The following is a 448,224-nucleotide window of genomic DNA, read 5'->3' on the forward strand; positions in this document are numbered from 1 at the left end:
TACAGTGTGTGCATGTTGTGTACTGTTAATCCAGTGTATTGCAATGACGTGGAAAGCACCGGTTTCCTCCAAAATGCAACCAAAAATCAACATCAATTTTTTTTAAATATTATTTTATTTTAGTTTTTTCAAGATATCTAGACAACTACTGAGTGGATTGCCACATGAAATTTGCTCTGGCCCCCAGTGTATGATAGTTAATGAATCTGATGACCGTTTGACCTTCCCTGTAGCATCACTTTGACTTTGTATGGTTTGATTTTTATCAGATTTGCTGTGGATATTCATGGTCCATGAACCATAATGCATTTGAAACCTCCTGGTCTCTCCCCAAGTGACACAATCAGGCCAAAAAACATAAAGACAAATCCGAATCTAATATGACAATTGCCATAAAATTTACTGATAACATCCATGCTCTCCCAAAGCTAAACCCTTTGCAGTTTTGACCATCTATGAACGTTCCTCTTGAGCCACCCTCAGGCCAAAATCAAGTCAATTTAGCACACAAGACACCATAATCTAATTGACAGATTGCATATTGTGTGTGTTAAATGGATTTTAGATGCATTATGGAAGCATACTGTAATATGTGTAATTAAAGAGATCCTGAAAAGCACAACGAATTTCTTTTTAAATTAATATATATGCTGAGATCAGGACCCAGATATCCACTTTGCACAAACTATGTCTGAATCCTCTTTTACTGCTTCCACTCACATTTGAATTCTGCCAATCATGAAGGATTCCTGTTGTTCACACTGCGGTGCTTGTCGTGTCTCAGAGTGAATCATGACCCCAGGAAGCTTCATTTCTTTCATGCATATTCATGCTCTCACCATCACCCGTCAGGGCAGAGATTCTCCCTGCATTATTCTGCAGGCTGCATGTGCGCTGCCAACTGCCACGAGACCTGCGTGTGCCACCCACCAACATCTGTCATCTTTCATGCTTCAATTCTTCTAGATTACAGGACAAATCCTCCACCTTGTTGTATTATATCACCAGTCTGTGATGTTCTGCTCCCACTAGTAAGGAGGAATGATCCTTTTTTCATATACCATAACTGCAAAGGTAAAACTTGGATTTGAACAAAAATGAAAAATGAACACAAATAACAGTGTATATATATGTGAAATACAACAAGGGAGCTCATGCTTTTAGACCTGCACCTCTTTTATCTTCCCTTTGACAACATTTGAAGAGAAAAAAAATAGCATTGGTCATAAGTGAGATTTTTTTCATTGAATTACTTGTGGTCTTTTTTTGCATCTTCTGTCTCCTCTAGAAAGCCCAAAACCAACTTATAATACATATCAAATTAAGTGTTTTGTCAATAATAATAATCTTGCAACATGAACTCTAATCCATGGCTGTCAATCTGATGAAACTGGGCATATTAAACTGAATTTGGCTGTAGGACACAGTGATACAAAGGATGTAAAAATTTAAAAAAGAAAAATAGGGAGAGTATTTATATAATAATATACAGTGAGTATACTGTAAAGCCTCAAAAAATACATGCACTAATGCAAGGTTTCAGTCAGAAAAATTGAAGTGTTGAGGGTGAGAACTGTAGAAATACCAATACAGTTGTGCAACAGTTGTGCTCCTTTCTCAAAATGTTTCTTGTTGCGGCAAAATTGTGTTATGGTCCACGGAGGTGGAAGGAAAAAAAAGAAATACCAGCCTCGTGGATGAAAGCTGTATATATAGCTGTATATTTACCAGTAAAATATGAGATGTGTCTCTATCTTTTCTTCTAACACAAGAGAGGTGAATGTAGTGAGGTGTATCTCCCAAGATGTCTAACTATTCCATTAAGCATTGTAGTTGTACGCTGGAAAAGATGTAATGATACCAACAGGATCCCAGAACTTCAATCTTCTAATGTCTTTTTCTTTAATATATATATATATATATATATATATATATATACATATATACATATATATAAGTTTTTATTTGTCTTTTAATCCCTTTAACCCCTTCTGATTCTTTAGCGAGGGGAAAGACCAACCTCAGGCGTCATCTTGAGGGTCAGCGTTGGTAAAATTTAGATAGACATGCAGAAACACAACATAATAATTAACTAGAACCCACAACTATTGTTTTTTTCTTGCCTGTAAACAGCACAACTCCCTTTTGGGTTGTGGGAGACAACTGTGTCGTCCGCATGTCATTGCCAACTTGTAAATTGCATAGACCCCTGGGATGCTGCTCAAGCCCTTCTCATAATCAGTGTCATTACTTTCAATTATCTACTAATGAGTTTCGGTAACAAGTGGGGAAACAAGAGGTGCAGCTGTGGCGGAAGAATTACTGCTAGCGGCTCGGCAGAGATGATTCATGTCCACCACGACTCCCTGATAGCAGATAGGCAAGCCGCCATCTCCGGCTGGACATGGGAGATGATTTCCTGCATTGTCTTAACTTGATGATGTAAATGGTTTCATATTTGGCTGAGACAAGCAGAGATTTATCATTCCCCCTGATTCCAAACAGACCTGAGCGAGATTTACTCTCTTTAAGGAAGTCAATACTTAAGCTGCCCACCTCAATAGCTGTGACATTTAAAGACAAACTATTAGAAACACTTTCCATACGCTCTCATTCGCTTCACTGTGCAGAGTCTGACACTAGAAAGCTGTTTTCACTTTCATCTGTTGTAAAGGGGAAAGTTTCTCTGTGCTCATCTTAAATCTGAGCCTACAAGCACGATTTGTGACATCACAACTACTTAGGAGCCAATCATGGTCCAATATACCAATGTTCATAGATTCTGGATTTTTCAATGAAGCCAATTTAAGGATTTTAGCAAAGTAATTTAACCTTTTTTGTGGAAAAAACATAAATACATTCAAAGCAGAGTATTTTTATAGGTCTGATATGTCTATATATGACATACTGAGTTGGCAATCACCTGCTGTATATCTCTCCTGTTCACTTTCAAATATCAATCTGCTGCCTTTTTTTGGACACTATGTAGCAAATCTGAACTGATAACACTACCATATAATATTAGGTTGAGAGTTATAAGTCCCCTCATCACCAAAAAAGAATGGATAGTCAAACTGCCACCATGTAATGCTAATGTGTAAAACAAAATAATACCATAGAACAAAAACTACATTCAATCCAGAACTCTGCACAGCTACCATCAGGCCTTCACACTACTGGGATAGCCTCTACCGGTGTCTTTTTTCGTTTTATTAAAAATGTATGCTAGTTGTAAATGTACAGGGTGTGTTATACTCAACTCACTCTGCAACAGCCTCAGTTTGAAAGTATCCGTGCGCTCCTGTTTAACATGTAGACTATTCTCTAGAGCCAGTTAGGTCAGGGTCAATTCACAAAGCGGGACAAAATGACACGCTTTGTATCACCAGATGAAACTACTGAGTGGTCAAAATCTACAGGGGACTGGCGGTCGACATAGAGAGTTAAGTATGGGAGCAGACATAATTATATCACCATTAAAACACTTTGATACTGTGTCCAATCAACTGCTTATCTCCATTTGAAAATGTTCTCCCAATATGATCACCACACAGCATGACTTCCCCATGAGTGCTCACAATTACTCATGTACCCAAGGACTCATGTAATCAATAGTGTATGACCTTGAGGACATGCTAAATGTGTCATTTTACATACAAAAAAATGACTTGTCCAGTCAGCATTTCTGTGTTTGTGTTTGTGAAGGAATTTTCATAAATGTGTCGTATATGGAAACGTTCCTTTTTGTCATATATGTGTCATATATGAGATGCTCCTTAGACAAGCAGACAGTGAGGGACAGACAGCTGTCTTCTTCCCGGCAACAATCATGAACCAACCTGGCTTCATGATTGTTGCCGTAGAGACAGCGCAAGTAAACAATCTTATAGTGATGTTGTGACTAGTGACAAGCTCGTCTGGGCACTGCCTGAATTACTGAGTGGTTCAGCTTTTTTCCTTCTGATTTGCTGTGGCATTTCACTGGGTCTACACCGGCACTTTGAATTGTAACTGCTTTCTCCTTGGTTGATCAATTTGTGCTTGTCAATAAATCTTGCATAACACATCCATATCTCCTGGAGTTTCTGAATTGACAAGCTCAAGATTTCTATAACGGTGTTTGTGTTGCCTGAAGCTACAGTAATGAAGCTGCAGTGATATGGATGGAAAAAGTCAGGTAGTCAGCGCACTCAATTTTTCTGTCTGGCCTCTTTTTCTTGCCCTGCATCAAATAACTGACCACTACAGTATTTCTTGTCCCTGCAGTTTTTGAACATTAGTGGCTGGTTGATGAAGCTTGGTGCCCTACTGCACTGACAGCTGATGAAGAAGCTTTGATGTCACACACTAGACTTACTCACCTCAGCACCCCATGGCACCGCCATCAGCCATAGACGAGTATGCACCGGAGACACACTGGAAATATACACCGTCACTGTCTGAAACAGATAATTCAACCAACGGTGGCCCAGCGCAGCAAGCGGCCCCTGCAAGCGAAAGAATCAACTATTTCGGTTACTGTGTGACATACTTATGGAAAGGGATGAGTGCCAGGAGAGATGGCAATGGAATTTCATAAATTTGTCACACTCATATTGAGTGAATTTTTTAAAGAAAATGGAATAGTTGAGATGAATTTAAAAACTCACTTTATGAGGAATAGCTTGAAATGAGAATGCAAAGGCATCAACTCAACTTTTAGCTGCAATTTCAAACTCACATTTCTTTGAGTTTCTTCAAGTTCTTGCTCTTTCTGTATGTGCAATCAGTAGTGGAAAGCACATTATTCAAGTTGTGTACAACTGTGAGGAACTTGGCAAGTTTACTGGAGAGAAATATGGTGTTAAATATAGAGAAAATATAGACAGTGTCAGCCTCCGATTAATTAATTCCAACTGATTGCTAGAGGCTCTTAGTCAGTGGCACAGCGGGTGATCTGAACATGCTAAAATGTGAAACTTTTCTACAAGCAAGCTTTCAATTAAACATGTATGAAGAACATTTATCCTCTTGTATTATCATTATAAGCAAATAATTACAAAAAACTTTACTTTGGGTGAAATTGAGCAGTTATTTTAGGGAAATTCCTCTGGAAACTTCTTTTAAAATATGGTGTATTGTTATAGATGTAACTATCCAATGGTTTAATAAAAAGTAGATAAAATTAGCTCCACTGGCCGAGCTGCTTACGCATTAAGGCATCAGTAATGACATCATACATACAGTATTAATAAAACAACAAATTATCACCTCTTCCATCATTATATAATGCTGTGGAAGTGATGCAGACAGAGAGAGAAGATACAGGTAGATTCAGACGCTCATGTGGCTGAAAATAGAAAAGAACAGAAAAAGTTAGACATATGTTTATGTGCTGCGGGTCGAGACCCGAGTGAGTCATACTGTACACCCCTGTGAATGAACCGAGGAAGTGAATCACACTGGTTGATTTCACTAGCGACAGCCTCACGCTGCTCTGCATTTCTTGTCACAACCTGTGAGCTCGGCGTCATTTTCTGTGAAGTGGAGACAAAGTTTGATTGGGGTGACAACACACACTGCTGGCTTCCAAGAAGTGATTAAAACATGTCCCATGCAGTCTGAAGTGCTTGCTTTGCATCTGGTGTAAACACACCCACCTATGTTGCCAAGGTAATCTCAAATTCATCGCCATGGTTGGTAACAGGATATGACTGGATGCTTGTTTGTCATTAAAACAGCTGAGGAGAAAAACGGCTTGCATGAGGCAAACAGGAATCCTACTGAGAGAGCCATCCACGCCCTGTAAAAAATAATACATCATGAAAAAAGATGAGATGCTTTGGAGAACCAGCAGCCCGGAGGATTGCTTATGAGTATTTTCTGTTAATAGAAGAGGGGAAAAAAAAGACTTGGCAAGTGACTCTTCTCACAGCAACGGAGGAAAGAAACAACAGCTCTATCTCATTAACTGCATTAACACTAAAAATACAAGGCAGCATAGAAAACCTCATTAATTAGCCCATTGTATATAAAGGCATTTCTGCTCACTCTTCAGTTTTAATACATAATTAAAGCGAGGCGAGGGTCTGCTGGAGAACTGCAGGATAGTGCTTAGCTGATGAGGTCACCGAACAATTGAAGGTCAAGATGACAAGAAACTAGATTTCAGAGCAGAAACTTCATCCGAAACAACATCATTTGTTTTGGGGCAACAAGAGAAACTCACTGCTGTCCAGCAAGAGACAGATTGATTATGTGAGCTAGAAAAATGTTCCTTTCCCCTTGTCATATCTGTGATGTTCAGACCAAAACAGAAAACTATTTCTCTTCCGTATGTTTGTCATCACATCTGCACTCAATCTTTGCATTGAGTGCCGGTTGATTCAGAAAGATATAAATAATTTCAGTAGGGGTGAAATGAGGTCTTTGTTCAAAAGAACCTGTGTTTCTAATCAAAGGGAACATGGGGTTCAGAGACATGTGGTTAAATCTATATTCAAATAAGTGTAATTTTTTTGAGGCCTGATGCTGAATTGATATTTATGGTACAACTTTACAATAAGAAGTCATTTTAAAGGGTTTGTCATTTGTTTATGTAAAGTTAATGAATAATATATCAATGCTTCACAGATTGGTAGTGAGGTCTTTGAATTACAATGCAGGTTGTAAACCACTTTCAAGTGAAGAGCCCTGTTGGCTGCAGAGCATCAGTGCCAGAAAAAACACACATTAATGATTTACTATCAGTTATAACTGCAGGCTTATCGTCTTGTTGTCAGGTAAGACAAAAGAGAAATAATTGATAAAGGATTTTTGACTCACACATTGACTCTAGTACACACAGTACATGTGTTTCAACTAAAAATGTAACCTGTCTGATCATGTGCTCATGTGGCCCTGCTTATAGGGGGAAAACACAGAAGTTGTCGGTGTGATGATGACCAGTTTAGTGTCATACTCCTCCTTGAGATACACTGGCATCGAGCACATTAGAAGCCCAAGAAGAAGAGAGGAGGAGATATTAACAGTCCACCTCTTTGAGGAAGTGGACAAAGTTATGAACCAGAATTATGAAATAACCATTTTCTTGTTCAACTTACTTTTTTCTACATAGCTGTGGCATTTTGTTGCATGTTCACTTTTCTATGTTCTTTTTCTTTGTGGTCTATAGATAAATAATTAATTAATTGGTTTATTTTTTACCACCCAGGCGCAGCTTTGATGCTTTTGAAACTGCATGTCACCACCTGTTATAGACTTATTGGTATATAATTGGATAACCATTTTGACCTGATTAAGGGTTTAGCTAGCATCACATTATCCTTTTATATGTATTTTTTAGAAATGAGAATTTCAATCAGTGTGAAGATGTTTCTTCAGAAGACTATAGAAGTGGATTTATTTTAGTTGACTCTATTTATCTACCATATGCATTTGAAGGTTTATTTATCTGCTGTAAAACATTCTGTAACAGTTCTGCAAAAGTTCTGCAAAAGTTATTAACCCTTAAAAATGTGGTATTGTGCTCAAATTGTGCATATTATGTAATAAACTCTCTTTCCTTCTGTGTTGAAGAATAATGGAAACTATAGCCTTCACCTATTGATTACGTAAGTTTCACTCGGCTGAATTCACATGAGAATCTCTCTGTCTAAACTCCTGACAGTTACATCAGAAACAAGTCTGGAAAAAGATACAGCTCCACCTACAGCAATCAGACCTGAGCTGTAGGCTTATCAGAGCTCACGAAGAGCCAACTGAACCTGAGAATAAGCTCAGTCAATACAATAAAAATAAAAGCATTAACAGCACCTGATTAAGTGTCAAATGACCCATTATGTCCTCTGTAGATGTATCAGGTCGCCCAGATATAATTACAGTATGTTCTGAGGTTCTGGTGTAAGCTTATTACGCAACACACTCAGTGGTTGATTAAATTTTGTCACATTACGTAAGCATTTCTTGAAAGCTGGGTTGCTAGGAGTTCTACAATGGTGGGCAACAGGAAAAGAGTTTAAAATTTAATCGTTCTTAAAGTACTTTGGCTTGTCTGACTGAAATTCTCCCAAATTGAAGCAGATGGAGCAATGCTGGAGAGCAATTTGGAAGTTAAAAGCAAGCTTGACTGTAAACATTTGTGGCATTCCTCATTTGAAAACCGTTTGGACTGACAGTGCATTTCAGGCAACCATCAAGCGAGTGTTTGCCGTTATGAAACTCTAAGACAGGAATAGTAGCTTTGGAGTAAAAGGGATAAACACGCAGGCGACCACCATGCACCAATCAACAGCCTGAAAGTTGAGGTTGCCTAGCAGCAAATAAAAGGTAGCCTACAAGCTTCATCTCTGTTCTCGACAGCAAACCTTCTGTGCTGCTGCTGTGGGCATCACTGTTTTGGATAAATGGGTGATGTGATGAATGGAATCAGAAGTATTGTCTGCAGTGAGCATTTTCCTTTTCTTGTCCTGCACAAAATCTATTCATTTCATTGTGGTGATAATAATCCGTAGAGCAATTTCTACTGTGATCAGAGGGCTTTAGTGATACTGACAATGCAAGGCGCATGGCTCCGATCATAATCACATAAATACATCTAGGTATTACAGTTTTTCTATAATAGTTTGCTTCATTTAAGTTTACTTTTCTAGTGTGTACTAGTGTGTACTTACTATGGGGTTACCAGAAGAGTCTGCAAAAAAACTAATTTTTAGGCCTTTTGAATAATCTTTCTAATCTGATCCCTGTTTTCTGAGATACATTTGTGTTTAATTTTGGTATTTCTCAGACTCAGGCAATAAAATCATGCCCATGATTACAAATCAGCTCTGTTCTTACCAAGAGACTCCAATTTGCATTTTGCATTAGTCATTGTAATGAACTACATTGTTCACGCATTAATTCACCATACAGTACTTGCACCTGTGCCTTTAAATGAATAAATGCTGGTATTTTCTCTTTCACCTCGAGTAGTTGAGATGCAGTTCCTTGCGTATTTTAATTTTGTTCTGTTTTTTGCCAGACAAGTCAGGCAGTGAATACAGGCTCTTGAGGACTTAGTAGGAAGTATGCCAAAGCAGCAAGATCACAGTAGCATCCTCTGTGTCCCCTACTTCATAAATTTTTCCTCATCTTCTTCCTCTGCATGTATGAAGGTTTCTACCCCCAGCGGTCACTCTAAAATGCCATAACATAGTGATGTGAATAATGTGCGGCATGTAACGTGCTTATTCAAGCCCTTTGTCATTTCATACTTGACTGATTAGCTCAGGACAGTTGGAACACTTCAGAAATATGGTAATTGTGTTTTTATGCCACCCTAGTGAGAGTCTGCCACACTCGTGTTGAGGAGGGAGTGAAGCGCTGCCAAGCTTTGTACTGTGTTGCAATCATCTTCCTCCTCATCAGCTAAATCTTCACTCAGCGTTCCCATCACCAAGGGGGAAACAACAGCTCTACACACACAATGGGTGTGTTCACGCACAAGTATTCCAGACAATAGCTCATATCCGAGTTCGGGTTAATTTCTGGAATGCTAAAGCTTTATACCCTGGTGAAGTTATAGTTATAAAATGATGTGATATTAAAATTGACAAATAGAGATCTGAGATGTTAATTCATCCAAGTGTGAGGTAAATTTGGGAGTGCTTGGATTGCAAGCAGCAAGGTCACCTAAGGTAGGTAGGTGAGGAGATGTATGTGGGTTAACTACAAGGGATTCAACTTTTGCTACCCTAATCATAAATATTCATGTGCAGTATACATTAACTATATATATCACTGTGCAAAAGGAAAGAATATTTTGAATATCATCACAAAAATCAGAACTTCAAAAGACAAAAAGCAATGTATTAATAGCTATTTCTGTATTCTTCAGCTATTATCGCACCATAACTAGGCTATTTTGATCTTATGATATGATGATATTATACATGAGGAAAATAGTGTATAAATGTACCTCTTAATATCCAATTTAGCGTTTCTACAAAATTCAAAAAAGGTTATAAAAGGTAATATACTCTACACTGTCTGACAGTATGAGTATTATATATTCTCTATGAGTTTGTTCCAGGTCTTCATTGAGGCTATATGATGTTTACACCGAGTAAAATATTCAAATCCAAGAACCAGTGTTTATAATGGCTGCATTGTTCCATTGAATGTAAATATTCCAGATGTGTTGTGCATCATTTTATACACACTCAGACCAAAATTCAACTCACATATTTTGTATCTTTGGGAACTTTGGAATCTCCACCAGAATTTAAGATAAAGTTAAGAGAACTGAGCAAGCTAGTTTGGACAACCCTTGATTAGTGAGGTGAAATCCTTATTTTCTGTTGAGCTGTGTTAGATATTTTGTACAAACCTAAATTAAGAACATATTGTCTGACGAAAAAGAACTACAGTGTGGAGCCTTATGTGAAGCAGAATTTATCCAAAAGTCAAAGATCTCTGCAGTTTCGTTCAGGTACATTACCTTTAGCCATAGAAACAGACAGGTTTACTGCTCTCCCTGAAAGGAAAAGACTTTGTTTGCTCTGTGATTTAGGTGAGACTGAAGACAAAGTCCATTTTACATTTTATTGCTCATTACATGATGATTTAAGGTCTACACTAATCAGTAAAATTAATCAATTTCTGGTGTGTTTTTCTGGATGAATGATTATAAGAAACTTGAGCTCAAGAAGGGAACCTTTCATGTGGCTAATTTTATTTGTAGAGCATGGTACAGAAGAAAAAGTTTTGTTTGCAATATAAGAAATTCTGTTCTTGTCTATGTTTGACAAATGTTTCACTACTGCAACTGTATTTTAGTGTCTTGTAAGTCTTGTGCATTAACCAACCAACCAACCAACCAACCAGTCAACCAACCAACCAACACTGAAAAATTCTACAACTTGCTGTTGCATCCTGAATCAACATGCCTATCACTTCAAATTTAACTGAAATGTATTTATCATGAAAACAAGCTGTGCCTCCAGGATTTACAATAAATCTATCTCGTAAATTACTTATATTTCACATTCTACAAATATGACAAAAAACATTTATAATGGTAAAATCTCTACGTGTGTGGATCTCTATCTAATCACATGTTGTTTAGATCAAAGTCAGTCTGTTTACCAGGTTTTATGGAAATCCATTTATATCCTTGGATATCCTGCTGACTGGCTAACAGGGCAGATTAGAAACTGTCCCTAGTTGAGGTAAAAATGAGGGCACAAACACAGTATAACACGTGCTTAAACACAAACAGCACACAGGGACACTGCATGATTACCACCAGTCCTGGAATATATATCCTATTATGTGCACAGCCATTGTGCTCTCTCAAACAAGGTCAGCAGGAGGTGTTTTGAGACCTCTTAGTGCTGTAAATTCAACATATATGGCATTTTTAAATAAGGGAATAATGCACATCTGTAATACAATGTAGTGCATATGTCTTCCTAAATTTCTTCAAAGGGTTTGTGAGGTGAATCATCTGCACAGACCTCAAAAGCTTCTGTGGTCGAGTTGTAGTCAAGTGTAACTCTGCTGATACATGAACATGTACTTGTTATTTTGAAACAGTGCAATGCACAGCGCTTTGTCAAAGTGCAAATAATCACTCTGGGGTAATGGTTAAATAATTTGAGTTTTGAGTTTATTTTGGTGTTTCTAAATCTCCACTCAGGAGGGATTTGAAGATTAAAACAAGGGGCAGCTTTGAATGCTAGTGGATGCCCCTCTAGCTTCTTTCTCAACATCACTTCAATTTGAAACACTTGCTTGGTGTATTAAATTGGCATTTGCCTCGCCATGGCATGCACAAACATTCATTCATCAATCTGTCCCCTTTCACATTCCCCCTCTTCATCTGTCTCCCTCAGTCACCTCCCCTCCATTCCTATTTCCTTGTCTGCTTTCATTACTCGCTCTTCTCCCTGCCTTTCTTGCTCAGTCCCCTAGTTCTCTTTGCCACTTCCCCCCTCTTGTCTGTTTCTCTCCTGAGGACTACACCACCTACTCTCATGCATATATCTGCGTCATTCTTCCCATGCAACTACGTCAGACCTACTTAAGGATCCTGGGGGGGAAGAATAGTTTTTGTACTGCACCCCCTCCATAAAGACAAGTATGTGAAGTATAGAGGGTAGAAATGGGGATGGATGAGACTAAAGTGATAAGGGAAGTAGAGAAAGAGGAGGTTATCAAAGGGAGGGATGGGCGACAGTGAGAAAGAGGGCAGGAAGGAAATGTAAAAGTAAAAATGGGTTGTAAAGATGAGTGTTAAGGGGAGGGCTCCGCTGCTTGAACATGTCGCACTCTGGAGATGTGATTCACAGCATGATACAGTATATGATATGCTTGCATCTGTTTCCTAACTGTGACACCTGCTCATCTCGGCAATAGTACTAAAAAGCACTAAAGTTATCCTGATCTCAGTTTGAGTTCTGAGTATTGCAAATACTGATCCAATATTTTTCGTTACAATGCTGACAAGCACCAATTTTTTACAGAGCATTCTGGGGAGTTTTTGATAGCTGCAAACAAAGAAAGGATCAGAAATGAATTTTAGATTTCAGGATTCAAAATTCCTTTACTGTTACATCCCATTATTCAAGTATAAGAGAGTAAAATTCTAGGGTTTCGGCTCCTTGACATTGCAGCTACAATAGCAATAAAATAGAAATAGAAATAGCAACAAAAATAGTAATAAAAAAATACAATACAACAAAAATATAAATAGTATAAATAATCTATAGGGTACATAAAATGCGTACTAAAAATAGTACTAGAAAAGTAGTACTAAAAAAATACAATACAATAAAAATATAAATCATATAAATAATGCATAGTGTGTGTAAAATGCTGTATGTGTAGGTCCTGCCTCAATAAATGTGCATATGTGTATGTAGTTGTTTGCATGTTTGTGTGTGTTTGTGTATGCATAGCTACGTCTGTGTGTGTGTGTGTGTCACAGACAGATAGGCAACAGGCCATCAGTGTCCATTATTCATAAGCCTGGTTGCTTGTTGGAAAAAACTGTCCCAGAGCCTGCTGGTCCGGGCCTTGAGGCTGCAGTACTGCTTGCCAGACGGCAGCAGTTGAAACAGTCCATGGTTGGGGTGGCTGGGGTCTTTGATAATCCTGCGGGCTTTACTGACACATCGTCCGTTGTCAATGTCCTGGATGGAGGGAAGCTCACATCAACTGATGCTTTGGGCTGTCCGCACAATCCTCTGCAGTGCTTTGCAATTGAGGACAGTGCAGTTCCCATACCAGGCAATGATACATCCAGTCAGGATGCTCTTGGTTGTGCCTCTGTAGAAGGCTTGTAGGATCTTGGGCCCCATGCCAAACTTTTTCAACTGCCTGAGGGGAAAGAGGTGTTGCTGTACTTTTTTCACCACATGGCCGGTGTGTTTGTCCTAGGTGATGTCCTTGGTGATGTGAGTGCCAAGGAGCTTGAAGTTGCTGACTCTCTCTACAGGAGACCCATTGACGGTGATGGGGTCCAGCCTCTCTCCTTTCCTCCTGTAGTCCACGATCAGCTCCTCGGTCTTATCGATGTTGAGCAAGAGGTTGTTCTCCTGACACCACTGTGTCAGGCTGTTGATCTTTCTCCTGTCTGCTGTGTCGTTGTTGTAGGTAATCAGGTCTATCACTGACGTGTCATTAGCGAACTTGATTACCAAGTTGGAGCTGTGCATGGCCACGCAGTTGTGGGTGTACAGGGAGTAGAGGAGGGGGCTCAAGACACAGCCTTTGGGGGTTCCTGTGTTGAGGGGCAGAGGTGCTGGAGCCCATCCTCACCACTTGGCATTGACCCAACAGGAAGTCAAGGATCCAGCTGCACAGGCTGGGGTTGAGTCCTAAATCCCTGAGCTTGGTGTCAAGTCTGGAGGGGACTATGGTGTTGAACGCTGAACTATAATCTACAAACAGCATCCTCACATAAGAATTCCTCTTCTCCAGGTGGGTGAGGGCGGTGTGGAGTTTTGTGGTCATGGTGTCATCTGTTTTGTCAGTAAGCAAATTGGTGAGGATCCAGGTGGGTGGTAACATGCTACAGACTAGGTATTTAACATGTTACTGGATCAGGCTTTATATGTACTGTACAATAAATATACCATAAAAAAATCCATATAAAATTCCTGGATTGGGAGCATAATGGTGGCCTATTGCTCCTTCCCTAGTTTATTTCCAGCCAGGGACCTTTTTCTCATGTTATACTCCTCTCTCTCCTCAATGTTTCCTGTGTGCCTCTATACTCTCGATTCTGAAACTTTATAACATATTTACGGTAGAAAATTCAGATCAGCTTATCAGATGATGTGAGAGTCTGAATCCCGTGTTTGTGTAATAGCATTTTATTAAAGTAAATGGAAAGACAATAAATGGGTGAATAAAGGTAGTACATAGCATTTGAGGATTTTCAGTATTTTAAATCTGGCATTGTTTACATTCATGTTTACAAGCTTGAAGTCTTCTTCTTTGCCTTTGTTGGTGCATTGTTGTGTTTCCCGATGCATTACTGCGACCTGTAGATCAGTGGAATAGTATGAAACGATTGGTGGGACTATCGCGTGACCTGCGTGTGCATATATGTTCTGTTGTTTAGTTAATTCATGGACTAAGTGTGTTATGTGTATGTGGTATACAGTATGAAAGAATCAAATCAAATCAGGTTTTCAAATCTCAAGCAAAGGCAAAAGATGCTCTTTGACACTACATTTTTGTCATGACAGCCTGTATGCAGAATTCCTTTTTCCAAAATTTAATTCTTATTGCTTTCTCTACAACTTTATTATCCCATCCAAATCCTCTTCATGGGTCTATATTGTGATTTGATTCAGTAGGATGCCAAACATTACAAAAGTCTGGATGTTGATGACAACAGAAGGACATCAAATAAGCAGCATTTTAGGGAACCGAAGACTAGGGCAGATGGGAAGCTCTTCCCTGACACTGGAGGCTGGTCCGCTATTATTGCTCTGGGACTTATTGCTCATTAATCGCCTTTCTTTCTTATCTTCAAAGGACCACGAGCTTTCAGAAATAGATGTAGTGAAGAAAGCAGGGAAGCTGTAGGCACGAAATGGTGAGATATTTTAATGTGATGCACAGACCTAATGGAAGAGATACAATTTATTTCTTTTTTAAATTAAAAAGCTAATAACAAAATATTTTTAATCAATCTCTTATTAAAGTGAATCATAGACATTTTATATAAACTTAAAGTTATACTATGCAGGATTTTCCTAAAAAACAATGTATAGATTCATAAAAAAATAATCCCTCTCAATCACCACTTATGACCCACTACAAGTGTGTGGCAGTATATTTATCTGCAGAGACCCTGCACTCTGTTTGTATTTTCTTATTATTTTGCTGTGTTCGGGACGTTTGTGGGCGTCAACCTGTGGTCACTGGGTGTGTAGCCCCCAGCCAATAACAGTGTGCAGAGAATGAAGTCGGGACTCATAATATAGGTTACACTGCTGTCTCCGTCTCTCTTCTCTGCTCCGCTCTGCTCTCTGTCTCTGTGTCATGGATGTAAAAAGATATAAAAAGAGCTGCAGGTCTATGTGTTTGCTTGACCGAGGGCAGGGCTGAGCTATACACACACAGAGCAGAGAGGCCAAAGCGGGCAGGATGAAGCTCTGCATTCACACAAAATCCGGCAATGTGGCACTTTCCCACAGGGTTGTGTGGAGGTGTGGGCATGTTTATTTGTGCTTTAGAACATAACCACTGTGAAACAATCAGAAAATAATGTCTTATTTATCTGATTCACAGCTTTGTTCTCACCAGCGCTGCTCGCTCTCTTTATTCACTCTCTAGCTCGCTCAACCACAGCTGCTCTCTCTCTCTGAGCTGGGGAGGAGGGGCCAACTTTTAATGCTGTGTGTTTACAAACACCAACTGACAAATCCTGCATAGTGTACCTTTAAATGAAGTGTTGTACTTGCATCCCTGTCTCCACGGAAATGCCTAAATGATTGGTCCTTGACAGTCATAGCTCACTGAAGCTCTTACATCATCATCAGCGTCAGAGATGCCCCAATCTGGGAAACTAAAGATGGATCACATCTAAACTGGCAGTTATTAAAAGATGACCAAAAATATTCTATCCTGCACACTTGCCAGGAAATCTAAATAGAGGATCAGAAATTCATTTAACGGTGGTTAAAAATGACTCAGTGAGGTGAGTTTGTCAGTAAATATGACCTTCAGAGCTTCAGATGACTCAAACCTCTACGGAAACATTTTTTCCTCTTCTGCTTTACAGTTTTCTGAATACATTCTCTTTATCTTGCTCTTTTTTTTCTCAGCCTTGTTCCTTTCTCTCAGTCTTTATGCCATGCTCTTTATTGAAAAGCTGTGGCTTACAGGGGAAGTGCCATCTGTCCTTGGCAGACTCCATCCTGGCGACAATTCTGACGAGCTACTATAAATATAATCAGGACATATGTGATGGAAACACATACGTCTGTGGAGATTAAATAGGCTGACATTATTGTGATATGTATCATTAATGTGGTAATGTCAATAGCCTATTGATTGCACATTTGAGGGTCCATGTACAGATGCAGCTTGTGTGCATTTTGAAAAACTGAATGAATGAATTGAATTGATTTTGTCAGCTTACATGACAAAAGAGGTTGATGATTAAGAGATAATCCTGAAGGTGAGCAAGCAATAACAAACACTGCTCCTTGGCAAGATAGAACCGTGTACCTATTAAATACTAAGCCTCCCTCCCAACACACACAGTCCCCGACACAGCACTCCTCCCTCAGGATCATCAGATCTTCATCTGCAGCTCAGTGTTATTCTTCTGGACGATTGATTTCCCTGATGCACTGAGCTGCCTCCTCCCTCAGCACAGGAGTGTGTTTGTGTGTGTGTGTGTGTGTGTGTGTGTGTGAGTGTGTGTGTGTGTGTGTGTGTGTGTGTGTGTGTGTGTGTGTGTGTGTGTGTGTGTGTGTGTGTGTGTGTCTGTATCTGCGTGTTGGAGCAGCAAGCTGAGGCCAGCTGTGTGTTTCTGGGTCTCTGTCCCTCTTCCCTATCCCTGCCCCATTTTCCTCAGCTCAGTGAGGCTGTTGGAACAACAGACAGACCACATGTGAGGAGGTGGGAAATTATGAGGATGTTAATGGTTCAAAGGGAACAGTTGACTACAAATGAACCTTACACATTAATAATAATAATAGTGGATTACATTTATATAGCACTTTATGTTGATACCTAGAACATTTCACAGTGAGGAAGGGAAACTCACCTCAATCACCACCAATGTGTAGCTCCCACCTGGGTGATGCTTGGCAGCCATTTTACACCAGAACGCTCACCACACATGAGCTTGAGCTGGAGAGGGAGGGAATCATTGAGCCTGGGGGATGATTAGGTGGCCAGATGGAGAGAACCAGGTTGGGAATTTTGCCGGGACAACAGGGAACCCCCTACTCTTTGAAATAAGTGCCACGGGATCTTTAATGACCACAGTGAGTCAGGCCCTTGGTTAAACGTCTCATCCAAAGGACGGCATCTCCTACAGCACAGTGTCCCCATCACTGCACTGGGGCATTGGGATTTATTAGGGATGAGACGGAAGACTGCCCCCTACCGGCCCACCAAAAAACCACTTGCAGCAGAAACTTAGTTTTTCCTAGGAGGTTTTCCATCCAAGTACTAACCAAGCTCACACCTGCTTAGCTTCAGTCATTCAGCAGAAACAGGGTACATGTTGGTATGGCTGCTCAGTTACATCAGCAAATGTTTCCCCAACACTCTGCAGTAGTTAGTAGTCATGTTGTAGCTAGACAGATATACAGTAGAGTTTTAATATAGCACTAGCCAGGTTTTGGGAACGTCTCCCACAGAATGCTTCCCTTTGAAAACTATTCGGGAAGCAGCTTTGTGCTGCTCTTTATTGGAGATGGGAAACATTTGCCAATTTTAGTCCTCATCCTTGAAGCCTTTGCTCTCTGTAAACCAAAACATGCTGTTAACACTTCAGATAAAGCATAAACCACTTTGTCTCACTTGTCCAAGTTTGTTTTCAAGTGTAGAATGGGCTCAAAGTTGCCCCTTGTGGCTGTTGGGGAAAAAACAGCCAGTAAGACTGCAGTTCTCACCAGCCGACATTACAGTGTTTTGTTTTGTTTTTTTGGCCTCAGGGGGCAGGAATGAGCCAATTATGGCTTGATGCACCAAATCACCCCACCCTCAAATACTTGAGGTTTGATGCTACTTCATCAGAATTGCTAGCTCCCACACCTTTCCGTTTCTTTTCAATTAGAAACCTATGTCCTGACCGGAGTTAGTTAGTTCGCACAATGCTTTGTTAAGATCTGCAACCTACAGTTGTCCATAACATCCTTCTCTGCGTACACCCACAGAGACATTTACATGCATCTTTGGAGAACCATAATTCCAGCCTAGGGAATTATGTCAAGGCTGTTTTAAGAAAGATCCCAGCTACACCAGAAACTGGCAGAGCAGAATTTCCTTACAAGGTTTCATAATTAGTAATGCAGCACAAGTACCTGACTACCAAGCTGCAGTGGACCAGTTAGCTTTTCTATCTTCTTTACTCTTTACAGCACTAGACTCTGACATGTGGCTTGTCATTCTACTATTCATGGTGAGCAGGAAGGATATCAAAGTGGAGCCTAGATCTTGAGTGTGTTGCTTGACATTGGGGTAGTATATCATTTGGTTGCCAAAGATACTTTCTTTCTATGGGACCGTGAAGGTGAAGCGAAAACTGAACCACAAAATTTTTTTTATTAATTTTCCAGTTGGTGTTCTTTTCAAACTTCACCTATCAGCTCGAGCTGGACAGTGGGCCTAATAAAGATGAAGGCTGTCTTCTTTGAAAGTACTGGTACAGACAGTTGGGAGGACACCTCAGACGTGGTGGAAGGCATCATTTGGGTTCTCCCAGGAGGAGCTGAGCACTGTTTCTGGAGAAAATGACGTCTGATCACCCGGTTGCCAGAGAAGTGGTGAGGGAATGGATGGATGTGTAAATGGATGGATCAGTGTAAGTGGAAAATTTTAGTGTCTAAAACTTTTCCACCCTAACAAACATAACATTTAAGCTTGAAACTAACTCAATGCATGAAAAGAAGAAGATAATGCCACAAAATATTGACTTTTGGTGAATGCAGTGCAAAAATATCCATATCAGTGTTGGCATTGGTATTTGAAAATGCATATTTGTCAAAGCACATTACCCCTTATAGGACACCAGCACTTACTCACATAAGCACTTATGCAAACAAGCAGACATGCATAGCAAGAAGCCTGTGTTCACTGAGGAACTTTGCCTTTTTAGCAAGCCCTTAAATAAATAAACAGCACCACCATGCAACAAGACATGTTGGAATAGACTCTGAGATGACAGGCTAGCTTAACAAAATATGAACAGCATGAAAGCAATTCAGCCAACTAATGTACACCACTTTGCTGAATGTATTTTAAGACATATATATTAAAAAAAAAACAAATTATGCAGAAACAACTTTTTCTGCAGGCAAAGATATAAACTCATTCAGCCATGATGTTAGTTCCTTTCTGCAGTATGTCTTGAAAAAAACAGCTGCATAGAAAAAACAAAAAAAAAATGATCGTCACAGTCACTAAAAGGGTACACAGAATAAAGTGAACAACAAATATGGTTAAAGGATCACTGTGACTAACGATTCCTCAAACACGATTATCCAAAGCTTTTGTGTACGCAAGTGATTAACAACAACACACACACCAATGAAACCATGGAGAATACAAATGATAACCAATTTTTGAAGTTGGGTTATGTAGTTTTGTTTCATGTGTCTTCACTGAGAGTCGTCCAGTTGACAGCAGAGAAATGAGCTCCGGTCCTTCTTGCACTCTAATGAGGACCTGGTGGCAAACTAAACAACCTTCTACATGATTAAATTTGTACAACTCATTAGGCAGCAGTGATTGAATGTGCAGATGTTTAAATGGTGAAGCTTACGAGCCTGTGACCTTGCAGAGTGTGAACACACCCCGGCTCCGTGCACGGAAAAGCACCCTTTAACATTCTTAAATCTGCTGTGATCATTTTCAGCACAGCCAGCGGCAGCCAATCCCAGCTGCAGTAGCGAGAAATATTCCCAGGGTGGTGACCAATCAGGACTCCTGTCATCAGAGCAGCAGTTAGACTTAACAATCGATTCATTTCTGCTGACAGCTTGAGGCCTGGGGCAAGAGTCTCGTTAGAGGAACAGCGGTGTATGTAACCTTCAGGTTTCATGTATTAAAGATACTTTGTAGTCATGAGTGATTGAAAATACAAAAATAGAAGTATACCTTTGCAGTTTATACAGTATTTGTTATGAGACATATGTGAAATGCAACTTGTCAGAGAATATTAAGACACTGTTGTACTCTCTCCAACAGTAAATCAATTAATAATTACTTGATAACACTTAGTATTCTCCTCAGCACTGAACTCTTGGAGGTAGTAAGAGATTCATGCTGGCAATAATATACAAAGGAAAGGACATGTATTATATGAATGCCATAAGAATTTCATGTCTTTACAAATGTTTTAAAAGGCAGGAGTGTGCAGGACTGTATGTGTTGTTGGTAAGAGGTTTGAACACAGTGCTGTGAAACAGAAGCTTCCTCTTCATGTTCATGAAGTAATTATGGCAGGAGGCAAGAAGAGTCCAACAGGATTATTCCATAACAAATGATGACGCACATAAAAGCTGGAATAAAAAAAAAGAAGTACCATATATTCTCTCTTTGGGAGCCTATGTGCAAAGGCTTGAGTATTTATGTTTCTGTGCATGATAGTTGTGTTTGCACCAAAACAAAAACCTCTATTGAGGGATGCAGAAACACATTCCATGTCAATGATATCTATTGATCACATTGTACTTTCAAGTGAAATGACTGCTCGACTGTCAAAATGTCTCTGGCTGAAAACTATGACAATTGTGGGAAAAATAATGTGACTAGGCTTGAAGGAAAAGCTACTAAATGAAAGAAGGCACTCTGTTGTGATTAATCCGGTTGCCGAGTCAACAAGCTCACCCTCAGCTCAAAGTAAAAACACAAAAGATTCAGAACAAAGAAGGTTGCTTCATTTTTTTTTTCCCCAGGTATTCATCACTAGTGAAGGAGTCAAAAATAGCTTGCTCATGTTGCAAATGGAGAGATGAAAGAGTGAAAAAAAGCACTTCTGGGAGAGAGAAGGCTTTCCAGGCTAATTGTGGTAGCTTCTCATACATAGTGAATAAGCATGCACAGTGTTGTGTCTGTAGACTTCATGCCAGTAGAAACAGTCTCTTGTGGGCAGCTGTGAGGACATGAACTATGTCTAAAGTGAAAACATCTTCCCGCACAAAACCCTTAACAAACTCATATGGAGATGGCCTGCTGGCAAAACATCCAACCAAACTGATCAGGTGATCATCAATGGCAAATGGTGAAGATCCCTTCAAGACACACAGGTCTGTCACAGTGTTGACATCCTCAGTGATCACCACCTAGTACGAGCAATCGTCAAGCTGAAGCTGTGCAAGTTCTCCAAGACCAGCCAAAAACAAACACATGGATTTCAAAATTAAAGTCCCCTCCTACCAGGAATGAGTTTGCCCTGAAATTAAGAGGCCGTTATTCAACACTGGCTGACTCACTAGAAAATGAGACTCATGACATAAACACCCAGTGGGACTCACTTTAAACAGCTTATGATGAGTCAGCGACCAAAGTCTTGGGCTTTAAGCAGAGGAACCAGAAAGATTGGATAACACCTCAGACATGGCAAAAAATCTCTGAGCAAAAACACCTAAAAGCCAAGATGTTGAGTACAAAATCACCAAGACTCCATAGCCAGATCCAAAAAGCCTACAGTGACAAAAACAAGGAGATACAAACTCTCATGGATGGACTAGTGAAAGAGGCAGAAAATGCCTCAACAAGGGGAAATCTGCCTGATGAACCAGCCAACTCCTCCCCCTGCAGCTGATATCCTAAACATCAATGTTGGTGCCCCAACTGCAGGAAGAGATAACAGGAAGTCCATCAAAGCCATGAACACTGGCAAAGCTGCAGGTATTAACTCCATCAATGCTGAGATGCTAAAGGCTGACCTCTTAACATCTACAAGGGCCCTGACTATCCTACTCAGGAGCATCTGGAATGGAGAAAATATTGGACCAAGGGCCTAATTGTCAAGATCCCCAAGAAAGGAAACCTACAGAAATGTGACACCTGGTGTGGGATAATGCTTCTTTCTCATCCCCAACAAAGTCTTCTGTAACGTTATCCTGGACAGAATTAACAGCGCTGTTGATAACAACCTCTGTGAAGAACAGGCTGGATTCCAGAAAGGCAGCGGTTGCATAGATTGAATGTGGAATGTTCATGTTTGTCAATATCATCGACTTCAGAAAGGCATTTGGCAGCATCCACCACAAAACACTGTGGAAGATTCTGCAGTCTTATGGAATCCCTCACGAGACAGTCTCACAAATGTTTTATGACCACTTTGAACGCATTGACATACTCGGTAATACCTTCTCCAAGTGGTTCCCTGTACAATCTGGAGTACGCCAAGGCTGCATTCTCTCCCCCATTCTCTTATTGACTGCCATCAGTTGGATTATGCAAAAAACAGCAACTGACAAACATCGAGACATCCAGTGGACCCTCTCTAGCCAGCTTGAAGATCTTGACTTTGCTGATGATCTTGATGTCCTTTCCACAAATGTAAAACATTTGCAAGAAAAAACTGATCGATTCACCAAGTATGCTCAACAAACAGGCCACATCATCAACACCACCAAAACTCAAGTGATGTCCATTAACACCAACGCACATGTACCCATCACTATAAGTAATGAGCCACTTGAAGTCGTTGATGGCTTTGTGTACCTGGGAAGTCTGATTAACCGGGACAATAGCGCCCCTAAAGATACCCAGTGCAGACTTGGGGAAGCTCGCAGCACCTATGCAAGACTCCATAACATTTGGAATTCCAAAACCTGCAGCCTCAAAACCAAGATACACTTGTATAAAACCTTGGTCAAGCCAGTTTTACTATATGGGGCTGAATGCTGTTGAATAACCAAAAGCGACATGAACAAAGTCAGCTCATTCCACAATGATTGTCTATGAAAGATCTGCTGTATATTCTGGCCCAATAAGACATCAAAAAAAGAACTCTACATAAAGACTGGCTGCCAAAACATGATCTCAGAAATTAAAGTCTAAGATAACTTGGACACATATTATGAATGCCCCCAGAGTGGATCCCCAAAGAAGCCCTCAAATGGACACTACTAGGAAAAAGGAAATGAGGCCGACCAAAGATCACCTGGCGAAGAACGGTAGAGGCTGAGCTGCTGGAGATGGGTTTCTCATGAGGTGAGGTACAACTAGTTGCTAAAGACCATGATAGGTGGAGGAACATTATCAATGCCTTAAACCCCATAGGGGGCAAAGAGCATAGATAAGTAAGTATAGTAGGAAAATTTACCTGCAAATTTTAAGCCACTTGTGTATTTGGAACAAGATCTGAAATTGGGCTCATTGACAAAGTGACACCTAATATTGTTTGTGCTGTGTGACATCTAAAGTGTGATGTATTATCTTATATAATTTACCCCATTCCCATTCTGGAAAACCATTAAAAATTAATGAACCCTCAGAAATGGTTGCTCTCCAGACTATAAATTCCAGTTTTAATTATTATGATGCATTCAGGCAGGAAGATTCTCAGGACTGCATGCAGCTGAACTGAACAAGATATGAAACCAGCTCCTGGAAGAAGACATGGCAAAGGTGAAGATGTGCAATGATGGCCAGCGACACAGCAATACTTGTTAATTGTTGCTCAAGCTGTGAAGAAAAAATTGTGTAAAGTATAGTTTTTCAGGATTTTAGATGTCTATGTTTTGGTTTACAGCAAAAAATTCTAAAGCACAGAGATGAAAGAAATATTTGATTGGTGGTCTGAATTCAAAGGATAAATCACATACTCTCCACCCAAAAAAGTACATTATCATGCACATGCCAGACAGTTAGGCCTCTTCTCTGTAAACAAAATGTAGTTTCTGTGTAATAAAAACACAGACGCCTTTTTGACATGACTTAGATAATCGTGAGAAACCTGCTATGGAAATAGAAAGCATGTTTCACCTGTCTTGTACAGCTGGTGCTCCGTAGCGTACTCCGCTTTTACATAACTGAATCTGACAAGGCCATTTCCCTTTACTGTCCCAAAGTGCACTTTCATCTCCACTCTGACTTCGTAGCGTGATATATCACAGCAACACAGTTTGTACAGAACTAGGCAGCAGTTTTGCTCTATATGATCGTGTAACTGCTACACAAATGGTCCTGGTTTTCTCACAAATCTCTGACTAGACACAATCATTATATGGGTTTATTCTCCTGGCCTAATTCTCAGTGCAACAGCTGCTAATAGATGTTGATCTCAGTCATGTATTTTCATGTGTTTCGTCCCCAGAGACATGAACTGAGCTCGCTCTTTCACACTCTTTAATGATGAATAGAAATGAGAGGGGAAAGAGGTCTAAGAAATCTTAAGATGATTATTGTGACAGACGGATAAAGTATAGGGAACAGAGTGTTTTCAAGGAAGTGAGTCATACATTGCGTATTCTAGTCACAACGTGGCCTTTAGCCCAATAATGACCAGGCTTTCTTTTATAGCACCTGGTATTATTGAAGCCCTTCTTTATTTATAAATTATATGAATAATTTTAGTTGGCTGGAAGCAATGTAACTGTTGCATCAAGATATGAAAAACTAAGGAATATATATTATATGTAAGGAAATCAGAGATTGTGCTGCAATCTCTGTATCAAGCCAACATTCAATCAAATTATTTTCCTTACAATAATATGAAATGTAAACAGTGTAATTCTAAGCATTATTTAAGTAATAGTTTCGCATTGAGAATTTTTTACTTGCCTAGAGTTAGATGAGAAGATCAATATCACTTAAGAGTGGTATTGATCTTCTCATCTAACTTTAGGCAAGTGAATCAGCATATTTCCTTTTCCTTTAAATTGGTTTCACAGGAAAAAAGTGTTACAATAAATATTTCAAATTTACTTCATTTTCTAAAATAAGAGAAATATATTCTGATTTGTATAAATTTCCTATATGGTACTTATAGAAAAAAAAGTATTCTTTGTGAATCAGGAAGGACAGTATATAAAACATTACTGTCTTTGCTGTCAGAACATTCACTTGGTGACACTGCTCTAATTGGAATAATAGAACTGGCTTTTAGAAAACACACTTCATTTAGGTGCACCTCTATGCTACTTTTTTTGGCCCACTTTCCTCCATTTTGTGGATATATTCGTCTGGGTGAAAAGTGGGCCAGAACCTTCCCATGAGCCTCCACATGTAGACAGGAATTGGATTTATTACCCAGAATGCCCCCACAGGGGAACACTGTCCCCTGACCTGTCTAGGCAGAATCGATGAAACATGGAGAGGAGAGGAGAGGAGAGGAGTGGAAAAGAGCAGGACGAAGAGGAAAAGTAACAGCTATTTTGGATCCCAGCACACCCAGGAGAGAGAGAACATCTTGTAAAGAAAAGGAAATGCAGAGAAAAGGAGAAAGGGGGCAAACAAGAAGGCAGAACGTAAAGTACAGAGAAGATCGGCGCAAGAGGTGCCATACCAGTTGTTTTCAGCCTTTCTGACTTTTTGAACACGAAGTGACGCCCACTCATCTCAAACTCACAAGATGCACATGCAGAGTGATGAACAGCTCAACCAAAGACGGACTGCTCTATTTAAAGCAGCTATGATCAATATTTTTATACTGACAATGGATCACATGACTACTTGTTTGGGTTTCTGTCCCGCAATTGTATGGTTTTGGTTCACTCTCACTGCTCTCAACATTGTTTTGGCTGTGACAGGAAGCTGTTTTCAGCTCCAAAAATCCACTGTGCACTACTTGCTCAGCACCAAACAGCATACAGACAAACTTAACACTAGCTGGTGAACACAGCAGAGCATTTAGCATCTTAGAGCGGCTATAATCAATATTTTTCACAGTAACAATGTGTCAAATGACAATGTGTAATGTCAGAGGCGTCGCTCATAGTGATGAACCAACAGAGAGTTATGACCAAAAACAGAACTCCAAATGAATGCTAATGTTTCTGTGTGTCTTTTGGAAGTTTAAATAGACAACTGTTTGCAAGAAAGTTTGCTATATCAACTTAAAAGACAAGAATATGTCAGTGTTGTGTTCACAGCTTGTTTCTGCTGCACCCAAGTGGCCAAAACTATGTTATTACACTATTGAACTATTTATAACTGTTACAAAAAAGAAGAGAAAAACTAAGCAAAGTGCTTTACCATAACCATAATAATATTGTTATTTATCTTTCCTTTTAAAGTTTGTCTTTCAATCTGTGTGTCCATCTTCTTTCAAACACCTTCAAATTCTTTATCTAATTTGTATATTACTTGGTAACACAGACAGATAACATAAAACACGTGAGGTCATTTAAGACGGCAAAGTACATCATGGAGTTTCACATCAAAATATTTCATCCACACGATGTGCTACATTTCATGATGTATGAACGGATATTAAATCATTCTCAACCTATCATGTCTGCCATATCACACAACCCCATTTGGCCATAAATCCTGACACTTAAAATTGTGCTCAGCTTCAGTTTAAAGTCCGTCCTCTCATTCATCAGTTATTGATAATCTATCAGCAGACTCCACTTTGTAATTTACTGAACTGGATTCTGTGTAAGTGATGGATGATGTCACAAAAAACTATTTAGATCCAGGCATCAACAGATGCATCTTGTGACAAAAAGCAAACACTATACATCTCTATTAATGCATCAAAATAGACTGAAAGGGTGTAGTATATGAATTTTTTATACAAGTTATTTCTGACTATACATTGAAGTTTACAAAAAATAAAAAGTTTAACCAGTAAAAAAGTTATTTACAAAAAAGGAGGATATGTAAAATGTCATATGTTTTATTTCTCAATGTGAATATGCTTCTATTAATTTAAAACAGTATAATATAGTGGTATAGTAGTACAATAGTAGTATAATGATATATATTTTGATAACAACTATTTGTGGCACTTTTAAAATTGCAAGTATTGCCATCTTGTCACAAATGATATGTCAACATATTCATAATAATACCCTCATGGGTTTACAGTGCCTATTGTAAACACAAAAGGGCCGCTTGTCTCAATGTGACTTGCAGCCTTTGTTGACACAACTCATTGACAGCTTCTAAAAAACAGTGAAAGCAGCTCCTGGCTCTTCTGTTTGCTCTAACAATCTCTGGTAGACTCATTTGACAGCCGCTCAAAGTCCCCATGAGCTGGTGTACAAAGCGACAGTAACAGATGGTTAGTGCGTGTTTGTGTACATACAGCACATATGTAGGTCAGGTACACCACAGTCGCCGGTTGCCATGGGAACTGGGTATCAAACATGACTGCAATCTCTCGGAGAAATCGACTTGTGGTCAAGCTCCTACTCTCGCACCTCTCATCCCCTCTCAGCAGTTAACCCTTTCAGATTATCCCTCAGATTATGTGGGAATATTCACTAGGAGAAAGTTAACATTGTCAAAAGAAGCTCAGAGTGAGCCTGCCAGGCTCTGCTGGTGATGAGAGAGGAGATGAAGCATCACTTTAGATCAATAATCCAACACACATCTGGTCATTCAGAGGCACATTGGTGCTACCATTAACCTAAATGTACTATAAAAAAAAAAAAAAAGAAATCTCACACTATGACCTGGAATATCATCTCCGCCTGACACTTGGTGCCTGTCTCGGATCTGATCACAAGTCTCTGTACATGACCTTGGGGATTCACAGGAAACACAAAGGGATTCTCCCTGCCTATCTCTGCCTGTCCCCCTCCATCACACACACACATTCATTAAACACACACAAACATGCACTCTGTATGGTAAGCGCACGTGACTGAATGCGGTGAGCTGGTGATGCATGTAGAATGCTGATGAGGTTCTTTGGGTGCTTTGGTAAAAAAAAAAAAGGAAAGAAAAAGGAGAAGCAGTAGAAAGCTTCCTCTGTGCCTGCAAGACAGAGAGGAAGGAAAGGAGAGAGAGAGAGAGAGAGGTGGGGGTGCGGGGGGAGAAAAAACAGACCTTCCCACATTATTCATCAATGTCAAAACCCTGCCTTCACCTCCTGGTTGGACCATACACGTGCTCCCAATCACACACACACACACACACACACACACCAGTATCGACACACATAGGTGGAAGTACTTCTGCACGTGCATGTGACTCTCGGTGATGCATTGCTGCCCTTTCTTATCACATAATTCATTGTCATTACGTCTTTGAGAAGTGTAGAGTACAAACACTCCAGTTAACATGGCCTCGCTCTCCGCTGCATTGTTCCTCGCTTTCCTTCTCTTGATATATACACAAACCTTCTTTGTGCTCGCAGCGTCCCAGTTTTTATGTCTGTCCAGGTTAATGAGGTGAAAAATTAGCTTGAGGCACACCAGGGAAGCTTTTAGGGTCAACAGCATGCAAAGCGATTTTTTGGTGTGAGATAGTTGCAGATAGGGCATTGCATCTTTATACACACGATGAAAAAAAAAAGGCCATCGATGACAGGCTGTTTGAAGATCAGTGATGGTCATGTCAGGCCAGGTTGTTGAGGTCCAGGTCATCCAAAGTGGACCAAAGACTAAAACCAATATACCATACTGCCAACATGCCATACTGTTGCACTGGGTGACATAATCCTCCATTAACACTGACACTGTAGTTTATTCTGAGTCAATCCCACATACAACATCCCGCTGCTGGAAGCACTCAATAGAGCAGCAAATGTATTAATCCGTTGCTTAAAATAGTCCCAAACAAATGCTCTATTTACTCCTGTTTGAGGCTAAAAACTGCAGTTCCCAGCTCTTACATTTTAAAGGGGTGCTCTTGTAAAAAGTTTAGGGACTTGCAAGAGTAGATAAGAGGAAATGTGGTCAAATTCAAAGCAACAGAGACCTGTAGTCCTTAGTTTTGTCTTCCCCTTTAAACTAGATACTCACTAGCTTGAGAACTGCATTTATCTTGAGAGATCTAAAAGGATTTCACAAGGAAAAGTTGTTTTTTCCTCGAAGAACCCCTAAAAGAAATGTGTTGTTCAAATGAAGTCCAAATAAAAAGTCACATGGTCTTAATATGACATCAGTGATTTGTTTTCTGTATTTGTTGTATGGATATACTGTATGAAAAAGACAAATTTCTCTGATGTCAGTCAATCTTCATCCCACAGTATGTTTCAGTGTGAGTGGAAACATTTTAATTTTGCAATATTCTCAGATTTTAGACTGTGGGTGGTCTTCAATGTGAACTCTGGAGTCAAGATGTTCTGTGGTTTTATTTGACCGCGTCTGCTCCAGTATCTGATTTGTCTAGAAGTTGGTCCCATACTCCCAGTGGGGGAATATATACCCTCTGCTGCTGCTGCTCCTGAAATCCATCCGATGATTCAGTCAGGAGATGATGCCGGCTCTCTTCTCTTCCAACAAAATGACTCAACCCTCACATCCAATCGCTGTCACACTGCGATCAAACGAGTGACATGACAACACATTCGTCTGAGATAAAAATGTGTATCCTGCTTTAATATGCTGAGTTGGATGCCTTTTTTGCACTGCTGGTGTGCAGATTTGGAGTAGCTTTGTCTTTTCCCCATATAAGGAAAATAGTAAGTCCAGGGTCTGTAGAGAAACAGCTGTAAAGTTGTCATGAACTAGGTAACCAATTACTTTGAGATAGAATACTTAAGAGGCAAAAAACCTGACAGAATTCACTTAATTTGATGAATTACACTGAAATGCCATAATAAAGCTATGTCACTGTTGATTAATAGTCTGTCAGCTGAGGTTGGGGTCAATTCTCCTTCTCCTCACTTACTTCTCGGAGTATTAAATGAAACTCCAACTCACTTACTAATGATTCTGGTGGACAGATGGGCCTACATTAAATCTTCAAGTTAATGAAGTTGACCTTACATCGAGTGTGCCCTTTTTCCATATTATCTGTGGGGTGGGGGGGAGTATATTCCACTACAGCCAGCAGGGACCAGTGATGAATCAGAAGCAACGACAGTGAAGTAGTGAGTCATCAAAACAAAACAAGCCAAATGAATTAGATGCACCTTGTCATCGACTTGTTGACTCTTGAAAAGCGAGCAGCGTTTGGACAGAAATCCAATTGAAATGATCAAATGCCTGCTCGCGCCGCAGCACTAACGTCATGAACACGCCATAAACAAAATGTGTACATCGTTAACATTTCAACTTGACCTTTTTTCTGTGTCAAAATGTATCCAGATCTGTCCAATAGCACCACACAAACACATGCATACACCACAGGATATCAGAGACAGACCTTTTCTGTACAGACTTGAATCAGAATCTCCTACAGTATAAACAGTTCCACCTCAAGGAAACTCACTTATTACATGCATTTTTGTTTATTTTCCCCAGCTGACAGTATAATTTTGTCTACAGGTTTACATCAGTTCAAACACACTCCCATGCTTATAGGGCCATCTTGTGGTGCTAAGAGGCACTAAAGGCCTTATTCACGTTTGATAAAAGGACCTCTTTGTTATATTACTAAGGCTTGAAAATGTAACTAGATTCTATCAAAAGTGGCAAAATAACAGAAATGCCTGTTTTCAAAAGATACCGGCTGCTGAAAGGTGAAGTCTCCATTTCACAAAGTATGATAAGCATTCAAAATTTGACACACTTACACCTCAGCTTCCACTGTATTCCACTTCCTTTTAGCAAGTACATAATGTAAGTTTAAATTGTGACCATAAAAACTCCTTCCTTCTCTCACTTCCTAAATAATGTGTACAATAGAGAAGCTAATCTTATGTCACGATCAAAATGAGGGCCTCAGTGTGAAATGACTAACGGAAATGTAGGTTGGTTTTGTGATGTTTGTAAGATATTACTTCCATCTACATGGTGGTATATAAAATGAGACACATTTGGAGAGTAAATACATTATATATATACATATATATGAAAGACTGCAAATATTAATCCAAATATTAATCCGTATTTTTATTTCAAGTCTAAAATCCAAATAATGAATATCTAATAAAAGCTTTAAGAATCATTGTATGGCAGGTTAACTGTAAGTGCACAGTAACAAATGACTACATGAGGAAAATCAACAGGAAGACTAAAAAGCAATAAAAAAGGTAAGTACACTACAAGGGTAATAAAGGGCACTTAATTAAAACAGGTCTATAAATATGACTTTTATGAACTACTTAATGAATGATACAGATGTAGAGACGCAAAAAATCCTCATGTAGGTTGTGATAAAATGTTGTGTAAATCAGTGCCTGTGTCTATCAAACTGCTAAAAGTGGAGTTCAGGACTGAAGTGAAAGATGAAAGTGAAGGAATCTGTCACATGTTCTCCTACTCCTGAGCTCCTGAGGTCTTCTTATAGAGGTGAATGCACCTTCTGAGACATGTTTTGGAGTGATTGTACAAATTATCATTGTTCATAATGAACATGTTAGCTGAAGCAATATGTATAATTCAGAATAGGAAAGTTTTAGCCAGTTATTTGCATTTGATTTGAACATTTGATAGGATGTTTTTGGCATTTATAGGGGTGCAAACCATAAAGCCGGTATTGATTGTGTGTTTGCAATCATGCATCTTCACTGTCTGCACTTCTCAATGTGCGACTAAAGTCTCCTTATTATATGATTTCCCTAATGTCATTTCTCCATTTCAGCCAATATCCTATTATTTCATCCTTATTTATACATAATGTAAAAGTCATAAATTTGTTAGATTCGCACAAATAAAATGACTTGTCTAAAAAATAAATAAAATGAATAAAGACATGTTTTTGCAGACAAGAGTAAAATGTAAGGATTTTTTTAAAAAAAAAGAATTAGCAACGGAGAAGATGTAGGGTGAATCCTTGTCTCTCATTGGCTACTCCTGCTCAGAGCATGTATATGATTAATCATGCGATCACTTGAGAGCTCTTAAAGATTACTCTTATGCTTTGCTGTAAGTAGGAGTAAGTTGCTTGATAAATTTGTCTTTTTCTTCACATTCAGCAAAGAACTGCTTTAGTCATGAGTTGTCTCTTTTTATGATTTCTTAATACGGGCCCGGCTTCTTATCTGGGCTCAAAAGCTCACAGAAACGTCCCGTTTTCAAACCAATCCTAGACTTTTATATGATCAGCAAAAACTATTTAAAAAATGAAGAGGCAGTCTGTATAAAGATACCATAGTGAACACATATGCAATTTATGCATATATATGTGAGGCCTATATGTACCTTAAATAACCTCTGACACTGACCGAAATACTACTTCATTCACATGAAGGTTCAAATGTAATGTTTTCAGTTCCTTTAATGCAACAAATCACATCTCTTTTTTACTGATGGTTTCTTCACAATAGAGGAACTTTGTCTATCCTACTGGTTAATCATATTTTCTATAATACTGTCTAATGTAGATATCCGAATAACCTGTAAGGTGCTAAAAATGCACTTAAATAACCATTGAAAATATTTGCCTTTACTTGATGCACTGCTACAGACTCTGAAACTTTTAACCCTGAGATCAGGCAAAGTATAATCTCCAATCTAAACCTGAGGCCACAACATATTGACAAAATCAAACAAATAAAAACAAAAATTTGCTGTTAATTTCACTCAACTAGAACAGTCAAATAATGTCAGAAAAATGTACAACACAGTCTCTGAGACCTGAAAAAGACAACAATTAAGATGTAACTTTTTACATGAACCAAAATAAGCTATGTGTAGTTTAATATTGAAATATTGATGAATTTTTCTCAGCTTGACCCATGTAATTTGCCCAAACTCAGATACTTAACTGAATGGAAGAGGTTTTTAGTTGAACAGTAGTCATTGGTCACTTAAGATATATATACTATACAGTACCGTATATATATGATCATGTCCATATATATAATGGATGATATGTGAGATCATATGATCAAACTTTACTTTTATACTAATGTTAATGGTCTATCGAGTTTAATGATGGACTGGCTCCATTCCAAAAAAAAAATGTAAATTACCAATCATTTAAAAAAATGAATGCACAAATGCATTCATCCTCTGTAAAAGTTTAAATATAGTTAAATTTAGTTCATAACTAAATGGAAAATCTGACTTTTTGTGCTTTCAACATACTTTAATTTCCCTAACTGGTTCCCCAGAGACCAGAAATGAAACTTTCTGTATAGTGACTAACCACTACTGTGCAACATGTCCTGGCTTTATTGTGGTCAATTTAGCCAGTTTGAATGTATTAAAGGATCCCACTGTGTTTCCGCTGGAGGTGTCTGTTACATGGTATTTCTCAACAAAAGAAAAAGCTTTTACTGTAACTTTGTTGGCTTGTTCAAGTGTTCAACATATTGAAACGTTTGTTACACATTCTTCTAATTCTCAAGAGAGACATAAATCAGGGCCCTCAAGATAAGAACTGTCTTACAGGAAACATGTGAGCAAATGAAAAAAAGTGAATAAACTCTAATTAGTAAATGCAGTGAGTTGATATTTACATTCAGATAACTGCAAAACCTAATCTTAACGTGCTTAATGATAATTATAATATTCAAATGCAGTCATTCTCTTGTAGGGATTCAACAGTGAGTTTATAGTGACATTATTGCACTTAAAAGATAGATTCACAATTTTTCAAGTCTGTCTTAAAACACGAAAGTACCCATATGAACACTGAGTGAAGTTTTCACACTGGCTATTAAAAGATTCCCTTCAAATGTGCTTTCAATGTGAGTAATGGAGGCCAAAATCCACAGTGTGTCCACCCAGTTATTTTATGCAAAATGAATTTAAAATGTATTCTTATCTGAAGCTTATATGAATCTTCAGCAGTCTGGGTTAGTGATATCAAGTGGATATCTGCCATATTTACAGTCTTTTTAGCATAAAATTCCCTCTTTGTGTTTTCCCGGACAGTGTTTCCCTGTTTAGCTGCAGGAAGTACAGTAACAAAAAGAGGAACTTTGGCACTAAAAAGACTGTAAAACTGAAAGATATCTACTTGATTTGAATAATTTGGACAACTGAAGCTTCATATTAGTTTCAGATAAACTTTTAAATACATTTTTTCACAGAAGGAGGCTTGTGTATTTTGGTCCCTATCACTTACATTGTAAGCACATTATGAAGGGATCTTCTAATGGCCAGTATGAACAAGAGGAAAGATTATGGCAAGAGAAAACAGTTTTGATGTTCATTTAGGCTCCTGACTGTTGTTTTAAGACAGACTTGAACATTTGTGAAGCCGTTCTTTACCCAATATTACTTTAATCTTGGTATCATTGTACTAAATAACATAAATACTAAATGCACTAAGTCCTGTGTTTCTAGGGTGAATTTCTAATCATGACCATTTTGTTCATGGTATTTTTACGTTTGGTATATTCACATGGTCATTCTTATAGTTTTGCTCTGAAAAGGGCATAAAATACAGGAGCTTGGGATAAGTTGTAGGACCTAGATATATATTTTAAGAAAGTCAGGTGAGAGGAACCCTTAAAATATATCTCAGAAAGCAAAAATAAACTGTTTGACCTGGAAGCTGCTGGAACAGAGGCTAACCTGATGTTGGACTCGGCTCTCATTGAAGTGTTTCAATTGAACCCGCTCTCCCCTATTTTACAAAGTGGGGTCAGGGGCCCCCTTCAGGTCTTCGCGAGGCTTCTTGAAATGATTTTATTTAATTAATTTTCACGACCAGATATTATAAATGAACTCATTTTGACAACAAAAATAGATTGTTTATAAAACAGTGGGAGACGTGGTGACCACAGTGTAAGTGCCTTTTTATTCCACAAGCATTACATTTGTGTTTTATCTACCGCTGCGGATGTCTGAATGGTGTACTGAGCCGTAGGAAGAAAAAAAAAGAAAAAAAAAAAGAAAAGAGCTTCCCTGGCAGGCATCATCCCCCTCAGTCAGTCTGACCGCCCACAGTCCGGGGGGAGAAAGTGCTGCTTTGTGAATGAAGGGAGCGGCGGAGGGCAGAAAACAAACTTTACCGATATTATCTCCTTTTAAAATCCAACGGAGAGCTTTCGACGGTGCAACAAGCGACACCTGGCCGACAAGGACCGAGAAAACACGGTAAGTCACGACGTCTTTGAGGACCTTGTGGGGCACTGATAGAAACTAGATTGACAGGCTTTTTCTTTTTTTTTTTTTCGACGGAAAGATGCATGCATAGCAGCACAACCGTGACTGGAATAACTGTCGAGAGATGGGAGATAATTTCAGGGCAGAACTGAACTCTATCTTTATCTTAAAATGGCATTAATTTGTCCCAACATGTTTTTCCCAGAGAGTAACTGTCGTGCAAACTAATGGAGCCTCTTTAAGAAACATTTTACAGCCAAGCTTAAAGCTGTGAGAGAATAGAATAGAATAGAATAGAATAGAATAGAATAGAATAGAATAGATGAGTGCATTCGTACCCATAGTGTACAGCCTACATTTCCATATTTAAGTTTACCGTAGTTTGTTGACCACATTCATTGTATTTGGGATAGAATGTGATTTAGGGATGAAACAGGATTAGCAAATTGCATCATATGTTTAACTTTATTCTTCGAAAAACTAAATATTTATAAAGAAGTCTAAACTATTTTAGATTATCTGCCCATTTAGTGATTTGTCCATAGCTAAAGCATCTCACCGTTTCATGCAAAGTTTCCATCTGCTTGCCAGTGTGTTTCGCAATATTACATGACTCATGCAGAAGACGTGCATTCCCAATGTCACCATGAACAAAAAATAGACTCATAGAAGACTCATTCATGATATTATGAGGTTTTGCCTCAAGGAAGTCTGGTCTGCAAGTGTAAGAATACAGTTTGATCTCAGCGCTGTGAACATACAGTAGTTTTCTGTGGTTCAGATTTTGTTTGAGATATTGTCCTTTTCAATAAAATCACAGTTTTTCTCCTCCTTGTACTTACAGTGCTCGAGTTAAGTAAGCAGTATTACTGTAGACAGTTACTAATGAGAAATGCAACTGGTGGTCTTTTTGTTGCAGAAGCTGCCCAGACATTTTGGAGAAGCTGTAAATCATGGTAGTCAGTTTGGCCTGTTTTGCATGTCTCTGTGTGGTGGCGGTGGTAGTTAGTGGTGAACCCTGCCTCATCATCAGCGAGATTAATGCCGACAACCCGAGACTGGACACCACTGAGTTTGTGGAGCTGTATCACACCAGTGGACAACGGGCGTCGTTGGACGGCTACACCCTTGTTTTCTACAATGGGAACGGGAACATAGCCTACAAGGTGCTGGACCTCAAGGGCCACAACACAGATGATAGAGGTTTCTTCCTGGTGGGCTCGGTGGACATGCTGCCCAAACCGGCCATCCCCCTGCCTCCAAATACTGTCCAGAACGGCCCAGACGCCATCGTCCTCTACCACACGTCTGCTGCCCGCTACAGCGAGAAGATGAACGTCACCACCCATGGGCTGGTGGACGCCGTCGTTTACATGACTCGCCGCAATGGGGGTGCAGAGTTCCTCGCTGAAACTCTGACACCCGGGGAGCCAGCCTTCGTCGAGGATGAAGCAGCACTTGAGGGGGATGAGTCGATTGAGAGGTGCCTGCTGTCCGAAGATCGCTGGGGCTTTCAGGTGTCCTCACCCTCACCTGGCCAACGGAACAACTGTACCCCACCTGCTGCCCAGGCGACCATCCCTGTCATTACTGAGCTGAAGCTAGGAGGAGGGCAGGTGGACGGGTTTGTGGAGCTAACTGAAGCCCCGGCTGCAGGTCCGCTTGTGCTGGTAGTGCTGGACGGGAAAACAGACAGGGTCAGTGTGAGTGCAGATGTGAAGGTGGACACCTCCAGGAACGGGTTGATCTCCGTGACAGTAGAGAAGAGCTATATGAAAGGTCAGTGTGCTGCTGCGGGTTTTCATGGTCTGACCTAGACTACAAGTTAATATGAATGAAAATCGACAGACTGAAACTGTCGATTTTCATTCAGTCATTCTCTTTTGTTTTCATCGTAAATTCTTTGTTCCTGTTGTGATTTCCTTTCAGGAGATGAGTCAGGGGCAGTTGCTGTTTACAGCGGCAGAGCTACGGACTTTCCCGTCGGCAGTCCGCTGAGCCAGATACAGCCTCTAGATGCGTTTGTGTTTGCTGGACCTGGAAACAAGCCTAGTGCCAACCTCACAGAGACTCTCATCCCAGGCAGACAGCCCTACCAACTCAGCAACAGGCAAGAAACTATCATAGTTTAGTGTTTAAAAAAAAAAAACGCACAATTTGCCTGCAGTATACACAGACAGTAGGAGAATCAAAACCAGTTCGGTAAAGCTGTGTGTCCTGTTTTTTGACGTGACTGTCAGAGGCATTAATGACGTTCAGTGGCTGTAGTTTCGAGTGTTGTGCAACATGTTCTGTTAAGTGTGTTGCACTGAGTGGGGGAGATGGTCAACTTGTGACCACTGTTCCTCTTTGCTGAAGCATTTTTTTCCTGTGTGTTTTGCATTATCTCAGTATTCACAAGTATGCTCTCACTCGCACTGACTCAAAGACACTTAAATAGATTTTTGCATAACAACACTCAAAATTGACCTGAGAGTTTAATTAACAGCTCTCTGACAAACACTGAGCATTATACAAAAACTATACAACATTTCACATTACAGCAGTCTCAAATGTAGAATGTATTTCAAGGCAATTTAACAAAATATGAATGTGTCTCTGAACATTAGCCAATTGTAATATTATAACCCATCAGAAGTGTCAATTTTTAAGGTTTATTTTCTAATTATCTCTTTATTCTGGCAGTTTGAGAGAGGGAGGCTTCTACCTCAGTCGCTGCGGTGTGGCCACCTGGACCAGAGATCCTGGTGTCTTCTGGGAGGCCCCGCAAACTCCCTGGCAGCCCAACCAGTGTCCCTGGCCGAAGATCTGCCCTCACAGCTTTGGTGAGTGTTTGTATTTACATTAGGTGTTCAGTATTAGCCTAGCTAAACCTGGCACAACCTTGCCAGCTCAAGTCAGTTCTTACTGACATGTTTGTCACCAAATTAATATTTTGTGCTTTCTCTCTGGAGTTTACAGGTAGAATGGAAGAGAATCAGTCATGCATGTGTTTGACAGGCAGTTGTAAGACGCAGATTTTACTGGAAAGCAAATACTGATAAATATATGTTCAAGCCACATTATAAAACAATGTCGATATTATAAAAACTACCTACAGTTGATTTAAGTTTGCGCCAGCTGTCCAGTTGGTGAACACTAAACATCCAAACAGTTACATTATTCTCGGCACATTTTACTTCAAAGAAGTTTTTAAAGGATGGATACAGATTTTTTTAAAGTTTATCTAATACAACACATGCTGCATGTACTTCCTGCTACTTAGAACTGTATATTTTACATTTAAAAATACAAACAAGTTTGAAACAGCATGCCTGACAAACTGATAAATGAGATGGAGACAGTACGGTGATCCTTTGATGAAACAAAAATATGAAACAAAATATATCGCCGGGCTACAACTTAATTATGTGTGAGAACAAGATCATTATATCTTAGTGTGAGAGAGAGATTATCTGTGACTGTGAGTAGTGTGGTAGTAAGATGAGTCATCTGCATGAAGAGACTGTTGTTATTTGTTGAATTCTTGGCTCATGTGTCATAAGGAGCTACTTGTATATGCTTGCAAACATGGATTAGTTGAATTACAGCTACACGCGGTTAACCATGGACTAACTGTCAGAAACGCTAAATTTGGCTTCTCAGAATGCATATGCTCAGACACACCCAACGCACTGTCCTCGGGGAAGTTATAGATTTCATCATTCACCAGCTGAGGAACTTGGGAATGAGGCTTACATCACTGGAGCATGCACTGAAGATATTAAGAAGTGAGAGCTAGAGGGTGACACTGCTTCAAGAGAAATGAAAGTTTATTGTCTGTTTGTTGGAGAAATCACTTGTGCAGTGATGCTTTCAGAATATTGAGCCTGTGGTTTACTGAGGGGGCGCATTTTTTAAAAAAAAGATGATTTTATCAGTTTGAAAAGCCTGTTGAAACATGCCATGCTGTGAAACAAACAGTTTTCTCTATAACATTGTGCTTTTTATTTATCCATCACATGTAGTAACGAATGAGAGCCACATATTATTATATTTTCCAGCAGCAAAATAAGATCCTCACTCAGATTAAGATTATTAAAATAAATAAATCCTAAGAAGATCATGCAATGTTATTGAAAGCTCCAGAATATCTACAAAATGGACTTTGTGGTGACTGATAGGACAAGGACAGTCAAGTACAGTCCCTCAATCCCAATTCAAGTCCTTTTTATTATAATACCAGCTGTCTGGTGATACCAAGTGTGATCCAATACTTTTATTAACTTAAATATTGATTGAATATGTATCTGACACATTGAAATAAAAGGTGCAGCCTACTGAATTTGCCACACATTAAGTTTCTTTAGCCAAATACTAAAGATCCTGGTTCAAAAGTATTAAGTTTTAGCTTAAATTATTGATATGATACTGATGAAATTTTTATCTGATAGAACTCTTGAAATTGACGTGATCAGCTGGATTGTTTTACTGTATCACTCTGGTGTTGTGGCAACTACAAAAACACAGTCCTGCAGTGTTACAGAGTCAAGGTTCTTCCCTGACAAATGATCTGTGTTTGAGTACAGACACCAGCTTGCATAGAGCACATAAACCTGACAACAGCTCAGATTCATTCTGTCCTGTCAAGTTATTCACGAAATTAACGTTGACTTGACCTCGCTCGCACTGCTCGCACTGCTGCACCCAAATAACCTTTCACATCCACACACTGTAATTTTCCCTCGCATATACAGAGAAATGATTGCACTGTAGGCAGTCGTAAAGGAGAGCAGTGCTGCAACACAAGCAGGTTGAGGTGGACAAAACTCAGTAAAACGCAGTAAAGAAAGGATCTGCACTTGATCAGCTTCCTTTTAGCCCATACCGATCCATTAAAATATGCCTGGATCAGCCCGATACTGATCATTAGGACCTGCTTGGAGCATCTCTAGTACAGTCTGTAAGTGTGTCGTTTGTATCTGGCTTTCTGGCTCAATTCTCATTCTTCTGATCTCTGTTTATTACAGTATTGAACATGTGATGTCAGCTTTGCCTCCACATTAAACTTGAGCTGTAGGTATTAACAGTATGAGACTTTCACTTACAGCTGTCCCGACACCGCGTCATGATCCAATATTTATTTTAATTCCATTTTTTCTCCATTATACATCTTACAATGCACTTTAGGCCTGCATTAAAAGTAATGAAGCAGTTTAAATATGTTTAACAGCTGAATAGCTCTGCATTAAGAAAAAATATTGTTGCCTATAATAAGGTGTATAATGTCCTGCAGTATTTTCTATTCATAGAGAGTAGTTGTCATTGAGGATCTGAACAATAATAAATATGCATTCTTCAACCTCAGCGTGAACAAAGTACTGAGGTTTACATCCTTTAGTTTGATTTTGAGGGTGCAGATCTTTGTTTGTCATTATTGACTTTCCTTTGTTAACCCTACTGACTACTACAAGACTTCAGTTGAGGATGCACCTGAGCCTAATATCCCTATATCCCGATTATGAGTTTTATCCATGAGTTGCATATTATGATGGTTACATGTAACATATGTAACCTTTTACCTTTTACACACCGATGTGATCAAATTAACTGCAGGGTCCCAAAATATGTGTCAAGCTCCTGATAGGGTCCCTCTACAGTCTGTCTGTAGTCTTCTCTAAGTATCAAGTGTTCAATCAGTACAGAGTGAACAGTATTTGCAGTGTCACTGGTGGCTCCCTAGGCGACTGCCAAAAGATGGCCCTGTGGTTAGAGACACTTCACCATTTATTGCATATGGTTAGTTTTGGCGGTAAAGACTCTGCGGTAAAGGATCCTCAGCAAGTCAACAACACCCAATACCAAACCTTTAATTATATAAGGAATAGGTGGAGGCGGTGGAGACGGTAGAAGCAGTGGTGGCGAGTAGTGCTGGCAAGAAGGAATCTACAGAGTAGTCATGAGAACTGACAATTTATAGGGGCTTGAGTAGAAACGTGATTGGATGTTACTGGTCATCTAGTTCTAATCTGCTTTATCTCTATTGTCTCTTCAAATCTTGTTGGAAGTAGCTATGAATTTACAGGCAAAAGATGCATTTTTAATGTAACAGTTGACTTGGACATTGTTATTCTTTGTGTTCTCAATGTGTATCATTAAATCCGTTTTTCATCTTTGTGCATAAAAGCATGTGTGTGTGTATTTGTGTGCTTGGGCATACAAATTTATATAGTGTGGCAACATCAGGAAGCAGCATGGGGACAATACAGTGAGCAGTCCATACGAGTGAGCAGGAAAATTGGTGTTTATCAAACACACTTTAAAACAAAGAACAATGATAAATCTCACCTATTCTACATCCATCCACTTGTACAGGTTCATTTACATACAGAAACACCCGCAGAATGCCACATGTGGTCAAACACATCCCCTTTAAAGTCTCACTAGTCTTAAAGGATCAGTGTGTAGGATTTAGTGGCATCTAGTGGTGAGGTTTCAGATTTCAACCAACTGAATACTCCTCCCCTTCCAAGCATGTAGGAGAACCTACGGTGGCTGCAAAACTCACAAAAATGCGAAAGGCCTTCTCTAGAGCCCGTGTTAGCTTTGTCCATTCTGGGCTACAGTAGAAACATGGCAGTACAATATGGCAGGCTCCGTGGAGGAGGACCCATTCCCTATGTAATATCAATGTCAGTTTCAAAAGAGGAAAGAAAACAAGGTGGTATCTCACTCCCTTGTATTCTTCCTCAAAAGTCTTACCACAGTGCACTGAAGTGCAGTCAACTCTTCTGTTGTTCTTTTACAGGTTTTATTGTCAGCATGTGTTACTCTGTTATGTCAACAAACAAATATCTGCAACAGGTTTATTTTTTTCTTTTTCCAGAACAAGAAAACACATTTAATTCATAAAACATTCACAAAATATTCTCACTCGACTGAAAGATGCTGTCAAACTCTGGCAAAGTAGGAAATTTGTTAGTCAGTGGACTCAATACAGAAAATTCATTGGCTTGTAAACATAAGCCACATGCTAAGATGTTCAGTAAATGCCAATTGTTCATTGATAATTACCTTTAATCATTGTCAAACAACCGTGTGCATGCATGTTATAGCTCCAGTCTTCTGTGAACCATGTTCAACATGTTGACAAGGTCACAGGAGCACACTAACAGCTTCAAATTGTTCAATGAAACATATAGAGAACCAGAGTATTATCCATATGAGATCAATTAGGCGATTCTGATTTAGATACACTCTTAGAGATTGTGGGTGTTACTGTGTATAGTTGAATATAAATTATGTCTTTAGAGATCACATGTATGGCAACATCATCATCATTTATCACCGATATGTATGTCACCATCACATTGTATGATGTTTTACCAGTAATTTCCACTGTACTGTATATAATAATTTATACATTGATATTTGGAAAACAATACTTTGTCATTTTTTATGAATTCCTCTTCAGTTGCAGTCTTGCAGAAACTTTCTCTCAATTGTATACTTTAAAAAATAATATTGACATCCCATGAAACAGACGAACAACATTGTGTGAAATGTTCTCTTATATGCAGTCAAAGGGGTTTGTTTATTACTTCCAGTACGGAGGCTGAGTGGTGAAGCTGATGATTTTCCACACAATATTTTTTTCCTCAAATGTCAACAGGGGGCCATTATAAGGCAGTAATAAATGGGATCTTGCTAAATGAATGTTTTCCTTTTTAGCAAAGAAACTATGAGTAGCAAAATTAATTGGTAAGCAGGCTTATTCGCTTTCTTGTTGAGAGTTACATGAGTTCGACACCACTCTCATTTCTTCTTGTGCTCAGTATGAAGCAGCTGACAGCAGCCAGTTATCTTAGAGTAACATGAAGACTAGAATCAGGGGGGAAGAGCTAACTAAGCTCTGTACAAAGGTAACAAAATCTGCCTATCAGCACCTGTAAAGCTCACAAATCAACATGTTATATGTCATTTGTTAAATCCATAGAAAAACTGAGGTGTAAAAATGACAAATCGAACAAATTCTTTAACAACACCTAATAAATGCCTTCCTTTATGTTTCAGTCATTCCAGGAGGTACAGATGCTCCACCACACCTCCCACCCTGGGGGAACAGCGACTTCCTGATCAATGAGCTGAACACTGATACACCTGGCGCGGCTGAGGATGGCGAGTACATTGAGCTGTGGCACCCATCAGGACGCCGTGTCTCCCTGCAGGGCATCTGGATACTGCTGTTCAGTGCACACAACAACAAACCCTACAGGGAAATCAGCCTTAGCGGACACTTCACCACTTCCAAGGGCTACTTCCTGCTGGGCAGTGACCGGTTGGTGCCAGCTCCGTCACTCCGCCTGCCTCCCAACACCATCCAGAACGGACCGGACGCTGTGGCTCTGTATCGCAGCCCTTTTGGCCCACCATCAGCTGTGCAGAGAGGGATCCCCACCAGAGGCCTGCTGGATGCAGTTGTGTACCGACAGAGAGGATCAGATAGGGAGGCACAGGAGCTGAGTAAAGCCCTGACGCCGGGACAGCTGCCCCTGCTGGAGGATCCAGAGGTTCTGCCGGGTGATGAGGCCCTCAGTCGCTGTAGAGGCCTTTACCCCTGTGACCTGTCTGCTTTTTCAGTGAGTACAAAGGGTAGGGGATTCAGAGGGCAGACTGAAATTTAACAGGAATGTATGTTTTATTAGGTCAGAGGCTGTGATTTTTTTAGAAATGACAGAAATACATCATTGTGGAAAACAAAGAGCATAAATGCTGATTGAAACTGAAATGTCTAATGAATACACACAACTTTAATCAAACATTTGGCAGTTTCGGAGTAACAGCTTAGCTAAATTCAGATGCTGATGTATTCTTGCACAAAAGATAATTAAAGCTCCTATAATCATAAACATTACACATGCATCAATTACTACAGGTGGCTCCACCCACCCCTCTGAGGGAGAACAGCTGTCCCCGCCCTCCTCCAGCGCCTGAGGGTGTGGTCATCAGTGAGGTGGCTAGTAGCCACTGGACTAATCACAGCCAGCAGAGGGCCTTCGTGGAGCTGCACGGGCCCCCCCAGACAAACCTGTATGGCCTGGTGCTGACCGTGTTTGAGCAGGAGCGCAGCGAAACCGTCATCGCCCTTCCTTTGAAAGGATCTATTGACCAGAATGGATTTTACATCATTGGAAATGTCACTGGAGCAGGTGAGGGCAGTGGGCAGTGTTGTCAAGGGATGGATTACTGTTAATAGTGAAACAAAAGATTTCCTATCTCCTCTTTTTTATTTTGTACCCACTCTCTCCATTTCTCTCTGTTCTACTTCACCTCCTCTCTCTACTGCATAGATCAGACTTTCCCCGAGGGCTCCTCAGTGCCAGTGCGAGGAGCAGTGGTCCTGTGCTATGACCTGTTCAGTGTTTGTAGAGCTGGCACTGCTCTGACCAACTCCAGTCTCAGGGACGTACTGGTGTTTAGTGAAAACCAGAAGCTGCTCTCCTCTCTGTCCACCACCAGAGGGAGACAAGTGATTCCAGCTCTCAGGTACACAACTGCATGAATCATAGAGAAACTTTTACACTAATGATAAGTCTTAAACCAAATTAAGGCTATAATCTGATTGTCGAAAATGAAAATAATCTTAACTGGGGCAAGGCCACAGACTGAGAACCTGGTAAAACAACCTTGGTTCATGCTCAGTTTTTTTATGTTTAGCATTCTTAGCTCACTTTAACATAATGTTTAGACAGAGTTAGCAGCGTGCTATGTTGTTAGGGCCTCTAACAGTATTGTAGGTAGCTGATATGACCATAGTTCTCCAGTCAGCCACTACAGTGTGGCAGTGAACCAGCATGCAGGATCCTGAAACCGAAGCAGCTAATTGGGATACAGCTGAGCTTTTCCTGCTGTGCTATTCCTTCTGTGAAAAAGGCATATTATGCTTCATACTGTAGGATTCCAGGGTTTATTTTAGGTCAGCTGCCTCCATCGACATCATAAGAAGTCAATACACTTGACTTACATAAAACCGTAAATGTTCAAGAAAAAAAATGTGCAAATTCACTCAGCATATGCCACATATTTAATGAGTCAGGATCTGTCAGACCCGATGAGTCAGGATCTGTCAGCAGATGACAGTGATTGATCAGGTTTACAGACTGCACATGTGCTTCCTGTTAATGAATGAAAGCAGCATGACTCAAAAACAGAAAACCTTTCTTGTTTTTTTACGGGTTGAAAATGTTTGAGATAAACAGTTCAATCAGTGACAATCAGCTGGGTATGTATGGAGGAACATTTAACACCTCGTCAACCAGTTTCCTTGGGGAAATCCTGTATTTCAGACGGTGATTGGTTCACAGTAGCCTTTTTACAGCAGCTCATATTCCATCACTGCAGCTCAGGACAACATGAGGAGGCTTCCTGAATATGTTTTTTTATAGAGTCAACAGGATGATGATTGCAGAAATTTAAATAAATACATATATCTGAATATATACCTGCACACTGAATTAGCGCTTTGTGAATTCTAGGTTACATACAACATTTTGGTCACATCGACCTTATCAAACATTAATCAAGCACTTATTTTCATCAAGTTAAACTATTTGTAGTTTTCCTTCCCAGCTTCAGAAAATTCAGTTTCAGACCCAACATTCATGCTGGACATGGTGCTGGTCTTCAATGAAAACTGTAAAGGATTTGGAGCCATAGGTGGAGATTTCAGTTGCACGTTGAATTCTGTTAAATCTAATCAGACTAAAAGCCATAGCTCTAAATCTTCAAAGGTCCCTCATGGGTTATGTGCAGAATATGGCCTAACTGATGTTTGTTGTGAATTAAACCAGGGTGTCAAAGATAGTACTTTTTTTTCAAATGTTCATTATTCATATTCTCAAATAGATTATTTTTTTGTCCACTCAAAATACATGCAAACAATAAAAGATTGTGGAATTAGTCCAATTATTCTTTCAGATCATGCCAGATTTAATTGAACTCTTCATTTGGGTAGGGAAAACTTTATCTCTAAGCGATGGAAATTTGATACCTTCTTACTTAAAGATAAAAAAATTAGATCAAAAATGCAAGTGTGGATAACATATTGTATAAAGGAAAACGATGATCCCCTCATAGATCCCAATATTATCTGGGAGGCCGCAAAAGCCACTTTAAGAGGATTAATTATTTCATATGTTTTGTTTAAAAAACATGAAAAACTGATGCAAAGACAAGAACTTGAGAGAGAAGTAGAAAGATGTGAATAACTTCATAAGACATCATCTAAACCTCAACATTTCAAATGAAATCATAAAAATGAACTATGTCGGACAAAAGCATTATGAATTTGGTAATAAACCAAGTAAATTACTCGCCCATTAATTAAATACGGATCAAGCAGAAAGGGTTATTAAAGCAATTTGCTTCAAAGACAATAACATAACCATCACCCAAAAGAGATTAACCAGGCTTTTTATGAATTTTATAATAAACTCTATAAAGCCCACAGTAACTATTCACAAGATAAACTGGATAACTACCTCCACAGTATCAATTTACTTAAATTATCTGAATTAGATCAACACCACCTTAATTAACCATGTACAAAAGCAGAAGTTCTGGCTACAGTTCATTTGATGCCTACAAACAAAAGCTCAGGGCCAGATGGCTTTTCAGATGAATTTTATAAAGAATTCTGGACTGATTGTCACCCTATTTTTATGTTAATGATTAATAATTTTTGTCACAGTAGAGTACTCCCTCAGTCAATGAATCATGCACATATCAGTGTGTTAACATGAAAGTGGCAAGGACCCCTTAAATTTTTCCTCTTTTAGACCTGGACCAAATACATAAACACCCACACCCTGAGAATTAACATTTTGTAAATTATAGATTACACGCAACATTGATCAAGCGTTTATTTTCGTTATACATATAACTATTTTTAGTTTTCCCTCCAGTAAGCAGCATCGGTTTAGGCTGCTGTGATGTTTTGAATTGCTTACTCAGTATATGTCAGTAATTCACTTCTTTCCCATAACCAACTGTATGCATGCTGGGGTTTTTTTCAATTCTGTTTATTTTATGTTTATTATTGAGGTTGTAGTAGGTGGTTGCGGTATACTGGAGTGTTCCTAATATTGTCCACTCCTACAGTAACTACTGTATATGAGACTGATTATCCAGGATCACCAAAAGGCAGAAGGAACAATGTATAGATTCATACAAAAATAATCCCTCTCAATCACTTATGACCCACTAGAATTGTCTTTGCAGTCCACCAAACCAATGGGTGACATCACAGTGACTACATCCATTTTTTTTTTTTTTACAGTCTATGGTTTACAAATTGCAACCAACAAATCCTTCTCATTCTGCCTTTAAGAGAGCATTACTATGATCATGAACATGTAATGTTACAATCAAAATATTGCAGTTAAGCTGTTTGGTAGATCTGTTTTTTTGTTTTTACCATATCATCATTAGTATTACTACACACCTATATCTTTCAATTGTTGCATGCATGTGCAGGTCGGTGGAAGATGGTTCTGTCTCACTAAGCCGTTGTTCATGCTGTGAAGTGAGGAGCCCCTCCTCTTGGACGAGCTCCTCCCCTACGCCCCGCCGCAACAACACCTGCCCAAGCTCCGCCTTCTCCAGTCAAATTGACCTTTGCCTTGGACCTCTGTCCAATGGCTGGCAGGAGGGGTCAGGAGGTAATTCTAAAATAAACAGAGCTAAAATGCATTTGATGTGAAACTGAATAAAATGTGGCTCTGACACTTAAAACCACTGTGTGTACGACAAGTTTCCAACTTTGCTCAAAGTTATTGTTATTTTTCTTGACTAAAGTCACTTAATTCTCAGCTCATAGCTTCTTCTCCCTTTGCTTCAGACTGCAGCGGTCTAATCCAGGGGAAGAGAGTCACTGAGGTTGCCGACTACCTGGAGCAGAAGTGTCACTGTGGCATATCTGCCTTATATCTCCAAGGTGAGACAGATTCACTCACTATGAATTGAAACGTTAACATTTGGCTGATTTTTTTTTTTTTTTTTTTTAATGTTAGAGATGACTGCTTCATACCTGAGCTTAGAAAAAAGTGTTTGTTCATTCAAAGGATTTCAGTGAAACAGATTACAGATCACTGACATCACTGGCTTTGGAGAAAATCTTGACACCTGACAATCAACACAGCAAGCACAGGTCACTGTTACAGTATCATAGAGTAGTAGTGAAGTAGGGAAAAGGAACAGTGTTTAAGTTGCTTGAACATACCATTATAGCTGAGTGCAAATGTATTGAGTGTGTAGTGGTGTAAGAGAGACTCACAGGAGATGAGCAATACTCAGGAGCTCTTGTAACCCCCAAAACCATTTCCAGCTCCGGAAGTTAATGCTCACATAAGGAAATCATTAAGAGATAGACAGACTCAGGTGTAACTACTTCATCCGACCTCTTTCATATACAGTAAATAATATTTGTCTGTTCATGTTCAAGGAGCCAACTTCTCTTGCGTGTCTGGGTGGCTGCGAGTGTGGGGGAACATCCAGGCGCTGTCGGACCATCAGAAGGCCCTCATCATCCAGACGTCCCACATGAATCCTTCACCTGCTCAGGGAGACGTCTGCTCCTCTCCCACCACCGACCGTTACACCAGCATAGGTTAGCGCAACGAAGCAAACACAAACAGTCCTTTCATGCTTAAAACGCAGCACCCGCAGTAGGTGTCACAGTATATTTATTATCACTTTAAAGGGAAAACAGATAACATTCAGTTAAATTAATGAATTAATAGTGTGTTCTGCTGGGAAAATCCACCTCGTTAAATGCTCTCAATGTGGTCTCCTGGGTCTTGAATCACACAATAAAAACCTAGCGACATCCAGTCTTGTGATGACTCTTCTCCCAGATGTGTCAAAAATTATCTCGGAGAATATACCGCAGATCTAAAATGGAATCCAGATATGTTGTCTGGATAAATAGATAAGGGATTGGATTTTGATCAGTGTGGCATATTATCATTATTGTGATCTTATCCCAAGTCAGTGAAATCTGTACAATGTGTTCTCAAAAGTTAGAAAGTATCTGCCCCAGGTAGAGACATCATCACTGTGTATCTTGAGGCTTATATAAGATGTTTCAACAAGGTAAAGCAAATTACAGGTTGTAGAATAACATCATTCCAGTTAACCCAATGTCAGATAGATAATAAAAAGACATTTTTATAGCACTTTTTACATAAGGAATGCAGCTCAAAGTGCTTCACATTACATCTGCCATGTATTCATTTGATGAAAGCATAGACATTCAAGGACACAATAAGATTGTTTATTATGTGAAAGTGTATCCAGTCACAGATCACCTTTTTTAATAGCAGTTGTAAATGAAGTCCATTCTGGTGATTGCAACTTCTCAGTATGAGAACCTTCAGAATTCATTGCAGATGTTTACCGCTTTCATCTCTACAGACAAAAGAATGAAGACATTTCTTTTTCTCCTTGTTAAAGCTTTTGAAAAGCATCGTCCTTCCCTGAACTTTGGTGGTGGTTTTAAAAATGAACCTGACATTTTTTCTGAGCTGAATGGACTCCTCTTTGAGGGACATTCTTGAAAGTTGAAAAGTTCTTGCTCATTCAGTTGCTAGATTTTTTTTAACAGAATCATGAAGCAGACAACCCTTACACCTGCCAATACTGACATCCAAAAACACAAAATATTTTTTATGTCAAAGGGAACGACCCCATCCTAATCTGACAAAACAAACACAATAGTCTCTTAAAGGAGCAAAATTCAGTTAAAAAAGCTGTTATTACATTTATGTGAATAGATGAATGAAAATCAAGATCTTGTTCTTAAAAATAAGTGATATCCACCTATTTTGTTACCTGATTATTAGATTTTAATTCATGTTTTTATAGTGTATAGTATTTTTTCATATTTACAGTATATATCTATATGTATATTTTTGCATATTTAAAATGTATGCTGGCAGATTTCATAGTATTTTTGTCAACATTGACAACAAATTTGAAAGGCAACCAAATGAGAACAAGATGAAATGTTCATAATTTAATGACCAGTGTCGTTCATTGAAATTGATTTTATTATGACTCCAGCAGTCATTCATTATATTGAAGCATTAAATAATAGTGAACCATTTGAGAGCTTGTAGCTCTTGATTTGTGAGCTGTAATTACCATAAATTGAAACCACCAAAAATTCCACCTCAACTACAAAGCAGTGGCATGAAAAATGTTTAATGGGGAGAAAACAAAATTTACAGGTCAACATTTCAAGCCTTTTTATGACTAAATCTGACCTGCTGTTATACTTGCTGTTGCAGTGTTAGTCTGCAACAGTGTAAAAAAAACTGGAAATACTTGAAGGAAATGTATTTACTCATTTATGGTCTGTTTTTTTTCAGGAATAGCTATTTATATTCTGTCATTATCTCTATATGTAGTATTTTTTATTGTTGGTGGTGGAATTCACCAATCCTGCATGGCATAGGCAGCTTTAAATAGGCACCTTTTAAATTGTGGGACCTCTAGTATTAAACGGCACTTGCTGTTACCAGGGTAACCACTGGTGTTGCCAAATCAATCAGGACTGATATCTCAAGGAGCACCCCTGTGACTTTAAATGTTAAACAAGCATAGTTTTTAATAATACATCTGGAATACTATCCTGAGATGTTAAAATATGTTTTATTAAAAAGAATTAAATTATTAACTGCTTAGCTGGGTCTCAAAAAGCTGGCATGCACACTCACATGAGATGATGGGAGAATATTATAGCAGTTTTGAGGTGAAACGTGTAACTAATGCATCAAAGTGAAAATGCAGTGTTTTTTTCATGTACATATAATTCAAGCCTTTAGATGAGAGAATCAGAATTTCTATTATACGCACTGCTGCACTGTTAGTCTGCTACATGCAGTAATAGTCTGTCTCCACTGCTGAAATTATCTGTCACAACAAGGCTATTTATGTATGATGCCTCACATGGGCTTTGAGAGAGTGAAGGACATAAAAAATGAGTTGCAGTTTCAAACTTTCATTGGGGTGTTTGGGTTGCTGTGGTGTGTTTAAACTGATTTACGTGTTCAGGAAATGTAACTGAGATTTTATTTGGCTCTGTCCTACTGTAGCGTCTACCCTGGGGTTACAGATAGGCCTTATAGTAGCAGTGTTGCTGCTGCTGGGACTCGGAGCTGCTCTGTTCACATATTTCTACAGGAGGAGGTAAGGAGTCTTGTTTTTATTATTCCCATTATCTCTTTTATGTGCTGGATGTTCACACTGATATTTTAGACTCCCTCTTCACATGACAGCAGTATTTCATTCCTGTATTCTTTGCTGGTTTGCTGAAAACCTTCACAAAGTCAGATAAATAACATTTGATTAATCTTTTGACTTGTTATGCTTGTTTCTGATTACACAGTGATTGAGTGTGAATAGATATTTAATGTCAATTACAAATGTTTGTAATTGAGAGTCGAGAATGCTCATTTAGCTCCATTGTTGTGAACCTTGCTCTGAAGGGTTGTTTCTTTGCTTTCTTATTCACAAAGGCAGTCACCTCAGTATAAGTCAGTATTTCAGTATGAAAATATAAACATATAAAATAGTTGTACAACTGTGTGTTTGAATATTACCATTTACAAATTTGCAGGTAATCAAATAACCATAAAGTAATTGTCAGACAGACAAGTAGACCCTTAAGGGTCATAAGCACTGGGTTAGTTGCCAGTTTGCCCAGTTGGTAATCCAGCCTTAGACTCATCATTTTACACAAACATTAATCAGTCATAGAGGGAGGAAGTCCATTGTGGAGACACAGATTTCTCCACCAATTGTCACATCTCACTCCTTACTCCCCTTTTTCTTAAGTCATAGCAGAGTTGAAGGAATCTCTTGTGCTCCACAAGTATGTTTTAATTGTTGTATAATCTCCTGAAAATAAGAATTGTTGTGTTTTTGTTAGCTTTGAATGGGCCCTTTATGTAGGGCGTGAGTCCTCCTCCATGGAGGCTGCCATGTTGCACTGCCATGTTTCTACAATAGCCCAGAATGGACAAACTAAACACTGGCTCTAAAGAGGACCTTTCGTGTTTGCAGCCACTGTAGTTCTCCTCCATTGAAGCCTGACTCTTAATGGAAAAGCAATCATGCAAAAAGAGGTGTTATTGAATGTTGTTCTCCTCTTTTGCACAACCCAACATCCAGTGGGCTGCCCTTCTTACATTAGGAGGTGACAGTAGATTTCCAGGGAATTACTGCTCAATTGTGTGTGCGTGTGTGTTTTGTTAATGCTGTTGTTTCTATTCTCAGGCGTCCTCTGGACTATTACACCATGGAGCTGAGTGAACACGCAGAGGGACTGTCAGATCTATAATCTAGGCTTCGAATCACTGTGTTTGCGTCTGTAAGTGCTCGTGTTCGTGGGAGGACTTCAGCAGAGAGAGCGAGAGAGAGAGACGTGGGTAATCAGAGGTTAATTTGACCTGTACGTTACTGATTGTGCGGTTGTTTTGACGTGAATGTCACCACAAGTGTCCTTCCCTGTCTTCAAAAGATCACTGATGAAAATGAGTGATAGTTGTTTTCATGCAACAAGTGACACTTTAAGACATGAAATCAGACAGTCCGTAAGAGGATGTGAAAATTTTAAAAACATCAGATAATAACATATTTTTGTAAAGGTCAGTGTGCAGCCTTTGCATGCGAACAGTGCTGGTTACTACTTTTAAAAGAAAAGGAAGATGAAAGTGAGGGTTTTTTTTAATACTTGACGTAAAAGTAAAGTCCTTAATGGTCATTTCTGTTGACTCGTCTATGTAACTGTGGGAAAAGCCTTTAAATTGAAAAAAAAAAAAGGTTTTGATTTATGCAGGAATTTCTCTCAATTTAATGACATTTGCTTCATCACGTTCTCAACTGGCACTACAGTGTTTTAACAACAGGCTTTGTAATCAAGATAATAATTGTCATCTCACGTTTATTCTTCAAAATGATCAACTTCCTGCTTTGTTTTCCTGCTACATGCTGTAATAGTCAAGTTTAGACTCTAGTCACTCAAAGGGCTTGATTGTTTGTTTTTTTTTAAATGTGAATGTCTTTAGCTAACTTGTGATGAGTTTCTGTAACCACTTTTGTATGCTTACTGTATGTAAAGCAAACTGTTTACATTTTCCTGATTTGAAATTTTAGAAAAAAGTGATGTGAGAGACTGATGTTGAAGACAAAGTAAGTTCTCGAATGAAGAATATTTGTTTTTAGAGGTGAGAGATTGCTTAATGTTGATGCTATTTTATGTTTAATTTGTGGTTCAAGCGGCTCAGAAACCTATTCTGTGCCATTACATGTGTGTTGTTTTCTTGGTCAGCTGGTTTCCTCATTTGTTAGAGGGAAAGTACAGCCATCTCTGCTGCAGCCATAAGTGTAAATACTATGAATATGATGTTGGTTTTCTCAGGGGGGGAGGCATTTATCACCAATCTGAAGTGATAACTTATTGTCGAACCACAGAAACTAGATGGGTTCAGAGCAAGTTAGTTTGTTTCTAAATTGAAGTGTAATTTCAAATAATCATAAATTTGCCAACACAAAGTGCCATGAAATAAGCATATATATGCTTGGATATGCTCCATGTTTAATAATGTTGATGTGCCACTTAGCTTGTTATGTAGCCTTACTCATCTGCTGAGGTGCACAGAATTTTCGTTTGTTTGCTTTAATCACCTTGGTAATCTTCTGTTCTAATTTTACAGTATTGGCATTTCTTAATACACCTCTGTCAAGCAAAATTTATCCTATGAAGTCATATTTATTTTTACAGCAACGTTGCTGCTTTCATAGTTCAAGTTCAACTATTGAGTGAAAATGAAGCTAGAAAATCAGACTCAATCATGTAAATTAAAGCTTTTTTTAGCTTTCAAAGTGAGCAGATATAATGTTTTCCCCCTTGAAAGTATGTTATGCAATGTTCAATGTACAGTATGTCTGGAGTTTCATTGTAAAGTTCTATATCTTTTAGGTTTTTTTTTGTTAAAATGGTACTTGTAAGTTTTAAACAAAAAGGAGAAGGCAGTTGCAATATTGACATGCAGGTGTGTTGACTCTTGAATAAAATTTGAGTTATATCTGTCCTGCAGAAGCAACACAATGCTGTTAATGTAACAGTTTAGCTTAAACATTATGATTTCTTGTTTAAAAGATATGTTCACAATTTTTCAAATCTGTCTTAAAACAAACTGCGGTCATTCTTTCTGCTAATTCTGCCTGTTAAGAGATGAAAATGTACTTGCAATGTAATTGATGGGGACAAAATCCACAGTCCTTGTTTTGTGCAAAAATGTATTTAAATGGTCTCAGCTGTCTGAGTTAGTCAAATCAAGTGGATATCTTCCAAACATAGTCTTTTAAGTATAAAATTCCCTCTTTGTGCCTCCCTGTTGAGTGTCAGTGGAAGGATCGTAACAAAAAGAGGGAATTTGCCACTAAAAAGGCTTCATATTAGCTTCAAATAAACTTTTTGCACAAAATCAGGGCATCTCTTACATTGAAAGTGTTTTATGAAGGGATCTCTTAATGGTCAGTATGAACAAAAGGAATGATTACAGGAAGAAAAACATACAACAATCATAAAAAGTGGGAAAAAAATGATATTGCTAAATTTGAGTAGTGAAGAACTTTTTCTTTTCCTCAGTTGTATACTCACAGATTTAGTAACAGCACTGTGTTCTGTAAGAGAAACCAGAAACTCACAAATCTTATTACTGGGGACTAAAAGTATGTACAAATAGTAAAATATTCATGGTCTACAGCTGAGTACTTACACATTGAACAACATGAAAACACTGGAAAGACAGTTCTCCATGTCATCTGCATTCAGGGCAGGATTTAAGAGCTTTCTTTTCATTGTTTGCCTTCCAGTTGTTTTTCCTGTTTCCATTCCAATGTCATGCTCATGTAGCAGGTTTAAAATTAAAAAAAAACTTCCACAGATGTGCAATTAAGTTTCACAGTTCTTTGTTCTGTAGTAGTCTTTGTGCTATCTACATGTTATTTTTAAGGTGTGCACTTTACAGCAGTATCACTTCCTGCCAATCTTATCTTTGCTCTTTTCAGTTTTCTCACTAGAAACACTTATTTTTTTAAATTTGTCACCTGTCTGCAGTTGTACTTACATGCATTTGCACTTTGGCAAAGCCTTAACACCCGCATATCATGTAGTATCTTTCATCTCAGCTCTCGTGTGTGGTTCAACAACCACTGGTATAGTTGGGTAGCTATCTAAAGAAGAGAATGAAGCGTGGTTAAACACTCAGGCCATGAACAAATATGCTAAGTGCAAAGCAGAAGTTTTTTTTCTCTCTCTCTCTGTCTTTTCACTGTTAAACCTACTAACCACAACACAGGAAGACAGATTATAGACAGGGGGGAAGTGCAGCATGAGACAGTATCACCAGTAGCAGTACCGACTAATGATGACTAGCTGCCGTGTAACCTTTTTGTGACTTTTATCATTTGCTCGCTACTCTTCAACTAGTTTTCAGTCCCACAGAGAGTCTTCAAATTCACATCTGCAATTGTCCCACATCTGCTTTCATGAGAATTATGGCATTATCGTATGAAACATATGTGTGGGTAGCATTTTTCATCCTTTGACACCGACCAACCAGCTTCAACGGCTTCAACAAACACATGGTGAGTTGTCTGAGTTTTTTTGTACTGTACGCCACGTTTTACGTTTGTTAACCTTGACAACTACAGAGGATTTCTGAAACTGATCCGGCCATAAATTTTAACTTTCCAACGTGGTCTTGATTCTGTACTGTATCTGCTCCATAACGATAAAAATGTAATTTAAAAAAAACTCACTTTACAATATATATATATATACATGTATTTCTCACAGATACTGGCACCTCATAGTTTACATGTTTAATTTATAACCGATCAGTCTGGCTTTTTTCCTTCCACAGTGTATGTTGGCCTAATTGCATCATGCAAATAATACCACTGCTTATTTCTGTGCTTTTGGTTGCTATGTTGATCATTACTGTGCCATTTTACAGACTCGTGTTTCTGCACTTACTGAGCGTTTGTCACGCTTAATGTGGTTGCAGCTGTCGGACACTCCCCAACATATCTGCAGTAAAATAAGTTATAAAGTGGTTTTGGTCATTTAAGACTGTAAATTTAACAGCAGAAGCTGACTGTCGTGCATCTGATGTCTGGGCTTTGAATTAACTTCCTGTGTGGGAAGTTACGTGATCAAGCAACAAACCACACAGGAAGACATTTGCCATTTCGAGTGTCTCGGTGAAATGTTCAAACATCATCTTGTATGTTTGCATGATTTTCTCTGCAGTTTTGCTGATATGCAGTTGCATGAAACCGTAATAATGAACTTTATGTATACCACATTTCATACACACGCATGCAATACAATGTGCTTTGCAAAAGATAAAAAATAAACAAGTATGTGAGGAAAGATGCAATAGATCATGGGTAAAATCAAGTAGCATGTGTTTTTTTTCTTACAAAAGTTAAAAAAAAAATAATGCATGGTGTTCCAGTGCTAATCTGAGAAAGTCAGCGGGATGATGCAGTGATCTGTAACAAACTGTTATTGAAAGTGTGAAGAGTGAGGAGATCATTAATGTAATTTTAATCAAGGCTGTGAAATAATTTAAAAACAATGAGGAGCCCCTTAAAGTCTTTTCTGTGGCTTATAGCTTATAGCCTATGAAAAGATTTTTTTGGATGTTTACGGCTGCAGTGTTTCACACAAATTCTGAATCAGGTTTTTAGGATGTAAACAGTGCATTGCAGTAAGTAAGATGAACACCTGGCAAAGGTCTTTATATGGTAGAAAGCTGCTTTAGACTTCAAATGTGTGTTTAAAGATTGAAATCATTAATGAAAATGCTCCTAGATTCTGAGCCAGAGATCTAGTTTTTGAAAATAGGCTGTAAGATTCAAAATGAGGTTTTCTCTTTTGGCCTGTTCCTCAAGTGTATTTGTTTTGTTCTAATTTAACTGTAAAACATTTTGAGCTGTTGTCAAAAGAAATGGGATCATCAATAGAAACAGAAATGTCAAACGGTGTGTCCTCTGCATAACAAGAGAAACACATTTCATGTTCACAAATTGACCCAAAGGCAGTATTCGCAGACACTTGTGAATTGTAACAGCAACATATATGTGGAGTCTTTTCTTTCCGGCATATAGACAGAAAAAAAATAGACTGAACTTTGGTTCAGGGATGGAAAATTATGAAGTCCTGGCCCCTCAACCAGTGATGAACTAGATCAGATGGCCAAACCCACATTTTTAACTTCTCAATAAGGCATCTAAGTCTATTCTGAAATGATTCCCAACTTTGAGCCTTTTTCAAAGCTATGTTCATCATATAAGTCAGATCAACATTTTCCAAAATATATGGTAACGGTTTCAGTGAAAGAAATCTTTTGAACAAATTGTTCTGTACCCTGCAATCTCATTATGAAGTATATTTGTTGCTTTTCAACAGGCGTATACAGAATCAGCAATGCGTGACTTAAAACACAATACGATAAATACTTTGGGGCACCAATTACTGTACACCAGAGGTGTCTTTGGAGGCTATTGAGGCCTCGGTTATTTTTTTTTCACCTCCATTTTTCACAGCCCTGTCACGCTCCGTATGCACTTGTTGTTGCACATTGTGTAAGTAATGCTGTTTCATATTGTGCAGACACGAACAGGAACGTCTGTGGCCAGAAAATATCAAACCTCCTCATGGAGAGGAAGACGCATTACGATTCTATCCTGGACCGTAGCAAAAGAATTACATGGCAGGACGATTGCTATGTGGATCTTCAGTCTATGCCCTGCTCCACCTCATCACAAGCAGAAACAGAGGGTAAGGGTTCTCTCCTCTGCAAAAAGATTCATCACATCTCTCGCACGCTGCTGGCGTTGGAGCGGTTAATGTCAGAAGCGTCTGTCCTCTGTTACTCCAATCTCTCCTGCCCCTTTTAGTCTTTATTTTGTTAATTTTGAGCAAGGAAAAACTATAACAACAACTATTACAAACTGAAATGGAGAGAAGATGGGAGGATGATGAGGGAAGATGCGATGGCTATAAAATCATCCTTAAAAAGAATTTACTTAAAATAAAAAAAGGCAAGAACATTTATTTACAACAGAGCACAAGAATGATCTCCAATTCAATCCAATTGTAGTGAAATTCATCCCTGATTCATTTTCAGTTATTTGGACATCATCATCAGTATTCACACTCATCTGTTCTTATCATGAATGTTAAGCCACAGATATGAGATTAGAGCCTTATCAGTAGAGCAACAGGAGCTTTGATTAATGAAATTAGGTGAGAGGACAGAGAATCCTTCACGGTTGAAGTTCATAATTAGCGGCATCCAAATGTTTTGAAAAAAACTTTTGCCATTACAGTTAAACATGGCTTTAGTAAGTTTACACACCACTGGAGAGAGAGTGGTTTCAAGATAGTGTTTGTTCTCGCCAGTGGAAGACAATGACTTTTTCTTTGTTGTCAGGAGAACTATTTTGGTGACATTGAGCCTGGTTGGGGATTTGAAGGCAGTGGGTAAAAACTGTCTGAAGCCTGTTAAGCTGAGGACTTTTGGGCAAAATAAAAATGGCCAGCTTAGTCAAAAGACAAAAACAACAAGGTTTTTTTTTCATGTTGACGTGAGAGCTTTTTTCAGAACATTAAAATTTGTGTTCATACTCATACATAAAGTTTCCTTGCGGTGGTCCGCCCCCACTGAAATAGCCTCCTCTTTCATCATTAGAAATGTATACTGTAATGAACTTCTACAGTAAAACCAGGGGCAGAGGCAGCTTTTTCAAACAACATATGACATTTAGTGAAAAAAGCTATTGACTGGACTGTCACCTAGTTACTATTAATCACAAACTATGACATACTGCTTACCGCATCTACTCTCTGGTTTGCCGGGGGAAACCCTGATGCTCTTAAGGACGCATACAGGTGAAATACTGGGAAATCACATTGATCTTTCTTAAGAAATTACAGAGGATGCAAAAAATGCATGAAAGATTATTTTAGAAACATTTACCTGAACATTTGCCGTATTGGATGCAAAGGAGTACTTTTTAATTTAATCGGAGAGGATAAGGAGCTTTGATGAATATAAGGTGATTTTAGGGACATTGATGTCACCTTAGAAAAACAAATTTTCCCAGCGGATACTCATTTCTCAGGTTTGTTTGTCTTTAAATGTTATGTATGTAAATATGTTTGGTTTAGTGGATTATACTGTTAGAAAAACAGGTATCTGTTTTCTATTCTTTCTGAATGGTGTTGAAATCCTCCTCCTCCATTTTTGAGGGATTATTGAAGAAAAAACAGCACGGTCTGAAACCGCGATGAGTAAATTTCTACTTAAGTGAACTCATTTGAAAGACTTTGCAGGGATATGAGTACTTTTTTTGGATAATGCCGTCACCATATGTTTCAAAAGCACTGATGATAATTACTGATCGTAGTAATTGCTGCAGAAAGTGTAAAGCAAGCTGGAATTTGTATGATTGAGTTCTAAATTTAGGTCTCTACTTTAGATTAAATTGGCTTTAGAAGTTTGAAAAAAAGATTGTGGGAAAATGATGACCTCTAAATTGGCTGTTGTATAGTATGTTCACTGCTTTCACCTTGAATTACTTCATAGCTTACTCCTGGGTAAAATGTGGATTAATTCAGTACAATTACAAACAACAAAAGGAATCTACTGCACAGATCATAGATTATAATAGTGTTTGTATGTATGTTTATGATTGTTTGTGAGCATATGTGTGTTTGCTGTTTTTAGTGGATTGTGAGTATGGGAAGCATCATGGATTGTTATCAATTACAAACACAACACCTCTATTCCCTGAGTTATGGGATATAGAGAAGGCATTAGGAATTGTTTTCTCCACGAGGCTCCTTACATCCTTTTTTTGTTAGAGGAATGAATGCTATTAGTACTGCGTCATGTTAAGGCTATGGCATGGTAATTGGAAATCAGTTTGAGAAGGGAATAGAATAGGATTAGGAAAATGTGTGTGTTTTGTGTGTTGTGTCAGTGATGATGAACACACACGCATGCACACAAGCAAACATGTCAGGGTTTATAGAACAAGTGAGCAAATGAAGAGGATTGATCAGACTACGTATAAAATTCACAGAAACGATTAGGGAAGGAAAAGACAAAGAACAGACTGCTATTCAAATTACCGGTGTTGTGCAACTTGATTACCTAACACAAGAAAAAAGAAAACTATATAAATCGGAAAACTGCCTTTGAATATTTATGGATTTGTGAAGCAGTGGGGAGCAGTGTGAGCCCTCATTTTATTAACAGAGCACATTTTGTTCAAAAAACGTATTGTCCCCTGGTGCAGAATGACCAGCATGTGTCCCTTAATAATTGGCCAGCAGTACAAAGTTTTCAGTGGAAAGTGTAGAAAAGTCTGAGAAAAATGACAAAAACACAAGAAATGAAAAGCTGCTTTTCTTGCGCAGCATGTTGTTACATCTTTTCCTTCATCATAAAATTTTGTTCTGTGGCGCCACAGTAGTCTACACATACCACATAACCTCAACGGCCACGGTTTGCTTCTAGCCATGTATGTTTGTTTATACTTCAAACCCTTCTCTCTACCTGTCTCCTGTCTCTCTGCACTTGCCACAGTAGAACAAAGTGTCATTGTTAATTATCACTTGATAATCTCAAGAATCATTACTTGCATTAAGAGTTTTCTCTGCACTCTGTATTGGTTCAGATCTTAGCTGGGTCCAAAAACATCAAGACCAGCTGCAACGCTTCAGTACAGCGTCCTTCCTGGAGGGGGTGTTAGCCCACCTGAGAAAGACTGATGTGCTGAGTTCAGCTGAGGAGTCCAAGATCAAAGAAGGGGGCCGGTTGCAGGACCAGATCAACATGCTCACAACTATTGTCAATGGCAAGGACACTCAAGGCTCTGATACCCTGCAGGGCTTCATAGAAAGCTCAGATTCTCAGGTGGCCCAGCTCATCATAAACCATGGTAAGGGGCTTAAAATGGGATTTGTTAAGGAAGGGTTGAGAATAAATTGGTATTATTAGTTAGATGTTTACAGTAGGTGTCCAGTAATTAGAGGAGTGGCAGTTTGATTCCTGAATCCTCCTAATAGCATGTTGAAGTGTTCATGAACAAGACATGGAGCTCCAAACTGCTCCCGATGAGTCGTTTAATGCTGTCTATAAATGTGTGTGAGTGAATGTGAGTCATTGTAAATCACTTTGCCCATTCAACTTCTTGGTTATCAATATATAAAAAACCGACAATTTTTGTATGACTGTCATTTTCCTTTTCTGCAGATTCTATGGTGAAGGAGCACAAAGAGCTGCTTTTGCGGCGATATGAGCAGCTCAGAGACAGAGATTCATGCAGCTGCCCCAAACTGAACATCTCCTCTAGGACCTTACTTCTGGTCGATGGACTTTCTGACCTCCAGCAGAAGGAGCATGACTTGATGCAGGTGGGGGTAACTCGTGGAGGGAAAAGAAATCATCTCAGACAACTGGGCCTGGCTAAACTCTTGGAGCCGCTCACCCGGGTCAGTTTGCCTCCCAGGGTCTCCCTGACAGTTGGGGTGGCCGGTATCGGCAAAACCACCTGGGTCCGACACTTCGTCAGACAGTGGAGCCAAGGGGCCATCTGTTCAGATGTGAGCTTCGTCTTGCCTTTCACCTTTTCTGAGCTAAACTCACTGGAGAAACTTTCAGCAGAAAAGCTGGTGAAGATGGCTTTTCCTCATTTAACAGACACCAATCTGGTCCTGAGCAGCTCCTGCCGGACACTGCTTATCCTTGATGGTTTGGATGAATTCCGCTGCAGTTTAAATTTCTCAGATGCGATACCCTGCAATGACCCAAAGAAAGAAGTGTCCATTGATGACTTGGTTACTAACATCATCCGAGGGAATCTTCTCCCTGACGTAGCAGTGTGGGTCACTTCCAGGCCAGGAGTGGCCTCACTCATCCCTGGAGGATTGGTTGACAGGGTGACTGAGATCCCTGGATTCAGCCCAAAAGACATCCAGATCTTCCTAAACCACCACTTCTCCGAGAGGGATTTTGCCAGTAAAATATGGGCACACCTGGAGTCCCATAAGATCTTAATGGTGATGTGCTACATTCCATGTTTTTGCTGGATTGTGGCTGATACGCTGATGTACATCATGCAGAGTGGAACACAGGAGACCCTTCCCAGGACTTGTACTGCTCTCTATGCCCACTTTTGTTCCATGAAGGCAGAAGTAGGAGAACCAAGAGGCAGGGAGCCTGTAAAAATGGAGCAGCTCCATGGGAGCAATCGTAAACTGCTGGGGAATCTTGGACGGCTGGCATTTTACGGGCTCCTCAAAAACAAGTACACCTTCAGTGAGCAGGACCTCAGGGCCTATGGGATAGACCTACTGTTAACTCAAAGCAGTCTTGGTGCTGGACTTCTTGTTCGGGAGGAGTCAGTCATATTCACAACATACCGGTTCATTCATTTGACTCTGCAGGAGTTTCTTGCGGCCACCTTCTACTATATCTCTTCCAAGAGGGCCATCTTTGACTTGTTCTCAGAGAGCAGTATGTCCTGGCCCAAGATTGGTTTCCAGAACCACTTCAAAAATGCCTTTCAGCACTCGCAACAAGCTGAAGATGGTCACCTGGATGTGTTTGTGCGCTTCCTGACAGGCCTGCTGTGCCCAATGGCACTGAAACCTCTCACTGGGCTTTTGGCCATCGGGAAAGATGATGGCAACCAGAAGGCGTGGGCAGCAGGGGTTTTACAAGGCCTCTTGGTCAGCGGGGGGTCTGTGGTGTCCCTGCGTGCAGTCAACATGGCTTATTGTTTACAGGAGCTGCAACACACAGATCTGTTGCGGAGTGTAGAGGAGGATCTACGGCTTGGTACCCTGGCAGGGAAGTTAACACGGGCTCAGTGTGTTGTCTTGGCCTATCTGCTGCATGTTTCTCCAGAGTGCAGTGAAAAGACCAACCTAACAGCCTCTCTGAACTGCACCACAGTAAAATGTTTGCTCCCACAGCTGCTGTACTGCAGCCATCTCAGGTAGAGCTCTCCCCAAAGCACTGTCTCCAAATAAAACAAAACCACATGACAAACACGGAAAAGTGAAACACATGTCTTATCTCTTCCACAGGTTAGAGAATAATCAATTCAAAGATGATGTAATGGAATTGCTGGGAAGCCTCCTGAGTGCCAAAGACTGTCATATCCAGAAAATGAGGTGAGATTAAACCTATGTTTCAACTCCTTTACTGCAAACTACTGAGGTTAAGCATCATATGAAAATCATTTTATACTCTAATAACTCTGAACCACTGTATCAAATGAACTTGCATGATTGCTCACATGAATGGTAAAACTTTTTAATTACAATTTAGTGTCAGTGTTGTTGATTACAAGGGTGTAAGAGACACTGAGTGATTATCGTGTGGTTGTATGATTGGTGCAGCGATGATGATGAATGTGATTATCATTTATATTGTGTATGATTGTAACCTTTTTTATTCACCCCCCTCAGTTTAGCAGAGAACGCCATCAGCAACAAAGGTGCCAAAGCCCTAAGTCGAGCCCTTCTGGTGAACCGGACACTAACTTCTCTCAAGTGAGATTTGTTTGTTGCCTTTTTTAATACTAAATCCATGTCAGTAACTCTCATGTAAACAGTGCTGGCAGATTATAGATGATAGATGTTTCAATTGTTGTGGTAAACTGTGTGAAACATACATTCAATGAGCATTTTGATGTTAACTTCTATCACATTAGCACTTTCTAGTCTGTGTAGTTTTATATCAAAAGATAGCAAAATTACAAGGGATGGCAAATGCTCCCAAAACTGCACTCATCTCAGAATCAAAATCGGAATCAGAAACAGATTTATTGCCAGGTGACAGATGATATAAATATATAAATAAAATAAAATTTACAATTCAATTTTCAATTATTTTGAAGAAATGTATAATTCACTCTCAGATTTTGAGTTATTACTTTGGAGTAGAGAGGTGCATAGTACATATTGGTTCCCTGGATTTCATTTTAGCATTTCTTTTAGTTTACTTTGGTTTTTAGTTTGCCTTATACACCGCAACTTTTACAAATAAAACTCTGTGTGCATGCTTATCTCTGAGCTCCTGAAGACTTGCAGTTCTTCTGGTCTTTGTCTTCATAGTTCACTGGCATGTACACTTGTTCTCAGGGTTTCAGTTATGACTGTACATCACTCTATTTGATTTAACCATCTATTTATAATTTAGCCTCCGGAACAACAACATCGGCTCAAAAGGTACCAAGTTTCTGGCAGAAGCTCTAAAAATGAACCAAGTGCTGGTATCAGTCAAGTGAGTATAATTGCTATAGATTGCCAGCGTGAATGCCAGCATAAGATTTGGAGGTGGTGTAATTGCTCAATTTCCCAAACCACTCATCAGCTTTCAGAACAATGCCATTGAGGAGGAAGGTGCTAAGGCTCTTGCAGAAGTCCTGCTATGCAACCGCAAATTGGTGTCTCTGAAGTGAGTTTTGACAGGGTTTCACTTTTGTTTGTTGCATGCATTATGGATAGCATATACAGAACGTGTGCATTCTTATGATGAGAAGTAATCAGTGCATTTTTCTTACATCCATGTAATGATACAGTATAAGGAAGAATACTGTTGGAGCGGGAGGAGCCAAACGGATTGCAGATGCACTGAAGTCAAACCGGACTCTCACAAAACTGATGTAATCCTTAATTAAGATATCATACTGAATATTTTACTGTTTAGATTGTAAAATAATGCAGACATTATCTTGTGGATAATTGATACTATGCTACAGGGTATTTTTTTCTAGGTTCTGTGAATTTTGTCTCACAGATTTATGTTAAGAGTTACAAAAGCTCACTAATAGAATCTAGGTTTCATGTTAAACTAGCACAAATAATTCCCTTGTGTTTACCAATTAGCATGTAATTGAGTCACATTAGCACTGTTCATCAAGATTAATGATTTCAATTTCTTAATGTGCGATTATTTTCATTCTTGTCTACAGTCTTTGTAGTAACCAGCTCGGGGACAAAGGAACAGTCGCTCTGGCAGAAGCTTTGACAGTCAACCACACTTTACTCTCACTTCAGTCAGTACCGTCCTCACAGGAGTACATTTTATCCTCCACATTGTGCTCTATTACACATTGGTTCACATACTGTGCAACAATTATGCAGTTTGTTGTGCTAGTTAACCTTTTCTTTTTGCAGACTTCAGAGTAACTCAATCAGCGACAAGGGGATGACAGCCTTAACCAAAGCACTTAGGCGGAACCAGGGCCTCGTTTCTTTGAAGTGAGTATTAAACCTCAACCTTTTTTTGCTCATTTGATTTCCTGCAGAGCGTCTGATAAGAAGGTTGATACTCTCACTCTCATATCTGTATGGTAAAAAGGTTACAGCCAGCAGCCAGTTAGTTTAACATAGCATAAAGTCTGCAGTGGGGGAAACAGTCAGCCTGGCTCTGTTCAGAGGTAACAAAACCCTCCAACCATCACCTGTAGAGCTCACTAATTAATACTTAAGTCTTGGTATCACCGTGAGGTTGCCAGGAAACCAGCAGAGACTCCTGTAAGTCACTGCTCCTAGCCAAGAAATAGTCTGGTTCATAACCACTTGTAAAGCTATAAGTTGTCATTTTTAAACTTTGTTTTTTTCTACAGATTAAACAAACAACATATAACATTATAAATAGTGAGTTTTAGAGGTGCTGGTAGGTGTATTTTATTACCTTTGGACAGAGCCAGGCTACCTGTTTCCAACCGTTTTCCATTCTTCATGCTAATCTAAGCTAACCAGCTGCTGGCAGGAGCTTCATATTTACTGTACAGACATAATTGGGGTATCGGTCTTCTCATTTAACTCTCAAAATATTGAACTATAACTAATTTATAGTGTATTGGGACTCAGTGCATACTACATATGAGTAAATACTAGTCAAATATGATATGGCATATAAATATGTATTATGTATATTTTATGTATATTTTATGTATTTTTCTATCTGGTCAGTTTAAGAGAGAACTCAATTGGGGTGGAGGGAGCAAAGAACATGGCCCATGCCCTCCATGAGAACAACTGTCTCCAGGACCTCGAGTGAGTCACCTCATTAATAGATGTTTATAGTGTAATAGCCCACAGTGGCATGGAAATATCCAACTGTTCAGTAAATGTCATTACCCCAGACTATGGTGTGTCACTTAAGGCTATTGTATGCAAAAAAACTGCCAGTCCCACAAGATTACAGTGGGAAGTCTGTGGCTCTTTGAAGAAATGTGGTGACATTCAGAATGTAACATTCACAGTCTTCATCGACTCTCCTTCTTATGGTAATTGCTATAATCACCTTTTCCCAATTAAATTAAGTGGAACTTTCAAACTTCAAAGCCAAGTGTTTTATCAGCTTAAAAGCAGACATGTTGCAAAAGTATCAACAGACTTTAAATGACACATTACATAGATAATGATGTCTCTTTGACACTCAACTATAACACCTAACTTGTGTTGCTGTATTTCAGGAGAATTCTGTCTATTTCTTACTCTAAGTGTTTGTGCATTTGTAATATCTATATATATGTGTGTGTGTATGTGTGTGTGTGTGTGTGTGCGCCTGTGTCTTTGTGTGCATATCTCAGTCTCACAGCCAACCTGTTGCATGATGAAGGGGTTCAAGCTATAGCAGGTGCAATCAAGGTTAATCAAGGCCTCACCTCTTTGCAGTAAGTGAGGCTTGTAATGCAAATGCAACCACACACACAGACACACACGACTCTGCAAGTAACATCAGGCATCACCAGCTTCACTTGCTTTGAAAATGTTCCTGAGGACTACAATAATAGTGCAAGAATAAGATAAAGGAGATTCTGCTTTTCAATGCAAACAGGTTTTGCAATCGTACCATATTATTACAGTAGATTTTAAACATTTGTAAGAAAACACAATGTCAGAAATATATAAACTAATGGCATTACTATTTATTATGTAGAAACAGTGAACAGGAAGTAGAATTTCCCCTTGATTAGCAAAGGATTACAGCCAGTAAATCTGGACCACACAATCCCAGAATAAGATGTTTTTATTGTGATTGTGACATAACAAAACAGTGGTGGAGGAAATATTGACATATTTTACTTAAGTAAAAGATTAAATACCTGAATGTAAAAATGCTCCATTAGTAACAAAAGAGGTAAAAGTCCCAAAATTTTACTTAAGTAGAACTACAGAAGCATTATTATAAAAACATAATTTAAGTATTATAAGTAAAAGTGGTCATTATACATTATTTTCAAAGAATAAGGGGGAGTCATGCGATGATTGTCTGCAGGTTCATCATTACAAGTGTTTAGTTTAACTGATAACAATCCAGCAGATTTTAGCTGATTATAGGTTTTGTATGTAAAAGCTTAATCTGCAAACTAGTGACTATTGTCACACAAATGTAGTACATTGAGCTCTAATATTTGTATATAGTAAATGTACTTACTTGCTGTCCACCACTGCAAAAAACTTACAACATATGTCACATTTTCCTCATAGTTGTGCCTCTCTTTCTCTTTTTTCAGTCTACAGTGGAATTTCATCAAGTCCTCTGCCACTAAAGCTCTGGCCCATGCACTCCGCTCCAATTCCACAATGCAGCTCCTGGAGTAAGGCCAATCCTTGTTTCAGTCACCTCTGCTCCCACACACACTTTCTCTGATTGATCACCCCAAAATTTCAAAGGTGTATTCTGTCAAGGAAGTCTGCGCTAACATTACACTGAGTGCAAATGACTAGTTACAGGATTTTATTGACTGATTGCGGCTTTATCAGCCCCTGAACAGTAATGTGGCATTTCAGTTACAGGGTTGTATTGTTATTTACAGTTGTCACTGTGTGTGTGTGTGTTTGTGTGTCCTTTGCTGCAGTCTGCAGGAGAATAATATTGGGAATGACGGTGTCACTTTTCTCGCTGAAGCCCTGAAAACCAACACATCTCTGCATACATTATGGTTAGTGTTACATTTGTACACAATGATTGATTATTACTTTTTTTTGTCTTTAAGGTAAACAGATAAAAACTGGAGGCAGAAATGTACCCGTGCCTACACAAAATGATGAATCAATGCTAAGAGATTATAGCAATAGCTATGCACTATAATAATAGCTAAAAGTTAGTACATTCACATAAAAGTTATCTTTCTACATGTGTGACAATTTGTTGTCGTTTTCTATTATTTTCCTATGTGTTTAGTGTTTTGTGTGCTGTCTCTTTAGTCTGCAGGGGGTCTCAGCAGGCACAAGTGGTGCAGTTGCAATGGCAGGAGCTCTAACGACCAACCAAAGCCTGCAAACATTAGAGTGAGTCCAAGCTCCTTTCTGTGTCAAACTGCTCCTTTGTTATTTGTCATTCAGCCACATATCATAAGCAAGCAATTTAAAACCAGTGGAGCTCACCCCTGCTCCTTTATAGTGTTTCCTTTTTTTACTTTCGTTGCAGCTGATTGTAGTCACTTGGGTGTAAAAATAATCACTTAGGTGTAAAACAGTCCCTCTTTTGGCTTGAATGAGACAAGCAGGAGTGTTGGATTGAAGTTGCTCTGCTCGATGCTTATTTCCTTCTATTACTCTGTATGTCTGAAAATCATTCACCCTCTCATTTGTCTGTTTTATGGGTTTGATAGCTTTTGATCTGTGTATGCTTTGGATGTGAATTTTTTTGTCTGTTTAAGCTTTACAATGCCAGCAATTTTAATGTGTCTGATTGTGGTCTGGCAAAGCTCCACAGGTGGTTTTTTTGTTTGTTTGTTTGTTTGATTGATTTTTGAGACACACATCATTTCAAGTAGCCGCTACGCTACAGTAGATGATTGGCAAGTCTTTCCTTCTCTGAGACCTGAACATGAACCTTTACAACTAGATGAATGCACCACTCACTGGGCTGTTTTGTTGTTGTTGTTGTTGTTGTTGTTGTTGTTGTTGTTGTTTCACCGATTTTCACAAAACATGTGGTTGTACAAAACCTAGCTATTCTGTGAGCACTGTCAAAATTCTTCTTTTTGAGCTACCACTGAAATTGGTTTATGAAGAAATGTGAGGCACAAAATATAATTTTATGTCAACAATGCCTATTACAAATAATTGTTCACAAGCTTCAGGATTTTCAAGAGCCAGCGACTCAAGACAGTTTCTGTTTGTGATCCGCTGATTCTTAGTGAATATTTGATTGACTGTTAATGTTTTTAAGCCTTTGCACTCTGTTCCTGTTTTTATAAATATATCACAATTATGGTTGAGCAATATAACAATATATACCATGAGATTATATACATTTCTGATTTACCCGTACCCTCTATTACCATGGTAACTATTCCTTTAACATTTCTGGGTGTTAATAGACCACATGCTAATTAAAGTTTTATATGATTTTTGAATGAGTGTGACAAAGTATGTTGACTTGTCACATATTTAATTTGCTAGATTAACTAAAACAGACATTCTTGTCTGGTTATTTTATCTAACAGTTTTTCATTTGATTTTCTAGAAAATGTACTATATCATATATCAATATGGCAATATAAAATTACATAAAAGACACTTTCATCCGATTTGCCCACCCCTAATCACAATAGAGAGGCAGCCATGAGCCCACAAGGTATTTTATCTTAGAGGGTTTTCAATTTTTCTCAAAGTTTTAAGTTAATTGAAATTGAAATTAAAACTTATCATGTACCGAAGTTAATTACACAAACTACTAAGCAACATAAATGCAATTACCTCAAACAGAATAGCACAGTGGAAAACCCAATAACACAACATAGAAGAATAAGCTGAAAGTATGGACAGAAAAGCTCTGTATCATCTCTCTGGTCTTCTGAAAGAGCAAAAAAAGAAACCCTCCATTAGAAAATATAATGAGAGCTGAAAGCTGATAGGACAGAATTGGAACTTCAGCTCTTTGTGAACCTCTCCAATTTTTCCAGGGATGCAGCATGAGCTCATTGTGAAGCTGTCAGGTTCCCAGTGCCAGTGAAGAACCAATTTTAAGATTACGCTTGTGTGTACAACACTAAAAAGAAGTGAAATAAAGTGAGAGGAAGAATCCTCTTCATTATTCAGTCTTTTTGCTCCTTATCTTTAACACCTCAGTATTTCTCCTGCTTTGCTGATGGTGCCAGTGTTACAACAGACTCCATCATATATCATCATATATGTGCAACAACTGTGGTGTTTTCCAGTCTACGTGGAAACGCTGTAGGGATGGAGGGAGCGAAGGCCCTGGCTAACGCCTTGAAAAGCAACAGAAGCCTCAAGTCCTTGAAGTAAGTTGCATCTACAGCTTATCATGATCTGTAAGAACCAAATTTTTTGTTTGTTTAAAAAGCATAAAAACTGTATTAATCTCATGCACACAATGAAAAAAGAGTATTTTCTGAAAATCAGCAACTGAATTCATTCATTGAATTTGAAATGCTTGATTTGGTTACATTTTTTCCTGTTTAAAATTAAATTCCCCCAATTAAAATGTTTTTGTCTTAATTAAGATTCAGCTTTGTGAAATACATCTCTGACAAGGGATTTAATCAATGATTATAAAGCAGCAGCCTCTTCTAAGGCTGCTTGCAATGAGGTAACATTGTGTCTCAAACAATGATCAAGCTTTATTCTTCCTGTTTGTTGACTAACGGTGACTGTTATCTTAGTTAGCTGGCCTAGTCAGCTGCAACATAGCTCCAAATGTATATGTACTGGACTTCCTGTTTGTTTCTGGAGACAAAAGATCATCCAAATCCAGCATTTTGCAGTTCAAAATAAAGCTTCATACTAATATCCCTGGACATTTGATTACAGAAATAATTGTTTGTGTCTGTGTGCATTATCAGTCTGCAGGAGAACTCTCTGGGTATGGATGGAGCCATTTTCATTGCAACAGCGCTGAAAGGAAACCACCAATTGACATACATAAAGTTAGTTTTCTTTTCTGCACTTCTCCCTGCACCGCTCAGACATACTTGACTGTGGTTTTGTGTGTGGTTGTATCACAAAGAGCAGGATTTCAGAAAAGAGTACTGTACATGCTTTAGTTGAAAAGAACTTCTGTTTGTGTTTTTATAGTTTGCAGGGAAATGGCGTCGGAGAGTCTGGAGCAAAAGTCATATCTGATGCCATAAGAACCAACGCTCCAGGCTGCGTGGTTGACATCTGACCAAGGACAGAGCAGCAGCTTCTGAGGAAGTTATACCACAGAAATAACAGTACGCTTTGTTATCAGACGTACATGTATACTATGTAATATAGTTAAACTCTAAATGTATTATGTACCTCATATCACTGTGTAACTGTTTATATACTTATACGATACAATATTATTAGAGAGATATGTGCATATTTATTTTGACAGGAAATAATTACATTTGTCTTGAAGTAGCAGTTGCCATAAGGGTAAATAAGACTATTGAAGATACTTAGAGTTGTACCATATTTTTATGTAAAATACATTCATCTTTTAAATTAGAGCTGTATCCCTCCTTATTTGTCTTAATGAAGATGTCTGAGATCTCTAATATTCTGTATATTTGCTCTATTTGCACAAATTAATCTGCGTGCATGGAAATAAAATGGACATCGCCATACGCATAGCATTTTTATTCTAGCTGTTTTTTTTACAAGGGGAAAGATCCTTCAAAGTATGAGACTAAGCACTCTGTCAGCTTACTGTGTTGACAATAAGATTCCTGAAGAAACAGTCAGTAACACATTATGTCATGAGGATCAGACTGGTTTCATAACTTTTGGGTAATTTGTATCCGCTGTTTCATTTACTGTGTCTGCCTAACCCTAGAGGTGTACCAGAAATACTGATTTTACTGACTCAAAGCACAAAGTAGAGTATAACTTCACCTGTTGCCTCCAAATATGGAACAAATCTCAGCTACACAACTGACTCATTTACTGACCCTTATTTGTGTGTGTGTGTGTGTGTGTGTGTGTGTGTGTGTGTGTGTGTTACAAAGGAAGGGGGAAGAATAGGAAGGTATATTTTGAAAGAATAAAGAAGATTAGGGTCTATCCCTGCCAAGTTGTATTCATTAACACTTTTATGGTCGATTATGTAAAAGTATTCCAGTTTACCTATTTTCCCTCTTTAATTTGCAAACCAGTGCCACGTGGCAATTGATGTGGAATCGATTATTAGGTCAGTTGGGTCCTCTTGACAAACTGCTGTGTGTACGTCACACAAGGAGATAAGAGATAAGTACACATGTATCTCCATAGCCATCTGCTCCTTTTCACCATATAGGCAACAAGTAAGGCAAGGCAAAGAAAAACAGAGTGACACACCTGCACTGAGTTGAGATGATGCAATTAAGTGAAGCAGCAGTTAAAGCTTTCACTGGTAGCCATAGCAACACGCATGATCGGGTCCCCAGTAAAGGAGATAAACAGGGATGTATAGTCCTTATGACCTATAGATACTATTATCAAACCAAACACACAGAACCATCTGAGAAGTCGTCCTTGGAAACTGTTTGGAAAAGGGCAGGCACTTTCAGAAACTACTTAGCAGGGGATTGGATGAACCATCTGTCTATCACCTTGTATCACTGTTTTACCTTGCAAGGCAGCTGGATTCACAAGATCATGAGATCACACAAGAATCCTCATAGGATGCTGATTGGTCCGAACCACCGGTGGTTAGGACACAAGCACGTCTTGTGATGTCATGATCCAGCTGCCTCATAAGGTAAAATGATTGATGCAGAGCTGCTTAAATAGAGCAAGACCCCACTTAATAGCCTTTACTGGGTAAAAATGTATTTTCTTCCACACATCATCCACTTCGCAAAAAACTGCTGGTGTTATGGAGCCCCGGGATGGAGGAGCACCTCCACTGAGATTTGACACAAGGAACAACATATACTTTACCACTTAATCACTCCACCGTACCACACATACATGCAAAAACTTTTTGGTGTCAATTCTGATTGGTGGCACAAACTGGAAAATACTGCCCAACACTCTAAAGCCTCTTATTTAACAATTGATTTCACTCCTTAATTTGTTGGTGGCAATGTGCCTCTTGGCACTGAATTTGATATTCAACCACTTCTTAATTTGGTTTGGATGATTGAACTGGAAGTGTTCACTGCTGCTGCAGATTTTCTCTGAAAATGATGACCAAACAATATAACTCATCTTCCTTAGCAACAATAACTTCTGATTTCCCCTAAATGGAGTTTCTCTTTTGGATTAATGGTCTGTTTTTTAATTTTTCCATACAAATAACTACTTAATAAGCTTATTTCCATTATTTCCATGTTGCATTTCATTCACCAATCTTCATAGCAGTAGATTGTGACTTATCATTGTAGAGTAAGCGGAGGTGTTGCTAAATAACATAAGCGATGACTCTGCTCTATTCACGTTTCTCAGTAAGCCGTGACAACGAGCTAGCATGAACAATGCCAGGACCCTGAACCTGAAATAGCTACTGTACTGAATGCAGCCATTACACATGTGCTTTTCCCACTGTGACATGTCAAAAGGGCTTTATCAAAGTCCTCATGCAGATGTGCTACATTTTAAGCTCATTGTGAATTTCAAAGGAAAAAAGAAAACTGAGCATGTAAATAGTGCTATAAATAAGAATATTTTCACACCTGGGTAGTTTTCTATTTTTCATGTAACCATGTAGTGTTGAATCTATGCATAGTTTTACATATCAGGTGTGGCAAGAGGTGGAAATAACACAACTGACACTGGCATGTAGCAAAAAAATTATCAACTAAACCTAAGCTACATAGTAAGAGTGGCTTTAGATTGATTATGAATGCTGATTGGAACATTCTCCAGATAATTGGAGCCGTGCTTTAGACCATCTGTACCTTGAAACCAGTTTAATGACAGCGACCTGATGCAGAAGGATGCAAATGACAAATTGATGAGGTGAAGAAGAGAATTTATAACTGTCTGTCTTTCCAGTGTGTTAAGACACAATTTTTAGTCAGTGCTTCATTACAGTCACAGCACACAGGAAGTGATGGATGATCATTTAAAGAGCAAAGTCTGAATTATACTAAACTGCAGAGAGCCAGTGCTCCATTCAGAGACAGTTGGTTGATATTTTTACTCTTTTGCCCCGTTTGCAATAAGAAACAAATTGGACTTTAAATTATTCTGTGTTTTACATGTAAGTTGTTAAATTTCAAATATTTACAGTACCAGTCAAAAGTTTCCCATTCACTTGAATGAGGAAGTGTGTCCAAACTTTTGACTGGTACTGTATGTCTTGTTTCCATTTGACATGAGTCAGGATGTTATTGTGTGGTTGCTTGTGTAAAACTGACAGTAAAAACTTTGATCGACCTGAATCAAGCAGCATGACATTGCAAAAAGCTTTTTGGCACTGTGTTTTGTCATATTTCCGCCTTCAACTACAGCAGTGATGCCAATAAATACACAAACTCTTTATTTTGCATTCCTGCAATGTGCAAACCCTTCATCATCAATATGTGGATATTACGTAAGCTGCCAGCTGTAAACACAAGCAGCCAGCATTCATCGCTAAGCTGTGAGTGCAATTATGAGTTATTGTGAGATGATAAAGTCTTTGTACGGAACATTTTGTGAGACTGACTATCAATTATCCTCTTCAAAAACACTTTTCCTTTGCTTTCATTAATAGTAACAACAAAGCAAAGGGAGGAGAGAAGGAGCTAGCTTCTCTGTCATTTTAAAACATCCTGGTTTTGAACTTGAAGGTTCATTCTTGACCTTAGAAAAACAGCAGTTTGACAATAAAGGCTTATCACAATGTCCACTCACTTAATTATTCCTGAGGATTTCAACTACATGTTGCGGCCCTCAACAGCAGCTGGAGTTTGTTCAGTCAGTGGTCAAGGAGATGGTTTAGTTGTTACTGCCAGTATAACACCAGTAAGGAGTTTTTAAATCACAAAGAGGTAGCACTTATCACAAACCATTTAACATCCGATCTCTGTTGATACAACAGCGTCACATGTGACAGCTGAGGGGAAACCTACATCAGTGAAACAACTGGAGGACCCTGGACAAGAGACTGAACACCAGACACAGACATCTGATGTCCATGAACAGCAGACTGAAAATCCATATTTAGTTCCCATGATGACTAAACCATCTCTGTGACAACCGAGCAAACTCCATCTCCTGATGAAGGCTACAAGATGTGGCTGAAAGCTTGACAGTGAACCTTGTGACAAGTTTTTTTTGCTAATAGTTTTGTTTATGTTGTCAGTCTACAAAGAATCTTTGAACTCTAGTTGGTGTTAGTTGGTGTATGTATCTTATCTGTTTGTGGTTGGGAGGGGTTTCCTAAGAAACAGATACGGTCTCAGATATTACTCGGCTTCCTGTTTCAAGAGAACCTAGCATTATTTTTTGCAGAAACAGAGACTCTAGCAAGCTCCCTGATCAATATTCAACAGGACAGCCAGATGCTTTTCTGTCAAATTAAATTTAAAAAATATGTTTGACTCAGCACTCTCCACTTGGCTTAGTAACTTGTCACAGTTTTGTTCCTCTGGCTGCATTGCTTGTGTACAGAACATACAGACCATGGATGGGTATGACTTTAGATGATCCATACAAATTAAGCAGCACAAACAAACACAAACACACACACAATACGTTCTCAAATGCCATTTGGAGTTTAAACTGTCTAAAGATCAGTGAAGCAGACGGAGATATTCATCTGGCAACAGGTGATTAGAGGCACGTGTACATCCATTCATGGCTGTGGAAGTGGAAATCAGGATTGCACATGTGCGCACAATTTCACGTTTGTTGAGATTTATAAACCATACTCTCTTGACGTGTGTTTATATGCAAATTTCAGCCTTTGTTCATGAGCCCCTGGAGCACCATTTTGTTCCCAGCAGTACTGAACTGGAGAATTTTTCCATTTTTGCATCATTCAAAACAAAGAACTAGTTTGTGTTTTGTTGCATGTGTTGTTTTGCATTCTCACTTTTTCTCACTGTATTTCATTTGCATATGCATCATGGAATGCTTACAATACCTTCAGATTGTATCCAAGCCTGTTGCCCTTCTCAATGAGAGTTTTTTTCTTGTCAATTCACAGCACAGAATATCCAATTTCTTTGTACTTGTACTTTGTATCTTAAAATGCACTAATGACGCACTAGAGCTGCCTGATGTCCAACCATAATCATCATGACATATTGTGTACTGAAGTAGGTATGATAATGCGTTTGTTATCCTATTCATCATATTCATTAACTACATGTTACAATATGTTACTAAAAAGCTTGATCAAGCAATATTTTTACATTCAGATCTGAAAGGTAACTGATTATTACCAGAAGTCTGTCCTTATAATAATAATTATGTTATACAAAGGAACCACTATCCAAGAAAAAGAAAAAGAAAATTAAACTCTATTAATTAAACGCTATAATCCAAACCACAGGAAGCTCACATATCTAATTTCTTTATCTCTAAAGGCAGCATCAGTCTGTGTGGAGACTGAAGACTTTTAAGTACACATGGAGCCAAAGCCAAACACAAACAAACCTGAAAGAAACTTTTGGATGATAACATGCAGAATGTGAAAGAGGAGGTAATGTAAATTTCTTTGAATTACGTCTACAGTGCCTGAACACAGCGTCAGAGAAAATTGCTTTCTACATCCATACATTATGACAAATGTTAATCTGACATGGCTTAGTGTGACAGCATCTGAGAGGGCAGGGCCCCTGTTTTATAGGGTTTGTACATTCTCTGTGGATTTCAGGTGAGCAGAGTGGTTTAAAAGGCCTGATCACAATAGGGAATAGAGTGACAGTTTAAAGTAGGTGTGATAATGGCTTTGCTATTAGAGCAAAACATCAGCAGATCATACACGAGGGCCACAACTGCAAGTACTTGAATCTAAATACAGTATATTTATCTCATTAGCCAATGTGGGCTGACCTGGGCACACTGTGAGCATGACATGAAAACAAGAGTAGGTCAAAACCTAGTATATGGCTGGACGGTGTATGAAATGCTGGTGGGCTTTGAATTTGAAACAACGGATACAGGAAGTGGCGACCAAGTCCTCAGGAAGTCCGCCAAAAACTCCAGAAACATCGGAACAAATTACGAAATAGGCATTATTTGGATAAACTGACCACATATTGGGAATCTAAATGGTTACTCTCTCACCTGAAAAAATATTAAAACTTAATAAAGTGACATAGCATAGTATAGTATAGTATAGTATATATACTTATATATAAATATATAGTATAACGGCTTTTGGCCTGGCTCCAAATCTCTGCCAGGGTTGGGATACTTGTCTGTCCCAAGCTTTGGCTGCCTTCAGCCAACCAATGGTGTAAGTTGATCACTCAGTCAGTCTGTCAGTCAGTCAGTCAGTCAGTAGTCTGACTTACAGGATGTAGACTGTGGGTATAAGCCATAGAAATAGTCGGCCAGTCATTGGCCGACTATTTCAGTCAGATTTCTCCTCCCCTTCCGATATCTGCATGTCACCATTTTCAAAATCCCTGTCGCTACATGAAACAACAACAACAACCTCCAAGCTAGCAACCTACACACTGAAAATGGCAAGTTTTGATGAAGATTTGGATCGTGAAATAAAGCAGGCCTGCTTGGTTCTTTCAGTGAATGGTTGTAAAGATATACAAAGAATTTGTTTAGAATATTTGCTGTCTAACAGAGTGTGGAGATAAGTCTGGTTAAGCAAGACTAGGGCACCAATGATCAAGTTATGTTTGTCTTTTTTATCAGTAAAAGTCGCATCACATTGTCAACATATGTCTTCTACTGTTTTAAGTTGCATTTTCTTTTGTGGGAATTCAGCCATTTCAATGCCAGGGCTTGCCTTCCCACGAGCAAATATTCCACCAAAACAAGTTCCCCCCTGACAATATTTTGCAACGGCACTATTATTGCATCCTGGGCTAAGTGATTTCCAAGACGACTGTGACTGGTTTAAAGAAATACAAACAAGCCAGAGCGTATTTTCCCAAATGGCAGAATGATAATGGTTTCAGCCAGAGCTTTCTCCAGCGCTGGCACAGCTCTGAAGTGTGGAGATAGGTCTGGCTATGCAAGACTAGTCAGTCAGGGACAGACGCATTTATAGGGCTGGCCTCGCTGTCGTGGTTCAGCTAAAAACACAACATCAATCCAGCCTGCAACAATCTGTCATCCCTCTCTCTAATTTCAACTGAGTAAAAGTATTTAAATGTTTATTTGAAGCTAATATGAGGCTTCAGCCATCCAAATTAGTCAAACCAAGTCAATATCTTTCAAAGTTACGGTCTGTTTAGTGCCAAATTCTCTCATTTTGATACGATCCACTGCAGCAGAACAGGAAAAAGACTGTAACTGTGGAAGATATCCATTTTATTTGACAGCTGAAGCTTCATATGATCATATGATTCATATGATCTTGCGACAAACTTTTAAATACATTTTTTTCTCAAAATATTTCAGAGGGGATCTTCTAATGGTCAGTATGAACAGGTAGAATGATTACAGTGAGCAAAACCTGTTTCAATCTTCATACAGGCATCTGATTGTTGCTTTAAGAAAGACTTGAAAAATGGTGAATCTACCCTTTAAGAAATCCTGCATGTTGAGAACAAACCTAAATGTTTTCACTTTTAAGTTGCAAAGGATTTCTCAAGTTTAGCAAAATGCTGCATTTATAATCAGTATTATATTTGTGTGGATTAGAGCTTGAGAGTTGATGCACAGGTATTATCCCATAGTAAAAATACATGAATGCACACTGACTTCCATCTTAGCACAGAGACTCATCAAAGCAGTATATCAATGAGAACACACATTCACTCAGGCTTTTCTATGAGATCCACCCTTATTTCAAGCTTTATTTCACAAATCTATTGCTTCGCATCTGAAAGGTAGTACTAAAAAGTACTGTACCAATGTTCAAAGGAGGTGTTTAAACAAGGGGGGCAGGGACCTCCATCTCTGACTACATATCATACATGTATCTGCTTCTTTTCCTTTCATAGCAGAATGTTTTTGTTTTGCCACTTTATGATATTCAGTTCATGTCCTTTATAGCCAATAAAATCCTCTCCATCAAGTCATGCAATACAAAATAAATGAGAAAAGCTGTCAGAACAGCCACATTTAATAGAAAAACTCTATTTAATGCAAACTAGAACTAAACAGGACACACATACATTTTTCTGAAACAATATAAAATTTAAGACCTTCAATCTGACATGTAAAACTCTGTGGTGAGAGATGTTCTACAGATAGTCCACAGCTCCTTTTCCTTTTCAACAGTTACTAGCAAATCACCACCAGTCTATATACAGCACTACCCCCTGCTGACTTGAATGATGGCTTTAAAAAATTTGAAGCTTGCATCTTCATGGGGGGCAGCTGCTTTAGTCAGCTTGATTTCACAGTGATTACAATGGATTTTAACACTGACCCAATTTGGCAAAAAAGAAAGTATCAAAACATCCATAGAAACTTCTTAGACCTTTTCTGCAGAATAATCCACTTCTTTGCTGTGCATCTATGCTCCCTACACTCTTTTTTGCTAAAATGTGGCTAATCTGTTTGGGTCTTCATGCCTTACCCTCTCAAGCTGGCACATTGGTTTGTACACATTAGAGTGTCCGCTTCCTGCTTTTCCATTGGTCAGAACAGCTATGTCCTTGCCCACTCATAAGGTCAATCTTCAGGTTAATGTTATTTATTCTGTATTCACCTTGAATCAAATTACTCAAAGAAAGTAGAGTACAAGAAAATGGTACAGATGACACGCAATTTTACATGCAGTATCTGTTATGTAAAATGTGTATTTTACCTTAAACCTTAACAAATTGGCCACTTGGGGTACAAGCTCTAAACACAATATTGACATATTATCACCTTTTAAGCTTATATGGCGAATATGTTAGCAAACAATTGCCTATTTACACATCCTGCACATACAGAGCAACATAAGCACTCATCATGAGTTGTGTTTTGGCCTCCTGGTCAATGTAAGTCCAATATTAACTCTCCTTTTAGCTCTATTTTGGTCTCCACCAACTCCTGAGGGAAATATCTGGTTGTTTACCTGCTAGTTGAACCAGGGGTCCGTTTCACAAAGCAGGTTCAACAAACTCTGAGTCTAATCCTGAACTCTGAGTTGATCTACTCTGAGATAAGAAACTCTGAGTTTCCGGTTCCAGAACAGCTGATTTGAGTCAGTTTATTCAACTCGGAGTAGTTTCACCTGGAGTTAAGCGCGTGCACCACAACTATAAAAAGCCAGCATCAATGGAGCCCCGATTCAACGAGTCACCATGGCAACGGGGAAGAGAAGGGCTGCGTTTTTCGCCCCACCAGAATTAGAAATCTTAATGCGATAATACGGCGAGTTTGAACATGTTTTCAAAAAGAAGTGCAACACCGCTGCAGCTGCAAAAGAGAGGGAGACGGCGTGGGAGAACATCGCTGCTCGGGTCAATGCCTAAGTTTAAATGTAGTCCTTTGCAATCACAATAATATTACAGAGGAAAACTGCTTGATTGGTCGCCTATTAATTTATTTTATTTAGGTCCAATCCCGCGAGGGAGAAGCGCACTTGGCAGCAGTTTAGGATAAAATATAAAAACATTGTTCAAACAGGTGAGACCTCGGCATAATCTCATGGGGGAACCTCACTTTGATCATGTTTTACATTGTAAAGTAAATATTAAGTGGCTGTTTGACTGTGCAGTTGTTTTATCCCCAACATAATGCTGGTTTCACACACATAAATGTCTTCTCATCTACATCATGTTCTGTTAAATAATTAATCCTATTTAAATTAACACAGACTTCTACTCAGCCAACAGAAAGAAGGCAGATGTCCGTAAAACGGGTGGTGGTCCAGCACCGCCACCTCTAACGGAGGCAGAGGAGCTGGCCCTAAGCCAGAATTTAGGAAGGCCAGTGGCTGGCCCCGACACTGTACAAAAAACTTCCGTTTGCAAAGAAACGCAGCGCAACACACAATATCTGCTGGGATGTGAGAGAATTGATTACGATTAGTAATGTTGCAAATGTAAGGACGGATTAGGTTTTGTATGTAGATGATGGACTGTGACGTGAAACGGTACCGCTCATAAAGATAATTGTCTGGAAATGCTAGAACATCTATGCGCGGTCTGATAACCATCTCTCAACGAATATTTAATTCTCTGCGCAGTAATGCTGCACCTTCATCCACGGGATCGTTATCAAAAGGACATGCCATGTTAGTGAAAAAGTCGCCACCTACTGTGCCTAATGGACTTCTAATATACTGACTCTGATTTTTTTTAATGATTTTTTTAAATGACAGACGGCAGAACTAGGCTACGCCAAAACTCGCCTGCTGACTGAATGAATGAGGAAATCAAATGGAGTGTGTGGCTCTGATAGAGGGCGGAGACTGAGAGAAACTCGAGGTTCATTGAGAAAAACCTGGTCCCGACCAGGTTAGGTTCATAGAGTCTGTTACTACGGTAACTGACCAAGAGCTTAAGTTACCCCTCTCTGTGAAACAGGCTAGAGTTATCCCTCTTTCTCTGGTTTGAGTTACCTCCCTTTTTGAAACGGAAAACTCAGAGTTTCCCTCATTTCAGGGTTAACAGACCCTGAGTTTTCACTAAACCTGCTTTGTGAAACGGACCCCAGGTGTTCAACTAGCAGGTGTTGTTCAACTATGTTCACCAGCTAGTTGCTAACTTTGTCTGTCTGGAAATGGACACTGGGCACATAGCAAGCAATGGGTCTTTCTAGCTTTTTTTGCTGAAAACTATGCTGATGAGAGCGGCGAGAGCGAACCAAAAAAGTAACATTGCGGACTAGAAACCAAAACTATGAACTTAAAGAAGCTGAAAACCTCAAAAAAACCATCAACTGCACAGATGGTGATAACTCTCTGTGGGTTTGTCACTACATGCAACACTTTTCATATACAAGTAATGATTTACTTGATAGCATAAAATATTGATAATAGCAGCTTTGAGCCTAAAACTTTCATAAAACAATTGGATGCAAGAATCAAATCTAAACCTTATAACCCAAATCAGAAAATTTGGTATAATCATGGATTTAGATTTCAATCATAACAGCCACCTCTCGACAATGACAAAGTCAGTTTAGTACCACCTGAAAAATACAGCAAGAGTTAGAGAACTAATGCCCAGACTACAGTATTCTACATCTTTATCTGTAGTCAACTGGAGTGCTGTAATGGGTAATAGTTTGAAAGCACTGCTACAGCTGCAGCTCATTCGGAGCACTGCTGCTTGAGTCCTAAGAAAACATAGTGCTTCAGTTCAATCTCTTTCTGTGGTTAAGGATCAAAACACAGCTCTCATCTTCTACCACATAAACCCAGTAGACTTCTGAGGTCTGCAGACATTGGTCTGCAAATTGATCCCAGAATTAAAGCAAAAATATTATGAAGCGGCACATACAGTATCTTGAGAGAACTTTATTATTTTATTTGATAGACTTTATATTTGCTTTTCTTTAATCTGACGTTCCAGTCAGTTCATGCTGCTGTTGTAGCCCTGAGTCTTATCTTAAGTCCTTTGAATCACCCTCTTTGTGAAACGCTCTATACAAATAAAGTGTATTGTCCTCAGAAATACATCAGGATTTGTAGACAAATCAGAAATCAATGCCCTGTCATTCAGTCTAAGTTTTGCTTTCAGTTAGCTGTGACATCAAGGAAATTTGAACTGAAAAGTCATACTATTTGTCACGTCTCATTGTCAATAAACGCATCCAAACTTCAGGCTCCCTTTTATTTGTGTTAGCAGGAGTCATTTGGTCATGAAATTATTTGGTGTTGATAGTTCCAGAGGAAAAGAGAAAACAGCCTTTTTTTACTATGATTTGACTTTTTTAGTATTTCTGTCACAGATTTACACATGAATTTAGAGTGGTGAAGGGGAAATGGCATTCCCACATGTTGATTCGGTTGCTGTCAAGCATCAATCCAGGCTCTAACCAGACGTGTCACTTTGCTCTCAGATCTCTTCTCATTCCCATCCCATCAGACACAGCATTAGTTTCATATCCATGGATTCCTCCACATTTTCCCACAATGAAAAACAGTTATTATTAATATGCAGAGTGGAAAGCCTGGCCTCTTTTCAGCTTTCCAATTCACAGAGACAATAAATAAAGTTCAACTGAGGTCATGCACAGAGAACAAACTCACAGAAACAGCCAGCAGAATGACAGAATCAAATCAAAACTACGGTGGAGAAATAAATACCCAAACACCCTCAGACAGGTTGTGCTCAAGCCTTCTTCAGCATCATTAATCTCCACAGGTCTGGCAAAGAAATCATCTCTCGAGGAAGACAGTAAACAAAGCTGGAAAAGAAGCGTACCTTGGTTTCATTATCACTACAAACTCTCAGTTCTGCTTGCTTTCATCCACATTTACTACACAAAATGCATCTCAAGCCTGTCAGTCTAACAGGCCCTATATATAAAGCTTATATTTAAAGTTGAATTGCAACAAGCAAAGCTATTATGAAGAGGTGGTGACTGGCATGAAAATGTTAAAATGTTTTATCTGTGCTTTCAATATGTCAGAAATATGGAAATATCAGCATCTGCCAGTGTTCAGACTTTGATGTTGCTTTACATTGACAGTCATTGAAAGAGACAACCATTAAGACTTAATACTGGTTTCTGTACAGTATGTTTGTGCTTTCTATGGAGAGCACAACCCAGAGTGAAGGAGATAGAAAGCGAAACACTATTGGACAGAAATACCCTGTGCACCTTCTGCACCATTAGGAGTCCTCTCTCAGCTGTTTATAATTTTCCATGCCACTTATTTCATTTCTTCTAAAAGTACCTATTGGTGTGTTCTGTGATGAAGGTAGACAAAGAGGCAAAGACCTTTTGTATGCTGAGCCAATTAGTTCATGACTAACATGTTGATGGAGACATTTTTGGATATGCCAGACATCAGTGAGGAAACATGCTTCTGCTCTGTAACCTGCTCCATCACTGGAATCAGTTTTAGATATTATATTTAGCTGCTGATGTTATTCAGAGAATCCGCACTGCGGAATGAGTTTTAATTCAACTCAGGCACATCAAAGTCTTCACAGTAACAACATAATACTGACAAAAACTTCAGCAGCATGAATTACCAAGAAAGTGCTGCACTGCTGCTTGATTCTATTAACTAAATATATGACAGCTGTGATGAAACATACCATATTTCCAACAACCTTCACTCAATGTACATTCATTTAATATGTACATTAATAAGCTTTTCATATGTGATAATATGAAAGCTTGTTTTACTGCTGTCCTTGATAGTAAAATGAAATCTATAGTCTAAACCAAGAGTAATTTAAAGTACACAGTTCTACTTCAGTTTGAAAGTCATTTGGTGTTTTTGGTGAGCTGAGTGACTGAGTACAGATACAATTAAGAAGGTCTTTTGTGTCCACAGCTATGAAACTTTTGAGTGATGTGATAATTGCTTGTGTTTTGAGAAATGCGATTGTATTTTTGACACAGTTTTGTTTCATATTTATTGTTGTTACCATATAAAATTGAGGGTTTCCATTATTGTTTTTTTATTTGTCCTGTTTTCAGGTGCATCACATATAGTCAGGCTTTCTATTAATTAATTAATTGTATTAAATGCATGCTATTTTAATTTAGTGGCTGGACAGAATCCTGAGCTGTTGTCTGCTTGGAATATATGCTATTTTGTTTGTCTAATCTAATCTAATCTGATCTAACCTAATGTAATCTAAATAATTCAAATAATAATCATGATATGACATGCAAAACATTTGTGTTATTGTAAGCATATATAGCAATATAAGCATATTCCAGCTTGTTTAAAGTTATTTCTCAGACAAACATTAGTTAACTCACTTACAATTTGCAAATACATTTGCAATCTGGTGTCAGAAAAACAACGCCAATGTTTCTGCATGTAAAAAATTGTGTGTAAAGTGTGAGTTACACAGAGACAATGGTTTCTGTTGAGAATGGCAGGCTACAGTTGTGATGTACCTTTATATCTGCCCAGGGCCGGCTCTAGCCATTTTGGTGCCCTATGCACGATTAGGATTTAATTTGACTAAGACCTACATTTAATTAGTAACAAGGTGCAACTATAACATTCATTAACAATAATAATAATAATTATAATAATAATAATGACAACATTGCAGTGTATTATTAATTACAGAGAGACCCCAAATAATAGGCTGAACTGACCTGCTTCAGACAGTGGTGTAGATGGGAGATCAGATGTAATTTCTCCAGCAGCTGGAGGCTTCTGCAAATATTTCCCAAGTGTATTCGGACAGTTATAGAGTAGACAGATTAGCCGATTACAAGCAAAAACATGTAGCTGCAGAGTAGGACAAACAACTGCTGCAGCCTGTTGCACCAGCTGTGTGTCAGTTCAAACTTAGTTATAATGTAAATTATTACTAAGTTTTATTTATGCATTACTAAAATAAAAGCTTGCACCACAGAGATAAGTTACAACATAACTCTAAGTAATAACTAAATATTTACACACATGTCCCTAGGTTAGGTGTCAATCATAACTGGGAGAGTTTTTTCAAATGCTTCAACAGTTGAGACTGTTCCATTTTAATCAGTACATCTGTCAACCGTAAATCCTGAAAATTACTGGAAAAGTGTGTGAAAAGTAAGATTCTTTCAGAGTGTACTGATGTCCTACTGGAGCAATAAACCCCCCTGCATGTGAGCCAAGATCAGACTTGAACAAACACTTATCTGATTGATTCCTTGGTGCTACACTGAGCTAACCCCCAGTAACTCTTTCAAAATCATTGGTGATCAATTTAACTAAATTTAACTCAAATCAAATTAAACAGCACACACCATATGTACAGTAAAGGCAATCTGACTATCCCAGCATGCATTGGGTGCCAGTCTGTCACATGCAGGGATAACACACAATCATATTCCTGCTATTCTTCATCATTTTCATCTCAGAAGGTAGCCTGTCAAACATACAGTATGTCAGACCAATTAATGACACCTTGGCTTAGCTTTGTGAATATTTGGGAGTGTTCATGCTGTTTTTATGCTTTTTAGACCGTGATTACTGGGTCTAAGCTGAAGAATATTGGGCTTTTTCTAGTAGTATTTCAAGGAGAGGCCATGGGTGAGTCATTTTGTTCCCCACCTGGAGGTCAACAGTGAGAAGCTCCTCCATTTCCTGCAGACCAGTTCAGTTGACTCATCTGTAGTCTCTAAGCCTGCACCCTGGTCTGTTCACAACCAGCCTGTCACCCAGTCATTTGGGCTTGGTTTCATGAGTCTGCAGCCCGCCTGTCCTGCACATGCGCAGAACCGCGAAGTAGCACATCGAGATAGGTAGCATAGAACAGATCAGCCTGGCCCTGGGAGGTCCTCGAAGTGTCCATTACAGTCACAGGCTTTGTGAAAAGAAACCCAGTGCCAGTTCATGCACCCGTCCCCACTTTGTTGGTGAGGTTACCGGTGGCTGTTCTGCTCCCCAGCGCCACAGAGTCTAGGAAAAAAATGTTTTTGAGGATCACAAAATACATTTTGTCTTGAGAGAAATCAATTTTCTAAACTGGAACAAATAATGTCTCTTAATTAGGTTATCAGCTAGCTTGCTGGAACTAAGCTAAGAAGAGCTAGCATAGCGTGTTTTAGCGAGCCTACTTAGAAAATATTATCACACCAACAAAAGCTCTAGCTAGCTGTTCCTAGCTATTTTACTTTTTCTCCTGACATGTATATAATTTAAATAAATATTAAATATATAAATTGTATATAAATAATAAAAGTGAATGTTTCACATATGTATCTCAGTTGTGTTGTTTTATTTCTATTATATGGTTATTTGAAGATGCTCATTAAAATGTATAAATTACTAATAGGCCTGTGCATTGTTTTCTCATTAGCATGATTTTTTTATCAAATTGTTTTGAAAGCCCTGTCTAATTTTTAAAGAGAAGCAAAAAAAATGCTTCATACTTTTCAATTGTGTTGTATTTTCATTATATAGTTATTTGAAGACATTAAAATTTTGAAATGACTAATCTTTATTTTTTCTTTTTTTATATTAAAATATGAGGTGTCCCATTGTTCCAGTACCGTCTGTAAAAGTATGTCTATTGTGTTTGAGATGGAGTCATTCTGAGTCTTAGTTTTTCTCCTGTATATTGTAGTAAGAGGTTAATGTTTATAGAATAAGTTGGGATGATTCAGTAAATTGTTCCTGAATGCAAATTTTCAGAAAGTGTCCAATTTTATCAATAGTCACTACTTATCGATAGTTTTAACGAACTATAGCAGACTATAAATCTGTAACGAGGAGTCGCTTGTTTGTTAATTTACTCAACATCAAAAAACACTGACCAGCAGTGGAGAAGTCGGTGCATTCAGTGTTGTGCGGACGAGCTGGTGGTTCAGTCTGTCAGTCACAGCAAGGCTCAGGACGCATCTACTCACCGCATCTCCTCGCTCAAGGACCACTTATCTGTAAGTAGCAGCTTTATATTCTTTATTTTCAGATGTAGCCTATACTACAACTATTTTATGCAGAAGATGTCTGAAGAATAGTTTGTCCCAAAACGCCGTATCAACATTTTGTAAGTTAAGGGGGCAAAAAAGTAATTAAGCAATGGATGCTTCCACCTTCGTGCCTGCACATAAGTATCATTTTTACTTGTGAAAGCCATTGCGACAATGTTTTTCCACCAGCGTTATCTTTTTTAAAAAAATCTATTTTCAACTGAAATTATCGTGATTGTGGGATTAAGATCGCCGAGTAAGTCTTACAATTTATCAATATGGATTAGAATATATATACAGTATATTTTAAAAGGTCAATCCAGTTTATGTTTGTGCATAAATTGAAAGGGAACTCCTTTATCAAGTGCTGAAAACTGCAAAACTGCATGCACAATTAGTTAGAAGCATCATAAGTTGTTTATGTGATTAGTTCATAATGTTGCAGCTATCAGAAAGACTTGCTGTACATGTTTTCTCGTGCTTCAGATATGGTTGCTATAGATACACAGCCAGGATGCTTGTTTTGCTCTACAGTGTTGTTTGCTTTTTTTCTCTGTGACTTCATGACTCAGTCACTGCATTATATGAACTGTATTGGACTTTCAAGTGCCACTTTGCAGTTAAAAAAATCCTGCCAGGTGTAAGGCAGGCAACCAATTTGAAGTTTGTTCCTTACAATTTCATTCAGCCCTTGTGTGGAGCCCCAATGAGCCCAAATGACCAATGTGGTCTGCATTGCACTGACTCACAACAAATTGAGAGGCAAATAGACGTATAACAGCTGTGAATCACATTACAGCTGCCATTTCAGTAAACATTGGTGGTCACACCTGAAAATCGGAGCCCCTCAGGTTTACATATAAGAACATTCACAGCTTGTTGAGGTCTGATTGGACAACAAAGATTCAATCTATTTTGCTATTAGACCAGCTCATACTAGTGATCTTAACCCTGGATTTGTAGGGATAACTCCAAGTAGATGAGAATAAACCTGATCTGAGTGGAGTTCAATAAGCCCTGAGCTAAAGAATGAGGATACTCAACACTTGAAATTTTAGGTGTGAAATGCCTGTTAGCCACAGAGCGTGGAAAACAAGGTTAGGTAAGTGCCAAGTGGTTTCATGTTAACACACTCCTGGCTTTCACTAATGACATATTGATTTTTTTGACTAGACTAAGTGATGTTTACAATTCCTGCCATCATGTCTAACACCGTGGGGGAAGATCCACATGTGGAGGGGGGGGACCTATAAGAAACCAAACCCATTGTGGTCTCATTCCTTTAGCTGCCACAGGCAATGATTGTCAAATGCCACCTACCAGGACAGAGAAATCAAATCAGTGTTTTAGCAGTCTGTTGACACAGTGGCAGGCTGCACTGAGCCTGAGGTGGGACCCCCACAGATGGCAGCAGTAACATCGGGCCCTCTGAGTCTGCTTTGCTAATAATCCAGCTCCACTATAGCTGGGCCTGGAGGATGTTACATAGCACCTCTATAGGACACACTTTCTTTGCTAAAATATTTGTCAACACAATATCACATCTTTGACAAGTGTGACAAATGTGAAAATCCCATGTGTCCAAGTCCCATGAGTCATTTGCACCGCCTTGTGGTCAAAGACTAGTTTGACTGACAGAAAATTTAAACAAAACAAGAATTATCCTTTTTAGTGAGATTATGATAATCTCCTCCAACAGTAATGAGAAATAATTATAATTCGTATGTTTTTGAGACATGTAATGTGCTTAACTCTGTTCTGTAAGTGTATTTAAATTTGAAACTTAAGTTTTACTTCAGCTGGTGTCACAGAGTTTTGCAGTGTACCGTTATCTGGCCCATACATACAGCTGCTGCAGGAAGGATTACATCACGAGGACACACCGCAGTAAAATGAAAGCCCATTGTAGAAGTGACCCTTGCTGTTACACATAGGGTTCTGTCATTTCTTCTATGGTCCAATTCAATGAGGAATATTATATTTTCTTCTGTAGATGAATACCCTCTCCTAATTATTGGCCTCAGAATCTCACATTGCTGGTAATCTAAGTGGATGTCAGGCTAAAAGGAACTGGCAAGACCCCCACCAGAACACAATCACTAATGCTTAATAGAGAGAGCCATAAAGTTGACTGACTGCATTCTGTAGGTGACAAATGTTCATCCAGGGTAGTATAATACAGTAAATTACAGTACAGTATAGTACTAGCTCATTTACTACCACGGTAGCAAACCAAAGTCCCCACAGTCAGAAATGTTCAAATCCTCTGCATAAATACTTCAAATAAAAAAAGAAATATAAGCTCATTCTCAGGTTTTTCAAGCTGTGCGCTATTAGAGGACTTCCATGAAAGCCAGTAATGTGGCCCTGGTGACTCAATTTAACAAAATGTGATACCTGAAGAAAATGCATCATTTTCTCTTGAAAAGTCTCTTCTCATGATGGATCTGCAAGAAGTAGTATTCATAATCTACAATAGTTGAAGCTTTTATTGGTCCAAGGGCTCCGTCATTTTGAAATTTTTGGAACAGCCAATACTTTTGCAGTTGCATGGACAATAAAGATCAATTGACGCATGAATATGCACTCCAAAAATGTCTTCAAACTATTAATTTGGCCTCCACTTACAGTGCTGAACTCAACACTCTTTCAGCAGTCTAAACTGTTCTTTTTCCTTCCTCCTCTCAGACTTTTCGGTGAGGAAGAACAAATCTGCAGTGATGCACAGGACACAAGACATTATGGCTTTGATCTGTCTGCTGTTTCTCGAACTGCCAATGGTTAGTTTTGGTAATTTTAATCATTTTTTGAGTAAAAGGTTTGACAGTGAATGATGACTTTTAAAGTTGACTGCAAAACTTCTTATCTTCAGATCCCACAAAACTTAAATGAATATTAGACATGAGAGTGGAGGGAAGTTTTGGATGTGGGAATGAAGATGCCGTTTCTAATGTATTTTTTGAAATATCTTTACAGTTTGAGATGGCCAGTGGGAAAGTCTTAGAAGAGACTTATCGGAAGTGGGTCCAGTATAAAGAAGACTGTATCAAAATGATTGGAAATGAGCCGCTCCCTCAAGGTATGGAGAAATTTCATGCATCTAGTACTGAGTCATCATGCAAAAGGGAATATGGCAAGAGGGGGGAAATGGGAGGATACAGAATAAGGAAAATGTCAAATTATGCCATTTAAAAATGATGATCATATATAGCTTTTATATTGAGGATATCCTTTCATTTTCTCATTGTTTGCCTTTCTAGCGAGCGTGTTCTGTAACAGATCATTTGACAGATACGCCTGCTGGCCAGATACTCCTGCCGGCTCTATGGTCAACATCTCCTGTCCTTTCTACCTACCCTGGTATTACAAAGGTAGATAATGAGTCTAACCTTTACAGAACAACACACTGAAACACAAATGTTCTTGTCAGTTTCTCCTCCTTCCATTTAAGTATGTTTTTGATGGGTGGTGGTTGGGCGGTTGTGAGGGGAGCAAGATATCTCAATGAATACTGGCACACTGGAAATTTGTTGTGAAATCAGTCCTTTGGTTTTTGTTTTTATCATGAAATTTGCTTAGTACATTCATGCTCCCAAGAGGATGTTTGCTTCTAATGACCCAACAACCTTTCTCTAGCCACACTAAAGTCAACTTTACAATTTAATCACTGGCACCAATAGTGAGAGTCAAGCATACAGTCTGTAATTTTCTTTTTATATTACAAACATTTATGAAGCCTGATCTGTATGTTCCTTTGCCTGATTATGTGTTGTTGTTGTCTCTTTTCGTACTGCAACCTGTCCAGGCTGTTTACCTGTGTTCTGCCCAAAGCATGCCGTGATTGTTTTTAACACCCCATCACGCTAATTAGGAATGAGGAGTTAATGACTAAAGGACTGAATGTTTCTCATCCAGTGTCCCACGGTGTTGTGCGTCGGCGGTGTGGCACTGATGGTTTCTGGGTGAGGGACGACAGCGGGCATGTGTGGAGGGACATGACACAGTGTGAAGAGGAAGAAGAGGTCACATCTCAGGAGGTCAGTAACCAAAATGTCTCCAGCTCGGTTGTTAATTTGTTGCAGCCAGAAGCACTCTTCATTACTCAATATTTATATTAGGTGTATTGCCTACTGATGATGATGGTTTGTTTAGTGTATCAGAAACTGTTCACTGCAGTGGTGAAACTGAGGGCTTTTTTTCTGGACACATCACTATGTAAACATCTAATGGAAAAGAACAAACTGAAGTAATTGATATGTTCTCATATTAGTTTGAATGCAAATTAGCAACATATATCAACTATAAAAGAGGGGTAAATCAACTTTTTGATATGCACATTTTTAAAGCTGCAGACAACTATAAGAGCTCTTAACAGGACAAACCTTTTATCCCCAAACCACAAGTGTAAAAAAGCAACAAATACTATTAATTGTCATTCAATCTAATGTGAGCCACCTTTGTGTGCCTTGTATGAATTTGACTGCTGGATCAGCTGTAATCTAGATAGAAATGGACTCACAAACTGTGTGTGTGGTATGTGTTTGTGTTCAGCTCAGCCTATTAATGAACACTGAACTCATCCTGAGGTCTAATCAATCAAAACAGACCTCTTTTCACAGCAGACAATTTGAATCCCATTATTTTTTTCCCAAATTCATGACCCTGGTATTCAGTATGGTAGAGTGCATGATGGTTCACCAATGTAGTTTCCTTGGACACTTTAATGGAACTGAGCCATTGTTAATGTTATTAGTTCCACCTGTGCTTTTCCTGCTATGACAAGTCAAAATGTCTGCTATGAAAATGATTTCTGAGGCAGTCTGTCAAGAGTTACAGTAATCTAGCTGGCAGCAAACAAACACATGAATGAGTGTCTACGCAACCTGACAAGAGAGAAACTATCTAAGATTTCCAGTATCTTGTGCAAAATGCAATCCTGTATATTCCATCAGTTGGCTTTATCAGCATTTAATATCAGAAAATTGTGTGTGAGTTAACAGAAGAGAGATCTGATGGGTTTATGACTTCCAGCTCTCACTGCTCTTATCTCTTTCTGTCATTACAAATTTTTCAGACAAGAATCAGATTCTCCATTCAAGCATGAAACTCAGACTTCCTAATGTTGGTATATTTTGGGGTGCATTTTACATGTAACAACACTACTTGAATTATCCAGAAAGAATGCTTTGCATATATTACATCCCTGTCGGTTTTGATGCTTCAGCTTTTGTTCTGTCTTCACCGTCAATATCTGAGGTTATATGGGATCTGACTTCTTGAAAGTGATTGGTGTGGATTAATATTATTTTTCTTTTCAGCTGTGGTTCAAACAATTGATGGTGAGCTTCAGGATGTTGTACACTGTTGGCTATTCCTTGTCCCTCTTCATGCTCATAATGGCTGTCATCATTCTTCTGAGCTTTAGGTAAGCTGTCTAACAGATGTGCAATCATTTCTGTTGTATTATTAGTGACCTGTGTGCTCAACGTACCTCATAACACTCCTCAGTAGATGATAGTAAGGACCACAAGCACAACCACCAAGAGTCTTCTTGACTTCTGCCTCTTATTTGACAAAGGCTGTAAGACACTGCAGCATTATCCTTTATACAAATCAGATACCCTGCAATTGTCAAGATCCTCTGCATTCATAACAATCAGCTACAGAAGATTGTATTACGCAAGCAAAGATGGAACAAACAGATCTTAATTTTGCTGTTGTATGGGGCAAATTTTGCTACTTTTAATACAACATATAACAGAAAAGTGAAGTGATAAACAGGGTTGTAAACAAAGACATAATTTGTTAAAAAAGAAAAAAGAAAAAGAAAGGAAAGAGAGAGAGAGAAATAAAACAACTACCACAACAAAATCAAGAACAAAGATGCTTGATAAGAATACATTTTTAAAGAAAGCCCTCAAAAGACAAATATTATATTTGTATGTCCCCTGACAGAAAACTGCATTGCACAAGGAACTACATTCACGCTAACCTCTTCCTGTCCTTCATCCTGCGAGCTGTGTCCGTCATCGTTAAAGACACCATGCTAGAACGCCACTGGGGAAAGGAAATCATGAAACAGACCGATGTGAGTGACATGCTCAGCCACCAGGTGGGTCTAAAAAATCCTGTTGTTCCTGTTGTTTATTGTAGATAAACCACTAAAAATTCTTAGTGTATATACCCTAGATGAACACATTCAGATACTTTAATGAGGCAAGTTTGAACATGTAATATGTGTGTCTTCCTGTCCATCTCTTCAGGCTGCTCTTGGCTGCAGGGTAGCACAGGTGATGATGCAGTACTGTGTTCTGGCCAATCACTACTGGTTCTTTGGAGAAGCTATTTATTTGTACTCTGTGCTTATTGCCTCAGTTTTCATCGACAACAACAAAAACTTGCCTTACATCTGTCTTGGCTGGGGTAAGTTCCATCTCTTTGTCTCCTCATTAACATACACCTAAGGATATTTTTTGGGACTTTGGGACTCTGCAGCAAAGGCAGACCAAAGAGCACTTCACCACACAACAGCTGACATATGGAAAGCAGGCTCACTGCAACGGTAGAAACTGCAATGGTTTCATGCTCCTAGCCGACTGTAAGGGACCGGGCTGGCAGACAAAGGAGACTCAGGTGATTTTAAAAAAGAGGGTTTTTATTTTACCCAAAAAATGCAAAAAAGGTACAAATAACAAAATATGTAAATAAAGTTCAGGGCCCATAAAAGAGGTCAAATAAACAGAACTCAACTAAAGTGAACTTAACCCTACTAGCAGACCTTTCAAAATGAACACATAAGGGAACATATATATTACATGGAGAAACAAACAATATGACTAAACTTGAAATAAACGGTTCCTCCCTATGAGGTGGCAGGACTTGGTATGACCCAATTGGCCACTTTGTGTATTTAATCATTCCATGTCCTGGTGCACATCCTTTGCCCAGGCCTGGCCAGATGTCCTCCAGGAGCAGCACCCTAAAACTGGTAACTCAAAAAATGAAAATTAGAACAACTTAAACTAATGACTGTACAAAAGTTAACCAAATGTGCGTGCTACAAATAGAAACTAATGTACTGCCAAACTGTAAAATAAAATGAGTATGATGTATGAAACAAAATCCAGTGTGTTGTTATTTATTTGTATGCAATATGAAATGTAATTAAAATGAGATAACTGAGGAAAAAATGAACTACAAATGTAAAAGAAACCAAAGTGTGAGTGCCAGCTGGGATACAAACTTCAATGCAGCTGTGTGGCTACAAGTGCGGCCATCACACCGACCTTGCAGTTTTTGGCTTATTTTTAGCTTCTACTGTCTGGCAAGAGGTATCACAGCCTCAAGGCCTTGACTAGCAGGCTCCAGGACAGCATTTTCCACCAGGCCACCAGGCTTATGAACAATGTACATGTTTTGCAGCCTGCCTGTTGTCACACACACATACATAAACACACCTACTGTATATGTACATACACATATAATATATACATATAGATATTTACTCATATATTAGAGGTAGGACACATTCACATCACACTTTACATACATACACTCATATGTTTTTGCTCTTCTTGTTGTTTACACTCTTATCTATTACTATTGCTTTTTTCCTTACTGCATTGTTGAGGAGCTGAAACCTGAGATTTTTACTCTCTCATACTTGTGTAATGAGATGTAACAATAACCTCGAAACCTTGAATTCATGTTGGATCAGGCTTATGTGACAGCAGAGCATGCGTCATGACAGTGGTGTAGCTTTTATAGAGGAATGTCATAGAAACATTTACACAGCATCCACTTGTCTTTGTTACTGTCTTTGTCCTAGGAACCCCACTTCTATTTGTGGTTCCCTGGGTAGTGATGAAGCTATTGAACGAAAACAACGAGTAAGTGTGTGTGTGCATGTGCATGTAGTGTCCCCATTATCCTCTAATATTTCATGTGTAGACCTCTGCCCCCACTGATCCACAATAGACAGTGTTGGAGTAATAACATCTGATTTTCTTCCCAGGTGTTGGGCCGTCAATGAGAACATGAACTACTGGTGGATCATTCGTTTCCCAATTCTTTTTGCTTCACTAGTAAGGATAACTTAATTAATTAAACTAACTTTTGACCCATTTGTGTAATATATAGAATAATCAATCATTTTTGCACAAGATGCAGCAATTTTGATTCTCTGATCAACAGATCAACTTTCTAATTTTCATGAAGATTGTGAAGGTTATTCTTTCCAAATTGCGAGCCAGCAACCAGAGTGGATACCCTGATTACAAACTTCGGCAAGTTGTCTCAGCACGTTTTTAAAGATGATAAAATTAATGTTTTAAACCATGGCAACAAGTCTGGCCTCCCCAGAAAAGAAAGAGAAACAAAGATGTAGCCAGAAAAATTTATGATGACAAAATAAAAAACAATGTGTATGGTTTTGTGATAAATTGCTCTGCTGTTTGATTTGTCCCGCTAGGCTTGCCAAAGCAACCCTTACTCTCATTCCTCTATTTGGGATTCATGAGGTCATATTCATCTTTGCTACAGATGAGCAGACTACAGGTGTTCTGCGCTACATTAAAGTCTTCTTCACCCTTTTTCTCAATTCATTTCAGGTAAGTTCAATTGGATCAGAGAGTGACTGCTTACTACTGCTGACACTGTCTAGACATTACAATCTAATGTATTGCTGTATAGCAAAAACAGTGCACATTGCTTAAACTAAACAGGACTTTTCTTAAAATCTGGCCTCTCTGCAGGGCTTTCTGGTGGCTGTTCTCTACTGCTATGCCAATAAAGAGGTTTGTTATTTCATCTAATATTCTCATTTTATTTTTGCCCCTCTTAGAAGGTAGTCAACCATATGCACCAGTTACAGTGTCTGAGACAACACATACATGAAACCTGCATGAATGTTAAAGTTTAAAATGTGTCCTAAAGCTTTTTACTACATAGTAAATAATCCTGACAACAAGATCATCTATATTCCTCTTCCTAAGAAGCTCATTTAGGGAGGGGACTTGCAGCAGGACAAAATAAAAAGACATGAATTTCAGAATTTATCGTTTTAGTCATCCATTTTTGTCTCAGGGGGTCTGAGTTGCCAAATCTGAATTTGCCGTTGATGTTTTTGATGAGTTTTAAAGAGTGACTAATTGATCAGATCAATACAATATTAAACGACTTTTCAGTTTTCATTCAATTTTGAATCGTCACACTGGAAAATGTCACAAAATGGCAAATTAACTCTGAAATGGCTCACCTCCTCTCTGGGTACAGGTGAGGACAGAGCTGAAGAGGAAGTTGCGCAGCTGGAGGATAGAGGCAGAGATAGTATGCTGTGGACAGTGACTAACCGTGCTCAACTCTCGAGTAGACACCTTCTCCATCGCCACGGTGCCAGAGCGCAACAGATCCTCTGCCACAACCATGAGGGCAATGCCTGATGGTTCACCCACTCCTGACAGTTCTCAGATTTTCAGACGTCAGGTTCAACCAACTTCCCCACAACCTGAGGCCTCTTTGCTGCACTGTCCATCCGTGGTCAATAGAGACAACACCCTGCAGTGTGTGGTCCAAGATGAGGCTGGACAAATGTCTGCGGCAATGCAGGTGTCCTTACATCTTCAAGACCCTGTGGAGTTGCTCCCACATGTTGTAAATAGAGATTCAGACTGAGTATTTTTGCATTCATTGTAAATTTTAAGATTCCTTGTGGTTTGTTGTGAATATGTAAAATTGTTATGAAGTGTAGTTATGATGTGAGATGTTAAATTGTGAATATGTGAATACGCTATTGGGATTGTTTAAGACTAAAGACATCTTTAAATAAATAATACAAATGAAGTATAAAAATTAAAATTTTGTTTATATGGAATCTTTTGGTGTGTGGTGGAACCAGTGCATAAGATGTAGGATGGGTCACCAATTAATTGCCAAAAAAATTAGGCTATCATTTGATCTGATAGATGGGTATGAGAGAGAAAACAATGCAGTCAACAGAAACTCAAGAAAGTCTGTAAATTTAAAACTGTGCATCTTATTTACAACATATTGTGGCTGTTGAATTACAGCTCGTTTGCTCTCGTCGTCCCAAAATGCCAGTTTCTTATGCGGTCTTTTTTCTCTATGAACTTCATTACCCAGAAGCGCCAGCGCAACGACAGCTCGACGATCATGACGCACAGACGTCATTAGCGCCGTGCTGTCGTTGGCAACGGCGGACGCTGGAGCGGGAAGCACATAGTTACTACAGCGGTAGTTGTCAAATCAAACCTGTCGTTTACTCGATACCCGGGAGAACTGGAAAAGCCCTCGCATCCTATTGTGATGTGAAACAAAATGTTTTTATCGTTTTAATCATTGGGAAACGGAGAAGGAGCTTTACCGGTTGTATAGCTGTCTGTTTGCAAGCTAATACCTCTAAATGTACACTAGTTAGCTGTTCGAGTTGTGTTGAGTTTTGCTAAGTTGCAGCAAGACTGATTCAACAGGTGGATTTCCCATTGGCGATATTCGCTATCAATGGCCTCAAAAGGTAAAATTAACTTTTAGGTTCTCACTTAAATTTGCTATTAAGGGAAATACTAAATTATACAACAACAAATAACTGAGTTACGAGCCATAATGTTGCTATAATTATTACTACTAAACCCTGTTTTGACCTCGCAGGTTGGCAGCATCCTTATGTCAACATATTTAAACATGTCCGAATTGAAGACTGGAAAAAGTCGTCAAAAGAGGGAGATGTGTCAACATACACGGTAACTTGGTGATGCTCAGTATAAGTTACTTGTGGTGGTTAAAGTGACTGTCTATCTTTTCAATATCAAACACTCGAGCCTTGTTGGCTGGAAAGGTGGTTATAAAAAGTTTGTGTGGTCAGCTTGATTTGCATGTAATATACAGTGGACTCCAACAGTGTCTAGTTTTCATAGTGGAAAAGAGTATCACAACCTCCATATAAACTTTTCAAAACAAACTGTAGCATAATCCTTGATTCTGCCCTCCATGCGTAGGCTCGATATCCCCTGAAAGTACATATGCTAAACAAACAATCCTCAGCCAACGTTCAAGTGTAAAAGAAGTGAGAGCTTGATTCTCAAAAGACAGATTTTATTTGTAGTATCACTGTTAAGTATTAACACCAAAGTTTGTGTTTTCTCTCCATGAAACCGTTCAGGACAAGAAGCTGAAGTGTTCAGTGTTTCGGATCAGGGGTTCTGTTCCTGCCAACAGCTACATCCTGATACCCAAACACAGCCATCAGTCTCTGGGGCTGACAGGGCAATATTTTTACCTTCTCTTCAGGCCCACCCCTGGCAAATATTTTGTGGTCACCCTGGATGTTGCTGCAGAGGTATGGATCCTGATATGGTTGGATGATCATAAGTATGTGTATGTTTGATGAAATCAATGGATATATTAATTTATCTGTCCATATGATCTAGCATTTCAGAAATTCCTTTCATTTTTGTATTTATAGTCATGTGACAGGAGTTTATTTTAATATGCATTGGGAGTCTAATCCATAGCTCTGCTTTAACAGAGTTAGTTTTAATCTTTGGCATTTCGAATCATGCCTTTTTAATATTTTGGCATTTCGATCTAATAGAAATTCCTAATTCTTTCCCTCTCTCTGTGCTGTGGTACGTAGGAGGGCCAGGTGGTCCGTATCTCCTTTTCCAACATGTTCAAAGAGTTCAAGTCTACACCTACATCACTTCAGTTTCCTTTCCTCTGCGGAGCTGCAAAGGATTCAGTCTATGAAAGTACGGCTAAGTCCGCAAGACACGGTAAAAGACACACACATACACTTATACGCATGAACCATTATTTGTATGTCGTTTTTAATCACTTAATGTGCTTACTGAAAGTAAACTACTGCTACTTTTGTGTTTAAGTAAATAATCTTGCATGTATTGCCACAGTACTAACAGTATTTATGTTTATGTGGCTTAGGTTTGGTGGGTCCAGCCCCTACTTCGGTGCGTTGGACCTGTCTGACACTGGATCTGCAGTACACACTCCATTTCTACCTCAACCGCTGCTACAGTTACCTGAAGAGCGTCAAGCTTTGTGCCAACATGGCAGTGAAAAACATGTTTACTAGTGACCTGCTTTTAGATCCTGGTGAGACTCCCATCATCCAAGTGACTGAGTTTACATATGTCCTCCAGCACTATGGATAGGAACACAGATATATAATCTATATGCACCTATCCACATGTGCTGTCATTTGGATGCAAAGATGTACCCGTGCTTCTCTTTCAAGGGCACTTCAGTGTATGAAAGAAGAAAATGAAGACGACATTTTTCAGCGTCACAGACAAAGAAAATATGGCTTAATGGGATTTTTGAAAGAACCCTTTCGATCATAAAGACTTGCTTATTCAAATCACTCAATTCAACGATCCAAATATCTGCCTTGGCAAACAAGACAAGAACATTTCCTTCACATATCTGTCATTCAGTGTCATGAAGGCAGCTTCATCCAGAGTGCATCCTCAGATTTTTGAATAAACAATGTGATGTCCTCTTTGTGCATGCATGACAAGCTTTACCTTCCTCATCTCTTTGTCCAAACCTCTCTTTCAACAGGAGTGTCCTTCAGTGAAGCCAAGCTGATGGGTCTGGCCTGTTCTCAGGGTACAGGTCCCATACCCAGAGACATGGCATTTCCTGTGCCCAAGGGAAACTCCTGGCATGACCTCTATGATTGCATCAGGTAGAGTAACCTTACGTGGGAACAGCATGTGCATAAGTGGCATTATGCTAAAGGCTACATATACCCTGAACCACTTTTCTGTATTTCAGGGCCTACAATATTTTGTTGGGTGGTGTAAATATTGTAACACTAAGGACATTTTTTAAATTATTAGTAATAATTTTATCAGTGCAGCTTCAGTAGAGATCTGACAACCTAAAACGTTCATAAACATGAGGTTTTGATGTGAACTGGTCAGAATCAGCTTCTTTAGTTGACTGTTTTGTGCCAACATAACTATTACACAGGTAGAAATCCATGTGGAGAGTAATTCTGTACTGTAAATGTGTCAACTTGGGTTACCAAAATGGAAAACACAACACTCAGTTATATAGTGAATAAGGGTACGTTCTGCAATGGATAACATACAGGTGATGTAGCAGTAGAAGAAAAGCTTTAAGGTGAATTTTTCATTTTATTATTATAGACACTACTGGCAGTTATATATGACCAATCTGATTTATTTGCTCAGAATAGCTGTTGTATAAAGTAATATCTATTCCGATGTCTATTGTTATCTAATCTACAGTTATCTGCCATGTCACGCTGTGTTGCCATGGACTCTCTCATCTTGTCTCAATCCAACAGGTTTCCCTCAGAGGGAACAAAGTTACCCTTTGACTCCATTCAGAAAGGCAATCCCAGGCAAGATGCCAGTAAGTATTTAAAGCTTTTTATGTTGTTGCATGCAATGCTGTTTTGTCTGTTGTTTTTGTGTTTTTTTTTTTTTTTTTAGATTTTCCTTGAGACTTATTAAAATGTGTGTTTTTTTTTCATTTACAAGAAATTCAAATACATTTTTAGTTAGTTCTGCATGAGGAACAGAGTATGCTTATATCTTTTTTTTCATCCCACTCCATATTATTTTTATTACTTATTTATCAACATAAATTAGAGCCTTTGGAGCTTTTAATTAAAATTTTAAAATCACTACCACTGAAGATATTTGTAGGATCAGAGCTGTTCTGACGATCCAGTTACTTTTACTTTAAGCACACACACTTCTCTTGAATCTTAATAAAAATGTGTTGTAAATTACTCAATTCCATATTCCTCTCTTTCCCAGGACATGTCTCCAACCATCGAAGCCCCATTAGAGAAGAATCCCGCTGTGTCAGCCTCAGCAAACCAGTTCAGGATCGTGTGTCCCTCATCCAGCAGATCACCACCCCAAAATCAGTAAGATTGATAACAGTTAGTAGCTTTCTGTCAAGCCACAGCGATTCCAATCTGCTCAAATTTGTCTCTAAAGATATGGCAGATGGTTGAGCTGAAGTGTTTGTTTTTCATTTTTATTTTTTCCTCCTTCTGTCTTCCTCAGCTCCCGAGGAATCAACCCCCCGTGGTGACCAGCATACCCGAGCTGGGTGTGGTCTCCATGCACCAGAGCGGTGACTGGCTTTGCCATAATGATGACCAACATCAGCAGGAGTCAACACGCTCCATCTCACATCGACTCACACCCAGGCCACCCTGTGATGCTGATGACGACGGCGTTCATGTGTTCGTGCATCCTGAAGAGGGCCTTGGCAAACATGGGGAGGAAAGTGAAGAGGAGGTGAAGCTTCATACTGACAAGATTGTACACTCAACCATACTTTAAAAGCAAAAGGAAACCCATTATATACCACATTCTTACTGTCTCTCTCTGTACATCATGTTCTGTACATTGCATGTCCTTGACTCCAAGATAGCTCTTACGGTTGTGTAGAAACACTGTTGGTCTTGTTATATTCCCAGCTTGTTTGCACTCCTGTCGCTCATCTTGTCCGTTCATCATCGTCCAAAGACACCAAACAGCAGGTAAGAGCTGAGAACAGTGGAGACTAAAATGAAAGGAGCTGCTGAGACATTTTTAATAATTTTTATTTTTCCCGCTCTCTTTGTTAAAAGCTGCTTCCAGACCCAATCCTGAGGCTCAGTCAAATCATCGGCTTTGGAGGAGCCACCACCAAATGCGTAGGCTCATTTAGAGAGAGACCTTTATCAACTTTGCTTCACATACTTTTTGACTTTGAAGATCACAAATAAAATGCATTACACAAAAGACTTATATAGGTCTGCCGTACTTTATTATACTGTAGGTCCTGTGGACCAAATCGGGAGATGCAGTAGTATATCCATGTCACGCGATTATCGTCTCTATGAAGATATCCTCTAACCAGCAGAGATTCTTCATCGGCCACACTGATAAGGTAAATGAGCTGTGATGTGTTGTACTTCCGCTGCAGTAGAATCTCTTCCAATGTATAGGATGGCACAGCTGACTCTGGCAGCATCCTAAGTAAAGTGCTGAGGTAATTCAACTAATCCCTGGCCTTCGAATGCAGTTCCATGTGTTCAGTAAACAGAGAGAAGTCTCTTGTGTTTCAGAAATGATATTCTTGCAACATCTGTCCGTGTGTTTTCTCTGTAGGTGTCTGCGTTGGCTTTCAATGGCAACACAACAGTGCTCGCCTCAGCACAAACTGGCAACCATAGTGTAGTTCGAGTATGGAACTACAACAAAGGAAACTGTCTGGCCATGTTCAGGATTCACGCACATTCATTATCCTCTCTTAGGTAACCATTTGCATACACACACAGTTATCTTACATACACAGTGAGCTCTGGGCTGACATAGACCGCTGCTTGCTTGCACTAATTTTGTCTTTTTTTCCATCTCAAAGCTTTTCATACAGTGGAGGCATTCTCTGCGGAGTGGGTAAAGACAGCCACAGTAAAACCGTAAGTGCCACAAATGCAAATTTGCCCACATGAAAATTCAAGGGCTTCTTTTCTCATTTGTGTATAAAGGCAGTTAGTACTAGCTGCACCCAGAATCACGACTCTCTACAGATTCTGTTGAGAGTTGTGGGTATCATTAGATCCAGAAGAAAAATCGCTAAGCAACACCTTATATCATTACTTACAGTAAAATGACTCATCTTGTTATAATCTTAAATGACACGCTATAAATTGCTCGCCCTTATTAGAGTCTGTGACTCAGCAAAGCTGTGAGCTGACTGCCTCTGTTTACTTTTCATAGATGGTGGTGGTGTGGAACACTCTCAACGTTAGTAAAGGTGGAGAGGTGACCATCTTAGCCAAAGCACACACAGATGTGGACGTCCACACCATGAAGGTTGCCTTCTTTGATGATACAAGGTACCCTCTCTTCTCTCTGTTTCTATTTCTGATAACAACAGTGTACATTTGCATATTTTGGAACATTTTTGTGCATATATCCTTCCATCTGTTGACCTGTTGAGAGTAAATAATAATAATAATAATAATAATAATAATAACTTTATTTAGTATAGCACCTTTCTCAGATAAAATGCACCAAGTGCTTCTCAGGAATAAAAGTTATAATTAAGACCATAAAAACATACATACAATAAAAACATGCCACAAGTTAAAGTTAACATAAAAACAAAACACAGATGTTGATCACATTGGATCATCAGCTCTGTTTCGTTGAGTAACGTTGACAGCCAATGATCCCCACCTTGCACATCTTGCATAAGGCTGTATGACACTATTTTAGAGGTCTGTGGCAAATATTGAATGGAGACGTACTTCCAGACAGTAAGCCGCCACTACTCTAGCTATTGAAACTTGAGGGACACCGATATTAAAAGATTTGCACATGCACGTAGACATATACACACAGGCAACACATTAGACTTACTGACTTATAGATATTATTGACAGCGTTTACACACAACATACACATGGAGATATGAAAAAGACCTAGATATTCTCCATAGGTACTTGCAGGATTAGGATGTAGATCTCACAGGTATGTTGATTGGTTGAATCATCACACTTTGCATGACTCAGTATTAGTAACAGCTAGTTGGAGAGCTACCGAGTGATCAGTAACTAAACTGATCAATGACTAAAGCTACTTAGAAATGAGAAAATAGATTCCTGCACTGAAAATACAAAGGAAGATTAAATACAGTCATCATTATATTACCCAAAGAGCTAAGAGTGTCATTATTTAGAGTATGAAGACCTTGGAATGCTGCATTAGCATAATATGAAGCATGGTTGGTAGCTATGGCAGTTTGCTGTGATAGTGAGACGACTCCACGGTGCTCAAGCATCTCTCAGGGCAGATCAGCCAGATCTCTGGCATTCACAGAACTCGTGATCCCTTAAAGCTCTCAGTAGGTTGTTAAATCTTCAGCATCCGGGAAGACACGGTGGGACATTAATCGGATTTAGAAGATGTAGCTTTTAAGGCCGGTATAGGAAAAGCCACACTGCACATACAGAAGCGTTGTTAAAATGCAGTGTGTTTTCCTTGCTAGAGGTATCCTGAGGGGAATGAGGGGTTATGGTTAATTCCGCAGATGTGTCTCTCCAGATTTTGGTCCACTCTCACACTCTTATTGCATGAAGATGTGGAAGTGATAAGAGGAAATAGGCCCCATGTCAGCTTGTCTGTAAACCACAACTCTAAGAGCATGAGTTGTTCTGTGTGTGTGCTTGATTCTGGTTTTAGGTTGGTGTCGTGTGGTCGTGACAATATCCGTCTGTGGCGAGTGCGGAATGGGACACTCCGCTCATGTCCTGTCAACCTGGGTGATTACCACTCATTGGACTTCACTGATGTGGCGTTTGAGGAGGGAAACTCTTCCTATCAGCATCTTGATGATCAAACACTGTGAGAGAGCACACCAGTCTGAATACAGGACTTATCTATCATGGGAAGAAGTATAAATATGTTCTGGATCTGACTGCAAACTTAATGATCACAAGGTCCTATTTTTACCATAGATATGCCAGCAGCCGGAGCGGCCATATCTTCGAGATAGACTACAGCAGAGTTGTTATTAGAAATGTCAGGAGGTTGTCGCCTGCACAGCAGCAGCATGCAGAGCGCAGGGAGAAATGGACTTTTAACACAGGTGGGTCTGAAATCAGTCGGAGAGATAAAGTGTTTGTTATTCAGTAGTTCAAAGCAGCGGGTTGGGTAGAAACTTGCCTGAGAGGACATCAAGTTGTATGTGTGTGTGTGTGTCCAGGTCCAGGCATCGCCATCAACAGCATCAGTGTGTCGTCGTCCTTCTGTGCCACAGGCTCTGAAGATGGCTTCCTGCGGCTCTGGCCTCTCGATTTTTCTGCTGTCTTCTTGGAGGCTGGTAAGCACAGTGGGGCGTGGCATAACATTTAACTGCAGCAAACTAACAGTAGCTGATAGTTCCCACTCCACCCCCCAGGCAGTAACATAATTTTTAGTTCATTAATGTATGGATGGTCATTTTCTAGTTTCTGGCTGGCATAAGATTTGCACTGACTCACAGGAACAGCTGGCTTCAACGCAAACTTCAACAACTTCTCTGCCTTTTTAGCTGTATCATAAATACTTTATATTTAAACATTTGCTTTTAATGTTCTCTGAAAATCATTCTATGGCCCAGTATTGGATTCATTTGCTCCTTTTGTGTAGTTGCATCTGCTGTATTGCTAACATACACCCAAGAACCTATTCAGAGAAATACATATCATTGTTTTCCAGAGCATGAGGGACCTGTGAGCCTGGTGTCAGTCTCATCAGACAGTCTTCAGGTGCTGGCAGCCACCTCTACTGGTAACCTGGGATTCCTTGATGTGAGCAGCCGTGGTTACAACACACTTATGAGGTCGCATACAGACACTGTGCTCGGCTTCAGTGTGGATGGCATTCGCAGGCATCTCACAACAGCTTCCTCTGATGGCACAGTGCGCATTTGGAATATGGATTCCTTGCATCAGGTCAATGAAAACCACATTTCCATGTTCTCAGCAAGTCTTATTGCATTTTTATAACAACCACAGCCTACTATTTTTGTGCTTTATTCATAAATATTATGAATAAAGCACTTCAGCTGGGCTGAAGAGAAATCAATTGAATGTTTTTATAATTCCATCTAAGAGACACTGTTTTTTAATTTATTGAGCCAGACAAAAGGCTCAGGTCTATGTTGACAAGAAAACTAGACACTGGCCTTCAGTCTCCAGTTTTGTGTGTCCATTCTCTGTTGAAGCAAGGCCATGCAAGGCTCAAGGCTGTTGTTCCCTGGCAGTTTTGTCAGTTCACTAGATTAGGAGAGATAGTTGTTAAGTTTGTCTGCGTTTGTTGGAAAAACTGGCCACCCACACCCCATTTGCTTTGAAAGACTGCAATAAATTGTGTTTATGTGATTTGTTGAACTAATTAATCCATTAATTTCAATATCTTTCAGTTTCAGTATATTTAAAGTAAAGACACTGACACTAACATTATTAGGTACCATTATGTTACTGTCGGCTTACTTACTATGTAACTAAATGTCTGTCTTGTTGTCTCCTGTGCTTAGTTGTATGACTTTGTGTCAGAAGACAGCCCCTGCTCAGTGGCCTTCCATCCCAGCGAGCAGATCTTCTCTTGTGGCTTCAGCTCCGGCATCGTCAGAGTTTTTGACATCTCCAGTGCCAAGCTGTTGGCTGAACACAAGTACGTGTGAACAAACCTGCAAATAGAAGTTCTAATATTGGCTGCAGTTGTTGTTTTCAATGACAAAAACTTTGCACGGGCACAATTTCTATTTGCCATAGTACAGGATATTAAGCTGTGTCTAATTACTGGAAAACACAGCTAGATACAATGCTTGACCTTATTTCCTCAGCTTAGCCAGTCTCAGCTGTGGGCCAGGTGTAAGGGGCATAATTTGCATTTATTATAATAATCAGGCATGCTGTTGCTCATATACAAAGCTCAATACAGTGGCTGGATTATTCTTTCCATTGATGGTAAAGCCATGTATGTGCAATTCTCATTTAACATAAATAACACTTACAGGTCTGACAGCTCTTTTAACTGTAAATGGGTATTTCCTGCTTTTGGAGCGTAACCTCTTTGAGACAGTAATGACTGCTTTTATGTTCTCATCTGTGTGTTTGTCTCTTTATTCACATACACATTATAGGCAGCACAGAGGCGAAGTGGTGGGTCTCGCCTTTTCTCCGGATGGAGACTTCATGTACAGCGCTGGCTCCCAGGGCTCTCTAGCACTCTACAACTCCTCTGAGGAAGAACACAGCGTGATCAGAGTTGTGTGTATGTATACACACGCACTCACCAACACACATGATTTGATGTAACACTTATCAGAAATGTGAACTTAAATCAACTTCATCTTAGATTAAAATACACTTTCTATGAAATCTTAAGTGAGTACCTTAATTCACTTATTTAATTAACTAGACTTTACAGTAAATATTCTGCCAGTGTAGCTTAGGAAGTTTGAATCACAGACATAAGTTAGCATATCAGGCAGACAACTTCACTATTGTTTGACTAACAATCAATACCTGATTGGCTAGGTAATATGATAGCTCAAGGCACTGAGCGTGCTCCGGATGCTCTTACGGTGAGCAGTGACAGCCTCTGTCTGGCTTTTGTTGGTCCCTCGGAGTACATCGTCACCATCGCTGATGCACGGTCTCTGGATGAGGTATCTTGCACACTGTCACCTCACAGCAGCATACCATTTGACACGTTGCTCAGCTAATTTGAGATGAGATTTAAGACTTGATGAATTAGTGGAGAGGCAGCATCACCCTTTGGTTATGTGGCATTCTCCTTTGGGGTTTTTTACAAAGCTATATTCCTTAAAGTATGTAAGACAAACAAAAATGCCACTCCCACCAATTAAAATATATTGATCATATCATGTGAGCTTTGGAGATCATGTTGTTCTATGTGTTCTTCTTGTTGTCTTCCTGTACCATGCCTGTGTAGTTGCTCCATGTAGATGTGAGTATTTTGGACGTAGAGAGCCCCCGTCTGGATTCTGCGTTGAAAGTCTGCTTCTCCCCAGCCTCCACTGAACATTTGCTGGTTGCCACATCTGAAAACAAAATCCTCTGGGTTAGCACCAAGACAGGCCGTCTGCTGCGGGAGGTAACACTGCTCAACTTTAACAAATTAGCTGACTGTGTGCCCTACAAAAGACATGTTAAGAAGAACCAAGAGAGAGCATTAACTTGAGAGGTAGAAAGAGATGTAAAGAAAGGTCTCATTATCATGCTGATTCTTTTCCCTGCCTGTTCTGTTCTGTCTTTTTCATACTCGAAAAATAATAATAGCTCTGTTTGCTTGACAGTAGTGATCTTATAATGTTTTAGAATTGTAAATGTGGATACCTTGTAAGTTAGTGAGACCGTGTATAGTCTATTGTAAAAGGTCACATACTATGATATTGTCATAGTTACAATCGAATTTGGAGGAACAAGCGGGTGTCAGCACAACATAACTAGAAGCTGGCAGAACTAGTGATAACATGAAGCTGGCGGGGTAGAGGAATGTGGAAAATATGTTTTGATGTGTACAGTGTAATCATTTTTTCCTTTTTGAAACATATGTTGGAGTGTTTGCTTTTGACTGGATTTCTGTCCTCCTAACAGGTGTCTAAGGTGCACAAACACCAGTGCTCGTCCCTGGCTGTGAGTGAAGACAGTCGATTCTTGCTGACAGCAGGACACAATGCTGTGAAAGTGTGGGATTATAACATGCAGCTTGGTATTAACTCACAGGTAGTCAAAAATTAAAGAATATAAATCTTTTAGAGTACTACTGACTAGAATGTTAACCACTAACTCTCCACTGATTTATATTTGATAGTCACTGCTGCCCCCACATGTATTTCACAAGTATGGATGTTGATGTTAAAAGTTATTTTACTGTTCAATTCTATAGTTAAAACGTTATGCTGTCTTCATTTCATTTAGCAGTAGTATTATCAATATTATAGTATATAATATTCAGTGAGTAGGAACTCAAATGTGTTTTTGTGTCCCAGATGTTTATAGGCCACAGTCAGCCCATCCGCCAGGTGAGCTTCACCCCTGACCAACTCGGCGTAGTCTCCGTGGGCGACGCCATTTTCTTGTGGGACTTCCTGGCAAACCCTGCAAACCCTGTTGGGTCTTTAACTGACAGCTGGTACTAAACCCTTTTGAATGTTTGAATCTTGTTATAAATGTGTGTGTGTTACACTTTCAAGTTTTATCGGTAAATGTTTGATATACTCTGTCTTTACCTGCAGTTCACGTCTCAGAGTAAGCTACTCCTCTGCTGCCAAATCAGGTAAACTCATTCTGTGTTTTTTGTCACACTAGCATAGTAAAATTTGTACCTGTTAGACATTGTCTCATTATTACCAATTTCAAATGTTTTGTTTTTTGACTTAACAGCTCAACCAGAGGCTGAGGTGCATGGAATTCAGTTGTCCAATGGGATGCCTCGACAGACAGCGCCCCTCCCCACCTCACCTCCACCACGACTGGATGTCAGCACCATGGACCAAGTTGAGCAGGGTGGTAAGAGCTTTCTGTTCCAATTTTGAATTTCCCTCCAACACATCACACCTATTGTTATTGTTTTGGTAAGCTGACTAAACTCAATGACTTTGTGCACAGTGTGAGCAATTTGTTCATGGTTTGCGTTAACCTGACAATTGTGGGTGATTCTTGAGAAAAAAAAGATGCATTTACACAAATCTGCCTCGGTGTTCATCACTTTGCAATGACTACTGAGTTAGTAGTACTTTAGCTAAGAAGTCAGGAGTAAATTTACACCTATACAGTAGTTAGGTGTTAGTTACATTGATAACCTTGCCTCCAAAAAATGCTTGATTGAGTATTTTTTAGTTAGTAGACAATAGCAACTTGTTGACATTGTTGTAGTGTTGAGTAGTGCAAGGAGAGGTCTGTGTTTCTAACTTGCATTCAGCATTTAAAATCAATTATCACACACTAGTTGGAAGCAAACTTTTGATGATGATCCATTCGATTTCTTTTATTTACTTTTATTGAACTGAAGGAGGAAAGGTTTGCTCCAAAGAATTTTTAGGTAAGATTAACATTATCCTCAGTGATGTGTGTTCACTAGCTCAGCATTGCTTTAGCTGAAATTTTCCTTGTAGAAACAGTTACAGAGAACAGGGCAGCTTTGAGTAACTGTAGTCAACATTGAAATGATTTAGCATTTGCAAGGTGGAATAACTGTATAAGAATTAAACTCATTGGTGGAGGAACAAGGCAGCATAGAAACTGAACTTTTAAGATTATTGCAAAATCTTTAGCTGTCGCCAGCTGCTGCTGCTGGCGTCTTGAACCTCCACATGTTGGTGGAGTTTACCTGGTTGGTCAGGCCAATGGAAAATAAATGGACTTCTAATGACTTTTTAATTGTAGTGCTGACTGTGGAAGCACAATAACAGTCAGCAAATACTGGGATGTGACTGTTTACCCAGATGCTGCTTAATGATGCTTCCAGCTGAATTATTTCAGATCTGGGTGCATCCAAGAATATTTTAACATTCACATTTCACTAGTTGCTTAGCAACACCAAGAGTTATGTGCAACACTTGTGTATCTGGTGGTAATGGCTAAAACAGAGGTGTTGAGTGGACGCAGGGACTTGACTATTAAGTTTAAATCAGTCATATTTTCTCTCCTGTCTCCCTCTTTTAGCTTTGGGCTCCTTGTCTCTTTGTGATGACACCCCAACCATCACAACCGTGCCCGTCCCAGCCACTGGTCCAGCTTCTTCCTCTAACCCCAGACCTGCCACGTCCTTCCTTAAAGTCACAGAGCTGGTCAATGCCTCTCCCCAGAACACCAGTCATTTGGACACTGGCAAGTCCCCTGCTGCCTTATTAAGAAGCTGACCTGTTTTTTTAATGGCAGATTTGGAGTTTTATAAATAACTTGCTGTATATTTCTGTGTAATCTGTGTCATTTAGTAGAGTTTAAAGGGAAGACGCCAGTACGTCCAGATTGTTACAGGCACTTTTTCCCACGTTTTAAGACCTCCATTCTTGATCAGGTAAAGAACATCAGGTAGACTGATAGACTGTAGCCATGTTATATATATTAGTGTCTTTGCTGTTCAGTCTTAATATTTTCTCCAATCCAGGCTGCTGTGACTCCACATCCAGGAGAAGAGGGCATAAAGCTGAAAGCAGTGATTGGCTACAATGGCAATGGGCGTGGCAACATGGTGTGGAGCCCTGACCAAGGTTATCATGAATATACTGCATAATAAGCAAAAGTAAAATAAAAACTGTGTGAAAGTGTTGTTTTAGAGCAGTTTAAGTGTAAAATGTTGGCTGTTAAATCCAAGTGCTTAGTTGACGTGAGAAGTGTAGTATGAATGTATTCAGTAGAAAATGTTTCATGAGTTAAAAATTGCATTTACAAAGTGTCCACAAAACTATAAAGAGAGGAGATACAAGAATTAGCAGGAAATGCTGGTGTAAACATAACACCTGATTTCACAACTTGAGGCTCTCATGAGAATTTATGTACATATAAAAAGGAGTTTAACAGCTACAATAGTTTTCAGTGACTTCTTTAATTCATATTAAAAATTCATGTTAAAGTTTAGATCTGGACTATAGCTATGACCAATGAACAAATGAAATTAAACTTCAAACTCTGAAAACTGACTAAATTTACACAGAAGAAAGACTGGTGATTGTTTTGACTTATCCTGTAATAATTCCTGTTGCAGGTTTATTTGCGTACTCGTGCGGCTGTGTGGTGGTGGTGGAGTATCTTCATACAGGAAGTCAGAGACACTTGCAGGGCCACAGTGAGGAGATCTCTTGTCTTGCAGTCACTAATGATGCACAGGTACCTCTCTCAGCTCGAGACTTCACAGTTATATAACAACTAATTAAAACGCAGAATGTAGGACAGTAATGACAAAGAGCTCTCTACTCAGGTTTTGTCTTCCTGACAGTTTTGAGCATTGCGGTTATCATTTTAAACAGTGAATGTGCAGCTGGGGATGTAGGTCACATTGAATATAAAATTGTTAAGCTAGACTGATAGTCAGGCACTGGTTTAGGTGTTGGACAAACTGTATTAGTGCTCTCAGTCTTCTGGGAAAACCAGCCTGACCCATTGTGCCCACTCACAGTACATTCTGAGTTGATTTTGGATAAAAGGCTCAACATGGTGAGACCTTCAGTGACTGATAGGCCAATCTGTTCATCCACTGAAAATTAAAAGATAAAACATCCTTAGTGTGAGAATTTTATTACAGTAGCATGATCATCTACCTTGATTTTTTTTATTTTTTTATTTTTCTGTTAATACATGCCTATGGATGTCTGAAATTGCAGTTAACTGCAAAATGTTCAACCTCAAGGTTGAATTTTTATTGGTCTAAAAGCACATTAGTTCACTCATTTTTTACTGTACTGGACAGGTTTCTAATTTTTAGCAAAATACATTGATTTCACCATCTAAAATCACCAAACATATATAAAACATATATTGTGAACAGGCCCGTATCTACCACTTAGTACAGTGAGGTCATGTAATCGGTATTTTCTCTATTTCTTAAAATGTTAAATTAAAGTGATGAATTGCCAAAACTACTGTATGGTGTGTTGTGAACAAAGGTTGGCATCATCTCGAATCCCCGAAACCCTGAACCCCTGAACCCCTGAACCCCAGTATAGCGGGGCTAGACTCATGACCTCTGTATTTCTCAAATTCTGCCCATTGTGAACATCTGACACTATAGGGAAGTTTTACAGCAGATGGTGAGCAAATGCTCCGTTACTAAATCAAAATAGACTGAACCGGCCTCAACTGGTCAGCTCAGTGGGGGAAGAACTCAGGTATTTCAGCTGGTTGCTTAGTCTCTGCAGGGGATAGGTGCCTCAGCGAGAAAATGAACTCTGTGAAAACTAACATCCTTAAGTCCACTTACTGCCTTCTTACCAGGAGACCAGAGTGCACGTCTGATCAGTGGGTGGATGCATTTTTACACTTGATTGTACTGTTTGGTTAGTCATTGCTGTGTGAGGTCTTTGTGCTTAGCACATGTCATGGCTCATGGGTGCCAGCAGTCAGTCTTTTCTTAGAACAGATGTTCAAGTGAGAGGCTTTGAAAACACTTGCTATGCTTCATACAATTATGAAAATCAGCACAAAGAAATATAAATTGCTAAAGGAAATTCACAAGGCTGCTTAATCAAAGTATTAAAGAAACTGCTTCCATTAAAATTAACGTCTTTGTCCAACATAGTGTGTTAAAAAGCTATTGGATCAAACATCTGTGAATCATCTCTAGGAACAATTCAGGAGACTTCTCTTGTTCAGCATGGGTCCTGTTAGATGATATCATATGATTCAAGCTGCTGCTTGAGCATGGCTGTTTTTGCTCTGTTTGTTCTCAAAATCATGGTGCTACTACTACTGAGAGTTATGATAATTGGTAACTGTCAGAAATCTTGGTTTTATTAACCAACTTTGTGTTGTTCGTGTTAGAATTATCAATGAAGGTGAATGGTGCTCTGTGTCTTTGTTACCTCTTATCCAGACAGTGGCATCGGCAGCAGGCGGCAGTAATGGTAGCAGGAGCCTCATTTGCATTTGGGATGTCCAGACTGGAGCTTGTCGTAAGACCATCTCCTACCACAGAGGGGCAGTGCAGAGTCTCGCTTTCTCCCGGGATGATCGCTTCTTCCTCTCTGTTGGTCAGTAAAATATCAAAAACATGTTCCTATGCAGTAGTATTGTAACCATCAGTCATTAGTATTTTTCTCTTAAGTTAAACTTTGACCACTGTTTTTTTTTCTCCCTCAAAACCCTGTAGGAGACTTCACTAACCCAGAGGTGGCGCTCTGGAGCAGCAAGACCTTCCAGATGCTGTCCAGTGTGAGTTTATCAGGGCCGATCCATGACGCAGCCTTCAGCCCCTCAGCAGCCAGCCAGCTGGCCTGCGTTGGCAGCCAAGGGGTTTACTTCTGCCTCATGCACAGCCATGGGCTGGATGTAGACCTCAAGGTAAATGACCAGAGAAAAACACACTTATTATTTCAGAAAATAATCACTGAACTCAGAAGAGCTCAGCTCAATGTCCACTTACTCTTTTTTAGTTGCAAATTTAGGTGTTCAAACTTTTCATGATTCCGAGCAACAATTAGTTGATTAATCGTTTAGTTTATCTTTGGGTTTTGGACTGTAGGTCGGAACAAAACAAAACATTTGAGGTTACAGTTTGGGCTTTGGGAAACAGTGATCACAGTGAACATTTTTTGACATTTTAAAGACCAAACGACAGATTCATCGATAATGAAAATAATCAGGCCTAATTGTGAACACCTCTATGACTTCTTGTTTATGTTGGCTTAAAACATATGATGTAGCCAAAAGCTCCAGCTTAAGTGGATGTTGAATTCATACTGTTTTGTTTTGAAGCATGATAGCAGCCTGGTCCTAGGGATCGCAATGTTGATGTATTAGATGGGTAGACATTCCTGATCCCCAGAGGATGAATCCTACTGACTATGAGATTCACATTTGTGTTTTTGAGATAAATGTCTCAACAACTATTGGATGGATGGCTGTGAAATTTGGTACACAAATCCATGTCTCCCTCAGGATGAATTGTAATAACTTTGGGGACAACAATACTGACAAAACTGTTGACATTCCCATCATCCTCAACTGAACTGTGTGCTCATTGCTAACTAGCAAATGTTAGCATACTAACATGATAAACTATGACTGTGAACATGGTAAACATTATCAGCATGTTAGGGTTGTCATTGTGGGCATGTTAGCATGCTGATGTTAGCATTTAGCTAATCTAGTCACTAGCATGACTGTAGATTCTCAGTCCTGTTGTTTTCAAGATCAAGAGCAAATTATCAAGCGCAGTATGTGCAGTTTGAAGACTCATTTTGTTCACTGGGCACAAAATAAAAATACTATAACAAGTACCCCCGCTTTGAGTGAGGGACAGAGGGGGATGACAGGCTCTCTCTCCCCATGTTTCTGTCACTCTAGACTGTCAAACAGTCTAACAAAGGCAAAATGAAAACACATGGGATTTACATGAGTTTCTTGTCATATTTGTTGCTGCCAGTCATGCTACAAAAAATAAATACTCAACCAGACATGAATATTCATTGTTTGTTTAAAAAGGAAATAGTTTCAGGTTACAATATTTAAAGTACATTAGTACATCAAAACTGCATTACTTTTTGATCGGGTAAAGATTTTAGTTGCATTTGCTTTACTATTTAAGGACTGACCACTCCTTCACCATTGCAGGTCCAGAGGGTGAGAGCACCAGCAGAGGTGGGTGATGTGGAGCTGACAGCTCTGTGCCACCACATGGACTCCTTTCTGTTCACCGCCACCAATCGAGGACACGTTTGTGTCTGGGACATTGAGACACAGCGCTGCCTCATGACCTGGGAAGCTGATGAGGGGGAGATTGGTACAGAAAGGCTTCCTATATACTTTTTAGTGCAATTAGTAAAATAAACTAAAATATTGTTGTCATGTGACTTGCATATATTTTGGTCCTGGGTTTCTACTAATGGTAACTGGATCGATATGGTTTCTTGATGTAGGAGTGCTGCTGTGTCGAGGGAACCGTCTGTTGACAGGCAGCAACACCCGCTGGTTGCGACTGTGGGAGGTAGAAGCTGTACAGGGTGTGAAGCCTCAGGGGAAGGTCTCCAGTGTAGGAGACAGGTTTGTAGCTCGTTTTCTAATGATCCTTCCCGTTTTTTTATCTAGGCAGTAACCTCTTTTTAAAATGATTTTATGTGATGTATACATATATGCCATTCTTAATCATGATACACAGAGGAACACACCTGATCACTTTCATTTCTATAAAATTCTGCAAAAGGGAAAGCATGTAGTAAATAGGTATAGTGAATTTATGACTTGTGCTTTTCATACATTTAAGTTTTTATCCACTGCATATAATTGAACTGTCTTGCATCATTGCATATTTCAGAATCACCTGTATTTTATACCATAGTTATCATGGGTCTGCATTGTGATATTATTGAGTTGTAAGCTACACTGTGATTCCTTCTCATGTATGACAGTGTGCATACTGGATATTAAAGACTCATAGGAAGTGGAGTTATACACCTCCCACAAGTCTCTATTAATAGAGACATAGAGATACAGAAAAATAATTAAAAAGAAGGACATCAAATAACATAAGAGTCAATCTCTTAAGGTAAGTTTAAGGAAGTGATGTCACTGTGATATTTGATAGTTTCTTATATCTGAACAAGATTTATTTCTTCCAGTTTATAATAATGATACATTTAAAGGGGACATATGCTCTTTATGCTTTTCTGTTATTGTTATACTGTCATGATATCAGATGTCTATGTTAAACATGGTCAAAGTTCCAAAACCTGAGGTGAACATATGTAAAAATGCTACCTGAAAGTCGAAATCCTCAACCTGCTCTGAACGATTGGTTTGTAAAATTACCTCTACTTCGTTCTTGTAATGATGTGTGATCGTTTGCATGTGCCCACAAACAGACGTCCGTTCTATAGCCTTTGTTGCTAAGGTTGTTTGCGTTGTCCACTGGCACATTTCAAATCTGATTTGAGCTTTAACATGTATGGATGTATTTGAGAAATTGACATTTTGAGTAAATAACGAGAAAAGAAGTGAAATCCTACTACTGTTTGTTTACGTAGCCTCCGGAGCTGGAGGAAGGCTCATCGGGAAGGGGGTCTCAAAGAGACAGAAGCTAAAACGAGGCTGAGGGAGGTTTTGAACTGTAATTCATGCAAAGATATTCTAGTAGAACCCCAGAATATAAATATAGACCTGGAAATGTACATGAGAAGGATGAGAAGAATGAATAATGTTGAATGTGCTACACTCTCATCCTCAAGTGGCCATGTCTCTGTTTAATAATGAGCTCTTTATTTCTGGTCGCCTGTGTCTGTCCTTTAGTGGGACCATGGTTGTGTTGGAGCAAGAGATAATGTTGGACGGGACAACGGTCAGCGCAGCTTTTGATAATACAATGGACATGGGCATTGTTGGCACTACAGCGGGAACCCTCTGGTACATCAACTGGTCAGACAGCAGCAGCATCAGGCTGGTCAGCGGGCACAAGAGCAAGGTACAAATTTGAGATTGGGGAAGTGAAAAATAACCATATGCACATTCTGTGTCTCTGCAAGGTGCTGGATCATAGAGCTCGATACTCGGAGATAAGTGTGTTGTTCATTGATGATGTCAAAATTGCAAGTTGTCTTTTTAAATTAGGGAAACTTTGAAAACACATCCTGACTGAGTTTAGCCCTCATGGATTGATGGCATCATCTGCTCATGCTCATGGCAGGTTACACATGTAACCATGGTTACATGTCTGCCAAAAGCTACAGCTATATTTGCAAATTTTGTATCACTGCCAATTCATTTTTCATTTTAGTTTATTTGGGAAAAACATCTGTTGCTTGGTTCCACAAAATGCCCCAAAATAAAAAAAGCTTCTACATCCTGCATTAAATCTTGTTTACAAAGCCCAGTTTGGCTGAAATCTTACCTGCATACACAGTATATTCCTCCTCATTTTGAGAAAAATGCTTTACATTTTCATGATGAAATATCTAGCCAAATGTAGAGCTTTTTCTTAAAAAGCTCTGTACAGCACTACAGAGATTGTCAAGTTCACCTTCCATTCAACTCATTAATAGAACTTCCTCCTGGAGGACTTAACATATGTATGTATATATATACACAGTACTGTGTAAAAGTTTTAGGCACTAGATGTTTAGATTCATATCCATAACACAATACATTCAGAGAGGTGTCTGAATGGTTCCAAATTCATTCTGCAGCATGACAACGACCCCAAACATACAGCCAGAGACATAAAGAACTATTTTCAGTGACAAGAAGAACAAGGAGTCCTGCAACAGATGGCTTGGCCCCCACAGAGCCCTGATCTCAACATCATGGAGTCAGTCTGGGATTACATGAAGAGACAGAAGAAATGAGACAGCTTAAATTCACAGAAGAACTGTGGCAAATTCTCCAGAATGCTTGGAACAACCCACCTGCCCAGTACCTTGAAAAACTGTTTGCAGGTGTACTGAGGACAACTGGCACTATTTGAACAGCTTGGTCACAGCAAATATTGATTTGATTAAGGTTTTTTTTTCTCTTTACTGAACTTTGAATGAATTTTTCTTTCTTTTTTTTTTCTCACATTATCAGAAATGGTCCTCAATTCAAGTGAGGCAGCCCACCTCCACCATAATACACTGCAGATAACCCTGTTGATACTGTGCATGCTGATCACAGACACATTAAGATGACCCAGAGACTTCATTAATGTGATTAGTTACACCTGCTTTTCCTACTGATGTGATATGTGTGCAGTGTGAAGGTATATTACTGACCTGTCAATCACACATCAAAAGCAACACCCACAGAAGAGAAGTATTTCCTATTTGGAAGCAGCTGTTCAGGACCAAGCATTTGAACCATTTTAAATTAAATTAAAGCAAAGAAACAGCAGGAAAAGTTAAATAACACCTACAAATTTTCTGTTTTCAGCAGGAAGACAAAACAAACTCGGCAAACCTTGAAGAAATAAAAAACATTTGATTATGAAGCTACTTTAATGCTGTAAAAATGCTGCCTTTCACCATTTAATTGGTTTCTTTGTCAAACTCAAGGGCCTACTCAAATCAATTAAATGTGTTTTTGCCATTAGGGCTTATAGACTGTGGAAAACCCTGCTTCAGGAATTAATTATTATCAACATGTTATTTTAGACATATATATCTATCTATCATATCTATTTCAGTTGCATTGATTGTTGATCAAGTCAAGAGACAAAGCATGTTTTCACACTTTAAAAAAGTAAAAGAAATGGTGGGTCTGGGTGCAGCAGGAGACTGTAGCAACCCCGAAAAAAATGCCAGATGAAAGTTATCTAACGTGATGGAGAAAGCTCTGTTCCTCAGAGGCTAGGGGAGCGCTGCTAATACTAACATGATTATCCAGACTGACCGGTTACGTAGCCCTGGTGAAACGTAGGGGAAAATGTTGCAGTATGTCTCAAACACACACACAACGTCATTCTCTGTGTGTACTCCTCTCTGTCGTCCAGGTTAATGACGTGGTGTTTAGCCCTGATGAGAGCCACTTAACCACCTGCAGCGAGGACGGCAGTGTGCGGGTGTGGTCGGCCCCCAGCAACGAACTAGTCGTGCAGTTCCAGGTGCTTAACCAGGTGAGGCAATACACGGGAATAAACAGATTTGATTTCAAGCACCAAGCCACAACTCTAATTACCTTCTCTATGAAATATCATGGAAATGAATACCAGAATATCGAAAATTTTACAAATATAGCAGACTGTATTGTACAACTTGATTCAAATATGTATTGCGTTAAGCAATTTAAAATAATATAAAAGTGCTTTTGGAATTATTCAAGCTAAAAACCATCAACGATCCAATAAGGGATAACATTTTTCCATCTTGAACATCAGTGTGAACCCTGTATGAACTTCAAAGTTTGTATGTCTCTGTTGGTCAGTCCTGCAGCTGTGTGTGCTGGAGCCCTGCCTCGAGTAAGGAGAGTGCATGCGTGGCTGCAGGATACAGTGACGGGACCCTGCGGATCTTCCGGCTTTCCTCTTCAGAAATGGAGATGAAGCTACATCCTCATCATGTGTCTGTCACTGCTGTCCAGTACTCTGCCGACGGTGAGGAGGAACCTTGAACTGTCCACACAACCCTTCCATCCACTGTATTTACAGTAAATGTCTTACTTGCATCAATGAAATGTTGTAATGAACTTTTTTTGCGGGCCCCACTTTGCCCCCCTCCCCTCCCATCCTCTCCTGCAGGTCATGTGATCCTTTCAGCGGGGAAGAATGGTCTGGTAGCCATCAGCAGCCCTGTGAATGGAGCGACTATTCGTGTCATCAGGGACCACAAAGGAGCGTCCATTACCACCATCCAGTGTGTGAATGAACAGGTCAGCTCACAGAATCAGAGCAAGGAGTGGAGCTTTAGCAGAGCTTAACCTGGCAGCACAATAGAAACATGGAGAGAGGTTCCAGTTGAATTGATAAGCAACATTTAGAGTGATAGACTTCAAAATGTGATTCTTAGAGCACACTGCTGAGGTGTTTCTGAACTGTGCTGCATTTCTTTGACTCTCCTTGAAGGTTTTTCTCTTTTCTGTGTATGTTCAGTCATGCTACCGCTAATGTCAACTCTCCACTTTGTCTTGAATTAACTCTTATGTTTATGCTAGCACAAACACAAAACATATCACCTCTGTTTCCCAGAGGATCTACACTCTGTCATGAACTGGCTGTATGCAATAGTGGATAATCACAATATCAACCAGTAATAGAAAGTAACCACTGAATACATTTCAGTTAATGTCTTCATTCCTGGATAGACATACATACAATTTGTTTTGAGAGGGTCTTTTTATATCCACTTCACTTCTCTAATGTGCTTCATTTATGCGACACCTCATCACCACGTTATATTAATTGGAAAATGAAATGGCACTTGGGTTTCTCCAGCACAAGTGCTGCTGACAGGTCTGACATTTCCTTTTATTGGCTCTCCGCAGCTACAGCAAACAAGCTTCATGAATCTTATGCAATGCTATTTAAACATTTTTTTTTTAAAAAGAGCGTTCTCTGAAATTCTTCCTTTGGTTCTTGTAACATCTTATGACATTTTTTTTTTCATCCTCTAATCCCCAGTGTAAGAATTTTGGACTGGAGGGAAATGAGATGTGGTTGGCCGCCAGCGCTGACAGACGTGTCAGTGTGTGGGCGGCCGATTGGTTGAAGGAGAAGTGTGATCTGCTGGACTGGCTGACGTTTCCTGCTCCGGCCTATTTTGAGGTACCATCTGTATTTTAAGTAGTAGCACACGGTAATGACTAGAAATGTCACTCCAAATGTTGAGTGCTGCTGTATATCCCTTACATACACCTACATGCTTTTGTCTCACTGATACTCTGCATCCCTTCTGTTAAGTAAAGACTTATTAGCATATTTCAGAAAATCTTAAGATTTAACAATTGGGCTGATACGTACCCTAACCTGTTAGCCATAAAATACTCTCTTAAAGTAAATGCTTTTAGTAATTTTAGCTGATGTCAAGTACAAAAACTGCCTTCAGCTATCAGATAACACTTGAGTTAAATTTGACTTGACACTTGCCACACATGTGCATATGATACTTTCTCTTAGCCTGTTTTATCCTAAATTTAAATTATTTGTGTGTTTTATTTGTTTTTTTTAAAGTTTCCGGCATATTGTTTTATTGTTTTGTAAGTCCTTAGAAGCTCAGTCCATGTTTGATCTTTAAGCATCTTATATTTTTGTCAACTTTTTGTGCTGAAGGATGACACCCCGCCTCCAACCCTAGCTGCCTTCTGCCCGTCAGACCCTGGCCTGGTGGTCTATACCGGCTACGGAGTAGAGAAAGAGCTGTCCTTCTACAGCCTGGCTAAAAAACAGGTGCCACAGATCATTCTCTCCTGATTCACTCTCCCACTGTGTCATTATTTCTCATACCTGTACAGATGCTGCCAGCAGAAAGTTCCACAATTGTGTGTTTAATCTCAGACAATATGTTGGTTTTTTTTTTTTTTACCAGATAATAAAAAAGATTGCGCTGCCTCACTGGGCCACATGCTTTAGCCTGTCCTCCAAGAGTCAACTCATAGCTGTGGGATCAAAAGGTAAACTCTGATCTTGTTTACCATGAAATGCAAGCTTTTTCAATTCGATTTCAGAAATGAAAGTTTGGAGCAGGTTTTTAATTAATTTCTCAACATGTTTGATCTCTTATCAGAGCGAGTGCTGAAATTGATCAAGTCGACCAGCGGCAGGTTCCAGGACTTTCTGCAGCACAGCGACTCACTGCAGACGTGTCACTTCTCTCCCTCTGGGACTCTTCTGTTCACTGTGGCTTATAATGAGATCCTGCTGTGGGAGGTGCGGGGCCTCTGAGGGCCACAGCTCTGTTTTTGAACCTCGAACCTTGTAGGTTTATCCCCTTACACGTGTGCCTAGTTTATGTATTTAGTTTATGTAATTTTATCGTTTTGTAAATGTTTTTTAACAAATATTTTTATGGAAACAGGCATACTTTTTTGCCACTTTTTTGAATTTTGTTTCATGTGTATGGTTTTAAAATACAGCCATTTTCATTGAATGTATTGTTTTTTGTGTCCAGTCACTTCTGATGTTTCACTATTTATTTTAGGAGTTCTCGCTGTGAGTAAATAGATAGAGCTTTATTGTCATTGTTCAAGACAACAAAATGAACGAGTATGAAAACTGATCAGAGATTAGCTGCTGTCGTTCCTTCTGTTTTTCAGCGGCAGATAGACTCATGCTTTGTGGGCTCCTCTGCAATGAGTTGGAGTTTAAATAAAAAGCAGCATGTGAAATTAAAATCTGTAATGTCAGATGACAACAATGCGAGGCTGGCGCACACATACACATACAAAAGGAGTCTTCTCTTTCCACAGCGCTGTGACCCAGAACAGTTTGCATGAATCCTGCTGAGTTTCAGTTTTTGTGAAAGAACGCTCCCACAAAAGTTACTTCCTGTCAGAAGGACTTGAATTCAGGCTTCCCAGTTTGAATGACAGTCTCCCTAATTACCAGTACCGGGTCACTCTTCTGTCGGGAGTTTTTATCCTCCTCAGTATTCAGAAATGTTGTATACAAACAGCCTCCTTCTCTGCCCTGTTGAGAAAACAAAGACACCTGGTGTTTCAGACTCAGCTGCGTTTTCCCATTTAAATGAGTTATGGTTAAGAGATTAATCTGTAGTGCAATGATTATCTTTACATATTTAAATATGTTCTGTATTTTAGATGCATACATACAGACCACTATGAATAGCACAACCAGTATTTCCACCAGTATCGGGCAGTTTTGGGTCTGAGGAGGTTGAGATAATTTAATTTAATAAAAACAACTGGGAGTATAAAATATGATTGGCTGGCAGATTAAATCACAGAAAAGAAAGGACCATTATTGAACATTATGGACTTGTTTGATACTAAAATATGAGCAAAGCTGATAAACAAACTTTGGGACTGTGATAAACAGCTGAAGCGAGAAAGGAAGGAAAGATGGAGATCCAGGTGTTGAAAACTACCCCAGAAATTGACAGTGATTTCCCAAATGATGTGTTCATCATCATTACCCTTTGCATCAGATAATGCAATTCTCTTAGGCCGAAAATATGTGTGTGTGTGTGTGTGTGTGTGTCTGTGTTTTTTTGTTTATTTTACATTAATTTATATGTTCAGTTCATTATAGAAGTAGCATCTGTCTTTCTGTCAGCCTCAAGAGAATCTGAAAAATTAGTTTTACCACAGCTTTGGGAAGAGCGTCTGAGAAGGGAATCAAACTTCGAATGTGTACCTCTATAATTATGCTGAATGCATCTTGTCACAAGTTTCAAATGGTTAATTTCTGCAAAACCTTTTCCTTTTACTCCATGTGTGCTTAAAATGGATTCAACTGGCTTCAATCAGGACAAAGATCTGGGCAGAGGAACATAGTTTTAATCATTAAACAGCATAACGTGATGCTGCAGGTGTCGTCAGAGGGGGAAATTTTACCCTGTGAGCAGTGGTGGAAGGTAACTAAGTACATTTATAAAGTACTTTACTGGAGTATTTCTTCTTTTATGCTACTTTATACTTCTAGTCAGAGGCAAATATTGTACTTTTTCTCCACTTCATTTATCTGACCACTTGATAAATTATCAATCAAATCAAAATCTATGATGTTGCATTGTTATAGATAAAACTACTCAGCAGCAGTATATAAAGTAGTAAAAATGAACTCTGTCACAACCAGGTGCAACATTTAAATTCTGCTTACAGATGAATGTAATTGTAATAATAAAATGATCATTTATATTGTAAAGATAATGATGTACTGAAAGGACATTTTGCTGATAATACTTCTGACCTTTTCTGTGTAAGATGTTTAAGGGGATAATAGTTCTACTTTTACTTAAGGAAAGAATCTAAATACTTCTTCCACCACTGTCTGTAAGAACAATCACCTCAGGGTTGTTAAGCAGAGGGAGATTTTATTAATATTTACTGAGGTATTACACTCTCACTGAAAAATAAGACATCCGTCTCTCATCTCTGCCTTTTCTAAAGAGCTCTTAATTAGTTGGATTAGAATTAAGTGCTGTACAATGGCTTATATAAAAAGCTCATTTTTCAGTAAATGAACCAAATATGTTGCTGTTGATAGTTCAAGATGATTTGGAGCAGAGGTGGAAACCAAAAAGTACAAATTTAGAGAAAGTTTTATTGATGCACAGTTTTTGAGGTTATCATACTACAAATCTTCTCTGTTTTATGACACTTTGTGCCACTGTATTTCTGGGTGAAATGCTTTTTTAAACCCCTTCACTAAGGCTGCTGCTGTAGGATTCACAAGTAAAACTTACTGCAGTACAGGGTGCAGTAATAAACATGCAGCAGGGTGTTTGTCCGGCAGGTGGCGTGTTTTGACGGTCTCCTGCATGTGAACCGGAACGATATGCTTTCACCTTGGGTCCATATCGCAGTGGAGAGGCACACATTTGGTTGGAGCTAGAAATTTGACATTCAAATGAAAGATAAATGTCACTTTAGTATTGCGGCGCGTCTGACTGTTCTTCAAACAGAAAGGAAATATGAAACGAGACGTGAGGATACTTTTATTGGGGGAACGTAAGTTAAGTCATTCGCACTGACAGCTAACCACAAGCTAGTTTACTAGCAACCGTTAGCTGTTGTAGCCAACTTACTGATTGAATTTTCCCTCTGGTAGTCCTGCTGACATGGCAGCGACAACATAGTTTACTGTATTAGAATGGAAATGTGTGTCTCTACATTTACAATGTCCTATCAGATAATAATTTGTTTTCTACGAAGTGGGCGCTTTCAAAAGTAAATTTCCGCTGTGCTAACTTAGTTAGCTTAGAGTAACTTTGTTGTTAAGTTGTGAACGGTTATTATTTAGTTAGCTAGCTAGCTGCCATGGAGTAGTTGATAAACTTAACAGCTGTTTTACACTGAAAGCTACATTACACAAGTGTATTTTAGTTGTCTGATATTTTAAGTTCTCCGTTAGACAGAGAGTATTGAGTATTGGCTAACGTTTAGCAGTTATGAGCTAACGTTAGTAAACGTTAGAACTGTTAATGCTAAACTAACTAGCTCCATTAACTGCACAACTAAAATTATGACAGTTTAGTTAGGAAAGTAACCCTTGTTGACAATTAAAATATTTTCCATTAGCTCATATAGATGGCTTTGGCTCAGTCTAGAGATCCAAGTGGCATATTTATTCAAATATGGCCTGTGAAATCAGGGGCTAAAGCCCTGGCGCACAGCTGCAACACAGGGATAGAAATAGTGTTTGCTCCATGTCATGTTGACTAACAGTAACGTTACATCAGTCAATGTAAAATGTCCCCTTGCAACAAAGTGATCTGCAGTGCACACGCCAACATCAGTAGTATAAATTTAAAGTTATCATACAAACTGGATCATTGAGTCTCTCTCTGTGTATAAGATACAGCTTTTCTCATCCTGTTCTTATTGTCTCCTCTAACAGCCAAGGTGGGGAAGACTTCACTCATCATGTCCTTGGTTGGAGAAGAGTTCCCAGAAGAGGTGGGTGTCAGTACAACTGTTTTCAAAGCCTCCTTTTCATTGGAAGATGCTCCTGAAAGCTGGGGGGTTGTTAAGTAGCTGAACACCTTCTCCTTGTAGCTGGTGTTGACCACCACTTGCTAATTATGGCCACAGTTAGACCATATTCAGACCAAATCAGGTGGTGAGGCACACTACCCCCATTCAAATGAATGGGAGGACTGGCGTTTTCGCCACACCGCCTGATTTGGTCTGAATACGGCCTTAGTCTACAGTAGTCATTACTCAGCCTTACAGTAAGGTTTTGTGCAGTTAAGAAACCATTGTGTAGCTCTGTGCTCAATCCATCCTTGCTTGTGTGAATGGAAAGCAGGAGGTGTTATCATTTTTCCTTTGCAGCTTACTTTGCATATGTACACAACTGCATAAATGACTTCTCACAGAATGAGATAGACAGATCTGATAAGCTATTCCAGTCTCAGTGATGGGCATATTATGGGAATATTGGAAAAGCTGTTATTGCAGGTAGGTAGGTAGGCTGAACTACTGATTCAAGTACGCAGTATGTTGGTTTAGAATCCAACAAGGTTTTCCTTGTGTGTACAGTAGAAATCACTACCGAAGGTTCAATTCAATTGGGGTTTTTTGTCATGTTTGTCCATGCATTTGTGACCTTTTGCAGCAGGTTTGGGCTTTGTTTGACATGATGAAACCGAGACTGCTCTGCTACAGTATGTAATATGTGGTCAGAATTGATTTTGTGTGTGTATGTGTGTGTATTTTTTTATTACAGTAAAACCTTTTTTTTGAATGTGGCTTCTGTTAGTTTCCATGCACTTGCTGGCAAATGTGCATGTACTGTGCGCAGTCGATTGATTATACTGAAAATGCCTTTGAGAAATGTTCTATTTATATGAATTCATATAATGCAAAATAGAAAATGTAGGTTTGAGGTTGCAGTTTGATTAAGTGATGACTGAGAGTTAATCTGTGATTTTCAATCTTTGACAGGTTCCGTCTAGAGCTGAAGAGATCACCATCCCTGCAGACGTAACTCCAGAGAAGGTGCCCACACACATAGTGGACTACTCAGGTAACATAAGCTGAAGGCTGACACATAGCACAGTCATTATTCAGTCCTCTGATTGGTCTCAATGCATGTGGGTCTGAATGGCATGACTTTCAGACTTGTTTATATTTGTCCCTAACCCCAACAGAAAAAGAACAGAGTGATGAAGTCCTTAGAAATGAGATCATCAAGGTGAGTACGCCATGCAACACAAATGGACATACTGAAAATCATCACTTTTAACAGTAGAACATCTCTGTAAACATGGTTAGAAATCAAATCCGCACAAATGGGGAAAATTGGGATGAAACAATCTTGAATAATTAAATCACCCCTGATTGAAAATAAGAAACTTAAGTCATTTAAATAAGTGTAATTGTCTTAGAGGTCAGTCTGCAACCCATCAATGTTGCCACAAATTTCTTGAGACCAACAGCACATTTTCTGAGGTCCAGCAGTCTCCTTGAGTACAAAATACTTGAAGAGATTTCTGTTTAAGCTATTTAAGCAACCCAAAGCAACAATTTCCTGGGCCTGATGTTTTTCATTTCTTCGGCTCCAGTTATTATTTTACATGCATAAAAATAGGCACCTGAATGGGTGCATGTGATTAGTTAGTCAGTTAATCTTCTACCTTCCTTTTGTTGTTTTCATTAGTTTATTCAATGCATATATCATGAAAAGATTTTCAAATATTTTATCAATTCATGCACATATCATGAATTGATAAAAATGTTGGGCATGCCTTGAGTTTATTTAAAAGCAGCTGAAAAAACTGTTTACTCTGTTTCTTGGCAGGCTAATGTGGTGTGCGTAGTGTATGATGTCACCAACGAGGACACGATAGACAAGGTAGTAACCACATGCTTGCTTTTCATTGTCTTACACATGCATTCCACATATTATAGTGTGTAAACCACATTTAGTTAATACACTTATCACATAAGATTACATAAAAAATACACTTGTCACAAGCTGCCTCTTGTTTTTCAGATCAGAACTAAATGGATACCTTTAGTAAACGGAGACGCAGAGAAAGGGAACAAGTATGTATCAACGTTTAACGGGTCTGATGTCTGAGTTTTGCTGTGCTGTTGAACTTTGCATTCCTTCCTTCTGTTTGCTTTTATGTTTGCAAACTTGGCAATCTTGGAATATAAAGCTGTGCTAGCGTTGCACCAGTCTAAAGTCACCCTGGATATGACCTAAGAGCTCTTAGGTGTAAGTGCAGCAGCACACAATATTTAAATCCCAAACGTGATTTGCATTTTATCTTGTATCACAGAATCACCTGTATTGTGATATCATTATCCTACACAGCGAATCATGATTGTATTATATTGTGAGATACCCTCCTACCTTATGTTACATCAGAATTCCCATCATCCTTGTGGGAAACAAGTCTGATCTGCGCAGTGGGAGCTCAATGGAAACCATTCTTCCCATTATGAACCAGTTCTCTGAGATCGAAACATGTGTTGAGGTGAGGCTGAACTATCTTTACCATTGAGATACACACACACTTGTCAGGTTTCACGCAAATATTTACTCTTGCACACCTTATCTGGATTTTAGATTGCATAAATAATTGTTTCTGCAATATTCTCTCTTCTCTTTTTCTCTTTCAAGTGTTCTGCAAAGAACCTGAAGAACATTTCAGAGTTGTTTTACTACGCACAGAAGGCAGTTCTGCACCCCACAGCCCCTCTTTATGACCCTGAGGACAAACAGGTCAGACATTTTTAGAACAGGATACCAACTGCCTGTCTGTCTGTTCCAGCCCTTTTATTTATATATATGGATACAAATGATGGGCTGAAAAATGTTTTTGTTTTCCCATATTTTTCCCCAGCTAAAACCATTGTGTGTCAGAGCCCTTAGCAGAATATTCTACATTTCTGACCAGGACAACGACCGCATCCTCAGTGATGCTGAACTCAACAGCTTTCAGGTGCCAATCGAAAATGCTCAACATCATGTTTTCTCACTTATTATTTGAACTGAAGCACTTTTTTTGATACAAAAAAATCCATCTTGGAGCTCCTTGGTAGTGAAATGGTTACAGCGCATGCCACATAATCATAACATCCCTGGTTCAGCTCTGCCTGGGGACCTTTGTTGCATGTCATGCTCCTCTCTCTCTCCCTTGTTTGCTGTCTGCTTCTCCACTGTCAGCTGTCAATTAAAGGCAAAAAATGCCTAAAAACATATCTTTAAAAATAAAAAAATCCATTTTTTTTCTATAGAAATCTTGTTTTGGAAATCCTCTGGCACCTCAAGCCTTAGAAGATGTAAAGACGGTAGTTTGGAAGAACACCAGCGATGGCGTACAGGACAACGGCCTCACTCTAAATGGTGAGTGAGAACATGAAATTTAAAACTGTGTTGTTGCAAGGCTATACTCAACTAATGGCCAAGTATTGTGTCTGTTCTTTTCCAGGTTTCTTGTTCCTTAATACATTATTTATCCAGAGGGGCCGCCATGAAACCACATGGACTATCCTCAGGAAGTTTGGTTATGACGACAACCTTGAGCTGACTGATGATTACCTTTACCCTGAGTATGTCTAGTGACTGTATCCTGTCTGTCAATTAAGCTGTAAAATGTTACATTGCTGATAACTACAGTATTCCATCGGTGTATATTGGGTAAACATAGATATCTATTTCAGACTTGCTGTGTGTCTCCTGTGTGTTCATTTGGCTATGTCTGTGTTAGGTTTGTTTTTTTTGTAAAGACTAGTCAGTTATGTTATTATTGTTTTTCTGTTGTCAGACTACGGGTTCCTGTTGGCTGCACCACAGAACTCAATCATTTAGGTCACCAGTTCCTCCAGCGGCTGTTTGAAAAGTATGATGAAGTGAGTAGTGGACTTAGCTTCCTTTGGTCACAATGTCTCACTCGCCTGTAAAGTGTAATGATTAAATGATGCAGGAAATATGATTATGTCTCATATGTATTGGGGGAGTGCCACTTGGTTCTCGAGCCAAGTGCTTGAATTGCTGTAAATTTCCAGTATAGGCTTTCAGTTTTTTACAGCGTTTGTTAAACAGTGGAGGGTTTCCTGGTTTTAAGAAGTGGCCTGTTTTCCCTTTTAGGATAAGGACTCTGCCCTGTCACCACCAGAGCTGAAGAACCTGTTTTGCGTTTGTCCTTACATGCCATGGGGTGCAGAGGTCTACATGACTGTCCCAACCACAGATGAGGGCTACATCTCTTATCGAGGCTACCTTTGTCAGTGGACGTAAGTCATCTCAGTCAGCTGTTGATGATGTTGTGTGATTGTAAGCATGCACTAGTTTTACACTTTTATGCACTTACTAGCAAATTTTCTTATGCACATGCAGGCTTTCTGCATACCTTGACATCCACCGTTGCCTGGAGCACCTAGGATATCTAGGCTACCCTATCCTCACTGAGCAGGAGTCACAGACAGCCGCAGTCACAGGTGTGTGTGCACACTTGAAATTGATTGACCACTTTATTGTAGGAAATCTGCACCAACAGCATGGAACATGGACACATCCTCCTTGAAAACTTTAATCCCAGTCCCATAGTTAAGCACTCTTATGTAGGAGGATTATTACCTTTAATCCTGTCCACTGTCACCTAATAGATTTACATACATGTACATTTGTCCTTGAGATGTGGATAAATAGTTCACTTTGTAAGAGATTTTGTAAGTTGCATGTATGTAGATAGGTTTACGCATGCCTGGTTGGAAATACACAGTTTTGTTCTTGTGTTTCTTGTGAGCATTAACTAAAAGAATAATAATTAAATAATCAAATATATTATTATAATATATTTGATTTGAAGCGCCATTGACATTATCCAGTTATACTTCACATAAATTAGTGAGTCATGTCTGAGTAAGAGCTAATGGAAGGAGCTGTTACTTGTACATTTATCGTCGATCAGTCCTTCCCGGAGTGAAATATCTCAACAACTGTGATGGATTGCCACAGAATTTGGCTCAGATATTCATTGCTTCTGGAGGACAACTCGTAAGACTTTGGTGATCTTGTGGCTTTTTATCTAGTGCCACAACCCCTGAGGCTGACAAAGTACAGTTTAGACTGATGAATAATCAAGTCAAGTCTGACAATATGTAGCATGCCAGATAAGCTTAATCCTAGATGTCCTAAAATGGCCACTGTACAGAGGACAAACCTTTTTTTTATTTTGATAACAACATGCCCTTTCCTCTGGCAGTACCATCAGGCCAAGCCTTACAGCCTTTGTGCTGTTAGTAGTAAAAATCCAAGATTTGTTTAACTTTTTTCATCTTTTCAATAATTTTGTTGTCAAATTTTGTTTTGTAACTGTATGTCTTACGACCTGTAGTTACTGTATATTTTCAACCTGCGAAGTTGTGCTGCCTAACTTAAACTAGACTGGCATACTCTGCACTAAACACACCTGCATTCAAGTCTGAACCTAGTTGCTATATCCTGTGGAAGTCACCGAACTGCCACATTATCTGAGGCTTAGGTTAAGAATAGTTGGCTTGTTTTAAAGGGAAATAATTTTGAAACAACAGCTGGTTAAACTTCCTCAGCAGGTCCAGGAAGTACATCTTCACATCTTCTGCTGGGCTTTTTTAATGATGATGTTGGTCTCCCTCTACAGGGTGATAGTCATACTTACTTGACTGGAAAATACATAGCCTACAAAGAATGTCTTTTGGTCTGTGTAGGACACATGAGTTTTCTGACTTTCCAAGCAAATAGTGATTATTGAAAAATTTGAAATGAAAAATCAAAGACCACTTTCAATTGTACCATTTCAGTAGGTAAGAAGGGGTTCAGCTGGGTTGTTGCAGTGGCAGCCCCATGTGTTTGTACATTGTGTTCATATTTTGTATTTCTGCTTGTTTGTATGTGCAGTGACACGAGAGAAAGAGGTGGACCTGGAGAAGCGCCAGACACAGCGGTCAGTGTTTCTCTGCAAGGTGATCGGACCGCGGGGGACGGGCAAAACAGCCTTTCTCCAAGCCTTTGTGGGCTGCAACGTTGTGGTATGGCACCATCTGCTAGTTGGGAACTGAAAATGTCAAATGTGTATTATTAAACTGTGAAACTCTTGCACTAGTCTCCATCATCTGTGACTGTTTCCCTGTTATTTTTTCCTTTTTGGCTTCTACAGAATAAGGAAAACTCAAGCAGTGCCTTTTCCCCCTATGCCATAAACACTGTCCAAGTCAGCAACCAAGAGAAGTACCTTATCGTAAGTAGCTCCCATCCTGCTCTTAATGCTGACCTTTAACCTTTGACCCCTGACTAAAGCCTATTGACCACATTTCCCCTGTGCAGCTCAAAGAGGTGGATGTGGAGGCAGAGTTCCTGAAGGCATCGGACGCTTCGTGTGATGTTGCTTGTCTCATGTATGACAGTAGCGACCCACATTCCTTCGACTATTGTGCCAGTATATACAAGGTCAGTCACAGAGAATGTTACAAGAGATTCAATTATGTCACATTTAAGAATAATACCACTGTTCATTTTATCATACTGTACTTTTTTAGTAAGTGACAATCACATAGCAAGCCCATCTCCTTTAGACTGTGCTGGTGTTTACGCATTCAGCCTATCAGGGCTGCAGTATCCGAGCTCATTCTGCTACCTTTTGTGAAAGCACATCATTATTGTAATTACATAAAAGCAAATTCCCCAGACTTGAAAAAATGAAGACTTAATTTGTTTCCTTTCTAAATACACACATTTTTAATGGTGCTCAATTTGTGTGGCTGTGATTACATGAGGCAATTTCTTATAAATCAAATTAATCCAAATGACAATGCCCTTGAAAGTAATTACATGAACGCTAAATAGAATGATCAGTATGCCATCAGCAAGAACAACGTGCAATACACCGAATGCAGCACATGGCAATGGGCATATGGGGGAGGGTTAGAGAAATGCCTGCTTCCAGAAACTCCATCGGTTTATTTATGTTCTTTCCGGTGAAGCAACATTTGATTTGGAAATACTACTATGCTGTTATTAAACAAGCTACCTGCATTACCTGTCAAGATTAACAGTCTACACGAATCCTCTAGGAACTGCCAAAGCCCACTAGTGGACAAGAGTAGTAGTGTGGAGTTTCAGAAGATCGATACTCTTTTCCTGTGTAAATCTCCTCTGAAAATAAAGTAAATTAAAAAATAATCAGGATTTGTTGCTTTTTAAATTTCCATCTGTCAGAAGGATTAAAAAAAGATTTAAACCAATTCTTCCAAACTCAATAAAATTTCTTCCTTAAGAGGGTGTCTGTTTAAGGAAATTTTAATGTCAGATACTCCACCCACAGGATGAAATGTTCTCTGCCAGTAAATTATCTCTCTAACATGTTTGAATATTCATGTCAAAGTACCACAACTGACCTAATTATTTTTTTGCTCCTTATTCTGTTTCTCTACTTAGCAACATTACATGGAAAGCAACATCCCGTGTGTGCTGGTTGCCTCCAAGCAGGACCTTCCTGAGGTCAAGCAGTTCCACGGGATGACTCCTGCAGAGTTCTGTTATAAACACAGACTGCCTCCACCGCTGCCCTTCTCCAACCTGTTCCTCGACTCCACCAGCAAGACCATCTACACCAAACTTGCCTGGGCAGCGATGTACCCGTACGTTCTACTTAGACAAACTACTGATCTTGATAATATGATGATCAATCATAGGAGAACATTGAATTATAAAAATGTGGTATGTAGAGATGTGATACTACTAGACATTTGTTGTGCTAATGGGTAGTAACTGTATTTTTGTGTGTGTGACTCGCTTTTAGTGGATTTTTTTTTTTTTATCCGATCTACAGACACCTGAATGGTTCAGACATGAGCAACTCATCATTCTGGCTGAGAGTGGCGTTGGGCTCGGCTGTGGTTGCAGTTCTGGGATTCGCTATCTACAGAGCCGTCGCCAGACAGAAATGACCTATGACCAGCTGTTGTTGTTTTTCTCATCAAGACCAAACCTCCAAGACCAGATCCAGATCCAGAACCACCGCCATCTGAGCTATACCTAGTCCTTTTCACCATGAAAGGCCCCCCAGGACACCCCGCACATCTCTGTCCTTCTCAGTGTCGGACTTACTCAGTTTGTCCTACCGTCTGGGGCAAATTGAAGCTAGTGATCATATTATTCCCCTCTCCGCCATGCCTAGCTTTTTTCTGCCTTGCGTTGACTAAACCAGGCTAAGCAGTCTGTGCTCAATGCATCGATACATGATGAACTGCGACTGCTGATGTCCAAACAGGTGCTTTATCAAAATGGAGGAAATGCAGGAAAACAGTTATGTCAAATCCATTGCTTTCCCCCTTCACTCATCTGTTAAGTGTTAATGGTGAGATTGGAGAGTTTTTATATACATGCAGTGTTTCCTAAGCGTAATTGAAAAATGCCAAATTGACTCGGCTGAACAGCCAAAGGGCCGCATATGAATCATTTTTAACAGAGAAGACATCTGAAGTGGCCACGGCTGAATCTTTTGCTGGAATGCCTCAAATGAGAAACGTTTCATTTTCACCAAGCCACCACAGATGTAAGATGTTCATATCAGATTTGCCAAATAACTCCAGCATTTAGCAGCAATCAGTAGTTGTAGCATGTTAGTGCCACTTAGGCATAACCATTTTACCTGACAATGAAACATTTTAATTAGCTGGAATCTTATTGTTGAAATATTTTTAGCAGTAAGGCCTCCACTGATGTGCTGTGGCAGAGAGATTTCTCTTTGTGCATGAAGAAAATTGCTTTAATGCGGAAGATGGCTGTTAATGCATCTGCAGGAAGGCAAGAAATATTTTCTCCTGTAAAAGGAGGCCAGGCAAACCTTAAAAATTACCAAACGTTAAAGAAAAATCTGGTCAAACATATCTCTGCTTCCACTTAGTTTGCCTCTGTTCACTGAAATTGAATTCATTTTAACTGAGACTGAAATGATTTGGAAATGAGTTTTTTCTTTTCTATCCACATACACCTGACACTGTGCATACACTTTGACCATGTTACATAATCTGCCACTGTATTGTTTTCCAACATGAGACATTCATGTTAATGTCTGTTTTGTTGATTAATTTAGCTGCGGACCTGATGTTTCTGCAGGCCACACATATGTGACTTTAAAAAAATATGGCTGTTTTCTTACTGAAGGTGAACTGATTTTAGATGCTTAATAAAAGACCAGACCAGACTGGGTAGGGACCTTTGCCCAAAAAGGCGTTATGGTTGTTGGGATGCAAGATATGTCATGAATGCTGTGCTTTAATATGTTTGACAGTTGGTGCTTTTTCTTTCCATCTTCACCTTGTCTAATAATAGCATCAATTTTTTTTTTAAATCGCTGATTAGTTCAGACATGCTGACTGGATTTTGTTTTTGTCTTATGTTTTCAACATTTATACACTTCAGCCATACACATTTTGTTTTAATCTCTGGTTCTTTGAGTGTGCATATGATTTAAAAGAGGTATACTGTTTTAAAGTGTGCAAACAAGATAATTTTTTTTAAAGTAATGTGTTCCAAAGTGAGTATTCTGCTGTGCTGTCAAAGCATTTTGTGTTTAAACACCACTGATTACTACCCTTTTGCACCATAGCATCTTTTATAATGCAAGAACAGCATGTCTTGGCGTGTCTGGATGCTCTGCTTTGATCATTCATCCTGAAGCTTTTCAGCAAGGTTAGTTTGATGATCTTGTGCCTGTTTGAAAAGATAATGACAGCATGCAGAGGGTAATTTCTGTGTAATCTTGATTTTCATCAGCTTGACTCCAGTGTGTCAGCTGCTGTCCAAACTGCTGTCAAGGGAAGACTCCTGTTCCTGCAAGACACCACAAGATGGCAGTGTTGCACGCCAGGTGAGAGGCAGGACAGTAAAGCACTGGGTGTGTCTGCAGAGCCGCCTCCTCGCTGCTCTGCATCCGCCCTGAGGGAGGTGGATGTTAGGGTTGTAGTTTCATGTGGTACAACTAGGAGAAAAAAAAAAAAAAAATGATGCAAGTTGACCACCATATCCTGTATCCTGGTCAGTTTTCAATCAACACTGAGATTTTTAACCAGTAATGAGGAGGATTTCATTAATTTCACAGTGAATTGATGTCTTAGCCTTGTGTTAAATACTGACCTATTCCCTCAGGGGTGTGCACTTTTTGTTTCCCTATCATTTCTAAGCCACAGGGAGTTTCATAATAGAACATTAAATTATCCTACAAAGCCTTTATCTGCCCCCAAATTAGTTAGAAGCAGTTAATAGGTAATTCAATCAAGAATGCATGATTCTAGATATTGTAAGCTGATACTAAACACAGCTTTCCATGTGACTTCTGTAGTGGCCTCTTCACAGGGTAGCTTTAAGAATGCAAATGCTGGATGTTGCCACATTATAACTAAGTCAGTAGACTATTATGTTAAATGTCCACCCATATTTATCAGCCGACCATTCATTTCATTGGACCCCTCCATGGGTGGGCTTTGTCTGCAACATCTTAATTTCATGTAGTGGTCCAAGACGTGTATATGTTAAGGCTCCGTGTGTATATAAAAAAAGAGGAGTCGGTGTCTTTGGTCTGTTCAACAGATTCATAATAGGTGTATTAATCTCAGATATGTTTCTCTGTCCACTTAAAGCGTTAACTTGCAGTAAGTTGACCAACACGTTTTGTAGAAGATGACAAAGTTTTATTGAATTACAGTATAAACAGTCTTCAAAAGTGACTGAACACAGTGGGATGTTTGTATATTATGAATATTTTGAACATGAGAAAAATATACAGAATGGCGCTTGAATGACAACTATAGAGCCTTTAGGAAAATCTTGCTGACGTCCACTGCCGATGGTCCGTACATTGTAAAGGCTCAACAATGCTCACCATTGAAACATTTGTATTTTCAGTATGACCCCGTGCACTAACAATAACTATTCAATAGTTAAACAGTAGGCCTATATACATTGTTCTTCCTTTTCAGCGAGACCCTATATGTATCCAAGGATCAGACAGAAATTAACAATATTATTAACGCCAAATAAAAATGCTCACAATTATCTCTACAGCATCTTCAGGCTATATAGTGCAATGGAGAGGAAACTACTGGTTAAAAACACCATAAGTTTGCATGAGACTTTACAAAAATAATACATATACGAAAACATGTCCTTAAGTATTTACAGTCTTTCTGATATTGTCCTTTACTTCTTTTTTGCTGTTTTGGCTGCCTTTTTGGGTGTCTTTGCCTTGGGCTTGGCTGCCTTCTTTGCTGGTTTTGCCTTGGCTTTGGCTGCCTTGGCTTTCTTTGCTGGTGCCTTTTTGGCTTTTGTTGGTGTCGCCTTTTTCACGACCTTCTTCACTTTCTTTGCAGCTGCTTTCTTGGGCTTTTCCGGCGTCTTGGACACCTTCTTGGGCTTGGCAGCCTTCTTGGGTTTAGCGGGCTTGGCTGCCTTCTTTGGTTTGGCAGACACCACTGGCTTGGTGGACTTTTTGGAGTCTTCAGGTTTGGTGAGCCTGAAGGATCCGGACGCGCCGATGCCTTTAGTGTGGCGCAGCATCCCGGATGCCACCAGCCTCTTCAGGGCCATTTTAATCTGAACATCAGCATTGTCGCCCACCTTGTAGTTTTTCCTGACGTACTTCTGGATGGACTGACGGGAAGCTCCACTCCGGCTGGCGTCGTGAACGATGGCCGCTTTAATCATGTCAGAGTACTTGGGGTGAGAAGCAGGTTTCTTGGGCTTGGCTGCCTTCTTGGCTTTGGCTGGAGCTGCCGACGTCTCTGCCATGGTGGGTGACTTCTTATGAGCAAGTTGACAGAAAAAAGAAAAACTCCTGGAGGTGTAAATTCACCAAGCTGGGTCACCGGGAGCGTTAGAAACGACGAAATAAACGCTCGGTCAGAAATAAAAGCTTTTCCTGAGAAAGTGCGAGTTGGCAGAAAATGCCACACGTATGAGCGTTTTCAGGACAAAAAAATATGAGTTTTAATTGTCCACGCAAAGTGTCTGGTCAGGATACAGGATCACTTAAGTGTCTTATTCCACAGGCGCTCCAGTGAGCCTATGAAGCCTGTCTGCGGACGTGATTGAGAACACCAACTGCCAGCAGCTGATCTAGCGGACTCCATGGAACTGGCGCCGTCCCGTTTGTGTTTCTTCATCCTCCAACTCCTGACAAATTTAGAGACCACGACGGAGTACTGATCCACAAAACACTATGGGCTGATAGCAGAGACATTGGGCTTCACGGGGGCACACTTGTTCTCCTTCGTCCGCGCCGACGAACAACTTTTATTCCAGGAAAACCAGCTGGAAGTAATACGCGCTGTGAACAATTTTGCACATTTCGCATTAAATTGACCCAAACAGACGGAACCTGGGGGCAAATCTTCCAATGCATATCGAAATTGAATCTATGCTTAAGGGGATGCACGAGATTCGATGAGTGTAGGGTTCAGTTTTTGCTTTTAATACATCGATACATTTTCCCAACTAACACAGTCCGGCCATTGACTTTAAGTGACGTGGTCGAGATTATTTACTGTTAAACCTCCTATAAATGAAATGTCACAGTATGTAAGTTAGGGATGACACTTGTGATGATAATATGGGTTTATATGTGTTGTAATGTGGCGGATTGGTTCGCTGTGTTGGCTGGTTTTTGGACAGAATTGGTTATAACTGTCACTATGGCAGTCGCCACTCGAGCTCCATTGTCAGGAAAGTTGCCAACACATCCAAAGATCAGGGTTTGTGATACCGGCTCATAAAATGGATAACCAAATTTCTAATGGGGGTATAACTGACGGCTGTGTGACCAGATGTGAGTCCAGCTGCGAGGGGGGCTGCAGCCGAAGCCAAAGTCCTTCAATATAGGGCGAAGTGATGGCTTTCTTTTGTTCAGGAACTGGCGCATCAGACCACAGTCAATAACAGGTTTGACATTTGGCTCTCCTCATTTTTATGAGGGTCTGTGGTGACTGTCCAAAGAAGCAATAACCTCCCCAATCACAAACTTTTACTTTAATTCTCCTATTTTTTTTTCTTATTTTAATACCAAGTCTGATGTCCCTCCCTGCAACGCCATTTTGATTCCTATATAAAAGTCACAGCCACTGGAGTAGTGATTCTCTCCGACTTTTGTGTCATGGTTATCTGAATTATTTGACACATTTTTTGTGTACAAATACCAAATTTGTGTCCTCATTCACCATAGTCAGTGGTGCAAAACAACACCAGGACCACCAGGCTGCTTGTTAGAAAGGTGCCCCCCTACAGTAGGATACTGTCCATTTTGAAGCATTGAAGTATCCACTGTTGCTCAAATAACATTTTGCTAAATTACCTCTATGTCTCAACTGTCAATTTTGTATATTGCATAAATTAAAAAAAAATAAAAATAAGTTGCATTTAGTGAGGAAAATGTCAGGGCATCTCTCCATCTTTCACCTGTGTCCTCCTAGTGAATATGTGACTATTTTGTTTTGTGTGTTTGTGTGTGTGTGCGTGCGTGTATGTGTGTTAACAAGAGGGTGGGTGAGTTAGTGGGTTAGTGAGCGAGTGAAAACGTGGGGCGAGGGAGGGGAGAGATGGAGTCTAGGAGTGAGTAAGTGAATGAGTGAGTGAGTGATTTTTTTTTTTCTCCATGCGGCACAGCTGGGCTAAAGAGGGAGGGTGAGGATGAGAGGGTGAGTTTGTGAAGGGGTGAGGAATGTAGGGACAGAGGGGCTCCATATCAACCAGTATTTACAAGTGCATAAAAGAGGGAGGAGGGATAAATAGATGAAAGGGTGAGGGAATGAATGAGTGAGAGAGGAGGTAAGGAGTGAGTGAGTGATTAAAATATTTGCATGAGTGAGTAAAAAAATGCACTATGCAGTGCGCTGCCTATATGCTTACAGTAGAAATACACAGTAGCCTAATGATAATATGAGCAACATGCCTATTGTTTGCGACTCCTATGTCGGGCCATGTGCATCCAGAATAGCTTTCGGCATGTTTTTGACATATTTGGGTATTTGCTATTAGCCCTTTGTTTTTTATGATGTGTTATTGTCTTTGGCCGCGTTTAGGAAGCGGTGCTGGAAAAGCAGCAGCCCAACACTGACTTCTTCCCCGGTTAGACCACTCCCTTCATCCGCCGACAGAGGGACGTCCTCCACGCTGCCTGGAACACCCGAACATTTCCAAGTAATTATCAATATAATGAGATGTAACGTGATGACCAGAGCGTTTAATTATACACTGCCCGTGTTTTATAGGCGACTGCTAATTGGGCATAATTTACAGTGATCCAATGATTGGTCTTAAATGGCCCCAGCCAGTATTTCAGTCCCCTGTGTTTATTTTTTTTTTAGGCTTTGTGTCTTTGTGGTGTGGCTCAGCCAGAAATGATTAGTCGATTAGTCAGTGGCAAAATATTAATTGGTAACTATTTTGAAATTTAATTAATTTTTGATGCCGTTTTTGAAGCACAAATAAACATTTGATGACACCAGCTTCAAAAATGTGAGGATTTGCTGCTTTTTTAAAAAAATAAAAGAAAATAATGATTAGTTGCAGCCGTAGGTGTGGATTAAATATTGTTGATTTATTATTATAATTATTATTCAAGACTGTAAAAAATGTTTTTATGGAGTAGTATTGATACAAGTGTGATATCCTCGTGCAGTTTTTGGTGTGTACACAGTACAGTCATTCTCTTCTGCTTCCATCACAGCAGAAACTTTCAGTTTTATCTTTAGTCCTGCGAGAGTCTGCTGTGCAAACACAATCAGCTTACATAATGCTTAACTTGGTGCTGGTTTAATTGTCAGAAGTTGGAAATAGTTGAGTGGGAGTTATATTACACTTGTATTTACAGAAGACAGCTACACCATTGTGTCGAGAGTCTTTTAGAGTTGTGCCTCTAAATTTATCTGATGCCAGTTTGTAATTTTAGCTGCCTGAAACCCTCTCAAGTCATGTCCTGCCCCTGGCCCAATGCATTCTGGGTAACGTCATCCACCATTTCACTACTGAAGGCCTCAGGGTGCTCTGTATCAGCGCTGTGGATCAGTTGTCGAAGGGTCCAAAACTATCCTAGCACATGATCACATTGTGGACTGTATAGTCGTTTACTCAGGCTGTCAAATCCAGATAAGCTTAAATTAAATCAGATCTTTTCATTTAATCTGGTAAAGGAAAAGAGGGTCTGAGGGCAGGTTTTAGATAACATCTTTTCTTTTTCTGCTGTGAATCATCATTTGGTATTTTTACACTTTTATAATTACATTTAAAAAAAACTATCTTTCTGACACAAGATCTCCAAGTGTAATTCTTTGTATTCCACTTATACTCAAAGTAGATTTTAGGAAAAGCTTTTTTTAAACAAAGTACATTCGTCAAAAACCTTCACCATTAATATGAATTAGTAACATGCAGAATGTATATGCTCGGCACCAATGCTAAAATATATTTGCTCACAAGATTTCTTGTGTCACACATAGTCCCATACATACTATGCATTTATATAAAGATAGTTTCTCGACAAACTGTGTACTTTGTGTGGATCCAAGACAAGTCAATGCTACACACCTCATCACTCAGTCTGTAAAAAATAATGATAAAAATTAACATATTTTTTAGTGGAATTACTCAAAAATGTATAATTGTCAAAAAGGAAGTGTTTTAATCAATTTCTTTTTATAAAAGAACTAAAGTGTCTTTACATTTTTGACCAGTTACATCTTCCAGTGTTCAATTTACGTTATCTTTTATTGTACCTACTGTACAGTTGTTTATTTTGTTCAGCCTTATGATATCATTGCACATATCATCAGTATATCCCAGTGTATACCCTTAAAAATGCCATTTGTGCCCTTGAGCTGGACATTATTTAGTCCAGATGCCCATTCCCCTGTCACAGATAAAACTGTTTATGTCTTAGTGATTGGACCTGCGCTAAACTAACAGCGTGCCATGTTGGGACAACAGAAAGTGAGAACAAGGCATTGACACACTAGCGGTTTTAATACACTTGTCCTCGGGCCAGCTGGGGTGTGAGTGCGCTCTGTGGAGGTAGTGTGTGTGTGTGTGTGTGTGCGTTTGGGTTTTGACAGTTGTGACAACACTTGGATGTGTGAGCAGGTGTCAACAGCCAAGTGCTCTGCTGACTGCTGCACAACCGCACCAACAGAGACCCGTCAGTTTTGCCCCACGCCAAGGCGCTCTTTAGAAACGTTACCATGCCCGCTCCAAAATACACTCCCTCATCTCAGTATTGAGTGCAGGTAACTATTTCCACAATGTCAGCTGTCAAACCGCCTCTCACATGACAGCCTGCTCATTGGATGCAGTCTGTCAGAGCACCTGTGAGCTGTCAGTCAAAACCAACAGAAATGACTCTAATAGAAGCTATTGTAAGCCATTGTCTCTCATGGTTACAAGATGACACAGCATTTTTAAACAGATGAAAGGTGGTTTTTGAATAGAAGAGCTCAGTTGAAAGAAAATCAAGCAGTCAACAGCCACTCTTTAATTAAAAAGAGTTTTTACATTCTAATTAACAATAAAACTAAAACGCTGAGCTGTAAAACTACATTTCTAATACTTTCTTTTGAACTTATTCACAGTTAACATGTAACATGTTGACCACAAGCAATCAATTGACACTGATATATTGCTCTTGAAGAATGCTACATTTAGCTCTAATCCTAACTTTAACCCTTGCCCCTTTAATACTAGAGGACTTAGGTAGCTGGAGTGCACGAGTAACACGAGCTGCAGCAACAGGCTCTCACTACATTGGAGCCCTCTAGTATGTGTAGTTTTAAGCATAATTGTATGTCTTTAGACTTATATTTCTTCATAGAAATATAAAATTATCTTTTGAAAACAATAAGGAAAGGTCATTTTATGAACATGCTTTTCTTTCTTCTACTTTGTGTTCTGTTTTAATGTCAGAACTTTACACTAAAACTACAAAACGATAATTGAAATAGTTGTTGTGGTTCCTGTGCTTTCTGTATACTTTTTATGCACAGCAGTTGCCACATTTTCTTTTTATTATTTAAAATAAATACATATTTAAATATATTTATTTTCCTCTTAGTGGTGACTTGTGGTGTTAGCTGCTTTGACCAATAGAGGGCAGTAGCAGCTTAAAAACACCTAATTAAGAGTGTTATTTGCAATCCAAATCGTCTTTGACTTGGCATAGATGAAATAAGTGCCACTACACAAACTGAGGATGTAAAGTTATGTCAAACGTTTAGGTTTGCACCATAACAGATGGTAATAAAAGTGGATGCTGCACCGTAAAAGCAGGCAATAAAGACATCAATTTAGGTTGTGATTATATATTGTATCCTTAACAAGATGTAAAGCACTGGAGACAAGAGTTCTGATTATTTCAGGTGGGAGGTTGTCAGATACTCTTTGGTTTGTTTTTGTGGAGCCAGCAAGGCTGCCCTCAGGTCTGTGTGCAGCTGCATGTTTAGACACCAGGGGTCTCTCCACACTTCAACCTTCAACTGCTGTGACTCAAACCTTCCACAGACACACAAATCATGTCCTGCTGCTCAGAAAGCCTGTACTCAACTCATCAAGAAGTGGCACAGTGACCCTATAATGTCAAGAACTGCGATTGATGTTTGAGAGACTGATCTGCCCTCGTATGAGATGTAATATCACAGAGATGGAGCTGAAAGAGTGGCTCCCCTTTGAATTCTTGGCAGAGTTTATAGAATTACCAATACACCCCTGGTGCTATTAATTTTCCCCTTTGCTTTCCCCTTTCTCCTCTTAATTCTCTCCCCTTTTCAACCTCCTCCCTCTAACTCTCCGTCCCCTCTCCTCACTTCTTCTGTTTTATGTCCCCAAGAGATCTTCTAAGTGGAGCAGTTTGGACTAAAACTATGTCATTCAGTGACCTGATTCATTTTTCTGCCGTTTTTCATCATGCGGGTGATTCCCTCTATTGCACAATCACTACTGCTTGGCGTTCAGCAGCTGGACTGTGAAGCACCATCTATTTTAATTCACATGATTAGTTGAGGCTGACAGGTTCCAGAAATCCCAATGAGCAATTGGTCTCCTTACTGTAATTTGTAAAAGATTAGGTCAGCTAAGAGAACAATAGACCCTGCACCCTGACAGCATGCTGAGGGTTAATTGTATTATACAGACAAGGACCAGTCTTTATTAGTGCTATCATCCCTTGAACTCACAATCTTTTCGTCAAGTCTTGTGGTTGAAGTTTCATTCTCTCTTTTATTGAGCTTCTAGACTCCAGATCTCCTCTAAGTGTTTGTCTCTTCTCTCTCAGTTCAATTAGTACAATTTTAACGATATACAGTAAACCCTCTGTACCTACTTAATGGTTTTCAGGTTGGTAGATGGCCAGAATGTTTCCCAACACACTGGACAAAACAGAGGGAGATACTGAAAGGCACCTTGTCTCACTTGGATGCCCAGGTGAGCATGCAAGCTATACACAGAAACCATCTAATAAACCTGTGTGGTTGTTTACCGCCGGTCCACCTTGACAGCCAGTTTAATTAAGATTTTATAAGGTAATTTCTGGTTATTGGTTTCTGTAGCACAATTTATAATGTTCTGGACTCAGCAGGGAGAACTCAGTGACTCAGGGTAGTGAGTTGTTGTTTACTGAAAAAAGCTTCACAAGATACACAAAAGCTTAATATGTATGCTTTAATTGTAGCAGTGCCATTTCAATGTGTCTATGACTGAATGTGCTGTAAGTGTAGATCCTTAAATAGAAGACTGTTCGCTGTGTAATTAAATTGAGATCATTTCCGACTATATATATATGCAACTATATTTATATAACAAGAGAAAAGTTGAGAAATGTACAAATTTAGATAAAGAAAAGCTTTGATGAAGGAGTTAAAGGTGGCCAGATTGTATTTTTAAAGCCTTTAAAGTGAAGCAGACATGTGACAGCAACCAACTTGATAACTCCCAGATGGTAGGATATTCCAGCCCTGTGCAATCCTCTGTTACTCAAGAAATTTACAACAACAACACTCAAAATTGGGGGGGGGGGGACATATAAAAATGTTGCAGTCACTGTTTCCCAAAGCCCAGGGGTGACGTCCTCAAATGTCTTCTTTTGTCCCGACCAACAATTCCACAACTCGAAGATATTCAGTTTACTGTCAGAGAAGAGTTAATAAACCAGAAAATATTCCCATTTGAGAAACTGGAATCTTAAAAAATGACTCAAAACGATTCATTGATTATCAAAATATTTGGCTATTAATTTTCTGTTGATCAATAGGGCTGAATTTCATCTGGATTTAAGGAGGATCAAACCAAGATTTAAAGAAAGTTTTGGTACAATAGAAATGTATGATAAACAGTGTTTTGATCCTGGTTTAAAGTTAATCCGGGTTGGTTCAATGCATCCTAAAACTGTAAAGTTGGGAGATATCAAATCCCTACTCTTTGCATACAGTCTGGAAGGCACCTGCTTTATACATAGGCATACACAAACCCCTCATGTGTGCACAATTAAGACACACACTAAATTCAGACCTTTAAGGCATGTATTTATAGCTCCCTCTCACCCTCTGTTTCACTGACAGAAACACAGCCATTCTCACACAGACACCGATAAATAAACACCTGCTTTATGGACCTCGAGGTCATTAAGCCGGTGAGGAAAGTGCAGACTGGCGGTCTAATTAATGCGCGTTTCTGTCTCCCTGAAAGGCCTTGTTATTCTCCCCCGGCTCTCACAGAGAGGCTAGACCGGCGTTTTGTCTGATGCTCTCAGGGCTTGTTAAAGAGGAACGGGCTGCCTGGGTTTCGTCCTGCCGTCTGCATCCGTCCACCAGGGGTTGAATAGAACATGAAAGGTTTAGTCAGGCTCAAGAGAGACCATTCAGCTGGGGGATGCTTCAGGCAGCAGAAACAGTATTTCACTGGAGGCTTATCTCGCTCTGTCAGTCATCTGTATAATGTCACTTGGTGGCAGTGTAATGGAAACAATGATACTGGCATGGCCCTGGCAGGGCTGTGAGCATAGCTGGCATCTTGTTTATATATCTGGGAATTTTATTTACCTGCTTCTAGTGCCATTTTTTCTAAAGCAAGGCCATTTGTGCATTTTCATTTGATAGTGTGTGATTTGATAGTCCTATATCTATATTACATTGGCTTTCTTTATAGCGGATTGTACTGATTGTACTGATGTTATCCATACATACATAATGACTTCACCCTCTTGTTCAGTTTTCTTACAAATGGCAGAGCCTCCGTGTAAGGTGCGCTGGGTTTTTGTAGTTCGTTGTACTTGTCTATCATTGTTTGATGGGAGTCCTTTGAGGTTACCAAGGCAACAGTTGAATCCAGCGTCATTTTGGCTGTACTTTCAATCACTCTCCCTTACTGCTGTTCCTGCGAATCCTCCAGCAGTGACCTTATAATTAGATTAGTCTTATTCAGGCTCACGACGACGGCGTATTGGAGACAAATTAATTCCTAACATTGATTAGTAGTTGAACAAAGAACACCGTGGAGTGACTTCAGTCCCTCCACACAGAGAGGGAAATCCTGTCATTGCTATAGACTTGGACGGTCGTTATTAAGGTTTTGTTTAAACAAGAGAGTGTCAGATAGGCATAATGGAAGGTGACAAAGGAAAAGTCTGGGAGCTCTGCCATGTTCAAGGTGGCCAAGGCCCAATCCATTAAAACAAAATACAGCACTTACACGTGGCTTCATATACCGAGAAGCCTCACTTTCAGCCAATGCAAAGGACATTTCCAGATATTTAAAGAAATATTCTTACATTTAGGAGGGTTTATAAGCCCTCCTGTTTATAAGGAAATTAAAGCCCAAACATCTGGTGCAATCATGGTACTTAAACAGGCAGAGGCACTGTTTTTCACTGAGCCAGAAACCGCTGTTGAAGCTGAGAGTTGGTGGTAAATCTCACAGGAAAAGAAACACCCCTGCTTCAACCGCAATCTCTAAACCGAAGTCGCCACCGGGTCACAACCCTGACGGCGTCCTCAGCTACAATCATCTCCAGGGCATTTAAGGCTTTTTCACTTTTTTATGAGTTAGGATTTACGTCCCCCTTGCTGCTCCCCCTCGATCGCCATTGTCCTGAGGAGGAGGGGTCACTGCGGATTTGTGCAGAAAGAAAACGGGCCACCTCTTAAACGGGGATCTCAATAAAATCAAGCACAGCCACTGCCTGCCGCCCACATGAACACTAACAGGTTCCATTTCATCGTTGGTATGTTCTGACCCTCGTGCTCTGCTCCCTGCACGCCAGTCTCTTTATTATGCTTCAGATTAACATAAAAAGAGCCTTTGTTGTGGTATTACTTATAATGAACTATTGTGCACAGGACCATTCTGGCCTTGTGTTATTTTTGTAGTATTCATTTTGGTGCTTTGGAGGATCAGTGAGCCATCCAAACAGTCTTATTCAATTTTATATTTGTGCATGTGTATTGGGAGTGGGCTTGATTGTGCAGCAGTGCGTACAATGTGCTAATGTGCCAGTGCTTATAATTAGCACAGAGATGTGAAAGGCTACTAGCAGCCCATAGTTTTCTTTTCATCAGTATCATATTGTCTGTTTGACAATTGTTGCTATTTAAACCACTCATCTCCTTTTGTCTTGTGTAACCCTAAAACTAACACAATCATCACATGGTTAGGATTTTACCATATGCCTGTGTGTTAGTAGCTTTGTCTTGTTTACAGTGTGTGGGTTTGTGTGTGTGTGTGTGCGCGCTTGTCAGTAACAGACCAGACGTGCGTAGGGGGGTGGGGGGGTCTGTGCCAGTAGTAAGTGCAAAGCCGCAGTGGAGCCCATCCCCTGCTTCCTCCCTGAGACGCCTTACTTGTAGCGAGGAGAGGAGCCGCAGCCCCTGGCCACTCCTTCCCCTTTTGCAATTGGAAGAGAGAGGCCACCTCCCTCCCCTGCCTCATTGGTATGCAGGCGATGCAGTGTGTGTATGAGGAGAGGGAAGAGAGAGAGAGAGAGAGGTAGCAGTCAGTGCAATGGGATAGAGGAGAGCGAGGAGGAGGAGGAGGAGAGTGAATGAGAGCTGCTGGATCTGCCTTGCCTGCGTGCCTGCTTGTCGTCTGCTGAAGCTGGGTTTACCGCCGCGCCACGCTGCACTGGCACAGAGCAGAGTCACGGCCCATTTGCACACCGTCCGCACACTCAGCACCAACACGGAGCCACACAGCACCGGTTCTTACTCCAGCGAGTACCACCAGCAAGGAAAACCCAGGACCGAGCTGACCAGGTTTTCTCCATCATCAAGGGGTACGCAGCAGCAACGAAGGGGCCTGACGCTACAATTTAGGCACCAGCTGCTACCTCAACCAAATCCCCCTCCACCTTATCCCATCCTTACCAACACCACCACCACTCCTCTCTTGCTCCTCCCTATGCCCTTGTCCTCGGCGGCTCCTCTCACCTCCCTGGCCAGTATATGGATAGAAGCTCCCTGTTTCAGCTCATACAAGAGCAGGTAAGCGAGCGAGCAGCGGCAGAGGTTTCTATGGTTACGGGCTCCTGGCCACCACACCGTCTATCCAGGGATTGAGACGTGGAGGCTGGGTTGAGAGCTGATGTTAGGACTGATAGCAGGGGCTGTTTGCACGGACAGAATGAGAGTGTGAGACAACACAACGGATGCGAGCATCATGGAGCCATGTGGGCCCCCGAGAGTGTGAGGTCAGATCATGAGCCCCAGCAGGAGGGGGGCCATCGTGTCATGGTTTATGGAAGGGAGAAATGGAGGGAGGAAGGGAGGGAGGGAGGTGCACCCAAATGAACGGATGGATGTATAGATGGATTGATTATTGTGTTCTCTATTTGGAGAACGAGGCAAAAATCACAAGATAATGGTCAATTAACAAAGAGTTGTCATATAACTGCTGCAGGAGCATTTGCAGCAGTCATACTGTACGTGCATGGATGTGTTTGTCTGTACCTGTAAATGTTATTCCTTGTGATTTTCCTCATCTTTTCTGCGTTTACCACATGCCCAGTCTTATCATCATAGGGTCACAAGAACAAAAGATTGCAAGATTATTCAGCTTTTCATTTCCAAGGGTCAGGTGATGAGGCACGTGAAGTCCAAGGATAGAAGCTGCTATTTGGTTTTAAACTTTTTCTTCTTTTACAGTCCAGCTGTTGAAGATGATTGCTTAGAAAAAACACAATGTTGGTGGCCATATTTAGGCTAGTGAAAAATGTTCCTCTTGACATCTGGTTCTCTAGCCAAACTGCTGTTTTTACCGTCCAATCAGATCTATGTTTGAATTTAGCTTTGGTCTACCATCTCCAAAATTAACACACTAAAATGGATTTGAAGGTAGATTCTACCCAGAAAGCATGTGTATATTTGGCTAGTGCGTCCTGAAGACATATGTGATATCATGTCTGGTATTTAACTCTAGGATGTCTAATGCGTCTTCTGTTTTTGATGGCCTATTGGGATTTGGGCTGATTGACAGACAGACTGGGCAATCATTTTGTCTAAGAGGGAGAGATTGATTATCTGCTGCAGGGTTTGGGGGGTTACGAGTGGCCCATCAGCAACACATTGATCAACAGACTCGAGAAGCCTCAGGGAGTCTGTGTGCGTCTGTGTGTGCACAGTTGCATTTTTATGAATGTGTGTGTGTTTTTATAACAAGTGGAGGAAGCCCGTGTGGGTTGAGTGAATTCCAGTGTGGTGAGAAGATGCTCTGTGGCCACACTGGTGAGTCATTTACTGTATAAGCACTTCAGTCATAACAACTACCTAGTGATACCTCAACAATACATATTCCTTCATGGACACATTTTAATGCAGAATCAAAGAGGCTGACTCATCTATGTCAATATCCATTTTCGATCTAGCAGGTCCTTCGGCTGGAGATGAAGCCAATATTTCCACACTGTAAACGGCTGGTTGTTTTATTGATCATGGGGTTTACTCTGCTTGTGTCAGTATGTTCATATAGACAGTCTGCAAGGCCACAGTTGAGCAGACTGCAGTCCTATTAAGCTAGAGTCTAGACCAAATCACTCACACCGGCTGACGACTCGCTTTTTCCACCTTTGAGTCTCCATGCGGCGGCCTTTGATTTGGAAAAGGTCTCTCTAATTAAATTAGAATGAAGTGAAATCTGCCAACACCTCTTGGACTAGGAACAGGCCAGCTTGTTTTCAACAAAGCCTGCTGCCTGCCTAAACACTGGCCACTTTTTTCTCATCTTTATCCAGGAAAATGTTTTGCAGAGCATGTCTGATTCTGGGTTTTTTTCAGCACTGCCCTGCCTCAGATTTATATTGTCACATGCATGTGAGGCTTCCCACAACGACCACAGTGTCCCTCCAGCCTCTAAGCAAACCCACAAGAGCAGCTGGAGGTCAAGTGCTTTGCTTAAGGGCATCTCAGGTGCAGTAAAGGAAGGGGATTACTCATTCACTTTAATTGTTTTCAGTTGTCTAGTGTTTTGAACCTGCAACCTTGCATTTTTTTTATCATTAAGATTTAAGTTACCGCTGGCCCACTAACCAGTATATCTAAACTTGAATGCTTTTGGGGATTACTGGAGTTCTATAAAATCAGCATGAGGTGTTTTGCCCCAAAAAAGACTGAGCATACCTAGTTTGTGTGAGTTCTGCAGGTCTAAAGGAGAAGGGATATTGCAGCCACATGAAAATGCTGCAGGGGGAGAGAAAGAAAAAGCAACAGTGGCAACATGAGTGAGTTTATTAGTCTTTGACTGCAGGAGGTTGCAATGCTGAGCTCAGGCTATTTCTAGCCCAGCTCACACATATGCTCATGATCAGAGCACGCACACACACAGAGACGCAGTTTCTCTGATAGTCTTTCTGTTGCAGTGCCACTGATAAGGCAACTTGATGGTCGGCAGCACTCAGCCACTAAAGTACGCTATCATTAGTCTGTGAATATCTCCCCGTTTACCATTCAGTTCTTATCTGGCTTATTTATATCTCTCCCATAAGGACCTGGGGTTCTGAATACTATTTTGACATATTTATGTCAAGCAGAAAGAATAAGGCTCTTACACGCTGTCCCCTTTCATCATTCTCTGATGCTAATTTGCATTGAGCTGTATTTGAAAAATGCCTCTGGCTGTTTGTGCTGTGTTTAAACACCAGGAAATGTGGTTAGATGATTGTTTGTGTCAAAGAAAATTCCTTGGATGTCTCTCTTCAGCAGTCTCCACTTGAGGAGAGAGTGGTTTAGATCTTACGGCAGTTCAACCATGGTGAAGTCTAAGTGTAATGATGGTAACAGCAGGGCAGAACATGCATTGTAATAATTACATAGTCAGTGGCCCAGTTGTTGGTGAACACCCGTGAGTCCTGTGGGCAGCAAAGACAATTCAAAGGGTTTTTATCTGATGCCATGCAAATATGCTCTGCCCTGTAAATGCCACTGCCCTCTGCAGATACACTGCCCTGTTAAAGCTTGACGGTCTTGTTCACAGAGTCGAACGTAGTATCTGTAGTATTGGGTCTGTGCCACCGGGTTAGCACTGAGACTGGGAACAATACCAGCGCTTGTGCTGCATTCCCATTTTATTTACTAAGTACAGTTTATTTAACTACTAGAATGTAACTGTCAACCGCTATTACTTCTGAGACCAGCTAATAAGGCATCATAAGTTGTAGCTTCAGCCCACAAATGTTCAGTTTGTAGAAAATCTTTCATGTTGTCGTGGTATGTTGCATTGCTTTCTACTGTACTATGAAAGTAACTACCTTTCGATTGATTTGCCTAATTGTTTATGAATATTTTATTCACCAAAATACTTCAATTTTGATTTAATTATATATCTGACCAGGTGGTAATTAATATTGAATTACATATAAACATGGATGCCTCAAGTCAGCTGGAGCCCTATTAGCACTATTCGAAAAAAAGTAAGCCCTAATTTAATTTGGGTAATCAAGTCTGTAGAAGGTAATAAGATTTAGGGACACTACTGACAATTAATCTGCCAATTATATTCTCGATTATAGTTAGGTTTATATAATGTCAGAAAATAATGAACAATGCCTTCAAATCGCTTGTTTTGTCGGATCAATGGCTCAATACCCACATAATTTCAATTTACTATCATAAGAAAACCGAAAGACTAATTGATCAATCAGCTGAGTTTCAGCTCTAATAAGATTACCTTTATTAGAAGAAAAACAAGAACAGCCTGATAAAACAAGTACAATTTTGCCATTTTGAATTGGCTGACAAAGTGAATGCATGAAAATTGTAACCATCTTCATCATCGCTACTTCCTGCCCAATGTGCAGCATTAGCTACAACTGTCCTAGCGCTCCATCCAGAGGGCCTTGTCATTAGCTGTGTGACAGCCCTCTGCATGTAGGATGAAAAACTGGCTGTGCTTCAGCTCACTGACTGTAAGTCTGTCATGGCTGTGGTTATGTGGTTTGCCCCCTGAGCAGCAGGGATAGTTTTGAGTCCCTGTGGAACAGACTGATAAGTCAGTCGTGGGCTTGGGTCAGTCAGAGTCGCTGCACTGAAGGTAATAGAGGTCTCGGGGGTTAACACTGAGATCATTCCCCCGCAGTCAGCATTCCACTCCTCTTTGCATTCCTCCTCCTCCTCATACCCATGTATACATTTCCATCCAATGTCTTATCCATCTCCTCCCACTTGCTCCTGAGCCAGCCTAGTTAGGTCACTCTCTCTGGTTTAACACCTCCACCTTCATCCATAATCTCCCACCACGCTTCCCTTTACAACTAAACCCTGCCGTCCTCTTAGTACCACCTCATTCTTATTTCATTGGTCTCTTTCCATCTGTTTTCTCTTTTTCCTTTCCTTCTCGGGCATCTGTATCCTTCCCTGCTTTCATCGTCTCTTTCTCTCCCCCCTTTTGTGTCTTTCCTTTGCCACTCGAACGCCAATATGTCGGGAAAAAAGGGGGGGAAATGCAAGAAAGGGATGACACACAGGCGACTCGTAACCATGGCAACGCATGCAGCTTGTCAAAGTGTCGCCCTCACCAGTGTTGGATCGCTTCGATAACTGCTTCCCTCTGTGCTTTTTCCCTCCTCCTTTCAACCCTTTCTTCTCCCTCTCCCTCTCTCTCTCCATCTCTCTCACCCTCCCTCGTTCATGCGCGTCACCAGCCTGCCCAAGAAAAAAAAAAAAACAGGCTCCTCTTGCCAACACTCATTCATCTCAGTGTACCTCATCACGCTAATTGATAACCCTAATTGGCTACAAGAGCCAATCCTCCACCTCCTTGTATCCTCGGCAGACAGTCTCCCCTGTGTAACGTTCTCCCTGAATAAGGTCAGACTATGAAGGGAATAGTATCTGTGCTCTATGACAGCTCAGCGTCAACACTTGGTTTGCGTAAATGTGCACAGCCATATACAGTGTGCTTCTGTGCCTGCGCTGTTGCTGCTGCTGTATGTGTAGTGATGTGCTGACATATGGAGGCTGACAGTAATCAGACGTCCCCAGTGTGGCTCTCTGTTCCCCCTGTCAGCCTGGGCTGAGCCAGGAGCACATTAGAATCTGATCTATCTCCCCTCTGTGGCAAGTGCATGCAGAGCACTGGAGTGTGTCACAGCCCTCTTATAGAATAGAGAAGAAGAGGACTCACTGCCAGACTGCTGGGCTCGGCAGACGCACAAAATAACAGACAGTGGCGTGGCATTTTTATTCTCTGTGTGTCTCCGTTTCATTTCTGTCTCCTCTCTGGTTTACTGGCTGTCTCTTTTCTTCTTGCCTCTTTCTGTACTCTTCTCATTCTTCCACTATTTCTTTAACTTCATCATTTTTCATTTTTTTCAATCCATCGACCACCCACCTTCTTCTCCCCTTTTGCACTTCATGCCTCTCTGCTGTCTTTTTTGCACTTTCTTTCCTCCCTCTGTTCCCCACATGTCATCGTGGTGCCATACACATCACAAACACTGGCCACGTCTGTACCATTTTGCTCATCATGCCTCAAGGGAATAATGGGGCCGTGTTTTAGCGAACGTCCATGGAACACACAGTTAAGGGGATTATCTAAAAATAGACCTGGGCTTGTTTTCTTTCACGTCTTGGCTCATTTTCGTTCATGAATTTGGTTTTATGCGTGCGTTAGGCTGCTTTGAGATTGCTGGCTATCAGGCTGAGCCAATCAAGAGCTGAGTGTTAAAGTGTGTGTGGGAAAATGACCAAGAGCGAGATAGTCACGCATTCTATGGATGTTGGCCTTCATGTGTAAACAGTCCCCACTTAAACTATGTGCATGACGTCAAGAGTGCTATCAGCAAATGCCTTGGAGACAACAATGATTGTGTGTATAGAACCGTGGTTGATATTTTATATACTGTAGGTAAGTTTTTACTACTACTGAGAGTTGTGTTACTGTATAGCATCATAACTAACAAAATCCAAACCATCAAGAGCAAAGTAGGTATTTGGAATGGATACAACAACAAACAACAGCTAATCCCATCACCAAAATCACTAACCTCTCGATATCCCAGGGAAAGTTCCCAGGTGCCTGGAAGTCTGCTATTGTTACTCCAATTTTCAAATCTGGCAATCCCCATTCTACCAGTAATTACAGGCCCATCAGCATCCTACCTATAATGTCTAAGGTTGCAGAGAAATGGGTAGCTGAACAAATCATACACCACCTGAATAACTCCTTTCCCCTACACCCAATGCAATTTGGCTTCAGAGCCAACCACTCAACAGAGACAGCCAATTGCTTCTTCTTAGAAAAAATCAAATCACTGTTGGATAAAGGTGGTGTTGTTGATGCTGTGTTTCTTGATCTCAGGAAAGCATTTGATACTGTGAATCACAGAGTTCTTCTAAGTTTGAATTTTTCTGTTCATGCCCTTAAATGAGTAGAATCATACCACTCAAACCGATCTCAATCTATTCGAATACATAACCATTGATCAGATGCCCTTTGTTTGTCCACTCGTGTCCCACAAGGATCCATACTGGGCCCATTCTTATTTAGTTTATATATTAATGACTTGACATCTGTGTGTCCTGAGGTTGATATCCAAATGTATGCTGACAACACTGTATTGTATATACATGGTAGCATGAGTTGCTGCCAAACTCACAAACTCCAATGGTCAATGTTACAACATGGCTCAATCAGTGACGTCTGTAACTAAATGCGTCTAAAACTCTTGTCATATTCTTCACCAAGACATATGACACTACTGTAGAACCAGATGTTTTTGTGTTGGGAGAAAAGTTACAGGTTGTAAAAGAATGAAAATACCTTGGAATTCTGATAGACTCCAACCTCAACTTCAGGGCACAGGTTAAAAAAAAAGTCTGTAAATGGATCAAATTCAGATTCATAAGAAATTACATGACCATTGAAGTGGCAAGATATACATGCACTCAATGATTTTCTCTCACATGACTTACTGTTTGACAAGCTAGTCACAGGCTAATCACACCACATTGAAACCACTAGTCTTGTGTAAACAGACACTTAAAACTCTCGACAAAAAAAAACAAATCATTTCCACCGTTGTGTAATTTTAAGGAAATATAACCTCCTAAACTGGGAAAACTTGATTAAGCATGTAAATGCCTCTCCACTCAGAGATTTTGTTAGCATAAGAACAAACTCATATTGGATCACGAGAGGAGTTACAAGAGGGGACTGCATTATTCCACTTAGGAGAAGTGCCTTTAGTCAGTCTGCCTTTTCTGTCCGAGCCTCACAAGAGTGGAGCTCTATTCTAACACATATCAGAAAACTCAACACATACCAGTCATTTAGTTCTCATTTAAAACAATGGCTCATTGATTGTCAAATCTGTCGGCACAAAAAAACACTTCCTTTCTGCTGCTGCCAGAAACACTTCCAGTCTGTCTGTGAACTTGTCTCATGTTTCTCCAACTACTGTACTTGCATGTGTTGTCCATTGTGGTTTGTGTTTCTTGTGTAGCTCTCAGTATGATTCATGTGTTGTTTCGCATGTACTGTATGTGTTGCTTGCTTCATGATCAGTGGGCCTCTGTATCGCCTGTTTGATTCAACTGTTGATTAGATGAGCTCATAGGACTTAGTTTTACAGTCCCATGTTGTAATTGGCAATCAAAAAGCTTCACTGGGGTCATCAGGTGGGCACCCTCCTTCCTTAGTGTTTCGTTGATAGGCCCACGCAGCAACAGAACTTCAGGAGGATCAATCGAGTCCAGGTTTCTTCTGTCAACGATTCAGTCCTTTTTATGTGGACTGTAAATCAGCAGCAACAGAACTTCTGGAGGATCAGTTGAGTCCAGGTTTCTTCTGCCAATGATTCAGTCCTCTTTAAGTAGACTGTAAATCATAACTAGTGGTAACCGAACTTCAGGAGAATTAATTGAGTCCAGGTTTCTTCTGTCAATGATTCAGTCCTGTTTATTCAGACTGTAAATCATAACCTGCATCAACAGGACCTCAGCAGGATCAGTCGAGTCCAAGTTTCTTCTGTCAATTATTCAGCCCTGTTTATGTGGACTGTAAATCATAACCAGCAGAGGAACAATTGGTGGTAACTGGTAATGGCAACTAATATCCTCACATTGCTCCCCATAAAAACGGATCAATTTGTCAGCTGTCTGCGAATCCTCTTACCATCCTTTACCATTCCAGTTTCCCTTCTTGCAAAGTGACTGGGTTTGCAATACCATGAGGAGGCCATTTTCACCTGTACACGAATATGGGTCACTTCAATGTTGAGCTCATAGGACTTGGTTTTACAGTCCCATGTTGTAATCGGCAATCATTCCTTGAGCGGGGGTAGGGGTAAATGCTTCACTGGATTCATCAGACACCCTCCTTTTTTAGTGTTTTGTTGATAGGCCCACTTTACCTCCAAAGGGCTCAACGGTGACACCTGGCATCCTAGGTGCACTCCCCTCTGCTTTTATCCCTCCTGCTGGCTGATGGTCATCTTGCCAACCAGTTCTTGTCCTTTCTTTTCAGCCAGAGCCACTTGCTGCTTCACTAGGCAGCCTCTGCAAGTGACTTGGTAGCCTTTCAGAGTGCCTGTCCTTCGACTCTCATCCCTTTCAGCATCCTGGTGGTTGACATGGCCACAAAACTCCTGCAGCAGACCTCCACAGGGAGTACCTGTGTTCTCCAGCCTTTTTGTTATGCTTCAGTTGCTAGATCGGAGTCCTTCAGCTTTTTGCGTTTGTATGCTTTACCAATTGCATCCTCCCATTACACCCTCAGTTCTATGATGAACAGGGCCTTTTGTGAGGCTGACCACAGGATCAGATCTGGCCTGAGACTGGATGTAATGATCTCTGGTGGAAAGGTGAGCTTCTGGTCTGTATAGACCTTCATCTTCTAATCCCATGCTGTATTCAGTAGGCTTGATTCTTTTTTTGCAGTTGACCTCTTTGTTACCTTTCCTGCTGGTACAAAGACCATAGTGTTTGAGAAGCCAGGGGTTGGGGGAGAGAGGGCATTGTTGTTAGTCCTCCTTTCTTCCAGCACTAGTGCCAGTTGCTGAAGGACCTGGTTGTGCCTCCAGGTGTAGCATCCTTGGGTGAGGCTGGTCTTGCAGCCAGTGAGTATGTGCCGTAGGGTTGCTGGTGTTTGGCAAAGGGGACATGATGGGTCTTCCCCAAGCCACTGATTCAGGTTCTTGGGACTTGGAAGAACATTGTAGATGGCTCTGATGATGAAGCTAAATCTTCCTTCTTCCATTTCCCAAAGATCCTTCCAGGCAAGCTTCCGGTGTTCAAGCCCTCTCCTCTGGGCTCTTCTTCTCCTCTGCTCTGTGCCATATGAGTCTACTTGTGCCTAGCCCAAAGCCGCCTCTTCCATGCTGCACTTGGCCCACAATATCTCCATGCCTGAGAGTGGATTTCGCCTGTGGAACCGCCTCAGATGGGATCCACTTTTTGCCTGCTGCCACTCTGGGAGCTGCCACCTGTATTGTGGCGACCTGAGTTTCTATCAGGGTCATATCCAGCCTTATCTTGGAGCATTTGAACTCTTCAATAAGGCTAGTGATAGGCAGTTCCAGAGCCCCGTTCCCATACAAGCCAATATTGCTGAAGCATTGCAGGAGTCCAAGCCATTTCTTGGTGTATGTACTGATTGAATGTACTGTTCTCTCCAGCTTTTCGACTTGGGTGATGGGAACCTCATAGATCCTCAGAGGCCACATCAGACAGGGGAGCAATCCAAACTACAGGTACCAAAGTTTTAACTTACCTGGAAGTAGGGTCTTGTCTATGTTAGCAAGGCCTTTGATGGTTTCTTCCTTCATTACCACCGCCCTAAGCTCTTCACTTGCATCTCCGATACTCTTGGTATGGGTGTTCTGTCAATGTTGAACCTCTGGTCTTTGAGCTTGCCCTTGATAATAGAAATGGTCCTGGACTTGCTGGATTTAATCTTCATCCATTCCCATTTTATATTGGAATGAAGTTTTTCCAGGAGTCGCTTTGTACTTGTGATGGTTATGGTCAGAGTGGTCATGTCAACCATATAGGCGCGGATGGAAGGTAGTCGTTGTCCAGATAGCAGGCATTCTCCTCCTACCACCCATTTGGATCCTCTGACGATCAGTTCCATGACCATGTAAAGGCTAGTGGGGAGATGGTGCATTCTGTCATTATTCCTCTTTCCAGGGATTGCCATGACGTGATGTACTCTGATGTTGTGAGGCAAAACTGCAGATCTTGAAAATAGATTCTGTTTGTAGGACGTTGATTCCCTCCCTCCCCTCCATTGAACCTTTCCTCCATTGCTTCCTCAAGTCCCTTCTCTCCTTGATTAGGCGTTTGATTTCTTGTTGCCTTCTGGACTTGGGTGATGTTGTTTTATTCCTCCTTGGCTCTCTTGGGTCCCTTGGGACCCTTTCTACCCCATGTTCATAAATCAGATCGCTCATCCTCTCCAGCTTCTTCATTGCTTTTCCTTGAAGTCCTTCCAGGATCTTGCTCATATCTGCATTGATCATTTCCCACTCTTTTTTGCTGCAGGACTTTGGCCACTTCACATATGGCCTGTGTACTTGGATCTTCTTCTTCATCACGTGTTGTGTCTGGATTGGTTCCAGGTTCTCAGATGTTGTTGATGGCAACCAGCGTATTAGGCACATTACCGCCACCTTCTGTTCCAGAGTGTGGACCAGAGATTAAATCCTACACATTAATCCTGTCTGTCTAATGAACTCAATGAAAACTCTACTGCTCCACCCACTTGGCAGGTTCATAAAAGTTTTGTTACTGAGCTCCTGAATCCAGTCTTCCTAAATTCTTCCTTCATATATTGTCTTTATTGATCATACTTAGCACAATCTATGCTTGCATGCATAATAGCATCCTCAGCCAGATGGAAAAAAAATATGTGCATATATCGGTATTGGCATCGGCAATCGGGCACAATGAGTTGGAAATATCGGCATATCAGATATCGGCAAAAAATCCAATATCGTGCATCCCTAATTGTGAGTTGTGTCCTGCTGCTGAGCTTCACTTGACTGACTTGACCCTTCTCTCAGGAGATACTGGTCAATGCGAGGTCCCAGTCTCAGGCATTTCATCCGGCCTTGGTGTATTTTTAGGTCTCAGATAGATGTTACCTTGGACCAGCCACAGCTACATGTTCGGAGCTCATGTCCAGCAGCTGTTGCTTTTGTGCCAATAGCTGCTGGACACAGCATTAATAACTGCTTAACACTGTGTTTTAATATTGTCCTGTTGTGTGCTTCATGTACTATATGCTTTTGTAGGCTACTGCCTGCATGTGTCAACTAAAGACTCTATTATGGACATTCTCACTGATACATGCAGCTGTTTCCCGACCCACTAATCTTCCCTGACCCTTGTCTGTCTGCTGCTTACTGATGTCCTGTGCATTTTCTTGCTCTCTTGCTGCTGCTGTTTTGCTTTGCCTGTTTGTCTTACTGCTTGTGTATGCTACTCTTGTTCTGTTGTTGTCTTGCCTGATGCTGTTGTCTGCTAGCTACCTGCCTGATGCTTGTGTGCTAGACTGTTGACTGATGTGTGGTGCTGTCTTTTTAAATTTTGACATTTCTTTTTCGCCCCTACCCTCTTCCCTTAAGAGGCGTTGCCTTTTGCCAAGCTGCCATTGTAAATAAGAATTTGTTCTTAATGACTTGCCTGATAAAAAGGGTTAAATAAATAAATAAACTAATATTTGCTTAACGCTGCTTAATGTTGTCCTGTTGCTTGCCTCATGTTTTATATGCTTCTTTAGATACTGCCTACTTGCTTCAATGTTTTCACATCATTTTAGCTGTATTAACATTATCAGTGTTTTACCATCAGTTGCTGCTTGCACCCTATTTCAATAATTGTGTTTTATGTTTACCTTTTTTTGTTTTGTTCTTTTACTTTTAGGGAGCCTATTGTAACATCTGGGCAGGGACTACAGATGAAAACTAGCCTTTTGGCTAATTTTGGCATATTTACAGCAATGTTCATTAATATGCACTGTCCCTGTAAAAGTCCTGAGTCAAGCATCATCAAAACTAGCCCATTAGTTCCTGCCTCCACTGCCTTCTCCCAGGTGAATAAACACATGTTCATGGGAGTAAAAAAAGCAGATTAAATGGAATTAAAGGGATGCTTGTGTTCAGCTAAATGGCTGTAAAAACTCCTGGAAACAGTGTCGGGAGGGGGAAGTAAATCACATACAGTAAACATTTTGAGAAGAGGACACATGCACGTATGCACCCACTCTCACACCAGTGGATTCTCTGATTGATCTTCTTTGCTCCTTAGTTGAGCAGCAGAGCTTTAAGCTTTGAGCCTCCTGCAGTAGAGACCGACACGGCGCAGCAGAATTTAATGCCGCCCTCTTGATGCAGCCAGCGAAATGCCTTTGTCTAACCATGTCAGAGTAGGCTGGGTCCAGACTAAGGCAGCCTAGATGGGATTCTTCTCGTGGACTCATGACATGGGCAGCGATGATCCAGCACAAATGACTCCACACTGACGCAACATTTGAAAGCTCACTCCTCCCTGGGGCAACAAGAGGCTGTTGGTTTACTATCTGAAACCTAATGAGGCTGTGTTAGCATTCAGGAAACAGTAAAATGAGAAGCAGCAAGGGCTCTTCCCATGTGGTCTCTTTGTACTGCTCCGGTTTGTCCTCAGGCACATTTTCACAAACACAGTCAGATGCACTAAGGAGAGCTGGCATGAGAAATTAACGCTCCATTGGAGAGCAATTGAACTGCATTAAGGTAAGGGAAGAAAATCAAGTAATAAGTACGTGAGCCTGCTGCCCAAAAAAACCACATTACATAAACCAAGCATAGATGCACACCCTATATTTTATAAGCCATTTTTAACCAGGCGCTATTTTAGACAACTACACTCAGCTATTTTTATGACACTCTCTCGCTTAAATCAATTACGAGGAGCAGCGCTGGCATACAAGCATCAGCAGTAATAACCCATGGGGTTGTGGGTCTCAGTGAGTGAGTGGTGATTATAAAAAACACACTGACTGGGAGCAAATGTGACTGAGGACAGATTCACATAGTCAAATGAAGCATCCACTCAGAAACAAAGACTGAAAAGTCAACCTCATTTAATGCTAAGGGATTTTTTTCAGGGAAGCTGCAGGTCACTGCATATTAGATTGACATGCCTGCCTGTCTTCTCTTGCAGCTCCCGACAACAACAACAACCATCCTGCTGTTTTCTTTGACAGACCTGCTCCTTTAATGAGGTTGAATGGGGCTGTTTCTTAAGGCAGGTCTAATTCTTTCAAAGGCATCATAGATGCAACACAGCTTAATTAATACTGGTTTCACTGTTTGAGCTTATACCTTCAGCCCCATAGCTCTCGTTTGTGTATCTTTTGTGTCTCAGCTGTCTATGAACTTCTCCCCCTCAGGGCAAACTGATATTTTATCTCTGCAGTGCTGCTTATTATTATAAAACAGAAACATCTTCATTATAACTGTTACCGTGCAGTTTTTTTTCCCAATGGTTTGAGAGTGGGCTATTGTTTTTCCAGCTGGACCCAGAAAACACCGGTTTCATCGCAGTGGAGAACTTCACCAGCTTGGTGGAGCACCATGAGCTGCAGCTGGACCCGTCCAAGCTGGACATGCTGTTAGCTCTGGTCCAGAGCAATGAAGAGGGACAGGTGTGCTACCAGGAGCTCATCGAGCTGGTGAGTGGAGACCAGATGCACGTACACAGATAGCAATGCAGAGGGAGTTAAATATGGCATTTCATGTCCTGCAGCACAAACGCAAATGTTCACACATATACACACACTTTTGTTGGGTTTCAGAAAGGTTACAGAATTGATTCAGACAGAGCCAGCAGGCTTTGCCGGTGTGAAAATTGACTCAGCCATTCAGGTCGTTGTCCTGCAAAAGGAGGATCAATCTTTCCAGTTAATGTGTCGGTAAATCCAGACACTTAACCTCACAAACCGTGCACAGCAAGTACTAGAAAACACCCACACAAAGCTGACAACATTGAAGTAATAAATTGTATTTATCATAACTGATACTATATGCAAACACAATCATATTTCACTATGAAGAAGTTTATATGGTGTTGCGGCATGAAGCTGTATTTATACTGTACAACACACCTCACTGGCCTACTTTAATAAAGCAATTCTATATGTTTCAATAATAATAATCTCCATACTATTATATTCTCTTAACTACAGCTGCAGATGTCTTGTTTTGCCACTGCTTTGAATGTGAAGCCAGGCTCCTTTAATTCATTCCCTGCCTCTTCGCCTATCTGCATTCACAATTGTATTCCTATTAGAAATTCATGTAGTGCTTTATATGTGAAAGGCTGATTCTCTCTGTGCACGTAGATGAGCACCTGCCTTCAGCTCCTGGCGCCGTACGGTTGTAAGCGCCGTGATTAATGCAACGCAATGCAATTCCTGGCATATTTTCACTTCCTTAAGCTTATTGCTCCTCTGTTACTTTCCCTCTCTATTTATCTGTGTCCCTTTCTCTCTATCTCTTCCTCTCCCTTCGTGTTGTGCCACCCATGATTTGTAATGAAGGCCACACGAGGCCACTCAATTCGGAGCAGGTCCCATTTCTGAGGCCTCTGCTGGTAGAAAGAGAAATCACTGTTGAGGTTCTTCTTCCACAGTGCAGCCCTCCTTCTTGGAAGTATACAGCTCTCTTCCTCTGCCATTCTTGAAGTGTTGTTTTTTTTATGCATTCTCATCTCCAACCCTCTCCTACTCAACCTATGTAATATCACCCCCCCTTTTATTTTGAACCTGCCTCCTTGAACCCTCAGATCTCATTTCCTTCTCTTTTATTCTACACTCCATGTGAGCATATGTCAGGCGGTGAAAAAAAAACCCTGCCTCGGCTCCGATGGCATCAGGGAGACACTTTTAAAATTGCCCATCAGCCAAATGCAAATTGCCTTCGATTAGTCCAGCATTGGTAGTAGCAGGCAGTAACTTGAGGTAATTTGAGAACGCCTAGCCTCACACAGATATCGACCCTCGAGTCTGATTTTAAAGATTTGTCTGGCACACACATGTGAATGCACACAGAACATACACATACGTTCTGTACATGCATACAATTTGCATATAAACAAACACTTTCACGCATTTTTTTTATTAATTAATGCAGCTACTACTTCCCTGTCTGTCTCACTACTCCCTCTCTCTGCCCTTCTCCCTGATATACCGACACACGGTCTCCAAAGCAGACAGACTCTTATTCATACACATGAGCACTGCCAGTACAGATTTGCTGACTAATTTAGAGACGTGTTGATGTGAATCTGGCCTACCGTTGTGAAGCACGTGATGCGTGAGCTCTGCAGGTCTGTGTTCTCCGGGACAAGCTCCAGGCTGCCACAGGGAAAAGTGCCGCATGTAGCATGACATTTCCAACCAGGTCATCAGCAACTACCTCCGGCCTTCCTCTGTCTTCCTCTCCTTTCTTTCTGCTGCTCTCTGACTTTTATACATTTCCCCAAAGTCTCTCCTGTTTCCTCTTCTTTTGCAGTTCTGTAGACCTTAGCCCCTGCTTTTGACCCTTCCCTGCTCTTCTCTCTACCTCCATCATTCACATCTCTGTGTCTCAGGCAGATTTATAAGTAGCCCTCCCCAGTGTGTGACAGATGACAGACATATTTTGCTGCCATTTGTGTTCTGGCCTCTGTGAAAGATGGAACACCCCCTGCACATTATTAAAATTGACATAGCAAGTTGTAGCGTGTGTGTGTGTGTGTGTGTGTGTGTGTGCTCAGTGCATGTCTTCTCTGTGCTCTCAGCCCACAAGCTGTTGAGATTTCACTCAGTTGCGGGAGTGTTCAACAATTTTTCCGATTTGTTGTTCTACATTCGTTCAGTGAGTTCTGCAGCCCGACCTCAGTGGGTGTAAATGTGTTTGAATCGCACCGTTAGGCAACAGCTTCTCTGGTGTGAGTGTGTGTGAGTGTGTGTGTGAGCGTGTGTGTGCGCATGCGTGTGTGTAAGTACAAGATGGTCTCTGACATCGTTCATGTTCAACCCATCTTTCATGCAGGGTGATCTTAGCCAGAGAACTCCATCAGTTCAGCCAGAGGGGTGAATAAGTAACGCTCTGCTAAAACCTCTCTTGGGGAACAGTGGGCACACACACACACACACTTGTTCATACGCTCGCGCATACATACACACTCACAAGGAGTATACGTCCACATCTGACTGCTATTCCACAGAGTACATTTGCACAATAGTCCTACACAGCAAGACAACCGCCACACATTTTTACACGCAGCAACACCTTTCAACACAATTACACACAAACATCTTGTCGACGCAGGAGTCTGAGAGAAACCCGTGGTGTCAAAGTTCACACATGGCAGGGTTTTCGTGGGGGAGGATTCTGCGACAGACGAGATTCTGCTTATGAATTGAGGGTAAAACCAGGCCATCCTGAAGTCGGATATATTCCTACACGTGCGCGTGTAATTGCACGTATCGATTTCTTTAAAGAGAGTCCTCTGATGCTATCATGTACCAGCTGCGTAATTGAAGAAGTGTGTCATTGTTTTCCTTCGGGTGGTAATTTGGCTAATGTTCGTCGGAGATCCAAAATGGCTGCCACGGTTAATTACACGGATAGAGGGTGTATTTTAGAGATTATGGCGGGGACTCGCTTTGTTCAGGTTGGAGGATTTTAAGACCGTTACTGTGTGCCTCATTTTTACCCTCCTGCCCAAATGTTGCACTCACACTTTCTATTCCCTCAGGAGATATAGTTAGAGAAACGCTTATGTAATATGTATCCTAATTTTCTGCTTTAAACTCAGTGAGTCTTCTGTTGCATTTTAAGCAATATTGTAAGAAAGCGAGCACTTACGGAGAGCAGAAATGAACTTCGGTCACAGTCCAAGTCAAGTCCAGGTAGTTGATGTATAGTACTTTAAAGTTCTCAAGTCATTTTAGTCATTTTAAGTGCCCACAGTGCACCTGTCTCCAGGGACACAAATGCTACCTATCAGCATCGCATCCCACACCAAACTCCTGTCAAGGTGCTTTCTGTTTTAGATGGAGCACCAGCTAAAAGTGATGCACTTTGCTTAAGTGTCCTGGAGTAAAGGCTCTTTTTTTTTCTTTTTTTCTTTTTTTTTTGAGTTTTAGCACCACAATGATTAAACCATGAAGGAAGGCTATGGCCACGAACTGCTGAGGGAAAAAAGGTGGACTCTAATTTTAAAAGGATTTGGACAAGAAAGAACCAGAGTATCTGGGTCAGGGTGGAATCAGCACAACGCAGGGCTGAGATCCGTGGCGATTTAGAATCGGCTCTGAGTGTGAGAGACAGCGAGGGAGAGGCGGATTTTGGTCTTCTGAATGACTCACAAATTAGATAGTAAATGGGTATAGTGACACTTTTAGCCAGATGGCGGAGAATCACCATGTAAACTCGGTTAATTGCCACAGTCTTCTAATATTCTAGTAATGATAAACAACTCATCCTGTGTGTGTGTAGGAGAAAATGAAAGATGGTCACCTCTCAAATAGTCGCATAATCTCTAATGTTTTTGTATTTGCAGTGGCCTTTAAACTACATTTTTTTGATTGTTATTACTAATTAGTATTGAGCTGTGTGGTATTGACCATGTGGCGTAACTAATTAATCCATCAAGGACAGTTGACTAGAGCTGAGAGCAGCATGTATAGTGGACAGCATGCAGCTACTGAGAGGGGGAGGATGGACCCTTGCTGTTTGTCACACACACACACACGCACACACAGAGTTGTCAGTTTGGTCCATTCAGCTGTCCCTAAAGGGAAATACTATCTTTATCTTTGCGCTCTTAGGCTCAGCATCAATTATTCTCTGGCAGATGTTGCCTCGTCAGGGAACTTCCACCGTTACCGAAGCCCAAGTCAGAGGTTTTCCCCTCCCTCCAGCGTTTTATGTGAAGTCATGTGATTTTCGGCGCACCTCGCTCCCCTCCGAACGTTATCTCAAGTTCTGACTGCTTGTGTGTGTCTTATTGTCTGTTTCCCGTCTCTCTCCTGTCGTCACTTCAAAAGGCTGCTAATGCTCACTTTAAAAGGCGGCAGTCCTGCATGTCAGAGAAGGCGACACAGAATGACAGCTATGCTTAGCCGTGTCTCCGGGGGACACATTTTTCACAGAGATGGTATGAATGGGAGAGGATTGAGTGCGAGGTGGAGAGAGGCGGCAGGTGTTGTCACAGAGCCAAATAAAGATGAAACAAAGTCAGAAACAGAGAATTTATTTAGAGAAGAAAGCCAACAGAGGGAGAAAGCACGATTATACTTACATCTCTTAAACTCTACCTCTCTTCTTTCCATAAACACACTTCCTCTTTGTCATTGTCAGTTCAACAATATTAAGATATTCAAAGTAAGAAGGACGCGGCCTCACCTTCACTGTCCACTGGTGGCCTCCAGAATCTGTGAATTGAGCTCACTCAGGCAGGCATCTCATTTTCCCTTCGTATTTTCCCTTCTCTGCTCTTCTAATGTCCCTCTACTCTTCCTTCTTCTGCTTTCACTCGCAGCCTCAAGTATAGTATAATTGCATTTTCCAGGCCTGATTTCCATACTAAATATGCATCCCTCCATCTGCAGGAGAGCCAGCAGCCCAGCTCGACATCGTTCTGGTTATCACGGTGCAACAGGCCCTCACACCCTCAATGTACAACCAACAGTGTCATAATTACCCACAGTTAGGGTAGTTACCACGTCCTGCTCTGCTAACTTCCAAAAGGGATTAGCACTTTTTTTTTCCTCTTTGTTTTTCCTGAGTGATTTCTTGAAAAGGGAAAAGAGGGGGTGGGGGGGCAGCTACTCCATTTGTGGAGCAATCTGTTCAGTACTTCTTCATCATTTGCTCGTTTATTTACAGTCTTTGTCCTCCAGTATGTTTAGCTCATTAGCTTTTATAGATATTGACCCACAACTTCTTTCACCATGCCTCCCCGCTGTGTCCACATGTGAGTCTGCAAGCAGCAGGACCTGGCTAATGAATGACAAATGGTGTACTTTAATGGTGGGTTGTACTTCCTACAGGCACCCTCCGGAGGTTGCGTTACACTTCACATGAAACTGCCACATTGTCTGAGGTTATTATTACGAGACTCTCATACATAAGGTCTGCTGTGGAAGATTTATCCTGTTAACAGTAGCAGCTGCTGCCCACATGGCCCCTTTTTCTTTTCCCTCACTGCTTTTCCTGGAAACTCATTTTCATAAAGTGTCACATCACATCATATCACCTAGGTTGATTTCGAGGTAATTGCTTAGTCAGTCAGTTGTCCTCAAAGGAGCTGTGTTGTGTTAGCTTCACCGGAGACTTGAGGCATCTGGCATCGCTTTTGAGTATCAGCCATTAAGTAAATTTTACCTATGAAGCATGTGTGCTTGTGTCTGTAAGAAAATGCAGATACTGACTCAAAAGGATCCCTTCCGGGGGGAGCTGGTCAAACAGTATTTTCAGCGGTGGAAAAGAGCTCTCTGCGTTGTCATCCTGAAAGTTCTTTGCCTCAGCTGTCAAAATAGTGGCATTAGGATAGTTTTCATCCTAAGCCTCTATTAAAGAACTTATTAAGAGTTGGTCCCCGCCGGCCTGCAGGCTGCTGCAGGGCTCCTGCTCACTAAGCAAACCTGGAGTCTGTGATAACATGAACACACACACACACACACACACACACACTTTCTCGCTTTTCATGCAATAGTTCCTCTCAACAAAGATTTGCTTTTTCAAGGGCGAAATCTCTTCAACAGCCCATTTGTTAAGATGTCTGAGCTGCAATCAACCCTGTCGGCAGTCATGCTTTACATTTTGTCAAAATCAAAAAGCACTTATGCATTATTTTAGTTTCTTATCAGTCATAAATATTCAGCAGCAGGTGTGTCAGCTCTCTTGTGGCAAGACGTGTTCACTTTTTATACATTTTTACAGTTTTTATATCAGTTGTTACATGTAACGTGGCTTTGATATTAACATAATATTGTCATTGATTCTGAAATGTATGAAGAAAAGAATATTAATTTCTAACACCAGTTATATAAAATTGACACTCATTACAGATTTACATATCAAGCAGGAAGGTCTGTTTTCACCTACTAATTTCTGAATGTATTAGAATACATTGTCAACTGCCACTCATACTGTATGGAGAGTATTTTTTACCAAACATCTGCATAATGTTTTCAGTAGCAGCATTTCTCTTTTATCTCTGTGTCACACAGATTGGACTGTAGAGACTGTCAGGAGCTGTTTTAAGATGCTGGTCAATCATTTTGTTTGAAAAAACTGTAATTTTTTAACTTAATTTTGCAGTGAAAACATATAACAATACAACAATACAACCATTTAGCTACAATTGCAAAAAAACTCAATGAACAATGTCAGAACAACAGAAAAAGTCCTAAAAGAAGATAAGAGTATCATCAACCTTTCTCTTGACTATTTGATGATAAAAAAGTACAACTTGCGTAGATTGTCATGCTATCCCTTGTGAAATCAGTACTTTATGAACGTTTGCTCGTCCCATCCAGGATGATTAGTCACACTGATGAGTTTCCCTTAGATTATATGAAAAGAAGCTATCCTCCTTTACTGCTGTTTGATCCACTTAGTGTGAAGAAAGTTATGGGTATAATTGCTAAGATGAGAAATTCAGCAGCGGGAGATGATGAGATGTATTCATCCCGGTTAGGTGTGTCCTCCAGCTGCCGGCAGTAAAATGCTCATAACACCACATGAGACAGGTTTTATTGCAAAATAGACATCAAGCTTAAGAGACAAATAGAGCAAATGAATGCAAATCTGTCATCGCATGCCTTGTAGTTGCAAATAACCGAGCTGTCAGCTGAAAAAAATCATCTATCCTTAAGTAAAGGGAAATTGTGTTTTGATATATTTGTGTCGACTCCACGAATAATGCAGCAACTCTAAAAAGCAAAAAGAAGATTTCAAGTTCCCTTTTCCTCAAAATCCAATGCCGTTACAATATTGACTGTGATTACATACACAAGAGTACACTGATTATGATCTACTGCTACTAATATGGATTTAAATACGCTCATTGCTTCTCCATCTTTTTCCTCAGATGAGCAGTAAGCGCTCCAGCAGTTTCCGACGGGCCATCGCCAATGGCCGCCGCACGCTGCAGAGGGAGATCCTGCTGGACGAGACGGGGCTGGGTCTGTACAAACGTTTTGTTCGTTATGTAGCCTACGAGATCCTGCCCTGCGAGACGGACCGACGCTGGTACTTCCATCAGAACCGGCTGTGTCCCCCGCCTGTCTTTATCGCCATCGTCACCATCGTGCAGGTGAGATATAGGGGATGACGTTACCAGCATGTTCAGTAGATCATAGACAATTGTACTGGTGCAGCACACTGTCTCAGATAAAACATTGGTGGAATATTTTACTTGACGCTCACACAGTTTGTGCTACTAACCCAGAACACAGACTTTATACTGTTCTGTTGGCTCAGTTGTTCGCCTCAGACCCACTGAAAAGATTTTCTGCCTTTGATCACACGCTTTTACTGTGAGCTCGATATGAGCTGGTAACCCATTTGGGAGTGAGGGGCTTAGTGGGTACATTTAATGCCATTCCTCCAAGCTGAAACCCTCAGTCAGCCTGTATGCAGAGATTTTTTTTTTTTTTTTCTTTTCAGACACCGATTTTGGAACTAGGGAACCACATCAGTAAGCACACAGGCCACCACAGTGGCATTAATTGACCTATTGTGTTCATTTGGAAAAAAAATAAAACCTCTAACACAGAAGCCCTCACGGAGTTGAATGGTTAGGGATTAAGGAGTGAAAATAACCTACAGTTTCTTAACAAAACTTCGTAATTTCCCCCGAAATCATCATAATTCTGGGGAAAGAAAGCCAAGTGCTCTTATAATACCTCCAAATGGCACTGAATGGTCTGTAATGACAATGAGGATGTGATAATAACAGTTCACATTCATTTTAATTCACAGAGACAATGACTCATTATTCTATGAAAAGAAATTAATGGAATTGAACCAGATGTGCCTTTTTTTTTTCTGCGGGCACTAATTGTCTCCATGAGTTTAATAAGCATCGGCTGAGGAATACAGAAAAAGAAGGTAACGTCATAAATCACAATAGGTTTTGTTTTGCAAGGCAATTTCCACCTTTTGTACCAAACCAGCCTTAGCAGCCTGCAGAGAGAGCATGTAACGGGTACGTCAGCAAGAACTGACAGTTTGATGTCGTTTCTGTGTCTCCGTTGCAGATTATCGTGTTCATGTGCTACGGCATCATGCTAAACAAGTGGGTGCTGCAGACCTATCAGCCTGACTTCATGAAGAGCCCCTTGGTCTACCATCCCGGCCACCGTGCACAAGTGTGGCGCTTCTTCAGCTACATGTTCATGCACGTCGGGTACGTTCATGACCCTCCACTTAACCACATTTTGATTTCTGCACAGCGGGTTCAGTTAAAATCGGGTCGGTTGTTGCAGATGATGCACAACACTTGTGCTGTCATGTGAGTCTTGTTCTCTTTCTGTGTTTTCTCTCCTTAGTTTGGAGCAGCTGGGGTTCAACGCTTTACTGCAGCTGATGATTGGCGTTCCCTTGGAGATGGTCCATGGCATCTTACGAATAAGTCTCCTTTACATGGCAGGAGTGCTGGCCGGTGAGTGTCTTGTTAAAATAAGTGTGTTATCATTATATGATCCAATGGTTCCCAAAGTGAGTGCAGAGGTTTGTTTATTTACAATTTGTACTTTTTATAACGTTTCACCACATAAAAAAAACTAAGCAATATTTACATTAATTACACATGAACTTTTCCACTGCAAAGATAAGATATACTTTATTTACTTCATCGATATACTTCATTAAGATTGGTGACATGACATCTCTACTTTTGAACAAAATACTTACTTATATTAGAATACTTCACTTTTAAATTCAATACTTATCTGCAAGTCTGAACAGCAACATAACCTAAAACTGCTGACTTATTTTATTTCTAAGTGATCGTGATTAGGCCTATATTATTCATTATATTAACATTATTATTATTATTATTGTAGTAGTAGTAGTGGTAGTAGCATAGGAGTAGTAGTGGGAGTATATTAGTTCATGTGTCACATATTTTACACCAGTGTTTTTTTGTTAGTTTGTTAAAATAACTCCTTATAACACATATCCATGGTGTAATTTTTAACTGAAATGTTTGCATGTGTATGTGTGCTGCGTGGGTGGTCTTGGGGAGGAGGTGCCATGAAAAAAGAAATCACTATGAAGTGCTGCTGTAGATTAGAAATGTTTGAGAACACACTGGTGTAAACTATAGAGTGATGAAACAGGTAATTTAAAGATTGTTAGAAAATGTTCAGTCAGGTTTAGATAAATAGTGTGTGTGTGTGTGTTTGCCAATCTGCGGTGTATCTGTACTGACCTAGTTTTTTTTTGGTTTTGGTACTGTTTGTACAGTGAATTACTCAGAAAAAATGCTTTGATTTTTGTTTTGTTGGTTCCTTATTCATTCATCAAGTTAAAGGTCTTAAATTGCATTTCAGATCTGCTCCATAAAAACAGCTGCTTTTAGCATCAAATGCCAGTCCAGTGGGCCTGAATCTGTTAGCATCTTGTTCTCATGCTGACATCCGTGAGCGGTCTGTTCGATAGTTTTGATAAACCTGACCTGACTGGTGGCCCGGGCGCCAACCTGAATGCAGTGTAGAGTGACTCACGGTGCCCAGAGGTCAGGCTGCAGCACTCAAGTCTTTGTTGACAAGAAACCTCATTAACTTTCATCCTCCTCCAAGCCAGTTTGGAAATTGGAAATTTTTAAATCTGCGCTGATTGTGGGATGTGGTTTCTCACTGCAGTTTTGCTGTCAATGCGTATTTGCAGAAGTCATATCAGCGCTGCTGCATAAACCTCTATTCCCTTTCATCTTCACTGGGAACAATTTCTGTCTTGGATCTCGTAAATCTGTAGCAAACCATTATTTGATTACTGTCGAGAGCAATAGCCTAATTCATATTGAGTTATATTCATTCATTTTCACTAACCTGATATTTAGGCTTTTCTTTCTACGCAATTAAAACTGCAAATTCTCTTCCTCCCTTTTCCTGTCCTCTCTTTGCGCATAGTAAAATAGAGTTAATGCTGCTCAAAACTCTCTCAGTTATGTAAAAATAAGACCCTCACTCCTCTACACACACACACACCCTCACACACACTCCTAAAACTCATGAATTATTGTAGCTTTGATTTATTTTAGCAATGATGACAGAGAAAGAGCAAGTGAGCATGGGACTTAGAGGAGGAAAAGTGGGAGAGTAATGCTGGGTTTTTCTCCAGGGAATTAGCCTGAGTGCAGTTTGAGATGCTGTTTGGAGATTTAAGCTGCAGCCTGAATCGAAAAAGGAGGAGAAAGCGGTGAGGAGATCACGCACGGTGACATTTCTACCCTCAATACCCCCCCAGAGCCTGGAGTCGAAGCACATTCATCTGAACTTCTGTGCTCATGTTAAACCGTAGCGATCAAAAATTTAATTTAACAAGTGGAATCTAAATCTTAGTATAATTATTTGGAATTTGACTTTTACTGCATTTAATTTTCAAGTCTGTTTATTCAGTATCACTGCGATTTTCTCAAACTGAAAAATGAGAAAAAAAGGAAGAAACCAGCTAAAAGTGAGGAGTTGAAATTGAAGCTGTCCTGGTACAAATGTTATGATCTGTTGGAAAGTAGTCCATTGGGTTGGGAGGTGCACTGGACCACTTTGAATGTGTAATTCTGTGTGTTTGGAGTTGACGGCAAGAGGCCTCTCTCAGTGGCGAGCAGAAAGACGGCTCTACTGCTTCCAGGTGAGAAGCCAGATGAAGGTCACCAGCCAGATTTTGGGAACAGCAGGAGGTTTTCACAAGACACTCGACTCTTGTCAGTTGATGTAGTGAGGCAGTCTGATGGTGAGGATGGCAGTGTTTTGCTTTGTAGACATTTTTTTACTGATTTATTGTAAGTCAACACAATGAACAGTTGTGGTTTGCAATCCTTCAAACTGGCTTTTATGGCAAGTTTTATAGAAGTCTTAAAATAAGAAATGAGTCGCTATTATTAGAACAAAGGTGAAACTATCATACAAGGTTTGACATTTTCAATTTTGAGAATTAGGGTGAGGAAGAAATAAAGGATGTGTCTCTTCCCTGCTTTTGCATGGACAGACAGGATACAAGGCTCCTTCCTGCCTTTAACATTTAACCTTATTTGATGCTGAAGTTCATATAACCATGTTTTTAGCCATGCTAGGCTCTATGGATGGCAACATTGGTGTAGACATTCATGGTGGAGGATGACGGCTGCTGACTTTGGTGATCATCTGACTTTTCCTCTAGTGCCACCATGAGGTTGTGGTTTTGAGTGAAATGTATCAACAACTATGGTGTGGATTGCCATGAAATTCGGTACACATGTTCATGTCTCCCGCAGGTTAAATTGTAATAATTTTGTTGTCTCTTGACTTTTCATTTAACGCCACAATCAGGTCAAAATTTCCATTTGTTAAATACTTTGGTTTATGACCAAATACCTGCAAAATTAAATGCATTTTCATCAACTTCAAATGTACTTTGTGTTTAGTTGCAATTCGCAGATGTTAGCATGCTAACACACTAAACTAAGACGGTAAACATTGGTAAACATTTTACCTGCTAAACATCAGCATGTTGACATCGTCATTGTGAGCATGTTAGGATGCTGGTGTTAGCATTTAGCTCAAAGTACAGCCTCACTAAGCCACTAGTATCACTGTGAACTCTTGTTATTAAATCTTATCTATAGTTGTTTTAACTGATGCTACAATATAAATATATTGTAGTTGTGGTTGTGTAACAGGTCATATTCATGTGTGGATTTTATAAACTTACATTTTTAAGTTTGCACATGTTTGGTTTACATTGGTTTGTCAGTTTATATCGCATACTAAACTGGGAACAAAAATGAAGATATCATAGATACTTTAGATTTCACTGATCTGCTTGATATGTGTGTGTGACTGTGTGTGTCCAGACTTTGGTTCTTGTTGCTACTTAGTGTTTCACTGCCTCACACTTTGCATTTCAGTCAGTTTCCCCCCCTGTCTTTGTAAACTCATGATTGGTTGTGGATGTTCAAAATTGCCCGGTGCTTTAGATCACTCAGTGAAATCCTTGATTTTCCCTCTCTTCCCTTTTTGTCGCTCATGGCTGTCTCATGTTTATTCATGCACTCTTATTCTAGCTCATGAGTTCAATCATGTCGTCTATTGCTATCAGCTCCTGCACGCATGTTGCTTGTTATTTTTGTAGGGCAGCAGAGCTTTCAGGTTTATAGCTGCACTCAGTGGATGCGTTTATGGAGCAACGTGCTGCAGGTATTGTGCCTTTATGTGTGTGCCTTAACACTCTGCAAGTAGTTCTGCACCGCAGGGCTTCCTTTCAAAGCCAAAAAGAAAGATTTTTTTTTTTGGAAGATGCCTCAAATAGTGTGAAAGTATAGACCTGTTCTCACATGCATGAAAAAAAACAACTCCGCAGGGAAAATGATTATATCGCAATTTTAAAAAAAAGATGAGTTTCACAAAGGTTTTTTAATCTGAGTACGTCAAATGGTGTGATATAGACATCTCCAAACCTTGAAGGTCTGATTTTGACTACATCGCACTGCTGCTGTACTCTAGTGCACCCTCTGAAAATGAAGTATGACATTGTACATTTTGTCCTTGGATGTGTGCTGACTAAAAGAACAATTCTGTAATTATTTTCTGACAGAGCTGCTCAGACCCCGGTCCTTGTCCTTGCTTATTTTGCATCCTCTCAGTAATATTTCATGGCTCTGCTGCACTTACAGTGGATGAAGAGCTCCACTTCAAATTCATGTTTGGAAATATGAACAGAAATTAAAATGTTGAGTCATGTTCAATATTCAGTCCAACTGCATATTCAAGAGAAGCAGCAGGAATTCCTTTTTTTCACCTCTTTCTCTTCTGGTTCTCCATCCTTGGGGCCAGAGCACCATATTTTACCTCGTAGCCCTTTATGAGCCCAGGGTTTCTGCCTCCTTTCAGACCTTACATTGAAGGCAATCCAAATCATCCAGCAGCCTTTCATAACAGCAAGTTTGAGTCTACTGTCTCCCTGTGTCCCACTCAACTCAGATATCAATGTGTCAGTGAGGATCTATAGCGTCAACATACCTTACTAGATTTTTTTTACTGCTCTTTGGTCCCTGCCAAGGTCGTTTCTGCAAGCTTCAGTGTGACAAAACAACAGCCTGGGGTAAAACTTTTGCTTTGAATCATCTGATCTTCAATGAAATATCAACAATCTCCAGTGAGAAAATCTGTTGCTGTAGAGGGAGAGAGAGCTCCTGGCATCACATTTGGTTGTTAAGAAAAAATTATGATCCAGCATGAAAGAAACATGTGTTTAGAGGGGGGGGAAAAAAGTTGTTAGTGTGTGCCACATGGCTTATGTTTGGCTTGTTGTGTGTCATCCCCCTAAAAACACTCATGCCATAAAATAATCTTCTTTAAAAAGATCTTAATTGGACATGTTTTGGTTTATTTATTTTTTTATTCTAATGGGGACAGAGACATACGCAGAGAATATTCACTGAGCAGAATAACACCACAAATCATAGCATTTCATTTTCAATACTCGTCCCCAGATGGGCTTTTATAAAAACAAATGTGTATATAGTGCAATAAAAAACACAATAAAAACGCAATAAAATACATATTCAAATATGCAAAACAAATAGAAAATAATGATAGCAAAAGTACCATAAAATACAATAAAATATTAAGGAAAGATGCATCATCAACCAAGACTACACGCCTGGTTATTCTTCAGAAACGTGGATTTAAAATGATTCCAGTTGTGATTTGTTTTGAAGCTATCTGTCCAAAGGAGATTTATATAAACAGGCATTTTAAAAAACACCCCTGCCTCAGTACCTCCACTGAGATGCCCTTGAGCAAGGCCCTTAACCCCCAGTTGCTCCGGTGGCCAACAATAAGAGGACTGCGGTTGTATTTTGCAGCTTACAGTTGTTAATGTGAAAGTAACTGTGTGAGTGTGAGCAGGGCGACCCTGAAAAAGCGAGCTGCACTCAGGGATATACTATAAGAAGCACCTGAGTAATTGAACCAGAAACCCTGAGAGGTTTCACTGTGTCACTGAGCATCTATAGAGCCTGAGTATCAGGATTTTCTCCTCCTAGTGTCCAGAAGCCTGTTAATAGAATATACTATTTACTGCTATAAACTGGCCAGGCAGTGTCAGAAAACTCTGTGCTCACACTGCTTATTGGCATCTGTAGCCAAGAGGAGGAAAAGACATGTGGCCTGATGTCGTTTGTGGCCTGTTGGGATATTGTAATGGAAATGTGATAAATGGCTGCATGTCAGTATAACCTCATTGTTGCAAGCTAGTTGATGTTGTCATTACTTAAAAGCTCCACACGAAGTTACATTTAATGTTTAATCCTTCAGCGGTTGATTAATGTTGTTCTGATATCAGGCAGGACCGCGGCAGTGTCGGATTTCCGCTGTGGCCACAAGAGTCACCGTGTTGTCGGCCCTAATTTAGCCTGATGATTGTTTCTGCATTCTCTCACGCTAATAAAAGCCTATTCAGTTGCCTGACTGGCTGGAGGTCTTCGGACTTATTTTTGCCTTTGTTGCACTACCATTTCTAAATTCCTATTATATGACTGAATGATGTTTTTAAAAGCATGCTGCACATATTTAGGCAAGGTAAATATGATTATATATGCTGCCAGTGAATAGAGCGCCTTGGTGCCTGGCCAAGAGCGACTTTGTCCATCGTCCATTTTGCTGATGTTTGATGTTTGGACGAGGCACACAAGCTGCGAGTTACTCTACTCTACACAAATCCTGAAAGCCTAAAAATACAGTTTTGGCATAGAGTCTGCAAGATTAAAATCAATAAAATCAATTGAGTTATAAAAACAAAAAGCTTTACTCCTTAGATGCAGGATTTTCAATTTGGTAAAGAGTCAAGTCTTGATTTTATTGGTTTAATTCACTTTTTCTTTTGTGTGACCATTTGTTGGTGTGATAAAGAACTACTGTAGGAATTTCTCTAGTATATTGTTTGATTGAAGATACCTTATGAGAGGAGAGTGAAAGGTCATTCTTAAACTTGGCAATCTTAACCACAGGTCCACTTAATAGCTTTTTCCAGAGCTTTCAACTGCACTTCACAGTCTTTCTCAGTGAAAGACTCTCTCCTCTCGAGTTGGAACGGAGTTAAAAGCTCTGCAAACGCTTTCAAGTCGATGCTGAGTGAAGATTTCTTTTGTCAAACAACATTATGAGTGGTTGGAAAGTTCCTAATGAAGCTTTATAATAAACTGTTTACAATACAGCTTTGTAAGGAGCTCAAAAACAGAACAATATCAATACAAGGACTGTACATATTATGCTTTTCTTTACACACAGAGGTTACACATGTGATTGAAAGTTGATCCACAGTGGTGCTCAGTAAACTTAGTGACTGCAAGTAGACTGTGCATGCGATTTTTGGGGGAATCGGGAGTTTTTTCTCACGGCAAAGTTGAATCAGATAAACTGCCGCTGCCACACCTGCACACCACATCAGCAGCATCAGCAACTGAATTCAGTTAACGAGGGGGAGGTGGAGATGAAAAGACAAGAGAGGGCAGATACAGTAGAGAGAAAGCATCAGGGAGCAGAGTGACTGACTCACTTCAAGCGCTGGTGTAGAGATATTTGACAACGCACTAATTGGATTGGCTGGAGGTGAATCCGGTAAGGTTTGTGGAAAGCAGGAGGCGTTTTCATGACTGTGGAATTGTCTTTGTGTCACTCATTGCCTGCTGAATACAGATTATTTCCTGCCTGCTCTTATTTGAAGGCCCATTGGCAGTGTCTGTTATTGTCATATTGCAATATTGTCAGTATGCCGTGTCAGATTTTTGTCTGTTTAGCCAATCTCAGCCACAGAACCTTATATGTGTTCAAACCCTGGTGGTGCATATAGCGTTGAAGCGTCTGGTCCTGTGTTTCTGATGTACTCCCCTGATGCTGGCCTGAACTGAGCACTGAGGAGGCAGGGTGACCTTGGTGTGATGCAGAGGCTGCCAACGTGATTATGATAATTCTCAACCCCCCTATGCCACCCCACAGTCAACACTTCCCAGGTGACACCAAGCTCACTTCCTCTACAACCACCCCCTGCAGCCTCGCTGATAACAACACCGAGGATGATGAATATTTCTACTGTAATGCAGCCTCATTGAAGGTATCCCCTTTGAGCGGAGCGACACCACTGTGTTTATGAGCGTCTGTTTGCATCTGCTGCATGAAGTCAATCCAGGACAGCAATATGTGTCTGCTGGAGTTCGAGTGGAGGCTGTTTCTCTGCTAAGTTTATATTCCATTTACTTTGGTGGTTAGTTTCAAGGTTCTCAAATGGAGAAGTGCATCATGCTAGCTGTAGCCATCTCTGCGGCTTTATAACCTTGAGCACAGGAAGTTAATCAGTGCCCTTTTGTATTGGGATGTTCAAAGAATATGAGTAATTTCCACCCAAGGCTAGCTATTGTGCTTGTTAGCTGAAAAGCAGTTGTGAGTGATAAGCACTTTGGTCGTGACAAGAATTTATTTTTTTGTATTACAGCTCCTCTCACGGACAAGAAGCACAGACAACTTAATGGGTGTATTTTGACAAACACTCACTAATTTCTAAGTTTTCTCTCTGCCTCTTCCATTAGAGGCATGCTCGCTTGCCCGCACACATACACAAGCTACAGATGTGATTATACTTTTCCACTGGCAGTTGGTGCTGTGCTGAGCGGTCTCCTTTCAGCAGCTCTGAGGTTGTGACTTGTGGTGAATATTGATTTTTTCCCTGATGCCCTCTGGTCTCTGGGGTAGCATAAATATTATCATATTTTTCCCCATGTGGCAAATTTGGACAGGGCAGAAAAACAGTTCAGATAAACAAAATCAATCTCCAAGGAAGGGCAAGATGTGTTTACAGCGGCCATGTTGGCGCAATGTGAAATTGATGAATCGTATCCGTTCCTCCAGGCCAGAGCTTGGCATTGATGGTACTGGTATAGTGTTGTTTTCGTGTTTCCTGTTTTTTTTTTTATATTTGTAGACAAGAGAGGTCCTTATTTATGTTGCGTTTCAACTTGGGATCTGTGTTTCTCTCATTGATGTTGTTCCTCTAATGATCGGCTTTGACTGCAGTTGCAGCAGCGCACGTGTGTAGTGTTTTGTCGCTTTGAGGATGCTGACAGTTTGGATGCTCCTCCACAGCTTGACACTGCAGAGAAGTTAAAGTTCTCAGACTCCGTATTTTCCACTCACATCATCCAAGGGTTCGCATCCCTCCCACTCACACTTCACCAGGGCACAAGGAGATGGATGAAGATGTTAGATGGGATGAGGACTGATTGCAAGTCATGCTGCTCCACTTGAAGGAAACCACGGGTGACAGAGATGGTATTTCCCTTATCTCTTTCTGTCTGAATGACACAGGTGTCCATCTCCTTCCCAGGTGGAAAATATCTTTAATAGAGCTCCCCCAGTCTGACAGCACTATTATAGTTGAAATGAGGTTTTGGAATGGACACCACTCTATTAAATGACATTTGAAGCCATGAGCTTTTCAAATAGACTGTAAAGTGGACAAAAGACCATGTGACAGATGGTCTGCCTCCAGTTGAGTCACCCTGACATTTACCTATTTTTTTCTGCGGTCACCACCAAACTGTGTCTGCTAACATAAGAAAACAAAAGTAAGTTGGCTTTCAAAATCAAATAATAATAATATCTCACCTTCATGATGCATAAAGCTAGTGCTAAAATGATTAGTCGATCAGTCTATTTCTACAAAATTATTGGGCAACTATTAGTCTAGTGCTATCTTCTCAAATGTGAAGATTGGCTGCTTTGCTCTCTTTTATATCAGTCATCTTTGGGTTTTAGAGTGTTGATCAGAAATTAGTAATAATTAGTAATTAGAGTTAAACTGATAAATTGGCTAGATGTATCAGCCGATATTAGCGTATTGCAGATATATATTGGTATTGGTGTATATTCAGCAGATGAGTAAGTGCAGTACAGAAATGCTTAAATATGTTTGAGGTCATTTAAATAGTGTTGCCATTAGATAGTTTGTACTTTTTTCAACTGCAAAATGTCTCATTGAGTTCATATTTTTGTCACAATTTTATATATTCTAAAAAACAAATCTACTCAAATCTTATCCAAAAAAAAATTGTTTATATTATGTTTATTACAAAAGTGACTATTGACTATTGACTTCATTGGATTTTTAAAACTATGAACTATAAATATCAGCCTCAAAAATCCAGTCAGTCAGACTATGATGGGCCTTTTTCACTATTTTCTGATATTTTATTGACCAAATGATTCTTCAATGAATCCAAAAATGATTTGAAAGTAATTGTTATTAGCAGCCCTACATAGTGCAATGTGATTATGATGTTATGTGTACATTTTACAGATATCAAACTTCATAATCTTATGGGGTATTTTCATCATGCATGTTGGGAGAAGTTATGATCTCCAACAGTCAAATGTTATTTGACTTAAAATAACACATAACTCCATTAGCATGTCTGAAACACAAATCACAAAGTTCGTTATATTTACATCTGATATTTAGCAGGTTCTTAACACAGTGGGGAGTGACATTTATATTCAACTGATCTTAACTGGAAGGAGAATATGAATTGCAGCAAATGGAACAAACATGTCCATCAAGTTTATCTAATTTAACAAACTAAAGCCTTAGGGATCTTGTAATTGAGCCGCAAAACATTTAAAAAAAAACACACAAAGAAAAAAATAGCTCTGATTGCACCCTCAGTGTGTCCTCTGTGTCACTATTTCACATTGATGCAACCATTCTCCCACTCTTTCCATCAGTCTCCCTCCCTTCATATTTGTTCTTAGTAAATAAATCTGATCAGGCATTTCCCCAGTTTATTAGCCAACAGAGGCAGCCCTGTGACTACAGGGCTGCTGACTAAAGCACATCTCTGTGCAGGGCCACAAGATTTAATGCATACAGGATAGATCTGTCTGAGGCAAGGGTGTACAAATAGAACAACCTGAACCTGAAAGGCAACGTTCCCACAGCATCCACGAGTAGAGGTTTCCCCTGCTGATACTGTCCTATGAGCTGTGGCAGAGAGCTGGTTTCATGCTTCTCTTCTATGATTTACAACTGTCAATTCCAAAATGTTAATCCTAAAGGACTGAAATCAACTGAGCTGCATAGAAATGTGGCTTACATAATCTCTCATGTCTCATATTTAAACATAAATGCACAGTGCTTGGTTGCCAGATTTCCTTGTACCCAACACTTACTAAATCACATGAATAAATAAACACTCACTGTCCTTTAATTGTCCTCTCCAGAGTAATTTATTAGCTGACCAACCAAGAAATGTGACTCAATGCATATTAATGTTCCCAGACATCTTTAAGGTTTCCAGAAAACACTGTCCGAAGACATCTTTACAAATTCAGATATGTTAACAATGGGTCAGATGACTATATGTAATGTGAAAGAGGTCGCTCATAGGAACAAACCCACAGATGATTATTACTCGACTCTGCAGTTTTTCTCAGTTCTACTAAGTTTTTATGTTGTGTTTTTGTTTTATGACCAGCAACTGAACTGTTTGGTTCAGTCTGATCACTCTCACCTGCATTGTTTCCACAAGCAGCAGGCAGCTGTTTTCCAAAAATGCCTCCAAATTCTGTACACTATCTGCCAAATACCGAACAGCAGACACAATTAGAGTCTAGCTGGTGATCATAGTGGAGACCAAAAACAGAGCTAAAAGGAGAGTGAATATTGGACTTACATTCATCAAATTGACACAAACACAACTCCAAATGAGTGCTAATGTTGCTCTGTGTCTGCTGGATGTGTCAACAGGCAACTTTTTGCTAAAACATACACCATATCAACTTTATAACGTGGTAATATGTCAGCGCTTGACAGCTTCTCTCCACTGCCCCCAAGTGGCCAAAAAATCAGTAAATGCAGGTTTAACTTTCAGACACCTCAATAAGCTTTTGTATAGTTCACTTTTATACCAAGCAGTAAGTACAGCATAACAAGACAAATTAGGAATATAAGATACATGCCCCAGAGAATCCAGACATACACATGAATACTTAGTTTAGCATAGGCTAACCCTCATGTATCCTGGTTTTAGCCAAGACATCTACATCTACACTTCGACATTGTTTAAACATCTATTCAGCATAATATGCTCATTAAGAAACTACATCAGCTCCATTCCTCCAGGGTCTGTGTACTCTTGATAGATAGACTGTAAATAGCCGCAGTAATCACAGTCAATAGCTACCCGCATATGCAAACTTTAGGAATCAGTGCAAATCACAAGGTTTGTAACTGTGCAGAGGCATTCGCCATATTTTTCCGAGGATTAGATTTTTTTTTTTTTTTTTAATTGCAGCATTTACTGTGCTCTGGCGCAGCTTCCACTGGAGCAGCTATAGAGAGCCGCTGCCTCAGGCAATGTCAGACTCTGGCCTCGGATCAGCTTGTCTGCACCTTATCCTGGAGAGACTGAAAAATCCAAAGTTGACCCATAGCTTAAGGGCAGCCTGGAGTAACAGTAATGATGTAGGAAGTTTGGTTTGACAGAGAGGCTCATTTCTCTGAGCTGCATTGGGGATTATACTGCGGTAGATAGAGTATAGCCCTGAGTGTGTAGTTAACCTATACTCCACACCAAGTACATCATTTTTAGTGTCTACACTGCAGTGCACTTGTGGATGTTGCAAGCTCACAAAAAGATTTGAGGATGTTGGTGATGACTTCAGGATGGCAACAATAAATAATCTGTGCATGAGATGGAATGTGTCAGCTCCGCACTGAAATAATCGCACACCTCACGTCTCAGCTCCTGCTGAGTGCGAGAATCCTAAATCTTAAATCCCCCTAAGCAGGAGAGCCCGCATGACAGGCCTGTTTAATATTCATACTGTATTTGGGAGCCTCTCACCAAAGCAGAGCGAGCAGGAGGAGAGAGCAGTTTGTATCCTCCCTATGGAGCCCGTCTCTTCCTCTGAGCCGGAGGTCTTGGGTTGTCTCTTCTTCCTCGCCCACAGATGGTGGTATCAGATCCCTGACAAGTGTCTCAAGTGTCGCAGAGGTGGTGTGGGCTGGTGTTAAATATCAGGGAATTTATCTTCAAGTGTAGGAATTTGTCCAACCACTTTTTTTAGCCACACTCTTCTGTCGGTCGGTCGGTCGGTCGGTCAGTCGGTCCACCACTTTGGTCTTGCCTGAAATATCTCAACAACTACTGGATGGATTGTCATGAAAAATTCTTTGGGGACATTGATGGTCCCCAAAGGATGAATCCTAATGACTTTAGTGACCCTCTTGACTTTTTATCTAGCTCCACTAGCAGGTTGACATTTGTGGTTTTGAGTGAAAAGACTTGACAACTATTGGATGGATCACCTTGAAATTTGCTACTGATGTTCTTTATCCCCTCGGGATAAGTTGTGTCAACTTTGGTGATCCCCTCTGTAACACCATCATCAGGTCAAACTGTCCAATAATTTGGTTTATGACCAGGCTTAGAGCTAATTAGCAAATGATAGCATGCTAACGCATAAAACTGGGATGGTGAACACACCGTAAACCTACTCAACATCAGCATGTTTGCATCGTGTGTTAGCATGTTCACGTTAGCGTTTAGCTCAAAGCTTTGCTGTGCCTCAGTACAGCCTCAAAAAGCTGTTAGCATGCTTGTAATATGACTTTTGATTTGAAAATGAAAAATATATGGAGGAAATACATTATTTGTTTCCACAATCAGCTACAAACTAGGAGATACTGACAAAAAATCAATTTAAACTACAAGTTTAATGCAAACATGGTGTGAGATATGTTCTATTGCTCAAGTTCATGCTAAAACAGTAAAATAAACTCACAAAATTGTATCACTTAATTGAACTGAATTTTTAAGACCAGTAAAATACTGCATTTACCCCAAATCACAAAATTACCATAACTAAAATCCCCAGACGATATCTCTCATATTACTCTATCAATATTACATCAGTATACAGTATCTACAAGCTCCACTGCGTTGAAGTAATAAATTAACCGCAAAAATGTTGTGAAGCTTCAGAAAAGACCAAAAGAGAAACTCAGATGTTGCTGCTGAAGTTGCTTCAATTCCATTTTTCCTTTACTTTGAAGAGATCAGAGACCACATACTGTATGCTACACTGTGTAATTGCAATTTTGCGGAACTGCTAAAAATGGGGCACTGTGAACCTCCTCACATCTTTAGCTGAAGCTCCAACCTTCATATGCCCCATAAATCCACATAAAATAGCCCATAGGTGTCGGAGCGACTAGAGATGAATGACTCAGGAACGCGCTCTGATTACCATCTGTCTTTCCATGATCATCACTGCTACCACGGGCTGACAAGGCGTTCTTTTAAGACAATGTTTACTCTGTGTGGTCCCACGACACACACACACACACATACAGAATATGAATGTTACAACATGCATTATAGATCTGAGATCACAACTCCAGCAAACCCAAACTGTGATTAAAAAGAGGCTGTTTTGTTTTATCAGCCCTCTCCGCTTCCCTTATCAGCTCATTTGCATAATTAACAGTGGCTGACGCTGTCTTCCCAAGCTATTGCCACTGTGATTTCTGTCCTACTTCATAGTGTCACAGCAACCTTTTTTACCGACTGCGGCGGCTGGTGCACTCAGGTTTATATCTTTATAAACTTCTTAACACTTTCAGTACAGCTGCTGGCTATGTTAAGTCTATTTCTAAGTCTGTTTGGTTGTTTGGTGCATTTTTGTTGTTAACACTTTAAAGGAATAGTTTCACATTTTGGGATGTACATGTACATTTATCCACTTTCTTGTCGAGAGGTAAAAGAGAAGATTGACACCACCACTCTCCTCAAGAAAAGTATCAATCTTCTCATCTAACTCTTGACAGGAAACAAAAAAGTGTATTTGTCCAAAATGTCCAACATTTCCTTTAACACATCAACAGTAAATATATGATTTGGTGTCATTAAATCCAAATCAAAGAGGAAGAGCATAACTGAAGACACAATTTTTACATGACATTCAATATTAATACGTGATGAAATCAATGGAGGTGAAAGAAAAGATTCTTGCAGTGTTTTATTAACACAATTGATATGATTGATAGATGCTCATCTGATATTTATAATTTCTGATTTCTAACAGAAAACACAAAAGCAAACGGATGTCAAGAATCCAGAGGATGCATTTTTATATATATTGTGTCCATTTTTATTTTAATCTGCTACCAGAGTATAGCTTCAGTAGCTACCTATACAAGCTTAATTAGTAAGTTGGTGGCCAAGCCTGTTAATATTATAGACCACAGTATAATTAAACCACAAGACAAGTCCCAAGTAGACTTATCTTTTTCTCAACTAGAAAGTTTGACTAATAGTCTGTGGAAAAGTATTCTGGCCAACATTTGCTATCACTAACTTAAGGCAGGCTGAGCCCCTATACACCTGTAGTCTGATTAGACCTCTTGACCCTCATCACTCTAGTCCGTCAGTCAGTTCATAGAGTTTGGTCACATCACATAACTCCCATCTTAGCTCCAACCAACTTCAACCTGACTAAAAGTCTAATTAGCCAAAGTCATTTAAAACACCTGTGTGTGTGTGTGTGTGTGTGTGTGTGTGTGTGTGTGTGTGTGTGTGTGTGTATGTGTGTGTGTGTGTGTGTGTGTGTGTGTGTGTGTGTGTGTGTGTGTGTGTGTGTGTGTGTGTGTGTGTGTAAGCCTTTAAGTCAAAATTACAAGACTCCATCATCAAATAACTGTTAAACAATAACATTGCTGCTATTTAACAATATCAGAACATTTGTTTGATTTTTAACAACCCAGCTGTATTGCATGTAGTCGTAATGTAAGCGTGCAATCACTCTACAGGCTACAGTGTAGCGTATTGATCACCATTGTATCTTTCCTATTACAACTTCCCTTTTAAACAGCACATTTGGCTTCTGTCCATATCTACATATCCCAGATTAGATATTGCTCATGAATATAACACAAGGCATTTTTGGAGCACACAAATAAGAAATTCTCCTCTTCAGCAAGGTTCTCTCGCATTCTTGCTTCACTTTGATCAGAGATCATCCTGAGATGGACTAATTTTAATTACAGCCTCTTGAAAGAAAATCCAATTAAGAAACATTCTTTTTAATTTCTTTACCGTTTAAATATAATTAGTCAGCTGCAATTTTGGCGGACTGCTTGCACACAGGAAAGGCCTATACAATAGATAATGTGTGTGTGTGTGTGTGTGTGTGTGTGTTTGAGTGTGTATAATCTATGCTGGATGTAAAGTAAAAGGGCATGTGAAGGTCAGCTGGTGTAGCTCAGGCCCTGTGAACAGAGGATGATTTTTTCCACAGAGATTTTTAGAAAAATGCTCAGAGGAAGGTGACTTGTGTTGCTGCGTGATGAGTAATCTGACTCTCCCTTTGTTTTTCTCCTCTGCTCTAAAATGCTGTCCTTTGCTCTCTCTCTCTCAAACAACACACACACACACACACACTCACACACATTTCTCCCTGCATCGCATGCCCTCCCTCTCTTACGTCTGCACTCCTAATCTGTGTGTCTCTCCGTCTCTCTCTCTCTCTCTCTCTCTGCAGGTTCACTGACAGTGTCCATCACCGACATGCGTGCTCCAGTGGTGGGGGGCTCCGGCGGGGTCTACGCTCTGTGCTCAGCACATCTGGCCAACGTCGTCATGGTAACTGCCATCATCATCATCATCACCATCATCATTGCCTCCATTGTTACCTCTGAAAATGGTTTTCAATAGAGACAGGATGTGAAATGAGAAAGACAGAGACCACCACACACTCCCACCAACATCACTGGTGTGTGTTCAGTGTTTTTTGCAGCAGATGAAAGTTGGAGGTTTTCCCTGCTACAGTAGCATCACACTGGTGTGATGGATTATTTTTTAAGCCAGCAGGAAGAGTGCATGTGAGCTCTTATTCAGTCAAAACCAAGAGGCTCTCGCTAAAGGCTTCTGATTTTGCTAAACCTTTCCTTTTTTTTTTTCCTACACTGCTCTCAACAAGCGTATCGATGAATCTCAAGTGAACTGGCATTTCAGACTCCTCCATTAATTATTAAGACTGTGTTTGTTTGTGTCCACTGAAAAAGCAAGCAATGAAATTCCCTTGATGCTGCTTAAGAGCTTATTTTTTTCTCCTATATTTATCTGTGTGTGTTTCTGTCACAAGGCAGAAACACACATGCAAAATGCCTTCCACATTCCCCTCAAGTCTCGAGGCCGCGTTACATCTGACGAATCACTTTAACTAATGTTGCTGCTCACCGTGGGCAGCGGAGATGCCAGCAGGAATGAAAATCAAAGCACGGTGACGGGCCCGAATCGAAGACTGTGTAACTGTAACCGTGCGCTCACAGCAGCTAACAGACAGTTGATTTGGTCTGTTATGCTTGATGCCTGTTTGTTGTTGGGAAATCCTTTAAGCCACATCTTAGTTCTGCTCTGACAAGTTTCGTCTAGTTCCTTTTTTTGAGGGAAATCTTGAAACATTGTCCAGTCTCGACCCAGTAAATTCCCGGCCATCTGCCATCAAGCGTCATCATCCGTTTCGCTCGAAAAGACATTTTCAGATTCAGCGAGGTTTCAAGCACCACTGTGTACGTGACTCCCTTAAAATCATGCAGCTCTGATGAAAACATCTTGGAACCATGTAGCGCACAAACTCAACATTTGACGTTACACATGTACCTCTCCCGCTTAACAGTTCTTGATGTTTAAAAAAGAGTGCTCACGTTTTACATTTGTATCTTCCAAACAGCCTTCCTTTGAGTCTTTGAACGACCCCCCCCCTCTCTGCACTTCACACACACGTCAGATTCTTTCAACAGCTCTCCGTTTCAATGTCAGCAGTGTGATAACAAGATCTGTAACAGACAACATGAACTGGCTGTTCTTTGCTTGTCTCCCTGTGAGAGTCAGAGGAGTCACATCCACGTTAAGTGCCTCCCAGTTTAGACCTCCCTCTTCTGTATTATTTGTGGTAATATTGTGACTTTGTGAGCGCTGCCACTCCTCGATTCTTTAAAACATATGGACGAGGCAGGTTTTTATCTCTTCTTTTATCCTGTTTCTTTAATTTTGCATCGCATCTCTTTTTCTGCTGTTAGAGACGAGGAGGGGGAAACTGTCCCTGGGTGATATTCCCGCAGTCAGGAAATTAAGGAGAGACGTGATTGGTGCAATTATTCATCCTGGGGAGTAAATGTGTTATTCTAAATCAGGATGCCATTGTTCTTTTTTTCCCTCCAGAGAATCACAAGGGCTATTTATTGGCCCATTCTCCCCTTCTGTTAAATTATCTCAGCCCTAATTAATAGAGTGCCACTGGGTTAGAACCAGTAAGTGGAGAGCAGCCAGGTGTATAATCGCGTCTCAGTCTAGTGTAAGTGCTGCCGCCTCTCTCATATGGATATGGATTGTCTTTCTCTCTGGTCTAAATATGTCCAGAGGAGTGTTTTCTCGCCAAGCTGTTAATATATTCATATCATAGCTTGTTTGTATCGTGATTGTTTGTGCTGATGAGACACTTTGACTCTGTGTTGCAGAACTGGGCCGGGATGCGCTGTCCGTACAAGCTGCTCCGCATGATCCTGGCGCTAGTTTGCAGTAAGTTAAGGTTTACTCTCAACGCTCTGCGCTTCTGTTCCTTCTGCTGCTTTTATGCAGAATTCATTGTTGAATCATTTATTAGGAACCTATATTTTTCAGCATATATAATATCCGCACACCTGTTCACAGTTCAACATAATAGCAAAGTCTTTTTTTTCTTTTTTTTTTGTGAGTGGGGCTTAAAAAGCTCTTAAAGCTGAGCAACAGACATGTCGCTCAAGTTATCACCGCTAATGGCTCAGAGTGAGCGGCTCCCTGATTGGACATGTTGCTTTGTTTTTCCAAGCGTTTGAGTCATACTACTTGTCCTTTTTCTCCACACGAGGGCCAATTCACTGTGACTTTCATTAGTGGGCAATATGTTCACTCCATCTGTCCCGAGCCTGCCGCCCCCAAACTGAAAGAGCAGCTAGTCTCTGCTGGAACGTTGATGATGTGACACTTTGTTTGTGTAAGCCACTGCGAAGGCTGAATTGGTCCTGTTTTTATACTATTAGTGTTTAGTATTTATTTGGTTCCAGAAGAGCAGGAACAAACAACAGCAAATAGTATTGGAAAGCAATTTTTAAGAATAGATGATCAATTTTGTAAATTAAAGTGTACGGTTTTGAGCTGCTCTATGTGAAAAGTGCCCTGAGATGACTTTTGTTGTGATTTGGCGCCATATAAATAAAAATTGATTGATTGATTTAAATCTTCCTGTGACCTTTCTTTGACTGCAGATAAAGACTGTGATAAAAAATACACATTTTGGCTAATATTTATTTACTACCAGATCTATGCCCTTTTCTTTATACATAGACAACCAATTATACAACTACAACAAATGACTCCTCCTTAGAAGGCTGATGAAAAATGTTGAGAAAGCCAAATAAACTCAACTAAAAGTTTCTAGCCATTAACTATAATATTTAAACTATAACAATATGCTGGAGATTAGTCATTTGAACTCTAAAATCTATTAAATGCACTTGCATCCTAAGTACGGACTGTATATATTTACACTGAAACTTTTTAATGAAAATGAAGATATTATGAGCAGCAAGAGTTCTCAACTATGAAGAATCCAGGCAGAGAGTAAATATCAACTTTCTGTGCAATCTTATGATGAGCACTGAGCCAATCATATCAGTGCTGATGAGGTTTCAACCTTTACAAAATATTTAGTTCAAAGAATTTTCTGGATGAGATTTAACAGGATCATTTTAGCCTGACAACAACATGTTAGCCTGGATTATTTAAACCACGATTTGATTTCAAGCAGATACTAAAGCCTCCACACTTAACTCTGTCTTTCTTCTCTCCTTTACCCTCCACAGTGAGTTCAGAGGTGGGCCGTGCAGTCTGGCTCCGCTTCTCACCGCCGCTACCCTCCTCGGGGCCCCAGCCCAGCTTCATGGCGCACCTCTCGGGGGCCGTGGTCGGCATCAGCATGGGGCTGCTGATTTTACGCAGCTATGAGGAGAGCCTGCAGAAGCAATGCTCCTGGTGGGTCATCATCTTCTCCTTCATCACCTTCCTTCTCTTCGCCATCTTCTGGAACATCTTTGCATATGAGCTGCTGGGGGTGCAGATACCTCCTCCTCCCTGATGAAGCCTCCCCCCCCTCTCCCACCCTCTCTCCTCCACATACACACTGACTCCAACCCAACCCTGAAAAAGCCCTCGATCATAGTTAACTTTACCATTTCCTCTCAAGTTAGACCCAAATGAAATGATATGAAATCATTCAAAACTAAAGTCGACCAAGAATCCTTTTTTACAGATACTTTGCAAATCAAAGAAATACGTCTCTTTTATTAAAGAGGGATTACAGTAGCAACAAGTACAGGTGAAAAGTTCCTCAGATCCATTTGAGGAGCATTATATCTTTTTATATACAACACGTCGAAAACTCATCCACATTACCAGCTCGAACCTTTCAGTCTTGTGCTCTTTTTTTTGCAGAGGCTTTATGAAAAGCCTCATCAGTCATTTCTTTCAGTCATACAGTCAAAGACCTCAAGTAGGAAAAATCGGAGTTCGGGATATGTGCCTCTGGTGAAAAAGGAAACGCGGGCAGGGATAGCGAGGAGAAAAGTAGGAGTGTGTGCTGTGGCGGTCACAATGCTGGCAAAATGCTCAAAAGCACAGTCGCATTATGTAATACTAAGAGAAATTTTATGTCTTTCTGAAAGGTCAGAAATCAGGATTAGCTGCAGCAGCGCCCCTGGAGCTGATAGGGATTCAGTGTTTTGCTCAAAGGCACTTGAGTAGAGTGTTGGCTTTGAGTCTGGATTCTTCTTCTCTGGCACAAACTAGAGCTGCAGGCAGTAATAAAAACTAAAAAAAAAATCTTTAAAGAACCAACGAAATATGACTCGTGATATGAATTTCTTGTTTTCACAGCCCCTGCTGTAACTCACAGGGGTCACTGTGGCTTTTCGCAAAGTTGCTGGCTTTAATTGAAACACAAGAAACAAGTAACAGAACATTTTCTTCAACACCAGCTGGCGAGTAGGACCTCCAGCGTCAGTCAAAATCCTTTGCCCCAAAGTGCAAGCGCATTAATAAACCCTTTCCCAGAGCGGTTTCAGGAAGAATTGAGGGAAAAGTTTTAAATGCAAGATTTCAGGCAAATTTCAAGTGGATTTTTTTTTAATCTTTTGTCAGATTAGAGGCATCACTGTCATTTTTACTTCATGGGGTCTTTAAAAATAGGCTTTCTATATTATTTTCATGACATTTTACCTACACTGTGGATACAGACAAAGAACATAGTTCACACAACACAGACAAAAACGTGCAGATGGGAAATGAGAGTTACCGTGTCACAGGGGAGAAAGAAAAAGAAGATGAAGAAGTTTGTGAGAAAATGAAAGCTGAAGACGTTGTTTCCTGGATGCTCATCACTTCAGCAAGCTAACTCCTCCTGTTACTGTGTCAAAACGCTAAACACTGACTTGCTAGACGCACCATGTAAAATATGCCATATCATGCTCTGTGGCTCTCAGCGAGACGAGAACACACACAAACACACACAGACACACACACACTGACACACACACATCTCCTTTTTCGTCTTTGAGAGCGGCCACTGCCTGATTCTGTAGGTCAACGTGGACAAACTATAGTAAAGAAGATCACAAACACACACAAACACACACAAACACACTGGCCTCTGCGTGTTCTCGCACTGACAGACTGAACTGGGGAGGGCGCGGATGTGTCATCACATGACCTCTGACCTTCGTGTCCCAGAGGGCATTGGGGTCTCTCAGTCAGGCCCGGTCTATACCTCAGTTTATCATTCTTAGGGACTGTATACTTTTGTAAAGGAATGTACCTATAAAGAAAAAAAAAAAGAGTGTTATTAAGTTGTCCCCGTTTTTCATTTGATAGTGGATGTGTATATTGTATGTTCATAACCAAGAGTATATTTATTTGTTTGTTTTTTTTTCTCTTTGAGGGAAAAAGAGAAAAGTTTCAAATGGTGCAAAATTAATGCTATGATTGTTGTTCTTCTGATAACTCCTGTATGGCTTTGATCCTCGGAAAAATAGTCTATGAGGCAAAATCCCCTGGTTTGTTAGATGACCATCAACGACTCAAGCTCACTTGATTTTATAAATCTTTAGTGCTTTACAAAATAAGCCATAGAAAGAACTAATTGGAGAGGAGAAAAGCAGAGGGGGAAAAAAGGTTGAAACCTGCTTATTGGTAGCGTCAGTTCATATGTATTTTTTTGTGCAATCAAAAACTGAAAATCCTTTCTTCATTGTGAATATTCAACAGGTGAAGTGAAAGAAGACAAACTGTGCAAGAACATGCCTGGACTGTTTTGAGATATTAGGTATTTTCATGTAGCTAGACTCATTTTTACAACTTGTTCTCTAACTTGTTTGTAGTCGGTGGAGCAAGTGCCCACATCCCCCAAATCCCCCCAACCCCACCCCCACATCCCCTCCTTGCAGTGTACAGATGCCTTGCTGCAGTTCTTCTTTTGCAAATAACAAATTACGGACAGAGCTTCTGTCATATATTATCTCCAGTGCGATTCAAGCTTTTGGAAAGCTGAGGCGAGGATAGCAATTACATTTACTCATGCAACGTTCCATTTTTCAGTCTTTCAATCAATAATTCATTTGAATGTCCACTGGCTGCCTGGGAAAAAAAAAAAGATTTTATGCATTTGCCAATCTTGATAGTTGGTCATAAATACAGTCCTCTGCGTTTGGCTTCCACATGAAAATGTCAGTAGTAACAGAAGACTACGTGTTAAATGAGGGCATCAGTAGGAAATAGCCAGAATAAGCCTTTTTTCAGACATTAACTACACAAAAAAAGAAAGGATCAGTCAGTGCGTATTATTAATGGATCCTTGATGGAAACTCTTGTGTATACTAGGAAATATTATTGCTTGGGATAGCAAAGATACATAATGAATAATGCATACATAACCTGTTAGCCTATAATGAAGACAAAGCGGATGCCTGAGAGGAGGTTAATGTGCCTCTTTAACTTAAGATTCATAGGAACCCAGAAGGGTTGTAAAAAGGGCTAGTAAATGGCTATGTTTTTGTTGAACACATTAACTGTGAATATCACCCCTCCTGGAAGTGCACGCACGGCTAAAATCGAAGGCTTGTGAATTCTTGTTGCCCCCAAACCTCAAAAAAAAAAGAAAGAAAAGATGTTCGACTGAGTTCAGCTCACACAAAGCAAAATATTCACACCTGTATAGTGTTTTATTTGTTATTTATGCCAGTTTTGTCTGAACAAAGCAGAGAAGTGCATGTATCCTAAATAACCAGGTGGGGGGAAAGTTTTCAGGAGTAGTTTATTACTTTTCTGCATGCCACATCTTCTGGCACTGAGCCTGAGCACCAACGACACCTTCCAAGAAGTCATCGTATATCTGATAAAGCCTCTCCGTCGCTCAGACAGCGGTTCATCTTAAAGGAGATGCCTGACTCTCATCCTCTGGCTTGACAGTATGTGACAGTTTTGGTTTACATGGGATGGAAGGACAGAAGACACAACAAACGACAATGCCGGCACTCCTCACAAAAGGTAAATGCTAGGTTGGATCAGCCGCAGGAACGAACTCTTGCAGTTAGGGTTAGGATTAGGGTTAGGGGCTCAATAAAGAAACACAATGCGTACAAATCTTGCAAGAGTTTAATAAAAAGTCCCTCCAGCTGATCCAATCTAGCACCAACCGTCACTAAACCTCAGCAGGGCTGTGAAGCAGCAGCGTACGTGCTCTCCTTTCCTGTCATCTCAACACCCCCGGTGTCAAGATGATGCATGGCTGCCGTGAGGATGCACCAGAGCCCAAAGCTAGACCGCAGGATAGGATATCTTCCTTTAATAAGTGGATCTGACAGGCTGCATGATGTTAATTTAATTGCTGTCTTTGAGTGACATATTTGTTTTCAACAGTATGAGGAGAAGGCATGGTGAGAAATGGCATGAGCTGAATAGGAGCAGCCCATCAATAACATGTGATCCGTCACTTTTGGGTAACCCACTTCCCTCCCCATGATTGGTTTGGAGCTCACGTGTCTTTTACTCAAAAGAGGTCAACAAGATGAGGCGACACAGTCATTATTGTGGTGCAAGATGGTTTTAAAAGGTTAGTGCCTGCCTCAATGACACATGAACCTTTGTTGATTGTGACTGTACCCAAAATACCGTCCATTTGTACTCGTCCGATTCAAAAATGCAGCATAACTTAATTACTACTATTTCTTTTTTTCCTGTTCCTGTATCTCGTCATAGGTGGGCTTTTTTGCACTTGTTATGATGTAGTTAACTGACATGTTGTCGTGTGCCATATTCTCTACTGCCATAAACATTCTTTGATGCTTTTTTACCTCCCTATGCCAATCCATTGTGCTGTTATGCCCAATGCCTTGTTAATTATAGAAGCCCAAGATTAAGCATCGGGCAAGAAGGCTGCTTTCCTGTTAGCCATATTCCACATGATCATGCACAGAGTCCATAAGAGAAAGAAGCCACAGTGCAAACAACTGAAGTTGTTAATATATCCAGTAGCTGCTCTGAATTGCTGCTTGCCATCAAGCTGGCCAGATTGCCTTTTCTTAGTGTTTTTATGCTACTTGGATATGGGTAACTCACTGCAGGACTGTGCAGGTAAAGCAGGCTGCTGTAGCTCCAGAGATGGATACTGAACTATATTTACAACAAGAGTCATTGGATGATCACCAGTACATAGATTTACACTGTTTTAGTAAAGACGCTGAAACCTGAAATGCCAGTGTAGCAGTTCTCTAACCTCTATGCCAAGACCCCCCAAAATTACAAGATGTTTAGGTTTAACTCCAAAATTATTCTGGATGATGAAACCTTCAAATGTGTGAAACAGGGTCAGATTCCTAATTGGTGCTTATCCAATTGAACAAAACTAGCTGGGATTCAACAAACAAAAACACCACAGTGCAGATAAAACGTCCCTCTTTGAATCCCAACACTTGCAAATCATCAAAGTTCCACAATCTATGCTGAAATGTTTTAAGTCTACAGTATTAAACTTTTAATGGGGGACGCTGCTGTATTAGTGAACACTGATTTGTGTCTACCATAGCTAGAAACAACCTTTAAAGGAGTTTGTCTTTGAGTCTGTAACAGAGCACAGATGTACAGCTCCACTGAGGACAAACTGGTAAAAAACAAAAAAAAGTAAGACTGTAAAAGTATTCAGGGTTTCTTTCTGGAAATAAAAAGGTACATTTTCTGGTTTCTAGTTTTGGTACAAATCATTTTTATGTTCACAAATACTGCCCGAGCTACTTGCGGTCGTGCAAATATCACAGGTGGTCTCTCATGAAGTGAGAACGGTTTCCCTCCGACGGTTTTCGAACAAAGTCATATCTGTGCTGCTGTGGTCGTTTTCATGAGCTGCTTACTTGTATCGATAAAATGGTGCCAAGCTTACAGCAACTTCTCAAACCAGACAAGAGGTTGCACCAACACAGCGTTTACAAAAAGAAAAAGCAGAAGAAGCTATTTTTCTCTTGGTCACGAGGAAACTAAAGGAAAAACTAAATTTACATATGGATAATTTATATCAAAAGTCCTCATTAATTATTTCACAATCTATTGTACTTTTTAAATGTTCTGAACGGAACCATTTTATATTGTATATATATGAATATATTTTGTTTTATTTTTTACTGTTCATTGTACTTTGCTTTAATTTAGAAACAATATAAATAAAGAACAATACTGTGGCAACATCCCACGGCTTTTTTTTCATCATTCAGCCTGAATTAGAAGAACAAGTGAATAATTACTTTCAGGACTTTTAGTTTACAGCAATATGAGTAAACTACATTAAGCTAAACTTACATCTGTTCACTATTTAAGCAAATATACTTTATACTTGATTACGATTATTTGCATGTAAAGCATAAAAAATAAACCAATCACCCGACGCTCAATATATTCTATTTAATATTAAGACTTTATTATTTCTGGAAAAATATCAAAAAAACGGACAAACAGCGGGGCTAAGGGTTACTCTAAACGTTATTTTACAGTAGTTGTAATTTTATCTAGTTTTGAGCTTCTTCCTTGGTCTCTGGTCAGTGTCTGAGCAATTCTCCGCCACACTGCTGCCCTTCACATCCACATCCTTCAGAAGCGCCAACTGCTGCTGAGCGGCGATGGTCGACGCCCACAAACACAGCTCCAGTCTGTGGGGCGTCCAGTCCTGCTGGGGATCCGCTGTGGACGATAGGGGATCCATCGAATACAGATTCAGCCTCAACACTGAAACAGCTCAAAATACAAAGTGGACACATGCAGACGTACTTCTACCCTCCCTCGTGTCTCCGTCATTACCTCACCTTTGTTTAGTCTTTTGGTCAGCTCCAACATCTTTCCCAGGTAGAGAGCGTAGTGCTTGGCTGTGTACTGGATGGGCTTCAGTCCCGGCACACTCTCCATGGCTTCATCAGACATGAATGCAGCCTGCTCTGGAGCTCCTGCTGCCAACACAGCTGGAACAAAATGGACAGTCAGCTACAAGCCAAACTGAAGAGTAGCCATGAACTGCATACTAAACCCTTACATACTATTGGGGTCAAATTTGACCCATTTTGACAGTTAAAAGTAATAAAACACATTAAAAAAAAATTTTAAGCTTGAATTTTTGACTTTTCCTAAAATGGCACAGAATATACTAAAATGTGAATATTTTAATACATTCTTGCACATAGAGGGTGTTCTGGATCACTGTTGATTGATGATTTTAATGGTTATAATGAAACCTAACATTCAAATGTTGCATCCTTCACTTTCAATAAATAAATAAAATAATTATTATTCTCTTGTTTTGGATAACAAATGTATATAAATAAACACTCTGCTCTCTGAAACATTAATGAAGGATCAAGCACCCATTTATTAATGACTGATAAGATATCTATGGATGCAAAATACATTTGTGGTTCAAAATTTGGTAAATGGACTAATTATAAAAGAATGTTTAAGCTGAGTCAGAATATGAACAGTATGTAAAGGTTAAACAGAGAACTCAGCCACTCAGTCAGCCACTGTGAGCACTTAATGAGAAGGCAGTCGGTTTGTCCTTTAACAGGATCACAGAGACATTTTATCGGGGTGAGTTCTTGAACTTTTGTCAATTTGCTGAAAGCCAGTTCGATACAGCGCCCTCATAAACAGAGACTTTGTACAAACCTGAAGCTGTGGCTGGGCCAACTCCTTTCAGGGAACTGAGCTCCATGATTGCTGCCTGCACATCAGGAAGGAGACTGAAGGCCTTTCTGGAACATTTCTCCACAGTGTCCTCGCTGTTGGAAGCCACCAGCTGCTGCAGCCGTGGCCTGAACTTCCCTCTCTGCAGAAAAGCATGCAGGGCCACTCAAGGACGCAGCTGATGCACTGAGTGCTGTTAGACTGTTGGTGCCACTTCATATCTGTACTGTATGTTTATTGAAGCAGTGTGAAAAAAATCTGTGGTGTGAGATTATTCTACAGTACTTACAGTGAGCTTCCACTCCATCAGTTTCACCAGCTCTGACTGAGTGATATGTTTGTCAGGTCGAGTGGAAATGACTGCAGGCAGCTCTTCTTGGTACCTGACCACAGATACACACAGATTAGGATCAGTTATCTGTAATCTTATACTCAGGGCAAGGCAAATTAAGTCATTATATATATATATATATATATATATATATATATATATATATATATATATATATATATATATATATATCATATAAGACATTTCATACAAGGTAACACTAAAATCTAGAGCTGGGCGACATGGACAAAATCAAATATCATGACATTTTTGACCAAATACCTCGATATTGATATTGCAACAATATTGTAGGGATGACTATTGGTGGTTTCACGAAGCATTTACACAATGAGATTTCTGATAAATAATCATCAGCAATGTGGGTATAATGACTAAGTGGGTAAAGGCAAATAATAGAACAGTCTGGTGAGTTCAGAAAATGACATCACTTTACTGTAATGCAGCCTTTAAAACCAGGAAAAGAAAACACTTATGCCATCTCACGATATTACAGTATCCAAAATCTAAGATGATATCTAGTCTCACGTCATGATCATCAATATAATATCGATATATTGCCAAGCCCTACTAAAATCAATGAAAAGTCATTTGAAAGAGGTGAAAAAAACATTTAAAAGCATGATAGAGGAGTAAAAATTCAAAACAGCAAAGAACATATTCGTCTTTGCTGTTGGTTCTCAGGTCATCTAAAAGTTTGTTAAATTTTCCAGCATTTCATGAGAAAAAAAGCAAACATTTAAGAAAAGTATGCATGAAAAATATATATTTTTTAAGGCAGCAATGTCCTTCTTCTCCTATCATATCTTGTTAATCACATTGTGTTGTGAATCAGTGTAAGTCCATAATGTAGAAACATGTATTTTTGAGTGATTAATACACAATCCAGCTAATTAAAACTGATTTACCACACAGTGTGAAGTGTTATTGTGAGTCTACATCTCTCAATCATCCGATGAAGTTGAGTGTGATTTTTATGAGTATTGCTGTGAGGAGAGGGGGAAAAAAAGGAGGATTACCACTTGTCAAGATTCAGCAGCTTGCCAGGTTTCTTGCCTTTGGCCTCTTTGGCCTCCACTACACCCCAGTACTTCTCATACACACTCCTCCATGTGGCTGGGTCCTCACAGGCAAACAGAGCACTCATGGCAGCAGAGAGAAACAGCTCACAGCATCACCTACAAACACATATAAACATAACATGAAAGCATTTTACTCCACTGTTGAACCTACAGGAAAGTACAACCGCATTAATGTGTCCTTAAACATGTATTATTTACTCACCATAAATGTGCCACGTTCACTTTCGTTTAGGATACCTGAAAACTAAAAACAAATCCACAAAGTGACCGATGATCAACTGTATGATCCTGAATGAACTGTAGTACTTTTATTTCCTCAGTTACGAGATACAGACGGAATTCCCGCGAGATTATACGAAATACTACTTCCGGTGCCGCTAGCAGTGAGCAACAGTTTCAGAAGGTTAGCCCCACCGCAATTCTCTCTTATTTACTTTGTAAATATACCTTTTACCTACTAGGATACAGGTTTTTCTATTTTTGTAACTGTGTGATATAACTGTAAAACTTAGCAAGTGGCGTGCGCGTTTTCTTCGTCGCAAAAGTGTTCGTTGTTTAGGTTAGCCAGCTAGCATTAGCATCACATTCCTGTCATGTTTATAGTACACTGGACGAGTTTAGCTGTTTCCAGCCAAATCACCGCGGAGGGGCGGACAGATAGCTACGCCGCTGTATATTTACACTATTTTTGAGTACAGATAACCACCACCAAAGCACGAAATCAAGGGTGTAACACGGTGGAGGTGGAGGTGTTAAAGTGAGCATCTCACCATTAGGTTACACACGTTACATGGGTGAGTTAGTTCCCGCATCGAGCTGGGCGGTGATTAAAACAAACGAACCCATGTCAGTTGGGTAGACAGGTAAACAAATACAGTGAACACCTGGCAGTATTTTCAATGAACGGTATAAAATAATGATTTGAATAAAACACCATGAAGGATAAGATGCTATCAGCCCTTTTGTGCAGCCAAAAATATTAATTTATTATAATTTTAAGGAAGTCACCAAGAATAATTTGGTATCCTCTTCCATGTTTACATTTATTTATTGTAAAAACAAGCTCCTCAGTTGATAAAATCAACTATGTGAAAGTTTCAGTTTCAAGTGAATGCGCCATAATTCTACATTAGTCAATATTTTATTTATGTTCATGTCTTCCGCGGCAAAGGTAGCATAACAGGGGATTTTTCATTTTGTTTGTAAAGATATTTAAAGGCCCCCTCCACTCAAAAGTGTGTTTATCTTCTTGTTCCAACAGTTGGATGTTTGAGCTTCACTGTGCAGAATGATGTATGTGCAGAGTTTGACACCACAAGGCTCTTTTCACAGACGTCTGCTGAAAGTGGACAGTTTCTCTGTGTTCATTGAAAACCCAATTTTAAGGAGTGGGTCTACAAGCATGATTTGTGACATCACAACTAGTTTTGAAGCCAGTCCTGGTTCAGTATTCAACTTACACAAGTGTGATGTGGAAACCTGAAGCCTCCAGTGCACAAACACTGAAAAAGGACTTTACAGTGAAGTAGGAGACATCTTGTGTCCATTAGTTCAACTTTTGAAATGAAAAGTATTTGCATATTCATAGATCCTGGTTTTTTTAATGAGGGAGAAGGATTAGATAGATAATTGAACTTTTTTTTTTTTTTTTTACAGAAAAACCATAGTAGACACAAATTATTATTAAAAGTAGAGTTTTTTATATATATATATATATATCTTAAACATGTCTGGAGGGGATCTTAAAGTATTTGTGCTAACTATCAACCCAGAAAGTATCACGCTGTGTGTTGCTGACATGCCGATCTCTCACTAGAAAGTTGGCTCTCATGGGAGCACATGAAGAGGACTCTGTGCTGCTGCGGACATTGACGAGGTCAGCAGTTCTTCGCCAAGTAAGTACTGCAGCCATTCCATCGGCTAAAATGTTCAAATAGATATAATTGCATTGATTTGTTTGTTGCACACTGGCACCCCTCCTGCTCCTTACACCTAGTACTGCATAAATCTAACATTTTACTTTGCTCCAGTGCCACCTTCTGGTGGATTTTTGGACAGCATTTTGGTCAGATGCCTTTTCACAGCAGTTTTGCAAAAACAAATGTTCACTTGATGCATCTAGTCACTATTATTGCCCCTGAACTCAAGAAAAAAAAACACTTTTGTCTGCTCTAGGAACATGGAGAAGATGTCACGGGTCACCACAGCTCTTGGCAGCAGTTCCATCAGTGGCCGAACTATGTTCTGCCACTTGGATGCTCCTGCCAATGCCATCAGCGTGTGCCGTGACGCCACGCAGGTGGTGGTGGCCGGCCGCAACATCTTCAAGATCTATGCATTGGAGGAGGAGCAGTTTTTGGAGAAGCTGAATCTCCGTGTTGGCCGCAAACCCTCTCTCAACTTCAGCTGCGCAGATGTCATGTGGCACCAGATGGAGGAGAACCTGCTGGCCACTGCTGCTACCAACGGGGCTGTGGTCACCTGGAACCTGGGGAAACCCTCTCGTAACAAGCAGGACCAGCTGTTTACTGAGCACAAACGCACCGTCAACAAGGTGTGCTTCCACCCCACAGAGGTTTACATGCTGCTAAGTGGCTCGCAGGATGGCTTCATGAAGTGCTTTGACCTGCGCAAGAAGGAGTCTGTCAGCACTTTCTCAGGTTGAATATTATGTGCTAAGAATTCAGTTTTAAATATGAATTTTTCACAAGTGTAATACAACTTCTGAGTGTTTTGCATGATATGAACTTAATGTGTATATACAGTGTAGATTACTGAAATACTTGAATGCATACTTTCGCTTTATATATTTGCATTGTGTTCAGAAGTAATGTTCCACCTTTAGAAATTAGGAAAAGAAAACATCTATGGTTCTTATCACTTAATATCTCTGTTTATTTTTGTTTCCTTTCCTCTAGGTCAGTCAGAGAGTGTAAGAGACGTTCAGTTCAGCATGAAGGATTATTTCACATTTGCTGCATCTTTTGAGAATGGCAACGTCCAGCTGTGGGACATCAGACGGCCGGACCGCTATGAGCGGATGTTCACTGCCCACACTGGCCCTGTATTCTGCTGTGATTGGCACCCTGATGACAGGTAAAAGAAATAACTTTGTGACTCAAACCAACTAAGAAATGTGAAGTTTTCCCCTTGAAAGGTTCATACTGTATGTTACTTGCAAGTGTGAATTATGTTTACCAAGTTGTACGGTCAGTTTTGTGTTTAAGCAGTTAAGCATTCCACATCTGTATTGTATTCTATTACATTTGCCACATTTTCCCATGTAGGGGATGGCTGGCTACAGGAGGCCGAGATAAGATGGTGAAAGTGTGGGACATGACCACAAACCGAGCCAAGGAGATCTACTGTGTCCAGACCATTGCCTCAGTTGCACGAGTAAAGTGGCGTCCAGAGAGGAAGTTTCATTTGGCCACCTGCTCCATGATGGTGGATCACAACATCTATGTGTGGGACGTCCGCAGACCTTTCATTCCCTTCGCGACCTTTGAGGAACACAAAGACGTGACCACTGGTATTGTGTGGCGCCACCAGCACGACCCTCATTTTCTGCTCTCTGGCTCCAAGGACAGTACGCTCTACCAGCATATGTTCAAGGACGCCACTCGTCCCGTGGACAAGGCCAACCCTGAGGGTTTGTGCTTCGGACTGTTCGGCGACCTGGCCTTTGCAGCCAAAGAGAGTCTGATCAGCAGCGACGCTAACAGAAAACCCTATCCTGCAGGTGACCGCCGCTACCCCATCTTTTTCTTCAAGAAGCCTGACCCAACAGAACAGTTTGCCCACGTGTCCAGCGCTCTTAGTGTCTTTGAGACAGACTTGGACAGTAACCGCATGGACTGGTTTGTCAAGACAGCACAACTCTACCTCCTCAGCGGGAAGCCGTTTGCTGAGCTGTGTGATCACAATGCCAAGGTGGCACGTGAGCTCAAAAGACCTCAGGTCAGACATAACGATGCACAAACAAACCTGTGCTTAGTGCTTCTATTTGAAATAATCAAGCTAAGTTTTGATGTTGCCATTTGAAACTTTGACAGATTTAGTACTGATGTGAGTGAGCGATGAGTGTATTACTGAGAAACACCCTAAAATGACTGCTGTGATGGCGCACGTACATTACCAGCAGTTTTCAACATAATAAATAGTAAAACATAATAAAAAAGACAAAACAAGCCAAAGTGTCAATATAAATTTGATAATAACTAATAAAAAGTAACAAAATTTGTAATTTTAAATCTAGTGCTTTGAATAACCAGACCTTTTCTTCTTTGATACAAAGGTTTCTACAACATGGACCATGCTGAGAATCATGTTCTCTGACCCAGCAAACCTCACAACACCCGGTCCTAACCACAACCTCAGTAAACTGGGTACTTTGCCTCTAATGAACAGGTAAATGAGCCTTTTTTTTTTATGGCACCATTACAAAACAGTAATACCAGTCATTTACAGACAAACGTTGATGTGCTTTACGTGTTCAGTTTCAGTATGAAGGAAATGGGCTCAGGGATGGGTACAGAGAGCAGACTGGAGCGCAGTAAAGGTGAGAGCAGGCAGGACAACATCCACCTGGAGCCTGGAAACTCGCACATCAGCAATAATAATGAAGGTGAGTGTCATCTTTAGACTCTTAGAGGCCAATCTGGATGCTGATGAGATCTTGATTTCGTGTTTTTGTTTGTCTAATATTCATGACTGGTATAAAAAACCTATAAAAATTCGATTTCCCTACAGAAAACGAGGAGACAGAGGGCAGTGAGGGACAGGCTGAGTATATGTTCGGCGATGCTGAGTTAGATGACGACGACCTTTATTCTATGGAACACGACAACCAAACAGGTCAGTCACACTCCCGTATCTGATGAAACAAAAGAGTTGCTTACATCAGTAGCTGCTATTTATAACTGTCTCCATGCTCAGCGCTCTTTTGTCTAATATTATCTTGGCTCCTTTTGTCATGACAGAAGAGCAGGAGTACACGCTGCCCCAGGAGGCCTTCCAGCTGCGCCATGAGATCATGGATAACCCGTCCGCTCCCGAGCACCTTCAGCAAGACAAGGCCGACTCCCCACACGTCAGCGGCAATGAGGCAGAAGTCACCTGCCTCACGCCTATCGAGTCCTTCTCTCTCATCTCCATTTCCCAGCCGCTGTTCAGCCCTCATCTTCCCGCCAGCTTCTTTTGCCCCATCGTGCGGGAGATGCTGAGCTACTACGCCGAGCAGGGCGACGTGCAGATGGCCGTATCTGTGCTTATCGTCTTGGGGGATCGGATCCGTAAAGAGATTGATGACCTCACCCAGGTCAGCTGCAATGAAATACAGAAGCTTGAGCTGCATTTACACCATTTCTTTAGATTTTTTTTATTAGTTGGCAAAAAATATTTATATTATGCTCAAATTGCAATTGTGCACAGACAGATTCATTGGCTATCATTCATGTGGATTAAAAAAAAATCCATTAAGGTTTGAGGATACTGTTGGCCTTAAGTACAAATAGTTTACCTGTTCACTATCAAAACTCCCAAATATTAAAATTCACCTATGACATTGCCCTTTTAAAAAACTAAGCAGACAAAATAGGAAACCCTCAACTACTTGCGTTTCCATTTTAGGAGCACTGGTACATGTCCTACATAGACCTGCTGCAGCGATTCGAGCTGTGGAACGTGTCCAATGAGGTCATCAAGTTGAGTACATGCAGCGCCATCACCTGCCTGAATCAGGCGTCTACCACACTGCACATCAACTGCAGCAACTGCAAACGGCCAATGAGCAACAGGGGCTGGATTTGTGACAGGTAGGAACGTTATATAACCAGTTAAATTCAAGAGTGCCCTGTGTGTATCATAGTTAAATTAATTGTAGTATGATTGTGCGATTACTTTTCCACATTTCACATAAACCCTGTTGCTTTTTCTTGCAGGATAGTGTTTTTTTACTTGTCTACTTCTATTTAAGTCCTTTTAATTTTGTCAAAATAAGCTGTTTTTGTTGTAAAATGTGCAAAAATGCTAAAATTCGCTCCTAAAGAAGCTGGTTTTTCAATTGTCATTCCTGTGTTGTCTGTTTCCCATATTTTCCTAAACACAACATCTATGTACTGTACCCTGAATAATTATATAGTTCTTACTGACAAGCGTCCTGCGTCCTCTAGGTGCCACCAGTGTGCCAGTGTGTGTGCGGTGTGCCACCACGTGGTGAAGGGACTATTTGTGTGGTGTCAGGGCTGCAGCCACGGCGGACATCTGGAGCACATTATGAACTGGCTCAAGAGCAGCGCCCACTGCCCTGCCGGCTGCGGTCACCTGTGTGAGTACACCTGAGCTCTTCACAACCACTGTTCACACAGCTGGTCCTCTGTGGGAGCGGGAATCAGTCCTCACACCGGCCCGGATCAGACGCACAACAAATGAGATGTCTTGATCCCTCCGCATGGGCTCGGAGGCTTTTGCCACAGTGGAAAGAAGGATGGTCGTGCGTGTGCGTGCGTGCGTGTGTGTGTGCGTGTGTGTGTGTGTGTGTGTGTGTGTGTGTGTGTGTGTGTGTATGTATGTGTGTCGGATGTGGGATTAGTTCAAGAGGAAGAGGTTTATATGTGCTCTCCTGGACAGCCATTCAAGAGCAAACACAATCATGAATTGGTGAATTTGTATATAAGCGGATGTTCTGAATTAAAAGAATATAACAATATTTTTTTGTGAAGTCACACTTGCTGCATTTTACATTGTTTTTAAAGCCCTCAGTGAAAACCTGAAGGCTGTACAGGAAGAACTGCTCATCTTAAGTGGCTTGTTAATGTTTGTACATAACAAGGACTGTAGATACTGTTGAAATAATTTATATGGTTTGTAACTCTCTATTGAAACAAAAATTAAAGCAATACATGTTGAGTTGACACTTGAAGTTGTCGTAGAGCACTGAAGTCGGTTTTGTCAAGAAAAAAAAAACTTCCTTGTTAGTCACATCAGCTTTTCTCATTAATCACAGTAAACGCATCGTGACTGAATCCAGGTCAATTGAATTTACACTGAGCCTTACATTCATGCACATATTCACAACTGGCAGCTGCCCGGTGCATCCAGTCTTCTGTCGTCTTCTGAGCAGTCCCAGTGGAGCAGTACTGGTAGAAAGTCTTGCTCGAGGATACCTCAGTGAGAAGAGAGAACACAACTTGTTCATTTTCCCCAAACACATTTTACTCTCATGGGCTCAGAAATCATAACTGGCAACCTGCCAACATGTCTAGCCTCTAGACCAGCAGCTAGACACAACATGTGTGCTGCTTGTAGTAACAGCGATTTGCTTGTCATATTTGTGGTGAGACAGACAACAGCTAAATGTAGAAGCCAACAGTCATCCTACTCTGGAGACCAGTTCTGTCCAGATAAACCTCAACAGAACAAGCTCTGTGTTGGGATTTCATCAGTACTGTGCAGCCTGATGGCAACTGGATGGATAATTTTACAATCTGGTTGTCAGTTTCACTGGCAGACTTTTACACGAGATGTGTAAATTATCACTGAGAGGTGCAAAATGTTTCATCAGTCCAGTCTCACTTTCAACACTGATTGTGTTTATTTGGGCACAGATGCCACTCAGCATCTCATGTGTTTGTAAATCAGCAACAGATGATACAGATTATAATCCTCTGGCACCTGGACAGTCAACACTGAAATTCATCTTTGTTTTAGTGACACATATTCATCCTGTATACTGGTGCTTTCAGATTTCAGAATGGATGTTAAGTTAGAAAATTATAACCCTACAAAGCGGCACAGTCGTAAAAACTTCAAATTTCAAAGCTCAAATGAGTGATATTCCCTCAATATTGAACAGGACACAAACTAAAATGCTAATCTGAAAGAAAAGATCAAGACTTTGTCACTTGTTCCTCATCATCCCTTATGTCTTATTTATATAAAATGACAGCAGTAATCATCCCTAGAAGTATAGTTATTAATATAGTCATTTATACACTTGCAGTTGTCCTGTCAATCATAAGTACAGAGCAGTGATGTATGAGCTGGGCGGAGTATGTGCCCATTTAAAGACCTGCAGGCCTGAGGCGGGTTTATCTGGATCAGCTGCGATAGCTAAAGTCAGCCAACATCCGTATCATGCCAAGGCTGTTACTGAGCAGCGACTGTCATCACATCGATTTACAGCCAAGGCTCCGGGCGTAATGGAGCATTTTCAGATGTACTCCACGTGAGGACATCCCAACAATCGGGAGGGGAATCCCTGACCCCAGGCTCAGTCTGCACAGTTACTACCATGTGGTGTTAGAGGATTAAATATTGACCAAACCCATAGAGTGAGACTCATCTGAACCACATGATTAGATCAAACATCCCTGGAGTGTCAAGGAATCACACACACTCTTAATATCATTCATAAATCTCCACACGTGTCAAGTGATCTAATGCAGAGCCCAATGAGCAAGTAAAAAATAAAGCATTTATAAATGTTAAACTAAACCGAAGTGTTGCCCACTGCTGCACTTAAGCTCCAACAATGGATATTAATTCTTATACAAGATTCATGTTTTAATTTTATACTTTTATTTAAGTTTTTACTTCTCAAACCTTCAAATATCACTTCCAAAAAATTAACAGATTTCTGGGTTCCCATTTAAGGTCCTGGAAATGGTTTCTGGTCAACTCTTTGATGTGAAGACAGGCTAAGACATATTTCAATCTAGTTTTCTTGAACACTACTGAAACAGTTCTTCCCACCATCGGTAAAGCGGTCCTAATTCATGTTGATGCAACAGTGGAGCTCATGTTGGAATCGCTCTTCATATAATTATGCTATGAATGTTTTTACACTAAATCATAGTGCATTTAGAAATCCTGAAATTATTGACACATTTTCTGTCTGTTTTTGTCATGTGATCATCTATTTGTGGTTAAAATCAAAATTAACAAAAAGTTGTTTTTTTAACAATCTGCTGCTTTAATGTCTGATAACGACCTGAAATACATTCAAATTTAAGACAAATGAACTGTTGTGTATCTTTCGATTTAAAACAAATAGAAAATGTTGGTTTTGCTCATCATTATCAACCATTGCGAATCAGGAAACAAGGTTTTAATTCAGGTGGGAATAACAACTGGGAATGCTTAAGTTTTGCTCTGAAATTGTGGCCAATAATCTGAGATTAAAATACTTTATTTTTAATCATAACTCTGCATTTACATGTGTGAATGTCCACAGAATTAAAGGATAAAGAAGACCTGGCTGTAAAAGAAAAACTGACAGGGTTCAGACATTTCTCTTATCTGGATTCCTCAACTTTTCAAAATGCATTCAGCAGGACATTTTCAAACCTATTAACAGCATACAAATAAGATTTCATTCAAATCATAAAGTAGAGCTCAGCAGAACTTATTTTAACTACGCAGACTACTACACTACTGTTAAGAAGCGTACCTCTTTATCTTGTGGTGTGAACATAATTTAAACCGTATTTCATATCAGAAGAGAGTACAGTTTTGTAGAAACACTTCACAGTATTACAGCCTCTGATCCACAGTAGAGAGCTGCGCCGATCAGTCCCTCCTCCTCCTCCTCCTCCTCCTCTCTGTGCATTTTCACAACGCAGCTACAGGAGTCCAGTACACACCAGCACAAGCATTTGAGGGTCAGATACCCTTCCTGCCTGCTTGTCGTTTCCCTGCAGCAGCTGCCGTTGCCTCTGGCGAGCTCTGGTCCATCAGCCAATCCCCGAAGAGCAGCTGGTCAGCCGCTTCACTCCCCGAGCTGTTCTGGTCCGGCAGGGCTGGCCTTGTCTTCGGCCTTCTCCCATTTCATTGAGATTGTTCAGGGTGGTAAACTCACCCTCCGTCAACATTAGCAGAAGCCCCTAAAAAAAAAGACAAAGACAGGAAGTTAGAAGAACACCTCTTCAGCACCTGCTATGTGAATCTCATCAGTTTCTTGTCTTACTCACCTTGTAAATTGTTAAGGCCTTTCCCAGCTATCTGAGACTTTTTCGGGGGCACTCAGTCGCCTCAGACTCTGAAGTACAGTTTGCATTGTCCCTGCTGTTGTGATGAAACAACCAGACACAAATGTTAGGAGACTCCACTGATGACACAATACCACTTTAACCACTGAGTATTAAACAGTCTTACCCAGTTCTTCTTGATAGGAATCCAACTTCTTCATTAGCTCTACAACACTGGAGCGAGTCGGGACCCCCACAGCTACAAAGAGAAGTAAAGTCACATTTACTTTACGTTTTTTTTTTTTTTTTTAACTGCAAAATGTAAAAAAATGTGTCTTCGGCACAGGACACCTTGACTCACCATTAACACCGGTGTCACCTTTTGTTTTATCTTCCACAGCAGTACAAAAGCTACCGTTCCCGTCAGCGGGGAGACAGGAGAGCAGTTCAGAGCGGCAGGCTCTGGCATTGGTCAGCGTGGCGTTCATTTCCTGGGCCAGCCGGTGGTTCTCCACCAGCTCAGTGTGGACCCTCCTCCATGCCATCTTGTCCTCCATGAGACATCCCTCCATCACAGTACGCAGCTCCTTCTCCTGAGACACCTGGCTCTGCAGGCTCTCCACCTCCTCACAGCGCTACACGGGCAGAGAGAATGACAGGTAAGTGTCAACTGTGTGTAAAAGGTTTCAAGTTGAGTCTAGAAAATCAGAAATTATGTGAGGTTACGGTGAGTATATCAGCCTTGTAGTTACTTTGTGTAGCTGGATGGCCATCTCCTGCATCTCAGCCTCCAGCTGGTCAGCGTACGCCTGCTCAAGAGCATCGCTGGGAGGTCGAGCGCTGCTATGCCACCTTGCAATAGCTGAGGTCATCTTTCGCTTTGGTCCAAACAATCTGGAGAGTCAGCAACAGACTCAATGTTTTATGTCCTATAAAATGGATTTGCAAGGTTTTCAAAATGTATGTGCTGTGGTTAATGTGAAAGAAGGGTCTGAAGTCTCTTACGTGATCCCTATTTCTTTGAGGTCATTCTCTGTCAGGGTGAGAAATATCCGCAGGTCAATGTCTTGCTCCTCGAGTAAGGGCAGATACTTGGAGAAGCCAATTTGCTCCAAGAACTCTGACAGATCCTATAGAAATGAAAGATTTTAGGTCTGGTCCAGAACCCAGTAAAGTCCAGAATAAACTGATCCTCAGAAAAACCCACACACAAACACATTTTGTGAAATGAGCACTGAAAAACAGTGCAAACACAGACATGCCTTTGGACCAGAGTAGGAGGGCGGAGGAATAACAACATGTGACCGCATCCCACCGTTCCCTGTGCCACTGGTGTGAGCCGCATCGTTGCTTCCGTGGCGACTCTTGCCTTTTGAGTGATGACCTTTATTTACTCTGCGAGAGCTGCTTTTTTTGCTCTGGTCAGAGTCCTGGTAGAGGAAGGGACATGTGTCTGTTACTGCAATAAAAAAATGTGGCATTTATCTCTAAAAAAGAAACTTCTGTGTGTTTACCTCGTTACTCTCCACAGAGCCTTCCCAATTAACGGCAATCCCATGAGGCAGGCCTTCACTGCTGCTACTGCTGCTCCTCATGGTGGGCATGTCATTGTCAAAGAACGGACTGTCGTCTGCAGCGGTATCACAACAAATATTTAATTGCTTTGGCAGACGCCCAGAGCAACTGCTGTCAGAGGATTTCTACAATCTCCCATCCTACTTTACTTTAATCACTGATCACACAAAATGCAGCATTTCTGGTGGTTCCTTTCTTCCAAAGAGATACTACTCTCACCTCTGCTGCTGTTGCTCTGGCCGTCCAGCTCGTTGATGGGTGAGGTCACGTCACGATAGCAGATATCCTCACTCTGTTCTCCGATATCACGGAAGGTCATGTAGCCCGGCGGCACGGCAGGAGGCTCTGTGAGGAGTGATATTGAGAAGTTGAATGCTGTACCAGAATAGATATCTCTGCTTTACTACAAATACAGTGTCTATCCTGATTTTTCTGTGACATTCTCTATAATTTGTGTGTCAGTCAATCTGCTTCATGCACAAACTGATTTTATTCCCTTTTTTAGAAGCTGAATCTTTTTGCGTAATTTGACTGAACAACTAGAACAATCACACTGGTATGGCCACAGGTTGGCAGATCTAAGACCAGATATCTTATATGACACTACCACACAGTTTGCCGGGGCCTCCTACTCGGAACTTGGCGATGGCCTGGGGCCCATCATGGATGCTAGCGCCTTTAGCTCGGTTACGACTCGGCCTTATCCTCGGTGGTGCGCTGTCCGAGTCCTCGGAGGAGCTCAGGTCTTCAAAGGGTCCTGACAAGTTGGATCACACACACAAAATACACATGAGAAGAAAAAAAAAGACAAGGAAAGAATTGTTAAAGAAAGAGGGAAGTTAAAACAATTACCTGCTTTGAACCTTGGAGAACGTGAGTCAATGAGGCTGACGATCTTGGTGTAGCCGTACATCATGGCTAGGGCACGTGCAGTCTCTCCTTTAGCATTGCGGTCATCGACTTTAACTTTCTGTAAGTGTATGAAACAAAACAGACATCAGGATCAGAAGAATCTGTGTCAGCAGGACAATGAGCTTCGTCTGTGCTGCAATATCATCACCCATTCTTAGTGGTGTACAAGTCATTTTGTGTACATTTCCCGGTGGTGTAGCTCAACAACATGAACAGTAAAGTTTGTGGATGGTCATTTACTCACATGATCAAGCAGGTACTGAACAATGATTTCATGTCCAGAAGCAGCAGCCTCCATCAGAGGAGTGAAACCAGACCCTGGCTCCCTGTGGATGAGAGAAAAAGCAATAAAAAAGCTCAATATGTGAATCTGAAAGTATTGCTGTATGTGTGTGAGGATGAACAAAGACACTCACTTCACGTTGGCATCTGCATTGTTATCCAGCAGGAACTTCACCATCTGCTGGTGACCTGTGCTCGTACAGTGGAACAGAGCGGTCCAGCCTCGAGAGTCCTTCAGCTCCAGCTCAGCACCTTGCTTTTGGGGCAAGAATAAAAAAGCCTTCCATACTCTGAAACAACTAAGAGTTAAAAAAATAGAACCTGATCAAGAAGACAACACAAACATCATCCTACCATCCCTGTTATAATGCTGAAATTTCAGCCTGCAAATTTGTTAGATCTAGATTTTTTCTGAACACTTAAATTTGAGCGTCAAAGGTTTTCAGCTGATACAAAATACAGCTGCTTCGATCAGATTCAAGCAAGTTTTAGATCCTAACTAGATATGACCTAAAGCTACTCATACAAACATAAAATACTCTACAAGCTTGCACGATGCCACTGTTAATTCTCCTCCACACATTTAAGGATCACACTGTCGCGGATTTTGAAAAGGACACAGCTAGTTTTTAGATCCAACTTCCGAGCATGTGTCTTTCATTCATTTAGCAGTATGAAAATCAGTGATGTGATGTGAACACTAATTGGAGATACTGTAAGTAATCCCACCACCAGAGTTAACATGTTGTCTTTTTTTTTTTGTTAAAATGATGCTGCTGTGAGATATTCCAACAATATGTGAATTTTCGTTCAGGAATAAAACTGATTTGAACACACGTCCTGCTTGAAGTTCTGCACACACCAACAGAGCACAGCAAGAATATTTCAGGGTTGATTTGTACCTGAAGCAGAAAGTATGCAATACTTTCATTTCCACAGCTCGCTGCCAGCATCAGGGGGGTCAGTCCTTTAGCAGTGGTGGCATTTACATTCACACCAGCCTCAAGCAGGAGATTTGCAATGTTGTCGTGACCGATGTAAGACGCGTACATTAACGGGGTCCATCCTCCAATATTCTTGCCATTCAGGTCCACCTCCCTTCTGTAAACAAACAAGATCATATGTATATAAAGTCTGTGGAGGATGATGCTCAAGTTATCTTACAATTTGGGGTTAAGAGGGAAGTTGAGGGGAAAAGTTAAGGGACATAAATAGTGATATTTAGCAGCTGGTTCTGTTTTTTCACCACTTACACAGTCTCAACACGGTCTAATGCGGTCTGGATGGGGAAGAAGGCAGTGAAATCGCCCTTTTTTCAGTTCTCACAAACAGAATAAAGGTTTCACAAATCTGAAAGTGGGTTTTAACAGCGTTAAAGCACGTTTTCATAACTGTACGTTGTGAAAAACGGAGAACCAGACTCTAAATATCGGAAACTAACTTCAGCGTCGTCTGTGGAGGAAAGAAACACATTTGATAAATCTATTCTTATTTTAGGCTCCCACTTTTTGATGCACTCCGCCACCACGTCGTACTGGCCGATGGAGCAGGCGGTGTGCAGGTCCAGAGGGACATCCAGCTCCTCGGGTCGCACCAGAGAGTCACCCAGCCACATGGAGAGACTGGCGCCCAGCTGCTCCGACTCACTGGCCTCATCACTCAACTCGGACATGTTCCGTCTCTTCTCTCACCTGAAAACAGTGATGGCTGAGCACCAAAGTTATACCTTTTATAAGACATGTCGCCTTAATACAACACAGCAAGAGTTGGTTCATTTTGTGGGGTTTAGGTTGTAGTGAACATATAAACAATGTCAAATAAAACTAGCTTCTAACTTGATGTTCCTTTAGAGAAAGTGTTAATGTATTTCTTTGCTAGCTGTAACTCCCAGATTAGCTGTTTGAGCTAGCTTTACGTTATCTTAGCGGTATCAAGTTACCTAAAAACTATGAATACAATTAATTCTTCAAATTGTCAACCTAATGTTGCACGTTGCAGTCAAATGTCAGGAGTTAAAAACTTACAGTCAACAGGTAACTTTAGCTTGTTTTCTCAGCGGTTGGTCAAAACTTTTTGTTTTGGGTGTCACACTCAACTGTGTTCGTGTTGAACCATGCCCCGCCCTTTCCGGGTCACTGTTTAACACTATGTAACACAATTTTTGTTCCTAGGTAGTGAGTGTTATTTACCAATTGTTTATCTCTAAAAAGTATAGAAAATGACTATTATTCTCTTTAAACGTTGCTTTTGTGACCTGGACAATATTTTGAAATGTTCCTGTTTCCAGTGGGAAAACATGCAAATTTACACATTTTCATTCACATAAAGTCAGAAAAAAGCAACATATGAATCAAAGTTAACATATAGTTATACTTGAGTTATACAAAAGTGACAACAAAAGATTTAGAGGCGAATTGTTTTTCGAGATTCACGATTATACTGTAAATCACTCTCATGAATCAGCCCCCAAATATAGTCTCACATCATCATATCCAGTGATTCATATGTTGTGACATTATGTTCTGACATTATGTGAATGAAAATGTGCAAATTCGCCCTTTTTCCCATTGGAAATTGTTGCATTTCTAACTATCACTGTCCTGGTCATAAAAGCAAAGTTTGAAGGGAATAATAGCCATTTTCTATACTTTTTGGGCACAAGCAATTAGGAAATAACACTTACTACCCAGGAGCAAAAAACATGTAATCACACACAGTGTCATCAAAGGGATAAGAAAGTAATAAGAAAAAAGGAAGAGAAATTGTTTCAATAAATCTTTCAAGTGAAGCTATAAAAGAGGAGAAAAACTCTTTGGTTGAACTGTTCACATCTCCTGTCCACCTTCATTTTAAGGGGTCTCAAGCCAAAAAAACAGGTTGTGAATCACTGTTATGATGAATTGTTATTGGGGACATATTTACAAAACCTTCTCTTACAGTCTGAGGCAGACAAAAACTCACCTGTGGACTCACAAAGTTACATATTAAAAGCTGCTGATGTGGAAAAATGACTGTCAACTGCACATTCAGATTGTACCAATGATGATATCTTTAAGATATACTGAACATAGTTTGTTTACTTTGGTGAAACTATATCAAACCACACTTCATTAATAACTGTTTTATGATACAATTTCATACCCTCTTACAAAAAGAACAATGCAAACAAATATACAAAATGCTTTATTTAGAAATATGGTACAAGCAATAAAGACTCTTGAATATTAGCAATGATTGTACTGGTTTCTTTCCCATTTTCTCTGGTACAGTTCCTATTTCTGTGTGCTGTTTATCACCTCCAACACACAGAATGTCCAGCACACACAGCGAGTGGCACTTCTTTTCAACATACTGCATGCAAAAAAGTTTGTCCTCGGGATACAAATCAGAGAAAATCGAAGCGAAACTCTTCCTTTGATGCAGTGAAGACAAAAGCTGACGTCTCCTCCTGAGCTTTCTGCTCTGTATCCTGGACTTCAGTTTGTTGCAGGTTCTCCTCTGAGGCTTCAGTCTGAGTGTTGACTTTGGCTCTCCGGTGGAAAACGGACTTCTTTGGGGAATCTGGCACCGCCTTGACCTGAGCTGACGCCAGTTCTGTGGGAAACGGAGAAATCAAGTCACTTCATGACACATTTTACAAGTCATTTTTAATGTTTGAATGGCTCCGCTGCAACAACTACTCACCACTCTGAATGAGTTTGAATTGCTTGCTCTTCTCTTCTTCCATTTTTTTCCTGTAATCTCCCCCCATGGTTCTCATCACCTGCCTCTTCTTGGCCAGAGGAGCTTTGGAGCTGCGCAGGGTCTTTAGGGCACGAGACGCCTCTTCTTCTGCAGGGAAAACAGATTCAAAGGCTTCACATACCTACTAACCACACCCGGTTAAGACCACATTTACACATTTTCTGCATATATACATTTTATTTGTATAATAACATTTAATCATGGGCCTTTGCAGTTACACCTGATATCAAAAAGCACGACAAAGAAACTAAAGACGAGACTGTCTGTAACCTTTTGCCAATCACACTGTGAGTCAGACCACATCTGATTGCATTAAATGCATTTAATTTTCACGTTTCCTTTTACACATAGGAAATTGTGAAGAAGAGACAGCAAGTAATTTTTTCCTCCTGATCAGATCACCCCAGAATCATTTTAGTGCCACATATAAACAAGTCTTATGCTGTGTGTGTAAGGTAAACATCACACTAACTCTGCTTCGTGGTTCCCTTCGAGGACCTCATTCCCAGTTCCAGCTGCTCGATGCACCAGTCCAGCTGTCTTTTTAGCTGCTCTTCGGCACTCTGAAAGACACAGTAGTCACATTTCATCAAATCAACTGATCAAACTGATGACCATGATTACTTTTAAAGGAAAACATTTCACACTGACCAGCTCTGCGTCTTCGCCTCTTTGACTCGCTTCAGCTGAACTTGGCTCCTGCTGTGCCTCAGTGCTATCTGAGGCTTTCTTCTTTCCAGATTTCTTCTTCTTCTTTGTTTTTGACGGTTCAGGAGGGGAGCTAACCTCCTTCAGAGCTGAGGGTTTCTCCTCTTGGTCGCAGTGTGCGACATCTGAAGCCTCTGTTGTCATCATGTCTTCTTCAGGGACAACAGCAGGAATTTGGAAGTTGAAGGCAAAAGCAGAGCCCTGTCCGGTAAAGGACACCCGGCTCGCCGCTGCTTCGATCCCGTCTGATGGAGATGATTGTTCTTGAAGTGCTGGTGAGTCTCCAGCGAAGAAGTTGAATCTGAAGGTGTTGTCGCTTCGAGTCCAGAGGGACTTCTCAGCTCTGCCCTCCACAGAAGAAGAGCTGTTTGGTTTAATATCTGTTTAAAAATGAACACATTCATGCATGCATATAAATATAAATACAGAACAAAACACAAACTTTTAAGCTTACTCTGACCTTATTATAACAAAAAATGTTTAACATTAATGAAGACAGACACCATTTTAACACAACACTGAATAGTTCATTGCAATTAAATCACATTGGGAAAATAAATTCAGACAAACTGCAACAATTAAACGACTTAAATCCACATCTTGTCCTGAAATGTAGCGTATCAAAGACCACACACTGCTGTGTAATACCTGTAATAATGTGCTTTAAGTAATAATGTACCTATAAACAGCAGCCTCTGCTCGGCCATGCTGGTTCTTCAGTGATGAAGGTTTGTTTTTAGCTGAAAGGCGACTGAACTATTTAAGAAGCCTCACTCCTCTAAAATAAAAGCTCAGCGAAATACGAGCCAGCATTTTCAAATACGTTTTATTTTCTCGGTATTTCCCTGAAATCATGTTGTTCAGAAACTTACCACCGGAGTCACTTGAGAATAAGTCCGTCTGGTAACATTGCCCTGAGCCGGTCGTTCCGCTTGGTGGTTAAACAAAAACACATAGAGGCAAACAAATTAAAAATATTAAATTAAATAGAACATTACAAATTTGAATTAAAAAAAGGAAAAAAAGGGGGAAATGTATAGATGTGGCACCAAAAGCTAAGGCGAGAAATTTAAGGAAGACAACAGTAAACAAGGTAAACAGAAGTGCATTGATTAAAAAGAAGAAGAAGAAGAAGAAGAAGCCTGTAATTAGTGTAAAAAAGTGAATAAACTACCAATATACGACGTATATACAACGTCATCAGATAAGTCAGAAATTTACCAAAAATAACTTATAGGTGACGTCACCAATTAGTCATGTGTTACTTGGGACATGTCTGAACAAAGAAACAAGCTGATTTTGTCACAGACAGGTGGTAGAGGGGCTATAGGGGTTCTTTATAGCTTGTCTGATTCACGCCACACCTTGTTGTATGGATTTAAACACCTGCCTTCTGCTGAAGACACAGTATTTTTACACTAAACCAAATTGAAGGTTTGTAACTGCATTTCCAGCAGGGTTAAGGCGCCAATATATACTATATATATATATATACCATCGGGCTATCCCCTTTTCATCAGCCCATGTGTGCATTAACCTCATATTTTCTACACCCATCACTAAATGAAGGCATCCACTTCTCCACATTACATATATTGTTCCATAAGAATGTTGCTGTTAATGAAAAAGAAAGGGGATTTGATCGGTAAGCAAAAAACATATTTTAATGGATAGTCATTTGGAAAAATTCCCAGGACACAAGCTGGCGCCATTCTTTGTCCAGAAGCGGATCCAGTTTCATGAATGAAAGCAAAGACTTTCAAACTAAGGAGCCAAAAGTAGAGTAGAGGCTCTCGTTCTCTTTCAAACGGAGGCAGTGACCCCACCTTTTTTTCTTTTACCAATCAGATTCCGTCAGGATTTGAGGATGGAGCAATCCTGAAGGCTCGTGGGCGGTACTTCAGGCTCCGCTCCTCTCAGGTTATAAATACCTCCGCCTGCTCGCTTCGGTCACAACAGTCAACAGACACGCATAGGAGAAACACATACCCAGGGAAACAAACACAAAAGGTAACGTGTGAGCGTTTATGGCTACTATTATGATTGAATACTGTTATTATGATGATGATGATTTACTACATGACATACGTTTCGATTTTCGAATTGTTAAGAAACGCTTAAATACTGTTAAAATCGTTAACCGGCGGTCCGTTGACAACAACACGGTGCGAGCGCGCCATAGCCAGTTGGCTAACACCATCTACATTTGAGGCGCTGCGTGCCATTAAAAACAGTTTTTTGGCAATAACATGTGAGTTAAGTTCAGTTATATGGTTGGATTACGAATCGGTTCAGAGGCAAAGAGTCTCTTAAAAAACAATGTAAACCTCTTGTGGTGGCTAGCTGGCGCCATTTTGCAACCGTCCACGCTAGCTTTAAATTAGCTCGCTAACAACGAGCAAAGAAACGTGTGTGTCCTCGGAGGCTTAATGGTGGCGGCGCTACCGACAGGTTTGTACTCCGGGGATGTTTAAACTAAAACTACTCCTGTGTCGACATAGGTTACACCTTTAGCTCCCTTCTGAGTAATGTCCCTTCTATTAGGGGGAGTTTCCGCTAATGTAGCCGTGTTATCTACGCGAGACGTCAGTAACTATGATTTATTGAAGATTAAAACTGTTTAAATGCATTATTGAGGATGTGACTCATACCTTAGTGTCGTCAGTAAAACTGCTACAGTGTATACTTAACTAAAGCGGTCTGTCGGCCCCAGGAAAGGGTAATACCGAGGACAGTGGGTAATGAAGTGTAATTCGTTGTTAACCTAGTCTTTTGTTTGTTTTTTTTCCAGACCTGCAAGTGAAGTATGGCTCGTACCAAGCAGACCGCTCGTAAATCCACCGGAGGAAAGGCGCCTAGGAAGCAGCTGGCCACCAAAGCTGCCAGGAAAAGCGCGCCCTCCACCGGCGGAGTGAAGAAGCCCCACAGATACAGGTACACATGTTCACAAGTGCTCACATTTCTCTCTAAGTGGTGCAAAGATGTTGCTACAAACACTTATCAAGACTGCTGTACATTTTTGGTGTGGTGTAGATTTCTCCGTTTTCTCTTTTTTTAACGTTGCACTAAAAACAGTGGATATTTGTTTGGGGGTCTTAACATGGCAGCATGTGATTTGGTGTTGTAGGCCAGGTACTGTCGCTCTGCGTGAGATCCGTCGGTACCAGAAGTCCACTGAGCTGCTCATCAGGAAGCTGCCTTTCCAGCGTCTTGTCAGGGAAATTGCTCAGGATTTCAAGACAGACCTGCGTTTCCAGAGTGCAGCAATTGGCGCTCTGCAGGTGAGATGGCATTATCTATTTTTTTTTTATTTTATTTTTTTTAAATGATTGGATGGTTTACTGAGTTGAATTTGGTTCTGCTCTGATAAATTGTTGTTGAAGTATAACTTTTTTTTTTTCCCCTTTTCCCCGATGTAGGAAGCCAGTGAGGCATACTTGGTCGGACTGTTTGAGGACACCAACCTGTGCGCTATTCACGCAAAGAGGGTTACCATCATGCCTAAGGACATTCAACTGGCCAGGCGAATCAGAGGAGAGCGTGCATAAATGATTGGATTTTCTTTTTAGTGGGGGGGTGGGTGGGATGGACTGACTGGGGTTTGTTTTGTAAATCTTGAACTATTACCAGCATGTGTACCACCTAATTTGTCATTTATTTTAGGCATGGATTTTGTTTTTTTTACTTGTTAATTTCAATTCATTTCACTCTTTACTTCATCTGTCCTATTCACTGTAGAATAGAGCTTCATATCTGTGTAAATGCTGAAAAACAAATGTTCCACTGTCTTTCTCAGGTTTGCAAATCTATTTTAGAATCTGTACCTTTTTAATCCTGTGTGCATGTCATAGGGTTTCTTGTGCTGTAAATAAACTATCCGCTACCTCAAATTCTGTAATTCTTGTAATTTTTCTGGGGTAGGTGTGTGGACTTCTAAATTTTTTATTTTTTTATGGGAAGGTAACAAGAGCAAATGCCTGAAGAGCTCCTCTTTTACACCAAGATAACATTTAGATTTAAGAGTTACAAGTTACCTTTGTGATGTCATTTGGGTTATTTCAGCTTTGAGACTTCACCTTTTGTAATAGAAAGCATGTTTTCCAAAAGATGCCAAAGACATACTTGCCAGATGGGGAGGGTCAATGAAAGCGTTTTGAGTTCTATTCTGCCAATTTGACTTGACTAAAAGAGCGCAACTTTTCAGTTGATTAGTCCAACTTTAATGTGAAGTGCAGTATTAAATTACTACAGTACAGTTGATTTAACTAACCTGTAAATTGTGCTTTGATTGCAGAGTTAATCAGACAATGTGAAAAATGTTGTGAAGTTGGATGAGTAGTTAAAGGTTTACACTGAGAAACCAGCAGAACTTGAATTAAATACTCACTACAGTAATCACTGACTTATTCACACTGAGACAAAAGTACAGCAATTATACTGTATGAAGGCTGAATAAATGCAAGTCAAGTGGCTCCAACAAAGTCATTTTAATTCACATGTTCTGGTCAAAAAAAATTTGAAAAGGCAAAGCACGGTCAGACAATCGAATTCATTTTTTTTGATTAAAAAAAAAGTTTCTGTAGCACTGGACGGCATCACTACACACCACACCTTCAGCGCTGATAAGCAGGATAATTTGATGCAACAGCCTGTCATACTGCAGACTATTAGAAACACATCTGACAATAAATATAACCTAAAAAATATACATCTCGAGTCCCACAGCTGTTAACTCGGTTTATCTTCGGCTTGCTCCTCCTCTTCATCTGGAAGCAATCCCGGTAAATGCTCATACAGATCTTTCTCCAGCTGTCCATCAATGCGCGTCTCTCCTCTCAGTGCGCACCACAAAAGGAAGCAAATGCCAAACAGGCTGAAGGGGAGGACGTCCCACCCACGCCGCTTAAACTGGCTCCCCATGGTGCGGTCTACTTTCCAGGTCCTGTGACTGGCTTTACTGGTGGAGAACTTGATGGGCTCATTATTCACCTCTTCGTTGTTGCTGGGTCTTTTGGACCGGGCCAGCCTCTGACAGCTCAGCGTTAGGGACCGCACACTGTTCACTCTGCTGACAAGACAAGAATCAATTCAGTACTTTGAAGACTTTACATTACATAAAAACAATACATATAATTACTATATAAAACAAAGTATTTTGATCTGATATTTAAAACTCAAATATTGATATTGGCCAAAAAAATAATTAGTATCTATCTAGTCAACTAATTTTCATAATAATTTTATAATCAGTGGTGAAAGAAGTACTCAGATTGATGAGTAAAAGTATCAATACCACAGTGTAAAAATACTTAATTATAAAGTCCAGCATTTAAAATCCTCCTTAAGTTAAAGTATAGAAGTATTACCAGCTAAATATATTTAAAGCACTAAAGAGGCAAGAGCAAGAGGGTGACTGATAAATTAAGTAGCATTTTAGTTTGAAGTGTTTTACAAAAGGGTCACAACAGAAATCTGAGAGGTCATGAGATGATAGTTTGGGTAGGAAAGTAGTTCTGCTACTGATTTTAATTTCATCTTTCATAACTTTTCTTTAATCTTTGCATTTTTGTGAAATATTGGAGAGTTTTACCTCAAACAGTTATTTATTTGAAACTATGTGAGGGGAAATGTCTCTTTGGTGGGACTGCCGGCAACCATGACAAGGAGACATAACTACACACTGATTTTTTGTTAGAGGCCACAAGCCAAAAAGTTTGGGAACCACTGGTTTAATCTTGAACAATGTGCTGTTATTTATAAACTCATCATTATGTTATTTTATGTAAAATTCAATCTAAAAATAACTAGTAACCAAAACTGTAAAATAAATATCATGGAGTAGAAAGTACAATACAACCCTCTGAAATGGAGTGGTGTAGTAGTATCAAGTAGCATAAAGTGAAAATACTTCAGTTTAACTCAACTCAACTTTACTCAAGTAAAGTACAAGTTCTTATACTTAAGTACAGGACTTGAGTACCACTGTTTACACCTTTAATTGATGCCCCCTGAAGCTGATGTGGCTGTAGAAACAGTGATGATGCCATCAGACAAATCATTCGACTGAATTATCATAAAAAACCACCGCAAAGAGACAATAGCAGCACCTTTAGTTACTGTACTGTAACTCGGCTACACCAGTAAACACAGTATGCGATTGAAACTAATGATGGAATATCTCAAACAAAAAACTCGTCAAGCGGTTCACTAAATGCGTCATCTGATGACATCATCAGGTCCTACAGGAAATGACTCAGTTTGTAGCGACCACAAACTTGCCGTTCTACTGTTGCAATACTCAGGACCGACTTATGTAGACCTGTTAGAAACCTGTTCTCTTATTTTTACTAGTTTTTGGGGTTTTTTTTTTTTAAATATATGATTCTATTTTTTTGGTAATCGTATTTTGTTCTGTGCCCTTTTAGAAATTTGTTTTTTGAGATGTTTGTGTATTACTTGTGCGTAGTGTGTATTTCAATATTTGGCCAATAACATTTGAGGGGAAAAAAGTCTGTATGTACTGGCTATGCTGATTTGGTCACTAGAATAACATGTTATGGCCTGATTAGATGTGCAATACTTTATAAATAGGAACATGGGTACTAATATAGCCTATTTGATGCGATGTTATATTTTGTGTCAGTGGGTTGGAAACAATATCAGCTATACAATTCAGCTACTAATCATTCTTGGTAAATTCCACATCCGGAAATCTAAACGGTCTGGCTCCAAACCTGTTTTCATCAGTTTACTGTGAAAACCAAAAAAGCTCAGAAAACTTTCAATAATTTAGAGGAAGTAGATTTCATTTGAACTCTAAAAGGACTCACAATAAACTTTGGACTCCTCTGGCTTGTACGTTGTAATTTTTTTTTTTTTTTTCTTTTAACTGTTGTTGTATCTCTTTGTTGTAAATAAAGTTTTGGAGGGAAAAAGTGCATTTGCTTTGAGTGATAATCCACATGTAGTAACAGCTTGTCATGAAAAAACATTTTAGCTAAATACTGGACTATGGCAGCCCAGTCTATGATGTCCTCAGTATGTTACCCAACCAGTCATGTAATGACAGGTTTAGCTTCATTGTTGCTGGTGTTTTGCAGAAATCTGTGACCTTCACATTCAGTGAAGCTACCAGATAAACTGAAGGACAAACACTGATGGGATGACCACATTTGTGTGTGAAGTGTTACTACACTATCTACTATCTTAATACTATGAAAGCACATTTGTTACAGTATGTGACCGTGATTAAAACAGAGCTGTAATTTCGTATTAGGTAACAAAATATAATGGGTGGAAGAAAAGCACAATTATTTAAGTCCCCCTTCACTCAAAAATGTGTTTTTCTTCTTGTTATGTTTTAACATTCGTCAACTGAAAGTGGAAAGTTTCTTTGTGCTCATTAAAAATCTGATTTTAAGTGTTGGGCCAACAAGCATAATTTGTGACATCACAACTAGTTTGGTCCAATATTGCAGTGTGATGAGGAATCTTGAAGCTTCCAGTGCATTAACAGTGATACTGGACTTTACAGTGAAGTAGGAGACATCTTGTATCCAGCAGTTAAACGTCTATGAGGAAATATATTGACATATTTATAGATTCATGAATTTTTAATGAGGGAGAAGCCAAGATGCCATTTTACGGATCTTTAAGTGCTAATTATACTTTTATTTCTGGAAAAACAATATCAGACACACATTATTGTGGCAAGCATAGTATTTTTAAGTCTTAAAACGTGAGTGGAAGGGATCTTTACAGGTAAAACCGTGTCAGTGAGCCACAACCACAGTTACAGAGGCGGCATGCTTCAACCAGCACATCACAGATTTATATATACACTCACCTAACGGTCGTCGTGACGTCTTTAACGAATATCCGTCGACTGAGAGCGACTCGAGTCAGACCCGCAAAAACTCGTCCTGTTGTTGTAGACATGTCGGACAACTGGTCATCTTAGGACACACGTCGTTAGGTCAAAATGAAGCTGGAGGTTTGCTTATCAAACGTTCTCTGGTTAGGTCATGTAACACATCTTTGAGCAACCGTGAATTCCTTCCGGTGCACATCATCTACTCAACACTGGTTCCGACGATAGATGGTTCCCACCTTGTCACTAAAATCCACTGAAACTGTGCCTAATTTATTTTGGGATTGTTACAATACTAAAAGATTGTGGCATGAGGTTTCTAAGTTTATTAATGTTACATTTATGGCTGATTTTTCTTTCTTGTAAAAACATGTTCTGTTTGGTTCTTTAAGCTACAACAGAAAGAATACGAAACAAGCTTACATCATCAATCTTATTATTTTAGTTTAGTTTCATATTCATTAGTGTAAGTTTGCCAACTAAACCCCCCCCCCCCGGCATTTTGTTCACAAGAATGTATGTTCATTCATGTTCATTCATGTTCTCAATAAAGTTTTAATAATTTTAAAAAAACAGCAACTTGTCACTTAAATGTGTCACTAGAGTATGTCACAAAATGTATCATGTCTTGCTGTTACATCCAAATATGACTATTAGATTAAAGATTAAAGTCGCCACAATAGCATATATGTGAAGATTTTCCAATAAACAATAACAAATAATTCGACCAAACATTTAGTAGCTGTTCTGGAGCTTTTAATCATATCGCATGACCCTCATTAGCAGAGGGAGTTTGCACAATTGTCAAATAAATGTACACTAGATGTTCTTTTTTTCTCTGCTACTAAACGAGCCTTGATGTCAAAATTGTCGTTTCAAGGTCAAGAATGACCTTTGAACCTCAATATAATATCATTTTTTATTTTTTATTTTAATTAAAAAAGGACATTGGACTCTGTAATTTCAGTACATATCACCATGCTTTATTTTTTTGCACTGTAACAAAATCCTGCAACATCATTGGCTGCAAAAGACGCCCTGTGTACACTATATATGTTTCACTGCCTGTAACTATGTTTATCTGTTAAATAAACTAATAAAATAAAAAATAATACTTAATTGTGTCCAACTATTAATGCTGCGTTACTAATGACTAAATAACTGAATAACTTAATCTTGTGTCTCTACCAGAGATGCTGAAGGCTTCAGTAGTTTTCTCATCGAGGCTCTTTGAATCGCTCACACCCGTTGACCAATCACAAAGCAGGGAAAGAAATCTGTCCAATGACGCTTCACCAAGGTGATTTTACTTCCTGGTTGAGCGCCCATGCTTGTTGTGGAGTGCTCCGGTACACGTTTCTTTCTCTCTACAAGTAAGTTTAGCATTTTGAACATTTTAAGAACAGTAATGATAAAAAAGAACAGATAAAAGTAATATTTAGTCCATGATAAAGTTTTGGTGGTTAAAATATTCTATGTGGGCATCGCGGGACTCAGCATAAGTTTGCCTGAGAATCGAATAGCCTGTATTTCTGTATTTACTCCTCTCCGGGGAATAAAGTCAAAATTCAAGCAAATTTAAGTGTTGACCATGTAACTATTGAGTTGCAGTGGAGGTCAATATTTTCTTGTTATAGTTAACAAAGGTTTATCATAGCAAAGGAAGTATGTAATACCCCTGTGTCTGTTTATCTGTCTGTTAATAACATGCACATTTGTTTGTCTTTGTAGGACTTAATCATTATCATGGCCAAAGACAAATCTTTGAAATCAAATCCTCCTAAAAGGAAGAAATTGAGTTCAAACGACAGTGAAGATCATGTGGAAGAAATGACGGACAACAAAGATAAAAAGAAAAGGAAACGGATGGATGTAGAGGTGAGTAAAACAATAAATCATTACTTTACTCTTACCATTTTTTTCACAACATAACCAAAAATCACTCATAATATATTGAATCTTTTTTCTTTATCTCATTCAGGAGGCTCCAGTACAGATCCCTGAAGAAACAATTGCAGCAGATGATGAAAAACCGAAAAAAGACAAGAAACGCAAAAGGAAACAATTGGCAGCGCAAACACAGAAGACAAAACCAACTGAGGTAAGAATGCTGAGATTTGTTTCCTTTAAAAAGTACACAGCATTTTATGTTTTTAGTCTCTGTGGGCAGCCAGCTGAACTTAGACTGCTGATTTCTGTTGCTCCATACAGAAAACTTTTTGGTGATAACAAAGTCTTGTACATCACATTCTCTATTGTTTCTTAAAAACAAGGTGTTTAAAGGTACTGAAAACCACAGTTTAAATTCTTGAAGCCTTAAAAATGTCATCATTCAGACCAGTAAGTGAGAGTTCACATTATATTCTTACAGTTGAGGTTAAAGTAACTGATCCCCACTTTCCAATAAATGTTATGCATAAAGCCTGAATAAATTATTTAACAGAGGAGTTTTCTGCTGCTTTTATATTGTCCGTTGATTGTCTTTACACATGTGAAACAGATATATTGTTAACTAATATCTGTGTGGCCTACTGTATGGAGTTGGTTTTTATTTGAGGGGAGTATAACAGTTTGTGGGAGGTTGTTAGAGTTTGAATGTTTGAACTGGTTTGCTGCTTCGCGTGTTGCGCGTCTGCATGAGCTTGCAGCAGGCCGATAGGTGGAGTTTCCTGAGGATGACTGGTTCATTTTGGCCCATCTGGTCTTCTGCTGGAGAAAAAGCCTCAGTTTCTCCTTAAAGGTCTCCCCGAGGAAGCTGTAGATGAGCGGGTTCAGACAGCTGTTGGAGAAGGCCGCCAGCCTGACTGCGTGACCTGTCAGGGGGTAGTCCTGCCGTAGTGTGCTGCCTTTTGTGTCACCTCTCAGGAGGTGAACACTCACAAATATGTTCTCTGGGAGCCAGCAGAGGAAGAAGACGCACACCGCTGCAGAGATCATCCGCAGGGCTTTCTGCCTGCGAGGCCTCTGCTGCTGTTCCCTCTGACTGCGCTGGAGCACCTGCGCTATTCTCCAGTAGCACAGACCCAGGACGCAGAAAGGCAGCAAGAACCCCAGCGTCACCTCCAGCCACTGAATCTGGGACACGTTTGCGAAGCAGAAGTGGAGCTCTCCAGCGTGCTGCGCTTGAGCGATTGCGAAGGGGAGCACAGTGAGCAAGGATGAGGACACCCAGATGAGGCAGCAGCTGAGGCGTGCGCGCGGCATGCTGCGACCTACGGAGCCGGTCAGTGCGACAAACCGGTCAAAGCTCATCCAGGTTAAGAAGAAGACGCTGCTGTACATGTTGACCTGCTGGAAAAGGTTCATGAAGGTACAGAGGCTGACCCTCTCATAGTAGCCCTGCTTCAGGTTGAACACCTCGATCAGAGAGTCAGCGACAAGGGCGAGGTCGGCCGAAGCCAGGTTCACAAAGTAGAGGTCCGGGGCTGTCAGCTGGCCTCTGTGGTCCAGGTTGACAATGAGGATGAGGATATTCCCAAAGAAGCCAACAGGGAACAAGAATATTGTGTAGAGGCTGGAGAGGAGGAGGCTGATCATGTAATGTTGATGACTCTCTGAAGCTGCCTGCAGAAAATCTGAGACAACTGTGTCATTCAGTGGAACAGTGAAGTTATTCTCAGTGATGACTTTATAGTCCATGTACATTGTCATGTCCATGTCACACTTTGGTGATGAGCTGGTGCTAGCAGTAGCTAACCATTAAGTTGCTATAGTTCTTAGTTTTCCAAGGGTTTTTAGACCCTGCGGAGATGGCAGTGCCATCTGTTTTGTCTTTACGAGCTGTTGTCTTCTTAGTTGGATTGAAGAGTTGATGCCCAGGTTTTGCTCTAGACGGAGAGGAGAACTACAGTGAGTCCAGAGGTTGTTTTCAGCTTCTTAAAAGCTAAATGTAGTGTTAAAGAATACACTTCCAGTAGGCAGACATTTTGTACACGGTATAAATTAATGAAATATAATTGGCATTCAAATCAGGCCAAGGACCTTTGTTGCATGTTGCTCCTGATTTCTGTCTTTCTCCCCTCTGTTCCTGTCATTTCTCTACTGTCAACAGTCTAATAAAGGCATAAAATGCCCAAAAAATGCAACAAATTGTAACAGTAGTTATGCTGCTTTAGAATAATTGATCAAATTTGTGATACTTTTGACAAATACAGTGACTTTCTTTTGGAAACTATAAGACACAACTAGACATTTAGCTTTAAAATGATCTGTGATCAGCTCTGAAGACATCAATGTAAAACAGCTTTAACTTACCTGAGTTTTGTTGCACAGCTCGCCGTCTTTCTAAACCTCTCTGTCCTTTGGTAGTGACTGTAAAGCCAGAGAAGTGTCGTGGTGCCACCCACCACTTGCATCAAGAAACACACAAACACACACAATGCAGGTGCACACAGGCAAATCAGATGTTTTAACCAAACATTACATCTTAACTACAGTTTATTAACAGTACTGTAAGTAGGCATATTGAACAGCCTCTGTACATTTTCATATTATTTTAGTTCATGAATAATTATGTCAAGTCTGGACGTGGAGCCAACTTGTCAACGTTTGCACTGAAGTGTGAGCACGACCACGATTGTCGAATGTTAAAATACGTAAATATGGGAGTCAGGGGATTTTTGGCAACGACAGACTAACAGCATGTTTACACTAAACAAGATGAAGGACAGACATGGATAGAGCCTGATCATCTTTTCTTTGTTCAGACTCCTGAAAACACCAAAAGACGCTTTCTTTTAGAGTTTTATTTTACAGAATCTTTGCTTTTTATTCTGTTTTACAGGCAGCTGTTTGAGACTGTAGATGATTCCTCATGTTGGTGTTGTAGTGCGTCACATTTTCATCTAATGATTTTATGACATTTGGATTTTCTTAAAAAGGAGTAACATCTATGAAATCATGGAGTTAAACTATCAGGTCTGACATTTCACATGACGCCAAAATCTTATGCAACCCAACTCCCGTCTCAATTTTCCTTCTGGTCCTTGATATTGTGCCACTCTGTGCTGACATGTGTGATCCATTCAGATCAGTTATTCCTAGAACAGGTGCCCGTCAGTTTCTTGAAAGGAGCTGGAAAGTTCAGAGTATGACTCCTCTGTTTTTTTTTAGTTCTTTAACAGTTATAAAAAGTCATTCCCTGAGGAATATTAACACTTCTGGCATTTCAGCAGCTGGACTGAATTTAGAAACTGACTTCTATGTTCCTACACTTAATGTTTCCTATTTGGCTTTCTGGGTGCTGCAGATGTTTTTCCAGGCATTTTGTCTAGATGGGCTTTTGTGCAAATCATGTTTATGAGTCTGATTCTGAGAAGAGAGATGTGTCTAAGATGAGTAAAATCTGTTATGTCATTAATATTGTTATTGTTATGTTATGTTATTAATATTCATAGCTGTTGATTTGAATAAATATATTGTCATAAATAAGGACTTTGCCAGCATTTTGCACAATTCTGCATATTTATTTTTTGTTAAATAATGTACAAAAAATTACATTTAGGAAAAATAGCTTATAGCTTGCAAATTTTCAGCCACTGGAGATGCTAGAAAAGAGAATACATTTATGTTTAAAAAAAAAATTACGGGTACTTTCAGAAGATGAAAAGGCAAAAGCATTTTAAAAGTGAATGAGATGAGATGCATCAGAAGAGTTCTGTCCTCCAGATGAGAGAGTTTTATTCCTCTATGACTCAATGTCCTGCAGGGTATCTGAGATCTCAATGTGGGGAGCTATGATGTTTCTGTTGGGTTGTGTGCGCCCTGGGCTTCGACAGCTTTGACAGCAGTCTTTCAGCTGCCTAAACGCTCCTTGGAGACTCTCTCGACATGGCCTGTGCATGAACAGCACGAGCAGCAGGCTGATGCTGCTCCCTGAGAACAGTACAAACTCCGCCACGCTCAGAAACACTCGATCATTGCTCCCCTCCGTCTGTAGTTGGGTTCCTCTCAGCAGCACCACGCTGTAGAAGAGCTGGCAGAAAAACATCACAGCAGTGACTGTCAGGAACACTGGACCCTCCTCAGACCCGGAAAGGAAGCGTCCTTTAGATTTCCACTGCCGGACGCAGCCGCATATGAGAAGTCCCAGTTGGAGAATGTAGGGAATCAGAAAAGCCAGGCACAACTTAGCTGCTGCATACAACTTATCTGCTGCATACAAAACAAGGGGACAGACTCGATCCATGGAACACATGCCCTTGTCCTGTAATCCCTCTTTGGGTCCACGAATCCCAGCCAGCACCAGAGAGATCAGAACAGAGGTCAGGATCACTAGAGCCGCGCAGACCCCAGGCTTCCTCAGCAGGGCATGGGATGGCGGATCAAGTGTTAGGACATAAGCCATGAGCACTAAGACAAACAGGCCACAGAGAGAGACCGTGTTGATGGTGAAGGAGAGAGCAGCACAGCCCAAATGTGTAGTCGTCAGGTATTTAGGTCTGTAGGCCACGGCGTAGAGAGAGAGGAGAAGGAGCAGCAGCTGGATGCAAGAAAAGACCCAAAGCAGGCAGTCAAGCCAGGCAAGCCGTCTCTGGGCTCTGTAGGTCTGGATGAAGCTGTAGAGCAGGAAGCAGCCTGCGATGAAGCCCACAGCAGCCAAGAAACTGTAGACATAGTTTGCTCTGGAGATGATGTCATTGGCTGCAATTTCTTGTGATACAGACTCAGAGCTTAAGCAGACCGCTGAAGTGGAGTTGACCATGATGATGGTGGTGGAAGTGTCAGGGGTGGAGGCGTCGGCTAACGGTGATGTGGTGCTCCCCACAGTGGTCGACAAGTCTGCACTTTGATTTGACTGGAAAACAAAAGAGAACACACCCACTGGTGAAATCTTGTCGGCTTCAGCAAGCATCACCCTCCACTGTTTGTCAAGCATTTCCTCCCTTCAGGGGATGAGCAGAAATCCAGTCAACTCATCATAAATGTGCAGTAAGTGTACAGGTAGCTGGTATAACCTGCTGGACCTTCCTAAATTAACTCAGTTTAACTGAAATGCTGGAGGTTATTGTTCAGCATCAGAAATGTTCATGTTCAGTAGAAATAATACAAAGTTAGTTTCTGAATTTTTTTCTACGGCTACTTGTCCCTGTTGGCCAGTCTTTGTCTGCAAGCCCTTTAAGGAACTGCCTGCACAGTGAAAACACATGTTTCCACTTACCATTTTTTTTGCTTTCGTCACCCTCTCGTCTCCTGTTTGTATCTACCAGCCCGACGCTGCCGACTGACTCAAAGCCAAAAAGCTCTGAAAATGATGCTCGTAGCATGGACACGACCGCTCACTATGAAGGGTTTTTATATTTCTGTGGGCAATAACCCACCAGCATACTTTCAGAATGACTTCGTGGCCATGTGATCAAAATCTTTTCCTCCCCTCCCTCTTTTTTTTTTTTTTTTTTTCATCACCGTGTAGAGTTAGGTCGGTTGAATCAGAGAGCATACTGTGTCCCTTGTTTAACTTGCCGTGAGAGTCAAATACAGTCTTTATAAGTTGTGCTGTGGGCACCGACAGCTAAAAATTGCTTTAATATGGTTCAACAATTCTCTTCAGAGTCAGTCTTTTGCCATGCATCAGTTATTCTGCAGACGCATGGATTTTCAATTTCACTCTGTTACAAAGTGAGAATAACACATTCTCTCTTTATCTTTGTGAGTGTTGTCTCCCAGCAAAGTGTCTCAGTCATGAAACTGAAAGTGTTGGAAAAAAATCCACTCATAGAACACCTGCTTTTCGTGGTTCTTCTGTATGATTTGGCAAAAACAGACGGTTATTTTTAAACAGCGCAAGCATACCTTGTGAATAGTAGTGCTTCAAATACAGTGCAGAAGGGATGTTGCGCACCACAGAAAACTTTACCACACCTTAAAAATGCATGTGATGCTGATCTCATAAGGCTGTAGACACAGGAAACGTCCCTCTGAACTGCAGTGCAACAGGAAGCGATCCAAACAGACAAAGTGCATGTATCTTTCACTTGTCTTTTATTCTGTTGCACAACAAACACATGAGTTTTACAGTCATTAGAAATCAAACGTTATTTAAGGAGGCATATAAAAAGTAACCCCAAATAAGTGAGCCAGAAAACTGTAAAATGAATTGGCAGGAAATAGCAATGTATATAAATCTGAAAAACTTGTTCTAATTTGGTCTTATTCAGTCACAATCAGTGTGAGTTATTTATGGATGCTTGATAAAGGTTTACACGAACACTGTAGATGATAAGGGTCTACAGAGGAAGGTCTGTTAATGTAGATAAGTCCCACGAGCTTTTTGTTTTGCTTTGATGCGACAGATTTCAGATCCACCCAGTCACCCTGCAGGGACACATGAGCAGGAGGGAGAGGAGGGAGAGGAGGACTTGAGTCCCGAGGAGCGGCGGGTCCTGGAGAGAAAGATGAAGAAGATCCTAAAAAAGGAGGAGAAGAAGAGGCTTAAAGATGAGGGGAAGACCGCACAGAAAGCTGAGGCACCTGGACCCACTGCGTCTCAGCTGGCGTTAGATTACCTCACCTGGTAAGAAAACACTCTTATTCAGGACAGAACAGGGGAATCAGCATGTTAGTCTCCTGCTCATGACGTCATCACTGCTTACACAGGAAACGGCAGGTCCAAAGCAGCTCAATGTCAGTGTCCACACATAAACAACACAGTAGTTTAAATGTACTTTTCAGGTGTTTTAACACTGATATAGATATAAGATTAAAACTGTTTCACAAGGTTCTTTATGCACATGGTCCACTGGCACTAAATGTAATATGAACCATTTTTTTCCAGCAAAAATATATGTCATAAATTTAAAAAATAAATAAAAACATCATTGCGGTATGTGCAAAAGTTTGGGCACCCTGAGAGTTCTGAAGTCTCAGATTCTTTTTACAAGGTCTCAGATCTTAATCAGCCCGTTAGGCCTGAGGCATGTCAACAATTATCATTAGGAAATGTCAGCTGGTGCCAATTTCAAAGCTTTACAAATAATCTGACTCTTCAAACCTTGTGTGAACACTAAGTAACCACGGGTTCCTCCTTTAAGCAGCTGTGTAAGACTCTGAAAATGAAAGTTATTGATGCCCACAACGCAGGTGAAGGCGACAAGAAGATAGGAAAATGATGTCAGCTTGCAGTCTCCGCGATGCAAAAAGTAATTAAGAGATGGCAGTTTAGGAGAACTGCCGAGGTCAAGATGAGATCTGGAAGATCAAGAAAACTCTCAGAGAGAACTGCTCGTATGCTGGTCAGAAAGGCAAATCAAAACCCCCATTTGACTTCAAAAAAACCTGCAGGAAGATTTAGCAGAGTCAGGAGTGGTGGTGCCCCGTTCCACTGTGCAGCGATGCTTACACCAACAAGACCTTCATGGAAGAGTCAGTAGAATACCTTACCTGCATCCACATCATAAAATCCAACGTCAGAAGTATGCAACGGAACATCTAGAAAAGCCTGATTTGTTTTGGAAACAAGTGCTGTGGACTGATGAAGTTAAAATAGAACTCTTTGGCCACAATCAGCAAATATATGTTTGGAGGAAAAAAGGAGCAGCATTTGATGAAAACAACACCTTGCAAACTGTTGAGCATGGGGGTGGATCTATCATACTTTGGGGTTATGTTGCAGCCAGTGGCACAGGAAACATTGCACGGGTGGAGCTGAAAATAGGACGGCTTCTACAACAGGATAATGATCCTAAACATACCTCAAAATCCTAACCCTAACCCTACCTCAAGAGATGCAAGCTGAAGGTTTTGGAATGACCCTCACTGTCCCCCTGATGTAAACATAATTGAAAATCTGTGGGTAGATCTTAAAAGAGCTGTGCATGCAAGACAGTCCAAGAATATTACAGAACTAGAAGTCTTTTGCAAGGACGAACAGGAGAAAATCCCAAATACAAGAATTGAAAGACTTATCTGGCTATGATGCAAGCTGTGATATCTGCCTGAGGGGGTGTTACTAAGTACTATGTAAAGTCCTCAAACTTTTGTAAATGCCACAATGATGTTTTTATTTTTTTTTGTTCAATTTATGACATAAAAAGTATCTATGCTTTAATGTTTGCTGAAAATATTGTGTTTTATGTTCCATATCTTAGAGAGGCTGTGTTTACATTTTTTTCAATTAAGTGGTGCCCAAACTTTTGCCTACAACTGTAAAGTTCAGTTAACTAGTCATAATGAGCAGCCAGTGTAAAGAAGCTCGGGTCACTCTGAAGGAAGCTTTCTAAAGTCTGAGAAAATGCCCCTGACGATGTCATCAGGGGCATTTTCTCTTATCTCGACCAAAGACTAAAACTTTTAAACAAAGTCTGTGTCGAGGCTCAGAGTTTGAAAGATGTATGATGAAAGATCCTGAAAATCAGGATCAAATGAAAGATACTACCAAGTTGTATTGTGGGAAGTATCTCTGCCTCTAGGGCTTTGATTTTGTCCGTTCTCTTGTGAGTTACACAACTTTAAGAAAGTGTTTTTTAAAAGTTTTTCTGTTATTTTGTCCTCCCTTTGTTTAGTGCAGTACCTGTCAAAAGTTTGGACACACTTTCTCACTCAAGAGAAAAGGAAGGCATGTCTATATACTTTTGACTGGTACTGTATATAAGAGAACAAAATACCAAGAATAATACAAAGCATATCACAAATGATCATTGAGTTGAATCAACACCTTTTATGATCATTTCTCAAGAGAGACTGAGCATTATAAGCTTCAGAAGTGTGGTATTTGTTGCAGGGCTATTGTTCTGGATGGTCTTTGTCTTTATGATTTTGTGTCCCACCCCCTATACGTGCAGTATGTGCTTTTGTGGGTAGTTAAATGATGTTATATTTCAGCCCTTACCCGCAACTTCTTTTTGATCTGCATTTGTCTTTGCAGCTGGGCTGAAAATCGCACAGAGTGGAAGTTCCAGAAGACCAGGCAGACGTGGTTACTGCAGCATATGTTTGACTCTGAAATGGTAAATGTGATCATTTCAGATTGGGGGAAGTTTTTTTTTTGTTTTTTTTTTTAGCTGAGGTTTAGAGCGGGAGAGGCGTTAACTTCACAGCAATATCTTCCTGTTTGGTTAGTGTAAGTTACACCAGCTCCCTAATTTCCATTTAAAAAGGCTTCATGACACATTTGACCGTTTCTGTGTCATAATTCAAGTGTGGAATAAATAATGACAAATGTGTACCAAATACGGTAAATCCACAAAGTCATTGTCAGTAGTTCTAAATTCATTCAAGTCATTTTTGTTATGTGATGTGTCATCTTTGTACTGCCAATATTTATGAACCGCCCTAAAAATACATTGATATGCTTCCTTTTACAATTACTTTATCTTTTATTTGCAGTAAATATTTGCTACTATCCATTAGTATCTATGTATTTACTTGCTTTTTTAAAGACTAAAGAGTAGTTAAGATATGAACACTAATGGACAGACAACAGGATACAAGCAACACAATCAATTCAAAATACTTGTTTTCAGGTTCCAGATGAGAAGTTCTCCATATTGCTCCAGTACCTGGAGGGGCTACGTGGAGGAGCCAAGGACACCACAGTGCAGAAAGCCTTAGTACTGGTCCAAGAGTCAGGACAAGCACCAGAGGACAGAGTTGTCCAGCAGAGGGCGCACAGAGCCAGAGAAGTTATCCAACTGCTCTCCTGACCTTCCAGCATGTAGGAAGACCTCACATTTACCAGAAAAAGACTGAAACATCAGTGGACTGAAAGTTTGCCCTGATCGCAAGCTTGAACTGAAATTGTTGTTTTATATGTTGTTTTTTGGATTGGTTCATAGGGATAGGAGGGGTTTTGATGATATCACCAGTGTCAGACATGTCTTTTGTATGTACATGTGTCTTTTTCTCCTCCATAGATTGACAATAATCATGTGTGTATTGTTGCAGTCTTATCCCGAAAACAACAAAACATAAAAAAATCTGAAAAGTATCATTTCTTTTACAAGTTACACCAGCAGCACAGGAGCACAATTGTTGATTTTCATGACTTTCTCCATCTCTAAACATTAAGAATTCAGAAGTCAACGGCCAGTTTCACCAGTATGGACAGATGAGGAGAAATATAATTCCCCACAGATGAAACAGAAAGCTGAGAGACTGTTGCAGTTAAAAGTCTCAGGAATGTTTGTACTCAAGACATGTTTGTGCGTGTCAAGGCCCATAATCTGTGAAGTCACTGATGAGAATAACTTTTCTCATACACTCAAGGTTATAATCATGATAAAAAACCTTTTGGTTTTGTCACAAAAACTCATTCCAACTGAATAGTTTATGATCCATACTTGTGTGTGTTAGATATGTGTTTCTCTACTTCTTTTTTGGATTAATGTATCCCATGTAACTCATTCTCAAATTAAATCTGACTCATTATGTGCTTGGTTTTGCCAAAATGTAATTACAACTTCTACATACCACACTGTTATATATATATATATATATATATATATACATATATAACCAAGCAGTCTTGTGCCCATAATCACCTCTGTGTCCAAAACAGGTATAGATTTAGGTCAAAGGCAGCAGCTGTGGGGTCAGGGGAAATGTAGGTTTACTGCACTATGAGAGACACTGACACTTTAACTGAGGTCACAAACTTCTCACAGGAAGGAAACTGAGAGTTTAGGTGAAGGCGGCTGTTACATTTTTTATTTGAGCTGTTTTTTTTTTTTTTATATCACTTTTGCCTTTTGGTCTGACACAAATACACATGAAAACAACAGTTATTTAATCAAATGCTTTAGATCCTGCTCTTTATTTGGTCCAACAGGAGAAAGAGTTGTTGCTTTGTAGATATACCCTTGTAGGTGTTGCACCCTTTGTAGATATTTTCTCAAAATGTCTTCCACCTGATACAAGGCATTCACAGTTTCTCAGTGTACCATTTGGGGGGGAAAAAAAAGGTGGGAAAGAAATAAGTTTTAGTGTAATTCTTCATCCGTAACAGTTTTTTCTCCTGTAAAAAGTCTGTAAAACAGCTGAAGACATTGAAGTGTTGAGACATGAATACAACTTTTTTTCCCCCCTTAAAACCTTTTCATATTTCTCAATATGCTGCATGTTTACACAATTTTATCATTTAACAAGATCTTCCTCTCTGTTGAAATGTCTTAAAAAGGAGCCAGTGTCATTCTGTAGCTCCTCTGAAAGGTTTTTACTTCTGCTGTAGAGTCTGGAAAGTGTAACAATCCACAAATGAGTTCAGTTTTTGTCTTTCACACTTCTCAGGTATATTTGCGCTGCTGTCTTGTCACCTCAGTGACAGCAACATTGTCCAGCCAGTTTCGCGGTCACTCACACTGACCAAACAAAATCTTCAAATCCAGTCAGGTGATGGAGATATGAATGGAGAGTGGAGACAGTGACTCGTCCCGGGTGATTTTCAAAGCTGATCAAAAAGGCCGTCATCTCCTCTTAAGTGTCGATCCTTAACTGTCACACTCACTGTGCCTTTTGCTTCATCTGTGACAAACAGCAGAACACATTACATACAAAACTGTTACTACATACTGTATAAGATTGTCTCAACTGAGTGAAGACAGCCTCAGTGACTTACTTGGCTTTGAATCAAAGGGAATATTGTGTTGACTGAGGAGAGCGCGCAGTCTCTTAATCTCTTCTCTCTGTTTTTGGAGGTCCTGTACAAAAATATATTAAGTAGAGCGTGTAAACAACTTCCTGTCTTACATGTTAAGCAGCATTGAAATATTATTTATGCTGTTATTTGGAAAAGTACTCAAATCTTTGTAATAAATATACACACCTCGGTACATTTTTGTAAAGAGTTGTCCGTTTCTGGATTGGCTACAACCTCCGGCAGCTTCACCTTCACTTTTTGGCTCTTCAGGAAACCAGCATCCTCAAAAATATCCCTCAGAAGATTATTATATCCCTGCAGCAAATATACACAAGATTATTACATAAACAGGAGCATTTTACATGAAAATGACAGCTAAGAATACAAATGAGTGAAGTGAAATTTAATGTAAATGGAATATGAACTACTCAGTAACCAGGATAGCACGAGTCATGCTGTTTTCAGCTAAACTGCTCCTTACCTGATCAGTAATAAGACCTTCATAGCGAGCCTGCTCAGCTTCATCCCATTCCGTTTGCAGGTTCTCAGTCAGGCTTGGGTACACTTAAAAAGAGCACATGAATGATAAAAATCACAATTACCACTGACTTAGGCTGCTGACTTGTGCTCTGATACAGTTCTTTTGTCTCTTACCTAAAAGAGAATGTGGATGGCAAACGAGCGGGGTCTCAAAGGTTAGCGAGTACACACAAGTGCTGGGCTCTGAGACTTGAGCAAGCTTGCTGCTCCCACTGCAGACGAGACTCACCTACAGAAAAGTGACATGACACAAGTTACACAACAAACTTTCCATTGTTCATATTCTTGATTTATCAGTGAAAATGATTTTAGGTTGATGTATTGATTGGATAGTTGTCTGATTTAAAGCTATCATGGCTCTGAGGTGACTACTTAAAGGGGTCAAATTAACTGTTATGAGTCAGACACTGACAGAAGCAACTAGGAGCCCCTAAATTACATTAAATAACTACCAGAATGAGTTTAAACATTTAAAACCCCACTAACCTTTGTTTCTCTGTTTCTGGTTCCACAAGTATCACCGTCTCTCATCCACATGCCTGTGAAAGTGTTGTTTGCTATTTCCCACTCTTGCCAGATCCTGTTACACAAGAGGCTCCTCTTACAACACAACTTCAACATACTGCCTAATATTCAAATACTCACATTTGCATTAATAATAAAAGGTTGTCTCTGCTGCATCTTACCCCAGTATCCCACTGTAGGCATTCCATCTAAATGACTGTTCATGTTGGGTGATGTTGTGAAATGGGCAGAATTCATATTTATACCTGAAAAGTGACCAGTCACACAAATATCATGATGTTTGTTTTTTTCCAGATACACTAATATAACATACATCAACTAACCAGCATTCAAAACAGAGAATAACAATATAATGCACACATGACATGTGAAGTTAAATACTTACGTTGACTCTGAGAGACTGAAGCACTTTCCGGCCAACCGATGAAGGTGTGCAGGGCCTTGAGAAAGACAACAGTGCTGACATGATTAGTAGATCCATTGATTAGATGATCAAAAGAACATTTGCTGATTACTTGAAGTAAATATACCAACTATTTGCTTGATAAACTTTCACAACACACAAAGACAGGATTAAATAAATTGTAGGCTATAAAATGTCAAACTATTTTTTTTTACCAGACACTGGATTTGGAGTTACTTTAGGCTGTAGTCTGTTTCCTTGAGCCAGAAAAGGATTGTTCAACCTGAACAGAGAAAACAATCTGTCAGAATAGAAAGGGGGCTAAGAAGAAGAAGAAGAAGAAGCACACTGTGACTGACATCATTTTTCTTAATCAGTATCAGAATCATCTTTATTGGCCAATTATGTTTATACAGACAAGGAATTTGACTCTGGTTTAGTGGCTCCCAATGTACTTACACACAATAACAACACAACAATCTTCAGATATATACACAAAAGACTGTGACACTATGTACAGGACAGTGAAACAGTTTTTGAGAACTGTAAACAGGATACAAATAGTGCAGAGTAGAGAAGAGTGCTGAGATAAATATTAAATGGTTAAAAAATTACGCTACTTTATATACATATATTACGAACCCGAATGTGTTTGGCTCCTCCACAATCTTCATTTTACCGGCAATTCCATGTTTTACTGTGTAAACAAAAAGAACAGACTCGATTCAACTCTATTTCTGCACAATGAGGCGCACCTGGTTTAATACTACTGTCATAAAAACAAAATACACTCAGCGGAGTGTAGAAGTACTTACTGAAAAGAGAAGCACAGACCATCCACAGCCTTAATAAATCATATATTTCGTTACACAAACAGTGCATGGCTGATTTTTCAATGACTAAAATGTGTTTCCGGTTATAGTTTTTTAGCTACTTGATGATCGTTCGTCACATGACAGATCACGTGAGCAAAATAAGATGTGCGCTTGCGCTTTCTGCTTCGTGGTTTACGACGTGCTAACCACGATACAAAGTAGCGAGAATCAACTAAACTGTGTTTTAAATTGTATGAAAAGCAGGACAGGATAAATAGAAGCAGGTGTCCGTTTATTGTGATGACTTCTATGAGTTTGTGAAGGGTGTACGCAAGGATAAAATACGAAACATTTGCTTTTGCGAATTATTTTTGTCAAACATGCTCGTGGTAGCTGGTTGGCTAATGGCGTGCAATATGTAAACAGTTGCGGGTCATTTTTAAAACCGACAGTAATCTGACAGTTGATAAGTAGCAGTCCACTGAATGCAATATGGGACGAAAAAAACAGGGCAAATTTGTGCGATGTGACAACAAGGGCAAAGCCAAAGCGCATAAAATGAAAGGGAAATCATTAGAGGCCTTTACAGAAGAAATGCACTCTGCATTTGAAGGTAAAGATGCATTGAATATTGATCATCTGAAAATGTGCTTCTACTGTTTTGTGCTCATGTCCAATTTTACGTGTGTGCTACAAAACCAAGAGTGTACAAAGTAAAATAGTTCTCCAGTATAAAATTGCAAAATTATATATTTTAGGAAGGAAAATTTATAGTAAATGTACCAATGTATACAAACTAGAAGTATATCATTTACAAAACATTACTTAAAGTAAGAATGGAACCATAAAGCATCGATATATAAACTTTGTTATGATCTAATAGTTGTAACAATGTAGGTGGTTCATGTTCTTTTAAAATTAGCTGATTTGATATATGACAGCACACCACCTCTGTCAACCATATATGTGATGAGTAAATGATAATTACCTTTGAGGAAAAATTGCAAAATGAAAACCCGGAAAGTGAGGGGTGTTGACACTGACATCACAATGTACGTCTGTCCACTGTCACTGTATTTTTTCAGCGAGCCTTCACGTGGAGGAGGGAGCAGAAGCCCCTCAGGTGAAACTGCCTTGTCCACTTGCCATGTGGGAGCTGGGTCACTGTGATCCCAAACGTTGCACTGGCAGAAAGTTGGTGCGCAAGGGATTTGTACGGAACCTGCGCCTCAATCAGAGATTTAACGGACTCATACTGAGTCCAATGGGCACAAAGTATGTGACGCCAGCAGACAGGTGTGTTGAGTTATGTCCTCCATGCTGAACCCATTAAAATCACTGCCAGACTGAAAATAATCTGTACAATTTTTTATTATTGTAACTCACACTGATGATACACAAGACAAGTCATAAGGTGCCATAGATAACATTCATCTAATGGTCATTTTTTGGACTGATCAATTAATGATTTTGTCCACAAGATTTCTTGTGTCTACTGAGCAGCCAGAAAGAGTTAAAATATGCACTTGCATGAAAAATGAAACATCAAACCCTAGCTATGTTTAACATTTAGCATGGTTTCATCGGCAAAGTATTTTTTAATTTGATATTGACTAAAATGGTTAATTGAGGATCAGAATTGATCTTAATTGTAAAAACAACAATTAAAAAATGCACCTAATGAAACTATCCATTGGTTTTGTGTGTGACTCTTAACTCTCAATTTGCTTTGTGATCTAATTTGAATGAAATTGTAGTTAAAAAAAATATTGTGGGGGTCTTTATTCACAGAGAGATTGTGGCCCAGAGTGGATTAGCAGTGATCGATTGTTCCTGGGCCAAACTGGAGGAAACTCCCTTCAGTAAGATGATTGGAAGTCATCCCAGGTTACTGCCGTACCTTGTAGCTGCAAACCCTGTCAACTACGGCAAGCCTTGCAAGTTATCCTGCGTTGAGGCTTTTGCTGCCACGTTCTGTATTGTAGGTAAGGTTTGAGCTGGTGGGTGTTCTGTGTAGTTAGTCTGAAATGATCGCTGTTATAGCAGTGAAATTCTGATACACTATATTTGATTTTCCAGGTTTTGAAGAACTGGCATTGCTTTTGTTGAAGAAATTCAAGTGGGGGAAAGTGTTCCTGGATCTCAATAAAGTTCTGCTGCAGCGCTATGCTGCGTGCCAGTCAGAGGAAGAGCTGCTCTCTGTAGAAAAGGACTTTCTTACGGCTAAACCAGAGGAGGAAGAGTTCGGTAAAATAGGGGAGAAATATATTGGGGTCCCATCCAGTGTGTGTTTTGCTAATATTTTTGTATTGTAGTGGTGGTTGGGGTCATTTTGTTTTTTGTCACACATCTGTCTTTATTGGTTTTGCTTCATGTGCAACCTTTGGGATGTAAAAATCATACAACACAGTTCTTGAGGCTTTTAAGCTTCACAAATTACCTAAAAGTAACATAATTAAGCAAAATTGCATTGTTTCCTAGCCTGATTATCAGACTGGATTACTATTGTGTTTCACTTTGTTCATTTGACTTAGATTCTATATGAATCACTGAACAAATTGGAGATTTGGGCAGTGATTCACGAGTCTGGAACCAGACTCATTGTTTTCTGCATCTCTTGAAAATTGCCCCATACATTGAGAGAGATGCAATTTGTGTCCGAGTTATGACCTTTATTGTTGAAATAATTTTCTTCTCAACAAAAGCTAATCATAGGTCTTGTTCACAGATCCATTTGATGTTGACTCGGGAGTAGAATTTATGAATCTCAACAGACGTCAGTGGTAAGTGATTAGTATTGCACATGACGGCATTGAATATATAACTTCTATCAGAGTGAGGTACTCTCTTGGATGCACTCTTCTATACAGATACATCTTTTAGTGACGTGTACATTGATAAATGTAATATCAGAATTGATCCCATATTTTGCTGCCAACTGTGCTCAAGTGAAGAATCAGCATTTTTAGATTTGTTTTTCTAGTGTTATGTCACTTCATACAATTGTTAAATTTGCAACTGAGTGACCTGTCGTGACCTTTAGTAAAAAAGTAGACATTAAAAATATTGTAGACTCTTATAAAACAAATCTGTGCATCCCTAATTAGTTTTAGATGAGTTTGTTTATTGAGATCAACAAACTGTCTTTTCTGTGTTTAGTGCACCGGAAGATGATGATTCTAGCGAGGACACTGACACATCAGAGGACGATGAAGAAGAAGCAGAAGATGAAAAAGTGCAAAACAACGATGAGTCAACAACAGTCTCACATGATGAACATGAAGAGGAAGAGGAAGAGACAGAATCAAAGTCAACACAATAAAGCATATTTAAACTATGGATCCTTTTAATACAAGGACTAGTGAATGTTTTTCAACATCACTCCTACATAAAATGAAAGTTATTTTGGGCTAGACGGTTTTGTACAAGTATCCAAAAAATATGAAAATTGTAAATGAATAAACATATGTTTTTGTATTTAATTGCAGAAGAAATAAATGAATATTTCTAACTTTCATTCAGTTGTAGGTACATGTTGGGATACAGTGTTGCCACAGTTTCAGCTGGCTGGTTTGATCAATAATGAGATCATCAATTATTGTAATTATGATACACTTATTTATACTTATTTATATATTTACCACTTATTTCTATATATTTTAATTAGTCTCGCTCTTCCTCTTTCATTTTACTATATACTCTAATTGGAACTAGAGCTTGAAGGAGCCAAGTTTCACTGCCTTCAGTGTTGCTATTTGCTGTGTTGCTGTGCATGCAACAATAAAGCCTTGTGATCCTCTTGATCAGTAAAAGCAGAGTTTGGAGCTGTGTGAATTCACGCTGCTTCTACATAAGTTAAAACTGCAGAAAAGACTTGTCGATGTATTATAGAGTATTAGGGCCACACAGATGAAAAAAATGTAGAGATTTCAAGAGCAAAGTTGTTACATTTTGAGAAAAATGTGATTATACGTATATTAAGAGAATAAAGTCATAATATTAGGCCTGTGAGAAAAGCTGTAATGTGAGAAACATGTTATAATATGAGAATAAAGAGGTAATTTTACAACAAAAAGTTGTAATTTTTCTCGTGGAATTACTACTTTATTGTTGTAATGTGACTTTTTTCCTTGTGGAATTACTTTATTCTCTATGACTTTTTTTATTGTAGAATTACAACTCTATTCTCATAATATTTACTTTTTATTGTAGAAGTACAACTTTATTCTTGTAATAATATGACTTATATTGTAGAATTACAACTTTATTATCATAACATTGACTTTTCTTTATCGTTGAATCACAACTTTATTATAATATTATGACTTTTTTCTTGCAGAATTATGACTTTAATGGTAATACTATGATTTTTTCTAGCAGAGTTACGACTTTGTTCTCGTAGAATTAGAACTTTTTGTAATATGACTTTTTCTCATAGAATTACAACTTTATTCTCGTTATATTATGACTCGTAATCTCAAAAAAAATTATTCTCTCTCATTGAGGACCTAATACTCGTCGTATAGATGAACCTCGATGCAGAGCATTATTAGTCAGTGTGAAACACAGCGACGCAAAGAGTGTTTATACATCGTACAGTGTGTATTTTAATGATCATCTGCATCAGTGAGATGAAGTAGAGTATGTTGTAAATGTGGCGGAGGGGGGGCGGACACAGCGGGACTCTCCTCTGCTGTCCTGCGGTAACATTGTTGTGGAACGACGTCACAGCTCGAAAATGAAGGCGCAGAGGCAGCCATTACTGGAGCTTCTCTAATTATTTTTATTCCAAATAAATACTCGTGGAAAACTCCCATGGCAAGAGCTACAAGTCAGCTGGTAAGTGTTGCAGCTTTAACGTGAATATCAGCTCGAAGCCGGTGCTCTAAATGTGCAGTGTGGCGGCTGTTTTGACAACAAATAGTTACCTCGGGCCTTCATGTTGAAGAGCGCTGCTAGCCGCAAAAGACCGTTTAACGTTAGCTCCCAGCTAATGTTGGCTAACACAACACTAAAGATTTGCTACGTTACACTTGGCTTTATCGATGTTTAGAGGTCATTCAATTGATTTGGCGCCGACGTAGCACTTTATGTTAGTTTTATAGGATGTATTAACAGTTTCCTTTTGCTCAGTATCTGTTGGCTAATGTGAGCTAAACAGCTTCGCGCTTTCCCGAGCGATGCCACCGCTAGCTAAGCTAACAGTAGCTAGCCGTATTACGTCCCACCTTTTCGGTTAGAAAGCTTTTAAAGTTAACGTTGTACAGTTCAATTGTCAACCTTTTACCTGTCACATTTCGAAAATAACGACAGCACACTAACTTTGCGTATGACTAAGTAACGTCTCCATGAAAGTGGCGATACGGGTTTTGAAGTTAGTTGTCTTGTTACCTGGCTCGCTAACGTTAACGCTGGCTAATTTGCAGGCTGTAAGTTTATAACTCGCTGTCAGAGATGGCCGGCATTATTTGACAAGGCAGCAGGAGCTAACGTTAGCTTCCTAGCAGAGAAAGTTCGCACAGGCCTGATGATGCCCGAGTACTCAGGGTTATGTTAACGTTAGCTGGCATTTTTCTATCAAACACTACACGGATGACTAATAGTAAATGGTCAGGAGATAGTTATATGGCCAGTTGGCAACCATACAGTCAAGTCCGGATAAAGGCAGCTAAATGGCCACACCTTGGTTTTGAATGAGAAAAAGCTAGGCCAACTGAACTAACGTTGACTTGAGTTGTAACCCGAACAGCAGAGTGTTATAGTAGTTCAGTAAGTTAAAAATAACTAAAGTTGGGAGAAGCACAAAACGAGTTATCTGAAAGCACAACCTGTCGCTGCTTATCTTTTGAGTCTTCAGCAATTATTTGATGGGTTTCTCACCAGTATTTTGTTAGCTGCCATGACAGTTTTGATCATGTACATACAATCATCATGTACATGATCAAAGTTCAGTGCAGTTTGAGGTAGTAGGAACAGTTGTCACATGAAAACAGTAACTTGGACATAGTTGAGGGTGGAGGGTGGGACCACCAGGTCAGAAGCGGCTTCTTCAATAGTTGTTGCATGTCTTTATTAATTCTAGACTATGTTCCTTAAGTGGTCTCACTTTAAATTGCATGTCAAAGTTGATATCCCACCAAGAGTTTTTAGCTGCAGTAAATTTAATTTGGCGACCTTGGAAAGTGTGTCTACACTATATGGTCCAGATCCTCTAAACCCCATCTCTTCTAGTGTCATGTACACATTTTCTGTAAAAAGGTTGGGTAATTGTTTGTTTTGTAGAGCATTATATCGTTTTTATTTTATATTCTGCTGTAACAGCAAATGTAAGAAATTGTATATATTATTTTTTGAAAATATTGAAATATTAATATTTTCTGTTTAATGCCTATCACTATTGTCATTTTATTTATTAATGGTGAAAATACATTAACATGGCAGTTCAAATTTCTGAACAGCAACTAGACAACATGACATTTTCTATAAATTGATGTTGTACACATTGATATTGGAAGCAGTTATCACAGTTGGTATATTCCAATATTTAGCCTCAAAGTTGCTGGACATTGTTGACTTGCCAGCACACCTGTTGTTAGTCATGATGAAGGGGACAAATCATGCATTTACAGTAGTAGTGTTTGGGTGCATTAAATGGTGCTCTTTGATAGTTTGAAGCAAGGATGCACAGTCCCCAATAGTCCCCAAGTGATGATTCACTGTTTAAACCACATGTGGGCATGGCCTTTAAACAAGAACTCTAACTGCATCACCCTACTAACTGATGTTTTATGAATGCTCCCTCTCTCATTCCAGTATGATGTTGTGCCCATTCAGCCCAGCGTTGTCATTTGTTCCTGCTCGCATCCATCAATGGTAAGAAACCACCCTGACTCCTGCTCGCCACTTGCTATCCCAGGCGCAAGCAGTAGCCACTGTCCCAGCATGGAGGGCTCGGCCTCAGGGGCCCGTGCTGTAGGAGCGTCTGCCAGCAGCCAGGGCGCAGACCTCCGCACACAGCCGGCCGCTCAGGCCCCTCAGCCACGCAAGAAGAAACCAGAGGACTTCAGATTCGGCAAGATACTGGGAGAGGGCTCCTTCTCGACGGTATATACCATGCATTCCACTTAGCTTTTGAATTATACCTGGATAGATGTTGCTACATGCTAGCATTCCTTTGATTAATGTACTTGGATGAGTCATCTTCGATTCATTTGAGGTGAATTGACAAGACAGACCTTAAGAGTTACTAAATTTTCTCTTAAGTCTGACATGAAAGTAATATACCATGTTGTATTTCTTTCTTTTTTTCTCTCAAGGTTGTCCTGGCAAGAGAGCAGGTAACGGGGAAAGAATTTGCAAGTAAGTAGTAATCCACCAACTTTTGCTTAATGTAGCGAATTACATTTAATTATCAAGATTGAAAAGTTGTGTTGTGTATTCTTACTACTTTACTTACTCTATTTTCTTTCTTTTTCCTCTTCTCCAGTTAAGATTTTAGAGAAGCGGCATATTATGAAGGAGAACAAAGCCCAGTACGTGAAAAGAGAAAGGGATTTGATGTCAAATCTAGAACACCCATTCTTCGTCAAGCTGTACTTCACATTTCAAGATGATGAGAAGTTGTGTATCCTTTAACAAATTCAATTTGTCAAGGCATGTTTTATATTAATAACCTACCAGTTGTTTTGCATAGATGTCTTGTAATCACAGTGATCCTTAACTAGCTTTTCTTAGATTTTGGTCTCAGCTACGCTAAGAATGGAGAGCTCCTGAAATACATTCGCAAAATTGGTTCATTTGATGAGACCTGCACTAGATTCTACTCAGCTGAAATAGTTTGTGCTCTAGAATACTTACACAATAAGGGGATAATACATAGGTAAGACTTTCTGACTTTTTGCATTTTTCTTAATATAATTTTCAAACCTTGTAAAGTGTTTTTTTTTTTTTCCTTCGTATAATTTACAACCCGTTCCGTTCATTTCAGAGATCTGAAACCAGAGAATATTCTTCTGAGTGAAGAGATGCACATCCAGATAACAGATTTTGGAACAGCAAAACAGTTATCATCAGACAGTAAGCAAGGTACAACTACAGTCAGAATGTTGGGGGTTCGATCCCCGATGCCTCCTGTCCACATGTTGAAGTGTGGGCAGATATTGAACCCCAATTTGTTCCCAATGGTTGTTCCAGCACCTTACATGGTAGCTTGCCGCCATCTGTGTGTGTGTGTGTGTGTGTGCGTGCGCGTGAGTGTGAGTGTGAATGGGTGAATGCGCAACAGAAACATTGTAAAGTGCTGTGGATAAAAGTGCTATATAAATGCAGCCATTTACCATTAACATAAAGTATAACAGGTGTATTAGTGCCATGAATTAGGCATTTTACCTTTTGTGAGCAGTATAAATGTATTCATGTCTTTTTATCATTTATTTTCATTGTTTGGCAGCGAGAGCAAACTCCTTTGTTGGAACAGCACAGTATGTGTCTCCAGAGCTGCTAACGGAGAAATCAGCCTGCAAGAGGTAATCAGGTTTAGTCATCCTGCAACTCATACAGTTGCTAATCATTGTTTTCATGTTGTGTCAGATAAGCCTGGCATCAGATCACTAAGTTTATTTCTCTAACTTTGTTCCTTTTTTTTTTTTTTTCTTAGCTCTGACCTCTGGGCCTTGGGATGTATTATCTATCAGCTGGTGGCTGGTTTACCACCGTTCAGAGCTGGGTAAGTATAAAGGGATGTTGTTGTCACAGCTCAGTTAATGGTCATTAATTCATGCTCTTATAATGGCCAATCAGGGGTGCTCTGGTAATCAAAGTGTTAGGGCGCATACCACATAACCATTTGATTCCGGCTCGGGGACCATTGTTGCATGTCGTTCCTCTCTTGTCTCTCTCGCTTTCTCTCCCCATACTTCCTGTCTCTCTATACGATGACTGTCAGATAAAGGCACAAACACCCAAAAATAACTGTGGGGAAAAACTTTAATTTTCAGTGTTATTTCAAGTGCAACAAATACTAGACTTGAGAATAAATTTGCTGTAGTTCTATCAGTCTAGCAAACAACATTTCACTTGATACCCTCCCTTAACAGTTTTATTTTTTTGCCTTTCCTCTTGTGTTTCATACATTTATGTAGAAATGAGTACCTAATATTCCAGAAGATCATAAAGCTGGAGTATGAATTCCCAGAGAAATTCTTCCCAAGAGCCAAGGATCTTGTCAAACAGCTTTTGGTAGGTCGTCGTATGCAATAATTCATACATGTAAGATACAATGAAATGTAACTTTGGAAATTTATTTGTTAAATGAGTTGTCTGTGCCAGTGTTATTTACAGGGAAGTGCTTTTACACTGAATGAAAACACATCATATCTGTTTTTCCTTCAGTCACTGGACCCCTCAAAGCGGATTGGGTGTGAGGAGATGGGAGGGTATGACCCTTTGAAGCAGCACCCCTTCTTTGACACCATCTCCTGGAGTGACCTACACCTACAGACACCCCCCAAGCTGACCCCGTACCTGCCAGCCATGTCTGAGGATGATGAGGACTGCTATGGAAACGTGAGATATTTTATCTCTCTTTTTTTGTCTATTGTTTGCTTATTCAAGGGCAGACATAAGTTGGGATGTCTTGTTGAAACACACGTTTCCCACATAAACCTTCTACAAACCACAGATCCTCAGTCAAACATCACCTATCTTATTTCCAACCTCAGTACGACGACCTCCTGAGCCAATTCAGCAACATGCAGGTGGCCCAGTCCAGCTCATCACACTCCCTGTCACCACACGAATCCACGCCCCCACAAAGGTCCAGCAGCAACATTGAGCAGTACATCCACGACCTGGACAACAACTCCTTTGAGCTGGACCTGCAGTTCACTGAAGAGGAGAAGCTGCTATTGCTGGACAAACAAACCACTGGAAACCCCTGGTAAACCCCTGACGATTGACGATCTGTTTGTGTGTCCGTTTATATCTGAATCCTTCTCGCATTGAAGTCTTGTGCATGTCCAAAAAATGTGAAACTAAGTTAACTTTAATTATAATGTTATAGACAAGTATTTGTGTAGCTGCTAATGCATATTTGTTGTTGATGAATGAGTGTAAAGGAGAGGGTTGTTGGTAATCTGCTTTTGCTTAATTACACAGGCACCAGTTTGTTGAGAATAACCTGATCCTGAAAATGGGCCCAGTGGACAAACGAAAGGTGGGTGAATTCTTACCCATATAATTTGTTTTTTCATATTTATTGTATATTTAAAAATATAAGAAGTTCAAACTTATACGTTAAGAGTTTTCTGCCAACTAGACTATACAGTAGCTGTGTTTTTGATAGCTTCAAAGTACAATGTGGACAGGTTTTCCTGTTGGCTCATCAGTTGAGTTTTGCTCTGACTGCTGGCATATAGAAAGTAAAGGGGAATTCCCTGCTGTGGAGAGGAAAGTGTCATGGCCTCATAGCCCCCTCTGTTGGTGAACTAATGTCTCGAGACGTGTGGCATTCCATTGCAGGGTCTGTTTGCTCGACGGAGACAGCTGCTTCTCACTGAAGGACCACACCTGTACTACGTGGATCCTGTCAACAAGGTCCTGAAAGGGGAGATTCCTTGGTCCCTAGAGCTACGCCCTGAGGCCAAGAACTTCAAAACCTTCTTTGTTCACACGGTACATGACTATTTCCGATGTCTGTCCGGCATATTTTTCTCCAGCAACATGCTGATACTTGCCCAAAGTTTAGAATCTCTCCTCATATGTGGTTTACTTTTTTTTTTAATATTGTTTTTTCCTTTCTTGTGATGTTTGTAGCCTAACCGAACATACTATTTGATGGACCCCAGCGGAAATGCTGACAGATGGTGCAAGAAGATCCAGGAAGTGTGGAGAAAGATCTATCAAAGGCACCAAAACCCCGGCCTATAGGAGCACAGTTCCTCCTGTGGCCACTCCTCTTTAGCTCTGAGGCCAATCACTGAGCAGAGTAACACCCTCTTTAGTGCCCTTCATCACCGCAATGTAAACAAACTCTTAGAGACGCTGGCATCTAGACCTTGTTTGTTTTCCTGAGTAGAACATGGGGAAAAATACAACTTTGGATTCAGGGTTGCTTTGCTTGTTCTTTGTGCTCTCTGTGAGGCTTCTATTGCATTTTTCCATGTATGGATGATAAGACTACCACCATGCACATCTGCTTTTTGTACATTCTGCAGGGGGGAAAGAGAATGGCAAGCTTGTGTGTAGAGGGACACAAGCTTGGGTACCGCTAGGACTATCTCAAATGCAAGGACTGGTTTCCTGCTTCAATGATACCATAACACAAAATCTAGCTTTTGTGAACCAGAGCCTATCCTGATATCTTTAATTAAACCATATCCTAATCCTACATCATATGTGCAAGCTGTAGTCAGCCCCACTTCTACTGCATATACTCCATAGTTGTAACAGATACTGTAAGCTGATTCAGTCTCACACGTTTACCAAACTCAAATCCTATATATATTTTTGTCAGAGCCCAAATATTCCCACGGTATTTGAGTTGTTTTTTTAGTCTCTTGGTACTTGCTTATTGCAGTCCAATTAAGGTCTCGATGTAACAAAGCAGAGTGCCGGTCTGCAGTGAGACATGGGTCTGAATCAGTCTCTGTATAAGTGTGAGCCTTCCATAGCCGTTACTGAGGATGTATTGCTAACAGGGGGCGGGTAAACATGCCACTAGCTTGTACTTCCTAATCATAACTTGCTTATCTTTCCTGCATGGCCAGTTTTGTAGCTCAGCCTTGTCCGCTTCTCTCTCCTAGGGCACTGGAGATATAGTTTATTCAAGTTTAAAGGTGGGTATTTTTGACTGCATTGGCAACCATAGCGAATATTATTGGATGATTTGGCTGTTCTGTACCATTCACTGGCTATTTCTTTGTGGTGTGAATTCTTCAATTTCTTTTTTTTTTTTTTTCTTTCTTTCTTTTTTCTTTTTTTTTTTGGTGGGATAGTCTGCTCATCTTCAGTACGTCCTATTGAAAACAAAATCTTATGTGCTGACCACCCCATGCTGAACAGAAAACCTTCATCAACAGTGATACATACACATACTATCATTCTCGGAAGCAATCACAGTAAAGCTTTTGTCCCTGGACAAGATGGCAGAACTGCCTCATCGGGCTCACTGGCTCGTCGTCTTTTTTTTTTTTTTCCATTCTGATGTTTGGCCCAATAGAAATTAAAGCGATTGATTTAACTTGTGCTCTTGTTTTAGCAATATGTATTATCATAATGCTTTTAATTTTTGACATATTACCTTAAGGTCCTATCCAAAGGTCCTCTTCCTTCAGCTGAGTCTGTGTGTGCAGTGTGTGACTGGAGTATAGGTGAATAGGACCCTCTGGCCCTGGGGCCCAGGGCTCAATGTGGTTGGATGTCAGTTAAAGGATATCTATCTGATCCAAATAACCGATGAAATTGCTGTATCTGTCTATAAAGTTGAGGAAACGCTCATGAGAAGCGTTTGCCTCTAGTTAGAAAAATTGTATGAATCAAGTTGATGGCAGTCGGTTACATTGTGTATGGAATACTCTACCTGGCTTGTAACTGACTAGAACTGTGATGTACAGATGATGTATTATTAAAATCTGAAGCAAGTAATGCAATGATATTAGGATACAGTTTTTGTATTTTTATTCTTGTATAAGGTTATTTGATGGCTATTGTCTAGCCTCTAGTTCATTCTGTGTTATTTAAATTCTAATATATGAATCATATTTGGATTGAAGTCATGTTCAGGGGCCATGTTGTGTATGTATTGAGATGTAAAGCCTTTGAATGTGAATAATTATTGTAAACTATAATATTTTACAGCTTTTTTCTTACTATATCATACATTTTCTATTTGCTCAGTGATTTAATCATATTCTGATAATTTAATGAATCTGTTCATTCTCTCTCTGATTATTTGTGCGCTAGGTCAGTAGATGTTGAATGATGAATTTTCCACTTAATGCTTGGTAGTCCAGTAATTAAAGCATGTAGGGATTTAGGCATACAAATAAAGCCACGTGTCCTGTCTTCTGTTGACAACCACAGTCATGACACAGTAAAAGCAGCAGCATTCAGTGGCAATGGCATCTCACATTTTTGCAGCATGTAAATAAAGTACCGGCCCATTATCAATGTTTTTGTGTCGTGGAAATTACTACTCCCAAAATACACATTTTAAATGCACAGGAGAGCGCCTAAAAAAGCTGGTCGGTCTTGTTAAAGGAGCTTTCATGACATTTCCAGTTTCTCACAATCTAGAGCTCATAGCTCTATATGGAAAGGCGTCTGTAGCTGAACCCGAGGAGGACGTCTTCTCTCTGAAATAATTTATGCAAGTGTCAGCCAGCGCTGCTGTAGCAGGTTAGTTAGTAGGAGTGGCTGAGGAGCTGGCAGCCTGTTTTGCATGAATCGTGGACTCCCAAGTTTAGAGGCTGCAGCTTCAGATATTTCCTGTCAGCCGCACAGACAGACAGACAGCCGAGGCGAGGGCGGAGGAGACGAGGAGAGGAGATGGCAGAGAACAGCTCCGAGACGAGCGGCTCCGTTCACCGGAGATGTTTCACCCATTCTCCGGCGGAGAGAAACACTTCATCCGGTGTCGGTGCATCGAAATGGATCCGACTAAACGTCGGGGGGACGTATTTTCTAACAACGAGACAGACGCTGTGTCGAGATCCAAAATCATTTCTGTACAGACTGAGCCAAGCTGACCCCGAGCTCGACTCCGACAAGGTAAATGCTAAGCTAGTCGAGCTAGTTAGCAGTAGCACTTTATTTAGGAGCGCAGCTGGTTAACTAAAATTTTATTTTACGCAAAATTACTTTGTATTTGCTTACAGCATTTTTTGTAAACTAGGTCGGCTGATGACTTCGCTTAACAGCTTGTTTAATTAAATCCCCAGCCTTCTGAAAATGAGTGTTTATTCAGATAAATGAGGCTAACTCGGTTTTTTTGTGGCTTGCTAGCATTAGCACGCTAAGCTAGCAAGATTCCGACAGTCACCACATGACATACGATCTTTGCTATTAGCTCATGTGTGTCTCTATAAGATACGGTCTTGTTGTTACCTAAATGTTATTTAAAGTGTTGAATCTTAACTAAATTACTTTAGTGTTTAAATTGTTTTTTGCAGCTTTCACAGTAGTTGGAAACTTTGCCCAAACCGAGGCCGTTGCATTGCGCTGCACTCATCCAGGTGTCAGATGTCAAGTAGTGACAGCAACCAAATGTGTCTTAAGTAGTCATCATAAAATAATGTTACATGTTTTACTTTAAACCTAGTTCTGGATATGATTGTTGGTGCTATAATGTAGTATTGAATCTAAACTGTGGGGGACTGTATGGTGGGTTATTCCACTTTGCATTTCAGCTCAAAGAAGAAAGTTTTATCAGTTTTAATAGTAATTGTGCGGTAGCATGATATCTGAGTAACCAATATCTCAAACGCATTTCAGTTTCATATCATATTGGCATGCTATTGATAAGACTATCCACCTACTCTGGCCCTTACAGATGATTGCATTGTCTACAGGCATTAGTGCTATAATTAACAACTAAATGACCTACACATATAAAACTTTATTGCTCGATCAATTCGTGTTTTTTTTCCTCCCTCTCTCTTGGGAGTAGTCTGTTACTTGGCTCTGTTTGCTCTGCAGTAATCAGCCTCTGTGCTGGTGGTGAGGCTCCCTTAATGAGTACACAAGTCATTGCCAAGTGGGGTGAGGTGCTGCTGACAAACTGAGAGCTCGGGATGAAGTCACTCATCTCCCTGAATGGCCTCAATGCTCCAGAAAGCAGGCTTCTCTCTTGTTTGTCCATCTGCCAGTTTTAACAGCAATGTGTGTGCTTAAAGCCCCCCCCAGCACTGCCAAACACAATGTATTAGTGTCTGTATGCATAGTGTAATGTGCTCTGTTTTTTCGTTGTTCATTTTACTGCCCCATTATTCATTGTTTTCATCTACTTGCACATTTTAATCTTCACCCCTGCCCTCCCCTTTGTGCTAAGCTGAGCCCATGGCTCATCTCGTATTTTCATGCAAATATCTTAATCTCTAAATAATCAGCTTGCTATTTTGTCAGTTTATCCTCCCATGAGCATCAGCTCAGTCAATCTCAATCCCTTGTCTTAAGTGCGTATCAGAATCTCAAGCCATTACCGTACCTCTCTTCTGCAGGCATTCTGGTTTCAGATAGCTCTCACTAAAGGACAGGTTATTATTAGATATTATTTCACCTGCAACTGCTTCTCAAACTATATACACTGACATCATTTCATCTTTTTCACAACTGAGCCAAGAAGGCCATGGTTTTTTTGCATCGCACAAAGCTGCAAGTGAAAAGGAAGCTCGTCAGAGTGACAGATCGTTGAAGGGCTCTGTTTTTTGGACGAACGCATTATTGTATTTCACAAGGAAATGAATGGTTCAGTTCTCAGTCACGCAGGCTGACGTGCTTCAGCAGGACTCTTGAGGAGAACTGCATTATTCATGTTGTTGACTGGGGCCTGTTTTGCACATTTGGGCAAACCAGGGAGAAAGTGGAGGAAGTGCTGTCACGTGCACGCCCATAACAGCTGACAGTCTTTTATTCATAAGTCTCTTTTTTTTTTAAGTGTTTATCCCGGCCTTGACCAATGCCTTTCATTGCTGTCATGTTCGCGTGATATTGTTGTTACTAGTTTTGTAAGGCTTAAGCGACTAATTCACACTGCAAGATCCTAAGCAGATGTCTCTCTCAAAATGATCTGTTGTCCTATCAACGAGCTGAGAGATGCACATCAATGGGTATTTATCCCTTTGGCAGACTCCTCCTCTCAAACTGCTCAGCTCAGGACCACTCAAGTAGCGATCCAGCTTTGGAGCTTGGAGAACTGCATCAATTTTTCAAGCAACCCCATCACAAAGGATTCTTGTTCCTTCAACATCTTATTCTTTTCATATTCATATCCATTTGCTGCCCTGAAGAAGTTCTCTCTGCAGCATGTGTGAGAGAAATATGGCCACATTTAATTCTGGATTCAGGTTGTATGTCATGCCTGAGCACACTGTGGGAGGCAACGTAAATATTTAACGTTGATATCGTCTCCTCTTGCTCCATCTTCTCACAAGTAAGTACTCAACAGGACACTGCAGAGCGCAATTGGCAAATCAGGTGTGACTCTAGACTGATCTTATCGGCTTTATCAGCCCAATGAAAGTTTGTCCACAGGAACCAGGCGCCAATAGATCAATAGATCATAGCCTTGTGTTGCAGTAAATTACAATGATGCCAACTGGAACACTACTCTACATCATCTACATCATTTCACTTCTAGCTTCCTTTTCTATCGCAGTTCACATTTCTGCCTCTACCTGGCAAGCAGTGAATTCCTGGCTCACCAACCGTTGAACTACATAACTGCCTCTCATCATGAAAGCAAAGCTTTTAGGGGACTTTTAAAAGGAGCTGTTCATTTAATGCCTGAAACACTCCTGTCATAAATTGTTCCACAAAATGCACTGATTATATTGCCTTAAAGAGCTGAAAATGGTAGAAAGGCGAAGTTTCTGCTAGCCTCGGTGAAAGGTCAGACTCCATTTCAAATGACAGTGCTAAATATTTTGAAATGTGAGATAAGTTTCTCATAATACAGCCTAGTTGTGGTGTGTGTATTATTTAAGAGATGACGGCCTATTTGACTATGCCATTACTGCCTGTGCTCCAGAGGGACTCTGGCTCCCACTCTACACGCATCAGACTTCCACTTGGCTAAGTAGCTACAGTCATGTGACTCAGAAGCTCTACTGCAACATCTTTAAGCGCTGTTTCTGCAGGGGGCTTGTCCTCCTGCAGTGAAGGCCGGGCAGCATTCGATAATGCTTTCATTCTTTATATTCTTGGTCCAAGCAAATTGGAACATCTTCACATGATGGTGTTAATTGTTTTTGCCTTGCAGTTTCTTTTAATAATTACTTTTAAACTGTCTGTCCTATTATTAGAAAGGCTATATGCATTTTGCAGTGAATATCTCCACACACACTCACATGGTGTTAAATAGTAAATGGTTCCATGCAAATTTTTGACGCACACCCATTGTGATACTCTGAAGTAAACATACAGCGACTTGTTAATTTAGTTGAATTCAAGATTGAGTTACAGCGTTATTGTCTGTAGAAAGCTGTATTCATGTGCTTGAAGGGTGGGTCACCATGGTATTTCCTGTGGGAGGATGTATTGTGTGTACCAGAAGAATGATAAGGTTAATACACTACACTTCCCTCTGCTCTGTAGCCCACCCTTCTAATTGGCTTTTGATTTTAAATTGTCTTCTGGTTGAGTCCAGTCACGACGAGGCCTACTTTGACTTGTCACTAGTTGCTGTATGTATTTAAGGCTTTGCAGTTTCAGTATTTCTGTAAGAGTCGACCACAAACACCATGTAGCATGCCTGACCTACACTGAACTGACCTAATTCTGGTGCTTATTGTAGGTGGTGTTGACACTTGTCAGTGTATTTTTTGATATCATCTGGTCTCTTTGGTGTAAGTGGTTGGTTTCAGCCCACACAAGTCTACCATTTCTATTTCATTAATAATCATCTATAAGGTGAGTAAGTTAAGATTTAGTATTATTTAATTTAGGCTTTATTAGCCTGCAGATAAAATACATAATTACGGGAGGGCAAACTCACAATTTTAGATTGTGATTGATCTTGAAGGCGTCCACAATCTACTTATCAGGAAAATCATAGAGATTGCAGTATTTAAATGTCCTCTTACTTCTGTTTCCAAACTTCACATAACCTCGTTGACTAGTGGATCCGCTAGTGATGTAGCCAAGAAGATGGCTATACTGATGGGACAAATTACTTCATGTGACATATTGTAAACAATGCAATGTGAATTATAGCTAGTGGTGTGGCAGATGAGGAAGAAAGAACTCAACATCAGTGGTATGAGAATGGTTTGGCTGGGCAATGTTTTTGCTGTTTTTTTTTAAATCATAGGAAACAGTCAGAAATGAGAGTACCTATTTATTTTTATTCAAATATTGCGTTATTTTTAAGCCTTATATGCCAGTGTGAGACTTTGAGAATTTGAAAAGTGCAATTTTGTGTCTTTTACGTTCTACTAAGTATTGTTTTGTTAATATTTTGCTGCTTTTTCTATTTGAGTTGTGAGTATTTAAAGTGTTATTTTATGATTATCTTTTGCTGCTGTTTACAACTTCGAATTAAACTCAGGTTTTAATCACCATTTTGAAACCTGTATAGTATCTTTAATGCAATATTGTGTTTTATTTGTTCTATTTCAAGTCTTATAGGCATTTCAGAATTGAGAGAAAGATCACAATTTAGATTGTGAATCATGATTGCAATTAAAATATATTGTGATATTATTTTTTGGCCAAATCGCCCACCCTTATACATAATAAAATATTAAAACCACATTCACTCCCTTAAAATTCATACAAATAAAGTTTGATTTGTTCAGTCACCGTAGTGCCACTTAAAGATGGTGAACTTTCGTAGGCATGTTTAGTTCTGCATTTCAACCTTCCTAATTCAATAACCCTCTTTCTCCCAATTCTCCAGTTTACTATCTCTCTTCCTGCCTGTCTACAGTACAGTCCCCACCCCTCTGTTTGTTGCCCAATGCTCCCCAGCCTGGGCCCCCAGAGACACAGCCTTTTGTTTTTAATTAAAAACACTGTCCCCTTTGTGTGCATGGGTCCACACCAGAGCCCCCTATAATCATCTTTCTCTGAACTGGGTCACTGTCACCCCAAGTCCCCCCATAGATACGTGTGCACCCAGAGGAGCAGCTCCAGCGGGCTGAGGGGTTTCCAGCAACAGGCTTGGTAGCGCAGCAGGTCAGCGAGCATCAAGTTCACAGAAGTGTAGAGCACACATGCTATCTGAGTGTTTGATCAAGGGGAGTTGTTCAAGGCCGCACACAACACTAATATTTTTTTCTTGACGCTGTTGATAGATGGTGGTGTGTGTGTGTGTTTGTGTAAAGTTTATTAGCATAGCGCAATTGGCCTAGCAGACATTTTTACTTGTCATAGTAGGATGAGCACAGGTGTTGCTAATTACATTAACGATTGCTCTGTTCTGTTTAAATGTCCCAGTGTGACTATGAGCCAGAATGCACAATACCAGGAACCCTGAAACCAAAGCAGCTAAATTGAAATCCAGCAATGATTAATTTTGTTTACACCTGTGCTTTTCCAACCAAGAGATGCCAAAATGTCTTCTGTGAAAAAGGCTTCTCATGCGTTACTTCGTAGAGCTTTACTGGTCCGTGTCAACCTCAAGAGGAAAAATCTGGAGTGAAAGTTGTAATCCTTAAAAGAGCACTCTGTCAGTTTAGCATGGCACATCTATAACATTGTCGGAGACATGATGGATAGTTTTTAAAAAATATTAAAATGGACGCAGCAGAGCGGGAGATATCATACCTTTTTTTTCCTCCATGCATTCTTCTTCCTTTTCAAAACCTGGCACCTACATTACAGACAATGCAACTTGACCTTTCCAGCCGACCTTGGCTCAAGTGACATCACTTGAGGCAATGTATAAGATTTCATGCCGCTCCCTCTGGAGCCACAAAAGCCACCACTTCTTTCCACATATGCAGTAATACTCTCAACAGACTTGGATGTGTAAAATGGGTGGAGTTCAATGTAAATGCATTGAATGGCTTAGCTCGTTATTAATGTCTTTACTTCCATCTGTGCTTTTCCTGCTACGACAGGTCAAAATGCTTGCTGTGACAGATTTCAATGAGGAAACAACAGTGTTCTGATGCTGGGAAGACTATGAAGATTGAGATTAGCAAGATTTATTTGACAAAGGAAAACCTCATGTGAAGTACAAGACATTTTATTGGGATGTGTTCTTCAGCAGGCACCTTTGTACCTGGTTCCGGTCGGCAAAATACAAATTCTTTTTTTTATCAAACCTTTTATCTCTCTCCACTTTTTTTTGTTAGCAATGAGAAATGTAATAGTTCTGAATCGGGGCATTTTTTGTATTTATAACAGGAAGCTCTTGTAGTACAGAGGGCTGTAGCTGTTAACTCTCATTTTCAGATTGTGAATATGCCACCGAAAACTGTGTGTCTACCCTCTCAGCTAACAAAAAGTGATCAGACATCTTTTGAGTCATAGTTATTTTAGCCTTTAGTTACTTGCAAATGTTGAAAGGTAAACCTAAAAAGATTCAATAAGGGATTCAAAAGGATTTCGATTCAATAAGTGGATTTAATACTGGATTTCAATTGGATACAGTATTGAACCTCTTCCCTTGATGTTTGACAGGGAATAAAAGAAAAACAAGTGATGTTCAGCAGGAAAACATATCAGTCAAATCTATATTGTTGATAAAAAGGGGAGATTGTGACCATATTTCACTTGGTCAGATATTGAATTGGTGACACTAATCTTGGGTGCCCACCTTGAAACTGTGGTGATTTTATTAAATTCCTTCAAAGTCTTCAATACAAAATATGAGTCTGGACAGACAAAACTGCAACTTGACTGGTTGGTGGAGGCATAAAACCGCGAGGCGTTATTTCCATTTTTTTGTTGTTTTGTTTTTTAAAGCACAAATTGTATTTCTAAGTTGCACCCAATACACTGGCATGGTGGCTTTTCACAGAATGTTTAGGATCCTTTTTCCCTCCATGTTGAGAGGACGATAGTTACTGTGTGAAATCTTTGGATGCCATATGTTCATTTATGAGAAATAAATTAATGAATGACTTGACATTGGAAAGAAGTTGTACTGTAACAGCAATACACTTTTTCTGTGTTCTACCAACTTGGACACATTAAAGAGGCCAAGAGTAGATTAACCTTCTCTCTGAAAACGAACAGAGTGGTTTGAACGAGGCGAGTTGTGAAACTTCGACCTTGTCTGTTTCCTCCACGCAGGCCCACCTGTACTTGTGCTTAAACTTCAGTGACTATGAAAGTGTAATGAACTGACACAGGGCAATGAGACCAGAATAGAACTCCATTGGGCTCCGGTGGGATATTTTTGCCATGGAAAGGAGGTCAACCAGCCAGGAGGGTTCAGAGATTCATTACAAAAGAAAATGCACTGGGACTCTTCCTCATTATTGGAAAGATTAATGGGTTTTGAGCTGAATCCATCTCTGGACTTGTGAAGAGGACCTATGAATGTCCATGAGAGTTGGCTGTATGTTTGATTTTGATCATGGCCTGTAGTGTATGGAAATGTTCAAGGGTAAATGGCATAAGATGTTGCACCGACCAGATATGCTGTAAATTTAGTCAAGGTTGCACCTGAAGCCATAAACTCGATTGATGCAAAGTCAAACATCCTGCTGCATTTGAGGATTAGCACAAAATTTGCTTAAGGCCTTTCCTCCATGCTGAATATTTTACTAAATCTCATGCACGTTTGACTCACTAAATGTCACATCATGTTAAACAATTTTTTTTTTTTGGTAGTAAACTGGTGTCAGCTGCAGTAGCTGCAGCTGTTCAAACTGACTTTCATATTATGTGTTAGGCCAACTGTGTAACAGACCAGACTAGGCTAATTGTCGTTGTAAGCCAAGGTGCTTTCTCCTGGTCCCCTTGGTGGATTCAGCCTGCTGTTCCAAATCTTTTTCTGTTCTGCTCTAATTGTTTTAGCCTCCTTTTGCCCCTCGAGACAAAGACAATCTAATCACAGTACTTAAAGAAATAGGGGAATACCCAGTGGTTGTGAATCAGGATCAAACCCAAGGCCTGTGGGAATAGTGAAGTGATATCCCAAAGCTTTTGTATGCGTGTGTGGCTCTGTGTGCGCATGTCCTCTCAAGCTCTGTAGAGATTATCAGCACAGGAGCAGACCTCGTAATTCTCATCCCTCGAGTTTTACTCGCTGATGCAGGGTGGGGGTTTCATTTTTTCCCCCACAGATTATGTTTTGATTAAGGTATACACCTGCTTATTGATTGACTGATTTTAACAGACAAAGAAACAATTGTCAGATAAGAATATGTGATATCACTGTCATCTCTGTGCTGGATGCATAGAAATAAAATGATCTCGAAGTGTGACTTTTGAACATAAACAAGCATATTTCCCAAAATGTTGCTCTGTGTCTTTAAATTGCAAACTCTGCCAGCAAATACAGGGGAATTGTATTAATCTCATCATCCTCTTTTCTGCTTTTCAGGATGAAACTGGTGCCTATCTCATAGACAGAGACCCCACATACTTTGGGCCAGTGCTTAACTACTTGAGGCATGGCAAACTGGTGCTCAACAGGGATTTGGCAGAGGAAGGTAACGTCTCTGTGGAATATGTTCCCAAATCCATATCCAGTCATCTGTAAAGTCTGCAAATTTGCATTGTAAACAAACTAGTTAATGTATTTCTTCAGTTAAACCTGATCTTAAGTAATCACAGCAGGGTATGTCTGCCTGAAAAAAATATTTCTTATGCGCTGTCTTAGGTGTGCTAGAAGAAGCCGAATTCTACAACATCACATCATTAATAAAACTCATCAAGGACAAGATCAGGGAACGGGACTGCAAAACATCGCAGGTGTGTTACCTTTCTTTTAAGAAGATTTCTAATTGAATTTTAACGTTTGTGTGCCATTTTTGAGATCTGTTTTTCCTCCCTTTAACATCCCATTTCTCTCATGTCTTTCCTCTCAGGTTCCGGTGAAGCATGTTTACCGGGTGCTGCAGTGCCAGGAAGAGGAGCTGACACAGATGGTGTCAACCATGTCCGACGGCTGGAAGTTTGAACAGGTAAAGCTCCTCTGGCAGGCTTGCAGCAGCAATCCTCCTTTCATGTGCTTCACCCACCCCGCTATGCTCACATTGACCCAGAAAGTCCAATCCTCAATATTGGAAATGGATAAAAAGCCAAAACAGCAAAATCACGTCTTTCTGAATGTCCGCATACATGATCCGGGCATCCCTTCTGTGCTCTGATTGGTTGTTGCAGCTTGTCAGTATAGGTTACGGGCGGGCCCACCAGTCAGAGTTTCTGCTGATTGTGTCAAGGGAGGTGAAGGGAGAGGAGTCTGCTTTGCCAAACAACAGCGGAGAGGTGTGTCCCACAAATTTTTGTCCACGGGCTGGTCACTGCATGGTCCCCATGTTGTCCATACACACCCCGTTGGCCATTGTTTGTCCCAAGTAGACACATAGATGTCAGCCATCTTTTGAGTTGATTCTTTTCAGTGTTCATTTGTACTGCTTGCTCACCAGTGAAGCTATGAGAACATGACACCTTTTTTCCTGTCTGTGATTTTTATTTATTTATTTATTTTATTCATACCGCACTCACAGTTTGTAAGCTTGTCAGCAGCCTTCTGTGCTTTGCTTCGATGTAGCCACCTGGCTGTTATGGGAGTCTGTGTTGTAATATACTGTAGTGCTGGTGTTTAAGTGTAAAAAGATGTTTTTATCTGCCCGGCAGGTATTTTACTTTGTAATTTAAATGGATCCAAACATTAAGAGAGAATCGTGAAGTTTACACAAGAGTTTGTGTTTAGCTGCAACTGCCAATTCCTGTAATGAGAAACCACACTTATTTGGGCATTGGAGTGTGAATTATGTGTGAATGAATCTCTCAGAGCTGAAACCTCACTAATCTCCTTACACAGGTCACATGAGAAACACCTAGAAACACTAACCTAGAGCTCGGTCGGCAGCCCAGGAGAGTCTGTTCTGGAGATGAGCTTTAATGACCTACTGCCACCCTTAAGACTCCATAAATGTAGACAAAGTGTTATTTAAGTGTATTTTGCACAACTAGAGATGCTGAGTTTTACATTTTGGTACATGATGAGTCTTAAGCGGTGTGACAAGTGAAATCCATGCTGGCTAGTTGAGATTATTTCAGTATTTTTTGCTGCATTGATGCCTAATGTGAGAGAAGCGGCTTAACAACAACAAGTCTCCGGCAGCAGAGGCTAATGAGGAGAAGCATGTCTGAACATGTACACCTGGGTACAGACGGTATACAAGTAGCCTGCAGTATACACACATTTAACATTCAGAGTTAAAAGCAATCATTCTGGACAGGAATTGCTCAAAAAAAATTTCATGTTTTCAAGGTGTGCATGCAGATTTGAAAGGTTTTGCCCCTTTATTTGTCCTCTTGTTCTCTTTTTATGTCTTTTTATTAGACTACTGACTTGACTGGGATAGGAACATTAGACGTTGCTATGATTATTGTAAAATTCACAATTAAAGATTCCATGTGTAGGATTTTTCGTAACAATTATTTTCCTGATTGACATAATTTACATGATGCTCAAAAGTCTCTCGCTGTTACAAGCAGAAGCTTCAGTGGTGTTTTTGTTTGGTAGAATTTAGGTTGCCCACAGTTCCCTGTAAGATCTTTAGTAAACTCTTGTGTCTTTAGACTGGTGAGTCATGTAGCTAAAGCAAGCATTAGCAGACATAAAGAAATACAGTGATTGAAAGCAGATTATTGAAAACACCTGAAGTACTAATCTTTTGATTTAAGCGTCGAAGCACCCAAGAAAATCCTCCACACGGCGTCTGCGTCATGATGCTGTAAAGTCAAATCACAGAGCTAAACGATAGTCGTGGTTTCGATGGATTGGAGTGAGCTACTTTGTGGTTTGCTCCTGTATTTGCTTTGTAAGAGATGATGTCGTTTTTAACACTTCAGTTTCAACTATTCACATTAAACAAGCCTGGTTCTACCAAGCCACATCCACCATTCCCCATTGATTTTGATCCAGCATGTTTGCTTCCTGTGGTCGACTCCCTGGCCTGCACTTATTCTCTGTCAGTGACTATCTGCTGATTATTTTCTGTCTATGGTTTCTTACATTACTTTAATTTCTGTGTAATTACCTTGATTACACTTTGAGTTTTGAATTTTCTTTTCTGATCTTCATGAATGTATCACATCTCCATTTATTTTTGGATTTTCATTCTGGCATGTCTGCAGGTCCTGAAAATAGCATTTGGATTGAATTTTATAAATGTAAAATTAATAATGCAACGTTAAGTCTTTAAATTGGGTTTTTGAGCCCCCTAGCCCCCACCCTGTTGGCCTAGCGGTCTTATTGGGTGTGCCATATAATCGTGCAACCATGACACCCTGAATTTAAATCTGACCAAGGACCTTTGTCAAGTGTCAATCCCCCTCTACCCCTATTTTATGCCGTTGTCAGTTGCCATCTATCTAATAAAGCCAAAAAAGCATAAGTAATCCTAAAAAAATCAGAGTTAACGTTAGATAAACTATATTTATATTGATCTGTATAAACTATTTTGAACTTAACGAAATTGGTGAAATATGTCCAAAACTCCATTCATAATACATCTGGAAGCCTTAGGTTTAAACTGCAGGAACTTGTAGACACTGAGCTCCTTATGTGGCTGTCAATCTCTTCTACTTTAATTTTTTTTTTTTAACTTTCTCCTACTTCTGTTTTCCCACCGTGAACAGCCTAGTTTTTTGCCTCTGCCTCATCACGCTAAGGCTAATCCTCTCTCTGTGCTTTGCTCTCGTTTCTCTCTAGTTGGTCAGCATAGGCTCCTCTTACAACTACGGAAACGAAGACCAAGCCGAGTTCCTGTGTGTGGTCTCCAAGGAGCTGCACAATCAATCATACGGGACAAACAGTGAGCCCAGTGAGAAGGCTAAGGTAAGTGTGTGTGTGTGTGTGTGTGAGTGAGTGAGTGAGTGGAAAGGCCGGTTGAAAATCCATCCACAGCAAACATCGTCTGTGAATGATGGCCTGTGCTGGATGTTTAAAATGCAGTGCATTTAAGAACATGCCACCGTGGGACTGAAAGCACCTCTAGTTTATTGATGAGAAACCTCTATGAAGGAGTACCTTGTGAATATTCACTCCCTCGGTTTAAAAAAACAGACTGCCTGTATAACCAACAAATAAAAAAGATAAGTTCTAAGATATTTTGTAGTAAAACAAACATAAAATTTGTTCATAACCCAGAAATCCTCTCTGCTTTAGATTCGGCCATAAACAGAACAACTTTCATTGTTAATGTTGATTATAAGACAAATACAGACCAAACAGGGCCACAGATGACGCCATCACCTTGGCGACATGCACTGCACTTACCCACCTGGACAAAGGGAATACATATGTGAGAATGCTCTTCAATAATTATAGCTCGGCATTCAATATCATCATTCCCTCTAAGCTCATCTCTAAGCTTGTTGATCTTGGACTGGAGATCTCTACCTGCAGCTAGATATTCAAATTCCTTACGGGCAGGCCCCAGGTGGTGAGAATCGCCAGCCACACCTTTTCGCCACTGATCCTCAACACGGGCGTACCGCAGGGCCTCAGACCCCTCCTGTACTCCCTGTTCACTTACGACTGTGCTGCCAAGTACAGCTCCAATGTCATTATTAAGTTTGCTGATGACACGACCATCCCGGGCCTCGTCACAGACAACAATGAGATGGCCTACAGAGACACTAACCAGCTAGTGCCAGGACAACAAACCCTCTCAACATCACTATAACTAAAGAGATTATTGTGGACTACAGGAGACAGCAGGGGGGTGGACACCTCCCCATCCACATTAGTGATGCTGAGGTCAAAAGGGTCAGCAGCTTGAAGTTCCACAGTGTGCACGTCACCAAGGACCTCTACTGGTCACTACACACGGACACCATGGTCAAGAAAGCTTGCCAGCGGCTCCATTTCCTGAGGAGACTGAGGAAGTTTGGCATGAACACCAGCATCCTCACAAACTTGTACAGATGCACCATCATTGCTGACAGGCTGCATTGTGATCTGGTACGGGAACTGCTCTGCTCAAAGCCACAAATCACTACAGAGCGCGGTGGAGAGGGCACAAGCACATTACTGGCAACTGACTCCCAGCTATTCAGGATATCTTCCACCAGCGGTGCCTGCAGATGGACCAGAGCCACCCAGCACGCAGACTGTTCTCCTTGTTACCATCTGGCAGACGATACAAGAGCATGGCCACACATACCACCAGACTTAAGGACAGTTTTCACTACCAGGCCATCAGGCTTCTCAACTCGTATATCAAAATATTCCACATCACATATTTGCTCACCTGCTTGTCTGCACTGTTTACTGCACTGCTTACATAAAAATGCACTTTCAACCATGACTGCTGCTATTGAACCAGGACTGCTACATAACCAATGTGTAGTACTGGTGTATACACTCGTCACATTTGCTTTTATACATAAATCCTTATTTTCATATATGTATATAGTGTTAAAATTTATTTATATCTCATCCCATCTTTTCTATTTTTTTTAATCTTTTATGACTAGTGCTCTTATTGCTGAGTTGTTTTCTCGTCCAAGACATTTCATTGTACCGTTGACCCTGTGGTAACCTGCATGACTAATAAAGCTGAACTGAACTACACAAAGGTCTATCTAACAGAATTAGCCCAGCTTTAAGGTTTATTTTTTTCTTGTTAGATTTGACCTGAAATGAGAAAGTCTAAACAGCATAATCCTCACTAGGGGCATTAAGAGATCTGAGTTCTGCATGTTAGTGGAGCTATTGGCAAGGTCTGTCATTTTTTTCCTCAAGGGCTTAGAGAGCAAAGCAGGAGGCACGCCCATAGGAATTCAAAATCTCCTGTCAGCTTGTCCCCGTGGAGGCCGGCTCCTAGAAGGCAGCTACACTAAACAAGCTCAGCATTTAAACTATATTCATGCTTTATTTTACTGATTTAATTGGAAGATTTAACACAACCAGTGCATCTTTCAAACAAATGTAGAGAGCGAGTAGAAACTGTTGAGATTGTTTCCAGGGACACCATATCAAGTCATTTCTGTACATTATATACATTTGTACAGTAAGCGTATGTTATTTGTGATAAATGGCCCAATTTGCAAAAGTGTGACAAGTGAATTGAGCTTGATAGAAAGGTGCCCTCGGATAACATTTGTACTTTCTTGCTGTTCTGTGTGATTTGAGTTACACTTGCATAGAGAGATTAAATGTAGTTATTAATGATAATCCCCTCTGATAATGACCTATTAGTTTTATTTTTCTCCTTGTTCTACTTTTTCCCCACATGTCCACCTCCATTCATTTCCATCATTTTACAACATGCCTCTCTTGTCTCCTTCTGTGCTATCTGCATGCTGCATGTCACTCAGAGCGAGGACGAAGAGACGGATTATGAAATGAATGACTCTGATTAGCATTGAGCACTTATGACTCACTGGTGAGCGCTCAACTGCTAGTAGTCCCCTCCACAGCGCCTCCCCAATTTGCCACGCTCTTCCTCTGCCTCCTCGATGCAGTTTAGGCTACTGAGAACTGTTCTCATGTGTTTTCAAAGACAACTTGAGCTGATAATATGCTTAAATCAGCTTTGGCCTGCCACCTTCAGAGTCAAGCCAAAGCTAGATCAAAAACCAGATGGTCCCTGCTGAGACCGGTCAAATACTGCAGGTGAAGCTCTCTTTGAAACCAGATGGGAAGAGCTCCATTTGTTGCAGTAGTGTAAATAAGACCCTTGTAATTATTGTCATGCCTACAGCCTTGGTTAATGGAGGGCATGCTGAATCATCAGCTGCTGCATTTTGACTCATTGTCTGCCTTTCAATGCCAATGAAAGAGAAGGGTGCGGTACTACGCTCCCCTCTGTCCATTTCATTGTCAAAAGTAGTAGTAGTACTAGTGTTACTAGTGTTGGCCTCACAACACATCTTTGGATCTCCAGCATTTTTTGAATAACATATGAGCCTAGTGAGGAAAGACTAGTTGATTTCACACTTTATAACACCACCATTTTTATGTTTGTTTGTTTTTTAATGAGGCATTTGGATAAGGCAAATTCAACTTTTTGGTGTTTAAAAGAAATACTGATTGGTTTTTGGGATGCTATGATTAATGGTAGGAATGTCAAACTATATGTATATTTTTCCACTCGCAAAATCTGATTCATCACGTCGACACTGTCTAATGCAAGAATCTGAATCTTAAGGCAGTCTTTGCTCCCAAAATACAGGTAAGCTGACAGCTGAGAAGAAATTAAACTAAATGAACAGCAGATTTCAGCTTCTGTCTTCGTAATGTGCTGGAAATGGATTGCCTGAAGTGCCAGAGATAACCTGAATAACTGAGCACGTTGAAGGAACGCCTTAAAATTTAATTTAATGGTTTAGTTGAAGTAACCTGGGCACAAGTATGCGGTCCTCTTCACCTCTCATCCATCTCCATGCCATTGTTCACATTTTCGGTACAACAGTTTAGAAAGTGTTATTAATTTCTTTCTGTACTGCACAGTCTGGTTCAACTTCAACTTTACTGTCCCTGAGGGGAGATTTATTTTGCATCCAGGTTAAACATAGAACACAAAGATTTAAGAACACAGACTAAGGTACATAAAACATGCAAAGAGCATTTTAAGTTAAAAAAAAAAACGTGTACATCAAGCGACAACATAAAATCATCACAGATTACTGTATCTCTGTGCAACATGTGTGACGTCCATAAAGCCCCAAAAGGGAAAATGGCTGCATCAGAAGTGCAATCAATAAGCGACTGACATGATTAATCAAAGAAGAAAAATACGGTGCTTTTTTCCTATTGAATTGTACTTGTTAATACCTTCTGTTCATTCACATATATTAAAATCCCTTTTTGAAACCATCCATTAAATTAGAAATGTATGATGTAATTTTACATTACAGTCCCACTGCTGTTGCCTTGATAAGTCTCAGATGTGGCCGTTTATGGCTCTTCACATCTTTGGCAGTTCAGAGTCATTCAGGATGCTGTGGTTCACTTCAGTATCAAGGTTGATCCCTCCTGACAAGGTTTACTGCTTTATGTGCTCACCCAAAGTTTTCTCTAGAGCCTCATACTCCATAGTTTCTGGCTTTTGACTATTTTCTGCACTATATTCAGTGTGTAGTGTGTGTGAGTAAATATGAGTGTGAGAGAGTATGCATTGTGAGAGGAATAGTGGAAAAAACCTAAATAAAGTGACTACTGAAATGCACAGAGTGACTTTCAGATCTTGTGGTATGGTGTGTTTTTGTTAATGATATGATTTTTTTTTTTTTTTTTTTTTTTGTCTCTGCAGATTCTTCAGGAAAGGGGTTCCCGGATGTGAAGAGGACTCAGTATTATGAGCTCCAGGTGTTATGATGCAAACATATCATCTTTGTGGAAGAACGTTTGGCACAATGGAGATTTAAAGGGGGGGTGTGCATTTATTCTTTTTTGTGTTTTCCCTCCATTTTTGTTTTTATTTCTTGATGTAAATAAGTCTGTTTACTGACAATTTGTGCCTGTACGTTTAAACTGGACCTTTTTGAATTAGCGGCAATTTTTTTTTTTTTTCTAATAGAAAAAAAAAAAGTAAGGAATTGTAATGTTTTATGCTATAGAAACATGGCCACCATCATATAAGGGCCAATGATTTCACTCAGGGTCATCTATTGAGTTAATTCCTATATCCTCCAACTCAAGGGTCTGGTAAGGGATCAGTATGGTCTTTATAATTCAGAAGTATCAAACTCAAAATCATTGTTTAGAGATGTTAAGAAGGGAATTGTGCATTTACTTAGCGCATGCTAAAGAGTTAGGCTATTAAATGTGAAATTCATCCCAGAAACAATTTGTTTTCCAAAGATTTCAAACAGTTATACCGACATTTGTGATCATGAGAATCTCAGCTATACAACACATTTGTCAGATTCATCAGATTCATTTTTTTCCAGTAACATCAGGTTCATATTCTCAGACTAGAATGAAAACTTTGTGAACAAAAATGTTAGTGATTTGACTGTGTAGGTAAAGGGGCATTAGGTAATTTATGACCTGTAAGGCTTTTATTGGTAATGAGGGAATGACCTGTAATGAACAGAAATAGAAAAGTCCCATTTTCACGTCGACTAAGTAAGCTAACTTTAGAGATACAGCAGAACAATCTGCCTCATGTGGCAATGTCGCGATGCAGGATACGTCATTATCATTAACTTTCTTGGCTTGAGATGTAAATGTGTTGCGCCATTCTCTGAATCTTCCGACCCGACAATTAATAACCCGGTTACCCTGCAGATACGGATGTTGAAGACCTGAAATAGTTCTCAAAATCATTTAAAGTGCAAGTTGATGTGAAGCTTCAGAAACATTTTTCTGAGCTTATAGTTTAGTCAGAGACCTCATGTTCATAAATCTTCAGTTAACTGCCAAAAAAAAGCTCTTAAGGTGTCTCAAATGTGAATTCTGTTTTACGGTAATATTTTTTAAAAACTCAACGATGTCCTGTTTCCTGTCAGGAAAAACATCCTCAAGGCAGTTTTTAAAAAAGTTTCCCACATACATCTGAGTTTTCCTTAATTAGTTAATTTTGTATGTTTGAGGGAACATCTTATTTGATTAAGATCTTTTTTGTTGAGAGAAAGTATTTTTGGCGCGGGAGGTTTGGGGACTGGAACTGTTTGAAGGCAGTGAAGGAATTTCTGTTCATATCCAGAGGATTTTGTTTTGATGTAAATAATCCAAATTCAATATTAATATTTAACTCTTAAAAAAACTGCACGTTTTGTACACTGTATAGAAAACACAGCTTCGAAATGGAAGTTGTTTATACTGGATCTTTAAAAAACCTTGACAATGCTAACTCCTGTTTTGCATTGTTTGTACAGGACTCTAGAGATTTCGGAGTTAGGTTTGAAACAGCTGATGCTGAATATAAGGTGTCTTTCACTGAGAACATGCCTGGAACATGTTTTGATAACCAATAACAAAGCTATACTTGGCTGGCTATGAAGTTGACTGTTACATTTAAAAAAAAAAAAAAAAAAAAAAAAAAAAAAATTTCCTGCAGTGTGATAGATTCTTCTAAGCATTTTGAATTGTGTAGATTTCGTACACACCATTACAAGCACTACAGTGGAAAACAACACTGTGCACATTGCTTACAGCCTGTAATGTTGTTAATGTAAATAATGCATTTTAGAACACTTTTTTTTTTATAGAAAGTTGTTTTCAGGTTTGATGTGTGGTTTTGATAGGTTGGATATTTCATTCACAAATAATCATTTAGTGTTGCCTTTCTCCCAATGACCAAAATCCAATGTCTTATGTGTATTGCACACATTGATCTTAGTGTCAGGGACGAGTAAACTTTTCTTAATGCCGGCACACTTTGTACATATAGAATTGTTAACGATACACAAACCTCCATTTACTCACATGTACACGTATACACTTGACTAAAACAATTTTTATATTGTCTGGGATACAAGTATGGATGCATGTTTTTGATATAGATATACACGTATATACACACACACAAGGGCTTTTAAAGTGCAAAATTTGAAATCTGCAAAGAGTTTCAATCAAAGTAGACTGGATTTCCTGCCAGAGCTAGGCTATGTTTACATTTGCCATAGTATTCTGAAAGCCTTCCAATTATGTACTGTCTTGCACTCCCTCACACGTTAACAATGTGTGACCACACCAATGGCAACTAGCACTTCCCACTCCACTTGAACTAATCACACAGACTGATGCTAAGATACACTCATCCATTTTCTGACCGCCTATGCTTGAGCGTTGCAGACAATCTTGCTTTCCGCCCTCTCTGATGGCAGAGATGCTTATTTTTAAAACTTAACCTGCGTTGGCTCAGAGCAGAGGTTTATTTAGGTCTTTCTTTGGAGATTTTTTTTTTTTTTTTTTTTGAGACTTAAACTGTTTTTGTGTTGTTGTTGTTGTTTTTTGTTGCTTGGTTTAATTGTAAACTCATTGGTTATATTCTGGTCTGAGGTGTCAAACCCCTCTCTACTTTTGCAGCTACATTATCTTAATACATCTCTTAATGCCCTCCACAAACAGGTTGTCTGGTTGAGCGTCTGGCATTGATAATCATTTCATGTGATGGACAAACTTATCAAATCTGTAGCCTAATACTTTTAAGTGCCCAGTTTGTTTTGCATTCAAGTCATAAGCCACAGACCACTGTAATGCATGATTGAAGATGATCACACTTGTAATCAGAGGGAATGAATGTGTCATTTTTCCTCAATCTTAACAGTTACATTGATGAATAAGGTTCTCATATCACTACATGGATCACTTCTATATGATCTTATGCAATGTTTAAAATGTAAAAACTTACGTAAGAGGTTAAGGGGATGGATCTTTACGGTCTTGCATAAGGTAAAACCAATAAAAATGTTGTCATTCATATCTGTGTTTGTACATTTATTTTTCAAAGACATGTTTACCTTGTTGCACTGCCTGTATATATATGATTTAATCTAATTTGATAGATTTTCTACACAATAAGCATTGGATTCAATTTTTATGTCCATCATCAGACTACATACATAATACAGAAGTGTTCCTATACCAACAAGAGATTATAGTAATGGGTAAGTCATGTTACCAAATGATAATTATTGATGAACAGTGACCTCTTCTGTCGTTTCCTCGGAGTTACTTGCTCAGACACAGTTGCCTGAAAAAATGCCTGTCTAAATGTGGATGTTACAGTTTTAATTCGTTTTGTTTTCACACGACAAACAAGATAGTGCTCCAAAATATGTTTCTACAACCCAGAAAACAGGTTGAGGGTTAATTCAAACTCATTAAAGTAAAAATGTACACTGAATATTATTTGATTTGTTAAATATCTGGGTTAACGGTCTTGAGCCTGGTCAAAGATTACATGTGAGAGAAGATAGAAATCCGTCACTTTGGAAATCTTTCGCCTGCACGTTCCTGAAGTGTGAAATACGAATAAATACTAATATTTCATTTCACATAGCCATAGACGGCTGAAATGAACTGCAGATAATCTTAGTAATACATTAAAAGCGTCTCTCGTATGTTTTCAAAGTGTGACCTTTACTTGCTTTCTGGACAAGTAACGTTGGGCAGTCGCACTGCGCATGAGCGAAGAGCAACAACCGCAAAGCCAAGATGATCTTCACCAACCGAAATGTGCTTGTGTGATGCACTGAGAGCTATCAGCAAAAGCTATGCTGCTCGAATGGAATGGAAACTAATAAAAAAGTAACCAGATAAAATATTTTGGCCAAATCCGTGACAGTTAAAAAAGACACAAACCGTCAACATATAAACGTGCAGTCTGATCTTCCTAGGGGTACTTAAGCAAAGACGGAAGTAATTGGCGGATGACTGTTTCGCTCCGCTGTCTCTGTCTGGCTTGAGTCGGAGCGGGTGGTTTTTCAGGAGGGAAACTTTACAAGGTTTAACGGGATTTGATCACGATTAATTCATTTCGCTTAATTACCAGAGCCAGCAGCCACACTGAAAGGTAGGAGGACACCTTCATTACGGAACATGTTAATTTTGTCGTGTATTATGACATTTTACCCGCTTCGTTTTGCGCCATTTTCGCTAGTTTGGTAAAGCACAAATGTGCGCCTTTTTAGCTCTGGCGTTCTTTGTCTCTATTCTTTAATGGGTTATGATATGGTTTATTCCTGCAGGATATTTCACATCCTTGTTGGCTATTCCCCTAGTAGATATTATTAAGCGTTAGAAGAAAAGGCAGCTTTCACTTTTCTCTCATCCGATATGTATCCAAATCAAGTGCTTTTGCGCATTTGTGTGCTGCATCAGGCCGTGTTCGTCGCTAACAGCGCCTGTTGGAATAATACAGCGTTAGCACGGTTCTGGCGCACATGAGTTAGCTTGTCTAGCTAACCGGCTAGCTTTGCTAATCAAATAGCTTTGAAAGCGTCAGTTTGTCAACGTTTGCGTCCACAGCAACTTTACACTAAAGCATGAAACACATTCAATGTTAAGCCCATTTAGTTTCAAAACACCAGTAAAGCGTTTTGTGTGGACATGACACCACCGGCTAACTTGGCTGGCCCCTTAACGTGCTAGACATGTCGGTCTTAACTGTTACTTTTAGCCATATTATTGTCATGTTTTAACCAGTTAATGTTAGGTTCATGTTGACGATATGATATAACGTTAGTTAGAGTACAACTCTGCTGCTTTGAAGTTAGTAAGTGCTGTTTGGACAGTTACTACTTAACGGTACCGTTTTGTTGCTTTGCCTCGTTGCCATAACCTCCAAAGCATCGTTGCTATAGAGATCATTAGATATGCTAATGAAAAGCCTTAATTACAACCCTGTTTAACGTTGTGCATTGAAACGGTCTAGCAACACTAGGTGTAAAGCTAGCTTTTATTATAGGATAAGTTGGGTCACAATCACACAACCCCCCATGATGTGCCATGGAGGGGGAGGAGATTATCCCAGCCATAATTATAACCAGGTGATTTTCTGTTTTATCACACTCTCAACTGGATAGGAGCTAATTAAATCACTTGACGTAGATGCAGGTGTGTGTAGGAAGTTCTTGACTGGTGCTTACTACATGCATATTGTCAGGTTTTCAACTTCTAATGCAGGGATATTAGTGTTGTTGCTCACTTTACAATATGTTTATATTCACACTTAGACTCATACGTTAATGTAGGAAGAGCCAAACTTATCTTTATTTATAAGAATATGATGATATTCACCTTGCTGTTCTGTGCTTGCTTAACAGAAGCTGTGGTGTGCTTATATCTAGGGCTGCAACTAACAATATTTTTATTATCGATTAATGTGTCAATTATATTCTCAATATTAATCAATGAATTGTCTGGTCCATAAAATGTCAACAACAAAAAAACATGTCAGTCGCGGTTTTCCACAGCCCAAGGTGACGTCCACAAATCTTGTTATGTCCAAACCATCAGTCCACAACCCAAAGATATTTAGTTTACTATCCTAGATGACAAAAGAAAGCAGAAAATATTCACATTTGAGAAGCTGGAATCAAAGAATTTGAAGATTTTTCCTCTTAAAATTACTCATAACTTTATGAATCATTAAATTTATAAAATGAGAAAATGGTGGAGAAAAAAAAGTCCTTCCTATAGTTCAAGGAAGATGTCTTTAAACTGTGGGTTTTGTTGGACCAACTTTTTTTTTTTTTTTTTTTTTTTAATATAATAAAGCACCAAATTCTCACATTTTGAGCAGCTGGAACACGCAAATGTTTTTGCATGTTTTTGTCTTTATAAATAACTTAATCAATTAACCAATTTATCAGATTAGTTGCTGATTAACTTTTCTGTCAATTGAATAATCGTGTCATCTCTCAAAACAACATCATGCATGATGATTACAAAGTCAGTCAAGTTTTCGAAGCAGTCATCTTCTCCACAAAGTTTTGGATTTCGGGTGAATCCATGTTGTGGAGTCAGACTTGATGTCAGTTGTGGTTTAATGTAATTTACCTGACGTTCTCTTTCATTACAGGAGTCCACAAATCATGTCTGGCATTGCATTGAGCCGGCTTGCCCAGGAGCGCAAGGCATGGCGGAAGGACCATCCTTTTGTAAGTTTGCACCTGTTCTGGCTTCACTATGCTGATCTTCTTGAGCTTTCATTAGATGGTGTATTGTCCTCTTGTAAACATTGATATCTTTACTGTTTGCACTCTTATTCATTTTCTCAGGGATTTGTTGCTGTACCAACAAAAAATCCAGATGGAACCATGAATCTCATGAATTGGGAATGTGCTATTCCTGGCAAGAAAGGGGTAATGTGTTTTTCTAGTTTGATTCCTAGCATTATAAGATTTGACATATCTGTGGAAATAAAAGTTCTATTGCATATTAAAATTATAGAGGCATGTCTTACATGTCATCTTGTGCCAGTTTAAGTATCCAACACCTACAAGAGTACTGTGCTTTCAAATTTGAGAAACCTAAATAGGTTTGAAACTTGATCATTCTTAATAATGGCTTGAACAGCAAGTCTTAAACCTGCTTTTACAAATATACTGGCAATAATAACAAGGTTTTAAGAGTCATTTTGGTGTTAGCTTGTGTGAATGTGAGTTTCTGTTAAGAGGATAATCAAATGACTGTGTGTCTCCTCAGACTCCGTGGGAAGGAGGCCTTTTCAAACTGCGCATGTTGTTCAAGGATGACTATCCTTCTTCACCTCCAAAATGTGAGTTATTGTTTTTGGCCCGTGTTTCTGTGTAACCACAAGTGTTATTGTAATAACTGTGGATACTAGGTGTACCTTTTTTTTCTTTCTTTCTTTCTTTCTTTCTTTCTTTTTTTTTAATAGAAATCTATCAGCATTTTTCAGTAATTGGATGTTTCTAACAGCAAATACTAGGCAGAAAAGGGCCTCATCTGGAATGTAAAGCCTCAAGGGCATCTTTCATTATCAGGTGTAATTTCTGCTGGCCAGAGTTACTGTCTGGGTTGGTTTGATGGCTCAATGACGCCCATGTTAAATGAATGAAAACATCAAGGAAGTTGAAGGAACTTTGAGACGCCCCAGACAAGAGCCATCAAGCTTTTATAATGTCCCTGTGGATGTATCGATTCTGAAAACTCCACTGTGATGACCAAATCCAGTCTTGTAATCTGTGATCTCCAACTGAATCTTAAATGTCTTCAAACACATTAAAGTATTGTTGTGATGAAGTGGATCGTTTGTAGCCGAGGACTAAGTCTTCCAGAGTCAGCTGAAGGGTTTCAATAGTAATCCTATGGTAACTCTGTGGTTTATTAGAATAACCCACATGTACTCTCTCATACTAAAGCGGAAGCAATGTTGGACATGTGTGAAACCTCAGTTGCAATGGGTTTAATAACCTGTGTTGACACAGCACTAGCAAACATAATGTTGATGCATTGTTGGGCATATGGTTTTTTTAGTCTGTTATGATTCATAATATCTGATGGATTTTTAGTTTGCAGCCTCAAGCAGTAGTTGCCTTCACACATGCGTCCTTTTAATGTTCATTTGAAAGTCAATTGGACAGTTTGGCTGCTCATATCTCGTAACCTTGTATGCAGTACTGGCTAATTGTGTGATCCAGAGAGTTACGTTACCACTAAGGGGTTGCACAACACTAGGACACTCTTGACGTGTGATGCTTCTAATATCCAGCAACAGGAATCTTGGGCAGTATTGGTGTCTGAATGTCACATTAAAATAACATCACACAAGCTGTTGCCTTTTAAGTGGAACAGTTCGGTCAGTTTATGCAGGGAAAAAGTCTAGTGACATTTCTGGAGTTTATGTTGTCTGACATTTTGTAATGGATCCCAAACATAAGTGCACTTAACATTTTGTTGTGTTTCAGGTAAATTTGAGCCTCCACTCTTCCATCCAAATGTGTATCCATCAGGCACAGTATGCCTATCTATTCTAGAGGAGGACAAGGACTGGAGACCAGCCATCACAATAAAGCAGGTTTGCATTGCCAAGCATTGTTTTTTTTTCTCATTTTTATAACTTTAGAGTCACATTGTGTGTCTCTAAATTCATGAATAAAAAACACACTCATTCTTCCCACCTCCTTATATCAACTTTCAACTTTATTTTTGGAAGCATGAGAAATAAAATCTACTGGCTACTATAATGTGGCAATTTTCAGCTATCTTGGCAGTTAAAACTTGAAAGGAAAGATTGGACGTATGTCCTGCAGAGTGTAGCAAGTATTTTGATATTCAACGTATCATTTTAATCTGCCATTAAGATCTGACCGTTTTTGTTTTTTTTGTTTTTTTTAATAAAAGTGTTGAGCAACTGACCCAGATGTTTTGCAGCCCAAAGATATTATAAAAAGCCATTTGAAAAAACTCAAACCAGATAAATTGCTGATCTATAAAACCAGCTTCGTCTCATTTATTGAATTTCCTACAGATCTTATTAGGTATCCAGGAACTCCTAAATGAGCCAAATATCCAGGATCCAGCCCAAGCAGAGGCTTACACAATCTACTGGTAAGTGACATTGGATTTCTTGTTTTCATCTCTCATCTTTGTATACATAAACTGACATGTAAAATTGTTAGAAGATTTACAAATATAGATGCACCGATCAATTAGCCACCGATTGAAAACAGACGGTTTTCAGCTGGCCGCTCAAATTACACACATGTGCCACACATAGCCGCAAGATGATTCGCATCGTGCACACAGCAGCACAGACAGTAACATTACAGCCACAGCCAGTTTTAGAGTGTGTAACACACACACTCTAAAACTGAATGACATGAACTACAGCAGAGACTCGCTGTTGACTGATGACGTTACAGTTTCTATAATTAATTTACTGGTTTTATTTACTGGCAACATGTCACACACCGTCATTACAACCACTAACAGTCAGGGCTTAGAAGGTGGCCTGAGCCCGGGCTACACCTGGACCATCCCAGGTCTGTAGCATGTAATAACTTTTTTTGAGATCAGCTTTTGGTTCAAGAGACCCTCAGTCTGGTTTCAGTTCATGACAAACTGAGTGGTCGTCGAGAGAGCTTGTAGAGAACAAGACAGTTGCTGTTACCAAAGCAACACTACAAAACCTAGAGGCAGAAGTTGTATTGTTGGTGCCTCTCTTCCATTGTCTTTTATAACCAACCAGTCGTTAACAACTGTTACTGCCAATCTTAACTGCCAGACAAGGATGATTAGGAGTCGAAAGTTCAGGCTTCTTATAAATATTGAAATGTAGACTTGAAGAAATGATCCTGAAGAATAATGATTGAGGTAGAGTTAGCGCGTGTGCATGCACTAGAGGTCAGGATGTGTTTTAACCGTATGCTACACCATGTTTCACAGTTTATTTTTAATCCACAGTATGAGAATGAAGTGTTTGTCAGGCATTGATGTGGTATAAAAGCTGTAAATTCTCCAGCTCAGTCTTAATTTGCCTCACATCTGAAACCTGAAGGCAATAAATATCTTCTGCAAACAGAAAATAGCTCGTGCGCAAAGATAACAAAAATATAATCCTTTAAAGAGCTCTGTAGAATACCTGTCAAAAATACGTGTCCAGCTTTACAACCTGAAAAACAAACGTTATATAAGATCATTTAGGGAGGTTTTATGCATTTTGTTCTGTGTGCAAAGATTTTCAACCCGTCTTATTAGTCAAAATATGGGAAATGTATCTTTTCTGATTTGAGTAAAGGATCGGAGGACCATGATAACCCCCCCACTTTTTTTCTTTTTTTTTTTTTTTTTTTTAACCCTTTTTCCAGCCAAAACAGAGTAGAATATGAAAAAAGAGTTCGAGCACAAGCCAAAAAATTCTCCCCCTCATAAGGGCGAAGACTTGCTCCGCTGCGGCAGAAGGAATGGGTTTAACAAGAATCACCTCCCCACTCGGTCTCAATGAATGTGCTCCTCTCACATCGGGACTTGCTTAAAGACTTCTATTTAAACTCCACACATTCTGTGCCATCCGCTCTCCTCTGACCTATCAATTTTTGTTCTTAATCGCCAGTTGGCGCATAATGCTGGGAGGGGAGGGGTGCTTCAGCACCCTGGTCATTTCTTTTTAAACATTAATTGTCTTATGTGGTGCAAGGGACACAGCTCGGTACCAGTTTCATCAACTCCATGCAAGCTGGCTGTCATCAATGTCCAAGGAAGAAAAATGTCTTTTTGTTTTATTTTTCTCTTTCACAGGGTCTATTCCTTTATGTTTCCCCCTTTTTATTTTCCATAAATTTAATGTAAAATTAGCTTATTTCATTGTCAGTATTTCAACTGCTGTATAATGAATGGCACTTTTATACTGTTGTATCTCACTAGTGTCTCTAGATGGCTCTGTCTAATTCTCTTTCCCAGGTTTTCTATTCAGCATGCTGTAATATATGATAGAATCTGCTGCCTTGGCTGTGTTTTTGTTATTCAGAGTGTTTGCTATGGATTAAATAAAGATGGCCACAATGACTGAGGCAGGTAGGCTTACTTCTGTATCAGACTTTAAGGTTATATGGTGCTTTGTTCATGTATGTGTTGGCGTAAATAAAACTTTCTACAAATGTCTTGCATTTTATTTATTAAATGATTAAACTATACAGTAAGGTTTACTTAATATTTCATCTATCATAAACAAAGCAAGCTATTACAATTCAGTGATGGAAATTTGTAGGCAAAATGCATTTTTCTTCAAATCTGAAAAATATTTACAGTTCCTATATGCAATTTAAGCATTTTATGGTAGCAGAAATATTAATGATTAATCTTTTATATATTATCTGCAGTATGCATGGTGGTAAAGAAATATTTTACAAATTCATGCCCACTAAATCACTTCTTAACAGCCAACTATCTCCTGTACTGTGAAGGCAAAAGTGAAGCATTTGGTCATTTACAGCTTGAACTACATCTTCACATACTTTTACTGTCTTTACATAAAAACATATCAGTTTATGCTTGCCCAAAGGCATCCACTCTGATAATCTCTGCTGAGCAAGATCTTGTTGAGGGGCTCCCATGGCACTCTGCTGTGACCGGACCAGGCTGCTGGAAGGCGCTCAAGGTACAGTACTCATTGCAGTACCAGGGAGGGTCTTTCTCGAGGGATGTGTCGCTGCAGAGCCAGCACCCTGAGTCTCCTTCAGCAGGGCTCTCGGGCTGAAAGCTGAAGGTCAGATTTTTCAGCAGGCTCCCTGAAGATGACAGTGGAGCTATGGTGCTCACTGCGTACGGGACGCCCAGTAGAGAAGGATCGCAGCCTGGGTTAGTTATGTTGTTGTATGCGCTGCCCTCCATAAGCTGCTGGTGAAAGTGGGGTGGACAGTCTTCCTCTTGCACATCTGCACACTTGGTGAGGGTGTAAATGTGGAGTGTTTCCTCAGTTTTCAGCATGTCTGCCGTGTTTTCTTGTGTAACCACCCAGCTCTGTAATCACAGTCATGTTTAGGAACATTCCCTGGAGATAATCATCAGTATTTCATGCGCCAAGCCTTACCTTGAAATCTCCTTGGCAGTCACTGTATAGGGTATGGAAATAGGGTGCTGGAGTTGGGATAAAGGCATTTTGCCTCCATCTGTAAGTGTGAGGAATATAAAGATTATCTGGTTTTAGGAAATGGCTTTTGCAGTACTGTGCTTGGGATGTGCTGAGGAGAAAGCTGGAGGAAGACCTTACTTTTTAATTCGAGCATAGCACAAAAGTAAGATGAGTGGCACTATCACAAATATGGGGATGAACACCTTCATACTCAGTCCAGAAACAATGGCAAAAGTTGAGAAATCTGTGTGGGGAAACAGAGTGACAATAAAGAAGAGCAAACTTGTGGGGAAACTGTATAAATTGAGTTGGCTGTCTATTTTGGGGCGAGACTCACCGCTCAAGGGTGCCTTCGTTGTCCAGTGAACCTCAGAGGACCATTCGCTCCACTCTCCCTTGAAATGAGCCTTGTTGGGGCTGGACCGTACTCTTGCACCGTAATCAGTGTTTGGCACAAATATGTGATCATCCATAGAATAGCTCTTACTGTTTGTGTTGATTGGATGAAATACCACCTGGAAGGAAAGGATCTAATGAAACCCATTTGTGCCTCTTAATTACTGGTTAAAAAAAAAAAAAAAAAAGACAAATCGATCCCACAGAGCATATGATGTTTAAAAAAACAAATGAAAAAAGTCATCTCAACTGCTTTATTAGTATTTTTATCTTGTCATAGACTTTAAACAGCAGATGTTTTGACATGTCATAGCAGGAAAAGTACAGTCCAACTGGTATTTTACTTGAACCCTTCAATTGATTGAATTTTAAAATCTAATTCACATAATTCAGCCATGTTTAGTGAGACACTAAAGCAGAACAAAGCCATCATTATGTTCTTAGTTTAGCATGTCTTTATCTATGACAAGTCAAAATGTCTTTGGTGGGAAAGACCTATGGGTTTCTCATCACCCACAGACCATCGCTAGACTGAGATGGTGGCCACAGATGAAGTCGTGGTAGTGTCTCATTTACATCTTCGATAGACCAAAACTGTTTCCTAAAACGATGTGTTAATGGGAACTTACATCATCTTTGTCTTGTCTTTTGTAGAAATGGAGCTGATAATCCAGATCATCGACCAGGCTGGTCTGATCGTATTTCTCATAGGTGCTATTCCAGGTGAAGTGGTGTTGCCTTGAGTTTTGGCTAACTGTGAGGCAGCACGGTGGGTTTGGTTTAACTGATGAGAGGACACAGTAAAGAAACTCCAGATGCAGATTTAAAAAGGCAGACATTTGTATTTTTTATATATACTATATATGTGTGTGTTTTGTATGTTCAGATGTCATTATGCTCCTTACTGTTCTGAAATGGCTGATATGTTTCATCCAGCTGTTCGCAGCTTTGAGACCCATTACTTTGGTTGTGACAGAGTGATATTTCAAAGACATCCAAATCCGTAAAACAGTCATCATCATCACGCACTTTAACGGTACAGAAATAATCCCCATTGGTGTTTGTTAGCATGCACACAAAGTCCTGCGTTCTGAATCTGAGGAGAGGAGAAGCAGTAAAGAAACACAATGTCATCATCACATTTAAACTCATCAATAATTTGTTCCAGTAAAAAAATGTCTCACTCGGTATATGAGATTTTGAGCCAGTAGGAGCTGTTGCTGTCTGAAGTTTTTTCTGATGGTGCGATGGTCAGGGAGCAGCTGATGTTGGACAGGTAATCATTCACACAGTGAAGATGGTGGTCCACAACTGGAAAACACACAGGTAATGTTTCATTTGGACTGTTCAGAGTTGCTACACAACTATCCGGACACAAATTATCAATTTTCAAAAGTGTTACTTTGTATTGTTAACTTTAAGATGAGCCCAGACACTGACTTTGATTATACCACTTATCTTTCCACTAAGTTGTTACTTATGACTGTTCACAGTTAACAAATCATCTATTAATGTATTAGAGATCATTCACAAACCATTAAACGTTTCAACTTTTTGAATTGCAGTTTCATAAAGTGGGAGGACTTGTGAGAGATGGATTCAAAGCAGTAGAGGCAGATAAATCCTGACTTTTAGCCCCTATTTTGAGTCAATTTCAAAAAACCTGCATCCTACAATTCCAATAAAGTCTACAGCATAACAATATAGACTTCTGTTAAATGCCTCTGGTTGGAGAATATCCTCTTTGTCTTCATTGTTATTTTATAAATATATCAAGAAAGACACCTTCCATGGACTCTTTGACTTCCTTCTCTTCTGTACCATTCAGTCCAATAATCATTGCTGAAGACTTAATAACATCTAAAACGGCAGGCTTTATGGGTGACTATGACTTACAAACATGTAAAGCTGCACACTTGTCTTAAAACAATACTCACATGCCCGTATGTATATTGAAAAGGTTTGGCCTGGTCATACTATTCACAAAGAGATCCCCTCCTAAAGCAATTTCATGGCGGACAAAAAAAAAATCCAGCTGAAGTTATTACGCGGCTTCTGACTGAAGCCTCATATTAACTTCAGTCATTTTTACACAGAAGAAAAACTTCTTTACCATCTTCATTTGAAATTGTTTTATATCTATACAGCCAGTTTTATTACAGTGACCAATAATGTTTTCAATGTGCATATGAGTATTATTTTCAGATAGACTTAATACCTTTAATGGTTCAATGTAAAATAAAACTGCAACATTTATTAATGACTTACCAACATGTTTGATTAAATTAATAGATGTTTATAGGTTTTTTACACATTACACCATGAACTCTCTGGTTATAACAATTAAGGGTTTTTCCCTTGATAGTGCATGTCAGCCTTCTCCAAAAATGGTTGAAGGTCAAATGGACCATGGCTGAGGTCCTTTCCAAACAATTAAAGTCAGCAATAAAGTCAACAAAGGCTCTGTGCAAAAGCATCTCTATAAGCTTTTTGGATAATTTTCAGATTTTTAAAAACAGGAAACAGTGGTAGAGACATAACCTGTAAGAGAATGTCCATGGAGACAGACGATGTTGGGAGAAACGAGCAGAAACACGACCAGCAGCATCAAGTTCAGCCTCGGTATAGAGGTCAGATCCATCACACCAGCTGCTGACTCAGACATCATCTCAGCCCCGAGAAGTCTCGATGAAGTAAGAACCTTCTTTAATGAAGACCAGAGGTGGGAGGTGTCACTCAGCCTCTTCACGGTGATAGCTATCACTCACATGTCTGGGAGAGGATGTGTTTTTTTAAGAGAGCAGTTGTAAATGGAAAGTGTGCAAAAGGCATAAGACTGCAGCTTCTCACCTCACAACCACACAGTCTCTCGTACTGTGCTCTGAGTTTGGTATGTCTTTACATAAAAATTGGATAAGCAAGTCAATTTTGTTATCAAACTTTATTTTAATTGCTTTAGACAGCAAAGTATAAATGAAATAAATTAAATATTTTATAAATCTGAAATGTTTAGAGTCCGTTTATGTTCCACTCTTAAGAACTTTTATACATCTAAATACTTTCTTTTCAGTGTTTATGAGATTTCTTTACGTGTCTGAGGGAACCTTGGTGCAAAGCTGCAAAACATTCATGTCATACAAGTCCTGTGGTCAGATAGATTTTGACTGATAGATGGGTTGATAAAACACCAGAAATACACATGCAACGGTGAAAAAAACTACTGCACAAGTTTCTCTCTCAAGTTCTAAAAACAAAAAAATAACACAAAAATGCTCCTGTATGTCCTTTATAATCACTAATAAAATTTGCAGAGTGGGAAGAGAGTCTACCAATGTCTGCTAAATGTTATATTCCTTAAATTACAATGATTTAAAATAGACTTCATTCTCATGAAATACCATCAAACCTAGTCGTTTCTATGGAGATTGGTTATGTACCTGAATGTAACTCAGTTCACAGGAAGCTTTGATTTCTGCTTAGATTCAGTTTTGGGACAATACATTTTGAAATTGGTCCATATTGTACATCATCGATCTTTCAACTATTTACTGTCTGCCTCTATACAGTTGCATAGTTTACATATGCATGTAAGAAGCATGGCACTTAATTGATTTCAATGACTTCTACAAAACTTTTTTTGCCACAAAAAAATGTCACAAAGAAACACATTTTGTACATTTTCTGTTCTCGTCTTATGAAAATATAAGAAACTGCTGAAACACAGGTGTCACTTTCCTTGGTCAAGTGAGTCTTCTATGTGGCCTGAAAAGTTCCTGTGAAAGACAGAAGGCCCTGCGTCCAAAACCAGCACCATAAAGCTTGACTCAAGTTTGTCGCCGATCGCATGGACAAACAAGAAACCTTGTGGATGAGTGTTTTGGGTTCAGATAAAACAAGAATGGAACTATTTGGCCACAATGCCAAGATGCATGTTTGGAAGAGGACAAGTGAAACATTCAACCCCAAGAATGTATCTACTGTGAAGCATGTGGAGGGCAGTATCCTGCTTTTGGGGCCGCTGGTAGAACTGCATAAACTGAATGGAATAATGAGGAAGATTACCTCAGCATTCATATGTCCACACAAGGAAACCAAGTGGTTGAACTCTACCAATTCTACCAAGAAGAGCAGTCAAAGATCCAACCAGATTTCTGACAGAAGCATGTTGATGGCTTCCAAAAATGGCTGATTGAGGTGGTAGGACATGCAACCAAATACTAGCTGTGCTCCCATTAGACCTTGTTTTATTGTCTGAGGACTCAGATTAGTGAAAGTTTTTTGTGAAAAAGGACGTGTTTTCAAATCACTGTTAACAGAAAAAACAGTGGCAGAAATACTTATTATCCAATCCCATTACTGCCAGTATGTACCTGTCTCTTACAAGTGTATGTAAACTTATGACTGCAACTGTACATAAGGAACAATTATATTCAAATGCTCTGAACATAACATTATAAACTATTTTGGGGAAAAAAAAGAGATTTTACCTCACTAGTCCAGCCAGGTGTGTCCATCCAAAATGTCCCTTGTGGCACTATTACTACACTGAACTGACAAAACACATGTGTATACATAAAACAAGTTTTAATGATTAAAAATGCCTAAAGAAATAAATAATGTGAAATACAATAGGACAAAACATATCGGTGGTTCTAGGTAGCGTAACTTGAAATTGGCATATGTTCATTATTGTGCAATATACAAGAGTGTTGTGCAATGTGTAGAGCAAGTGACAAGATCAGCTGAATGTTGCTCGCGTGTTGTGGTGATTCAGTAAGATAAGAGTTGACAGTGAAGGCTCAGTTTATGTCTTTTCCTCTGAGCATTGTGAACGCATGCTGTTTTATTGATCCAAAGACCACATTTCACCGTGCTATGTACAAAGTGCATACAGTAATCAGCTTTGAATCAAGAGACATTATCAGCAGGCTGACACCGCATGCCAGTTCAGTTTAAGCCTACTGATTAAGCTTTTTAAATCTGATTACAAAAAAAAAGATGTGTTATTACATGCATTTTGCAAGACTGTTCTCTCCAAATTCATCACTCATGAAGCATGCTGCAAAAAGCTACTAGCAAAGGTCAAAACAACACAACTCTCACAAGGTAATTTGTTTAGTCTTCAAGAGCATTTGAACAGGAAGCAAGTAAACACTGCATGTTACTAAGCAGATAGTCATGTTGAGATAACAGAAGTTTCAGTTTAATATGGGTTTTTGCTATTAAAAATATCTTACATACACTTGTGATCATCTGACTTTACCACAGAGCGTAACAGAGGCCTATTATTATTAGCTGAAACCTGAATGACTTTCTGTCCCCCCGTGTGAAGCAATGAATACGTGACTGTGAAGCTCTTGTGAGATGGAAATATTTTCAAGTCAATATTGTGCAAGAGCAGAAACCCTGACATGGCTGGCTCTATCTGCAACTTGTTGCAGTTCCTCTATATCTGATATGGATAGGTTATTTTTTTAGTACTTTGATAAAAAAAATGTTTCCTTCTTTGTGATAAAGACTCTAAAGATAATAGGGAGATGTCACATTTGAATGTGCAGATTGCTGATAAAGATGTTGTGTTTGTCAAGATTTTGGGCGAATCTGCTGAGACTGATGGCATTTAAGGAGAAGAGCAAACTAGTCCATGTCAAAGAAAAATAATATGATATTAAACGATAGGTTCACAATTCACTTACAGTGAAAGTGCATTATGAGGGGTCAGTATGAACAGGAGGAATGGTTGCAGCAAGTTTTAATGTTCTTTTGGGCACCTAATTATTGTTTTAGGACAGACTTGAAAAATTGTGAACTTGTCCTTTAAAACACACACAGTCTCTGAAGCACATGCAGTGTTTATAAAAGAAATAACAATTCCCAGACCTGCAAACATTGTTTTATTTTCATTTAATATTTCACTGGTAGTGTTTACACAGTTGTCCTCAATATTTTAATTGCACGAATCCTTTACACATCTGGCAAATGTAAAAAAGAAAGATAATTAGATTAACTTTTACTAACTTACATTACTTTGCTTCCACTTGAATATAAAATCAGTGGTAAAATAATACTGTACCTATAAAACAAGTCTCCTCTGAAGTCTAAGTCTGTACACACATTTTTTGTCCTTATTGAGTATATACAAAGTATTATGATGCACCAGGATACAAAACATTCAAAATGTCCCTGTTGAAAATTATGGGTATAGTAACATGTACATTTTTTTTATTATTCTATCTAGATCAGGGATCTAGTTAAGCACTTGAGGCATACCAGCATGGGTCACTCACAGGCCAGTTTGCCATCAAAGGAAGACAAGGTGATGGCAAAGGCTTGAAGAGCACACATGGGGAAACTGTAATCCATGGAGAAGACGTTGTCCGCAACACGTCCAAACTGCATCACTATGTATTCATCTGGAAGAGATCAAATTGAGACGGATACCGGTGAAGTCATGAACGTAGACAAGGCAGCCATTTTTATTGATGAGAGAGGAAGAGAGGCAACAAGTCAGTCTCATCTTACCGTTGTCTGGGTGGATGATCTGGAAGTTTTTGACAGAGGCCTGGGTGACACGCCCGTGGAAGTTAAGCACGTAGGACTGAGTCTGTTCGTTCCAGCTTGGGGATTTGTTCACCAGGGTGATCAGTTTGTCAGTGGTACCGTTGGCGTGGCAGACCAGTAGGGTCTCAAGATCCTGGAGAAAATTTCAGTTCACCTAAAGTATTTCAAACGTAACCTACATCATCACAGGTTTTATCATCTGAATATTAGTTTTCAAACGTACATTTTTTGGACGAATGGACACTCTTTCACCGTTATCCAGCATGCCAGGGATGATCACCGTCATTTTCCTAGGACCCTTAAATCCCAGAACATTCGTCTCCTGGAACATGACAACTGATTGTGTTACAGGTTTTATTTGTTGATATGCTGCGTATGTGTGTTGAGTGTATATAATGAGGTTAGACTCACATAGCAAATTGCTGCCAGCTCTTGCCTCACTGATTCACATTCTTTGATGAAAGGCTTCTTCTCAGGGTTTTCTCCACCATCATAAACTGTGAATTTTGTACCCAGGACATTGGACCTGAAACATATTAGACTCATCTCATAAATGATTCAGAGATGACTGAGTCAAGAAAAAGAACAAGTCATCTGTGTCAGGTAAAAGGTGAAAATGAAATTAAGAATAAAAAACAGCCTTGGAGTGCAAATTTTTGCTTCTATGTGTCCCTTAATTACAGAACAAGAAATAAAATTGGAAAACATTTGGTTCCAGTTTAAGCAAGTGCATTAACATCCTCTCTTGTTCCCTGTTTTTTTTCTCTCCCTATAAAATGCTATGTTCCACTTGCACAGGTCATTAGCTGTAGGTGCAGTATGATCAAGAACCATGGTTACAAAAAAACAAAATTGCCTCCAAAGTTTACAATGTTACATTAGGGACAAGTGGAAGTGAAAAAATAGAGGCTGAAAGCAATTTTATCATTTCAAATTTGGCAACAGCTTCCTTTCATAGATCATCTTCACAGCAGACATTTGGACTTTCATAGTAGGAAAAGCAGGTGGAAATAATCACATTATTAACAGATTCATTCCATTTTGGTATATTTCCAGGAACTGGAACTGGGTCTGAATGCCTGAAATCCCAATATACTACATATTGCACTATATTTTACTGTATTATATATCATTATATTTGTCCACCATTTTACTGAGTTATTATTCTGGAATTTATACACACAATAGTGCCCTCAAAAAATCCCTCAGTGCAACAAAAAAAAAAGTGTTTGTGGCATGTACACTACTTTCTGCTATCCCATCCCCCAATAAAATGCACCACAATCACAGTCGTGAGACACTATGACACTTGTTAGTTATGGTGCAAAGTTGATGAGGGTTAGTAAGTGTCCAAAATCTCAATTTACTGCTTACTGTAGATTCAACTATTGTCTATTAGTATCTATTATATAGAGAACAGACCCTTTTGACTTGTCAAAGCCGCAAAAGCACAGGTGTAAAGGGTGAGCCAGTTCCTGCAGCCCGGTATTGTGCATGGGCACTTACTGACAAGGCTTACTGGAACAATTAATGGAATGGAGCCATTGTTAATATTGTTGTTTACACTTGTGCTTTTTTCTGCTTTGACAAGTCAAATGTCTGCTGTGAAAAGGGTCTATAGTGCATGAGTGAACACCTAAATGTCATGTAGCATTATTATTAAAGTCCCCCACTTAAATAACACTGAGGGAGAGGGAGTGGATGCCATTTTAGGGATTTTAAAGTGGTACATATGCTTTTTATTGTGGGAAAATCATATCAGACACACATTACTGTTTCAAGCAGAGTATTTTTATATGTCTCAATACATATCTGCAGGGGATCTTTAAGGTTATGAATAGCATCTGTGTTTTTCTTGCTATGACATGTCAAACTGTCTGCTGTGAAAAAGGTCTGTTTCATAGCAATGTCTGTTAGTTGTGAGGACTGTTTGGTTTCAACATCAGTTGATCTCTTGCCCCTTGTACACTTGCTAAAGGCCTCTTCTGCACTTTGTACAGAACAAAGTAGGCTCACTAAAGGGAATAAATTAAAGGAAGACAGCATGTTTAGCCTATCAGGGACCAGTTTACACCTCCTGGATGACAGATGAATGCAATTAACCAGTTGGTAGGCTTTTTGCACGGCAGACATTTTGACACATCATTGCATATTAATGACTTATGCATTACATCCCAGGTGTTGTAGTTCCAGGGTGCTGGTGTTGTGCATGCTGGCACACTGGACAAGCTCACTGGGACTCTAAAATGAACTCATCAATCAATGTTATTGGTTACACCTGTGCTTTTCCTGCTGTCAACAACAACATATAAATGATTGAGAGCTGCTTGTTTTTGCTTGGCAGTAATGCATTTTTTTTCAGTATTTAAAAGGATTTTGAAAGGTTTTTATAATCTAAAGATGTTGGAGAATTTTGCCACAACAAAGAGAGGCCATGTAATTTTTTACCTGCAGTTACAATGTGAAAGTTACCAAAAATCTGGAGTTTCATAGTTTATTTATACCAGATCATACCAGAAAAAGATCACAAATTAAATCAGTTGAGTCTTCTTTCACAAGGTAGAAACAAAACAGACGCATACCTTAGTTTTCCTATGTAGCAGTTGGTGTCTCTGGACAGATTTGTCAGGTCAGTGGAGATGAGATAGTTGGATGTTTTGCACTTCTTCCTTTTCCTGCCTGCCATTAGAAACACCTTGGTGGTGGCACAATGGAAAACAAATTGCAGAATAGATCAAAACAACAAAGAGAATTTAGATAGAAACCTGACAGCAGTCCATATTATTAGGGCTAAAATCTAAATTCAAAATGATTGTTCAACTTTTTTGAGAAAGTACCAACCCTCTTGCCGTCCTCCTTCTCCATGTGGAGGTAATAAGTTGGGTAAATGCCCTTCTCCACACCGCTCCTGTCCCTGGTGACCCTACACTGGATCGTTGTGTTTTTGGGGGCAGGACGCAAGGCAAACTTCTCAAGATCCTCCACTGATATTGGAGACGTTGGCTGAAATGACGAAGAGTATAACACACTGAGAATGATTTCACCTCTCATCATTTTAACTGCTGAATCAGAATAAGGTGCATACTCACCTCATTTTCTTTTGACTATACTCTAAATAGTTAAGATTATTTTACTTGTGATGTCTCACTCTGTCATTAGAGTCACTGCTTGAAGATGAAGTCTCCCTGTAGTTCGAGTTAAGGGAAGCTAGACTCGGCGTAGTTTTCTCTCCTTTGGTTGTCTTTCTTTCTTTTTTCTCCTTCTCCTGAATTTCCTCGTCTTTGTGCTCATCGCTTATTTGGCACCTGGCTGTAAAAATAACACACATGATATTACTCTTCTTTTTTTTTTTAACAGCATCATGATCATAAAGTGTCTCAGCACAGACAGTTACTCACACGTGTCGAGTTGTTTTTTCCTCTTAGTTGATTGAGCGACAAGCCTCTGGGAGCTGTCTTCCTCTTCATCTTCACTTTCATCGTGTTTATTCTTCTTTGCCGCCTCCACCCCTGAGTTTATGTCAGGGGTTGAATCTTCCTGTAAGTGTTTCTCTGTGAAAGAAGAGACATTTAAATGCTGTAAAAGCTGTTACATACTTATGTTGTGTATTTATATGGTTACAAACTGAAATGTGTGTAATACTAACAGCCAGATTAATGTGAAAGCTCAATGTGAAACATTGTGAGTCAGGAAAAACATTTCTATACATTCTAATATGCAGAGAGCTGATTTATTATTAATAAATTCACAAACACTGCTGTTACTTTTACGCTCTTGTTTTGTCGTCTTGTTTGTCTTCTGTGTATCTTCGGATTCCTTCGTCTTGTCCTTCTTTTTAGTTTTTTTCTCTTTCTTCTCCTTGTCTTTGTCCTTCTCTTTCTCCTTTTCGTCATTCTGCTCCACTTCTGAAAAAAAGCAGTGAATAATTTATTAAAGCAAAGTATCTCCTCGTTTTATGTGTTGTGCTCATGAAAACATAGAACATTAGTGGACTAATTGCTGTTCATGTAAGGTCCCAGACCACCAAGGCCCCAAAATGTACATGTATGTATTGTGCTTTTCATATTCTTACGTTTGGCTTGTTCTTTTTTCTCTTTCTTCTTTGTCTTTTTCCCCTCCACCTGGGGATCATTCTCCACTTCACATTTCACCTCAGGCTCTTTGTCGATCTCTATGTTCATTTTCTTTGGAATAACAGGTTTCTCTGAGGGCATCTCATCTAGCGTCAAGGTTGCTGTCAGGTCACATTCGCCCAGCGTGATCTCATCCAGCGGGTTATCATGGGCGTATTCAACTTGATCTCCAGGACACAAAATAAAAAAACAAACGGTTTTATTAAATGTTTGAATTAGGCCATACTGTGGGATTTGATCATGACATTATTCCAATACTAACCACTGAGGGAGGTGTTGCTCAGGGATTGGCAGATCAAGAGAGGTGTCTCATCTGATTTGACAGCTTTGTGTTTTCGGTTCTTTTGGCGAGGATCCCGATTGGCTACCACCATTTGAGAATCAGCCCGTTTCTTTTGCTGCTTCTTCATCAAAAGGGTTCTCTGTAGGAGAGATTAGATTTTAGATATTGCAATAGCTCCACAACTGGACTCTTTTTTAAAAATCTTTTCACTTCAGTATTTTTATCATTCGCGTTTACAGTATATATTGTTGGTTAGGTGAAAAGCTGTGCAAGCAAGAGCATTTAATTGCTTGTACTTTTTTAATGCCTATGATGAAAAACTGACCTGACCTTAAGGTACATACACTACAGATTTTATGAACCAAATTCTAACTATAACCCAATATTCTATTATTTAAACATTATTACTGTTTTAATGAAAAATGGACCAGACCAGTAGATAATTCATTAAATTATATTAAGTTATAAGTTAAGTTATGTTGGTTGCTGTAATTTAGGTAATTCTAAATAGAAACTTGATGAGGAATGCATCATTATTACTGTTTCCTATTACTACCATTCCTATTAATTTAGGATTAATACTGTCAGTATTGGTATACTGCTGTTGATCTTTCTGGTATCAGGTGTTAATAAAGTGCTCTACTTGAAACTAATTAGTACTAAACTATAGTACCCACTGTAACAAGATTGTGACTTAATGTTGAGCAGTGGCTCCAAACAGCAGGTGGTTCTGACACACACAGGTAGCCATGACCTCATCAGACTCAAGAAAGCTTTATTTCTTTGCAAAGCTCAGCATCATTTTTTAATTTAAAACAGAATGTTTGCTCCACTGTCAGCATGGAACATAAGTATTTATCTTTAAAACAATGAAAACATAGAGTAAACATGCACCGTATCAACTTAAATGTAAAAAGATGATTGTGACTCATTTTAAAATTATTCTTGCACAATTTTGAAATAAACATATATGTGATATTTTATGTGTAAATGACATCACACAGCTATGATTGTAGTTCTTTACCTGATTGTCCAGCTTCTGTTGTCGTATATCTGGTTCCTCCATGTTTTGAGTGAAGAGCAAAGACTCACTGCTAATTACAGAGTAATCAAAAAATAATGAAGGATGTTCAAAAACAACAGATGAAATGCACGATGAAAGTGTTCAGAGTGAGAAGAGATTCAGTGTCCAAATAAATAGAGCACTTGGAGCAATTAAACATGGGAGCGGGTGTTTGGTTGTGCCACCCTGCTCCATCTGACAGTCTGTTCACCTGCATGTAGCAGAAGGCAAAGTGGATTAAAAGGGGATAATGTTCTTAAACTGCACTGCACAGCTCAGTCAGTATGGACAAGCAGTCTCGGGGACAAGGCAAGCTTTGCATGACTGCTTTATGGAGATGCCAGGCCTATAATGTTACAGCTGAAACGTGAGAGAAGAGATAAACAGGAAGGTGATGCCCTGCTGCTGCCGGTCCATTTACCAAAAGTCAGCAGTCTGCATCGTTTAGCCAGGCGTAAACAGTGTAACACGGAAGCCGCAGTTATCACCACAAATTGCCCTAAAGCTTCCGAGAAAAACCGGGTCTTACCCAAGGTGCATCACTGAACGTCGCGGCATTACAACACATCTCCTGAGGAGCCAGTAAAATCTCTAAGAAAAACATCCTAGAAACATAAACAAACACAACAACAGATTAACTGGACACTCTGGTTTATCTCGTTGCCATGGATACAGCTGCCACAGCGGCGGGGAGAGAGCCGAGAAAATTAATCAACAAGTCTGAGACCGTAATCACCACATTAATGTTTTGTTGTTCTGTGCAGTACCTGTGACAGACAGCTGGTATTGGTGCACTTTTGAAGTGTTGGCACACATTTTCATCCCGATTTGGCGCACAAATACTTGTTTACAGGACCGATTTTCAACCTGATTTTCTCACTAAATTAATTAACAAGTTCTGAAAGACTTGTTACAAAGTTTTTGGGCTGCATTTATGTCATTTTTATTATTTCATATTTTGCACAGCTTTGTTTTTGTATAGGTCTATTTTATATAAATTCGTCATATTTGTAAGTGTATTGAGACTTTTGTGACGCACTACAAATCATTTCATTTCCCTTATCTGTTCTGTACGTCACGTCAAGGACTTCTAAACTGATTAAATTAGACCACGGACCCTCATTTGATAAGATTTTGTCCTAGGGTCCCTAATCTGATAAGATTTTGCTTTTAGATGTTTTATCACAGAAAGTGTATGAAACCCATGACCAAACTAGCCATACAGTCTGTCATTGTTCTACTTATGGATGGAATTATTATAATGAAAATACATTATTCCCCTTTTAGCTGGGGACCGCCTGGAACCTCCCCTGGACTCCAATTTGAGAACCACTGCTGTACGTATAGTGCTAACAATTAGGCTGGTTGTAATAATAGTAATAGGCTGTATAACATAAGTAGCAGTAACAGTAATAAAAAGGCAGTTTTTGACCGAGAATAAACAGGCCTCAAGTAAAATGAAATGTAAAAATATATATATAAAGGAAGAGTTAGTTATCAATGATGTCCGGTGTTTTTGTTATTATCGTCATTATTTTATTAGGTTTCTGTATGATTGTGTACGTGTCGGTAAACCGGAAAAAGAAAAAAGGGGATTGTTGCTAAGATACCGCGAGGGAGCCAAACAGGAAGTGATCCAGCTAAACTGAAGCCTGTTTTAGCTCACTGTTTCATTTCGCATCCAGAAACTTCTACTTGGCAAACAAACCAGTGGATAAATTTGTTTGTTCAATTAATGATACAACTACAAATCAAATCAGAAATGGATACGAAGATAAAGGTAGGCTCTTAATATATTTTGTTTTAACTGTTAATTATTATTTTAAAAAATCACATTATGGCTTCAACTCTAAATCCAGTTTATTTTTCAAAATACTGCCTTGTAAGGCATTGCAAATAAAGCAAACATTATTTTATTCTGCAGGTACCACAGGCCCTGAAAGCTAAAGTCATGCTGTGGTGAGAACTGTCCACAGTCCACATTATGTTTGTGTTGATTTACAACTTGTGACTTGCATAATAACTTAATGTCATGTCTAACCCTGAAACCTTTCCCTTGGTGTTTTCAGGACAGATGTAAGCTACCATGACATGGAGAAGATCGATAAAATGCAGTCCATTCCTGACCTGGAGAGGTTCCTGACCCAATTTATGAGCAGAAAAACATCCTATACACAAACACACACACATCACTGACATGTATTTTTCTGTCACACTTCTTCTCTTCTGTGACAGCGCTCTATGCGGTGTGTTTCGAGTTGACCTTCCTGAACCAAGAAAAGCAGTTCAGCTGGAGTTGTATGTCCAGACTGTGCTTTTTTGCAAGGAGTGCAGCTTCAAAAAGGAACAAACTTCTGCTCTCCTGTCCATCATCAAGTCCATTCATGAGGCTAACATAGGCAAGTTAAACTTATGTTATCACTGCAGTGGGGCTGGTAGGTTAAGGTGGGAAAAGGCTTTGAATACAGATGATGTGGAAAATCAATTATGTGAGACCATATGTTCACCATATATTTACATACCGATACTAATATTTTCTATATTTCTATATTTTTTACTAATATTTTAAATGTGCTTTAATTTCATGTGGGATGCGTTTGAAACTGCTCTCTTGCAGAAACGCCGCTCAACAACGTAGAACAGTGTTTTGAATACTGCAAGGAGCTTCTGCTCTGTCACTCAGTCAGGGTGTGTAACGCAATCAACACTCATAAATCTCCATCACTGTATTGAAAGTTTCTGTTTTTCATCTGTATGTTTCCCCGTCTCTCCCCACTGCAGCGACCTCCCTTCAGTATCAATCTCTTCAGCTCTGAAGAGGTGAACTGCATTTTTAAGTACATCCAGAACAGCTACATGAGACACTACAAACTCTACAAATATATTTTCACTCCACAGGTAAGAGTGGGAAATTACAATCATTCTACACAAAGTATTTCAGGCAAATTCTGCTACCGTATATTTTTGATGTTATACTCACCAGTTATAGAGATCAGTTTCTAGATTTTTTGAGGGAGTATCATCATTTTTTTTCTCAATTTAATCACAGGTCAAACTTGATCTGTCTTTGACTTACTCTGGGATTCCAGACCAGGATGACCAGACTATGAAGTCTGATCCAGGTATTTACTACAGGTTTATTTGAAGTTATTTAAGGTAGCATGGAAAAGGTTAAGAAAAAGGTTAAGGGACAGCATGTTGAAAGTTAATCGACATTCAAGCTCTTATTTCATGATAGAAAAATATTATTAAAAAATTACATTTGACATTGTGACACTGTAAACACTTTAAACCCACAAATATAAAAAGTACTTCCACCTTCTTGCACTTAACATATTCGATCTATTTTGTTTTTCTTTATATACAGTATATTTTTTGACATTTTAGACCCACTTGGACTAGATTTATCAATAATTTGAAATACTTTCTTTTGTACCAAATGCTGAAAACGTGATAGGAAAAGAAGCAGAAGCAGTACTGAAGACAGACAGGTGTCCAGAAACACATGAAACATCTATCACAGAGCCAGAGGGAGCCACACTCGGTAGGATCACAAACCAGGACTTAGTGTAACTGTGCAGAAATAACCGTAGAAGTCAAATGCACATATAATAGTGTATTGCACAGTAACTGCTTCATTTCCTAATTTTCAGGTTCCAAGTCAGAACTGAAGGCGCTGATAGAACAAGAAGTCAGAGAGCAGATGACGCTTGTGTCCGGACAACTCGATCAGCGGGTGAAAGAAATTGCAGATCAACACAACTGCGTGCTAGATTCTCTACAGCCCAACCACAAGGCCAAAAAATAATGATAAGAGTTCCTTTTAGCTTTTCTCATTCAGACATACATGCTTATTTCCAAAAAGCACTCAAACAAAATACAATGATTCAAACTTAAATATTAGTTTTATTGTCAATAAAGCCTTTTTATTTAAATGTACAATGTATAGCTGCATTTGTACTGTACATTTCTCAGGCAGGAAAAGTGCTCCTTATTAAAAGAGAAGAATGAACTGACCATGGAATGATGTTGGTTAGTTTCAATAGGAAATACAGTCATAGTTAGTATAAGTTGGTTTCCATGTAAGGAATGTCTACATGCATGACAGCTACAGGATTTTTCAACCAAAAAACTCCAAATACCGTACTTGAATGTCTCACACCTGTACTCTGGTATTGATTTGTAACACTGGAATATCTGTAAATCTGAGCTCTAATACAGTACAATACAGTGTTTATATAATAATCTATTAAATAGCTAATCACAGTGCTTTTAATGTCCACTTCAGCCACACAGTGCTTAGAGATGCATCTTCTGATGATCAACAGTTAGAATTCTAAATACATATAAATGTGCGTATATATGACGTGTTTGTGCAACGTGTCTCTACCGCACTGCAAACATGATGACCTGACATGAAGAGTTTAAAACAGCCACAAACTCGGTTTAAAAGGCAGATAAGGAACATTGAGTTGTGCATGCTTATCTCGAAATTTCTCACTTTCTCTCACGGTGCGCATTAAGGCATACAAATATCCCGGTCCCTGAATTCCTCATCTTAGAAATTAAACACAGTAACTCGATGAGACAAACTTGAACATGACAGCACATGCAAATGAATTAAAAAAAAAAAAAAAATCAATGTGGTTAGGAATGAGGTCGATTTTCTTATGTTTCAAAGTCCTCCAGGTCCAGCAGCATGATCTTAGCCGTGTTCTGGAAGAGGGCAGCTCGGTTCTGCTGCTCCCCTTTTTTCACCCAGTGCCCATAGATGCGGAAGGCACAGCCATCGATGAGCTTGCGGACGCCACGGAGGGAGTAAGGATCTCTGGCCAGCACCTCCCGAGTCAGCGGACGAGCCCTGCGGTAACGGCTGTATATCCTGATACAGGCCAGCACGGTGACTATCAACACCTGAGGAGGCAAGAAAGGAAATCAGATGCAGAGTATATCTGCGTCACTACATTCTGCTGAACAGGCGGTCTGTCTTGAAATTTTAAAAATCTGAAATTAGTTGCACTAAAAAAAAAAAAAGCAGCCAACATGGAGTCTCACCCTAAATGTTTTTCTGGGAATAAAGAGCCGCACGTCTTCCTTCTGGTACTGTCTGAAGAAAGGATGTGCTAATGCTTGCTCAGCAGTGAGACGGACAGCTGGGTCCAACACCAGTAGCCTGGATATCTGAGCATCACAAGCATTTGAAAATTAGGTAAAATATGCGATGGTTTAACTGCATGATTTTGTCTAAAAATGACTATGTTTCTGCTGAGGCAACTGTTTATCCCACTTTGAAGATCACTAAAGGTTAAAAAGGAAACATTATTAACATGTTAGGATTTAAGTTCAAACTCTAAAGGTTTATCAATCAACAGAATATCAGCTCACCAGATCTTTCACTGTGTCAGACCTGTCGTCCCATTCTGGGGAGCTGAACTGATAGCGACCCTCCATGATCATCCTCAGCATTAGCATTTGTTTGCGATGCCAGAACGGCGGTGAGCCCGCCAGCAAGGTGAAGAGGATCACTCCACATGCCCAGCTTTCCAACAGATACATCAGAACAAGAATTAGAAATATGATTTTAAACAGTGAGATACTTCAGATTAATGTTATTGGCAAAAGCGAAGACTTACAGATCGACCTCTTGGCCATAGCCTGAGTGCGTTTCATCCATTGAGCATTTCAGTATTTCAGGGGCCAAATAACCAGGGGTCCCACAAAGCTCTAATTATAACAATAGACAAAATAGATCATTATAACAACTATATGATACAACATAACTGAACAGATTGTTAACACTGATCTCCAGCTGAGTACCCCGAAGCTTCTCTCCAGGCTGTAGCTGCACTGAGAAACCAAAATCAGACAGTTTGATGTGTCCCTGATCATCCAGGAGAATGTTCTCGGGTTTCAGATCCCGGTGGACGATGTTGAAGGAGTGGAGGTACTGCACAGCCTCCAGCAGGGCTCGCATTATGCTCCTGTTGTGCAAAATATAAATATTTTACATTGACTTGCTTAAGAACATTTTAACAAGTGTGTTCTTGTTTATTGTAGCTATTTTCAGTTCATTTTAGTGCGGTGTGAACATCAACTTGCAGTGTTTTGAAATGTGATTTGAGTTACGTAATCGATCACATCAAACGTGGGATGCCTTCAGTTTTTTTTTTAATCAAAGTTGAATTGCAATACACGTCTAAGTGGACTGATGTGAAAAAAAGGTGTGTTCACATGCTTGTTGTCATCTCTGATGTGAGACTCAAGAGCATCTGCTCACAGCAACTTTTTAAAATCAAAAAGCTTCTGGGTTGACAATGTTTGCTCATTGTTAGGCTTATATGTTTGATCTTTGACAACACAACTTAGCTCATGAATGCAGAGCTTTAAGTCTTTAATATCGAACCACATATGCACGAACCACATTTAAAGACTCTGCAAGTTGATTTTCATACTGCACCAAAGTAACAGCAGCTTGAAAGAAAGGAAATATATATTCATCAAACCATAAAATTACAGTTTATTTGGGAAATTCTCAGCAGGAATACAAGGAAGAATACATCATTTGGTGTACAACAGGCTAACACCATAATAAAATGTCTCAAACTGTCTTAATAATGAAGCCAAATTAAATACTTATAGAGTGTAATGATGCTGGAGCTCACCTGGTTTCCTTCTCACTCAGAGTAACTTTTTCTGTGAGGTAGTCAAACAGCTCCCCTCGTCTCATGCTGAAGAGGAAAACAAGAGTCATACCATCTAATAATAAATGTACATATATTGTTATTCATATATTTGGACAGGAACTAGACAGACCATTGAACATCTCATTTGTCATCATACTCACAGGTCGAACACCAAAAATATGAAGGTTGTGGACTCATAGGAATCAATGAGAGTAACTAAAAGGGAATGAAACACATAAAATGGTTTCATCACTTTGAATCTTCTGCAGCAGACAAATAAAGAGTGTTAGTGATCCAAAAGAGCAGAAGGGAGACATACTGATTGAGGGGTGTCCCTTCACCATGTTGAGAACTTGGATCTCCTTTAGTGTGGAGGTTTTCACCTCCTCCAGCTGCTGGACTGTCATCTTCTCCGCTGTGATCTCAATAATCTTCACTGCCAGCTCCTGGCCCGTGTGTCTGTGCACACACCTGCGTACCACGCTGCTCACACCCCTGAAAAACCAGTGACACATAATACAGCATTACTTCATCACATTTATTAGGACACAGAGGATTATGTCAACGAGGCTATGTTGATGGACTCACCTGCCAATCACCTCCTTGGGGTCATATTTCTGGTAAAATTCCTTGGCCCCCACCCAGTCTGGTAATTCATCTCCAACAACAATGTCTTTGGTCATGGTCACAGCATATAAATCTATGACAACGAGAATCTGTCAGACACATGTCTCACTTTGTGACAGTCCTGCATGGTTTGTTTAATAAGAGGAACTGCTGAGCTAACTCCTGACAAGGAAGTGTTTTGTTCTGCATGAGTTTAAGTCTGGCTAGCTGCACATTGTTAGGGTTTGCTTAGTTCATATTCATCTCTCTCCTGTCTACTGTCATTTACAGATAATGCCCTTGATCCATCTCGACAGCTAGCTAGCTCTGTCTTTGCTTTGGCCTTGCTGCAGCGGCTGGTTCACTGACCGTACAGGAAGTTTTACTCACCGTGTATACAATCAAACGACAAATGATGGACACAAATGGATCAATATAAAACCGCCATCTCGGTGCCAGGAAGCTAATGCAAAGCCATAACTGTGCGTGGTTCTGCAAAGTCAGCTAGCAAGCATCTGAACACTGTTTACATTCCTGGCAACAGTTTATTACTAAAACCTGTAACTACAGAGTGTGTCGGTGCTGCCGCCAAGAGGCCGGAGGGGGGACTGCAACATGGGTGGATTTATTTATTTTAATGGTATTTTCAGGATTTTTCTATTAACATAAAAAATAAGTCAGAATTTACCGAGTATTAGGGCCACACTGAGAGAAAATATTTTTGAGATTACGTGAAAAAAATCGTAATGTCAGATATAACCAGCGGGAGCCTTGCGGTCAATCACTTCCAGCTTTTTCCTTTTCCACAAAAAGAGGCAGTTTCTTCCAAATCAGTGTCGTTCTTTCTTCTGAATAGACACATTTGTTTAATCCTGACACTAACAATAATCTGGTGCTCCTGTGCCAAAAGATTAAGTATTTCGTTAATTGTGAAACCCATATTTAATATGGTATAACTTTACAAGATGCTCCACATTCCTCATTTTAAGCAGGCGGCAGACTTCTCCTCTCATTCCCCCCCTTACATGTGCTATTGCGTTTTTTTCTCTTAATAACAGTTTATTCCCATAAAATTTACGTTTTTTAAAATGTAAAATTACTTCATTATTCTTGTAATATTACCGCTTCATTCTCACAATCTAAAAAACCCTCTCAGTGTGGCCCTTATATTCCGTCGTAGTACGAATTAATTGCATTTTAAGGAAAAATATATCTCAGATAGATGTATAGTTTTGTTTTTACAAATAATTTCTCGACAAAAAAACTCAGCGGAAGTGCACTTTCGTCATTTCCTGTAGCTTCTCTGATGTCATGAGTTACATTTTAATTCGTTCCTTGTGAAGGTTTGTAACGTTAATATTGGTCAGAAAAACGGTTTATACATTTCTGTTCATGTACATATTTTGTCTTTTACATGATATTACATGTGTAGCGGTGGGAAGCGAATAAGAGGGCCCACCAGAAGTTATTAAATGCGCTGAACAAAGAGCGCCGTTTAGCTTAGCTGGGTGAATTAACGTTAGCATTAGCTTAGCTCGCTAATGTACGTTAAGCTAAGCAAAAATGCTAAATTAACAATTGGTTCGTCAGCAGTGTTTAGCAGAATAACAGTACAGGAACGCATATTTTCATACGAACATCAGAACAGCAGTATAATCAGCTAAGATTAATGGTCCTGCTGTAGTAATGAAAAGCAAGGCTAATGTCGTTGCCCACTGACATCAAATGAATGAGTTCAACTTGTTATTACTTAAAACTATTACGTTAACAACAATATTTCACGTTATGTAATGCTTTCTCTCTTGTAGGGGAAGGAAGGATGTCAGGTGCTGGGGGAGGAAAACGTCCCTCAGGAGGGGACAGCCCCCCTGGCCCCCCTGAGAAGAAGAGCAAAAAAGAGGAGAAGACCACCACCACTCTCATTGAGCCCATACGCATCGCTGGAGTCTCTTCTACAGTGAGTTATTTGGTGCCTCTGCCCTCACAAATCATCCTCTGTTTTATATATGTAATGTTGTTTTATATATGTAATGTTAATGTTATATATTTGTTATGTATGATCTTTACTTGTTTTTAAGCACATTGAGTTTACACTTGCCGTATAAAATGTGCTATATAAATAAATTTGACTTGACTTGCAGTCCACTTACTACCACCTCTGCTCAAATGACTTATAGAGTTCATTTCTAATATCCCTCTTATTTCTTCAATGCAGGAGGAAATGGACATGAAGGTGCTCCAGTTCAAGAATAAGAAGCTGTGTGAGCGCTTGGAGCAGAGACAGACGATGGAGGATGAGTTACGAGAGAAAATTGAAAAGCTGGAGAAGAGGCAAGCCACTGATGACACCACCCTGCTGATTGTCAATCGCTACTGGTCGCAGGTATGACTGCACATTTGATTACAGTTTTGTTACCCAATTAAACCCAATTGTCATGTCAAAGCCATATGTAAACCAGGTGGTCAAATTAACTGTACATAATGTGGCACACATAAATGCTACCCAACCCTTTATTTGTTTGTGTGCATGTAAACATACCCAATTAGGAGTGTTGCACACTGTGTTAAGTCTATCTGTGAAAGTACCACTGTAATTGTAGTCAAAAGATCATACAAATTGCTTGACTCAGTTTTGTGAATGGCACTCTTCCTGATTGTTGCTGTACAAGAAATAAAATAATAAATCCAAATAAATAAATCCATGATAATGCTTTGTCCAGAGAGGATAAACACTTCCTCTGATCTTTGTGTTTCTGATTTGCAGTTGGAAGAGGATGTGCATGTTCTACGCAAACGTATTGAGCCAGAAACTCCGGTGGCATCCGCCCCTGTCCCGCCGTCTGCTCCTCTCCCTGACCCTACACCAATGGAGGAAGATGGTGTCAGTCTGGCCTCACCAGCCTCTGCTGTGCCTCCACCTCCACTCCCAGAGACACAGAATGAGGGGGAGCAGCCAGAGCAGCAGCAGCAGGAGGAGCGTCAGGAAGAGTGTCAAGAGCAGCAGCAGCCGCCTCCTCCTGATGGGTCAGAAGAGTTGTTGACGCCCACAGAGCCGCCACAGAACTCAACAACAGGTAAGCAGGTTTTTTGTGGAATTCTCCTTTACTGATTGCGTCAAGGACTGCTATAATCTGACTGTTGACCTTACTCATTCATTCTTTATAAACAGTAAACAGATTTCGCTTTAGCTTGTTCATAACAATTCGCCATTAGCTTAACCAGTGCACTGTGCTTGTGTGAAATGTACCAGCAGTAGATGAGACACTGCTGACAAAGCAGTTGAAAATATTGCTTTTCTACATGTTCATGCTTGTTGTACAGGTGATTTGATAGAGTACTCTTACTGGCTTTTTACTAAGGTTTATGAAGGTTTCATTGCTTGCGCATGATACCATACATGATATATACAGGTTACCAGTTCCCATTCTCTCCCTACTAGCTCCAGTCAGATGTTCAAAGCAGAGAAAGTACATGTGGTTTGTGTTCGTCATGATTGTTATGTACAATATGAAATTTCAGCAGTGGTGTTCAGCATTTATCAGCGGCACTGCGCTACTGTTGAAAGCATATAGGGGAAACACTCCCATCAGTCTCATAATTCTTTTTGTTATTTTGCAACTGTTGTTTACTCTTGTAGCTAACTTTGTGAAAATTTTGCAACAAGACTGATTCAAACTAATGTTATACACAAGAATATCTGCAAATGAAAGCGCATGTATGTGCTGGAAAATGACATTAAAACGTCTAATAGAATCAAAATTTGATTAGATGTGAATTCACTCAAAGTGAAAACACCTCCAGTTAAGTTGAAGGAAAAGGCAGCACAGAAGCAGTATCACTGAGATGATACATGGCAACTGTTTCAGCTTCTTTTGCATGTTTTGGCAGCCTCTCCTGGCAAAAAGCATGTAGAATTTAATGTTATCATAAAGCAAGACTATAGTGTTAACACATGTACTTTGCTTTGTGAGAATTTGAAAAAGGCTCTGTCTTTGCATTTGTCAGGCAGTCAGTCCAACCGATTCAGATTGTCTTTACAGAAGACAAAAAAAAGAGTTTTATGACTTTCATCATATTATCACCTGCTCTCCTGACCAAACCTTCATATCATCATCTCCAAATGTGTGCAGATGCATCGCCGCCCCCTCCTCCTCTAAGTGAGAATGCCAAGGGTTTCCTGGCCACACTGGAGCACAGCAGCGAGGAGGAGCTCACCCTGCACCTACAGGACCGCATGCAGTTCAGTAAGGAAGCCATCTCCTGTCTGGTCTGTGTCTTCGACAGGCTGCACAGCCGCATCGATGACATGTCCAAGCAGGTCCAGGCTGCAGGTAAATCATATTCAATAAATTAATGACACGCACACATTTTACATCCTACAGCAAAACTAGTGTGATTATTAAGTGGTGGTATAAATGTGAGCAGGGTGTTTTTGACACTCGACAGCTCCACTCTAATTGGGCACTGCTAACTTGATTTTCATTGGCAGCATGTGAGGATGAGAGCCAGTCTGAGATCATCAATGTGAACCACACTCTGATGGAGGAGAACAGTCGACTGCGAGACCTGGCCACTCTCCTGCAGGGTCGACACCACAAGATGTCCATGGAGGTATGATGTCCTTGGCGCTGTAAACTGGTGTGAGAGTGTGTGTGTCAGAAATGGTTGTAGTATGTGAATGAGAAAATAGTAAAAATGTCTATTTGTGTTCATAACCATTGCTTTTGGTGTATACTTACCACATGGACACACAGACTTTCTGCTAGGGAGCTGACGGGGTAAAGTCCATTTAATGTCCGGTCCATCTGATTTGGACATTTGCGTTCTCACATACAGCTCCTCCAGGTAATGTCTAGATAAGTTCAAGGTTGCAGTGCATGTGTGAAAGGGACTATGCTTTGCCCTTGTTGCAGTACAATGAGTTGGTGGACAAGGTGACCAGCTCTGAGACCAAGGTGTCTGAGATGGAGACGACAGTGGAGGACCTGCAGTGGGACATTGAGAAACTCCGCAACAGGGAACAAAAGCTCAACAAACATCTAGCAGAGGCCATGGAGCAGGTGCGTTAGTATGATGTTGTCTGTGTACAACTTGTGTATCTGTGCCTTTTTTTCCAGTATGTGTATGCTTTATTTCTCTGTAAGGCGTAGGCTGATGATGTTGTTACTTAAATGTTATTATTCTGCACTCTGTGTATGAGTCAACAATGATAAAGTTCGAAGCATCAACATGAGTCAAGCGAGCTGCTCTTTTTCTTGTACATCTTGCTGTCAGTGCGTGCATTGATGGAGTGATACATTCCGTCAGTGCGTGCATTGATGGAGTGATACACTCCATCAATGCTATCTGTGTAAGAAGAAAATAAGCATTGTGTGAATGATGTCGTAAGATATTAGTAGATGTGATGTGTGTTGTGTGTGTTGTTTTTCCTGATGTTCTTTCTTTCTTTCTTTCTTTTTTTTAACCTGTGTTCTTCTGATTGCTATCTGTAGCTTAAGTCTGGATACAGCAGCACTGGCAGCTCAGGTGGGCTTCCTGGAGGCCAGATTACATTGAACATTCAAAAGGTGAGCATTCACAGAAAGTTATCAACTTTTTTATTGTCCAGTTTAATATCTCAGATGCAAGTTTTGCATAACTGGAGAAGTGCCATGCTGGCAAAACGTTGTTATAACTTGCACATTTCTTCTATGTATAACTTGTGGTCTTTGTTGTCATCGTAGTTTGAGAGTCTTAATGCAGAGTTGGAGCACAACCAGGAGTTAGCTAATAGCCGCATGGCCGAGTTGGAGAAACTGCAGCTGGAGCTCCAGGAGGCTGTGAGGGAGAGCGAGAAACTCAAGGTAAAGATATAATCTCTGACTGATAGACTGGAAGCACTGATAACACTTCATCTTGTTGTCGAGAACCCAATTCATATTCTTGAGGCAGGTGCTTTTATTTTTTTTAACGGTTGACATTATGGTATGAGCCAGTGCATTGTGGTAAGACACTTTTGATGCTCTTTTTTTTAGATGGACTTGCGGAATATTCCAGAGGAGGTTGTGAAGGAGACCCTGGAGTACAAATGTCTGCAATCTCAATTCTCCCTGCTGTACAACGAGTCACTCGGGGTGAAAACCCAGCTGGATGAGGCACGGGCTCTCCTGCTCACTGCCAAGAATGCCCACCTCCGACAGATTGAGCACATGGAGGTAAATTTTATAGATCGAAGTTGATCTCATAAGAAAAAATGAGTGTAATTCATCAGAGAAAATATATGACCTCTGTTATTTTTCCTGACTGCACTTTGAATGAAGCCTTGTGTCACTGTTCCAACACAACACCTTAAACCTGTATTTGTGTATTATGCTTGGCAACATGGTCAACAATGCCTTAATGTTTTCAACCGTTCAGAGTGATGAGCTTTCCCTTCAGAAGAAGCTGAGGACTGAGGTCATCCAGCTGGAGGACACCCTGGCCCAGGTGCGCAAAGAATATGAGATGCTGCGCATCGAGTTTGAGCAAAACCTGGCAGCCAACGAGCAAGCAGGTACCTGTCAAAACACACCCTCGCATCAATCAAGAAGTCTCTGAAGAGGGAGAGGAATCATGCCACAGTATGGTGCATTAGGATAAACTGTGTTTACAAATTTATAACTGTATTTAGAGATTGATTATGTTTACTGAAGTGCAAGGTTCAGTTATCAGATTAGTGCAAACAAGTTTGTAAATTCCAATAATTTTAGGAAGATACACAGGTGAATACTAAGCAACACAATGATCAGCAGAGGAAGATGTTTTTATGAGCTGTTAGCACAGGTTGTGTTTGTGGGAACAGTGCATGTTATGTCACTTGTATCATGATGTCATTCCTGGGTAGCATCATTTACAGCACCAGACAATGTTGAATGACTCAAAACAAAACCACACATTGAATGTTCTCTCTATATGCCTGGCTTTCATCTTTTTTCTCAGGACCAATCAACAGAGAGATGCGACATTTAATCAGCAGCCTTCAGAACCACAACTTGCAGCTGAAAGGTGATGTGCAGCGCTATAAAAGGAAGTTGCGGGAAACACAGATGGAGATCAACAAGGTAGATGACGTGATTCATAGGCAAATGGTTGCAGTGTTTCATTGATACTTTTGGTAGAGATACATTTCCTCTAAATCATGTCAAGTTTGTTATCAGTGAAATAATGATGGTAATTGTTTTATGTTTTTTGCTTTGTCAACAGTTACGTTGCCAGAGTGGCGACACAGGGGTACTGATTCTAGAGGAGACAACGAGTGACAGCATCGACGTGAAGAAAGAGGAGGATGAGGACCAGGAGGAGGAAGAAGAGAGGAGGAAGGAACTGGAGAGACAGCGGGCCAGAGAGAGAGAGAGGGAGAGGGAAGCTGAGCGAGAACGAGAGCGTGAGCGTGAGAGAGAGAGGCAGCGCAGCGACGAGCTGAAGAGGAAGGACTCAGACACACTGAAGATGCTCAGAGTAGAACTCAAGTAAATCCCCCTTTGACTCAACATCATTTTCATTTTATAAACAATTTTTACACGTTTGCCCCAAAATCTAATTTCTTCATGTTTCAATCTCTCCATTGCTGGAAAAACAAAGTCAGTCTCCATCACCTGCTTAGATTTGTTAAAAAATATCTGACAGCTGCACCAACAAAGTTTTACTGGCAATCATGTCATTAAGCAAATGTGTGAATGTGGGCTTAGAAGCACTCAAGTAGTGTTGTTGCCCAGCTCTGAGTCAATAGCAAATAAGGGAAACACACGTAAGTTATTAACTAAAAGAAAGGAATTTTATTTAACAGAGATTAATTTAGTTTAACAAATGTAACAAAAATGTTGTTTCTAACAAGTGAAACTGGCAGGAAGACACGCTGCCAGGTTAACTAAGATAACACCAAATAAAATATACAAGAAATCAAAGAAGTCCAACGTAACACAACGAGGTGCCAGAGAAGAGGTAGCCACCACACTACCTGTAGACAGTGGACAGCTCCTTCCAATTCCTTGATGACCTCCAGCTCCAACTAACCAGGAACCAGCAACACTGAAAGACAACACACATACAAGCCCTGGCAGAGGCCCTGGGGCCATCAAACCAGTCACACTGATGTAATTGCTAATGGTAACGTAATCCCTTTGTCTTCTTTAACCCCTTCTGCTCATCAGGAAAGCCCAGGAGTCCCAGAAAGAGATGAAGCTCCTATTGGACATGTACAAGTCGGCTCCAAAGGAGCAGAGGGACAAAGTGCAGCTAATGGCAGCTGAACGCAAATCTAAAGCTGAGGTTTGTTCTTAAGCATCTTGTCTGTCAGTCATACTTTTGCACTTTTTTTTTTTTTTTGCATGTAACAAAAAGCTCTTGGTCAAACTATTCAAACAGAAATGCGTACTTCCAAGTTACAGTCGATCCCTAATATCTCCCGTCTCTGATATCAAATCAGGTGGATGAGTTGAGGATGCGAGTGCGAGAGCTGGAGGAGAGGGAGAGGAAGGAGAGCAAGAAGCTGGCTGATGAAGATGCCCTCAGGAAGATCCGAGTGGCAGAAGAGACCATTGAGCATCTACAGAAGAAACTCGCTGCCACTAAACAGGTATTTGTTCCGTAAGACCACACATTATGTTCCCCTTAGTTTCCTGAATGAATAATTTTTTCTTAAGAATTTTAGACCTGCACAAACATGTACATATACACCAGAAATTCATATGAACGAACCGCTTGTGTTAATAATGAAAGTAGAGCAAGTATCACATTTGCTTAAGAGAGAAGTTCTCCTAATCTTAGATGAACAAAGGGGAATTGAAACCTGACGCTTTGGCCTTTCATTTGAATTTCATCAGCTGGTCATGGTCACGCTCGTCTGGTGGTAACATTTAATTTTGTTACAGCATGTTTTGTTGTTTTGATAACTTTATTTTCATAGATAGTTTTTCCTCCAATTTCTATCTGTAATGTATTTAATTTACGGACATCCAATTGATGATCATGGCAGCAGTGTTGTTGAAAAGAGTAAAAAAGAAAATCCACTGCAACCACGTTGATCTCTCCTTCACACAAATTGTAACTTAACAAAAAAGTTTTAAAAAATATCTTTGCTGATTTAAGATTATTCAAAAGATAGTAAAATCATTGTAAAAAAAGAAACACCTTGCCCACACAAACATTTGCCAGGAGTCATTGTCATAAACTTTTTAAAACAAGAAGCTACCATTATCACATTCTAGTTTTAATAAAGTCCATGATTGTTCATTGTTTTTCCTCCAAGTCTCAATTTCTGACAGTATAACTCTTTAAAGCTGTGCCATTTGTCATTTGTTAAATTTCTGGCACAGTACACGTCTGATTTTATCTATTTTTGAACAATTTCCATCAAAATAGTTGCAGCTCTTGCAGCAAATGAACTGAGAATTCAAAAACACTTGTATGTAAAAATCAAGTTGAGAACTTTGTAGTCTTTCATAGATGACACCTTAAGAAAACAAGTCAATTCTGTATCTTTTTTTGTCACTTGAAAGTATGACATTTTATGGGGAGAAAATGCAAAAATCTTTCTGGGTGGGGGCGAATCTTTTTGGGTGAGTCACCCTGATAAATTCTGAGTATGTAAAACACTGTCAGATCTGAGCTCACTCACCTTGTTTTGCTCTTGTAAACTATGAGACACTTGTGTGGAATTTCATTAGTAAATCAGAAAACTGAGGGAATAAGAGGGCAGGCTGTTGAGAGATGTACAATATAAAACTATTATCTGGCTTGGGTCCAATGTTGGTTAAGTAATGTCATTGTAATTCTAAAACTTGAGCTGCGTGAATAGTGGATACACCCAGATTAGATAATGTAATACTCTTGTCACGATAATATTCACTGTTGACCCAAGTGAGTTATTAAATGTGATAATTGTCAGGCTTAGAGGCTTATTAGTTAATACGAATCATATTGTCCTCACCCAAAGAATCTTGAACATTTACTGTTATAGTTTTGTGTCTGTGAACTCTGCTACAAAGCAAATAACTGCTCTAAGATCACCTAAAAATGCAGATTGGTGTTCATTAGCACTGAGAATACAATTAAACCAAATACCAAGAATGCCACCAAGATGAAAAAATGTGTTTTAAGTTGTTGAACTGTTGTTCCATACCATTTTATGAGTAAAAAGGAGACAGATGTTGAGATCTGATAGCCTGCAGCTCCTCATGCATGGGAGGTCTAGCAGAACATAATTAACAGAAGGCGAAACACAGTCTGGACTGATACTTATTTATCCGGCTCTTTAATCTTGACTTCTAACCTGGTACGAAATAAAAGTACAACAACTAGACTGTTTTAGACTTGGATGTTTTCGATTTGTTCCCAGCAGTTGCTGGCTGCCAGAAATTCAGCTTTGCTAGATGACAGATTGCCAAAACGATCCAATAAACAAGCTAGTTGAGAGTTCATATGACTTTGGTTTATAGGCCCTAGTTGGCTCATAAGTGGGCAATTTCAACCAAAATTAAGTCAATGCAGCAAAGTCAAATTCATAGCACAGAAAACAGGTCAGGTGTGATTGCCTCTCGAGATGCATAGTCATAAATAGGCCAATGAAGGGGTAATGTAATTAAACCCATCAGCTAATACAGTATGATATTAGCACACTCAGATCCAACTACTTGGCAAGTTGGTGATCCTGCAAACTAAAGTGTAATAAAGAGATTTGAGATCTTTCATTCGATCTGTTTTCATTTCAACATTTCTGCTTTTTATTTAGTAGTAGTAGGGAAGAGTAAATGCAGGCGATTCCATTTTGAATGCGTAATGAGGGCAATAAATGGTCTTAATTTATTTCAAATGCTTTTTTTCACACACAAGGAATGGTTTTAGGACAAAGCATTGTTGGAGGACAATGGCTTACTAACTGACAAACTTTCTGCAGCTACGTTGCATACCTCCAACAGGAACAGTGTTTTATATGATTGACTGCAAATGCTGATGAAACTAGGCACCACCTGCTTTTAAACTGGAGTCCAAAAGCAGCAACAAATTATCACTTTCTGTCTCTTGGCTTCCACTGTTCTTGATCACTGACACCTGTGCATCTTTTGAGGAGGAGGAAGCCCTGCTGAGCGAGATGGACGTAACAGGGCAGGCTTTTGAGGACATGCAGGAACAGAACAGCCGACTATTGCAGCAATTACGAGAGAAGGACGATGCCAATTTCAAGCTGATGAGTGAGAGAATTAAATCTAACCAGATCTACAAGCTGCTGAAAGAAGAGAAGGAGGAATTGGCGGACCAAGTTCTCACATTCAAAACCCAGGTGACGTGTATCTTTTTAACATGGAAATGAAGAGTTGATAGATCTTGTGTCAGCACGTTGAGGTGCTAACTGCTTACTGTTGCTGCTGTTGATAGGTGGATGCCCAGCTGCTGGTTGTACAGAAGCTTGAAGAAAAAGAGGGTGTTCTCCAGAGCACGCTGGCCGCTCTGGAAAAAGAGCTGGCCGTCCGGACACAAGCACTCGAACTCAACAAGAGGAAGGTGAGAAGAGATGCCATCAATCCTGGTCTGCTGCACTCGTGACTCGCTAATCACTGGCTGATTTCATTGCTGCCAGATGTCTGTGATTTCCTGCTAGCCCTAAATAGAAACACTGAGCACAGCGGCAGATCTGGATAATAGCACGCACCGAGAGTCGTACTTGTACATATCATCACTTGGTGTTGGTGTGTTCAGGTCAGGTGCTTGTGGGAAGTACTGAATGACAACCTAGATTTGAAGGTTGGCTGCCACATAACACCGCATTAATGAAATACGTTTTCAGCAAATCATACCTTAAGTCTGTCCGAAAATGGTCACACAAGTAGTCAATATGCCTACTGTGACATGTGTCTGGTAATTGTCAACATTGCAAGTACATTGGAAACCGCTTATAGTGATCATGTCTGTCTGGGTCAAATATCACTATACGTGGATGATTATTATAACCAATTTATTTTCTTTTTCTTTTTCTCAAGTAGATCACCATCTGATTGGCATTTGTATACTTATTACATGAATATAAAGTAATGAAACGGGCAGCTTCGCTATTTACTCAATTTTATCGACTTTCAAAATATAGTACAGCTGTTTCGACGCTTGTTGTTTCGCTGCTGCATCTCGTTGGCTTGTTTTTGGCATTTCGTCATAAGCTTCAAGGAGACTTAAGTTTTTCAATGAGAGAAAATGACTTTCTTTTTCCTGTCATGATTTCAATGTGCACGCAGCACCAGCCTCAGGTAGCCAGCTGGAAGCAGACGGATTACTGCGAGGCAATAATGGTGCTGCAGCCGCTAAGTGCATATCATATGTGTGTCATGGGAGTAAAGTAAATGCAGTAAAGTCAAATTCAGAGCACAGAAAACAGATCAGATGTGATTGCCTCTCGAGATGCATAGTCATAAATAGGCCAAAAAACAATAGAATTACTGTAGTTGTCAAATTTCTTTCCATATGTTGTCATGTGTATGAAAAGACCCAAAATGAACACTGCAACACTTACTATAAGCAAACTATTTAAACATCATTTGTATAGGAGTGATTCTGTCCTGAGCTTTTTGATCACTATAAGCAGTTTCCACTGTACCTGCACGTGTGTGTGTGTGTGTGTGTGTGTGTGCGTGTGCGTGTGCGCAGTGCACTGAGGCACAGTAAATGTGATCAACTCGACGCTTACATAAATGTTTGGCTTGAACTCAAGACACATTTGATTTTATTCTCACAATTAGGAAAATCCACACAGCATTACAGATGCAATCTGCTAACAATAAAATTAAAACATAACAGAAAAACACATAAAAGGGGTTTCTTACTTTAACTGCAGCCACCGGCTGCTTGGAAGCTCTGAAGAGGAGCTAAAATCTTATGGTTGTGTGGAAAATGGTCGTCAGAGATGGAAAGTATAGCAAAAATGCCATCCTTTAAGTTAGAACACGACCAAAGCTCTGAGGTTGAAGCACAAGGAATAGATTCACGCTTACTGTACCACCACTACATTACAGCTCTGGAATCTCATCATTAGGTTTTTTTATTGAGTGTGTCCGGTTCCTTCCATGCTGCAGGCGGTGGAGGCTGCCCAGCTGGCAGAGGACCTGAAGGTGCAGCTTGAACACACGCAGGCCAAGCTTAAAGAGATCCAGGTCTCTGTGGCTGAGAACCGCACAGCCCGGGAAAGGGAAAGCAGCAACCTTAAACGAGCACAGGTGCGTTGTATTTCAGAATGTCAATCCAAGCTCTCTCTCTAAGTTTAAATGCTGATCGAAAAGGTCACTTAAGTTGCTTTAACGAGACTTCTCCTGGTGTCTTCTAGGAGGATCTGTCCAGGCTGAGGCGGAAGCTGGAGAAACAGAAGAAGGTGGAGGTTTACTCTGATGCTGACGAGATCCTGCAGGAGGAAATCAACCAGTACAAGGTGAAAAAGAGAAAAATCTAATTTATGTGCAGAGAAATGTATTACTTTAATTAACCTCTGATAGTGACAAGGGACTTACAAAAGCACCAGCAGCTCTCTGGCAAAATCTGCAGCAAACCCACAACACTGGTGGAAGTGTTGTGGGTTTGCTGCAATGAAAGTATGAGTCAGAAAGTAATAAGTCCTAATGAAACATACTACTACCTTGTAATCTGCTTGATCTGGTGTAAATGGCAGTTTTTCATTTGTACCTTATTTCCATTTCTGAAGTAGAAGATGGACCAGAAAGCAAGCTCAATCCTTTACAGAAATATTATGGTTTCTTCGTACTTTTGGGAAGAATCTCACTCGTTACACCCTCAAGTGTTATCATACAATGAATGGAAGTAATAGCATTGTTGGCAAGTCGGTATACATTGTGTTTATCTGTCTCCAGGCCAAGCTGCGCTGCCCCTGCTGCAACACCCGAGACAAGGAGACCGTGCTCACCAAGTGTTTCCACGTTTTCTGCTACGAATGTCTGAAGATGCGTTACGACACCCGACAGAGGAAGTGCCCCAAGTGCAACTGTGCCTTCGGAGCCAACGACTTTCACCGCATCTACATCACCTAAATCACACGGAGACAGAGGAGAAAACAGAAGAAGAGAAAACTGTAGAGAGAACCAAAGGAGAAGGAAGAAAGATAGAGAAACGATAAAGGAACTGAAGATTTATTTGAAGACATTTTGGGGATATGAAGATGAGTGCATTTCCCCGTAATAGTCTCTCCTTGGAAAGACTTGTTTTACCGCATCATTGCCATAAGTTGGTGATTTATTTGGTGACCAAACAGTGACTGAGAGTGTTGTGCTGTAGTTAATAAACACAGTTGTTTGTGCACACAGTGATATTCTTACATGTCGAGCTGCTCTGCATTGTTTTCCTGTTGTTGTTTTTTTTTTGCCGTTCTTGCCAATGTCAAACATCTTCTCTTTAAGCAAACTGGGGCCCACTTTTACATATTTCTTTTTTTTTCTTCTTTTTTTTAATGTGTTGAAAATCATGGAACTGCAGTGATAACATGGTCCTGAAGTGTTTCTTTCAATTGTTTTGTCCTGCTGGTTTTGGAAATCCCATAAAGTCAGTGAAGCTGAGATTTAAACTTCAAAATTAAAAGAATCCATCCTTTTCAGATCCGAGGACTGCATGTTTAAAACTAAATATGTTTCTAATATATGAAGTACAACAGCCAGGATTGAATAACCTCTTTGGTTAGGCTATAGTATTAACAATGCCTGAGAGACGTCAGCTAGTTTGGCACCCAGTCAGCACATACAGGAGTGTTTGGATCACCTTGGGCAAGGTCCTCAGTGTGTGTTCATCCTGTTGCCATGGTTCCTATTGGAGAGTTTGACACAACATCTGCAGCTTATAGTGCCTCATTACTGATGAAATCACTCCAGTGGAAAGTCAGCTCATATGGGTGTCCTTAGTGGGCTGTGCTGCTCCAGGTCCTCTTAGACAGCTTTCCTAAAGGTTAGTCGTGACAGTCGAGTACAAAAACATCTGTTTAACAACACGCTTCTAACTTAATTGAGCCAATGAAACTCCCTTTCCTCTGTTCTGATGATGTGAACTATTTACTGGGAGGTTGGTTAGCGTCTGTTTGACGTTAGCTCTTGTGGGAAAGTCAGTTTACACTTTATGTAGAGCACACAAAAAAGTTCCAGGCTACAGAGAAAGAAAAAGAGTGAATATGTGAAAAAACGTTTTTATCAGGCATTTGGGAACAGTTAACTAAAAAACCTCCACAGGAATTTACTTAATGTTGGCAACAATAAGAATAATTTTAATGGTAATAATAACTGGGAAGTGGTTGTTTACTCATATGAATGTGCTGAACCTGTCATAAATAAATAAGTAGTTTTCACTGTGTGCCTAGTGATCATTTGTATGCTATGCCACAGAGTGCAGATGTCGTAGTAAATGATGGTCTTCATTAATATATGAGACAATACTGTGACAGGGGCCAACCTGATAGCACTCCAGGCATGAGTCCACTGGCTTTGTTATTGCATTTTTGCGCTGCTGCAGCGGGTTACACCCAGCTCCAGACATTAATAACACCACCCTGCGTCAGGGACACTCACTATTCAAATGTCAGTTTCCAAAAGCAAGACCATCACAGCTCTTTTTTTTTCAATTCTGCAGAGGGCACTGAAGTGTAGAGACACACACAGAGAAAAAAGAAGATAAACGCTTATCTAACTTTCCCCCAAAGGCTTTAAAACGCAGATAGTTTTTCAAGTGAGTGTCATCTGTTTTTGCCTCAGTTGCTGTTTCTCTGTTTCTGTGTATGGGACCCAGACTCATGCCAGAGACTTGTGTTTTTTGGCAGACAGGCTGGAATGACGTCGACAGGCGTGGTAATAACAATGAGAACACTATTAAGTCCAGACTACACAGACTCTCAGGCAAAATGTGGAGACGTTACCAAAAAACAAACAAAAAAAACTGCAGGCTCTATCCATAAAATATGAAGTATATGTATTCAAAGCTTTCTGCCCGAGGTGACTTGATTGAAACTTTCACTTGAGCCGAAACAAATGAAACCACATACTATGGTAGTGGAGTTTCCTGTGAGTCGGGCAGTGCGCACAGAGAATCCGAGCAGTACAGTACATAGGAAATGACTCATAGGAGTTGAACTGTTAGCGTGGGTGTGTGCGCTATTAAAACAAGGCGCAGACTCCTCCGGGTGACTCACTCTGATGCTCGCTTTTCCATGCTGAAAACCAGCACGGATTGTTAATCAGATGAACTTTCGGGAATTGTGTAGCCGACAGCGAGCAGCCTTTCACCCGCAGACATCATGGCTTCAAACGCTCTTTGCGCGCTCTGCGGACTTATTATTATAGCGGCTGTGACCAGTTTCCATGGTGTTAGCGCACAAAAAGGTAAGTAAATAAGTTTTTTTCCTCCCTCCCCCCCTCCCCTTCTCCAGATAATTCCATTTTTTAAAAAGAAGCCTTGTGGTTAAATATTTAACTTGAATGGCTGCTTCTATTGATTTTGCATTCCTTAGTTGGATCCGAAGCCAGATGTCTGCTATCTGTGTTTCTTTGGGTATGGTTTACACTATGATGGTCTGGTCTCCCATTAATGGAGGCAGATAGTGGGTCTGCTTACCGAGCCGCTTCCTTTACCAGCTGCATTTCTCACCGGTTCCGCATTCCGATCGCCTTATTTCACCCCATCCATCCGCGCCTCTTGGGGGGAGAAGGACAAGCCACATGGAAGGGTGCACTGTCTGTGTCCAGTTCCCACAAATTCTCACAGTTTCACATAAAAAAAATAGAGAGCGAAAAGAAGGTGCTTTTGAATCTACAGCCCTCTTAAGTTTTGCTCAGAGGAGAACACCAAACTCAGGTTGCACTAAGAGGATAAAATATTGGATAATTACATGAGTTGGAATCATCTCCTCAGGCATGAAAAGTGACCAAATGCATTTTTAACGAAGTAAACTCAAAACACGTTTGATCTAGATTCTGCCAGTATGAAGCCATCTCTACATCTGGACATCAGCTGTTGGTCGACCCACCCCCATCCCATTTATGACAAAATGCTGCACCCCCACACCCTAAAACACCCTTTGTCAGGCAAGGTGCTGATACTTGCCAAGGTCTTTTTTTTGTCAGGAACATTTAAAGTGGCTCCAGACTTGTTCTTGTTTCCCAAATTTTTACATAAAAACCCATCAAAAACTCCTCACATGCTTCTCACTGTTAAAATATACTGCTGGCTGGTGGAAATGTTTATTCTTCAATTTGTGATGAGGTGTTGGAATAAAACATGAAAAGTCCAGATGAAAACCTCCAGAGTCGTTTTATTCCTCAGTGTGAACATTTTGCTCAAGCTCAGAGATATAGATGAAAAAAATGCTATCATTTTAATCTGCACTTTAAGTTTGTTATCTGGAAAAAAAGCTCCACTTCTCAGATGTGGTTTGGGTTTGGACAGAGGTCAACCAGCAGTCAAGGTTCAGTTCCTCTCAGTGACTTTTTGAACCCTCAAGCGTGAGTCCAGCTGGACTTGGCGGATGATGTAGGGCTGAACTCATCGGGAGAAATGCTTACAAGAGCTGTGACACATTTTTACTGTGACCGCGGCTATAAAATGAGTCAGTCCAGCTCTGCGGGCGGGCTGGCTGTGCGGAGGACTAAGAGTCTCTAAGGGCCTTGAACATGTGGCAGTACAACATAACCGGATAGTTCGATCGTTAGAGGTCAAAATACCTCAAACATGACTATTTGAGCAGGTGCCTTTTGGCTGCAGCTGGTTATTGTGAGTCCTGTTGAAGTGCGACCAGCTAAAGAGCCAGACTTACGGCCTGTTTTACATGTGTGATGATGTGGGATCTGGATCTCATGCTCGTTTATTGTTGCACATAAATAAAGTTAAAGAGACAGATTGCAAAAGAATGGTGACAATCAAAGCTGCAGTGGTTGAGATATCCTGATTTTCAATCTCTACTATAAATCAACCTTCAAAAACACTAAATCCTACATTTCCCATAATGTGACTTGGTAACATTTTTCATTAGACCCCCCATGTCTTCTTTATCCACACCTCCAGTTTGTAATGCGGTCTTTCTGTTCTGCCGAAACAGAGACAACCCTGATGACATCACTACGACATCACCAGATTTATTTTTTTCAAACATTGGAGGTTTCCCTCCAGAGCCACAGAAGACATTATATAACAATTTTCAGAGGCTGGACAGTGCTCCTCTTGACAAATAAGCTGAACTTCAGCTGTAAAATAGCTGGACTGCTCCTTTAACCAATCTTTCAATTAATCTGCAACTATTCTGGTGATCAATTAATCATTTAAGTCATTTTTCAATTTAAAAAAATGCCAAACATTACATAGTTTTAGCTTCTCAGTTGTGCTGCTTGTCTTTGTGTCAAGTTTTTGGACTGTTTGTCAGACAAAATAAGCGATTTCATGACATGATACTGGGCTTTAGGGCATATTTACCACATTTTTTCACAATTTTCTGACATTTTACAGACAAAATGATGAATCTAATAAAATGAAGATTATCAGATAATGAAAATTATCATTAGATTCAGTCCTTATTGTAACTGAATGTATAAGCACTGTCAGTTCTGATGTACTTTTAGTTACTTTATGCTTCTACTCTTTGCTTCTATGCTTTGTTTACATTTTTTGAAGTTATTAGTTACTTTTAAGTTACCACCACAATGTCCTCTGTGGTTTTGGATGGAAGAGGTCACAGTAAAAGCATCCAGGATGGATTTTCTGCACATCATGGTCCATTTTCTTATTTGGAACTGATAGCAGTAGAAACCATCCTGTAAAGTTCATATGAGTGTCAGTGTTCACACAAACTTAATGCACCATTGTGTTGGATTTAAGAAATCACTGAAATTTGACACACAATCATATAGATTAGAAATCTTGTGCATCTCTATTGAATAACTATGTGAGATAATATTCAAGCCAGTTCTGGTTATTTACACTGCACAAAGAATGAGGATCATCATTTTATCAGCCAGACATCTACAGATTATTTCCTTGTTTCATTTATCTGTCGCCCTCTCACGTCTGCTATTGTTTCACTCATCTTGTCAGCGTGGCTGTGTGTGTAAGTTTCAACTCCTCACCTCGATGTCACAATATTTGTAAGAATATTGTTGTCGTAGCCGCCACAGTTTCCTAACACATTCATTTTACAACTTTTGGTTGACGTGAAACCCGCCTCTCTTATAGTTTTGGTATTGCTCTCTGTGATGATAAAAGCAGCCGGTTTGAAAACGAACGTTACTCCGTATGATGACTCAATTTAGGCTCCGGGTGGTTCCTTGTTATAATGGTGACTAAAAAAGAATTTCTCATGCAAATACATGTGTGACACTGAGGAGGAAGAATGATTATTATCATTTTATCTATCAAATATCTGCAGACTATTTCCTTGTTACATTATCTGTAAGCCTGTCATGTCTGTTATTGTTTCATTAATCTTATTAGGTTGACTTTGTGCTGTAATATTGTTTTGCAGAGGTTGTTTTTCAGCTTCATGTCACAATATGTTCACTATCTCATGCATGACCTCGGGGTATGAATGTATTCGTGTCTCTTAAGTGAAGCCAGGATGTTAAACCTGCAGAGAAAACCACACGCTATTAAAAAAAAAAAAAAAAAACTCAGAGGAACACTGTCTCTACATTCAGCTTGCTATTGGCGGTAACTGTGTCACATCTTCAGGCTTATTCTTCCGTTATCGTCTGGGGAAGTGCACAGCTTTAATTGTTCAGCTGTCTGGCTGCTGTACAAAAAAAAAAGGAGACGAAGCTTTCTATTGTTGTCCACAGTGGTAGACATTTTCTCTCTTCAGCTAAACCGCTGTCTTCTCTTTTCCTCTCACAGACACATTCATTTATTCACTGGAAGTCTCCTACGTATACAGAGGCAAAAACAATTCAACGGAAGCACTCTGTGAAAACACATCCTGCTCTTCACACGCTGCCTGCCCGTTCATGCAACCAAAGTTACTCTGTAATTCTCTCTCGGGCAATTTGTTGCATCAGCAGTGAAACCAAAAGGAATTTCCCAGTTTATTTTTTTATAAGAAGAAGAAAGCCGCAAAGTTCCTCACGTGTGCTCTTCAGGTCTACTCTGTTACACCAGAGGAAGGGCATTTTGCCTGCAAATAAGTACCACTACTTTATGATATATCATATAATATCTCATGAAATGAAGATGAAAAATGTTTTGCAGGGTCTGACTTAGAAAACATGAAATGTTATAATGACTAAGAGTTGATCTCGGATGTTTTTCTGTGTGCAGGTCAGTGTGGCAATTCAGACTTTTGGAACTCAGATTTGGATATTTGTGTGCCGTGTGCATCATGCAAGCAATACCCAAAGACCCCATCATGCAACACATGTAAGAATCAGACAATGATAATGTAAAATTGCTGTCAGTCATCATTCATTCATGCAGTCATATGCTTTCTTTCAGTGTTGTATTTTAAATTTTTATGTGTACTATGATGTATTCTTTAATAGGTAAATCTGTGGAGGACACACCTGACGTGTGGAAACTGGCAGCTATCACCAGTTTCTCGGTGCTGGCTGTCGTGCTGGTTGGTGCCGCGTTGATTATCGGGTTCATGGTGCATCGACGCAAGTCACACAAACGGCCGCTACGTGGTGAGATTCTCTAAACTTGAAAATCTGAGTCATTTTCTTGTAAAAACACAAAATGTTTCAAGGTAAATACAACTGAAAAGAGTGCTCATGTTCCCAAAGTGATACTTATACTAGTGACCAACAGGAAGTGACACATTAAAGTGACCCATCACCCAAGAATGATAATTTCATGTTCTAGTTTCTCACACTGCATCCACTAGAATCCTACAAAAGAAAAGTTTTTCTCTACGCCTTCTTTTACTGCTTTTGTTTTCGACTGTCAACTTCTTGTATCTAAGGTGACAAAAACATTTGTAAACTCTGTGAAGGCGTGGAACAAAAACCTTATTTTTGTGATACTGAAGGCTAAATCCAAACATCTGGGTTATATAATCATGTAGTCCCTGGTGCAATACTTGGTAAACATGAGCATGCTACTGTTTGTGCAGTTCAATGATGTCATTCTCTTATTCTAGGAAATCTTTGCAGTTGTGTCACAAACCATCATAGGAAATAACTGCTATTGCCTGTTGTTCAGAAACACATTGTTCTTTTAGATTTATAATCACAAAATGACTGTTTCTGTCTTTGTTATGTTACAGAACCAATTGAAGAAACTGCGGGGCCACTTTATCAAGCTTAAACATTTCAGTAGGTATACTTTTCACTGTCATATTTAGGATTAGGTCAACATATTAAGAACAGATATTGACCTTTGAATGAAAATCTGATTGGACAATCAGTGCTGCTTTCATCTGATGGGACAGAGGTGGGCTGGATATGATTTAATTCAGCCAGTCTGTAAAAAAATGCAAGATCAGTTTTTTAAGTTAAAGTAATTTTGCAATTTTCATGTCCTGCAAATGTTTTAGAAACTTTTCAGCTGTACAAAAATGACATTTTAGAAGAAAAACACTAAATCCATGTAGTTTTTTTATTTAATTGGAATTGATTTGGCAAAAAATCTCTGATTTTAATGTAAACCACTAAATATCAGAACCAACTATCAGATATCAGCAGCTTTTTAAAGCTCATTTGAAGCCTTGAAAAGTCCACATGTAGTGGTAAAACTGTAGTCGTGCTTCTAGTTGTAAATCAAATTTTAACTGTGCCTAGTTTGACATAATGTGAATGTGAAGTAAGGAGAACTGAATCAAGTGTCATGGCCTCCACAGCCTCATCTTCCTCTGGAAACAGATGTGACAGAACCAAGAAGTGACTGGTTCAGAGCTGGACGGAGGAACCTCTGGACCATGAACTGTATACTCTGACTGCAGGGTATCTCTTGACCAGAATCGGACCATTTAATTTATTAGACTGTTCAGTGAAGAGATGTGTTCAGTTCTCATGCTCAGCGTAGGTCCAACGGTGACCGCAGGACTAAAGAGAAACTCTCTCACCTCTGTAGGAATAGTAACAACATTATACTAGATTTTCAGATTTTGTGTGCCTTTATACTCCACTTTTAGAGACTTTAATCTGGAAAACACTTGTGGGTTTACAGATGTTGATACTCAGAAATAAGACAAACTACAGTCCTTTATTGTGCTGTTCTCCAGCAGAACTCTGATGAATGTAACACAGCTCCTGCTGCCTGCTGGGCTGCAGTTTGATCCCCTGCTGTTCAGCAGGGTCAGATGGTCCATCCAGTCTATCTTCTGGTCATTTACCACGACAGCCTCTTAAAGATAAGTGAGCAAGACATACTGTCAGGCACATTGAGGCCATTTGAATGTAGCTACTTTTTTAGGTGAAATGTATTCTAGCCTTTGTCCCTGCTAGTACCTCCGTGTATCTGTTCTTTTAAGAGTCTGATACAGTGATTGTTTGAAGCTGTTGTTTATAGGAGCAAACTGTACTCATGCACTGTTACTGGGTCTCCTGAGACCGAAACGGATCCTTCATTGCAGGTCCTTACGATGTTGTCTCATTTGTTTTCATGTTACTAAGTTGTAGGAGACATAAGCCGGATTTTTCCTCCATTACAACCCCAGGTTTCATGTGTTATTTTCCCAGTGGTACAATACCACAACACGGGAATATCAGTGCTTGTAGGACAGGATGTTCGAAACACTAGACATACAATCCCAAACTGCTACCATGTGGGAATGCTGCGAGGAATGTACTGTAGCAACGAAAATGACACCTACAGTGTTTTTAGGTGGAGCTACACAATCACAACGCTTACTAACTCTGACCTGTCCAGTCATTTCACAGAAAAGACTCGTCATGTCTGGACGTCTGTTTTCAGTTTTGTGGAAATTGTGAAAAGCGGTGACGGACAGGGTCGTTGCTTTCCACTTTTTTTTTTTTATAGTTCAAAATGTTTGTTTATCCTCAAACTATCATGCAGTCCATGGTTATTGAGAATTTTTGAGATATGATGACAATGTTTCAGGTCAGGTTTTGGATCTGTCTGCTTGTGGGTGAACTGCTTGCCCTCTGGTAGCAAAATTGGAAAATTACTTTAAAGGTGCAGTGTGTAGAATTTAGTGGCATCTAGCAGAACTGACTTGGCAGAAATGGAATATAATATTTATATGTATATTTTAATTATAGTGTATAATCACCTGAAAATAAGAGTTGTTGTGTTTTCATTATGTTAGAATGAGCCCTCTATATCTACATAGGGAATGGGTCCTCTTCTACAGAGGCCATGTTTCTACAGTAGCCCAGAATGGACAAACCAAACACTGGCTCTTTGTGTTATTAGGTTCTCCTACACGCTTGGAAGAGGGGGGAGCCACTAAATCCTACACACTGCACCTTTAAACTACAGATACTTGTGTTTTTTTGTTTTTTTTTGAAGATATTTCTATTATTTATTTTTAAGTATCTTGCGATGTCGTGTGAGGTACAAGCACATTTTTAAAGGGACTCCAGTGAAGATTTTTGTTAAACTTCCGCCAGGCCAGCCAACGATGTTACTGAGCTAAAACTAACATTTTCTGCTATTTTCTTTGCTTTCTATTTCTAATTGTATATACTGTACATGCACTGGCTTCTTTTACTTAATGCAATCTTATAAACTGCTTTGTGTACCAAATGTATTTTCACAATAAAACTGACAACTTCCAGTAACAATGTAAGTCTCATTGATCCGCAAAGATGACTCCATTTTCCATCTAATTGAAGCAGTAACTAAAGTTCTTAAAGGATAGGTTCACAGTTTTTCAAGTCTGTCTTAAAACACCAATCAAGTGCCATTGTGAAGATTGAATCAGGTTTTGCTTGCTGTAATTATTTCTCCTGTTCATACTGACCATTAAGATCTCCAAATGGGCTTACATAGTAAGTGATCCACAGTCCACAGTCCTCGTTTTGATCAAAAATGTATTTAAAGGCCCAATATGTGACTTACGCATCAAGATGTCTAAAAATGACTAGACCTATGTTATATATTTTGTTGAGTTAAGTACTTACATTATACTACGACTCCAACAATGTTCAAATCCAGAGAAATCTGTAACTTTAATCAAGGTAACAGTCAGTTTCATTTGGTCGTCTGTCAGATGTCATATCTCTCCTTTGCACATACGTCAGTGTTCTGGTTGTCCGCCAGAAACTGTCATAAATTCTCTTTTTATCCACTTTTAAGCCACATTTTTACAATGCACTTTTTAGATCTTGGTTATTTTAAACTATATCTTTTAAACGGATGAATGATTTTAGTCATCGGATGTTTGGATTTAAGTGATCAGAGAAACAAGCTGAGCAAATGTTAGCGGCAGCTCGGCTCGCAGTCCCTCCAGTTGTCCTGCGTCCGCCAAACAGCGTCAGAAAAACACTGAATTTAAAGATTCAGTGTTTTTACCAGTTTTAATCACCGGGTCAGTTTGTTTTGGAGAGGAGGAGACCTCTGCGGATAATTTGGCTCCCATTAAAAACATCCTGAACGATGAACACTGAAGTAATCCTAACCAGGAGAAGCTGGTTTTTTAACAATGAAGACAACAACTCCCATGATCCCACACTCTTTTGTTATTGTTTTGATTGGGAGACCCCTAGTGGCAGAAAATTACAAATTGTGCGTTTAAAGGTTTATCTGAAGATAATCTGAGGCTTCAGTCATCTGAGTTGATAAAATTAAGTGGATATCTTCAGTTACAGTCTTTATAGTAAAAAATTCATTCTTTGTGCCTTGCCGGACAGTGTTTTCCTGTTCATATGTAGTGGAAAGATTGTGACAAAAAGAGGGAATTTGGCACTAAAAAGACTAACTTTAAGAGATGTTGACTTGATTTGACTAATTTGGACAACTGAAGCTTCATATTAGCTTCATATAAACTTTTAAATACATTTTGCACAGAAGGACCCCCATCATTTACATTGAAAGTGCATTATGAAGGGATCTTCTACTGGTCAGTATGAACAGGAAGAATCATTACAGCAAGAAAAAGATGTCAATGTTCATTTAGACACAAAATGTTTTAGGACAGACTTGAAAAACTGTGAACCTATCCTTTAAGAAGCTTCATAGATATACTGTATATCATAGTCGTTATCACTTAGAAGAATGTGGACAAGAAACAAACACATTGTATTTTCCAAGTCTTTTAATTGCAACTAGTTGAATTTTTAATAATTTGCTTATATCCTAAACTAAGTTCTAACAAAGAAGTAAAAATCTACGCTTCATAGTGACAAAATAGTTATATAAATATGAATTAAATACTGAGCAGACATTTTTGAGCACTGAAAATCCAATAAATGGGAACATGTGGTATATGGTTTTTATTACACAATAGCTAATCTAGCAGTTTTCTCCTGCAGAGGAAAATCTTTCCATAAATGTTACAGAACCGATATTTCATTCTAATATTTACAGAGCTCTGAGATTAACACACGCCACGAATACCAGGCTGTGATTGTGATCAATGACAGAGGAGTGAACGTGTTAAGTGCCGCAGGGGATGAGAATGTGAACATTAAAAAAAAAGAAGGAAAAAAAGTTAGTTTACAGTTTGAACTGAAATGTGCATGGAGGCTACCAATGGCATAAGAAAATATGTTACAGTCAGATTATCTAAATCATTACAATTCATACAAATAAGATTTTAAATAACGTAAGAAAAATGGCAGATGTCAAGGTGTGCAGGTGTCTCGTGAAGACTTTTTCAAGGCTACTGTCAAGTTAACTGAATCTGATGAAGACAAAACACACGCGATGGACTCAGTTCATGCACTGAAACAAGACTTTCAGCATATTGCTTAAATATTACGACCCGCAAACTAGCTGAGGTGAACTATCGAGCAGCCGACTCGCTGATTGCGAGCTGATCGACCCACCAACGAACGACAAACAGGTTGGCTGCATTATTATAAATTTCCTGTCCTCCTTAACTTAGGCTACAAGTGTTTCAACTACACATGTGCAAATATAACTCTGAAAACGGCAGAGAAACAATCATGTCATGGTGAAAACTAGCAAACGACAAAGTAAAATCTTGAAATTGATGCTTCATCCATTGTCACTCTATTTGTCTTACAACTGATAACTGAGTCTGTATAATTACAGTGTATTCTCTACAATTAAGCTGCATGAGGCATTTAAGTAGCAGTTGCTAGGTAGGCAGAGCTTTCCATGAGGTATTTCATACTTCTGACCAGTGCCAAACATACTCATACATGAAATGTGATGTATAAGGCATAAACAAAATCTAATTTTAGATTGTTTAAAAGCAAAGGCCATGTGTTCACTTTTGCTAGATTTCTTTAAATGTGAAAAGAAACCAGTTAAGGAACAACAGGCACAAGAAACAACTTGGCAATAAAAATTAAAAAAACAAAACAAAAAAAACAACAGAGAATCAATAATTGCACATTTTTCACAAAACATAAGTGGTTCATGTATTCAGACAGGAAAGATGAAAGTGGTTCGTCCTTGTAGATCCATAAAGCTCTGGTTTGTTTGTAGTAATACTTGTGCTTCGTAGAAATGAGGCCACATATATGTTTGACTTATATACAGTATCTGTGAGGAGAAAAAAAAATCCAGGGAGATAGAAACAAAAAGGAACCACTTTCACTTTACTGTCACTTTTGTTTCCTCTAAAATGTGTTAACTGATTGTGGCTGAACAGATTCACAAATCAGAACATACGTAATTAAAAAAAAAAAATTACATACAAGGAAACATGAAATCAACATTGTGTTTTACAGTATTACAAGTACAGTGAGAGGAGGTCTGTTCACATTTAACTGCTACAGTCGACTTACATTTCAGGCACTGGCACTTCAACATAACTGATGCTTCTCAAAAGGTTGGATTTACAGCATGTGGAGCTGCAACTAAATGTTGGAGTGAGTGAGTCATGAGCAAAAAAATATAAAACGTGTTGAAAATGGCACGAGAGAATAATAAAAATGCTATCTATGCTCAGTTTGAAGAAACTGACTCTCTACAATGTTTTACACGTCAGGTGCGTTCCTTTTGAAGGTTTACCCTGAGTGCTGCCGATAACACGCCATCCTTGGCTCATTCATTCCTGCCTTTTTGTAACTGAGCTAATGAATTACAAATCGACTGATGAAGTTTCCTTAAAGGCTACATGAGTTTTAGAAGACAGCTTTTTCCTTTTTTACAACATTCATAAAAAGTTTTTCTATTAAAATATGCACATAAAATAACAGGAATAAATTAATAAATACATCCATTTTAGCATACAATGTCACTTAATGTGAATATTATTAGCAGTACGACTATTTACTTGATAATATGATTTTTAGTAAATCACTTTGTCACTGACCTTTGGACACACCCAGAGGTATTTGACTTAATAATAACAGGCTTGTCCTATGTGAAATCCCAAAGGAAAGTGACCAGTCCTTCAACACTGATGCCTAACAAAAGGATTCAGAGATAAATATAGTTTGTTTATTTTGTTTCCTAAGGAACTTACAGAGGCACTGAACACAATTATACATAGCAAGAGAGGAGAAATTCACCGTTAGAACAGTACTGTCTTACAAAAACATGTTATCAGTCTTACACGGACCTGGGCTGCACTTCTCTGTTCGTTTTGGTTGCTTGGTTTGTTTTGTCAGTGAGGAATGAGCGGCGATGTTTTTAATCACTCGCCCTGTATTCTGGGATCCTGTGTATTCATTGAAAACATTCAGGCTTTATTAAAAGCTGACCGATAAACCCTCTGGAGACTGTCGCCATCTGTTGTGGAGGTAAGACTGGAAGCCAGTCATGAAATGTGCACGCCTTCAAAAAGGAGCTTCTGTCAGGACAAAGGAGCACTTTCTGAAAAAAAAAATACTGTTTTACAATTATTGATAGAGGAATAAATTAGAGATAGATAAGAGGACCATATGTCCTCTTTTTTTGTAGATTCGGCAATCCTGCTTCAAAGGAAAGACCCCATGTCTAAGTCCATAAAGGTATTAGCATCCATGCTGAAAGAGGAGTCGTAGGTCTGGGTGTTCTGGTGCATCTTCTGATGGTGCCTCAGGTTGGACTTGCTGGAAAAGCTCTTGTCGCACAGCAGGCAGGCAAAGGGCTTCTCTTTGGTGTGGATTCTTCGGTGACATATGAGCTGAGTGGACACGCGGAACGCCTTCCCACACTCCAGGCACTGGTAGCGCTTGGGCTCCGTGTGAATGCGGCGGTGGTTCTTGAGAGCCATCAGGTTGGTGAACTCTTTCTGGCAGACGGAGCAGAAGAAGGAGCCCGTCTTGTGGCTGTTCTTGTGGTTGAGGAGGGAGCCGGCGTGGCGGTAGGTGCGGCCACAGTGCTCGCAGACGTGACTCTTCTCCTCTGCACCGGCAGAATCGTTATCCTGGGAATCGGTGATGCTTCCTGGAATGTGGGACAAAGGTGGTGGAACCTGCTTGGGAATCCTGTCGATCCCTATGGTCTGATTTATTCCTGAGTCCCAGCAGAAGTCGTTATCTACAGGTTCATCCACGCCTTGTGGATAGGGGCCCTGAGCCCTGTGGTGCATGTCCTGGTGCTGCTGGTAGCTGGCCGTGGTGGGAAAGCTCTGCTGGCAGATGCTGCACACCACAGAGCGTTCCTTAGAGTGCATCTCCATGTGGCTCTGCAGGTGTGCGATTAGACAGAAGGTCTTGCCACACTCTGGACAACAGTGACGTCTCATCTGGGAGTGTATCTGCAGGGTGAGAGGATCAGGAAATGTCTGGAGACACAAGGTACAGTGGTGCAGGTTTTCGGAGTGGGTCTTTTTATGGTTGAGGAGGGAGCCAGCGTGGCGGTAGGAGCGGCCACAAAGGTCACACCTGCAGCAAGGATATATTCATGTTCAATCCCTCATAACAAATTGCTATCAAGATCATATAAAACAACAATAAACTACTATACTGTCAAAATAAAAGCCTGACCAAAGCTGGATTTTTGAGGCCAATACTGATATTGATACATTAAAAAAAACAATAATGGTCTATCAGCTGATATTTGTTTTTGTTTTTAACAACATAATTTTAATAATCAAGGATGCCTTAGTTACTTTTTAAAGATCTGAGACAAAGATATTTCCTAAATGGGAGATTTTACAGTTAAAGGATGAACTTGTCTGTTGAACAAATGATGTAACAGTGATATCAGGGTTCAAACATTAATGTTTTTCCACTTACCTGGTTGGGAAAGTCAATTTTTACTTGCCTCTATACAAATTGTTTTATTTATTAGTGGTTATTGGATAACAAAGACTTAAGTTAACTGTCATGTTTAATCTTTATCTAAGTAAATGAAACAGAACATGGATACAGAGTGTCATAGATGTGAAGCAACAAACATTCTTGCATATTGAAAATGGTTTGACCCATCCTCTTATTTCACTGATCACTAAATTCTTTTGATCAGCGCAGTTTCTTCCAAACAACAGAACGGACTCCCTAACCCGATGGCAAATACATTTTTTAGACTCACTTCTTCTAGGCTTTCTGATCCCTCTTTAATATTTCTCATTCTCGAGAGTATTTGTGGCAATGAAAAATTACACGCTCAACTGATTCCTCTATTTGACAGTGTTCACATAATCCCGAGGGATGTTTGTTTCATGCATCACACTACAAGCCTAATCAATGTCAGCTAATATCAGCCAATGTATCTGTCTGGCCAATTTATCAGTCGGGCTTTCAAAATTATAATAATACTAAGACCCTGATGAAGGCCACAAGCCGAAACGCATCAGTCAACTAATAAAGTTGTTCCTCATACTGCAAGTGTTGCGGGAGTTCTCATCTTTCTAGACTTATTTCCCTTCTCCGTGCACCTTGGAAGTAGGTGAAGTTGTGCCAAAGATCCTCACTCTGCATCTACAAAATTATACTAATCCAACAACATTCAAAATAAAGTTCAGGACAGCTTTGTTAAACAAACTATAAAAAAAATATAAAAACTGCCCAATTATGACCCAAAGACAATATAAATAATTGCATATTCAGTTCACAACAAGACAGTAACTCACATGAAGCACTTGTCTCCCCTCTCTGACTGCTGGACTCCAACTCTCGTTGAGTTCTCCTGACCTCTCCGGCAGCGGTGTCTCTTCAGGCCAGACCTGCCCTGGAAACTCTTTCCACACGCCGGACAGCTGAAGTGACTCACCGCCCGGTTGTGGACCTTCTGGTGGTTGTGTAGGATGCTGGCAAGGCGAAAGGCCTTCCCACACGTGAGACACACATACTTCTTCTTCTGCGTATGGATACGAGTGTGATTGCGTAGAGCCATGGGGTTCGTGAAAGGCTTGGAGCAAAAGGTGCAACTGAAGTGTCCTGTCTTGTGGGTATTTTTGTGGTTCAGGAGGCTACCTGCGTGTCGGTAGCTACGATTACATATGTTACACGTGAAAGGCCGCTCTTCTTTATTTGGGGACATATTTGTTTGTACCTCACTACTGCCTGACGGTCCATCACAGGCATGGGCTTCCAGTTGGTCAACAGACAGAAAGGCCTGCTTGCATTGCTTGCACTTAAAGGCTCTAGATTTAAAGCCTCTCCTGCCTGCAGCCCCATCCTTCCTGAGGTCTGCACAGACGTGGGCTAACAGCTGCTTCTTTCCCCTAAAGCCTTTTCCACAGTTTTGGCAAGAGTGCTTTTTATATGCAAAGTGGGTGCGTAAGTGGTTCTTTAGTGCCAGTTGATTGGAGTAAGTGTTGTTACAAACAGAGCAGTAATATTCACCTGTTTTATGAGAGTTTCTGTGGTTGACCAGACTGCCTGCGTGGCGGTATGTACGCCCACACTGGTCACAAGCGAAAGGTCGTTGGTCGCCTGTGTCCTCTGATTTGACTGAAGTTTCAGATTTTGTTTGTACCATCTTTTCTTCAGACAGCTGCTTACAGCGCCGGACTGAGGTAAAAGCCTGACTGGGGTTTTCAGTTGAGGACTGCATTCCTTCATCTGACCTTGTCCCATTCATCTGCATGAGGGCCTGGATCTGGTTGTTGAGTTCCTGGATTTTGGCTTGGTTTTCTTTGTGCCTTCTCAGGTGGTTCAATAGCTGCTTCTGAATTTTGAAGGCTTTCCCACACTCATGGCAAGTATGCCTGGGGGAGGAGACAAAGGCATGTGGTTAATTCTGTGTTTGCACAACAAGGACTACACAAGGAATAGAGCCACAGTGAAAAAAACACATCTGCGACACAAAAAAATGCTTTTTTTGTTTAACAATTACAAATAATTTCCAACAAGAATTGACAACTGGCGACACAACATATGAGAATTTTGTGAGAATTCATGATATGCACTCTTGTTGGAACTAACCTCTTAATATCAAAGTGGGACCTCTGATGGTTTTTAAGGGCCAACAGGTTGTAGAAACGTTTCTGGCAGACGAGACATCTGAACACACCTGTTTTATGGGATTTTTTGTGGTTAAGGAGGGAGCCAGCATGTCTGTATGATCGCCCACACTGATCACATTTGTACTGACGATCCTCTGTATCCACAGTGTCTTTGACGTGACTTGTTTCTTCATGCTGGGTGACATCGTTTACTTTTATTTCCACTTTACCGTTTGTTGACTCATCTTTCTTTCCAGCCGTGCAGCCATGGTTTTCAAGATGATGGTAGCTGGTGCAAAAGATGCCACAGCTGCCGCAGATGATACTGTGCGCTTCCTCCTTGCTTCCAGAGCCAGCGCTGTTGTTCACATGTAAATTAGTACTGTTATTTACCTGGTCTGTGTTGTGTAGAAGCTGATGAGTAATCAAGTCCTGCCTATTGGCAAAACTTTCCCCACATGTACTACAGATAATCATCTCCCCCGGCTCTTCGTCTTTCACTTCTTCATGGGAGGACATGGAAGAAGGCCCTGAGCTTGCAGGAGTGCTGTGGGACTGTGTGTGTCCTCGGAGGTGGCTCCTGAGAGCCCTCATGCTGGTGTAGCTGTTTCCACATATAGAGCACTGATAAAGATCACCATCATCATCCTCCTCGTCAGCATTATCACCTTCTCCGCCACCGTTCAGCTGATCACTGCTCATATTTTCATGGAAACTCTGTTCAAAGTAACTTTGGTCATGGCTACCGTTCAGACCATGAAACTCTACATTACTCGCTGGATTTCCAATGGCACAGTGGCCATTGCTGTCCTGGAAGTTAATACTACTGTCATAGTCACTGCTAGTAGTGTCATGTTGCTGCTGTAGCAGTGGACAACTGTGAGACTTAATACCTGCAATATCTGCAAATGTCTCACCACAGTCTGCACACATGTGCCTCTGCATCAGGTGTTCATTGTGAGGTAGATGCACAGTCATGTCTTGGGAAAAGTCCTGATTAAACTGCTCATGGTACAACGCTCCATTGCTGTGGTCAAGTCCATTCTCCTGGTCGATACCAAGTGCAAGGTGAGTGCTGTCCTCTTCCTCCACTTGGGAAGAGAAGCAGCCCTGCTGGTTATCCAGAGTCAGAGGCTCTGAGGAGAGCCAATCTCCCTCATTGGTGAGGCTAAAAGATGATGGCTGAGCTTTGTGGAGGCGAAGATGACTTTTGAGGGCGGCCAGGTGAGGATAACTCTTTCTGCAGATGGAACACTGGTAAATCCCGACCTGATGTGACCTTTTGTGGTTGATGAGGCTTCCAGAGTGGCGGTAGCTTTTCCCGCAGATTTGACACTTGAAGGGACGCTCATCAGAATCTACAGTAGTCTCTTCAGTTTTGTTTTCATTGTCAGTGTTTTGTGTATGCACCAGAGCAGGATTGAGAATGTTCACGTCTATGATTGGGGGTTCTCCCTGAGTGCTATTGGAAGATGGTGTTCGATTATTAGAACAGTCCGAGTACACGTGACCGTTGCTTCTAATCTGCTCCTGTGGCTGATCAAAACCTCCAAGATTATCTACTGATGACACGGAAGGAACATTATTTATAGGAGATGCATAAAAATTTGACTCAGGTGAAGCAATGCTATTGTCGTATGAAATATTATGGTTTTCTGAAAAGTTGTCTTGAAGCCCAAATGACACAGATGAGGAGTTGTGCATTTGGATGTGTTCCTGGAACTCTTCATCATTGGGAAATAGTACCTGACACAAATGGCAAAAATTAACTGGAGCATCCTGGCTCTGAGGTGAAAACTGGTCCAGTGATGTGCCTGTGTATGACCCGCCCATCGAACTGGGGTCTGCCCCGCTTCTTGCCTTGTGAGTTCTCTGGTGGCTGTAGAGGGCAGCCATGTTATTGAACAGTTTGAAACACACCGTGCACTCAAACATTCCAACTTGGTGAGTCTTTTTATGATTGGTCAGGCTTCGATGGTGTATATATGACTTATCACACAAATCACATCTGAAAGGTCGATCTGCGGCATCATCAGAGGTCTCAGATTGTGCATTATAAACAACCCCCACCTTGTCCTCAGCTGGGCTGTTTTCTGTAGAAATCCCAACGCTGGTCGACTGCTCGTTCAAATGATGCGGGTGATTATTTTCAAATTCATGTTTATTTTCATGTGTGGCATACTCCATATCTACTTTCCTATATGACTGCTCCTTTACTCTCCTTGTGAGATGAACCCTCTCATGTGTAGCAAGTTGTGTTGCCAGACGAAAAGCCTTCCCACATTCTGTGCAGGAATACTTTTTCTGAGAGGTATGGCTCCGTAGATGACTTTTCAGGGCCAAAGCGTTAGAGTTTTCTTTACCACAGATGTTACATTGAAAGGAACCCACATCGTGAGTCTTTTTGTGGTTAGCTAGGCTACCGGCATGCCTGTAACCACGTCCACATTCATCACATTTAAATTTGCGTTCTTCTTCTTGTTGAAGGTGAGCATCCATGTGTTCAAGCAGACTGGGCATACTGGGACATACCATGCCACACTGTTTGCAAGGAAACCCTGTTGTCCTGCCAGGGTCTTGCACAGCCATGACAATATAATGATTGAAATAAGTGCACCAGACACAGAGTGTATGAATATGCAGGGGGGAAATGCATTAGATGCCTTTCTTGTCCTTATAAAAAGAAGACAGTTCTTTACAATAAAAGGTCCAAGGAGCATCCAGGGAGGGGACACTGCAGATGATTTTGATAACTGGATCCACTGGACTTGGATTTAGGAGAGGCAGGTGAATCAAGCTGTTGGCGACAGAAGAGACATGAGTTTGAGATGCAAGGAATACATTAACAACTCATGTAACTTATTTTTCCCAAGATTGCTCAGTATTCAATCTGTTTTATATAATACTCTACACATGATAAAGGGTACAACAAAAAATAACTGAAATATTTATATATATATTATTATTATTATTATTATTATATAAACATTTATAAATATTTTGTATTCATGCAATCATTCTACAATACAAACTAACAACTTAACCAATACAACACACCCATGTCAGTTCTGTACATGAACATCTCATAATTTAGATTGAGATTCTCTGATCTACATTTGTCAAAGTCGACAATAAAAAAATTAAAAAAAAAACGCCAAGCAATTTTGATTTAAATGCGTGTTTAGCAGCATGTAAGCAGCATCTGCACAGGCTGCATCTCTGCACGAGCAGGCTAATTTGGACTAGCTATGTCAATAAACCGGGACACCAACGCCTCTCTCTACAAATTTATCGCCACAGCAAATGGCCATATTCTCCGACTTTTTAAAAATGATTCAACTTGAAGGCGCTCATCCTCATCTTACTAAAACGACGAGCGAACAAACGAATCACAGTTGAATTTGTACACCAGAGCAGTGAGCTAACGTTAGCGCCCTACCTGCTAGCTAAACAAACATTGCACCAAAAAAGCCAAGAAGTCGTTTTTTTTTTAAAATGCGGGATCACAGCGGCAACAAATGCGTCAAATTAAATACCTGCAACAGTACTCGTTCAATGCACGCTCCTGATGATATATATTCATTCATTATTTTAAAGACATCATTTTTATCTAAAGGGCAACCCCCCCTTTTTAAACAATTGCCTTTTTTTCTTCCATCCGTATTTCCACATTGCTCTTGTTGCTAGGGAACAGGAAATGTGCAGCAGTGAAATACTTCCCCCTCCAAAGTCGCTAAAAGTTGATGACATAAAACGGCACCCAGCGCTGTGTTAAAGTTATCATAAAGAACAAATCAAACACAAATAAAAAATTGAAATATCAGTTTCATTATACTGCACTTGGTTTTATCACACGTAGCTGAGCTATTGACTGACACTAACTTTTTTTGTACAGTAATAATTTTATCTCCAGCTTAATAAGCCATTATTGTCACAAAACGTGTTAAATTTATTAAAAACAACCTGGTTTTATCAGGTGGTTTCTAGTAAATTTATATAGTGCTCTTTTCGATATATATATTTTTTTACATTATACGTATTAAAATGTTGCACACTTGGCTTGCCGGGAGCTGTCGTCATCATGGTCCTAGAGCCGTCCTACTTCATTCTGCAGCCAGTCAACACGGATCATCGTGTCTTCACAAGAAATGCAGTCGTGTACCGAGACGCTTCTCCAGGCATTATCGACCAACTATTAATGTCCTGATTCAGGTAAGAAAGACCCTTTGAGTCTAAAAATACAGACACGGTGCAAAGACAGAGCTGATGATGCCACTATCGAGTGAGTTGGTGCCGCCGGTCCTAAAGCCAGCCATTTTGAGTTTGTGAAAAAAACAAATTAGCAAGCAAGCTAACGAGGATGAATACGTACATGTTGTCACCGGTTGTTAACGCTGTCGCATCGACGCATGATTGATCGATCCGTGTCTCTGGCCGGACACATATCAGTCATTCACACACTCAGTGATCTTTGTCATTGCATCGCCAACTTCCTCTGGCATCAAAGCGGTTAGCTTATTGTCCCTGAGGTCCTAATGCCAGCCATTTTGTGACTTAATGCACACCCACATATTTCTGTTATTATGTTATAATACAGATTTTTCCTGGTGCAGCATCAGTCACTGTCACTGATTATCATCTCTGCTAATTCATACCTGACAGGAGTGTGTCTATGGAACAAACTTATCTTACAGTCTCCTAATGCTGCTAATAATCTATTTATAGAATTATTGCAGTGAGGGTTTTTTTTTTTATATCATCCCTTTGCAGATATAAAGATGACCTCTCCCCAGCCTGGCAGCCCACCTCTTGCAGAGCAGTACACCCCTCCTTCACAGGATGAGGAGAGCCCACAAGAGGAAGAGGTGGTGAGAGATCAGCCTGCAAAAAAACGTGGCAGAGGCCGGCCTCCGAAAGCCAAACTGTCATTCAAATGCTCTTCATGCACAGAGGCTTTCAGAAGTCTGTCAGCTCTGCGGAGTCACAAGCTTTCAGCCCATGTAAAGGACCGTCAGCAGCAACACTCGTGTTCTCAGTGTGCTAAAACATTCTCAAGCAAGGCTCAACTCTCCAAACATGAGCGCACGCACTCAGCCCAGCGTCCCTTTCAGTGTCCTGACTGTCACAAGGCTTACAAGACGCCCACAGAGCTGCGCAACCATAGCCGCTCTCACACTGGGGAGAAACCTTTCGTATGCACAGAGTGTGGCAAGGCCTTCATGCAGGCTATATGTCTGAGGATCCATATGACACAGCATAGTGGAGAGCGTCCGTATTCTTGTCGTCAGTGCTCCAAGAGCTACCCCACCCTGTCTAAACTGAAGGTGCACATGCGCTCTCACACTGGAGAGAAGCCATATTTCTGTGCTGAGTGTGGTAAGAGTTTTGCCGACCCCTCCGTGTTCAGAAAACACAGGAGGAACCACCAGGGCCATAGGCCGTACGCCTGCGTCGAGTGTGGGAAAACTTACACAGAGCTGAAGGACCTGAAAAACCACGAGCGCTCCCACACTGGAGAGAAACCGTACCTGTGCTCAGACTGCGGCAAGGCCTTCTCTCGCTCCTCCTCTCTGGCCTGCCATCAGCGCATTCACTCCCAGAATAAACCCTATCAGTGCGAGCAGTGTGGTAAAGGCTTCACCCAGCTGTCCTCCTACCAGTCTCATCTCCGCACTCACTCCGGAGAGAAGCCGTTCCTCTGTCCACAATGTGGCAAGATGTTTTCTGATCCTTCCAGTTTCCGTCGCCACCAGCGAGCCCACTTGGGTTTCAAGCCCTACCCTTGCGATAAGTGCTCCAAGAGGTTCCGGCAGCCGGCCGATCTGGCCGTGCACGAACGTGTTCACTCTGGAGAGCGGCCTTACAAATGTCAGAGCTGTGACAAGGCCTTTGTAGCATCCTGGGATTTGCGGCGCCACATGCTCGTCCACACAGGTCTTAGACCCTTTTCGTGCACTGAGTGCGACAAGTCATTTGCGGAACGCTCCAGCCTCAACAAGCACCGCCGTGTGCACTCCGGAGAGCGGCCGTTCAAATGCGAGGAGTGTTTGAAGTCATTCGTTGTGTCCTCAAGCCTGCGCAAACACGAGAGAACTCACCTGGCTGAACAGTCTGAACAGCAGCAGCAACAGCAACAGCAACAACAACAACAGCAACAACAACAACAACAACAACAGGAGACAGAGGCCGGGTCAGCCTCAGGCTTTACCGGCCACACAACTCTCCCTCAGTTCTCCTGTACTCACTGTGATGCTACATTTGGTACCTGGGATGAAGTTCAGGCCCATGAAAATCTTCACTCCGTTGACTCCACTCCTCCAACTGTTACCAAAATTGTGCCCCTGGGCTCACATGTATGTGAAACCTGCCAGGCGGAGTTTGCACAGCTGGCAGACTTGCAGGAGCACGAGAAGCAGCATCCCAAGCCGAGGCCCCACCTCTGCAACAGCTGCGGGAAAGGCTTCCTCAACAAATCTGGACTGCGTAAACACCAGAAGATCCACTCCACCAGCAAACCTCACAGCTGTCCCCACTGTGGCAAAGCTTTTCTGTTTGCTGCCTATCTTCGTAAGCACTTACGGACTCATGCAGACGCTGTCCCAGCCACTTCACTCACAGACATAAACATTATTCATACGGACCCACTCCCCTCTCCTCAACCCCCCAGTGAGGTTACCCCCACCACTGTTGAACCCAGCAGCATATCCCTGACTGTTCCAGTGACTGTACCTGTGACTGCTTTTCAGACTCTGCCGGAGTATTTGGTCAAGGAAGAAGGACTTTAAGCTTTTTTTTTTTTTTTTACTGCTGTGGAATTTTCATCCCACAAATATTTAGCCAGAGGCCTTAAATCTTTTTAGATGATGGGTCTGATTTCAACAAAAAAAAAAGTGTTATTTTTCGCAGTAACTCCCTTCAAACCTTCAAAAAAGTTCAAAATGGAGTTCCCTTCATGTTAATTGTTAGAGCTTTGTCATTGTTTTGTACTGTCATGATATTTGAAAGATGTTACCTATGATGTTGTTGATGTTTTAAAATATATGCTGTACTATCAGTCGCCTACTATGAAATTGTCTTATTTGTTGTAATCTCTTCATAAATATGTGGTGTTGAGAACATATATGCCGATCAATGTAAAATCTCACTTAAAAATGTTGTGATGTCAGGTAAATGTTTTATAATACATTTTAAGTCCAGCTTCTCTTAAATCCTTTGCATTCATTCAACTTACATTTTGTTGGGAAAAAAAATATTTGTAACTGTTTTACTGTGTAATTATTAGTAATAACCATCATCTAATTATTAAAAGAGTTTAAAAAAAAAACAAATTCAGTGGCATTCCAAAATGTTCAAGAAGAGGAATTAAATTTTTTAATATAAACAAAAAATGTGTCTTTGTTTGTTTCTTCATGTTCAAAACCAACTTGTGTTCATGTTGAACCAGTTTCAGTGTTGGTGCAGTTTTTCCAATGCATGAAGATCTTAAATGTTAAAGAGAGAGATGCTTCCAAGTAAAGTGAGGTCAAGTCAACACATCATCATGGTAAGAAGCTGTATCACATCTGGTGATGACTGACATTTCTTGAACCCATAAAAGACAGAATGCAGAGCGAGTGATAGTATTCCATTAGCAGGCTGCTATTTAAAGGTAAGCTCACTTATCTGCTACACTTTTTTCCCATTAATGACAGTTTTACCTTGAAGTACATTAAGAACCACTTAAATCCAGACGCACAAACAGACGTGTGTATATTTGCTGTGACATTTGAGAATGCTGAAATGAACAGTTTTCATGCTTAATGCTTTCACGCTTCCTTAAAGTCCACTTGTGAGCTGCTGGAGCTTTGTTGGTTCGACAAATGAGAACACGTGTACTGGTAAGGCTTTCTTTTGTGTGTTTGCATTGCAATTCATAGGTACTTTACATTTAAAGATGGACATTTTTTGATGGATTATACAGAGAAACTCAAAATGATAAGACTTCTGAGCCAAATATCTAAAAAATGTTCATTATATTCTGTTCCATTTCTGCACTGACTTGACTGTCGTTTTGTTAGTTTTATACTCTGATCCTGAAGAAACAACATTTGACTGTAACTTTATTTTTTACGGTTGAAATGACAAACTTAAAACTGAAACCTGAGATTAAATTTCTTCATCCATTGAAAGGATTTCTTGTGATAAATAAGCAGAACTGAAAGTGAAACAATCTGTCATAAATATGGATAACTTCCCTACTGTTAGATACCCAACAAAAGCCAGGAGTGATGATGGCAGCCATAGTAACAGGTCTCATCCCCATCCAGCAGACGGCGGTGGATGCCACCATCATCTACAAGTGCCGCTCCCTGTGGTTCGGCCTCCTGTGCATCCGCCTGGTGATGCTCTTCCTGGCTGAGCTGCCATTTACAAAACTGGACGCTGACATTGCCTGCGACGGCACCACGCAGGGTCAGCATCTGCACCCGAGCCTGTTTTAACAAACACCTCCATAATGCTATGATGGTGGTCTGGAACTTCACCTATATCTTGGTTATCCTTTCTGTCCTGCTCATGGAGCTGTTTGCCTCCCACCTGCCCTCCCCGGCCCAGAAGAGGAGCTCTCAGATGAAGATTGATGGGGAGCTGGAGGCTCAGGGGAAAGAGGAGGCTCGGGTTGTGCGCAAAGACACCAGAGGCAAGACGGTCATATAGATCTCCACAGAGACAGAGGCACTGTGGGCTTCTACCTGTTGAGCATCACTCTGCATATTCTGGTCGAAACCTGGTGTGTGTATGTTCTGCTTCCTTGGAACCTGCCCGAATTCAATAATGGTCCATACAAATGCTCGACAGACATCTGCTCTAAATTACATGTTTGTGTTGTGATGGCTGCACCAGAGAAACGCATGTTTATTTATGCTTTGGCTTCCATCTCTGGCATGATTATTGTTTGTTCAGTCATATTTTGCTCACTACCTTTGCAACTTTTAAGTACTGACAGTTTTTTTTCTCTGCAATATTCTGATGTAGTCTTAATGGATATGAACACATTTTGATTGCGTAATCCTAATCAGAATTATGTTAACTGTTGTGTTGGAGGTTCATATATGTTGTGAGATGTATTTTGCTGACACAAAAGGATCTAAGTGTTAGCTGCATGATGGTGTTTCTGAGTCAGGTTTTTCCTGTGTTTTGGTCAGCGTGAAAACACAAACTGCCACATGGATGGTGTGAAATACACACCCATGTTCACTGTATACTACCTCAGCAGTTTTGATATGCTTAGAAGTTTTTTTTTGGATACAGATTAACATGTTTTAAACTGATATAATTTACATTGTGAGCTATTTCAACAGAATTTATTCAGCCAGATAATCAAACAGCGGTATTTATCTTCTAGTGAGGTGGCGGCTGACAGTTGGCTAGAGTTTATGTTTATCCTTCAAAGAGATAGACTTCCTGTTGCTGTGCTTCATGGTGTAGAGCAGCGCTGCACCAGCATCTGTTAGAGACTGGTGGGAGGAGAAATAAAGAAGAAATATCAGACAAGTTAAGTGATAGGGGCAAATTATAAACAGGTTCTAGTACAGAGTTATATCTAAAGTGAAGGATGTTATGACACAACGTGCATTACCTGTGAGTCTGAAACGACAGATTTTCTCTGGAAAAACAGAAGAGTGAAATGTTTAAGTGAGGTGATTCTAACCAATGTCAGGCACTAAACCTGATACCAAGAAGACTGAGAAAAACTCACCCGTGTGAAGTTATGTATGTTGTTGTATATTGGCTCCATGGTTTTAACCCATTCTTGATACGTCTGTTTGTCTTCTGCACTGCGGTTATGCTCTCTGCAAACAAAAACAGACACACTTTATGGAGTATCTGCCAAGCCTTAGAAACACTGTACATCTAATAAACAGAATGCTCTCTATCAATAACATGAAGTTGATTGTAAGGAACACAAAAGAAAAGAATGCCAGACAAACAAAACTATCTTTTTAAATGAGCTAAAGGCCTTGGGATCCCTGAACCAGGAAGGAATGTTCATAGATAAAATGTGAATGCTCTCAGTGGCATAAAAAAAACAAGAGTTCATCAGGTTAAGATGTGTTTCAACATTTTTATGACTATCCTCTACTGAGGAACACATCCAGTTGATCTGATTTTCATTTACCTTTAAACTCACTTTTTATTTTTGCATCTGGTTTCGCTCTCAGTGTCTGTTTCCAAAGCAGTCATCTGATCTCATATTTCTGCTCATGTTATTTGATGCAGAACGTTCTTACACTTATTTTTATTTCACCTGCACAATTACTGGACTTACTGGACATAATCAGTTCTGTAATTTTTCCATCTTTTGGCTTTTTTCTGTGTGTTAAATATGCACAGACATAGAATCAGCCCTTATTTAAACCAATTTGTCAGACCACACACTAATGTCAGTCACAGTCCCTCCATGCCTCCTGTTACCCACATTGCTCTCTCAATCAGCTTCCTCTGCAGCTCGCCTTCCCTCCTGGCGTCGAGGAAGCGTCCTCTGACAGCCAGAGCAGCGCTGGCCTGTGACGAGTTGAGCTGAATGATGGCCAGAGACAGAGAGGACAGGACCGTCGAGCTGAGAAGGAGGGCCACACTTTTATCAGAAGAGTGCTTCTTAACATTTACAGCTTCAGCCTTGCCATTATGTTATTGTGCTATACAACACAGGAGCCATTTTGTAACTGCTCAGACAATGAATCGCATGACCTTCATTCAGCATATGAAGCAGGCAGACTGAGTCGAGAGGTTCAGCTTCTGTGTGACTAAACGTTAGAAAGGAGTAGAAATGTGATTTATATGGTGTGATAATTTCTGCACGATGTGAAGGCTCCTGTATCTCAGCAACAGCCAGTCTCCTTGGATTTTCAAATATACTTTGCATAAAGGTTTACTGAAAATGGTGTAAAATAATACATCTAATCAGTCCTGAGGGTGAGAACGCCTCGTTGATGAGAGACGTAAGAGGATAATGACTTGTTTAAGCTTACAAGGAGGACACAAGGATGCAAATAGCTCAGCGCAACAGTGATGTGTGTGTGTGAGGCAATCTCAGAGCACCAAAGTAATTATGGAAACAACATCATCACCTGTCATCAGTAACATCTCGTTCTGTAGTGAACACTCTGAGCATTGTCTGTCCGTTCCTCCGTCTGTACCTGATCTGCAGCTGGATGGACACACGGCTACCAGAAGCTAGCGCTGACACTAAAAAGAAGCACAGAATTAACTTACGACAGTTTTACTTTGGAGCAGAGGGGAAGGTGGTTATGGGAATAAGACAACCCACTGGCTTGTATGAGGAGTCAGTGGTCAGACAGGAAAAACCACCACTGACTCATCTGATGCCCCCCACTCACAGCACAGCTACTCCCCTCAAGCAAGTGTTCAGCAACCCCAAATTTGTTTTAAAGGACAGGTTCACATATTTTCAAGTCTTTCTTAAAAATACAGTCAGGTGTCCATGTGAACATTGAAAGAGGTTTTGCTCACTGTAATCATTCCTCCTGTTCATACTGACCATTAGAAGTTCCATTCTTAATGTGCTTTCAGTGTAAGTGATGGACAAAACCCACAGTCCTTGCTTTGTGCAAGATTATATTCAAAAGTTTAAAGCTTGAGATAAAGCTAAAGCTTGAGGGATTGACTAACTTGGACAACTGAGGCCTCATGTAAACTTTAGATAAACTACTAAATACATTTTTGCACAAAAAGAGGACTGTGGATTTTATTTTGCAAACATCTCTGTAATAAAGTACAGGGAATGTGTAACGTTTTAAATGTTTATTTCTCAAACACATCTGTAGTAAAAACATGGAACTACTTACATTTTGAGAATTAGCTGTTTTTAACTGTCTTGTCAGGGAAGTGAGGAAGCAAGAATCAAAGGAGAATCCATCTTTTAGCCATGAGTTTGTAAATGTTAATGACCTTGTTATGATCAACCGGGATGTCCCTCTTAATGGGCAACAGCAGAAGATCTGAGAGCCTTCCTTCTCCACATCTGTTTCTAAGCTGAGTCGTAATCAACTTCAGTTTGGAGAAAGATTGCTCGACAGATGCCGTTGTCACTGGCAGCTTAGATTGCACTGACCCAAACATAATAAAACAATCTAAAGCGGGTGTGGCTGAGCAAACTAGTGAGTAGTACTGTACCAAAATCAACTGAATGGAATAATGTCAACTACAACAACTACAACATGTTTTAAGGGTGCTTTACTTTCCTAATGGTCAGCCTACATAAAGGATAAAATAATTTCTACCATAATGGTCAGTTTACTCCATGGTAAGGGCATCTCATAGAGCACAGTATCTCATGTTCTTCACTGGAAGGCCACTTCAAAATGTTTTTCTCCCCTACAGTGCACCCTATAGGGCACTTCACCATGTTTTTGGTTCATCAAAAGAGCACTCATCATGGCATCATGTTCTCTCACATGTGGGGGCACCCTAGAGGGCACTTAATCCCTCTTTTTTCAATGAAAGGGATCGCAACTCTGCACTTCAGTATGTTGGACTTAGGGGAATCCTAAACGGCACTTTTCCCACTATTTGTTCACTAGAAGGGCACCCATACAGAACCTCTAGCTCACCCCATTACAACGGTATCATAGGGCACTGCATTACATCTTGTGGGGGTACTTTACAGGGCACTATCACATTTTCTTCCACTGAAAGGGCCCATGAGGGCACTTCATTCCAGATTGTCACATATAGAGGCCCTCTTTGGGCATTTCATCCTGATTTACCCATAACTTAGACAGCCATTACAGAACTTTGGCATGTTTTCTCCTTTGTACGGGCACCTTAGAGGGCATTTTATCATGTTCACTGTATTTTTTGTCCTCTGGGCCACCAGCCAATATGTTTGTAACAGCCAGTATGAACAGGAGGACTAATTACAGCAAGCAAAACCTATTTCAGTGTTCATTGGGCTCCTGGCTAGACTTGAAAAAAGGTGAACCCATTGTTTAAATTATTAAGACAAACTTATTGACAGACAAGTAACAGTTCTTTGTTTACCTCAACAGTTTCTGTCGCTGTCACTCTTTCTCAGACACTTAACAGGCAGTGGTATGACATCCAGATATACATATTCTTGTTTTACCAGAGATGGCAAAACATGGACTTATGTTGTTGCCCAGCAGCTTTTTTACTGGGCCTATTTTCTTATTTTTCCTCTATCTAGGTCTGTTGTTCTCAGATGTAATGATTCTGTCTCCTTTCATAATGTTGTCTCTCTTGCAGTGATCTGAGATTAAGACTTTTCTTGGCAGCAACAAAAATCACAATTTTGCAATGTTCATCAAGACCTGGCAGCACATATCACACTACCACCTGTGATATTCATGAGAAAGGCAGAAGAACATCAACTGAAACTATCAAAGTAAACAAACTAACAGTGTCAGTCTGGCAGCGATAATGTACCAGTTTTTTCTCACCTTCTGCATCATGTTCACTGGCTCCAAACTGGAAAGTGATCTCTGTTTTTGGGTCCACATTCCCCACCTCTCTGGTCCCTTTATGTCCTGCCTCCTTCTCTCCTATCACACGCCTGGAGCAAAAGAGAACATCAGGAAACCAGACCAGTCCATGAAGCATTCAGAAATACTAGTATTTAACATACACATATTAATAAACACATATAAATATTCTTACAGTGCTTTGGGCAGCAGTAATGTGACAGTACAGTGTGTCGCTGTTGTCCTGTTCTCAATAATCTGCTCAAACTCTGGATGCAACCTACTGGGACTTGCTATTACCACCTAGGGGACAAGAGACAACATATACAGTCAACATGAGAAATGCAAGATTTGATGTATTATGTACATAATAAAAATAATGGCACTCTCTTACTGTTCCTCCAGTGCGATCAGCGAGCGTTCCCAGCTCATCCAGCCGGCAGTCTGTTCCCTCTATAGACAGCACAGACACTGTCACGCTACAAAAGAAGGATATTTCAGTGTAAACTTTATTACAACACATCTAGACCAGTCTAGTCAAAAAAAGACCACTCCCATCCTCATTAGTGCTAGTAAGTCTTCGTATTACATGATATATTTAAACACTTGTTCCCATTCTTGATGTTGATTTGCAGACGTGTACCAACCCCTGATTGGCAGCATATTCTCCCAGCTCCTGGTAGAAGATGGTGGATGAGAGGAGGGTGCGAGCATCGTTATCCTCCACCTCTAGATTCCCTAAGTCTGTGTTTGCCTTCCCGTCTGTACAGATGATCACCTTCAGGATCAGCAGGGATAGATTGGATTGTTTAGAGCGTAGCAAAATCAAAAAAGCTGAAATATGATTACTAGAACTAAGAACTAAGAACCACAGCAAGGTTTTTGCATGTTTTTGCCTAATTACTTCATAGCATGTATATTTTATATTACAGGAAACCCCTATCCATTCAAAGTGTAGACTTATAATGTGACTTAGGCAAAACAACAGCTGACATGAAGTTGTATCTTTCCCAGGTAAGTTTCAAGTTTAAGCTGAACTAAAATGAAGGGACATTAATGCAAGCCTGGAATGCATGAAAAATACTTTAAAATATCAAATTTGGTAACTGAGAAGAAAAGAAAAATTATAGAAAAACTGTCTACCAGACAAAACTGTGTTATTAAATAAAATAAGTACAAGTGACAAATAATGTGTGACATGTGACATGTTAAGAACATATGACCTGTAAATGGGCTGAAACATTCAACTACACTGAACTGGTCATGCAAAGACTGAGCAGTCAAACTTACCTTGGACCCTGGCTGTCTGGAAGCCATTGCAATGGCCAGGAGAGCAGCTGGACCCAGAGCTGTGGTCCCACTTTCAGTTAATCTTTCAAAAAAAGAAAAAAAAAGCAGAAAAGAAACAGAAAAGATACATCTGTCATTTAACATAACATTACTATGATGTGATAAAAGACAAAAGTAATCACTGTTTTCCCTCTTACCCCAGAACTTGTCTCTGTAAGAAGTCCTTGGTCTGTGACAGTGGAGGTGGACTGGGGAAACTGGCAGCAGCCGCTTTCAGATAGTCACTGTCAGTCAGCTCTGCACCGCTCAGGAAATGTGATGTGAAATTGTCATATCCATGCATTGTCACCTGATACAAACATCAGGTGATGAAGAGAAGCAATAGTAATAACCTGCATGTTGTGTCTATATGAGAAAATTATGGTAATGGTTTATTTAATAGACCCTTTAATTTTATACTAATTTCCTGAGTAATTTGCAGGTGTATAATGGCAAGTTTTAGGACATTTTACAGAGAGGGTGGTGCAATTTGGTACAAATTATAAGAAAATACAGAAAAAAGTGCAGTTGGTAAGTGCCAATTTGTTATTATCTTGGTTTTAATTTGCAAAAAATCTCAATAAATTAGAGTCTTTAAAAAAAAAAAACTGACAGAAAACACTTAGTTTTCAGTGTGTAGTTTTGTGTGTTAAACTACATATTAGCATTTAAGGCTGTTTCTTAAAAACTCTATAATGAGCACGTTTCCTATAAACCACCAAATTACATAACACTGTCAAAAGAAATGTCCAGTAACTACTGTCCATAAAATTACTGAAACAACCTAATATGTTAATATATCATTTGACATACAAAACCACACACTAAAAAACCAAATATTTTCGGACAGTTAAAGAATTGTCAAGAGTCTAATTTATTTACAAGTTTTGCAAATTAACAACTACGTAAGACAAACATAATGAGTGGGTTCTTACCCAGTTAACAAACTTCATGCTTTTTCTGTTATTTTATTATATAGACCAAATTGCACCACCCTCTCTGTAATTACCAGTTAAATACCTGCAAATTACTAAAATTTCCAGAAAATTTGTATGAAATTAAGGGACCTGTAACATAAAGCGTCACTGAAATTATAAACTGCTGGGTTTTTTTTAGGTTTTTAAGATCCAGCCAATGATGATCATGTACCTGACAGCTGAAGGTGATGAGTCCCACTCGTATGTCAGGTTGTTGTACACTTAGCCTCTCAACACACTGAAACACGGCTTCCTGGACAAACTGGTTTGAATACATTCACTTTTAAAATAGCCAACAGCATCTTGATAGCATCTCTGGACAATTGTTACCATTGTGATACACTATATTGTGCATATACACAAAGCAGAAAAAATGTAGATTTTCCAGTGAATTGTACAATGTTGTGTCACTTGGGGAGGAAACTCACCTGTAGACGGGATCTGTGGACAACGTGCTCACCATCTGACACCTTAAAACAACAGAGACTAATCACTGTCTGCATGTGAAACATCACAAGCTGTATTTGTGAATGTCCGCAGTCACAAATATCCGTCCATTAGCAAGAGTAATCACGTGATTTTACCTGGCAGGTGAGGCTCATGGAGCCTGAGGTGTCGATGCAGAAGAGCAGCAATGCGTCAGCAGCACTCAGGGGTTTTTCATCAGGAGTGAGCAAAAAGAGGCCATCCTGGTAACCATTTGTGGGACACTGTGGTATACTGGCAGGACTGGTCAAGTTACAGGACTGACAGAAGTAACACACATTAACCTGCAGTAAAGCATAAAGAGAGAACATTATTTAAATTACCACAAACATCACCGACAGCCACCGACTGAGACAAACATTTTACAAACCAGTCTGCAGTCTGAATCAATCAAACTAATCCCAATCATATTTGTTTCATTAAGTCATGATCAATAATACTGATGCTTGAATGCCTCTAAGAATTCATCATGTTCCCTATTCCCCAGTAATGATTACAAGGAGGTTATTATTCACATTTGAAATCAATGACTCTTAATCATGTCACCACATAGTAGTATTGTGGTTTTAAAATATACTGTAGGTCAAATAGAAGATTTAATTACCATGTTGTCATAGCCGGAGTCCAACACAGACCCGCACTGAGAGCAGGAGGTGGGTTCTCCTTGTATGGGCTGCACTGAAAAATACACAAACACAATTATAAGCTAATGAGACTGGAAATCAAACCATTGTAGATAGCCAATAATGAATATTTTATGGTGATGATAAAAGTTTACTGACCTCTTTCATCTGAGAGCAATTTTCCCAAACTGACAAGCATCACATTGGGATTTCCTTGCAGAGGCCCCTTATCTGCTGATCATGAGTTGCAAACAACAAGTGAGCATTTTGTGTTACATTAGTGGTTAGAATAATTATAAAAATTATCTTCCCTTTGAGTCATTTGATAGCAGATAGACATTATGTTCATCTTTACCGGTGGTTGATGTGGTAAGTGACGGGGCTGAAGGTAATTTCTGAGAGGATGAAGAAGCTGAGTGGGTTGAAGGTAACAGCACCAGATACTCTGGTACTGACCTCATGAATGAAGGTCTTGCTGGGAGAGGTGGGGCTGTGGACTGAGCTGAGAGCGGAAGAAATTGATCTGTACAAGGCTGCGTCAAATATGGTATTCACTATGTTGTATCAAGTTAGATTTGAGCACAAAGTGGGACAACTGTCTTGTTGGTTTACCTGATGTCTGGCCTGGCACACTGCTAGTAACAGCTGGCAGGTTCACCTCGCCTCCAGTTCCTTCTGGGATACTGTATGAATAGTTTGGGTCCCAGGGCTGGGCATTTAAATCCGGCTGATCTTTAGGGAGGTCATAGGTAAATATCTGATTGTTGGTGTTGGATGAAGGGAGTGGCTGGCTGTAAGGAGGGGACTGGCTGTTTGCTGCAGGTTTCATGTGTGGTGGAAGAAGAGCTGTATGAAAGAGACAGAGGCAAAGTGTTAAAGGAATAATTCACTCCCAAAATTTTAAATTGTCACTTATTTCTAGAGTGAAATTTCTACTCATGTGCATATATCACCACCTTCAAACTAAAGGTGTAAAGGGCTGCTTCATCTAATCATCTTTCTCTGGGGTGCACAACGGCTCAGTATCAGTGTCAATACTGACCTTATAAAGGAGCATCTGCCATGAAATGACTGAATCACATTAACAGTTTTAGTTTTTTTGTCAATGTCACTGACAATAGAAAAATAAAATTCACTGTTTTCTCCAGCAGTTACATCCATTCTGTCTCTGGCCTCATGTTACCTTACATCAAAATGATCCCTTTGAGTTCCATGTGATGAGGTTTACAGATTTTAAAGTTGGGGGAAAAGGGAATATTGGATCAGTACATAGTAGATACTGAGATACTGAGCTAAGTTATCGGGAGAGAAAAAGTTGGATCAGTGCATCCCTAACCTCTGGTGGATTCTAATCATGCAGATGTAGATTCGATTTTCGAAGTGCTGCCTCTGCGATTTCCTTCTCTACCCCAAATGAAATGCACCTGGGCCCCGGTCAGACAGAGCGCTTTTTAGCAGCCTGGGGTGGCTTTTTGTAATTGTTTTCAATGAGAGTGAAGCTTTTTGCTTGCTGCTTTTGCATTGCTGAGCACCTCATTTTTTTGCAGGAGCACCCTGAATGCCTCGAGTTAAGTTCTGTGGTGGTGACCACAACAAGTGGAGACAGCAATCATGGAGGACAAACCAGACTGGTCTGGGAAAACCTAGTGGTGGCTGTTGCTGGATACCTGGAGCTATATGACTTTACCAACCATAGTTACCATGATCTGAACAGAAAACAGCAGGCCTAGAGTGAGTTTACTTCACAGCAAAATAACGGTTAGTCTAAGGACAGGTGATTTGGTGGTTGCCTAGCAACAATAAAAAAAAGGTTGCAGCAAGCTGCTCTTTTTTTAAATTGTAGGCTTCAACAAAAAAGGCACCTCACATTTTGCAACCTGCAAAAAGCGCTCTGTCTGATCAGGGTGATATCTCAAAACCTGGACAAATAAATCAAGAACTATCTGCATGATTAGATACCACTAGCAGTAGTGAGAAGATATGTTTATATGTAATATGTAATTTGACTGAAGCAACCCTTTAAAACCCCAACAAAGTAAAAAACATCCTTCAGTTTTCTCCCAACAGCACGGGCAACTTAAGAGTCAAACAACATCTCTAAAAGTCAAATTTTTCCCCATGATGTCCTGGCCAAAGCCAAACTTTCTCAGTTAAATAAAAGCTTTTAAAAAATGTGTATTTGAAGGCCCTGTTAATCTCAGCAGAGTTGGTTTATAGAAGTCAACATTGAATTTTGAGGTGAATTACTCCTTTATGATATCAATTGCATCTATTGTATTTGAGATAATACTACAGTACAGACACTGAGCTTGCGCCATTTATTGTTTCTCAAATTCACAGTACCTGTCTTTCGAGGAGATGTTGTCTGTTGAGGAGATGTAATGATGGAGGAAGCTGCCCCTGACTTACGGTGAAATTCAGCATTCTCATAGAAGGGAGTGGACTTCACAAGCGTCCTTAGTCCCTTACTCTTCTCCAACTGTTCAATGATTTGGAGGGGAAAGGGGGGAGATTTTGATGATTTGACTTCTGCAGAGTTTGTCGTTGGAGGAGGAGGAGGAGGAGTGCGAGGGCGAGTCCGGTTAACGGGAGGTAGAAGTGCTAAAAGGAATGGAAATAAAAGATTATATACATACAGCTAATTTGTGAACCATTTCTTGCAAGAGAAGCACAGACAACACAACTGGTGCAGTGATGACCTTTGTGCAGTGAAGAAAATGTGACTGAGGTGGCAGATGGCTTTTACTGAAAGGAATATCTCCTCTAAGATAGACAGGAGAGGTTGTGTGAGTCATTGATTGCATAATACTTAAATGGTGCTTAACCAACTAGTCACTTGGATACTTTTACACAGGTATGTATAATCTTTGATGATCAAAATAGAGCTGCAACGATTAGTCAATTCAATGGTCAAATAATCATTTTAGTCATTTTTTAAGTAAAAATTAAGACAATTTCAGCTTCTTAATGTGAAGATTTAATGCTTTTCTTTGTCATACACAATGGTGAAATGAATATGTTTGGTTTTTGGATTGTTAGTCAGACAAAACAAAACATCTGAAGGTATCACCCATAATTTTTTACTATTTTCCGACACACATTAACCGTTTGGTTAATCAGAGTGAGAAAATAATTGACAGATTAATCAATAATGAAAATAATTGTTAGTTGCAGCCTCAGTTCAAAGCACTTTTTCTTTTATGAATTTGCTTCTTTGATTCACTTTCTTTCCTTCAATGTCTAGTCAGTTTAGTGACTTCATTTCCCAGAAATCCTTTTGAAATCTGTCAGTAGCAGGTGATACTGTAGCGTCAGTGACAGCAGAGTGAACGCTTTGTGCTTCTATAAAGGATTTCTTCAAACTGGTGAATTAACAAGTTCTTTGAATCTGAGACACTAAAATCTGATGTTTCCAGTTTCTTCATGTTTTTTCTTTTCTGGTGTCAAACTCCACATGAGCTGCACAGAAAATATCTCTGTATTTGGCTGCTGTTCTGTGGGATTGAGAAAAATCCAACCAAACAGCAAAGCGTCTTTTTTTTAAACGAGTGTCAGTGTTATAGGTTTGTTTTTTCTTGTCTTGCTTGGAAATGTTTGAGAGAAATCGCACCTGAGCGTTTAACGACATGGGCAATGGGTCGTTGGCCGTCTTTCTGACTCAGTGCTGGCGGCACATAAACAAACCCACAAGCAAATTCCATCGTGATTCTACCTGCCTGTGAGAGAAGGGACATTATTTAACAGAGTGAGATATATTTCACTCACTTCTTCAACACATAACACACATAATTACAGTCCAATCCAAAGTAATCAAAGTAATTGCTGTCCAATTTTCTTACATGAGCATGTGGACATTCAGTTTGTAAAATGTTGACACACCTGGAAAGTGCTTTCATTCTAGAAACATGATCCAAACATTGCAGCCAACATCTATCCTCAATATAATATAAAATGGACAATTACCTTTTAAAAATAAGCAGTTGAGACGTACTTACGCAGGCAGATCGCTTTCTATTCTGACAATACAGTACAAGTCTCCCAAGTCTCAGAAATGTTTCAGTTGCAGTATAACAGCTTGTCATTCATTATTTGTGAGTCAGACACCTTGTCCAACAGGTTTATTTGCTTGTGAGCATTCTCTGTTACCAGTTTAGTAGGTATGTGTCTGTGTGTGTGTGTGTGTGTGTGTGTGTGTGTGTGTGTGTGTGCAAAGCTGCAAAGTTGGCAAGGTTAGTCACAGATTTACTCCCTAACTCTGGTTAAACATTTTCATAAATATAAATAAAATGGGTTGAAGAAAAGCTCGATTGAGAAACAGGGAAGTAGATTCAGTTCAAGCAGAACTCTAGGTGGGCGGCCATCTGCCTTGACCGGCTGGGTTGAGAGAGAAAGAAGGAGGGAGGGGGAGAGGGGGGAAAGAGACATAGAGAAGCATAATAATAACAATAATAATGATAGAAGTATCACTAATAATAATAATAGTAGGCATGGGTGTCAAGCAGAACCACGGGGGTCCCTGCAGCCATGGTCCATGGAAGCCTGTGATCCATAACTAAAGGGTCCATGACCCTGATCCATAGGAACCTGTGAGGCGAGAAAGCACAAAAACTCATGGGAAGTGCCCTGGCAGTCTAGGCCTAGCAGCATAACTACGAGCTGGTCCAAGGCAAGCCTGGCCGGCCCTAACTATAAGCTTTATCAAAAAGGAAAACTTTAAGCCTATTCTTAAACGTAGAGAAGGTGTCTGCATCCTGGACCCAAACTGGAAGATAGTTCCATAGGAGAGGAGCCCGATAGCTGAAGGCTCTGCCTCCCATTCTACTTTTAGAGACTCTAGGATCCACAAGTAAGCCTGCATTCTGGGAGTGCAGTGTTCTAGTGGGGTAATAGGGTACTATGAGCTCTAAGATATGACAGAGCCTGACCATTAAGGGCTCTGTAGGTGAGGAAAAGGATTTTAAATTCTATTCTGGATTTTACAGGAAGCCAATGCAGAGAGGCTAAAATGGGAAGAATATGATTTCTTTTTCTAGTTTTTTTCAGTACATGTGCAGCTGGACCAGTGGATGAGGCTTTAGAGACTTGTTAGAGCAGCCTGATAATAAGGAATTGCAATAAACCAGCCTAGAAGTAACAAATGCGTGGACTAGTTTTTCTGCATCTTTTTGAGACAGGATGTGCCTGATTTTTGCAATGTTACATAGGTGAAAAAAGGCAGTCCTGGAAATTTGTTTTATGTGGGAGCTGAAGGACATATCCTGATCAAAGATAACTCCTAGATTCCTTATGGTGGTGCTGGAGGCCAGGGTAATGCCATCCAGAGTAACTATATCATTAGATAGTGCGTTTCTAAGGTGTTGAGGGCCAAGTACAATAACTTCAGTTTTGTCTGAATTTAGTAGCAGAAGATTGCAGGTCATCCAGGTCTTTATGTCCTTAAGGCATGCTTGGAGTTTGGTTAGCTGACTGGTTTCATCTTGGTTCATTGATAAATATAACTGGGTATCATCTGCATAACAGTGAAAATTCATGGAGTGTTTCCGAATAATATTACCAAAAGGAAGCATAGATAAGGTGAATAGTATTGGTCCAAGTTTTCTGAGTACTGAGGGACTTGAGGAAATACATGCCAAAACTTAACAGCATGTTTTAAACTTAAGGACATTTTCTCTTTTGTTCTTGTTGTTTTTGTTCATTTTCTTTCAGTATTTCTGCAGCTGGTGTAATTAAATGTATCTTTATCTGGTCATTATATCTTTATGGAAAATATACATTTTTAATATTTAAAAATGAATTTGAAAATTAAATTTTGGAACATTTCCACATTCTGTATGTGAGTGTTTTTGGTTGTTTGTCTTAATATATGAAAACTTAAAAAAAAAATGTGTCAACAAAATGGATTAGATGCAAAACAATCATACTTTTATTTTTTGAAAATACACTCCCTCAGTCAGAATAACTTCTGTCTACCTCTACATGATAGTTATTAAGTAAACATTAACCTTGTGGATGTGCACACATCATTGTAAACCTGTGTCTGGATAAACCTAAACTTGGACAAGATGACAGTAAATAAATATCCTCTCTTGTTCTCTTTTGTTTTGTCTTGACATGCACACATGCAAACAAACACATACATACTCACACATATACACATAAAGCTCTGGCACAAATAGTACATTCTCATCTTTGATAAATTAATTCATATTGCAGACATACTCAAACCAGACGGTTAAAATATTAAGGCCTCAACAAAATGTTAACATTTCAAAAAAGGCTGGGAACAAATTATATTTTACATGAATTCAGAATAAGTGTGACAGTATCTTAGACGTTAAATGATAAATGTTATTTTCTGCACATTTAAAAACTAACTCTTTAGGTTTAGGATGTAATATTTTGGACAGTGTGATGTCACTCGACAACTTCAACGTAGTTGGCTGGGTAGAAGCCCTCCTTCCCTCCGCTCAGGACTCCTCGACACCAACCCTGGTCGTCCTCCTCCTCCACCTTCAGGAACACTTCACCTGGGAACAAAAAGGAGTAAAACTGAGTCATAATTAATTATAGAACATAAAAATGTGTTAAAGGCTCACATCTTGCTTCAGTGATTCAACACATTAGCATAAAAAGTTACTCAGACTTACAAAGCAAACTGTTGTCATTTTTAATTGACTTTTTACTTTTTAAATTGTCCACCTGAGTCATTATTTGACACTTTGACACTAGAATAACCTCAAAGAGTCCTGCAGATACTGTAACTGTGCAGATTCCAACCAAAAAACAATACAGTTAAAAGCCATTGCAAAAGTGCCTTAAAGGGAAATTACAGTAATTTTCAACCTGGACCCTAATTTCCCATCATTTTGGGTCTAAGTAACTGATGGGGACAAACATTTTTGGAATTGATCCAGCATTGAGCGAGAGCGACAGCTGTAAAACGGGCTGCAATGTAATCCTTGGGGGGAATAGCACCCATCAAAGTACATCCACTAAAATTGCTTGTTTTTACCACTGATAGGCCCAGATTGTCATTATAAGTGTCTGACAGCGAAAGTAAACACAGGAACTAGCTGCCTGTAGCAGCATTATGGCTAACTGCATAGGGATCTATATCCAGGGCAGTTTGCTGATTAACTGAACCACCCACATATTCATCCTTGCTTGCCGGGTTGTTTACATGAATGAGGCTGACTTTCAGTGCAGTTGCACTATAAGGAAACTAAAAAAACTAAGTGCAATGACGGATTATCCAGTGGACTATTATGAGGACGATCATGAGTCATTTCACTTTGACTGGCCAATTGTATTTATTTGAGCCAGAATACATAGAGAGGAGCTAAAACAAATGGAAGAAGAAAAAAACGAAGAATGGAGGCAGAAGGCAACAGGATCATCAGGAAAGACAAAGTAAAGTACTGACTAACCCTAACCAGTCTCACTCCTCATGCCTAAACCTAACCAACCCATCCAATGAAGGCAATGAGTACTAGCCAGTCAGAGGCAGAGTAGGGCAGGTCATGACTTTGCCATCCTAGGAAAAAAAAAATTGGCGTACAGTAAGGGTTACCTCATAGAAACTGCTTGTGTTTCTGCAGACACTGCTCTCCTCTCCTGCCGAGAGAGGAGGAAACTGCAGTTGGACCTGTTGCTGCCAGACTCGGAAAATCTAGAAGTATCCACGGATGAGAGTATGATCCCAGCTGGGTAACTATTACACATGGATTTACAGCGTTTATCAACATTGTCGTCCTGGAGACTGTTTCATCTCCACAGAATCAACTGGAAGAAAAAAGCGAGGCTGGCTGGACTAAATGTTCAGCTCCACATGGTAAGAAAAATATGATGTCAACACGGAACTGTGTGAGGAATTACAGTATGTGAGTCTCTGTCCTCCTGAGGTAATCCATGAAAACTGCACAGTGTGGATGTTGTCATTTTATCCTTGCAATTTGGAAACTTGCAGACATGAACCATTTTATTCCAGTAAGTTACCACAGCCTGAGACAAAAACAAACACATGCAAACTTACTAACTGAACCATCCACATATTCATCCATGCAGCCGGTTTGTTTACATGTATGAGGCTGACTTTCACTGCGGTAGGACCATAAGGAAACTTAAAAGTTAGCCGTCATGCTACTACAGGCAGCTAGTTCCTGTGTTTACTTTTGTTTTAAGACACTTATAATAACAATCTGAGCCTGTCAGTGGTAAAAACAAGCACTTTTAGTGGACGTCTTTGATGGGCGCAATTGCCCCCAAAGATAACACTGCAGCCAATTTCATGGCTGCCAGCTGAAGTGTTCTCGCTCAATACTGGACCAATTCCAAAACTTTTTGTCCACATCAGTCACTTGGACCCAAAATGATGGGAAAATAGGGTCCAGGTTGAAAAATACCAGAATTTCCCTTTAAGAGGCTGTTCCTCTCAAGGCCACTAGAAGCTGGCAGTGGTCGAATGTAACTAAGTACATTTACTCAAGTACTGTGCTTAAGTACAATTCTGAGGTACTTGTACTTTACTTGAGTATTTCCATTTTCTGCTACTGTGTACTTTGACTCCACTACATTCTGGAGAAAAATATTATACTTTTCACTCCACTACATTTATGACAGCTTTAGTTACTAATTACTTTGCAGATTCAGATGATGAATACAAAATGTAATCAACTAATAAATTATGAAGTATTATTCTAGGTTATGTTACCCAGCAGTATAAAAAGTTGTCAAAATTAGCCTCACTTTTATCAGCTGCAACATTAGGGATAATAATTATATATAATTAATAATATAATAATAATTGCAACATTTGCATATGCTAAAAGTAATGCAACGCCTGTGCAATCTTTCAACTTTTTTCATTTCTGTTTGAGTTTGGATCTCAATAGTTAGTTGTTTGGAGGATATTTACAAAATTATTTTGCCTTTAGAGAGAAAAATAATTGCCTTCAGTGATTAATGGCTTCAGCGTCACCCAGTTGCCTAGTTTTGGGTTTTCTGGCTCCAAAAACACTAATGAGATGGCTGTGAAAGGTAAACCAATCTCCAAATGCTACCTCTCTGTTTGTATACAGACTGTTTAGTTTCTAATGCTCTTTAATACAGAATGAAATAAATCATTTCTCTTTGATTGGAAAAATATCTCTCTTCATGCAAGACTTCAAGGATCACTTTTTGTCTTTGAATGACATGAATAAAGTTATAGACACATATCTACAGTTTAGTGCTGTCAATTTGTATTATCTGGACTTCACTGATGATGAAGGCCATGAAATAAAAATGCCAATCAGTAAAACATATATTTCCACACTTAGATTGAACTTCAATATTAACATACAGTGAGCTAAAACCATAACATTTGTAAAGATGAATCCTTAAACTTATGTTTACCAGCCTACTGGTCATCATTGGGATGCAGCTCTGTCTTTCCACTCAGGTGTATATTAATGTAATTGTTGTATTTTTATATATAAATCTTGCCTACTGGAGCTTTAACACTGACAATAACACTTCTGTCCAATACAATATATTCAAGTGTCATCACATCACATGTTATGTGTCACCTGCTTTAAAGGACAGCTCATCACCCTCCTCTCCCACGTAGTCGTACAGAGCTCGCACCTTCACACCCCCGATCATCACACTAACAGGAGAAGAAGACATTCAATCATAAATCTGTGGTCATCTCTGTGTTGTTTTTTTTATGTACCTTTTATATTCAAAACACTACAGCGGATATCTTACTTTTGGCTCTCTTTTCCTTTCTGGTCTCTCTTCTTTCTTTTTAGCTTTTTTACTGGCGGGACCCATTCCTGATGAAAGAGATAAGAGTTCAGATTTCAAACACTGACTATATATAAACTCAGTTTTCAAAAACCAGCAACAGTTTGGTCCAAGGAGAACAGCTATAAAAATGTACTGCAAGATCGAGCAAATCTTCACACAACTAGAGTAAAGGATTATTTTGAGGCTTAGTGCAAATCTTTCTTTACCACAGATCTATAATTGTTACTATCTGGTGAAAACACTTCATCTCTAAAATGAAAATCTCTAAAATCACCTTTTCATTTTGTATGGGATGTAGACTGTGGGTGATATATTCCTTTAACTGAAGCAAGAACAACACTAAAACAACAAGGCTACAACGAGGTTTGCACAAGAAAAAAGTAACATTGACCTTCCAAGACACTGCCAACTTTAATTCATGATGTTTCTTCCATAAAAATACCCTCTCCAAAAGAGCACTGTTGTTTGTTTTCTTAAATGTCTGTGAATCATTTCCAAAAAACAATGTTGTCTGTTTTCATTTGGTTGTCTTGGGAGTACATGTAATTTTTTTTTCCTCCATGTATTGGAGAGACACTTTTTTCACAAAAGGTGTACCACAAGGCTTTATATTGGCCTCAGTATTCAGAAAACAACATACAGCAGCGAAGATTCATTTACATGCAAATGACACAGTTATATAAACAGTCGCTCCTTATCGAAATGACGCTATTACTGACCTCCAAACTGCATTTCACACACACCAGTTATCATTTTGCCAATTAAAATGAACATTTAAAATTTAGACAATATCAGTCTTAAAACTTAAGAAGGAAATGAATTACCAAAAGTGAAAAAATGTAAAGAAAACCGAAATAGGTTTTTATTTATTTGTATTAAGAAGCAAAAATAGTCGTGTCTATATGCATGTCAGACTCATTACTTTGTAGGCTTGACCCTTGACCTTTGTAGTCTGTCATTCTTCTCTGTGTTTTATGTTGAATGTTGAAACACAAACTCATCACTGTAATTAATACATGTTAACTGGCTGAACCTCACTAAAACTACGGTTCGTATGTAACTTTTTATTTTTAAAGCCATTCTGTTTACTTTTGTGAAATGCTTTCAGACCAGGACCCTGTTCTTCAAATGTGGCTCAACTAATTCAGGATAACCTGCTGTTATCAGACTAAAACAATCCTGTTAATTCTTATCCAGCTAATTTGGTTCTTCGAAGGCAGTTTGAGGATTGATCCTGGGCGAAGTCATCTTGAATAACAAAGGCAAAATGAGTAGAGAGTTGAAACCATGATCAACATTCATATGATTGGCTGAGCGCTGATCATGTGATTACTGTTAAATGAGGCAGGTGTGTTGGGAACCCTCAGATCATGCACTGGAGCAATTGATTCATGGACATAAGTTTAATTTTATGTGTGCTCCTGCATTGTTACTGCTGTTATTTTGTTCTACATTGTGCTCCACAATATTTCTACTGTTTCCACACTTTCATCACTGTTAAACAATTAGATATTACCAGTGAATGTGATCAGACTATCAGTGATGCAGCTATGAAAATAAAACCTTATGAAATGAAACATGCTTCACCAAAGTGAGTTTGTTAAGTGAGTTAATTGTTTTAAAAGATTTAGTGTTTAAAATATCAAATGAAATGCCATTTGTCTTGGCTTCACTGGTCTTTTTTGCCTTTTTGTTCAGAGTATCCCAAACTAAATTCAGATTGGTTCTTTTTTAATGTACAAACTTTCATTTTGTTGTATATTTTATCATGTGTAGTGTAGGTAACTCTTCATTATAAAAATTAAATTGTGATGATTACACCAGCCAATCATGATGATTTATCAATAACGTGCAGAATCTGATCTCACCATTATTTCATTATATCTAAGAAATATCTAAGAAAGTGAGACATTTAAGACACTTGTATCTGAAAGTTTATTCATGTTTGGGATTCACCCTAAAACTTCTTGGTCATGATCCAGCTACCTGTGCTTCAGCAGTTTAAGGACCTGTCGCTATGACAACTGTTCCAGATGAATTTTAAGCCAGCATCGAAGAACCAAAAAAATCCAGACTCAAATCATCAACATACTAATCTGAATAACTCAATTATCCACACATGAAGATGTAGATGGATAATCTTCAGTATCTCTAGAATTTCCTCTGAGCTTGATGTGACATTGAACTAAACACTGGATGAACTATGTCACACATATTTTATGCTGCCATTTTGACCTGGTCTCCCTTATAAAAAAAATGATAATATAAATCAAAAGGCTCCCTGGTTGAATAAAGGTTAAATGGATAAAATAAAAAACGTACCTCAATCTTTGGCCAGTTGGTGGGCATGCCAGGACCGCGGTTGTTCTTCCACCATTTGAGATCATCCTGCTCATCGATGGACATCAGAGTGTGGTGGAGTTCACTGTACACCGCCTTTACACTAACATCGGGACACGAAGACATGTTCGTAATGACACAAAAACCACACAGAAACACTTGTGTTAACCCAGTCATTCATACACACTGTTCACACACACTCGCTTGCTCATCCTGGCTTCTCACCTCTCGTTGTTGGTGATGTCAAGATGTCTGTGGATGGAGAGGAAGGCCTGTTTCAAGAAGCTGATCCTCTTCCTCTCCTCCTCCTGTGATTGTTCAAAAATGGCTTCCATTTCCTCCATGTAGCGAGGTGTGTAGGTGGTCACATCCTCCAGCATTTTCTCATAGCGATCTCGAGTCTGCAGGCAGCTCAGAAGAAACCGTTTTAATGATGAAAAGTTGCAGTACATTCCCATCAGGAAGAATCTCTGCTGTGTTTCTTTAATGGAAAAGGATCTAAAATGTATAAATCATCTGGTGCTCTTCACTGTTCCCATGCTGAGCTGCATAAACACTGAGCAGCATAACAATAACACATCTCCATACATGGAAAATGCTTGGAAAAGAAATGTAAGGTTGTTTAGAGTCGATAGTTCCTCAAGCGGATAAATATCACCACATGCATAAGGCCAATAAAACTGTCTTGGAATGCAACGTGTCTGACTCTTCATGTCGTGAATCAGGAAATGGAAATTTAAATTCCATATTCAACGTGCATGAGAGTGAAGTGATGCAGTGTGTTAACATCATCTCTCCTCACCTTTTCTTTCTCCTCTGTGGCCTTCTCTCTCGCCTCCGTGAACTTCTGCTTTTTCTCTGGACTCATCTCAGTGTTTTCATTTGCTTGTTTCTCTTTGTCGATGGCTGTTTGCTCCTTCTGACAGCACTTGTGATACGCAACTCGGACCTTCTCCAGCTGTTTAATACACATTCAAACACAGACATTATTTACTTTACATTTGTTTGTTTGATGATTAGTTTGATTTTTTATTAATTTGCATTTTTTCTTCTAATTTTTCCAGATATTTTTAATGTTCCATGTTTTTAAGTTTCTACTAAACAGCCCTGAAAATGTTTGCAATCAGCTTCTTATGCTGAGTGATGGAAGAACACAGAATAATCTGCCAACAGTTTTGGCCATTTTTCACAAACTTCTGTGCATTAATCAGGATTTAGCAACTTTGATTGTTAATTATTTAGTCATAAATATGTAAAATGTTGATATATATATGTGTATTTTTATTTTGTAGAGAATTAATTAAGATTCAATCAAGTTTTCAGGGTCTGTTTTTATGCATTCTGTTTTTCTTTCTTTGTTCTTTCTGATTCAGTTTTTTTTTCATGATTGTAATTTATTTTAAATGTTTCCACATTTCCAACTCCAAATTAATTTTTTGGTCAATTTAGTTTGTTTGAATTGATTGCTAACATGTTGCTAACATATTTTTTTTCTTGGCTATTTTCTGCATCTTAAAAAATGACATGCAGTGCTCTGAGTAGACAGAAACATGTGTAAGCTATGAATAACTATAAGAAATTGTTTGACATTTTGGGAACTACACTTATTTGCTTTCTTGCCAAGAATTAGATTTTTTATTTAACTCATGGCAAGAAAGTGACTAAATGTATTTCCCAAAATATTGAAGTATTCCATTAAAGCGTATTGTAACAACTAACAATTCTAAGCTATAAAGATCATTCATGACCTTGTACCTTAGTTTGACAAAAAAAAAGCAAAAAACACTTTAACTCAAGGTCCTCTTACTAGCTTCAATCCATCCACTGAAGACTGTGAGATGCAGTTGAAAGCTAAAAAAAAGCTAGACCTTGAATTAAGATTTTTTTTGTCAAACTACAGTTGCTGTTTACAACTACCATTACAAACACACACACAGATACATTTAAATGACATATGTGTTGTGGACCTTCATCAGCTTTTTTGACCAGGGTTTCTGTGCTCGTGTAAAACTTGTGCTGTTGTCGTGGCTCTCCTTGAACCCGCAGAAGATTTTTTTCGGAAAGGTCTCCTTCTGCCAGGTCTTCACCCGGTCACCTTCCTCTGTGATGAGGGACTGGGAGATTGAGGAGTGGAGGGCCGACAGACGCTCCGTGGAGGTGAAGAAGCACTGCCAAGCCCTCATGAGGGAGCCATAAAGTGGCCCTGGGAAAGGAGAAAAAAAAGACAGACGGAGGGATGAAATAACTCAGGGCACAGAGGTGAGTCATAGAACTAATAAAGAAATAATGACCTCCATTTGTCCACTGGAAAATTTCAAACAAGCACAGATGAACCCATTTAATACAAATCAAGAGGTATTTTTAACTTGATGAGAACTGAGATGATCAAAAAGGCCTGGGAATGCATCTTCTCTGTTTTTACATCACCATGGTTCCCCATCATGCAGCTTCAAATACTTACGAGAATCCACTATAGACTTCCACTTGCTGCTCCACTGGCTTAGCTGCTGGGCGTACTGCTTTTCCACCTTTGCTCTCTCCATGAAGCAGGCCACAATGTCGTTGCAGGCCTGGTAGGACTGCTCAGTTCGGTGCACGGTGCGTACATAATTCCCCGGCTGGGAGGAGAGAAGATGGTGGTGATATGTAAGAATAACAGGCCTGCAGCGCTGGAGCACACAGGGATGAGTTGTACATTCCCAAACACACACTGTTTCGGATTAACTGGTTGTCATGGGGTTGTAGTTTTCTTAGATTTCATCATAAATATAATCCTCACCATCCAGAAGCTCTGTTTCTTGGCATCCTCGGGTGGCTCTTTGGGGAGGCTCGCCATTATTGGGAACGTGTCTGTTTTAGAGAGGGAAAGATAGCTGTTGGTGTTATACAAGAGAGTGGCTAGACTGGTTAACATGCATATCAATCAACAAGCGACAGGTGACACTGATTATCATGCAACAGGTTGGAACTCTACACTGTAATGTGCAGATACAGTGGGCTGACTTACTCATGAGCAGAGCCGTTCCCCCTGTACTGTATGGCAGGCAGGTCTAATAGGAAATAACTGGAGACTGAAACCTAGCAGTGTGTGTGTTGCTATGCTTATTGCCAACAACTTAGACAAGCTGTTATTTACACTGTACAGTGCTTGGATACATCCGAGCCCCCCTACGTGAGTAAGGGGAGTGTCGTTCCAGTGGCAGACTGGAATTCACAGGGGTGGGATCTGCCAGCAGGATTAGAACAGCTGCTCTGGCATTCTTCCTGTTGCCTTCCCAAAATAAACAGCAGGGAAAGGTCATCTTTCCCTTTACTCTGACTAACACAAGGCCTATTAGAACCCACTGTCTCCCACTCTCTCTCTCTCCTCCTGCCATTTGATTCCAGAGATCATGGCTGCAAAAGCGCAACAGGAGCAGATTTCTTATCTGGCAAACAAATGAGGGTGTAGGATTCAAAAGGAATAAACTGTCCAGATAGCAGACTTTTTTTTTTTGCACTGCATGTAAAGCAATGTGGCAGATACATTGAAGGGGAAAGGCAAATTGAACAAAAGGAAGGAGATGCATGCACAAACAGGCAAAGGACGCAGTCACATTCAAACCTATTTCTGTCTGGGTAACACGTTGACACATTGCTGGCTGAGTAATATGAAAGTGACTAACCACACCTCATCACAAGACTGAGCATGACAGAGAGTCAGACTCATCTAGGACGTTCTTTCCCTCAGCTAGCTGGTCCTCGTGCCATATTGTGATGTTTTTTGTCATTTTTCTCACTTGTTATGAGCTCCTGCAAGTGGAAACACTGCAGAAAGCCCCTGAAGACTCATGTTTTTGACATAATCCTAATTCTGTTTTTGTCAGTGCAGAGGCAAGGAAGAGAGGGGAGCGTGAACAGGTTTGAAACAGGACTCAATAGCTCACTTTATCACACAGAAGCATTCATATGAAAGTATTTTAATGCTACAAAAACTCCATCCACAAGTCAAAAAAGCAAAAGTGGCAGCAGAGCAGTCATGCCTGGGAGAAACCAGCACTTACATTTCTCTCTCTGAATCACCAGTGATTACTCAAGTGACCTGTTACTGTAGCTCAAGGGCTGCTGAGGGTTTCTCTCCATTTCTCTGTGCGTCTCCCCCTCTCCCAGTGTGCCTTTCCTCCTCTAACACATGCTTCTCTCCCTCTCTCCTCTCTCACTGACCCAATTTTCCTTTGGCACTTAAAGTTACACACACACGTTGTTGATCTGAAAGTGGGCGTGAGTCACAGAGACAATGCAAGCAAGCAGGGGGGGGAAAAAAAGTTGAACAAATCAGAGCATTTGCATGGTAATCACTCCGCAGCTAATTGGCTTCAGGGCAAATAAACAGAGAGGACGAAACTTACCTTTCTTGCTCTCCTCCCCTTGCAGCTGTGATATTCTAGTTCACAGTCATTCCAGGGTGAACTCTTCTTCCTCTTTCTCTTCTCTTATTTTAAACCCATCTCTTGCTCCCTTAACCCACTGGCTTCCTCCCTATCAGACTGTTTAGCTCTTCTGGCCCCTCTTAGACTATCACCCTCTCACTTACTCTCCAGTCTGCTATTAGAAAAAACAGCTGGAAGAAACCCCCTCCTTCTCTGTCCCTGCCCGTCCCTCCCTCCGTCTCTCTCAATATGGTGCTAATGAGATGCCGAACCTTCATTTTGACCGTTTGCTGGTCACAGAATCATGTCAGTGTGGCACAGAGTCATGTGAGCTTATTAGTGAGTGCGTGTGACAGCAGGGAGGAGGGGGGTGTCCCATGAACTGCCTCATTAGCCCCGTGCTCCTGTTTAACCTGCCTTTCTCTCTGGTCAGGCCTAGAAAGACAGTAGAGTATGCAGCATGTTCTCTAGCACATTGTTTACTTATTCCGGTCTGTTCTCTTCTGGATATTAGCCAGGAGTTAAAGAAAAGCACCAGTGTCATCCAGAGTTACAGTCCATTTACTGCTGTGTAAATCAGGTTTACACTCCCAAATTGTACATATCGGCTATTAATTGTTTATTACATTGCCAAACGTAGCCTGAAATTTACAGCTGCCCATATTTTTACCACTTTTGTACATTTTGGAGAAACTCATGCCCAGCAGACTAACTTTAATAACAATATGGGTACTTGTTTTTTTATGTTCTGTGTTGCAAGCAGTTGGAAGAAATAAATTGGCTACCACTACAATTTTTAAGGGTGAAATTATAGCTTATGTGAAACAAGCAAACAAAATTGTAAGTTTATTATTCTACACATGAACTTGTAAATCATTTTAAAATGAGTTTTCAAGTAGTTTTATTGAGGATAACAAAATTATAATTGATGGTTTGTTGGTAGTATGACGTATTCTAGTCACCAGGACTTCTGAATTTTTACAATGGAAATAATTATTGTTGCGTCAACCTTGACAGTTTGTGGTTATGTGTTATGTACAGTAATGTCTCCCATCTCACAGCGCCAAAAACTAAACTAAGCTGAATGTCACATGGTTTTGAGCATTTAAATTTCTCCTGGCAGAGATTTTCATTTCTTCTACTGAATGCAAGGTGACATTAAAGGGCAGGTTCATATGTTTTATCACATATCATTGGTGGTATCTAGTCATGCAGATAGCTTACTTAGGTTTCCAGATATCAGTCTGATTCATTTTTGCCTCCACCCAATACATGAGAGGTAAATGGAATTTCATTTGTGGTGCTCACAGCGCTGGAAAATGACATTTTAAAATTTCAAGAGTGACATTGGTGTCCAGAGTAAGTGCCCCCTTTTGCATTGTATATTCCTCAGACCCCACTGTCAACATCTCCCACTGAAAATGCAGATGACAAATTAATAGAGAACCCTGATTAAATGAGTGAACAAACAAATGCCTCCACACAGGACAGGAAGGGCACTGAATGGTTTCATGAGCATGAAAATTATGTGAATCATATGATATGGTCTTCACAGTCACCAGATCTCACCCAAATTCAACACCTATTTGCGATTTTAGACAAATATGTTGGACAGTGCGCTATGCCACTTTCATCAAAACACCAAATGAGGGAATATCTTTTGGAAGAGCGGTGTTCATCCCTCATTCAGAGACTAGGAATATCTATTCCAAGGAGCACTGAAGCTGTTTTGGCAGCTTGTGGTAGGCAAACACTGGTTTCTCTTTTAATTTGTCATCCAATTCTAGTTTCTACCAATGGAACAAGAATTACAAGAAGTAACTGGAAATTAGAGAAGCTTTGACAAGGTACAGTGTAATGAAAAGTGTTTTTATCTATAGAAGAAAAATGGCAGCTAGTGGCTTCATCTCCACAGAGAAAAACACATCTTGACATCCGGAGTTCTTTCTAACTGTAAGCAGACCTCAGCCAGAGAAATACATGAAGGGGGCAACATGGCACAAACTTTAAAAAGCCACCAGTATTATATTTACAATTTTCTACCATGAACCTTGTACTGGCCACCATGCTAGCAAACAATCTCATTCATCCTCTTCCAAGCTTTTTTCATTGTTTTTGGTGCCTTACAGGCGTCTTTGGGTTTGCCGCATGAATGCAGCCGCTGCTTGCTTTGAATTAAGCCATCTCATCTTCTACCTCCCAGTGAGCTCTACTCTTTTGTCCTATTAGCTCACCGAGCCTGATGGGAAAATAATCCTGGACCTGAAAACAATGTTGTGTTCAACCACCGCAGGGCTGAGACGAGCTGCTGCCAAATGGCTCAATTCAAACACAGCACTTTAAATTGGATCATTATGTGAATCTGTCAGAGGGAATCCAAGAAGAAATGAGAATCAAGACAGGGCCATAGTTTATTTTAGCATTTATTTCAACACCTTAGTTGTACCTCTATCATATTGTTTATCAGTATATACTGTATTTTATTTAAAACAAAACTTTATATATATATATATATTTATATATATACCTTTTATCTCTGCATACTTATGCTCATACTGTATGTAGTCATATTCATTATGCATTTCACTAGACCTAAAATACTTTTTAAACCATAGTATGTAATGCTTTCTACACTACCGCTCTGTCCTTTCACTTCTCAGAATAGCGTCCATCACGAGATAGCATTGAGGCAACTCAGCATGAGAATACAGAGTCATAATTTTATACTCACATAGAGAGAATATGCATTAACTAACGTGTGTCAGCTTCACTGGGGTCACCACAGGGCGAGCAGTATAGAAAGCATTTACAGTAAACTGGAAATGAAACATAAACAAACAAAGCTTTAAAGAATTTGTCCACACTATTTGGAAGACGGAGATTCTTAAAAAGGTTTACATACTTAATATTATCTTTATTATGCTTTATGTTATCGTTGTCATCATCATCAGTACATATAGATCTATAAACGATGGGTTTTTGCCTTACAGTAGAATTCACTGCAGGGAATGGCTAACTGGCATGTTAAAAAAATCCAGGGCACTCACGTTCACCTCTATGTAACATATACAGTATTTACCTTAAGTTAATCAGTCTGAAAATACCTTTTGTAAAGTGGGACAGAGTATTTCCTTTCAAGGGTTAATGTGTGGAACAGGGAAACATTAGGATTGTCAACTGGTGAGAAGAAAAACAATGTTTTCTGACCATTATAAACAAGTTTTTGGAAAAGGCATTAGAAAGAGAAGGGTGTAGGTCAGGGAAAGCATTTGGCCACCAAGGCAGGCTGACGAACACACACGCACAAAATCAGACACACAGACTCACAAAGGCTGAAGGTTGAGGGAGTCAGGCAAACAGAGAAGCAGTAAAAAGCCCTTTTTGATCACGGCACCTGCTGTGTGAGAGAGAGCGGTCAACATTATGGCATCAAAAGAGGATGGATTCATCCCCTGACCTGTGCTATGGCCATGAATGAACACCGATAAAGTCTAAGAAAAGATGATTTGCAGTTAGAAATGAAATGCAAACCCTTCTCAGTTCCTCTCCAAAATTCCCTCTGCTTTCTATATAATAATCAGGAAAATAATAAAAGGTCATTTCACAACAATATTTTCTCAATATTTGTATATCCTCATTATGCACAACTTGAATTCAACGATTATAAATACCCCGACCAGTTTGAAATGAATGATTGCGATCAGCACTTAGTACAAAACAAATGGTTCTACTAATAGTGAATCCCGTTTAACATGTAAGATATATTTAGTGCTCGCAAAGTACATACATACAAAGCTTATTGGGGCATCCTTTGGGGGAATATGGCAAATATATAAAAGAATACTATTTTTCTCTATCATTTTCTTCTATCATCATTTACAAATAAAACATTTTCTCTCATATTCTGACTTTGGCTCCAGCACTCACAGCCATTAGATACTCTGATCTGCTTAAAGCTACAAACTGATGTCAGGATGTGGTCCTTATGTTTTGTTTTCGCTAGAGTTTCTGGCTCAGCCACAATCAGTAACATTTTATGGGGGTTTACCCCTTAAGCAGCAACTTTTCAACTTCTCAGTGAACTCAGACTGAAGTTTTCTCAGTGCTGCTAAGCAGCAGATGGTGTGAGAATCCATCTGTCAGTGTGTGTGTGAGAATATGAGTGTCTATGTGTGTGTATGTGTTTGTCTTTTACAGCACAAAACGGTGTGTTAATTAAATGCCTGTCCATCAAAAGTTTCAAAGTATATTTTCAGTTGAACAGCGTCATTTTCATGATATTCATCGTGCCCTTTCTCGACCAGTTGTCATTTCACAAATTTCAACATTTCTCTACATTTATAACAAATTTTCAAGACAACAATTTTCCCACATATCCAGCCCTTAGTCTAAGTTCATCACAACCTGTTGATGTCCACTGTTCTTCTCTTCCACATCTTCTGTCATTGTTCATCTTTGTCAATTTGTTTCTCTCCCTTTCTTTCATCTTTGAATCACCCCATCACTCTCTCAGTCTGTGTCTCGGGGAGAAGTAGTGACATGCAAAGGAGAGGCGAGTCGCCTGGGGAGAGAAGGAGGGCAAATCAAAGAATAAGAATGGGCAGAAATTAAAATAAAGATGGAGAAAACTAAATAGGATTGATAAAACACAGGTTAATAAGGAGAAAGAGAAAGAGATGGAGGGAAGATGAGATAACTTATCAAACTCTATGCATCTAATGACGAAAGGGGATGGTCCAGCTAACTTGTATGGAAGGAATGAGACACTTTGACTTTCCTTCACCATCCGGTGCTTCCTTTTTGACCTTGCGACCTTGCTGCTTTTAAGTCTTCCAGAGTCTATTAGTCCTCCCTCACCTGTCAGTGAGTTTCTTCAGTGCCCTCTCGATGTTCATCCGATGTCCAACGCGTGTCACTCCCAGGTCCAAGAAGTCATCCTTGGTAAGTGAAGGCAGATGAGATCCATCTATCTCATTGTCTATAAAACGCTCTCTGTGTTCGCCCAGGTTTAGGTAAGCCAACCAGTCGGCCACGTCGTACTTGGTCCAGTAGGGTAGGGGCTTGACAGCGAAGGGTTTGGCTGGCGGGGGAGGTGTGAGTTGGGGATAGTTGAGGCATGATGGGCTGGGGGGCAAGTGCATGGGGGAGGAGGCTCCAGAGAGAAAATGGGTGGGGGAGAGAGAGCGGGAGACGAGTAGGGGGTTTGGACTTGGCACACCAGATGGGGAGTACAGTGGAGGTGTTGAAGTCTTGTAGGTATCTCCTAGAGGGATGCCAGGAGAAGGGGGAGTGAGGGGCCCGGGGAAGTCAAAGGGGTTATTGTAGACAGGTGTACTGGGAAGGATGGGGAGGGACGAGGGTCTTGGAGGGGTGGGGTTTGGCTGCTCAGTGTTATAGATAAGAGGGCTAGGAGCACGGCGTCGGGAGACTGAAGACCGCATCTCCTTAGTGGGACTGCACTGGAAATCAAAAGTCTGTCTACGCATCTTAGATCGATGCTTTGGTGACGTTGGGTATGGACAGTAGGTTGGCGAATGGGGAGGGTGTGAGTGAACCGGGGAGGAAGGCATCTGTGGAGAAGGGGAGCGGGTCCAATTGCGCTGAACTGGGACCTGAGGGGAGGGGGAGACTGAAGGGGTGGCCGACAGATTGGGTGTGAGGATCTGACGGTGCTGTGGGGAGGAGGTGGGTAAGGGCGAGGTGGAGCGGCCACTGGGGGGGCTGTGAAAAGCATCAGTGAAATCCGCTGAACACCTGAAAGACACACAAAATGAAGCTATTAACTTTAATTCTAACAACAAACTTTAGGTAAAATAAGCTCATAAGCAAACTTTCATTTAATACCAAGGACAACAAACAAACCTGTGCATGGTGGGTGATTTCGGAGTGTGGCTCCAGTCATCCATGCTCTTCATGCTACTCATCTGTTGCAGCTTGGAGCTTAGCTCATTGATGATGCTCGCTTTTACACCAGAAAGAGGTGAGTGGAGCCTACGGCCATCCAAAGCAATACTACCTCTCTGGATTACCTCCCCGCCTTCCTCATGCTCCCCGACCTCACCCCAGCCCACCGATCGAGTGTCCATGGGTCTCTCTAAGCAGGCAGCCAAGGTAGAGCTAAAGCCATCCTCCATTTTGGATCGGCTCAGCTTACGCTTCCTTTCATCTGCCAAAGCTCCGTCTAACCTGGAATCTTCTGGGTTGCTTTGTCTCTGCAACTGCAAGGGAGCAGGGTTGGTGCTGTTCTGCCTACGTAGTGCTACAGACGGGCCTCTCCCTCCCCCCTCCTTGTAATGAGTCATCTTTGGAAACATAGGGTTTGCCAGTTTTGTGCTGTGCACCTCAAATGTTTGCCCACCTGAGTAGGTTGTGCAAGGATCCTGATGCTCATCTCCTTTCTCTCCCTCTTCTCCTCGTCCGTCTCCACCGATCCCTCCCCTCTCTCCTCTCAGCCCTGTCAATCCCAGCATTTCTAAATGGTGGTCGCTACTGCTGTGACTGTCCAGCTCCTCAATCCCGGAATCCACCACAGCATCTTGCCAGTCTCCGCTCTTGGTTATAATAGTAGTGTGATGAGTGTAGTCTGAAGCTTTGCCCCCTGTGCTGAAGCCAGCCTTAGGCCCAGCCATGGTCATGCTGTAGTCAGAGGATGCTGGAGAGGTTGTGGTGGTGGAGGCGGCAGCAGTGGCTGTCATGGTAGTGGTAGCATAGGTCATCGTGGTGGTGAGGGCAGCTGTGCCTCTGTCCTGGGCCAGGATGTGACCACCCACCATTGGGTCATTAGAGCTGCTGTAATAGGGATGAGAATGGGACATGGGTTGGGGTCTATGTAGTGACGTGGGAGGCAGAGCAGCAGTAGAGGTCATGGTGGTGGTGGAGGAAGGGGGAAATATCTGTGGGGACTGAAAAGATGGAGAGAGCGCTGACTGTGTGAGGTTAGCCACCTCGCTGTCATAGGAGGTAAGGCTGGAGGCAGCAGAGTCACCACCCTGCGAAGAAGGTTGGGGTGCGTTTGAGGGCTTGGAAGATGGAAGAGGGGGTGGAGGAGGTGGTGCAACAGCAGCAGACTGTTGACTCGGGTGTTGATGCTGCTGGTGAAACTCCTTGCCTCTCTCGTTCTTACCATTAGCAAACTGTAAAGGAGGTGGCAAAGGATCTACAAAGACAAACTCGTCATCTGCGTCTATTGAGGGAGCTGGTGGAGGGAGAACCATCAATCCTAGACCTCCACCCACTCCTGTTCTTGCCTCTCCCATGGCTTCATGTGCCTGCACTGGGGCTGTGGGGACAGTGTACTGAGGGATGTAGCTGCTGTTGGGAGTGCTGTCCATCTGCAGAAAGGAAGGTCTGCGGGGGGCAGGCTGAGCCGGTGGTGGAGGAGGCTGTATGGGTGGAGCAGATCTGCTGTCGTATGTCTCCTTTTCTCTATCTCTCTCTCTGGGGCTTTGTGGGTAATACTGGGTTGAATATTGACTGTTTCTGTCCTCTGAGAAACGAACTCTAAGACCCTCCCTGGGTCCTCCCTCCTTTTCCCTCTCCGTCCTCTCCCCACCTCCTCCTCCCAAACGTAATATCCTTGGTGACTGTGGCCGGCTCATAGATGCAGGCGAGGTGGTGGCGGTGGGGGAGCTTAGGTGGAGGGAGACTGGGGAAGTGTAGGCCGATTGTGTAGGGGTTGCAAAAAGGGAAGGAGTTGGGGTCTGAACAGGGGTGGGGAATGCTCCTACTGTGGACAGCTGCCGACCAAAGTGTCTCTCCTCTCGGCGCGTCCTGCGGTCATCCTTTAGGGCCCTCTCTCTTGCAGCTAGCGCCAGGCCAAGTGGGGACGACGGATCTAGAACTTTCCCTGTAAGTGGGTGGATGAAGGTAGTAGCTGGCTGGGAGCCGTACATTGATGGAGCTGACTTGGGTTGGCCATCCTGACCAAGGACAGGGGAAGAATACTCAGGCAGGCCAAAGGCTGGGGGCATGCTGCTGGAATAGTTCACATAGTTGTCTCCAGAAAACATGCCCTCATCTATAGACTTAGAGGGCCGGAGTCGAGGAGTAGGTACTTCCATTTGTGAGCCCTGTAAAGGCTGAATTCTTGTCCCTAGTGCTCCTCCTCCCTCTCCTGCTCCTCCTCCTGCCTCACCTTGGATGTCCTCCTCAGATGAGAGGAAGAAAGAAGCACTCTTTCTTCTCATATCACGAAAACGTTCCCTTTCCCTGCGTGCCCCTCCTCCTCCTCCTAAGGCTGTACCGAATGTCGAAGTGTAGTCCAAGTTTTCCAGGTTCTGCTGTGAGGAAACCGAAGTGGCAACAGTTGATGAAGGCAAGGAGGTGGATGGGGGGAGCTGAGGTGGTAAGGGGGTGAGTGGTGAGGGTAGACTGGTATTGGGGCTGTCTTGGGTTGCATCTGCAGAGGTCTGGTCCTCTACATCTGGTGAGGGCTCGGCCTCCATACTGCTACCCTGACTGCTTCGGCCACTGCTGCTGGTGGAGGGCGCTTTGACAATGATGGTGGGAATGGGGATGGAGCTCTTGTCTTTGGCACCACCCCCTTTTCCTCTGTGCTGTCGCAACCCATCTTCTACTTTAGACTGCTTCATTAGAGCTCCTCGACCGCCCCTCTTGGCACCCCCCCTGCCAACCCCTCCACTCTGCTCCCGGGTGGCCATATGTGGATGATGTGGTGGTGCTTGTTGGGCCTTGGGCTTAGCACTTGTTGGTGGTGTAGCACTGCTGTAGCCTCTCCTTAACCCTCCCATTTTGCCGCCACCTCTCCTGGGTGCCTCTGTCTCCCTGATGCAAAGTCCGTCCGATTGTCTGCGTAGGGTGGGGACCATGACCTGCTGGTTCATCCCACCAGGTCCTCCCCTCTCCCAGCCTGCTTGAGTAGGATGCCCTGGTTGGGAGTGGAGCTGGTAGTGAGCTTGAGATACAGGGGGTATGGGCATAGCAGGCCCTCTCCCAGGATGAGGACCTGCGGATAAAGGCGGTTCTGGGGCGGATGTGTTAGGGGGTGGGGGGATTTCTTCTGGTCCCGGCACTGACAGGCTACGAGCCAGCTTCATAGCAGGTGGGTGAAGGTACTGCCTCTCCTCCTCTGTTACACCTGAGGACAAGGACACAGGCAGTTACAAGCAGACACTTGAAAACAAACTCATATATTGAGCAGGCAGAAATCGTTCCGTGATAATAAGCGTTACCAATAGATTTTTGACGCATCATGACTGCATGCTGAGGACCGTGGCCTGGTTGAAAATGAGCTTGGTTGTAGGTAAAACCTGGTCCGGGCTGCACCATATTCACTGATGATTGCTGCTCGTACGTTGGCTTCAGGTAATACATTATAGAAGAAGAAAAGGGAGCATTTGAAGAAGAATTTGAAGAGAAAGGGGGAATAAAGAGAATAGAGGAAACATTTACTCAGATATAATCGAATAAAATGGATGTTGGCTGATCTGATATACATTATAATGCAATACAGCAGAACCAGTCCAAGTATTAGTGTATCAGCCAACAGAGAATACATGAATGGACACAACCTGACTCACACTTAAACAAATGTTTTGGTGTGGGTGGTCAATTGTCAATCATTTTCTGTAAAGTACAGTGAGGGCAGCAGAACACACATACAGCTAAGAAAAAGAAAGACCAAGGTGCTTTATAGATAGGAATCGTTTTTTTGCAGGCATTAGTCACTTCCATGACTAAATATGTGCTATATTGTAAAGCAGTGTAGAAACTCTCTTATATATGTGAATCTGGTATTGCAGGGCTAAGAGAGAGTTTCACAGCTGTCCAGTATTTCTCAATGTTAATACTTTGTTGATAATAGGGAAATTGAGTCAAAAAAGCCAGCAGGCCCCCAAATTATGGTAACAACCATAACTAGAACCATTTCCTTTCAATTCCCAACAGTACCTCATTGGAGACATTGGGAACAATACTCTTGCTCCTGTCCCTCTTGCCCCCGTGACCTCTCTGGCCCTGGTTGTCTGATGTAATAGTGTGTTGGGCAGCAGCCAAGATTTCATCCAGTTTATCTAAAACAAAGACAGATCAGGGTTAGGGCAGAAAAGAAAGGTAGTGTGAGAGGGAGCATAAAATAAAAGCAGAAACATGAAACGGATTTCAGTGAGCCCCCTACTGTTCCCCTATGGTTTAAAAACACCCTCTTACAGTATAACAAGAGCCGTGAGTGATTTCTTACTTAGTGCCATCTGATAGACTGTCCTTTTCTTATCAGGACCCTGAGAGGACTCGTATTCTGAAAAAAGAGGAGAAAAAAAGAGCATCAAACAGGCTGACTTTTAATTAAAGCTCAGGGGCTGATAGGGGTAATGATAAAGGCTGATATTCACCTGCTTTCTTTTTCCATGGAGAGGCAGCTGTAGCATACATAATTCGGGAAACAGAAATTAGGTGTGACTAGAACCGCTGTGTAGTCATATGTATAACGCAGATGAAAGGATGAAATACATACTCAGACACATGTGATGGTGTGAAAGCAGAAGTGATGAAAGGGATGGTGATGGGGACGGAAATGATAATGAGGGCACACAAATCCATGATTCTCCCACCTTTGTCCACTGTATGCAGCACATGGAGTTCAGAAGAAAAAGAGACAAAGAGCAGTTTGTTAGCATTTCACAACATGCAACTGCTATCTTAGCGTCGCTGTTTAATTATCACCTTTCTTCTTCCTAAGTAATATCAAAAGTGCAAAAAAAGGCTCCGTCCCTATCAAAACATTGCTAATGTAAAAAGATGAAATTGCACCTATACAGGCAAATTTTCTTGGCTCTCTGCGTTAACTTGGTTAATATTTAATGCTGTGTTTCCCTAATACTACTATGATACTGTACCACCACCCTGCAGACAAGGTTCTAACCCACCTAAAAGAAACTATGTAATGCTATTCCCCTGCATAAAAAGGAAAACTCAATTTATTTTTTTACATTTTCTTTCCAGACATCCCCTTCTCTGTATTCTTTGCATTCAGTCCTTTGTCCCCTCCATCATCTTACCCATGTCTTCCAGCTCTGATGTCATTGACTTGGAGCGCAGGGCAATGGCAGGAGGAGTCAGTCTTTTAGTCTGCTGCGGTGCTGCCAAGGGAAGCCAGCCAAATTCAGACTTAATGTTTAGTATTCTCGTATAAACATGCAGTCACCACCAATGACAACCACATTGCAACAGGCATTTAGGGTGAAGTAAACATGCAATCAGCTTTATCATCGCATCATAAACACATGACGGAAATGACATACAAGGAAAATTTGATGCTTACCTTTCTTCCGAGCAGTGTCCTCCAGTTCAGGGTTTCGAGCGACCATCACAACCTTCACCATGAGACTGTTGCCGCCCTGTCGGATCATGTTGACCACCTGCCGGTGGCCAACCTTCACTACATTCTGGCCGTTCACCTGACAGAGACAAAAACACAGAAGGACTGAATGCAGAATCAGATGATGTTTTGCATTAATTTCCATTTAAATAAAGAATCAACTCAGGTTACATGGGGTGGACACAAAAACAGAAACACCTTACGGTACAGAGTGATATAGCTTTCTTGTGTACGGCATACTTTATGTTTTTTAAGACTTAGCTTCACACTAAGCACTAGCAGTTCAGGCAACAGCTACAGTAAATCTCAGTTACAAAGGCTTGGGCCGCTACATAAGTGAGTCATATTAGGTTGAATACCAATTAGCAGTATGTGTCAGCTTTAATAGAGGTTTGACACCATTTTTAGAAGTGAGCTCTCAAGGCAACAAAAGTTGCATAACATAACTTTTAAAGGTACAAGGTCAGTGAGGACCAGCAGTTAGAAGTACAGCAGACCCTAAACAACTCTGACAAAAAGAAACCAGATAGACAGTACAATAACAGTCAAAAGTTTGGACACACTTTTGTGTTCAAACTTTTTACTGGTACTGTATGCTTTACAACACTATAAAAACTATGGCCTGAAAAATACAATTGTTGCATTGAGTGCATGACAGTGAAGAAAACACTTATTATAGTACATTTCTTCAGTCTACAAGAAGTTAAACCCCTCGCTCAAAGCATATTATCAATATGTCATGTAGCTTGTTACGCTTGTTGCCTGGTAGTCATTTGATGATATTATCAGGAGATTTCTGCCTGTTTTACCATGGAGTTGCCTTTATATTCCTGTTGAATCTCCCCTGAGTCTTAAAGGAAACTCTGGATCTGTGATTCTGAAGGACTGACACCAAAACCTGGCATTTACTTTAGTGTTCATGTTTCAGATATCTGAGGATTCTGCTGCTATCCAAGTCAACTGTAGCTGCATAGGAAATATCCTATGATGAGGCCGCACTACTTACTTGGTTGGAAGCTCAAAAAGTATACTCTGAAACATCAACACTGACCCAGAAAGGCAAGATGCATTTGCAAAAGGGAATTTATTGTTTTATATATCTATTGTAACTTCTGAATAAGGCACATTATTGATAAACAGGACCTCTGATTAAATTCCATGATGGGTTCAGTTGGTGTGTTAGTCCAAATTACAGCTTGTCCATACCTCAATGAGGAAATCCCCCATCCTCAGGCCCGCCCTCCACGCCACACCCCCCTCATCGACAGACTCCAGGTACTGCAAGGCGGGGAAGGCTGGCGTCGGAGTGAACTCCTCTATGGGAGTCTGAGCTGCAGATAACAAGAACATGGGTTTGAAAATGAGGAAGTGAGAGAGACATTAGATAGAGAGAAAAAGAGCATGAGACTAAGAGAATCTATAGAGACTGAATTTTTGGAGACGAAGCTCACCTTTGGCTCCCCTAAGCACAAAGCCAAAGCCCTCATTGTCTTTCTTCTGTAGGAGCACTGTCTTCTCCTTAATGATGTAGTCACTTAGAGGGAGTAAAGATGGGGCAGACAAGAAGAGGAGAGGAGGATGGAGAGAGACAGGGAGAAAAGGAGAGAGAATTGGAAAAGAGGAGAGCTATATGACTTCTATAGAAACAGAAAAGTCTTATTGTCATGCAAATAAAGCATTTTCTGAATGTGGAAAACAGCTATACTGCATCACATTATGAAATCACACTGCAGCAAAAGATAGGTTGGCTTGACAATGTCATACAAAAAAAAACCAAAACGCTGGTGAACCAAAGGGTTGATGGCTGGGATATTGTTAATATCACAATGGGAGGAAGTGTACATGAGATGACATTCCATACTATGGACTAATCCAGCCGAAGCTGACGAGCACTGGGCCGGGGAAACGCCACATTAGAAAAATGTTCACATACACTTCACTGGTAATGGAAACTTCCAAATGCACCTAAATCGCTGCATTAGCTTTCAACGCCTCTGGCAGCTTTTTGCAAGGATACTGCTTTACCGACTCCAGCGCACCACTACCGGTCATACATGACACTTCAAATTATGTAGAAGAAGAAGTCAGACAGGCCTCTAATCTCTTTCCACAAACAGCTCCTCTAGCTCAAAGACTGGGAAACAGGGATCACAGTGATGCAATCTTATTACAGTACGAGATGGTTGGAGTAGTGTAACGGCTGGCCCAGGAAGCTGCTTCATTATTCTATTACCATGTCTCGGACTTTTGGCCAAGCTGCTTTACAACCTTTTCTCTAATATAGGGCTGGTTAAATGGACTCCACACTGCCACACAGCCACATCTCATGACTCATTTCTGGACTTGACTTTCTAACAATGTCAATTCACCCTGGTTCTGTTAGAAAGCCCAGGGCTTGAGCAGCGCTGGATGATTTAAGAGGAATTTCAGATATTTCTTTCCTAGGCAGCTCATTTCTGTGTTAGTTTGTGCTCCTCAACTTAACTGAAACTGACACTGCAACTGAAATCAAATCGAAGGATCTGATTTCCTAAAAGAACTGACCTGTGAGCGAATAAGACAAGTAGCCTGGTCAAAGAGGTCTTTATTTATAGTGATAGCTCGGCTGCCAAAACATTGCAGTATCAATACCCTGGGAATACCCTAGGACATAATTTCCAATGTGGGTCCAATTTTTGTCCCTCCTTTTTTTAAATGTGAAGTTTTTGTGAATTTTGTGTGTTCACACCAGGACTTTCATGGGAAATAGTGACTATAGTTGGGAGTTTTTGTGCCCTGAATTTAAACCTCTCAAGCAGTGCTTTCTCTCAAGCTGCACACAAATTCGATCAGCAGACCCAAAACCCAACTGTGGCTCTTAACTATCTGTAATCTAAACCTAAACACAACCATCTGATTGGCTGTCTGACAACAAGGTCTGCAGCCAGGCATTCATCTTGGTAACTTGGTTGTGTAACCACTCTCTTTTTGATTCACTTTTAGGTTTCAGGCTTAAAGTTTTCATTTATGTCTTGCAGAGGACCCCATCCCTGCCACTTCTGAAACCAAATATACATCCATGTGTATACTGGTACTAAAGTAATAATCACAGTATAATATTATATTCCACACTGTCTCTTGCGGCACAGACCCAGCGAGTTTGTGTGTATTTAATCCGGCAGAGCATTGAATAAATGAAGTTTGGCTGTGGAATCACAGAGGTGCAGAAGAGTCATGAGCGTTGGCCTACAGGGATGAGGATCCAGACTTCGACACCAAGCCGTAACTTTAGCACTGAGCAGATGATTGCTAGTTTCTCCTACTGAGGTCCATCGCTTGTGTGTTCTCCATCAATGTTACTGTTTCGCCAACGCACAGCCGCCTTCCAGCCATCTGCTCCTCACACCTCATTCCTTTTTCTCTCACCCTGTCTTCCATCATGCTTTCCCTCTCTGAGGATCAAAGTAACATGGAGTGGGTGGACGGATCCATCGGGCTCTCAATGTATCCAGTTCTACAAGGGGGGAACATGGCCAGTGTTGGTCCTCCAGGTGGTTCTAACTTGTGTTGCTGGCTTGCAGTAACACACCTGGTCCCCTGTACACGTATAGCTCGTTCAGCTCTTCAATAACTATATTAACCATCCTGCTCTGGCCAATTAGGGCCATAAAAAGCGCAAAAGTCCCTGGTTAATCTCTGATGGCTAGTAGGATATTCTCTCTGAACTGGATCCAATGGAGCTGTAAGCCTACTGGAGACCTGAGTTATTATGTACCCTCCTGAGTCATCCTCTCCTCTATCCACAATTACTGAGAAAAAAGGCAGCTTTTTAACCATTCACCTGCTGAATATACATGCAGATAGACTGGCTATATGGGGACAATACCCACACACCACAAGTGAAGCACTTGACGGATGTTAATGACACACACTGTGGATGGAGACGTGGTAGATGCGTAAGATGTAAAGCACATATACATATATATATGTACATACTGTAGGAGATACTCCCACAGCAATCAAGCACTATGACGTATACACTTATATGTGAAAACCCCATATATTTTATTCAGTGTGTATAGTCGCATGCACACACACATAAACACCAATGCATGCACACACAGACATACACAGAAATGACCGGTATCTCAAATTAGAGCTCGAAAGGAACTGACTTATGGACTCACTCACTTTCATTCTTTTGTACAGTCAAAATAACACACATTTTTAATGATACAATGAGATAAATTAGAAAAAAAGGGATGTGACAGTAGCATTTTTAAAGGAACAGAGGTAAATGGGAACTCCCAGTGAATGAAAAACATCTGCTTAAAGAAATCATGACTCAAAGAGAATGAAATACACCCACACTGTCTGACTGAAATGCATCAATATGTGCTCCCTTTCACGCACTAACACACACGCACACGGCGTTCAGAGACACACGAGAGGAAGACACAGGAATAAACATGCTGCAGAGTCTCCATTCAATATCCACTTCTGTCCCACAGATATTCACATGCATAGGAAAAAATACAAATTCAAGACACATACACACACGCACACTCGGAGACACACACACACACAAACATACACGCACACAGAATACATAGCTTATTAGTCTGTCTTGAAAAGGCACGGCCTCTCAATAGCATCATCTACCTCTCCCCTCTCTCCATTGTCCTCTCCTCACATCCATAGCCAGCCAATGAATGAGGAAACAGCCGCTACCTGTAAATGAACCACACGCTCCTGTTTCTGGGGCCCAGTGACGGCCACGAAGAAGAGAGGGAGAGAGAGAAATCTCTCTCTCCGCATCCCCCCATTGCCATGTCCCCCCCTCCTCTCTCTCGCACGCACTCTCCACCACCACCACCTCCTCCTCCCTTCTCCCTCCTCCCTCCTCCTCCCGGTCTTCCAGCGAGAGCTGAGGCGGAGAGAGCCGCGAGAGTGGATGAGAGAGAGCGAGAGAGGTGGGGAATGAGGAGGGGAGAGAGAGTGTGCTGGTCTGCACCCCGCATACTTCAGACAAGAGGAAGACAATGTTAAAGCATGAGAGAGAGAGAGAGAGAAAGAGAATACCAGAGATTATCACAGCAGTGTGTGTGTGTGTGTGTGTGTGTGTGCGTGGATGAGAGGAAGAGGGGTTTGGTTGCAAAATAGGGGAGATGGAGGGCTGAATTTGCCGGGTGGGGATGCGGGGGATGGGTATAGATGTGTGGCGACAGAGAGAGAGAGAGAGAGAGAGAGACAACGCTTGCATTTGCACATCCACTGACTGGTGTATCACAGATTCACTAACAGCTGATTCCCACCCTGGATTTACTCATACACACACATTTGCCAACTTTCCTCTCGCTCCCTCCTCTCCTCTAAACCGTAACGCAGAGCTGTCATCACCACACAGACTAAAAAACACTCTTCCTCTCTCTATCTCTCACTGAAATAGTAATTGACATTCTCCCAAATGCCTAGCTGCGGTGAGGGAACATGCACCGGATCACCTTGCTCTTAATTGAGCACCACTTCACCATGGTGCTGCAATTATGCTTAACCAACTTAACACAGGTAATATAACCCCAGCGGCTGCTATTTCCATTTAGAACACAACCACAGCTGCATTAAAGTGAATGCCTTTTTGAATGACAGTAAGAGCTGCTAAGCACAAGGGTAATGTCAGCCACAATGTGTAAGAGGCTGTAAAACCCTGGGGTGGCTACTGGTAAGTCCTTCCCACTAGCCCAGGGACCTAACCAACACTCCAGCCTCCCCATGACTCATCAGCAGGATGAGGTATATATATATATATGCAAAGACACAGGCATATTCACACACACACACTAACTCTCAAACAAACATGTACAGCTTCATAATACACAACTACAGCTGCCCAGGGCTGGGATGCAGCTTCAGACAGATGCCATGGAGGAGGAGAAGAACCCCCCACCCCCCTCCCTCCACCATTCATTATGGCATTATTGTGTTCAGTGTAAACAAGCACAAGAGAGGGGAGAGAGTGAGGCGTGTGGATGGAAGTATCAAAGAGACAAGTGCGTTTGTCTGGTGGAGTCAAAAGGGGCAGAGCTGAAAATGACATGGCTGCTCTTTGTGCTTTCAGCGCTGACGTGTTCACACGGCGAAACAATAGAGAACAAGCGCTGTTCAGGATCAGCAGAAAACAGACGCATGCAGCACGCAGGAAGACATGAAGGCACAGCAGGTCAAACCAGAGGGCTCATACACACACACACACACACACACACACACACACACACACACAGACACAAAAAAACAACAACAAGAACATCCCGTTGCTAACAAAACACCAGTGTGTCAACTATTTCAATCACCTTGACTGGCCTCACCGTCTTCCCTTACAGCAATAAACCAGAGAGCAGACAGTTCAGTTGCTGCCCACGCTCATGTGACACACCGCAGTTAGGACTATATCAGGGGCTGCAGCCAATCAGGGTTCACCTGGTTTTTATTAGTCCGTCTATTCTCTAAACTGCTATCCTGTTAAGGATCATGAGGGGCTGGAGCCTGTCCCAGCATGCATTGGGTGAGAGGTCGGGGTGCACTTAGGAACAGGTAATCTGATTAAAGGGCAAAGACAACTCAAACACACCTCTCCAGCAATTTAGACTTCCCAGTATCGATTAATCTGGTTGGCTTGGTCTATAAAATATCAGATGATAGATGAAAAATGTTAGTTGTCACTTCCTGCTGCCCAGTATGATGACTTCAAATTTCTTGTTTTGTCCGACCAACAGTCAAGAACCCAAAAATATTCAGTGTACAGTTATATTAAACAGAGAAAAGCAGCAAATCTTCACATTTGAGAAGGAGGAACCTGCAAATGTTTGGCATTTCTATTTAAAAAGTGACCAAAAACAATTAATAGATTATCAAAATAGTTGCTGACTAATATTCTGTTGATCTAATCGATTAATTGTTGCAGCTCTACTTTCCAGATCACTGTTATTCTTTCTTATTCTTTCATCTCAAGTTAAAGGCAGCATTCTGACCTCACTGTTGGATTAAAGCTGACAGGTCATTGTTACTCACTTATTGACTATCTGAATGACTGAATGATCACTGATCGTAAGTAACTCGTCACTGGACTCTTACCTGGGGCCATCAGTGCCATCGTAGGCTCCCACAGTGACGTTACGGAAAAGCTTCCTCTTGGCTTTCTCACTGCGCGTCTCTGCAAGGCACATGATAGCAGAACATATGCTCAATTTAAACTTCCAGCTTCCGTCTTGACACTTCTGTCTTTTTGTAGACGTGTCGTGTCCTCAGCACAACACACAAATGAATCAAATATATTTACACCCTGTTTTTTTTTGTGTCCTCTACGTGGCATATGGTTTGCACACTGCGGGAACAGTGCAGCTGTGAAAATAGGAGCAAAGTGAATGTCTTGTTCTGTACATGCACAGTACATGCAAAAGGGCCTGCTGGTAAACATGAGTGTGTCATGTGCTGGGTGTTACAGTGACTGAAAGGATAATTCCAGCCTGAGGGGATATGCAACCTATTTTCTAGCATGCCCTCTCTCTATGTGCGGTTATGATTGCTATGTATATTGTATATGTTTTGTTAACCCATCTCTTGACACTAAATTGATCAAAACTGTCAAATTTCTTTCAATTTAAACATATCCAACTGATTCAAAAATAAGAAAAAAAGATTCCTATCAGACACAAGTCTTATTTCAAAATCTGTAAAATCTAACATATGAAAATCCTCTATCAATAGGTTACCACAAAATCCAAAGGCACTACAAAACAGGCTCAATATTTTGCAAGTCCAGAATAATATTTTCAAATACAATAGTGAGGTGATGCTCCGGCTAGTCTTGTCTCACCTGGTCGATTGGGAGCTGCCACCTCTTCCACACAGTCTGAAGGAAACCAGCCAGTGCGACCTTTCACTGTTCCCTCCCAGTATCCCCCCTCTCCTACACTTAACACTGAGATAGACAGACACATAGACAGGTAGAGGTATAGACAGATATATATAAAGAGGGAGAGGTACACTAAATGTTCTACTCAATTTTCTACAATAACATTGGAGGATCCACTGAGAATGACTAGGAACATGTATTGCTTTGTGATGACTGGATGTGGCTGCAGGTACTTCACATTTCACTTCTTTACAATTCTCTCTTCCCTAGTGTTTATCTCTTCCTTGCTATTGATGTATTAGATAGCTTAATTTTGTCTGCTTCAAACCTTACTGCAGCTGCACTGGAAATATATCAACCACACAGAAAATCCGGAGGTTGGATTGGTTAGTGATCAGGATATCGAGAAAAATGCAAAACCGAACAACAAAATGATTCCAGTGCCAATAGCTGATCTTTGATAACAATCTTTTGGGGTTGATGTTTCTTATATTTGAGGACACTTTTTCAACATTTTGGCTCAATCTCACCTTTAACTTTGTCGCCTTTGTTGAGTGAGAGCTCTCTGTCTCCAGTAGCAGAGTGGGCACGAGTGGCCACATACACCCGGCCTGGCACTGCGCTGTACATACGCTTCATCTGACCTCCCCCACCGCCCGCCGAGGTCGCACTACAGAGAGAGAAAGAATGAGAGAGACAGAGAGAGAGAGTCTGTTACAAAAGCGTGAGATAAGACTGTGTTCCACACTGTGGAAAAACAAGTGAGACAAAGTGAGACAACATACAGCTTGTTAGGCTGCATCAGAGGCAGTCGGTAGTTGAGTCATAATCAGTCACACCAACAACAAGAATAAATGCTGCATTCTTGTATTTGCTAACTGTGTCTGGCATTCATGTCAAGTATTTAGAAAGTACTGACAATGCTAACACAGTTGGTGTGCCAAATTCTATAAGTATTATATGCTATCCAATGAAATTAATGTCTTTTAGTATACAAGGAATTAATGTAATGTATAATGTATATGCTAAACAATGTGAGGCATGTGCAAGTGGATGTCAATCAAGCTGCGACTTCAGAATGCTATCACTAAATTATTAATTTTGAATAATTTATAATCAGAAGAAGTGACTCTAGGGATGGCAATATCTCAGCAACTGTTTGATGGATTGCAATGAAATCTTCTAAGTTTTTCTCTAACACCACCGTAAGGTCAAAATTTTCACTTATCCAGTGAAATAGCTCCACATCTACTTGATGGGTTGGGACCATAGACCCTAAAAAATATGGACGTAGCCACCGCGACATCAGCTATGGGTTTCTGAAAAGTGGTTTTAAAGCTCAAAGTGGGCGGCTCCGACTGTTGCCATCTTGGCAGTGCCTGACTCTGCTTAACTCCTGGCTAATCCAAAATGGGCAAAGAAGTGGAGCTGAGGCGGGCCGAATGAAGCCTGGTTGCTGAAATAAGCCACCTACTGGCTAGCGACCTGTCACTCAAAGTGGCCACATCCTTAATTATGCATAACTTTACGGCTTAATAAAGTTTTAACAGGTGAGTTATAGAAAAAAATCACCCCCCGTAAAGTTGTCATGAAAGGGGAAATAAGCTACAGAGACCAAAACAGTTTTTTTTTACCAGGTTGTAAACATGTTTATTTCTGCTGTGAAGTTGGGCATTTTAACATGGGGGTCTATGGGGATTGACTTGCTTTTGGAGCCAGCCTCAAGTGGCCATTTGAGGAACTGCACTTTTTGGCACTTCTGCATTGGCTTCATTTTTCAGCCCCGGAGGTTGCCGCTTGATTAGGACAAAATTTTGTACAGACATTTATGGTTCCCCCAGGATGAATCTTAATGACTTTGGGGATCACCTGACCTTCACTCAAGCACCACCGTGAGGTTCACATTTGTGGATGTAAAATGCCTTAACAACCATCAGATGGATTGTCATGAAATTTGATATTCACATTCATCCCCTCAGGGGAATTTTCACCTTTGTGACTTCATCCGGTCAAAATTTGAATTTGTCAGATATTTTAGTTTATGAAGAAGTACCTGCAAAACTGAAGACATTCCCATCAGCCTCCTCTGTATTTTGTGCTAAATTAAAATGATAAATGGCTGCATTTATATTGCACTTTTATCCAGAGCTTTATAATGTTTCTGCTGCTCGTCCACCCATTCACACTCACATTCACACACCAATGGCACGACTATGGAATGCATCAACCATCGGGAGCATTTTGGGGTTTTGCCCAAGGACACTGTGACATGCAGACAGGAGGGGAACAAACAACCGAACTTCTGATTAGTGGATGACCTGCTGTACCTCCAGAGCCGCAGACATCCCGGACAGTAACTATTTTTAAAACATTTTTGTCGTGACTAACTCCAACTCTACTGCTGTTGCTTTGCAGGGCAATAATATCCATCAACACCGCACTCAAAATTTGTGACATTCTTGCAGTTATAATTAGTACACAATATGTAACTGGGACACAAATAGTAACTTCTCTGCATACAGCTAATGGGAACTGGAGGCCCCTGTTAGTAGATGGCCTTAAAGGACCTGGACAGAATAAGAACACACCACCTTCATCTTGGTGCATCTCCAGATGCTTCTTACCCCTGTCTGCCTCGTGGCTGCCGGTGCCTCTCCTCTGTGTCACTCTGGCCTCCTCTCCCTCTGGAAGGAGAACGAGTACGAGTTCTGGGGCTGCTGGAGCTTCTCATACCAATGGAGGCCCTGCGCTGGCCCTGCAGAAACACACCAAGTCCCATTGACAGAGCATCATCCTGCAACTTACTGTCAGTATAAAACTTAGAAAGCAATGTAAAATCAGCAAAAGAGTATTTGATAACAGAGAGATCAGCAGATGAGCATTTAGCTAATGGTCCTCAGTACCTGTCCTGGGTTGGGATTGGTTGCAGCCTTGTTGGGCATAGCCAGAGGGTCAGACTGGGTCATGGTGTTATCGCTGTTAGCGCGCAGTAAGGGGTGGGAATGGAGTGAGGGGAGAGGCAGGGTGTGGGAGCTCTCTTTTCGCTTGGGAACATACTTTGGTGATTCCAAAAAGGGCACTAAGGATAAAGGCGTGAGGCGTGATGACGGGGATTACGGTGAAGGGTTAAGAGGTGAAGAGTGAGGAGTGAGGAAGGGCCGCGGGATTTAATGTGACAGGATGAAATGGAGGGAGAAATGAAGCAGATTGTTAGGGAAAAAGAAGGGAAATTGTAAGAGAACATACGTGATAGATTCAGGAAAGTGCAAAGAAAGGAAGGTGTTGGGAATTGATTTAACGCTTGACAGCTCCTTCAGAAGAGACAGTTTGGTATAAAAGCTTACCTACGTCAGAATCTTTGTGGTTTTTGATGATTTCCCCGAGTTCAAAGTTACCAGACAATACAGCTACCTACAAACACAGGAAACAAAATTATGTATAATTGTTCTCATAATTGTTTTGTAATTGTTGCTATTCTTGTTTTATTATATTGTTTCTAACATAGGCCATTTATCTGTTTTTTCTTTCAGCTTATGACTAAACTGTTGGTCAAAGCTGCTCTACAAATACAATACATTTGGCAAACACAATAAAAATCTCAATAAACAAAAGTATCTGATGGTTGTACCATTTACCTGAAAAGGAGTCTGACCATGCTTGTTCTTTGCCTCCTTATTTGCTCCCCTGTATAGAAGCACGCGGACGCAGCTTTCCTAATAGGCCAGAGAGGGATAGTGATTAGTTAACAACTTCAGACAAACCACCAATAATGATTGTTGCAATAATTGTTTCATATAAGGGATCTGTTTCTATACTTGCTTTGTTGTACAGGGCAGAAATGTGAAGTGCAGTGTTCCCTGAGGCATTTTGAGAAGCGGTGTCTGCCCCATAAAACAGCAGATGCTCCAAGTGCTGGGCAAAGCCATTCTGGCAAGCCTTTCAATGTCAAGAGTGTGATAGAAAGATTCACAAATTGTCAGTGAGTGAGTGTCAGTGTTAGAAACTATAGGAGAGGACAAGTTAAAGGGAAGATGTGTGATTTTATATAGGACTGTATGAATGCTTTAGAATGAAGTAGAAAATGAGAGAAAAAGAAAGAAACAGAAAAAAAAGATACAAAGAGAGAGAAAAGGAAATATGTCTTACATCTACACTTGCTCTAAAAACAGGTCAGTACCAATTACATTGCACCATGATAGAAAAGAAACAAAAAACATTAAAACAACATAAATGAGTCTCCAGCAGCCTGAGAGATAGGTTTCCTCATATTTTTCTGCAGGGACTAAAATATCACATGATACGTACGAAGTAAAGAAAGAAAACACAGAGCACGGCAAATCCAAAATAAAATACCATGACAACCAGCTCGCAGCACAAACGCAAATTTACCAGAATGTCACAGAGACATAATGTAGGCAATGCACCCGCATCTACAGTAAGAAAGAGATAATGCTCTTTTTGAACTGGACTCAGCTTGAGATGACTCACATTTGAACAGGTTTAAGGGAACTACTGCATGTCGTGACTTTTTTCACTTCAGTTTATATATTTTCTATCATATCATAATTGTCAGTGCCTTTGCCTCTGAAAGGCTGAATGGGGATGATGGAGATGGTAGGATGAAGGGTACCTTATGTATTTCTTCCATTCCAAACTCATCTTCATCCCTGTGCTATGGAAAGAGAGAAGGAGGGGAGGAAGGAGAGAGAATGGAGAGAGGAGTGAATGAAGGCTGAGAGAGGAGGGGTGTGAAAAAAAAAATGTTGAGAGAGACTGACGGTGATGTTACATGACATCAAATACAGAGATAAGACAGAGAAATGTTGGTGCATTGGCTTCATTTGACACGTGAGGAGAGACAAAGACAATATTTTACATAAAAATATGAAAGGAAACCATGTGGGAATGGACAGACAGATAAACAGACAGGTAAGGTAATAATAAAGCTATATTGGGAACTGTCCATTGGTACCTGATGGGATTCGTCCCAGCCATTCTCATCCCTTGTCCCCAGTCTTGCCCTGTAGTACAGCAAGGTCTCGCAGCAGGAAGTGTCGCCACCTGCCAGTACAGTATGGTACAGCGGGGTCAGGCCACAGCGGTCTTTGTAGTCTGGAGATGCTCCTAGTGACAGGAGAGCCTGACAAGAGCAGACAAAAGAAAGGCATTGATTTTCTAATGTGTGTGTGGGTGTGTATATTCTGTCTATATGAATATATGAATACATACACAAGTAATCATACAGTGTGATAATTTAACAGGAGATCTCATATATATGATTGTTGTAAGGGTCATTAATTTAATCAAAATTAAAGACTTTCTCTATAAGGTGTTTATGTGACTCATAAAAGAAAATGTAATTTAGCCTAAACCCTGTAATAATTCCATTAATTTTGTTCACACTACTTGAGCATGCGTGCAACTTTAAGTCCTTACCAACAGCCCGGTGTGATTGTGAACCCTGACAGCTTTGTGCACCGCTGTCAGGCCATCTCTGCTTCTGAAGTCCAAATGAGCGCCGCCCTGAACCAGCACCCTGATGCCTTCCACCTGCAGGCCTGTCTGTGCAGCCACAGTGAGGGGGCTCTCTGACACCACAGAGGGAGGCGGGGGTCAGGAACGGGCGGCGGGTAGAAAGGTGAAAGTGAAAATCCACCCTCAGACACTCTGCATCACTTGATCATCTCTTGCAACATCATTTATTTGAAAGCAAAGAATGAATCTATAGAGTCAAAAACAGGATTCCCACAGTGAGAGTTAGAGCTCACAGGACTGTGACAAACTCACCTCCACTGTCAGGGTCATGAAAATTTGGATCAAGACCTTTATCGAGGACTTTTACCATTTTCTCTATTGCTCCAGTCTGAATGTAATCCAGGAACTTCTTTAGACTGGCCTGAGACGGGTAGAAGAGGAAGGAAAAGGATGTCAGTGAGTGGAAATGAATACTGTGAGCCAGCAATGGTCAGTAGACAAGAAAAGAAATACCTTTGTGCTGAGCTTGGCGAGAGCCTTTTCATCCAGATTTGTCTGTTTATATACTCTGGTTTTGTACCTAAACTGAGGACCAGAGACAGATACGTGTGAAAAGTGTGATTCATCATTCACAGTTCAGTTTATCACTGACATGGTGCACAGAAAAAGAAACAAAAGATTACTAGAGTATTTATGGTGCAACTCTGTACTTCCGATTATGTTTTACAATAAGAACAATTATTTTTTAAAAGCAGAGCAGCTGGGAAGTGAAATAATAAAGTGATTTTTTCCCCCCATAGTATGTTGTTTGAGCAAATAATTTAATTTAGTCAATATTCAATATATAACATTCAATTAAATATTCAATATTGCAGCTTTAAACCATAAAAAAGCATCATTATAATCTTAACTGCTGCTCAACGCTTTCACTGTTTCCACAAATTCACTCTCCCACTCGATTTCAGTGGAACAGCTCCATGTTTTATTTCTTCAGGATATTAAGTCAGATTTGGCTCACTGTTCTTTGGGAGAAGCTTGAACACATGTAAGGCTCCATTAGTAAATCCAGGCACTAACATTTTAATGGTTAGTGGATTGATTCAGTGCTTGAACTGGAATAAACTAACCGCATGACAGAGAAAGGAGGAGAGACAGCGAAGGAAAGTATTTTGTCTTTTGTTTGGTTTGGTTAGGTAATACTAAACCAGATGACCTGTGTTACTTGTGGATTACTTCCAGATATGAAATACTCTTTTTTATTTATTTATATGTAGTTATTTGTGGATAATCTACTTAATAGATTTAATGAAGTGCCTGAAAGTGTATTTATAAAGGGAGAGTTAATGGTAATTATTAAATCTAATACTCATTATTTCTATTTCACTGATCAGATAGAGTATCTTTATTTTCTTTCAACCACAGGAAAAACTACATGTCCACAATACACCACAGGAACTAACATATAAATTCCTCCCTGACCAGACACTAAAAACAGAGCATTTGTAAGTATGTGCCAGAGTGTTCTTATCTGGGGATCTAAATGTTTTAGAGCCCTCTACATTGTGCCAGGAACACAATTCAGAGGTGGATATTAAAAACATTGGCCTAAAATATGGAGAAGAGTCTAGAAAACCACACTTCAAAAACCTCATGAGTCATAAACACAACATGCTTCAAAAGATGAGTAAACTGATCTCGGGTGGGTTTACCTTTCCACTTCCTCTCTGAACGAGAGATCTCGTCAATGAAAACCACCTGACTGGATGTGCTGTCTCCGTATCAGCACTGCACTGTGATGGCAACACATTTACTGGCTGAGGAGCTGCTATCTAGTAGCTGACAGCTGAACTGAATCACATACTACAAGAGAGCAGTATCATGTTTCAAGTATCAGAGGTGTGTTTGGCCAGGATAAAGTAGAACATAGCTTGATAATTACATTAAATAACAGCACCATGTGTATTAGTGAGAGGTAGTACGCTGTGTCCAAAAAACTGCTCTTAACCAATGAATCAAGTCCAACTGAAGCACTGAATTGATTCAAAATGGCACCACTCATGTTATAAATACATGTGGTGCTGTGAGATACATTCTGCTGTGGAGCAGGATTTCATTAAAAGGCCTCATCAGTCCGCAGACATGTCCTCATCTGGAACATTGTCAAGAATGTAAACACTCTGGTTCGAAGCCAAACACAGAGTGCAGGATAGATACTCTTTCAGCCCCACCCAGCTCATCAACATTTACATCAGCTGCACCACCAGAGGGCACTGTGAGATAATTGTATCACAGCGTGACAACCTGATATTGATGTCATCTCACAACCCACTTCCCAAATAGTGGAGATATAATAGAATTTGTAGGTTACATAATATGCAGAAAGCAATTAAAGCCATGATGTTAATATTGTTCTTGCCAAGATTTGGTTACAATTCATTTACTGTGTTGAACATGGGAATCCTAGTTTTTAAAACTCAACTTTGTCTGCAACTGTAGAACATTTCTTGATGATTTTTACTTAGTTATGATGAGTAGTAAAGTTTCCAAAGTATGATGCAGTGCAGTAGTAGTTGAAGTCTTCAAACTACAGAAATTGTAGTAGAAAAAGATGAAAAATTAACAGAAAAAATAAAATATGAAAAATACAAACATCCTTATTAAATCATTTTAATTTCAGAGTCTATTTTTAGTGTCTGACTAACACTGTCTAGTGAGTGGGGGTGCTGGTGACTCATGGTTATGGCTCTGAATTCAATCACTTTTCTACCGTTTCTACCTCCATACCTCCAGGTAAGGCACCCCTTTCTCAAAGGACTGTGAGTAGTCTCGCAGGGCCCGCTCCTCCTCCAGGAACTTGGCGTCCCGTCCATCTCCAGCCGGCTGAAAGAGGCCATAGTTGTAGACATCCCACAACGACTCGCTGAGGGAGCAGATGATCTGTTGCTTTGCGTTCCACACCGTGCAGTCCGGGTCAAACTGGACACACCTCTGACAGACAGAGAGCATAAAGCAGAGTGGAGGTCAGAGGTCAAGTGGAGATGTGCTCACATTTCGCTGATCTACACCTGCTCTGAAGGCAGAAATAAAAATAAGTTCAGTTAAGAACTACAGTTTTTCAGAGTGACTCATTGCCACGTTGAAATATTAAAGGGTCGGTTCACCCAAAAAGGAAAACAAAAGCAAATACATAAATATGTAGTCTTCTGAAAAATGTTCAAGGATATGTGGCTGCTGAACTTTTTATTATATTTTCCATGTTTTGAGCACCACAAACTAATTTGCATTCACCTCCATATTTGGGGTTTTTGGAGGAGCTCTCAAAGCCGGACCCACCTGCAGGTAATATATCACTTTACAGGTAAGTGGGTATGTTAAATATACTGTAGGCCTATATTTTTTGTAATTTAATTGGGTGACTAACCTTTGAAAATAATAGGACAACATATTCAAGGCCACAGGTGCTGGATGGATCCCATCCCAGCAAGCACTTTTAGTCAAGATACAAGTTGAAATACAAATGAAGGTGATTTCTGTCTGACCAGGCTAATCAAGAAGCTTTTCAACTAGAAGCTATGTGGCGTTTGAACTTGGATGGTCAGTTAGCTAATCTTAAATTACTGTAAACCCACAGTAGAGTCTATAGTGCACTTTAGTCTTAAATAGTGGGACATCACTACAAAGTATATTCACTCAAATACTATCCTTGAGTACAATTTTGAGCTACTTTTAGTTGAATTTTAGTTCCATTTCATGCTACTTTTTACTTCTACTCTCCTGCATTTCAGAAGTATAACTATATAATTTTTACTTGATTAACTAGAGCTGTCAATTTATCTGACAGCTAGTTACTACTTTCTTTCCAGATTAATATTTCACAAAGAAAAACTATGAGTTAATAAAGTATGATACATGTTATGGACAGTATGAATCGGCTCTGGTTGTGGATAATAAAGTTCTTTCCGCTCTGCTATAATCAGTTACAGCATTAAAAAGCTGCTTGAATGTTGATTCACCAGCAATAATAATCCAATCATATATGATAATATAACTAACAGGTCATTCATGCCTGCATAATGATTACTTTTAGAAAAACCTTGGATGTGGGACTTAAAAAATATTTTTACATTGTGGTATTGCTACTTCTACTTACATAAAGAGAATACTTCCACGACTGTAAGTAGCAGGAGTGCTAGCATCCATAATAATAATTATAGCCTCTCTTAGCCCTTGCTTTTAGCATTGTGTCGCTGGTCTAAGCTAATTGAAGTTTTCCTTGGAAGTAAGATTATTTCTGCCTCTAGCAGTTCTGTCTTTGAAAAATGTTTGTATCATTAAAACAGCAGTTAATTGAATTCAGTGGTAGTCTGTGTATGAGTGTTTGTGTGTGTTAATCTCTGCATGCACACTTTTGTAATTATGTGTCTCATTAAATTATATTATTATACACAATTTTACACATTTAGTCACCAGTGGTTGATATGTTTGGCCAATAGTGTTTCATTATTATGGATTTATAATGTAGCATGATGGCTTTAACATCAATTGGTGAATGATGAATTCATGAGAAATGTGGTGTGTTCCGAATATGAATGCATCACTTTTAAATAATTAATCATCTGCCTCACTCATGGAAATAAGATGATCTTATACTATCCTTATAGTCTGTTATCAGGATATTCTGGTCTTTCATGCCACTTTTTTCTCCACACCCCAAATGAAGAAGTAAAGATTCTATATTGAGATAAATATTTCCCTTTGGTTATTTTCTCCTTTGATCTCTGCATGCATAATATCAGATTTGCACAACAATCCAGAAGAGAAAGAACACATTTGTCTGGAGAGAAAAGCTCCTTTGGCTCTTACTGTATGGGCTATATGCGATACTCCAGAGACTCATTGGCCACAATGAAAAAACACCTTGGATGTATTATGTGTATGTGGTATGCTTAACTAGATTTTATGGTGATTTGTGCACTGCCCATTTCCTCATATACTCTATTTTCTTGCATTTCCACAGAAGACCATCTTTTTTGGTCCTTTTCTTATTAAAGTCTGGAGCCGCAGGACACAGCTGACCGGGTGTAAGGCTTTAACAACACGGCTGAGAGGTCTGAGCGAGATGTATGCATCCATGCTATTGTTCCATTTCAGAGAACTGTAAGTAAAATTGCACAGCTCAGCACACTTTCATGTCCCCTCTGCCCCCCCCCCCTCGAGCCCCCACCCTCTACAGCTTCCCTCCGCTCCCCCTCACCATGTTGCACTATTTCATAGTGTAGCCAACTCTATTGGCATGGCAACCAGTTCATTAGTGGAGGCAGGCACCCGTTGCCGTAGCAATGTCTTGGTGGTCCCTGGGAGGTAAGCCACATGATAACGATTTGCGTGTGAGTGTGTATGTGCACGCATATAAGTGAGTTGTGAAGTATATGTATGTGTGTGTGTGTGTGTGTGAAAGAGAGTGAGATCGAGTGGCTAATTCCTGGGAGAGCAGACTAATGTAATATATACTGTATATTACAGTGGCATTTCTCTCCTACCATCATTCTGTTTTATACAATCAAGGATTTTCTGTGATCTTTCTGGCAGTACATGTCCCCGCTCAGGAGAGTTATTTAGACCTTCACTGTGCAGTATTATGTTTTTTTAAAATACATATATCTTCCTCTTTGCTTATTCATTCCCCACCTCTCTCCTCATAACACCCATTTCCTCCCTTAATCTCTTTAACTAGCCTCTAATATTCACTCTCTCTCTTCATCACTCTTTCATTCAGTTTAATAATATCTCACCTTAGAGGTTTGGGGTGCTCAGTGTTTGTCAGCAGTGTGCAAAGCTAAATATGACGCCTGTGGACGATGGAGACCTAAGAGCAATACAGATGCCTTCCACATATTCCTTCCTTTCCAGCGTCACTCACTTCCCCAGCTCTCCCCAAACTCATTAAAAACCTATTAGATAATTAGCAATTACTGTTACATTGAGGGCAGATTAGCTGACATGTAGAACAGTCGGCATGTTCAGGGAGTTGAAAATGGAGAAAGGATGACGGGGGGGGGGGAGGGGTTACAGGGGCCCCCATTCTCACCTGGCTATGGTGTGTGTGGGCTGGCCAATTCTCACCTGCTACCACTGTACAGCTGAGAGCTGCTCTAAGTGTGAATTGGTACCAAAGTCAGTTTTGGAAACTACCGTAATTATGTCCATACCTGACCCCAAGGAACACGCTTACATGGTGTTGTTGACTGAATATGTCTGTCCTTGCAGATTGCTCAACACAAGTCAAGCTCTGTATTTTTTCATACTTCCTTTTGGGACCCATCTTTGGGCTTGTGGGGCGACTGGAATGAGAATGCGCTGAAATGAGATGTGCTAGTACAGTTGTGTGCACAATTTTGCCTAATGTAAAAAAATGCATGCTACCAGAGCCCCTGGGCTCTTTTTAGTGACTAATTCGAAACAGATGCAAGTCAACAGTGCAGCAAAATTACTGAAAAATGCCTCAGTTTAGGGATGTAGAACAGCTGAGTTTAGAAGGGCAGCTTTGAAGCATTTCAGTGTCAACTAGTAAAATCAGAGCGGGCTTGAAAACAAAGACAAAGTCAGGGTAGAAAATAGAGTAGAATCAGGTAAGAGAAAACCTTGATGTGGTTGTGTTCTTAACAAAAAAAAGCAAGGAAGTACAAATGATAGCCCCCACCATTACAAAGTTACTGTAACAAGTTAAGTTTTACCTGCACAAGATCTGAAACAGTAAAGGTTGATTTAAACTAAATGCTTTACTGTTTAAATTTTGTAATGTAAGTTATTACTAATTTCTAAAATTCATTTTGTGGAATTCAAGCTATCTCTCTCTGAGGTAGCAATACCAGAGAGACTTGACTTGAACTACTTCCTCATTTGGAAAGACCTACAGTCAGTGCCCTGTTTGCAGAGGAGATTTTATTACACATAGATAACTCTGGGAACGTTTTAATAGTCTGATTTTGATTGAGCTTGGCAGTTTATACTTTTCAAATTTTCCACACAAGTTTCAGATAGGAGGAACTGACCTGCGCTACATTAGTTTTTGTCTGCCTTGACCTTCTTTCTTAGGGGTCAAGAAGAAACAGGAACAGCTTCATATGTGGGTGTCTGCATGTCATGACTTTCACATATACTGTATGGTGAGTTGATAAGAAAAACATGCACCTACTGTTTGTTTGATGTCAGGAATTCCAATGCGGAACACCATCATGGTCAGGAAAGTGTCCTCCAGCGGAGCCACTGTGGTCATGCTGCGCTCCATCAGAGCTCGTCTCTTCTGCAGCGCATTCAGGCCTGTGTAATGAACCTGCTGATTGGCCGCAATGAGATGCTTATTGGCTGTTTGATGATGTAGTTGGACTTGATTAGGCATGGAAACAATACCCCGGCTGCCCAGGTTGCCCAGCCTCAGTGGCCGGTCTGCTCTCTGTCTACCGACCACAATGGCTGCCGGTTTCACCACCTCGCCGCCTTTCCCTTCCCAGGATTGTCGTCCTCCCGTCATTTCCTTCTCCTCCAGACCCTCTAACCCTCCATTCTCCATGTCAGATCCACCTTCCCCTTCTCTGTTTTCTCTGCCCTGCTCCTCTTCCTCCTCTTCATCCTCCCCATCTTTGTCATCCTGACCGGGATAAAAGTGCTCGTTATTTCCCAGCATCCTTTGCTGTGCAGGGGTCACTGCAGAGAGGGCTGAGTGACATAGCTGTCATGGAGACAAAACATGGCTATCCCATGAGACTGGCTTCATCCTTAGAAACATGCTGTGGGAAACAGGCAGAGAAACGAGTAAATTTTGGTCATTTCTTATCATTTCATTGATAGAGTGAACTTAGCAAAATTTGAATGTGTTTGTTAAAGTTTGTTAAAGACACGTGCAATAATAGAAAAAGCCACCGGCAATGCTAATAAGTCCACATGTGTGAATGAGCACAGAGCTGGTCCACATTTTCCATTTAGCCACTGGGAATGCATCGGGGAATAGCAGGCTGATGAAAGACAGGCTATATATAAACTCTGTGAATTTGCATCACAGGTTCTTTGCAGAAGAGAGTGAGTTGGATATGCAATTTAGCTTCACATGAGGTCAAGATCATTGCTACTTTATGATAATGGAGCCGACCTACGTCTGAGGCAAAACCCAGGGCTAACAGCTTAATGTGAGCTCCTTAAAGGAAAATTCCACCCTCAGATACGTGTATACGTTTATACATCGTCAGTTTTTGAGGTTCGTAGTGATGCAGGTGTTATTTCAAGATGAACTGTATACATCTCAGTGTACTCAATGTCCCTCAACCTGCCATGTCTACATGGTTCAGGAACGCGATATATTTCCCACATTACCTTATTAAAACCCCCTGAAATATGCCTGAACCATGAATGTATTAAGAGAGCTGGATACAGCGTCACAACTCTTTGCCTTGCTGTCAATTTGACCCAGTGGCCATTCACGGTATTGCAGCAAAAAAGATCCCCTGTGTCCCAAAAAGCGTTTTCCCTTTAGACCACCATTATAAAAAAAACTTTTGACAAGACACCTCCTACTACAAACAGGACCAATTATTACTCTTAGTATTATGAATTTTTAATCCATGAAGGCTTTATATTTGTAAAGTTTTCCACAGCCTAGAAAAGCAATTTGAAATGTGTAATGTAATCTGGGCAAAAAGTGAACAGTATGGCTGGCAGTGCACTCCAGACCAAATTAAATTTAATGTATTTGCACAAGCAGGGTGGTTGATTTGCAACCAAAAAAGCTTATAGATTATGTCTTGCTTGTTACTGTCTGGCATTTGCTCACCGTGCAGTCTCCAACATAGTCTGAGAATACAAAATTTTTGTTTAAAATATGCTGCAAAAGAGCAGGAGTTTTTCTAGCTGAGAAAAGCAACAGTCATGCCCCTTAATTAAAACCTAACAAGTGTTGTGGCTACATGGCGCTCCGGCCTATTGAGGTTTCTTTAAGTGGAAAAATCGCTTTATGCACGATTGATTTCTCCCTTCATGAAAGTCTATGCAAAGTCTATGAAGAGTACCTTGCTCTTTAACCCTGAGGTACTGACATCAAAACATGATCTTTACGGTTGACATTTTAGAAACATTCCCTGCTACAAAACTCAACTGTCATTATGTGAAAAATATATTGATTGACATGAAGTCATACCTTCTACATTTGGCCAGTTATCTGCAGGGAGCAGAAAGTACCATCAAACAATAAAATTGACCCAGAAATGCAAGTTGCATCATCAACAGCAATTTTCAAAGGGTGGATTTTTGCTTTAAGATTGTTTCATTGCTTCATTGTGCTTCAGATTTGGCATACTGGCGCCTCCATATGTTCTGTCCTGGTTTTTCTGTGGTGAAGTCTGGCTACAGGGGCTTTGCCATCATGCAGATCTGGACTATTGCCAACAGCCGCCTAATGATGGTGAATGACGCAGGGAATCTCCCACTGTCTCATTGGCAGTTTGGTGCTCTGAATATCATGTGAGTTGGGACTCTGAAATAGATGCTCAGATGGACAGATGGAACTCAATAAAATATCACATGAGACTATGGAGACACAACTTAAATTAGGACACTCGTTCAATCACAGATTAGCAACATGCAGATACTTAAAGAGTCAATTAGTTATTAATAAAATAATGTAGAAAACATGGTGTTGATGGCGGTTAAAGGGGCATTAAGTGATTTATGTCTTTTGACTTATCAACCTCTATTGGTGACCAAGGATCTCAACAGGTGTCTGGCACAGCTTACAGTGTCCTGTAATTGACATAAATAATAATGTAGAGATGAATAAGCTAGCCAATAGCGCAAAGATACAAGAGAAACATATGATGAAGAGTCGTATAGTATACCACTATGCCAAAAACTGCAGCCGGATTACTGCTTTATTTGTTTTTTTCTGGTTTGCCAGTGTGTATCAGTGTGTTTGCATAACCTTGTATTCCTTTGTGAGTACATTAACTGGAAGATTAGGAAAACTCCCCACAAGGTGTTTAGAAGTTGGAGGTTAGTTGGGGTCAGACAGTTATCTCTATCAAGTAAAGTAAGGCATTAGAATAAGCCTCAGGGTTTAGTTATTGATTAAAGCAGTGATTTCCACCCTGTTTGGCTTACAACCCCTTAAAACAAAGCAATGTCTAATTGCGACCCCTCGTCATTGGTTGCATGTCTGGCTGCAACTTGTTGAATAAGTAAAGTTATCCAGTAATTTGCATGAAAAAGAATTAGAGGAAAGTGTCAAGAAATAAGCATAACTTTGTGCAGCATCAATATGGTTTTTCTCCTCCCCTCAGATTTTTTCCTGACCCCAGGTTGGGAAATGGAGTGGGTCGACATAACAACAAAACTTGACCAAATCTTGCAGCTATGGTTGTTTCATGCTTTGGAGCAAAACAATTAACAGTGCAAATTTCAGCGGTGACGAATGATTGACTGGATGTTTGCAAAACAAGCCTGGTCTGTTCATGTCTCACTGCCCAAAACGAAGTATGCAAGTTGAGCATTTTTAGGCACAAAAGGGAAACCGCAGAGGGGAAGAGGACTGACCGCGGTCAACTCCCCAAGACGCTCTGAGAGTGACAGGGTGGGCCACTTTCACAAGCAAAATGTCAGAGCCAGTTAAGCAAAGTGGACAGAAAAAGGAGAAAATTGGAGGATGATTTTAGAAAAAAAACATTTCAGAAAAAAAGTATCTAACCATTTTTCATACATTAGGGAAAAAATTAAGGCCTGCAATAAATTAGTGTAATTAGCATTGAGTGCAACAACCACAAACTTTTTTTATTAAGGTTTTTAACTGCTGGCAGTAAATGTAAGGGTCTCATTACCTATCAACAGCCATAAGAGAGCAGTTGCTCAATTACCAAGGGCCAGAAATCCATATTTGGCATAAATCTAACCTGCATTTGTAGAGAACAACACACTGGGATCCACCTCGCCAGTGTTGTTAGTATGATATACGTGTTCAAAATGTATCTATCAGGCGGGAAAGCTTCTCTGATCAAAGGCTGACAGAGAGCTGCGTGTTAACACTCACAAGGTTTTGGAGATTAAAACTATCATTCAAGATACACCAGGAGGGAATAGAGAAGGTTGATTTATGAACAGAGTCTCATCAAATATTGAACAACATTGAGTCTGCACTAGGTAAGATAAGGAACTAGAAGGACAGACTGAGAGTAGACGGAACCAACTAATTGGGATGTAAAAGCAAAAAGGGGAAATACACAAGAGAGGAAGACTGAGCTGTAGTTTGCATAAAGCAGAGTAATCAGAATGGGAGAAAAAGGGGGGGTGAGAGGAGAGCTGTGGCTAGAAGAGGGATGAGAACAAGATATGACAAAATCAACAGTAACGTGAGGGTAAAGACAGGATGAAAAGCGGAGTAGATATATGTGTAAAAGGAAATGCTATTTAATATTCTAGCTATGGCAACGCTTTCTTCAGCCTGTGCATCTTATCCTGGATGTCACAACTCATCTTGTCTTTCCCTTCTCCGTCATGTCACTCAACTCCTACGCTCTGACACAACAATAGCTCAGATTTAGTCAGTTCCTTTCGCCAGCTGTTTGGCTCTCCTGTCCCTGTGCTGGCAGCCATCACTCCGACTAGTCTTGACTCTTTTCCCTCACGGGAGAATGGTGGCGGAATAGAGGCATGATTTTCCCACTCCTGACAGAAAAGTCTTTCCACATTTTCTGTCAGAGGCTGAAGACTCATCTTTCATTGTCTCACGCTTTTTTTAGCCACTAACCTGAACTGTTCAATATCACTTCTTTGTTCTCACGGCTTATTTTATTATTGTACTGCAGATTCCTCTTTCATGATGATTTTTTTAGTCTCCTGCTTTACTCAGACCAGGAACACACAACATGATTAAAAACCTGATTAAATTACTTATTTTCAACAATGGCTGATTTTAAGATTATAGAGTCTACACTGATCTAAATGCAGGCTACCAAAGACAGACAGCAGGCAGAAAACAACCACTATCTTGTGGTGTCCAAGGTTTATGTCTAAAATGTTTTACTCATATCAATTGTACTTCTGAAATTCCTCTAATCTGAATCTGAACGCAGTTTGTCTACGACTATAATCATTCTATAGTAAGATAGGATTTTAAATGTCTTCTAATGTGTTCTAGATGATGAAAGCGTCATCTAAATGCAAAGTTTATGTGATGTGTGATTGCTAAAGCACCTATATTTAGCATTTTAACATATGTCATATTTTAAAATGTTGATTAAATGAAATATTTTTTATTAGACTGATCTTATGAGCGCCTAACTCAGAACATGGATATAAATCTCAACAGTCATGCATGTACGGATAGGAAAGAGGGACATGTGAAGATTTCAGAAGTTGGTGAGTCTGTCTGCCCATGGGAGGCCAATCCGGCAGCTTGAATTCTCATGATTAGAAGCCGTGTGGAAACTCGAAAGAAGAGAGGCTTTTGAAAGATCTGGGCAGACGTGTGTCCACAGACAGTAAGGAAATGGAGTGAAATGAAGATGAAGAATCAGGAACTGATTAATCATGATAACGAGGACAGAGATGGATGCCCTCCTTGAGCACCTGGAAAGCAAAGATGGATGGACGGAGAGATTTGCAGAGAAGGGTCAATGATATCTCTTGTCTCCATCCATCCGAGACGTTGTCACCTTGTTTTTTGCAAAGTGTGACAAAAATGTAATAATGACTTTAGGGCTCATTTGGTTGCTTTAGTCCTTGGGGTTCCTCATACGCAACACATTATTCATGTTTTGGCTGATAGGTCAAACTCAAGTTTACTGCAGTGTAAATTATACACAGTTACAAATAATGTTGAATCTACACAGAATTGTTTTTTAATGTGTCATCTCTATTTTTCTTTTTTAAATCATACCATGTATCTACTGTTAAAATATCTTACAGTCACAGCATAAATTATCTCTCTGTCCTCTGTAGAGGATGCTGGGATACTGTAGCTGACGTGTTGGATGTGTGCTGCAGGGGTTTCTTCTCTCCTTTTGGTCAGTTTCAAGGGAATATTCAGTACAGCACAATTTACTGTAAAGGCCTTACGGACCGTCACTTCAACATGTATGCATATTTCCTCTTTTTGTCAATCTCTTTCTCTCTCTTTCTCTCTCACTCACTCACTCTCTTCCTATGTAGGACAGACCATGTGTATAGATATATTTTCAGTGTATCGGTCCCCGGAAAGTAGAATTGGAGATCATCCAAGGAACAGATTGTCCCACTTTTACGTCCTGCAAAAGTGGAGCGGCCAAGTTCTGTCCTCTATATCCCTCTCTTTCACTGGGTCTCCACCCTTCAGCCTCTTTCACACCATCAGTGACGAGGAACAATCAAGAGCATTCAAGGCCCGCTCCGACACGGGATGGATAGGATGAGTCACTAAACTGAGGGGGAGAGGGCACTTGGTTAGCTTTATATGAATGGTGCTTCACTAGCCACCAGGACTGGGCGTGGTGCTCTGACGTAGGAGCTTAAAGGGGAAGGGCTAAGCTGGAGTATGTACCCTCTACAGCACCAGCACTCTTTAAAATCAACGTCTAAGGAACATATGGTGGATAAATATTTCAAGTGTCAATGTCTTTATTCACTAAAACACTATAATAAACATAAAAATTCCATATTTGTTGAGGAATTGTATATTATTTGTATGCTTTTCAGTTGTGACAACAAGGCTTTGGCATTTCCAAGCATTAATTAAATCTGTGCTTGATAAAATCTGCAGAAATGCAAGTGCTTAATTGCCAATCATGGCATCCTTGATTAATTTTACAGGCAGATAACATTACCAGCAATAGATTTATCCTCAATGCACCCAAAGATTCTGGCTTTTCCCTCAGCGGGGGGAGAAAGTCTCCTATCCGATACAAACAGATGCCTTTTAATCAATTGCATATCTGATAGTAATCAAGCAAAAAAAATGATAACCCTGCTAATCAGTAATTAAGTGGATGATTAAAATAATTACCCCCAGCTCTCCATTTCACAATAAACATCCTGCTCCTTTGATCTGCGTTCAAGTTCCATCCTCCTCATTGCAGCCTCACCAAGGGCGATCCTTTTTTAGGAGAAAGGGGCCACAGCTTACTTCGTAGGTTACACACCGCTCGCCTGATGTTCCCAGCACGTGTGCATGCGCATATGCACATACTGCATGATCTCACACTCGCTCCGTTTTGACTCTTTAAGCAGCACTCAAACACAACTGTCCTGGAAAAATGTCTAGCAGAAAGCAGCATTAAGTGCCAGACCAGTCAGCCTGAGCTTGGCTGGTGGTCTCGTGTAGATCAAAGTGGGCTATCTATCCCTTCAGACTGGATATAATTGGGTCAGGTGGAGCGTGCACTGGGGGCCTGGCTTGGGCTAAACTTGGCTGGATGGGCTGGGAGACCTCAATGCAGCAGATTTAGGATTGACCATCCCCTGTGCTATTTTTGAGACTTCCCATAAACAATGTGTGATACAGTAGCTAAAGCTTCTTTGTCGTACTACACAGCAGAGATCCATAAATCAGGGGTTTTTCAAGGGGCCTTTCACTGCTTTCAGCTCCAAAACTTTTCATGATGCAAAGCTCTGTGAATCTGAGTATAGTGTACCTTTAGTTCTAAAATGACACTATAGAAATACATGTAAATCTATTCTTTTATAATATTACTGTATCAGTTTTGACAAATATCCCTCAACCCCATGTTTAAATCAAGTGACACCCCATGAGGGATCTCGACTCCAAGATTGAGGATCTCTGCACGAGATAATGTTTCAAACCCTCAGTCTTAATATAATAATAATGAAGCACATTTAATGTCTTAGAACAACCTAATATTTCACGTGTTCTTGGTTATTATTATTGCAGGTTAATGAGCTAATCCGTGTGGGTCAATATACTGTATGAGACACAATGTTTTATTGTTTGATTAGTGTGTTATTGTTTAATTAGTAATAAAATGTTCCCTTCAACAATCAATTAAATGATACCAGCTTCGAAGCTCATGTGCACATTTCTGCAGCAGCACGGAAACCAAATGTAAGTGCAAAACAACCAGTTTGTGTTGGAGAATTCTGCCCCATCTCTAATAATTTGAGCTGTATTACTGTATGTGAAATACATAAAAATGACGAAGTGCAATGGTCGATTTCTCAATAATCGCCCCTTTTTTCTCTGCTTCAAACTATACAAAATAAACTTCCCTTTTCCTCTCCATTCAGGATATGACAGAAAGTGCATTAAAATGTCATGAAAACAGAGACTTCAAAGGCAACTGTGCAGCAGGTTGCCTTCTGTCTCACAACAACAAAAGAAGGAGGGAAGCGCAAGATGCTGTGTCAAAACATTTCTAATAAAACTGAACATCAATAGAATTCCTATGATCAAGTGACTTTTTCAAGGGCACGTATTACTTTTTATACGTGTCCCAGAGCTCTCGACTGAAGACCTCAGGCCTCAGATACAATGAAAGCAGGCCACAGACAAAGTAGTCAGACACACGGAGATGAGCACAGGTTTTTGAGGCTTCAGGGTGGATTTTATCGCAGATAAACAGCCACAAATAGACTGTCCAGTAGTGACAGATTCACTTACCTTGCACGTCCATTGACATAAAGGTAAAACTGAGAGACAAAAGTCAACAAGATACTAATAAATGCCGTTAGACATGGCTGACAAAGTGAGGACCATGTCGAAGCCTGTCAGGCCCCATTATAGTTTGCCCATCTACCATGTAATGGGGTGTAATTGACTCTACAGACAGAAAGACCTTTCATTCATCACTTTGCACTTCAACTTTATACTATACTTATGACTATTACACTGCAACTACAGCTGTATAATCTGAATATAGTACATTTTATCCTAAAGCATTTGTAACCTTGAACCAAGAGGGCAAGAAAAAGGAAAGTGTGAGGAAACTTCCAGATACATGTAGAGATCCTATGTTACTATCAAGGCACATACAGTAATGTTCATCACCTGTTTTGGGAGGGCACCTCTGTTGAAACTGAGGTTGAATGTTAGATGGGAAGAAAAGCAAATGAAGGTATTAAATGCACACTTCCTATCCAAGATATTTGGAAAACATGCTCTTTACACCTGCTCTTGACACTAATCAGACCTACGCTATCTTGTTACGACCCTAAAATTGCCAGCTAAAGAGCCATCTGACCCTGCGGGCTTGTACCAGGCTGCTCAGCAGTTCAGAAACTGGATTTCATCAGCAAACAGTGAGGTTAATGAGGCGAGACAATTATACTAAAACCTAAAAAATGTATACCATCACCCTTTTGTGCTGTTACAGCTTTGTCACCATATGATGTATTTACTCACGTTTCTATGTCCATACTTTGGTCTTTTAACTGGTGTCCTGCTTTAAACGCTGCCAAGTGCACAGGAGCGTTTCCTTATAAAGCCCCAATAAGTGCATCTAAAATCCAGTTGTTGCTTTTTGAGCCATCTGTGCAAGAAGAACGCCTCTGTATTTTTCAGTCATTAACTTGAAGTTGTGTTCAGAAATTGTAAAGCTGGAGCTATTTGAGTTCTTCATAATGGTGGATGTGTGTTGCAGTTTGCTGGCTTCTGTTTTTCGTGGCTTACGGCAATCCTCCAGATCTTTCCCCTGGGGGAAATCTCCCTGTATGTAATAATGAAAAGCCTGCAGAGTCAGGGGAAACAGCTCTTCTCTTGTGTTCTGTCTTAATGAGCACAACAATGAGACTCTCTCAGTTCCGCAAATAACAATTAGAAGTTCATTAAAAATCATATTAGATGATCATTTTATTTAAACATGAAATTACGTCTCAAGGTTATTTGATGACGGCACTTTAAATGTCAGGTATTGAATGATCTGTGGTATTTTTTTTTACACAGCTATTGTGTTATGTCCTTGAATTAAAAGACAATGTGTATGTGTGAATGTGTGTGTCTTGCTTACATATTGGTTTTTCATGGTTCCATACAGCTGTACCCCACTTCAATACTCCCATGGGACTGATTTAAGGAACATTTTGTTGTGGATTTTGCATTTCTACTTCATAGATACAGCAGCAGCTTGCAGCTATTAGAGCCTCGTTATATTCTTCCATAGCAGTTAGCTGTCACTGGAAATATTCTCTCAGCATGTCTTTCTTGTGTCCTACACTCTCCCTCCACCAAACCCTGGAGAATTACTGGACCATATACACTGTCACATCTGCTACACTGACCAGCTCGTTTATCGACTCCTGCTCTTCCTGCAGAGACCGGAGAGGACAGAACAGGACTGGGCAGGAAAGAACAGTGTGAGACAGGACAGGATGGAGTGGAAATTAGCGGGTAGTGGTGGTGGAAATGTTCTGAATCAGAAAGACACAAATCTCTACTGACATCAATCATTTTGCCCAACTCAGTGTATTTCATGTCTTTCATCTTCCACTCAATTGTTTCATAATCGCATTCTCTTTTGACATTACCCACACGTAACGTATAATCAGTCAGTCCCTCTCTGGCATTGGTAACGTCACCTGGCTTTTCTTTGTTCCATTATGATCAGTTGTTGTGTGTTTGAGAGGTAGCCATTAATCTTAGTGTGCCCACTCTGCTTTTAATTGCCCAGTTTGTTTATTTTCTTCTCTTTCCAAATGAATCCCCCAAGGTGCACTTCTCCAATAGAAAAATATGCTTTTAAAGCCAGTTTTGCTTGTTCTGCATTACAGCATGTGCGTGGCAGGTCTTAGGAGGCCAATGCAAAGTCAGTTAAGTCGTATCTATACAGGAACACACCGCTGGTGCACAGCGTGAGCAGTGCTAATGCTATAACACCCTGTTTCAAGCAGGCCTGGAATAAATTAGGCATGTGTGTATGTGTGTCTATATGTGTTTGTGAGTCAGTTCTCTGGGGTATTTAAAGGGTTTCCACCTTTCCATCAGCTAACACCATAAATATTGGGAGCAGATAACAATTTCGACAAGTTGCAGCTAAAGAGGTGTGTGAAATGTGGGTGTTTATGAGCTCTCGTTTGATTTCTGCTCACCTTTCCATTTCAACACACTTCCTCTTTGAACTCATCTAGTAAACTGTAATACAGTGCTGTGAGTGTCTATATCGATATTACATAAATGTAGGTTTTACATAAGCAGAAGTATTATTTTTTATTTCTCCCAAAACTCCTAGACTGATCGATCTCTAGCTCATACATTAATAATTCCCCGACTTTCCCTGTGCATGTATCACCATAATACAACAGGTCTTAACCTACTTTGTAACTGTGGGGGAGCACTTGTAAATTACCGCAATGTACAATTACAATTCACAAAGAGCATAGAATAATCTACATGAAACAGGGTCTTAACTAGTCACAGGGGATTTAATTATGGCCATAAAGTTGGATTCAGCATGAAAGCCTCATTTAGAGGAATGAACTTTTCCACCATCACTGCCCACTGATCCTTCGAGTCCAGTAGAAATCTGTAAGCAATCCTATTATTCAGAATCTCACCTGAACTTCTCCTTTTCTAATTTCACACCCATGATACACATTGACCAGAAACAAACAAACATCTAGATTTTAGCTGCCTCATGCTGCATATATAGCTAATAAAGCTTATATGTGCTACAACAGAGCAGCTAGCGCTCACTCATCAGTCTTAAAGTTGTGGAATGATACGAGCAATTAGTGAAGAGTTTTTTTTAAGGCTCTGTGATTTTTTTAATTCATTTTTGTGTCCCACTTTACTCTTCCTCCCCACCTACATAAAACATGTGAATCAGACCTCAGAGGACGTGTACCCCCCCTCGCTCGCTCTGCCACAATTTCAGCAGCACCTACTTCTATTTGAGAAGCTGTGACTTTCACCCTCACACACCTTGCTGCTAAAGATGATGTCCTCTTTCTCAGTGCACCTACTGCTTCTAATTGCATTTCTTCATATTTACTTTGTAGTTTACACACACAGACACTCATTCTATTATTTTTTATACTGCTATTTTGTATTATGAACACTTTACATTACTTTTATTATAGGTCACAGATTCCATATCTTCTTATTCTGATTAACAGTTTTAAACCAAAGATCACAGTATCAATGAACAGTAGAAAAAGTAAAATACCTTTTAGTCTGCAGTTCAGGTTGTGTTGCTCCTCGTTGTATCCAAAGTGACCTCCTTGATAAACCACAGAGAGAGTAAAAAAGGGACCGGAATTAGAAAATGAGAGAAAGATCCAGTTGATAAAATACAAATGAGAAAAAATAGCAAAAAGTGCTTTGCTTTTTGTTCTTTCAAAATCACATTTTCATGCCTTCTAGTCTTTAAATGTGCATCGGTGTGAGCCAGCCTGAGCCACTGTATTGTGCAGCCTCTCTTTCTCTTTTTCATTCACACACACACACACTTTCACCTACTCTATGCCCCAGTATAGCTGTCTCTCTTTCTCTCTCTCCCTCTTTTTCTCACTCTGCTACACACACATCCATACTCTCTCTCTCTCTCTCCAGCGTGGGGTTCTCTTTCTCTCTCTCTTACTTCAGCTGCTAGATTGATCTCTCTCCTTCATTCTCCTTCCTCTCTTTTCACTTCCACTGTGTACTGACACTTCATCATCTATCTTCTTTTTTTTTTCGCACCCAAGTGCTCTTCTATTCAATTATCCCCAATTTTCTTCATTACTCTCTCTCTCTTTCTGTCTTTTTGTCTCTCAATGTTCCACAGCATCCCAACCTCCTCCTCCTCCTCCGCCCCCCCCCTCATTATTTCAGTCACTCTATCAATCAAACACACTCACACTTGCACTCGTCCCATGATATCACATTATCTTTCCGTCTCACACTTACAGTGGATAGATTCAGAGCACCTCACTGTTCCTCTTGTCTCATCGATGCTGATGGGTCATCATAAAAATAAAGGAAGACTGTACTTTTTCAAATTTGGCTTATCACCTAAGCAATAAAAATAAAAGACCATGACAGGGACTGACAGGCGACTATGTGTTTGTGCAGATTTCATCAGTATGTCAAGAGTATCACCTTATTGATCTGACTTTGAGCAAACTTGGAGGAATGCTGCATCTTTGTGTTGTGTTCTCTGATAGCAAAAAGACATATTTTCTCAGTTACCCCTAGTGGTAGCTCACTATTTATTTAGCGAGTTACACCATATCCGCTGCTGCCACTTGTGCCCAAATCCCAGTGCAGTGGACCTGAATAGCATTTTGTTTGTTATGCTCATGGCATTGAAAAATTACATTTGAAAAACCCAACAGCAACAAAAACAATGTTTCTCTGGATAATCTCCTGACCTCACTCTGCTTTCTCAGTGATTTGGGTGAACTGACCCTTTAAAAACATACATTGATGAGAGCACTATAACCAAACAAACAAAATTCATAACTTTTAAAGGTGGTACTGTAACTACTGTGCATCCAACTAATGCAGCTTGCTATTTATATAGCTGTTTCACACAAGGAAAGATTGAAATGGACTAACTGGAATACTATACAACATGTAAATGTATGTTTTTACTCATATATTTAATAATCATCTAAAAACACAAGAACAGACCTCTGTATAACCCAGAGGGTCAATTAGGGAGAAATGTTTTCATGTGAAATGTCTTTATGTGGCCTTACTTGAACTACCTCCAATGCATTATCTAACACTCCACTGATCTGATGATGCTTTGTGGTGGATAGTGTAAAAAAAAAATGCTTAAATGCTGCCAGTCCAGTTGATAAATCCTGGACAGGTGATGCATGTTGTGTGTGACAGACTCGGGGGCTGACTGCATCATTATCTGTGTCCCACTGGGTAAAGGTTTGGGTTTGAAATCTACATGTGGCACATGTTGCTTTCTCAAAGTAAACTGATTATGACACCAGCTGTAAGCACAGGTTGCTGGTAGAGGAAAGATGAATCTCAACAGTTGGGGCATCAGTGGGATATACGAAGGTTCGATTCTTGCCAGAGACCTTTGTTGTCATACTCCTTTTACCCTGCACCCCGTATTTCCTGTCTATATCTACACTTTAAGCTGTCCAGTAAAGGCACAATGCCAATTTTTTTTTTTAAAAAAAAACTGACTTTCTAACTAGTAAAAGTTGCAAAACCAACACATTAACATAGAAAGAATAAATAACTTAGAAGGTGATGCTGTATATTCAGTGCTCTAATGTTGAATATGTGTGTCGATACCAAGTAAGTTTATATGATAATTCTGTATCAGTGAATTGCATTCATAAAGTTGGAGTGTTTGAATGAAAACTGTCCTTATGCTTGCTTTATAGTTGCTTTTAGAGCCCATCAAAGAGAAGGATGGAGGACAGAGCAAGGGGAGGTTGGTTGAAATACATTAATGCACACAATAGTACACTCTGCTAAGAGGAGATGTAGATGAATCCTGCCATATCCGGCCTCTTAAGGACTGCATGACCCCTGCATTGTAATCCTCGATAAGAGCTCTAGTGGGTGCTCTCCTTTAATGGTGTGCCACTTCATGGTGTATATTCAACACACTTTCGTCCTACCTCGGTGCTTCCACTGCCTTTGCTGCCTAATGTCCTTATTCTGAGAAACTAGCTTTCCTCCTGCTTTCTGTGTTAACCCCTCTCATGCCAAAGGCAAGGGGAGAAAAGTGGGTCACGGGCAGATGGAACATACAGTAGTATGAATATGTTGGCTAGGTTTTATTTATTGTTCTTTTTTCTTGTTTGTTTTAGTGAGTGCAGGTTTGCTTCTGGTGAAGTAAAATCAGAAAGAAAAGGGAAAAAAAGCCAAAGAAGAGACATTAGAGGACAGAATGAGAGATAAGTTATTGATTTATTAGTTCAAAGCTGTGAAGCACAAAGTATTGCATTAAATCGCAACCTTAAAACATGAAATGATGTCTGTACACTTGCAGTGCAACTACCTTTAAAAACTATTAACTATATTTTCAGGATATTAATCTTACTTAAATTATAATGGGGGGTGGGGGGGGGGTCACATTTGGAGATTCATACAGCCCTAAAAACAGTTGCTCACTCTTGAAGTTTGACATATCATATGATGTAGAATCAAACATAAGCTTACTATACAAGCACATTCAGGAAAATACGGGCTCAAACCTGCTGTAAGGCCTCATTCATGCATTATTTTCTCAAGCAAAACCAATGCAGTGCTGGACTCTGGTGGCCAGTTCAAGGAACTGAAACAGAGATGTTGAGCAATTTCTAAAGTAAAAGGAAAAGCACAAAGTTCTAAGAATGCTGTTGTGATGACTGTAGTTCTGTTAAAATTTCAAAACCAACATCCAGTTTTCTGAGAAAATATGTGCCCAAGAGGTATGTCTCAACATTCAGAGGTTGATCTGTTTTTTTAATCTTCCTGTTCTAAAACGAAAGCCTGAAAATTGTGGAAATATAATGTGCAATAAATGGAAGAAAACTTGAGTCATAAGCAAAGCATGAGATGCAAGTATTTTATAAAAAGAATCAGACTCATCTGCATCTTTATATGATGTTATGGCTTAATGTTGCTAAATACAGCAAGTTTAAAATTTCCCAACTGAGCAGAATGAAACTGTTTGGCAATTTGGATTCTGAGAAACAAACACACAAATAGTTCCGTCATTTGTCAAACCATGGGAGTATCTCTTTGTGCCTTTTCACCAGATCAGCTCTGAGACACAGACATCTGCATAAAGTTAAACTGAAGGAGGAACAAATTGATGCTTTGGGATGTTAAAGTCAATTTGCTTGCATGCAACATTTTTTAAGTGCAGGAGAGGACTCCTTAAGTTGTAGGTTCATTTGAAAATGCATGCAAGCAGTATTTAATTCAAAGCACCTGAGTCATTATTTCCCATGAAATTGTATCACAAAAAAGCAGAAGTTGTTGACCTGACTTCAGTTTGATTGCACTCCCTTTTTCATCATTCTTTTTATCTCGTTCAACAACTAAAACCCACAGTTCCTGACATGACTTGCATGCAGATGGCTGATCACCAAGTGCTATGTAAAAAAGAAGCAGAATGGACATGTTTACAAAGTCACGTCCTGTATACTGATAAAAAGTTATTGTCACATTACTTTTAAACCAAAAATATATTTTGTTTTTTTCTCATGTGGTGTGTTTGATTCACATCCTTCTTTCACACTGTGGAACCAACAACTTCACACAGCTCTTCTGCTTTCTGTTTTCAGTCTTTGGGGCTTAACGATTTGATCTGATAAAAAGCTGCATCTCTTTTAGTTCTCGGAAATATCTTATCCAGAAACCACATAATAAGTAGATGGCCAACTGCGATTATATCTGGCACCATTATCCGAATATTTTGACTATTTAAATGGTCTCTGTGAGGCTAGACAGTCTCACTTGAAGGTGTACAAGGTACAGCTTCCCTTCAAGACCTCTGAAGGCTTCAGGCCCTAAACTGGGATGCAGCAAGTAACTGTGCTTTGTCTCATTTTTTTACTGGGATCATGTACAGTGTTAAACATAAATGTTACCATTTGATCTACTGTACCAGAGTTATAGCTTATAGCTTATAGCTTATAGCTAATTTTCATCTGCAGTCCCTTGGGCAGGTTGCAATTAAAATAAACAGCACAATAACAAACAGTACAAAGCAAAAAACACACAGGACTCATAATACAAAGCTACACACTACAATAGCACATCACATACACCCACAATGTCAACTAGAAATGACTAATGTATGCTTGTCAATTAAAAGCAAGATTAAAATGTAGTGGTTACAGAACTGAGTATGTTTTAGCAGACTTTTTCATTTGGTTTTAAATGCACTGGTGGAAGGAGGGAAGGAAGGAAGGGCGTTCCACTGATTTGTTGCTTCCATAGAGAATGCTGACCGCCCAAATGCAGTGTGATAAAATGGTCTGGTACAATCTCATACAGGGAATATTAGGATCTAATAAAACTTACTGAACGAGTATACACAAAGTCACACAGTGGAGGAGGGGCCAAACCATTTAAAATTTTATAAACTAGGCACAAATTTGAAAATAATCTAAAATTGTCAAAGCTCAGTAGATTGTATTTCTCCAGTTTTTAGAGTTTGTTTGTATAAGGACTCAAGAGGTTTTATGGCTGTTTCTCCAGCCTGCCCCAAACATGTGATGCAATAAGACGTACGGGAAAAAATCATAGCTGCATAAATATCTTTACTGTGTCCAAAGAGAGACAGTTTCTAATATGTCTAAAATTTGCTGAGTTGTATTTTATGGTTTGAACTGTTTCTCACAGTTCAAATTTGGATCCAATGTCACACCAAGATATTTAAAATCAGTGACTATGTCAATCCTTTCACTTTTGATGAGAATATCAGCGTTAGGAGGTTGTACCATAGTTTTAGAGAAAAACATACCTTTTGTCTTGTTTACAATTTCACTCAGACATGATTGATCAAATGTATGATCCTTTCCAACGCAATTGTTGGACACTTGCTGGGCCATGACTACTTCTCTTACTTCTGCTTCTTGTTCTGTGGTCTTCTGTGCCTCTTATGCAAGCTCTAGAGTTGTCCTACCAGCAGTGCTGTAGTCGAGTCCCCATTACCCGAATCCAAGTCCAAGTCTGAGTCATTAAGGTTGAGTCTGAGTCGAGTTCCAAGATGGGCTCCAGTGCTCCACTCTGGCACAGTCAAAGAACTGAGGTACAAATAAAAAAGGTCTAACGTTACATTAAACAAAAATGACAAAGCTGTGAAATCATATTAATATTAATGATGCACCAATTGCAATTTTCTTGACAGATTTGGGGGGTTTGGACTTTAAGGTATTACAAATTGCAAGCTTTGTGTCTTCTTCACTCATGCTACTTCCATATCAACGATGATGTGTGTGTGTGGCTGTAGTGTCTTTGCGTTGTGTGCGAGACTGCATGTTGTGTGTGTGTGGCTACAATGTCTGCGCCACAGCTGCTGCTGTGTGCGTGACATGAACCATAGTGTGGCTATGTGAAAATAAAAAGTTTTATAATGAGTTTTGACCAAGTTTCCTCAGGATTGCATACTGCATTTTCAGTTCCCTAGTTGGTCAGTCATCTTCCCATTCTCTGTTACAATTTTAAACGTGTTACTCTAGATCACTGAAAATTTTGTAACTTTTGTAACTATATGAGAACATGAAGGATAAATGTTAAAATAAAAAACACAAATGGGAAGTAACCCTCCCCACCCCCCACCCCACACCCGGCCACCCGCCCCCCGGCCACCCGCCCCCTCCACCCCTCAATAGCAACTTCCTCAACAGTATCAGAATACCCAAGACAGACAGCAACAGTGTGGTCACTTCTCAGCATTTCAGCTATTTTGATGTGTCTCTGGTCTGTGTAACTCTGGCAGGACGATGAGTGGAGGAAAACATCTACTGCTTCTGGCAGGTAAGAAGGTCTCTATAAATCATGAACCTGGACTGCTGGGGTTATAGGTCATTTTGTGATTGTTATTGTTTTCCTTCTCATTATTACAGTTGTGTCATGCTTCTCAGCTTGAATTCTGCAATCTGTGGATCTTCTATTTCCAACACTGCTATTTTCTTACATTCAGCTGAAGTGTGGATTGCATTTAAAATTTACTAAACACATGAAGGTTTTGCCTGCATAAAAATCACTGAGGTGCCCTTTGGTAAAGCACTTGAACCTCAATGGTAGCCTGGTCTGTCAGTGGCCATTAGTGTGAAAGTGGAGCAAGATGTCGGTAAAGAGAGATTTCTGCTCAGCAAAACTACAATAGGACAAGACAGATAAAGGTTCAAACAAAAGAATAATAATAGCATATTTTGATTTAAATGTGAGATAATACATAAACATTTCTCTAATTTAATAATAATAATAATAATAATAATATTTTTAAAAAGTATTACAAATGCCTCTCCAGCTCTATAAGGTGTAATTTTACAAACAAATTGAGATTTTATGTACGTTTTTGCTGGTTTTGGGCAGTAAGCAGAACAAAACAAGCAAATTAAAGTTGACATTTTGTTGATGATTACTTGATGAATTGTGTAATAATAATAATAATCATCATCATCATCATCATCATCATCATCATCATTTAGCACTCTGTAATTTAATATTTTTAAATGTGATTAATTTATAATTCTTCTGCAGTTATTTGTATGTGGAGGGACATATCGGCTACACAAAATCATCACCAATAAAAACTTTTGTACATTACGCCGAATGTTTTCACGAATCTGTGGAAAGTAGATTGACATTGATTCCCTGGAGGCTTACACGACACCTATAGTTTACTTGTCTTATCCAGGTAAATTTAAAATTTTAACATAAAAAAACATGCATTGCATCAGTATTATATTCACTATCACAGATATACTGAGTATAATATCCAAACTATAATTTCTGTTCCTTTTAATCACATGTGTCCTTGTATTAATTAGAATTTACTACATTATAAAGTAAAATGTAAAACAAAATGTACTATGCACTGAACTATTACATTTTGGAAACATACTGTGCACAGACACACACAAACACACACACACAGAAAGCAACAAAAGAATTTTACAGCCGCACGCATCAAAAACAACAAGAACAAAAAAAAAGATGTGGAGTATAATACAAACTTGATAGATTTTTTTAATGACTATGTAAAACATACGGAATATTTTGTGCTATTAGGAGACTGATCCATTCCTCATGCGATAACCCAAATACTACAAATCTGATGTAGGTGCAACTGCATCACATGTCAGACTTTACATCTGCAGAGCAATCAATGGTTTGAGTAAAGCTACAGCTAGATAACATGTATTTACAGTACATACAAACTAATGTTAGTTGTCTTTTATACACTGTAACAATACATAGAGTCTCCTGTCATCCTGAACTGACATTTATAAGATTAAGATATTATATTTATTATATTTATATGCTGTATAAACAATAGAAATGAAGGAAAATAACAAGGGGGAAGAATGTTTTAATATCAAAAGACTGGAAAGATGAGAGAGGAGGTAGAAGCGGATCAGATCTTACGTTTTCTTTACGGCTTACAAAAGGCCAGCAACATACAGTAGATATGCTTCTGTTATTGACTTGCAGGTCACTTTGGAAAAAAATCAATGTAAGATGATGTAATTATCCTGTCAATACAGTAAAAAGTTAACCCATCCTTCACCACCACCACTCCATTCTGTAACGTCCATGAGCAGCGAAGAGACAAAATAAGAGAGAGCACCACTTATAGAAACTTAAATTAGCTGAAAATTCAATGCTAAAGATATGACAGTGGTGATCACACTGTTTGAGTCACAAGTCTGAGGTCACCTTGACGAAATGAGTGAAGCAGATCTAGTAAATGACTATTTATTTGTGTGACTTTATGTCCGACATGCCCTACTTTAAGTGAGAGTCTGATGTAAAATGCTGTGTTAGGTGGTGAAAGAATTAGTTTATATTTAAAAATAATGCTCTTATTGAATTTTGTTACAGCGCTCCTGCACCTGGCAAGATGTCAGAACGAGCTGCAAGGTAACCACAGAGTTCACACATCTGCAGAATGTGTCAGCACTGACATGTTTCCCCTCTATCACTTCTCATGGGTGTGTTATGTCAATAGGTAGCAGCAATAACCACGTACATCAGCCCTTTGTAGTGTCTTGTACTTCAGAAATGACACTAACTGTCAAGTGTCAGAATACCTACACAAATACTTTACTGTATCTATTCTCTTCCTTTGTCCCTCTCCCTCCTTAGTTACTGTTTCACCTGAACTCAAGCAGATCTTTTTTGGGGATTTCCTGTATTTGACCTGTGATGGAACAAGTGCGAGCACAGTGAAATGGTTCTTGAACAACAAAGTAAACCCGCTGCAGACAAACAAAACATGGAAGATAATAGTTGCATCTACCGGGGACTCTTATCATTGTGAGAGTAATGGGAAAAAGAGCGGGTCTCTCAAGATCCCAGTCCTGGGTAAATGTACCACACAAACTTAACTATTTAATCCCAAAGATTTAAAGGGAGGGATACTATCCATAGATATAATTTACACTTCTTTATTTGAAAATGATTTTCCTCTTGATAATCTGTCCTCTTACTTCCCCTTGTATGCTCCCTCTTGGTTTACTGTTCAGAATACAATCCCAGGGCCTCGCTCACCATCAAGACAGGCCAACCAGTGATGCGTCATAACAGTTCAGTTCTGCTGCAGCTTGACTATGACAAAGGTCTGGAAGGATGGAAGTGCTGGATCGTTAGGGGACAGAAGAAAAGCTGGATTAAGTTGAAGTTAAACAAAGAAAACAATTCGAGCATAGTCTTTCAACCCAGTAGACTGACTGTGCCTGAGACCATTTTCTGGTGTACTGATAAAGGTCAAGAACTCAGGAGTAACCAACAACTTATTAGGACTACAGGTAGGCCTGCGATTAATTTAAGGCTCTATTGTATTTATTTCCACATGTATCACTGAATGCACTAATTAGAATCAACCACTGAATAAGAGTTATAACTCCACTGTATCTTAGCCTCACAAATGTCACTTTTATGATTATATAAATTGTAAAAGGTAAAAACTAACCCCATCTGCATGTACCTCTTCCAGAGAAGGACATATCGCTGGAAATGTATCCCCAGCCTGCTGTACTTGGGGAGAGTCTGACTCTGAGGTGCCTTGTCTGGGGCACAGATCAAATTAGGCGCGCTGCTTTCTACAAAGAAAATAGTGAACTTGCAGAAAGTGAGATGCCTACCTACAAAATCGCTAATGTGACAGAATCTGCAGCGGGAAGATATAAGTGTGATGCCACCTTCAAACACGTAGCCCAGACCACCAAGACCCCACACGAAAAAGTCTCTGATATGCAAGATGTGTTTGTACAAGGTATGCACACCCCACCAACACTCTCCAGAATTCGGGTATGCCTTCAAGAAGGCTGAGCGATGACTTTCATTTTATTGAATCAAGTCTCCTTGTGATGCTGTATGCCTTACACATGTTTTTTTTTCTCCAGATGACATGTTTTAAAGTCTGTCTCTTCATTTGTCCTATTTCAGGATCTCCTATCAAGGCGGTTCTCTCTGTAACCAATGGCTTGTCATGTTCTTGTCCACGTTGCGAAGGGGAATACTCCTATCATTATTACAAACAGGATGATCAGACATGGGAATTGATGGAAACCACAAAATCCTCCATGAAGCCAAAGGAGAGCGGTACCTATGCATGTAGAGCTGTTATGACCACGATGAGGTCTTTCCTCAGTAACACCCACTCTTGTGAGTTCCTGCTTTGGTTCTTGCAAATGGACTTTGACATTGTTTCCCCGTGACATATCAATAGGACACTCTACCGATTTTACACATCGAGATCAGTGAACTCGTCATGAGTAGTACTGTATAATGTCTTCTGTGACTCTAGAGGGAGCTTTCACATTCTGAAAAAATAACCCTGATGATGTGTTATTTCGAGTTGCATTATGAGAATTGTAGGATCCAGTTTTTTTAGATCTTCACCCACACTAGGGAGTAAAAGTCAGGACATCTCTGCATCTGCTGCATTTTTTGCTACATTTTTATTCCACTCTTTTGAGCCCCCCAACTTTCTGGAAGGGCAATACTAAATCTCTAGAGTAGCCCTTTAAGCATGTTTTTTAACTAATGCGACACAGATTATTGATCTGATAGAAATCTGTTAGTTGTCACCTTTTGCTTTAAAAATCCATATATCAAAAGTGCTAATTGCCAGACCTCTTTTATACCAACAAATGATGCTAATGGGAATTTATTTAATATGACCTGGGGTATTTCACAGGGTCCTGATATATTATGTATGGGTTGTCTCAGTTTCAGATCAGCCTGGGAGCTCCATCCTAACAGGTGTGATTGTGGCCATTGTCATGGGCCTGATACTAATAGTGGCTGTAATTTGTTATAAACGCCTTAAGAAGAGAGGTGACACAGGTGAGTAACTACTTGTTTCCACTTTTTTTGTGTGCACACTGAAGGCCACTTTTTACACATTGCATCACATATTACCTCTATTTCTTTTAGGACCAATTTACGAGGATATGCCGCTGAGGTCACGAGATGAAGGTGGTGACAAATACGAGCAGCTGCAGACGGTAGGCGGTAAGGAGCGCGAGTACGACACCCTTCAAACAGAAACACAGGGCAGAAAGAAAGAAGGTGAATATGAAGGACTGAAGAAAGAGGAAATGAAAGATGGGGTATACCACACTTTGGGGATGGAAGGGGGAGCAGGAGGAGGGGGGTATGAAGCACTGAAGAAAGAGGGAATGAAAGAGGGGGAGTACCACACTTTGGGGATGGAGGGGGGAGCAGGAGGAGGGGGGTATGAAGCACTGAAGAAAGAGGGAATGAAAGAGGGGGAATACGACATTTTGAAGATGGAGGAAGGAGCAGGAGGAGGGGGGTATGAAGCACTGAAGAAAGAGGGAATGAAAGGGGATGAGTACCAGACTCTGGGAGCAGGGGCTGCTGGAGGAGAGGGAGAACAAGAACAATAGGAACGAAGGGCAAAGATAGAGATGATGAGATAGTGAGGGAAAAGAAGAAGATGAAGGCATAGGAGCAAAAAAAACTGAGACAGATGGGTCTCAAAAGCTTAAATGTTTAAGAAAAATGATATTTCCAGCAAACCAGCAAAAGTTAAGTGATGTCTTGGTCTCAATCCTGAAGTTCAAATTCTATGATTAGACAAAACTGCTTCATGTTAGTGCTCCATGAGAAATGTAATTAACTTTGATTGACAATTTCACAAATACAGATCTAGAAGAAAATCTGTGTCAGACTGTAACAAATGGGATTTGTATAACGTATTTTAAATAACAAAGCTAAATGGAGGCTTTGAGTAAGGTTGTGACATTAGTCATGTAATTAAAAGGGAGAAAAGTTTTGACCTAACCAAAACTGAGGGTAATAAAAAGCAATCCACTTAACAATATTAGAGCATGATTGATATATCAGTCAGCTGATATTATCAGCCGATATTTACCGATCACAGATATATCGGTATCGGCGTATAAGTTGTCTGATATTTTTTTAAAGTTATATAGGCAGCATTTTATGTAATTTGATGCTTTTTCTTCATTCAAGTTTAATATATACATGTGCTTTTTTTTGTTGTTGTTTTTTATTTATAGTAATTTATAATTATTAAATTCCCGGTGAAGTTTACTGTTTCAGTGCACTGATGTCATTTTATATTAAAAAAAGTTTATTGTTAAACTGGAAAATATTATGCCTCCATTACATATCAGTACAACTGTCAGCTAAGCCATGATACACATGGCATTACTTCCACGTTAAAACATTATTAAAAGACCAACAAAACTTACAGATACAATCATAATGTGATTACAAACTGAATGCACTAACAAACTGAAGACAGTAAGAATCTGCACAGAACAAACAACAAGTATGAATGGGAAGGCATTCATTTACTGATGTCCAAACTTAAGTGTGTTTGAAAGGTGACGCATTCACTTACTGTTGTACATACTGCAATGAATTTAAATGGTGTTGCGATTGCTTAGCTTTGAAAAAAAGTGAATTAACTGCAGAGTGACTATGAATCTTTGAACTGAACAATATGATTTTTATTTGTACTTGACACCTGTATAAGGACAAACTAATTGTTTCACCATCAATGCTGTCAACTAATTTTTTTCCAACAATGATACTCATCATACATACTTCCACTAACAGCATTACACATTTACAGTATTCATTCAACACATTCAAACTAAATATTCAGATTGAGTTTTTCTTGACAATGACTTTACTGCTTTTTTGAAGTCTTTTTCTAAATGTGTAAAGTAGATTTGAGTGCTTGATCAAACTATTAAACTTTGCTTTCAGTGATGAAAAAAGGATGAGCAAATTAACTTTTTTAAAGCAAAAATAACATTTGCTTATGTCTCTTTGTGAATTCCGCTTGCCGAGCTGTATAATATAATTCTGCACAGAAGGTGAAAAATCTCATGATTTGATTTGTGTGTTTTAAAATGTATTTGCCTTAACATCATTTTTTTTATAATGTTTTATTATGGTTCACAAATGAAATGTTGTAACATTGCATAGATTCTATTTTTGCATTTGTATGTAGAAGCACTTTGTATTCCAGCATTTATGCTGATAGTAAGATATCAACTTGTAGACATATTGCTTAATTTGCAGCGCAAATATGATATATCAATATCAAAAATCAAATATAATACTTGACAGAGGCAGATGCCTCTTTTGATTTGTCTGCTGAAATAAAGCTATTTTGTTTTAACTAATTTTCTGTGTTTGTATTAATGTCATCACTTAATCACAAAATGTACTATATGTTAAAACACATTTATCATATGCAGAATAGATGCATTTCTATATTCAAACAATTTTGACTTTGAAGTTTGAGGATAATTATTTATTACATAAACCCAGGTGTAATCTCTCTTAATGTTTTGAGGAGAAAATAAATATCAAACAAGTTGCTGCATTTGATTTTATGACAACCTTCAGAAAGGTGGTGTGAAGTCAAGACAACAACCAATGTGAGTGGAGCTTCTAAGTCAAACTCAGCTAGTGTTCGGTTATGTCAAGATCTATTCAGACACTAGAGCAGGAAAGCATAGTTCAACTTGCGGGGCATATTGTTTGTCATGAACAGAAACATACCCATCACTTCTCTTCCATAAACAGTACTGGTCCCTCTTTGAACATTATATTGTTGGCTTGATGAGATACTTTCTCTCCTTTGAAACTTTGAAATGAGACATAATTTAAAAAATAACATTGAGGGTAATTAATAATCATCAGCATGCAAGCAATGTTCACTGCCTTTGTTTGCACTGGTTTAGAGTTTTGAAAGCTAAACACACAGTTCAGAAAATGGCCTTTTACTAGTTAGAAGTTTTTAAATATGACCCCTCCCTATGCACCTGTGACGTTACATGACAATATTTTTCTTGAAATTGTGAAGGGCAGATTTGAGGGTAAGATTTAGGGGGATTAATTGGCATAAATATTGGCAGAAGTGGAATATAATATTCATACGTATGCTTTAATTAGTGTATATTCACCTGAGGATAAGAATCATTATGTTTTCGTTTCCTCAGAATGAGCCTTTATATCCACATAAGGTGTGGGTCCTCTTCGTGGTCCTCCATGGATGTATTATAAGAGCTCTTATTATACATCTATGTGGTCCTCTTCCACGGAGCCCGCCATGTTGCGCCGCCATTTTTCTACAGTAGCTCAGAAGGGACAAACCAAACACTAGCTCTAGAGAGAGCTTTTCGCGTGTTTCGCGAGTTTGGCGGCCACCGTAGGTTCTGCTACACGCTTTTGGGAGGGGGCAGTTATTGAAATGGTTGCAATCTGCAACGTCACCGCTAGATGCCACTAAATCCTACACACTTGTCCTTGGAAGAAAGGAAAAATCAGCAACCTCCAATTACGTACAAAGACTATGCACAGAATAAGGCTAGGCTCAGGGTAATTTGGTACTAGTTTGTAGCCTGGTTTGCAGCCTAGTTTGCGGGCCAGCGGGTTTTTTAGCCATGGCCTTCAACTCACCTCTCAGTCCACGACTCCACATCACACTGTTCAAAGGCGTCTGTATTTTAAACCGAGCAGTTATGAACAGAGAGAAGACATTTCTAACAAGAGGAGAGCCAGCGTTGATGTGTTAACCGCAGAAAGGGACAAAAAATGGCCCAGACTTAATAGTGTCACGGAATTTGATGTTAGAAAATGGCGACCCTAAACTTAGCTAACGTTACCGTCCAACGGCTAACGAAGATAGAATCTGTTAGTGACTGAAGATCAGAAGAGAGAATACTGAGTAGCCTCAGAGAGAAACATATTTGGACAAGCTACACATAGGTGGGATTTATGCTTTATTGGAGTAAGTTATGTTCAAAGCATAAGTTTCACTTTTCTAAGAGAATATGTTTCAGGTAAGAAGAAACGACAAGCTAATGTGGCTAAAGTTAAACGTGTTAATTGTGTTTATCTTCTAAAAAGTCATTCAACAAATGTTGCAAAAAAGTAACAGGTGGTCTTCAATCAGGTATTACTGTATTAGTTAATGAGATATTTATTAACATTGACCAAGTCAAGCATATCTGATGAATTCTTGCAGCTCTTCATCATTGGCTTGTCATCAACAGCAACTTTGAAGGTTAAATTGAGTCCTTTACAGTTGAATATATAAATGATAAAACACTAATGTTGGTCTGAATAACACTATGAAGGACCAGTATATACTTCTCAATAAGTGAGGAAACAAAATAAACTGGGTTTTAGGTTAAAAGGTGACAGCAAAGTGTTTTATGGGCTTTTAAAGGCCAGTACTAGTATAATAGTGTTTATAAACTCTGATACTGATATCAGATTAGTCATTATAATATTCTATATCCTTACTCTCCATTTTTGAGCTAAAACAATATTTAATTCTACTATTTTCAGTAGTGATCAAACACCCCGGGAACAGCTTTTACTTTAGATGCAAAAAAACACCCCACTGAAACCCCGAATGATGAAACTCAGTTCCCACTCTATTCCTGCACTATTCAAAGATACAGTATATTTATGCTGTAACATGAACAATATGTCTAGAATGACTGCAGAATTTAATAAGTAATATTAAAATGTCCAGAGGATACATTTTCATTGCAGCATTTATAAAAAGTTATATACAAATGTGGTCACAAAAGACGCCTTATACCATTAGATTTATTATAGAAAGTTAATGTTGGCCTGTGACTGTTTGTACTAATCCCACAACTGCTACACTTCCCCCTTCCTCTTTATGTCTTCTGCTATTTATCTTTTTGGGTCCTTTGCCTCTGCACATCTTTAACATAATGGCATGCATGCAAAAGTACAAACAAATTGCAAGGAAAGCAGTACTGCAGTATTATTAAGCTTCGGCGATGAATATCTTCCTCCTCCTCACTCTCTCTCTGTCTCTATCTCACTGGCAGATGGATGCAGGATAATCTCATTGATTTTAGAGACCAGAGCAGGACAGTGAGGATGAATCCCTGAGCCTCAGTGCTTCTTACTGGCTGAGGAAAACTGGTGAGTCCCTTGCTCTGATGCCATCAAAATCTATTTTTCTTCTTCATTTCCAAGCTCTTATACTTCAACTCAGTGATCAATATGCTGTCTGGGGAGGAGTACAGCATTATGGGTAACATGAAACCACTGTATCCAAAAATCTAGGTTACTAGTGTCTGAATCATGCATGAAGCAGAGGCATTGTGTCTGGAACAAAAGAAAACAGGTGCTGTAAAGGAAAAAAAAGATAAAAAATGTAAACACCCAACTGTAAACATCTATTTATAGTAAGATAGCTTATGCACAACCTAACACAAAACATTAAAAAAATAGGAGTAATAGTATGACTGTACAGGAATTATCACCTCTAGGTTTTATTATACAATAATATTTTCCACATGTAAATGATTTGTACATATACAGTTTTAGTTTTCAATCCAGAACAAACATTTAACAGTGAGAGAAAAGCAACAGAAACTGTAGATCAGTTTGAAAAAGAAACAAAAATGACAAAAACAGTAAAAACCCTAACATTTAATATTTAACCTATCTATGTAATCAACTCAAACGGTATCAGTCAAAGTGATACTATCCCATGACCTAACAGGGATGTTTTTTAAATCTTAAATCTTTATTTTGGGATAAGCTAGATACATTATAACATCTCCTAACAGAAATAAACCAATTTGCCTATGTACAGCGCTTGTTGTCCATTATCAGCTTTTTATTTTTTAATTGGTCTTTTAAAATGTATTGATCGTTTTACATATCTTCAGCTTGCTGCACTATAAAATAAAGCGAACGATAATGTAGTTCCAACTTTAAACAAGAATTGCTGAGATCTGTGCGGTGTGCTCTGCGGGACTGATGGCCTCATTTGATTCACATGTTTTTTTATTTTAGTCTGATGTTTGCTTAGTTACTGGCACCACAACAGCCACGGCTCAGCATTTTCTTTAATGTTTTGTGGTTTGTCACTGTGACAGGGTGCAGACACTGAGACACGTTGGGCTTTTATTTTAGGTTGTGTGATGACAGCAAAGTGCTTTTCCTGAAATAGAATATGTTAACACTTAGAACATGAATTGCCTGAACACAGCAGTAACATAATATAATAATATTAATGAAGCATATATTACATGTAGAGCATATAGAATATTCAGATGGTGTATTTCGAAGAAAACATGTTGAAAGAGACCTCATAGTGGCTTTAAACTAAGAAGCTAATTTGACAAGGGATTGTTATTCACCTTGTATTCCTTTGTTAGGCATTTTTATTCCCCAGGATGTGAGCAGGCAGACAGTTTAGAGGCCTAGTATATAAATACTTTTGCACGAGGAAATCAAAATGCTGCATCTAAAGATGTCAGAATGGGCTATTTAGACTTCACAGAAAGCTGTTTAAATAATATTTGCAGGTGTTCAATTAATATCTCAGTGGATGAGCAAACCAATACTACAGAGCAAAATATTTTTGCTGTATTGGCACAAGTAACATACTTTTTCTTAAAAGTGTTCACATTAAGGACAAAACAAAACATTGTTATTAAGAAACAAGCTTTCATTACACTGTGAAAACCTTGTAGTTTCAATTTTAGTGATTTCCTGTTGATGCTCCGCAGGTTGTGGACACACTACATCCTTCTTTAAAATAAATTGGGCAAACTCAATAGGTCATCACCCAACAACAGAGACTGCTTGTGACAAATGTGTGGCTGAAGATTTGTAATCTTGAATGATTTTCATATAAATGAGAGGCATACAAAATGAAATCCAAATCCTGTCTGTTAACATAGAAATGTCTACAATTATTACAATGAATAAACATTAAAGAAAGCCACACCAGGCCTAAACACAGCCCTTCTCCAACAGAGATTGCAGAGAGGCTGATGAGTCCTAAAACACTCTTACTTAGATTGTCTGTCACACACGGTACACAATTGCAATCACGCACAAACAGACATTTTAGATTTACTAATCTCTTCACCTCCACTGTGCAGTCTCTTTTAATGCAGTTCAGTTATGATAATACAGTCAGACTTGCTGAAAATGGTTCCTTCCCCCTTTCGATTTTAAATCCACACTTCCATTTTAGAGTTCCTCGTGCCATCCGGTGAAACTCCACACTGTGATATACTGTTTCTGCCTCACTAAAGGCGACATGCAGAGGATCTGCATTTTTTATGTTAACTCCCGGTCCTCCTCTCCTCCATAAAGGTAGTTATTGGTTCCAGCCGGTTGCACATACTCCTCAGTTTTGTCCCAGTCCGAGACCCAACCTCCTCCCATGCCTCCGCCTCCGTTGGGATCTGCTCCCTGGTTCGTGGCTCCATAGCCTCCCCCACCACTCGTGCGATACAGCTCCTCTGTCTCGTTTGCAAGCTCATCCTCATCCAGGATGCCACATTTCTCGTCGCTCAGCTGCTCCGGCTCGGCCCAGGCCTGCTTTTCTCCAGATGCAAAGAGGCCTGCAGCACAGGGACAACACAATATCAAGTTTCTGCATTTTATTCAGACTTATGACAGAGCTAAAAACAAGTCTACAAAACTTTATATTGTTTTTGCTGATTTTCAGTTTGCTTGCATACACATGCAACACGTGCAACACGTGGATTGAAGCATACATGAACATTTTAATGATGTGTTTAAGACAGAATAAGTTGAACCAGAAAATTAAGAGCGGAACATACACACCATAGAATATAACACCTCCATAATGAACAAGCGACGCGATTAGAAACACACCCTGCCACTCCTCCCGCGTCTATCAAAGAGGAAGAGAGGTTAAAAGCATGAGAAAAATAAGTGTTTTATTTATTTGCATCAAGGTATTCTAAAGTTTATGAAGATATGCACACACTAAATGAAATCAATCAAAGAGAGGTTTGTACATGTGCTTAAAAACTGGATACTTTTACTCTGGTCAATAACACTTGAGGCTCAAACACCTTACTTATGATTCAACATGTCTGGTGGCTGCATGTGTTGACTTCTTGTCTACTAAGCTACTCTTAAGTCCAAAATGGATATATGTGCCCCTTACATGTTAAAAGTGTCCCTGCAAGATTACTGCACATGCAAAATGGTAACATTAAAAAGAGTCTTTTTCCAGGAAATGACACATCAATAACAAAAATACACAAAATGCCAACAAAATTTGTTTTTCCTTACATACTGCAAATAGATGTGTCAGTGTCAGTCTTATCACATTTTAAAGACAGTTTATAATGACTTCACACACAAGCACATAACAGCATCAGTTCTCACCTTATGCTTTGTCATAGCACCAACTATAAGCGGGCAAACCATCCCAGACAAAGTGCCCACACCGTTGGAGATACCCATCAGGATACTAGCATAGCGTGGTGCAATGTCCAGGTGGTTGACATTGAAACCTTATGAAGGATAAAAATAATATCAGCACACAAATCTTAGGAAATAGTTACATATCCACAAGCCTTACACATTCTGCATTAATATTTGTGGCCAAAAGGAACAAGTTAAAGGGGATTAAAGAATAAAATAATAGTTATACCAAACTTATGGTTTCACCTGAAATTGCAAAGCCAGAGAAACCCACAGCCAGGACCAGGAATGTAATGGCAACACCTTTTGTGTGCGAGAAGCCCACCACCAGCAGTAGGGTTGCCTCCATCCCAAACCCTGACACACAAAAAGGTGAAAAAGCAAACAGAGAATGATCTTAAATGTGTTTATCTATTTAGATCTTAATGCAAGATGCAAATCTAAATCAACTGATAGTCATTTGAAGTTCATGCCTTTCGTTCCTTTCTTTTCATAAAATGCTGTCAACTAAGCAGTGGCCTAAAGTTTCCTCTTTACTGACTCAGCTTCCCAGAAATAGATATGTACACTGCATGCTTCTCCATTTCACTCTGCTATTGATTTCTCTCTGTAGTTCAAAAAAAGCCAACAGTGCTTTTGTTTTACAGTGAGTCATCATCTGCCTCGTGCAGCAAATGTTTTCTCACCACAGCTGACTAAATACTGTAATAAAGTCCATGATTAGCAAGTAAGATACTGCGTAGTTTTTCAGGTTCACCTGACTGAGCCTTCTAGAACAAATTTGCTACTTACCAAAAAAACCCCGAATCATATCAAGAAAAGGCTGAAAACCCCTATTAAATATCAGACTAATCTGACAACAGTCTTGACCCCGGGAAGAACAAGCCCTGCTGTTATAGGCACAGGAAGTTATCTACATCTACATGTTTCCTTTCTGTAATTCTAATTTTGCCTTCCTTCCATGCCAGGTTCTTTCTTACCTCCACAGTTCATAAGTTTCCTGACATTAGTGGTGGTCATTATATGGTTGGAGCGCAGATAGTCGGCAAGCTGACCACCGATGGGCACAATAATTGTCATGACAAGGTGGGGAAGTGCAGAAACTATGCCAACCTAGATGAGACAGAGACAAAAAGTATTTTATGCAACAGATTTGAGACCTTTGTGTATGAACGATGGTTGTAGCAATAAACTTGGGAAGCTGTCTTTCTGTTTCTGTGACACCTGCAGCAGCATGATTACACCCCTCATAACCCACAACCCACAGCCCACATTCAGTTACCTTGCTAATCTCGAACCCAAACACTTCTTCAAAGTATGCAGGCTGGCTGATGAGAAGCAAGTAGAAAGTCCAGCTTCTGCAGAAGTTAGCCACGATGATGGCGTACACAGGCATGGATGTAAAGAAGGCCCTCCATGGTGTGTTGAATTTCTGTAACACAGATCTCAGCGATTTAGTGATGAACTTTTAAAACCTCTGACTGTTTTCTCAAACATAAATGTGCAGTTGTTTATTTACCTTTCTTAAGTCATTTTAAAACAAAAAAAGCATCAGAAACCAGGACATTTTGATCAGTAAGAGGGAATTATTGGGTGGAGTAAATAAATTAGTTTTGCTTGAATGCATGATTGCATGAATGCATGAATGTGGACATGAATGAGTAGAGGTTACCACTGATATGGAGTTTCAAAATCTATATTTGGCGCTTTTGTTTTGTGACTCATGACAAAGATTGACACCCAGGCTAACTTCTTACTTGCTCTTAATGTGCTTTGCTTGTTTACCATTTTAACAATCTTTGTCCAAATCCACTTGTGATCTTATCCTTATCTTAACATTTTGCATAAACAAAACAAGTATCTACACTGTGATAGTGCAAACTTTTCACATTCTTTTGAAGGAAGTGTAAATGACAGGGCAGTATAAATTTTCAACATTGGCGCTGTTAACTTGAGCCGATGTGGTGTGACACTGTGTCTGAATCATATTGTACCAGCGGAAGTCTTTTGTAAGTACTAACCGTTACTGTGTGCTGGGCCGACTCGCCAATGCTTTCCTCAATATATTTCCTCTCCTCGTCAGTGATGGTGGGGTGGGCTGCTGGACTTTCATAAGACACCAGGATCCAAAAGCAGTACCACATCACTCCAAAAGTTCCTGGTGAACAGGCAGAGAAAAGAAAAAACAATGTAAGTGTCAAACCTATGAGGTCAAAAAGAGCAAAGGAGACACCTTGCTACACTCTGTACCTGCTGCCTCAGTACAGACTGAGATTAAATGTTAAATTCATGCTTAACAGGTGTTTCAACTAGTGTTTTTTTTTTCCTGTATGTTTATGGTTGTGGCCTTTTACGTTCTTTTTGTCCTTTTAGTTTAGGTGTGTCTCAGTATCTAGTATGTCACTGTATGTTGAGTATAGTGATGAGTGTTGTCACACAAGTATTGAAATCAGTATTCTGATGTATCTACAATTGATTAAACAAACTCAATACCATTTATTAAGAGAACAATCACATGTATTCACTATAAGACAATGTGCAGTTTTCCAAAGTTCAGTTTGAATGGTTTGGAAATCCAGTGTAAATGCTTCATATTTGATTTTGTATACCACCAGCCATAAGGTCAAAGGTCATTTACCGTAGACGTAGAAGACAGATGACCATCCTGAGTACTGGACTAGGATTCCAGCTAAAGGCATGGCAATCACAGCACCAGCATATGAGCCTATGAAAGACAAAAAAGTTGTGGGATTATTAAGCAAGCAGCAAAATGTCTCTTTAAGTGACAACAAACATCTATTATTTAAAGACAGAGTGGACGGTTATAATAGGCTCACCACAAAAGGCTGTTGTGGCCAGGCGACTTCTTTCAAGAGGTGGCGCCCATTTTGCCCAAATACCATGACATGCTGGGTATGAAACCCCCTGAAGGATTAAGGGAGGAAATTACACCATGAAAAAAGACTTAACATGTAAATAGAAATCTCCCTTATTGCCCATTTCTTGCATTTTAGAAGAAGCCATAGAAAAGAGTCACTTACCTCCACAAGCCCTTGAAAAATCCTGACAATGATAACACAACCAAAATGCATCCGTGCTGCTGAGGGGATGAGCATATTCAGGCAAGACGTGGCCACTATAGCAAAGCCAAACACTCTGGAAGAGGAAAGAATAGAAACAGGAAGAGACATCAGTGTGTATAAAAGAAGCTGTAATTAAAACTAGCGTACAATAAGTTGGGGAGGAGCGAACCTGTTTGCTGCAAACTTTTGACAGATGAACCCTCCGGGGATTTGGGTTACGATGTATCCCCAGAAGAAAGACCCGTGGATCATTCCCACTGTCTCTGGATCCCAGTCAAACTGAGCTTTCTGTTGGGACACACAGAGAAACAAGTGACTGAATGAAATTATCAATCTGCACATATACTCATCACTTTGCTTTGTTAAACCTATAACTCTGATCACTGACTGACATCATGATGACCTAATCCATTGTTTGGAGGGGCCTTTTTCATTTCTACTATCACCAAAGATTGCTAACATAGTAAAGATTTGACAACTGCAAACATGGAAAAACAATTTTTTTTATAGACCTTGCTTCGAAACAGGAAAAGACCTTTCACTGAAGTAAAGGTACCACAAATTTGGACCACCGTTGCCACCTCATCCACCTCCACTCACCACTATGACCTCCTTATTGTCTCTGTAGATGGTGTGGCTGTTGACCATGCTGACGATGGCCACGCCAAGGTTACATCGGATGCCGAAGGAGATGCAGAAGCCAATGCCAGAGAGGATGGCGATGATGTAGCGCCTGGGCAGACCGAAGCACGTACAGTCAACCACGGGCATCTCCTTCTCCTCCACAAGCTCCGGCCGGCCCTCCGCCGACAGCTCGATGGTCTCACCATTTTCCTGCTTCTTCTCAAGAGCTCTGTGAAGAAGGGAATGGAAAACCCAAAGGTGAAAGAATGAAAATGTAATACTGTTTAGATCCCAGTCAGTCATTTGGTTGCTCACGTACCAAAAATAAACATACACTATTTTTAAAAGAGGTGCTATTGAATTTGTTTTCTTAAAGGACCAGTGTGTAAGATTTAGTGGCATCTAGCGGTAAGGTTGCAGATTGCAACCAAATGAATACCCCTCCCCTCACCCTCCCCTTCCAAGCGTGTAGGAGAACCTACAGTGGCCACGGAACTTGCAAAAAACGCAAAAGGCCCTCTCTAGAGCCAGTGTTTGGTTCGTCAGTTCTAGAAACATAGTGGTGCAACATTGCAGCCTTTGTGGAAGGGGACCCGCTCCATATGTAGATATAAAGGGCTCATTCTAAGGTAACGAAAGCACGATTCTTATATATATATATACACTAATTATAACATACTTATGAATATTATATTCCATTTCTCTCAAGTTTGTTCCACTAGATGCCACAAAATCTTTCTCATTGGTCCTTTAAGAGCTTGAATTTCTCTCCTGTCAACTTGTGATGGTGTGACATGGTCGTCTGCGGTACCAGTCAGTTGAAACACCCCTTTGTAATATTGTATAGCCAGATGGTTGGTCACAGAGACAACCTTTAAGAATAAACACCAAACAGCTCTTCAATGCAAAATTTGACATTTCAGAAATATATGTGTATTGTTTTCAATTCAAGTCAGCAAAACAGCAACTAAAAAAAAAAGTGTTTCTCATAGCTCATAGTTAACTATAACAGTTATTGAGCCCTCAGAAAGAAAGGACTTCATGTTCAGTACACTTTTAGCTTTCTAATACTGTAGATTTCCTGTAAAAACAAGTCAGTCAGTCAGTGATCTGCCCCAGGGTTTCCAAACTCTGGTTGCCAAAGTGAAAACAGATCCTGTTCTGAATGTCTCTTAGACTGACAGCTCAGCTTAATAAAAGTGCATGGATCTAGATGTTCAGACAGTCTTTCTCACCGTGAACTTGACTGGTAACTTTTTCAGCACCTTAACAAGAGACAGTCTGCACAGTCGACTGTCAACCTGCCTCCACTGCCTGCCCGATGACATAACCTTGACTTCCTGTCTACTCAAGGGGTTTTATATTGGGATTTTTTTGTATTGCAGCATTCATCTCCTGACAGAACTGGCTGACATGGAGCAATACAGTTTGAGTAAAAGATAACAGTGTTTACAGGAACTTGTCTCACTGTGGCGCATCCATGCTCCTCTTCTCATTCCAACAAAGGTTAAACCTGCTGTTCTCATCTTGTCTTTAACACACAGTATGTTCCTATGGCTTGCTGAGAAACCACTGACCTCTGCCAACCTTCAGTCTAACAGGCATCAAATATGTATCTAAATGCAGTTGATCATCTATTAAACATGACTTGTGCAATGCTGAGTTCTCAGATCAGACTTGAGCACTGCAGGTCCAGATTGTGGAGCACAGACCACCTTTTATAGTACAGCTTTATTTATTGCACGTACTTACATTTACACACCTATATGTAAAAGTTGAAAGCAAGACAATAAGAATAAGTAAACTCAGGCCTTCAGTTTTTAGCCAAAATACAAAACCCAACAGTGCAGTGCATGAACACAGCTCAGATTGGGGGATGGGGGTTTGACAGCTGGTTGTACAGGACAGAGGGAGATGAAGTGGGATGGGGATCCTGAGCTAGAAATGAACCATATGTAAGTGTAACATGGTTCACTTACACTTACACTGAGCCACTAGAGCCCCTCATTAATAACAGTATTCCCACAGTGGCCATTGAGAACATCCATCATGGTTGGGATGGAAATATCTACCTGGAAGAGCAAGTATACCCTGTATATTGTATGTCACACTGTTGTGTACTAATATTTACATCAGATCCACATATTGAATCTGACAAACAGTTATCAGTTCCCCCATGAAAAACACAATGATATAGATGTTGTCTAACCCTAACCCTACCATGGACAGTGTAGTTTGGCAATTTTGTTGAAGTTGCCAAATTCAAAACTGCAGGTCACCTGACACGCAAGAAAGACTCCATTTCAAACAAAATTGCCGTAAAACTATGAAAAAAAAACCCCATTAGCCAAATAGTTATTGCGTAGGCCAAATAACTGCATTGATTGGTTTGATTCCAGCCAGAGACCTTTGTTGCATGTCATACCCAACATCTCTCTATCCCTGTTTCCTGTCTGCCTCTTCGCTGCCCAATGTCCAAAAAAGGCAAAAAAAAATGCCCCCCAAAAAAGCTTAAAAATAATATACTTGGTGTGATGCACAAAAATCAGTTTTATGGCCATGTCTAGAATTGTTGAAATTCATGACGTTAACGTATGCCAAATGCATAGAAGTAGGAAGTAACAGGTATCTTTTTTTAGCATATGTGCTGGGTGAGCAGTTTTTTTTGGTTTGAATGGTTCATCATGTTTTAATACATGATTCACTGTTTTATACTTCTTGTCATGACAGGGGGCTGAAGGTGTGAGCCCCTCACAGACATATCAAAACTGCACACTGACTTGTTAGAAGACTTGGTAGAGAATTTGAAAACCACATCACCACAAGATACTTACTGTGTCATAGAATTTTTTTTTGCAGCATACACTGAGCACAGCTTAGCTGCTACAATCACATACTTTGAGTAAATTAGCCTCCCTGCCAAATTCAAGATTTCATGACACATCTGAACATTTATCTTGTTTGTGTTATTACTTATTTACTTACTTTATTTACTTCAAGATTTTAGATTTTCAAGATTTATATCATGGTGTTTTGCCTTCATTAGATAGTTGAAAGTAAAGAGGGTTCAGAGATGTAAACTATTGTACATCACTGGGTTTTTATTAGTTTATATTAGTATATTAGCCCAAAAACAATTAAAGCAACAAGGATGTGTCATTCTTAGATAGTTTACACTGTCACGACCAAGGAGATATTACATGTGACACAAGCCTTAATCACTTTGTTCTTCCTATGCCTGTATGTACAACCTTAACCACTCATTCAGAATGAATTCCACTAAGGAAAAATCTTCTTACAACTATTATTGCAGCTCACTGTTTTCTAAGATGTACTTATGTGGATGCTGATGTGTGAACATTGATACGAACATATCGGGTGACAAAAAGACTGTAGATGGACTGTGTGTTCTTGCCAGAAACCTGTCCAGAGCAGTCAGCTACTATAAAAACTCCAACAGTGAGCAGACTGGGAAATAACTGCTATGCAAATATATTAGTTACTGTAAGCAGGGATTCTAACAGTCGTCGACACTGATCAAGTATTAATGATTCTCAATGTTGAATTATTAATATCTCTGGCTCCCTTGGACTATTTTTGTCTGGGTGGGCCTCTCTCTTCATTCTCCCTGTCTCCTCTTCATCTTTTAACCTAAGCCTTTTACTGTCAACTCCCCCGACTCACGCATAGTCTCGCACACAATTCACGACATCTCCTTCTTCTGTAACACCAATTTATTTCCCAGTGTCCAGAGGATGTCCATGTGGAGTTTTTTTTCATTTCAATACAATGGTCAAAATGTCTTACTTTTTTTTTTTCTAGCATACACCGTATCTGCTGCAGTGACTTTTCATGACTGACCCTGAATTAAAGAAAATCCGTTGTAATCCTTAAAGGCTACCTGACCTTCTCCCTGTCACTCTCGACACACCGTGAGGTAAGGTCTGGGTGCATCTGTGAAGCAATTTAACCCAATTGAAAAACTTCTCAGTGTCAAATCTTGATTATATGTTAGAAAGATTAACTCATGTCTGTATCGCTCTTTCTCTCCAAGTTAATCTTTTAACTCATACATCAAGGACAAATGTCAGGGCAGTTCAACACCTCGGTTCAGAGTTGAGTCAAAGGCTTGGAGACAGTGATGGGATAAGAGAGAGTCAAATAACTGGTGTAATTGTTTGCAAGGATGAAAAGCTTTTCATGACACCAGTAAGCAGGACCTAGTGAACTCAGTGTAGTAACACAAAATGCCAGAGTATCAACTGTGACAAGCACTGTAACCACACTAACTGTGCACATTTTGGAGTTCATTAGCATCAGTACAGTCAACTGAGTCAGAAGAATATTGTGCTGGAGAAACACTGATGAGACAAACAAAACTCAGTAAAAGAAGTTGAATATTTTTGCTCACATGTCAATCAGTTGTTCTGTCTCTGATATCGTAGATGAGAAGAAAGCAGTTCATTCAGGCAAAAGATGCAAATAAACCGAGAGATGTGAACAATATTGTATGTGATATTCAATGGCTGAATGATTAACATCTGTCAGTTGGTGTTACATCAATGAATTTATGTTTCTGTCGTTCATCTTCGTACACAATACTTTGTATGATCACTTGATTTAAATAAAAATGGCAGAATCAAGTTTAAAATAGATATTACAATAGAACTGATCGCAACAAGACAGAATATAATATAAGATAGAATACTGTGTCAAAGTTGTGTCAATGCTATCTGTCTGTCTGTCTTTTCTCTCTTTGCGCCCGGTAAGCGGTGTTGCGTGCAGAGAGGAACGGGCCGGTGCGCGTTACGCACGGCAGCGAGGCACCGAGGGAGCACCTGAGTGCACGTGCGCTTCACGGAAATGAAAGCTTATAGGCTGCTGCGGGGTCTCTGTCGTAGGTCGAGTGGCCTAATCCGGGCTGTGAGGAGCCCCGAGAGGGGGGGAAGGGACGCGATGACAAGCTATCGGGCTACTTAGGGAGGTAGAGAGAGAGAGAGAGATGGCCAAGGTGTACGGCCTGCAGGGATTTACGTGGGCCGACAGCTTGGACAAGGAGAGGCTATTTCTGGAGAGGATTTAAGTGTTTAGACGCTACATCAAATCCCGAGAGAAAGAAAGGGAGTCCATCAATACCTTGTTGCGCTCAGATATCCCTCACTGGCCAGAGTCCTGACCACCTCACACACCATTTCTCAGCGGAGGAAGTTTTGTCGCGTAGTTTTTCTGCAGCTCGTCACCAATAGGAGCTTTAAATGTCATAAGAAGTCTCACAAGAAGTATTTGCAAAAGTGTCTTGTGGGTCAAAAGTTTCACAGATTTCCTGACATGTTGACCCTGGTCCATGTTCCATCATTACAAATTTGCTTCTCTGCTGATCCAACATAAGAAAGCTTGTTTCTTAATTTGGAAAAAAGCTGGAGCATTTACTAGAGCGGGGGTTGATGAAAGTCTTCCTAAGCTTACTGCCCCATAATAACAGGTGTGACAGAGTAACAGGCCCCTGTGAGCGACCTCACAGGCCCGTTTTATGCTAAACACACACTTAACTCTCAGTGAGTTTGGAAGAATAAATACACTGCGTTAAGAGACATTCTTTGTGTGTGGTAGAAAAGTCAAACATATTGCCTGATTGCTTAGACTTGCACCTCCAGCAGCCACATTAAACTGTGACAAGGCCTCTGTAATTTGACAATGTGTCGACGCTGCAGAAAAGCCTGGAAGAAATGAGTCCAGCTATCGATCCAGCGCTTCATCTTACATTGATAGAACAGCTCGGGCCTCCAATGAAACTTAAATCTGTTTATTTGTTCCCCAGAAGTAGAGTGGGACAGTTCACATTCACATAGCTGCATGTGAAAGAGAGACTCAGGTAGCCAAATTTCAGATTTCAGAGCATTTGTGCGCTCAGAGAAAACATTTCCAACTTTATTAAAAGCTATCGGATAACTGCAATGCTATGAAAAGTGATATATTATGTATGCCAGTTTTTTATGCGAGACAGATGTGCCAGGCCATCCAACCCCACACTAATCCGGGCCCCTGGACGACTGAATAGAAACATTTTGCTTTTTTAAAAAAAGATAATTGTGGATAAATTCTGATATTAAAATTATGTTTAAGCAACTATAACGACTGCCCTCCAGTAAATTGTACATAAACTTTCTTTGACATGAGAGGGCAATTACGCTTGCAGCCATTTCTGCGTTTCAACATTTTCTGGTTGTAATATGCTCCAGATGGGGATGTTACATACCCGTATATTTTCCCGAGAGTCTTGGCTGCCACGGCCTTAAACCTGTCCGGCCGGATCTCCATCCTCACGACTCCAGGATCCGACCAATGTGCAGTCTTTGCGCGCTCCCGACTGAGCGCACAGCTTTCTCCTCCGCACCCTCCGCCTCAGTGTTTCTCACTCACACATTTAAAAAAAACAACAACTAAATTTGCCTCTATCAGCAGACTTAACCCGCAGTGTCCCGTCCAGAGGAATCTGTAAGGAGCGACACTGATTGTCCACCGATTTATGTTGCCTCAACTGCCTGTATATAAGATTAACCGAACAAACATTGTCAGTCCCACTTTGTTACGAGTCCTTAATGTCCAACAACTTCTTTACACTCTTTGGTGTCCAGAAAGGTTCACAGCCCGCTGGAGGCAACTTTCGACAGGATTCATGGTCAAACGGTGTCTCTGGCCGTGGTCCTGAAACCAGATTACTGCTGCCTGCGCGCTAATCTCCAAGTGTGTGTAGTGAGTGGAAGGTAGCATGTCACTTCCTTCCCAGCAGCCCGGTGTTTTAAACACCGACTATTCAGGCAGCGGCTATTCTTGGAGCGCACAAGCCTTGAATGGAGGGAGTTAGAGTAAACACTGTCCGATCGAAGCATATTAACAGAGTTCCCAGGTAATTGTAAGGCGGGAGGGGCAGGTTGCTCCAGGACGCTGTAAGGATTCAGGGTGCGCTTTATGGCCAATGTTCTTTTATAACAGGAATATAGATCCACAATAAAAGGTCATGTAAAAGCAAGGGAACAATCTGATTTATAAAACTATAATAATATTTATAAAACTATAATTATAAGGCTGCTTTCGGCTGCGCGCTAGTCTTGGCGTCCCCAATGCGCCCTGTGCGTCATACCAACTTGGCAAAGGTGCCATAACGCATCATAACGCACCATCAATGCATCTCTTCTAAGAAGGGTGTAAGAACTGTTTACCTTGAATTTATCATTTGGGACATGTGGCCCTAATAAAGATTTTAAGTGAATGTGGAGCTGCTTTCTGTAGTAATCTAGACAGAGTTCGTTCCTTTTGAGTATATTGATATGGAGCGTACTTTACCGTATATACTGTAGAACTGTGCGAATGGGGACAAACAACTGATAGAACGTGCATTATAATATTTTACTTTATATTAGTGATGTGTCATCTATGAAGAGCATAAGATTTAAAATAAAGAGATTGAATTCTGCTGATGTTCCATCTACCAAGGTGTCCAAAATGTTTGTAGACCTACTGTGTGCATGGATCAAAGTCGTGATGGAAATTGGTGCACAGTTATGTTTTTATTACTCCTTTGATGTACTAAGTCTGGAATAAAGTCAAATAAAAGAACTATAAAACTGCTTATTTGATGAAAAGGCCTTTGTATTTCTTCACTGACCATGCATCATCGTCACTGCACCTCACATCCAAACTGATGAAAGTAAAGGGAATGTTTTGTTAAATTATAAATCAGTGTATTTATTTGAAACTGGGTGCACAAAACCTGCATTTTAATGTTACCTTTGATAACATCTATCTAAAGAGTCACAAACACAGATCAAAGACTCTTAAGTCTATTTCTGTCTGGGCTATTGTTGTATTCCACTTAACCATGTGACTGCTATTATTGAACATGAAAAGTAGAAATGAGAAAGATAATATATCTTTTGTCATTGGACAGTTTATTTTTGGGTACTATACTGAATCACTATGTTTAGATGTAGATGAGGTGCAGGAAAGATCTAGTTTATTGCAACTGTATAAACATACAAATATACAGCACACATGACTACAGTTCATACATATGGTTGTGATACACAGGGACATTTTTAGGGTACATTTGTGGCAAGATTTGCTAGCTATAGGCAGTGAGAGTTAGGTCAGAAGGTCATGGACAACAGTGGTAACTGACATTTTGGCAGTTGCAGCAGGTGGATGAGATACCTCTGCAATCATGGCAGTTAAATTAAAGGAAAATTCCACCGAATGTTGCTGTCCCCTCTTTAATTTTTCTGTATTTTCTTACTCGATTGAGTAAGAAAGTAGGTAAAAACCTGTTCTTCAGGGTTGAAATTGATGCATTGTTTTCATATTGAAATATTTTAAGCCAGATTTGCCTGCAAAAAATACAGTTATAGTTAACTGTGTATAGATAATGAAAAACAACGTGTACATTCAAATAACAATTATTTCTCCCTCTACTGTCTGTCAAAAGTCTCTCACTGCAAAGCATTCTATATCAGATACAACTCTTCTCTAGGTCTTTAGCTGATATAGTTCTCAGAGAGTGAGATGAGAGGAAGAGGGGAGGAAAAGGCATGGCAGAGGGTGGAGGGGACAGGCTGGGAGGGACAGAGATGATGGATGGAGTGTCCGAGAGCGAGCCGTACCCAGCTCTCCGTACATCTACTGCACTGGAGCCAGCAGAGGCATGGAAAAACACAGGGGGAGGGTCCATCGGGTCTGAGGTTAAATCTGCAGGCAAAGATGTCACAAACTTAACTTGAAGCTTGTAGATTTTTCCTGTGAAGTTTCTTTTTCATGTTAGCAACATCTATGCCTTGCGTACGTGGGGAATGTTCACATTTCCTGTTGTATTTCTACATATTAAAGCTACACCATGCAACATAATTTATTAGCGACACCAAATGGCAACAAGCCACAAGTAAAAAAAATAGAAGCGCAAAACAAGAAGTTATCTTACGTTTCACATCGTCACTAAACATGGCACAACACCCTTGTGTGTAATAACACATCCGACTGGTGTTTCATAACAAAAATGATGCCTAAATGATGAGAGAGGCAAAAAGATCAGACGTTGATGAGTCTAGTTTTCTCTGGATGAAAGACTCACTTTGTTTGTATTTCAATATTTAAGTTTATTTTGTCACTTTGTGCAGTGCAACTTTGTAGTGTAGGCAGATAAGGTGAGTGTATTTTTGCATGTTAAAAATATAATTTGTCCATGGCCACTTCACACACTGACAAATGACAAAAGTGACCGTCCATACAGCTTTCTGTCAGTCCCTGCATGCAGTGCAATTACACACATTTATTCTGCAATTTCCTCAAATTTATAATTCAATAACAATCTAATAAAAATATTTCACCTGCCCTTTGAAGATTAATATAACTGTCTACCCTCTTATACAACACATCCTCATAATTTTATGGTAAACCATCTCCAGATAAAAAGTGTTTCTCTGTTATTGCACACTACCTGGGTCTTCATTAAGCTGGGTGTGCAGGTACTGGTGTTTGGTGTAGAACTTGTTGTAGATACAGTACACTGCAGCCATCAGAGCGAAGGTCCCCATGGCCGCAGCGATGAACAGACCCACTTTGGCATTGTCTTTGTCTACATGGGCATCTGTTTTGATATAAACACATCTGAGTGAGTTTTCACTCAAAAATCCTACTGAGAGTGAGGGATTTAAACTACAAAATGATTGTGTCAATACCTAATATCTAATACTTAACCTAATGTCATTTATTATAGTGTCCATGGACTATTTGAAATTCTACTGCACATTTCTTTAAATTAGACTTACATGTCCGCTTTGCATTCAAATTAGTGGTTTCCTCTTTTCTGAGTAGGTCCCGTATGTGTGGTGGAGGAGGAGGAGGAGGTGCTGCCGGGGCCTGATGTGTGTGCATCTCCTGCTTAGATTGCAGGGTGCTCTGGGAGCTGCTCAGTGGAAACACCAGCAGCAGACAGAGAGCTGCCAGGCCCGCCATATGGGTCAGTCACTGGTACACTTACAAATGAAGATTAGGTTACTTGCAAAAATGTAATCAATGAAAACACAACACCTACAGGTTTTCTGCTGAGGTTTACTTATTTGAAAGTTGAGAATTTGCATGCTTTCTTCTAGCTGCTAATAAAGCTGGTTAGGGAGTTGCAACACTCACTATAAGTAGCTGTGTAAAGAAATAATACTTAAAACAATATTGCAGTTGTTTTTCATACTCTACAGCTTGTTTCTTTGTTGTAATTTCCTACTTGTATGTAGCAAACTCCACCCAGTCCAGCTCTAGAAAAAGGCCTCTGAAACTATTTAACAACCTCGATACAGCACACACACACATACACACATTTACTGTTATTCACTGTTATGCAAGGGAAACATTTTAAATGCATCTTTTCAATTGTTTTTACCTGAGGTCGAAGCAAGGATGTCGTGTTTCTCTCTGCCGGGTGTTGGTCCTGTCCTCTCTGCCTCTCTGGCTGACTGAAATAAGACTGCATCCAAGACAACTGAACTCCCCAGACACATAATATTTCCAAGGGGACACCTGTGAGTAGTCTTCTACACAAGCATACACATGTAGAAAACGGCTTGCCCAAGCCAGACAAAGGAGAAAGAAAATCATTTAGTAAGTGTGGCTGTGTTATAACATTTTGTGAGCGTTCCAATTTTTGACCTTGAATTTGCAGTTTGATAGTAGTTGTTCCCTCGTAGTCAATGAAACACATTTTTAATTAGGTCCTTTAAAAACCATTAAAATTGTGATATCTAATAGAAGCTTAATGGTTTTATAGAGGTCCCATGACTTCCTGACTTGAATTTTGTATTTCTTAAAAACTGAGCAACAGAGCTCCCTACCGACACATAAATGTACTGCTTTAATCTCATACAACTGCTTTACAAGAAGTGTCTAATGTTAAATCTAGTTAATATGGCAACTATCATGCCAAACAAAATAAAAAATATATTAAGATCTAGAACTATTCCAGTCAGTAAACATTTATAGATTTTATTTAAATATGGGAAATACCAGAATACAGTACACTGAGGGATTCTGTGGACAAAGATATCAAAAGTGTTTATTTTAGTTGCATAGACAATTAATTGTATTGTCATTATCCAATGTTAATCAATTATCTGGAGATCTGGAGTCTAGAGTTAGATTTTAAATCTGTCAAAACAAACTTTGCATAAAGGATAGGAGAAAAAGACACACACACTAAAACCAAAACCTTTAAGTTAGTGAAACATGTTAGCTTTCAATTTGAAGCGTGGCCATTTTCACACTTGCATGTACAGTCAGATAGATTTATACTGCTTAGTTAACTTAATAGTCTGATATTTGATATATGTCCTCTGAGTTGGCTCATTAAAAACACTTTTCAGTCAGCACAGTATGTGTTCACTCCCATAGTTGGCAGAGCCCTGCAAGGACACTCAAACTGTTCAAGGACTAACAGATATGAAAGAAAAACAAAGACATGTACTAACTGTTCACTGTGTCTGCCAGTCAAAACAGTGTTAAATCTAAAGTTACAATAGATCAGCTGCTTTAGCAGAGATCTTGATAGTCTTGAACATCATGTTTCAGACCACCTGCACTTATTCTGTAAGTATGAGCTGTCAGACCAAACTTACAGACAGAGAAAAACTAAAACCCTCCTTCAGTCTATCAGAGCTGGGATGACTTTTAAACATTTCCAATCAGGCAGATTCTCTGTTGCAACCTGTGCTATCAAAGGTCACAAAGAACAACAAATGTTCATGTTGTCCTCACATTCAAGTCTGCAGCTGACACAGCTGCTCAGATGATATGCTTCAACTTTCCCAGCAGATAATGGTGCAGGTGGACAACATACAGAAGGTGATGGGAATATTTTGGTGGAGAACATGATTAGAGATATGCTCTTCACTCCAGAAACTGCAGCATGCCTGGGCCTTTAGGTGGGTGACAACCACTAAATGCTTCAATGGAGAAGCCCTGTAAGAACTAGAATACTGTATTTACTTACTTACTTACTTATTTACTTAAATAAATAATAATAATGACTTAATTTATACAGCACTTTTTAAAAACAGAGTTACAAAGTGCTGTACATACATAAAATAGAGTAAATTAATGAAAGTCATGGGAAAAAAAGACAAAGCATCAGTTAACAAAGCAAGTATTACGGGGCAGTTACAAATATGAATGTAAAATCAATGAAAATGAATAAAACAAACAAAAAGTAAATAAATAAGTAGAAACCAAAATAAAAACAGAAATAAAAAGCACAGGGGGCAAAGAGGATGACCTCAGATTTGGTGTTTTTGAGCTGAAGAAAGTTGTCATACATCCAACTTTTAATGTCTACTAAGCAGTTATGAAGGGTTTGTAGGCTAGTTTTGTCATTAGGTCACATCGGCAGGTAAAGTTGTGTGTCTTCAGTGTAGAAATGGAACTGAATATTATGGTGAAAAGGATGGGACCTAAAATTGAGCCCTGGGGGACACCATAGTTGGTAGGAGCTAGGGATGACACAGAATCACCTGTACTAACAGAGAAGTGTCTACCAGTTAAATATGAAGTGAACCACTTAAGGGCAACACCAGAGATGCCCATGCAGTCCTCCAAACAGTTGAAGAGGACAGTAAGATCAGTGATGTCGTAGGCAGAGCTCAAGTCCAGCAGGACCAGGATTGAGCAGTTACCTGAATCAGGAGGTCATTGCTCACCCTCAGAAAGGCAGTTTCTGTGCTGCGAAGGGCAAGGAAACCTGAATGAAATTTTTTATAGAGATTGTTACTACTGAGATGAGCAATCAGCCGGTGGAATCCAACTTTTTAAACGACCTTGGAAAGAAATGTGGGTTTGGTGATGGGTCTGTAGTTCGGGGAACTGTTAACAATAGAAAAAATGTGCAGGGAGAACCTCCTTCAAAAATGAAGTTGGTAAAATGTTCAAGAAGCAGGTAGAGAAATTCATATTATTGATCATTTTCAGCAGAATTTCAAGGGAAATTTGGTTGGATGAGGAAAAGTAGCCAAAAGAGGGGCTTGGAGTGGGTTCTTCTAATCTCCTAGATTTAGAAGCTCCCACAAGTGGCTGACTGCTGTTCAACATTGATCTGATGGAATTGATTTTGTCTTAAAAATGGGTTAAAAAATCAGTCACAAAGTTCAGGAGAAGCATACCTGTCCATACCTGTACCATTCTAAAGTTATGGTAGTTGCTGGAGATCAGAGTGGAGAAATATTTTGCCATAATCTCTCATGCAAGCTGTAAGAATTTGGTTGAATACCTGTAATTTAGTGGATTACCACTTGCACTCAAGTTTTCTGAGTTTTCTTCTAAGCTTACAAGCATGTTTGTTCAGCCAGGGATATATTATTTTTATATTATATAGGGTAGGCATGAAATTTAGTCTGAGCCGCTGATTCAAAGTAGCTAAACAGATACTACTGAAATGATTTTGCTGATCAACAGTGGGTAGATGAGTAGCTGGGGAAAGTAGATTAAAAAGAATGAAAAATGATCAGAAATACACAGATCAATAGTTTCTAGATCAACAATATTTACACCAAAGGTTAACACTAGGTCGAGTTTGTGACCTTGGATGTGGTTTGACCCAGTGTCATGAAGTACACAGTTAAAAGATTGTAAAAGATTTTAAAAAACCGCAGCTAAAACATTTGCATGTCACTAAGAATGATAACATGGTCATATTTTAACATGGTCAGTGATAACAGTAATAGAGAGTAAAAGAGAGTTCAGTAATAAAGGAGCTTACCATGATGAAAGGAAAGGTATTCAAAGAGGACAATTCACCACAAGGTACAGTACTGCAGATCAAGTTATCCCTATAAATTACAGCTACCCCACCACCGCTGCCAGAGAGCCTAGAGGTGTGTAAGTAAGAGAAATTGGGAGGGGAAGCCTCATTTAATGGTGTAAAATCATCACATTTCAACCAAGTTTCAGTTAGCAGGAGGATGTCAATATTATTTGAGATAATAAAGTCATTACAAATTAATGACTTGTTATTGAGTGACCTAACATTTAACAGAGTAGTTTTAATGTGGGTGGGAGTCAAGGGACAGCATTCAACATTAATTAAATTATTAGTATTTACTCCACAGCAAGTAGATTTCTATAGACTGTGTAAGCAGGCTGGGCGGGTGGCAAATGAAAATAAGGGTTAGATAATCTGTTGGTAATATGGACAGGAATAGGAATAGCAATGCTATGATCATTCCACAAGGGGGAGTATAACTTAATGAACACTACATGCTCAGCACGCCTTTAATAGATAAAAGTCAAATAACATGATTCATACTGATATACAGCTGTCTGAGATTATGTGTGAATTTCCTGCTCCTTAACAGCTTGAATTTGGCATCATACATCCAGTTCCAAGGAACATGCGGATCAGTTTCCTGCCTCATT

The 448,224-nt window shown here is 40.0% G+C and overlaps 35 protein-coding genes and 2 long non-coding RNA genes across 66 annotated transcripts; 21 read left to right on the plus strand and 16 right to left on the minus strand.

The window, feature by feature from the left end:
• The first annotated feature begins 34,825 nt into the window (after nt 1–34,825).
• Nucleotides 34,826–55,239, plus strand: si:ch211-183d21.1 (uncharacterized). Its single transcript, XM_067575484.1, has 12 exons — nt 34,826–35,231; nt 36,160–37,019; nt 37,170–37,350; nt 37,926–38,065; nt 43,293–43,858; nt 44,155–44,428; nt 44,570–44,765; nt 47,754–47,938; nt 48,118–48,213; nt 48,721–48,885; nt 51,374–51,467; nt 52,557–55,239. Exons 2-12 carry the CDS (start codon nt 36,194–36,196, stop codon nt 52,618–52,620), a joined length of 2,787 nt encoding a protein of 928 aa, XP_067431585.1. The 5' UTR covers nt 34,826–35,231; nt 36,160–36,193; the 3' UTR covers nt 52,621–55,239.
• A 352-nt stretch (nt 55,240–55,591) lies between these two features.
• Nucleotides 55,592–71,957, plus strand: nlrc3 (NLR family, CARD domain containing 3). 2 transcript variants are annotated; one of them, XM_067575482.1, is made up of 19 exons: nt 55,592–55,934; nt 57,970–58,137; nt 61,044–61,307; nt 61,622–63,368; nt 63,460–63,546; nt 63,844–63,927; nt 64,577–64,660; nt 64,751–64,834; nt 64,959–65,042; nt 65,352–65,435; nt 65,557–65,640; nt 66,358–66,441; nt 66,981–67,064; nt 67,908–67,991; nt 68,253–68,336; nt 68,602–68,685; nt 70,563–70,646; nt 71,208–71,291; nt 71,440–71,957. In XM_067575482.1, the coding sequence occupies exons 2-19, from the start codon at nt 58,014–58,016 to the stop codon at nt 71,528–71,530; spliced, it is 3,405 nt and encodes a 1,134-aa protein (XP_067431583.1). In that variant the 5' UTR covers nt 55,592–55,934; nt 57,970–58,013; the 3' UTR covers nt 71,531–71,957. The 2 variants fall into 2 exon arrangements, with proteins under 2 accessions (XP_067431583.1, XP_067431584.1); XM_067575483.1 differs by lacking the exon at nt 57,970–58,137 and having other exon boundaries at nt 55,593–55,934.
• A 15,457-nt stretch (nt 71,958–87,414) lies between these two features.
• On the plus strand, nt 87,415–97,744 carry LOC137172429 (glucagon receptor-like). The gene is made up of 14 exons (XM_067576852.1): nt 87,415–87,885; nt 90,607–90,698; nt 90,895–90,997; nt 91,179–91,289; nt 91,834–91,955; nt 93,237–93,343; nt 93,874–94,030; nt 94,182–94,341; nt 95,747–95,807; nt 95,933–96,002; nt 96,112–96,203; nt 96,389–96,527; nt 96,672–96,713; nt 97,192–97,744. Exons 2-14 carry the CDS (start codon nt 90,639–90,641, stop codon nt 97,261–97,263), a joined length of 1,296 nt encoding a protein of 431 aa, XP_067432953.1. The 5' UTR covers nt 87,415–87,885; nt 90,607–90,638; the 3' UTR covers nt 97,264–97,744.
• Nucleotides 97,745–98,114: 370 nt separating this feature from the next.
• Nucleotides 98,115–122,950, plus strand: wdr90 (WD repeat domain 90). The gene is made up of 43 exons (XM_067576288.1): nt 98,115–98,449; nt 98,584–98,675; nt 99,095–99,271; nt 99,569–99,707; nt 99,874–100,044; nt 100,513–100,639; nt 101,267–101,334; nt 101,745–101,857; nt 102,000–102,236; nt 102,419–102,481; nt 102,572–102,637; nt 102,763–102,873; nt 103,095–103,240; nt 103,348–103,405; nt 103,707–103,825; nt 105,174–105,335; nt 105,449–105,579; nt 105,697–105,813; nt 106,191–106,426; nt 107,011–107,147; nt 107,620–107,750; nt 108,017–108,147; nt 108,435–108,596; nt 109,100–109,228; nt 109,495–109,637; nt 109,741–109,781; nt 109,889–110,014; nt 111,170–111,334; nt 111,442–111,524; nt 111,615–111,717; nt 112,212–112,333; nt 114,036–114,192; nt 114,312–114,502; nt 115,775–115,943; nt 116,080–116,203; nt 117,446–117,617; nt 119,619–119,741; nt 120,050–120,218; nt 120,363–120,493; nt 121,242–121,385; nt 121,890–122,006; nt 122,146–122,230; nt 122,344–122,950. The coding sequence occupies exons 1-43, from the start codon at nt 98,437–98,439 to the stop codon at nt 122,499–122,501; spliced, it is 5,559 nt and encodes a 1,852-aa protein (XP_067432389.1). The 5' UTR covers nt 98,115–98,436; the 3' UTR covers nt 122,502–122,950.
• Nucleotides 122,951–125,051: 2,101 nt separating this feature from the next.
• On the plus strand, nt 125,052–135,441 carry rhot2 (ras homolog family member T2). Its single transcript, XM_067577367.1, has 19 exons — nt 125,052–125,248; nt 126,138–126,196; nt 127,187–127,268; nt 127,393–127,436; nt 128,043–128,096; nt 128,238–128,290; nt 128,619–128,727; nt 128,874–128,975; nt 129,097–129,195; nt 129,491–129,599; nt 129,685–129,805; nt 130,021–130,105; nt 130,344–130,489; nt 130,593–130,693; nt 132,135–132,265; nt 132,394–132,474; nt 132,561–132,683; nt 133,671–133,873; nt 134,065–135,441. Exons 1-19 carry the CDS (start codon nt 125,212–125,214, stop codon nt 134,180–134,182), a joined length of 1,857 nt encoding a protein of 618 aa, XP_067433468.1. The 5' UTR covers nt 125,052–125,211; the 3' UTR covers nt 134,183–135,441.
• A 355-nt stretch (nt 135,442–135,796) lies between these two features.
• rhbdl1 (rhomboid, veinlet-like 1 (Drosophila)) lies at nt 135,797–195,256 on the plus strand. 10 transcript variants are annotated; one of them, XM_067577368.1, is made up of 11 exons: nt 135,797–135,929; nt 136,014–136,107; nt 140,309–140,426; nt 144,606–144,692; nt 162,246–162,404; nt 169,820–170,044; nt 170,991–171,139; nt 171,282–171,394; nt 187,527–187,627; nt 189,505–189,565; nt 190,888–195,256. In XM_067577368.1, the coding sequence occupies exons 2-11, from the start codon at nt 136,088–136,090 to the stop codon at nt 191,157–191,159; spliced, it is 1,305 nt and encodes a 434-aa protein (XP_067433469.1). In that variant the 5' UTR covers nt 135,797–135,929; nt 136,014–136,087; the 3' UTR covers nt 191,160–195,256. The 10 variants fall into 10 exon arrangements, with proteins under 10 accessions (XP_067433469.1, XP_067433470.1, XP_067433477.1 ...); XM_067577369.1 differs by lacking the exon at nt 144,606–144,692; XM_067577372.1 differs by lacking the exons at nt 135,797–135,929; nt 140,309–140,426; nt 144,606–144,692 and adding an exon at nt 161,894–161,977 and having other exon boundaries at nt 136,016–136,107.
• h1-0 (H1.0 linker histone) lies at nt 136,906–138,288 on the minus strand. Its single transcript, XM_067577380.1, has one exon. It carries the CDS (start codon nt 138,021–138,023, stop codon nt 137,436–137,438), a length of 588 nt encoding a protein of 195 aa, XP_067433481.1. The 5' UTR covers nt 138,024–138,288; the 3' UTR covers nt 136,906–137,435.
• A 1,759-nt stretch (nt 195,257–197,015) lies between the features above and the next one.
• Nucleotides 197,016–200,054, minus strand: zgc:112496 (uncharacterized protein LOC541336 homolog). Its single transcript, XM_067577379.1, has 6 exons — nt 199,926–200,054; nt 199,661–199,819; nt 198,582–198,675; nt 198,275–198,434; nt 197,422–197,574; nt 197,016–197,299 (listed from the first exon to the last, which is right to left on the minus strand). Exons 2-6 carry the CDS (start codon nt 199,786–199,788, stop codon nt 197,124–197,126), a joined length of 711 nt encoding a protein of 236 aa, XP_067433480.1. The 5' UTR covers nt 199,789–199,819; nt 199,926–200,054; the 3' UTR covers nt 197,016–197,123.
• A 3-nt stretch (nt 200,055–200,057) lies between these two features.
• Nucleotides 200,058–206,645, plus strand: wdr24 (WD repeat domain 24). Of its 2 annotated transcripts, XM_067577364.1 has the most exons (12): nt 200,086–200,126; nt 200,985–201,248; nt 201,540–201,618; nt 201,899–202,383; nt 202,642–202,819; nt 203,011–203,683; nt 204,021–204,133; nt 204,223–204,350; nt 204,476–204,580; nt 204,706–205,043; nt 205,355–205,539; nt 205,897–206,645. In XM_067577364.1, the coding sequence occupies exons 4-12, from the start codon at nt 201,903–201,905 to the stop codon at nt 206,063–206,065; spliced, it is 2,370 nt and encodes a 789-aa protein (XP_067433465.1). In that variant the 5' UTR covers nt 200,086–200,126; nt 200,985–201,248; nt 201,540–201,618; nt 201,899–201,902; the 3' UTR covers nt 206,066–206,645. The 2 variants fall into 2 exon arrangements, with proteins under 2 accessions (XP_067433464.1, XP_067433465.1); XM_067577363.1 differs by lacking the exon at nt 200,985–201,248 and having other exon boundaries at nt 200,058–200,126.
• A 699-nt stretch (nt 206,646–207,344) lies between these two features.
• On the minus strand, nt 207,345–214,596 carry anks3 (ankyrin repeat and sterile alpha motif domain containing 3). Of its 2 annotated transcripts, none has more exons than XM_067577365.1 (16): nt 214,485–214,596; nt 213,966–214,167; nt 213,363–213,561; nt 212,595–212,716; nt 212,423–212,504; nt 212,119–212,236; nt 211,874–212,023; nt 211,486–211,611; nt 211,206–211,321; nt 210,954–211,121; nt 210,697–210,821; nt 210,444–210,585; nt 210,053–210,326; nt 209,879–209,950; nt 209,695–209,788; nt 207,345–209,607 (listed from the first exon to the last, which is right to left on the minus strand). In XM_067577365.1, exons 2-15 carry the CDS (start codon nt 214,130–214,132, stop codon nt 209,706–209,708), a joined length of 1,944 nt encoding a protein of 647 aa, XP_067433466.1. In that variant the 5' UTR covers nt 214,133–214,167; nt 214,485–214,596; the 3' UTR covers nt 207,345–209,607; nt 209,695–209,705. The 2 variants fall into 2 exon arrangements, with proteins under 2 accessions (XP_067433466.1, XP_067433467.1); XM_067577366.1 differs by having other exon boundaries at nt 213,966–214,151; nt 214,485–214,578.
• Nucleotides 214,597–215,627: 1,031 nt separating this feature from the next.
• Nucleotides 215,628–217,778, minus strand: c20h8orf33 (chromosome 20 C8orf33 homolog). Its single transcript, XM_067577378.1, has 5 exons — nt 217,592–217,778; nt 216,856–217,292; nt 216,677–216,767; nt 216,145–216,291; nt 215,628–216,054 (listed from the first exon to the last, which is right to left on the minus strand). Exons 1-5 carry the CDS (start codon nt 217,617–217,619, stop codon nt 215,846–215,848), a joined length of 912 nt encoding a protein of 303 aa, XP_067433479.1. The 5' UTR covers nt 217,620–217,778; the 3' UTR covers nt 215,628–215,845.
• Nucleotides 217,779–218,804: 1,026 nt separating this feature from the next.
• Nucleotides 218,805–220,802, plus strand: h3f3d (H3 histone, family 3D). Its single transcript, XM_067577383.1, has 4 exons — nt 218,805–218,922; nt 219,704–219,846; nt 220,040–220,193; nt 220,332–220,802. The coding sequence occupies exons 2-4, from the start codon at nt 219,719–219,721 to the stop codon at nt 220,458–220,460; spliced, it is 411 nt and encodes a 136-aa protein (XP_067433484.1). The 5' UTR covers nt 218,805–218,922; nt 219,704–219,718; the 3' UTR covers nt 220,461–220,802.
• Nucleotides 220,803–221,384: 582 nt separating this feature from the next.
• Nucleotides 221,385–224,983, minus strand: uqcc4 (ubiquinol-cytochrome c reductase complex assembly factor 4). 2 transcript variants are annotated; one of them, XM_067577381.1, is made up of 2 exons: nt 224,759–224,983; nt 221,385–221,980 (listed from the first exon to the last, which is right to left on the minus strand). In XM_067577381.1, the coding sequence occupies exons 1-2, from the start codon at nt 224,848–224,850 to the stop codon at nt 221,641–221,643; spliced, it is 432 nt and encodes a 143-aa protein (XP_067433482.1). In that variant the 5' UTR covers nt 224,851–224,983; the 3' UTR covers nt 221,385–221,640. The 2 variants fall into 2 exon arrangements, with proteins under 2 accessions (XP_067433482.1, XP_067433483.1); XM_067577382.1 differs by having other exon boundaries at nt 221,385–221,977; nt 224,759–224,981.
• A 1,066-nt stretch (nt 224,984–226,049) lies between these two features.
• On the plus strand, nt 226,050–237,149 carry LOC137171757 (uncharacterized protein C7orf50 homolog). The gene is made up of 6 exons (XM_067575855.1): nt 226,050–226,155; nt 226,514–226,660; nt 226,764–226,883; nt 233,074–233,294; nt 235,644–235,725; nt 236,242–237,149. Exons 2-6 carry the CDS (start codon nt 226,529–226,531, stop codon nt 236,419–236,421), a joined length of 735 nt encoding a protein of 244 aa, XP_067431956.1. The 5' UTR covers nt 226,050–226,155; nt 226,514–226,528; the 3' UTR covers nt 236,422–237,149.
• LOC137171751 (G-protein coupled estrogen receptor 1-like) lies at nt 226,890–229,091 on the minus strand. The gene has a single exon (XM_067575848.1). The coding sequence runs from the start codon at nt 228,437–228,439 to the stop codon at nt 227,291–227,293; it is 1,149 nt and encodes a 382-aa protein (XP_067431949.1). The 5' UTR covers nt 228,440–229,091; the 3' UTR covers nt 226,890–227,290.
• On the minus strand, nt 230,237–232,168 carry LOC137171752 (uncharacterized). Its single transcript, XM_067575849.1, has 2 exons — nt 231,942–232,168; nt 230,237–231,578 (listed from the first exon to the last, which is right to left on the minus strand). The coding sequence occupies exons 1-2, from the start codon at nt 231,942–231,944 to the stop codon at nt 230,469–230,471; spliced, it is 1,113 nt and encodes a 370-aa protein (XP_067431950.1). The 5' UTR covers nt 231,945–232,168; the 3' UTR covers nt 230,237–230,468.
• Nucleotides 237,150–237,396: 247 nt separating the features above from the next.
• gnptg (N-acetylglucosamine-1-phosphate transferase subunit gamma) lies at nt 237,397–241,713 on the minus strand. Of its 2 annotated transcripts, none has more exons than XM_067575852.1 (11): nt 241,624–241,713; nt 240,463–240,517; nt 240,036–240,103; nt 239,803–239,857; nt 239,579–239,662; nt 239,379–239,472; nt 239,007–239,121; nt 238,834–238,916; nt 238,539–238,667; nt 238,332–238,413; nt 237,397–238,237 (listed from the first exon to the last, which is right to left on the minus strand). In XM_067575852.1, the coding sequence occupies exons 1-11, from the start codon at nt 241,679–241,681 to the stop codon at nt 238,158–238,160; spliced, it is 903 nt and encodes a 300-aa protein (XP_067431953.1). In that variant the 5' UTR covers nt 241,682–241,713; the 3' UTR covers nt 237,397–238,157. The 2 variants fall into 2 exon arrangements, with proteins under 2 accessions (XP_067431953.1, XP_067431952.1); XM_067575851.1 differs by lacking the exon at nt 241,624–241,713 and adding an exon at nt 240,636–240,792.
• Nucleotides 240,825–244,152, plus strand: tsr3 (TSR3 ribosome maturation factor). The gene is made up of 6 exons (XM_067575850.1): nt 240,825–241,248; nt 241,721–241,931; nt 242,427–242,620; nt 242,715–242,882; nt 243,364–243,418; nt 243,795–244,152. Exons 1-6 carry the CDS (start codon nt 241,128–241,130, stop codon nt 243,955–243,957), a joined length of 912 nt encoding a protein of 303 aa, XP_067431951.1. The 5' UTR covers nt 240,825–241,127; the 3' UTR covers nt 243,958–244,152.
• Nucleotides 244,153–245,332: 1,180 nt separating this feature from the next.
• pdpk1b (3-phosphoinositide dependent protein kinase 1b) lies at nt 245,333–253,802 on the plus strand. The gene is made up of 14 exons (XM_067575847.1): nt 245,333–245,474; nt 247,449–247,739; nt 247,952–247,994; nt 248,122–248,259; nt 248,370–248,514; nt 248,623–248,720; nt 249,085–249,160; nt 249,292–249,360; nt 249,776–249,872; nt 250,026–250,199; nt 250,355–250,572; nt 250,791–250,848; nt 251,154–251,306; nt 251,448–253,802. Exons 1-14 carry the CDS (start codon nt 245,451–245,453, stop codon nt 251,559–251,561), a joined length of 1,698 nt encoding a protein of 565 aa, XP_067431948.1. The 5' UTR covers nt 245,333–245,450; the 3' UTR covers nt 251,562–253,802.
• Nucleotides 253,803–253,990: 188 nt separating this feature from the next.
• Nucleotides 253,991–273,862, plus strand: kctd5b (potassium channel tetramerization domain containing 5b). 2 transcript variants are annotated; one of them, XM_067575853.1, is made up of 7 exons: nt 253,991–254,402; nt 262,852–262,960; nt 263,131–263,222; nt 263,339–263,434; nt 263,634–263,738; nt 266,197–266,322; nt 270,746–273,862. In XM_067575853.1, the coding sequence occupies exons 1-7, from the start codon at nt 254,181–254,183 to the stop codon at nt 270,773–270,775; spliced, it is 780 nt and encodes a 259-aa protein (XP_067431954.1). In that variant the 5' UTR covers nt 253,991–254,180; the 3' UTR covers nt 270,776–273,862. The 2 variants fall into 2 exon arrangements, with proteins under 2 accessions (XP_067431954.1, XP_067431955.1); XM_067575854.1 differs by lacking the exon at nt 263,634–263,738 and having other exon boundaries at nt 254,004–254,402.
• A 776-nt stretch (nt 273,863–274,638) lies between these two features.
• Nucleotides 274,639–281,510, plus strand: ube2ib (ubiquitin-conjugating enzyme E2Ib). Its single transcript, XM_067575800.1, has 7 exons — nt 274,639–274,957; nt 276,968–277,046; nt 277,167–277,250; nt 277,594–277,666; nt 278,820–278,929; nt 279,383–279,462; nt 280,722–281,510. Exons 2-7 carry the CDS (start codon nt 276,981–276,983, stop codon nt 280,783–280,785), a joined length of 477 nt encoding a protein of 158 aa, XP_067431901.1. The 5' UTR covers nt 274,639–274,957; nt 276,968–276,980; the 3' UTR covers nt 280,786–281,510.
• On the minus strand, nt 281,176–285,642 carry LOC137171725 (interleukin-21 receptor). Its single transcript, XM_067575799.1, has 8 exons — nt 285,422–285,642; nt 284,065–284,191; nt 283,786–283,976; nt 283,510–283,664; nt 282,822–282,999; nt 282,623–282,728; nt 282,443–282,521; nt 281,176–282,372 (listed from the first exon to the last, which is right to left on the minus strand). The coding sequence occupies exons 1-8, from the start codon at nt 285,546–285,548 to the stop codon at nt 281,899–281,901; spliced, it is 1,437 nt and encodes a 478-aa protein (XP_067431900.1). The 5' UTR covers nt 285,549–285,642; the 3' UTR covers nt 281,176–281,898.
• Nucleotides 285,643–288,757: 3,115 nt separating this feature from the next.
• Nucleotides 288,758–295,598, minus strand: si:dkey-220f10.4 (tubby protein). 5 transcript variants are annotated; one of them, XM_067576599.1, is made up of 14 exons: nt 295,450–295,597; nt 294,882–294,951; nt 293,837–293,996; nt 293,514–293,741; nt 293,206–293,346; nt 292,840–292,992; nt 292,590–292,750; nt 292,283–292,444; nt 292,024–292,136; nt 289,853–289,967; nt 289,665–289,763; nt 289,403–289,574; nt 289,168–289,293; nt 288,758–288,852 (listed from the first exon to the last, which is right to left on the minus strand). In XM_067576599.1, the coding sequence occupies exons 1-14, from the start codon at nt 295,476–295,478 to the stop codon at nt 288,845–288,847; spliced, it is 1,737 nt and encodes a 578-aa protein (XP_067432700.1). In that variant the 5' UTR covers nt 295,479–295,597; the 3' UTR covers nt 288,758–288,844. The 5 variants fall into 5 exon arrangements, with proteins under 5 accessions (XP_067432700.1, XP_067432699.1, XP_067432701.1 ...); XM_067576598.1 differs by having other exon boundaries at nt 289,151–289,293; XM_067576600.1 differs by having other exon boundaries at nt 288,758–289,293; nt 293,206–293,343; nt 295,450–295,598.
• An 844-nt stretch (nt 295,599–296,442) lies between these two features.
• cfap119 (cilia and flagella associated protein 119) lies at nt 296,443–299,189 on the plus strand. The gene is made up of 9 exons (XM_067576603.1): nt 296,443–296,700; nt 296,845–296,879; nt 296,990–297,055; nt 297,156–297,319; nt 297,538–297,608; nt 297,702–297,818; nt 297,970–298,042; nt 298,378–298,464; nt 298,574–299,189. The coding sequence occupies exons 1-9, from the start codon at nt 296,656–296,658 to the stop codon at nt 298,726–298,728; spliced, it is 813 nt and encodes a 270-aa protein (XP_067432704.1). The 5' UTR covers nt 296,443–296,655; the 3' UTR covers nt 298,729–299,189.
• phkg2 (phosphorylase kinase, gamma 2 (testis)) lies at nt 298,807–302,791 on the minus strand. Its single transcript, XM_067576602.1, has 10 exons — nt 302,600–302,791; nt 302,192–302,303; nt 301,923–302,098; nt 301,765–301,819; nt 301,583–301,648; nt 300,738–300,901; nt 300,554–300,644; nt 300,306–300,459; nt 299,976–300,101; nt 298,807–299,834 (listed from the first exon to the last, which is right to left on the minus strand). Exons 2-10 carry the CDS (start codon nt 302,284–302,286, stop codon nt 299,589–299,591), a joined length of 1,173 nt encoding a protein of 390 aa, XP_067432703.1. The 5' UTR covers nt 302,287–302,303; nt 302,600–302,791; the 3' UTR covers nt 298,807–299,588.
• A 686-nt stretch (nt 302,792–303,477) lies between these two features.
• On the plus strand, nt 303,478–317,549 carry rnf40 (ring finger protein 40). Of its 2 annotated transcripts, none has more exons than XM_067576594.1 (20): nt 303,478–303,552; nt 304,018–304,166; nt 304,425–304,592; nt 304,974–305,283; nt 306,340–306,540; nt 306,699–306,820; nt 307,123–307,269; nt 307,702–307,776; nt 307,933–308,052; nt 308,224–308,403; nt 308,606–308,741; nt 309,167–309,288; nt 309,431–309,696; nt 310,378–310,495; nt 310,653–310,802; nt 313,293–313,505; nt 313,601–313,726; nt 315,286–315,426; nt 315,534–315,635; nt 316,072–317,549. In XM_067576594.1, the coding sequence occupies exons 2-20, from the start codon at nt 304,029–304,031 to the stop codon at nt 316,246–316,248; spliced, it is 3,012 nt and encodes a 1,003-aa protein (XP_067432695.1). In that variant the 5' UTR covers nt 303,478–303,552; nt 304,018–304,028; the 3' UTR covers nt 316,249–317,549. The 2 variants fall into 2 exon arrangements, with proteins under 2 accessions (XP_067432695.1, XP_067432697.1); XM_067576596.1 differs by having other exon boundaries at nt 313,296–313,505.
• Nucleotides 317,550–318,167: 618 nt separating this feature from the next.
• On the plus strand, nt 318,168–325,910 carry si:rp71-1c10.7 (tumor necrosis factor receptor superfamily member 12A). Its single transcript, XM_067576604.1, has 5 exons — nt 318,168–318,573; nt 322,490–322,588; nt 322,711–322,854; nt 323,436–323,484; nt 324,009–325,910. The coding sequence occupies exons 1-4, from the start codon at nt 318,489–318,491 to the stop codon at nt 323,474–323,476; spliced, it is 369 nt and encodes a 122-aa protein (XP_067432705.1). The 5' UTR covers nt 318,168–318,488; the 3' UTR covers nt 323,477–323,484; nt 324,009–325,910.
• A 1,624-nt stretch (nt 325,911–327,534) lies between these two features.
• Nucleotides 327,535–338,097, minus strand: znf646 (zinc finger protein 646). Of its 2 annotated transcripts, none has more exons than XM_067576756.1 (4): nt 337,960–338,097; nt 333,568–336,384; nt 332,271–333,350; nt 327,535–331,080 (listed from the first exon to the last, which is right to left on the minus strand). In XM_067576756.1, exons 2-4 carry the CDS (start codon nt 336,174–336,176, stop codon nt 330,189–330,191), a joined length of 4,581 nt encoding a protein of 1,526 aa, XP_067432857.1. In that variant the 5' UTR covers nt 336,177–336,384; nt 337,960–338,097; the 3' UTR covers nt 327,535–330,188. The 2 variants fall into 2 exon arrangements, with proteins under 2 accessions (XP_067432857.1, XP_067432856.1); XM_067576755.1 differs by lacking the exon at nt 337,960–338,097 and adding an exon at nt 337,124–337,517.
• On the plus strand, nt 337,648–340,938 carry znf668 (zinc finger protein 668). The gene is made up of 2 exons (XM_067576762.1): nt 337,648–337,799; nt 338,358–340,938. The coding sequence occupies exon 2, from the start codon at nt 338,366–338,368 to the stop codon at nt 340,370–340,372; it is 2,007 nt and encodes a 668-aa protein (XP_067432863.1). The 5' UTR covers nt 337,648–337,799; nt 338,358–338,365; the 3' UTR covers nt 340,373–340,938.
• A 188-nt stretch (nt 340,939–341,126) lies between these two features.
• Nucleotides 341,127–342,419, plus strand: gjz1 (gap junction protein zeta 1). Its single transcript, XM_067576766.1, is given in 2 exon segments — nt 341,127–342,031; nt 342,033–342,419. Coding segments are annotated over 2 exon segments (426 nt in total). The 5' UTR covers nt 341,127–341,854; the 3' UTR covers nt 342,282–342,419.
• Nucleotides 342,420–342,916: 497 nt separating this feature from the next.
• LOC137172369 (circularly permutated Ras protein 1-like) lies at nt 342,917–356,249 on the minus strand. Of its 5 annotated transcripts, none has more exons than XM_067576759.1 (21): nt 354,479–356,249; nt 354,094–354,199; nt 352,893–353,084; nt 351,096–351,329; nt 350,839–350,985; nt 350,643–350,717; nt 350,465–350,538; nt 349,959–350,144; nt 349,803–349,844; nt 349,547–349,636; nt 348,556–348,707; nt 348,359–348,440; nt 347,716–347,846; nt 347,463–347,547; nt 347,265–347,371; nt 347,048–347,160; nt 344,696–344,813; nt 344,044–344,184; nt 343,324–343,417; nt 343,204–343,230; nt 342,917–343,081 (listed from the first exon to the last, which is right to left on the minus strand). In XM_067576759.1, exons 1-21 carry the CDS (start codon nt 354,563–354,565, stop codon nt 342,992–342,994), a joined length of 2,373 nt encoding a protein of 790 aa, XP_067432860.1. In that variant the 5' UTR covers nt 354,566–356,249; the 3' UTR covers nt 342,917–342,991. The 5 variants fall into 5 exon arrangements, with proteins under 5 accessions (XP_067432860.1, XP_067432859.1, XP_067432861.1 ...); XM_067576758.1 differs by having other exon boundaries at nt 350,643–350,714; nt 352,827–353,084; XM_067576760.1 differs by having other exon boundaries at nt 344,765–344,813; nt 352,827–353,084.
• Nucleotides 356,250–356,383: 134 nt separating this feature from the next.
• On the minus strand, nt 356,384–367,195 carry LOC137172371 (protein kinase C and casein kinase substrate in neurons protein 1-like). 3 transcript variants are annotated; one of them, XM_067576764.1, is made up of 11 exons: nt 367,001–367,195; nt 366,656–366,860; nt 365,392–365,462; nt 365,074–365,230; nt 364,580–364,815; nt 363,415–363,570; nt 362,838–363,013; nt 362,595–362,715; nt 360,231–360,298; nt 360,050–360,129; nt 356,384–357,010 (listed from the first exon to the last, which is right to left on the minus strand). In XM_067576764.1, exons 3-11 carry the CDS (start codon nt 365,446–365,448, stop codon nt 356,898–356,900), a joined length of 1,164 nt encoding a protein of 387 aa, XP_067432865.1. In that variant the 5' UTR covers nt 365,449–365,462; nt 366,656–366,860; nt 367,001–367,195; the 3' UTR covers nt 356,384–356,897. The 3 variants fall into 3 exon arrangements, with proteins under 3 accessions (XP_067432865.1, XP_067432866.1, XP_067432864.1); XM_067576765.1 differs by lacking the exon at nt 366,656–366,860; XM_067576763.1 differs by lacking the exons at nt 366,656–366,860; nt 367,001–367,195 and adding an exon at nt 365,620–365,638.
• A 2,692-nt stretch (nt 367,196–369,887) lies between these two features.
• On the minus strand, nt 369,888–410,951 carry LOC137172060 (SH3 and multiple ankyrin repeat domains protein 1-like). The gene is made up of 28 exons (XM_067576320.1): nt 410,850–410,951; nt 398,918–399,509; nt 394,507–394,710; nt 392,236–392,307; nt 392,035–392,143; nt 391,684–391,835; nt 391,220–391,387; nt 390,878–390,919; nt 390,067–390,183; nt 389,883–389,960; nt 389,592–389,658; nt 389,151–389,326; nt 388,872–389,002; nt 386,778–386,917; nt 386,209–386,313; nt 385,467–385,545; nt 379,808–379,890; nt 379,563–379,687; nt 378,300–378,435; nt 378,037–378,117; nt 377,590–377,598; nt 377,371–377,397; nt 377,220–377,276; nt 376,931–377,052; nt 376,213–376,339; nt 372,884–376,118; nt 371,879–372,775; nt 369,888–371,582 (listed from the first exon to the last, which is right to left on the minus strand). Exons 2-28 carry the CDS (start codon nt 399,404–399,406, stop codon nt 371,531–371,533), a joined length of 7,080 nt encoding a protein of 2,359 aa, XP_067432421.1. The 5' UTR covers nt 399,407–399,509; nt 410,850–410,951; the 3' UTR covers nt 369,888–371,530.
• Nucleotides 410,952–416,983: 6,032 nt separating this feature from the next.
• Nucleotides 416,984–423,999, plus strand: LOC137172052 (uncharacterized). 2 transcript variants are annotated; one of them, XM_067576310.1, is made up of 8 exons: nt 416,984–417,115; nt 419,189–419,227; nt 419,453–419,671; nt 419,833–420,114; nt 420,303–420,581; nt 420,755–420,973; nt 421,541–421,657; nt 421,748–423,999. In XM_067576310.1, the coding sequence occupies exons 1-8, from the start codon at nt 417,082–417,084 to the stop codon at nt 422,221–422,223; spliced, it is 1,665 nt and encodes a 554-aa protein (XP_067432411.1). In that variant the 5' UTR covers nt 416,984–417,081; the 3' UTR covers nt 422,224–423,999. The 2 variants fall into 2 exon arrangements, with proteins under 2 accessions (XP_067432411.1, XP_067432412.1); XM_067576311.1 differs by having other exon boundaries at nt 421,547–421,657.
• A 1,020-nt stretch (nt 424,000–425,019) lies between these two features.
• Nucleotides 425,020–433,916, plus strand: LOC137172087 (uncharacterized). Of its 2 annotated transcripts, XR_010924880.1 has the most exons (4): nt 425,020–425,664; nt 426,694–426,790; nt 432,159–432,265; nt 433,787–433,876. It is a non-coding gene; the product is annotated as an uncharacterized lncRNA (long non-coding RNA). The 2 variants fall into 2 exon arrangements; XR_010924881.1 differs by lacking the exon at nt 432,159–432,265 and having other exon boundaries at nt 425,023–425,664; nt 433,787–433,916.
• On the minus strand, nt 427,120–441,082 carry LOC137172086 (vesicular glutamate transporter 1-like). The gene is made up of 13 exons (XM_067576346.1): nt 440,039–441,082; nt 433,759–434,011; nt 433,328–433,446; nt 433,117–433,231; nt 432,913–433,000; nt 432,714–432,800; nt 432,097–432,233; nt 431,358–431,507; nt 431,056–431,188; nt 430,322–430,432; nt 430,037–430,164; nt 429,464–429,533; nt 427,120–429,237 (listed from the first exon to the last, which is right to left on the minus strand). Exons 1-13 carry the CDS (start codon nt 440,098–440,100, stop codon nt 428,951–428,953), a joined length of 1,740 nt encoding a protein of 579 aa, XP_067432447.1. The 5' UTR covers nt 440,101–441,082; the 3' UTR covers nt 427,120–428,950.
• LOC137172088 (uncharacterized) lies at nt 433,940–438,288 on the plus strand. The gene is made up of 3 exons (XR_010924882.1): nt 433,940–434,040; nt 437,605–437,719; nt 437,837–438,288. It is a non-coding gene; the product is annotated as an uncharacterized lncRNA (long non-coding RNA).
• Nucleotides 441,083–448,224: the final 7,142 nt, after the last annotated feature.

This window comes from Thunnus thynnus, chromosome 20 (assembly GCF_963924715.1).
Source record: "Thunnus thynnus chromosome 20, fThuThy2.1, whole genome shotgun sequence".
In the NCBI taxonomy this organism is placed as follows: Eukaryota; Metazoa; Chordata; class Actinopteri; order Scombriformes; family Scombridae; genus Thunnus; species Thunnus thynnus.

What these genes read in the sequence shown, in the direction of transcription:
- si:ch211-183d21.1 (XM_067575484.1), top strand. Translation starts at nt 36,194, where the DNA reads ATGGTAGTCAGTTTGGCCTGTTTTGCATGTCTCTGTGTGGTGGCGGTG. An exon ending in GATCTGCCCTCACAGCTTTG is followed by an intron (nt 38,066 to 43,292) that starts GTGAGTGTTTGT and finishes TTTATGTTTCAG; the next exon opens with TCATTCCAGGAGGTACAGAT. An exon ending in CTGGCAGGAGGGGTCAGGAG is followed by an intron (nt 47,939 to 48,117) that starts GTAATTCTAAAA and finishes CCTTTGCTTCAG; the next exon opens with ACTGCAGCGGTCTAATCCAG.
- nlrc3 (XM_067575482.1), top strand. Translation starts at nt 58,014, where the DNA reads ATGGAGAGGAAGACGCATTACGATTCTATCCTGGACCGTAGCAAAAGA. An exon ending in AACTGTCTCCAGGACCTCGA is followed by an intron (nt 66,442 to 66,980) that starts GTGAGTCACCTC and finishes TGCATATCTCAG; the next exon opens with TCTCACAGCCAACCTGTTGC. An exon ending in CAAAGCCTGCAAACATTAGA is followed by an intron (nt 68,686 to 70,562) that starts GTGAGTCCAAGC and finishes GGTGTTTTCCAG; the next exon opens with TCTACGTGGAAACGCTGTAG.
- LOC137172429 (XM_067576852.1), top strand. Translation starts at nt 90,639, where the DNA reads ATGCACAGGACACAAGACATTATGGCTTTGATCTGTCTGCTGTTTCTC. An exon ending in AAGAGGTCACATCTCAGGAG is followed by an intron (nt 91,956 to 93,236) that starts GTCAGTAACCAA and finishes TTTTCTTTTCAG; the next exon opens with CTGTGGTTCAAACAATTGAT. An exon ending in CAATTCTTTTTGCTTCACTA is followed by an intron (nt 96,003 to 96,111) that starts GTAAGGATAACT and finishes TCTGATCAACAG; the next exon opens with ATCAACTTTCTAATTTTCAT.
- wdr90 (XM_067576288.1), top strand. An exon ending in GAGATGTGTCAACATACACG is followed by an intron (nt 98,676 to 99,094) that starts GTAACTTGGTGA and finishes GAAACCGTTCAG; the next exon opens with GACAAGAAGCTGAAGTGTTC. An exon ending in CAATCCCAGGCAAGATGCCA is followed by an intron (nt 101,335 to 101,744) that starts GTAAGTATTTAA and finishes TCTCTTTCCCAG; the next exon opens with GACATGTCTCCAACCATCGA.
- rhot2 (XM_067577367.1), top strand. Translation starts at nt 125,212, where the DNA reads ATGAAACGAGACGTGAGGATACTTTTATTGGGGGAAC. An exon ending in GATGATTACCTTTACCCTGA is followed by an intron (nt 129,806 to 130,020) that starts GTATGTCTAGTG and finishes TTCTGTTGTCAG; the next exon opens with ACTACGGGTTCCTGTTGGCT. An exon ending in GCCTGGGCAGCGATGTACCC is followed by an intron (nt 133,874 to 134,064) that starts GTACGTTCTACT and finishes TCCGATCTACAG; the next exon opens with ACACCTGAATGGTTCAGACA.
- rhbdl1 (XM_067577368.1), top strand. Translation starts at nt 136,088, where the DNA reads ATGGCAGTGTTGCACGCCAG. An exon ending in TGTCTCACTTGGATGCCCAG is followed by an intron (nt 144,693 to 162,245) that starts GTGAGCATGCAA and finishes TTGTTTTTCCAG; the next exon opens with CTGGACCCAGAAAACACCGG. An exon ending in TACATGTTCATGCACGTCGG is followed by an intron (nt 171,140 to 171,281) that starts GTACGTTCATGA and finishes TTCTCTCCTTAG; the next exon opens with TTTGGAGCAGCTGGGGTTCA.
- h1-0 (XM_067577380.1), bottom strand. Translation starts at nt 138,023, where the DNA reads ATGGCAGAGACGTCGGCAGCTCCAGCCAAAGCCAAGAAGGCAGCCAAG.
- zgc:112496 (XM_067577379.1), bottom strand. Translation starts at nt 199,788, where the DNA reads ATGAGTGCTCTGTTTGCCTGTGAGGACCCAGCCACATGGAGGAGTGTG. An exon ending in TGATGGAGTGGAAGCTCACT is followed by an intron (nt 198,435 to 198,581) that starts GTAAGTACTGTA and finishes GCTTTTCTGCAG; the next exon opens with AGAGGGAAGTTCAGGCCACG. An exon ending in GACCAAAAGACTAAACAAAG is followed by an intron (nt 197,300 to 197,421) that starts GTGAGGTAATGA and finishes TATCGTCCACAG; the next exon opens with CGGATCCCCAGCAGGACTGG.
- wdr24 (XM_067577363.1), top strand. Translation starts at nt 201,903, where the DNA reads ATGGAGAAGATGTCACGGGTCACCACAGCTCTTGGCAGCAGTTCCATC. An exon ending in CATCAGCAATAATAATGAAG is followed by an intron (nt 204,351 to 204,475) that starts GTGAGTGTCATC and finishes ATTTCCCTACAG; the next exon opens with AAAACGAGGAGACAGAGGGC. An exon ending in AGGGGCTGGATTTGTGACAG is followed by an intron (nt 205,540 to 205,896) that starts GTAGGAACGTTA and finishes TGCGTCCTCTAG; the next exon opens with GTGCCACCAGTGTGCCAGTG.
- anks3 (XM_067577365.1), bottom strand. Translation starts at nt 214,132, where the DNA reads ATGTCCGAGTTGAGTGATGAGGCCAGTGAGTCGGAGCAGCTGGGCGCC. An exon ending in GCTCTGTGGAGAGTAACGAG is followed by an intron (nt 211,122 to 211,205) that starts GTAAACACACAG and finishes TTCCTCTACCAG; the next exon opens with GACTCTGACCAGAGCAAAAA. An exon ending in CCTCCTACTCTGGTCCAAAG is followed by an intron (nt 210,822 to 210,953) that starts GCATGTCTGTGT and finishes TCATTTCTATAG; the next exon opens with GATCTGTCAGAGTTCTTGGA.
- c20h8orf33 (XM_067577378.1), bottom strand. Translation starts at nt 217,619, where the DNA reads ATGGCCGAGCAGAGGCTGCTGTTTATAG. An exon ending in GCAGAGGCTGCTGTTTATAG is followed by an intron (nt 217,293 to 217,591) that starts GTACATTATTAC and finishes ATTTTTAAACAG; the next exon opens with ATATTAAACCAAACAGCTCT. An exon ending in GAAGGGAACCACGAAGCAGA is followed by an intron (nt 216,292 to 216,676) that starts GTTAGTGTGATG and finishes TTTTCCCTGCAG; the next exon opens with AAGAAGAGGCGTCTCGTGCC.
- h3f3d (XM_067577383.1), top strand. Translation starts at nt 219,719, where the DNA reads ATGGCTCGTACCAAGCAGACCGCTCGTAAATCCACCGGAGGAAAGGCG. An exon ending in AAGAAGCCCCACAGATACAG is followed by an intron (nt 219,847 to 220,039) that starts GTACACATGTTC and finishes TTGGTGTTGTAG; the next exon opens with GCCAGGTACTGTCGCTCTGC. An exon ending in CAGCAATTGGCGCTCTGCAG is followed by an intron (nt 220,194 to 220,331) that starts GTGAGATGGCAT and finishes TCCCCGATGTAG; the next exon opens with GAAGCCAGTGAGGCATACTT.
- uqcc4 (XM_067577381.1), bottom strand. Translation starts at nt 224,850, where the DNA reads ATGTCTACAACAACAGGACGAGTTTTTGCGGGTCTGACTCGAGTCGCT. An exon ending in GACGTCACGACGACCGTTAG is followed by an intron (nt 221,981 to 224,758) that starts GTGAGTGTATAT and finishes TTGTCTTGTCAG; the next exon opens with CAGAGTGAACAGTGTGCGGT.
- LOC137171757 (XM_067575855.1), top strand. Translation starts at nt 226,529, where the DNA reads ATGGCCAAAGACAAATCTTTGAAATCAAATCCTCCTAAAAGGAAGAAA. An exon ending in GGAAACGGATGGATGTAGAG is followed by an intron (nt 226,661 to 226,763) that starts GTGAGTAAAACA and finishes TATCTCATTCAG; the next exon opens with GAGGCTCCAGTACAGATCCC. An exon ending in GCGTTAGATTACCTCACCTG is followed by an intron (nt 233,295 to 235,643) that starts GTAAGAAAACAC and finishes TTGTCTTTGCAG; the next exon opens with CTGGGCTGAAAATCGCACAG.
- LOC137171751 (XM_067575848.1), bottom strand. Translation starts at nt 228,439, where the DNA reads ATGGACATGACAATGTACATGGACTATAAAGTCATCACTGAGAATAAC.
- gnptg (XM_067575851.1), bottom strand. Translation starts at nt 240,702, where the DNA reads ATGCACTGTTTGTGTAACGAAATATATGATTTATTAAGGCTGTGGATG. An exon ending in AACTCCAAATCCAGTGTCTG is followed by an intron (nt 239,858 to 240,035) that starts GTAAAAAAAAAT and finishes GTCTTTCTCAAG; the next exon opens with GCCCTGCACACCTTCATCGG. An exon ending in TCCCTTTGATTCAAAGCCAA is followed by an intron (nt 238,238 to 238,331) that starts GTAAGTCACTGA and finishes TGTTTGTCACAG; the next exon opens with ATGAAGCAAAAGGCACAGTG.
- tsr3 (XM_067575850.1), top strand. Translation starts at nt 241,128, where the DNA reads ATGGGACGAAAAAAACAGGGCAAATTTGTGCGATGTGACAACAAGGGC. An exon ending in TATGTGACGCCAGCAGACAG is followed by an intron (nt 241,932 to 242,426) that starts GTGTGTTGAGTT and finishes CTTTATTCACAG; the next exon opens with AGAGATTGTGGCCCAGAGTG. An exon ending in AATCTCAACAGACGTCAGTG is followed by an intron (nt 243,419 to 243,794) that starts GTAAGTGATTAG and finishes TTCTGTGTTTAG; the next exon opens with TGCACCGGAAGATGATGATT.
- pdpk1b (XM_067575847.1), top strand. Translation starts at nt 245,451, where the DNA reads ATGGCAAGAGCTACAAGTCAGCTG. An exon ending in CAAGAGCTACAAGTCAGCTG is followed by an intron (nt 245,475 to 247,448) that starts GTAAGTGTTGCA and finishes CTCTCATTCCAG; the next exon opens with TATGATGTTGTGCCCATTCA. An exon ending in AACGGGGAAAGAATTTGCAA is followed by an intron (nt 247,995 to 248,121) that starts GTAAGTAGTAAT and finishes CCTCTTCTCCAG; the next exon opens with TTAAGATTTTAGAGAAGCGG.
- kctd5b (XM_067575853.1), top strand. Translation starts at nt 254,181, where the DNA reads ATGGCAGAGAACAGCTCCGAGACGAGCGGCTCCGTTCACCGGAGATGT. An exon ending in CAGGGATTTGGCAGAGGAAG is followed by an intron (nt 262,961 to 263,130) that starts GTAACGTCTCTG and finishes GCGCTGTCTTAG; the next exon opens with GTGTGCTAGAAGAAGCCGAA. An exon ending in ACGGCTGGAAGTTTGAACAG is followed by an intron (nt 263,435 to 263,633) that starts GTAAAGCTCCTC and finishes TGGTTGTTGCAG; the next exon opens with CTTGTCAGTATAGGTTACGG.
- ube2ib (XM_067575800.1), top strand. Translation starts at nt 276,981, where the DNA reads ATGTCTGGCATTGCATTGAGCCGGCTTGCCCAGGAGCGCAAGGCATGG. An exon ending in TCCTTCTTCACCTCCAAAAT is followed by an intron (nt 277,667 to 278,819) that starts GTGAGTTATTGT and finishes GTTGTGTTTCAG; the next exon opens with GTAAATTTGAGCCTCCACTC. An exon ending in CAGCCATCACAATAAAGCAG is followed by an intron (nt 278,930 to 279,382) that starts GTTTGCATTGCC and finishes AATTTCCTACAG; the next exon opens with ATCTTATTAGGTATCCAGGA.
- LOC137171725 (XM_067575799.1), bottom strand. Translation starts at nt 285,548, where the DNA reads ATGATGTCTGAGTCAGCAGCTGGTGTGATGGATCTGACCTCTATACCG. An exon ending in CTCAAAATCTCATATACCGA is followed by an intron (nt 283,977 to 284,064) that starts GTGAGACATTTT and finishes TCCTCTCCTCAG; the next exon opens with ATTCAGAACGCAGGACTTTG. An exon ending in AACGAAGGCACCCTTGAGCG is followed by an intron (nt 282,729 to 282,821) that starts GTGAGTCTCGCC and finishes TTCCCCACACAG; the next exon opens with ATTTCTCAACTTTTGCCATT.
- si:dkey-220f10.4 (XM_067576599.1), bottom strand. Translation starts at nt 295,478, where the DNA reads ATGCCGCGACGTTCAGTGATGCACCTTGG. An exon ending in GACAAAACAAGAGCGTAAAA is followed by an intron (nt 292,993 to 293,205) that starts GTAACAGCAGTG and finishes CTTCTTTCACAG; the next exon opens with AGAAACACTTACAGGAAGAT. An exon ending in TGCTACATAGGAAAACTAAG is followed by an intron (nt 289,968 to 292,023) that starts GTATGCGTCTGT and finishes AATATGTTTCAG; the next exon opens with GTCCAATGTCCTGGGTACAA.
- cfap119 (XM_067576603.1), top strand. Translation starts at nt 296,656, where the DNA reads ATGATACAACTACAAATCAAATCAGAAATGGATACGAAGATAAAG. An exon ending in TGCTCTGTCACTCAGTCAGG is followed by an intron (nt 297,609 to 297,701) that starts GTGTGTAACGCA and finishes TCCCCACTGCAG; the next exon opens with CGACCTCCCTTCAGTATCAA. An exon ending in AATATATTTTCACTCCACAG is followed by an intron (nt 297,819 to 297,969) that starts GTAAGAGTGGGA and finishes ATTTAATCACAG; the next exon opens with GTCAAACTTGATCTGTCTTT.
- phkg2 (XM_067576602.1), bottom strand. Translation starts at nt 302,286, where the DNA reads ATGACCAAAGACATTGTTGTTGGAGATGAATTACCAGACTGGGTGGGG. An exon ending in GAAGGGACACCCCTCAATCA is followed by an intron (nt 301,820 to 301,922) that starts GTATGTCTCCCT and finishes ATTCCCTTTTAG; the next exon opens with TTACTCTCATTGATTCCTAT. An exon ending in ATATTTTTGGTGTTCGACCT is followed by an intron (nt 301,649 to 301,764) that starts GTGAGTATGATG and finishes TTTCCTCTTCAG; the next exon opens with CATGAGACGAGGGGAGCTGT.
- rnf40 (XM_067576594.1), top strand. Translation starts at nt 304,029, where the DNA reads ATGTCAGGTGCTGGGGGAGGAAAACGTCCCTCAGGAGGGGACAGCCCC. An exon ending in ACCACAAGATGTCCATGGAG is followed by an intron (nt 306,821 to 307,122) that starts GTATGATGTCCT and finishes CCCTTGTTGCAG; the next exon opens with TACAATGAGTTGGTGGACAA. An exon ending in GGCAGCCAACGAGCAAGCAG is followed by an intron (nt 308,742 to 309,166) that starts GTACCTGTCAAA and finishes CTTTTTTCTCAG; the next exon opens with GACCAATCAACAGAGAGATG.
- si:rp71-1c10.7 (XM_067576604.1), top strand. Translation starts at nt 318,489, where the DNA reads ATGGCTTCAAACGCTCTTTGCGCGCTCTGCGGACTTATTATTATAGCG. An exon ending in GACCCCATCATGCAACACAT is followed by an intron (nt 322,589 to 322,710) that starts GTAAGAATCAGA and finishes ATTCTTTAATAG; the next exon opens with GTAAATCTGTGGAGGACACA. An exon ending in ACACAAACGGCCGCTACGTG is followed by an intron (nt 322,855 to 323,435) that starts GTGAGATTCTCT and finishes GTTATGTTACAG; the next exon opens with AACCAATTGAAGAAACTGCG.
- znf646 (XM_067576756.1), bottom strand. Translation starts at nt 336,176, where the DNA reads ATGGCTGTGCAAGACCCTGGCAGGACAACAGGGTTTCCTTGCAAACAG. An exon ending in TCCCACTTTGATATTAAGAG is followed by an intron (nt 333,351 to 333,567) that starts GTTAGTTCCAAC and finishes CTCCTCCCCCAG; the next exon opens with GCATACTTGCCATGAGTGTG. An exon ending in AGGGGAGACAAGTGCTTCAT is followed by an intron (nt 331,081 to 332,270) that starts GTGAGTTACTGT and finishes TCCTTGCTGCAG; the next exon opens with GTGTGACCTTTGTGGCCGCT.
- znf668 (XM_067576762.1), top strand. Translation starts at nt 338,366, where the DNA reads ATGACCTCTCCCCAGCCTGGCAGCCCACCTCTTGCAGAGCAGTACACC.
- LOC137172369 (XM_067576757.1), bottom strand. Translation starts at nt 354,565, where the DNA reads ATGACAAGCTGTTATACTGCAACTGAAACATTTCTGAGACTTGGGAGA. An exon ending in TCCACAGATCCCGTCTACAG is followed by an intron (nt 349,637 to 349,802) that starts GTGAGTTTCCTC and finishes TATTCAAACCAG; the next exon opens with TTTGTCCAGGAAGCCGTGTT. An exon ending in CAGTGAACATGATGCAGAAG is followed by an intron (nt 344,814 to 347,047) that starts GTGAGAAAAAAC and finishes GCTTCTTTTTAG; the next exon opens with TGTCAGCGCTAGCTTCTGGT.
- LOC137172371 (XM_067576763.1), bottom strand. An exon ending in AGAAACAGAGCTTCTGGATG is followed by an intron (nt 365,231 to 365,391) that starts GTGAGGATTATA and finishes CTCTCCTCCCAG; the next exon opens with CCGGGGAATTATGTACGCAC. An exon ending in CCACAGAGGAGAAAGAAAAG is followed by an intron (nt 363,014 to 363,414) that starts GTGAGGAGAGAT and finishes AGCTGCCTGCAG; the next exon opens with ACTCGAGATCGCTATGAGAA.
- LOC137172060 (XM_067576320.1), bottom strand. Translation starts at nt 399,406, where the DNA reads ATGCTGGGAAATAACGAGCACTTTTATCCCGGTCAGGATGACAAAGAT. An exon ending in ATGGTCAGACTCCTTTTCAG is followed by an intron (nt 389,659 to 389,882) that starts GTAAATGGTACA and finishes CTGTGTTTGTAG; the next exon opens with GTAGCTGTATTGTCTGGTAA. An exon ending in GATGCGTCAAAAATCTATTG is followed by an intron (nt 376,119 to 376,212) that starts GTAACGCTTATT and finishes CCTTGTCCTCAG; the next exon opens with GTGTAACAGAGGAGGAGAGG.
- LOC137172052 (XM_067576310.1), top strand. Translation starts at nt 417,082, where the DNA reads ATGAGTGGAGGAAAACATCTACTGCTTCTGGCAG. An exon ending in TCTCAAGATCCCAGTCCTGG is followed by an intron (nt 419,672 to 419,832) that starts GTAAATGTACCA and finishes TTTACTGTTCAG; the next exon opens with AATACAATCCCAGGGCCTCG. An exon ending in ACAACTTATTAGGACTACAG is followed by an intron (nt 420,115 to 420,302) that starts GTAGGCCTGCGA and finishes TACCTCTTCCAG; the next exon opens with AGAAGGACATATCGCTGGAA.
- LOC137172086 (XM_067576346.1), bottom strand. Translation starts at nt 440,100, where the DNA reads ATGGAGATCCGGCCGGACAGGTTTAAGGCCGTGGCAGCCAAGACTCTC. An exon ending in CAAAAGTTTGCAGCAAACAG is followed by an intron (nt 433,232 to 433,327) that starts GTTCGCTCCTCC and finishes TTCCTCTTCCAG; the next exon opens with AGTGTTTGGCTTTGCTATAG. An exon ending in CGGCCCAGCACACAGTAACG is followed by an intron (nt 431,508 to 432,096) that starts GTTAGTACTTAC and finishes TCTGTGTTACAG; the next exon opens with AAATTCAACACACCATGGAG.